Here is a 412,500-nt window from a genome sequence, read left to right on the forward strand (position 1 = left end):
ATGACGGAAAAATTCCGTCATATGTCCTTAAGAGGTTAATGCCAGGGAATGCATGCACAGTTGTTCTACTAGATGTGAACGCGGTTTCAGAATTAGTAAACAGCGGGTGGGACTGCTCCCTATGTAACAGGGAGGAAAATAAGGAAGTTGCGGATGGGAGGAGCTGTGCTCGAAAGTGGATGAAAATTGGTGATCAAAATATATCAATAATATTGTTTTTTTATTAAAAAAAAAGTGTCAGTTTAGCAAATATACACACAAGGAATCCATATGTGCACTCAAGACTATAAAAAATAACATTCACTTCAAAGTAAATAATAATAATAAAATATGTGCAGATAGAAAATAAAAAAATAATACAAAAAATAAATAAATATTACGTGATCAACTTTCCAATTAAAGATTTATATAGGTATAGAGAGTCCATGCACCACAGCTCCAGTAGTGTAGAGAAAAATATAGTCCAATCCATTAAAATCCTTTAAAGCTTGATTCAAATATGAATACGCTCCAGGCTGCTCCTCGTCACGATGGAACTCAAACTCCAATCATCACAGCTGTAGACAGACAATGGAACATAGGGGGCACCACATAGTGTATCACAATATCACCATTTTGTGTTAAAGATGTAAATGTGCCATACTACTCACATTTAGTAATCACCAATAGATGGTGATCATAGGCAGACTGAACTCAGTGCCATTCAGCTGGCTCACCTCCCAAGTGCAGGAACACTCAGGCTGACCCACTGTTATAAACCTGAGATGAAGGTAAGTCTTTTAACAAAAAATGCTTCAAAGTAGTGTGTAAAAGTTTAAAAACTTTTATTGAAAGAATAACATGAGGTAAAAATTAAAAAGTACACACTGCAACCGTTTTCTTAGCCTCACAGACTGGCTGTTTCATCAGGCAGTATAATCTGGTTAATAAGATCTCTGGTAAATTTTATAAATGTGACCCAAATGTCCCCAAAATACTGTGCAGTGTATTTTATTAAAAATAAAGATAGCAGCATCTTTATTTTTTAATAAAATAACTGCACTAGGCAATATTTTGGGGCTAAAGTTGGCTGGTCTACATTGCGGTCTATGGGAACTGTGTGTTCCCAGTAGATATATATGTACAGTATATGCTTATATACAAATCTATTTATGTGTTAATATGTGTATATACACATACAAATCACTTATATACATATTTAATATTGCTGCCATCACTGAGCTACTTACTCCCTTCCCGGCAATGCGAACGCGAGCTCGAGTTCCCATTGATCACTACTTGTAATACCAGTGCACATTAGCATGTGCTGGTATTGCACAGTGGAGTTCTAATATCGCTTTCATGAATTTAGCGCTCCACTTGTAATCTGGCCCTTTATGTTTCGCGAAAAAGTTAACCAGAGTTCTGAAGTTGTGGTAATCATTAAAGCCTAAATCAGGATTGCGCTCAAGCAATTGCGTTTACTTTCAACTTGTAATACCAGTGATGAAGGCAAACACATGCAATAAAGCCCTTATCGCTCACGCCCAAATATTTGTGCTCCACTTGTAATCTGGCCCTCAGTTTTCATGGGAGCATTTCAAAGAACACTTGTATGTGCACCAGCACAAGCGCAGAGTAAACATTTCATATGGCTCATAAGTAAATTTTGCAATACAGGGGCAGCAACAACATTAATTTTACTATAATTCGGCAGCCTCAACAACATGTTCTCTTTGACAGCCGTCAAAAAGACACTTTTTAAGTGGATATGCAGAATTACCTTAACGATAAATACAGAGATATATTATCAAATAGATTCCAACAAAGAGATATATCCCTCAACTCATGAGATTGTTCACATATGGCTTATTAAGGTCTTGTTTCCATTAATGTTTGTGCACTGGTGGCTATATTAAAAAGCTACATACACTTTAATACTGATATTCTTTCATTTTAAACCAGTTTCAAAACTTTCACACTTTAATTGACACTTGGCCTGACAGAACATTATACACATAATAGCGTAATTATACTTTTGAATACTCTTACCTAGGAGATGTCCCTCTGGTATTTGATTTGACTTAAAGAGTCTCCACACAGTAGAGTTCAGGACATCATGGCAACTTGTTGGGAACTCTGCCACCAGATTTGAGTTGCACTTGACACATTTGAACATATATGGAATGGAAATGCTTCCTATCTCTGAAAATGTGCTCACTGGTCTTAAAGGCAAAGTGGGTCCAATAAATTACCCTAATGACAGCCCCCAAATGCAAAATAACCCACTAACATCTAAACCCCCTAACCTCACAACCTCTAAATTAACAAAAAAAATAAAAATAAATCTTACCTTTTAAAATAAAAACCTGTCAGATGCCTTTTCAGGGCACTTTTTCGATATTTTTTTTTTTGGCGGGGGGGGGTAATTTTAGAGGGTTGTAATATTTTTTTTTAAGAAAATAGCTTAATCACTTTAGGAAAATGCCCTATAAAAGGCCCTTTTAAGGTCTGTTTGTAGTTTAGTTTTAGAATAGTTTTTGTTTTATTTTGGGGTGGGTTTTTATTTTGGGGTTTTAGACTAGGCATAATTATTTTTTTATCTTTGGTAATTTCTTTGCTATTATTTGTAAGGCTACTGTTTGTTATTTTTTTGTTATGTTAGGGGGTTGTTGTTTTTTGTAATGTTAGGTTTTTTGTTTTTTTAATAGTAATGGTAGATTTTTGTTTTAAAAGGTAAGATTATTTTTTTTTTACTTTCACAGTTAAGTTTTTTGTTTTTTAAAGGTAGTTTTTTGTTATTTAAATCTTTATTGCATCATACAAATAGAAAAGAAAAAAAGAAAACAAGTGATAATATAATAAGATATGACATAATATCAATCAAAAGATATTAGGACAAATATAGGCCTAATAAGCAGTAATATACCAGATACCCCTTTTAATCAAATCCCCAATCCCCTCCCCTTTCTCTCCGGAATTTATCTGGCATTAGTAATTATTCCATACATGATTATATGTCAAATATGTGACGATGAAAGACAGCCAACGAAAGAGAAGAAGAAAAAATTATCCTACCATAGCCTGATTTCCCCTCCCCATTAACCCAACCTATCTTAATTGGATATTGATAATTTGTTCTAATCGAATTGTAAGGTTCGTTCCCTGATAGAGGATAAAATATTTTCAGATCTTGCCAAAGGAGTCACCACTTTTCATCGCTGATCTAGACTCATAGGCAGCTATTATTGCAGAATTTGTCAACAATTTCTGTGCCTAATTTATTGAGGGTATTCTAGTATTGATCTAACTCCTGAACATTAACTTTCTAAGAATTAATATTGCTGTTAAAATAAAATTACAGGTAGCCCTCATTTTATGCCGGGGTTAGGTTCCTGAAGGAATGGTTGTAAATCGAAACCGTTGTAAACTGAAACCCAGTTTATAATGTAAGTCACACAAACAAACACACAAGATAGTTTCATCAACATAATTATCACCTTCTCTGTCAGTGTCAGAGAAGGTGACCTGTTTTTTGGATTTATTCTTTTCATTTTTATGCCACGTCCTTCTCTTTTTGGGATCCCCATTCTCATTGGAGTCCCACCTATAAACAGAGTGATGGTCATAATCATGTTTGTCCCTAAGAATTTTTCTAGATTTGAATTCCCATAGCTCTTGACGAAAAGTCTGCATATTTTTTTCAAACTGTTTGTCATAAAATTTGAACTCTGGATCCTTTTGGACTACTTTTAACTTTTCTTGTATTTCTTTAATTTCTAGCAAAAGATCCACTCTCTGTTTCTGTTTATATTTAATAAGCAGATCTATTTGGGCAAATTAGCATGTGTCTAATAGGATGTTCCATTTTGTCATAAAGTCAATATCAGTCACTCTGAAAGATGGAAACTTTCTGATACGTAATCCTCTAGGGATATGTTTGTTGTTTTTATATATGAGAAAAGTCTTAATGTCCAATTCCAGTTTTAAATCTTTTTTTCCTTAAAACGTCAATTTCATAAAAAAGGCTGTCAATGGTATATACCACTTCCTCATCAATGTCATATTGTGTGACAGTCTCTTCAAAATTGGTTAGTACATAAGACTCCTCTTCACTGTTATCCATATTATAGTAGAGTTTCGCGTGTGTACAATTTTAATTAGTCATACGGTCAGTTATAGAAAGGTGCTGTGGAAATGTGCATACATAATGCTTGCTGTACCTATTCAAGGACTTGTTAGAACAAAATTCACCCACCTCATCTTCAGCCGATGCAACCAAGGTATGTACTATCTTCTTTGTGAGGGTCCTTTCTCAGAGAGGCAGCTACCGCTATCCGGACGGAAAAGTAGAAACACAAACAAACACACAAGCAGTGCGCTCTTTCTTACCCTCACCGCATATGAATAGTACTTCCGGTATTCGGCACACAGGAGAGTGGGGATGACGAGTAGGTCACATGAACCAGTAAAAGAACAGCAGCGTATCCGTCCTTATACGCTAAACAAATAGGAAATCCAATATACAAAGTATAGTTCCAATGCTGGTTGTAGTATAAAAAGTTCCAAGTTTATTGATCCAAGCATAAAAACTGCAACGAAAAGCAAAGGACAGTCCAGCTTACACACAGCCCAAACTGACCAAGACTTACATAAAAGTGTTACACATCAAAAGGGAGGAAAGCTGCGCTCCTCATGCAGCAGACACGTCTTTGGGGATAGGAACCCCTATTGGCATAATATTATATTTTTTGTCAGGTATATAGATGATCTTATATTCATCTTGGACTGTGCAGACAGCGCAGTAGAAGAATTTTGTACATACCTTAATGATAATGACCACAATATCAGATTGATGGATGAACAAAACAAAGACAGAATTAACTTCCTGGATATAACCATTATTGGCAATGCAGATACAGGGGTTATAGAAACTGACTTGTATAGAAAGGTAACAGCGGGTAATACTATCCTTGACTTTAACTCTTGTCATCCAAGACATACCTTACAAGGAATCCCTAAAGGTCAATATATTAGGGCCAAAAGAAAATGTACAAATGAAAGTAACTATAAGAGGCAAGCAGACATTATCACTCAAAGACTAAAAGAAAGAGGATACAATGAGACTACACTAGATAAAGCACGAAAAGAGGAAGATATTATACCTAGTGCCAAATTGCTGCAATATAACAACAAAAATAACAAAAATAAGGACCATCTGGAAATTGGCAAACCTAAATTTATCACGACTTATAGTCTTGAATATAATAAAATCTGTGAAATAATTAAGGAATCTCTACCCATTCTACACACTGACCCAATCCTTAAAGGGATAGTCAGTGAAGGTTGCCATTTTATTTCTAAAAAAGGAAAAACTTTAGACAACTATGTATCCCCCTCTGACCTGCCAAGAGCAAAACAGGATTGTTGGCTCAAACAGAGAAAAGTTTTTTTTTTTAAATGTAGACACAGAATATGCAAGACTTGTGAATCTATTAATGAAGGTGAATTCTTCTACTAATACAGGAAAAATTCATCAGATCAAGTTCTGCATAACCTGTGTTACTACACATACTATCTATCTTCTAACATGTAGGGGATGTTTCAAACAGTATGTGGGGAGATCTAAAAGACCCCTAAAAGAGCATTTCCTAGAACATGTGCGTTCTATAGAGGATCCGGATTCTGACACCCCAATTGCGAGACATTTTAAAACTCTCCATAATTCTGATGCGTCACTTTTGTCCTTGCAAGGTATTGACCATGTTCCACAATGGAGAAGAGGGGGCAATAGACAGAATAAACTTAATTTAAGAGAGGTTTATTGGATATTTACTTTAAACACATCTATGCCCCATGGTCTGAATCTCAGAAGAGACATAGATCTTTGCATATAGGGATATATATGTATAAGAACAAATTTGAGTGTTGATTGCATATTGTTTTATTGCAATTTAAGTAATACATTACTGAGGTTTTGAGTGAAATAAGGATAATGGGTTATTAATGATAAATTTTATTATCTCAGGAATTTTAGATTTTCTATGTATTATCTTACAACCTCTGAGTATCTACTATTTAAGATAAACTATATTTGCTTGCTATCACTGTTTTCCTATATTAATTTGTTAGATGTATATATGTATATATAACTTATACACTTATCAAGAGGGAGTTCATTATTTTGAATATTTAAATCTATTTAGGTATTATGTATCTTTAAATTCTATCACAGCTGTAGCCTATTTAAGTGGAAGGCAGCTGCTGTTCCTTTAAGCAGTGAACAAGTGCTTGGAAAGCACGAAACATGTCTGCTGCATGAGGAGCGCTGCTTTCCTCCCTTTTGATGTGTAACACTTTTATGTAAGTCTTGGTCAGTTTGGGCTGTGTGTAAGCTGGACTGTCCTTTGCTTTTCGTTGCTGTTTTTATGCTTGGATCAATAAACTTGGAACTTTTTATACTACAACTAGCATTGGAACTATACTTTGTATATTGGATTTCCTATTTGTTTAGTGTATAAGGACGGATACGCTGCTGTTCTTTTACTGGTTCATGTGACCTACTCGTCATCCCCACTCTCCTGTGTGCCAAATACCGGAAGTACTATTCATATGCTGACAGATGGTGATAATTATGTTGATGAAACTATCCCCACTGTTTTGCAAACTCCACAAGAAATGCCATCCACTAGTGCCTCAAAAAACGACCAGCGAGAGACTCTGCCAGCAGTAAAAAAGAAAACATACATAGAGGCAAAAGGGGGAAAGGCAAAAAAACAGACTGTGGACAAGGAGAGAGAGGAGAGGGTAGAAGAGACCTTAAAGAAACAGTTGAATCCCTACCAAACCAGAGCAGGGAATCGACAAAAGAAATATGCATAACAGATAACAATGTTTTGAATTTATCTAGTGTACATCTCACTGCAGTAGAACAAAAAGTATTGTCTAAAGGTTTAAATTTTGTCCCCTCTCAGCACTTTAATTTGTTTAACACTATTGTGGATATCAACAAATTTGAGCGCAAATTAATTTTGCGTAAACATTTTATTAATGCTGAGGGGATACAGGATGGAACCAGTGATTTAATGAGTACACCATTAGAGGAAAATACTTATCAAGACAATATGACTTTTTCTGATATTTGCTGTGTCACTGATTTATAGGAACTCTTAGATGAGAATGTAGTGGATACTGAGGGTCAGATAACAGAGAGAAATATCAATTTGAGTAAATTTAAGAAAAAAGTGAGTTTTACCCTGTACATTCAAGATCTAATGCTGTGGAAATTTTTCAAAAGGTAGTTGAGGACAAACTAAGGATACTAAATAGTACTCCTAAACATAATAAAATGAATTTGTCCTTTAAGGAAAGAGCTGCCTTAGACAGACTAAATCAAAATGATTCCATCACCATAAGACCTTCTGATAAGGGGGGTAATGTAGTGGTCCTAGATAGGGTTAACTACATAAAGGAAGCCAATAGCCAGTTACAGGATAGGGATGTGTATATCAAATTAAAGGATAATCCCACTCTTAATTTTAAGAAAGAATTGGCTGTGCTAGTTTCCTATGCTAGATACAATAATATTATCACTGAGGCCACTAAAGATATGTTGGTTCCTGAACATCCTGTTACTCCTATATACCATTATCTTCCCAAGATTCATAAGGACATTGTTAACCCCCCTGGGCGTCCTATAATAGCCAGCATTAACTCTCTAAATGAACCCCTTTCAGATTTGATTGATAACTTTCTCCAACCTATTGTAAAAGCACTTCCTAGTTTTATAAAGGATACCACCTCTTTACTCTTAAAATTGGAAACAGTGGAATGGAAATCTAGTTATAGATTTCTGGTGTTGGATGTGGCATCTTTATACACCTCCATCACACATGTTATGGGCTTACAAGCAATAGATTATTTTTTGAACAACAAGAGTAACTTTAATCCAGCGACTAAACAGTTTTTGTTAAACTCCATTGAATATCTTTTGTCTCATAATTTTTTTATGTTCGATGGGGGTTTCTATCTCCAGAGACGTGGAACTGCTATGGGGGCAAAATTTGCCTCCTGCTACACCAATCTCTTTATGGGATGGTGGGAGCTTTTCCACGTCTTTGGGGATAGGAACCCCTATCGGCATAATATTATATTTTTTTGCCAGGTATATAGATGATCTTATATTCATCTTGGAGTGTGCAGACAGCGCAGTAGAATAATTTTGTACATACCTTAATGATAATGACCACAATATCAGATTGATGGGTGAACAAAGCAAAGACAGAATTAACTTCCTGGATATAACCATTATTGGCAATGCAGATACAGGGGTTATAGAAACTGACTTGTATAGAAAGGTAACAGCGGGTAATACTACCCTTGACTTTAACTCTTGTCATCCAAGACATACCTTACAAGGAATTCCTAAAGGTCAATATATTAGGGCCAAAAGAAATTGTACAAATGAAAGTAATTATAAGAGGCAAGCAGACATTATCACTCAAAGACTAAAAGAAAGAGGATACAATGAGACTACACTATATAAAGCACGAAAAGAGGTAGATATTATACCTAGAGCCAAATTGCTGCAATATAACAACAAAAATAACAAAAATAAGGACCATCTGGAAATTGGCAAACCTAAATTTATCACGACTTATAAGTCTTGAATATAATAAAATCTGTGAAATAATTAAGGAATCTCTACCCATTCTACACACTGACCCAATCCTTAAAGGGATAGTCAGTGAAGGTTGCCATTTTATTTCTAAAAAAGGAAAAAAACTTTAGGCAACTATGTATCCCCCTCTGACCTGCCAAGAGCAAAACAGGATTGTTGGCTCAAACAGAGAAAAGGTTTTTTTTAAATGTAGACACAGAATATGCAAGACTTGTGAATCTGTTAATGAAGGTGAATTCTTTACTTCTACTAATACAGGAAAAAATCATCAGATTAAGTTCTGCATAACCTGTGTTACTACACATACTATCTATCTTCTAACATGTAGGGGATGTTTCAAACAGTATGTGGGGAGATCTAAAAGACCCCTAAAAGAACGTTTCCTAGAACACGTGCGTTCTATAGAGGATCCGGATTCTGACACCCCAATTGCGAGACATTTAAAAACTCTCCATAATTCTGATGCGTCACTTTTGTCCTTGCAAGGTATTGACCATGTTCCACGATGGAGAAGAGGGGGCAATAGACAGAATAAACTTAATTTAAGAGAGTTTTATTGGATATTTACTTTAAACACATCTATGCCCCATGGTCTGAATCTCAGAAGAGACATAGATCTTTGCATATAGGGATATATATGTATAAGAACAAATTTGAGTGTTGATTGCATATTGTTTTATTGCAATTTAAGTAATACATTACTGAGGTTTTGAATGAAATAAGGATAATGGGTTATTAATGATAAATTTTATTATCTCAGGAATTTTAGCTTTTCTATGTATTATCTTACAACCTCTGAGTATCTACTATTTAAGATAAACTATATTTGCTTGCTATCACTGTTTTCCTATATTAATTTGTTAGATGTATATATGTATATATAACTTATACACTTATCAAGAGGGAGTTCATTATTTTGAATATTTAAATCTATTTAGGTATTATGTATCTTTAAATTCTATCACAGCTGTAGCCTATTTAAATGGAAGGCAGCTGCTGCTCCTTTATGCAGTGAACAAGTGCTTGGAAAATTTAAAACATGTCTGCTGCATGAGGAGCGCAGCTTTCCTCCCTTTTGATGTGTAACACTTTTATGTAAGTCTTGGTCAGTTTGGGCTGTGTGTAAGCTGGACTGTCCTTTGCTTTTCGTTACTGTTTTTATGCTTGGATCAATAAACTTGGAACTTTTTATACTACAACTAGCATTGGAACTATACTTTGTATATTGTAATGTAAGTCAATGGGAAGTGAGGGAATTAGGTTCCAGGCCCCTCTCAAAATTGTCATAAGTAACACCTAATACATTATTTTTAAAGCTTTGAAATGAAGACTTTACATGCTAAACAGCATTATAAACCTAATAAAATAATCGCACAACACAGAATATATAATTAAACTAAGTTAAATGAACAAAAACATTTGCTAAACAACATTATAAACCTAATAAAATAATCGCACAACACAGACTTTACTTGCATTTTTCTGCAAACAGTTCTTTCTACGCATTCCAATCTGGACTGATTTATAGACAGGAAGATCTTGTTCCTGCTTGATAGCTCGGGTCTGGTTAAACTGATTAATTTCAGCTTGCTTGGCTTGCATATCTTTGCTGCAACACAAGCAGACAGCTTCACCTACTGGCTTTTTTAATCAATGCACTGCTTCTCAATGCTTTTCAATAGCAGTCACATGACTGAAAAAAAGGTTGTTATTCTGAAACGGTGCAAATTGAACCGTTGTAAACCGAGGGCCACCTGTACTTTGTTAAATATACTTTTATTTTTGTTATTTGGAAAAGAAATTGTTTCACCCACAGACACTCCCATAGTAGGTGCCCTAAGTCCGGATCTTCCTGGAAACATTTGGGACATTAATTTTTAACCTCTTTATTCCACTTGGCTACTCTTTGTGGTGTGAGGTAGTCTATATGTAGTAACCTAAACTGGGTTTCCCTTAAATACATTCACAAGCATAATGATTGAGTTCTGTTAAGGCTTTTCAGAAGATGTCTATCCAAATCGGGAATGTCTACCATTTTTGCCCAGTGATTCATCAACTCCATTGATATTCTTTTCGCCTCTGTTGCCCTAAGAATTTTATATATTGATGATAACGACCATCTTTCAGGGTTGATAGTATCCAGTAATGGATGGTCTAGCCATATTTGAGGGAAATTCCTTGTCAGTTTGTGAATATAGTTCTTTAATTGGAGAAAATAGAACTTATGTTTTGTTTGGACTGTCGTAAATTTTTCTTGAAATTTAACAAAGGTGTAAATTTTCTTGGAATCTTGGTTATAAAGATCTTTAATAGCTAATATTTTAGTAGGTGACCATTTATTAAATATATTAACTGTGTGTCCATTGCCCTGTACTGGCAACCACTTAGAAATATTTGATGTAAATCCCAACAACCTCTTAGATTTCCTCCACACTTCAAGAATATCTCTAAATAAGGGATGAGTGGAAATAGTTCTTCCTAATTCTTTATTTGAGGCGTGTACAAGAGAATTTAAAGAATGTGGGGAGTAGACCTACTCTTCTAAATACTTATTAGAGTATCTAAAAGTCTGTAATAGCGAATCGATTGGAATACACAAAATGGTTGCAAAATTATACCACTCCAGATTCGGTAGGGACAACCCCCCTCTGGAATATGGTTGATATACATTTTCGAGTTTTATTCTTGCTTTCATCCCACTCCATAAGAAATATCTCAAAGATTGGTTAAATCGCCATAAATCAAGTTTGTTAATTAATAAGGGAAGCATCCTAAGTATATATAGAATCTATGGAATTATAAACACGTTAAAGAGATTAATTTTGCTCGATACCGAAACTGGCAAGGCTGCCCAACTCGTTATCTTATCTTTACTATCGTGCAGAATAGTAGAGATATTGTCTCCATATCATCCTGTGGGATTGGCTGCGATTTTTATTCCTAACTACTTCAAAGATTCTGTTTCTGTAAATTGATAAGATTGAGAGTGGTGTATTTTTTTTCAGCCATAGTATTTTAGATTTTGTTAAGTTGGTTTTATAACCAGAGACTGAGCTGTATTCTTCCAAGAGATTAAGAATGAGATCAGTATAGTCCTTTGGATTAGCTACAAATAGAAGGAGATCATCAGCAAACATGGTTTTAAGTGCCATGTTGCCTATAGTAATTCCTGGAAGAGTCTCCCTCAATTTATTAGCTAGTGGCTCCAAAATTAAGTCAAATAAAAGAGGAGACAGGGGGCAATTGCCATTATTAATTAATAAGGATGCCTTAGTATCAGACTAAATATTCCCAGTTAGTCCGACAAAGTTGCCTTTAAAACCAAATTTCCCCAAGACTTCAGCCATAAATGCCCTTTCTACTTTGTTGAAGGCCTTCTCTGCATCCAAAGAAACAGGAAGGCCTCAGGCAGAGCAGACTGATCACCACTATAGAGACAAATTGAATGCAATATTTTTCTTATATTTACTTCTGAACGTTTCCCACTCACGAAACCTAGTGGGGGGAGGGGAGCACTCAGGAATGAGCTGTGAGTAGGACTTATTAGTGGGTGATAGTGTGAGCCAATCTTTGATTGGTATGAGCTGTGAATAGAACTATCTATAGTGAATAAATATAAGTGTAAATATAAATTAAGGCCAATCTTTGATTGGTATGTATATAAGTTTGTTCTCTCAATTGTATGTGAGTGTAATAGTTAGTCACTTCTGTGGCTCAATCTATTAATAGTATTCTAATGATTTCCTTATATATGTGTACACAATTTGTGAATAATCATGAAAGATAGTATATAAAAATAAAATGAAAATAAATAAATGAATCTTGGAATGTGTGGGTGTCAGTTATTAAATATTTTTGACCAAATAACCAAAAGAAGAAATAAATACAATATACTATGATATTGCTGTAAATTTATTTTACTAAAAAGGTGAATTATTACACAAACATATTATTAAAAACACATTAAAAGTGTCCAAAATACACTTGCAATCAAATCTTATGCAGATCTAAATGATTAATTCATAAACTCCAAATAGCAGTATTCATATGCAATCGCCAAATCAGTAAGCAGTATTCATATGCAATTACTTATCTCTTCAGCGTCTCGCCGTTTAGGCTTCCCGGCAATCCCTTCTTTCCCTGGCATGTATGAGATTTACACGCCAGGGAAAGAAGGGATTGCCGGGAAGCCTAAACGGCGAGACGCCGAAGAGATAAGTAATTCTCAACCCGTTGCAGAAACCTTTGAGGTAACCTTCCAAAAACCCGTGTAATTGGAGAGGAGGTAAGGGATATCAGTAGTACGGCAAGGGGGAGCACCGCTTCACTCCGTTTGATTTCCACCGCTCAGTTATTGAGCCTGTTCAAACAGCTACTTCACATAATTTTAAACTGCTCAGCTGAATTAAGCATTTTTAACAGGGACAATCACCCTTGGATATAATACAAATAGTTGTGGCCACAACTTATATTTCAAATCTCACTTACAGAATCGTCATTAGACGACCAACGTGTATACACAACCCATCAGGGATTTTGACCGGGAACACTAGCATACTATACAAGTAAACAGTTGCTACTTTTCGAGGCTGCCAGTGACAGCAATTGCCTATGTACATACAGGCAGTTCTTTTTGATGTGATATTTATCTGCTGATATTTTACCATTTTACGTCTCTGTATTGATACAACTGCTTTAATCTGTGTACTAACCCCACAGAATCTCATAGAATACGCTTCATCTTTTGTAACAATATATATAGGATTTAAACTGCTACACTTGTTGCCTTTTTTGGGGGTAATGTGCTAAATGTTGCCATTTGGAGTTTATGAAAGATTTGGCGATTGCATATGAATACTGCTATTTGGAGTTTATTAATGAATCATTTAGATCTGCATAAGATTTGATTGCAAGTGTATTTTGGACACTTTTAATGTGTTTTTAATAATATGTTTGTGTAATAATTCACCTTTTTAGGCTCACACTATCACCCACTAATAAGTCCTACTCACAGCTCATTCCTGAGCGCTCCCCTCCCCCCACTTGGTTTGTTTCTTCACACATCTGATTTTGGGAGAGATCAGATTTAGGGGTAGCATTGCTGAGTCTGACACAGTATCACCACACACTTTTTGCAGTAACCACTCACGAAACCTACCTGATCGAGATGAATAATTTTAGGTAGTATGCCTTTCATCCTCTCTGCCAAGATTTTTATCAAATTCTTGTAATCAAGATTTAGCAGAGAGATAAGGCTGTATGAGGTAACTTATATGGGATCTTTGTTGTTCTTAGTGATCAGAATATTAGCCCTTTTAAAATGTTCAGATATCTTAAAGTTATCTTTGAAGTATGTTTTATAAAGATCTTTTAAAACAGGAACAATCTCAGATGAAAGAATCAAATAAAACTCCAGAGGCAAGTTATCTGGGCCTGGAGTTTTCCTTCTGGCCAATGAGATAATAGTTTTATACATTTCTTCTTCTTCTATTGGCTTATTCAAAGATTCCAGATCAAACTCTGAGACTGCACGGAGATCAATATTTTCTAGAAATGTATTCATATTTGCCAATAAAGGATTTGATTTTGTGAAGCATACAAATTTGTATAATAGTTCTGGAATAACAAAGATATCTGATCTTGCTCCGTGTATATTTTATTGTTGTCTTTGAGAGCAGCTATAGATTTCCTTTGAGATTGTCTTTTAAAAATTGAAGCCAGGAATTTACCTCCTTTGTTGCCATGTTTTGTGAATCTAGCTGCATTCTTATATAGTGATTATTCTGCTTCTTCTAAAAGGAATAGATCTATTTCCTTTATACATGAAAAATAGTTCTCTCTATGAGGCCGATTTATTAAAGGTCTTGCGGACCTTATCCGACAGTGTGGATCAGGTCCGCAAGACCTCGCTGAATGCGGAGAGCAATACGCTCTCCGTATTCAGCATTGCCCCAGCAGCTCACAAGAGCTGCTGGTGCAATGCCGCCCCCTGCAGACTCGCGGCCGCCAGTGTCAATCAACCCGATCATATTCGATCGGGTTGAATTCCGGCGATTCCTGTCCGCCTCATCAGAGCAGGCGGACAGGGTTATGGAGCAGCAGTCTATCTATCTAGCGGGGCCTATCTGGACGGAGTGTATACATAGGTATATCTTAATTTAATTGAAAATTCTCTAAATTTTGTCTTTTGCTCCTTTTTCAGCCTTTCCACATAAGTATTGACCTCTGCTTTTAGATAGAGTTTAGCTGTTTCCCAGAAGGTCGGGACCTTGTCTCTACAGAAACTGTTAAACCTGCTAAATTCCTCCCAGGCTTTATTCAAAACAGATTTAAATTTGGCTGAGTTTTGCAGATATGTAGGAAAAAAAGAAGGAATTGAATGTAAACACTTTTTTATTTGAAATGCTAATACAACAGGGGCGTGGTCAGATAATGTAAAATCAAGAATGTTACATTTCAACACTTTGGGTACCAAACATTCTGATATAAGAAATAAGTCCATTCTCGAAAGAGTGTTATGAGATTTTGAACAACATGTATACTCAAGATTGTTAGGATTTAACACTCTCCATATATCCACCAAGCCCACTGATTGTGAAAGTAGCTTAACAATTCTCTTTTTGTAGTTTAAATGGTATTTTGTGTACCTAGGTTTCATTTTATGGAATTTTCATACGTCTATTTCCAAAGGACAACCTCTGGATATGACGCTGAGCATGTGCACTCAACTTCTTTGGTCGACCATGGTAAGGCCTGTTCTGAGTGGAACCTGTCCTGTGAAACCATTGTTTGGTCTTGCCCACCATGCTGCAGCTCAGTTTCAGGGTTTTGGCAATCTTCTTATAGCCTAAACCATCTTTATGTAGAGCAACAATTCTTTTTTTCAGATCCTCAGAGCGTTATTTGCCATGAGGTGCCATGTTGAACTTCCAGTGACCAGTATGAGAGAGTGTGAGAGCGATAACATCAAATTTAACACACCTGCTCCCCATTCACACCTGAGACCTTGTAACACTAACGAGTCACATGACACCGGGGAGGGAAAATGGCTAATTGGGCCCAATTTGGACATTTCCACTTAGGGGTGCACTCACTTTTGTTGCCAACAGTTTAGACATTAATGGCTGTGTGTTGAGTTATTTTGAGGGGACAGCAAATGTACACTGTTATACAGCTGTACACTCACTACTTTAAATTGTAGCAAAGTGTCATTTCTTCAGTGTTGTCACATGAAAAGCTATAATAAAATATTTACAAAAATGTGAGGGGTGAACTCACCTTTCAGATATACTGTATATAGACATATACTGTATAGAAGTGCATATAGAAGTTTGCAGTTAAGTAGTTAAAAACATGTAAAAGCATATTTATGCAATATTCATATTTAATAAAGGGCTAGATTACAAGTGGAGTGCTAAATTATCAGGCATCTACAAATGGGTAAATATGCTTGTCTGTGGGCACTGGGCACTCAATAATTAACCAGCCATTTCAAGTGACTGGTTATTGCTACCGCAAGCAAAACAATGTAGATTTTTTTTTAATAAAAAAGAACTGCACTACACAGTTTTGTGGTTTTAAAGTTGGTGGAAGTGGGGTGTAAGATAGAAACTTGGCACTGACAAGTGCCTTTACATTGCGGTCTATGGGAACTGTTTATATATGACTATATACATATTTATTTATGTGTTGATATGTGTATATACACATATTAACACATAAATATATATGTATATAGTCATATATATATAAACAAGATAAGTTCCGCACCCTTGCAAATACACTTTCCAGTGCAATAATCTTTGTAGGGTAAAGTATCCAAGTGCACGCCAAATGGCCAATAAATTCAAAAATAGAGGCTATCCTCCTACAACTATTGCTAAAGCTAATTGCAAGCAGGCAATTAGAACTGAAACAAGGGTAATTCCTATAAAGAAACAGAAGAATAAAAGCCAAATTATTTTTTTTAATCAGAGTACAATCTGTATAGTGATAACATCTCAACCATTATAAATAAACACTGGTACTTATTAAATAAATCCAATCCTCATATGCAGGAATTCTGTAAACCACCAATTCATTCTTATAAAAGAGTAAGAAATATCAGGGCCCTAGTTGTAAAGGCTGATGTTTGCACCAATAAATGTAACAAAGTAAATTACTTAACCACTGCGAATAAAGGATCATATGCCTGCTTAGGCTGTGCACAGTGTAATTCTAAGATAAAAGGCAAGTTCATTGCACAAATTAATGATAAAAAGAAGTGAGAGATCAATGGCTTTTACACTTGTAACACTGACCATGTAGTGTATATTTTAAAGTGTCCATGTGGGCGGGGTTATGTGGGGGAAACAATATGCCCCATAAAGGATAGAATAAGTGCTCATAAATCATCTATTAGATGTAATGACATGACCCTTCCAGTTTCATCACATTTTTTTGTCAGCAGGGCATTCTGTTAGTCAATTAAGGTTTCAGGTGATAGACCATATCCCCTAACAAAGGAGAGGAGAGCTATTACTCAAGGAAAGGGAGGTGTGGTGGATACAACACCTTAAAACCCTATATCTGTTAGGTTTAAATAAAGATTATGATCTTCATTTGTTTTTATAAAGTTTTTATTATTGTATGTTATTTAATGATGATATTGTAATCTGACTGTTATCCACCCCCAATAGGTCATGAGAAGAATAAAAGAAAAAAGTTAATTTATAACACTGTGAAAGAAAGTGATTTTTGTTTTCAAACCTGACTGGTAGAGGGTGAGTTGTCTGTAGCAGGATTAAGGGTCAGGTGGACTCGAAACGTTCCTGTTTTATCCTTATGTTGCTTCAATAAAGAAAAGTTTTTATCAAGAAAAAGTGCTGACGCTACCTTTGTGCTTATGTGGTCATATACATATATATTTAAAAATGCTACTCATCGCTGCGCTACTCTCTGACGGCATCTGAACGAGGCTAGCCTATGGAAGCGTGCATTGCAATTTACTTGTAATACAAGCGCACAATATCATGCACTGATATTACAAAGTGGAGCATTCATATCGCTTGCACGCAAGCAATATTTAGAGCTCCACTTATAATCTAGCCCAGAGGGTTTAACTATGTATTTTCTGTAAATATTTCACATAAGAATTTTCTGCACATAGCATAATTTTTTTATGTATTTTTAAATAGATTTTTCGAGATATTTATATATAGATTATATAGGTATAGATATATAATGTACTAAAATACCATCATACATATATACGGTATATATATACACACACATATATATTATATTATTATTATATTATTATTATGAATAAATAGAACAATTGGAATGTTAAATATTCATATTTTCATGTCGGATTAGCACACTTGAGAATATGTGATCGGGTTTGCACTGTTGAATTCAATGAGTGAAAACGTTAACACAATAGCGATATTCGAAGTATGTGTGCAAGTGAAAACATTTTACTTTCAACATGTAATACTAGTGCAACCTGACACTGGCTTAAAGCTTACTTCTAGCAGAGTTTGTGTGCAAACGGGAGCATTAAATACCTCTCTCCTTTTATTCTGGCCCCCGTTTGGGGACGTGCAATAATTAATCAGCTATTACAAGTGGCTGGTTATTTCCACTGTGAGCTCACTGTAGCAATTAATGCTTATAACACTAACCAGAGATCTCTGGTTAATTTTATAAAGCTGCCCCAAATGCCCCCAAAATACTGTCAAGTGTAGTTTATTAAAAAAAAATAAAGATAGCAGCATCTTTAATGTTTAATAAAATGACTGCACTAGGCAGTATTTTGGGGTTAAAGTTGATGGGAGTGGGTGTTAGAAAAAAAAACAGCAGTGAAAAGTAGTATATGTGTGTGTGTGTTAATATGTGTATATACACATATTAACACATAAATATATATGTGTATCAGCATATACATATATTTACTAACTGCTGCCCATCGCTGTGCTACTTACCCCCTTCGCTGGCGCTGAAGTTCTGATGCTGTGTCTGTGGGAATCAAAACAAAGCTCCCATAGGAGCCTATGGAAGCGTGCTCTCACAACGCTGTGAACTTGTAATAACAGTGCACATTAGCGTGCGCTGGTATTACATAGTGGAACGCAAATATTGCTTTCAAGAAAGCGATATTTAGTGCTCCAATTGTAATCTGGTCCTATGTGATTTGGACTTTTTCCTAATGTTGGATGTGTAAATATATTGTCCATGGGGTTGATATAGGATTAAGGAGAGACTCACATGTGAATTAACATTTGTCATTTATTTATTGGAATATGTTTGTGGATTCTAATATGTAGGGCAAACTTGTCTCAAAGCTATGAAATGATTAAGTGAACATCATTGAAACCTTAAGAAAAAATCCAAATCACTAACGCCTAGATTTAGAGTTTTGCGGCCAAAGGGGTGCGTTAGCTACGCGTGCTTTTTTCTGGCCACACCTTTTAAATACCGCTGGTATTTAGAGTTTACAGAAGGGCTGCGTTAGGCTCCAAAAAAGGAGCGTAGAGCATAATTTACCGCCACTTCAACTCTCGATACCAGCGGTGCTTACGGACGCGGCCAGCTTCAAAAACGTGCTCGTGCACGATTCCCCCATAGGAAACAATGGGACAGTTTGAGCTGAAAAAAACCTAACACCTGCAAAAAAGCAGCGTTCAGCTCCTAACGCGGCCCCATTGTTTCCTATGGGGAAACACTTCCTACGTCTGCACCTAACACCCTAACATGTACCCTGAGTCTAAACACCCCTAACCTTACACTTATTAACCCCTAATCTGCCGTCCCCGCTATCGCTGACCCCTGCATATTATTATTAACCCCTAATCTGCCACTCCGTACACCGACGCAACCTACATTATAGCTATGTACCCCTAATCTGCTGCCCCTAACGCCACCGACCCCTATATTATATTTATTAACCCCTAATCTGCCCCCCACAACGTTGCTGCCAGCTACCTACAATAATTAACCCCTAATTTACCGACCGCATCTCAGCGCTACTATAATAAATGTATTAACCCCTAATCCACCTCACTCCCGCCTCAATAACCCTATAAGAAATAGTATTAACCCCTAATCTGCCCTCCCTAACATCGCCGACACCTAACTTCAATTATTAACCCCTAATCTGCTGACCGGAGCGCACCGCTACTATAATAAATGTATTAACCCCTAAAGCTAAGTCTAACCCTAACACTAACACCCCCCTAAATTAAATATAATTTAAATCTAACAAAATAAATTAACTCTTATTAAATAAATGAATCCTATTTAAATCTAAATACTTACCTGTAAAATAAACCCTAATATAGCTACAATATAAATTATAATTATATTGTAGCTATTTTACGATTAATATTTATTTTACAGGCAACTTTGTATTTATTTTAACCAGGTACAATAGCTATTAAATAGTTAAGAACTATTTAATAGCTAAAATAGTTAAAATAATTACAAAATTACCTGTAAAATAAATCCTAACCTAAGTTACAATTAAACCTAACATTACACTATCAATAAATTAATTAAATAAAATACCTACAATTACCTACAATTAAACCTAACACTACACTATCAATAATTTAATTAAATACAATACCTACAAATAAATACAATTAAATAAACTAACTAAAGTACAAAAAATAAAAAAGTACTAAGTTACAAAAAATAAAAAAATATTTACAAACATTAGAAAAATATTACAACAATTTTAAACTAATTACACCTACTCTAAGCCCTCTAATAAAATAACAAAGACCCCCAAAATAAAAAAAATGCCCTACCCTATTCTAAATTAAAAAAGTTCAAAGCTCTTTTACCTTACCAGCCCTGAAAAGGGCCATTTGCGGGGCATGCCCCAAAAAATTCAGCTCTTTTGCCTGTAAAAAAAAACATACAATACCCCCCCAACATTACAACCCACCACCCACATACCCCTAATCTAACCCAAGCCCCCCTTAAATAAACCTAACACTAAGCCCCTGAAGATCTTCCTACCTTATCTTCACCATACCAGGTTCACCGATCCGTCCTCTGAAGTCTTCATCCAAGCCTCCGAAATCTTCATCCAAGCCCAAGCGGGGGCTGAAGAATGACGTCCATCCTCCGGCTGAAGTCTGGATCCAAGCGGTGGCTGAAGAAATCCATCATCGGGCTGAAGTCTTGATCCAAGCGGGCGCTGAAGAAGTCTATCATCGGGATGAAGTCTTCTATGATGCGGCATTTTCAATCTTCTTTCTTCCGGAGCCATCATCTTCCAGCTGACGTGGATCCAACCTCTTCTACCAACGCCTACTCGCCGAATGACGGTTCCTTTAAGGGACGTCATCCAAGACTTCAGCCCGATGATGGATTTCTTCAGCCGCCGCTTGGATCCAGACTTCAGCCGGAGGATGGACATCACTCTTCAGCCCCCGCTTGGGCTTGGATGAAGATTTCGGAGGCTTGGATGAAGACTTCAGAGGGCGGATCGGTGAACCTGGTATGGTGAAGATAAGGTAGGAAGATCTTCAGGGGCTTAGTGTTAGGTTTATTTAAGGGGGGTTTGGGTTAGATTAGGGGTATGTGGGTGGTGGGTTGTAATGTTGGGGGGGTATTATATGTTTTTTTTTTACAGGCAAAAGAACTGAATTTTTTGGGGCATGCCCGCAAATGGCCCTTTTCAGGGCTGGTAAGGTAAAAGAGATTTGAACTTTTTTAATTTAGAATAGGGTAGGGCATTTTTTTATTTTGGGGGTCTTTGTTATTTTATTAGGGGGCTTAGAGTAGGTGTAATTAGTTTAAAATTGTTGTAATATTTTTCTAATGTTTGTAAATATTTTTTTTATTTTTTGTAACTTAGTTCTTTTTTATTTTTTGTACTTTAGTTAGTTTATTTAAATGCATTTATTTGTAGGTATTGTATTTAATTAATTTATTGATAGTGTAGTGTTAGGTTTAATTGTAGGTAATTGTAGGTATTTTATTTTATTTATTTATTGATAGTGTAGTGTTAGGTTTAATTGTAACTTAGGTTAGGATTTATTTTACAGGTAATTTTGTAATTATTTTAACTAGGTAACTATTAAATAGTTATTAACTATTTAATAGCTATTGTACCTGGTTAAAATAATTACAAAGTTACCTGTAAAATAAATATAAATCCTAAAATAGCTACAATATAATTATAATTTATATTGTAGCTATATTAGGGTTTATTTTACAGGTAAGTATTTAGCTTTAAATAGGAATAATTTATTTAATAAGAGTTAATTTATTTAGTTAGATTTAAATTATATTTAACTTAGGGGGGTGCTAGTGTTAGGGTTAGACTTAGCTTTAGGGGTTAATACATTTATTAGAGTAGCGGTGAGCTCCGGTCGGCAGATTAGGGGTTAATAATTGAAGTTAGGTGTCGGCGATGTTAGGGAGGGCAGATTAGGGGTTAATACTATTTATTATAGGGTTATTGAGGCGGGAGTGAGGCGGATTAGGGGTTAATAACTTTATTATAATAGCAGCGCGGTCCGGTCGGCAGATTAGGGGTTAATAAGTGTAGGCAGGTGGAGGGGACGTTAAGGGGGGCAGATTAGGGGTTAATAAATATAATATAGGGGTCGGCGGTGTTAGGGGCAGCAGATTAGGGGTTCATAGGGATAATGTAGATGGCGGCGGTATACAGAGCGGCAGATTAGGGGTTCAAAAATGTAATCGAGTGGTGGCGATGTGGGGGGGCCTCGGTTTAGGGGTACATAGGTAGTTTATGGGTGTTATTGTACTTTAGACCACAGTAGTTAAGAGCTTTATAAACCGGCGTTAGCCCAGAAAGCTCTTAACTACTGACTTTTTTCTGCGGCTGGAGTTTTGTCGTTAGAGTTCTAAATCTCACTTCAGCCACGACTCTAAATACCGGCGTTAGAAAGATCCCATTGAAAAGATAGGATATGCAATTAACGTAAGGGGATCTGCGGTATGGAAAAGTCGCGGCTGGAAAGTGAGCGTTAGACCCTTTCCTGACTGACTCTAAATACCGGCGGTAGCCCAAAACCAGCGTTAGGAGCCTCTAACGATGGTTTTGACGGCTACCGCCCAACTCTAAATCTAGCCGTTAGTGAGCTAAATGCAGCAGGATTCAGGTAAGTGGTATCAGGAACGTGGTAAGTACAAGCTTGTTGCTAGACAGGATATAGGAAAAGCAGGTATGTACAAGTTGAACTTCTCAATAACTCAGCCCAGAGTGAAGGGCTAAGTGGTTTATGTAGGAACTCCTGCACTTTTAGTCATTTAGGTGGACGCTCCTAAAATTAGGTATGGCCCTTTTAATTTAGCACAGCACGTGACTGTGCGAGCCTAGGGCAAGCAGAAGCAGCTGCAGAAGTAAGGCTCAGGCGTTTCACATGGTAGAACGCAGAAGCAGGAGCCCGTTGCTGGATAGCTGCTAGGTAAGTACCTTATACGTTTCATTTCAACAGTAATGCTTGATTCTTCATTTTAAAAACTTAAAGGGACAGTCTAGGCCAAAATAAACGTTCATGATTCAGATAGAGCATGTAATTTTAAACAATTTTCCAATTTACTTTTATCACCAATTTTGCTTTGTTCTCTTGGTATTCTTAGTTGAAAGCTTAACCTAGGAGGTTCATATGCTAATTTCTTAGACCTTGAAGCCCATCTCTTTCAGATTGCATTTTAACAGTTTTTCACCACTAGAGGGTGTTAGTTCACGTATTTCATATAGATAACACTGTGCTCGTGCACGAGACGTTATCTGGGAGCAGGCACTGATTGGCTAGACTGCAAGTCTGTCAAAAGAACTGAAAAAAGGGGCAGTTTGCAGAGGCTTAGATACAAGATAATCACAGAGGTTAAAAGTATATTATTATAACTGTGTTGGTTATGCAAAACTGGGGAATGGGTAATAAAGGGATTATCTATCTTTTAAAACAATAAAAATTCTGGTGTAGACTGTCCCTTTAAGTCTGGGCATATGAGTAAAAGTTGTATATACTGTAAGTTATATTCATGTTACCACAATATTCAAAATACTTAAAATACTTAAAATCTTATAAGTAATAGCTCAGTAATAGAAAATATAGTTTTTACATTCATTATTTAATATGTGTAAGATTATAAGAGATAAGAATGAAAACAAATGCTGTACATTTCATTCCACAATGTTTATAATTGCCCATGAGAACATAAGGTATTAAAAAAAAGATCAGCCAAATGTATTATTTACCCATTGCACATGAACAGCTTGAGAGATAACTCCAACTAAAATGACAAAACAAATATACAAATGTTCAGATGTGCAATCAGAGATAACCAATTATATCCATATCACTGAATATGGTCAATAAAGAATGAGATGAATGTGTGTAATGATATAAATACCAAATCTACTAAAGTATGAACTATCATTTTTTTTAGATTTAAATGTGATTATTCTTTAACTATAAAGAAAACAGTCTATGGAAGATTAACCCTTTCGCTGCTAAGCCTCTTTTCACCCCAATGCTAAGCCAATTTTTAGCTTTTTTTGCTACCTACATTTAAACGCTATTGTAAGTCACATTTCAGTGATTGACACACATAAATTATAAATTGTTTTTTTTCAACAGGCCCAGCAGATTTACAATATACCATTATTATGTTTATAATTCACAGCATGACAGATAGCTTCAACACAAACTGTAAAAAAATATAATTTTTGCATCGATTTTAGTAAATAATATTGAAAATAGTCCGGTGATCACTGCTGTAACTGTTATCACCTTACTAACGTGTCATAAAGGGTAGCCACATGGGAAATAGGGACCCATACAGGCTTTTTGGGGGTTATATTATAGATAGAGAGGCTCTGTTGTGCAGTACAAAAATAAAAGCATTTTTTTTCTTGCAAGATGTTCACTGTTGCCACAGTGATCACCTGACTATAAAGACAAAAATTATATTTAGTTTTTTTTTTTAAAGAGAGGGACTTTTCTACTACAGGATAAACTTCAAAAGGGATCTGTAGACATACCTGATTTTTTTTTATTGTGCATTTTGGCTAGTGGATCGCTAACTGTTGCGCGTGAGGGATAAGTGGTATTTTGCAGCTATTTGTGCACATCGGAAGAAGTGCATATTAAGAGTTAAAGTAAAAGCATTTGCTTGAGCGCAATCAAATTTAATTTGCATTGGGTTAGTGCAATTTCAAAAATCTGGTTAACTGTTACACGAGACAAAAAAATTGCACAAAAAAAAAAATAAAAAAAAAATGTAAAATTAGTTACACTCATAATAACACTGATAAAAATTATTAAAAAAAACTAATATTGCATTCAAAAGTTATCAGGCCTCAAAGATATGAGGTCTCAAGTGTTAGAAGAAAAAAAAAGACATGAAAAAATGTGTATGTGTGTGTGTATATATATATACTGTATATATATATTTATATGTTTGTACATATGTATTTATATAGTTATGTGTTTTATTCTATATTTACTGTACATATTTCACATTCCAATATTCTTCACTTACATGTACTTTTTATTGTAAAATCATATATATATATATATATATATATATATATATATATATATATATATATATAAAAATATATACATATACCTGTATAGCTATTCCATTAGATATATAGGTATAGATATATATATATTACATGAACAGTATCATATATATATATATATATATATATATATATATATATATATATATTTAATAATAAAAAGTATATTATTTTTTATGTGAAGAACATAGGAATGTAAAATATATGTTAACCCCTAATCCGCCAACCCACTACAATGCAAAGAATTAATCTAATAACTAAGCCCCCTAAACACTCCCTAAATTAACCCCAATTAAATTACAATTACATACAATAAAAAAATATTTTAAAATTACAAAAATTAAAAAACCTAAATTACTTAAACAAAAACCTACATTAAAATCCAAAATAAAAAAAAACTAAGTTTACATCAAATTAAAAAAAAAACTAAGATTACAAAAAATAAAAGCGCTAACATTACTGAAAATAACAAACTAACGGCAAAATTCCGAGTTTTGCGTTAGGAACTATGCGGTGCTAACGAGCAGTTTTTTCTCACCGCTCACTTACCTGCAGCGCTAGTATTACGGGTTTTCAGAAACCCGGCATTAAAAGGCAAGAAGTGAGTGTAGAGCAAAATTTTGCTCCATATCTCACTTCAATACCAGCGCTGCTTAAGTCAGCGATGAGCTGGTCATATGTGCTCGTGCACGATTTCCCCATAGACATCAATGGGGAGAGCCGGCTGAGAAAAAGTCTAACACCTGCCAAAAAGCAACGCAAGTCTCAATAACGCAGCCCCATTGATTCCTATGGGGAAACACATTTTATGTTTACACCTAACACCCTAACATGAACCCCGAGTCTAAACACCCCTAATATTACACTTATTAACCCCTAATCTGCCGCCCCCGACATCGCCGACACCTACATTATTCTTATGAACCCCTAATCTGCTGCCCCCAACATCGCCGACACCTACAGTATATTTATTAACCCCTAATCTGCCGTCCTCCAATGTCGCCGCAACCTACCTACACTTATTAACCCCTAATCTGCTGCCCCCAACGTCGCTGCCACTATATTACATTTATTAACCCCTAAACCTAGGTCTAACCCTAACACCCCCTAACATAAATATAATTTAAATAAATCTAAATAAAATTACTATCATTAACTACATTATTCCTATTTAAAACTAAATACTTACCTGTAAAATAAACCCTAAGCTAGCTACAATATAACTAATAGTTACATTGTAGCTAGCTTAGGGTTTATTTTTATTTTACAGGCAAGTTTGTATTTATTTTAACTAGGTAGAATAGTTAGTAAATAGTTATTAACTATTTAATAACTACCTAGCTAAAATAAATACAAATTGACCTGTAAAATAAAACCTAACCTAAGCTACAATAACACCTAACACTACACTACAATTAAATAAATTACCTACATTAAATACAATTAAATAAATTAAATTAGCTAAATCTCAAAAAAACACACACTAAATTACAGAAAATAAAAAACAAATTACAGATCTTTAAACTAATTACACCTAATCTAATAGCCCTATCAAAATAAAAAAGCCCCCCAAAATAAAAAAAAACCCTATCCTAAACTAAAATACCAATAACCCTTAAAAGGGCCTTTTGCGTGGCATTGCCCCAAAGAAGTCAGCTCTTTTTCCTGTAAAAAAATACAAACACCCCCCAACAGTAAAACCCACCACCCACACAACCAACCCCCAAATAAAATACTAACTAAAAAAAACCTAAGCTCCCCATTGCCCTGAAAAGGGCATTTGTATGGGCATTGCCCTTAAAAGGGCATATAGCTCTATTGCAGCCCAAAGTCCCTAACCTAAAAAATAAACCCACCCAAAATACCCTTAAAAAAATCCTAACACTAACCCCCCCGAAGATTCTCTTACCGGGAGAAGTCTTCATCCAAGCGGCAAGATGTCCTCAATGAAGTCGGCAGAAGTGGTCCTCCAGACGGGCAGAAGTGGTCCTCCAGACAGGCAGAAGTCTTCATCCAGACGGCATCTTCTATCTTCATCCTTCCGGCGCGGAGCGGGTCCATCTTCAAGACATCCGACGCGGAGCATCCTCTTCTTCCGACGGCTTATTCGTAATAAATATCACTTTAAGATTGCGTCCCTTAGATTCTGATTGGCTGATAGAATTCTATCAGCCAATCGAAATTAATCAGCCAATAGAATGCAAGCTCAATCCTATTGGCTGATTGCATCAGCCAATAGGATTTTTTCTACCTTAATTCTGATTGGCTGATAGAATGCTATCAGCCAATCGGAATCTAAGGGACGCCATCTTGGATGACATCACTAAAAGTGATATTCATTATGAAGAAGCTGTTGGAAGAAGAGGATGCTCTGCGTCGGATGTCTTGAAGATGGACCCGCTCCACGCCGGAAGGATGAAGATAGAAGATGCCGTCTGGATGAAGATTTCTGCCCGTCTGGAGGACCACTTCTGCCCATCTGGAGGACCACTTCTGCCGGCTTCGTTGAGGACATCTTGCCGCTTGGATGAAGACTTCTCCCGGTAAGTGAATCTTCGGGGGTTAGTGTTAGGATTTTTTAAAGGGTTTATTGGGTGGGTTTATTTTTTAGGTTAGGGACTTTGGGCCGCAATAGAGCTAAATGCCCTTTTAAGGGCATGCCCATACAAATGCCCTTTTTAGGGCAATGGGGAGCTTAGGTTTTTTAGTTAGTATTTTATTTGGGGGGTTGGTTGTGTGGGTGGTGGGTTTTACTGTTGGGGGGGTGTTTGTATTTTTTTTACAGGAAAAAGAGCTGATTTCTTTGGGGCAATGCCCCACAAAAGTCCCTTTTAAGGGCTATTGGTAGTTTAGTTTAGGTTAGGAGTTTTTTTATTTTGGGGGGGCTTTTTTATTTTGATAGGGCAATTAGATTAGGTGTAATAAGTTTAAAGATCTGTAATTTGTTTTTTATTTTATGTAATTTAGTGTTGTTGTTTTTTGCTATTTAGCTAATTTAATTTATTTAATTGTATTTAATGTAGGGAATTTTTTTAATTATAGTGTGGTGTTAGGTGTTACTGTAACTTAGGTTAGGTTTTACTTTACAGGTAAATTTGTATTTATTTTAGCTAGGTAGTTATTAAATAGTTAATAACTATTTACTATCTATTCTACCTAGTTAAAATAAATACAAACTTGCCTGTAAAATAAAAATAAACCCTAAGCTAGCTACAGTGTAACTATTAGTTAATAGTAACTCGCAATCTAGCCCTAAATTATCCAAAATAAAAAAAGTTATTCCTAATCTCATACCCCCTAAAAAAAGCCCCCCCAAAATAAAAAAATCCTTAATCTAACAATAAACTACCTATAGCCCTTAACCCCTTAGTGACCACAGCACTTTTCAATTTTCTGACCATTTGGGACCAGGGCTTTTTTTACATTTCTGCAGTGGTTGTGTTTAGCTGTAATTTTCCTCTTACTCATTTACTGTACCCACACATATTATATACCGTTTTTGTCGCCATTAAATGGACTTTCTGAAGATAGCATTATTTTCAACATATCTTATAATTTAGTATAAAAAAAAAAAAAATTCTAACTTTTACCCCCAAAATCTGTTACACATCTACAACCAAACAAAAATGTTCTTTGCTTTTTTTTCAAGTTATAGGGCAATAAATACAAGTAGCACTTTGTTATTTCCAAACAATTTTTTTTTTCTCCCAAAATTAGCAATAGTTACATTGGAACACTGATATCTGTCAGGAATCCCTGAATATCCCTTGACACGTATATATTGTTTTTAGTAGACAACCCAAAGTATTGATCTAGGCCCATTTTGGTATAGTTCATGCCACTATTTCACTGCCAAATGCGATAAAATAAAAAAAAAATTGTTCACTTTTTCACAAACTTTAGGTTTCTCACCAAAATTTTTTACAAACAGCTTGTGCAATTATGGCACAAATGGTTGTAAATGCTTCTCTGGGATCCCCTTTGTTCAGAAATAGAAAACATATATAGTGTTGGCATTGCTTTTTAGTAATTAGAAGGCAGCTAAATGCTGCTGCGCACCACACGTGTATTATGCCCAGCAGTGAAGGGGTTAATTAGGGAGCTTGTAGGGAGCCTTATAGGGTTAATTTTAGCTTTAGTGTAGTAGACAACCTAAAGTATTGAACAAGGGCCAATTTCGGTATATTACATGCCACTATTTCACCGCAAAATGAGATCAAATAAAAAAAATTTTTTTTTTTACTTTTTCACAAACTTTAGGTTTCACACTGAAATTATTTACAAACAGCTTGTGCAATTATGGCACAAATGGTTGTAAATGCTTCTCTGGGATCCCCTTTCTTCAGAAATAGCAGCCATATATGGCTTTGGCACTGCTTTTTGGTAATTAGAAGGCCGTATATGCCGCTACACACCACACGTATTATGCCCAGCAGTGAAGGGGTTAATTGGGTAGCTTGTAAGGAGCATGTAAGGTTAATTTTTGCTTTAGTGTAGAGATCAGCCTCCCACCTAACACATCCCACCCCCTGATCCCTCCCAAACAGCTCTTTTTCCTCCCCCACCCCACAATTGTCCCCGCCATCATAAGTACTGGCAGAAAGTCTGCCAGTACTAAAATAAAAGGCTTTTTTTTATTTATTTGTTTATTTTAATTAAATATATATATATATATATATATATATATATATATATATATATATATATATATATATATATATATATTCTGCTTTGTAGGATTCCTCCCTTAGCCCCCAACCTCCCTGATCCCCCCAAAACAGCTATCTAACCCTCCCCCCTCTACCTTATTGTCCACCATCTTGGGTACTGGCAGCTGTCTCAGTACTCAGTTTGCCATACAATTTGTTTTTAATTATTTTTAAATATAAAAACCTATTTTTCTGTAGTGTAGCTGCCCCCCTCAATAACCTACCCCCACCCCCTCCCAGATCCCTTAGATACAATTTTCCTCCCTCCCCTCTCCCTCCTTACCTTAACACTTTGTCTTATAAGGTAACATTCTCACCTGCTCCCGCCCCCATGCACTCGTGCGCCTCTGCCAACGTGCGCACCCCGTATGTGATCCCGCCCCCCTCTGCCGGATATCCTCCAGGGATGGCCGTCCACCTGCCTCCCTGCAATGGCTCCCACCCACCAATAATCGGCACCATCGCTGGCCGATGCAGAGGGGGCCACAGAGTGTCTCTCTCTGCATTGGATGCCTAAAAAGTGCTATTGCAGGATGCCTCAATATCGTGGCATCACTGCAATAACTTAAAAGTGGCTGGAAGCGACCAGGATCGCTTCCACCGCTTGAAACCCCTGACGACGTACAGGTGGTTAAGGGGTTAAAGGGGCCTTTTGTAGAGCATTCCCCTAAAGATATCAGCTCTTTTTTTTTTTTTTTTAAATAGCCCTAAAATTAAAAACCCCAAAATAAAAAACAACTTGCTAAAAAAAAAAAAAAGAATCTACCCATTGCCCCTAAAACCCTGGTAAATTTGTCTCATAACACACAATGCACCGATAGAAAAAAGGCAAGAGGTGTACCAAGGTAAAGTGTACTGAAAATAGTTCAATTTGATTTACATGTGCTTAAAAAGAATCAGTATGGGTTGATTCCTGCTACATACACTCTCCCCTACAAGTTTCTGCATCCCAGACATAAGTCCCCAGTTGATAGTATTCAAATACCTCATATGTTCAGGAATTTACACATAAGTGTAGGGCACATGCACATATCAGTTCTGCTAGTCATAGCATGTAGAGGTAACGTTCAATGTCATTACATGTAAAAATGTAGCAGTACAATCTTCGGATTTCTAAAAATATGCTTACCTAAATGATTAATTTCCTTCTTAATAGAATATTGAGATTAGTCAACTTCATCGAGGGTTACTAAAAAGTCTCTTTGTAAAAGTATTATTCATCAAAGGGTTTTAATTAAAGGGACAGTACACTGTAAAATTGTTTTTATATTATGTATTTTCAATGACTTGTTATACCAGTATAAAATGTATGAGAAATTGCATTTTCAGGTTTATTTTGTGTACATAAAGTAGCTGGTTTTGTGCTTTTAAAACCACAGTCTATTACAGTGGGTTGAGCTTCAGGTAATATCATATCTCATTATGTTTTCACTTTGTACACACACACTTGCTTACTTATCTTATATTTGGCTGGAAAACTAAGCTCAATACATAGAGAACAATGGAAAATCATGTTATTACTTAACTATCCTGCACCCCACTGTGAGTTTAATTTCTTCTGCTGGCTGTGTTTACTTAGGCTATTCAATAGCTGAGACTCCAGTATCAAAACTTTCACTATAGGTTGGGAAACCACAGGCTAAATCAGCTATTTCAAAGGCCAAAATAAGGGTAAAGGAGCTACTTGTAAACAATTTAATACACTCCAGCAGGTAAAATGGATAATTGAGAACAGTTTTAATGGGAGAAAATGTTTGGGTGAACTGTCCCTTTAAATGGTTGATTTTTTAAATCAATCTATTTTAACAGGAGTTGCCCAGGACAACTGGATAAGTGCTAATGTAGTATATCAATACAGAAAACTAAAGGGAAGACATTAGTAAACAAGAAGCCTGTTAGTTTGAGTTTAATAGTATTAAAGAAAATAATTATATTGTACAAAAAGTAACAGCATGTTTTTTTATTTTGAGGGGGGGGGTGTCTACAAGAAGATTATTTCAGACTAATTTTGATGATTTCTTTGACAACATAGCTCAAGTAATATTTAAAGGTAAAGCAGTATATGGTGCTTATTTTGATTTTAATAGAAAACATTTGACAGTGTCCCACCGTATAAACTAATTCATAAGCTGAATTGCATTCGATTAAAGTATAGTCATGGTAGGAAGAATGTTGTCTTAATGATAGAAATCAGCATGTTTTAATTGAGTGCATATACAGAGAGATGAGTCACAAGCAGTGTGTCTCAAGTGTCAGTTCTTTGACCTCTTTGCTTATTATATTCATCAGAAATATTGTCAATTAGCTTTGGCTTCTAGAGTTTATATGTTTTTTTGTTTTTTTGCAGATGATTAATTAAATGGTAAAATAGCAGAAATTCCAGGTGGAGGTGATCAAGAAATCTGTGTTATTAATATATAAAATAGTAAATGGGGAAATGAACAGAATCTAGAATGTAATACCATAAAGTACAAAAATATGAAGTTTGGATACAAAAGACAAAGGTTAATTATAGACTTAATGTCAATTTACTGACCATAACAAAAAGAGAACATACTTAGGAATTATTATTAGGTGATTGGAGGTTTACTAAACAATGTAATAGCTCATCAGGTAATCATTTTTTTTTTTAATGATTTTATGTTTATAACTAAGTTTAATTTTGAGTTAGGTAAAATAAAAATATAACACTAAATTAAATTATTGTATTATTCGTTATGCTATTTAGGGTGTACGCAGTTATACCAATAAAATACCTACCGCTTATTAATATTTAAATGTGCATTGAGTATACCAAAGTCATGTAAATATGCTATGTTAATTGCTATAATTGAGTCTAGTGATTTTGAAATAGTGAATCCATGTAGTGCCTGCATCCCACTTGTTAAGTGGCTGTTACTAAATAATACTGCCATCTGATGGCTGGTCTCTATAATCAGCTGCCAAGCATTTTATGACCCAGTTACTATAACATTGATTCCAACAGTATATTACTTTAAAGGAACATTAAATACTAAGTGCCAGATTACTAATGGAGTGCTATCATTTGCACGAGGTGTGCAAACGTGATAGCGAGAATGCCGTATTTTTTCGGCGCAAATCCGTATTATGAGAGGAGCGGTGTTTAAGCTACTGCAACTTCAGTTGTACGAGGTCCCGATAAATTGCGCCACCAATACTTTCTATGGGCATAGCTAAGTGCAAAACTGCGTTTGTATTACAAGTTTATGGTAAACTGTTCCGCGCAAGTGCAATCTCGATTATCGCATGACGAGCACATTGTCTAGCAAAGACTCATAGGGAACATTTGAGGATAGAAAAGCCTTTTTTCCAGGGTTCGGATACCACTGGTGAACAGAGTGAGGCTCACGTGACTTAGACGCTATGAGTGATGCCTAGATTTATGAAATGTATAGGTTTTATAGGTAGAAGCTTGTTAGCTTATTCAATGTCATTAAAAACTTTCATTCTATTAATGTGCAGTGCTTGTTTCAGCCGAAACACATCAGCCTGTTTATTTTTCTGCCTAACACAACCTTGGTTTTACCCTGGGGGTTATGTGATACCCCATTGTTCATAAAGAATTTAAAATAAAGTTTTTTTTTATTATTATTAAAACCCGGTGCTCCTTGGAATTTTTTTTCTCTTGTATCTACTGGCCGCGAGTGAGCACGGGTCAAGATGAATACCTGCAGGGGATTGGTTACATAGCCTGTCAATCTCAGGAGTGAATCGTAACTACTGAATGCTGTGTGGGAGCAGCGGTTTCACCCAAGTGAAGGAGGTGAGCACCCCAGGAGCCTTCCCCCACTGAGGGGTGAACAGAGGTCATTCTCACGAAAGGCTGGACATGTAAGGGACTCCGCTTACAGCAAGGACATAGGTGCACGGCTCTGGACTAATAATAGTAAGCATTTTTGCCGCTGTGGTTTTACGCTATTTACTTTGCTCTGTAACCACTAAGGGAGGTGTACCATTGCAAACTGAGGGGACAGTCTGTAAGCATTGTGTATCTTGCTCTGGTTGGAGCTACATGCAAATACAAAGGCCCTGTGGATACAGGGGTGTAATAGACCTAAACTTTTCCCTATTCTCTGTATATTCATTGGTGAGTACTCATGCACAGCATGCTTACATATATTGCACTTCTCTTTTTTTTTTTTTTTTTTTTAATGATTTTTTATTGAGGTTGTGCGCATTATACAGCATCAATTGAAACATCATAAAACACAGAAAATCAAAAGATAATGACTCTTACAATTAGCTTTTAACAAACAGAAAGCCACACAGAATATTATTAAGAGTTAGCATTTTGAACCTCTATTTTGTATTATATCTATAATTGATTCCTCATTGAGATTAGAGGTCACCCTTGGATCTCAATGAGGAATCAATTATAGATATAATACAAAATAGAGGTTCAAAATGCTAACTCTTAATAATATTCTGTGTGGCTTTCTGTTTGTTAAAAGCTAATTGTAAGAGTCATTATCTTTTGATTTTCTGTGTTTTATGATGTTTCAATTGATGCACTTCTCTTTTTAATGCACTCATACATATGTGTTTGGATATTTGCTTAGAAATGAACGATGGTTTACAAATGTGAAGTTCTCTAATGCTCTCTGTCACAGATACTGGGCTGCAAGGGTTAAACCCCTACCCCCCTACAACCTCACCCCTGTTTCTCAGTGGTTTTGGGCTCCTCAGAGCAACCACAATCTCTGGAAGCTTTTGTTTGCTTGTTTTGTGTTCTAAACTTGTTAAGAGAAGAGCTGATGTATGACCGGGAAAACCCTCCTAGACTGGATGGGCTCCTGGAACTCCCGGTCGGCTGCCTCACAATGGACACCCACCTAACCCCTCTCAGGCTGGCCGGGCTCCTGGAACTCCCGGTCGGCCACAGAACAGCAGGAAACCCGCTAACTTTACCCCTGGTTGGTCCAGCAACCATGTGCCCCAGAGCTCTGCTCTTTTGGGGATTAGTAGCCCCTAGGGAGGACAAGAGGTGGGGGAATTACTGGAGGGGAGCTCCTTTGGGAACCAGGGGTTTTTGACACCCCTACCCCCATAACTTCAATAGGCTGTATCTCCGGTCCCCAGTGACAAATTTTTGAATTGTGGCATTTTGGGACCGAGAGCTTTAAAATGCTCCCCCGGGATCCCCCCGAAACCGCCACCCCTGTGTCCTGGGATTCTGTGGGACTGTGGCTGCTATGGAGGTGCCGGCCAGTCTGGAGGGGCGGGAATGGCGGGAAAATTGTGGGTTTGTCCAGTATCTTATCAAGATAAGCTTTGTGTATAAAAGGAGTATGTGTTTTCAATAAAATTAGTTCCAGTTTCACCTGAATGCTAGTATATCTAGTTATTTGGGTGGGTTCCTGCTAAAATCACTTTTCTGGGCTACATAGCAGCCTGTTCTAGGCAGAGGAAGGACCCTCTGGCAGAGCTACCTAGTCTGGGTAGCTGGAGTCTGCCATAGGGTGGGATCCTGAATACCGGTGCTGTCGGGCATCAGGGGTGGCTACAGGCTGTGGTCACTTGCCAGCTACATAGCTGCAGTAGGCAGGGAGGAATCAGGAACCGTTTGGCGGAGCTACCCAGTCGGGGTAGCCGGGGTATCCGTCACACTCTCTATAGCATTCTTCCTCTCACTGTCTCTCTTTTGCCCCCTATGGTTAGGCAGATATACCTATACACATCAATATTGCATGTGCTAGCCTTCAAGACAGAGCACATTACATTTAAAGTGACAGTGTAGCTGTTGCCATATTAATTTAAGTAGACGATGTGTTGGCATTTTGACAGACTCTTTCAAAGTTTAAGATCAATAATCTTAGCGTTATTAAAAATTGCTGCCTTTACTGAATCATTCAGAATCATTACTCATTGTTCAGAAGATGTTTTGCATTTTATAAGGTCTATACAGTTTTTAATATTTGCTTGCAAATTGTGTATTGCATGCACATTCTATGTTTTCATGATATTTAGAGTTCTGAAATTGTTCATAATGTCTTTCTTAATTTCAAATTGTGTTTCAATGGATTATCTGGTGTTTTTTTTTTTTTAAATACTAAGGGCCAGAGTAAAAGTGAAGGGGTATTTAACTCTCCTGCGCTACCTTGGCTAGAAGTAAACTTTTTGCACACATTGTGTAAAGTAAAACATTATCTCTTGTATGCTAACCCAATGCGCACAAAAAGACGAAGTTAGAATAACATGCACATGTTAACGTATTCCCCCATAGAAGTCAAAGGAGCAAAAAAGTGGGGGGAAAAACCCAACACCCTACTCACGTGCAAACCCAATTGCATGTTCTCACGTGCTCAAACCCAACATGAAAATATGAATATTACCCATTCCAATGTTCTTAACATAGCAGAATATATTCTATGTATTCATAAATACATCTTTCTACATATATTTGATGGTATTTTGGTACAATATATACAGTATATCTATAACTACACATATAGGAATATCAATTTAGAAATACACAGAACATTTTCACATTGGGAAGTGAAATATTTACAGTACATACACAGTATAACACTTTATTACAAATTAATATTGCATAAATATGCTTTTACATGTTTTTATCTACTTGCCTGTTAAAGGCCCCAATGCATATATATATATATACCTGTATATATATATATAATTCAATAAACCAGCACTCTCTGTTCCTGAGTAATATCCATAATGTCAGGGTGCCACCCAGAAATAAATAGCCAATAATCCAGAAGATGCACTTGCCGTGATTCAAAGTAACTTTAATGCAGAGTTAACGTTTTCAGGGAGTAACCCCCGTCCTCAGACTCTAGTGAAATAACATTTATTTAGGACTCCCCGAAAACGTTAACTCTGCATTAAAGTTACTTTCAATCACGGCAAGTGCATCTTCTGCATTATTGTCTATATATATATATATATATATATACTGTATATATATGTAGCTATATATGTAAACATATGTATGTATGTGTTTATTTGTGAATTTAAGTGTGTAAATACATATATACACATATCAATACATAAATACACATGTACACACATATAAACACATTAATATATATAGATATATATATATTATTATTATCGGTTATTTGTAGAGCGCCAACAGATTCTGCAGCGCTATAAACAAAGGTGGAATACAACAAAACAATTATAGGGATCAAATGGGTAGAGGACCCTGGTCCCTGCCAAGAGTTGCACTGTTGTAGTCAGCTCTTAAGAAGGTGATCTACAAACAGCTGGATATATATGTGTATATCCAAATTCATATTTAGACATTTATATGTATGTATCTCAATGTTAAAGCCCATTGCCTGCCTCTATTTTTTCTATCACCTGAGACCTCATATCTTTGAGCCCTTATTACTTTTTTGTGCAATATGTTTAATCATTTTTATTAGTGTTAAAATCAGTGCAACTATACTTTTTAAGGTATTTTTGATCTGTTTTGTGACACTTTTTTGTTTCGCAAAACAGTTAACCAAAGCTCTAAGGATGTGGTAATCGTTTTAGTGTAAATTGCAATTGCACTCAAGCAATAGCTTTTACTTTAAACTTGTAGGGGTCGATCCGATATAAAGCGTCGCCTGCAAAAGCTGGCGACGCCAATATTTACGCTGATTTGGTATCCTATATACGGCGTAACCTAGAAGTTACGCGCGTATATTTCTGCCGTCGCCCGTAGTTTTTTGGGCCATAGGCAGGTATACCAAACCAGCGCAGTTTGGTATCCAATATGCAGCGTAAGGACTTACGTGGCGAAAATGGAGAAAACTTACTCCATTTTCACCTCGCCACAAAAAGCAGCCGTAAGAAGCCTTACGCTGACTATTGGAGCCCCGTAACTCCCTAAACTAACTAGAAAATAAACCTAACACCTAACGCATGCGCAATGTCTATCTACCTGTCAACCGCGATCCCCCCCCCCCGAAATCCCTAATAAAGTTATTAACCCCTAAACCGCCGCTCCCGGACCCCGCCGCCATCTACATAAACTAACCCCCTACTGTGAGCCCCTAAAACCGCCGCCATCTACCTTATCTATCCCCTAATCTGACCCCTTACACCGCCGCCACCTATATAAAAATTATTAACCCCTAATCTAATCCCCCTATACCGCCGCCAGCTATATTAATATTATTAACCCCTAATGTAAGCCCCTTACACCGCCGCCATCTCTATTAAAATGATTAACCCCTAATTGAATCTACCTACCCCGCCGCCAGCTATATTATCTATATTAACCCTAAGTATATTATAGTTAATATAGGTATTACATTATATATATTAACTATATTAACCCTAATTATATTAGGGTTAATATAGTTAATATAGTTACTATAGTATTTATATTAACTATATTAACTCTATCTAACCCTAACTAAATTTATATTAAATTAATCTAATTCATTTATAAACTAAAATATTCCTATTTAAATCTAAATACTTACCTATAAAACAAACCCTAAGATAGCTACAATATAATTAATAATTACATTGTAGCTATGTTAGGGTTAATATTTATTTTACAGGTAAATTGTTAATTATTTTAACTAGGTATAATAGATATTAAATAGTTATTAACTATTTAATATCTACCTAGTTAAAATAATTACCCAATTACCTGTAAAATAAATCCTAACCTAAGTTACAAATACACCTACACTATCAATAAATTTAATAAACTACAAACATCTATCTAAAAATACAATTAAATTAACTAAACTAAATTACAAAAAAAAAAAAAACACTAAATTACAAAAAATAAAAAAAAGATTACAAGATATTTAAGCTAATTACACCTATTCTAAGCCCCCTAATAAAATAATAAACCCCCAAAATAAAAAAAATTCCCTGCCCTATTCTAAATTAAACAAATTTCAAAGCTCTTTACCTTACCAGCCCTTAAAAGGGCCTTTTGTGGGGCATGCCCCAAAGAATTCAGAGAAAAAAGCCTAACACTACCCCCTTGAAGATCTCCCTACCTTGTCTTCACCACACCGGGCCGAACTCCTGATCCGATCCGGGCGATGTCTTCCTCCAAGCGGCAAAGAAGAATTCTTCCTCCGGCGATGTCTTCCTCCAAGCGGCAAAGAAGAATTCTTCCTCCGGCGACGTCTTCCTCCAAGCGGCAGCAAAGTCTTCATTCTTCCGGCGGCATCTTCAATCTTCTTTCTTCGCTCCGCCGCCGCGGAGCATCCATCCTGGCCGACTGCTGTACTTGGAATGAGGTACCTTTAAATGACGTTATCCAAGATGGCGTCCGCCGAATTCCGATTGGCTGATAGGATTCTATCAGCCAATCGGAATTAAGTTAGAAAAATCTGATTGGCTGATTGAATCAGCCAATCAGATTCAAGTTCAATCCGATTGGCTGATCCAATCAGCCAATCAGATTGAGCTCGCATTCTATATATATTCTACCACCGGTAGAATATATATATAAATAAATAGAAATATCACAAACAGACGCTATCACGATAATATATGTTCCAAAACTAGGTTGCCAAAATATATATATTAGTCATACACAATAGATAAAGTCCCACTCACAGCTCTGTAGTTGAGCGCACCCCTCCCCCCACTTGTTTTAGACTTTAACTTTCTGATACTGGGAGCATATCAGAATTAGGGGCTGCATAGTTGAGTCCTGCACATATATCACCACACATCTTACTAGCACTAGCTTAAATATCTTGTAATCTTTTTTTTATTTTTTGTAATTTAGTGTTTGTTTTTTTTGTAATTTAGTTTAGTTAATTTAATTGTATTTTTAGATAGATGTTTGTAGTTTATTAAATTTATTGATAGTGTAGGTGTATTTGTAACTTAGGTTAGGATTTATTTTACAGGTAATTGGGTAATTATTTTAACTAGGTAGATATTAAATAGTTAATAACTATTTAATATCTATTATACCTAGTTAAAATAATTAACAATTTACCTGTAAAATAAATATTAACCCTAACATAGCTACAATGTAATTATTAATTATATTGTAGCTATCTTAGGGTTTATTTTATAGGTAAGTATTTAGATTTAAATAGGAATATTTTAGTTTATAAATGAATTAGATTAATTTAATATAAATTTAGTTAGGGTTAGATAGAGTTAATATAGTTAATATAAATACTATAGTAACTATATTAACTATATTAACCCTAATATAATTAGGGTTAATATAGTTAATATATATAATGTAATAACTATATTAACTATAATATACTTAGGGTTAATATAGATAATATAGCTGGCGGCGGGGTAGGTAGATTCAATTAGGGGTTAATCATTTTAATAGAGATGGCGGCGGGGTACGGGAGCGGCGGTTTAGGGGTTAATAACTTTATTAGGTTGCGGCGGGGTACGGGAGTGGCGGTTTAGGGGTTAATAGCTTTTTTATTGTTAGGCTAGTGAGGGGGGATAGCGGATAGAGGGTTAGACAGTGCGGGCTATGTTAGGGAGGCGTGTTAGACAGTGCGGGCTATGTTAGGGAGGCGTGTTAGACAGTACGGGTGTTTTAGACTTTAGTCAGGTTTTATAGGCGCCGGCAGTTTCTAACGTGCCGCAAGTCACTGGCGACGCCAGAAATTTGTACTTACGCAGATTTCTGGACATCGCTGGTTTGTCAGACTTACGGCACGTTAGCATCTGACGGCGACCTATATGGGATAGCTCGAGTTGCGAGCTGAAACTGCGGGCGACGCCGGTTCCCTCGCTTGTGCCGCAAACTGCGATCTATATCGGATCGCGCCCGTAATAAGAGTGATAAACCCAAAAAGGCACACACATCCTTAATAGACTCCCTTTTTGCTTGCACATAACAATTAGCTTGCCACTTGTATTCTGGCCCTTAAAGTCAAGATGACTGAGGGATACCTGAAATGTTATAAGCCAGGGAACCGTCATCATCCCACACACTGATTTTTGGATTCTGTGTAGTGTTCAGTATTAGTGAAACACTTTGCTTTAAATCTGCTATGCTGAAGCCAATTTAGTTTTTATGTTTTTTAAATAATTAACAATGAATTTGGAGTCCATTTTTAGAGAGAGACAATAATGTTCATATACTAAGATACTTCCTAATGTATCATAGTCACAGCATTTTGTTAACTACTAAATAAAGTTGAGGGAGATTGAATTTGGTAAAGCAAAAAAATGCACTACATATATAATATACATTGCAGTGCTGCTTAGTCTTTACTGTCTAACCCATTCAGAGACGTGTTTTTTCTAAATATTGTCTGGAAAAGGAATTACTGTAGTTCTACTTGCACACAATTATCATTGCCTGACGTTAACCTGATAATAGTATGTGTTTTCTAAAAGCACATATCTTGAGCAAAACACTCTTCATCCATTGAAATACCCGTTCAAAAATCAGCATTAAAAGAAACTTTATTTTTTATTTTTATTAAATCACAAGGCTAGTAGAACCCATAAATATGCAAAGACTTGTGCAAGTTTGTGTTTTTAATCTCTAAACTACACAAATTGCCAGACCCAATTTAACATCATAAAGTATATTTTTACTAAAGGGGTACACCCCATAGGGAATATAAAATTCCACAAAAGTCATTCATACATGAAATATTTGTCCAGGAATCAGAATATATACAGAGATAGATAGATAGATAGATAGATAGATAGATAGATAGATAGATAGATAGATAGATAGATAGATAGATATAGATATATATATATATATATATATTTATATTAAAATAAAAAAACATTTTTTATTTGAGGAATATCAGAATTTAAAGCATTAAAACATATTAAAATGAATAAAGAATATCAAACAGGATTATTATATATATAAACGTCACAAATAAATGATCTTATATTAATATCCAAAGTCCAGTGAGTGCTTCAACCTTATTTCTTTGCTGCATACTCCTCAAGAGTACCCTGGCAGTTGCAGGACGGTGGTGAGAGTATATATACCTTTGAACTGTTGCTTATATATATATATATATATATATATATATATATATATATATATATATATATATATATATATATATATATATATTCTCACATATAAACAAACCCCATTTTTATCCAATTTGAAAAATAAAAAAGTCCCAGTACTGTTTCATCAAGGTAAATCCTTAATTTAAGTTAAAAGGTTTATATTTAAAAAAAAAAAAATATATATATATATATATATATATATATATATATATATATATATATATATATTTATATATATAAAATAAAAAGTAGGTATGAAAGAGTAGAAAGTATTGCTGAAGAATTTACACTGGTGCCACCCTTGATAATAGATATAAAATAGGCTATACAGAGAGAATGTATTCCAGAACATATATTAATATTCTGAAAAAGTAAGGGAAAAACACAGGCACACAGAAAACAATAAAATTAAATACATATTAGTGGATCATTGTTTGTAGCTTAGCCAAATCATATAAAGTGAACACCATATATACATAAACACCACAATAATAATGGTAAAGGGCAACAGGTCAGGGTATAAGCTACCTAAGCATACGTATGCTGCAAATGCCTAAGATGCAATGTATATACTGCACAATTTTTTTTTTTTATATATGTACATCTGAAACGAGTCAGCACTGGTAAATACATACAAGCATACAAAAAGGCTATCAACCTATATTGCTTTCAAATTATAGCCAGCAAATGAATGTAAGTCTATTCTAGTATGAACCAGGTAACATATTCCAGAGAGTCTTGAATGACAAGCGTGAAGCAAACCACAGCAATTCCTGCTGTTAACTCGGTCATAAATTATGTAATTTAAATAAAACACTTAACTTTGGCGTCTTATTCCTCTGTTTCCACAAAGACTGCTCAAAGTGTGTGGCGCTATCTGAGCGTCTGACGTCACTGAAGGAGGAGCAATATGATCGTCATCGGTCTACAATTGATTCTGTGAATGAGGATTGTTTCCCAAAGGTATCAGCTGTACTGGCACTTAGCCACATATGAAAGAACCAGGCTTCCACAAAGCTGTTAGGCGAAACCAAATACCAAATACCAAGATGTACCAGATATTTTATCCTCAAAACACTCTCCACTCAGTGATTCCTCAGCATATTCATGTGTATTATTCCATACCAGTTGAAAACAAAGCTGCCACAAGTGATTATAATTGAAAACTCATGCTTCTTATGCAATGTTTCAGATAGTCCTCACAAAGCAGTCCCTCTTTTTTCAGGTTTATACTTTGCAGGGTAACACAGGCGCTCTCTTATCAGCTCTCAAAAGGTTAGCAACAGGTTAGCAAATATCCATCCAAAGTTATAAGGTTGCAGTCACGCTGTCACTTTTACTTTACCATATATTTCATCAGATATTCAGGAGCTTAGTCGACTTACTCCTGAAGTTTTAAAACACAACAAAGCCAACGACCGTTTCACCCCCACAGCAAGTGTGTGTCACAGGGATTCATCAGGGCATAATGAGTCCTTACCAGACTTCCTCTTTTTAAGGGCACACCTGAGTATTCTCAGGTGATCCTCCCACATATTAGAGGTTGATCTCTTAAAGGTATATTCTCCATATTAACCCTATGAAAAATATATTTGTGTATACTGATGTAAAGATGTGATTGTTAAATTTTTACATAGGACCTGCTTAATTCCTCAGTATTGCAAATTTCTTTCACATCCTAACAATAGTGGTACACTTCATATCATAGCATATACTCCGCCAGAAAAATTGATACTTTTTATAGGAAACTAGCATACTCCAGCTTTTCATTCAGACCAGCTGGGTATCTAGTACCTAATCTATATATCCATTTAGCTTATTTTTGCAAAAGCACTTTCTCATTATTGCCACCTCTACCACTTGTTATGCCTTTGTCTATAATGGTAAATTTCAAGGATTCCACACTTCCATTGTGGAAAGTGCCAAAATGTCTCGCCACATTAGTGTCTTTAGAATGTAGAATATCATCCCGATGCTCCTGCACCCGGTCCTTTACTAACCTTTTCGTTTTTTCCAACGTAAAGGACCGGGGACGAGCATTGAAGGAGTTAGATTACTCCCTCAGATTTGCAATTGAAAAAGAACCTAATATTATAGATTTTACCATCTTGAAAGGAAAATTGTTTGGTGCTCTCCATGTGGGCACAGTAAACACAGTGTCCACATGGGTAGCTGCCTTTTATACCTCTGTCCTTTCTCAGCAAATCTGAGTCTGAGGGACCTCTCAAAAACTGACTTTTTACCAGTATGTCTCTCAAACTTTGTGCTTTCCGGGCCGTCATAAGTGGTTTTTCACCAATGACATCTCTGACCTTTTCATCCAAGGTAAGAATATGCCAATTTTTATTCATCGCTGATCTAATATTCTGCCATTGATTATTAAACTTAGAAATAAATCTAATTTGGCCCTTATCCATCCTTGGATTCTCATTATACAGAAGGTCATCTCTGGGGGTTCTTCTGGCCTTCCAGAGTGCCTTTTTTAAGCATTTATTTGAATAGCCCCTTTGCAGGAATCTGTCTTTCATCAAAGATGCATGAGCATCAAATTTAGATAAAGATGAGCAGTTCCTCCTCAGACGGAGGAACTGTCCATATGGAATCCCTTTTATCAGATGTAATATATTGTTTGTGGCATTCTTTTTCCTGAAATTTTCTGTAACAATTTTTAGACCTTTCTTTTTAATTGTAATATCAAGGAAATTTAATTCCCTAATATTAGTTTCTGATGTGAGGATGATGTTCCTGTCATTGTGATTTAACAAATGAACAAAGCCATTAAATTCTTCTATGGTACCATCCCACAAGACAAGAACATCATCCACATATCTGACCCACATCAGTACTTTTTCATTGAATATATCACTGTGATGTTCAAAGATATCAGACTCCCAGGCCCTCAAATGGAGGCAAACATATGTGGGGGCACAAACTGCCCCCATTGCTGTTCCTCGTATCTGCCGGAAAATTTGTCCATCAAATGCAAACACATTATTCTGAAGGACAAATTCAAGCAGAGAAATAAAAAATTCAGTGTGCTCCATAAGCATAGGGCCCCTTGTCTCAAGGAACTTTCTTATCGCTTGGAGTCCTATTTGGTGAGGTATGGAGAAATACAACCGTTCCACATCTAAAGAAGCCAGCAATGTGGATTCATTTACCACTACTCCATCCAGTTTTCTAAGTAGATCTGCCATATCCTTAACATATGATGTCAAAGTCAGCAGGAATGTTGAGCCACATAGCCACCTGCAACGTTACCCACAGACAGAACCTGGTGTCCGGCCCGTCGGAACGTAAGTCCCTGACCTGGTTTTGGGGTGAAGGTAAGGCGGGAGACCATAGGTGAATACTGTGACTTTACAAAGCCGTGGCTTTCCTATATTTACCTTGTAATACCTAATGGGGTGCATAGAGCACAGGAGGGCCTGTATTAAATAACAGGAAATATATAAAAAGAAAAAAGAAAAAAAAGCCGGCCATACAGACTCTGTAATAGCTCTGTGATACAGTGCACCTGGTAGAACATAATAGGAGGCTGTAACTAAGTTATACGAGACTTTGTGCTGTATAAGCCAGCTATCAGCAAAGTCAAAGGATTAGAGAAGCGGGTATAACTGGATGAACTGTATGCAGCTCCACTTCTAAAGGATAAATAATCCACCAGACCTGATTACAGGAGTGAACTTTGAATCCCAGAGTAGAATTAATGGGATTATAATTTTATTAGTGGCTGTGGAACTGTTCTGGGACTACATAAATAATAAAGCCACAGCCTACATGGGGTGTATATACCCAAAAGAAATAACGGGAAAATTTCTTCTTTCTTTTCTCTTGGATATGGACTAAGATCTTTATAGCTGGCTATAACTTTAAAGTCTCACCAAGAAGGGCACTTTAAAGCAATGCACCATTTTATACTGAAATAGTGTATAAGGCTGTTTTATAAAATGTATATATTCTCTGGAATCAAATGTATATGTATGAGCCTTTTCTCTGTATTAAGGTCTGTGGACCAAATGTAGGATATATATCAGGCAGCTGAGACTAACACACTAAAAAATCCCCCTTCTTTCATAAGAAATTTGGGTGGCTCTTGTGCTATTAGGTGTGATATTGCTATACTGCCCTGGAAATATTAGTATATAAAACTCACACTCTATCTAGTGTGATGAGAACAGAGAAAAAGTTTTTGGTATTTAAAGGTGGGCACCTGGAAATGCACTACTTTGTTTAATATTGAACACAGTTACAACTGTATATAGCCTTAATTAGACCAATGACATATTTGTTAGGTAGACGAAAATAATATATGTTGAGTCTATATTACTTTGCACCCTAGCGCTGTGGAATACAGAACTCTCCTGATTCTCCTTAGCTGACTCTGAATCACTCACACAGGGCGTGACCCTAACACACAAGTTTTTTTTGATATCTATATCTTATCACAATCTATAGAATCCCCTCCCTCTGACACTATAACACTCTCTTTTGTCCTTCTTCTCTTTTTTCTTCTTTTTTTTTCCCCTTACTGCCCTACACTATCACGCATCCTCACGAATTTAATTTATGGATAAATTTCTATCACCTAAAACACATAATATGCCAGCTAAGCCGAAAGACAGGAAGCCGAGAAATAGTTTAGATAATAACGCAGACCTTAGGGTAGAATCAAACTGTTTAAATATTAGTAAAATGGATATTGAAGAAATAACGAAGCAGGTTGCACAGGTGTTACTGCCTCAATTTGATCTGATTAAGGTAGAACTTAGCACGCTTGTTTCTGAAATTAAAAATTTCTCATCTAGGCTCACAGAAGCGGAATCTAGAAAATCTGAAGTTGAGGATCTAGTGTTTAAAACGGACCAAATAAGTCAACAACATAGTAGTAAAATTAATGACCTTAGTGATAAAGTAGAGGAGCTGGAGGATAGAACACGCCACAATAATCTAAGGATTATTGGATTGCCTGAAAGTGATTGTTATCAGGACCTAATCTCTTTTGCTGCTAATACACTTCCACAACTATTGGGGATTCAGCAGCATAACATAGCAGTAGAAAGAGCACATCGCACAGGTAAATCTAGGAACACAACAGAAAACTCAGTACAGAAACATCCTATTATAGTGAAATATCTGAATTTCCAAGACAAGATCAGTATTCTTAGAGCTTACATAAAAATGCAAACACTAGTAATAGACCAACACAGAATTTTACTATTCCAAGACTTTTCATTCCAGACAGCAAGCAAGCGAAAAACTATGTCACCACACTGTACCACCTTAATTAATTTGGGACTACCGGCTAGATTAGTATACCCAGCCATAATTAAATTATATGCTGACAATGAGGTAATTGTACTAAGAACTCCACAAGAAGCTAAGAGCTATGTAGACAAATATAAAGGAGACCATTAGACAAGATAAGAGAAGAATGGAGAAAAGAACCTTCGGGTTCATATGTCATTATCATATACAAGCTAGAGATGTTGTTTTATGTAATTACGTGCTTTTTTTTCCTTTTTTTTTCTTTTATCAGTTTTACAGCACTTCACAAATATACATATAATCTCTGGTATAATATATTTAAAGTGGAGGATAAGGCTGTGATACTGTCCTATACATATGAATGTTTTCTACTATATAGCTACTGTTCCTTTGTTATGTATATAGCACATGAAAAATGCACCCATCGACATTGGTACAACAGGATTAAGTTAAATATAGGTTCTTCTCTATGGTGGGTTAGTAATATTTTTTTTCGATGTATCATACTTCAAATTCTTACATATAACCCCTGGTATAGTTTGTTTAAGGCTAGGGACAAAACTGGGAAATTATTTTGTGTATATGAGTATATGTTGCAATATAGCATGTGTCCCCTTAGCTACACGTCATATGAAAAATGTATTCACAAATATAGGCACAATATATTTAAGCCCTGGGTCGGCAACATTCACCATTCTTGGTGGCAGTTAAATATATTGGGTTGCGGGGGGGGAGACGAGTGGTGGGAGGCAATGTGCCCCTCTCTCCCTTTTTCCCCCCTTTTTTTTTTTCTCTCTCTCTTTCCCCTTTTTTCACGTATATTATACTCCTAAGTTAAAATGCCACAACTAAAATTGATATCCTGGAATGTGGGCGGCATTTCTAGTCCAATGAAAAGGAAAAGAATCCTAACATATCTTAAGAAATTTAAAGCAGATATTATCCTATTACAAGAAACACATCTCACAGCAATAGAACACAAGAAACTACAAGCTAACTGGATTCAGGAAGTGATTTTTACACCCTGTAGCTCCAGAAAAAGAGGAGTAGCAATTCTTATAAGAAAAGGGTTAAACTACCAGATTATCTCCAAACAGATAGATTTAGAAGAACGTTTTATTATTATTAAAATTAAAGTTGAATCTCTCTTATATCTTATATATATACTGTATGTAACGTTTACGGTCCTAATAAAGTGGATATATCTTTCTGGGAAGCTCTGAAGTTGAAATTATTTGAATATGTGGACACAAACATGGTAGTAGCAGGAGACTTTAATATGGTTTACAATAACATTGATAGATTCCAGACTACAAAACAAAGAATCCCCAGGGTCTCTCAAAAAGCAGTCAAGATTCTTAAATCTGTCTGTAGAGTGCTTAAGATAAGGGATATCTGGAGGCAATTATACCCTAATTCTAGAGAGTATACATATGAGTCCAAACAATATAGGTCATATTCTCGCATTGACTTTTTTCTGGCCTCAGACAGTCTGTTCAGAGGCGAGATAAAAACGCAAATCGGGGACTTCACCATCTCAGATCACGCTCCTATATTTCTAGAATGTGGATTTGATAATAATACATATCAAACAACTACAGGCTATTCTTTTCCGCGATATTTATATAATGACGCCAATTTTAGGAAATACATTATAGATAGGTGGCATGAGTATGCAATACAAAACTTTGCATATAACAATAAACCTGAGATTTATTGGGAAACAGCTAAAGCGGTGATTAGAGGTGAAATAAAAAATTATATGTCTAAACTTAGGGCAAGAGCACGTCTAAGGGAAACAGAACTCTCTAACTGGCTCAGGAATGCATATAATGCCTATATAGGGGCACCCACATCGATTAATTGGCAGAAATACATCAAAGCGAAACAGGAATGGGACTCAGCTAGTTTACAGAAAGCAACCCGGCAAGATTTAAACCAAAGAGCTAGTTACCATAGATATGGCAGTAAAATAGGTAAGCTTTTAGCTAATTGCGTCAAAGTATGTAAATATCAGAAAACCATTAAGTCTGCTATAGTAGACGGTATTCGAGTCACTGAAGCAGAAGCAATCAAAAAAGGTTTTGTTAGCTTTTTTAAAAAACTGTACTCTGCCCCACAGATAGATAGTCAAAATAAAGATCGGTTCTGGGGAAACATTTCCCTCCCAAAACTAACTTCGGATGAAGTAGTCAATTTGAATTTACCTATCACTTCGACAGAAATCTATCTAGCAGTAGATAAACTAAAATTGGATAAAGCCGCCGGCCCGGATATGTTACCAGCCGAATTTTATAAGATTCTTAGGGAGGAGATGAATGCCCCATTGGTAAAGTTATTTAATCAGTACTTTTGTAATGATGGGGTCCCCTCTTCCTACTTCGTAGCATCCAGAATTGTACTTGTTCCAAAAAAAGAGAAGGATCCAGAAGCGTTGGACTCATATCGTCCCATTTCACTGCTAAACGCAGATTATAAAATCTATACAGCAATCCTAGCTAATAGACTTAAGGGGATCCTCGGCTCCTTGATACATGTGGACCAGGTCGGTTTCATGTTACATCGAAACCCCACGGCTAGTATTCGTAAAATCTTACTTCTTTTAGATTTTTTCCGACTAGAATGCACAAATAGGCGAATAAAACCAGCAATCCTTTCGCTAGATGCCCAGAAGGCATTCGATTCGATTACCTGGGATCATCTTTTCTTTACTATGAGACAATTTGGCTTTAGTGGAAACTATCTAAACTGTATCAAAGCTTTATACACAAATGCCTCTGCAATGCTGTTGGTAAATGGAATACCTACTGAAACCTTTCATATTCGGACAGGTACTAGACAAGGCTGCCCGATCTCACCCCTCCTTTTCAACCTCGCAATTGAGCCATTGGCAACTATGTTAAAAAAGCATCTAGAAGGGATTTTGTTAGGAGATAAATACCTTAAACTATTACTATATGCAGACGACCTATTATTATTTCTTAACAATCCTGAATCCGAGATCCCAACTCTATTGGAAATAATTAATACATTTGGAACATTTTCAGGATATAAAATAAATGCAGCAAAATCAGATCTATTATGGATAACAAAAGCTGCAAACAATGGCTATATTCCACCTTTTAAAATAGCGGATTCATATATTACGTATCTGGGTATTAAGATCAGTACCGATCCGGCAGAATGGTACTCTCTGAATTTTACTCCGTTGTTAAATAAAATACAGATAGAGCTTAGAAATTGGGCAAAATTCCCTCTGTCAATGACGGCAAAAATTAACTTGATAAAAATGATTACTTTACCTAAATTGATGTATTTAATGCAAAATATTCCAATTCCAATAACAAAATTTGATCTTAAGAGCTTAAATAGCTCTATTAGATTGTTTATTTGGGGTAGTGGTAAAAAGCGCATAGCTTTGCAGAAGTTGTCACACCTAAGACAATACGGGGGTCTAGCGTTACCAAATTTTTGTAGCTACAATATAATATGTCTGGCAAAGGTAGCTATGGACTGGCTTACTGGGGGGAACTATGTGGCGTCATTAGAAATAGAACAAAAACTTGTCTTGCCATATGATTTACAGGCACTACTACATTGCCCGATTAAGAAACTACCATACATGGTTAAAAATAAACTCACTTTGTTTCATATCATCAAAGCCTGGCAGGGTATGAAGATCAGTATGAACGATGACCCGCTGATCTCGAATTTAGTCCCTATTTCAGGGAACCCTTGTTTCCCACCAGGTATCAAGAGTCAAATGTTTAATAAATGGGCTATGCTAGGACTCAAATATCTATCTCAGTTTAGGGACCCAGAAACTACCCGGGTGTACACATTCTCAGCACTTAGAGACCAGTTCCAACTTAACAACACAGAATTTTATGGTTATCTTCAAGTTCGCCACTGGTATAATGAAACCATTAAAAACTGTATCAGGGAGTGGGTACACCCGGGTATTAAAATGGGGCTCGCTCTTTTTAAAGCGGGTAAACGGTCAATTAGTTATTGGTATCGGATGGTACAAACAGAGACCTGGGAAATAAACATATTAGAGATATCTGAAAAGTGGACTAAAGATATTCAAAATATGGACCCACATAAAATAAAACAGAGTATAATTTCGGTAGAACATGCAACTCTTTCCGCAACATGGCGAGAATCACAGTTTAAAATCTTGAACCGTATATATATACCACCGGCCACTTTAAATAGATGGTATGGGAATGTCTCAAACCTGTGCCCTCGATGTAGTTCCATTAGTGCCGACCTGGTCCACATGTTCTGGAGCTGCCCCAAGATCCAGCAATTTTGGCAGCGAGTACAGTTTTGGATGAATAGATTATTCAATTTACAGATACATATAGAGGTACAACATATCTTCTTTTTGGTTAATTTGAGAGATCTTGGGGAATATGTCCCTAATATTGATTTTATTAATACAGTAATCCTGGGAGGCAGATATCTCATCTTAAAAAACTGGAAAGCCACTAGGGAACCTACAATTAACAATCTAACTTTCTTACTTCATGCCCAATATCAAATAGAACATATTGATAGCCTCAACCAGGGAACCAACTATCAAGATAGATTTGAACACAAATGGCTAGAATTTATTAGGAGATATAGAAATAATATATAATTACAATTGAAACCCGCCGATGTATTCTGTCCCCCTTGTTTCCCCCTCCCTTTTTTTTTTTTTTTTCTCTCTCCTCCTTTTTACTTTCCCCCTCCCACACTCCCCCTGAACAACTTGTCCTAACCCCCCCCCTTTTTTTTTTCCTTATTAAGGTTGGTCTACAGAATATGATACAGTATAGGTAAGATTAGTGAAACGCTAAGTTAATTTTTGGTAGTAACTTTAATTTAAATATATAAGAATGCTTATTCCTTTTCCAGTATCTTCTGAATTCAAAGTTTAGAAAAGGTTGAGGTTCGTTTCGGTTTTTATTTTCTTTTTTTTCTTTTTTATTATCAGGCCTGTGTTCTACATGAATAAAATTAAGATTATGTATAGTAGCAGAATTAAAACACTGTTATTTAATAAGAGACATGGATGACTATGCTTTGTAATATATTATTATATTTATGTGGAAACGACATGTTTACTTTGTATATGTCTTGTGAACCTCAAACAATAAAAATAAAATTAAACATATGATGTCAAAGTCAGCAGGAATGGTTGTAGATATTTGTCCACATATTCCCCAAATTTTTCCGTCATGCTGCCTATCCCCGAGACTATAGGTCTCCCTGGGGGACATTTTATATTCTTGTGTAATTTCGGCAGAATATAAAAGACAGGCATAACAGGAGTAAGTCGACTAAGCTCCTAAATATCTGATGAAATATATGGTAAAGTAAAAGTGACAGCATGACTGCAACCTTATAACTTTGGATGGATATTTGCTAACCTGTTGCTAACCTTTTGAGTGCTGATAAGAGAGCGCCTGTGTTACCCTGCGAAGTATAAACCTGAAAAATTAGGGACTGCTTTGTGAGGACTATCTGAAACATTGCATAAGAAGCATGAGTTTTCAATTATTATCACTTGTGGCAGCTTTGTTTTCAACTGGTATGGAATAATACACATGAATATGCAGAGCAATCACTGAGTGGAGAGTGTTTTGAGGATAAAATATCTGGTACATCTTGGTATTTGGTATTTGGTTTCGCCTAACAGCTTTGTGGAAGCCTGGTTCTAAGTGCCAGTACAGCTGATACCTTTGGGAAACAATCCTCATTCACAGAATCAATTGTAGACCGATGACGATCATACTGCTCCTCCTTCAGTAACGTCACACGCTCAGATAGCGCCACACACTTTGAGCAGTCTTTGTGGAAACAGAGGAATAAGACGCCAAAGTTAAGTGTTTTCTTTTATTTAAATTACATAATTTATGACCGAGTTAACAGCAGGAATTGCTGTGGTTTGCTTCACGCTTGTCATTCAAGACTCTCTGGAATATGTTACCTGGTTCATACTGGAATAGACTTACATTCATTTGCTGGGTATAATTTGAAAGCAATATAGGTTGATAGCCTTTTTGTATGCTTGTATGTATTTACCAGTGCTGACTCGTTTCAGATGTACATATATAAAAAAAAAAATTGTGCAGTATATACATTGTATTTTAGGCATTTGCAGCATGCGTATGCTTAGGTAGCTTATACCCTGACCTGTTGCCCTTTACCATTATTATTGTGGTGTTTATGTATATATGGTGTTCACTTTATATGATTTGGCTAAGCTACAAACAATGATCCACTAAACGTGATGTGGGATAATAAATTTATTTAATTTTATTGTTTTCTGTGTGCCTGTGTTTTTCCCTTACTTTTTCAGAATATTAATATATGTTCTGGGATACATTCTCTCTGTAAAGCCTATTATATATCTATATATATATATATATATATATATATATATATATATATATATATATATATATATATATATATATATATATATATATATATATATATATATATATATATATATATACACACACAGCAATCACTCCTCTAAAGTTGCTGATATAGTTGATCAGGTAAGATTTGCTTCCAATTAATTTAAAATGATTGGCCGTGGAAGTTAATTTAGTGATTCTAACATGGTGTTCCTGCACTGGATATATTTTAGATATCTTACTTTATGGTCTATTCTCAAGGTTTTTAGTATATTTACCAGTGTGTTCTGTATATTAAACACATTGCTCAGTCTCCTAAAATCTCTCAATGTAATAACCCTAACTTTAACTGTTAAACATAATAAAGTTTATTTACCACCACTAATAATCCTTACAGCTAAAAATTAACCACACTTCATTTTTAACTGAGAAAGATTACTACCATATTGAACTTTATTGGTAAACACCAACATAACTAGCCTCATGCCAGCAACAGTCAGTGCATTTTATACTAACATTTTGTACTAGGACTCTATAAAACCTGATCTTGACAGCTTCTGGTTATTACTCATTTGATGTAAAATATTGTGGGTTTGAATTCCAATGAAGGCTGGTATCTGAATCCTAATGAATTCAGGTATCTGTGCACTTTCCTGTCAGGCTACTTAAGAAAAGATACATAACTTTTGTCCATTATGTTCTTGCCACAAATCCCTGGCTTCACAACAGTGTTTAAAACTTACATTTTCCTATAATGCAACTTCTCTTTGTAAAACTGTAAAATTGAGAATATTATTATTAAGTCATACATAATTGTATATTTCTGTTCACAGTTGAGTACTCTGGATGTAAATTATCAGTGAAATGAAATGTTTTACACTTACAGTATGAATACCTAATCCATTCAGCATGTAAAGTACATCTTCAGTGGCAACATTCCCTGTTGCACCATTTGCATAGGGGCAGCCACCTAATCCAGCAACTGCACAATCTACAACATTAACCCCCATCTAAAAAAAAAATAAAAAATGAAAGTCAAGTTAACAAAATAAGATCATTCAATACATACAGTACTTAATTTTGACATAGCAAAGGGAACATATAAAAACCAGATTCCTAGTGGTGGGTTATTACTTGCCATTTAGAAGTCTTCTTTTACCATAGCCTGTATATCCCCATCTTTATACTGGCCTCATGGGCTAGCTTGGTTATACAGTGACTTATATAACAGTAAAGAGGCAAATGCAAATAACTTATTTTTTTATTGTCACTTTTGCACTTGCTTGACACAAATATGTATATATTTATTTTAACATGATTTTTATTAGAGTTTAACATACAAAAATTACAAAGGGATTTAGAAAATGATAGAATAATGTCAGAGATACAATACATTAGTACTTGTCAACATTTTCCTGATATACAAATATTTGCATCTGCATACTGTACACTAAAGCAGATGAAAAAATATAAGTAAGTATATATATATATATATATATATATATATATATACAGGCAGTCCCCGGGTTACGTACAAGATAGGGACTTTAGGTTTGTTCTTAAGTTGAATTTGTATGTAAGTTGGAACAGGCACTTTTATTAGGTGAAACTCTAGCCAAACATTTTTTTTTGTTTTGGATAGCATAGGATAAAGTTTGTTTTGCTATCTGTGCCCCTGTTCAGAAAATTTCACATCACTTTCTGTCCTTGTGACAATTGGATTTTCAGTATTTTGTATTTTCCTGGAAAGAAGGATTGTCGATAAAGCTCTATTTTCTCTGTATGTAAGTACGAGTTGTACTTAAGTCGGATGTCTGTAACCCGAGGACTGCCTGTATATATAAAAGTATAAAATATATAAGTATAACAACTCATGACAAGGGTATGGTGACCACGTATATAGGTTAGTACCTATCTAAACAATTGCTTTGTTTTGTTTATTCAAGCTGAAAACTGACAACATCTACATCAGATTAATCATAGAAAAATAAAGTTAAGACAAGGTCAAGGAAAAAGAAAAGAATAAATAAGTAAAGAATAGTAAGAGAAAAAGAATAATGTAATCGGACCACATGAATCCCATAGGACCGTCCTTCCTTCCTTTACAGCGGAGGAGGTACTTTTGGACGTTGTAGGCTTTTGTAACTAATTCTAATATATTGAAAAGTGTCTATGTTCTCTGTTGAATATGTATATATTTAAATGGGCAGTTAAGTCAAACTTTTGTTATGAATGTTCTCTAGGTATCCTTTGTTGAAGAGCATACTTGCAGTAATAGTCTACTTGGACCTAGCTGGTGATTGTTGGCTGCACAAATATGCCTCTTATGGTCTCACCCAATGTGTTCAGCGAGCTTCCGACAGTGCATTCCTGCTCCTGGGCCTACTTTTCAACAAAGTAAATATATGTATACACATATAAATACATATTTACACATATATATATATATATATATATATATATATATATATATATATATATATATATATATATATATATATATATATAAAGTTAAAAAAAGGCAGCACTCACCGGTGTTTGAAAAATAAAAATTAACTTTTAATGTATCATTTAAAATACAAAGGGAAATTGCATGACGTTTCGGTGCTGTACTGGCACCTTTATCAAATGTTCTCAAAGTAGAGACAATCCCAAGGTCAGTCCATCCTCAGAGTGTTGTCCAACACCGAAAAGTAAAAACCTGTCTAACTGCAGCTCTTATATACCCTGTAAGATGATAAAATGCCAAACACCTGAGGGCTTGTGTACGTGCACGTCTCGAAAAAGCAACCACTACACAATATTAGTATCCGCCTCTGTTCACGTAATGGATCGCATGGCTAATTTGCATATCAGCTGATGCAGTGAAGTAGTGACGTCCATGGGGGCATGTAGGTCGACGTGTCAATTCGTATGCTTGAAGATGAAACACTGATATCGGCACATGAAGAGATTATTGTAACACTGTTGCGTGTTAAAACAGATTTGCACAGCTTCATGCTCCACTCACTGCGGATGATTCCGTAACAAAAACATATCAAGTCATGTTTGCATAACACATAATGTAGACACATCACAAGCCACATGTAACAATACCAACTCCTTTTATCAGAACATATCCAAGTGAATTAATGTGACAATGTAACTCACGCAAAAGAAAATACTCAGTAGGGAGTCTGACGCATGGTCATAAGCACTCTTTTGTGCCTCTAGGAGAACTTGCTCCATCTTCATGCCCCACTTGTAGCGGGTGACACCCAATATCAGAAATCATACACCCAGTAGATATATAGTGCAACTGGTAAAGAACCGGTGGTAATGAAAGGCATTGTATAATTAGAATGTAGGGTCGTGTCCAGATGGTATTAGGGATGGCCAGCAAAATATAAAAAAAAGACTGCAGTTAGATCAGGTATGAAATGATGATGATGGCACACAGCATCGAGTGTAGGAGATAAGAGTCACATGACAATATAGACATAATCATAATTGTTCAACCCAAGAATGGGCCAAAGTCCAATCTAATTTTAAGACCTTTGGGAGATACTGTATCCAACATATATATCTATCTTGACTCCAATTGTAACAACAATTTTGCATGATCACCTCCTCTTATTTGCGGGGAGATGTGATCAATGATCATGCTTCGTAAACTGGACAGATTGTGTTTGTGTGTTACAAAATGTTGTGCCACAGGGAGATCAGATTTGCCATTTTTTAATGCCTCTCTTATTGAGCATCGATGGTTGGCCATTCTATCTCTGAAGGACGTGGTGGTTTTTCCAACGTAAAACAGAGAACAAGGACACATAAGGATATAGATAACATATGTGCTGCTGCATGTCAATCTGTGTCTGATGGTGTAGCATTTGTTTTTATGGGGGTGGCGAAAAGAGCCCCCCACATGCATGCTATTACATGTCACGCAATCACCACAACTAAAACAACCCGTCTTGCTTGTTTTTAACCATGTCTCCCGTTGATAGCTTTGTTTGTTGTCAGTCTTAACCAACATGTCTCTAATATTCCTGGCTCTACGATACACTACTCTCGCAGGTTTCTGTCTCTAATTGGCAAGATTTTTATCAGTCCCCAATATGTCCCATTGTTTCTGTATGGATTGACGATTGATCTGATGTCTAGGGGTATAAGTGGTGATAAAATTAAGTTGGTCTGTAACAACAGGATATCTAGACGTTGAAGATAACAACATTGATTGTGTATAATTCTCCAATTTGTTTCTGGTAGTCAGAATGTTTTTCTTGTCATGTCCTCTTTCGGCTAGTTTTTCACACATCTGGTCTAATTGCATTTTAAGTAATTCAGGTTCAGAATTGTTACGAATGACCCTTATGAGTTGAGAAGATATAACCTCCATTTTCTGATGTTGTGGATGAAAGCTGGATGCTAATAAAAAGAGAGTTACGATCAGTGGACTTTGAAAATAAAGAAGTACCTAGTTTAATACCCTGTATGTGATCTTTTTTGAAAATATTTAAATCCAAATAATGAATCTGATTATAATCATGCTCCATTTTGAACCTAATTGGTGTATCTGCATTATCCAGGTCCTATTTTGGGATGCGACATCGGTTTCATTATTTCAATCTCATACCATAGCATATAGATATTAGCGTAAACAGGGGCCATATTCGACCCCATGGCTGTACCCGCTGTCTGTAGATAATAGGAATTCTCAAACGAGAAATAATTTTTAGTTAAACATTGATCCATGAGTTCCAATAGGAACTCAATTGGTGGGCCCTTATAATGCACATTATAGGTGTCCATAGACCTAACAGCCTCCAAACCACCATCATGAGGGATGACAGTATAGAGGCTGTCCACATCCATAGTCACCAATATGTCATTTGTGTCAATCTTATCAAAAGTATTTAGTTTCCTAATCAGAGTGGAAGAATCCAATAAGTAGGAGAATTAGTTTTGTACCACTGGTTGTAGTTGGAAATCAACATATTTGGCTATTCCTGAGAATAAAGATTCCCTGGCAGAGACAATCGGTCTACCCGGTGGACAAGAAATAGATTTATGGATCTTAGGTAACAAGTATAGAATCGGGGTTTTAGGATGATCAGTGGTTAAAAACTCACTCTCCTATGGAGTAATGTAAATCATCTGTAGGGCCTGGTTAATGAGTTGGTCAACACTTTTCTTAAATTGATGTGTAAGATTAGAGGGCAGTTTCTTGTATGTAGAGCTATCAGTCAGTTAGGTCCATGGTCACCAATAATGTGCATTATAAGGGCCCACCAATTGAGTTTCTATTGGAACTCATGGAACAATGTTTAACTAAAAATTATTTCTCACTTGAGAACTCCTATTATCTACAGACAGCGGGTACGGCCATGGGGTCAAATATGGCCCCTGTTTACGCTTATATCTATATGCTATGGTATGAGATTGAAATAATGAAACCGATGTCGCATCCCAAAATAGGATTTTACACAAGATATATTGACGATCTGTTTCTTATATGGAAGGGTGACTCAGACAGCCTTTAAAATTGGGTATAGGACCTGAACAATGCAGATACACCAATTAGCTTCAAAATGGATTATAATTATAATCAGATTCATTTTTTGGATTTAAATATTTTCAAAAAAGATTACATACAGGGTATTAAACTAGGTACTTCTCTATTTTCAAAGTCCACTGATCGTAACTCCCTTTTATTAGCATTCAGCTTTCATCCACAACATCAGAAAATGGGGGTTATATCTTCTCAACTCACAAGGGTCTGCAACTTTCAGCTGTTATCATACAAAAGAGAAATACAGGGTCCATGATTTGATTAGATGTCAAGATAGCGGGGTCATCTACATGCTACAATGCTCCTGTGGGCTTCAATATGTAGGCCAGACATCAAGGACCCTGAAGGATAGAATCCATGAACATCTACTTCTCATCGAGAAACTTAATATGGATACAGCTTTATATCGCAACTTCTCGACCAAACATCAAGGGAACACAAAAGCTCTATCCTTTATGGGGATACAAAAAGTAACGAAGTGCTGGAGAGGAGGCAATTATAATAACAAATTGCGTATTGCCGAATCCAAGTGGATTTTTAACCTCGATTGCCTTTATCCAAAGGGATTAAATAATAAAGAAGACGTCTCACATTTATTTAACATCTTTTGATATCCCCAAGGACTAGCTAGCAGAACAAGCTATATGACGTTCAACATACACGAAGAAGCAACTATATGGCTGTGAAATTCTGTTACCCCTATCCAATACCCTCTCCTTGTGTCCTGGCTCTTAATTGTTATGGTCTATCATTGAATGTTGAGATAAGTATCTTCTAATCTCAAGACAAGAGCATTTTTATGTATCGCTCTGACTGAATCTTTATGGTAGAACTAAAACTATTAGAATTCTAGGAAAGCATAACCCTAGATGATTTACATACGAATAAGTGACACATCAAGATCCTCCCCTCCATTACCTCCTTCTACACATATACAAGTTTGTCTTCTACTCAATCACCCAACCTGGGTGATGTCTCAAGATGGGTATATTACTCTTCCCTCTAAAGATTACAACTAGGGAATAATACTATCCCTAATTGTATTTAGATAGTGATTTTTTATATATACCATTTCTGCTATAGAACCCATTCTGAAAAGTTTGGGAAGCTAACAGAGCCCTGGGATTCTAAGTATATTAGATCTCCTCACGTTTTTTCCAAATAGATTGGGTTTCCTATATCACCACTATTCTATATAGATTTGCCTAGCCAAGTACCTCAATATTAGATTATATTCATTTGCCCACCTAAAAGGGGCAATTCTTCCACTTTTTAAATTAATATGGATTCCTCCACCATAACGATAAAATCAAACTTTTCCCCTCCTTTTCTCTCCCTACTCTTTAGAAGTTAAGTTAATTTAACTTTAGATATAAGACACAATTCACTTGTACACCGCATAAAGTTAGAAGATCAATATTTAGTGTACAACTTAGGTTAGATATTTGTACTTGTTGAGAAACAAATTACTCCATAAGAAATAATTTCAATTTGAAATTACTAAACAACTAGAAATGGTTGATTAAGCAGAGGTGTTTAAACTAAAAAAAGCAGATTGGCTCCACACTAGGATACAACACATCAGTAAGTATCAATACATTTACAACATAACTTGAAAAGATAAATTGGTGATTCTGCAAAAAAAGAAGCTCTCTCCTATTAACAATCCCATTGTCTATAGGGATTGACCTGCATAGAATTAGCCCCCTGTGTTTACACTAATACTGCCGTTTGTTATAGAGACCAATTAGAGATCTGTAGCAAGGAGAGTCACAAAAATATCTAAACATCTAAATATCTATGTAGAATATTTAGATTTCAGCAAAAGACTGTGCTTCTATAACACAAGTTAGATCGAGTTGACTCTGATCTAACACGTTACTCACTTTTTAAGTATCTCTCACTGTAATAAATTCTTACCCAATCAGAGAAACCACTTTCTGTTCATTTTAACATGAATAGAAGACTATGTCTGATATCGCTAATAAGCATCATAATATATAGGATTTCTCTAATTTCTATTCCTTTTTTGTAAAGAACGTCTATAGTAGAACAGTCTAATCACTGATTGAATTAAAATAATCGGTACTGAAGATATTATATATGGTTTTTTGTTAGTATTTTAGGTTTTGACAATACATATGAAAATGTCAGGATAAGAAATGTCGGCATAACACTATGTTTTAAGAAAAGGAAGAATTGAAGCATACACATATTTTATATATTTTATATTTTTCATAACTCGACTAAAGTTTTATTTATTCTTACTAATATTAGCAATATAACATATAGCAATTTCCCCCAGTTGATGATTCATTAAAAACTATAACGAATTGATGATACACCCCTCTATACACATCCTATCACCTCGCGGCCAACAGGTGACGTCACAACCAATGGGAGAGCCGAATTATCGGCACTATCAAAAACAAGAACCGATTAGATCATCAATTAGATGATAGAAGATAAACTACACCGGGTTATCCGCTACATGGATTATAGAAAATAGAACTATACATAATAAAGAAAAATCCGAAACTAGCTGCAATTAACGGCAGCCTTCCCCGACCGGAAGTGACATCACTAATATACGGAAGCTATACTCTTAGGTTTAACAATTTTACAATTTAACAAGGTTTAACTCTTAGGTTTAATACTTATGTAATACACTATCACCATATGAGAGTTCTATCAGAATAGGGACTCTAATAAAGGGATTAATTTTGATCAACATTTAGCAGCGAAACCGGAAGTACTGTAATATTGAACATCCGATCAACTAAAGCCACTAGTAAGTACAATAGTACAATAACCAGTCTTGATAAAGGCCTAGAGGGGCCGAAACGCGTAGACCTTGTACTGGTAAGCCTGATTTTATTGGAGCAAATATTTGTAAACCTGCTACACATTGCTTGCATTTCTTTCTTTCCACAGGTATTTTTTAGTTTATTGTATACACAGTTTAGCTATTTTTCAATATGGGTTCCTCTTCTGTCCTGTGAATTGACCATCCCACATCGGAAGAAAACAGAAAAAAGGTTTTCAACACAATTTGGATCACTTTTTTTCCTTTTTTTTACCAGCATTTTTTGTTTTTGCACCGTTCCACATTTTTTTGAACTACATTCTCTATTTTTTTGAACTACACACTTGATTTCACATTATTTGGATTGTTATTTTGGGACACATTGTTGACACATCTTTGACACATTATTGAGGATTTGTGTTGTGATATAATTTACCACGAGTCAATTCTAGTGATTTATTTTTTGAACACTATTTTTGGACAATATTTTTTGGTCACTATTTTGGTCACTATTTTTGAATATTTGTTTTATCATCCTCTGCAGCATCAGCTTTGTTATCAAGCAATATTTATTGTACTATGTCTATTTAGACCCATCAATATTTTATTATTTTATTGTATTATTTTATTGTATGATTCATGGATCCATGAACTAGGAGTTTTTATCGTCTACATTGCTTTTAACTATTCATTATCTAGTATTGTGTATTAATAAATTCCAGTTGTTAACCTCCACACCTAGCCTCCGTTAGTTGGCGCCTGGTTACTCTATTCTTTTGCAGTTATTTTATCATTGGTGAGAGCTAGGTTTCACCTCTTCCGGGCTTATAGGTGTTAGTTGGCGCTCGAGTAGACACACTTATATATCTTAAAATGCAATTAGACCAGATGTGTGAAAAACTAGCCGAAAGAGGACATGACAAGAAAGAGATTCTGACCACCAGAAACAAATTGGAGAATTATACACAATCAATGCTGTAATCTTTAACATCTAGAGAACCTGTTGTTACCGACCAACTTAATTTTATCACCATTTATACCCCTAGACATCAGATCATTCATCAATCCATACAGAACAGATGGGACATATTGGGGACTGATAAAAATCTTGCCAATTGGAGACAGAAACCTGCAAGAGTAGTGTATCATTGAGCCAGGAATATTAGAGACATGTTGGTTAAGACTGACAACAAACAAATCTGTCAACGGGAGACATGGTTAAAAACAAGCAAGATGGATTGTTTTAGTTGTGGCGATTGCGTGACATGTAATAGCATGCATGTGGGGGACTCTTTTTGCCACCCCCATAAAAGCAAACGCTACACCATCAGACACAGATTGACATGCAGCAGCAAATATGTTATCTATATCCTTATGTGTCCTTGTCCCCTGTTTTACATTGGAAAAAACACCACTTACTTCAGAGATAGAATGGCCAACCATTGATGCTCAATAAGAGAGGCATTAAATACACCCATCTATAAGCTAATAGTAGCACATAATGAGTCACAAACAATGCAGGACATTATATCTAAATGGCAGGGATAGAGGATTCCTGAGGTTACACAAGAACACATCACACATAGTATATCAGCAGTCAGAGCAGCTACTCTGTCCTCGAGCTTACGCAAAACACAAGTAAAATTTCTGCATCAGGCTTACATAACACTCAAAATCCAATCTAAATGGGTTCAGGATGCACTGAATGAGTGTTCCAAGTGTTCGGTCCCTACCCCAGATTTGATACACCTGGTCTGGGATTGTCCTAAGATGCAGAGGTTCTGGGGCAAAGTTAAATTTTGGTTGTCAAAAATACTTAAAACTGACATAACACTAACCGCAGCAAACATACTCTTCTTTCAGGACAACTCCCTACCCTCTAACCACCAAAGATTTCTTAATCTAGTTGTGCTAATGGCCAGGAAACTAATTTTACAATACTGGGCCAAGAATAGGGAACCCCCTTTCAAAAAACTAACTCACGCACTATACCAGCAATTTCTGACAGAACACGCAGACACACAGGGTAATCGCAATGCTAGAATAAAATTATTCATAAACAAGTGGGAACCATACCTACTATACTTGCCGGGAGGTCTAAGGGAAAAACTGCTACGCCCCTTTCAACATTCTAAATTTATGCTCAATGAAAACCTACATGGTCATTAGTGCCTACCGGGATCTGAACCTGACGCTTGACGGACCATGACTGACTTACTGGATGGGTTGCTACTTGAATAAGTAGACCTGAGTTTTGAGACCACGCTCATCCGCCGAAGCATATTTATTTAACCAATGGCATTTGCATTGTTTATGTTAACTGTTGGCACCACTACAGCTATTTATCTCCCTGATTATTGTCCTCATATGTTACCAACTTACTTGGAAGGCCTGAGCATGCACGAAAATACTTGACTGTAAGATGAAGCCTACATTAGTGTTAATAAGTATCTCATTTATTGTGCTGTCAGGGCCTCAAGTACGCTCTTTGACACATGCTGATTTACCCAGCGCTACTACGCCTTTAGTCTCATTAATATTAGTTGCTGTTAATTGTTATTGTTTTATGTTATTTGTTGTTTTGTTTATTTAAATGTAATATATGAGGCTTGGCTGCTTCACATGGCTCAAGACAATACTTTTGGACTCAAAGCAGATTTAAGTACATTGATAAGACGGTATATTGTTGCCTTTAATATGCACTATGATGATTGCTATTGTGAAATGCTATGTGGTGCTGTCCAAGTTCCTCTTTAAAAATTTCAAAAATAAAGTTTAAAAAAAAAAAAAAAAAAGATAGGCATTTTGTAACACACAAACACAATCTGTCCAGTTTACGAAGCATAATCATTGATCACATCCCCCCGCAAAGAAGAGGAGGTGATCGTGCAAAATTGTTGTTACAATTGGAGTCAAGATGGATATATATGTTGGATACAGTATCTCCCAAAGGTCTTAATATTAAATTGGACTTTGGCCCATTCTTGGGTTGAACAATTATGATTATGTCTATATTGTCATGTGACTCTTATCTCCTACACTCGATGCTGTGTGCCATCATCATCATTTCATACCTGATCTAATTGCAGTCTCTTTTTTATACTTTGCTAGCCAGCTCTGATACCATCTGGATGTGACCCTACATTCTAATTACACAATACCTTTCATTACCACCGGTTCTTTACCAGTTGCACTATACATCTACTGGGTGTATGATTTCTGATATTGGGTGTCACCAAGTGGGGTATGAAGATGGAGCGAGTTCTCCTAGAGACACAAAAGAGTGCTTATGACCATGCGTCAGACTCCCTACTCAGTATTTTCTTTTGCGTGATTTACATTGTCACATCAATTTGCTTGGATATGTTCTGATAAAAGGACTTGGTATTGTTACATGTGGCTTGTGATGTGTCTATATTATGTGTTAAGCAAACATGACTTGATATATTTTTGTTACGGAATCATCCGCAGTGGAGTGGAGCATGAAGCTGTGCAAATCTGTTTTAACATGCAACAGTGTTACAATAATCTCTTCATGTGCCGATATCCGTGTTTCATCTCCAAGCATACAAATTGACACGTCGACCTACACGCCCCCATGGACATCACTACTTCACCGCATCAGCTGATATGAAAATTAGCCATGCGATCCATTACGTGAACGGAGGCGGATACTAATATTGTGTAGTGGTTGCTTTTACGCGACGTGCTAGACAGCAAGACGTGCACGTAGACAAGCCCTCAGGTGTTTGGCATTTTATCATCTTACAGGCTATATAAGAGCTGCAGTTAGACAGGTTTTTACTTTTCGCTGTGGGACAAAACTCTGAGGATGGACTGACCTTGAGATTGTCTCTACTTTGGGAACATTTGATAAAGGTGCCAGTACAGCACCGAAACGTCATGCAATTTCCCTTTGTATTTTAAATGATACATTAAAAGTTAATTTTTATTTTTCGAACACCGGTGAGTACTGCCTTTTTTGAAATTTGTGAATATTTGATATTTGCACCCCGGTAGCTGCTGGTTTTTATGTTAGGTCTGCAATACCCTTTGGGACTTTATATATATATATATATATATATATATACAAACATTCACATCTTTAGACATCTATATGTATATATCTCAATGTTAAAGACCTTTGCAACCTTTTCTTTTTTCTAACACCCAAGATCTCATATCTTAGAGCATTTATAACTTTTGTGTGTATATTTTTAAAATATTGTTTATTAGACAGTGTTATTACGAGTGTGTGTATTATGTAATGTATTTTTATTTTTGGAAAACAGTTAACCACAGCTCTGAGATCGTGGTAAACATTCTAGTGTAATTTTCGCTCAACTTGTAATATGAGTGCAATTTAAACGGAGCGCAAACGATCACGAAAACCCTTGCAAAATAATTTGTGCTCCACTTGTAATCTAGCCCTAAATGATAAGTGTGTGTGTGCACACCTGTGTTTGTGTGTGTGAGTGTGTGTTTGCACGCCTTTGTGTGTATTTGAGCGTGTATGTACATATAATGCTATCTGCACTGACAGTCTCAATGGATATTGAAATAAAAGAAAAAGAAAATGTATTGCAAAGTTGTTTTACTATACATAATTAAATATTTTAAATTACATTTTCTAATTCAGTTCTCTTTAATTCCAACTCAGGCCTAGATTCCATAGATGTGGTAAATTTCGGACACTGGTGATAAAAACATTTTATATCACCACCAGTTTCCAAACATTACCACTTCGATGAAAACTAGGCCCCAGTAAATTACTCTTATTAATGTGACAAATAGCTTTAAAATTAATTGTAAAAATGAGCACCTATATAAAAAAAAATTAAATGACAGCTGAAATCAAATTATTGTCACTAGCAACATCTTACCTGTAATGCTGTAAGGATATTGGCAAGAGCCTGTCCATATGTGTCATGACAATGAACAGCCAGGGCGCCTGTAGGAACTTCCTTTATAACAACATCAAGCATTTTCCTCATGTTGCCAGGGGTTCCAATTCCAATTGTGTCTCCTAATGAAATCTCATAGCAACCCATACTGTACAACCTTTTTGCAATCTGGATCACAAAACAAAAATACAAATGTATAGTCAGTCTTTCGTCTTAGCATTTGCTCAGAAAAAATGCAAATCATTAAATTTAATAGAAATAAAAATAACTGGTGTTAAACCCACTGCTCTAATTGTTATTGACTAAAATAGTAGTATGTGTGTATCAATAGTCACCTTCTCAAATTAAAATATGGAATTGGAATTTCTGACATCTGTTCAGAACTATTAATACTCTTCATGAAAAAGATTCCTATAGCTTCGTAGTCGATATGTAAACATTAGTAGGTATATAAACACGACTAAGAGCCAGTTGCAATGAAACACTGTCTATTTTTGCATTTGATACCCTATGTCTTAAATGAACAGGAAAGGAATTGTAAAATGCATGCCTTAATTCATTAGGGCAAGCAATGTTTGCATTGTCAGTGCTGTAACTTTATGTGTTTAACCCCTGCAATGTGGTTTGCTTGGAGTCATATGTTTAGCAGTTGCGAAGCTGAGCACATCCTATGATTGCTGGGGTTGTGCTTCCGCTGCTGCCATTTGGTTCACATGCTGTTTCCTGCTTGGGGACAATAGTTCTGTGCAGACTCCAGTAGGTCAGTGGTGCCTATGATATGGTGGTACTATGGTGGGGGATCTCAGAAGAGGAATCGTAGAGTACCATTGGGGGTGTAAAGAAAAAAGGATAGGATTTATTAGGGTGATTAGAATGAGGGTGTATTAGGTAAGGGAATGATTGATTTAAGAGATTATAGTAAAGGGGTTAAGTAGGGAAGAAGTAGTTTTGGTATGGGCAAACTAATTAAGGTGGGAGTGGTATTTAGTTAATTATTGTAGAAGTAATAAGGGTGGTAATGGTACTAAGGGTAGTGGGGTTAGATTAGCAGTAATTAGGGTAAAAGTTATAGATAGGTCTTATGAAAAGTTAAAATGACCAGAGTGTGTTGTTATTCCTTGTGATGCTGGTTGCAATGATTGAGAATGTGAGAATCCCACAGATAGGGGGAGGGCTCTTGCAGTGGTATATTATGCAGGTATTTTGCAGTAGTATTTTGGCAGATAGTCAGCATGGGTGTTAATGATAATAGGGGCTTGGTAAGGTGTTACTGCGGTGAGAGTGGGATAGTTTAGGATTCATGACAGCAAGTGGTTAAATTGCCCATAGGATATCAGCATTTATATTAATTGTAATAAACCAATGCTTTATAGTTGATTCATTAGTTAATAGCATGACAGGGAAAGAGTTCATTTTCCTTGTCCCTAGTAGCATAAGTAGACCTTTAGTGTATTATGTCTACAGATAGAAACAGAACAATTGTGTTTTGTGATTTCCACATGAGACCATTCAGACCTGATTTGTTTAAAAAACAGTATGTAAGCTTCTGGATCAGTGAACAATATTGCCTTAAATAATATTTAACAGCATTTGTGTTTTATATAATTTTATAGTACTAATTTGCATACACAAATAAAACTGGTATGTTATAGGAATTTCAAAACCATACTAAAGGTGCCCCCCCCCCCCCAAAAAAAAAAAACACAAACAATTGGGGAACCTCTATTCTAACAATTAAAGCTTTTTTTATTTTATTTAGTCAGATTTGAAACTACTTTTCAAATTTACAGCTAGATTTAGAGTTCGGCGGTAGCCGTGAAAACCAGCGTTAGAGGCTCCTAACGCTGGTTTTAGGCTACCGCCGGTATTTGGAGTCAGTGATTAAAGGGTCTAACGCTCACTTTTCAGCCGCGACTTTTCCATACCGCAGATCCCCTTACGTCAATTGCGTATCCTATCTTTTCAATGGGATCTTTCTAACGCCGGTATTTAGAGTCGTTTCTGAAGTGAGCGTTAGAGCTCTAACGACAAAACTCCAGCCGCCTGAAAAAAGCAGGAGTTAAGAGCTTTCTGGGCTAACGCCGGTTTATAAAGCTCTTAACTACTGTACTCTAAAGTACACTAACACCCATAAACTACCTATGCACCCCTAAACCGAGGTCCCCCCACATCGCCGCCACTCGATTAAAATTTTTTAACCCCTAATCTGCCGACCGCCACCTACGTTATACTTATGTACCCCTAATCTGCTGCCCCTAACCCCGCCGACCCCTGTATTACATTTATTAACCCCTAACCTGCCCCCCACAACGTCGCCGCCAGCTACTTACAATAATTAACCCCTAATCTGCCGACCGCAAAGCGCCGCCACCTACGTTATCCTTATGTACCCCTAATCTTCTGCCCCTAACACCGCCGACCCCTATATTATATTTATTAACCCCTAATCTGCCCCCCTCAACGTCGCCGACACCTGCCTACACTTATTAACCCCTAATCTGCCGAGCGGACCGCACCGCTACTATAATAAAGTTATTAACCCCTAACCCGCCTCACTAACCCTATCATAAATAGTATTAACCCCTAATCTGCCCTCCCTAACATCGCCGACACCTAACTTCAATTATTAACCCATAATCTGCCAACCGGACCTCACCGCTATTCTAATAAATGTATTAACCCCTAAAGCTAAGTCTAACACTAACACTAACACCCCCCTAACTTAAATATAATTTAAATCTAACGAAATAAATTAACTCTTATTAAATAACTTATTCCTATTTAAAGCTAAATACTTACCTGTAAAAGAAATCCTAATATAGCTACAATATAAATTATAATTACATTGTAGCTATTTTAGGATTAATATTTATTTTACAGGCAACTTGGTAATTATTTTAACCAGGTACAATAGCTATTAAATAGTTAAGAACTATTTAATAGTTACCTAGTTAAAATAATAACAAAATTACCTGTAAAATAAGTCCTAACCTAAGTTATAATTAAACCTAACACTACCCTATCAATAAATTAATTAAATAAACTACCTACAATTACCTACAATTAACCTAACACTACACTATCAATAAATCAATTAAATACAATTGCTACAAATAACTACAATTACATAAACTAACTAAAGTACAAAAAATAAAAAAGAACTAAGTTACAAAAAATAAAAAAATATTTACCAACATAAGAAAAATATTACAACAATTTTAAACTAATTACACCTACTCTAAGCCCCCTAATAAAATAACAAAGACCCCCAAAATAAAAAATTCCCTACCCTATTCTAAATTAATAAATGTAAAAGCTCTTTTACCTTACCAGCCCTGAACAGGGCCCTTTGCAGGGCATGCCCCAAAGAATTCAGCTCTTTTGCCTGTAAAAAAAATAATACAATACCCCCCCCCAACATTACAACCCACCACCCACATACCCCTAATCTAACCCAAACCCCCCTTAAATAAACCTAACACTAAGCCCCTGAAGATCTTCCTACCTTGTCTTCACCATCCAGGTATCACCGATCCGTCCTGGCATCCGGTGCTGAAGAGGTCCAGAAGAGGCTCCAAAGTCTTCCTCCTATCCGGCAAGAAGAGGACATCCGGACCGGCAAACATCTTCTCCAAGCGGCATCTTCGATCTTCTTGCATCCGGTGCGGAGCGGGTCCATCTTGAAGCAGCCGACGCGGATCCATCCTCTTCTTCCGTTGTCTCCCGACGAATGACGGTTCCTTTAAGGGACGTCATCCAAGATGGCGTCCCTCGAATTCCGATTGGCTGATAGGATTCTATCAGCCAATCGGAATTAAGGTAGGAATATTCTGATTGGCTGATGGAATCAGCCAATCAGAATCAAGTTCAATCCGATTGGCTGATCCAATCAGCCAATCAGATTGACCTCGCATTCTATTGGCTGTTCCGATCAGCCAATAGAATGCGAGCTCAATCTGATTGGCTGATTGGATCAGCCAATCGGATTGAACTTGATTCTGATTGGCTGATTCCATCAGCCAATCAGAATATTCCTACCTTAATTCCGATTGGCTGATAGAATCCTATCAGCCAATCGGAATTCGAGGGACGCCATCTTGGATGACGTCCCTTAAAGGAACCGTCATTCGTCGGGAGACAACGGAAGAAGAGGATGGATCCGCGTCGGCTGCTTCAAGATGGACCCGCTCCGCACCGGATGCAAGAAGATCGAAGATGCCGCTTGGAGAAGATGTTTGCCGGTCCGGATGTCCTCTTCTTGCCGGATAGGAGGAAGACTTTGGAGCCTCTTCTGGACCTCTTCAGCACCGGATGCCAGGACGGATCGGTGATACCTGGATGGTGAAGACAAGGTAGGAAGATCTTCAGGGGCTTAGTGTTAGGTTTATTTAAGGGGGGTTTGGGTTAGATTAGGGGTATGTGGGTGGTGGGTTGTAATGTTGGGGGGGGGGTATTGTATGTTTTTTTTTACAGGCAAAAGAGCTGATTTTCTTGGGGCATGCCCCGCAAAGGGCCCTGTTCAGGGCTGGTAAGGTAAAAGAGCTTTTAAATTTATTAATTTAGAATAGGGTAGGGCATTTTGTTATTTTGGGGGTCTTTGTTATTTTATTAGGGGGCTTAGAGTAGGTGTAATTAGTTTAAAATTGTTGTAATATTTTTCTTATGTTTGTAAATATTTTTTTATTTTTTGTAACTTAGTTCTTTTTTATTTTTTGTACTTTAGTTAGTTTATGTAATTGTAGTTATTTGTAGCAATTGTATTTAATTGATTTATTGATAGTGTAGTGTTAGGTTAATTGTAGGTAATTGCAGGTAGTTTATTTAATTAATTTATTGATAGGGTAGTGTTAGGTTTAATTATAACTTAGGTTAGGATTTATTTTACAGGTAAATTTGTTATTATTTTAACTAGGTAACTATTAAATAGTTCTTAACTATTTAATAGCTATTGTACCTGGTTAAAATAATTACAAAGTTGCCTGTAAAATAAATATAAATCCAAAAATAGCTATAATATAAATATAATTTATATTGTAGCTATATTAGGATTTCTTTTACAGGTAAGTATTTAGCTTTAAATAGGAATAAGTTATTTAATAAGAGTTAATTAATTTCGTTAGATTTAAATTATATTTAAGTTAGGGGGGTGTTAGTGTTAGACTTAGCTTTAGGGGTTAATACATTTATTAGAATAGCGGTGAGGTCCGGTCGGCAGATTAGGGGTTAATAATTGAAGTTAGGTGTCGGCGATGTTAGGGAGGGCAGATTAGGGGTTAATACTATTTATGATAGGGTTAGTGAGGCGGATTAGGGGTTAATAACTTTATTATAGTAGCGCTCAGGTCCGCTCGGCAGATTAGGGTTAATAAGTGTAGGTAGGTGTCGGCGACGTTGTGGGGGGCAGGTTAGGGGTTAATAAATATAATATAGGGGTCGGCGGTGTTAGGGGCAGCAGATTAGGGGTACATAGGGATAACGTAGGTTGCGGCGGTGTACGGAGCGGCAGATTAGGGGTTAATAATACTATGCAGGGGTCAGCGATAGCGGGAGCGGCAGATTAGGGGTTAATAAGTGTAAGGGTAGGGGTGTTTAGACTCGGGGTACATGTTAGAGTGTTAGGTGCAGATGTAGGAAGTGTTTCCCAATAGGAAACAATGGGGCTGCGTTAGGAGCTGAACGCTGCTTTTTTGCATGTGTTAGGTTTTTTTTCAGCTCAAACAGCCCCATTGTTTCCTATGGGAGAATCGTGCACGAGCATGTTTTTGAGGCTGGCCGCGTCCGTAAGCAACTCTGGTATCGAGAGTTGCATTTGCGGTAAAAATGCTCTACGCTCCTTTTTTGGAGCCTAACGCAGCATTTTTTTGAACTCTCGATACCAGAGTTAATTTTATGGTGCGGACAGAAAAAAGCCTGCGGAGCGTTAACAGCCCTTCTACCGCCAAACTCCAAATCTAGGCCTTAGTTTCCCAAATGCTAAACTTGTTTAAATTAATAAACTTTACCTCTGCTACTTTACATGCTGCAACATCCCCTTCATATGGACATCCTAATACACAAGAGACGTACCTGTAAGAAGAGGGGACATTAATATTTTTGGCATAATAGGTTAATATTTACATACATTATGGGCTTACAAGTGGACCTCAAGCAAAGAATATCACACAGGGCTCAATGTAATAAGCAGCTGCTTTTGAGATAGCCCATTAATGTATATGTTGCCCCATGCTTTAAAGCTATAAACGTCTTCTGCTTTTTGTTATCCTAATATTATAAAAGAGACATCTGTTTATGTTGGCTGATACACTTTGAAATTTATGCAGGGAATGTGTACGTGCAATAACAATAACTAACCAAATCCAAAATATCTGCCTTAAAGGGATAGTCAAGTCCAAAGAAAACTTTCATGATTTAAATAATAAATAAATAAATGTAATTTTAAACAACTTTCCAATTTACTTTTATCACCAATTTTGCTTTATTCTCTTGATATTCTTAGTTGAAAGCTAAACCTAGAAGGTTCATATGCTAATTTCTTAGACCTTGAAGATTGCCTCTAATCTGAATGCAGTTTGACCACTAGAGGGCAGTAGTTCATGTTTTCCTATAAATAATATTGAGCTCATGCACGTGAAGTTACCCTGGAGTGAGCGCTGATTGGCTAAAGTGCAAGTCTATCAAAAGAACTGAAATAAAGGGGCAGTTTGTAGAGGCATAGATGCAAGGTAATCACAGAGATAAAAAGTGTACTTCTATAACAGTGTTGGTTATGCAAACTGGGGAATTGGTAATAAAGGGATTCTCTTTCTTTTTAAAAAAAAACAACCCTGGTGTTGACTGTCCCTTTAAGTGTTGTTTTTTTTCAAAAGAACAGAAATATATGTATCCTATCATCAACAATCAATTAAATTATGTATCAAATAGTGAAGTGAAAAAAAAATGAAAAATTAATGATGAAATGTATTGCTAGTCTTCGAATAGGGTTCAAATATCCTTAAAGTGAAGGTCCGTTACTCTGTGTGACTCGTTCACGCCGTTCTGCAGTTTCTTTGAAATGAGTTAGATGTTCCTTTATCATTGATTACATTTTAATCATACCGTCTGTTTTTTAACTTTTATATATGCCCTGTTTCTCTTTTTTCGTCCGTCAGCCATCTTCCCTACTTGATTGACAGAAATGTGATATTCATTTCTCCAATGTCCGTTTCCCCACGGGGCGTTCAACCCCTTTCATTAATAACTTATGTGAATGCGTTACTCCCTCAATAGCGTCATATAGCTATCAGGCTCGTTCATGAGACGCATGCGTATTAGGCTTCCTGCTTCTTATTTGGATACATATTGACTGATTTTTAAAACTTGTCATTTACAAATTACAAAGACAACACATTTTAATGCATGCGCGATTCCGTTGCAAATACGCATGCGCAGTTTCTTGTAAATATTGTGCACAAACTTTTCAGTGACGTAGCGAGCATGTGGGACCGCTCGCTACGTCACTAATGCTGAATAAGGAAGTGGTGGAGGGGAGAAGTTGCAATGGAAATGGAAAGTATACTAATAAATAATTTTTATTAAAAGTAAAATGTTTTATGAAAAATAAAGTTAGCGACTAGAATGCGGGTATGATATTGAATACATTAGAGTAGTCCATTGGCCTGAAATTGGCCTTCCCTTTAAGGAAGGATAATTAAAGTTAGATTAATGTGCAAATGTGATACTACTGACGCAATATTGCCAAATCTCCCAAAAGTAAAACACGCTTCATTGAATAAATTGGTTGATGTAGTATATCAATATATAGACCAGGTTTTCTTCAAATGTAATGATCTATTAACTCATATTATCCTAGGTATGATCCTTAAACTAGCAAAGTATTATGAAGTCCAAAATACTAATAAAATCAGAGAAAGTTCAGGTATATTTGTAAGCCTAAGGATGTGAAAGTCTAAAGTTAATAAATCCTTAAGAGAATTATCCTATTCTCTTAAGTCTTTTTACATCCTCTTTGAAAACATTTTTCTTTTATGTTAACCAATTGTGAGGCATATTTTTCACATCAGCATTTCTTCCAATGGCTCTCATAACCATGTATAATAGAATTCCTTTGTTAAATTGGTGGTCAATTTCAGACTATTAGAATGTTGCAATGAAAAATATATTAGTTTGCAAGTAAAATCACATCATTATTTTTATAAAGTGTTTATATATTTATAATAAAAGATTTATAATCCTAATTGGTATTGTCTGTTCCTCCGCTCCCCTTCATTTCCTCTTTTGGCTGGGCTGTGATGTATAGAGCAGTTCTACCCACTCTCTACATAGACTTTCTAAAGGCTTCAAATGGGCTGGACTTCAAGATTGTCAAATGACACCCATGTTGATTGCATGTTCACTGGAATTGTCAATAAAAAAAGAGTTAATCTAAGTGGGCCGGCATAACATTTCAATAAAAGCATTGCTATATGAACTAATTTAACCGTTTCACCGATGTATTAAAAACAAAAAGGAGTACATTTTTTTCATTTCCAACTCAACAAAACCCTTTTTTGCCTTTTTTCATAGGCTTTTCTTGGCTGCTAAGTACACCTATTAATAAACAGAATTTGTTTAAAGGGACAGTCTAGTCAAAAATAAACTTTCATGATTCAGATAGGGCATGTCATTTTAAACAACTTTCCAATTTTTTATTTTTTTCCCAAAAATTTTTGGTTGAGGTTATATGGCATGTACACAGCAATAAGGTTACAATATAATCAGTGACATAAGCATATGTCCAAGTATTAGCATCTCAATGGTAGAAACTGTCACCAAAATGTAGCTTATATCTTATAGGTAAAATAACATTTTAACACACAGACATAATCATTGTTAGGTAGATAACTTATAAGCTCTCAGTCAATCCTCTTTCTATTTATTTTGGTCACACTTTCCAAAATAATATATCTTATCATTTTCCCCTAATGTAGAATGTAAAGATAAACTAGAAAAAGTTATACCTCATATAGAACGTAGTGGTCGATCTTGGACCTCTAGAATTATTGAATAATGACTTGAGGGTATGGTAGAGGATATATAACACATAAAGGCTTATAGAAGTGAAATTGCTATAGGATGTATGTTCCTACGCTTACTATGTAAGCCAAAGGGAGTGGGGGGGTATGCGGAGATGCTTGGGTAAACAAGTTAACAGAACATTTAACCAGGGTAATGAACAGACTCAATAGGTCCTATAGTGTCATAATACCAATTTAACATAACAAGGAGGAAGATATTATACAAGAAGTTTCCCCTCTTAGAAAAATGACTAGAAATTTTGTAAGTTGGGCATTCTGAGCAAATTAAGGTAAGATACTGGAGTAAAGTCTCTCATCAGCCTTAAAAATGCCCACAATAGAACCCATGGTGTATTAGGTGTGGAGATATGGGATTTATATTCTATCAATACTCTAACTAACCAGGTATCTCAATCAAATTTGCTCCTGTTAAGCATAGATAAGACGATAAAAAAAAAATAAGGCTATGGTCACAATAGGTAGCATCAAGTATTACTATGTATATGAATTACTATCAGGTATCACTTAACTTATCAGCAACAAAAAACATGACTTGCCAATTTCCTAACACTGGGATTAGGTTTAAAACATATATAGGAAAGGTTATTAATTTGATCAGAAACTCTTTGTGGTTTCCCAATACTGTCTCATACAATATAAGTCACGTTATGTCGTCTCGGCTGCGACAGCTCAATAAATCAGTAAGCAGTGATGCATATGTTTGTATTGGTAATATGAGCCCAAACCCAAATAGTTATATTAGATCAAGGTGTTCCTATAAACACAGCCTAAGCAGGAGTTTGTAATCGTAGCAGGCATGTCTATCCTATTTGGCATACCATTTAAGTAGATTTCAGGTTACTCCTAAATACTAAAAGGATAGGCAAACCTAGCTTATCCAGAGGTAAGCCTTGAGTCAAGAAAAAATAGGGGGAATACCTAAAAATCCTTCCTTCATCCTTTTGCAATGTACAATCACAAGACTAGATGCGATAATAGCTAGTGAGAAATTAAATGTCGTTTTGTGTTATGAGACTCTATAATATTCACAGAACAGTGCATACACCTGACATACTGTGTCTGCTTAGACCCAAAAGGTAAATGAATTTGAGCTAGGAATAAGAAGAAACCATGTGCTGAGACACTGCAGGAGTCTGTTCCTCTATAGTAGATTCAATTATTATATAGGGAGTAATATGTACCGCTCATGTTGCAGGGTGTCTACTGAGGAAAAATATTACTTAAGTAAGGTAGCTCTATGGGAAGTACTCAAATACAGGAGAGTATTAATCTAAAGACAACATTAAATCTGTACAGCTTTGTTTCTTCTTCAGTATAGGGCAAAACTTTAAACAAATGGTCTCTCGGGCCATGACACTAAATAAGGGTAGTTAGAAAATATTGGAGCATCAAGTACTGAATTATCTAGAAGTCCATAACCTTAAATGAGCACCCGCCACTAAGCAACCACTCTTTGTGACCCCTGAGATATAGTGTAAAACTTGAAATTAGATACATCCTAGACTGTATAACTATATAACACTGAAAGTGTCTTATAAACAAAAGGCACTTAGATAAAAAATAACTATGCGATATTGTAGGTGCAAATGCATCATAGTAAATTACAATAACAGACCCCCATGAATGAACTTCTCCATATCACAACATCATAACATAAGATTATCCCAGGCATTGAAGAAGTTTAGTAAATCTCTCTGCCCTTCCAGCATAAGCATTTTAAGGGCATTTGTCCAATAATAGACAATAGTAATTGTGATTCCGAAAAAATAGTGGTACATGAAAAACATCTCATTGCCTTAACATCTATTATTTTATCAAATTATGCTAGTCAGAGACATTAGTACACAGGATATATGCCCTATGCTATGTTCAGAGTTTAGTTAGTGCTCATCATGATGTCCTACTTCAATCTTCAGGCTAAAATTCATCCTATCCCCAATCTATTTTCCGCTGTGTTAACATCCTTCTGGACTATGGATCCGATAGCATTCGATAGCATTTCCCTGCGTGGGGTCTCCGTCACTGCAACAGGCCTTAAAGATGGTACTGGCCAAAATCGTATTTCCAATTTATTTTTATCATCAATTTTGCTTTGTTTTCTTGGTATTCTTAATTGAAAGCTAAACCTAGGAGGCTTATATGGAAATGTATTGGCCCTTGAAGTCCACCTCTTACCTGAATGCATTTTGACATGTTTTCACAACTAGAGGGCATTAGTTCATGTGTGCCATATAGATAACATTGTGCTCACACCCATGGAGTTACCTAGGAGTAAGCACTGATTAGCTAAAATGCAATTCTGTCAAAAGAACTGAAATAAGGGAGCAGTCTGCAGAGGCTTAGATATAAGGTAATTACAGGGGTAAAAAGTATATTAATATACCAGGTTTGGTTACGCAAAACTGGGGAATGGGTAATAAATGGATTATCTATCATTTTAAACAAATAAATTCTAGGGTAGACTGTCCCTTTAATAAAATGTTTAAAACATAGCTCAAATCCCCCTTATAAACTATGAAGCAAGTTCACAAATTAAATACAATAACCAAATTTTACTGTGTGATTGCAAGGAAGTGTTTAGAGGTTTAAAGCTAATAATTATAACATTACACAAATGATTATACCAAATCCTTAACTGCACAAATGTCATTAACCTATAACCGGCTAGATTACAAGTTTTCCGGTACAGCTATACCGCTGAAGAATTGGCCATTGCGCCAGGAATGGCCAGGAACGCATATTACTAGTTGCGGCGGTATAGCTATACCACAAGCATTTTAGCCTGTAACGCAACGTCCATTCCACACTCAATTTTTTATTTTTTTTGAGTGCATTCAGGCTAAAATGCAAGCATTACAGCCTATACTGTCACAATTCATACCGCCATCTAAGAGCAGTAGTTATGGATTTTGTGTAACAAAAATGTTTCACAAAACTGCTAACTAAAATGTTACAAAGTACACGAACACCCATAAACTACTTATTAACCCCTAAATTGCCACCCACCCACATCCTGACTGTTAAATAAATGCATTAACTCCTAATCTGCCGCCCACCCACATCACCAAAACTATTTAAATATATTAACCCCTAAACCGCTGCTCTTTGACATCGCCAACACTATAATAAAGTTATTAACCCATAAACCTCCACTCCCCGACATCACCGGCACTAAATAACCTATTAACCCCTAAACCTCTGGCCTCCCACTTTGCAAAACACTAAATCAAACTATTAACCCCTAAAACTAACACCCCCCTAACTTTAAATTAAAATTACAATATAACTATCTTAAAATAAATAAAAACTTACCTAAGAAATAAAAAAACAATGTTTAAACTATAAATTAACCTAACATTACTATTTTAATAAATAAAAAAAAAAAAAAATTACAAATTTAAATACCCTAACACATTGAAAAAAATTAAAAAATCTAAAATTAAAAAAAATCTAAAATTTCAAAATGGCGTACCTTGCATTCCTATTGGCTGATTTGATTCTTCAAATTTAAATCAGCCAATAGGATGAGAGCTTCTGAAATCCTATTGGCTGTTCAAAAAAGCCAATAGGGGGCGCAATCCGATATAAATCGTAGTTTGTGGCGCAAGCGAGGGAACCCCCGCCGCCCGTAGTTTCAGCTTGCAACTCGAGCTATCCAATATACCCCGCCGGCAATTGCTAAAGTGCCGTAAGTCGGATAAACCAGCGATGTCCAGAAATCTGCGTAAGTACAAATTTCTGGAGTCGCCAGTGACTTACGGCACTTTAGAAACTGCCGGCGCCTACAAAACTTGACTAAGGTATAAAATCTCCTGTACTCTCTAACACGCCTCCCAAACATAGCCCGACACGTATACCCCTCTATCCGCTATCCCCCCTCACTCTCCTAATAATAAATGTATTAACCCCTAAACCATCGCTCCCGGACCCCGCCGCACCTAATAAAGTTATTAACCCCTAAACCGCCACTCCCGGACCCCGCCGCCACCTACATTAACTACCCCCTAATGTGAGCCCCTTACACCGCCGCCACCTACATTAACTACCCCCTAATGTGAGCCCCTTACACCGCCGCCATCTACATTAACTACCCCCTAATGTGAGCTTCTACCCCGCCGCCAGCTATATTCAAATTATTAACCCCTAATCTAATCCCACTATACCGCCGCCACCTATATTAAATTATTAACCCCTAATATAATCCCCTTATACCGCCGCCACCTATATTAAATTATTAACCCCTAATCTAATCCCCCTATACCGCCGCCACCTATATTAAATTAATTAACCCCTAAAATACTAAACTATCCCTACCACTAAACCTAAGTCTAACCCTACAAATAGCCCTGAAAAGGGCTTTTTGCGTGGCATTACCCCAAAGTAAACAGCTCTATTGCCAGCCCTTAAAAGGGCTTTTTGCGGGGCTTTGCCCCAAAGTAATTAGCTCTTTTACCAGCCCTTAAAAGGGCTTTTTGCGGGGCATTTTCACAAAGTAATCAGCTCTTTTGCCTATAATCTAAATACCTTATAGCGCCGCCACCTATAATAAATGTATTACCCCCTAATCTAATCCCCCTACACCGCCACCACCTATTTTAACTATATTACCCCCTAATCTAATCCCCCTACACCACCGCCACAGATATTAACTCTATTAACGCACCCAAACCCCCCTTAAAATCTCCCTACCTTGAGTCGTCTTCACCCAGCCGGGCCGAACTCTTCATCCAATCTGGGCGATGTCTTCATCCAAGCGGCAAAGAAGAAGTCTTCCATCCGGCGATGTCTTCATCCAAGCGGCAAAGAAGAAGTCTTCCATTCTGGCGATCTCTTCATCCAAGAGGCAAAGAAGAGGTCCTCCATCGGGGCGAAGTTTTCCTCCAAGCGGCATCTTCAATCTTCTTTCTTCGGAACTCCGACGCGGAACATCCAGTTGGCCCAACGACTGAAAGACGAATGAAGTTTCCTTTAAATGACGTCATCCAAGATGGCGTCCCTCAAATTCCGATTGGCTGATAGGATTCTATCAGCCAACTGGAATTAAGGTAAGAAAATCTGATTGGCTGATTCAATCAGCCAATCAGATTCAAGTTCAATCCGATTGGCTGATCCAATCAGCCAATCAGATTAAGCTCGCATTCTATTGGCTGTTCCGATCAGATCTTCTGGGGCTTAGTGTTAGGTTTTTTAAGGGGGGTTTGGGTGGGTTTAGAGTAGGGGTATGTGGGTGGTGGGTTTTAATGTTGGGGGGTGGTATTGTGTTTTTTTTTACAGGCAAAAGAGCTGATTACTTTGGGGCATGCCCCGCAAAAAGCCCTTTTAAGGGCTGGTAAAAGAGCTGGTTAATTTTTAATTTAGAATAGGGTAGGGCATTTTTTTATTTTGGAGGGCTTTATTATTTTATTAGGGGGCTTAGAATCGGTGTAATTAGCTTAAAATTCTTGTAATCTTTTTTTATTTTTTTGTAATTTAGTTTAGTGTATTTAATTGTATTTTGGTTTAGATATTTGTAGTTTATTTAATTTATTGATAGTGTAGGTATTTGTAATTTAGGTTAGGATTTATTTTACAGGTAAATTGGTAATTATTTTAACAAGGTAGCTATTAAATAGTTATTAACTATTTAATAGCTATTGTACATAGTTAAAATAAATACCAAGTTACCTGTAAAATAAATATAAACCCTAAAATAGCTACAATGTAATTATGAATTATATTGTAGCTATCTTATGGTTTATTTTATAGGTAAGTATTTAGATTTAAATAGGAATATTTTAATTAATAATATTAATATTAATTAGATTTATTTTAATAAGAATTTAGTTAGGGGTGTTAGAGTTAGATAGGGTTATTATACTTAATATATATATATATATATATATATATATATATATATATATATATATATATATATATATATATATATATATATATATATATATATATATAATATAATAACCAGGGATAGGCAAAGTGTCCGTACACGGACACTGGTGTCCGTGACTAGCCCTTGCAGTGTCCGCCACAACTTTAGTATATCTTTTCTTTCTGATTAAATAATAGGAATAAAAAAAATTATGTAGTGTAAATAAAGTTAGTGGCTTGTCAAGAGACTGCTAGCGATATTGGGTGATAAGTTATGGAATAAATAAAGCCTGAGTGAAATACTGGATGTGTATCTGCATCAGTATAATAACACCCCGCGCTATATAATGACACAGTAGTGACACTGGCACATGGGTATAGCCAGAGGAGGGCTGGGTATGGATCAGTGGTATCTGCATCAGTTTAATAACACCCAGCACTATATAATGACACAGTAGTGACACCGGCTCATGGGTATAGCCAGAGGAGGGCTGGTTATAGGATCAGTGGTATCTGCATCAGTATAATAACACCAAGCACTATAAAATAATGTTTTTAATTTCAAATGTACCTTGGTGTCCTTCACTAAGGTCTGTACTTTGGAAAATGTCCGCCACAGCCTTTGTCTGTGCCTATTCCTGATAATAACTATATTAACTATATTAACCCTAATATAATTAGGGTTAATATAGTTAATATATATAATATAATAACTATATTAACTATATTAACCCTAATATAATTAGGGTTAATAGAGTTAATATAGGTGGCAGCGGTGTAGGGGGATTAGATTAGGGGGTAATATAGTTAATATAGGTGGCGGTGGTATAGGGGGATTAGATAAGGGGGTAATACATGTATTATAGGTGGCGGCGGCATAGGGGGATCTAGATTATAGGCAAAAGAGCTGATTACTTTGTGACAATGCCCCGCAAAAAGGCCTTTTAAGGGCTGGTAAAAGAGCTGATTACTTTGGGGCAAAGCCCAGCAAAAAGCCCTTTTAAGGGCTGGCAATAGAGCTGTTTACTTTGGGGTAATGCCACGCAAAAAGCCCTTTTCAGGGCAATTTGTAGGGTTAGACTTAGGTTTAGTGGTAGGGATAGTTTAGTATTTTAGGGGTTAATTAATTTAATATAGGTGGCGGTGGTATAGGGGGATTAGATTAGGGGGTAATAATTTAAAATAGGTGGCGGCAGTATAGGGGGATTAGATTAGGGGTTAATAATTTAATATAGGTGGCGGCGGTATAGGGGATTAGATTAGGGGTTAATAATTTAATATAGGTGGCGACGGTATAGGGGTATTAGATTAGGGGGTAATAATTTGATATAGGTGGTGGCGGTATATGGGGATTAGATTAGGGGTTAATAATTTAATATAGGTGGCGGCGGTATAGGGGGATTAGATTAGGGGTTAATAATTAAATATAGGTGGCGGCGGTATAGGGGGATTAGATTAGGGGTTAATAATTTTAATATAGCTGGCGGCGGGGTAGGGACTCACATTAGGGGGTAGGTAATGTAGATGGTGGCGGTGTAGGGGCTCACATCAGGGGGTAGGTAATGTAGATGGCGGCGGTGTAGGGGCTCACATTAGGGATTATACATTTAATGTAGGTGGCGTCGGGGTGCGGGAGCGGTGGTTTAGGGGTTAAATACTTTATTAGGGATTGCGGCGGGGGATCGTGGTTGACAGGTAGATAGACATTGCGCATGCGTTAGGTGTTAGGTTTTATTTAGCAGTTCACGGTTGTCAGGTAGATAGACATTGCACATGCGTTAGGTGTTAGGTTTTATTTTGCAGCTAGTTTAGGGAGTTACAGGGCTCCAATAGACAGCGTAAGGTTTACTACGCCTGCAATTTGTGGTGAGGTGAAAATGGAGTAAGATTTCTCCATTTTCGCCACGTAAGTCCTTACGCTGTATATTCGATACCAAACTGCGCTGGTTTGGTATACCTGTCTATGGGCCAAAAAACTATGGCCGAAGGCAGAAATATACGAGCGTAACTTCTAGGTTACGCCCTATATATGATACCAAACCAGCGCAAAATTTGGCATCGCAGGCTTTTGCGGGCGACGCTGCATATCGGATCGAGGCCAGGATGAGAGCTACTGAAATGCTATTGGCTTGGATGTATGTAGAGGACGCTCCGCACAGGATGTCAGCAATGCCCTACAAAAGGACCTTTTAAGGGCTATTGGTATTTTATTGTAGGTTAGGGGGTGTTTTTATTTTGGGGGGCTTTTTTTGTATAGGGCTATTAGATTAGGTGTAATTGATTTTTATTTTTGATATTTTCGTTTATTATTTTTTTAAATCAATCACCTAGATTTAGAGTTTTGCGTTAGAAGGGGTGCGTTAGCTATGCGTGTTTTTTCCCCCCGCACCTTTTAAACAACGCTAGTATTTAGAGATCTCTGAAGGGCTGCGTTAGGCTCCAAAAATCCCCATAGGAAACAATGGGGCAGTTTGAGCTGAAAAAAAAACTAACACCTGCAAAAAAGCAGCGTTCAGCTCCTAACGCAGCCCATTTGTTTCCTATGATGAAACATTTCCTAAGTCTGCACCTAACACTCTAACATGTACCCCGAGTCTAAACACCCCTAACCTTACACTTATTAACCCCTAATCTGCCGCCCCCGCTATCGCTGACCCCTGCATTTTATTATTAACCCCTAATCTGCTGCTCCGTACACCACCGCAACCTACAATATAGCTATGTACCCCTAATCTGCTGCCCCTAACATCGCCGACCCCTATATTATATTTATTAACCCCTAATCTGCCCCCCCCAATGTCGCTGCTACCTAACTACACTTATTAAACCCTAATCTGCCGACCGGACCTCGCCGCCACTATAATAAATGTATTAACCCCTAAACCGCCTCACTCCCGCCTCAAAAATCCTATAATAAATTGTATTAACCCCTAATCTGCCCTCCCTAACATCGCCGCCACCTAACTTCAAGTATTAACCCCTAATCTGCTGACCGGACCTCGCCGCTACTCTAATAAATGTATTAACCCCTAAAGCTAAATCTAACCCTAACACTAACACCCCCCTAAATTAAATTTAATTTAAATCTAACAAAATAAAATAAATCTTATTAAATAAATTAATCCTATTTAAAGCTAAATACTTACCTGTAAAATAAACCCTAATATAGCTACAATATAATGAATAATTATATTGTAGCTATTTTAGGATTTATATTTATTTTAAAGGCAACTTTGTATTTATTTTAACTAGGTACAATAGCCATTAAATAGTTAATAACTATTTAATAGCTACCTAGTTAAAATAAGTACAAAATGACATGTAAAATAAATCCTAACATAAGTTACAATTAAACCTAACTATCAATAAATTAATTAAATCAATTACCTACAATTACCTACAATTAAATAAACTAAACTAAATTACAAAAAAAACAAAACACTAAATTACAAAAAATAAAAAAAAGATTACAAGAATTTTAAACTAATTACACCTACTCTAAGCCCCCTAAAAAAATAACAAAGCCCCCCAAAATAAAAAATGCCCTACCCTATTCTAAAATAAAAAGTTAACAGCTCTATTACCTTACCAGCCCTTAAAAGGGCCTTTTGCGGGGCATGCCCCAAAGAAAACAGCTCTTTTGCTTTTAAAAAAAACCATACAATACCCCCCCAACATTACAACCCACCACCCACATACCCCTAATCTAACCCAAACACCCCTTAAAAAACCTAACACTAAGCCCCTGAAGATCTCCCTACCTTATCTTCACCACGCCGGGTATCAACGATCCGTCCAGAAGAGGGTCCGAAGTCTTCATCCTATCCGGCAAGAAGAGGTCCAGAAGAGGGTCCGAAGTCTTCACCCTATCCGGCAAGAAGAGGACATCCGGACCGGTAGACATGTTCATCCAGGCGGCGTCTTCTATCTTCATCCATCCGGCGCGGAGCGGGACCATCTTGAAGCAGCTGACGCGGATCCATCCTCTTCTTCCGGCGACTTCCGATGAATGAAGGTTCCTTTAAGTGATGTCATCCAAGATGGCGTCCCTTGAATTCCGATTGGCTGATAGGATTCTATCAGCCAATCGGAATTAAGGTAGGAAAAATCTGATTGGCTGATTGAATCCGACTGTTCCGATCAGCCAATAGAATGCAAGTTCAATCTGATTGGCTGATCCAATCAGCCAATTGGATTGAACTTGAATCTGATTGGCTGATTCAATCAGCCAATCAGATTTTTCCTACCTTAATTCCGATTGGCTGATAGAATCCTATCAGCCAAACGGAATTTGAGGGACGCCATCTTGGATCACTTAAAGGAACCTTCATTCGTCGGGAGTCGCCGGAAGAAGAGGATGGATCCGCGTCGGCTGCTTCAAGATGGTCCCGCTCCGCGCCGGATGGATGAAGATAGAAGACGCCGCCTGGATGAACATGTCTACCGGTCCGGATGTCCTCTTCTTGCCGGATAGGATGAAGAATTCTGACCCCCTTCTGGACCTCTTCTTGCCGGATAGGATGAACACTTCGGACCCTCTTCTGGACGGATCGGTGATACCCGGCGTGGTGAAGATAAGGTAGGGAGATCTTCAGGGGCTTAGTGTTAGGTTTTTTAAGGGGTGTTTGGGTTAGATTAGGGGTATGTGGGTGGTGGGTTGTAATGTTGGGGGGGGGGGTATTGTATGTTTTTTTAAATGCAAAAGAGCTGTTTTCTTTGGGGCATGCCCCGCAAAAGGCCCTTTTAAGGGCTGGTAAGGTAATAGAGCTGTTAACTTTTTATTTTAGTATAGGGTAGGGCATTTTTTATTTTGGGGGGCTTTGTTATTTTTTTAGGGGGCTTAGAGTAGGAGTAATTAGTTTAAAATTCTTGTAATCTTTTTTTATTTTTTTTAATTTAGTGTTAGTTTTTTTTGTAATTTAGTTTAGTTTATTTAATTGTAATTAATTTAATTTAATTTAGGTAATTTATTTAATTATAGTGTAGTGTTAGGTTTAATTGTAACTTAGGTTAGGATTTATTTTACAGGTAATTTTGTACTTATTTTAACTAGGTAGCTATTAAATAGTTATTAACTATTTAATAGCTATTATACCGAGTTAAAATAAATACAAAGTTGCCTGTAAAATAAATATAAATGCTAAAATCGCTACAATATAATGATTCGTTATATTGTAGCTATATTAGGGTTTATTTTACAGGTAAGTATTTAGCATTTATTAAATTATATTTAACTTAGGGGGGTGTTAGTGTTAGGGTTAGACTTATCTTTAGGGGTTAATACATTTATTAGAGTAGTGGCGAGGTCCGGTCGGCAGATTAGGGGTTAATAAGTGTAGTTAGGTAGCGGCGACGTTGGGGGGGGGGAGCAGATTAGGGGTTAATAAATATTATGTAGGTGTCGGCGATGTTAGGGGCAGCAGATTAGGGGTACATAGGGATAATGTAGGTTGCTGCGGTGTGCGGTCGGCAGATTAGGGGTTAAAATTTTTATTAGAGTGGCGGCGATGTAGGGGGACCTCGGTTTAGGGGTACATAGGTAGTTTATGGGTGTTAGTGTACTTTAGAGCACAGTAGTTAAGAGCTTTATGAACCGGCGTTAGCCCATAAAGCTCTTAACTCCTGACTTTTTTCTGCGGCTGGAGTCTTGTCATTAGAGTTCTAACCCTCACTTCAGCCAAGACTCTAAATACCAGCATTAGAAAGATCCCATTGAAAAGATATGATACACAATTGGCGTAAGGGGATCTGCGGTATGGAAAAGTCGCGGCTGGAAAGTGAGCGTTAGACCCTTTCCTGACTGACTCTAAATACCAGCGGGCAGCCAAAACCAGGTTTAGGACCCCTTAATGCTGGTTTGGACGGCTAACGCAGAACTCTAAATCTAGGTGTTAGTGTTTTTATTTTTCGTAATTTAATGTTTATTATTTTTTGTCATTTTAGATTTTTAAAATTTTTTCAATGTGTTAGGGTTTTTAAATTTGTAATTTAGATTTTTTAATTGTTAGTTTTTTTATTTCATTAAAATAGTAATGTTAGGTTAATTTATAGTTTAAACTTATTTTTTTTTATTTCTTAGGTAAGTTTCTATTAATTCTAAGGCCTAGATTTAGAGTTTTTTCGGTAACGACCCGCGTAGCTAACGCTGGCTTTTTTCTGGCCGCACCTTTTAAATACCTCTGGTATTGAGAGTTCACAGAATGGCTGCATTAGGCTCCAAAAAGGGAGCGTACAGGCATATTTAACGCCACTGCAACTCTCGATACCAGAGTTGCTTACGGACGCGGCCAGCTTGAAAAACGTGCTCGTGCATGATTCCCCCATAGAAAACAATGGGGCTGTTTGAGCTGAAAAAAAACTAACACCTGCAAAAAAGCCGTGTTCAGCTAATAACGCAGCCCCATTGTTTCCTATGGGGAAACACTTCCTACGTCTGCACCTAACACTCTAACATGTACCCCGAGTCTAAACACCCCTAACCTTACACTTATTAACCCCTATTCTGCCGCCCCCGCTATCGCTGACCCCTGCATATTATTATTAACCCCTAATCTGCCGCTCCGTAAACCGCCGCTACTTACATTATCCCTATGTACCCCTAATCTGCTGCCCCTAACACCGCCGACCCCTATATTATATTTATTAACCCCTAATCTGCTCCCCACAACGTCGCCTCCACCTGCCTACACTTATTAACCCCTAATCTGCCGAGCGGACCGCACCGCTATTATAATAAAGTTATTAACCCCTAATCCGCCACACTAACCCTATAATAAATAGTATTAACCCCTAATCTGCCCTCCCTAACATCGCCGACACCTAACTTCAAACATTAACCCCTAATCTGCCGAATGGAGCTCACCACTATTCTAATCAATGCATTAACCCCTAAAGCTAAGTCTAACCCTAACACTAACACCCCCCTAAATTAAATATAATTTAAATCTAACAAAATTAATTAACTCTTATTAAATAAATTATTCCTATTTAAAGCTAAATACTTACCTGTAAAATAAATCCTAATATAGCTACAATATAAATTATATTTATATTATAGCTATTTTAGGATTTATATTTATTTTACAGGTAACTTTGTATTTATTTTAACCAGGTACAATAGCTATTAAATAGTTAAGAACTATTTAATAGCTTAAATAGTTAAAATAATTACAAAATTACCTGTAAAATAAATCCTAACCTAAGTTACAATAAAACCTAACACTACACTATCAATAAATTAATTAAATAAAATACCTACAATTACCTACAATTAAACCTAACACTACACTATCAATACATTAATTAAATACAATATCTACAAATAAATACAATGAAATAAACTAACTAAAGTACAAAAAATAAAAAAGAACTAAGTTACAAAAAATAAAAAAATATTTACAAACATCAGAAAAATATTACAACAATTTTAAACTAATTACACCTACTCTAAGCCCCCTAATAAAATAACAAAGACCCCCAAAATAAAAAAAATGCCCTACCCCATTCTAAATTACTAAAGTTCAAAGCTCTTTTACCTTACCAGCCCTGAACAGGGCCCTTTGCGGGGCATGCCCCAAAGAATTCAGCTCTTTTGCCTGTAAAAAAAACACATACAATACCCCCCCCAAACATTACAACCCACCACCCACATACCCCTAATCTAACCCAAACCCCCCTTAAATAAACCTAACACTAAGCCCCTGAAGATCTTCCTACCTTATCTTCACCATACCAGGTTCACTGATCGATCCAGAAGAGCTCAATCCGATCCGAACAGCCAATTAGATTGAGCTCGCATTCTATTGGCTGTTCCGATCAGCCAATAGAATGCGAGCTCAATCTGATTGGCTGATCGGATCAGCCAATCGGATTGAACTTGATTCTGATTGGCTGATTCCATCAGCCAATCAGAATATTCCTACCTTAATTCCGATTGGCTGATAGAATCCTATCAGCCAATCGGAATTCTAGGGACGCCATCTTGGATGACGTCCCTTAAAGGAGCCTTCATTCGTCGGTAGTCCGTCGGGCCAGCAGGATGTTCCGCGTCGGAGGTCTGCAAGATGGATCCGGAAGAAAGAAGATTGAAGATGCCGTTGATAGAAGACTTCAGCCGGATCATGGACCTCTTCAGCTCCCGCTTGGATGAAGACTTCAGCCGGATCATGGACATCTTCAGCCCCCCGCTTGGGCTTGGATCAAGACATCGGAGGAGCTCTTCTGGATCGATCGGTGAACCTGGTATGGTGAAGATAAGGTAGGAAGATCTTCAGGGGCTTAGTGTTAGGTTTATTTAAGGGGGGTTTGGGTTAGATTAGGGGTATGTGGGTGGTGGGTTGTAATGTTGGGGGGGGTATTGTATGTGTTTTTTTACAGGCAAAAGAGCTGAATTCTTTGGGGCACGCCCCGCAAAGGGCGCTGTTCAGGGATGATAAGGTAAAAGAGCTTTGAACTTTAGTAATTTAGAATAGGGTAGGGCATTTTTTTATTTTCGGGGTCTTTGTTATTTTATTAGGGGGCTTAGAGTAGGTGTAATTAGTTTAAAATTGTTGTAATATTTTTCTGATGTTTGTAAATATTTTTTTATTTTTTGTAACTTAGTTCTTTTTTATTTTTTGTACTTTAGTTAGTTTATTTCATTGTAGTTATTTGTAGATATTGTATTTAATTAATTTATTGATATTGTAGTGTTAGGTTTAATTGTAGATAATTGTAGGTAGTTTATTTAATTTATTTATTGATAGTGTAGTGTTAGGTTTAATTGTAACTTAGGTTAGGATTTATTTTACAGGTAATTTTGTAATTATTTTAACTATTTTAGCTTTTAAATAGTTCTTAACTATTTAATAGCTATTGTACCTGGTTAAAATAAATACAAAGTTACCTGTAAAATAAATATAAATCCTAAAATAGCTATAATATAAATATAATTTATATTGTAGCTCTATTAGGATTTATTTTACAGGTAAGTATTTAGCTTTAAATAGGAATAATTTATTTAATAAGAGTTAATTAATTTCGTTAGATTTAAATTATATTTAATTTAGGGGGGTGTTAGTGTTAGGGTTAGACTTAGCTTTAGAGGTTAATACATTTATTAGAATAGCGGTGAGCTCCAGTCGGCAGATTAGCGGTTAATAATTGAAGTTAGGTGTCGGCGATGTTAGGGAGGGCAGATTAGGGGTTAATACTATTTATTATAGGGTTAGTGAGGCGGATTAGGGGTTAATAACTTTATTATAATAGCGGTGCGGTCCGCTCGGCAGATTAGGGGTTAATAAGTGTAGGCAGGTGGAGGCGACGTTGTGGGGGGCAGATTAGGGGTTAATAAATATAATATAGGGGTCGGCGGTGTTAGGGGCAGCAGATTAGGGGTACATAAGGATAACGTAAGTAGCGGCACTTTGCGGTCGGCATATTAGGGGTTAATTATTGTAGGTAGCTGGCGGCGACGTTGTGGGGGGCAGGTTAGGGCTTAATAAATATAATACAGGGGTCGGCGGTGTTAGGGGCAGCAGATTAGGGGTACATAAGGATAACGTAGGTGGCGGTCGGCAGATTAGGGGTTAAAAAAATGTAATCGAGTGGCGGCGATGTGGGGGGACCTCGGTTTAGGGGTACATAGGTAGTTTATGGGTGTTAGTGTACTTTAGAGCACAGTAGTTAAGAGCTTTATAAACCGGCGTTAGCCCAGAAAGCTCTTAACTACTGACTTTTTTCTGCGGCTTGAGTTTTGTCGTTAGATTTCTAACGCTCACTTCAGCCACGACTCTAAATACCGGAGTTAGAAAGATCCCATTGAAAAGATAGGATACGCAAATGACGTAAGGGGATCTGCGGTATGGAAAAGTCGCGGCTGGAAAGTGAGCGTTAGACCCTTTCCTGACTGACTCCAAATACCGGCGGTAGCCTAAAACCAGCGTTAGGAGCCTCTAACGCTGGTTTTGACGGCTACCGCCAAACTCTAAATCTAGGCCTAACATAGTTATATTGTAATTATAATTTAAAATTAGGGGTGTTAGGTTTAGGGGTTAATAGTTTAATTTAGTATTTTGCAATGTGGGGGGGCGGCGGTTTAGGGTATAATAGGTTTATTTAGGTGTCTGCGATGTCGGGGAGCAGGGGATTAGTGGTTAATAACTTTAGTGGTGGTGATGTCGGGGAGGTGAGGATTAGGGGTTAATAGCTTTTATTTAGTGTCAGCGATGTCGGGGGCAGCAGATTAGGGGTTAATAACTTTATTTAGTGTCAGCGATCTCAGGGGAGGCGTATTAGGGGTGTTTAGACTAGGGGTTTATGTTAGGGTGTTAGGTTTAAATGTAACTTTCTTTTCCCCATAGACATCAATGGGGTTGCATTACGGCGATCTGCATCCCGTACTTCACTTTTTTCTAACACTTTCTCCCCATTGATGTCTATGAGGGAAAGCGTGCACAAGCACGTCAAATCAGTCCTTCACTTTTGTGTGGTATGGAGTTTAACGCACCATAACGCACAGCGCAAGGAGGCTTTTTAGTAACTCGTAATGGCAGCGATATGGAGAGTTAAATAAAGCAATTTTTTTGGTGTCCTTTTCGCACACTGTTTGGGCAAAACAGTCAGTTAAGAGGGAAATAAAAACTTGCATTCAAATGCTTTAGGCAGTCACCATCAATAATGAATTATCTGTTAGACATGTACTAGTTCTATGTATTATACAAACATTTCTAAGGAAGACATGGCACAGGTTGAGGGGGAACAGTACCTGAATAATATGTAACCCCAAGATAAATTGAATCAATCTGTTTGCTGCAACAATCTGTGGAAGTCAAAAGCTGTCAGCTCTCTCAGCACTGTTTTACAGCTTTACAAGTGAATATCTAAGCACAATTCAGCCCTCTCATGTCACAGCTTCAATTCAAAATACTATCTATGTTTTTGCATTTATACCAATCGTATTATGCTGAATAACCTGATTTATTATTATGCATCAATGGTAAAACTATTTCAGTGCAGTTCCAATATACTGCTCTCAAGTAGTGATGTCGCGAACCTAAAAATTTAGGTTCGCGAACAGCGAACTTCCCCAAAAGTTTGCAAACCGGCGAACCCCCATTGACTTCAATGGGCAGGCGAATTTTTAAACCCACAGGGACTCTTTCTGGCCACAATAGTGATGGAAAGTTGTTTCAAGGGGACTAACAGCTGGACTGTGGCATGCCGGAGGGGGATCCATGGCAAAACTCCCATAGAAAATTACATAGTTGATGCAGAGTCTGGATTTAAGCCATAAAGGGCATAAATCACCTAACATTCCTAAATTGTTTGGAATAGCGTGCTTTAAAACATCAGATATGATGTTGTATCGATCAGGTAGTGTCACCCCAGTGTCACTGGGGTGACACTGTGCCCTGGCAGGCAGGCCCTGAAACGCACAGGTGTGAAAGAAACTGACTGCTATTATTTAACACAGTCAAAAAAGTGTTGTTTTTTTTAAAATCTACACTACTGTTACACCAGATATGAGTTGCACTGGGGTGACACTGTGCCCTGGCAGGCAGGCACTGAAACGCACACGTATGAAGGAAAATGACTGCTATTATTTAACACAGTCAAAAAAGTGTTTTTTTTTTTTTTTAAATCTACACTACTGTTACACCAGATATGAGTTGCACTGGGGTGACACTGTGCCCTGGCAGGCAGGCCCTGAAATGCACACGTGTGAAGGAAAATGACTGCTATTATTTAACACAGTCAAAAAAGTTTTTTTTTTTTAATCTACACTACTGTTACACCAGATATGAGTTGCACTGGGGTGACACTGTGCCCTGGCAGGCAGGCTCTGAAACGCATACGTGTGAAGGAAACTGACTGCTATTATTTAACACAGTCAAAAAAGTGTTGTTTTTTTAAAAATCTACACTACTGTTACACCAGATATGAGTGGTGGCACTGGGCAAGTGGGCACAGTATACGCCGTGAGCCTGACACACACACTGGCAGGCAGGCAACTGCAATTAGATTACACAGGAAAAAAAAAAAGCAGACTGATGTTCTAGCCCTAAAAAGAGATTTTTGGGGTGCTTTCCTTACAGCAGAGATCAGATGAGTCCTTCAGGACTGTAGTGGACACTGAATACACTAGCCTAGCTATCAATTTCCCTATTAAATCAGCAGCAGCTACACAGTCCCTCCTCTCACTAAGAATGCAGCTTCCAAATGATTCTAAAATGGATGCTGTCCAGGAGGTAGAAGGGTCTGGGAGGGAGTGTCTGCTGCTGATTGGCTGGAATGTGTCTTCTGACTGTGAGGTACAGGGTCAAAGTATTACTCAATGATGACGAATAGGGGGCGGATCGAACATCACAAATGTTCGCCTGCCGCGGCGAACGCGAGCATGCTATGTTCGCCGGGAACTATTCGCCGGCAAACTATTCGCGACATCCCTACTCTCAAGTTACTATCTGCTACAAATACAATATTGACAGTTTCTGAAACGTAGTTTTTATACTCACAAATATAGGAAGCTTAATATTAAAGCAATTTACTAAACTGATGCTAAATTCAGTTTAAGTGTTGTAATTATGGTGCTTCCACCTGCATTTACAGTTGGTGAACTTGTCAACTTGGAGGTGGTTCCATACGATGAGTTTCCTCCACTCTAAGAAAACAAATGTAAAATATATATTAAATTGATATTCTCAGTCATATGGATGTTAGCATTTCAATAAAAGTACAGATCACATGAACAGACATATCGATTACCAGAATCAATCACCAATCTTTTAACGCACAAATTCCTGCTCCATACACGATGCAGTAATTAAACTCCTTAGAAACCCCCAGAGTCATAAACTGGTCTATACTTATATAGTAATGTGTGGCGCAGAAGTAATTACTGTAATTGCAGCAATCATTATGGTGCTTCCACCTGCATTTACAGCTGGTGAACTTGGCATTATAAAAGGGTGTTGCAAACAACACAGAATAGTTCAGTTACATACTTTTTGTATTGAGAGATAGTTCTGAACAATGGAGATAGTGATTATGATTCATTTTGCAATCCTGCATCGACGCCGAGCAAGGCAGTTGATGATTCAAACTTTGGAGCATCAACAAAGATGCCTAAGAGTCTCGAGGGTTTTCTTACCTAGAATTGGCCTCTATGCCCTCAGTGATAGAGAGGTGATCCGTCGATTCTGGATCAATAGGATTTCTATTAAGAGAATCTATTTGGAAATCAAAGACTCTCTGGAAACACTCAATGAGGACTTGGGCAATCCCTGGGATGGTGAAGTTACTATCGGTCCTATATTTCTTGACAACTGGATCCTTCCAAGCTGTGACAAGTCTAGCTATTTGTATGAGGCAGGCAACCTTCTACCGTCATCTGTAGGTGGTTCTTAATGCCTTGCACCAACGGCTAGTACGTCATGTCCATTTCCCCAAAACGCTGGAGGAGTGTCTTAATGTAAAGCTCCAGTTCTACAAACTTGCTGGGATGCCAAAAATATTTTGGGCGATAGATTGCACACAAAAATTGGTGCAGCCTCCCAAGGGAAGATAGGAGTCATACAGGGACAGGAAGCAGAACCACTCACTTAATATCCAGGTCATCTGTGATGCCAGGTTGAGAATCATGAGCGTCCGCTCTGGATTCCCTGGTTCAAGCCACGACTCCTTCATCCTCAGGAATTCGGCCATGTACCATCAAATCAAGGAGGATTAAATGCCAGAGGGGATTCTACTAGGTAAATATCTCTTATAAATATTCATATATGTATATTATAGGATCAATTCATTCAGATTGCTACTATCAATTGTCAATTTCTTTAACGAAGAAGTTTCTGGATATTCATGTCTTCCGTGGCTTTTCACACCTGTCAATAACACGATTACGGAAGAACAAGTGTGATATAATGCAACAAGATGTGTGAAAGAGTGCACATTTGGTGTATTCAAGAGCCATTTCCGAGGTTTGGACAGCTCTGATGGAGTCCTTCAATATGACCCCCAAAAAGTCTACACAACATTGCCATTACCAGGCCTAATATAAATCTTGAGAACTTGGATGTCCCTGAGTATGACAATTATTTTGCACTGTTAGAGCAAAATTATGCAAGGGTAGTTGGAAAATATTGGTGCAATTATTGACTGTTGTACATAACGGTATCTTTATTTTTGTAATGTTATTTTACTGTATTGCTTTTGACTAAAAGAGGTTTATTTTGGCTATCTTGCCAAATTATTGACTTTCAAAGTTTGTCAAAACATATCTTGAAAAAACTTTATTAAAATAAAGCTTCTTTATTGCACACTTGACTCTGTTTTTAATTCTTAACTGTTTCTTGGAAAGTCAATATATTTGTGCAGACATAAATCATCATCATAGTTTGAAGTGCTAAATATATTGGTAACATTGTTTCAATCTCTCATGTTTGGGAATGTTAAAGGGACAGTATAGTCAAAATTAAACTTTCATTAATCAGATAGGGCATGTAATTTTAAGCAGCATTCCTATTTAGCTTTTTCTTCAAATGTGCTTTGTTATTTGAAAGATAAACCTAGGAAGTCCCATATGATAATATTTAAGTACTTAAAGGGTGCCTCTTATCACATGCTGTTTTATTTGCTTTTCACAATAGGTAGTGCTAGTTCATGTGAGCATTATAAATAACATTGTGATCACGCACGTTGCTTGTGGCAGACACTGCACTAATTGGCTAATATGCAAGTCAATAGATAATAAATGAAATGTCATGTGATCAGAGGGCTGTCAGGAGATGCTTAGATACAAGGTAATCAGAGGTAAAAAGTATATTAAAGGGACATGAAACACAAAGATTTGCTTTCATGATTTAGGTAGAACATAAAATATAAAATTGTTTTCGAGTTTACTTCTACTATCAAATTTGCTTCATTTTTTTTGTATCATTTGTTGAAGGAACAGCAATTCACTACTGCTTTATAACTGAACAATAACAATCGGCATATATATGCAACCAAAAATCATCAGCTAGAACCTAGATTCATTGCTGCTCCTGATCTTACCTACATAAGTTTTCAGCATCAAAAGATAACCAGAGAAGGAAGCTAATTAAATAATATAAGTAAATTCCAAAGTTAGTATAAATCTCATGCTATTTCTGAATCATGAAATAAACTATTTGGGATTCATGTTGCTTTAATAGAAGTGTGTTGGTTATGCAAAACTGGTGAATGTGTAATAAAGGGATTATCTATTATTTTCAACAATAAAACCTCTGTTGTAGATTGACCCTTTATTAACAGATCAAAATATATCTTGCCCATACACTGGATTTGAACAACAAGCATTTTCAAACAATGGATTATGTAAAGAAAGCAAACAAATTAATAAATCAACAAAAATCATTGAATTCATGATATTCTTAGATTAAGAAAACAAAATGTAAGCATTCCTTGCATGCATAAGACAAAATATATAAATAAATATATATTATATATACATATATATATACAGTATTTACAAAAAAAAAAAAAGGTCTATTCTTTCAACCTCTTAGACGCAGTGGGAGATTTCGGAGGTCCCCTGAATCAATAGGAATAGACTGGTGTTGAAGTTCCTATTGTCCGCGTCTGCCCTCTCCCTATGCTCCAACTCCCTCTGATCAATAGCTACCCTGGCCCTGTCTACAGCTAATCTCTCCCTATCTAATTCTATCCTCTCCCTATCTAGTAATAATCTTTCCCTATTTAAAACTAATCTGTCCCTATCTAATTCAATGCCCCTCTCTTTTATCTGCCCCTGTTGCTGGACATATACTCTTAATGCCCCAAGCAACTCCTGGTGATCAGACCTGTACTGTCTCCTCAGATATACCAGCTTGTGCATTGCTGGATGAATCTGATGTTCAGGGGCAGGAGCAGCAGAACCAGGAGCAACAGGAGCAGGAGTAGCAGGGCCAAGAGCAGCTGGAGCTGAAGTCTCCTGTGAGCTTTCCTACTCATCAGATTCCTGATACAGGAAGTCTCCCACAAACTCCTCCGATCCCTTATAGAGACATTCACATATCTTTCTCATAGTAATGGTATAACAATCCTTGCTAGATAGAATAGCAGGTTCCTAGGGAGAAAGGAGAAATGCTATATTAAGCTGCTGAACCCAACTGTGGCACTCATGTATTCTTAGCAACGATTTGTAATTGAATATATAAGTGTAGGAAGGTTTATGCTTCATACGTAGGATGTGGCAGCAGTTAGTGTTGGAACACACATATCAGAAGTATAAACCTTGCAAAATATTGTAGGTGCTGTGTAATAGTAAAAATCCTCTATGGCTAGGATAACGCAGCATATGTAGCAGAGGTTACAATTTGAGCACCAGATTAACAGTAACAAAATAGGGGGGATAAATGGTACCAAATATCATGAGATAGGTAAGATTATAAGACTTACTGTGAGTCTTGGTTAGAACAGGCTGAAGCAGGAATAACTTGGAGCGGTCTGGATACAAAGTCTCGATCTCGAAAACAGCTGGTAGCCAGAGCGGTTCCTTCTCCGGCATGTGACGTCACCGTGGAGGAATATCGTAGATCCGGAAGCTGGATAGCTGTAACTGGAATGGTAGCACGAAGAAATCCCAAAGAAAACTAGTTGCAACAGAATTACTACAACAGGCTCGAAAGGCTGGATAATTTCAAAGGAGCAGTCCAGAATAAGACTGAGGCCTCGATGATTGAAAGCTGGTTTTTAAAATGATATGATGTAAAGATGTTCGCACCGGAGTGCGAATATAATATCGGAATGAATGAAAGTGTTCGAAATTGATTGCGTGTATGTATTCGAAATGGGCGTTTTTTCGTCATTCGACATACGCTGCGAATGGTTTTTTTGGTTTGCGTAATGTTAAATACCCACTTCGTATGTGTAATTCTGTATTCGTAATTTTGTTAAAAAGGGTCTATTGATCAATTGTATTATCAACTTTGAACTTAGAAATTCAGATTTGTATATTATAAATATTAAATGTCCAAAACTCATGTATTATTTCAGACTTCTGTTTATTTTTAAATAAAAAGAAAATTAATACAATTGCATTCATAAGTAAAGCAATGCAATGCAATGTAATTATACAGTTTTAAATCAAAAATAATTATTAATCATGTGTTCCCTCACACTGGTGTTTACAGCAGGGTCCTGTGAAGAAAATTCATTTTGAATTATTCCATGTTCATCATCATAATCCACATCAATATCTAGATTATTTTCAATGGCTAAATTATGAAGCATACAACACAAAGTTATTATGTCTGCAGCCTTTGTCGGTTGATATTTTAATGCTCCTCCAGTTTTATCAATACAACGGAACCTACTCTTAAGAAGTCCAAATGTACGTTCAATAGCTGATCTTGCTTTTGAGTGTGCGTCATTGAACTTCATTTCTTTTCTGTTTGCTGGTTTGGAGACAGGTGTGATTAACCATTTGTAACATGGGTATCCTGCATCTCCTGTTGGATGTATGATTTATGGTTAGTATTACAAATAATTAATTTTATGTATTAGGCAATTAAACATCTTAGTACATAACTTACCAAGTATCAAACCATTTCCACGAATTCCTGCATTCATATCTTCATAAAGTAATGATTGCTTTAGAATATACGAGTCATGTGCACTCCCTGGAAAAGCTGACAATAGAGAAATAATTTTGTATTTGTGGTCACATACAACTTGAGTGTTTAGAGAGTGCCACCCCTTTCTGTTAAAATATGTTTCTGGATGATCAATTGGTGCACAAATTTGTATGTGTGTGCAGTCAATACATCCTACAGTATTTGGTATTCCATAATGTTCATAGAAATATTCCTTAATTATATTTTTTTCATTTTCAGTCATTGGAAATTTTATAAATCTGTCAATATTTTTCTTGAAAACATTAATTACCTGGTTAAGAAACCTGGAAAAAGCACTTTGTGACACACCTGTAATAGAACTGGTGGTATGTTGGAAAGAACCCGTTCCCAAAAAATGAAGTGTGGTCAATAATTTAACAATTCCTGGTATTGCTCTATTTCTCCTTGTTCTAGGATCCAAATCATCTTTAAATAATTCATAAAGGGTAATTATAACTGATTTGTTAAATCGAAATCTTTGAAATACAATATCATCAGGCATGTCACTTAAAAATTGTCTTTCTCTGTATGTTCTGGGCCTGTATACCCTGTGTGTCCTCATGGTTGTTGTTTCTGAAATTAATCCTTGAGATTGTTCAACATCATTTTCATTCAAGATTTCTATTTGTATGATGTGTTATCAACCTCCTTCTTCTCCTTTGAAATCTTCTATGTTGAAATAATGTATAATATATATATTCTGCCATCTGTAATAATAAATATTAAATAGAATTGTAAATTAAATATTTTATTAAATTTAAAATCATATATTTCGAAATAATTTTCGTAAACTTACCTTCGTAAATATAATTTCGCGCACTTTTTTGAAAATTACGTCAAAATATTTATAGTCTCCCTAATTGCTTATTACGACGCTCTTTGATCACGTAATTTTTGATCATTGCACATTTTGTAATAAAGTTTTGCAGTGAAAACATACGCAATCATCCTTCGCTATTTCAATATAAACTTCGTAAATGTGTTTGTGAATATTCGTAACTGCAATCGTTACGTAATTTGACATTATAAAAGTTCACTTTTTATGGCGCGAAATTCTCTATGCTACTTTCAGGAGTAAACTTAAAATTCGATTTTCATTTCCAATAGAAAAATAAGTGTATTTAAATTACGAAAATATTAACAATGGTAAGTACATATAATCCACCATATTATATATATTTATTGTATATGTTATTTTACATTTACTTTTATTTATTTAAAGAAATATGACATTTAATGGTAATGTTATTTTAATAAAAAGACATTTAAAATGTATTCATAGGTTCTACCAACTGGAGTATCATCACAAAATAGTGAGTCTGGTAGAAACCCTGCATTCACAGAAGATGAAAATCTGGTATTAGCACAGCAAATGCAAATGTATTATGATAAACTGTTTGGATCCATGGCTGCAAAAACTTCTAATTTTGAAAAGAATTCAATATGGGAAAAAATTTCAAAATCTGTATCAGCTGTAGGTGTTAGGCCCAGATCAGTGACCAAATGCAAAAAAAGATACTCTGATTTAAAAATTAAAGTTAAAGCAAAAATGGGAAAAGAAAAAACTGAAAGAATGAAAACAGGTGGTGGAACATATTTACCAATCACATACTCTGATTCTGAAAAAATAATTAGAGAATTAATCCCAGCTGCAATGGTTTCTGGAGTTCCTGGACTTACTAATATTGGTGTAAGAACAGGTAATTTTTATTTTGTTTCTGGATAATGTAATTTTAAATATGTATGTGAAATAATAAATATAAAATAAACCAAAAAAATTTTTCTTTTTTAGTGGCAGAAGAACAAAATGAAAGCTCACAAGAAAATCTTGAGACACCATCATTGGATCTTAATGAATCTAATATTAATGAAAATGAAATGTTGGATAATTTAGAATGTAATATAACTAATAAAGAAATAAGTATTGAAAGTGAACTACCACCCAACAATATATCATCTCAAAATGAAATACCAATAAATGTAGTGTTGGATTTATCACAAGCCACATTTTCAAATAGTAACATAGAACAGGAGGAGGAAAACAACAATAGCAATGAAGCTGAACATACAATAATTTTTTTACAAAATGAAAATAATTCATTACCATCAGAAAATGAGAACAATCCTGAGGACAATGAATTTTGTAAGGATGTTGGTGAATTTAGTTATAAATTAATACAACATAATGATTTATTACGCGACAGACTTGAGATTATGAATAACACAATGCTTGAATTTAAGGAAGAAATAGTTAAACAAAATCATGCTATTAAAAATTTAAATGATTCTGTTGAAAAAAGTAATACACATTTGGAACACATTAGTGAGTCCTTAAAATCAATAGCTCAGTCAATGATTTTATTATGTCAAAAAAATGATTGTACTAATACTCCTTTAAATTTAAATGTTAGGTCTTCAGAAAATCCTGAAAATTTAAATTCATTTGTAACCGAATCAACCAATTTAGGTAATTCAGATATTGATGGAATACATTCTGATGTTATAATTTCTGATGGAAAAAGAAAAGGACATCAGAATTCTGATGGTAATCTTCAAGCTAGTAAAAAACCAATAAGAAAATATAGAAAAAGAAAATAAATTTAATATGTGTATATTATTATTCTTTGAGTTAAACATAGTAATTTAAAATAAATGAAGATAAAAAACTTGTAAAATATTAGTAACGTTTATTTTTGAAAAATATTAAAGGGACAGTGCACACAAATATGCAGACACATGTGTATTATAAACTAATATAAGTAAGAACATGATTTGATAATGATATATACATCCATGTTCAATAATTATATATTCATACTTGTGAACACCCCACACTGAAATCATAAATCAAATGTACACGTCCCTTTAATACATGTGTGAAAATATGTAATGTGTTGTATGGTGTATAAATCTAACAAATAAAAAGACCAATTGTAAACATTCTTTTTATTAACTTTCTAAATAACAAACCAAAAAACAAACATAAGATATTAATGTGGATGATAAAATGGTCCACCACGTGTTTTAACCCCAGAATAAAATGCCCTTCCCTCCCACCTTCTTTCTCTGAACATTAGAGCACGCTGTTCTTTTTGATTTTCAATCACTCTGGTTAAAAGTCTTCTTACTTTTTGATTGTGAAGTCTTTTTTTTTTTTAAATTGTGAAGCATAGAGTCTTTTAAAATGGTGAGATTGTTGTTTATATTCTCTATCAAAAGACACATTTTATCCCATTTATTCTCTTCCATTTTTCCTGTTAGACATAAAACAAATATCATATTAAACTACATTAAAATTGAATTGCACTAAGCATATATTTAAAATATTGTTATGATAAAGAAAAAAATAAAAAAGGAATTGATAGTTCATGTGTTAAAAATAAAAACTGTGACAAATTTATTTTTACATTTAATTTAAAAATGCACACACATATAAGTGACATTCTTTATTAACATACAAATTAACATGGTAAGGTGTAAATGAATACATACCTTGTTCATGTGGTTGAGAATCTTCTCCATTGGCAGCATCAACCACATTTGTACTAATTGCATTTTCATCATCTTATAAAAAAAATAAATGAAATTATTTAGAAACATATTTATATATTAATTTCTATATTACAAGTATTGAAAATAAAATATTGTGCATCCATTAATGTATAACAAATCCCTTTTATGGAGGCATAATTAATAACCATCCATTACAAGTGCTTTTCACATTATTTACAAATCTGAAGCAGGTTTTTGGGGTTAAACTTAGCAGATGTAAGGAGATATCCTAACATGTTATAGATCAGGGGATTTACATATTGGTCTATAGGGAACTTTGTCATATAAAAAAATGAATATATATTAAAAAATATAACGCTTAAAGGGACACTGAACACACTCATAGAACATGCAATTTTAAGAAAATATCTAATTTACTCCGATTATCAAATTTTCATAATATTCTTGCTATCTTGATTTGAAAAAGAAGGCATGTAAGCTAAGGAGCCAGCAATTATTTTGGTCAGCAGTTGTTTATTTGTGTGTGAACTTATCCAACAATCAAGAAGAACAACCCAGGTTGATTGCCAAAAACCTACATTATAGCTTTTCGAATAAAGATAGCAAGAGAATGTATAACATTTGATAATAGGAGTAAACTAGAAAGTTGATTTTAATTGCATGCTGTATCTTATTCACAAATTAAAGAATGTGGGTTCATTGTCCCTTTAAATTGATGTTTAAATTTACATGCTAAATGATTATAAAATAAAAATATCCACATATATACCGGTAATGATGAATTCAATATTTTGAATTGCTGGATTTTCAAATTGTTCACTTCCACATGCTGCCTCAGTGCTTTCAGCAAGTAATGCTGGTGATGTAGTAACTTCTTGCACTAAATTAAAATAAACTTGATGTAATTTTTTATAAGGAACATGATATGTTAACTAAATAAATAAAAAAAATAAAAAAATTACCTTCATCCACATCCTCAGAATTATTTTGCTGTGAAACATCACTTTCTGGGCCAACAGAGACATCTACATGTTCTTCACACAAGGGAGAAGTCTGGGAAGATGATGCTGAAGTCGACTGTTGCTCAATGTCCACATTAGGGTTTACAGACATTAAAAGTTTAATAAATATTCTTTCATATTTTAAAAATCGCCTCCTCCTCTTATTCTTTCTTTGAACTTTCCTTTTAATGTCTGCAACCCTTTTGCGACATTGAGCAACAGTCTTTATATGTGTGGCATTTAAATTAACCATTTCAGCAATATCTTCCCAGATTGCATCCCTTGTCTTTAAACTAGTGTCACGCCTCTGTGGTCCAAAAAGCATGTCATAGTTTGGCTCCAGAGCAGATACAAGGATTTCATTCTCCACAACTGTAAACCTCTCAGCAACCATTTTCAAATATCTCATCAACTGCCTCACAGAATAAAATATGATATCTATATAAATATACATGTAACCAGAGTAAAATGTAAAATACGCTGTGATTGGAGAATATTAAGGAAGTACTCATAAATATGCGTACATAAATGTATTGCAAGGTATTATGGTAACAGAAATAATATAACAATAAATATGATTGGTTAACAAATATTGCACATTGAACATTGTTTAAAACATATACGCAATTTCGTAATAAGACAAATGAGTGAAAATATCTAAATAAAGAGCGTAAAAATATTTATTGTACGATTTCAATAAAAAAGAATAACAAAATATAACCAGAACAGTAAAAGCAGAATTCATTGCGAAGGAGAGTTTCATTGCGAAGGAGAGGGCGTAAAATGGGCGTTCCATGGGCGTAACCTGAGTAAATCTCGCAAGTTTCACAGATATGTTACGATGATATAAAAACATACGCCATACGAATCGCACATTCAACTCACATACATATCTCGCCAGACATCCTTTGGCGAAATAACATGAATAACATTATTTACAATATTTATTTCATTTTAAAAATAATACGATATAACGTATTTAGACAATATACTATAACTGTAGTTTTACATTTTGAAATATGCAAACACAAACTGAAATAAAGTGATTCATTAAAATTACGAAGCGACGCAATGATATATGGAAACCCATTTCGAGGTTCGTGAAATGATATAAGGAGGCGAAGTCTATAGTTTACTATGGACAGCTTATCGCGTAACGTATTGTTTACAATGGACTGCCCACTTTATACGATCATTACGCAAGGCGTGAAATTTGCGAGAGTTGCGAGACAGAAATACACATTTCTCGCCGCAAATTACGAACTTTCAATCATCGAGGCCTGAGTGAGTTTAGAAATTGCCAAGCAATGAATTGGCTGCTTCACCGACTTTAAATAGCAATGGGCTGTGAATTGTATAAAAACGCCCCTTAAAGCTACAGCACTGAATGAGGCGAAAAGGATATGTATGTACAATTATGGAATAAATCATGACAAATGGTGAGCTCCTCGGAGAGTTGATAAGCACGTTCCGTAACTATTGAAAATGTAGAATACAAATATTATAATCACATGTATTTCAAGGGAAAGAATAAAGGGATATGAAAGTGACATGAAACTTGCATGATTCAGATAGAGAATGTAAATTTAAGACACTTTTAATAACAATTTTACAATATTTCATATCGAAATCTGATAGCATTTCTATAATATATTGTTTTCTTTTTAAAGTTATAGGAAAGTCATAGCTTAACATGCATGATTCAGATAGTGAGTGTTATTTTAATAAACATTTTAATTCACTACTATTTTCAATTGTGCTTTGTTCTCTTGACATGTCCTTTTGAAATATAAATACACACATATCCTACACTAGTGGGAGCTATTTGCTGGTTGTTGCCTGCACACATTTGTCTCTTGTGAGTGTCTAACTATATTTGTGCAGCTAGCTGCCAGTATTGCAATGCTTTTCCTTCAGCAAAGGATAACAAGATAATTAAGCACAATTGATAATAGAAGTCAGTTATACATTTGTTAAAATTGTATGCTCTAAGAAATCCTTTGTGTTTCATGTCCCTTTAGTTGTTTTTCACCACACCCTTTTCTCTTCTAAACTTACATTGCTTCTAATGACTGAAAAAATCTTTACATGCTACAACACAAGATTAACTATATGTCACACCTGATATCGTTTGCTCCTCTCACTAATCTCCAAATCTTCTTTTATATGTATGATGGCATGACAGACAACCCTCAATTTGGTATGTTTTATAAAGGTCTAAAAAAGCATTGACTAACCATTAAACAGATTTGCATAACAAGCAATTTATATTAATAATGTTTTTCATTTTTTTAAAGGGACACTCAGGTTAAATTAAATTTTCATGATTCAGATACAGCATGTAATTTTAAACAACTTTCCAATTTACTTCCATTAAAAAAAATGTGCACAGTCTTTTATATTTACAATTTTTGAGTCACCAGCTCCTACTGAGCATGTGCAAGAATTCACAGACTATACGTATATGCATTTGTGATTGGCTGATTGCTTACAAGGGGAGTGGAAATATACATAACTTTAAAATTTGTTATAAAAAATCTACTACTCATTTGAAGTTCAGACTAAGTGCTATTGCATTGTCTTGTTATCTTGCATTTGTTGATTTTGCAAATCTAATGTGTTGAGTGGTCTTTTAAATACATAAATATATCTGCGATAAGGGGGATGTTGGCAGAGGTTAAGCTACTAGTCAATCACAGATTGTCAAATCTATGTAATTTAACAGTGTTGTTTCATACAGTGATTTTCTTGAGTAAGACTATTTAAATATTATGGCATTGACTGTCCCTTTAAGGAAGAACATTGCTGTTTTCTTGATTTTGTTACCTGCCAACTTGTCGGTATTGTGTCCGACCTCGTCCAGACCCTGCACCATGTTCATCCCAACTTCTCCATAAGCAGATTTTCGTATGAAGAAAGCTCTGCGACATATGCAGCACCACCACCTGTACCACGTGCAGACTTTTTCTCCCTGACCAACTTGGCCTTCAGAGTTCTCTTTATGTCCGAGAAGCATTTCTGCAAATGTACCACCGATTTTGCATGAGCTACCTCAGCAGAAACATTGTCGGCTATTGCTCTCCAGATTTCATTTTTTTGAGACATAGAGGTCTTCTAGGCTTTATTTCCAAACAAAAAATCATAATGCTCCAGAACCATAGTAACAAGAACCTGGTTTGGGTAAAAATGAATTGGACATTTCGACTGTATATAATAACTGTATATAATCAAGCAACAAATATGACGCAACTAATCACATTGCTCTATACTTGGATCATTGGTAACAAAGATATTATTATATTCTTACAGGATATCATTTTCATATGGGGTATCATTGGTGACGCAGATAATATTATATGGTTAAGAATTAGTGACAATATGGTTGCCATAGAAATAGGCATGATCACATGATTAATAAAATCAGCCAATAATTAAGTAAAATACATTTTCTGGGGGAACTTCCGGGCAGCAGCCATGATTGGTCGCAATTTGCGTGCTGCTGCAGTTTCTTTCTTATAAATGCAGAAATCCACTTTATAACTGATCGATCTACCTAATTTTTGACTGGAGCTGACTTATATTTTTGACACTGCACCTATTTCATCTAGTGTTTCAACATCTACTGCTGGCATCGGCGCCCGGAGCCGTTACAAGACCTCGGCCTACTGCATACCCCCCGGCAGGGCGCCTGTGGCCCTGTCATTAGGCGGCACCTATAGTGCTGTAACTTAAACCAAGACGCAAGCTACAGATGATATAGATAGCAACCTGTGGGGATGGAAGAGTTTATTGTACATGGGATTCGAGAGCTGCTGGCGGCTCACCATGCTGCACTAGGAGAGTCTTTGCAGGCCGCTTTTGGCTCCCCCAGCCTACAGAATACATCCGTTCCCTTACCATGCTCTAGCGATAGTGCCACTGGGAGATCACAACACCAACCACCTAATACTCCGCCTGAGGTGAGCGACTCGGTCATAGATAGTGAGACTCTAAATGTGGGGGCTACACCTACAGAGAACATAGCTGAGAAGATAACGGAGCCCTTAGGATTGCCAATACCACCAGGAGAAACCATGCCTATTGACAACATAACCGATCCCAACCTGAATGCCTCCTTATCTGGGACATATAAGAGCGGTATCCCACGCCTCAGAGTTCAAGTTTTACCTACTGCCTGTGGAGTTGCTGCACCGCTTTGGTCCGGGTGAGTCTTTGCTGAAGCCGGTGCTGACCTTTGTAATATACGTGCCAAACCGTCTGGTCTCAGGGAGACCGTGATGACCCCAGACCTATTCTGTTTGCCACAGCACAATATCCATGGTATCTACTGGGTCCTTGCCTACAGAGAACATTTTTGTAAAACCGGAGTGGGGTAAGACTACACAGTATCACATCCCCAAGCATTATCCCCCTCACTTGAAGGCTAAGGGGACTCTGATCATACTGGCTCCTGGCGGCCATAACAAATTATAATATGGGGACTTAGAAGTTTATACTGTTGACTTTCTTGTTTCTAATTGCCACAGTTCCTAATGTAAATCAATATATGTTAATGTAGGTTGTCTGTTTAGAATTTGTTAAGCACAATATGTCACTAATATGTCAAGTCATGATCAGGTGGCTCTCTACAGATACACCTTAGCCATAGCTGAAAGTTTCTACATAACCTTGTTTAATTGTTTTAATAAGGAACGCAGTATTAGCTATGACAACATGTTCCCTACTATAACCACATGTACCATGTTCAGATTGTTCATCAGTGTTATTTTTGCAAGCCTAACCCTTAACCCCTTTCTCTTCTTTGCTTTGTTCTGTCTGCGGCCGAGATAGCACAGCGTTAATATTCAAACCTAGAGGGTAATAAGTGGGTTTATGGCTTCTTTATTGTTTAGCGTTTGTGCATTTGCAGTGACGAATGTATTTTGTGGAAGCATTTGAACATAATCAAGGGACTCTTCTTTTATTTTAACTTCTATCTTGTATCAGTGTTCCTTTGATGAGATTGGACAATAGGTCAATCGGAGGAATGTGTTCCCTACCCACTCCTGTCAGTTTCCGTAGGGTAACCTTTAAATATCCCTAACTATAATAATTTTGACTGGGCACACCCCTTTCGGCTTAATAAGACCTCACATTCGGGCAATGACTTAGGCTGGCTCTTACCCATATTATGAGCCCCCCACAGGTTATAGTATTATTATTTCCATGTATAGAGGTAGCTTGCTAGCATTCTATTCATTTGAATATACTCCCGTGAGGTTACACATGCAGGGATATTATTATTTCTTGAATGATCATATCTATTATACCCCAACAGTAAAGCAAAACAATAAAAAAAATAAAAAAATTTCTGAGGTTCTTTTAATGAGATCCACAAGTGATCTCCTCTAAATCAGATAGCTCTCTCCAAATATCATTATTCTATTAGTTCTTGGTACTGGCATGCATTTCCTTAAACTGTTTTTCCCTTTACAGCAAACTTTTAATTTAGAGAGAAGATATTGCTCACTATTTATACACTTTTAACGTGCCCACTGGGTTTTGCATTTATGTGACAACAGTTATTGCTTATTGTATGTGTTCCTTTTTTTTGAATATGTGATTCATAAGATGTACCCTGTTACAATCACTTTTGGAGCGTAAATGTATATTGTAAAACTTATTGTGTATGCCAAAAATTTTACCTCAATAAAAAAAAAAAAAAATTCTACTCACAATAGTGTGTCCGTACTGTGTCAGTACTGTCGCAGATATTAATTTATTTAGAACTGAAATTAATTGCGATTATGGTGCGTCCATCTTCATTCACTCAAGGCAAACTGGTTTGTATGGGATGGATAGGTACTTCCCAAGAAAAATTGGAGGGGTCCGTGGGGTAGTCCAGGACGATAGGGAATAAATCATCTATGAGATGATCAGATGAATGTACCGCATGTCAGGTACTAAAAGGACATGGCGACAGTGCCTATGCAGGTTTTCAGGCCTAAGACGTCTCAAGAAGAAGTTCTACAGGGTGATTAGATTGCTCATCAGGACTTGTAAGTGGCGTTTATTATATTGCGTATTATACTTTGAAATCATGAATATGTGAATTTGGGAGAAACATTGATGATGACATTAGGCCACAATTTGTATAACATATTTGACAATGATATTAATCATAATAATATAACAATAGATCAATTTGTTGTTATCAAACATTCATGGAGACAAACATCATTGTCAGAATAGTATGTGTACACATATAATGGCTGTCAATTTCACTCCATGTAAAAATGGTTGATACATTAACATAAAAATAAAATCTTACTATTTAATAGTATGTGCATTGTAAATTATTCATCATTTGTTAATCAATTAAATATTACTAATGATGTTTGACTAAATTTAATCTGAAGCTGAAAGCTCAAAGAAAAGAGATTTACATATATGAATTTGATGTCCCTTTTAACATTATTTGAAATATTAATATTAAATAACTAATGCTACCCATTACATGTTATATTTGCAATTATTATTGCTCAGAATAATAATATATTTACAATATATAAAAATAGTTGTATGGATAAATACAGAGATATGAAAGACAACATTGCTTGCTTTAAAATAAAATATATTGATGGACATGTAAATATGTTTAAAAAAAATGAAGACATAGCACTGCTATATTTACATATATATGCATATATATATATATATATATAGAGAGAGAGAGAGAGAGAGAGAGAGAGAGAGAGAGAGAGAGAAAGAGAGAGAGAGAGAGAGATATAAATATATATATATATATATTATATATATATATATATATGTATATATAAATACACAAGTATATGAAAAGATATATGTACAATGGTATAAATAAAGTTGGAATAAGAAGACTAAAATGTTTTCATTTGATAGACATTCAGAGTAGATACATATATATATATATATATATATATAGAGAGAGAGAGAGAGAGAGAGAGAGAGAGAGAGTGAGAGATAAATATATATATATATATATATACACTGTGTGCAGAATTATTAGGCAAATGAGTATTTTGACCACATCATCCTCTTTATGCATGTTGTCTTACTCCAAGCTATATAGGCTCGAAAGCCTACTACCAATTAAGCATATTAGGTGATGTGCATCTCTGTAATGAGAAGGGGTGTGGTCTAATGACATCAACACCCTATATCAGGTGTGCATAATTATTAGGCAACTTACTTTCCTTTGGCAAAATGGGTCAAAAGAAGGACTTGACAGGCTCAGAAAAGTAAAAAATAGTGAGATATCTTGCAGAGGGATGCAGCACTCTTAAAATTGCAAAGCTTCTGAAGCGTGATCATCGAACAATCAAGCGTTTCATTCAAAATAGTCAACAGGGTCGCAAGAAGCGTGTGGAAAAACCAAGGCGCAAAATAACTGCCCATGAACTGAGAAAAGTCAAGCGTGCAGCTGCCAAGATGCCACTTGCCACCAGTTTGGCCATATTTCAGAGCTGCAACATCACTGGAGTGCCCAAAAGCACAAGGTGTGCAATACTCAGAGACATGGCCAAGGTAAAAAAGGCTGAAAGACGACCACCACTGAACAAGACACACAAACTGAAACGTCAAGACTGGGCCAAGAAATATCTCAAGACTGATTTTTCTAAGGTTTTATGGACTGATGAAATGAGAGTGAGTCTTGATGGGCCAGATGGATGGGCCCGTGGCTGGATTGGTAAAGGGCAGAGAGCTCCAGTCCGACTCAGACGCCAGCAAGGTGGAGGTGGAGTACTGGTTTGGGCTGGTATCATCAAAGATGAGCTTGTGGGGCCTTTTCGGGTTGAGGATGGAGTCAAGCTCAACTCCCAGTCCTACTGCCAGTTTCTGGAAGACACCTTCTTCAAGCAGTGGTACAGGAAGAAGTCTGCATCCTTCAAGAAAAACATGATTTTCATGCAGGACAATGCTCCATCACACGCGTCCAAGTACTCCACAGCATGGCTGGCAAGAAAGGGTATAAAAGAAGAAAATCTAATGACATGGCCTCCTTGTTCACCTGATCTGAACCCCATTGAGAACCTGTGGTCCATCATCAAATGTGAGATTTACAAGGAGGGAAAACAGTACACCTCTCTGGACAGTGTCTGGGAGGCTGTGGTTGCTGCTGCACGCAATGTTGATGGTGAACAGATCAAAACACTGACAGAATCCATGGATGGCAGGCTTTTGAGTGTCCTTGCAAAGAAAGGTGGCTATATTGGTCACTGATTTGTTTTTGTTTTGTTTTTGAATGTCAGAAATGTATATTTGTGAATGTTGAGATGTTATATTGGTTTCACTGGTAAAAATAAATAATTGAAATGGGTATATATTTGTTTTTTGTTAAGTTTCCTAATAATTATGCACAGTAATAGTCACCTGCACACCCAGATATCCCCCTAAAATAGCTATAACTAAAAACAAACTAAAAACTACTTCCAAAAATATTCAGCTTTGATATTAATGAGTTTTTTGGGTTCATTGAGAACATGGTTGTTGTTCAATAATAAAATTAATCCTCAAAAATACAACTTGCCTAATAATTCTGCACTCCCTGTATATATATATTATATATATATATATATATATATATATATATATATATATAAATACACAAGTATATGCAAAGATATATGTACAATGGTATAAATAAAGTTGGAATAAGAAGACTAAAATGTTTTCATTTGATAGACATTCAGAGTAGATCATTTGATAAATAAGGATATTCGCAACATCAATGACTCTTATTTATCAACAGTTCAATGTTAATCGCAGCGGACTTGACGTGCGTGTATTTGATAGATGTGTTGATAAATAAGACCGTTGAATGTAGACTCATAGCAGTGATGTCTGGCAAGTGTATTGACTTCAGCGAATGTGCCTAGATTGACACTTTGATAAATCGCCCCCCACGTGTGCAAGTGAAAGACTCAGGCTCGCTAAATATAAGATCTAAGATATTACTACAGTGCTAACTCCCTCTCACCATTGACTTCTATGGGGCACACTAAAGAAAGACTTAATTTTATCACTTGCTCACTAGCCTAAAGTTGCCCTAGACCAATTGCATTAAAGCTGAAGGTGTATTAGTAATACTTTAAATTCCAATATTATTAATATATATGGATATAGATACAGTATATGTATATAGATATATATTATATATTATTATTATTATTATTATTATTATTATTTATTTATTTATAAAGCGCCAACAGATTCCACAGCACTGTCCATGGGTACAAAGATAAAAGTACAGTACAATACAATATAAAAGACACCAGACAAAGTTTAACAAACAAATAAAGGGAGAATTGAGGGCCCTGTTCCCGGTGGAACTTACAATCTAGATAGGTAGAAGGGTGTGAAAGAGGAGGTGGGGACTGCAAAGGTGAGAATGATATTAGTGTGGAGTTAGATGAGGGCAGCTATAAGGCAAGTGGAATTCATGTGTTACTAATTTGGAGATAGGCTTCACTGAACAAAAAGGTCTTTAGGGAGTGTTTAAAGGAGGAAAGGTTAGGGGAAAGTCTGACAGTTTGAGGAAATGCGTTCCAGATGTTTTGTTCTGCACAAGATAAGTCCTGTAGTCTAGCATGGGAGGAGGTGATGGTAGAAGATGCAAGGAGCAGGTCATTTTTGGATCTTAGGGGGCAGGCTGGAGTATATTTATTGAAGAGTGTAATGCTAACGTTATATCTCACAGCGCTCAAAAAAATGTTCCTACTGGCTCCTGGGTAAAAGGGTACCTAGCTAGCCCTTAAATATGAGTAATTGCTATGTTAAAAAACCTAGGAGCGCCTAACAAAGGCCGAGGAAATAAAGTAAACAAAATATAGCTGAGTAATATATATCATATAGATAGTCTTGAAAAAGGCGCAGAGTAGGGCCGAAACGCGTTGGCAGAAATTGGTGAGCACTTTTCTTATCAACTTGTTTATTTGTTAGCCTTATTGCACTATGTCATATTTCTTTTACAGGTTCTATTAAGGGATTAAGCCCAGTGTTTACCGGATATCCCTTCACCTTACACCACATAAACACCTTGTATTGACTTATTGAGGACACACTCACAAGGAGGATTAATTAATAGATACAAGTTTTTTTCTAAATTGGGATATTTTATTCACAAATTTTTCCATGTTTTACCTGCTTTTTCTTTTTGATCACTTTTTTTTTTTATCACTGTTACTACGATTTTTAACATTTTTTTCAATAAATTAGATTTTTTATCATTTTTTCTCACTGACTCTTTGGACACTTCACATTGTTCGCAGGAATTACCATTTCCCCAACCAGATGAACTATTAGCCATTATATTGTTTTTTTATTTTATTGTACCATGGATCCATGATTTTAACATAATCTGTCATTTATTAAATTTGTGTTAACCCTGTTTAAGCAAATAGAGCCTTTTTTCTATTATGTACTTCACAGAGTGACTTTTCATATCTATCATTTACCATATATTCACAATTCAAGGGGTTTTTACTCAGCTATATTTTGTTTACTTTATTTCCTCGGCCTTTGTTAGGCGCTCCTAGGTTTTTTAACATATATTTATTGAAGAGTGAGGACAGGTGGGGGGGGCTGCATTGGTAAGGGCTTTGTAGATCAGGCTAAGAACTTTGAATTTAATTCTGCTGTGAATGGGGAGCCAGTGAAGGGACTCGCAGAGAGGTGCAGCAGATACAGAGCATCGGAAGAGGTGGATTAGCCTAGCAGAGGCATTTAGGATGGATTGAAGAGGGGAGAGGTGGGAGAGAGGGAGGCCAGTTAGTAGGTTACTACAGTAATCAAGTCGGGAAATTACCAGGGAGTGCATTAGCTGTTTAGTAGTTTCAGCACTCAGAAACGGACAAATTTTGGAGATATTGCGTAGGTGGTTGAGACAGGATGAAGAGAACAATTGGATGTGGGGTATGAAGAACAGATTGGAGTCAAGTGTAACTCCTAGGCAGCGAACTTGGGGTGATGTGGAGATAGTGGTTTCACCAACAGTGATTGAAAAGTTAGAAACCGGGGTAGAATTAGAGGGGGGATTAGAAGCAGCTCAGTCTTGGACATGTTGATTTATAGGTGGTTAGAGGCCATCCAAGAAGAAATGCCAGATAAGCAGACATGGATATGAGAAAGAACAGAAGAAGAGAGTGCAGAGGTGGATAGGTAGAACTGAGTATCATCAGCATGGAGGTGATAGTTGAAGCCATAGCTACTGATAAGTTTACCCAGTGAGGAGGTATAAATAGAGAAGAGTAGAGGACCCAGAACATAGCCTTGAGGTACTCCAACAAACAGAGGCAATAAAAAGAACATGTTTTCTAAATGAAGAACATAGGAATTTCAGGAATTTCTATTTAAAAAAACATATTAAAATTGGTTAATTGATATTAAAATTGGTTAACAATATCTACAGATATAAACACATAAATATACATGTATACACATATACACATATAGAGACATATACAGGGAGTGCAGAATTATTAGGCAAGTTGTATTTTTGAGGATTAATTTTATTATTGAACAACAACCATGTTCTCAATGAACTCAAAAAACTCATTAATATCAAAGCTGAATAGTTTTGGAAGTAGTTTTTAGTTTGTTTTTAGTTTTAGCTATTTTAGGGGGATATCTGTGTGTGCAGGTGACTATTACTGTGCATAATTATTAGGCAACTTAACAAAAAACAAATATATACCCATTTCAATTATTTATTTTTACCAGTGAAACCAATATAACATCTCAAAATTCACAAATATACATTTCTGACATTCAAAAACAAAACAAAAACAAATCAGTGACCAATATAGCCACCTTTCTTTGCAAGGACACTCAAAAGCCTGCCATCCATGGATTCTGTCAGTGTTTTGATCTGTTCACCATCAACATTGCGTGCAGCAGCAACCACAGCCTCCCAGACACTGTTCAGAGAGGTGGACTGTTTTCCCTCCTTGTAAATCTCACATTTGATGATGGACCACAGGTTCTCAATGGGGTTCAGATCAGGTGAACAAGGAGGCCATGTCATTAGATTTTCTTCTTTTATACCCTTTCTTGCCAGCCACGCTGTGGAGTACTTGGACGCGTGTGATGGAGCATTGTCCTGCATGAAAATCATGTTTTTCTTGAAGGATGCAGACTTCTTCCTGTACCACTGCTTGAAGAAGGTGTCTTCCAGAAACTGGCAGTAGGACTGGGAGTTGAGCTTGACTCCATCCTCAACCCGAAAAGGCCCCACAAGCTCATCTTTGATGATACCAGCCCAAACCAGTACTCCACCTCCACCTTGCTGGCGTCTGAGTCGGACTGGAGCTCTCTGCCCTTTACCAATCCAGCCACGGGCCCATCCATCTGGCCCATCAAGACTCACTCTCATTTCATCAGTCCATAAAACCTTAGAAAAATCAGTCTTGAGATATTTCTTGGCCCAGTCTTGACGTTTCAGCTTGTGTGTCTTGTTCAGTGGTGGTCGTCTTTCAGCCTTTCTTACCTTGGCCATGTCTCTGAGTATTGCACACCTTGTGCTTTTGGGCACTCCAGTGATGTTGCAGCTCTGAAATATGGCCAAACTGGTGGCAAGTGGCATCTTGGCAGCTGCACGCTTGACTTTTCTCAGTTCATGGGCAGTTATTTTGCGCCTTGGTTTTTCCACACGCTTCTTGCGACCCTGTTGACTATTTTGAATGAAACGCTTGATTGTTCGATGATCACGCTTCAGAAGCTTTGCAATTTTAAGAGTGCTGCATCCCTCTGCAAGATATCTCACTATTTTTGACTTTTCTGAGCATGTCAAGTCCATCTTTTGACCCATTTTGCCAAAGGAAAGGAAGTTGCCTAATAATTATGCACACCTGATATAGGGTGTTGATGTCATTAGACCACACCCCTTCTCATTACAGAGATGCACATCACCTAATATGCTTAATTGGTAGTAGACTTTCTAGCCTATACAGCTTGGAGTAAGACAACATGCATAAAGAGGATGATGTGGTCAAAATACTCATTTGCCTAATAATTCTGCACTTCCTGTATACACACACATGTATACTGAGTGTATATTATATATATATATATATATATATATATATATATATATATATATATATATATATATATATATATATATATATATATATACATATATTTATAAAAAAAAAAAAAACATTAAAATTGATTAACAATGATATTGCATATTTCAATATATTTGATTGGAAAGGGTTCAAAAGTGTATATATATATATATATATATATATATATATATATATATATATATATATATATACATACACACAAACACACAATCTGGAGCCCTTCCCAGTCAAAAACCTTATCATATACCATATCACTTTTAATCCTTTTAAAACATATTAATCAATATGAATCTTATATTTTTAAATTAAAAATACGTACATATGAGTTTAATGTTTTATTTTATGCTTTACATGTGAAACTTTTTTTTTTACCCTTTACACTTGACGTCAGTTTCAATACGACTAATTCTTTTAGCAATATTTGGGCTTTCACTCAAGGGCAACCCATAACTTTCAATTTATAATATCTGTGCTATTTAGCAAGGTTGCAATAACCATTGAAAGTAATGAGCAATATTGACCATAAACCTTCTCTGGTAAATCTGATTTACCATGGACTTGTAATATCAAGTAGTATGCTAATGTTAGCACGGTCCAGAGATACTGCTTATTGCATCCCACGCTAGAATTAGTATGCCAATTGTAATCTTGCCCAGATTATTTTTATCACATCATTAAAAATATTAGGTTTTAAATAGCAGCCACTGACAAGCAAAACAAGAAAGTTTTTTTCAAAGTATGGTTTGAAAGTAGATTGATATAAAACCCTAGCACCAGTTGATTATGTATTAGTGGACAGTCCATGGTAGCTAGAGCATCATTCTAAGTTTAGTCACCAGATCACAGATACATTTTATACACATTTTAAGAGACAGATAGTCTTGGGCCCCATTTATGAAGTTTAAGGAAAATTGTCCATCTGGACACTGATAAATAGGGGCCTTCTCTGACATGAGCCTTGTCTTCTTTGACTAGAGTCTTGTCTTCTTTGACTAGAGTCTTGCCTTCTTTGACTAGAGTCTTGTCTTCGATGACTAGAGTCTTGTTTTCAATGTCTAGAGTCTTGTCTTCTTTGACTATAGGCTTGTCTTTTTTGACTTGAGCATTTAGTCTTGTCTTCTTTGACTATAGTCTTAGGTCAGAGACAATCTTGTGGATTTTTTTTTTTTTTATTGACTTATGCATTGAATATTACATTGAATATTACATACTCTTTTAAACACTGATTCCAAGTGTTCTGAAGTGTAAACACCACCCCCAAAATAATTGAAGAGCATATTATTTCTAGCGTTACTCCCAATGTTTATAATGATACCACATTATTCCAAATACATTTTGCTTGGTATATGCATATGATAATAACCACACGAATACTAAGATTTGAGGTACCCTTATGATATTAATCAGATTTTTTTTTTACTATTTCTAGTTTGTAATTTTAATTATTGTTTTTTGTTATTAAAATATGTTGGGGGGGGGTTACTATGAAAGGGTTGAAATTCTGAAAAATGGAAGAACAAATTTTCCACTTGATTTTTGTTTCTGTCATCAAGCATTTTGATAAATTAAATATAAATTTTACTACTCAAATTTAACACAAAATTTTAAGGAAAATTTATTTGAAATAACAAAATTAACATTTGCATTTTTTCATGGGATTAAAATGTAAACATATTTTTGGTATATATGAGGCAGTACGCCATGTTTAATCAGATAATTTTGAAGAGGAACATATAAGAAACAAATTTGTTTATACTAGCTCACTGCCCACTATCCCACTTACATACACAGTTAGTACCTATGAATACGCAAAGTGCAATTCAGTCAGCAGGGATTGTTCGTCTTTGTACTTGTAGTCATACTATTGTGACAGGCTACCATGTGTCTGTTCATCACCTCAGTATTCTTTATTTATGCCCATACATTGCCACACACTTCCATGTATAATAATATTTGCAGTCTTTCCATGACTGCCACCAGAAAAAAAGTGACACATATTGGCAAATATCTCTGTTTGCTTGAGAGGACACTGCCGCTATATGCACACATGATCCATACCCCTAAATCCATTCTGCAACATACGTTTTATCACCATCTAAATAGACTATTTCTGGACTTGGAATTGCTGATTCTTTGAACTTGCAAGTACATATAAAAACCATTCTGAGCTGATATAATATGTATAATATAATATATCAGTCTATTCTAATCGGGATTCCAACAAACTATTGAGCTATGAAATAGAAATTAATTTATTAGCATGTTACGTTTTTTCTAATCTAATGTCTTGCAAACATCTCTTAAGTTTACTAAATTAAGGTTTTCTTGAATAGGTATATCTGCTATCAAATATTTTGTCATAAAATGTCTTACTTTATATAGTCACTTTATTTTAACATTTAAAATATTGTAAGCAATTACTAATATTTTAACAAAGTTATGCTAATAATTAAGCTATTTAAAAGCATTTATATTTAGCTTTGTTTTGCGTATATATATATATATATATATATATATATATATATATATATATATATATACAGTTCCTTAAAGGGAAAGCACAATCTCTCCACTGCATAAATGCCACGGTGCTCTGCTGTAAATCATCCAAAACTTCCACAGAATGCAGGCACTCACTGGTCTTGGTAAAATATAACAATTTTATTTAAATATCGTTAAAATGACATAACGTTTCGGCACCAATTTGTGCCTTTGTCAAATGTCAGCATGAGAACATAAGAATATGCAGCACACTTAAAACCTATATGACACACAATTAAAACATACCCCTTTTAAAGATGAGAGATATATCTTTTGCCGCCATGCCGCCACTCGCGTCTTCCCATTCATGGCAATGACGTCACGTACGTCATCGCGCTAGGCACGTTACGTGCGTACGTGACGTCATTGCCATGAATGGGAAGACGCGAGTGGCGGCATGGCGGCAAAAGTTATATCTCTCATCTTTAAAAGGGGTATGTTTTAATTGTGTGTCATATTGGTTTTAAGTGTGCTGCATATTCTTATGTTCTCATGCTGACATTTGACAAAGGCACAAATTGGTGCCGAAACGTTATGTCATTTTAACGATATTTAAATAAAATTGTTATATTTTACCAAGACCAGTGAGTGCCTGCATTTTGTGGAAGTTTTATATATATATATATATATATATATATATATATATATATATATATATATATATATATATATATATATATATATATATATATATATATATATATATACACATACATACATCCCATCTACTATTTAGTTTAGAAAAGCTAATCAAACTGTTTTCACAATCATAAAATGTTCTATAAACTATTATTGTATTTGAAAAATAAATATTAATGTTATCGAGTATCCTTCATATTTAGATACAGCATGTGAAAAAAAGTTGAACTTAGTACAAAAATAAATAGTATGAATGTATTTTATAAAAGCTATTTTTTTTTCAAAGTTTGATGGATAAAACTAAAATGTTACCTAATCTATGCACCATTAAAGGTAAGTTTAGCACAATAGCTGCCAGTTGGGTCCCAGCGACTGATGCATATACAATATTAGTCACAAACACAAAGAATCAGAGAGTAAAGTTCTAGAATAATAAATACAGCAATTTCTATAGTCTATTACAGTAGAAGGCTGGCAAGATGCATAATGAAAGAAAGAAAAAAAAAGATTCTAATGGATGTATGAAACATTTTGCTAACAGAGGTGACTAATCTCAAATAACTAAAAAAAGAGATTTTTTTTTTTTTTTTGAAAGGCACCAGGGAACACTTAACAGCAACACATGACTGGCCAGGAGGCCAAATGGTGCTTATCTACCATCAATTTTATGCTAATATGTTTGCACAGTCAGAAAGCTTAATGGTTTCTGTTGATAAGAGAGAAGCTGATGTCAATTCAAACAGCTGTTGAGAGAGCAGAGAATTGTTGAGCGTCTGTATGAAACTTTTGATGTCAGATCTTTGGCGCATTGAAACATGTTTTTCATTGTAATGTTTCCATTTCTTTTATGTCTGCCCTTTGTTATCAAGCAATCCCACTGGATACATCTATTTCATTGTTGACATCTGGATGGATTTCTGAAATGTCTCATGGGCATGATACTTTGTGATTTTTGGTAAATTAACATTTTATAGTTATTTCCTTTTTTCTTCTATGTATGACAAAATTTCCATTATGTACTTAAATGTGTCAATCCTCACTTTCCTTACCACCACCTGCTTTGACTCATTTTGTAGTGCATATGTGATGCTGAATCAGTGACAAGTTTGCCCCAAGATTTAGTAAATCTGGTTACTAGAACACGATCATAGAAAAATATTAATCTCACTAGAAATCATTCTGATGTTATAGAAAATATAATTCATTTTGCATCATTTGTATGTAAGTTGATAGTTATTTTTTTTTTTTTAAAAAGCATCCGAACATGTAATTACAGTCATAAATTAAGTTGTGCACAAGCATGTATTAACATAAGTGAGCACTTGCAAAAACATAAACACTGAAACTAGTTCCTTGCAAACTATCAAGATCAGCAAGGATGGAATAACGTTTTCTGACACCCTGGGACACCTCTGTAGAATTTCTCTTGTTGCATAATATTGATAAAATTAACACAATGCGAAGTCAATGGAAAATGATTTAATATCAGGACATGGTGATTATTAGAGATGTGCATTTGTTTCGTTATAAATGTAAATTCTTCATTTTAACAAAACAAATATCCAAATGAGTGCACCACAAAATTGAAAGAAAGAGAAAAAATACTAGTGAAACTTGTCAATATTCATTAATTTTCTTAATTATATTTTTTAGGAGTTAATACTTCTTTTAGCTTGGTAAGGGCTCTGTGAAGAAGAGGGCTGGGCTAGCACGGCTCTTCAGCGTGCTGATGGTAAACTTTTTCACCTGTAGCTTTCAAACATTTACATTAGTTTTAACGAAAACGAATGTAAATGTTTAAACAAAATGAATACGGAATAGTGCATTTCCCTGAATATTCTTTCTATAAAACAAACTTATGATGGCTGCACAAGTCTAGTGATTATTTTTAAGTTTTAAATGCCCTTGAAACAAAAAGTAACAATCTAATATTTATTTTTTATGAGACATTTTACTATCATCAATATGAAAAACATTTAAATATGAATATTTTTTATTTTCTGAATATGAAATTGTTAAATTTAAGTATCAATTGTGCACTTCCTAGTAATGCTCTATGACTCAATGATCTTTAGTGAGAGGTACCTATCATCCAGTGACAGCAGAAAATACCCATCAATCATAGAGCCTAAGCAGGAAGTGATCATCAGCCAATGGGCATTACTAAGAAGTGCACAACTGATACATCTGTATTTGTTTCCATTAAAATTTAACAGCTTCTCCTTTTACCTAATTTTTTAGAAAAAAACATGATAGATGCTGCTCTTTCATATGGATAACATATATTTTTTTTAATGCAGTTTTTCTTTAAAGGGACAGTCAAGTCAAAATTAAACTTTCATGATTCAGATAGAATTAACATTTTAAACAACTTTTCAATATAATTCCATTATCTAAATGTGCACAATTGTTTTATATGACCACTTTCTGAGGCACCAGCTGCTATTGAGCATGTGCAAGATTTACAGGATATATGTATATGCATTTTGTGATTGGCTAATGGATGTCACATGATGCACTACGAAGGAAAATGTAACTAACTTTCACATTTGTTAGAAACATTTTTTAATACTCATTTGAAATTCAAACTAAGTGTTTGTGCATTGTCTTTTTATTATACGTTTATTGGTTATGCTGTTCTATTGTGTTTCGTGGTCCTTTAAATAAAAAAAGGTATTGTCATTAATGACTTTCTGTGGCTAAGGTGGCTACATGGTCATCAGTTACAATTTTATCCCCTACTTTAACATAAACTTGATGGGTTCAAGGGCCTTAAGGAAAATGCTGTGTCATCTGATATCTATATGTTATACAAGCTATATTGGTAAATCAAGAAATCAAATTATATTATTGTAATTTTATGTAATAAGCTAAATATGCATTAGTCTTATCTCCTGACCTTACACATTTGTGTTGCTCAAGAGCATAGGGCAGCAATGCACAAGCAACTGTTTGTGCAATAGTATATGCGGGCAATGGATGTACATTTTCAGAGGGTAGACAAGTACCCATGTTGCCCGAAAGTTAACAGCTCTTTTGCTACAAAACAAAACAAACCACCCCTAGCAAAATAAAAATAAAATAAAACCTAATCTACCCATTGCCCTGAAAAGAGCATTTGTATGGGCATTGCCCTTAAAGGGCATTTAGCTCTTTTGCTGCCCTAGCCCTAATTTTATAATTAAAAACCAAACCCAAAATGAAAAAAAAAAAAACATTGCACAAAATAACAAAAAAATTATCTAGAATAAACTACCAATAGCCTTTTATAGGGCCCTTTGTAGGGCATTGCCCTAAGTTAAACAGCTCTTTTACCTAAAAAAAAAATTCAAAGACCGACTAACATTACAAAACCCCACCCCCAACCCACAAAATAAAAAAAAACTATCTAAAAAAGCTAACCTACCCATTGCCCTGAAAAGAACATTTGTATGGGCATTGCCCTTAAAAGGGCATTTAGCTCTTTTGCTGCCCAAACCCAAATATAAAAAAAAAAAACCACCCAAAAAACCCTTAAAAAAAACCTAACACTAACCTCCGACAATCCACTTACAGTTTTTGAAGTCCCACTTGAACGATCTTCATCCAGACGGCGAGAAGTCTCCATCCAGGTGGCCTCTTCTATCTTCATCCAGGTGGTATCTTCTATCTTGATCCCGGCAGGGCAGAGCTGGTCCATCCTGAAGACATCCGGCGTGGAGCATCCTCTTAATACGGTCGCCACCGTACACTGAATCTTCAATGCAAGGGAGCCGTTTTGAAATGGCGCCCCTTGCATTCCTATTGGCTGAAAAATGTGAATAAGCTAATAGGAATTAGAGCTGCTAAAATCCTATTGGCTGTTCAAATCAGCCAATATGATTTAAGCAGCTCTCATTCTATTGGATGACGAATCATCCAAAAGAATGAGAGCTGCTTAAATCCTATAGGCTGATTTGAACAGCCAATAGGATTTTAGCAGCTCTAATGCCTATTGGCTGATTTAAATTTTTCAGCACAGTACATACAAGTAGTGTTAGGATTTTTTTTAATGTGTAGTTTAGTTTTATTTTATTGGTAGTTAGTTTAATTTTAGTTTAATAATTATATTAGTTTAATTTTTAGTTTAAACTTAGTTCTTTTAATTTGACAGGTAAGTTTTAATTTAATTTAAGATAGGGAAATTTAAATTTTAATATAAAGTTAGGGGAGTGTTAGGTTTAGAGGTTACTAGTTTAATTTAGTTTATTGCGATGTGGGGGGTTTGCGGTTTAGGGGTTAATAGGTTCATTATAGTGGCGGTGGTGTAGGGCTTAATAACTTTAGTACAGTGGGGGCAATGTGGGCGGAAGGCAGATTAGGGGTTAATAATATTTAAATAGTGTTTGCGATGTGGGAGGGTGGCGGTTTAGGGGTTAGTAACTTTATTACAGTGGTGACGATGTTGGGGAGCTGCGGAATAAGGGTTAATAATTATTTTTAGTGGCGGCGATGTCGGGAGCGGCAGATTAGGGGTTAATAACTTTAATATAGTGTTTAGGGGTTAATAGGTAGTTTATGGGTGTTTTTTAGTGTACTTTGTGACACTTTAGTTATGAGTTTTATGTTACAGTTTTGTAGCGTAAAACTTATAACTACTGCTTTTAGATTGCAGAACGGATCTTGTCGGTATAGGCTGCAATGCTAGCTTTTTAGCATTACTCGTAATGGCAGCGCTATGGAAGTCCCATGAAAAAACTTAATTTTTACAAAAGCGGGACTGACGTTGCGGTACAGGCTAAAAAGCTTGTGGTACAGCTATACTGACTTGTAATGGCTGCGGTGCAGTTTTAATGCTGAAATGGCCATTTTTTCAGCGTTAAAACACGAACGCACAACTCATAATCTAGGTGATACTGACCAGAAGAAAGGAGAAAAGGAATTACTAAAATATCTGAGCAAATAATGTTTAAACATATTGCAAATTTTCAATGAGTAAATTAATGAAAAATATTATTAACATTTTTTTAAATTTCTTTTGTGAGTCATCCTAACATTATAAAGTGAATGAAGCTGTCTATAGACAAATTCACTATTAGTGACTAAGAGGCCAATTCTCTATAGATCTCTGAGCTGGTGAGATTCTTCTATTCTCAAAATACAAATTGTAATTGTTACTTTTGAGAAAAGTTTGCTGAACAGGGGTGTTCCATAGGCGTATAAGAAACTGTCTCTCTAATCCCAACGTAATTCTGTAACGATTTTTACACTGCATATCTCACAGTTTTTTCTCACCAGCTAGAAGGTGACGAGGTTCTCCCAAAACACTCAAAATACTTATAACCCTAATAGAAAAACACATGCATACAAACTAGAGGAATTGTAAGATGTTACATGCAGAAAGTAGTGTAATGTGATTTATGTTGGCTGTAACATTTTATTTTTAAAGTGCCCCCCTCTATGGAATGAAGTGTCTTTTTCCGACATGCTCCATTACTTTAAATAGGAGCCATTTCGCCACCTGTAGGGACTGACCCCTTCTTTTACAACAATTTCACCATGGCAGACCTTGCAAAGTTCAGCATGAAAAACCTTGTCTGATCTGGAGAGATTTAAAGAATCGGCCCCATAGTTTGGGTTCTAAATTGGATAAAACGTATTTCCATGGAACTTTGCATCATTTGGTGAAGAGTAGGGGTTTTCACTGTAACTACTGCCTGCATGCAGTACTTAGCTAATATCAGAGAGCTGTCAAATCAATTCTGAAGCATAATTGAGAAACATTAAGCAAGTGATAATAACTATTAAATATTAAAAAATAGCCTAAATATTTTCAGAACAATGGCTTTCTTTTTTTTTGTTAATTGAGATCTAGTACACCAGTAAATCAATTGTATGCACAAAGGTTGATGATCAAAAAGAGTCTGATACTTATTTGTTTAAACTTATACAATATGCTATTACCGAGACCTTTAAATAAATAATACATCGCCAAAGGTAAGTGCAGTTTTATATTGCATGTATTCTTGCATGTAAAAATGTTTGTGCACCTGAAATCTTAGGGCTTAAAGGGACATTAAACACCTGCTAAAAAAACATAAATCTAACTCCTTCTGATCAAACAAATGTAAGTAAGCATTGATTTCTATGAAATCTTGCCAGCTTACCCCAAATTGTTAAAAAAAAGTGTATACAATTACAATGTTTTACCTGTGCCTGATGTTTCTATGCATGCTGCCATTTTGTAACTTACATGAGCACAGCAGTCACGTGACACGCAAAGCACATTGCTCTATTATGTATGCACTATGCTGCTTAGAGGAATCTCGCTCACTGTGATACAGGCAGAGTGTGTGCTGCAGCGTTTGTAGAGACATTTTTATTTGTGAATGAATAGTATTTTTAACATCATAATATAATGTTATTGTAAAAACCAAATTACATTTTATAATGTTCCCTAAACAAATCTTATGAAGTCAGTGCACGGCTCCAGGCACCATACTTGAAAATAGCAAGTTACTGGGAGAGAGGGGGAGGGGAGATAACAGTCCTGGGAACAATGGATAAAGCTTTGCATAGTAAAATACAAGCTCCGTGGTGTGATGGTTATATATAATGGTTCCTGACCCTGCAGTACATAACACAGCACCGGGAGTTTCTTTCTCTTTCAGCCCTAATGTTAAAATCCTCCTGGGACTTGAAGCGCGACTCCTACTGACATAGACAGTAGTTTGAAGATTACCAGATGCTCACTGGCTGTGACAGGCTGCAGTTGTAGAGTTTGCACACACTCCCTAAGCAGGGCTGTCTATGTCAAGCCGACAGTAGGAGTTGCGCTTCAAGTCCCAGGAGGGTTTTAACACATTAGGGATGAAAGAGAAAGAAACTCCCGGTGCTATGGAAACTCCCGGTGCTATATTATGTACTGCAGGGTCAGGAACCATTATATATAACCATCACACCACGGAGCTTGTATTTTACTATGCAAAGCTTTATCCACTGTTCCCAGGACTCTTCTCTCCCCTTTCTCCCAGTAGCTTGCTATTTTCAAGTATGGTGCCTGGAGCCGTGCACTGGCTTCATCAGATTTGTTTAGGGAACATTATAAAATCTAATTTGGTTTTTACAATAACATTATATTATGATGTTAAAAATACTATTCATTTACAAATAGAAAATGTCTTTACAAATGTGCAGCACACACTCTGCGTGTATCACACTGAGCGTGATTCCACTAAGTAGCATGTGCTGTTGAGGTACCTGTCCTGTGTGCAACGCACGTAACAATATGGCAGCATACATAAGAATATCAAGCACAGGTACAGCACTGTAATTGAAAACAGTTATTTTTAAAACAATTGTGGTCAGCTTCCAAGATGGCATAGACATCTGTGATTACTTGAGTTTCATTAATCAGAAGGAGTTAGATTTAAGGAATTTAGCTTTCAGGTGTTAAGTGTCCCTTTAAAGGGACAGTCTACTCCAAAGATTTTATTGTTTAAAAAGATAAACAATCCATTTATTACCCATCCATGATTGTTTTGTATCTAAGCCTCTTTTGACAGCCCACTGATCACATGGCTATTTATTTATTATATATTGATTTGCATTTTAGCCAGTTAGTGCAGTGTCAGCCACAACTCCATTGGGGAGTGCACAATGTTATCTATATGGCCCACATGAAATAGCAGCCTCTAGTGAAAAGCTGATAAAAAATAATGTGATAAGAGGCTGTTTGTAGTGGCTCAGAAATTTAGAGGTTTAAATGTTATAAAGTACAACCTCAATTCTAAAAAAGTTGGGACAGTATGTAAAATGCAAAAAAAACAAACAAAAAAAAAGGAATAATTTGCATATTCAATTCACCATGTACTATGTTGAAAACATGATATTAACACATTATTTGATGTTTTACTTTGTGAATTTAATGCATTTTTGAAAATATACACTCATAATGCGCCACACATTCTCAATTGGAGAAAGGTCAGGACAGCAGGCAGGCCATGCTAGCACTCACACTCTGGGTTTATGCAACCATGCACTTGTAATCCGGGCAGAATGTAGTTTGGCATTGTCCTGCTGGAAAATGCAGGGATGTCTCAGGAAAAGACGACGTTTGGATTGCACCATATGTTGCTCCAACATGTATACATTTCTTTCTGCATCAACGGTGCCCTCACAGATGTGCAAGTTACCCATGCCATGGGCACTGACACACCCCATACCATGACAGATGCTGGCTTTTGGACCTGTCACTGATAACAGCTTGGATGGCCCTTTTTCTCTTTGGCCTGGATAACACAATGGCTATTTGAAATGTTGACTCGTCAGACCACAAAACACCATTCCACTGTGCTACTGTCCATCTCAGATGATACTGAGCCCAGAGAAGTGGACAGTGTTGATGTATGGCTTCTGCTTTGCATAGTAAAGCCTTTACTTGCATCTGTGGATGCAACATTGAATGGTGTTGACTGACAAAGGTTTACCAAAGTATTCCCGAGCACATGTCAGGTTATCCATTATAGACTCATGTCGGTTTTTGAGACAGTAACGTCTGAGGGATCAGAGATAACACACATTCAGAAGTTGTTTTTGGCCTTGCCCTTTATGCACTGAAATTTGACTGGATTCCTTGAATATTTTAATTATATTGTGCACTGTAGAAGGTGAAATGCCAAAAATCATACCGAAATGTCTTTGGGGAATTTGGTTCTCAAATCTGTTTTCAGATTGGCAAACTTTGTCCCATCCTTGCTCTTGAAGGACTAGGCCTTTTTTGGAGGCTCCTTATATACTATGATCACACAATTGCCCCACTTGTATCACATCACCTTTTTATTTCAACTTGTCACATCACTATTAGTCCTAAATTGCCCCTGTCCCAAGTTTTGGAACGTGTTGCAGTCATCAGATTTGAAATTAGTGTATATTTTCAAAATTACATTAAATTTACAAATTAAAACATCAAATAATGTGTTAATAAGGTGTTTTCAATATAGTACACGGTGAAATGAAATTTGAAATGACTGTTTTTTTTTGTTTGTTTTTTTTGCATTTTCCATACTGTCCCAACTTTTTCGGAATTTGGGTTGTATATTAATAAAACAATGTTGGTTGTGAAAAGCTGGGAATGGGTAGTAAAGGCATTATCTATCTTTTTAAACAATAACAAATCTGGTGTAGATGGTCCCTTTAAGGGATTTAAAATTAAAGATGATTATGTTGATGATTGTATTGTATAAAAAAAATTAAATGAGGCTGGTAAACAGAAAAACAAAATACATTTGTTTAAAAAAAATACCTTTTTCTCATAAATAAAGGAATCCTATATATAATAAATACCCTCGTACTGGAACATTTATGTTGTGGGCGGCCTTAATAACGTCTTCAAATTTTTCCAAGCTTTCTTCAATGGAACAATTAATATTTTTTTCACTGAAGGTTTGTGATGCTGCCCCAAATACAGATACCTCTGTAGCACCTGCTGCAATCTGGGGGAAAAAAAACAAGTTTTGAAATGATAACTATTACACCAAAAGCATTTTTTATTATTAAAATCACTATACGCATATATAAACATTCATATACATTTTATTCATATAAGGTGGGCATCAAAATTAAATCCTATTAAAAAAATATTTCTAAATTAGTTTAAATCTATGTACAGGTACAAAATTAAAATAAATAAAAGATCTAAAATTATTTTGATAAATGTGAACTCACTAGGATAATAAGAGAAAAACAATTTTGCATTTTGCTGGAATCTTCTTAAAATAATATAAACAGAATAAAGGCAATTATGCTTCACAAACTAATCTAGTTGTTATTAAACAGCTAACTACAATATATTTAATTGTGATTATGTAATTAATTAGTTACACTAAGATTTAAAAGTAAATACAAATAAATTGGAGCAATGTAGTACAGTATAGGAAATTGCTTTTATGCATTGTGAACTAAGCTCATGAATATTGAAGGAAATTAATTTCTTTTAAGCTTCTGAGACAATTGAAATACTTCAAAGCTAAGACACACTTCTTTAATATAATTTTCATTTAAAGGATAATCCATCTAGTTTTTATTATTATATATATATATATATATATATATATATATATATATATATATATATATATATATATATATATATATATATATATATATATATATATATATATATATATAAATATTTTACCAGGAAGGATACATTGAGATTTCTCTCGTTTTCAAGTATGTTCTGGGACCACAAAATATTGCAAAATAGGGTACAATAAAATACAAAAACAATAATAATACACAATATATGCAAACATTTAACATAGAACTGGTAGGAAATATTTAATCAACCATGACAGGCACATTCTGTTTTGAGATATGTAGAGAGGGATCTCTTAAAGGATTTTAAGCTTGGAGAAGTTTTTAAAGTGTGAGGGAGGTCATTCCATAATTGTGGTGCTCTGTAGGAAAAGGAGGATTGAGCTGCTTTCTTTTTGTATTGAGGCAAGCTAAATAATGTGCTGTTACTGGATCGGAGGATATAGGAGGTGGGAATAGCCGGGGAGAGCATTCTGCTCAGGTAGGGTGGGAGCTTCCCAGAAAGGCTCTTAAAAACATGGTAGGAAAGATGGAAGGTGCGTCTGGATTCCAGCGACAGCCAGTTTAGTTCTTTTAGCATGTCACAATGGTGGGTCCTGTAGTTACATTGTAGCACAAAGCAGCAGAACGAGTTATACAACGTATTTAGTTTATTAAGGTGAGTTTGCAGTGCAGGTGCATATACTACGTCCCCGTAATCCAAAATAGGCATCAGCATTTGCTGTACAATCTTTTCCTTTACTGTAGGACTGAGGCAGGATTTGTTTCTGTACAGGGCACCTAGTTTTGGATAAATTTTAGAGGAAAGTTTTTCTATGTGGAGGCCAAAAGATAGATTGGGGTCTAACAACATACCTAAGTATTTAAAAGAGTGGACTGCGGTGATTGGATTTTGTTTTGAGGCGAAGATGGTAATTTTGTAATTTGTGTAATTTAGGTCCCGTTCCAAAGATCATTGTGACAGTTTTGTCAGTGTTTAGGAAGAGTTTGTTTTTTGAGATCTACTTACTTTTCTACCTCTGTGAACTGGTCTTGGAGCACTGCTTCAAGCTGCGGCAGATCAGAATTGTTTGCATAGATTACAGTGTCATCTGCGTACATGTGTACAGATGAGGATTTGCAGACATTAGGCAGATCATTTATAAATAATGTGAATAGTAGGGGGCCGAGAATGGAACCTTGGGGTACACCACACGTGACTGGGAGAGGGAGGGAGTCGTTGTCAGAAACGGAGACATATTGTGATTTTATTGATATATAATGTGTATGTGTGTAAAAATGTGTATATACATGTGTTATTTCTTTATATGTGTAAATATGCATGTGCACACATACATACATATATGCACATGTATACACACACACACACACACATATATGTATATATACAGGGAGTGCAGAATTATTAGGCAAGTTGTATTTTTGAGGATTAATTTTATTATTGAACAACAACCATGTTCTCAATGAACCCAAAAAACTCATTAATATCAAAGCTGAATAGTTTTGGAAGTAGTTTTTAGTTTGTTTTTAGTTATAGCTATTTTAGGGGGATATCTGTATGTGCAGGTGACTATTACTGTGCATAATTATTAGGCAACTTAACAAAAAACAAATATATACCCATTTCAATTATTTATTTTTACCAGTGAAACCAATATAACATCTCAACATTCACAAATATACATTTCTGACATTCAAAAACAAAACAAAAACAAATCAGTGATCAATATAGCCACCTTTCTTTGCAAGGACACTCAAAAGCCTGCCATCCATGGATTCTGTCAGTGTTTTGATCTGTTCACCATCAACATTGCATGCAGCAGCAACCACAGCCTCCCAGACACTGTTCAGAGAGGTGTACTGTTTTCCCTCCTTGTAAATCTCACATTTGATGATGGACCACAGGTTCTCAATGGGGTTCAGATCAGGTGAACAAGGAGGCCATGTCATTAGATTTTCTTCTTTTATACCCTTTCTTGCCAGCCACGCTGTGGAGTACTTGGACGTGTGTGATGGAACATTGTCCTGCATGAAAATCATGTTTTTCTTGAAGGATGCAGACTTCTTCCTGTACCACTGCTTGAAGAAGGTGTCTTCCAGAAACTGGCAGTAGGACTGGGAGTTGAGCTTGACTCCATCCTCAACCCGAAAAGGCCCCACAAGCTCATCTTTGATGACACCAGCCCAAACCAGTACTCCACATCCACCTTGCTGGCGTCTGAGTCGGACTGGAGCTCTCTGCCCTTTACCTATCCAGCCACGGGCCCATCCATCTGGCCCATCAAGATCCACTCTCATTTCATCAGTCCATAAAACCTTAGAAAAATCAGTCTTGAGATATTTCTTGGCCCAGTCTTGACATTTCAGCTTGTGTGTCTTGTTCAGTGGTGGTCGTCTTTCAGCCTTTCTTACCTTGGCCATGTCTCTGAGTATTGCACACCTTGTGCTTTTGGGCACTCCAGTGATGTTGCAGCTCTAAAATATGGCCAAACTGGTGGCAAGTGGCATCTTGGCAGCTGCACGCTTGACTTTTCTCAGTTCATGGGCAGTTATTTTGCGCCTTGGTTTTTCCACGCGCTTCTTGCGACCGTGTTAACTATTTTGAATGAAACGCTTGATTGTTCGATGATCACGCTTCAGAAGCTTTGCAATTTTAAGAGTGCTGCATCCCTCTGCAAGATATCTCACTATTTTTGACTTTTCTGAGCCTGTCAAGCCCTTCTTTTGACCCATTTTGCCAAAGGAAAGGAAGTTGCCTAATAATTATGCACACCTGATATAGGGTGTTGATGTCATTAGATCACACCCCTTCTCGTTAAAGAGATGCACATCACCTAATATGCTTAATTGGTAGTAGGCTTTCGAGCCTATACAGCTTGGAGTAAGACAACATGCATAAAGAGGTTGATGTGGTCAAAATACTAATTTGCCTAATAATTCTGCACTCCCTGTATATATATATATATATATATATATATATATATATATATATATATATATATATATATTACTGGTAAGGAAGGAGGGCACTCACAGGACTTCATACAAAGGCTAATCTTTTATTAAAGTTCTTAACAAAAGTGCATTGTCAACGTTTCGGCCTTTTCTTAGGCCTTCTTCAAGACAAATTTCATGATCTAAAAACATGAACAAAAAAATAAAATAAAATATATTACAAATATATGATATCCAAATATACACCGAATCGTGACCCTCCACCAAGAACAAACCAAAGTAGTCCAAGTGAAATTTAGAACCGCTTCAATTGAAGCAAAAAATCATGACATACACCAACCAGGGGAGACGTGGGCATAAGATAAGAGAGTAATGAAACAAACAAAAGAAAAGTGAAAGATGAAATGAAGAACAACAAATGATACAAAGAATAGCGAAGAGAATGAGATTAAAGCCAACAAAAAGAAAGAAAAAGGACCACCTAAGGAAGAAATATAGTCCAAATGGGACATGAGCATCTCATGTGAGTGGTATATTATATGACACCAATTAACAAGCGTATATCAAAAATGCATTGACATAGGAATAAACCACCTTAATGATGGTTCAACCAATAGGCTAAATAATTTAGGTAAAGCACGCAACAAGGTCAAACTACTTTAACACACCCCACATAAATCCTAAATATATATTCATCTATTACCAATAATCAGGACAATTGAAGATAACTAAAGTGGGTGCCATACAAATCGTTACAGTGGTGCCCACCCTATCAACCAAGATCCGCCATACAATGACGGCAATAGTCCAGATGGCAACCACTAAACGCTGAATAACAGACCCCAAGGCATCCTTATATATATCACCGCCATATTTATACCTGCTCAATTCATAATCAAGCCCACACAACAATCAGTGCAATATTCACATAGTGGTTAACCAACACACATACTGGCGCTATACATCTATATCAATTAGACTCCCCAATCTAAGACATGTAAATACACATATTGTTATAACCTTGGACCGCGGCGAATCAGTGAACCACTCACTCATACGCTTCAGCGCATATAACAACCATCACCGAAAGCGTGTGAGGTAGAAGAAAAACCTCACGGGCCATAGCCCTTCTTACCTGAGCTCGTGCGGAACACAGCGTCCGCGTTACACTCCTAGAACGACTGAGACATTAGTGGGAAAACAGCCGACACATACGCCCTTAAAAAGGGCGAGCCCGTCCCCCGCAGAGGCCAATCAAATTGCGCGCCGCTGACACGCCTCAGCTGGTCGCGTAACCAAGGCAAATTCATAGCGAACCATTCTGCGTGTATGACAGATGGCTAACCCTGTACTGTTTATAACCACAGGTGCCATTCCCATAGCCCTGATCTGCAAAGCAAACAAAGTCTAATATAGATGTATAACAGAGCTCAGTGCCCCATACGTGGTGCAAGATCATATCCCAGCTACCATAGACTGAAGGGCCCGGTGTTAGTCATATTGAGTGCAGTAACGCAACACACGGCTGGGAATGAATCCCAATTAAAGAAACCATAGTGCTGATGTGGGCAAAATATTGAACATACAGTCGCTACAAAAGTGGCATATCCCATCAAACATAGAATCTTACCGTACAAGAACACACCAAGGGACTCCTAGATCACAGAACTGGTGGTTAAATAGCTATGCCATATTAATTTAATCATAAGGAGAGTTGTGAGGTGGAAAAAAACACCAACCCATCACAAACGTCCATACCCAAAGGTAGGGTAAAAACTTTGTACCAAATGATCAAAGTGATCCAAAGAACTAACCTAGAATAAAATAAAAACATTCAATCATAACATGTCTATGTTGTACACCTATGCGTCTAGGCGTCATAATCTAATTCAACCAGTCCGAAAGAAGTAGTAATAGAGCACCCCAAGTGAGGACCTAGGGATAGTAAGAAACCACATAAATCCAATACCCATAACAAGTGTGCCCAAAGTGAAAAAGACATCCAAGAGGAAGACAAGCAGTGTTATCAGAAGAATAAAGCATAGTCAATACTGGCATTTAGGCCGTTTGGAGCCAGAGTGTTTAATCTATGGATCCATCTGGCTTCACTCCTGAGGAGTTCAGAGTTTCTGTCACCCCCCCGTTTCAAGGGCGCCACCCTATCAATGAGCATGGCCCTAAGGGTGGATACAGCATGGCGTTGCTCCAGAAAATGTCTTGCCACAGGCTGGTCCGAGTGGCCATCTTTTAAGGCCGCTCTAATAGCGCTCTTATGGTTGGCGAGTCTCTCTCAAAACGGGGTGATGGTTTTGCCTACATAGAACCGTCCACATGGACAGGATAACAGGTAAACCACGAAATGAGATGTGCACTTATGCCTTATGCCTTATTGTAAAGCTCTTATTGGTGGTAGGATGGTGGAATCGTTCCCCTGTGATGAGGGAGCTGCAAGTCACGCAACTCCCGCATTTATAACATCCATTCTTGAGTGGTTTTAGCCATGTTCTCTCTTCCTTCCAAGGGTCAGTTCTCATCAAATGTGATTTGAGGCTTCTTCCACTTTTATGCACCACCCTGGGAGGGGGGTTTTCTTTGAACGGTAGTGATTTATCTCCACTTATGAGCAGCCAGTTCTTATAGATCACCTTCCGCAATGTACCTGTGGCCGGAGTAAACCTGGTCACCAGGTTCAGGGTCAGTTCATCTTTGGTAGGGTCTCTACCCAATCCTCTGGCTACTAAGCAACTTCGTTCCTGCAGCTTCAATTCTTCAAGGGGCTGTTTTCCCACTAATGTCTCAGTCTTTCTAGGAGTGTAACGCGGACGCTGTGTTCCGCTCGAGCTCAGGTAAGAAGGGCTATGGCCTGTGAGGTTTTTCTTCTACCTCACACGCTTTCGGTGATGGTTGTTATTTGCGCTGAAGCGTATGAGTGAGTGGTTCACTGATTCGCCGTGGTCCAAGGTTATAACAATATGTGTATTTACATGTCTTAGATTGGGGAGTCTAATTGATATAGATGTATAGCGCCAGTATGTGTGTTGGTTAACCACTATGTGAAATATTGCACTGATTGTTGTGTGGGCTTGATTATGAATTGAGCAGGTGTAAATATGGCGGTGATATATAAGGATGCCTTGGGGTCTGTTATTCAGCGTTTAGTGGTTGCCATCTGGACTATTGCCGTCATTGTATGGCGGATCTTGGTTGATAGGGTGGGCACCACTGTAACGATTTGTATGGCACCCACTTTAGTTATCTTCAATTGTCCTGATTATTGGTAATAGATGAATATATATTTAGGATTTATGTGGGGTGTGTTAAAGTAGTTTGACCTTGTTGCGTGCTTTACCTAAATTATTTAGCCTATTGGTTGAACCATCATTAAGGTGGTTTATTCCTATGTCAATGCATTTTTGATATACGCTTGTTAATTGGTGTCATATAATATACCACTCACATGAGATGCTCATGTCCCATTTGGACTATGTTTATTCCTTAGGTGGTCCTTTTTCTTTCTTTTTGTTGGCTTTAATCTCATTCTCTTCGCTATTCTTTGTATCATTTGTTGTTCTTCATTTCATCTTTCACTTTTCTTTTGTTTGTTTCATTACTCTCTTATCTTATGCCCACGTCTCCCCTGGTTGGTGTATGTCATGATTTTTTGCTTCAATTGAAGCGGTTCTAAATTTCACTTGGACTACTTTGGTTTGTTCTTGGTGGAGGGTCACGATTCGGTGTATATTTGGATATCATATATTTGTAATGTATTTTATTTTATTTTTTTGTTCATGTTTTTAGATCATGTAATTTGTCTTGAAGAAGGCCTAAGAAAAGGCCGAAACGTTGACAATGCACTTTTGTTAAGAACTTTAATAAAAGATTACCCTTTGTATGAAGTCCTGTGAGTGCCCTCCTTCCTTACCAGTACTCTATACATATTAATTGAGGATTGCACCCAGGCATTGGAAACAGTAATGTGGATGGAGTGCTAGGCCACCGGCTATTACATATATATATATATATATATATATATATATATATATATATATATATATATATATATATATATATATATATATATATATATACCCTTTTGATATTTTTTATTCATTTTGAATATGTTTTAATGCTCTAAATTCTGATATTCTTCAAATAAAAATATTATCTATCTATCTATCTATCTATCTATCTATCTATCTATATATTATATATATATATACCAATCACAATAAAGCAAATGATCCGGTTCTGTTAGATAAAAAGTCCAACTTTAATGGTCAAATTAAAAGTACAACAGACATCAGTAGCAAGCGTCTGACATGTTTCGGCCCGGGGCCTTACTCATAGATTGTCTATAAGTAAGGCACCAGGCCGAAACATGTCAGACACTTGCTACTGATGTCTGTTGTACTTTTAATTTGACCATTAAAGTTGGACTTTTTATCTAACAGAACCGGATCATTTGCTTTATTGTGATTGGTATCAATTTTCCCCTTTTACAAGCCGAGTTGCTGCTTATACCTTTGGAACAGTTTTGGAACTTCATACAATTGCCTTGGAAGTTATCCTTGGGCTAAACACAGCCTCTAAAACAGCTGGAGCTTTATTACCATCTCAGGTTGGTGGAGCGGTATCGACCACATCATAGACGTGTTGGGCCTGTTGCTACATTGCACCTATGACACAGACGGACACAGACGGAGTGAAAGCGAGGTTGATCCATTCCCCTGTCTACCTGGAACCTGGCGGTGGCAGTGCTATATAGGAAAAGTGTGTGTATTCTCCAGTATTTTCCATGAGTGTCTTTACATGCTGCCTCTTGCTTGGAGTACAAGCGTTTTGACCTGTTAAAATTCAAATTTCTTCTACCGAGCAACCGCATCCTGAACTTTTTCACAAGGAACTTTTTCTGATTGCTCCTTTCTTGAGCCCCTGCAGTCTGTGACTTTTTTCTTCTTTGAGCATATACTGTATATACAGTGGATATAAAAAGTCTACACACCCCTGTTAAAATGGCAGTTTTCTGTGATGTAAAAAAATGAGACAAAGATAAATCATTTCAGAATTTTTCCACCTTTTAATGTGACCAATAAACTATGCAACTCAATTGAAAAACAAACTGAAATCTTTTAGGTGAAGGGAAGTAAAAATAAAAAAATAAAATAATATGGTTGCATAAGTGCAAACTAAACTAATACTTTGCTGAAGCAGCTTTTGATTTTATTACAGCACTCAGTCTTTTGGGGTATGAGTCTATCAGCATGACACATCTTGACTTGGCAAGATTTGCCCACTCTTCTTTGCAAAACACTCCAAATATGCCAGATTGTGAGGGCATCTCCTGTACACAGCCCTCTTCAGAACACCCCACAGATTTCCGATTGGATTCAGGTCTGGGCTCTGGCTGGGCCATTCCGGAAACTTTAATCTTCTTCTGGTGAAGCCATTCCTTTGTTGATTTGGATGTATGCTTTGGGTCGTCGTCATGCTGAAAGATGACGTTCCTCTTCATGTTCAGCTTTCTAGCAGAAGCCTGAAGGTTTTGTGCCAATATTGACTGGTATTTGGAACTGTTCATAATTCCCTCTACCTTGAATAAGGCCCCAGTTCCAGCTAAAGAAAAACAGCCCCAAAGCATGATGCTACCACCACCATGGTTCACTGTGGGTATGGTGTTCTTTTCGTGATATGCAGTTTTGGTTTTGCGCAAAACATATCTTTTGGAATTATTGCCAAAAAGTTCAACCTTGGTTTCATCAGACCATAACACCTTTTCCCACATGCTTTTGGGAGACTTCAGATGTGTTTTTGCTAAATTTAGCTGGGTTTGGATGTTTTTCTTTGTAAGAAAAGTCTTCCGTCTTGCCGTCTACCCCAAAGCCAAAACATATGAAGAATACGGGAGATTGTTGTCACATGTACCACACAGATATTACATGCCAGATATTCCTGCAGCTCCTTTAAGGTTGCTGTAGGCCTCTTGGAAGCCTCCCAGACAAGTTTTCTTCTCATCTTTTCATCAATTTTGGAGGGACATCCAGTTCTTGGTAATGTCATTGTTGTGCCATATGTTCTCCACTTGATGATGACTGTCTTTACTGTGTTCCATGGTATATCTAATGCCTTGGAAATTCTTTTGTACTCTTCTCCTGACTGATACCTTTTAACAATGAGATCCCTCTGATGCTTTGGAAGCTCTCTGTGGACCATGGCTTTTGTGTAGGACACGACTAAGAAAATGTCAGGAAAGACCTACTAGAACAGCTGAACTTTATTCAGGGTTAATCAGAGGCACTTTAAATTATGGCAGGTGTGTGGTGACTCTTATTTAACATGGTTTTGAATGTGATTACTTAATTCTGAACACAGCTACATCCCCAGTTATAAGCAACCACATTATTTTAGGTTTTTTTTGTTTACTTCCCTCCACCTTAAAGATTTCAGTTTGTTTTTCAATTGAGTTGTGTAGTTTATAGGTCACATTAAAGTTCTGAAATGATTTATCTATTTTTTTTACATCTCAGACATTTTAACAGGGGTGTGTAGACTTTTTATATCCACTGTATGTATGTGTGTATATATATATATATATATATATATATATATATATATATATATATATATATATATATATATATATATATATATATATATATATATATATATATATATATATATATATATATATATATACTAGGCAATGTTTAAAAACTACAACCCCTCAGGCTAAAGCTAAAAAAAAAAAAAAAAAACTAAAATAACAGAAAAAAATAAAAAGGTATCCAAAATAAAAAATTTAAACCTAAACTAATACCCCTATAAAAATAAAAATTCCCCCTAAAACAAAAGCACCCCCTAATCTAATTCTAAACTACCAATAGACCTTAAAAGGGCTTTTTTTGTAGGAAAATATGGAGCAGAAGGAGGAGGTTCTATGTGCTGATGTAGCACGCTTGACGTAGGTGCACGAGACCGGCACCAGGGAGAGGAATATGTGCGACATCGCCACAAGCGGAACTCACAGAGAATACCATGGGTCTGGCTAACGGCAAGTGGAGACCGAAAGCAACAACCAGAATCCAGAGCCGATGAGCCAGAGGTCTCATTGCCTGGTTCCCGCAAGCGGCTCAGATCATTCCCTAGGCTAGGGGGACCAGAGAGGGGAAGCAGGAAGAAGGTAGAGGGTTTGTTTATACAGCATGTTTATAGTGAGTATTTGTTTCCTCCCAAACTCACTGTTAAACGGGGTTTTGTTTTTTCTTTGTTCATTAGCCTCCCCCTTACCTGCCCCATGCACTAACCAGAAATTGAATGCCACTAGCAGTATGGCAGTATAGAACTATTAAGGCACATTTAACATCTGTGCTTTCTAAGAGGCCCCCAAGGAAATGTGGGCTGTGCAACGGCAAGGGAACGTTCTTTCCTCACTGCCCCTTATGCGTTAATATAACAATCTTAAATGAGATATACGGGGAGGACAAAATTATTTTGTAAAGTTATAAACATTGAACTGTAACATTAATATATGCCTGTAGGAAAGATTACCTAGTGTATAAGGAGGAAATTATAGTAGGGGAAAAAGAAGGAAAACAGAGAGTTAAGGTCTGGCAGCTGGAGTGAATGTAGCTCATTTCCCTCTATACTCATAAAGAAAAACAGTACATTGTACATAACACAGCCGCTTGGTTTAAAAAAAAAAAATAAGAAAAGAAAAGGAAAAGAAAGGAAAAAAAGAAAAAATAAAGGAACAAGGAAAGGAAAAAGAAAAAGGAAAAGGAAAACAAGAGGAGAAAGGGAAAGAAAGGAAGAACATAAGGGAACCAAAGGAAAGAGTGTAGGGAAAGGGGAGAACAAGGAAAAGAAAAGGAAAAAAAGAGAAAGGGAAACAGCGAGCTGGGCTGCTGTAAAAGGCCCAGTCTGCATCACCTGGCATGATTGAGTGCCGCTATCCTTGTGGATGCCCTGAAATTGTGTATCTTGCATGTTTCGTGCCTGATAGACTCACACATGGGCTGCCTGTATTTGTGTTCTGTTCCCTTTATTATATATACTGGCGAGGAATAACATTACTCCCTGTACAGAGCCAGGGAGCTGGGCTGCTGTAAAAGGTCCAGCATGCACTACTTGGCACGTTGGAGGGCCACTGTCTTTGTGAGTACCTCTCAATTGTTTTGCACACTGTGTTTATGTTCTGTTTATGCTGCATGTATCTGTGTTTTCTCCTTCCTCCTGCATGTTTATGAGGAATACTGACACTCCCTACATGGAGTCAGCGAGCTGGGCTGCTGTTGAAGGCCTAGCCTGCTCCTACAGGCATATTTGAGTGCCGCTGGAATATATGAGTACCCTGCACGCACTTATACTCTTTTTCCACAAATTTGCTATTGATACACACATGTGGTGTTTCCTTAATTATCCTCTCTAGAATGGCAGGAGCAGATGGTTGTAAAGAAGCCGGTCTAGAAGAAAAGCACCCCCTGATTAGTTAAGAATCTGTTGATGACAGAGGAAGCTTTCTTGGTTCTTCTGTGGGACTTTGAGAGGACTGAGTCTTACTTAATAGTTGAGTCACTTAAGTACCTCTTTTACTGTAGTACATCATGGTCTTTCTCCCCTTTTTTGTTTTCCTTTGTTATTGCAATATGTATTTCCCTCTTATTGTAATATAAGGTGTTAGTATATTTTACATATAGGTGGGTGTTACTTTACAGGAGTATTGGGTTGTGAAATAAGTATGTTGCTGAATATTTGCTTACTTCCACTTCTCAGTGCTTATTGATTTGGTTAGCTTTTTAAAGAAGTTAGGTTTTCACACAATCATAGGTAAGGATTTTTTCATGATATAAAACTAGTATAGGGGAGGAGAAGATAAGAAAGGTAGAGATGAGACTGTGGAGGGGGATGAAGGAAAATGGAATGAGAAGGTTTTGAACCAAAAGAAACACAAATTATGACTCTCTATTTATTGGTCCCTTATGGATAAATATATATATAATACTAAGACCTCAACTATGACGGGGAGAAGGCAACAAGAAAAAAAGCAGGTTAGACGTAGTACTGAATTAGTTTCAGAACCCTCCCAGGAGACCAGGCCTGATCTAATAACTAATACAGAGCTGCTGAAAAAGATTAGTGCATTATTTATGCCTAAATTTGACGCAATACAAAATAGTATTGATGCAGTTTCACAGGAAATTAAACAAATTTCTGCTAGAATAGGCTTAGTAGAACAGCGTATTTCAGACCTAGAGGACAGAGACATCGAAAAAGATAGTGAAATTACAGGAATGCGGAAGCAAGTTAAAGTTGAAGATCTTGAAAATAGATCAAAGAGGAATAATTTAAGAACTATCAGTATTTCAGAGGCATTGACGGAGAAAGATATATTACATTTTGCAGCAGTACAGCTCCCTATGTTATTACAAATATCAGATGTTAACCAAGCTTTTGTATTTGAGCGCGCCCATAGGATTAGGGTTCTTAGGAATCAGGAGGAGACAAGGGCTAGACCCAGGTCTATAATTATAAAATTCTTGAACTTTCAAGATAAGATAAAAATGTTTACAGGCATATAGACTCCAGAAAGATGTATTCTATCAAAATAAGACATTTGTAATATTTCATGATTTCTCTTATGAGACCTCTAATAGGAGGAGAATATGTGCACCATTATGTTCTCGGTTGATTCAGGAAGGTAGGTCAGTGAAGCTTTTATACCCACCTAGAATAAGTATAAAAAACAAGGAAGGGTTTAACATTTTTGACACTCCTCAGGATGCAGAAAATTTCTTAAGAGAGGAAATTAAGTAATAAGGTAAGGCCGGGTCAAGAGGCCTATAACACTAAAATGCAGTCTAAGAAAATGGGTAGGAACATCTTTGTAGTTCTTAAAGGGGGTGTGGGGGGAGGGATGTGTGGTTGTGTTTTGTTTTGTTTTTTTCCTTTTTTTTCTTTTTCTCTCTCACTGGGATCCCAGGGGTATAAAAGGAAGTTATGGTTCCCGAAGGAAATTATATATAATATCTGCAATGTATAAGATGGGCTCTTGGATTGTGGGAGGGTTTACCTCCCCAATAAAGAGGAAAGTGGTCTTACAACATTTAAATAAACTGAAAAAAGACATAGGGGCATATTTATCAAGGTTTGGCGGACCTGATCCGACAGTGCGGATCAGGTCCGCCAGACCTCGCTGAATACGACGAGCAATAAGCTCGCCGTATTCAGCATTGCACCAGCAGCTGACAAGACAATGCAGTCCCCTGCAGACTCACGGCCAATCGGCCGCCAGCAGGGGGGTGTCAATCAACCCGATCGTATTCAATCGGGTTATATTGTGGCGATGTGTGTCCGCCTGCAGGCGGACAGGTTATGGAGCAGCGGTCTTTCTGTCTGTCGGCCTGCTCAGAGCAGGCAGACAGGTTATGAAGCAGCACCAGCAGGGGGGTGTCAATCAACCCAATCGTATTCAATCGGGTTATATTGTGGCGATGTGTGTCCGCCTGCAGGCGGACAGGTTATGGAGCAGCGGTCTTTCTGACCGCTGCTTCATAACTTGTGTTTCTGGCGAGCCTACAGGCTCGCCAGAAACACGGGGCATCAAGCTCCATACAGAGCTTGATAAATATGCCCCAGTGCATTGTTGCAGAAAACACATTTGGATGAAATAGAAAGTCAAAAATTAAAATGGGGCTGGGTAGGGGATTTAGTTTATGCTGCAGGCACACATAGAAAAAAGGGGTGGCCATATTGTTTAGGAACAATTTGCAATACCAAATCATTAAGAGAGAAATAGATCAACAAGGTAGATGTATTATACTTCAATTTGAACTAGGGAAGAAAAGAATAGTATTATGTAATGTTTACGGCCCGAACGAAAAGAAAAGCCACTTTTGGAAGTTAATTCAATCCAAATTAGTGGACTTCGATAAAAATATTATATTAGGCGGTGACTTGAATATGATTGCATCCGAATTAGTGGATAGAAAGCGGATTGGGAAAAGAGATCAATTGGGGAATAGGGATACCAGGACATTCAAATCTTTTTTGTTATAGCTTGGAGCTGATGGATATTTGGAGGAATGGCCATCCGGATAGTAAGGAGTTTACCTTTCTATCCAAAGCCTACAAATCTCTATCCCATATTGATATGTTTTTAATTAGTAAAAATATTTTTTCCCTTGTTTAAAACACAGCAATTATGCCAATTACTATCTCTGACCAATATTACTATCTTTAGTAGCGAACCCAATGACTCCACTAAATAACAAATTGTTTTTACCTAGTTACTTATATAATAATTTGAACTTTTGGAAATTCTTGGGGGCATATGTATCAAACTCCGTATGGAGCTTGATGCCTCGTGTTTCCGGCGAGTCTTCAGACTCGCCAGAAACAGCAGATATGAAGCAGCGGTCTCAAAGACTGCTGCTTCATAACCTGTCCGCCTGCTCTGAGCAGGCGGACAGACTTCGCCGGAAATCAACCCGATCGAGTACAATCGGGTTGATTGACACCCCCTGCTGGCGGCCGATTGGCCGCAAGTCTGCAGGGGGCGGCATTGCACCAGCAGCTCTTGTGAGCTGCTGGTGCAATGCTGAATATGGCGAGCGTATTGCTCGCTGTATTCAGTGAGGTCCGCCAGCCCTTGATAAATAGGGGCCTTGGTTAGTAAATGGGATGATTACTATAGTTGGAATAAAGGCTCAGTGGAGAATATAGAAACTATATGGCAAGCCTTTAAGTCAGTTATAAGGGGTGGGGGGAATTCTAGCTTATTTAGTTAAACTAAAGAGGAAAAGTAATAGCCACTGGATACAGCTTACGAACCAGATAATTAATAAATATCAAAACTATCTACGAAATAATAGCAATAATAATTGGAAAGAATATTTAGAAGCCAAGAAGCAGAGGGACGCCTGGTGCATCTCGAAAGAAAGTCAATGCGAGCTCAGAAGAAATAGTAAATTTATGTCTTACAGTAATAAAACAGGGAGATATCTGGCCAAAATGGTTAACTTCCAGAAGTCTATTAAAGTAAAAGATAAAATGCTTAGTCAATCACAAGATATTATTCATGAATTTCAACAATACTTTAAGAATGTGTATGGGGAGAGAGCAGTTGATTGTCAAAAGAAAAAGATATTTTAGGAAGATATTAGGCTCCCTCAAAGAGCAAAGGAAGATCTGGAAAATCTGAACTCCCCAATTTTGGATGAGGAAATTAAAAAGGCTATAAAAAGGTTGAAGCTTAACAAAGCACCAGGTCCAGATTATATTCCAAGACAACTTTTTTTAAATTATTGAGGATAAAATTACTTCAATATTAAATAAGATATACAACTCCTTTCTCAAAGAAGGAAAATCTCCATCTAAATATTTTAACAAATCTAGAATAGTCTTGATTCCAAAACAGGGGAAATATTTGAAATTAATGGACTCTTATAGGTCTATTTCCCTTTTAAATGTGGACTATAAGATACTAACATATATTTTGGCTAATAGGCTCCAGGAAGCTATTGGTATTCTTATCCACCCAGACCAAACTGGGTTTATCAAAGAAAGGACATTAGTGAATAATATTAGGAAATTGGAAATAGCTATAAACTTTTGTGAAATAGCAGAGAAGGAGGGAACTTTTATGGGTAAAGACACAGTGGTCATATCTATAGATACACAGAAGGCTTTTGATTCCCTGCTTTGGGATCATATGTTTACTACTATTAAGAACTTTGGAATTACATGTAACTTTGTTAATATCATATCACTACTTTACTCCTCTCCTTTCGCAGCCCTAGTTATTAACTCCACCATCTCAGATACATTTATTTTACAACGTGGGACAAGACAGGGGTGTCCTATATCACCTCTTCTTTTTCATTTATCCTTAGAACCCCTAGCTATATATTTTAGGGATTGTTTAGAGGGAATCGATATTGGGCAGTTTAAAATACAGCAAGCATTATATTCGGATGATCTCCTTATCTTTACCCAAAATCTTCAAAACTTACCTTTAATTATTACTGGGTGAGACACATTTCAAACATTTATTGGTTTTGCAATAAATAAAGACAAATCTGAAATAGTATGGTTAATTAAGCATAGGAATTCCCCTTTCACTCCGTTTAGGGAGGCAAAAGAGCATGTTACGTATTTAGGACTGAAACTGGCACAGGACCCCAGAAAATGGTATAGTTTAAATTTTTCACCATTGATTACTTCCTTTAAGAAGTCTTATAATTAAGAGACAGTCTTATAATTAACAAATGTATGACAATTTATCTGGAAAAATAAAAAATCTAGAATAGCCACAAATAGTATGGTTGCGGGTAAGAGTGGTATGGGATTGCCTATACCAGATTTTGAAACTTATAACATAGCGGTGAATGTAAAATATGTTTTTGATTGGTTTCTAGAGATAGGGCATTCTATAATTTATGACATTAAAGGGGCTTTGGTTGCTCCCTTTTCATTAAAAGCCCTTGTGCATGTGTCTCCGTCCATAATTCCTAAAGTAATAAAACGATTAATAGTTATAGAACCACCTATTCGGGCTTGGCGTAAGTTTTGCAAAAATATAGGATTTAACTTCAGAGTCTCTCCTTATTTGACCATTAGAGGGAACAGAGATTTTTCTGAAGGATATGGGTCAACAAGATTTAGAAAATGGACAGCTGCGGGGGTTAGATATATGATTCAAGTAATTAACTTGAAAGAGAGTAGAGTTAAAACCTTTGATGACTGTAAGTTAGAATTTGGGATCACAAATAACCATTTTTTTCATACTTACAACTTCGTCATTAAGCAGAGCAAATTTTGAGATTGACAGAGCTGGAGTGGAACAACAAATTTCTAAAACATATATTATTATTACTCCTGGTTGGGGAATTCTCTATCTCGCCCATGTATAGGTTTTTATTAAATGCGCAGGAACAAAGTAATATTAGATATTTTAAGTTAAAATGGAGGGAGGGATGCGTAAATCAAAAGGAGTTGGAGACACTGACAAATTCTGTTACTAAGGCTGCCAAAGCCACTAGGGGGGAATACTACAGAGAGCAGCAAGTTAAGATCTTGTATCAAATTTACATTGCCTCCAAACTTCTCTCATACTGGACGAAATTTGGGGACAAATTATCATGTATTAGATGTAAGTTTAGTTCAGCTGATATGGTCCATCTTTTCTGTTCCTGTCTAATAATGCAAAGATATTGGGGTAAAATTTCATTTTGGGCAACAAATATTTTAAATCAGTATATTTATCTGAATAGTCAGAATGTGTTTTTTTTAACAACTTATGATGATGTTGGTGGAAACACACTGCTATTAAACACAGTTATTCTTTGTGGAAGCAAAATAATTTTGAGGCATTGGCAGTCCAACAAAGAACCTAAATTCTCAGAATTTAAGAATGCAATGCTATATCAAATGTTTCTAGAACAAGTTAAAATACAGATGGAAATGGAAAATAACATAAAGTTCTTCTTTGCTAAATGGGAAAAATATATTAGGTCACTGGATATTAATACTCAGAAATTAGTTATCCTTCCTTTTAAAAACTCAATATTTATACAGGAATCTAATGGTTGTACCCCAGGGTTCACTAGGGGGAGGTGCAGGGTTGTCAAATAAATATTTTTTTTTTATTATTTTTTTGTGTGTTTGTATGTGGGAGTGGTTGAATGTAGGCTCATTAAATAAAACAACAACAATCCTTAGGTATGGTATACACAGTGTATTATTATAGATCATACAACATTGTTGAAAGCTAATCAGGGGTATTTCTTTTTATAATTTGGGTATTATGCAGAGCCATATCTTGCCCTGTTTGGTGTATTGTTCTGTGATATGTATGATCCTTGTACAATGTTGGTTTTTCTAATAAAAAAAGAAAAAAAATATGGAGCAGAAAAAAGGGACAGTGAAGGGAAATACATCTCTACTGTTTATGTGTGTTACTGGCAACCAAAGAGATATAATTATTATAGGTTACTGGCAGCCAAGGGGTAAAATGACTGCTTTAGTTGTGAAAAATATACATGGTAGATCAAGAGTGTAGAGCTTTGGTGGGTGGGGGGGAATATTTTTGTGAAACCACAGACCATCATGCCCAGTCACCTACAGATTGTCCAGTATTTTTGTGGAGGACAGCTGCAACCCCAATGGCGGCTGTGTTCTAGGCTGTAAGCTCTGTCGGTTTGACTGCACTATTACTGCCTCAGGAGTAAGGCAATGCAGAATAAGCAGAAAAGAGGAAATCCCAGGCTAGTGGCCGCAGGGACAGAGTGTCACTGTGATTCCAGGCCTATCAGTGGGGTGCATCCATTCATGATGTGATCAGTGTGTATCTCATGCTGCTGCTGGAAGCCTGATGTGAGCATACAGCACTTGTCGAAAATGACAATTACTGTGTATACAATCATTGTTACAGCCAGTCACAGTAATTGTATACTTAAAATGGAGTCTAGATACTAGCATTCTGCAATGCATGCTGGTATCAGGCTCAGTGGTCAATCACTGGATGCATCAGGAGTGAGGCATTCAGCTCTTTTGCTGCCCTTAAAAGGGCATTCAGCTCTTTTAAGAAGTGTCCATAACCCTAATCTAAAATATAACAAACCCCCCCAAATTTAAAAAAAGTCTAACCCCAAAAATAAAAAATGTAAACCTAATGCCTATGAAAATAAAAAAAAAAAACCTAATCTAATGCTAAACTAACAATAGGCCTTAAAAGGCCCTTTTGTATGGTATTTCCCTAAGTTAAACAGCTCTTTTACAGTTACAAAAAATTCTAAGTCCCTCCTAACAGTAAAACCCACATTCCACCAAACCCCCCCATATAAATAAACCTAACACTAAAAACCTAAACTACCCATTACCCTTAAAAGGGCATTTGTATGGACATTCAGCTATTTTGCTGCCCTTAAAAGGGCATTTAGCTCTTTTAAGAAGTGCCTATCCCTAAAAGTAAATAAAACAAACCCCCCAATTTTTTTTTTTTTTTTAAAACTACGTCTAACCCCCAGGTTGGTAATCAGCCAACAGGATTCCAGTAGCTCTCATCCTTTTGGCTGATTTGAATTTGAAGAATCAAATCAGCCAATAGGAATTAAAGGGACGCCATCTTTAATCACGTATCTTGAATTCACTATTCAGTTTACGGCAGAGATCATACGAAGAGGATCCTCCACACTCCATGGCTCTGCGGTCGCCGGTCTTCAGTTCCAGGGTGGCCGGTCTTCATTTCCAGGGTCGCTGGTCTTCAGTTCCAGGGTGGCCGGTCTTCAGCTTCGCCCTCCGCTCTGCGCCAGCTTGTTTCTGGAAGAAGAAAGAAGAGGTCGCTGCTTGGAAGAAGACTTCACTGCCTGGAAAAGGACCTTCTCCGGGGTTGTTTTATTTAGATTAGGGATGGGCACTTCTTAAAAGAGCTAAATGCGGGGGGCGGAGTTAACCGCTGAATGAAGAGGTGGTGTGTCTGTGGAGCTCTGATGCACCGGAGAGCTAATTAATGTGAAAAAACTTAGCCAGATCCTCTTAATAGTTGAAATACCTACAATTTATTGCTGAAGAGGTACAGAGAAGGCTAATCATCAACTTTGCTGACCGGGACTCGCTACACAGCTATATTACTTCTGAACCCGATATTGCAGCACGGCCACAACAGCGGAATACACTACGAGGACTGCCTGTACAAACAAGTGCCAGCTTGGTCTCCGGAGGGTCGGGGATCCGCTCCGGAGACTATCGACTGCCGACATTGGAGACTTTTCAGTTAAACAACTTAGCCCGGCACAACAACGAGCAGGAGAGGAAGCGGCAGTGTGTCATCTCGGACAGCGGAGCCAAGAGTGTTGAGAGCCGGTAAGCCCGCGGGACAGAGGTCTCACTAGAGGGGGCACTAATAACGAACCCCATACATTATCTTTTGCTCATTGCACATATAAAGACTTGGGATCTGTGATTACCGGGAGGAGATAGGTACATAGAAAGAAAGCCCTTCATAAGCTGGGACGAGCAGGGGAAAACTCACTATATTGAGAATAAAGTTGTATTGGAACAGCTATAAATGAATGGGGGAAAACTTTCTATATTGAGAAGTTAGCAGTATTGAAACACAAATTTTGGCGCGAAAATCCGCCATCTTAATACAATACTACGCAGCACTATTATTTCACTCCCTGCTTGTGGGAGCCGCAGATTGTCCACATACAGATAGTGCAGGTTGATCAAGAACCTGTAATATGTAATCGCTAACAAGGCAAACTCCTACGCTTACAGGGAAGTCTCAAGCAGAAACAGCAGGTGTTTGGCGATCATACAAAGCCTCCAAGTTGCCAAATTTTTACTTTTTCTCTCAAGCCCAGAAACACTCATAAGTACTTTATTTGGCACCCAAGCAGCTCTATTATTATCATGACACTCAATTTCCACCCTCTTGTCTGTTAATCCAGGATAGTTTACAGTGGTCTATTTTCTAGCTCCAAGCAACTTGATCACTTCACAAATTGGCTGTAATTAAGGGACTTAAACCTCAAGAGATTCCTCTCCCCCTCACACACCTATATTGAACCACTCATATGCTGAATGCAGAGAACTTAAACACATAGCTCTGGAAAAGTGCAGGGGAGGTCAGAGTGTGGAGAATACACTTCGCTGACTGAAATATATTTTTTGTTATAGCAGTTTAAACGAATGTAATGTTTTTCATGTGGGCTGGCTCTCCCTCTGATTTACAGATGCAGTGTGGATTTAACTGGATGTAAAGTAGTTTCCTAATTGCCTTGAATCCGATAGGCCCTACACCAATCCACTGCATATATACTCAATTGTTCCCCACTCCAGGTAGGCGCTCACCTCCCCCCTTTCCTGCTGTGCCACGTTGCAGCAGGTCATATCCACTTCCATTTCTCCGACTTGGCCCAGTGAGGGCACAATCCCTGAGATGCGGCGCCAGCTGGAAATCTTTCATCGAAAGGACATTATTAGTTAATGGGTTTTTGTCATCTCTGAAAACACTCCAAGAGACATATTATAAGAAGTGAAGGGACACATGCCCCAAATTATGGCTTCACACTAAATTTTTGAGAGGGGGGAGATGTGGAGACACTAAGCAACTACAGCAACACTCGAAGCTAACTTAAGTTGTCTTAATTGGCGGCTTTGTCCTTTGTGAGGATCAGTGCCTTTAAACTCTGCCGAAAGAAATCACTTCACAAGGCGATTAATTGGATTACAACCCCATTAACGGGGAAACCCTCAACCTCCAGTCCAAAATGGCACATTCCAGCAAGAAGAAACACCAGCAAAGGTTGAGAGAGGGTCCCAAACGTACTGTAGCAGACCATTTTAGCAATAGAATATCTTCTGACAGAGATGGTTCAGATGAAGAGTCTAGAGATTTGCATTCTTCATATAAAGAGACACTTGATACGGAGAGTACTCTTAGAGGGAAATCACCACAATCTGATTCCAAAGTTCTGGACTCAATTAATGCATTATCATCCAAGATAGATTCCCACTACACTTCCCTCAGAAGTGAAATCCGCAATTCTGTGGCAGACCTGAGAAGAGACCTGAATATACAGAATGAAAGGACAGAGGCATTAGAAAGAAAACAAGAGGATATGGCTGTATATCAAGCTAATGTACTCGCATATGCCCAATCACTAGCGGAGATTATAAGTGACCTGGAATCTAAGATTGCCGACAATGAGGATAGATCCAGAAGGAACAACATTAGGATCAGAGGTATCAAGGAAGATGTAAGCCCCTCTGGATTAGCGGAGTACCTTTTGACCCTCTTTAAAGATCTCTTGGGTCCTTTCCAATCTACGGACGCTTTGATAGATAGAGCTCATAGAGCAATTAAACCAAGAACGATGCCTTCAGAATTGCCAAGAGACGTCATAGTGCGCCTCCATTACTTTACTTTTAAGGAAAGACTAATGAGGGCCTCATTTTCCAATAAATCTTTCTCTGAAAAATACCCTAGAATTCAACTGTTTCCTGACCTCTCCTCATTTACTTTAGCAAAAAGAAGATCATTTGCACCTATCACACTCAAACTGAGGAAAGCTGGGATTAAGTATAGATGGGGCTTTCCAGTGAGGATTTCTTTTCAACATGAAAACAAAAGCTGTGTCGTCACTTCACTTGAACAGGGTTTGAGCTTATTGGCAACTCTAGGTTGGGTCAACAGACAGAAAGTCCCAATCCTACTCCAACCTTACAGAGAGACTTAAGACCGTCGGCAGCGGAATGGCAGCCTTTACCAAAAAGACCAAACAAGCAACAGGATAGAGCCTCAACAATATTGTCAGGAGAATGAGTTCCCCCTTGAGTTCTTCACTAATCCACACAGAACTATTCTATACTGGAGTTAAACTACATACTCCACAAAACAGAGTGTTGCTAATATGTGGTAATGAGTTATGACTTTAGGAGCCTAAGACAAATCTGATTGTTCCATGAAGTCTTAGTAATGTATATCTAGGTCATTTATGACTCCACATTATGAGATGAGAGACACATGACATATAGTCCTAACATAACTTTCCTGGTTCATCACTTTAGAATTATGGGAAAGACTGGCCAACATTAATGATGTTTTCAATGTAATGTTATGTTGTATTCATGCTTTTCCTTGCAGGTTTTTGCTCTGTAAAATATGAGGAGTCTACCACTATTCTTATTCCTCATTACTATAGATTTATAGGAAGGTCTTACCAACTTTAATAATGTTCCCCATGTAATATTATGTTGTTTGTCTCCTCATCATTGCTTTAGAATTATGGGAAGGACTAGCCAACGTTAATGATGTTTTCTATGTAATGTTGTGTTGTATTCATACTTGTCCTTGCAGGTTTTTGCCTCGTAAAAATATGAGGAATCTATCACTATTTTTATTCCTCATTATCATAGATTTATAGGAAGGTCAAACCAACTTTAATAATGTTCCCTAAGTAATGTTGTGTTGTTTGTCTCCTCTTCTTTGCAGGTTTTTGTTCTGTAAAAATAGAAGGGGTATATTACTAGATTTAAGTTACAACCTGGTCTACAGGTAGATATAATATATTTGTCAAATTATATCCCACAAATACTGTTACTTTTTATTAGTTTGGTTGCTTGGTTGCTCTCCATGCTGGTTCCCCCCTCCTTCTTCTCTAATCTTACTTCTCATACTATATTACACTATACCCAAGCTTGTTGTGAAAAATACGGAGATAGGGGAGAAGCCCTGCTTCTTTCTCTTTTCTCTCCCATTTAAGGTGTTTGATAGATATCCCTAGCCTTTTTGGCATATACCTTTTGATCTACCAAAACTAGATAGCTTGAGACTTTTCCCCTAGTGTACTTAATTGTATGCTGGGAGAGGTAATTGTACCTCTCTACCACTTTTTCGCGAGTGGCCTCCACCCCCCCCCCTCTTCTTTTTCCTCTCCTTTTTCCTCTTCTTTTTTCTCTTTTTTTCTCCTCTTTTCTTCTTTTACATCTCTTAATTTCCCTTTCTCTTTTCTTCCTCTTCTCTTGGCTGGACCATCAACCCCCCTTCTATGATATCTCTTCTTTATAACCTTTACTTCTATCCACATGCCAAGAAGTAGATAACAGTTATTATTTAAACTGTTTATATAAAGTTCAGCTACTTGGCTATTGTTCACCCCTATTCTTTGTGAACAAATAAGCGGTATTTATCCGCTGTGGTTATTATATTGTCATAAGTTGCTCCTATATCTCTTCCTTACTTATCTAGTCTCTGAAGACGGTTACCTACCGTATCCACTAAATAGGAGCAACATATTATGTTTTCCTATATGTTGTATAGTTTTAGATAATAAATACACCTTTATATTATGTTTAGTCTATCACTCTATAGGATGTATAAGTTCCTCAGGATGTTTGAGTTATTGAAAGACTCTTTTTGTGTTATGACATAGGAAACTAAATAGAAAAGAGGTAAACCCAGAACGTAAATGTTGCACTTCGAGTCTACAGCCAATGTCTTATTAATACCATGTGTGTTATGTATTATAGTAAGCCGCTGAATGTATACTGTTTGGTGTATTGTATACTTGATATTACCTCAATAAAAAACTTTGATTATAAAAAAAAAAGAGCTAAATGCCCTTTTAAGGGCAGCAAAAGAGCTATATGCCCTTTTAAGGACAATGCCCATACAAATGCCCTTTTCAAGAAAATAGGTAGTTTAGGTTTTTTAGTGTTAGGTTTATTTATTTGGGGGGGTTTGGTGGGTGGTGGGTTTTACTGTTAGGGGGGACTTAGAATAAATGCAAAAGAGCTGTTTAATTTAGGGCAATGCCCTGCTGCAAAAAGCCCTTTTAAGGGCTTTTGGTAGTTTAGCATTAGATTAGGGGGTGTTTTTATTTTGGGGGGCTTTTTTATTTTCATAGGGATTAGGTTTAATATTTTTTATTTTTTATTTTTTTATTATTTTCTGTAATATTCGATTTTTTTATTTTCTGTAATTTTAGCTTAATTTAAACTTAAATTTTTTTTAAGTAATGTTAGTTTTTTTTAATTTTGTTTGTAATTTTGTATTTTTAATTTAGGTAATTTGGTTTAATTTAGGGGGTGTTAGGTTAGGGGGTGTAAATTTAATTAGTTATTTGCGTTGTGGGTTTTGGCGGTATAAGGGGTTAATAGGTTAATTCGTTTTTTTGCGATATGAGGGTTTTGCGGTTTAGGGGTTAATAGGTTAATTAGGTTTATTGTGATGTGGGGGTTTGCGGTTTAGGGGTTAATAGGGTAATTAGGTTTATTGCGATGTCTGGGTTTTGTGTTTTAGGGGTTAATAGGGTAATTAGGTTTATTGTGATGTGGGGGTTTTGCAGTTTAGGGGTTAATAGGTTAATTAGGTTTATTGCGATGTGAGGGTTTTGCGATTTAGGGGTTAATATGGTAATTAGGCTTATTGTGATGTGGGAGTTTTGCGGTTTAGGGGTTAATAGGTTAATTAGGTTTATTGCGATGTGGGGGGTTTGTGGTTTAAGGGTTAATAGGGTAATTAGGTTTATTGCGATGTGGGGGTTTTGCGGTTTAGGGGTCAAAAGGTTTAGTAGGTTTAATGTGATGTGGGTGGTTGACGGATAAGGGATTAATATGTTAAGTTATTTGCGTATTAGGGGTTAATTACTTTATTATTTTGCGATGTGTGGGTTTGCGGTTTAGGTGTTAATACTTCATGTGGGACTCTGTTTGCCTTCACTGCATCCCGGTGGATTCTGAAAATGGCAGGTTGGTGAAGGTGGATTCTTACACCAACCTGCCATTTTCGGAATCCACCTGGATGCAGCGAAGCTGGCAACATTCCTTTGAGGATGCGTGCACAACTGACGACGGCGATGGACATTACAAACGCAATTATAGTATAGATATATATATATATACATATACAGTATATTTATATATATATATATATAAGCAATATATGTTTATCTATCTATCTATCTATTACCTATCTATATATATATTTATATATTCTGATTCCTAGACAAATATTTTCATGTATGAAGGACATTTGTGGAATTGTATATTCCCTACGGGCTGTACCCCTTTAGTAAAAAAATATATTTTATGATGTTAAATTGGGTCTTGCAGTTCGTAAGCCCTAATAATTAAAAAAATTAAATAAAAACACTTTTTTAGTTGAGATTAAAAAACACAAACTTGCACAAGCTATTGCATATTTATGAGTTCTACTAGCCTTGGGATTTAATAGAAAAAAACACACACATTTTTTTTGTGTCTGTGTGTTCAAGAAACGTGCATATTTTCTATTATCATTTCTTTTCATGCTGATTCTTTAACGGGTATTTCAATGGATGAAGACTATTTTGCTTAAGGTTTGTGTGCTTTTAGAAAGCATTCAGTATAATCAAGTGTCTGTGTTGGGAAATCCTGTTTGTGTATAAACAGGATGGATTATTGTTTTAAAGGTGATCTTAAAACAGGTGCATCTTATCTTCAAAGGATTTCAATTTCTTTTTTTTTTTTTTTGTTTCTTTTTTTTTTTTAACGAGACCATCCATAACTTTAGTCTATGAATAAGGCGGAACAGCCGAAACATGTCAGACTGGCCTTTAAGTAGTGTTTTTGGCTTTTAACATTACTGTACGTGAGCAACTTTGTTTTAACCTGTCCTAATAAAGAGAACTTTTATCTTAAACAGTACCATTGTTTGGAATTCATCCATAACTTTAACCTTGCATCTAATTATGCTGTTGCATTGGATTATTAAACTTTTAAAAAAAAAAAAAAATTAAACAATTGTTTTAGTTAATTTATTTAATTGATTTTTCTATGCTCCAACTGGCTACATCTACCCTGAACTACTATACCCCATATACAGTATAATTAGAGATAGACTAAAACATCTTAAATGTTAAAATAAAAATATGTATGTTAATGGGGATGCTTCTATATAGTCACCAAATGTATTAATACAGAAAGGTGGGCATTTAGTTCATCACCATAAACCTTTCAGTTTTGAGTTGTATAATTTAAAAAAAAAAAAATCTGATGCACTGAAATCTATATTTCCTTGCGTAAATAAACACATTTATAAAAAGTTAAGATGTTTACAGATTATTTATAATACACACTTCAAAAGAAATGCACTATAAAAGTACAATAAATCAGCAGCAAAATAAAACAGGTCTGTCAGTTTTACAATAATTTCCTAGTGTGCATTCATTTGCATGGTTATTGATGTTTGTTGATGTCAAGGAAAGTGCCATACAATGATATCCAGCGTGGTTGGTTCCTCTTTTTTAATTTTCATCTGAGTCTTAGCAGAAGATGTTTACTTGACAATATTAATTATAATTATTAACCATAATAAATTAAAATACTGACGCCTAGATTTAGAGTTCTGCGTTAGCCGCCCAAGCCAGCGTTAGGGGGTCCTAACGCTGGTTTTTACTGCCCGCTCGTATTTAGAGTCAGTCAGGAAAGGGTCTAAAGTTCACTTTCCAGCCGCGACTTTTCCATACCGCAGATCCCCTTACGCCAATTGCGTATCCTATCTTTTCAATGGGATCTTTCTAACGCCGGTATTTAGAGTCTTGGCTGAAGTGAGCGTTAGAAATCTAACGACAAGACTCCAGCCGCAGAAAAAAGCCAGGAGTTAAGAGCTTTCTGGGCTAACGCCGGTTCATAAAGCTCTTAACTACTGTGCTCTAAAGTACACTAGCACCCATAAACTACCTATGTACCCCTAAACCGATGCCCCCCACATCACCGCCACTCTATTAATTTTTTTTAACCCCTAATCTGCCGACCGCACACCGCCGCAACCTACATTATCCCTATGTACCCCTAATCTGATGCCCCTAACATCGCCAACCCCTACATAATATTTATTACCCCCTAATCTGCCCCCCCCAACATCGCAGCTACCTACCTACAATTATTAACCCCTAATCTGCTGACCGGACCTCGCAGCTACTCTAATAAATGTATTAACCCCTAAAGCTAAGTCTAACCCTAACACTAACACCCCCCTAAGTTAAATTTAATTTAAATCTAACGAAATAAAATAATTCTTATTAAATAAATTATTCCTATTTAAAGCTAAATACTTACCTGTAAAATAAACCCTAATATAGCTACAATATAAATAATAATTATATTGTAGCTATTTTAGGATTTATATTTATTTTACAGGCAACTTTGTAATTATTTTAACTAGGTAACTATTAAATAGTTATTAACTATTTAATAGCTATTGTACCTGGTTAAAATAAATACAAAGTTGCCTGTAAAATAAATATAAATCCTAAAATAGCTACAATATAATTATTATTTATATTGTAGCTATATTAGGGTTTATTTTACATGTAAGTATTTAGCTTTAAATAGGAATAATTTATTTAATAAGAATTATTTTATTTCGTTAGATTTAAATTAAATTTAACTTAGGGGGGTGTTAGTGTTAGGGTTAGACTTAGCTTACCGCAGGGGTTTAGAGCATAATTTACCCCCACTGCAACTCTAAATACCAGCGGTGCTTACGGACGCGGCCAGCTTCAAAAACGTGCTCGTGCACGATTCCCCCATAGGAAACAATGGGACAGTTTGAGCTGAAAAAAAACCTAACACCTGCAAAAAAGCAGCGTTCAGCTCCTAACGCAGCCCCATTGTTTCCTATGGGGAAACACTTCCTATGTCTTCACCTAACACCCTAACATGTACCCCGAGTCTAAACACCCCTAGCATTACACTTATTAACCCCTAATCTGCCGCCCCCGCTATCGCTGACCCCTGCATATTTTTTTAACCCCTAATCTGCCGCTCCGTAAACCCGCCGCAACCTACGTTATCCCTATGAACCCCTGATCTGCTGCCCCTAACATCGCCGACCCCTATATTATATTTATTAACCCCTAATCTGCCGCCCCCAATGTCGCCTCCACCTACCTACAATTATTAACCCCTAATCTGCCGACCAGACCTCACCGATACTATAATAAATGTATTAACCCCTAATCAGCCTCACTCCCGCCTCAATAACCCTATAAGAAATATTATTAACCCCTAATCTGTCCTCCCTAACATCGCCGACACCTAACTTCACTTATTAACCCCTAATCTGCCGACCGGAACTCACCGCTACTATAATAAATGTATTAACCCCTTAAAATAAGTCTAACCCTAACACTAACAACCCCCTAAGTTAAATATAATTTAAATCTAACAAAATAATTTAACTCTTATTAAATAAATTATTCCTATTTAAAGCTAAATACTTACCTGTAAAATAAACCCTAATATAGCTACAATATAAATTATAATTATATTGTAGCTATTTTAGGATTAATATTTATTTTACAGGCAACTTTGTATTTATTTTAACCAGGTGCAATAGATATTAAATAGTTATTTACTATTTAATAGCTACCTAGTTAAAATAATTACAAAATTACCTGTAAATTAAATCCTAACCTAAGTTACAATTAAACCTAACACTACACTATAAATAAATAAATTAATTAAATACAATACCTACAATTATCTACAATTAAATAAACTAACTAAAGTACAAAAAATAAAAAATAACTAAGTTACAAAAAATAAAAAAATATTTACAAACATTAGAAAAATATTACAACAATTTTAAACTAATTACACCTACTCTAAGCCCCCTAATAAAATAACAAAGCCCCCCAAAATAAAAAAAATGCCCTACCCTATTCTAAATTAAAAAAGTTCAAAGCTCTTTTACCTTACCAGCCCTGAAAAGGGCCATTTGCGGGGCATGCCCCAAATAATTCAGCTCTTTTGCCTGTAAACCCCCCCCCCAACATTACAACCCACCACCCACATACCCCTAATCTAACCCAAACCCTCCTTAAATAAACCTAACACTAAGCCCCTGAAGATCTCCCTACCTTGTCTTCACCACACCGGGTTCACAGATCGGTCCAGAAGAGCCTCCAATGTCTTCATCCAAGCCCAAGCGGGGGCTGAAGAGTGACGTCCATCCTACGGCTGAAGTCTTGATCCAAGCGGCAAATGAAGAAGTCCATCTTCGGGAAGAAATCTTCATCCTATCCGGGCAGAAGAGGTCATTTGGACCGGCAAACATCTTCATCCAAGCCGCATCTTCTATGTTGTTCCATCCGATGACGAGTGGCTGATCTTGAAGACCTCCGGCGCGGATCCATCCTCTTCGTTCGACGTCCAACTGAAGAATGAAGGTTCCTTTAAGGGACGTCATCCAAGATGGCGTCCCTCGAATTCCGATTGGCTGATAGGATTCTATCAGCCAATCGGAATTAAGGTAGGAAAATTCTTATTGGCTGATGGAATCAGCCAATCAGATTCAAGTTCAATCCGATTGGCTGATTTGATCAACCAATCAGATTGAGCTCGCATTCTATTGGCTGATCGGAACAGCCAATAAAATGCGAGCTCAATCTGATTGGCTGATCGGATCAGCCAATCGGATTGAACTTGAATCTGATTGGCTGATTCCATCAGCCAATCAGAATTTTCCTACCTTAATTCCGATTGGCTGATAGAATCCTATCAGCCAATCGGAATTCGAGGGATGCCATCTTGGATGACGTCCCTTAAAGGAACCGTCATTCGTCGGGAAGTCGTCGGTGAAGATGGATGTTCCGCATCGGCAGGATGAACTACATGGATCCGGAAGAAAGAAGACTGAAGATGCCGCTTGATAGAAGACTTCAGTCGGATCATGGACCTCTTCAGCTCCCGCTTGGATGAAGACTTCAGCCAGATCATGGACATCTTCAGCCCCCGCTTGGGCTTGGATCAAGACATCGGAGCCTGGATGGATTGCTGATACCCGGTGTGGTGAAGACAAGGTAGGGAGATCTTCAGGGGCTTAGTGTTAGGTTTATTTAAGGGGGGTTTGGGTTAGATTAGGGGTATGTGGGTGGTGGATTGTAATGTTGGGGGGTATTGTATGTTTTTTTTTTTTTTTACAGGCAAAAGAGCTGAATTCTTTGGGGCATGCCCCGCAAAGGGCCCTTTTCAGGGCTGGTAAGGTAAAAGAGCTTTTCTATTTTAATTTTAGAATAGGGTAGGGCATTTTTTTTATTTTGGGGGGCTTTGTTATTTTATTAGGGGGCTTAGAGTAGGTGTAATTAGTTTAAAATTGTTGTAATATTTTTCTAATGTTTTTAAATATTTTTTATTATTTTTTGTAACTTAGTTCTTTTTTATTTTTTGTACTTTAGTTAGTTTATTTCATTGTATTTTATTTATTGATAGTGTAGTGTTAGGTTTAATTGTAGATAATTGTAGGTAGTTTATTTAATTTATTTATTGATAGTGTAGTGTTAGGTTTAATTGTAACTTAGGTTAGGATTTATTTTACAGGTAATTTTGTATTTATTTTAACTAGGTAGCTATTAAATAGTTATTAACTATTTAATAGCTATTGTACCTGGTTAAAATAAATAAAAAGTTGCCTGTAAAATAAATATTAATCCTAAAATAGCTACAATATAATTATAATTTATATTGTAGCTATATTAGGGTTTATTTTACAGGTAAGTATTTAGCTTTAAATAGGAATAATTTATTTAATAAGAGTTAATTTATTTAGTTAGATTTAAATTATATTTAACTTAGGGGGGTGTGAGTGTTAGGGTTAGACTTAGCTTTAGGGGTTAATACATTTATTAGAGTAGCGGTGCGCTCCGGTCGGCAGATTAGGGGTTAATTATTGTAGGTAGGTGGAGGCGACGTTGGGGGCGGCAGATTAGGGGTTAATAAATATAATATAGGGGTCGGCGGTGTTAGGGGCAGCAGATTAGGGGTACAATAGGATAACGTAGGTTGTGGCGGTGTATGGAGCGGCAGATTAGGGGTTAATAATAATATGTAGGGGTCAGCGATAGCGGGGGCGGCAGATTAGGGGTTAATAAACATTATGTAGGTGTCGGCGGTATTAGGGGCAGCAGATTAGGGGTACATAGGGATAACGTAGGTGGCGGCGGTGTGCGGTCGGCAGATTAGGGGTTAAAACATTTTAATAGAGTGGCGGCGATGTGGGGGGCCTCAGTTTAGGGGTACATAGGTAGTTTATGGGTGTTAGTATACTTTAGAGCACAGTAGTTAAGAGCTTTATAAACCAGCGTTAGCCCAGAAAGCTCTTAACTACTGACTTTTTTCTGCGGCTGTAGTTTTGTCGTTAGATTTCTAACGCTCACTTCAGCCACGACTCTAAATACCGGCGTTAGAAAGATCCCATTGAAAAGATAGGATACGCAAATGACGTAAGGGGATCTGCGGTATGGAAAAGTTGCAGCTGCAAAGTGAGCATTAGACCCTTTCGTGACTGACTCCAAATACCAGCGGTAGCCCAAAACCAGCGTTAGGAGCCTCTAACGCTGGTTTTGACGGCTAATGCCAAACTCTAAATCTAGCCGATAATGTTTATTTATTGCACTTTTCATAAATATAATCTATAATACTTTTCAAAATGTGTTAGATATGATAAATGTAATGTTGTTGCAGGTTTGTTATCACACAGGCAGAGCTTTGCTTTACATTTTTCCACCCATAGAGGGATTTTGCTGATCTATAGGTTCTATTTATCATTTAAGAGATGTACAAGGTTTTTTTCAGGAACTTTGCCTGACGTTGCAGTGCTGCTTGTGCAATTCCCCTCCCTGATCTCACACGGCCATGCATGTGCAAGCAGGGACTGTCAATCGTCCTGATCAGATTTGATTGAGATGATTTAACTGCACCACAATATATATGGCAGAGAGACTATAGCACTTAACAAGTATTTCAGACTCACTTATTTAAGTATGAAACGCTTAGACCCCCGAAGCTGCATCCCAAAATGTGAGTCGAGAGCTGTCATAAAAACAAACAATACTTACTGCTGAATGAAATCCTTTTATATTTGGAGTGAGAACAGGGTAGTTTACACCAGAGTACTTTGTTATACCTTGCATAACTTCTGTATGATCCGACATCTAAAATGGAATAAGTCATTTTTAAATTTAAATCCACACAAATGTTGCTGTATAGAAGTGATTTTTGACTTTCTTTTTTCTTCATTCTATTAGAAACAAGCTGTTTAATTATAAGCTTTGTGAGTAACATGTGATAAACCTAGAACCTCTTTTTTTGTCTTGCTTGTTTTTGCATTAAGATTGATTTTCACGTTTCCCTGTTGTTCTCAAGGGCTGTCATAAGCTTAAAGGGACATGAAACCCAATTTTTTTCTTTCATGGTTTAGAAAGAGCATGCAGTTTTAAACAACTTTCTAATATACTTCTATTATCTAATTTGCTTTATTCTTTTGATATTCTTAGCTGAAAAGCATATCCATATAGGCTCAGTAGCTGCTGATTGGTTGCTGCAGATAGATGCCTTATGTGATTGGCTCTCCCATGTTCAGTGCTCTTTCTTCAACAAAGGATATCTAAAAAATGAAGCAAATTAGATAATAGAAGTAAATTGAAAAGTTGTTTAAAATTGTATTCTCTCTCTGAATCATGAAAGAAAAAAATTGGGTTTAGTGTCCCTTTAAATAGAAGTCAAATATGTGTATGGTGCATATTGATATAAATGAGTACAGGTGATGACTGTTTGAATGCCGGTTTTACATTGTACTAATAACAAATCAAGACAAGTGTTCAATAAACAATTTTTACGTTATTTTTTTTTTATAAACCACATGTTGTTTACTTACAATCATAATCAAATATTTTGATGATCATATTTTAGATCTATACACATTTTATAGTTTAAATGTTTGGTTTGAGTTGACTTTTACATTTTTATTAAATCAATATACTATTTTGTTTTATAGCATGTCAGCTGAACATGTACACAACTGTAACAACTAAAAAAAAAGCCATGCAAAAATCAGACATCCTCTGAGTGAGACAGATGCGATTTCAAGATGATAAAGCTTTAGATTTAAATAAACCCCCAAATCATGTGCAAACCTTTGCAAATATTGTTTTCTGAATAGAAAACTATTGATAATAGAATTTCAAGGAGCAATGTCATACAAAACATTTTAAAAATCAATGCTTTATCCTGTATTCAGAAAACCATGACTTAAATACCCCACAAAAACCTTTGCAAACCACTTCACACAGCTATTCAAACTGATTGGAATAAATTCCATTATTTGTAGTATTGATTGTTTTACTGGTTCCATAGAGATTAAATATTGATTAAGTTGTGGATTTAATCAACCATTTTACGAGTGATATAAAAGCCCAGATACAAGGAGGACATTTATGCCAGATGTTTTTCCTTAACCAATATACACTATATATAAATACCCAAATTGAGGTTGTAACATTGAAGGTTAATAACATTTTGATATTGATATTACAACAAATCAGTTTCTTCATGTTTAGTTGATATTGTATTGGACACAGTCTGCTATATAGCTCAGCTGTATGTAATCTTTGATTTTGTAGAAACCCCAAGAAACCTTTGGACACAATAATACTCCTTTATACAGAAAAGCATTTTCAAAAAGGTTATATAACAAAGGTTAACCTAAAACATTGCCAATACTATTAAAGGGGCATGAAACGCACATTTTTTAATTCATGATTCAGAAAGATCATACAATTTTTAAGAACTTTCAGTTTCACTCCTATTACATAATTTTCTTCATTCTCTTGGTATCCTTTGTTGATAAAGCAGCAATGCACTACTGGGAGCTAGCTAAAAGCCAATGACAAGAGGCATATGTACCGCCACCAATGAGCAGCCTCTGAGCCTACCTAGGTATACATTTCTCAGCCAAGAAAACAAAGTGAACAAAACAAATTAGAAAATAGAAAGAAATTGAAAAGTTATTTAAAATTGCATACTCTATCTTAATCATGAAATAAAAAAAATTGTGTTTCATGCCCCTTTAAGATTATGTTATCATTAAACGCATTCTCTAGCAGATGATAGATAGACTGAGGATGCTCTGCCAGATAACCTATAACAAATATACTGGTACTTATCAGCCACAATGGAGCTAAGAGTATAGTTTCTACTTGTTTTCCTTGATCTCACTTAAAGGACTCAGTTAATAGAATAAAAAGATATAAGCTAGTGTGATCCCCTCAAAAAATTATAGTTGTATCTATAGCAGATATTCAGGTATACCTGTTTCTGACACACATTTTTCAATTTTACCTTGATGACATAAGATCTATTTCAGTCCCCACCCTACACACACACTTCCAGAGGATTTCTAGGAAAAGATGCTACTGGAAGAATTATCCTCCAAAAGTTCAAGCAACCTTTTCAAAAGGAATCCTTAAATGAAATTAAAACAGCAAGGAACCCCTAGTAAAAAGCTAAACAAACCTTATTCCAGAATGTTTATTGAAACAGATATCTCTTCAATATCCATGTACACTAGGATCTTAGATTTCCGAACACAAACTTAGCGGATAAGCTTCTCTGATTCTCACAGAAAATTAGGGATACAGAGAGCAAAAGTACCTGTTTTACATCAAATAGGCTACAGTGAGGGAAAAATTATTTGATCCCCTGCTGATTTTGTACGTTTGGCCACTGACAAAGAAATTATTAGTCTATAATTTTAATAGTAGGTTTATTTGAAGAGTGAGAGACAGAATAACAACAACAAAAATCCAGAAAAACTAATTTCAAAAAAGTTATAAATTGATTTGCATTTTAATGAGTGAAATAAATATTTGATCCCCTATCAATCAGCAAGATTTCTGTCTCCCAGGTGTCTTTTATACTGGTAACGAGCTGACATTAGGAGAACTCTCTTAATCAGATTCCAAACTCTCCATGATGGCCAAGACCAAAGAGCTGTCCAAGGATGTCAGGGTCAAGACTGTAGACCTAAACAAGGCTGGAATGGGCTACAAGACCATCACCAAGCAGCTTGGTGAGAAGGAGATATAAGTTGGTGTGATTATTCACAAATGGAAGAAACACAAAATAACTGTCAATCTCCCTCGGTCTGGGGCTCCATGCAAGATCTTACCTTGTGGAGTTTCAATGATCATGAGAACGGTGAAGCATCAGCCCAGAACTACAAGGGAGGATCTTGTCAATAATCTCAAGGCAGCTGTGACCATAGTCATCAAGAAAACAATTGGTAACACACTTTGCTGTGAAGGGCTGAAATCCTGCAGAGCCTGGAATGTCCCCGTGCTCAAGAAAGCACATGTACAGGCCCGTCTGAAGTTTGCCAATGAACATCTGAATGATTCAGAGGAAAACTGGGTTAAAGTGTTGTGGTCAGATGAAACCAAAATCGAGCTCTTTGACATCTTCTCAACTCACTGGCAAACATGGAGGTGGACACATTTTGCTTTGGGGGTGTTTTTCTGCTAAGGGGACAGGATAACTTCATCACATCAAAGGGACGATGGACAGGGCCATGTACCGTCAAATCTTGGGTGAAAACCTCCTTCCCTGAGCGAGGGCATTGAAAATAGGTCATGGATGGGTATTCCAGCATGACAATGACCAAAAACACACAGCCAAGGCAACAAAGGAGTGGCTCAAGAAGAAGCACATTAAGGTCCTGGAGTGGCCTACCCTGTCTCCAGACCTTATTCCCATAGAAAATCTGGGGAGGAAACTGAAGGTTCGAGTTGCCAAACATCAGCCTCAAAACTTTAATGACTTGGAGAGGATCTGCAAAGAGTGGGACAAAATCCCTCCTGAGATGTGTGCAAATCTGGTGGCCAACTACAAGAAACGTCTGACCTCTGTGATTGCCAACAAGGGATTTTGCCACCAAGTACTAAGTCATGCTTTGCAAAGGGGTCAAATACTTATTTCACTCATTAAAATGCATATCAATTTATAACATTTTTAAATGCATTTTTCTAGATTTTTTTGTTGTTATTCTGCCTCTCGCTGTTCAAATAAACCTACCATTAAAATTATAGACTGATAACTTCTTTGTCAGTAGGCAAATGTACAAAATCAGCAGGAGATCAAATATTTTTCCCCTCACTGTATGTGTGCTATTCAGACTGTGTTTTTAAAGGGACATGAACATCTTTAAGATTGTAATATAAAACATGCAATTATGTGTAACAACCCCCCCCAAAAAAAAACCAACGTATTTTACTCCCCTTTCCTGTAATATACAATTGCTATTTTGACAAACCTAACTCTTCATATTTGTCCATAATTGGTCTCAGCAGAGGTTATAAGGTGATATTCTAAAAAACAAAGCAGGGTTTGCTAACAAACTGATAGTGGTAAACCTTGTCTACTCTACTAACAAATACAGATGATTAGCTCCTCTAAACAAGGAAAGCTTTGGGGGAGATTGGTAATTGAAAAACAACTGCAGATTACAATGTGGTAATATATTCAGATTCAACTAGTATGCAACTTTATTGTAAGTCTATAGAGAAGTCTTGTAATCACAAGGTATATTATATCCCTTCAACTGCTATGTTAATCAAATATATCTTCCCTAGTGTCCAATGGTTTAGGATTTGGGGCAAATAACCAATCATGTGAAAGAATAGTCTACCTAATTTCTAATAAGGGTTCCAAAGTCCTCTATTTAATATTATGATAGAGGGAAGGGCTCTTTTAAGGCTCCGCCAGCCAAAGCTCCCTGGTGCCTAATGTTGCAGGTGATGACCAATACCATGCATGTTTATATATGGGTATCAATATGGCTGCCAAAGCCCCTCCCTCCACTGCTATCAAAAGCCTATCCAATCTTATAAGTTGATGTGTTATGTCTACTCCATCATTATGGAGGTATAGATAAATTGCCTTTGGCAAATCTCCTGTTTTCTTTTTAGATTAAGTATAAAAAATACATACCTGTGGAACCCATTTTGAAGAAACAAAGCTAGTCACTTCTACTGCAGGTAATCCTGCTTCAGAAAGACGATTGATTAACTCAATTTTTACATTGGTTGGTACAAAGTTCTGTGGGGAAAAAATACAAAATGACTGTATTTTTTATAACACAATATTTCAAACTTTTTAATGAGTAGTACATATTCAGTATTTTTTTTAGAATATAGCATGTTAGCATTTTATATACATATACCTTACAATGCTTGTACTATTACAATTAAGAAACAACACGGATAAGTACAATAAAAATGCAACTTTAGACTACTATGTATTAATATATTACTGGAGTTTGAAATAAGTTGGAACAAGAACACTTGTCTTACAATATTGAAACATGGCAATAATCATATTGCACATTTATGGTGCATTACTTATTTTATACACCTAGTCAAAGTCAATCATTATCATCACCATCACAAAATTCCCTCTATAACTGCCTTACACTAAGATTATAAGTTTTGCACTATACCAGGTGCGTAAATAACGCAAAAAAATGAGCGTTATTGCACTTTCCATAGCACTGACATTACAAGTTACTGAAAAACCTTCTCTTGTTGTGTGGTATGGCGCTCAAAACCCAAGGCCTGACTTTACGTGCCCGTGCACGCTTTCCCCCATAGACATTAATAGGGAGAAAGTGTCAGAAAAAAACTATCACCTGAGATTGTGGAATGTCGATCGCTGTAACGCAACCCTATTGATGTCTATGGGGAAAAGAAAGTTATGTTAAAATCTAACACCCTAACATAAACCCCTAGTCTAAACACCCCTAATTCGCCGCTCTCCGACATCGCTGACACTAAATAAAAAGATTAACCCCAAATATGCCGCCCCTGACATTGCCGACACTGAATAAACCTATTAACCTCTAAACCGCCGGCCCCCCACATCGCTACTAATAAAATAAACCTATTAACACCCAAACCGCTGGACCCCCACAACGCAACACACAAAATTAAACTATTTACCCCTAAACCTAACACTTCCCTAATTCTAAATTAAAATTACAATATAACTATCTTTAAATAAATAAAAACTTACCTGCGAAATAAAAAAAACTAACCTAACATTACTATTTTAAAACAATAAAATTAACGAAAAATAAAAAAACGAGATTACAAATTAAAAATATCCTAACCCTACGAAAAAAAATACAAAAAATTAAAACTCTAAAATTAAGAAAAATTAAAAAACTCTAAGATTACAAAAAATAACAAACAGAATTATGCAAAATAATAACAATTAAACCTAATCTAATACCCCTATAAAAACAAAAAAGCCCTCTAAAAATAAAAACCCCCCCTAACCTAACAATAAACTACCAATAGCCCTTAAAAGGGCTTTTTGTAGGGCATTGTCCTGAAGCAAACAGCTCTTTTACCTTAAAAAATTACAAAGTCCGCCCTAAAAGTAAAACCCCTCACCCAACTAACCGTCCAAAATAAAAAACCTAAGTCTAAAAAAAAGCTACACATTGCCCCTAAAGGGGCATTTGTATGGGCATTGCCCTTAAAGGGCATTCAGCTCTTTTGTGCCCAAAGCCCTAATTTAAAAAAAAAAAAACACCCCAAAAAAAAAAAAAACTAACACTAACCCCAGGAAATCTACTCACAGTTCCTGAAGTAGGGACATTCATCTTCATCCAGGCGGCGAGAATTCTTCATCCAGGTGGCGACATCTTCATCCATCGCGGAGGCATCTTCTATCTTCATCCCGGTGGTGTGGAGCTGTGGAGGCATGGAGCTGTGAAGGAGCAGAGCATCATCGCCAGCAGTGTGGACATCCAATGTGGAGGATCCTCTTCATAAGATCACTGCTGTATAATGAAACTTGAATGCAAGGTACCCATTTAAAAATGTCCTCTGTGCCTCCACAGCTCCATGCTTTTTCGTAATTTTAGAGTATATTTTAGAGTTTTTGTTTTTTTGTAATGTCATTTTTTTATTTTTCAGTAGTGTTAGAATTTTTTTAATTAAATTTGTAATTTTTTATTTTTTTATTTTTTGTTAATGTTATTGTTTTAAAATAGTAATGTTAGGTTACTTTATAGTTTAAACTTAAGATTTGTTTATTTCACATTTGCGATGTGGGGGGCCAGCAGTTTAGGGGTTAATATGTTTAGTTTAGTAGTTGCCATGTAGGGGGCCGGCGGCTTAGGGGTTAATAGGTTATTATAGTAGTAGCGATGTGGGGGCAGGTGGTTTAGGGGTTAATAGCTTTATATAGTGTTGGCTATGTGGGTGGGGTTAATAGGTGTAATATAGTATTTGCGATGCTGGAGATGGTGGTTTAGGGGTTAATAGGTAGTTTATGGGTGTTAGTGTACTTTGTAACATATTAGTTATGAGTTTTGTGAAACATTTTTGTTTCGCAAAATCCATAACTACTGGTCTCAGATCACGGTATGGATCAGGGCGCTGTAGGCTATAACGCAAGCAATTTAGCCGGACCGCACAACCTGTAATACAGCGGTAAGGAAATCCCACTCTCAAACGTCATTTTTTGAGTGCGGAATGGATTGCTGTGTTACAGGCTAAAATGCTTGCAGTATAGCTATACTGCAGCAACTTGTAATACGGGAGACCTGCCATTCCACGTGCAATGGATCATTTTTCAGCGTAATCTGGGTGTTAATATAGACACTATTAAATGCCATTTCTCTATTATAAAAATATCCTTTCTGTTCTTGACTTTCTTCTTGCATGAGATGGTAGAGCTTCGAGTTTATCCTGAATGTGAGGTCTGTGCTGTCTGACTCATTTATCATTTGCAGGAACCTCCCAAAATTTGCTGTTACAATTGAGCTTTCAGGAGATTGTTGGCTGGGTTGCCAAGGGTGGGCCAATATGTCATGCATAATAATATATACTACATTAGTTTAATTAATAGATTAAGTAAGTATTTACAAGAAAGTCAGAAAGCAATAATGACAAGTGCTGAATTCAGAGAACCATCAAGCCTTAGACTAGACAAATGACTGAAGAGAGCCGTTTTAAGAGGTCAACAAAGGTGTAGCAAGTAATAACTAGATGATATATTTGGGACACTGAGACTTTATAATTTACTCCAACAGGGACAATGCTTAGCAGACTGGCTGATGTCAATAAGGACAACAATCAGATAAGGAAAACAGGAACAATAGGCAGGGATTGGGCAGTAAGGTACAACAGAAAAAAAATGACTCAATGGGTTCTAGAGTCAGGTATAGGCCAAGCAGTTATAAGACTCATACATTGCCCCATTGAGTACAATTGCAAGCAGGTAGATATTATCTAACAAGTAAAAAAAGAAGGAGAAGCATGTGTCAGCAATCTCCAGGAGAGTTTAGGCATATCAGGATGACACCAGGGGAAAGCTCTAATGCAGGTAGAGGTGTGATTTCCAGAGGAAGGCTTTCATGGCCTCCCCTCTGGTCCATACCCAAAATTGTCAAACTTACTGGAACAGACAGTGAAATGAAGCACAGAGTATACCTCAAACTCCAATATACTATCCACTAGTATAGAAGTAGGAATCAAAGAATGAGGAATAGAAGAATGAGAAGGAAACCTGTTAGGCTCATATGGTTTCTGCAAAGAAATATGACAAATTGGCTGAATTGGAAGAGAAGAAGGTAGCTGGAGATTAAAATCAACATCATAGATATTATTGAAAATGATCAGCCAGGGAACAAACAGAAGCATAATTGGCTCTTACCCAAAAATGTGCCTTTCACAAGAACTTTCCTATAGTATATCAGTCTAGTACCACTTAAAAAATACCAGGTAATCTCCAACAGACATATCCCACTATGGACATTGGGCAATGAGATCATATCTTAAAAAGGATATAAATAAATTAGAAATTGTTCAATGATGGATTAAGAATATAGTAAATGGTCTAAAAAATAAAACTTATATAAAAAGATTTCATGATCGTAATATGTCTATTTAAAAAAAAAAGCATAAAATAAAAACACATCTCTGCCAGCTAAAATAAGACTGTTATGTATTGCTATATGTATATTACTGTATTAATACGCATTGGGATGTGTGTTTCTTAATATATAATTAAAGGGACAGTAAATCCCAGAATTTTTGTTGTTTTAAAAGGTAGATAATCCCTTTATTACCCATTCCCCAATTTTGCATAACCAACACAGTTATAATAATATACTTTTTTCCTCTGTGATTACCTTGTATCTATGCCTCTGCAAACTGCCCCCTTATTTCAGTTTTGACAGACATGCATTTTTAGCCAATCAGTGCTGATAGGAGCTTCAGGTGCCTGAGCTCAATGTTATCTATATGAAACACATGAACTAAAGCCCTCTAGTGGTGAAAAACTGTCAAAATGCTTTCTGATTAGAGGCAGTCTTCAAGGTCTAAGAAATTAGCACATGAACCTCCTAGATTTAGCTTTCAACTAAGAATACCAAGAGAACAAAGCAAAATTGGTAATAAAAGTAAATTGGAAAGTTGTTTAAAATTACATGCCCTATTTAAATCATGAAAGATTTTTTTTTACTTTACTGTCCCTTTAAGTGTATTATGAACTGGCATATTTACTTTTATTTTAGTTGATAAAAAAAGTTTTCCTTTAATTAAAATTAAATTCCTTTTCATTAAATTCCTTTGCTGCCAACATTAAAGAGCCATTGATGACTCATGACATTCTTAAATTGACACAATAGTCTCAGAATCTTAAAATAAAATAAATAAAATGTGAAAATTGATTGTTTAAATGACTGACATCTGCAAATTAAAACAAGGTAATATATATATTATTTTCCTTGATTTTGCAAAGGCTTTTGACACAGTGGACCATGACCTACTACTTCTCAAACTAAAAAACTCTGGTATTGCTGATCACCCGTTAACCTGGTTTAAATCATATGTATCGGATCGATCACAATATGTCTCTGTCTCTAACAGTGACTCCCTCCCTCTCCCAGTCACATGTGGTGTTCCCCAAGGTTCCATTCTCGGCCCCCTACTATTCACATTATTTATAAATGATTTGCCTAATGTCTGCAAATCCTCAACTGTACACATGTACGCAGACGGCACGGTAATCTATGCAAACAAATCTGATCTGCTGCAGCTTGAAACAGTGCTCCAAGACCAGTTCACAGAGGTAGAAAAGTGGATCTCGAAAAACAAACTCTTCCTAAACACTGACAAAACGGTCACAATGATCTTTGGAACGGGACCTAAAATACATAAATTACAAAATTCCCATCTTCGCATCAAAACAAAATCCAATTGCACGCTGACCGCAGTCCACTCTTTTAAATACTTAGGTATGTTGTTAGACCCCAATCTATCTTTTGGACTCCACATAGAAAAAATTGCCTCTAAACTTTATCCAAAACTAGGTGCCCTGTACAGAAACAAATCTTGCCTCAGCCCTACAGTAAAGGAAAAGATTGTACAGCAAATGCTGATGCCTATCTTGGATTATGGGGACATAGTATATGCACCTGCTCCGCAAACTCACCATAATAAACTAAATACGTTATATAACTCACTCTGCCGCTTTGTGCTACAATGTAACTACAGGACCCACCATTGTGACATGCTAAAAGAACTAAACTGGCTGTCGCTGGAATCCAGACGCACCCTCCATCTTTCCTGCCTTGTCTTTAAGAGCCTTTCTGGGAAGCTCCCACCCTACCTGAGCAGAATGCTCTCCCCTGCTATTCCCACCTCCTATAACCTCCGATCCAATAACAGAACATTATTTAGCTTGCCTCAATACAAAAAAAAAGCAGCTTGATCCTCCTTTTCCTACAGAGCGCCACAATTATGGAATGACCTCCCTCACACTTTAAAAACTTCCACAAGCCTAAAATCCTTTAAGAGATCCCTCTATACATATCTCAAAACAGAATGCTCCTGTCATGGTTGATTAAATATATCATACCTGCTCTATGTTAAATGTTTGCATATAATGTGCATTTTTATTATTGTTTTTGTATTTTATTGTACCCTATTGTATCAATGCAATGTTTTGTGATCCCAGGACATACTTGAAAACGAGAGAAATCTCAATGTATCCTTCCTGGTAAAATATTTTATAAATAAATAAATAAATAAATAAATATATATATATATATATATATATATATATATATATATATATATATAAATATATATATATATATATATATATATATATATATATATATATATATATATATATATATATATATATATATATATATATATATATATATATATATATATATATATATAAAACACATAATCATAGCCTTCAAAAATAAAATACCTTTTCATTCTGTAGTCCATCTCTTGGCCCAACTTCTACTATTTTAACATGGTGTGGAAGTCCAACTGCATATGATTCCTAAAAAACAATAACTATTACAGAATAAGGCAATATATACTGGAAAACACAACATATTTAAATTAAGGACTCCATATTTTTCTCAAATAAGTTTTCCATGTTGTTTAATGTTTTATATCAATTCTTAAATTGCAACATTGATGTTACCATATACAGTACAGACTTAGGTATCAAGCAATCAAGCAGGACACAACACAGAGTAGATTTTACAGATGCATAACACATAAACAATAATCCATGGTGTCCAATACATTTCTACTACACTTTGTCTATTGCAGATAGAGAAAAGAGACAGTAGTCTTGGATACCACTCTAAACTTACTTTGAGGTTTGTACTAGCACAGTCACTTTTTATTTGTATTTCTGGTTTCCTTAGATAGGGCAGCCAGACTCAGTACTCAACATCCCCTGAATTTTTACCTATTCTAAATCTCACCCTCGGCAATGTGACTCAAATACCTGTGTATGACATGTGAGTGAAAACAGGCAGCTCATGAGACTAGCTAATTGGAGAGGTTGAAGTTAGGGTTACTTATTGTCAGGATGAGGTGATTGCCACCTATGGTGTTTATTGGTGGTCCTGCTGTGCAGAAGTAACAGAGTAAATAAATGGACAGTCCATAGTAGCAGATTAGATACAAAGGAAAGAGCAGAAAAAAAATATCAGTCCGGGGGTCAAACTCAGCAAGGTAGTTCAAATAAAGCTTCAAGACAAAAGGAAAAAGCAGGAGGTGAGGTCCAGTAAAAACAGGCACATAGAGAACCCCCCAAAGCGCAACCTCAGGGTTTGCAAGGATGTTTTTTCAGAGAGTCTGTTGTGGAAATGTTGTACCAGAGAGGCAGAGTGAACATTAGATGCTTGTTCCCAGGATCTATCATCAGGACCAAAGCCCTTCTACTCAACTAGGTATTCTAGTCATCTCCAAAGAATACAGGAATCTACAATAGCTTCTATTCATATTTATCGATTCCATCTACTGGAGGGTAGTGAGGTCGGAAGAATTCCATTGTTTTATCAGAGATATATGGAAGGTTAGATGAAGGTGATATGAAAAAGAGAGTTCAAGACATACTGTCACTGAGTTAATGACTTTTGTGATCTCCAATGGATCAATAAAATGAGGGCCCAATTTCTTGGAAGGACAGGAAAGTCACAGATTGCGGGTTGACAGTAAGACTTTATCCAGATATTGGTAGACAGGAGCTGCAGTGCTTTATGTATCAGCATGCAATTTTTGATATCGTTGGGATTGAAGTAAGATTCTTTGAAGAAACTAAATTGTTGTCTTAAGCTCTGGAATACCACATTCAGATCTGGAACTGTTGTATAACATGAAAGTTCAGGTAGAGTGGTTGGGTGAAAACCACAATTGGCAAGGAATGGTGACATTTGACTGGATTGTTGGATTTGGTTATTATAAGTGGATTCTGCTACTGTCAGTAGTTGTAACTATTCATCATCGACACGTAACAGTGGATATATTGCTGCAAGATGTGGTTAACAAACTCTGTCTGTCCATTGCCTTGGGGATGGTAAGCTGTTGTTAGAACACACATATTTTTCAGATTTTTACAAAAGTTTTCCAATAATCTGGAAGTAAATTCCTTTCTCCACTTCGTTGTGACAAAACTGCCCAAAGAGCAATTTCCGAGGCATCTACTTCTAAAATAAAGGGCTGATCTTCCTTTTACTAAACAAGAACAGCTGCATTGGTAAAACGCTTCTTTAAAGGGACAGTCAAGTCCAAAAAAACCTTTCTTGATTTAAATAAGGAATTTAATTTTAAACAACTTTCCAATTTACTTTTATCACCAATTTTGCTGTGTTCTCTTTGTATTCTTAGTTGAAAGCTAAACCTAGGAGGTTCATATGCTAATTTCTTAGACCTTGAATACTGCCTCTAATCTGAATGCATTTTGACCACTAGAGGACATTAGTTCATGTGTTTCATATAGATAACATTGAGCTCATGCATGTGAAGTTACCCTGGAGATAGCACTGATTGACTAAAATGCAAGTCTGTTAAAAGAACTGAATTAAGGGGGCAGTTTGCTTAGATACAAGGTAATCACAGAGGTAAAAAGTGCATTTCTATAACATTGTTAGTTATGCAAAACTGGGGAATAGGTAATAAAGGGATTATCTTTCTTTTTAAATAACAAAAATTCTGGTGTTGACTGTCTCTTTAAGCTTGTATTACAAGTTGAAAGTCAAAAGTTTGTGCTTGAGCAAAAGTGATAACATCTGGAGGTTGTATAGCCAAGCCGCGCTAACTCCTTTTCCACATAGACTTCTATGGGGCATGCTAAAATACCCTGTCCTGGCTTTCACTAACCCGAAGGTGCCTTAGGCTAAGTGAGCTTAAACCCAATGTGCATTAAGAAATTCTTTACTTAGATGGAAATGCAATTTTTTTCTTGCAAGGACAATAATATTTTGGTTTCAAATAATGACAAGAGGACATGTTTGTAATATCAGAGGGTGAAATGAAAAAACTGTTAAGAAGCAGAAGACTTTTTTTTAGGATGCAAACGTTCCACACATGGCCAATAATCCACACATGGTCTGAGCCCCCATCTTTCTTCCACACAAAAAATATATTTTCTTCAACATACTATTTTAGATGCTTGAGCTCTGGACTTGACAAGGGATAGATTTTTCCGTGAGGTATGGTAGTGCCAGGGAACAGATCTATTGGTCATCGTGGGGGAAGTGTAAGGAAGATGGCTGAAATGTGAGCAAGATGGCTGATGTATTGATCATGAAACACTTGCTTTCTTTTAGCTACCTGTTAAAGTTATGGTTGCTAATACAGGGAGTGCAGAATTATTAGGCAAGTTGTATTTTTGAGGATTAATTTTATTATTGAACAACAACCATGTTCTCAATGAACCCAAAAAACTCATTAATATCAAAGCTGAATAGTTTTGGAAGTAGTTTTTAGTTTGTTTTTAGTTATAGCTATTTTAGGGGGATATCTGTGTGTGCAGGTGACTATTACTGTGCATAATTATTAGGCAACTTAACAAAAAACAAATATATACCCATTTCAATTATTTATTTTTACCAGTGAAATCAATATAACATCTCAACATTCACAAATATACATTTCTGACATTCAAAAACAAAACAAAAACAAATCAGTGACCAATATAGCCACCTTTCTTTGCAAGGACACTCAAAAGCCTGCCATCCATGGATTTTGCCAGTGTTTTGATCTGTTCACCATCAACATTGCGTGCAGCAGCAACCACAGCCTCCCAGACACTGTTCAGAGAGGTGTACTGTTTTCCCTCCTTGTAAATCTCACATTTGATGATGGACCACAGGTTCTCAATGGGGTTCAGATCAGGTGAACAAGGAGGCCATGTCATTAGATTTTCTTCTTTTATACCCTTTCTTGCCAGCCACGCTGTGGAGTACTTGGACGCGTGTGATGGAGCATTGTCCTGCATGAAAATCATGTTTTTCTTGAAGGATGCAGACTTCTTCCTGTACCACTGCTTGAAGAAGGTGTCTTCCAGAAACTGGCAGTAGGACTGGGAGCTGAGCTTGACTCCATCCTCAACCCGAAAAGGCCCCACAAGCTCATCTTTTATGATACCAGCCCAAACCAGTACTCCACCTCCACCTTGCTGGCGTCTGAGTCGGACTGGAGCTCTCTGCCCTTTACCAATCCAGCCACGGGCCCATCCATCTGGCCCATCAAGACTCACTCTCATTTCATCAGTCCATAAAACCTTAGAAAAATCAGTCTTGAGATATTTCTTGGCCCAGTCTTGACGTTTCAGCTTGTGTGTCTTGTTCAGTGGTGGTCATCTTTCAGCCTTTCTTACCTTGGCCATGTCTCTGAGTATTGCACACCTTGTGCTTTTGGGCACTCCAGTGATGTTGCAGCTCTGAAATATGGCCAAACTGGTGGCAAGTGACATCTTGGCAGCTGCACGCTTGACTTTTCTCAGTTCATGGGCAGTTATTTTGTGCATTGGTTTTTCCACACGCTTCTTGCGACCCTGTTGACTATTTTGAATGAAACGTTTGATTGTTCGATGATCACGCTTCAGAAGCTTTGCAATTTTAAGAGTGCTGCATCCCTCTGCAAGATATCTCACTATTGTTGACTTTTCTGAGCCTGTCAAGTCCTTCTTTTGACCCATTTTGCCAAAGGAAAGGAAGTTGCCTAATAATTATGCACACCTGATATAGGGTGTTGATGTAATTAGACCACACACCTTCTCATTACAGAGATGCACATCACCTAATATGCTTAATTGGTAGTAGGCTTTCGAGCCTATACAGCTTGGAGTAAGACAACATGCATAAAGAGGATGATGTGGTCAAAATACTCATTTGCCTAATAATTCTCCACTCCCTGTATATGCTGAGTAATTGCTGAACTGGTAAACAACAGAGTTTTAACAACATTAAAGCTGAAAATGTACAAGCATGTATGAGATATATAAGATACCAAACCTCCAACAGATGTAAACAATCATTAACAAGTAGTTGCTTACCTGATGTATTTCATACGCATTATAGCTTCAAGATTTGTCATACCAGATGCAGTGTTATAGGTTAAATATGTCTTAGACCTGGGACTATTGTATATTGTTCAGGTAACACATATTTTGCCTGTAAGAGACTGTGCCTTTAGGAAGACTGTGCCTTTAAAAGAGTTAAAACTAAATTGTACACTGTATTATGCAGAAGCTGTTAAGAGATAAGGAGCCGGAATATTTGGGGGCAGTATAGGAAAGGAAGGGGGGCAGAGGGCATAACCCCCTGATGGGGAAATCAAATGATTCTTAATAGCAATGCTTATTTGTGTGATGTGTTAAAGTGTTAAGTATTATTATTATTTGCAGTGTGATAGGTACTATGTTGCTTAAATAAGAATAGTGTGTACACGTTGCTTTAACAGAAATAAATGTTATTATAAGATTATACAGCAGACATGAGAAAGAAGCATAAACAGGGGTGTTAGAATTGATGTCAGAGATAACCCTTGAATGCCCCTAATGGTTTTGGGCGGGGCTTCCCCATAATTTGGCCAGCTATGGTTAGCTCCAGTCCAACCCACGGGGGTGTATAAGGGGTCCGTGGATTGATGCAAAGCTGTTACATAAGATAACAGTATAAAGAGGAGTGCTTTTAGGCAGTGTTTGGGGAGATTTGTATGTTGGAGACTTGTACTTGACCGGTGGACGCATTAGTGGTGTGGATTGTTCCTGTGGCTACCATCTCTTGTGTGACTGCCTAAGTATCTCCTCCAGCCACAGACAAGATGAAGGGCTGTGAGAGGGCCACAGTGTAGAATGGGTGATGTATCTGTTAATTGTTCTGAAGCTAGCTTTCAGATTGTAGAATATAAGTAGTGTGGATTGCTAATAGGAAACCAGAATTGTTATCAGTGTTTTGCAAACAGCAGATTGAGTTATAAGCATATAGCTCAGAATGCCAGAGTTTTGTGATACTATGTTATTATTGGAATAAAGCTATTGCTATTATTATTGCAAAAAAATCTGTGTCATTTCCTTTGTTTCAAATGATATATGCTGATATATACATAGGAAGTATCACAAAACAGGGAAGGTAAATTGCCCCTTTCTTTTTGAAAACATTAGCAAATTCCAGATACTTAACAGGACACTACATTTTTGTTTGTGAGGTGTCAAGACATAGGGGTTGATTTATCAAAGGTTTTGCCTGCCTTTGCCCCCCCTACTACTGCAGGTTCTCACAAGAGAACCTGCAGTCAGTATTTATATCAAACAGCGGTCATCAGATCGCTGCTTCCCTAACCTCTTTCCACCTCTTAGGTAGAAAATTTCAATCTCCTAGGTCTCGTCTGACTGGGGAGTTTGAAAGCTCCTGCCCACGTGTGATTGACTGTGCATAGGCAGGGTGAACTTTGTACAACAGCGCAAAACAGTGCTCTTGTGCAATGCTGAACTCCGGCAGTGGAATTCAGCCCACCATAGGCGAGCTGCGGCACACAGGGGTGCATATGTATGCCTCTGTCTGCAATCGCTTGATAAATAAAGCCCATAGGGTGCGACATATAACCCAATTGATACTTGGGTTATGTACCCGGAGTCATGGAAGGCCTAGTATAAGTGGGAATAAAGGAGACAGGACAACATCAAAGTGGATATGCTCAATGTGTTTATTTACAATTTTCATCTGTAGTGACCCTGTTTTGAACTTCACAGGGTCATAACTCAAAACAGAAATGCAAGATTCATAGGGCCAAAACTCATAACAGACCCATCAACAATGTGTATGATCACAGGAACCTTTTTTTTCAATAGGGTATTGAAAGGTCTCTAGCAATTCTTTCATCAAGAAACTTTACACTGGTTCCCGAATCCACTATAGCAGGGATGTTATGCTGGTTCCCACCCACTGTAATGAGATGCTGATGGAGATATGTGTTTGTTTTAATTGAGGAAAGAAGAGACTTCTGCCTCTTCTTTCTCTAATAGGGCAGTTGTGAATTAAGTGTCCTACCCTCCTGCAATACAGACAAATTTTGAATGCAACATTGGTTATTTTCTGTTTCTGAAAGCCACACTCATAAAAAAAGGCTATTTGCCTGGGTTTACAGCCTCAGAAAAGTAATGTACTGTGGCTCTTTCTCTTCTCGTTTCCCTTGGTCGTCGGTCCATCCGGATCACCAAGGCAATGATATCTTCAAGCCCAGTCTCTGAGAGTCCAGTTCTGAACTAATCCAGGAGGTTTGCTCGAGGCTGTATCAGCATAGATTCATCTGAATTCACTAATATATTCTTCAAATGGTCTACCAGTTTTTTTCTTGCTGATGCGGTGAAATGAGGGTCATCATATGATATGCTCTAGGGACTCCAATTTGTTGTTATTAGTGAGGAACAAATTATGGACCCAGGGCTCAACCACCCCAGAGAGTATACTCTCAAATTTGCTGAAACAAAAGGTTTTGCTGCTTATGCATCTCTTTCATATTTTTTTAAAAATATTGATCTGCAAAGAAAGAGAATTGAGAGCTAGAACTACTTCTGCAGAGTCTATTTTTTTTTTATTTATTGAAGTTTCAAAAGGTGTTTACAGGCAAATAAAGAGAAATGAAAATATACATCATGGGGGGGCGTGGCTAAGACTTGGCCATGTTAAGACGCAAAATATGAAGCTCCTGGTTTCCTCATACTAATTTATGGAATTTCCTTGTTAAACCTAGACATCCAACCTTGAAAATACCTCATCTAGCTGCTAAATTATTAGCCGAATCTAAGGATGTCAAGCTCATCTCTTTGGTTCCACCAGGAGCAGATTTACCTAACTTTGAAAGTAGACTGAAGCCTCCTTTCCCGATTGCAACTTTCTCCTTAGGTTATCTGGGTTGAGTGCTTTTATTTTGCTGAAGTAAGTGACAGCTCTATAGCCTGCAACTAGCTAAAATGGATAGAGAGGTTCTGTACGCACTTGCTGCACTTGAGATCCGGATGGATGCCAACTTCAGCTCACTCCTACACTGCATATCTCCAGACCGGGAGGATACCACAACCATCCCAGAGTAAGTCCCTGAGAATCCACCTTACATGGTTACCTGCCCACAGGAGACCCTTCTGTGCACTTACCTCTCAGCCGATCTACCTAAAATGGCATTGCGGCCTACCTACATGGACTCTCAGGATGGTGTCCTCACTATCCTACAGAAGTATCCCGCCTTTACCCCGAACACCGTCGCTGTTGCCCAGGTCCTCGCTCCAAAGTGGCCGATCGGAGCGGGGCTTACAGCCGAAACACCCGCAACTATATCCTCATACAGCGACCTTTCTGCCTGTGCCCCACATGGAACTACCGACTCATTACCAGCCTTGGTGGCCCCATCGAGGTACGCAACTATTCTTAGACAAATGGAGGACCTCATGAAGGGTGGAGGTCACAGGATTACCAATCTCTCTCTCATAGAGAACAGATTAAGATCTATACACCTTGCGAATTGCAGGCTTTGGGGAGAACTTTACTTCAATCATTGTGACAAATGCTTGAGGAGAACTGGTATTGGCTAAATTCTTAAATATTTAATAGGCAACTAGGAATGGCAGAAACTGTATCCACAACCCTTACAACGTTCCTTCCTGTTTCAAGCAGCTGCTTTCTTGATTTGAGAGACATGGACTATATAGCCCTATATATTTTTGGTTTCATATTGGCACTGTTCCTAATGTTGCAGTTTAGTTTTTTTGATGTTATATTTAGTGCCCCTCCAGATTCTTAACAGTTAAGGTTTATCAGTGTATTTACTTCTTTCTTTTATTGTGACTCACTTGATGTCATAGTTTGTACCATACATGTATCCTCTTTACTTAGGGCTCTAACTTATACCCCTTAAAAGCTTATACCTAGGACTTTGCTCAATATCTATTTGTTTATGACATGTATTGTTTTCAGGCAGTCCTGGTGTATCTCAATGTAAATGCCCCTTCACTCTTAACACCTACACCTTTACATTTTAAACATAAGGGATGTTTAGTTCCACAACACCATAGGACTTACACCAGTACTGCACTTCTTAAGGATATTTTATACCTCTGATGATATATTCAATACTGTTCACACAACCCTTAACCTTAGATACATTAGCACATGCACTTCTTTAGTTCCTAACATAACCTAACTGATATATTAGTATTACTTTGTACCCCCCCTAACTTAACCCCACTAGCCATCAATTGAGACCTAAGATGGGGAGAGATATACTCCTTTTTTTTCTTAAGGCCATGATTTATACCAGTAACAAACTTAAAAACAGGTCATAATTATATATTCATCACTATGTCTTATATACGACTCTCAGGCAGGTTGAAATAGTGTAGTGGATATTTATGCTGCCATTGAGATAGGACTCTTACACATAGTATTTGACCCTACTTAACAAGAGACCTACTGACGCACAGCACACAAAATATTTATTTTTCAATTGTGATTTTCCAGAGTACCGTGTCTAATTATTATCTATGAGGGCTTAGATCCCTGTAAGCTGTACGCTTAATTTTGGATTCCCACATACTGTGACTCCCCAGGTTAGAAAACCACATAGCAACATATCTACCTATTTCATTGGCAGCTAAGTCACAGCTAAGGTCACAAACAGGTCGTATATTACATTCGGTGACTATATCTCTATACTTAGATGCTGATACTAAACACAACCTAACACCACTTATATAGTGCAATAAACCCTGTCATAAACCTCATCATACTAACCTTGGCCACGTCCCCCCCCCCCCTCGCTTTTAACTTCCAGGCAGCTTTGCACTGCTGATATCCCCCTAACTCCTTATCTATTTTATTTACTATAACATACTAAATTAAGTCTTTAACAAAAACAGAAACAAAAGAAGAGATCTTTTCAAGCTCAGTCCACTTACTTTTTCATTGGTTGATCCGTCGACTCGCCTATGACATGCCTATAATTGAAAATCCTTGTCCCTACCCTGATACATAGGGGTAGATCCTTATATATAGAGGGAGCTTTGCTAGGTATTTTCCCTTAAATATTCTCTTTATTCTCTTAAAAATAACCACTACAGACATATACACCAATGGGTCTACCAATTTATTGTATGGCTTATCATATACTATATCAACCTTCTGTACCTATATTATATACATTCACTGTTATTGTAACTGGACAAAAGTTGTGTATGTTAACTATCTTATATCTCAATAAAAATATATTTAAAAAAAAATATATATATATATATATATATATATATATATATAAGCAGCAAAAGGAGAAGTTGCAGGCAGCGGTTTTATAGTTAAAAAGTCTTTTATTAGAACAATATTAAAAACGCTCCAGAGATCAACACAGGCACATCACAACAGAATGTCCGCTAACATGTTTCGGCCCCAAGCCGTAATCATAGCCACTGGACAATGCACCTGGGCCTTTAAAAAGCAACAGGGTCACCCTGATTGGGTAAAAATAAAATACAAGCTGTGATGTTAATTAACTCTTTGAGTACCTATACAATATTTAGAGCCTATAACCTGAATAACATGGATTGAAATACAAAATGTTGTGAATTACAAAATTGCAAAGATACAATAAAAACATATACAGCTTTACAAAAAAGAAACTATTAGCAATCGATTAGGCAATGATATAAGAACATGCAAGGTTCCCAAACATAAATACACTAGATATATGGGAACAGAGTAGCATATTTTTATAAATATATATTTTTATTATTCTCTCTATCCACATTTTTGGTATGGGGTATTCACATACCCATATGATACAATATTGTATTGCAGCTTGCATTTACATATACCTATTCTATAAGCAATGACAAAAAAGATTGAATCCATTTTGTAGGTGTTATTATATAATGTAAATCATAAATTACCTAAGCACTACTCTGTTCCCATATATCTAGTGTATTTATGTTTGGGAACCTTGCATGTTCTTATATCATTGCCTAATCGATTGCTAATAGTTTCTTTTTTGTAAAGCTGTATATGTTTTTATTATATCTTTGCAATTTTGTAATTCACAACATTTTGTATTTCAATCCATGTTATTCAGGTTATAGGCTCTAAATATTGTATAGGTACTTAAAGAGTTAATTAACATCACAGCTTGTATTTTGTTTTTACCCAATCAGGGTGACCCTGTTGCTTTTTAAAGGCCCAGGTGCATTGTGCAGTAGCTATGATTACGGCTTGAGGCCGAAACATGTTAGCGGACATTCTGTTGTAATGTGCCTGTGTTGATCTCTGGAGCATTTTTAATATTGTTCTAATAAAAGACTTTTTAACTATAAAACCGCTGCCTGCAACTTCTCCTTTTGCTGCTTATTATTTCTCTGAGCTGCAGCTGCGGTTTGGGACGCTATAGCTCCGAAGTTTTTTCAAGGGATTCCCTGCCTGAGGTGTTGCTCATTTCGGATTGGTCCAAGGATATCAAGTGTCGAGAGACGGCCGACACACCCCCTCCCGCACAGTGGGACACCCAACAAAGACGCTGCAGTGACTACTGAGTGAGCTCCGGGGACTTTTTACTTTTTCCTTGTGTCCTTAAATGATGTGACTAACGGTGCTCTTCAGATGTGGTGAGTTGAGGCGATTGTGCCTTATGGGAACACGGTTTTCCCTTGTTTCTCCTCCTGTGCTTTGGGAATGGAAGTCATCATATGCTCACGATGAACATTGTTTGTGCATGCCTTATCTTTCACCGTTTGCAGATGTGAGTCTTCTCTGCGGTTCTCCGGAGCTCTGAAATTTACTACTGTTTACTCACTCTTGCTAAATCCTGCTTTTTGTGGCGTATATAGGGGGTGTTCATCAGTAAAGACTACATATTCTATTACGAACGTTTTCTTTCTTTCTTTTGTATCTGCCTTTAGTGCAGGGTTTATATCCCTTGATGACAGCTTTGTTTTCTTTTTACAATACCAGTATTTCTAATTATACATCATATATGGACAGCAACAGTGAACTTTACTTTATATATATATATATATATATATATATATATATATATATATATATATATATATATATATATATATATATATATATATATATATATATATATATATATATATATATATATACACCATGAATGCAGGTGCACAATAATTACTTAGCAAGAGCACAAAGTATAAATTTAAGCAATAACAGTGATCTCAGAACATTTTTGTGTCTAAGAGTGAGAATATAAATAGTAAATATATTAGCAAACCCTAATATAATATGCGTAGATATAAACTGACCTTCTATTAATAAATAAAAAAATAAAATAACTTAACAGGCTACTCTTGTCCAGGGATAGGCACAGACAAAAGCTGTGGTGGACATTTTCTAAAGTACAGACCTTAGTGAAGGACACCAAGGTACATTTGATATTAAAAACATTATTTTATAGTGCTTGGTGTTATTATACTGATGCAGATACCACTGATACTATAACCAGCCCTCCTCTGGCTGTACCCATGAGCCGGTGTCACTACTGTGTCATTATATACTGCTGGGTGTTATTATACTGATGCAGATACCACTGACCCTATAACCAGCCCTCCTCTGGCTATACCCATGTGTGAGTGTCACTACTGTGTCATTATATAGTGCTGGGTGTTATTATACTGATGCAGATACCATTGATCCTATAACCAGCCCTCCTCTGGCTATACCCATGAGCCAGTGTCACTACTGTGTCTTTGTATAGAGCTTGGTGTTATTATACTGATGCAGATACCACTGATTCTATAATCAGCCCTCCTCTGGCTATACCCATGTGTGAGTGTCACTACTGTGTCATTATATAGTGCTGGGTGTTATTATACTGATGCAGATACCACTGATCCTATAACCAGCCCTCCTCTGGCTATACCCATGTGCTAGTGTCACTACTGTGTCATTATATAGTGCTGGGTGTTATTATACTGATGTAGATACCACTAACCTTATAACCAGACCTCCTCTGACTATACCCATGTGCCAGTGTGACTACTGTGTCATTATATAGTGCTGGGTGTTATTATACTGATGTAGATACCACTGATTCTATAACCAGACCTCCTCTGGCTATACCCATGTGCTGGTGTCACTACTGTATCATTAAATAGTGCTGGGTGTTATTATACTGATGCAGATACCACTGATTTTATAACCAGCCCTCCTCTGGCTATACCCATGTGCCGATGTCACTACTGTATCATTAAATAGTGCTGGGTGTTATTATACTGATGCAGATACCACTGACCCTATAACCAGCTCTCCTCTGGCTATACCCATGTGTCAGTGTCACTACTGTGTCATTATATAGTGATGGGTGTTATTATACTGATGTAGATACCACTGATTCTATAACCAGACCTCCTCTGGCTATACCCATGTGCCAGTGTCACTACTGTGTCATTATATAGTGCTGGGTGTTATTATACTGATGTAGATACCACTGATTCTATAACCAGACCTCCTCTGGCTATACCCATGTGCCAGTGTCACTACTGTATCATTAAATAGTGCTGGGTGTTATTATACTGATGCAGATACCACTGACCCTATAACAAGCCCTTGTCTGGCTATACGCATGTGCCAGTGTCACTACTGTGTCTTTGTATAGAGCTGGGTGTTATTATACAGATGCAGGTACACATCCAGTATTTCACTCAGGCTTTATTTATTCCATAACTTATCACCTAATATCGCTAGCAGTCTCTTGACAAGCCACTAACTTTACTCACACTACATATTTGTTTTTAATTCCTATTTTTTAATCAGAAAGAAAATATATACTAAGGTTGTGGCGGACACTGCAAGGGCTAGTCACGGACACCAGTGTCCGTGTACGGACACCTTGCCTATCCCTGCTCTTGTCACTCCAATATTGAAAAGACTTTGGTAACAATATAAGGTATTATAATAAGAAAAAAGGAAGGTCACCGTTGATCACCACAGTAAAGACTGCATTTTTAAATAGTTTAGAATAGACCATTCTTTTTTGGAACTGAATGTTAAACAGCACAAACCTAATTTTTAAGAGAATGGCAATAATAGGAAAACATTCTTCAGTGATCTCATTAATAATAGTCGATAAAGATATATAACACACTCAGTTCAAAATTGTACATTGCATATTGCCCAGATATCTTAATATGGGATAGAGAAAACCTCATTTTTGTTTTTTCAAATAAAATAACACATATATCCCCATACAAACAAAAAGATGGAATGTGAAGGGGTTATCCCTAATAGAAAATAGAGGCCCCTATTGGACCTCCCAAAAGATCATTTTAACCTAAGGGGACATTTAGGGGAAATGAGAACAGAGAATGCCACTCTTTTTTCTTTTTTTTAAAAATAATTTTTATTGAAGTTGTAAATGCAGTATCACAGATAAATGGTATTACAGAAATCAAATAGATATGTAGAGAGAACATATCAGTCGCTTAAACCACAACCAATAATCTTATCTGTTACATCACAAAAATACTTAACATGTTGAAGATAAACCTCACATTTTCTGTTAAGAACAATATAAATCATGTAACAATATACATTGAACATGTGATAAAAATAGTATAAACTTTTCCCAAATACTTAGAAATAGAGTAAGAACCTTAAGGAGATAAGTTTGTAATAGACAGATTTATACTATGCATTATAAGGTTTAAAAAGTACAATCATATTTTGTCCTGCTGTGGGAAAATCTACGTGAATAGAGAGTTTATATTCTAACATAAAATCTTCATATGAACCCAGAATAATGCAATATACAAACAACAAACTGTGGCTCATACTGAAAAAGAACTGAAAAGCAAAAGCATATCTGAGCCACCTAGATCTGGGTATCTAACCGTGGAGGAATTTGCGGTATGTTATGCTATTCCCTAGTGCCAGAGTTCTATATGGGGAGTGGGGAGAGGGGTGGGGGGGGGCGGAGTATAATCTATAGCATAACAAGAATTTGCCTAGATTCTCTAGTGACATTAAGAATCTTATTCAGCCCATTACACTCAGCATGTCATAATATATGAGGGGATAATCGGTTATGTAAAATTTCAGCCTTCAACTAGTTGACCGCTGCTGGTATTACAGATAGCTGGCAACGTACCCTATTGCTATTATTAATTGAAGGGTTGAGATATTCAGTAGATTGAAAATTAACAGCATGAGATTAGAGGATGATAAACATATTCCAAATCAAAGTAACTCCCTTGTAATGGTGTACCTGTCTCTGAAACAGCAAAGTATTGCTCGAACTGCGTTAGCTCAACATAGACATAAGTATATCTGTATTAATAATGATAGATCTTATTGACTTGGTGTGGGCCCTTCACCCAATAACAAAGGAACCATACAGATAAACAAGTGTCCATAACTAAAGGGAGAATGATACATTGAGCTCTGTAGGTCTAACACCCTACCAAAAGTGTAAATTAATAAGATACAAAACCCTTATAATATAAAGCCATAGGCTAAGTGTCTCAAAATAAAAAAAAACATTTAAACATGCAGTGTAGGTCTTAGCATAAGCCTGGAGCAGTCTAATAATTTAGAGCAGAACAAATCTTCATTTCTAGAATATCGACCTGTCTGATATGTTCTACATTAAATGAAGGTAATGCTGACTGTCAGATATTGCTAACTTCATTTTGTTGGCCCTTAGCATTTGGAGTGGAGAGCAGGACCTCTAGCAAATATCTTAAACATGACTGAGTATTCTAATGTGTCTATGCTGCCATCTGGTGAGCCAGGGAGAATATGATTGATATGTTAAAAAGAGGGAAACATCTATTATATTCATGTAGAGCCAGCAACTATAATAGTAAAGAGCTACCTATATGGAACTAAACATGAAGTTTAAGCATGTCAAATTATACAGAAGTCATAAGATAAATAGTGGGATATAAATATAAAGAGCAATCAGGCTCCTTTTGTAAAATAAGGTACAAGAGAAATGCTCCAACTCCCCAAAAAGGGATCAATCCACAATGTGAATAAAAGTTTAAAAAAGTTTATTAGGAAGTAACAAGTAAAAACATAAATCAAGGTGAAGTAAAAACAACACAGGTAAGTGTGGTTTAGTCAACAGACTAGTTTTGTGCGCATGTGCACTTTATTACTGCATGTTTGTGACTAGACCACACGCCTTTAAATACCCTTATTCTTAAAGGGATATACATCATTTTTCTATAATGCCTATGTGTCTTTTAGATAACATTAATAGATTATACACAGGTTATACATTGGCATCTATTTATCAAGCCATCAACCCCAAATACGCTGGAATTCTGCAGCGTATTTGTGGCGAGCCTGATTCCCCTTAGTTATCTAACCCTACAAACCGGCAAAAGTAGAATTTAGTGACGTAACATACGATGCGCCGGACTCAGTCCGATACAGATCGATGCTTACATCACTCCAGATGTTCCAAATGCAAGTTTGGCACTATCTGACTACCTTTGCTAGTTATCAAATAACTAGCAGGTACGCTCGTCACTATTCCGGCGGCGTATGCCATAGGAATCAATGGGAGTCTGAAAGCAGCGAAAGCTCATATTCGCTGCTGCCCGATATCCCATTGATTCCTATGGAAATGTTTACACCTAACACCCTAACATGTACCCCGAGTCTAAACACCCCTAATCTGCCCCCCCTACACCGCCGCCACCTACATTATACATATTAACCCCTAAACCGACGCTCCCGGAGCCCACCGCCACCTACATTATATTTAATAACCCCTAATCAGCCCCCCTACACTGTTGCCACTATATTAAATTTATTAACCCCTAATCTGCCCCCCCTACACCGCCGCCACTATATTAAATTTATTAACCCCTAAACCTAAGTCTAACCCTAACCCTAACACCCCCTAACTTAAATATAATTTAAATAAATCTAAATAAAAATAACTATCATTTACTAAATTATTCCTATTTAAAACTAATTACTTACCTATAAAATGAAGCCTAAGCTAGCTACAATATAACTAATAGTTACATTGTAGCTAGCTTAGGGTTTATTTTTATTTTACAGGCAAGTTTGTATTTTTTTTTAACTAGGTATAATAGTTATTAAATAGTTATTAACTATTTAATAACTACCTAGTTAAAATAAATACAAATTTACCTGTAAAATAAAACCTAACCTAAGTTACAATTACACCTAAAACTACACTATAATTAAATTAAATCCCTAAATTAACTACAATTAAATAAAATTATTAAGTACAGCCAATAGGATTGAGCTTGCATTCTATTGGCTGATTGGAACAGCCAATAGAATGCAAGCTCAATCCTATTGGCTGATTGTATCAGCCAATAGGATTGAACTTTAATCCTATTGGCTGATTGCATCAACCAAAAGGATTTTTCCTACCTTAATTCCGATTGGCTGATAGAATTCTATCAGCCAATCGGAATTGAAGGGACGTCATCTTGGATGACGTCACTTAAAGGACCCGTCATTGTTCAAGAAAACGTCGATGGAAGAGGATAATTGTAATTTAGGTTAGGTTTTATTTTACAGGTAAATTTGTATTTATTTTAACTAGGTAGTTATTAAATAGTTAATAACTATTTAATAACTATTGTACCTAGTTAAAATAAATACAAACTTGACTGTAAAATAAAAATAAACCCTAAGCTAGCTACAATGTAACTATTAGTTATATTGTAGCTAGCTTAGGGTTTATTTTATAGGTAAGTAATTAGTTTTAAATAGGAATAATTTATTTCATTGTAGTTATTTTATTTAGATTTATTTAAATTATATTTAAGTTAGGGGGTGTTAGGGTTAGACTTAGGTTTAGGGATTAATAAATTTAATATAGTGGAGGCGGTGTAGGGAGGGCAGATAAGGGGTTAATAAATATAATGTAGGTGGCGGTGGTGTAAGGGGGCAGATTAGGGGTTAATAAATATAATGAATGTGGCAACGGTGTAGGGGGCGCAGAATAGGGGTTAATAAATATAATGTAGGTGACGGTGGGCTCCAGGAGCAGCGGTTCAGGTGTAAACACTTTATTTAGTTGCGGCGGGGTCCGGGAGCGACGGTTTAGGGGTTAATACATTTATTAGAGTTGCGGTGGGCTCCAGGAGTGGCGGTTTAGGGGTTAATAACTTTATTTAGTTGCGAAGGGCTCCGGGTGTGGCGGTTTGGGGGTAAAACAGTTTAGTATAGTGTGGGTGTTTAGTGACAGGGTACCATGAAATCTGGGAAAAAGCCAAAGAGCAGCGAGATTGATGACTGTTAGTTAACAACAGTCCGCTGCTCATCGCCCCATACTTGGTGCGCAGCTTTTTGACAGCTTTTTTGGTCATTTTGGAGAGCACATTCAGGTCCGCTGCAGCGATGTTAGGCGATCTTAGGGGAGCGTGTTGGTGCCGTTGAATGCAGGTAAGTTGACAGCTTGATAGATAGATGCCATAGTATCTATTGCCATATATTTGATGATATATACTGTATATTACATTTGTTTTGTGTTCTTATAATTGTATAGATTATAGAAAAGCAATAGAAAGAAATTATCCCTGAGAGACAATCTTAAGTGCTTATCTATTTTCATAGTCAAATTCCTTTTAAAACATTTATCTTCATATATCATCAGAATAAATTTAAAGGGAATATAATTTATCTTATCAAAAGGATTTTTATCCATAATCTACCTGCCTCTCTGACTACTTATTCTATTAGGTTGAATTTATATCTATATGAAAAAGTCTAGGTCTCTCCTCATATTAATCCCTAATAATGGCTAGATTTAGAGTTCTGCAGCCAAAGGGCTGCATTAGCTACTCTGGCTTTTTTTCTCCCGCACCTTTTAAATACCGCTGGTATTTAGAGTTCACAGAAGGGCTGCGTTAGGCTCCAAAAAGGGAGCGTAGAGCATATTTACCGCCACTGCAACTCTAAATTCCAGCGGTGCCTACGGACGCGGCCAGCTTCAAAAACGTGCTCGTGCACGATTCCCCCATAGGAAACAATGAGCTGTTTGAGCTGAAAAAAAACCTAACACCTGCAAAAAAGCAGCGTTCAGCTCCTAACGCAGCTACATTGTTTCCTATGGGGAACACTTCCTATGTCTGCACCTAACACCCTAACATGTACCCCGAGTCTAAACATCCCTAACCTTACACTTATTAACCCCTAATCTGCTATCGCTGACCCCTGCATATTTTTTTTAACCCCTAATCTGCCGCTCCGTACACCGCCGCAACCTACATTATCCCTATGTACCCCTAATCTGCTGCCCCTAACACCGCCGACCCCTATATTATATTTATTAAACCCTAATCTGCCGCCCCCAACGTCGCCTCCACCTACCTACAATTATTAACCCCTAATCTGCCGACCGGATCTCACCGCTACTATAATAAATGGATTAACCCCTAATCAGCCTCACTCCCGTCTCAATAACCCTATAATAAATAGTATTAACCCCTAATCTGCCCTCCCTAACATTGCCGAAACCTAACTTCAAGTATTAACCCCTAATCTGCCGACCGGAGCTCACCGCTACTGTAATAAATTTTTTAACCCCTAAAGCTAATTCTAACCTTAACCCTAACACCCCCCTAATTTAAATATAATTTTATTCTAATGAAATAAATTAACTCTTATTAACCCCTTAAGGACCAGCGACGTACCCTGTATGTCACTGGCCTTTTTTTGGGACTTGATTGTTTTATAGCGTGGTCTTGACACCAGCACTGAGACTGCTCTAATCCACAAAGCCTGCTGGAGGGAGTGCATTAATAGTGTGTTCTTGCTAGACTTGTGCTATTATGTCCTGAAAAAACCCTTAACGACCAGTGACATACAGGGTACATTGTGGTCATTAAGGGGTTAAATAAATTATTCCTATTTAAAGCTAAATACTTACCTGTAAAATAAACCCTAATATAGCTACAATATAAATTATAATTATATTGTAGCTATTTTAGGATTAATATTTATTTTACAGGCAACTTTGTATTTATTTTAACCAGGTACAATAGCTATTAAATAGTTAATAACTATTTAATAGTTACCTAGTTAAAATAATTACAAATTACCTGTAAAATAAATCCTAACCTAAGTTACAATTAAACCAAACACTACACTATCAATAAATTAATTAAATACAATACCTACAAATAAATACATTTAAATAAACTAACTAAAGTACAAAAAATAAAAAAGAACTAAGTTACAAAAAATAAAAAAATATTTACAAACATTAGAAAAATATTACAACAATTTTAAACTAATTACACCTACTCTAAGCCCCCTAATAAAATAACAAAGACCCCCAAAATAAAAAAAATGCCCTACCCTATTCTAAATTAAAAAAGTTCAAAGCTCTTTTACCTTACCAGCCCTGAAAAGGGCCATTTGCGGGGCATGCCCCAAATAATTCAGCTCTTTTGCCAGTAAAAAAAAACATACAATACCCCCCCCCCCAACATTACAACCCACCACCCACATACCCCTAATCTAACCCAAACCCCCCTTAAATAAACCTAACACTAAGCCCCTGAAGATCTTCCTACCTTATCTTCACCATGCCAGGTTCACCGATCCGTCCACCGAAGTCTTAATCAAAGCATCCGAAATCGTGATCCAAGCCCAAGCGGGGGATGAAGAGTGACGTCCATCCTCCGGCTGAAGTCTTGATCCAAGCGGGCAGAAGAGGACATCCGGACCGGCAAACATCTTCATCCAAGCCGCATCTTCTATGTTCTTCAATCCAATGACAACCGGCTGATCTTCAAGACCTCCAGCGCAGATCCATCCATCTTCACCGACGACTTCCCGACGAATGACGGTTCCTTTAAGGGACGTCATCCAAGATGGCGTCCCTCGAATTCCGATTGGCTGATAGGATTCTATCAGCCAATCGGAATTATGGTAGGAAAATTCTGATTGGCTGATGGAATCAGCCAATCAGATTCAAGTTCAATCCGATTGGCTGATCCAATCAGCCAATCAGATTGAGATAGCATTCTATTGGCTGTTCCGATCAGCCAATAGAATGCGAGTAATGTTGGGGGGGTATTGTATGTTTTTTTTTACTGGCAAAAGAGCTGAATTTTCCTACATTAATTCCGATTGGCTGATAGAATCCTATCAGCCAATCGGAATTCGATGGACGCCATCTTGGATGACGTCATTTAAAGTAACCGTCATTCGGCGAGTAGGCGTCAGTAGAAGAGGATGGATCCGCGTCGGCTGGAAGATGATGGCTCCGGAAGAAAGAAGATTGAAGATGCCGCTTCATAGAAGACTTCATCCCGATGATGGACTTCTTCAGCGCCCGCTTGGATCAAGACTTCAGCCCGATGATGGATTTCTTCAGCCGCCGCTTGGATCCAGACTTCAGGCAGAGGATGGACGTCACTCTTCAGCCCCCCCTTGGGCTTGGATGAAGATTTCGGAGGATCTTCTGGACAGATCGGAACCCGGTGTGGTGAAGACAAGGTAGGGAGATCTTCAGGGGCTTAGTGTTAGGTTTATTTAAGGGGGGTTTGGGTTAGATTAGGGGTATGTTGGGGGGGGTATTGTATGTTTTTTTTTTACAGGCAAAAGAGCTGAATTCTTTGGGGCATGCCCCGCAAAGGGCCCTTTTCAGGGCTGGTAAGGTAAAAGAGCTTTTCTATTTTAATTTTAGAATAGGGTAGGGCATTTTTTTTATTTTGGGGGTCTTTGTTATTTTATTAGGGGGCTTAGAGTAGGTGTAATTAGTTTAAAATTGTTGTAATATTTTTCTAATGTTTGTAAATATTTTTTTATTTTTTGTAACTTAGTTCTTTTTTATTTTTTGTACTTTAGTTAGTTTATTTAAATGTATTTATTTGTAGGTATTGTATTTAATTAATGTATTGATAGTGTAGTGTTATGTTTAATTGTAGATAATTGTAGGTAGTTTATTTAATTTATTTATTGATAGTGTAGTGTTAGGTTTAATTGTAACTTAGGTTAGGATTTATTTTACAGGTAATTTGTAATTATTTTAACTAGGTAACTATTAAATAGTTATTAACTATTTAATAGCTATTGTACCTGGTTAAAATAAATACAAAGTTGCCTGTAAAATAAATATTAATTCTAAAATAGCTACAATATAATTATAATTTATATTGTAGCTATATTAGGGTTTATTTTACAGGTAAGTATTTAGCTTTAAATAGGAATATTATTTCGTTAGAATAAAATTATATTTAACTTAGGGGGGTGTTAGGGTTAGGGTTAGAATTAGCTTTAGGGGTTAAAAAATGTATTATAGTAGCGGTGAGCTCCGGTCGGCAGATTAGGGGTTAATACTTCAAGTTAGGTGTCGGCGATGTTAGGGAGGGCAGATTAGGGGTTAATACTATTTATTATAGGGTTATTGAGGCGGGAGTGAGGCGGATTAGGGGTTAATAACTTTATTAAAGTAGCGGTGAGCTCCGGTCGGCAGATTAGGGGTTAATAATTGAAGGTAGGTGGCGGAGACGTTGGGGGCGGCAGATTAGGGGTTAATAAATATAATATAGGGGTTGGCGGTGTTAGGGGCAGCAGATTAGGGGTTCATAGGGATAACGTAGGTGGCAGCGGTGTGCGGTCGGCAGATTAGGGCTTAAAAATTTTTAATAGAGTGGCGGCGATGTGGGGGGACCTCGGTTTAGGGGTACATAGGTAGTTTATGGGTGTTAGTGTACTTTAGAGCACAGTAGTTAAGAGCTTTATAAACCGGCGTTAGCCCAGAAAGCTCTTAACTACTGACTTTTTTCTGCGGCTGGAGTTTTGTCGTTAGATTTCTAACGCTCACTTCAGCCACGACTCTAAATACCGGCGTTAGAAAAATCCCATTGAAAAGATAGGATGCGCAAATGGCGTAGGGGGATCTGCGGTATGGAAAAGTTGCGGCTGCAAAGTGAGCGTTAGACCCTTTCATGATTGACTTTAAATACCAGCCGGCGGCCAAAACCAGCGTTAGGAGCCTTTAATGCTGGTTTTGACGGCTACCGCCCAACTCTAAATCTAGGCCTATGGGACTTACAGTCTTTAAAGAAAAAATCCAAAAGACCTCTCTCTTATTAAGCTTGCTTTCCCTATCGCCCCCTCTCTTCCATATGGGGATATAATCAATAGCTTGCAGAGTTAATAAGGATGGATCTGAATTGTGCATGTCTTTAAAGTGCCTTGAGACAGGGGTATCTGAATCTTGATCTTCTATAGACCTTAGATGTTCCAGGAATCTATCTTTTATAGGTCTCTTGGTTTTTCCTGTATATTGTATCTAACATTGATTACAAGTTAATAAGTAAACTACATGTGTAGTATAACAATTGATACAATATTTGATTTTATATTCACGTCCTGTTGTACTTGATTTACACATGTCTCCTTCAGTAATAAATTTACAAGTTTTGCAAGCAAGCCTTCTACGTTTGAAAAAACCTTTCTTGCCTTTTAGCCATGTAGATTTGGTATTGTTAGATATTTCAGAGGGTGACAAGTAATTTGCTAGGGTTTTCACCTTTTTAGATACAAATTAAAAACCTGTTTGTGTTATTTGTTTAGTGACAGTATCAGCATATAGGATAGGTATCTTCTCCTTAATTGTATTACAGATTTTACTGAATTCTGTACTATAAGTTGTGATAAACTTTACTTTCTCATATCTATTGGTGGTTTTGGGTTGTTTGTATTTTAGAAGTTGATCCCTAGTCATTACGTCTGTACTTGCCTTGGCCTGATTTAGTAACATCTCTGAATATACTTTTAGTCTGTCTGTAATGATTTGTGCTTGTTTAGCATATTCCTCCTTAGTTGAGCAATTTCTCTTTGCTCTTATGAATTCTCCTTTGGGAATTCCTCTTATTACATGTTTAGGATGGCACGAGTTAGATTGGAGTATTGTGTTACCTGACATAGATTTTCTATATAATTTAGTTTCCACTGTCTGTTGTTCTTTATTTACATACATAGTAATATCTAAAAAAAATTATGGATTCATTATTGTGCTCTCCTACCAATTTTTTTCCACATTGATTATCATTCAGATATTCGCAGAAGAGATCTGTCTTCTCATTGTCCCCATCAAAGATGAAAAACAAATAATCAATGTATCTGTAGAAGTATTTAATATCCTTTTTGAAAGGATTTCTCTCCCCAAAGACGTGGGACAGCTCCCACTAACCCATAAAAAGGTTGGCGTACAAGGGGACAAATTTTGACCATATAGCTGTCCCACGCTTCTGTAGAAAGAAATCACTTCCAAACATGAAGAAATTATGAGTCAGCAGATACTCTACTGCACTTACTAAAAAGCACAAAGTAGCTGGTTCATAGTTGCTATATGTGTCTAGAAAAAACTCGAAAGCTATAATGCCCTTTGTGTGTTGTATACAGGTATAGAGAGATGCTACATCTATAACCAAGAATCTATATGATGATTCCCATTGACTTTATTTAATTTACATAAACGATGTAGTGTCCTGTATATAGCTTGGGAGATATTTTACCATGTAGGGGGTCCTTATTTAGGGGATGTAGGGGGTCCATAATTAGTTTAGGAAAGTAGTGGAAAATAAGAGTGACTGGAAATTATGGTATAAGGGAATCTTTTATTTGTTGATTTATTACACCATTATGTTTTGCTAACAAAATTATTCTGACCATTTCATTTTTGAATGGCTGAGTCGGATTTGATTTTAATTTCATGTAGACCTCTGTATCACAAATTTGTTTAATTGTTTCTGTGATGTAATGTGATTTGTTTAGAATAACCACATTGCCTCATTTATCAGAAGGCCTAATCAGAATCTCCTTATTTTTACTTAGGTCTTGTAATGCTTGTTTCTCTTTAGCTGTAATGTTTCCCTGCCTCATTTTAGATTTTTTAACCTTATCATCAAGATTTTTTAATTTGTCTTCTATCGTTTTCTGAAAGACATCTAGGACCTTAGGTCTAGTATGAACAGGATAAAATTTCCTTTTTGATTTTTTGTGTAGTTGTTTCACATTTTTGTCTTCAATTAGGTCAATATCCTCATTTGCACTTTATTTAGCCAGATGTTGTAAATCCTGTACTGCACACCAATCAAAAAACGTTAGTATTTCATCACTAGTTTCAATGTTATTAGTTTGTGTCATCTGTTCATTCATACATAAAATAAGGTAGATGATTTGTTATTGTATGAACTAAACAATATTGTCAGGTCTCTAAATTACAAGCCCAAAAATATAAAATTAGGTACACTTTCTTAAAAAAGAAGTCTTCATCTTAGAGGAATAAGGCTATATTGCATGGTGCACAGTGAAGCACCAGAAGTAGACAACTACAGCATTACCTTGTTTCCAATAAAGTTATTGAGATATTTACATACTATAAAACACAGAAAGAACTATTAGCCTCCAAAGTACAATAGGGGAATCAGGCAGATCCATGAAGAACCATTATATCTCTCTTATGTAGCATGAAAACAGTCAACTTGGGCAGCCATACAAAAAAGAAAAATATACACCATACTCATCAAGAAGTCCAGTGTGAGGAAAGTTACAGAGTTCTCTCCCGGTGAACCATGTTGTCGCCAACCACATGGCATAACTGGGGACACATTGTTTCCTATCCTATGCCTGTCCTCCAGTACTTTGCCATGGGCTTGGGGCACAGTTTTCCATGTTGTTATTTGCAAATACCAGAGTACTTATAGGTTATGGGTGGGGGTATAGGAGCATAAATGAAATAACTAAGCAGTATGCAAGACTTAATATTAAATAGGCATGACGGAATGAGCTATTAAATAAATATATATATATATATATATATATATATATATATATATATATATATATATATATATATATATATATATATATATATATATACACAGTATATGTTTTATAAAGATGTAGGGAGTAAGTTTGTCACCTCGCAAAAGAATTGGCTCCGGAGTCACAAGCTAGTGGGTAACTTTCCTTGCAAAAAATGTGTAGCTTGTAGATTTACAGGGAGTGCAGAATTATTAGGCAAGTTGTATTTTTGAGGATTAATTTTATTATTGAACAACAACCATGTTCTCAATGAACCCAAAAAACTCATTAATATCAAAGCTGAATAGTTTTGGAAGTAGTTTTTAGTTTGTTTTTAGTTATAGCTATTTTAGGGGGATATCTGTGTGTGCAGGTGACTATTACTGTGCATAATTATTAGGCAACTTAACAAAAAACAAATATATACCAATTTCAATTATTTATTTTTACCAGTGAAACCAATATAACATCTCAACATTCACAAATATACATTTCTGACATTCAAAAACAAAACAAAAACAAATCAGTGACCAATATAGCCACCTTTCTTTGCAAGGACACTCAAAAGCCTGCCATCCATGGATTCTGTCAGTGTTTTGATCTGTTCACCATCAACATTGCGTGCAGCAGCAACCACAGCCTCCCAGACACTGTTCAGAGAGGTGTACTGTTTTCCCTCCTTGTAAATCTCACATTTGATGATGGACCACAGGTTCTCAACGGGGTTCAGATCAGGTGAACAAGGAGGCCATGTCATTAGATTTTCTTCTTTTATACCCTTTCTTGCCAGCCACGCTGTGGAGTACTTGGACGCGTGTGATGGAGCATTGTCCTGCATGAAAATCATGTTTTTCTTGAAGGATGCAGACTTCTTCCTGTACCACTGCTTGAAGAAGGTGTCTTCCAGAAACTGGCAGTAGGACTGGGAGTTGAGCTTGACTCCATCCTCAACCCGAAAAGGCCCCACAAGCTCATCTTTGATAATACCAGCCCAAACCAGTACTCCACCTCCACCTTGCTGACGTCTGAGTCGGACTGGAGCTCTCTGCCCTTTACCAATCCAGTCACGGGCCCATCCATCTGGCCCATCAAGACTCACTCTCATTTCATCGGACCATAAAACCTTAGAAAAATCAGTCTTGAGATATTTCTTGGCCCAGTCTTGACGTTTCAGCTTGTGTGTCTTGTTCAGTGGTGGTCGTCTTTCAGCCTTTCTTACCTTGGCCATGTCTCTGAGTATTGCGCACCTTGTGCTTTTGGGCACTCCAGTGATGTTGCAGCTCTGAAATATGGCCAAACTGGTGGCAAGTGGCATCTTGGCAGCTGCACGCTTGACTTTTCTCAGTTCATGGGCAGTTATTTTGCGCCTTGGTTTTTCCACACGCTTCTTGCGACCCTGTTGACTATTTTGAATGAAACGCTTGATTGTTCGATGATCACGCTTCAGAAGCTTTGCAATTTTAAGAGTGCTGCATCCCTCTGCAAGATATCTCACTATTTTTTACTTTTCTGAGCCTGTCAAGTCCTTCTTTTGACCCATTTTGCCAAAGGAAAGGAAGTTGCCTAATAATTATGCACACCTGATATAGGGTGTTGATGTCATTAGACCACACCCCTTCTCATTACAGAGCACATCACCTAATATGCTTAATTGGTAGTAGGCTTTCGATCCTATACAGCTTGGAGTAAGACAACATGCATAAAGAGGATGATGTAGTCAAAATACTCATTTGCCTAATAATTCTGCACTCCCTGTATGATGAAAACAAAAACCTCAGCTTGCACTGAAGAGGTGTATAAGATAAGATATGTTTTCAATTGCAATACGGAGGGAGTGGTCTATCTACTTAGCTGTAACTGTCCCAGTTTTTATGTTGGAAAGACTAAAATATTGTTGAAGGATAGGATTCTAGAGCATAGAGATGACATAAAAAAAGCTCAGAATAGCAGTGTAGCTAGACACTTTGAATCTTTTCATAATAGCAGTTCTGAATGCATGAGAGTGACCGGCATAGACAGAGGAATTGCCAATGGTAGAGTTGGTGATAATGATAAGGCCCTACTCCAAAAAGAATGTAAATGGATCTATGACCTCTCTTCCATTGGGCCAAATGGCATGAACGAAAGGCTTGATATGGCCTGTTTTCTCTAAATATGTTTAGTTACTTGTCTTAGTCCCATTTTGAGTTTAGACTCTAAAGGCCCTGTTTAAAGACTCATATAGTGATCTGATTTATATGGGATGTAATTAATAAGTGCAAATGCTTTTTTCTTTTAAATACATATGTTGTCTACTTTACATAACTGATTATTAGTATTATGCATATGAAACTTTCACCTCCCATTATGGGCGGAGTATGTACGGATATAAAAATATACACAGTATCCGTTAAACTATCAAGCCCTGAGGAAACCCCATCTCTCTAGTGATGAGGGGATGAAACGCGCGTCATTGGATGACCGCTCCATGTGATTTGACACGCTGGTTCGTTTGTTTGTCTGGCTGTATGACGGAGAAAGATTTGAGCGTGCCAATGTACTTACAAGGAACCTAATCAGGTGAAATACAGCTACAGGATTCGGAGGACACGGATGCCTGGCCTGCATAGGGGACCCTATGCCGCATTTGAAAAGCAGTTCACTAACCATAGATGAAACAAGAAGTCCGGTAATGTTGGTATATATTTAACGAACAGGTGCAGTTGACAGAGGGGTACAACTTTACATACAAAGTATCCTCCTGCATCGTTGTTTGTTGCTCTACCTTTCTTGATATATGATATATTTCATCATTGCCATCTATGATTGCTGTTTCTTGCTGCTTTCTACACACAAGACAAGTGCAGTTGACAGAGGGGTATGATAACAGATAAAGATACCCTCCTGCATTATTGTCTTTTTTCTGGCTTTAACTTTGTCCTCCTGCCACATTAACTCTTATGCTTTAATTGCTTTGCTTTATACCATTTTGGCCTTCACTAACAACTGTGGCTTATATAACATAACTTGCTTGGTGGCATTACTTATTCCTGAATGGGATGTACTCATTTAACCTCATAAACAACATTGGGAAAGGCATAACCTACTTAACAGTGTATCTACATATACATTATAAAACTCTGAGTGATATCTTCCTACATATTTTTTGCTACTTGTTATCACATGCTGTTGTTTTAGAGCCGACAAGTGACTATGCACACCTTACAATGAGCCTCATTTTCTATCTCAGTTTTATTAAAACCTTTATAGGTCTGAGAATATATTGAGACTCATGTTATGTGCTTATTTAATTGTAGCTTGTCTGTGTATGTATTTTAGATTGAATTTTTCTAGGAAGTAATCAAATGTTGTAACCTGCGTGTCTGTCTATTTGGACCGGTCCCTATAGTGTTTTTTCTAGCATATGTAAATATGCTTTTTGTTGGTTGTGTATTTGTACTTAAAATGTTTTACATTTTAAAACCATGTGATTCATTTTATTCAGTGTAACTGGATGATGTCAATTTGGCGAGCCTAAGCTTGACACAGTGTGAGAATAAACACGACTTTGCTTCAATTACAAGATGTGTTGTTTTTTTCTTTTATATAAAAGGGTGCTGAATTCTCAGTCTTTAATATGTAGTTTTATTCTAAACCGCCTTATCTCTCTTTAACTTTTGGAATTTTTTATATATATACACACATATACATATATACTGTATATATATATATATATATATATATATATATATATATATATATATATATATATATATATATAAAACAAGTTAATTGTATGTAGGCCGTTTGACCCTAGGCTTTTTTTGTATGCCACTATATATATATATATATATATATATATATATATATATATATATAAATATATATACAGTATATATATATGATAAAAAGAGGGTGTAGACCTTCCATTAGATGGAGACAATAGTGATCAATCTATGAATTTAACATTAAACTAGAAATTAACTAGTTCCAAAAAGAAGTGTAACATGCAGGATACTAAGCCAACAGAACTTTTAAACAAATTAACAATAGATATGAGCATATAATTATTAGCATCCCTTTAATCTATGGAGAGCAGAATAATAAAGTTAGCCGTTAACACATAACTGTTATAAACCTTAGAATGTCTACATTTCAAAGGTACTTAGGTTAGTATATACTGTAGTGTAATAGGTATATAACAAAAAAAAAAAAAAAAAAAAAAAATGCAATGAGAGTGGAAGTCACCTTTGGACCTGAAATTATCTAGGCTGATAGAATTGAAGCCCATATTCAAAGAGAAATATGTAATAATCGGCTAAGGTAACAGAAGTGCTGAGTAAATAATAAAGCAATATTATGACCACTCCATCTAGTAATGCCTTTAAACATCGAAACAATGCATGCTCTTGTTTTGTTGACTATGAGAAGAGCCATCAAGGAGTAGTTGTCTTAATTAACAGGGTCTTATAGGTGAACTAGCACTATAATAAGTCAAATTTCTTTCATGCCTATCCCATTTCATAATAATTCAGGCTCAATATAAGGTTCATTAAAAGTCTTTCACACTTGCGATACTGAGTTATCTGGCCAATCGTCTCCAACGTGTACAGCCTGAAGCGCTGTGGAGTAGAAGCCGGTTTCATTTTGTGTGAGGGCAACTCTGTGGGGATCTCTCCCTTGGCCATCATTTCCCCCTCTGCAACCGTGGACTGATCGGATATGGTCTGTAGCTCTGCTGGACCATTGACGTAATCTACAGGCAGTTCTTCTGTGTAGGAAGTCTCTTTGTTAGCAAGGACAATGCACATGGTTTGCATATGCTGAAGTACTGACTGGGTTAATCCTCTTACCTCAGGCTTTTGCATAACCACATACGCCTCAGGCCGCAGGTGCAGGGGTCCAAATGCACAACCGCCGTAAAATTGACCATTGGTGTAGGCAATCTGGGGATTCTCAGTGGGTGAAGTAGCGGTAGAAGGATTGAATGCTGCTTGAAGAGACTCTGTAAATTTCCCCCAAGAGAGTGTAAGTGTCCACATTAGACATAGCGATGATTCGTAGTATAGATCCAGGGTATTTAATGCAGTGGTTTACCCCTCTCGTGGTGTTACCCAGTTACCCCAGGGGGGTATATGTGGCGACCTTAACCCTTAGGAACATCTGATTTCAACTCACAAAGAGCAATAGCTTAGTGTATGAGCCTGATGACCTTGTGGCTTCACCGGATATCCTAGGCAAAAATAGCGGTCATATTAGGTGCTCCCCAACTTATCAAAAGTGTCTCGGACTGGGCTTCAGCTAGGTATTCTAAATGTGTCTCTGTAGTGGTGTAAGAATTGTAAGAATTTGTTTTTTTGTCCATAATATTGACATTTAGTCGGGGAGCTACTGAAAAACACGTCTTGCTGCACCAGTGGTTAGCTCTGCCCCCCCCGAGAATGCCACTCTTTGACCCAATTTATTATAAAAAGGTTGCTTATTGAAAGGAAATCAAAAGAAAATAGAATACACTATAATCTCTGTAATTTGGGCACCTGCTGCATAATTGTAAGGAATCTGTTATTTAAACTATTGGAAGATAGTGATATTTAGCTATGAGGGAAAACAAGACATCAATATAAAACTGTGAGAGTTCAACCTAGAATTATAATGTAAGCTGGGTCATAAAATATCACACTTTAAGCATTATACAACATAGGCACATACCTTTATTTGTTGTCTTCAGCTCTATATTACTATATAAAGTATATTTCAAACCTAAAGTAGAATGCATAGATGTCAACATATTAAAATATATAGTTCAAGTTTTACAAATAGATAATACTAAAACTAATAGTATAATCAAACACAATGGAACAAAACAAGTCCTCATATCTCCAGCATACCAGCCTTCATTATGGAATGCAGTGTCCAGGGTAAAAGGGGATACAAATATATAGAATATTATAGGCCATAAGAAACAACAATAGTAGCACTAACTGTAGTAGTAGCTGTAAAGATTTATACTCATCTATTGCGCAATGTCTAAAAGCAAGTTCAGCCAACTCCAATTTTTGGTCACAACTCAGAAGATATAAAATGGAGCTTCCATATATGAAGATGACCATCAATAAAAAAACACAAATCTTGCCAAAACGACTGGTTGTTCCAGTTGCTCCAGTAGATGAAAGTCACTGTTATGAACAACAATCCATTCACTGATTATGTCCCTCAAGGAAAGTACCACTTCCATGGCATCAACATCTTGTAAAGTGGTCTCAGTTGACTCAATGTATTCAGCAGCTCTGGAATCGCATAGGGACCTATCAAGGCTGCCAGCATAGCTCCCAATATTATCGACCTCTGCTTCACCAATCAACGTTCGCTCTGTGATGATCAAATTATAGGTAAACTTATGCTTCCAGGAGATCATGCTGTCTTCCCTTGGTGCCTTTACATCTGAAAATATAGCAGGCAACGAGTGCTGGGGTCCTGCTGCATCGCTGCCCTCATATTTCAAGCTTTCAGGACTGAACAGATGAGATTCAACAGGGTGAGCCATAAAGGACGAGGTGCAGCTTGTGATGAGTCTACAAAGGCCATATGGTGGCTATGAAGCAGGACACATATTTCCTCTAACAGGTACTGTAAGTAGTCGCTTCATATTAAATGTATATGCAGCAGGTGCTAAAGCGATGCAGAATCTGAGATGTATAGTGCATCAGTACTGCTTGACAGCAGCAACTCGAACACTTACTACCTGGGGATCTGAAGTGAATCTGAGGCCTCAAATGAATCTCTGTATTGTTGTGGCAGGTTATATTCCCAAAAGAATAAAGAGTGGCATCATTAGAGCGGTAATTCTTCATAGATCAAGAATATGCCAGCATTTGTTTCAGATGACTGCTATATAAATAGATATTTTGTAAAACTATATAGAAGTCTGGAGCAGTACACAACAATGCGGCCACCCGAAGTCCCCCCTGCAGTGTCCATTTTTAAGGCTTGGACATAAATGTCCGGCTGTGGAGCTGGTTGATGGTACCGCTGTGTAGAAGTAACCAAGTAAAGCAGAGGACAGTCCAGAGTAGCAGATTAGGTAATATACTCATGGCCAATATACACAATCTTAGATACAAAGGGAACAGGAGAAAACAAAGTCAGTCTATCAGCCCGGGGGTAATACACTGCAAGGCATTTCAAACAAGGCTCCAAGACAAAAAGAGCAAGCAAGAGTTGAAGTCCTATGGAAACAGGCAGAGGTCCGAAATCCAGATAACAACACAGGTACTGGAAATCAGCAAGACACGTGAGCTGGGAAACTGGAGAAACTTGCACCAATGTCCAAGCAATGTGTTAGAGTGAGCTGTAGAGTTTAATAGGGGAAGACCCCTTCTCTGGGAGTGGCCCAGCAGGATGAGTGCCAATGCAAAGAGAGCCCAGGAATAGCTAGGAGGCCATTAGATCCCCAAAGTATTTTTACAAAAAAAACATTATACTGTTTGTTTCTGTAAAATGTTTAAAGGGACACTGAACCCACATTTTTTCCTTTCGTGATTCAGATAGAGCATGCAATTTTAAGCAACTTTCTAATTTACTCCTATTATCAAATTTTCTTCATTCTCTCGTTATGTTTATTTGAAAAGCAAGAATGTAAGTTTAGATGCCGGCCCATTTTTGATGAACAAACTGGGTTGTCCTTGCTGATTGGACAGCACCAATAAACAAGTGCTTCTCCATGGTGCTGAACCAAAAATATGCTGGCTCCTTAGCTTAGATGCCTTCTTTTTCAAATAAAGATAGCAAGAGAACGAAGAAAATTTGATAATAGAAGTAAATTAGAAAGTTGCTTAAAATTGCATGCTCTATCTGAATCATGAAAGAAAACATTTGGGTTCAGTGTCCCTTTAACACAGAAATCTGTACTAGAATTCATGTTTGTCATTGTCTGCACTATTTCCCTTGCCACATTGTACATGCACACACATACTTTTGCTTCTTAAAATATGTGACATTCGTGTAGGTGGTGGGATGCCAGCAGGTGCAAAATAAAAATCTTGCACCAGTGCCCTTTATTCATTATGCCTGCCACTGTTTATAAGTTAATGCACCTGTAATTTTACTAGGTGTTTTGCTATCTTGCAGTACCTCATGTTCACCCCATAGATTGATGGTGCTTATGTTCCTTTCTGTATACTGTTGTGTTGTAGGCCTCAAGCCTAGGGAATGCATTAATGGCAGAATGGGTAGAGATGCAGTGAATGAAAAAAAAGGTTGGTGAGGGTGACAGTAGAGAGACCTCAAGGAAGGCGCATGGCATGCTGGGCAAACAGGTCAAGTTCTGACACAGTGCACAGCAGATTAAACCAAACCCTGCTCTGTGCCGGCAACAACAGATACGATAGTTCTCTTTGCACGAGTGCTTCCTGCATCTGAGTTGACAAGCCCCTTATCAAGCTATATAGTCACAAACCCTAAATAGAGATAAATAACACCAATAAGCACATAGGAACGTGAGGTGGAAGGTACTAGAGGGACAGAATAGATGATTTATGTAGCATGCAATGTACTCCACATCCAGCTGATAATATGAAAGAAAATTGCAATTTGCAAATGTATATGTTTTTCAATATTATTGTTTTTCCCTTTGCACTAAAAGATGATTTAGAAAAACTCTAGCAAAATGTGTGTTGAATTGAGAAGTTTTCTTCATTCTACATAACATTAATTTATTTAATCATCTGATGATATCCACAGGGGCAATAAAAGTGAAAATTGTCTTCATTGACTTTTTATGATTCTTTAAACATTTATAATAAGTAATTGCTTTATGTACAGCTCCCACCTGGCAACACAAGCAACATAGGACTCTGGTCTGAACCCCTAAGTCCAAAAAGCAATTTAAAAAACATTAAGGTATTTATAACTAGATTCCCAGTGTATGCTACAAATCTGGACTTCTTTTATATTACTATGATATTACTAGGTTTTCAGCTGTCACTAGAAGATTGGCATACATTATGGCATGCATTATTGGAGGGGGCTTTAATGGCCATAACTTATCATTGCAATAATTTAGCAAAGTGTTCACATACTCACCAACATTAATTTCCCACTTTCCCTATGCATAGAAATTACCTTGATAATGAATCTTATTTGTGACAGATGTCTACTCTGATGGGCTATCATTAATATATGTCATGCAAAATATCATCACATCTTCTACACTGGACTTAATAATTAATCTATCAGTGTTTAACCCATACAATATTCTGTATTGCAATCCCTATGACAACACACATGATTCGGAACAACTTTCAAGAATAATGCTGTTATAACTTAAAATCTAATAACATTTCATCAGCTTTGTCATAATTTAAAACTTTAAAACTAAATTTAAAAGTTAAAACCCACAACCAGGTATTAGTGCGTGTAGCCTTTGCGGCTTTAAAGAGGGAGTCTTGGTTATCAAGGGCTGGGATCACACATTCTGAGGCAGGTGAAGTCATTCTGGGGACACAGCCTGGGTGGTCTGTTGGTTGGATTAGGACAATCACATCAATTGCAGGAAAATTCAGAGTTCTTGAGTATATATTTCTAATGTACGCATCAAATTGTCTATAGAATTGAATGTCCCACAAAAAACATAAATTATGGTTACCTGATAATTTAATTTCAATTGAGGGGAAGAGAGTCCACGGCTTCATTCATTACTGTTGGGAATTAAGAACCTGGCCAGGCCACCAGGAGGAGGCAAAGACACCCCAGCCAAAGGTTTAAATACCTCCCCCAATTCCCTAATTCCCCAGTCATTCTGTTGAGGGAACAAGGAACAGTAGGAGAAACATCAGGGTATAAATGGTGCCAGAAAAGGAATTCAATTTAGGTCCGTCCATCGGAGATAAGGGCAGGATCCATGGACTTAATGATCAGGTAAGCATAATTTATGTTTTCCATGGCTTCATTCATTAATGTTGGAAACATATACTCTAGACTCTAGAGTCTAGAGAACACTGAATAAAACCAGGAGGGTAAAAGGCAGACCCTAATCTGAGGGCACCACAGCCAGCAAAACCTTTCTCCCAAAAACAGCTTCCGCAAAAGCAAAAACATAAAATTTTTAAAACTTTGTAAAAGTGTGTAAGGTTGACCAGGTAGCAGCCTTACAAATTTGCTCCATAGAGGCCTCATTCTTGAAGGCCCAAGATGAAGCCACAGCTATAGTTTAATGAGCCGTGATCCTCTGAGGAGGCTTATGTCCTGCTGTCTCATAGGCAAAGCAAATCAAGCTCCTCAACTAAAAGGACAAAGAAGTAGAAGAGGCTTTCTGCCCCTTGCGCTTCCCTGGATACACCACTAAAAGCGATGTAGACTGTCTGAAATCCTTTGAAGCCTGAAGATAGAACTTTAATGTACGAACCACATCCAGGTTATGAAGTAAACTCTCCTTAGAAGAACAAGGGTTAGGACATAACAATGGTACAACTATCTCCTGATTGATTTCACGGTTAGACACCACCTTGGGAAGAAACCCCAAACCAGTGTGAAGCACAGCCTTAGCCGCATGAAAAAAACAGATAAGGATATTCAAATTGCAAGGCAGCCAGTTCAGATACTCTGCGTGCCGATGCAATGGCCAACAGGAAAATAACCTTCCAGGACAGAATCTTAATGTCAATGGATTGTATAGGCTCAAACGGAACCTTCTGCAATACCTTAAGGAGCAAGTTTAAGCTCCATGGGGGAGCAGACTGTCTAAAGACAGTCCTGATTCTAGACAGAGCCTGAACAAAAGATTTTATGTCAGGGAGCTCAACAAGTTTCCTATGCAACAAGACTGATAATGCTGAAACCTGTCCCTTTAAGGAACTGGCGGCAAGACCCTTCTCCAAACCTTCTTGGATACCTTCACCTTATGCCAAGGATATCCATGCTTCTCACACCAGGACAAGTAAGTCCTCCACACCTTATGGTAGATGTGATAAGTGACCGGCTTTCTTGCCTGAATTAGCGTATCAATCACACTTTCAGAAAAGCCTCTTTTGGCCAAGACTAGGCGTTCAATTGCCACACAGTCAGCCTCAGAGAATCGAGATTTTGATGTTGAAAAGGACCTTGTTCCAGCAGATCCCTGCAACAGGGTAACCTCCACGGTGGAGAGGATGACATCCCCACCAGATCCACCAACCACGTCCTCTGCGGCCACGATGGAGCAATCAGAATGGTTGAAGCTTGCTCCTGTTTGATGTGTGCTACTACACTAGGTAGAAGTGGTAACGGTGAAAAAATGTAAGCTAGGCTGAACCCCCAAGGCACCGCCAAGGCATCTATCAGCTCTGCCTGGGGATCCCTGGACCTCGACCCGTATCGGAGTAGCTTGCAATTGATTCTGTATGCCATGAAATCTATCTCTGGTGATCCCCACCTGAGACAAATCTCCACAAACACTTCGGGGTGGAGAGACCATTCCCCCCGATGGAAGGATTGCCTGCTGAGAAACTCTGCTTCCCAGTTGTCCACACCTGAAATGTGAATCGCTGAGAGTGATCAGCTGTGGGACTCCAAAATCCGAGACACCTCCCTCATGACTAGGGAGCACCTTGTATCCCCTGATGGTTTATGTAAGCAACTAAGATAATATTTTCGGTCTGGAATCTGATGAAGCTGAATGACCCCAGAGGAGGCCATGCCTTCAGAGCATTGTAGATTGCTCAGAGTTTCAGAATATTTATCGGAAGGAGAGACTCCTCCCGGATCCATTTTCCTTGTCCCATCCTGGCACCCCAAACAGCTCCCCATCCTGCCAGACTCACGTCCGTGGTCACAGTCTCCCAGAACTGTCTCAAGAAGGATGTCCCCATGGACAGTTGCTCCGGACAGATCCACCAAGAGAGGGAGATCCGAGTCTGAGCATCCATGGATATCTGCTGTGATAGATCTGAATGATAGCCGTTCCATTGTCTCAACATGCACAATTGAAGAGGTCTGAGATGGAACCTGGTGAATGGAATGACGTCTCTGCTGGAAACCATGAGTCCGATCATCTCCATACACTGAGCCACCGAGGGGCTTGAGGAGGACTGAAGGGCAAGACAAGGAGACGCAACCTTCCTGCATCAATGGTCTGTGAAAAATATTTTTATGGACATAGAGTCTATTATCGTGCATCAACTGTTTGCTCCCCAATGGTGGACAGGAGCAAACAAACCCCGGTGTGGCTATCAGATGAGGATTACTCTATATAGAGAATGTCAAGCGTATTTAACTTACCCCCCTCTTCACAGCCGCTTAATCTTGGTGTGCTGACCTGTGTTTGCAGGAGCCCTTAGGTGAAAATTCTCTGTGTTGCCGCCAATCTGTATTTCTCGCTCGGAGCATCCACGCTCAACCAAGCTGCTTCAACAGGCGCCGCACTCTGATGCACCCGGCTCACAGACGTGACGTCACCAGACGGATGCCGGCTTGTGGGGGGTATGGAGTCCCCGATTCTTTGTATTCAATCGCTGGTCCTCATGCTTGCAAATCCAAACTGGAACATGAACATTTGTGGGAAGTATGAACCTGCCAACTCCAACCGCGGCTTGATGCAGCAAATGTAGAAAGGAATGTCAGGAGTCGCAGGTAAAGTCAATTCAATCTTAGCATTTTATTCAGGTAAAACAGGTCACAGATATAAAAGCAGCCCTTCAGTGTTGCAAGCTTACGCGTTTCTGCTACATGCCGTAATCATAGCTCATGAAAAATATTTTTATGGACATAGAGTCTATTATCGTGCCCAGGAACTCCAACCTGTTGCTGGGACCCAGGGAGCTCTTTCCTGAGTTGATCTTCCAACCATGAGATTGGAGCAAAAGAAGAGCTCTGTGAGAATGAGCAATGGCGCCAGCACTAGGATGTCATCCAGATAGGCTTGATCCAAGAATGAGCCAGCTTTCAAGTTCCCTTGGACTAGTCCACTTTCACGGCGGGCTTCTGGCACTGTGCCTTGTCCACACGAAAGGGACGAAAAGTAGATCCTTTAGGCTTAGCCTTCTTATCCTGCTGTAGGAAAGCTCCCTTGCCCCCCGTAACCGTAGATATGATTGAATCCAATCCTGGACCGAACAGAATATTTCCTTGAAAAGACAGGGGCAACAGCCTCGACTTAGAGGTCATGTCCACAGACCAAGACTTTAGACACAGGGCCCTGCAAGCTAAAATGGAAAAACCTGACACCTTAGTGTTCAGGCGAATAATTTGCATATTGGCATCACAGATGAAAGAATTGGCGACCTTCAGCGCCTTAATCTTATCCTGTATCTCGTGGATGGAAGTCTCCCCTTGACCATTTCACACAGGGATTCACACCAATATGTTGCAGCTCTGGCAACTGTGTCTAAGGCTGCTGCCGGCTGAAAAACAAACACTGTGTGTTGAAACATCTTCCTTAACATGTTTTCCAACTTTTTATCCATGGGCTCTTTAAACGACAAACTATCCTTGAGGGGAATAGTTGTCCACTTCGTGAGCATGAAGATAGCAGCATCCACCTTAGGGACAGTACCCCACAGCTCAAGCTGAGAGTCCGGAATGGGGAACAGTTTCTTAAAGGAAGAAGGGGGAAAGGAAGAACCTAATCGCTCCCAATCATTCTTAATAATATTAGCCATCATAACAGGAACCTGAAAGGCCTGAGGCACCACCCTGTCCTCATATGCCTTATCAAGCTTAGGAATCCCAGGTTCCTCAGGAAGCTTTGGTTCTGAAACCTCCAGAGTAGCAAGCACTTGCTTTAGCAAAAAGCACAAATTCTCTATCCTAAACCTAAAGTCAGGCAGCCGGAGGTTTAGATGACACGGACTCCGACCAAGAAGAGGCCTCCTCTGAAGAGTTGGGGGCCCATTTATCAAGCTCTGTATGGAGTTTGTGGGCCCATGTTTCTGGTGAGTCTTCAGACTCGCCAGAAACACCAGTTATGAAGCAGCGATCTAAAGACCGCTGCTCCATAACCCTGTCCGCCCGCTCTGATGAGGCGGACAGGAATTGCCAGAAATCAACCTGATCGAGTATGATCGGGTTGATTGACACCCCACTGTTGGTGGCCCATTGGCCGCGAGTAGGCAGCGGGTGGCATTGCACCAGCAGCTCTAGTGAGCTGCTGGTGCAATGCTGAATACAGAGAGCGTATTGCTCTCCACATTCAGCAAGGTCTTGCGGACCTGATCCGCATTGTCAGATCAGGTCCTCAAGACCTTTAATAAATAGACCCCTTGGAGTGGGCCTCGTCATCGTATAATGCCTCTGACATTTCCATAGGCATAGACAACCCCTGGGCCGGGCTGCCATGATACGCCCTACGCTTGCACTTAGTAGAACATGGTAAGGCATAGATCACTTTTGATACTGCCATTTGCAGTTGATCCTGCAAAATCTAACGGCCAACAAATCTCTCCCACAGGAGTAATGGTTGGACCCTGGGGCGCTGCATATGCAATTGGAGATGAATGCAGGGAACGCACCTCACGGGCTGGGGAATCCTCAGAAGTGGACGGCTCAGTAGTTCTAGACATATGTTTACTTTTAGATGTCGTAACTTTATTAAGGCATGTGGAACATAATTGAGCAGGCTGTTCTACCAGAACCTCCTCACAATAAACACAGAAATGAGACCTTGTTAAAGAGGGAGAACCCTCTAACGTGTCAGAGGCCTCCATAGCTTGTGCTGTTATTATGGAATAGATTAACTTATTAAATAGGTACCTTTATAACTTCCAATGGCCGGGGCACTCACCACCTCCTATGACCCAGATTACAGAAATTGTTTCATCTCTTGCGCCGCTGATCTACAGAGGAAGAAAAATAGCCACATCCGGTCACATGGAATGCCTGGCAGGACCGCCCCTGCCTAAGGAGAAAACACACCAAAAAACAGCTGTGCAATACTGCGGTAAGTCACCTGAAAGTTTCACACACTGCCAGAGCCTCATCTCGCACATAACGCAGTAATGACACAATAAACAATATCATGTATAACCCCACCTCCCATTCAATGAACCCCTTTCCAGGAATATTAACCCTTTATTCTTTAAAGATAAAAGGCGTCACACTGTGACCCTGTCTTCCATGTTATCATTATGTAATACAAAATGAAACAATCTTACCAGAATCTACACCTTGGAAGAGGAACACGGCCCTTCAAGTGTGACAGGTTAGTAGTCTCGCTCCTGACATGGACTCGAGTGTAAAAAACAGGCAGCAAAACTCATCAACGCTAATTGTTAAGGAGCTGTTAATATGAGTCGGGATGGTTTCCCAGAAAGACTCTCCCTGCATCTCCGGACTCTAACTTTCACCCAGGCTCTCACTGAGAGGCTGACAGGACTACTTAAAACTCCAGTCCCAATGCGAAGAGTACTACCCTTCATAAGAGACTACTCCGATCTTTAGCACTTCCCTGCCGTCCTCCTGTGACGAAAGGCAAAGAATGACTGGGGGATGAGGGAAGTGGGGGAGCTATTTAAGCCTATGGCTGGGGTGTCTTTGCCTCCTCCTGGTGGCCAGGTTCTTAATTTAAAACAGTAATGAATGAAGCCGTGAACTCCCCTCCCATTTAGATGGAAAAGAACATTTTGCAGCAAGTAGTAAAAAACCTTTATTAAAAATTACATATCTTATTTGCATTATAAAATATGTTTGTTTGGTTGATTGTTTACCTGTTCATGAACATTAATGTCTCCACTCCAAAGCTGATCCCTAAGTAGATGCTGGTAGCTGAGGCAATGCTTTACAGCTGCTGGAAGTTGCACATTACCCATGGGTCCAAACTGGAGAAGTTTTCACAGTCCACTTTGGTTTAATCACTATACAATCAAGAATATACTTTTAATATGTATTTGTCATGAATTATAAACTTGAAAATGCAATTAAACAATATACAATGAATGAATTATAAATCCAGCACACATAATCATGCTAAAAAAAACAAAAATATATTGATAAGGAAAAAAACAATATAACAGCTTTATTTAAAGGATCAGCCTAGTCAAAATTAAACTTTCATGATTCAGATAGGGCATGCAATTGTAAACAACTTTCCAATTTACTTCTATTATCTAATTTGCTCAATTCTTTAGATATCCTTTATTGAAGAAATAGCAATGCATATGTGTGAGCCAATCACACAAGGCCTTTATGTGCAGCAACCAATAAGCAGCTACTGAGCATATCTACATATGCTTTTCAGCAAGTGATAACAAGAGAATGAAGCAATTTAGATAATAGAAGTAAATTAGAAAGTTGTTTAAAATGACATGCTCTTTCTAAATCATGAAAGAAAAAAATTGAGTATCATGTTCCTTTAAGGTAGAGATCTACTTTTTACTGAAACCTTTTAACATTTTTAAACTTCTATTGCATCCTAAAAAAATGTTCTGCGTCTTAACAGTTTTTTCATCTCATCCTCTGATATTACAAACATGTCCTCTTGTCATTATTTTAAACCAAAATATTATTGTCCTTGCAAGAAAAAAATTGCATTTCCATCTAAGTGAAGCATTTCTTAAGCACGTTGGGTTTAAGCGCACTTAGCACCTTCGGGTTAGTGAAAGCCAGGACAGGGTTTTTTAGCATGCCCCATAGAAGTCTATGTGGAAAAGGAGTTAGCGTGGCTTTGCTATACAACCTCCAGGGGCGTGATCCGATATAGATCATAGTTTGCGGCGCAAGTGAGGGAACCCCCGCCGCCCGTAGTTTCAGCTCGCAACTCGAGCTATCCCATATACGGCGCCGTCAGATGCTAAAGTGCCGTAAGTCAGACAAACCAGCGATGTCCAGAAATCTGCGTAAGTACAAATTTCTGGAGACGTCAGTGACTTACGGCACTTTAGAAACTGCCGGCGCCTACAAAACCTGACTAAGTTATAAAATCACCCGTACTGTCTAACATGCCTGCCAAACATAGCCCGACACGTCTAACTCTCTATCCGCTATCCCCTCTCACTATCCTAACAATAAATAATAATAATAAATAATAATAATAATAATAATAATAAAATAATAAATAATAAATAAAGTTAGTAACCCCTAAACCGCCGCTCCTGGACCCCGCCGCCACCTAATAAAGTTATTAACCCCTAAACCGCCGCTCCCGGACCCCGCCGCCACCTACATTAACTACCCCCTAATGTGAGCTCCTACCCCGCCGCAAGCTACACTAACTACCCCCTAATGTGAGCCCCTTACACCGCCACCAGCTACATTAAAATTATTAACCCCTAATCTAATCCCCCTAACCCGCCGCCAGCTATATTAAAATTATTAACCCCTAATTTAATCCCCCTACCACGCCACCAGCTATATTAAATTAATTAACCCCTAATCTAATCCCTCTATACTGCCGCCAGCTATATTAAATACATTAACCCCTAATTTAATCCCCCTAAAGTAATTACCTCTATTACCAGCCCTTAAAAGGGCCTTTTGCGTGACATTGCCCCAAAGTAACAGCTCTATTGCCAGCCCTTAAAAGGGCTTTTTTTTGCGGGGCATTTCCCCAAAGAAATCAGCTCTTTTACCAGCCCTTAAAAGGGCTTTTTGCGGGGCATTGTCACAAAGAAATCAGCTCTTTTGCATCTAATCTAAATCCCCCTACACCGCCGCCACCTATAATAAATGTATTACCCCCTAATCTAATCCCCCTACACCGCCGCCACCTATATTAAATACATTAACCCCTAATCTAATCCCCCTACACCGCCGCCACCTATAATAAATGTATTAACCCCTAATCTAATCCCCCTACACCGCCGCAACCTATAATAAATGTATTAACCCCTAATCTAATCCCCCTACACCGCCACCACTTATATTAAATAGATTAACCCTTAATCTAATCCCCCTACACTGCCGCTAGCCATATTAACTATATTAACCCTAATTATATTAGGGTTAATATAGTTAATATCGTTATTATATTATATATATATTAAGTATAATAACCCTATCAAACTCTAACATCCCTAACTAAATTCTTATTAAAATAAATCTAATTAATATTAATATTATTAATTAAAATATTCCTATTTAAATCTAAATACTTACCTATAAAATAAACCCTAAGATAGCTACAATTTAATTAATAATTACATTGTAGCTATGTTAGGGTTTATATTTATTTTACAGGTAACTTGGTATTTATTTTAACTAGGTACAATAGCTATTAAATAGTTAATAACTATTTAATAGCTACCTTGTTAAAATAATTACCAATTTACCTGTAAAATAAATCTTAACCTAAGTTACAAATACACCTACACTATCAATAAATTAAATAAACTACAAATATCTAAACTAAACTACAATTAAATAAACTAAACTAAATTACAAAAAAAAACAAAAACACTAAATTACAAAAAATAAAAAAAAGATTACAAGATTATTAAGCTAATTACACCTATTCTAAGCCCCCTAATAAAATAATAAAGCCCCCAAAATAAAAAAAAAGGCCCTACCCTATTCTAAATTAAAAAAGTTAACAGCTCTATTACCTTACCAGCCCTTAAAAGGGCCTTTTGCGGGGCATGCCCCAAAGAAATCAGCTCTTTTGCCTGTAAAAAAAAACACAATACCACCCCCCAACATTACAACCCACCACCCACATACCCCTATTCTAAACCCACCCAAACCCCCCTTAAAAAAAACCTAACACTACCCACCTGAAGATCTCCTTACCTTATCTTCACCCAGCCGGGCAGCACTCTTCATCCGATCCGGGCGATGTCTTCAATCAAGCGGCAGAGAAGAAGTCTTCCTTCCGGGCGATGTCTTCAATCAAGCGGCAGAGTAGAAGTCTTCCATCCGGGTGATGTCTTCAATCAAGCGGCAGAGAAGAAGTCTTCCATCCGGGCGATGTCTTCAATTAAGCGTCAAAGAAGAGGTACTCCATCGGGCCTTACGCTGTTTTTTAGACAGCGTAAGGCTTACTACGGCTGCATTTTGTGGCGAGGTGAAAATGGAGTAAGATTTCTCCATTTTCACCACGTAAGTCCTTACGCTGTATATTGGATACCAAACTGCGCGGGTTTGGTATACCTGCCTATGGCCCAAAAAACTACGGGCGAAGGCAGAAATATACGAGCGTAACTTCTAGGTTACGCCGTATATAGGATACCAAACCTGCGCAAAATTCGGCGTCGCCGGCTTTTGCGGGCGACGCTGCATATCGGATCGAGGCCCAAATGTTATCACTTTTGCTCAAGCACAAACTTTTGACTTTCAACTTGTAATACAAGCTTAAAGGGACAGTCAACACTAGAATTCTTGTTGTTTAAAAAGAAAGATAACCCCTTTATTACCCATTCCCCAGTTTTGCATAACCAACAATATTATAGAAATATACATTTTACCTCTGTGATTACCTTTTATCTAAGCCTCTGCAAACTGCCCCCTTATTTTAGTTCTTTTGACAGACTTGCATTTTAGCCAATCAGTGCTCACTTCAGGGTAACTTCACGTGCATGAGCTCAATATTATCTATATGAAACACATGAACTACTGTCCTCTAGTGGTCAAAATGCATTCAGATTAGAGGCAGTCTTAAAGGTCTAAGAAATTAGCATATAAACCTACTAGGTTTAGCTTTCAGCTAAGAATACCAAGAGAACAAAGCAAAATTGGTTATAAAAGTAAATTGGAAAGTTGTTTAAAATTATATTCCCTATTTAAATCATGAAAGTTTTTTTTGGACTAGGCTGTCCCTTTAAGGATAGGAACAATTTTTATTTAACTTGAGCGATGATAGAGCCAAAATATCAGGATAGCACTCTTAATAATGTATGTTATAATGTAAAGTAGCAATGTATATTGAATGCACGGGATAAGAGGTCCACTCCAATGGAACCCCAAAAATGTAATGAATAATACATGTGAATACATGATCATTGACCAGCATAGATACACAAACTAAAAAAATCTAGACTGGACGTCCCCAGTAACAATAAAAATGATGATGTCAAGGAAACATTCATATAGCTATAAATTTGAAATAAATGTATGCTATAAGGCACAACTGAAATCTTTAACAGCTAGAATGTCAGCCAAAATGGAAATGCAGTCCAGTATATTAATGGTGCAATCCTTATCGCCACTTGACATCTATGTATGCCATATCCATTGTAGTAGTAATACAGGGTTAAGGTGGTTAATAGCGAAAGGTGTGATGCAGGCAGCTGTGTTGTTAATGCAACAGTCAAGTAATTCTTGTTGTCAAAAGTGTTAAAGTAACCAAGGCTTGTATACCAATGTCTGTAATGCAGGTTTTTTTACAAGTACACAGTGTTAAAGCAGCAGTGTCCTTAATGACAACAGTGTCATGCAGGTTGTTCCAGACTCAAAGCGTTAAAACAGCTGTGCCTTCAATGCCATCATTGTTAAATGCAAAGCGTAGGAGCAGGTGTATCATTGAATATAGATTCAAAAGCATTTAAAGCAGTCAGAGTCCCTTCAAACAACATTGCCTGTAGCGTAGGCAAAGGTATAAGGTACACCACTCTCAAGGACTATGTCCACCATTTCAAATGAACAATTCCACACAAGTTGTGTTCAGTGAATATGCTCAATCGACATATACAATTAACGATCTCACCCAAGTTGCTGGACACGACTGGGTTGTATTGAGCTCTGTTGGAGAGAGTGAAGATCCGCCAATAGTTGATACCAAAGCTGGCACTTATAAGAGACTCACAGCAACCCCTGAGATCACACCACATCCAAGTTGGTGTCTGATGTCACAAGACAGGCGACGCACATTTCGGGCTCCACCCTTCAACTCAGCCTGTTCGTAGGAAGTGCCACTGTGCTATTTAAGCACTATTTCATATACAATCAATGCCCTATAGTGGTCAACTGACATTACTGTATTGCAAATGTATTTGCAGTGTAATCTTTACTGTTCACAGCCGCAATTGTATTCAGAGGAATATACAGTGTATGAAGGAAATAGGCAAAATAATAATTTCTATTTTAAGGAATATTACATAATATCATATATAAGAGGAGTAAGCAAAACATGTTTGTAAAAAAAGATGTGCATGCTACAGAGTGTCTGTTATATCCACCAAGGATAGTTACAACATGCAAAAATCCTGACTCCAATTTATCTAAGTACCTCCTAATACTATATATACACAATACCCTAGTTTCAGAATTACCACTTCCCTACCTTATAAAAAAAGGGGGGTTAGATACTATTTCTATTCTAGAGTACCCTAACAAATGTTCCAATGCACATAGATTTTATAACAATGTACCCAAAGTGATCTTCCTATTTAGACCATATGGGATCATGGAATCTAACTTCTTGATCCATTGTGCTTCCTTTTCAAACAATAGTTTCTGCCTGTTACCTTCTCTCCTTAGGGGTCCTACACTATCCACTACTTGGAATTTTAACTGACTTTTATCATGTCCACATAATTTGAAGGGTTGTGCCACTGGTGCACTGGGTTCTAGTTTACCTATAGCAGTTTTGTGTTGTTTGATCCTATCTCTAATGCATTTTGTGGTTTCCCATTCATATGCTAGTCCACACAGACATTTAATGATGTATATTACAACCTGAGAGTCACACATATAATGTCCTCTGATAGGCATTGTTTTCCCTGATCTAGAATGAGTCACTGTGTTACCCAATTGAATAGAATTACATTACACACAGTTGTGACAGGGAAATGTGCCATTTTTAGTTATTTCACTTACAAGGGTATCATGTTCTCTAGAGTCTAGATGAGCCAAAGTCAGCTATAACAAGCATATCTCTTAAATTTTGATTTCTCTTAAATGAGAATAAAGGAACATTTGTAAATGTGTCTGCCAATAAATACACTGTCTTCAGAAAGTACTGGCCAATATTTTGTAAAATCTTTTTAAAGGCACCCCAAAGAGAATCCTATCTTGCATGTTAGATTTTGTTGTTGTTTTAGTCTGGAGTAATTATGTTAATTAAACCTGGTCCACCCTAGTTTTGTGTTCCTCCAACAGTTGTGTAGAGTATCCTCTAGCCTTAAATCCATTAAAAAAGTAATCAAATTGTGAATCAAGTCTTGAATGGTCATTAATGATCCAGAGTCTGTGTAGATGAAAACTTGAAAACTCAAGCAAATTGATCCTGTCTGTAGGATATATATCAGTTAATAGTTTTGAACCACATATAGTAATTTTTGTATCCAAGAAGTTCTGTGTCAAATTATCATGATCCATTGTGAATTGGAGATTAGCATATAATGTTTTTAGATTAGCAAAAAAATCATTCAGGGATTGTAGTACTCCTGTCCATAACATAAACCCATCGTCAATGTAACTCTTCCAAACGCCACAAAGCATTCTGAAAATTGCATTAGAATAGAGAAATTTCTGTTCAAAGTCATGCACATACAAAGTTGCATAGTATCTACCCCCCCCCCCGCCTTTTTTGGTAATTCTGAAACTAGCGTATTGTGTATATATCGGATTAGGAGGTAGTTAGATACAAATATTCACATTGGAGTCAGGATTTTTGCATGTTGTAACTATCTTTGGTGGATACAACAGACACTCTGTAGCATGAACACCCTTTTTTACAAATATGTTTTGCTTACTCCTCTTATATGTGATTTTATGTAATATCCCTGAAAATAGAAGTGATAATTTTACCTATTTCCTTCATACACCACTAGAGGGCATTGATTGTATATGAAATAGCGCCTAAATAGCACAGTGGCACTTCCTACAAACAGGCTGAGTTGAAGGGTTGTGCCAAAAACGTGTGTTGCCTGTCTTGTGACGTCAGACCCTAACTTGGATGTGGTGCAGGGGTTGCTGTGAGTCTCTTATAAGTGCCAGCTTTGGTATCAACTATTGTCTGATATTCACTGTCTCCAACAAAGCTCAATACAACCCAGTCGTGTCCAGCAACTTGGGTGAGATCGTTAATTGTATATGTCGATTGAGCATATTCACTGAACACAGCTTGTGTGGAATTGTTCATTTGAAATGGTGGACATAGTCCTTGAGAGTGGTGTACCTTATACCTTTGCCTACGCTACAGGCAATGTTGTTTGAAGGGACTCTGACTGCTTTAAATGCTTTTGAATCTATATTCACTGATACACCGGCTCCTACGCTTTGCATTTAACAATGATGGCATTGAAGACACAGCTGTTTTAACGCTTTGAGTCTGGAACAACCTGCATGACACTGTTGTCATTAAGGACACTGCTGCTTTAACACTGTGTACTTGTAAAAAAACCTGCATTACAGACATTGCTATACAAGTCTTGGTCTCTTTAATGCTTTTGACAACAAGAATTACTTGACTGTTGCATTAACAACATAGCTGCCTGCATCAAACCTTTCGCTATTAACCAACTTAACACTGTATTACTACTACAATGGATATGGCATAAATAGATATCCAGTGTGTATAAGGATTGTACCATTAATATACTTGACTGCATTTACATTTTGGCTGACATTCTAGCTTTAAAGAGTTCATTTGTGCCTTATAGCATACATTTATTTCATATATTATCTTTATAGCTATAGGAAGGTTTCCTTGACGTTATGATTTTTATTGTGACTGGGGACGCCCAGTCTAGATTTTTTTACTTTGTGAATCTATGCTTCTCAATGATCATCTATTCACATTTATTATTGATTATATTTTTCTTGTATAACTACCATATACTTGTGCACCTTCACTTTTCTTCTTTTCTTTTCAAATGCGGGGACTATTATATTTGTTTATCGATCTATCTATCTATAGATAGAATAGGTAATCCCCACACCTGGCATCAGCGAAAATGGGATACCCAAATGAAGCAGGCAAAGCACAGGAGTATCTTACAAAAAGCCTTTATATAATGAAACAGAGACAAGGGCCTTAACTCATAATCATGACATTTTGGCTCTCACAGGAGCCTTTTTCAAATGGATGCCGTGAAGACATAGTGAATACCTCTCACACCCCATACTTAAATACCCAAATACCACATAAACTGAAGTGCAAACAGCTGATCATGTGTGGGACCACAGTACTAACATACACAGCATCTTATCACACTGGAACACATTGCGCCAAGTGCTGACGTCATCAGTCTGCACCGGCCCATACCAATGACAGCATGATCGGTTGCCATAGCACTGGGTAAACAGATAAGCAACCCAGAACAGCGTGCTGAGACATGGTGCGCGATCACGGCTGTGATCATACATAAAAACAAGCAAGGTAATAATAAGCTGTGATACACAAAACATTTATCAAAAAATTAATCAAAGGTGTGGTTACCTAAAGGCAAGTCTGGATGCTTTCGCTGTGGGAGCTGTGTTATGTGCAACAGTCTTATCATGGGCAGCAGCTTCCATTACCCTCATACCAACAGGAGATATACCATTAAAGACAGATTGTCGTGCACATCAGAGTATGTTGTCTATGCTATCATTCACCCCTGTTCCCTCTTCTATATTGGCAAGACAGTAACTTCTTTCAGAGATTGAAAAGGGCAGTTCAGACCAACCTGTTTCCAGACACTTTATGGCTGCTGGACACTCTGCATCATCCTTAAGAACGATGCTCACAGATCATGTACCGCGCCTCAGGCGAGGTGGTGACAGGGCTCTGGCCCTCCTACGCCTGGAGGCCAGATGGATCTTTGATCTGGACACAGTCTCCCTGAAGGGATTGGACACCACTTTAGATTAAGCCTGCTGCTACAGGAAATGAAAGGACTGCGGGAATCTTCTTTGCTCTAAAGCTCAAATTTAAGTCTATACCATACTCCATGGGATATGAAGGGAGTTTAGTCTCCCCATTCTGTTGTGACAGCTCGTTTAGGGCTTGCTCTACCAGTGGTCACATTGATACCAGGGGGTATAGAATGGTCCGCTATAGTTAGAGCTATATTTGTAATATGCCCGAGTAGATGTGTTGAAAACATATTCACACTTTGATTCATTTTTTGTGTATCACAGCTTATTATTACCTTGCTGGTACTAATTTTTATGTATTATCACAACCATGATCGTGCACTGTCTCTCAGCACGCTGTTCCTGGTCGCTTATCTAATTACCCAGTGCTATGGCAACCAATCATGCACAATGCGTTCTTGCGTGTGGTAAGATGCTATGTATGTGAGTACTGTGCGGTCCCACTCAGAATCAGCTGTTTGCACTTCAGTTAATGTTGTATTTGGGTATTTAAGTATGGGGTATGAGAGGTGTTCACTATGTCTTCATGGCCTACATTTGAAAAATGATCCTACGAGAGCTGAAACATCATGATTATGGGTTAAGGCCCTTGTCTCTGTTTCATTTTATAAAGGCTTTTTGTAACATACTCTTGTGCTTTGCCTGCTTCATCTGGGTATCCCATTTTCACTGATGCCGGACGTGGGGATTACCTATTCTCTGGATACTTGGGCTTTAGCAGTGCACCGGGTGGATGTAATTGTTGGTGTGTGCCATTTTCCTTACACCTTTGAATAACTTTACTTGAAACGAGCACTCTAATAGCACTAAGTTGCTAGCTTGAGTTTATCTCCCTGGAAAGGGTAAAGTTTATTGGAGTGCTGTTCAGGACTCTTACTTGAATACAGTTTTGTGTGAATTATATAGTACTGTATATCATCAGCAGATCCACAAGGAATATGGAAGCACCTATCGACACACAAGATGCTATGCTGAATGATCCTTTTGGTAACACTTCGTGTTCACAGAGGAGGATGTGGCACGCATCCGGTGTGATGCCGACCTGCAGGAGCTGCAGGAGGCTAGAGGTGAGACTCCAACTAATATTTTTTCACAAATTATTACACCTTCAGAAAAAGGAAATAGATTTCTATCTACACGCAGTTTATCTTTCAAAATATCATAAACTTTAATTTATACCTAGAGGGTTTAGGGTTAAAAATATACCAACATTGGGGTACACAAACATTGAGTTCTGTAGGAAGTGGTGTGGGATGTTGAGCAAGTGCTCACATGACCTTATGTTCCTTGTAATTGAAGAAGTATCTAGGCTTAAGATAACAGTGAAACAAGAGATCGCGTCAGTTAAAGACACACTATTGGGTGTTCTCACAGCTGACTCTGGGACCAACTGGCTATCCAAATTAAAGATACAAATTGATAAATATAAATAGGATTTACTGACTTTTAAGAACAAAAAGTTTGCGACAGTAGAGAATGATTATAGTGAGAAAAAGGTATACATGTGGTTATACGGCAAAGATAATACCCCTACTTATGGTTGTAGAAGACCCTTTAATAAAAACAGAAGGGTTAATTTTACTACTGTTAACAGCAGTGGAAGTGACTCTTCTGACGGTGATGCACATACAACCATACAACCACAGACTCAAACAAGTGTAAGCACTAGATCGACACAGAAGCCTCCTTTACCCCAGGGCCCAAACACAGACATTTCAGGAGGGGGGGGGGGGGCGCAAAAAGAAAGATCGCCCAAAAGAAGAACAAACAATAGTATATAACCTCAGCTCACGAGTTCTAACTGATGATGAGCTGAGTGTACTAAACAAAGGTTTGTCATTTGTTTCAAAACCCAAGTGTGATCTGTTTAATTTGAATGTCGATATGGGTTGGTTTCAAAGGCAACTGAAACTCAAAGATTTTTTCAGAGATAAAGAGGATTATGTGTCTAAACCCTTTAAACCTACTAGTGCCTTTGAACCCACCAATACCCACACGTTGATAAAAAATGTTCACCATATTTGCACCTCAACCCTATCCGACATACATAAAGTAATCCATCACTGCAGGGACAACCTGAGTAAAGCTGAAAGGGATGCTATTAAATAATTATCCTCTGACAGAGATATAGTCATTAGGCCTGCAGATAAGGGTAGGGCCACAGTAGTACTTGACTACACTCAGTACTGACTGGAAGCCCACAGGCAACTATTAGATGGTATTGCGTATCGTAAATTATCTGTTAACCCCACAGTTATCTTTAAGAAACAAATTGATGAGTTCCTGAGTTTGGCCTATATGGCAAATGTGATTGACGATGATGTTTTGGGTTTTCTCACTGTAGATAAACCTATATGCCCTGTTTTATACATGTTGCCAAAGGTTCATAAGTCTTTTGAGAACCCCCCTGGCAGACCTATTGTTTCTGCAAGTGGGTTGCTCCTACAGCCTCTTGCTGAATATGTTGATTCATTTTTGCAACCAGTGGTTCAGAACACCAAGTCATATCTTAGGGACTCATTCAAACTCATCAATTTGTTGAGAAATTTGGAACCAGGGCAGGATACTGATATCCTGGTCACGATGGACGTTGTGAGTCTGTACACTGTCATAGCTCACCATCATGGCATAGAAATGGTCAAACAAATGCTGACTCATAATACACAATACACAGGTCCCCCCATTGAATTCCTACTAATCTGATGGAGTTATGCTTGGAAAAAAACTTTTTTAGGTTTGAGAATGATTATTTCTTACAGACCTTGGGCACGGTGATGGGGTTTAACATGGCCCCATCCTATGCCAATATTTATATGACACTGTATGAGCAGTGCAATATATTTCCACAGCAGGACTCCATCAGCTTTTACCACAGGTACATTGACAATGGCTTCCTTATTTGGAAGGACACCCCAGAAGCTCTTTTAGAATAGTTTAATCAATTAAATACCCTAGATTTCACAATCAGGTTTAAAATTGAATTGGATGTACACACAATAAACTTTCTGGGTTTGGAGATTTTCAAGGTCCCCACTGAAATGGGATATAGTCTGCAAACCACCCTATATCAGAAAGATACAAATACAAATGCAATCCTGCATTATGATAGTTTCCACCCACATTTCCAAAAGAATGGAGTCAGCACCTCGCAGCTCCTGTGGGTCGTCTGCAACAATACTGAAGATTCCCACAAGAAGATTAATTGAGATGGCACAGCAGTTTCTTCAACGCGGATACCCACAGGATCTGATTACCCAGCAGTGTAAGACTGCTGAACAACGGACTCAGGAGGGTTTACTGTCAGGAAAACAACAGAGCACTGAGGATAACCATTTAAATGTCATCATCACGTTTACACCTGGCTCATACATTGTGGCCCACATGATTAAAAACAACTGGATCATAATATCAAAGGACACAAGTCTTCCTTTCTATGACTCCCCACCACCAGGTATGGTATAAAAGAGGACAAAGAATCTGCAAGACCTACTAGTGTTTAATGACCCAACTCATTGTTATGAGCAAAAGATGTGGTTACCTAAAGGCAAACATGGATGCTTTTGCTGTGGGAGCTGTGCAACGTCCAACAGCCTTATCACGGGCAACAGCTTCCATCATCCTCATACCAACAGGAGATATACCATTAAACACAGATTGTCATGCACATCAGAGTATGTTGTCTATGCTATCATTTGACCCTGTTTCCTCTTCTATATTGGCAAGAGAGTAACTCCTTTCAGAGAATGGCTGGCTAACCATAAGACAAGCGATTGAAAAGGGCCATTCAGACCAACCTGTTGCCAGGCACTTTATGACTGCTGGACACTATTTACTATGGTGAGAGCGGACATGATCCGATATAGCGGACATGCATACGCTGTCGGCATTTATCATTGAGCAGTGGTATCAATCAACCCGATCGTATTTGGTTGGGTTAATTTCTCAGAGCAGGCGGACAAGTTATGGAGGAGTTGTCTTTAGACCACTGCTTCATAACTACTGTTTCCGGCGAGCCTGAAGGCTCGCCAGAAACAAGGAACCTCAAGCTCCATATTGAACTTGATAAATACACTGTGTGCAGAATTATTAGGCAAATTAGTATTTTGACCACATCATCCTCTTTATGCATGTTGTCTTACTCCAAGCTGTATAGGCTCGAAAGCCTGCTACCAATTAAGCATATTAGGTGATGTGCATCTCTGTAATGAGAAGGGGTGTGGTCTAATGACATCAACACCCTATATCAGGTGTGCATAATTATTAGGCAACTTCCTTTCCTTTGGCAAAATGGGTCAAAAGAAGGACTTGACAGGCTCAGAAAAGTCAAAAATAGTGAGATATCTTGCAGAGGGATACAGCACTCTTAAAATTGCAAAGCTTCTGAAGCGTGATCATCGAACAATCAAGCGTTTCATTCAAAATAGTCAACAGGGTCGCAAGAAGCGTGTGGAAAAACCAAGGCGCAAAATAACTTCCCATGAACTGAGAAAAGTCAAGCGTGCAGCTGCCAAGATGCCACTTGCCACCAGTTTGGCCATATTTCAGAGCTGCAACATCACTGGAGTGCCCAAAAGCACAAGGTGTGCAATACTCAGAGACATGGCCAAGGTAAGAAAGGCTGAAAGACGACCACCACTGAACAAGACACACAAGCTGAAACGTCAAGACTGGGCCAAGAAATATCTCAAGACTGATTTTTCTAAGGTTTTATGGACTGATGAAATGAGAGTGAGTCTTGATGGGCCAGATGGATGGGCCCGTGGCTGGATTGGTAAAGGGCAGAGAGCTCCAGTCCGACTCAGACGCCAGCAAGGTGGAGGTGGAGTACTGGTTTGGGCTGGTATCATCAAAGATGAGCTTGTGGGGCCTTTTCGGGTTGAGGATGGAGTCAAGCTCAACTCCCAGTCCTACTGCCAGTTTCTGGAATACACCTTCTTCAAGCAGTGGTACAGGAAGAAGTCTGCATCCTTCAAGAAAAACATGATTTTCATGCAGGACAATGCTCCATCACACGCGTCCAAGTACTCCACAGCGTGGCTGGCAAGAAAGGGTATAAAAGAAGAAAATCTAATGACATGGCCTCCTTGTTCACCTGATCTGAACCCCATTGAGAACCTGTGGTCCATCATCAAATGTGAGATTTACAAGGAGGGAAAACAGTACACCTCTCTGAACAGTGTCTGGGAGGCTGTGGTTGCTGCTGCATGCAATGTTGATGGTGAACAGATCAAAACACTGACAGAATCCATGGATGGCAGGCTTTTGAGTGTCCTTGCAAAGAAAGGTGGCTATATTGTCACTGATTTGTTTTTGTTTTGTTTTTGAATGTCAGAAATGTATATTTGTGAATGTTGAGATGTTATATTGGTTTCACTGGTAAAAATAAATAATTGAAATGGGTATATATTTGTTTTTTGTTAAGTTGCCTAATAATTATGCACAGTAATAGTCACCTGCACACACAGATATCCCCCTAAAATAGCTATAACTAAAAACAAACTAAAAACTACTTCTAAAACTATTCAGCTTTGATATTAATGAGTTTTTTGGGTTCATTGAGAACATGGTTGTTGTTCAATAATAAAATTAATCCTCAAAAATACAACTTGCCTAATAATTCTGCACTCCCTGTATGCCCCTCTGTATCATCCCTAAGAACAATTCTCATAGATCATGTACTGTGCCTCAGGCGAGGTGGTGACAGGGCTCTGGCCCTCCTACGCCTGAAGACCAGATGGATCTTTGATTTGGACACTGTCTCCCCAAAGGGATTGAACACCACTATAGATTATGCCTGCTGCTACAGGAAATTAAAGGACTGTGGGAATCTTCTTTGCTATAAAGCTCAAATTTAAGTCTGTAGCATCCTCCATGGGATATGAAGGGATTTTAGTCTCCCCATTCACTCTGTCTGTTGTGACAGCTTGTTTAGTCCTTTCTCTACCAGTGGTATCATTGATACCAGGGGGTATAGAATAGTCCGCTATACAGTAGTTAGAGCTGTATGTGTAATATGCCCGATGTGTTGTAAACATATTCACACTTTGATTCATTTTTTGTGTATCACAGCTTATTATTACCTTGCTGGTACTCTTGTTTTTATGTGTGATCATGACCGTGATCACGCACTCTCTCTCAGTCCGCTGTTCCAGGTTGCTTATCTGTTTACCTGGTGCTATGGCAACCGATCACGCTGTCATTGGTATGCGCCGGTGCAGACTAATGACGTCAGCACTCAACGCGATGCGTTCCAGCATGTGGTAAGATGCTGTGTATGTGAGTACTGCGCAGTCCAACTCAGGATCAGCTGTTTGCACTTCAGTTAATGTGGTATTTGGGTATTTAAGTATGGGGTGTGAGAGGTGTTCACGCCATCATGGCCTCCATTTGAATAAGGCTCCTGCCGGACCCAAAACATCATGATTATGCGTTAAGGCCCTTGTCTCTGTTTCATTATATAAAGGCTTTTTGTAAGATACTCCTGTGCTTTGCCTGCTTGATTTGGGTATCCCATTTTCCCTTATGTTGGGCGTGGGGATTACCTATTCTCTGGATACTTGGACTTTAGCAGTGCACGGGGTAGATGTAATTGTTAAAAAAGAAAAAAAAAAAAAAAGAAAGAAAGAAAAAAATAATGTGGGGAGCGCCCCAGAGAGACTATCCGCTTTAAGCTTATTAATTCAATTTCTTAGTCTGCCAAACATTTATCATTCAATCTATATGGAGATGTCCATCAAGTTATAAAAAAAATTCTTACAATAAATAAATGAATTATCACAATTTTATTTTCTGTTAAAATGAATTACATAAAATAATGTAGGCTAAATTTAATTAAATTAGCTACAAGACACCGGTGTCCTATCACAAACAACTATTCTCATTAACAACTAATCTCATCAAATATAAAATTAATATATAATACACTAGTTCAAATACTAAATATGAAAACTTGATACAAAGTCGGAGCAACAATTTCTGCTATATAAAATCAAAGTTAGTAATCAATTGATACAACATACACGGGTTAATTAACTGAATTGGTTTGCTGATTCAGTATCTCCTTTAATGTTCCAATATAACACTTTTTTGCTAGTGTATCATGTGTATAATCACATTCAGGCAAAGATATTTCCATACGGCAACAATTAATATTCAGTTCAAAGTTTTCACCACTTTAAAGCTTGGGGAGATAGTATCTTGTTTTTCCTGCAGGCAGCTAAAATGGTTTCACTAGTGCCTGTACTGCCCCTGGTCGGCTGAAGGATCACAAAGTAATGCTGAAGATGCCGCTCGTCAGCGGTTGTTGAATCTCCGGTTTGTTTACCTTGGAGGTCCGGTGTTTCGTTTCACCAATCAGCTTCTTGTATGGTGGTGCACGCACTTATTCAAATCTTTGACTCCTATCGCCCCAGCAGCAAGTCAGATGGACCAGAATTTTCAGTGTCCCACTCTGACGCTGGTGTTACGGTTATGGGATTTAAGCTTAATCAGTGTTCCAGCGATGCTCATCTTCCTCCACTTTCAATCCTCATCTAATTAAGGACTACAGAGTGCAGCAGCATATTAGTAAACCATCTGCTGACTGAACTCATTCTTTGTCCACCTCTTCACAATGCTTTAGGACTCGTTTGAACAACAAATTTGAATTGCTAGTATATAAAACAGAAATCTGCAAGTATCTGCCACAATGATTCAATTTGCCTAAAGACCACAGAGTAAAACTTTATTTTACTTTACTCTGTGGTCTTTAGGCAAATTGAATTATTGTGGCAGATACTTGCAGCTTTCTGTTTTATATACTAGCAATTCAAATTTGTTGTTCAAACGAGTCCTAAAGCATTGTGAAGAGGTGGACAAAGAATGAGTTCAGTCAGCAGATGGTTTACTAATATGCTGATGCACTCTGTAGTCCTTAATTAGATGAGGATTGAAAGTGGAGGAAGATGAACATCGCTGGAACACTGATTAAGCTTAAATCCCATAACCGCAACACCAGCGTCAGAGTGGGACACTGAAAATTCTGGTCTGTCTGACTTGCTGCTGGGGCGATAGGAGTCAAAGATTTGAATAAGTGCACGCACCACCATACAAGAAGCTGATTGGTGAAATGAAACACCGGACCTCCAAGGTAAACAAACCGGAGATTCAACAACCGCTGACGAGCGGCATCTTCAGCATTACTTTGTGATCCTTCAGCCGACCAGGGGCAGTACAGGCACTAGTGAAACCATTTTAGCTGCCTGCAGGAAAAACAAGATACTATCTCCCCAAGCTTTAAAGTGGTTAAAACTTTGAACTGAATATTAATTATTGCCGTATGGAAATAACTTTGCCTGAATTTGATTATACACATGATACGCTAGCAAAAAAAGTGTTATATTGGAACATTAAAGGAGATACTGAATCAGCAAACCAATTCAGTTAATTAACCCGTGTATGTTGTATCAATTGATTACTAACTTTGATTTTATATAGCAGAAATTGTTGCTCCGACTTTGTATCAAGTTTTCATATTTAGTATTTGAACTAGTGTATTATATATTAATTTTATATTTGATGAGATTAGTTGTTTATGAGAATAGTTGTTTGTGATAGGCCACCGGTGTCTTGTAGCTAATTTAATTACATTTAACCTACATAATTTTATGTAATTAATTTTAACAGAAAATAAAATTGTGATAATTCATTTATTTATTCATTGTAAGAATTTTTTTTATAACTTGATGGACATCTCCATATAGATTGAATGATAAATGTTTGGCAGACTAAGAAATTGAATTAATAAGCTTAAAGCGGATTGCCTCTCTGGGGCGCTCCCCACATTATTTTTTTCTTTTTTGGTGATATCTGTGTGTTACACCTTTTGGAGGGAGGTGCAACTAGTGGGTGAGCATAAGTCTGTTTCGACTAGGCTCCTGGATAAGTCTTGGTACTTCATTCTAGATGTAATTGTTGGTGTGTGCTTTTTCCCTTACACACATGTGTATATATATATATATATATATATATATATATACACACACACAACACACAGAAAACCCGCCATGAGATTCACAGCAATGTTTAAAAGCAAAACTGGGGGAAGTCAGTTACATTTGGCGCCAAAGGATCAAGCCCAGGACCACAACAAGGTCTCCCCCTTCCTGGGACCCTAAACCAGCACCCACACAATGCATACTTCCAAACAAACCAACTGGAAACTTCCCAGGGGGACACAGGCTTTTGTAACCTCCCCTATGTAAATACAAAACACAGGAATGAACCGCACTCACAGACTGGACTGGGTACACATCCTAAGCCACAGCAAACTCCACAGCCCTGAACACTGACAGACAGCTGCAAATTTCCCAGCAACCCAGGCAGTTAACCCCAGAGTAGCCTGGGTGACAGGTCTGCAGAGAAGCATTGCAAACATTATCAACACAACACACAGAAAACCCAGGACTCACCAGCAGATTCACAGCAATGTTTAAAAGCAAAACTGTGTGAAGTCAGTTACATTTGGCGCCAAAGGATCAAGCCCAGGCTGATATAGGTTTATCGACTATTTGCCTAAATTAACTGGTGGTATGTAAACCCTGTTTATCAGCCTACAATGCAACTCTCTCCAAGCTATTATAAAGGATGTCCTTCTTGCCAATCCTAAACTCTTTTTCATCAACTGTTATCATTGGAAAATCTTTTATCCATCTTACTTGTAATAAGTTCAGATGCTTTTGATCAAAGCCATTAACCAAAATATTTTATAATAAAGAGATGAAGTATGAACCCTGAATATATTTAATAATGGCCATCTCTCGATTATCAAGTCCCAAATGCAGCCATATTTCCTTTTTAATTTTTCAAAAAAGTGTCTTAATTGCAGATAAGCAAAAAAAATGCTTTTATTAAGTGCAAATCCTAACATTTAAGAGTCAAAGTATTTGATATATTCTGAGCCTTCCTCCTTTATTTGAATAAGATATCGGAAACCTTTGTTCGACCATTCATTAAATAATGAAAAGGTGACCCCGGTAAGAATCTTGAATCCCCTTCTACTGGCAAGTATTTAGATTGTAATTAAACTCTATCACCTTACAGTATATGTGACAGGTCATAATAACATTTTTGAATACTGGCATATCCGCAAAAGAACTTGGTAGCTCATTCTTAAAACAATGTAAAACCGCTTTCAATGTAAATTGTGCTATTATAGTAGATTCTAGAATATAACTAGTCACATATTCCTTTTCAGTGATCCAAGGCAATGCAAATGTAATTAATGCCACCAGATTATATGTCTTTATATTAGGAAAGGCTAGCCCGCCCACATTATTATGGAGACTTAACTTATGCATAGAAAGACGTATCTTTTTCTGCTGCCAGATATTTATCAGAGACCCTATTAAAAAAGACAACATCTTTATTATGAATAATAAAAGGAAGATGTTGAAGAATGTACCGTAACTGTTGAAAAAAAGATGGTTTTAATCAAGGCTATCCTAGCTGAAAATTAAATGGGGAGGGACATTCATTTTTTTCAAGTCATTATCATATTTAAAAAAGAAAAGCGAAAAATGTAACTTATAAAATTGAGATGGATCTCTACAGATCTGAATACACAAGTAATTATTTATGTTAATTATTTTGAATAGGAGGGTTGTTGTTTCATTTTATGTGACATAATCCATAATATTTCTCACTTATTCAGGTTATTTTAGACCTAGAAAATGAACTGAAGTGATCTGCAAAGATTAAAAATTGATTTATAGGGTGTTTCGTGATGCTCAAGAACAGTAATAAGTTGTCAGAAAATAAACGGCGAGATTACGAGTTTTGCGGTAACAGGGGTGCGTTGCTAATGCTTAGTTTCAGCTCACCGCTCACCTAAAGTAACGCTGGTATTACAGGTTTATTTAAACCTGGTGTTAGCCGCAAAAAGGTGAGTGTAGAGCACAATTTAGCTCCACATCTCACCTCAATACCAGTGTTGCTTACGGTAGCGGTAAGCTGGCAAAACGTGTTTGTGCACGATTTCCCCATAGGAAACAATGGGGCTGAGCTGGCTGAAAAAAAAAAGCAGTGTTCAGCTCCTAACGCAGCCCCATTGTTTGCTATGGGGAAAGGAATTTTATGTCTGCACCTAACACCCTAACATGAACCCCGAGTCTAAACACCCCTAATCTTACACTTATTAACCCCTAATCTGCCGACTAATCTGCCGCTGACACCTACATTATATTATTAACCCCCAATATGCCACTCCGGACACCGCCGCCACCTACATTATACTTATGAACCCCTGATCTACTGCCCCCAACATCGCCGACACCTACATTATAGTTATTAACCCCTAATCTGCCCCCCCAACGTCGCCACAACTATATTAAATTTATTGACCCCTAATCTGCCGCCGCCAACATCGCCGCCACTATAATAAATTTATTAAGCCCTAAACCTAAGTCTAACCCAAACCCTAGCACCCCTCTAACTTAAATATAATTTAAATACATCTAAATAAATTTACTAAAATTAAATAAATTATTCCTATTTAAAACTAAATACTTACCTATAAAATAAACCCTAAGCTAGCTACAATATAACTAATAGTTACATTGTAGTTAGCTTAGAATTTATATTTATTTTACAGGCAACTTTGTATTGATTTTAACTAGGTACAATAGTTATTAAATAGTTATTAACTATTTAATAACTACCTAGTTAAAATAAGTACAATAGTACCTGTAAAATAAACCCTAACCTAAGTTACAATTACACCTAACACTACACTATAATTAAACTAATTACCTAAACTACCTACAATTAATTACCATTAAAATGTAATTAATTGTGATTAAAAAAAAATCCTATTGGCTGATGCATTCAGCCAATAGGATTGAGCTTGCATTCTATTGGCTGATTGGAACAGCCAATAGAATGCAAGCTCAATCCTATTGGCTGATTGGATCAGCCAATCAGATTGAACTTCAATCCTATTGACTGATTGCATCAGCCAATAGGATTTTTCTTACCTTCATTCCGACTGGTTGATAGGATTCTATCAGACAATTGGAATTTAAGGGACACCATCTTGGATGACATCACTTAAAGGACCAGTCATTCAGTCGTCGGCAGTCGGATGAAGAGGATGCTCCGCGTCGGATGTCTTGAAGATGGACCCACTCCACTCCGGAAGGATGAAGATAGAAGATGCTGCCTGGATGAAGCCTTCTGCCGGTCTGGATGTCCTCTTCTGGCCGGATAGGATGAAGACTTCGGACCCTCTGGAGGACCACTTGTGCCCGGCTGGGTGAAGACCTCTCAAGGTAGGGTGATCTTCAAGGGGGTAGTGTTAGTTTTTTTAAAGGGGGGATTGGGTGGGTTTTAGAGTAGGGTTGGGTGTGTGGGTGGTGGGTTTTAATGTTGGGGGGGTATTGTATTTTTTTTTTCACAGGTGGAAGAGCTGATTACTTGGGGCAATGCCTCGCAAAAGGCCCTTTTAAGGGCTATTTGTAATTTGGTATAGGGTAGGGAATTTTATTATTTTGGGGGCTTTTTTATTTTATTAGGGGGATTAGATTAGGTGTAATTAGTTTAAAATTCTTATAATTCTTTTTTTATTTCCTGTAATTTAGTGTGGGGGGGGGGGTCCGTAATTTAGTTTATTTTATTTTATTGTAATTAATTGTAGGTAGTTTAGGTAATTAGTTTAATTATAGTGTAGTATTAGGTGTAATTGTAACTTAGGTTAGGGTTTATTTTTACAGGTACTTTTGTACTTATTTTAGCTAGCTAGTTATTAAATAGTTAATAACTATTTAATAACTATTCTACCTAGTTAAAATAAATACAAAGTTGCCTGTAAAATAAAAATAAACCCTAAAATGGCTACAATGTAATTATTATTTATAATATAGCTATCTTAGGGATTATTTTATAGGTAAGTATTTAGTTTTAAATAGAATTAATTTATTTAATTGTAGTAATTTAATTTCATTTTATTTAAATTATATTTAAGTTAGGGGGGTTAGGGTTAGGGTTAGATTTAGATTTAGGAGTTAATAAATTTAATATAGTAGCGGCGACATTGGGGGCAGCAGATTAGGGGTTAATAAATGTAGGTAGGTGTTGGCGATGTTAGGGACGGCAGATTAGGGGTTAATAAAATGTAACTAGTGTTTGCGAGGCGGAGTGCGGCGGTTTAGGGGTTAATACATTTATTAATTAAAGTGGCGGCGATGTCCGTTCAGCAGATTAGGGGTTAAATAATTTTATTATAGTGTTTGCGAAGTGGGGGGGGGCCTCGGTTTAGGGGTTAATAGGTAGTTTATGGGTGTTAGTGTACTTTTTAGTACTTTAGTTAAGAGTTTTATGTTAAGGTGTTAGCCCATAAAACTCTTAACTACTGACTTTTATATGCGGTAGGAGTCTGGACAGGAGAGGGTCTAACACTCACTTTTTCAGGCGATCGTAATACCAGCGTTAGGCAAATCTCATTAAAAAGTTAGGATACGCAATTGATGTAAGGGGATTTGCGGTAAACTAAAATTGCTGACAAAAAGTGAGCGGTAGACCCTCTCCTGCCTGACTCGTAATACCAGCGGGCATTAAAAAGCAGCGTTAGGAACCCTTAATGCTGCTTTTTAAGGCTAACGCAAGACTCGTAATCTAGCCGAAAGTCAGTACCAATTTTGAGCGACAAACAGTAATAACCACCAATTATTGTCTTAAAAATATTGCCCTGTCTAATGTATCTCCCTAATACAATATTATCTGTCAACTCATGATTTATAACAAGGTTAGGAATAGGATGATGATGGAGCATTTGAATTAGATTAACAAAATTCCCCTGGTAGCCAAATAAGATCATCATGGATTACAGAACCAAGATATTTGTTCAATCTATTTGCAATAATGGACATTAAGATTTTTTAGTCATTGCTTTTGAGTGATATGGGTCTATACAATAAAGTATTTTCTGGATCTTTATCCTTTTTTAATATTGAAATAATTGTGAAAGATGAAAAGTACTTTGAATTCATCTTATTTTCTAAATAATATCAGTTAAATAGCTTAACTAGGCTTGGTGAAATATATTCTTTCAACATCCTATACATTTCTGCTGGTAATAATTGATCTGGAGCTGGTGGTTTGTTCATTTTAATTGACTTTATTTGAGTAAGTAATTCCTCTAAAGAAATGAAAACATCTAGATCTTGTTGAGTAATTTTAGGTAGGGGACATTTAGGCCACAATTCTTTTTTATTTTGTGTACTCAAATTACCTTCTGAGTAAATATTTTTAAAATACTCAAAAAAGTCTATAATTTCAGAGTTGTCTGTATATTATTACTAACTTGCATATTCTTGATTATGGTTGCTAAATTCTTTGCTGAATTTCAAATATTTCCAGAAAATGTAGCCTTCTTCCTGAAATCAGCTTGAATAGACCTTTGTTTTAAGAACATATCTCTTTCTTGTCTGTTTCCATAATCCTTATCCTATAAAATTTTAGTTGGGTAGGCAAAATAAGCTCCATAACTATTCCTGAATTGAATTTCTCTTGCTTTATTTTTTTTTTCCATTTTCAAAGATATGCTTTAATTCCTCCTCTAATGTAAGCTTTAAAAGCTTAACAGAAATTTCTAGGGAAGGAGATCCTCAATGAATTGGCAGGGTCCTGGTTACCTATCCGTTTGTAAAGAAATAACAGCATGACCAGAAATACAAATATCTTTGATATCTGATTTAATATCCTACCCCATCAGGTTTTCAGTCAATAGAAACAAATCTATTTGATAAAAAGTAAAATGGGCTTTAGATTCACAGTAATATAGTTTCTGATCTGGATTTTGAATGTGCCATATATCATATAGCTTTAAATCACTACAAAAGTGTTTACAAATTCTGAGTTCTTTATTTCCAGATTTTGACTGAGGATGCGTAAATCTATCAACTCTATGAATAGAGTCATAAGAACCACAATAATCAACATTACATTCACCTAACTGACAAACAAACAAATGCTATAGACAGCTGCTTGGGAAGGAGGGGGCGTAGTAATCTAGTAATGTAACTAATCTTAATGCAGCACAGTTGGAGACCACCAATCATGGCTCAAATCTTATGGTTACATCATCATAGAAGTGAGCAAGCCAATGAGCCCACCCCACTGCCGGTCTCTACCAAAACACTCCAAGATATAAGGAACTTAAATACCACTAATGGTTTCTATCATTAAATCACCTGCACTGGCTATCCTGTGTATCTATCCTATATCTCACAAAGGTTATAGCTCCTAACAAAAATCCAAGCAATGGGCATGTCAAATTATCATTTACACCTATCAGCATAACCCACCACCGGTGGTAACCAATCAGAGATGCAATATCCAACTGCATCACCAAGAGGGAATGACTCTTAGCCCATATTCCTTTCATTATGGTTTTATAATGTAAACCGATACTAAAGTAAATTTTTTTGTCAGTTAGGTGAGTGTAACTTCGATTATTGTGGTTCTTAGATTTCGTTACAAAGAACATATGCCATCTTAGTATCCCTGAATTATAGTAACAATGGATATTAATCAATGTATATTGATCATAATAGATTTTAATACACAGTATATGTTCGTAAATTAACACTTGTTTTGACACTGATGATGTAATGATGTACATATGGTGCACTGTTATTAAGTTTTGATTTGTAATTCAAATTTATTGGCTGATGTGTGGGTAGGAGGAGAATTGTATTTTGCATTTATACTTGTGTTTGATTTTGCCTGAGGAAGGGATGCACTACCCAAAATGTCACATAATAAATCACTGTAGAAGTTAAATCCAGAGAGTGCTGACTTCTATTGTGTGTTTATATATATATATGTGTGTGTGTATATATATATATATATATATATATATATATATATATATATATATATAATTACTCCAGCAGAGCACACTCCTACCTCCAAAACAGCTACCAGGGTGCAGGTAGGCAAATTCACTATTCCATTAACAGCATGCACTCACTAGTTTTGTGTAAAAATATTTATATTGGGGTCACTTAGACATTTACTTTTTATGAAAACATAAACTAAATGCATTTGAGTATGAGAAAAAAGTTATTTACAAGGTTAGAAATAATGAATTTTAATTGAAATAATAATTGTGTCCTTCAAACTTTGCTTTCATCAAAGAATCCTCCATGTACAGCCTTGCAGACCTTACTACTTGTCAGTTTGTTGAGGTAATATGAATAGATTTCACCCCATGCTTCCTGAAGCACCTCTCAGAAGTTGGATTGGCTTGAGGGCACTTCTTACATACCATACGATCAAGTTGCTCCCACTACAACTCAATAGGGTTGAGATCTGGTGACTGTGATGACCACTCCATTAAAGAAAGAATATCAACTGATTGATTCTTCCTTAAATAGGTCTTCCATAGCTTGGAGCTGGGCTTTAGGTCATTGTGTTGTTGTAGGAAGAAAATGGCTTTAATCAGTCGTCGTCCACAGGGTATGGCATGATGGTGCAAAATGGAGTGATAGCCTTCCATCTTCAAACTCCCTTTTACCCTGTATAAATCTCTCACTTTACAACCATCAAAGTACACCCAGACAATCACACTGCCACTACCAAGCTTGACAGATGGCATCAAGCAGTTGTCCAGGATCCTTTTAATTTTGTTTGTGTCTCATTAATCTTTTGCTTTGTGATCTGAAAACCTCAAACATAGATTTGTCTGTCCATAAAAAAATATTCAAATCTTCCTTTCTCCAGTGTCTTCATTCTTTTGCCCATCTTATCTTAATCTTTTATTTTGTATTGGCTTTTTCTTTGCAACTCTGCCTAGAAGGCCAGCATCCTGGAGTCTCCTCTTCACTGTTGATGCTGATACTGGTGTTTTGTAGGAACTATTTAATGAAGCTGCCAGTTGAGGGCCTGTGAGGCATCTGTTGCTCAAACTAGACACTCTAATTTATTTAAAACAGAAGGATGATGCAGCTGCTCAGTAAGGAGTGTAAAATTCAAGGGATTCCAAAAAAAGGTAATAAAAATAAGACCTTTATTAATTCATTAAAATACAGGCAGTACAGGACAAACAAACTCCCTGACTAGTTTCGTGCTCTGTTGAGCACTTAATCATAGGGTGAGTTTGTTAGGTGTTCATGGCCTATTTAAAGGCACACAACACCTGAAAACAATTACATATTTAAAAACTGCAAAAGATGTTAAAAACACATAGCAAAAAAACACATTTTACAAACACTGTATATGGCTTATGTTAGAAGGAGCAAATGCATTAATAAACCAATTCCTTGATAAACAAATAAATGAGCAAACATCTCAAGTGGGACCCAAATGGAAATCATTGTGATTCATTATAGAGAAACAAACATTGTCAAAGAACAAACAGTATTCTAATATAAATTGTGAACATGCTTGGAAAATATTTGCACATCCATAATCAATAAGGTGATTGTTACGGTTACCCTTAGTCTCGCTGAGAGATGGACCGCTTAGTAGCCTGGATCCCTATTGCTAAAGAGGGGAGAAGCTGCTTTCCATAGTATTCTATATGAGTCTCGCAAATATAGAATAATCTCCCTTAGCTGCAGTACAGCTAGGATACCCTTCTGCCCACAAAAACGAGTCAACGCTGCGATTGAGGGTCAAACAAGAACTCAGGACTGGGATGCCCAGCCTGCTTTTTATTAAGGTTACATGCACACAGGGCACTCCCAGGGGGAGAGGGTGGGAAGCACAAAATCCCCCATCACACATTTAGATAGAGAGCACTGTCCTTTGACAGGCCACAATAGGATTACAGTACTTAAGATAACAAGTTTACAAGTTCATCTTATCAATTAGCAGTCTGGCTCCAGAGGTGATTAGACAATGGGATTTGTTATCACTAAACTTAGAGCTGAGGCCAGCAAACGTGTAATTAGACAATAGTTTCTAAAAGCTGAAAAAAAAGAGTTAACTCTTTATGAAATGATACTTGTTACGGTTTTCTTGGAGCCCTTCTTAGGCGCTGGCTTGCTGGTTCAGGCATCGCTGCTGGGAAATAAGCTCTTCACAACAAAATAACTAATGCTTCTGTAACAGTGATACATCCTGTAATACCTCCTGATGGACATCAAAATTACAAAGTTATGAAATTATGAAATTTCCTGTATACCTGATGTTATTGTACTGTACTGTATATATTGGTACCCCCAAAGAGGACAGGGTGATATATTATTATGTTTATTTTAAATTAGTATATATCAATATACATCAACATACATCAACATACACATATCTCTCAAACCCCAGAAGGGGAAAGAGAGATGCATGTTAATGAATATATACCTATATCAAATATAAAATATAAAATATAAAATACAAAACCTATGTATAATCTGGACCAAGATTCCATTGAGGGGATAAATAAGAATATATATACACACATAGCAATCCATATAAGAAATAAATTAATAAACATGATAAAAAAACAATATGTTAAATTAATTATTCCACAAAGTAACTCATATCCCATTCACGGTTTAAACCTAGGGGGGTTATAGTTCTCAATTTGTATATCCAATACAATTCTTGTTTTAGTAAAAGCTTATTCCTATCTCCACCCCTAGGTGGAAACATCACACGGTCAATTACCTGAACCCTCATATCAAAGACATTTGTCATATGCACCAAATTGAAATGCCTGGCTATCGCCGATTCTTTTACATATTCCTTGGTGTCCCTAACATGTTCCCTGACTCTGGACCTTAGTTCCCTACTGGTTTGTCCTGTGTATTGCAGGTTACAATATTTGCATTCCAGAAGATAAACCACAAAGGTGGTTCTACAGTTGGCATATAACTTATGTTTAAATTATTTTCCTGTCTTGCTACTTCTGAATCCATTCCCAACCTTCACAAAACCACAGGTTATACAGGAACCATGGCCACATTTATAGGTTCCTTTATTTGTCCTCTTGCTCAGTTGTGCACCGAGGCCTCCCACTACTATTTCTGTTCTGGTTAGAGACAGTTTTAGCTGTTCTTTAAAGTGAGTAGTACACATTTTTTGTACAACTCCTTCAGTTTTGTGGCAATTTCTCACACGGAATAGTCTTCATTTCTAAGAAATAGAATAGACTGACGACTTTCAGGAGAAAATTCTGTGTTTCTGACCATCTTGAGCCTGTAATTGAACCCAAAATTACTGATCCTCCAGATACTCAACAAGTCTACTGAAGGCAAATTGTATTGCTTCTTTGATCAACACAACAGTTTTCAGCTGTGCTAACATAATTGCCAATTCATTTTCTAATGATCAATTAGCCTTTTTAAATGATTAACTTGGATTAGCAAACACAATGTTTCATTGGAACACAGGACAGATGGTTGCTGATAATAAGTCTCTGTACATCTATGTAGATTTTCAATTAAAAATCAGCCTTTTTCAGCTATAATAGTCATTTACAACTTTAACAATGTCTACAATGTTTTTCTGATCAATTTGATGTTATTTTTATGGACAAATAAAATGATAAAATGTGCTCTCTTTTGAGAAAAAGGAAATTTCTAAGTGACCCCAAACTTTTGAATACTAGCTTTTATATATATATATATATATATATATATATATATATATATATATATATATATATATATATATATATATATATATATATATGTGTGTGTGTGTGTATGTATATATATATATATATATATATATGTGTGTGTGTGTATATATACAGGTATACCCCACTCATACAGCGGGTTAGGGACCGGAGCCCCGCTGTAAAGTGAAAACCGCCTTAAAGTGAAACAAGGCAGTTTTAGCTTTCTTTCCACTTGCCAGTGTGTTTAAAAACTTAAAAACATGTTTTAACTAACTTATATTAGGTGTACAATAGAGTTAAGTATAGTTTAACACTCGCACAGCACAGTATTCAATAAATACTGTACCTGTAAAATAGTGACAATCACTGTAGTACAATTTGCCAGAGTATAGCACTGAGACACAGATTGCACTGTAATGATGTAAACAGAGTGAACTAAGCATAATAAAATGGTGCCAGTCACTTTATGGTGCCAGTCACTTTTCTTGCAATCTCATGAAGATTACAGCACTGTTTTAAAATCCTTGGAGGTTGAACTTCAGCTCCACAAAGCGCTGTATTAGCGAAGCGCTGTAAAGTGAAGCGCTGTAAAGTGAGGTATACCTGTATATATATATGTGTGTGTGTGTGTGTATATATATATATATATATATATATATATATATATATATATATATATACACACACACACATATATATATATATATATATATATATATATATAAATATACATATATATATAATATATATATATATATATATATATATATATATATATATATATATATATATATATATATATATAAATGATTTAATTTCCATTATACAAGATGGAAGTTTCTTGCTGACAAATGTGTCATTTTAAGGTCAATAACCAAATAATGATTTAAAAAGGCTATATTTAATAATGACAAATAAAATATGGATTTTTTTAATGATTCTGAATGTTAAATGCAAAAGATAGTTTGCATACTTTGGAAACGCTTTAATGATGATTAAAAAAACAATGCTCAAAGCAATGCTTCAGTATATACAAGTTCATTTCCAAAAATGCTAACACATTTCTCTGGAAGTTATTGACGCATACAATTAGTTTTACTGGCTCATGTTCTTGACACCTGGGTTTGCCTTCATCAAATTTATTTTCCTTAAAGCAAACTATTTATCATTAAAATGTAATTTAAATATCTAACAATTAATGCAAGGTCCATGAGAGTTTCATAATCATTATAGTTACAATGCTTTTATGTTGCCATGCTCCAAAATGGGATTAATTAAAAATAATTATTAATAAATAAAAAGTACACTTGCTGTTAGTGTCATTAAGATGAGTTCCCATCAAGAGACATACTGTTCCTTCTATGTACCGAATAGCCTATTTTAACCTGAAGCTATTACACACAAAAGAAAAAAGCTGAGCATGATCAAACTGCCAGCATAAGCCAGTAATTTGATAAATACTTTTAAGGCATGACGGATGAAAATGTGACTCCAAAAGAAACCCAGAAAGCATAACTCAATCTGGCTTCCTCAGTGTTCCTATGCAATATGACACTTCAAAGATGCTGATTGCTGAATACAACAAATTATATATCTGAGAGGCAGCTGGGTACTTTGGAAGAAATTATAAAGTGAATTGGTTGAGGAACAAGGAGCATGATTAAGGACATACAAGCCAGAAATATTGCAATGTTGTATGTGCTTTTGAAATAATAAAAGTAAGTTTTTATAAGGTGCTGTGGACACTTTTCATTTGTATTGTGATTGTAAGAAGTTTTGCAGAGGCTCCAGTCTACAAAGGCACTGTTTACCATTAAATGCACTGTTTACCCTTAAATGCTACAAATCTAGTTAAAGAACAAGGGCATATCCACATGAAAAATACATTCTAGTAATATATTCTGAATGAGCTTTAGAAAATGTTATTTTAATTTTTTCATCTAAACGTGTCCATTTAAACTGTATTGAAGTAAAAGGATATATCCTATGGAGGTGCGCACAAAAGATGGCCAGAACTCGATTCAAGATCCAGTCTCAAGGAGGGCAAAGTACCGGGAGCAGCCAGCAACCAGCAACCAAAAATTACAGCAGCACTCTTGGAAAGAAATGAGGCCCGATGAAACAACCGGAAGGTCGAGAAACGCGTTGCTGTTTCTACTTACTAATAACCAGTGTTTTAAACAGTTTTTAATGAATTTTAAATAAAACTGCTATTACGATACCCCCGCTCTCTGCCTATCGTCATTTGGTTGGTCCGGTATCCTGCCGTTCACACTAAGGGCTCTTAGCCACTAGTCCTATCACAGACGCTGTGGGCCTCTGACGCTGTGACTTCCCGCTGCTGCGGATTGAACCTTGGAGTGCCGGAGCTACTCTCCCATTGGACTGTCTGGCGGACGACTAAGGTTCCGTCCTGTCTAGTCTGGCATACGTTTATGCCATCATTTTTGTGAGTACCCTGACCTCTGTGTGTGCTGTCTGCTGTATCCTGTACCTACTGTGATACCACGATACTGTCCCATAAGGCGCCTCTCTGTTCTCTGCTCCTACAGATTCTTGTCCATTTAAACTGTATTAAAGTTTATTGTTTTTGGAAAATGCAGTTCCTGATCTCAATAAAGCAGTGTTTTCTTGCCAGGCTTCAAAAAATGTCTCGCTCTGTAAAATTCTAAATAATATAATTATTCCTAATTTTTAAACATATTTTTTACAATAATTCAATAACACTCCATAAGATAACTAATTTTTCATGTGAGCTAACCTGACACAGCATTAGACCTAAAGCACAAAACCCAAAGGGCGTTACGCATATTTTACATTCCAAAGTACTTAATATAGAGTTTTTTTTTATTATTATTTTTTTATTTTTATATATATATATATATATATTGTAAAATATATACAGTATATATATATCTATACTTATATATCTATAGGGACAGATATGTTTAAATCTTTTTGCAATAATAGATATTAAGATTTTATAGTCATTGTTTTGGAGTGATATGGGTCTATAGAATAAAGTACTGTATTTTCTGGATCTTTATACTTTCTTAATATCAACATAATTGTGGAAGATGGAAAATACTTTAAATTCATCTTATTTTCTGAATAATATGATTTAGATAGCTTATCTAGGAATGGCCAAATATATTCTTTCAACATCTTATACATTTCTGCTGGTAATTGTTCTAGACTTAGTGAGTTGTTCATTTTAATTTACATTATTTGAGTTAGTACTTCCTCTAAAGAAATAGGTAAGTTCAAAACATCTAGATTTTGTTTAACAATTTTAGGTAGGGGACATTTAAGCCAAAATTCTTTTTTATTTTTTATATTCAAATTACCTTCTGAGTAAATTTGTTTTAAAATACTCAAAGAAAAATTCTCTAATTTCAGAGTTGTGTTTATATCTCCTGCTGTCCTCTTTTATGGATGTAATAGTATTACTAAGTTGCCAATTGTTGATTATGGTTGCTAAATACTTTGCTGAATTTAATTTCCAGTAAATTTAGCCTTCTTCCTCAAATCAGCTTGAATAGATCTTTGTTTAAAGAACACATTTCTTTCTTGTCTGTTTCATACAACACTTATCCTATAAAATTTTTAGTTGTATTGGCAAAATAAGCTCCATAACTATTCCTGATTTGAATTGCAAGTTGAATTTCTCTTGTTTTATTTTTTTTTCTATTTACAAAGTTATGCTTTGATTTCTCCTCTAATGTAAGATTTAAAAGTTTCCCAGAAATTTTCTGGTTGAAAGCCAAAGGCCCTATTATTATAAGATTATTCTGTCAATCTCTCTATTAACCAATTATTAAAATGTACTAGTCCTTAAGCCCGTTCACATGGGCCATTTTTTGCAGTACAGCGGTTCCACCCCTTGTGCTCTCTCTATCCCCCTCTCTTTTGCTCTCTTCCCCATCTATTTTGCTCTCTCTCTCCCTCCTCTCTTCTGCTCTCTCCCTCCCCCTCTCTATTTTTCTCTCTCTCTCCCCCCTGTCTTTTATGCTCTCTCTCCCCCTCTCTTTTGAGCTCTCCCCCTTCTTTGTTGCTCTCTCCCCCCTCTCTTTTGCTCTCTCTCCCCCTCTCTTTTGCTCTCTCTCTCCCTCTCTTTTGCTCTCTCTATCCCCCCTTTATTTTGCTCTCCCCCCTCTCTTTTGCTGTCTCTCTCCCTCTCTTTTGCTCTCTATCCTTCCCCTTTTTTTTCTCTCTCTCTCTCTCTCTCTCTCTCTCTCTCTCTCTCTCTCTCTCTCTCTCTCTCTCTCTCCCCCCTTTCTTTTGCTTTCTTTCCCCCCTCTTTTGCTGTCTCCCTCCCCCTCTCTTTTGCTCTTTCTCTCCCCCTCTCTTTTGCTCTTTCTATCCCCCTCTCTTTTGCTCTCTCTCTTCCCCTCTCTTTTGCTCTCTCTCTCCCCCCTCTCTTTTGCACTCTCTCTCCACTCTCTTTTGCGCTCTCCCCCCTCTCTTTTGCTTTCTCTCCCCCCTTTCTTTTGCTCTCTCTCCCCTCTCTTTTGATCTCTCTCCCCCCCTCTCTTTTCCCCCCTCTCTTTTGCATGCTCTCTCTCTCCCCTCTTTTGCGCTCTCCCCTCTCTCTTTTGCTCTCTCTCTCCCCTTTCTCTCCCTCTATTTTGCTGTCTCTCTCCCTCTCTTTTGCTCTCTCTATCTCCCCTCTCTTTTGCTTTCTCTCTCTCTCTCCCTCCCTCTCTTTTGTTCTCTCTCCCCTCTCCTTTGTTCTCTTTCTCCCCCCTCACTTTTGCTCTCTCTCTCCCTCCTCTTTTTTCCTTCTCTCTTTTGCACTCTCTCTTCCCCTCTCTTTTGCGCTCTCCCCCCTTTTTTATCTCTCTCCCCCTCTCTTTTGCTGCCTCTCTCCCTCTCTTTTGCTCTCTCTATCCAGCCTCTTTTGCTCTCTCTCTCCCCTTTCTTTTGCTCTCTCTTCCCCCTCTCTTTTGCTCTCTCTCTCCCCCTCTCTTTTGCTCTCTCTCTCCACCCTCTCTTTTGCTCTCTTGATCCCCACTCTTTTGCTCTCTCTCTCTCTCTCCCCTTTCTTTTGCTCTCTTTCCCCCCTCTCGTTTGCTGTCTCTCTCCCCCTCTATTTTGCTCTTTCTCTCTCCCTCTTTTCTGCTCTATCTCCCCCTCTCTTATGCTCTATCTCCCCCTCTCTTTTGCTCTTTTCTCCCCTCTCTTTTGCTCTTTCTCTCTTCCCCCTCTCTTCCCCCCTCTCTTTTGCGCTCTCTCTCTCCCCTATATTTTGCACTCTCCCCCTCTCTTTTGCTCTCTCTCTCCCCTCTCTTTTGCTCTTTCTCCCTCTCTTCTATTTTGCTCTCTCCCCTCTCTTCCCCCCCTCTTTACCCCCCATCTGTTTTGCGCTCTCTCTCTCCCCTCTTTTGCGCTCTCCCCCCTCTGTTTTGCTCTCTCTCTCCTCTATTTTGCTCTCTCCCTCCCATTTCTCCCCCCCTTTTGCTCTATCTCTCTCCCCTTTCTTTTGCTCTCCCTCACCCTCTCTTTTGCTGTCTCTCTTCCTCTCTTTTGCTCTCTCTATCCCCCCTCTTTTGCTCTCTCTCTCTCTATCCCCCACTCTTTTGAGCTCTCTCTCGCATGCACGCATGGCCCCGCCCACGTCACGCCCGGCCTCACCCACATCACACCCTTTCCCTGCCCGCATCATTCCCAGCTCCACCCGCGTCACGTACGGTCCCACTCACGTCATGCCCAGCCCTTTCCGCATCACAACCCTCTCACACCTGGTTGGCCCCAGATGCCAGGTCAGTCTGTTAAAGGCCAGGTGTGTTTGTCCTTGCGCAGTCTCTACTGCGCATGACAGCTTCAGACAAACACACTTGGCCTTTTATATTATAGGATATTGTTTACCAAATGTCTAGGAAAGGAGATCCTCTGTGAATTGGTAGAGCCCTTGTTACCTATCCGTATTTGTAAAGAAATATCAGCATGATCAGAAATACAAATATCTCTGATTTAATATCCGGCCCCATCAGGTTTTCAGTCAATAGAAACAAATTTATTAGAGAAAAAGTTAAAATGGGTTTTAGATTCACAGGAATACAGTTTCTGATCTGGATTTTGAATGTGCCATATATCATATAGCTTTAAATCACTACAAAAGTGTTTAAAAATTTTAATTTCTTTATTTCCAGATTTTGACTGAGGATGTGTAAATCTATCAACTTTAGGAATAGGAGCTATATTAATACCCCTTGCTAAAATTATCGTCTTCCCAATATATTTCATCAGTTTAACTTTCCCAAAATATTTTATAAACATTATTAAGAACCAAAATAATCCAAGTTACACTCACCTAACTGACAAACAAACAAAAAAATGCTACAGACAGCTGCCCAGGAAGGAGGGGATGTGGTAAACTACTTATGTAACTAATCTTAATGGGGCACAGTTGCAGATCACCAATCACAACTTAAAGGGATAGTCTACACCAGATTTTTTATTTTTTTAAAAGATAGATAATCCCTTTATTACCCATTCCCTAGTTTTGCATAAGCAACACAGCTATATTAATACATGTTTTTACCTCTGTGATTAACTTGTATCTAAGCCTCTACAAACTGCCCCCTTATTTCAGTTCTTTTGACAGACTTGCATTTTAGCCAATCGGTGCTGACTTCTAGGTAACTCCACGTGCTTGAGCGCAATGTTATCTGTATGAAACACATGAACTAACACCCTCTAATGGTGAAAAACTGGAAAAACTGACAAAATGCATTCACATAAGAGGCGGCCTTCAAGGTCTAAGAAATTAACATATGAACCTCTTAGATTTAGCTTTCAACTAAGAATACCAAGAAAAGTAAATTGGTAAGTTGATTAAAATTACATGCCCTATCTGAATCATGAAAATTATTCTGGACTAGACTGTCCTTTTAAATCTTATGGCTACCTTGCATATCTATCCTCTATCTTGCAAAGGCTATACTAGCTCCTAACAAAAATCCAAGCAATGGGCATGTCAGACTATCCCTTACACCTACCAGCATAACACACTGCCGGTGCCCACCAATCAGAGATGCAATCTCCAACTGCATCACCAAGAGAGAGTGACTCATAACCAATATCGTTATCATTATACTGTTATCATGTAAACCAATACTAAAGTATGCTTGTTTGTCAGTTAGGTGAGTGTAACTTTGAGTATTATGGTTCTTAAATTTCACTACAAAGAACATATGCCATATTAGTATCCCTGAATTACAGTCACAAGGGATATTTGTCAATGTATATCCACAATAGATTTTAATGCACAGTATATGTTGGCACATCAACACTAGTTTTTACACTGATGATGCAATGATGTACATATATGGCACTGTTAAGTTTTCATTTATAAGTCAAATTGATTGGATGATGTGTGGGTAGGAGGAGTTTTGTATTTTGCATTTATAGTTGTGTTTGTTTTTGTCTGAGGAAGGGGGAAGTTGTTGCATAGTTTGAAGCTGTGCTTTGGGTCACTGCAATGTAGGAGTAAATTGGCTCCAATCAATCGCCGTCCACATAATATGGCATGGCAACCACCAAAGCACACCCAGACAATTGCATTGCCTCCACCAAGCTTCATCCAGCATCTTTTCATTCTGTCTGTGTCTCATGATATGAACACATCAAACTTAGATTTGTCTGTTTATATCACTATTTTCTAATCGTCCTAATCTTCCTCGGTCCAGTGTCTATGTTCTTTTGCCAATTTTAATCTATTATTTTTATTGGCCAGTCTGTGATATGGCTTTTTCTTTGCAACTCTGCTTAGAAGGCCAGCATCCTGGAATTGCCTCTTCACTGTTGATGTTGAGACTGGTGTTTTGCGGGTACTACTTAATAAATCTGCCAGTTGAGGAACTGTGATGCAACTGTTTCTCAAACTAGACACTCTAATGCATTTAACCTCTTGCTCTGTTGTGCCCTCTTACTTCTGTATTTATTCTGATTAGAGCCAGTTTGTGCTGTTCTGTAAAGGGAGTAGTACACACTGTTGTATGAGATTTTCAGTTTTTGGCAATTTCTTACATGGAATTGCCTTTATTTCTAAGAACAATTTGTTTCTGGCCATCTTGAGCCTGTAATTGAATCCACAATTGCTGATCCTCCAGATACGCAACTAGTCTAATGAAGGCAAATTTTATTGCTTCTTTAATCAGCACAACAATTTTCAGCTGTGCTAACATAATTGCCAAAGGGTTTTCTATTAATCAATTAGCCTTTTTAAATGATGAACTTGGATTAGCAAACACAATGTTCCATTGGAACACAGGACAGATGGTTGTTGATAATGGGCCTCTGTACACCTATGTAGATATTGTACAATAGTCATTTACAATATTGAAGGGATACTAAACCCATTTTTTTCTTTCATGATTCAGATAAAGCATGCATTTTTAAGCAACTTTCTAATTTACTCCTATTATCAATTTTTCTTCGCTCTCTTGCTATCTTTATTTGAAAAAGAAGACATCTAAGCTAAGGAGCAAGCCAATTGTTGGTTCAGGCCACTGGACAGCACTTGTTTAATGGTGCTGTCCAATCAGCAAGGACAACCCAGGTTGTGAACTAAAAATGGGCCAGCTTCTAAACTTACATTCTTGCTTTTCAAATAAAGATAGCAAGAGACTGAAGAAAAATAGATAATAGGGGACCTATTTATTATGGTGCGAGCGGACATGATCCGATATAGCGGATCATGTCTGCTGCACATCGATAAATGCTGCTGTCGGCATTTATCATTGCACCAGCAGTTCTTGTGAACTGCTGGTGCAATGCCGCCCCCTGCAGATTTGCGGCCAATCTGATGCTAGCAGGGGGTGTCAATCAACCCAATCTGGTTGATTTCTCTTCGCCGTCTCAGAGCAGGCAGACAGGTTATGGAGCAGTGGTCATGAAGGCTCGCCGGAAATACGGGGCATCAAGCTCCATACGGAGCTTGATAAATATGCCCCTAGGGGTAAATTAGAAAGTTTCTTAAAATTGCATGCTCTTTTTGAATCATGAAAAAAATGGGTTCAGTGTATTTCTGATCAAAAATATGTGCTTTCTTTTTCAACTCCAAACTTTTGAACACTAGTGTATGTATGTACATATATATACTGTATATATATATATATATATATATATATATATATATATATATATATATATATATATATATATATATATATATATATATATATAGAATGTAAAGCGAACAAGTTCCAGCCGTGAGTACAGTCTTTATTAGATCATTTAAAATTGGGCATCAGATCTGGTCCTACGCATTTCAGCCCTCCAGAGCCGTACTCATAGACCACTGATCTGGCGCTATAGCAGCTCAAACTTATACTCTATTGATTAGGTCAATTAAAAACACATTGCCCAATTAGGATACCGTATTAACCCTTTCTTGTCCTTTTTCTTAATCATTCTTAGTTGTGGGTTAAGATGAGTGTATGTCTTAAGTTGTATGCGGCTGTAAAGACCCATAAAATTTAAAATGATATATGTTTTTATTTATTGTTCTTTGTTGTTGTGCACCTTTTCACTTTCTATAATACAGAAACATTTTTTGTTATTTGTTTTATTATGTGTAGTTGCTCAATGACTATCCTTACATCAGTTTTATATTCTAGATAAATAAGGAACTGTTGTTTTTTAAGATAAATAATAAAACTTGATTGTGTTTGTAGAGTTATTCCCAAAAGTTTATAAGGTCAAATCTAGAATTAAATACATAAGGTGTATTTGTTTTTAAAATTCTTTATATAAAATTCTTAAGATTTAATTTTTATTATACAAGATTGCAATATCACAGTTTTTTACTGACAAATGCGTCATTTCAAAGTCAAGACCCTTACACAGGTACTTGCTATTTTTAATTAATAAAAATAAAATATGGACTTTATTTACTTTATTTTTAATGATTCTGAATGCAAAATATATTTTGCATACTTTGGAAAATGCTTTAATGATGAGTTTAAAAAAAAATTGCTCAAAGCTATGCTTCAGTATATACAATTTAATTTCCAAAAATGCTAACACATTTCTCTGGAAGTTATTGACGCATACAATTAGTTTTATTGGCTCATGTTCTTGACACCTGGGTTTGCCTTTATCAAATGTATTTTCCTTAAAGCAAACTATTTATCATTAAAATGTAATTTAAATATCCAACAATTAATGCAAGGTCCATGAGAGTTTCAGAATCATTATAGTTACAATGCTTTTATATTGCCATGCTCCAAAATGTGATTAAGAAAAAAATAATTACCAATAAATAAAAAGTGCACTTGCTGTTAGTGTCATTAAGGCGAGTTCCCCTCATTAGCTATACTGTTCCTTGTATGTACCAAATAGCCCAGTTGAACCTGAAGTTATTACACATAAAAGAAAAGAAAAAAGCTGAGCATGATCAAACTGCCAGCAAAAGCCAGTAATTTAATAAATACTTTTAAGGCATCACTGATGAAAATGTGACTCCAAAAAAACCCCCAGAAAGCATAACTCAATCTAGCTTCCTCAGTGTTCCTATGCAATTCGACACTTCAAAGATGCTGAATACAACTTATATATATCTGGCATGTTGCTTGGTACATTGGAAGCAATAATAAGGTAAATTGGTTGAGGAACAAGAAGCATGAGTAAGAGAATATGAGCCAGAAATGTTGCAATATTTTTGTGCTATTGAAACAATAAAAGTACATTTTTATAAGGTGCTGTGGACACTTTTCATTTGAATTGTGATTGTAAGAAGTTTTTGCAGAGGCTCCAGTCTACAACGGCATTATTTACCCTTAAAGGGACAGTATACATCAATTTTCATATAACTGCATGTAATAGATACTATTATAAAGAAGAATATGCAAAGATACTGATCTAAAAATCCAGTATAAAACCTTTTAAAAACGTACTTAGAAGATCCAAGTTTAGCACTGTTGAATTGATGAGATTGTCTGGAGCTCCCAGTGAAAGGGGCTGGGTGCAGATACTCCCCCCCCCCCCCTTCCTTTCATATGAAAAGACAGATTAGACAAACAGGAGCCAGCAGTAGTTTGTAAACACATGCATATACCTGACACTTTGGGGCTTGGTTAGGGGTCTAAAAACCAGCACAATATTATTAAAAAAATAAGCAAAACTATACATTGCTACAAAAATACTCCCAGATAGGCTATACAAATGGATCATCTAGAAAACATGTATGCAAAGAAAAATCTAGTGCATAATGTCCCTTAAGTGCTGCTGCTGTCTATAAATACAATTCTGGTTGAAGAACAAGGGCATAGCCACATGAAAAATACTTTTTAGAGATATATTCTGAATTATCTTTGGGAAAACCGATATAACGTTATTTTCATTCTTTCATCTAAAAGAGTCCATTTAAACTGTATTAAAGTTTATTGTTTTTGAAAAATGCAGTTCCTAATCTCAATAAACCATAGTTTTCTTGTCAGGCTTCAAAAAGTGTCTTGCTCTGTCCTCTAGTAGAACAGTGAGAGTAGCCAATAACAAGGAAGTGAGTATTAGTAGGAAGTACATAAATGGTATTGTTGCATTTATTTCAACTTAAGTTTAAGCACATTCTACTTAACATTTTTAAAGCAAAATAATATTTCAATTGTACAGCCGTTTCACATGTTACATTTTTTTCTGAGTACAGTGCCCCTTAATGTAATTTTTAGGAGTTTAGCATTTGTATTCATATTTAAAAAACAGTCCAATGCTGGAGACACTACAGGCTTTTATAGACTGTATATTAAAAATTTCTGTAAAAATAACCAGTCCTGGGAATTTATTGAATAACACCTTTTATGTTAGATATGAGTAAAATACTAGGGATCCCATGAAGATAATAATTCCCATAGATTCCATAATAATTATTATAGATGTACTAATAATTATAAATAATATAATTATTAATAAATATTAATAATATTTTTACAATATTTTATATTTAATAATTCATACACTCTATAAGGTAACTAATTTTTAATTTTGCATGTTCAGCTACAGGTATGTTGACTCTCTAAACAAAGGCCTAGATTTGGAGTTTGGCGGTAGATGGGCTGTTAACGCTACGCAGGCTTTTTTCTGGCCGCACCATAAAATTAACTCTGGTTTCGAGAGTTCAAAAAAATGCTGCGTTAGGCTCCAAAAAAGGAGCGTAGAGCATTTTTACCGCAAATGCAACTCTCGATACCAGAGTTGCTTACGGACGCGGCCAGCCTCAAAAACGTGCTCGTGCACGATTCCCCCATAGGAAACAATGGGGCTGTTTGAGCTGAAAAAAAACCTAACACCTGCAAAAAAGCAGCGTTCAGCTCCTAACGCAGCCCCATTGTTTCCTATGGGGAAACACTTCCTACGTCTGCACCTAACACTCTAACATGTACCCCGAGTCTAAACACCCCTACCCTTACACTTATTAACCCCTAATCTGCCGCCCCCGCTATCGCTGACCCCTGCATATAATTATTAACCCGTAATCTTCCGCTCCATAAACCGCCGCAACTTACATTATCCCTATGTACCCCTAATCTGCTGCCCCTAACACCGCCGACCCCTATATTATATTTATTAACCCCTAACCTGCCCCCCACAACGTCGCCGACACCTGCCTACACTTATTAACCCCTAATCTGCCGAGCGGACCTGAGCGCTACTATAATAAAGTTATTAACCCCTAATCCGCCTCACTAACCCTATCATAAATAGTATTAACACTCTATACACAAGCGCTATAAGCACAACAAATTTGCTCAGATACACCCCTTCCCCAAACCTTACAGCAGCTAGTGTAATAAACTAATAGCACAACAAAGGCTAACACTCTAAGGACAATACATTAAGATGGACTTCACTAAGTCACTAAGGAGAGAGATCACCTTAGAGATTAACGAGACACTATCCTCTTCATTTCAAGGCCCATCAGGGTCTTTAGACCACACATCGATATTCAAAAATCTAGAGAGATTACTAATACAAGAAACAAAATACAAGGCTGAAATTATATTCCTAAAAAAGTGTCTGAAGCTTAACATCATCCCAAAAGGGCTGATGATCAAAAAAGACTGTGCTTTCCAATCGGATAACCCAGAATTTATCAAGAAATGGTCTGATGTGCTAATCACAGCATCAAGATCCCTCATGGAAGCCATCATCGAGCATAGGGAATCTATTCTTAGCCAGGTCGATATAGAAATTAAGGCCAATGAAGACGAATTAATTGGTCCAGAAGGACACATAATAGAAACAAAAGAGATCCTTGAAAGGAAGGAGAACTTGGACAAAAAGATCTCCAAAATCAGGGACGACATAATCATCAAGAAGAGCAAAAAACTGAACAGAGAATTGAACATCATCAGAAACCAAAACATAAATGAAAATAACTCTACAGAAGAGACAAAGATAGAAGTTGTCCATCCAAACAACCCCGATGGCAGACCATCCACAGATGAAGAAGAATGGACTACGGTTACCCACAAAAAGAATAGACGACAACAACAGAGACCCCAAGACAGAGGGGAACGACACTTTGAGTATGAACCACCTACTCCTAGAGAGTGGTACCTTGGACCACAAACTCCTAGAGAAAGATACAATGGACAAGAATACAGACAACAGACGAATCATCAAGGTTGGAACAGAGAAAGATACAACCATGGACACAACTATAGAAACCAGTGGGGAAACCAACGTCGCCAAAGAAGGGTATCGAATTACAGGGACAACAGAAATGGAGACTTCCGCTATGGAAATGAGCGGACTCAGTACCATGCTTATGGACAACACCAATCCAATGGAGGTCCCAACTCACCATATTGGAACCACACCACCGAACCTGGCTATAGACAACACCATCACTTAAGATGGAGGAACTACGAGAGATCGAACTACGGAAGAGAATATGCTCAGCAAACTGATAGGAGACAGCAAAATTATGGATATGAGGAAGGATCATTTACACCAAATAGATTCAACAATCAAGTGAATCAATATGATCGAGAGCAGCAATTCCATTATCCTCCATATAACAGGAGAGAATACCAAGGTAACAGGAATACGCCTCATATGAAAAAGACAAGACCCATAGAGACAACACAGAACCAGACGCCAATTCAATCGGATAGGAGACAGATGAATTTGCCCCAGGTCAGTAGTACCAGTGTTGAAAATAACAAAGACACAAAGAAAGCCTCAGTCTCTGGACAACATTTTTTAGAGGAGTATCATTTTACGACCAAGGAATTGGAGAGACCTTCGATGAAAATAAAGAACTCCAACATAGACGAACTCCAAAACCCCATCAAAAAAAGAAAAACCCCAGAGGAAAGAGGGGCGGAAGGAGAATAAATGGTCGGAAAGATAAAAATAACTCTAAGAACCAAGAAGAACAGGCTACTCCCAGAGGAATTTACAACCTCAGCAATATAACCTTAACAGATAAAGAAAATTCAATTCTCAATTATGGCTTATCATTTGCTCCATCCAAAAGCTTCAACAAGTTTGACACTTTTGTAAATATAAAGCAACTCACAAGGAAACTGACTTTAAAACGTCACTTCATGAAATCCCCTTTAGAAATCGAAGGAAGACAAATCACGCAGCGCAGCACAGATCCCTACCAACATTCGGATCTGAAACCCACCTCATCTTTCTACCCTATATCCAGCAAGGGCAACGCTATTGAAAAGTTTGAGACAATGGTTTGTAGCGACTTGAGGAACATCAGCCAGAAACAGCTAACCAGACACAAGCACAACCTAACAAGAGACCATATTCAAACAATCAAAACATTGGAGAACAATCGCAACATAGTCATCAAACCGGCCGACAAGGGGGGCGGCATCGTAATACTTAATAAAGAAGACTATGACACAGAATGCAAAATAATTCTATCAGACAAGGATACCTATGAAGTCATGAGCAAAAACCCAATAGATGAATACAAAAAAGAACTAGACAGACTCCTAGATGAAGCCCACAGACAGGAGATCCTCAACCACAAGGAATTCAGATACATCAGTGTGGAACATCCAATAACACCAGTCTTCTATTACCTCCCTAAGATCCACAAGAGATTACACAACCCTCCGGGAAGGCCAATTATCTCAGGTATAGGGTCCATATCCAGCAATCTCTCAGAATACCTAGACAGAAATCTCCAGAAGTATGTAACACGTCTACCATCTTATGTGAAAGACTCCACCCAGATTCTGAACATCTTGGAGGAAACAGAATGGAAGGACGGCTATCTACTAGTTACGTGCGATGTAACCTCTCTTTACACCAGTATACCCCACGAAGGAGGACGAGACGCCGTTGAACACTTTCTAAGGAAAGATGAGTCAGTACCTGACCTTCAGAAAGAGTTTATCCTAGCAGGGATAAGCTATATTCTGACACACAACTACTTCTCCCATGATGGAAAATTTTACAACCAGTTGTGTGGCACAGCGATGGGGACCAGGTTCGCGCCGAGCTATGCCAACTTATATATGGGCCAATGGGAACAAACATTCTGGGACTCTTGCCCAGCCGACGCGGACCTGGTCTCCTATCACAGGTACATAGATGACATCCTCCTGATATGGAGAGGCTCCAGAGAAGATCTGGAACACACCCTAAATGTCATGAATCAAAATATGAACAACTTGAAATTCACATATGAGATTAGTGACACTGAAATCACCTTCCTAGACCTCAAAATAACAGTTGAGAAGGGGGAACTTAAGACCTCAACATATTTTAAACCAGTAGATTGCAACAACTACATCCACAATGCAAGCTGTCACCATTCTAGATGGAAGGAAAACATTCCCAAGGGGCAGCTACTACGACTTAAGAAAAACTGCTCAGATCACAACCTCTGGGAAAGCCAGGCAGAAGAACTAAAAACACATTTCATGGATAGAGGATACAATGAAGAGAAACTCAATAAGGATATCGAAGAAGTGAGAAACAGAGATCGCAAGGGAGCTCCTTAGATACAGAGATAAGAGGAAGGGAATGAATATCAACAATAACTCCATAGATGTCGCCTTTATCACCCAGTACAGTGAAAACAGGCGAACTATAGAAAGAATACTGGAGAAACACTGGCACCTACTGAAAAACGACGATATAATAGGAGAAACACTGTCCAGCAGACCCAGATTTATATACAGGAAATCAGACAACCTTAAGAACATAATATCTCCTAGCATTCCCCGCCAACAAACAGCCCAAACAAAGGATGTTCTAGGGAGAAACATAAAAGGTTTTTTCCCTTGCCCCAGCTGTAAGGCGTGTAAAAGGGGATTGAAGACCAAGAACTTCCTTTCTCACAACTCTAACAATAAATATGAGATCAAGAATTTGATAAGATGCAGCACTAAAGGTGTGATTTACATAATACAATGTAGCTGTGGCCTACAATATGTCGGGCAGACCTCGAGATGCCTGAAAGACAGGATAAGAGAGCATATATTACAGATCGAACATGGAAACACCGACACTATCCTATACAACCACTTTTTCATCCACCACAGAGGGAACATCAAAGATCTAAAATACTACGGAATACAACTAATAAAACCAAATTGGAGGGGAGGAAACTATGAAAGAAAACTTTTAATTGCGGAATCAAGATGGATATTTGACTTAGATTGTCTCCACCCAAAGGGTCTGAACAATAAAGAAGACCTATGCCATCTACTAAGCCTGAAATAGTAAGAAATAGATAGCCCCCCAATGAAAATCCCTTCTTAACTAAATCAGCACAAACAGACTATGTGATACCATGCTGTTTAGCACAAAGGGAAATAGGCCACATTAGTGTACAACTCGACACACCCACACTAACTGCAGAGCTCCAATAATATCAGAAAACTTCACACAGTAACAGTATGATAGTTCTCCAAATACAGAACTACAATCTTTACTGCACAATTTCAGTATTATTGAAAAAACCCACACAGGAATTAAATGGTAGATCTCTACTCACAGAACCACAATTCACATACTTAAATTATGCTGTTTAACAAACACACAACCTAATCTTACAATCCTCAATCAGTACTAAAGTGACCCAGTGACATCTTGCTCCACTCTATACTATATAGGGTGGGCTCAAGTTTAAACCATTTTGTAAGATTCAACACATTATATGATATCATTGTGAGATGCTAACACGTTACTCTAATATGTGATCTGATATGGCATAAGAATTTTTAAATTTTTAAATTATTTGATTTTCTTATTTATTTTATACTTTTTTTCTGTTCGTAATAACATGGCATTTTAACTACGTGACTTGTAGACATATAGGTGCAGGCAGAAATCCTATAAGTCTATAAGGATTATATGCACCATAGAAACACAGAACATCTTCCAATAACCAAGGTTAGATTTTGTCATATAATGACAACATAACCTATAAATCGACTTTCTAACCAATCAAAGATTTAAAATGGAATATTAAACTTAATGTTACCCAGGAGAATTTAAAGGTACAATGAACAAAATGGGAATAAACAACCCAACTTCCGCATTTAAGGAAGATGACTAACACAAAAAAAGGTCTCACGACCGAACCGGAAGTACGTAATTACCCGACTTCCGGTGGAGCGACTAAACCGGAAGTAAGCAACAACGCGACTTCCGGCGAGCGGCCGAACCGGAAGTGTACAACTATCCCACTTCCGGTGCTGTGTCACACCACAACTGACACAAGAAAATCGTTAGGAAACAAAATTGTACTATAACATGGGTAATAGCCACACCTAACAAACTTAGGAGCACGAGATTGGCACCTACAGCCACATTGCTAAAAAACTGGGCAAATTAAAACAAATAAAAATAAAGAAATTTGTAAAACAATTCAGGGGTAACAATACCGGGTCAAAATCCCGGAAGAGCAAGAATTTTGGCGCAAAAAATGTTGGCGCAATTTGCAAAAAAAATGATTGGATAGAAAGAAGGTATAAAGGCTGGTGCTCACCCATACCATATGTTAGTCTTGAGAAAGGCCTCAACTGCAGGCCGAAACGCGTTGACAAGTATATGGTGAGCATTACTCTTTTTTTTATTGCCTATTTTTAACAATATCACACTATGTTGTTATCTTTTGTTTACAGGTTTTGAGGAATCCCCAAGTTCTTCTCATTTTTATATTTTTATTTAATTTTGTGCATTTTTTAATACCATTGTGCACTACAATAAGAACCACAGATTTTTGTTTTCTCAGTGATCACGTTTATAATTTTGTGTATACACTAGTCACCTGCATTGGATATTTTGGAGATTTTGTATTGGACATTCTTATACATATAGATATAGATTTTTCATATTTTCAAATTTTGGATATTCTTATTATTTTTGAGATATCAAATTAAGGATTACACCTTTTTTGAACATTTTCTGGACTTTACTATATTGTTTTTTATGTTTTTTCACGGATTGAATCACCTCACATTAATTTGGACTGCCCACACCTTCATTTAAGGAACACATTTTTTGAATTGATTTTTGGACTATTATTTGATCACAAGTTGTTTTTTGGATCATTGTTTTGACCACTATTTGTTCTTATACACAATTGAGGTTTTTATTTGTACATTTGTGTGTTATTTTCATCTGTACATTTGTGTATCATTATCATATTGTCTTACTATTCGCTACTTTTCAAACTGCTATGTTCATACAGCCACCTTACTAGCAAATCTATCCTATAGGCATATTTGCTGTTCAGCTGTACCTTAGCTTACCTTCCCCACGACAGACGTAGGGACTGTGTCAGAGAGACCCAGACTATCTCTAACATACAGAACTTTCACTGCATTATTGTTCTTAATACGTATTATTGTTCTTAAATACATTTTTATTTAATATTTTTAATATATCGTATTATCATATAGTTTTTATGGATCCATATTCTTGTATGTAACTTGTTTTTAACCGGATATGATGTACTAAATTGCACATAACTGTATTAAAATTGTGATATTTTATTTGGAAGACGTATGCTCTGTGTCATCTAATATCATTATATATAGACAATTTTTTCGATTTCTAATTATCCTGCACCTATATATGCCTTCATAGTACACAATAACATCCACCCCCCAACCCAAAGCGCCAGACGCTTGGAATCTACGCTCTTAAACAAACTCAATAATACTATAAGAAGGACGAACTAAATCACTGTGGTCCACTATTTCAGGGAACTCACTCAGACCCTAACTTCATTAATAACGTTATATATCACATATTTCCACCAAACCCCTGGCCTTGCCTCTTTTGGCGCTCCTATCTTACTACCTATATACACCATAGCACTTTTGCGGACTATTTTTGGGGATCCGCTCTAGACAGGAGCCACAGGTCACTCTATACACAAGCGCTATAAGCACAACAAATTTGCATAAATAGTATTAACCCCTAATCTGCCCTCCCTAACATCGCCGACACCTAACTTCAATTATTAACCCCTAATCTGACGACCGGAGCTCATCGCTACTATAATAAATGGATTAACCCCTAAAGCTAAGTCTAACCCTAACACTAACACCCCCCTAACTTAAATATAATTTAAATCTAACGAAATTAATTAACTCTTATTAAATAAATTATTCCTATTTAAAGCTAAATACTTACCTGTAAAATACATCCTAATATAGCTACAATATAAATTATAATTATATTGTAGCTATTTTAGGATTAATATTTATTTTACAGGCAACTTGGTAATTATTGTAACCAGGTACAATAGCTATTAAATAGTTAAGAACTATTTAATAGTTACCTAGTTAAAATAATTACAAAATTACCTGTAAAATAAATCCTAACCTAAGTTATAATTAAACCTAACACTACCCTATCAATAAATTAATTAAATAAAATACCTACAATTACCTACAATTAACCTAACACTACACTATCAATAAATAAATTAAATACAATTGCTACAAATAACTACAATTACATAAACTAACTAAAGTACAAAAAATAAAAAAGAACTAAGTTACAAAAAATAAAAAAATATTTACAAACATAAGAAAAATATTACAACAATTTTAAACTAATTACACCTACTCTAAGCCCCCTAATAAAATAACAAAGACCCCCAAAATAAAAAAATGCCCTACCCTATTCTAAATTAATAGAGTTAAAAGCTCTTTTACCTTACCAGCCCTGAACAGGGCCCTTTGCGGGGCATGCCCCAAGAAAATCAGCTCTTTTGCCTGTAAAAAAAACCATACAATACCCCCCCCAACATTACAACCCACCACCCACATACCCCTAATCTAACCCAAACCCCCCTTAAATAAACCTAACACTAAGCCCCTGAAGATCTTCCTACCTTGTCTTCACCATCCAGGTATCACCGATCCGTCCTGGAATCCGGTGCTGAAGAGGTCCAGAAGAGGCTCCAAAGTCTTCCTCCTATCCGGCAAGAAGAGGACATCCGGACCGGCAAACATCTTCTCCAAGCGGCATCTTCGATCTTCTTCCATCCGGTGCGGAGCGGGTCCATCTTGAATCAGCCGACGCGGATCCATCCTCTTCTTCCGGCGTCTCCCGACGAATGACGGTTCCTTTAAGGGACGTCATCCAAGATGGCGTCCCTCGAATTCCGATTGGCTGATAGGATTCTATCAGCCAATCGGAATTAAGGTAGGAATATTCTGATTGGCTGATGGAATCAGCCAATCAGAATCAAGTTCAATCCTATTGGCTGATCCAATCAGCCAATCAGATTGAGCTTGCATTCTATTGGCTGATAGGAACAGCCAATAGAATGCGAGCTCAATCTGATTGGCTGATTGGATCAGCCAATAGGATTGAATTTGATTCTGATTGGCTGATTCCATCAGCCAATCAGAATATTCCTAAAACAAGTGGGGGGAGGGGTGCGCTCTACTACAGAGCTGTGAGTGGGACTTATATTGTTTTAGCCTACTTATAATATATTAATAGTATACAATTGGGATATTTCTATTAATTTATATATACTACCCGTGGTAGCTTATAAGGTTGGAAATTGTTACATGTGAATCCTTATATAAGGTATATACAAGTGTGCAATGATTGTTATAAATGGTGCTACAATATGTTGCAATGTGTTGCAAATAACAATGCTTGATGTGCTATATGTGCAATAAATACGGTGTTAGTATCGGTATGTGCTTATTATTAAAACTAACAATGTGTGCTTCTTAATTAAAACAAAACAATGTACAATTGACTTATTAATCAGTTTATATAAGTAAATAAAAACAAATAATAACAAATAAAATGGTCATATCATTGCATTAGGATACAACAGCTGGTTCACTAGATTATGAAAAAATGGTGTCGGTGAAACTGATTTATCAGCATAGACAAAAGTACTGGCATTGGTCAATAGACACTTAAGACAAAATGTCCTTGAAAAGATACGATGATTAAGGTTCAGCGTATAATATAAAAGTTATAGGTTAAAAGTTGTGGCCACAACTGTTTGTAAAAGATCCAAAAAAGCTCCAAAGAGCTGTTTCCTGTTAGGGTCGCTTATGTAACTTGTAATGTCCCGTTATTGGAAAGCTGTAATGTGGAATTCTTATGGTGCTCACCCCTACCGGACTACCGATATCCCTTACCTCCTCTTGTACTAGCGTGGGTTATGGGAAGGATTGCAATATACTCGGGATATGTCTCAGTTCGGCGTTTTGCCGTGTAGCTATGGTAGTATGTGAGCGTCTCACCTTCAAATTGCCTGGTCAATCCTTCCTACCCTGACGTCTACGTTGAGTAGTCACGTGGTCCTCGGAGGTCCAATCGGATAGCCGGGTCGTAGGGGGGAGTGGTGCGATAGCGATCCTGTTTGATTTGCTTGCTGGAGCCAAATTCGGTCACACTAGATTGTCAAAAATCTACGCGTTTCAGCGCTGGATATGCGCCTTTATCAAGACTTCAGAATATTCCTACCTTAATTCCGATTGGCTGATAGAATCCTATCAGCCAATCGGAATTCGAGGGACGCCATCTTGGATGACGTCCCTTAAAGGAACCGTCATTCGTCGGGAGACGCCGGAAGAAGAGGATGGATCCGCGTCGGCTGATTCAAGATGGACCCGCTCCGCACCGGATGGAAGAAGATCGAAGATGCCGCTTGGAGAAGATGTTTGCCGGTCCGGATGTCCTCTTCTTGCCGGATAGGAGGAAGACTTTGGAGCCTCTTCTGGACCTCTTCAGCACCGGATGCCAGGACGGATCGGTGATACCTGGATGGTGAAGACAAGGTAGGAAGATCTTCAGGGGCTTAGTGTTAGGTTTATTTAAGGGGGGTTTGGGTTAGATTAGGGGTATGTGGGTGGTGGGTTGTAATGTTGGGGGGGGTATTGTATGTTTTTTTTTACAGGCAAAAGAGCTGATTTTCTTGGGGCATGCCCCGCAAAGGGCCCTGTTCAGGGCTGGTAAGGTAAAAGAGCTTTTAACTCTATTAATTTAGAATAGGGTAGGGCATTTTTTTATTTTGGGGGGTCTTTGTTATTTTATTAGGGGGCTTAGAGTAGGTGTAATTAGTTTAAAATTGTTGAAATATTTTTCTTATGTTTGTAAATATTTTTTTATTTTTTGTAACTTAGTTCTTTTTTATTTTTTGTACTTTAGTTAGTTTATGTAATTGTAGTTATTTGTAGCAATTGTATTTAATTTATTTATTGATAGTGTAGTGTTAGGTTAATTGTAGGTAATTGTAGGTATTTTATTTAATTAATTTATTGATAGGGTAGTGTTAGGTTTAATTATAACTTAGGTTAGGATTTATTTTACAGGTAATTTTGTAATTATTTTAACTAGGTAACTATTAAATAGTTCTTAACTATTTAATAGCTATTGTACCTGGTTAAAATAATTACCAAGTTGCCTGTAAAATAAATATTAATCCTAAAATAGCTACAATATAATTATAATTTATATTGTAGCTATATTAGGATGTATTTTACAGGTAAGTATTTAGCTTTAAATAGGAATAATTTATTTAATAAGAGTTAATTAATTTCGTTAGATTTAAATTATATTTAAGTTAGGGGGGTGTTAGTGTTAGGGTTAGACTTAGCTTTAGGGGTTAATACATTTATTAGAATAGCGATGAGCTCCAGTCGTCAGATTAGGGGTTAATAATTGAAGTTAGGTGTCGGCGATGTTAGGGAGGGCAGATTAGGGGTTAATACTATTTATGATAGGGTTAGTGAGGCGGATTAGGGGTTAATAACTTTATTATAGTAGCGCTCAGGTCCGCTCGGCAGATTAGGGGTTAATAAGTGTAGGCAGGTGTCGGCGACGTTGAGGGGGGCAGATTAGGGGTTAATAAATATAATATAGGGGTCGGCGGTGTTAGGGGCAGCAGATTAGGGGTACATAAGGATAACGTAGGTGGCGGCGCTTTGCGGTCGGCAGATTAGGGGTTAATTATTGTAGGTAGCTGGCGGCGACGTTGTGGGGGGCAGGTTAGGGGTTAATAAATATAATACAGGGGTCGGCGGGGTTAGGGGCAGCAGATTAGGGGTACATAAGTATAACGTAGGTGGCGGTCGGCAGATTAGGGGTTAAAAAAATTTCTTCGAGTTGCGGCGATGTGGGGGGACCTCAGTTTAGGGGTACATAGGTAGTTTATGGGTGTTAGTGTACGTACAGTAGTTAAGAGCTTTATGAACCGGGGTTAGCCCAGAAAGCTCTTAACTCCTGCTTTTTTCCTGCGGCTGGAGTTTTGTCGTTAGAGCTCTAACGCTCACTTCAGAAACGACTCTAAATACCGGCGTTAGGAAGATCCCATTGAAAAGATAGGATATGCAATTGACGTAAGGGGATCTGCGGTATGGAAAAGTCGCGGCTGAAAAGTGAGCGTTAGACCCTTTTTTGAGTGACTCCAAATACCGGCGGTAGCCTAAAACCAGCGTTAGGAGCCTCTAACGCTGGTTTTCACGGCTACCGCCGAACTCTAAATCTAGGCCAAAGTGTTTAATATGATTTGCAGTTAGGACATTGAAAATCTTAGGTTGTGCAAAGTTTTTAGGGAATTGAATGATGTTGGGAGTATTTGTTTTATTATGTAAAATAACTTTTTACAAATGGATGCATTTGAGATTATGTTAAGCAACATTAAACTCCACAGAAAATAATCTTAATGCAATATATTTGCCATGCATGAAAGCAAAATACATTCAATTTCTAGGATAGACATTGAAAAACAGACAAATTATTAATTTCTGAACATTTTGGTATATTAAGCTCTTTCTAAATGAATAGATCGCTATTTAGAGCTCCTGCTCACACGTTAACTTCGCTAGATGGAGGTTTTTTTCATGAGTCAAACTGCGTTTGTATTACAAGTTGAAAGTAAAAAAGGTGTGCTCAAAGAAAAACAGACGCGTGCAAAAATATAGACTTCGCAAAGTTACAATTGCGTTAACGTATTCCCCTATAGATTTCAATGAAGCACAAAAAACTAACACACATACTCGCGTGCTAACCCGATCGTGTTTATTCAAGTGCGCTAAACCCTACATGAATTATGAATATTTCACAATCCAATTTCACGTATAGAATAATGTACTTTTTATTGTAAATATATATATATATATATATATATATATATATATACCTATACCTGTATATCTACTCCATAGAATGTATCTATATATTCTACGATATGTTTAACTGTTTTTAATAAATATAATTTTTTAAATATATTATTTTTCAATAACACATCTTAAAATTACTAAATTTTCATTTTTGCACTAACCCGACCGTGTTAAAATTTCAAATTGCGAAATCCAATGTGCAAAACGCATATTTAAAATCCCTCTGTTCTTTACATAAAACAATGTCCTTTTTATTATATATATATATATATATATATATATATATATATATATATATATATATATATATATATACATATATACTTAAATTAATGAAAAAAAGGAAAAGATTGGCTAACTGAGCAAAGTATTGTTTTTTTTATAAATGTAACAGAGCAAATTGTGTGTCATGTGAATACCACAATGGTAAAAAAACAACAAAAAAGATAATAGCAACTAGCAATGGCTTTACCTGTGACATCAATACCTTATGTAACTGTAGAACAGAATTTGTGATCTATCTAGTACAATGTAGCTGTGATTACCAGTATATAGGATGCACGACTTGACCATACAAAATCAGATTACTAGAACATATCACTAATATCAAACAAGGACTCAAGTTCTATAACCTATCCCTTCATTATAAAAATGTTCACAATCAAGATCCCTCTTGCCTAAGGGGAACAATACTTGAAACTATAAAACAAAGACAAAGAGGGGGTAGCAGAACTCTAGATTTGAGACGTAGGGAGTCCTATTGGATACACAAAATGGGAACCCTCACTGCAAATGGACTGAATAAAGACATTGATTTGGCAGCTTTTTAAATATAACTTAATCAGGTCCATTGCCCAATTTTTGGGCCTATCTACAAAAGTTATATTTCCTGTTACAGAAAATTTCTAAAAATTGTAAAAATGGAGCAAAATGATTGTCAAAGCTTTGTCAAATTCTGTATATTCTTTCATGCCATACCATTGACTTTCATGTATAATGTCTGTTTATTTTTTTTTCAATAAAGCTCCTTTTAAAAAAAAAAAAAAAAATCAGGTCCATTGTATTATCATTAAACTCAGTATATTTATAGATTGTCTTAAAAAATATATATTTTTATTATATTTTTTATTATATGAGAGTACTTGATATAACTATTATGTATCTTATAAATATATATTTTTTGTTAGCATATTGTTTTATCCCTGGCGTTTGGAACATTTAATGAGTCAATCCGGGTATGTGTATTTTTACAACTCCCTATTTATAAGGGTGATATAACTCACTCAAATGTGTATTTATTATACTTTTACATACTATCCACATACGGATATATGGATGTATATATATATATATATATATATATATATATATATATATACAATCATCATATACATTCTGAACCTATATATATATATATATATATATATATATATATATATATACATATATAGAAAAAAATTGTTCTTAAAATTCAGAAAAATTGTCTTAATCTTTTAACTTTCATTTTTTAATATTTTATTTTAAGTCATCATTTCTATTAATAAACAACTACAAAAATAGCCCATTATAGGATGAGTCATATTATATTATATATATATATAAAAAAAACTCTTTTGAATTATTGCTGTAGTATTTATTTGACCTAGGTTTAGTATTATAATTATAAATACAGAACATGGAGTTTTAATAGTAGTTTTTTTATAAATAACCTCCTTTTTTTCAAATCATTTTAAAATTCTTTTCAATTATCATAACTATTTATATGCGACTTTTTATAGCAACTATGTATTCTTATTTTTATTTATTTTTTGGAGTGCCATCGATTTTAATGAGAGTAGCAGATCTGTACTTGATCTCTTAAAAATCAAACTCAGTCCTTTAAGATCTCTGAGATTTAACACCCGACATTCACTAGTAAATATACCATCATGAGCGATATTCAATCTATGGGATATCGTAAAGAGTAACATTTGCAGGTTTGTAACTAAAGAACTGTCATCACACGTCACTTTTGTGAGGGTGGGCAATCTCTCAGACCTGCTTCATTGCAGCTCACAAGTGTCTGGCTGAGAGAGACCAAGCCCCTCGTGAGATGATATAGGAGGAGTGATTTAGTACTCACCAGCCAGATCCCAACAAATAGAAGAGGCGTGTCAGCGCCAAACTTTAAATAGAGACCACAGGGCTATATTTCAGCAAGAAAATTGTGAGGAAGAAGGAGCAGATTGCGGTTATCCTTCGAGACACGCCAGGTGCGAGTGTACACTTATAGTAAACCATTATTCTTTGCCGGAATTGACTCATATACTTTCCAAACGCCACAGATTATAACTGCAACCGGCCGGTGCAGTTTCATCTAGTCCTTTACTATCATGCTTGAGGCTTTACTTTGTCTCATTTATGCCATATCTTTACCTCATTTGTCATTGAGGTTTTAAATTGTAAGTGCATATTATACCTTATACTATCTCACTGTTGATGCAGGGAGTGGAGCCCAGATTATATTGAATTCAAGATCTATGAGCCTTGTGGATACAGCGGAAGAACTCCATCTTGTGGAAAGAACATCACTATCTATGGAGGCTTCATAAATTATACACCGCTCTTCCCTTACCTCATCTGATTGAGGTAGTATCCTGTAAGTAGAATACAATAAGGGAGCACTATGGGGGACATGTTTTATCTCTATTAACATCACTCATTCAGAGATAGTGTAAATCTCAATCAATTTAGCATTACATATGGACTTTTAATTTGGGATATCTCTGGATAAAACTTTATTCCACTTATTCAAGTTAATTATGGTTCCTGCATCTTTTGAAACATCTACTTATAGTGATTATATTTAGGTTGATACCTGGCGCTATATTATACCCCAGTATTCTTTGTTTCTCATTTTACTGCCTCAGGCATATTCTGGGAAAAGATATCCTGCCTTTCTGGGTGTTGTACATATAGCATCCGGTATCCCCTATCGTATTCTAGGCAACTGTGAACTTGTGTATTTTTATTTTTACTTCTTACCTATATATTTATACATCACATGTATATATATTTTGTGATTTATCATACATGTATGTGTATATACATTTGAATTATTACTTTTTACACACACACTCATTTATATCTCATATCATATATTATTAAGGTAGTGAGCTCTCCTTTAATAAGCTTACACCTACACTAGTTGTAGGTGTATTATACTTTGTTTATATATATATATATATATATATATATATATATATATATATATATTATATATATATATAACAATAAAAGAGCAAAAGTACAGCACTGTAAAGCCAATTAAAATCCAACTTAAAAAAGGGGTCCTGTATCCCCTGGGGTATAGACAAAGCAAAAAGAATATTCCCAGCACTGTTTCTTTAGGATAACATCTTTTATTGAAGTTTCAAAGAATAAAACAACATGCTGTTGTTTTATTCTTTGAAACTTCAATAAAGGATTTTATTGAAACAGAAACAGTGCTGGGAATATTCTTTTTGCTTTATATATATATATATATATATATATATATATATATATATATATATATATATATATATATATATATATATATATATATATATATATATAAATATGTATTTACAATAAAAAGGACTTTATGCTGTATATGTTAAAGCCCTTTGCATGCCTTTTTGTTTTTCACCTGAGATCTTTGAGCCCTTATAACTTTTTATTTATTTTTTAAAAATGTCCTTTCCAACAGTGTTATTATGAGTGTAACTGTACTTTTAAATCAATTTTTGATGTGTTTTGTGCAACTTTTTTGTCTCGTGTAACAGTTAACCAGAACTCTGAGGATGCACTAACCCGACACGTGGTACTGCGCTCAAGATAACATGTTTACTTTCAACTTGTAATACTTGTGCTATTTCTGGTGTGCGCAAAGATCTGCAAAATACTCCTTAGCACTTGCGTGCTACGCTTAGCACGCATTTTCGTAATCTAGACCTAAACATTTTAGTTAGGCATAAAATAAAATAAGTTCCTTGTGAATAACGTTTCATGTGTTTCACCAAAAGGTCTGAAATGGGTTGTGGAAGGGCTGTAAACAAGTTATTCATATTTCAGTTAATTGTTGTCCACATTAAGAGCCCTAAACACAAGCTTAATTTGATTTGTAGTAAAGGAATTTAAGATGATACTTCTTGGATAGGCTTGGGCAGTTAACATATAATTTGTGTAAAGGTTATGAGGCAACTGATTGATGTTTGGGCTTAATTTATCACATTAAGCCTCTTTTTTTAAATTAAAGGGACACTTTGAGATGGTAATATAACATGTTTAATTATGGGTAGATTACAAGTGGAGTGCAAATTTATCACAGGTGTGCGATAAATAATCAGCTATTACAAGTCGCTGGTCATTGCTACCTCTAGCTTGCGCTAGCAATTACCGTTCTGAAAATTAACCATAGATCTGATCCAAATTTAAGTGTAGTGTTTGTTTTTAATAAAAATAAAATGTGGCTTTTTTTCAATAACTGAGCAAAGCAGTGTTTAGTGCTTTTTACCACCTGGGTGCAGCTTCTTTTAGCCCAGTAATACTTTTCACAGAGAAGAACTTTCCTGTAGTATATCAGTCTGATCCCGCCTATTACGGTCAGTCCAGTGCCGAAGTACCAGGCAATTCCTCTCTGAGCAAGGAACACAGCAACCCCAGACGATCGTTTCGGCCTTCATTGGGCCTCGTCAGTGAGGTGTAGCCATATTCTTCTAAGCACACTGAGCAAGGAGTCCACATCTGGTTTCCCCTTTTTCCCATAGGGAGACTAAATACACACAGAGAGAAGCACATATATATATATATATATATATATATATATATATATATATATATATATATATATATATATATATATATATACAACCCGAATTCCAAAAAAGTTGTGACAATATGGAAAATGCAAAAAAAACAAACAAAAAGAGTGATTTGAAAATTCAATTCACCCTGTACTATATTGAAAACATATTATTAACACATTATTTAAAGTTTTTTACTTTGTGAATTTAATGTATTTTTTAAACTATTCACTCATTTCAAATCTGATGACTGCAACACGTTCCAAAAGAGTTGGGACAGGGGCAATTTAGGACAAATAGCGATGTGACAAGTTAAATTAAGAAGGTGATGTGAAACAGGTGAAGCAATTGTGTAATCATAGTACATAAGTAGCATCCAGAAAAGGCCTAGTCCATAAAGCGCAAGAATGGGTCGAGGCTCGCAAACTGCCAACAGATGTGTGAGCGAATAATCTAACACTTTGAGAACAACATTCTCCAAAAACAAATCAGTCGGATTTTGGGCAAACTTTTCCTTCTACAGTGTACAATATAATTAAAAGAGTCCAATCAAATCTTGATGTGTAAAGGCAAGGCCGAAAACAACTTCTGAATGCGCGTGATCTCCGATCCCTCAGACGTCTCAAAAACCGTCATGAGTCTGTAATGGATATCCTGGCATGGGCTCAGGTATACTTTGGTAAACCTTGTTCTGTCAACATCACTTGCTGCTGCATCCACAGATGCAAGTTAAGGCTTTACTATGCAAAGCAGAAGTCATACATCAACACTGTCCAGAAGCGCTGCTGACTTCTCTGGGCTCAGTCTTATCTGAGATAGACCGTAGCACAGTGGAATCGTGTTTTGTGGTCCGACGAGTAAACATTTAAAATTTTTGGAACAAACAGCTGTCATGTTCTCTGGGCCAAAGAGGAAAAGGACCATCCAAGCTGTTATCAGCTTCAGGTCCAAAAATCAGTATCTGTCATGGTATGGGGGTGCCAGTGCCCATGGCATGGGTAACTTGCACATCTGTGAGGGCACCATTAATGCAGAAAGATATGTATACATTTTGGAGCAACAGATGCTGCTATCCAGACGTTGTCTTTTTCCAGGGACGTCCCTGCATTTTCTAGCAGGACAAGGCCAAACCACATTCTGTCCAGATTACAAGCGCATGGTTGTGTAAGCAGAGAGTGCAGCTGCTAGCATGGCCTGCCTGCAGTCCTGACCTGTCTTCAATTGAGAATGTGTGGCGCATTATGAAGCGCAAAATAAGGCAGCAAAGGCCTCGTACAGTTATGCAACTGAAGACATGTATAATGGATGAATAAGGGAAAATTCCACTTGCTAAACTTAACCAACTGGTGTCTTCAGTGTCCAAATGCTTAATAAGTGATATTAAAAGAAAAGGTGATGTTACACAGTGGTAAACAGTCGACTTTCCCAACTTTTGTGTAGTGTGTTGCAGTCATCAGATTTGAAATGAGTGTATATTTTCAAAAATACATTAAATTCACAAAGTAAAGCATCAAATATCCTATATTATAAAAGACAAGTGTTTGTCTGAACCCGTCATGCGCAGTACAGACAAACACTTGGCCTTAGATTCTATTCTCGCGCACCTCGGCATAGCTGACAGCTGACAGATTGGGAGCGCGAGGTACACAGCATACAAGCAGCTGTGAGATAGGGAGCGCAAGCTACTCAACAGCTGTTTGTGGCCGATGGGAGCGTCGCGAGGGGCGTGGCCGGGCGTCACGAGGGGCGTGGCCGGGCGGGTGTTGCCGCGATGGGGCGTGGCCGGGTGGGGTCCCGCGAAGACAGAGCCAGAGAGGGAGCAGGAGGGGGGGGGGGAGCAGGAGGGGGGGGGGGCAGAGAGCCAAAGAGAAGGGGGGGCAGAGAGCCAAAGAGAAGGGGGGGGCAGAGAGCCAAAGAGAAGGGGGGGGCAGAGAGCCAAAGAGAAGGGGGGGCAGAGAGCCAAAGAGAAGGGGGGGGGCAGAGAGCCAAAGAGAAGGGGGGGCAGAGAGCCAAAGAGAAGGGGGGGCAGAGAGCCAAAGAGAAGGGGGGGCAGAGAGCCAAAGAGAAGGGGGGGGCAGAGAGCCAAAGAGAAGGGGGGGGCAGAGAGCCAAAGAGAAGGGGGGGGGCAGAGAGCCAAAGAGAAGGGGGGGCAGAGAGCCAAAGAGAAGGGGGGGGCAGAGAGCCAAAGAGAAGGGGGGGGGCAGAGAGCCAAAGAGAAGGGGGGGCAGAGAGCCAAAGAGAAGGGGGGGGCAGAGAGCCAAAGAGAAGGGGGGCAGAGAGCCAAAGAGAAGGTGGGGGGCAGAGAGCCAAAGAGAAGGGGGGGCAGAGAGCCAAAGAGAAGGGGGGGCAGAGAGCCAAAGAGAAGGGGGGGGGAGAGAGCCAAAGAGAAGGGGGGGCAGAGAGCCAAAGAGAAGGGGGGGGCAGAGAGCCAAAGAGAAGGGGGGGGCAGAGAGCCAAAGAGAAGGGGGGGGGGGGCAGAGAGCCAAAGAGAAGGGGGGCAGAGAGCCAAAGAGAAGGGGGGGCAGAGAGCCAAAGAGAAGGGGGGGGCAGAGAGCCAAAGAGAAGGGGGGGGGCAGAGAGCCAAAGAGAAGGCGGGGGGGCAGAGAGCCAAAGAGAAGGCGGGGGGGCAGAGAGCCAAAGAGAAGGCGGGGGGGGCAGAGAGCCAAAGAGAAGGGGGGGGCAGAGAGCCAAAGAGAAGGGGGGGCAGAGAGCCAAAGAGAAGGGGGGGGGGCAGAGAGCCAAAGAGAAGGGGGGGGCAGAGAGCCAAAGAGAAGGGGGGGGCAGAGAGCCAAAGAGAAGGGGGTGGCAGAGAGCCAAAGAGAAGGGGGTGGCAGAGAGCCAAAGAGAAGGGGGGGGCAGAGAGCCAAAGAGAAGGGGGGGCAGAGAGCCAAAGAGAAGGGGGGGGGCAGAGAGCCAAAGAGAAGGGGGGGGGGGCAGAGAGCCAAAGAGAAGGGGGGGAGAGAGAGCCAAAGAGAAGGGGGGGAGAGAGAGCCAAAGAGAAGGGGGGGAAGAGAGCCAAAGAGAAGGGGGGGAGAGCCAAAGAGAAGGGGGGGAGAGCCAAAGAGGGGGGAGAGAGAGAGCCAAAGAGGAAAAAGAGCCAAAAAAGGAGAGAGCGCCAAAGAGGGGGGAGAGAGAGCCAAAGAGGGGGGGGGGAGAGAGCCAAAGGGGGGGGGAGAGAGCTAAAGGGGGGGAGAGCCAAAGAGGGGGGAGAGAGAGAGCCAAAGAGGAAAGAGAGCCAAAGAGGAGAGCAAAAGAGGGGAGAGAGACAAAGAGGGGGGAGAGAGAGCCAAAGAGGGGGGGGCAGAGCCAAAGAGGGGGGGGGGGGGAGAGCCAAAGAGGGGGGGGAGAGAGCCAAAGAGGGGGGGGAGAGAGCCAAAGAGGGGGGAGAGAACAAAAGAGGGGGGAGAGAGCCAAAGAGGGGAGGGGAGAGCAAAAGAGGGGTGGGGGAGAGCCAAAGAGGGGGGAGCCAAAGGGGAGGGGGGAGCCAAAGGGGAGGGGAGAGCCAAAGAGGGGGGAGAGAGAGAGCCAAAGAGGAGAGAGAGCCAAAGAGGGGGGAGAGAGAGCCAAAGAGGGGGGGAGAGAGAGCCAAAGGGGGGAGCCAAAGAGGGGAGAGAGAGAGCCAAAGAGGAGAGAGAGCAAAAGAGGGGAGAGAGCCAAAGAGGGGGGGAGAGCCAAAGAGGGGGGAGAGAGAGCAAAAGAAAGGATGGAGAGAGCCAAAGAGGGGAGAGAGAGAGCAAAAGAGGGGAGAGAGAGAGCAAAAGAGGGGAGAGAGAGAACAAAGGAGAGGGGGGGAGAGAAAGCAAAAGAGAGGGGGGAAAGAAAGCAAAAGAGAGGGGGGAAGAGAGAGCAAAAGAAAGGGGGGAGAGAGCAAGGGGAGGGACCGCTGTTCTAAAAAAAATGGCCCGTGTACACGGGCTTTAGTACTAGTTGTGTAATAATGTGTTTTCAATATAGAACAGAGTGATTTGAATGTTCAAATGACTCTTTTTGAGTTGTCGTTTTTTTGCATTTTCCATACTGTCCCAACTTTTTAGTAATTGGCGTTGTATATTTATATATTCAAATATATATATATATATATATATATATATATATATACATATATATTTCAATTTGCTGCCCATCGCTGCATGATTTACCTCCTTTGCAGCGCTAGGTTTTCATGCCATGTCTCATGGTATGAGAACGAGGCTCCCATTGGAGCCTATGGAAGTGTGTTCTCGTGAGCACAAAGCTTCCATGCAAAGCACAATTTTCTGCTTTACTCGTAATCTGGTACTATATGAGGTAAATAAAACCACAATTTAGTTTCACAAAGTTTTTTGCACTCTTTTCCTGTAATTTAAATATGAAAACTGTGTGTGTGTGTGTCGGGGGGGGGGGGGGTAGTTCTGAGAATTGAAAGTGCAAACTAAACATTATACAAGTTTAACATTACCACATATCTATCGCAAATTTAATTCTGCAGAGATGATAAAATAAGGAACAACAAAGCAATGGAAATGCTGCTAACAAAATAACAGCAGCAGATAACCTTCTCTACTCCACTTACAAGGCCATATATGCTCCTCTAAGAAAGACAGGTAGGAAGTTTGGTCATTGAAAAAGAATTGCAGCAAAAAAAAGGTTTTAATATATTCCAATTATTTCACCCTCATGTAGTATGACAATTTATTAAAATACGGCAGAATTTTTTTTTAATTACAAAGTGTTTACTGTCCTTTAAACTGTCCAAATTAAACATTAAAAGGAGGTTAAATATGAGCCCCTCTGATATGTTTCCCCTGGAGGGCCTGAAATTACTGAGTAGATTTATAGCACCGGATATTTGTGCAGTTGAAAGTTTAGGGGAAGTTTATATTTCATTTTGTTTTTGTGGTTTAATGGGACTTAATGGTCAAAACTGAAATGTTTAATTAGTGTTTCAGCAACACACATGCATATGTTGTGAATATCTTGTGCAGCAGCAAACGTCACACCCATTCAGAGCGTGGATGGTCAGCAAAGACGTAATTTGTGGGACATGCACATACTTATGCCTCTGAAACAGGAAAAATGTTACTATAAGTATTTTTGCTTATTAATACACTGATGCACATTTTTCCATTTTTACCATGATGTCCCTTTAACCCCTAAAGTGCTCAGGATGATATTGTGTCATCCTGCACATTGAACCTTGAGTTTTGAGGATGGCAATGTGTAGTCTAAGAGGTTACCCTTCTGATCCGTATCCTGGGAAGGTCCCACACTCCCCCAGCTATACATTCTCCTTCCCCATTACCAGCTGAAGGCAGAGCTGCCTGTGATGTCAAAATGTTCATGTGTGATGATATCAAAAGGAACAAGGAAGTTAAGAATTGTGATCACATTCATTTCTAGTAGTAATAGGGGCTATTATAGAACCCCTATCCCTCCCTCTGTTTTAATTAGAGTGGTATGAAACCCCTCATATGATAGCATGAATGCCCCTCTTTTCAATGAGGGGTCCTATCCATCTCTAAGTTTTAGTTTATCACTGTGTTACATGCAGTGCTGAGGTGAACAGGAAACTACTACAGCCCCTACTTCACACATAAAACACAAAGGGTATAATGCCCTAGTTTGGAAAGGGAAGGAGAATCATCTTCCAGTACTGGGTCTCATGCCTCTGTCATTAGTAGATGATTGCCATAAAAGGCTAATCACTTACCTGATGTTTTTTACTTATGAGGGCAGTGGCTCCAAAGTACCCCATACCCCTAAACACAGCATACAACACACATAACCACAATACCCCTCATATGAAATGGAGGATTATAATTTCACCTGCTGGGGTCTCATGCCCCTTTAGATAGAAGGCAATTGCCATAGAAATTGCAATTGTCTGTATACTATGCACCTACATGGTGCCCTAGCAGCCCAAGTGGCTATCTCCCAAATATCTTCAGGGCAGCAGAGTAGCAACATAAAAGAAGATTAAACCTAAAGTTAAAGTAGCAGATGCAACTGCTACAAGCCAGCAGTACAAAGTTCTATTTTTATGGGGACAGGATTATCAAAAATGAAGGTTACATACTGAATGGCTGAAAAATTAATCAATCAACTGACAAGAACATTGCTATATCCTTTTTTGAATAGTGTAAAATTGTAAATTTGAAACAAACCGTTCCCGCCTGCAGAAAAGACATTTCCACCTCCAGAAAAAGAATTGCTACCTTTAAAACAACATGTTTAACCACATAAATAAATCAACAAAATATTTGTTGCATGTATTTGTTAGTTTGTTTATTCAATAAAGGGACCACTCTTTTTGTGTTTTTAAACCAATGCAAATACAGCAAAATTAAAGTTTTTGGGGGTTTTCCATTTCTCCAAATTCGATTTACATGTATATTAGTACCAAGAGCATTCTTTCTTGATCCCCTTGACTAAGAGTCTTAGTCCCCTTGGCTAAGTCTTACTCCAAATTTGAAGACAATTTCTAATTTGTTCCTCAAATTTTTGTCAGTGTGTAACTAATTAAACATTATTTACCTTACTTACACATTTCCCCTATATCCTCTGTGAAATATATTGGGGTTTATTTTGGATTGATTAATGTTACAAAAGAAACCAACACCTGTATTTTAAAACATTATTTTCTTAGACTTTATTCTTCTTTAAATAAAAGGTAATATGATCTGATTCTGTTGAGAATTGCACTATTTAAAGCCAAAACCCAAATAAGTAATTACAAACAAAGTTGGGATTTTTTTTAGTAAATACAATTAAAATCATACCAAATGCGAGAGATATATTACACAAGGGAAAGGTCAATTAATGATAATGAAATACTTGTTTAAAGCTACATTTTAGTGAATACAAGCTGAAGTAGAAAAACATCTTTATATATTTATTTGGAATTTGATGCATAAAGTTAGCAATACAGCTTATATTGGTTATAGTAAGTTTACCTTCATCACAGTTCATTAACTTAAGAAAATTATTCATCATTAAAATGTAATTTAAACTTTTTTAAATAGTAACATTTTATTACTATCTCAAAATGTTTAATGTTTCCTTTAAAGGCTATGGAGGTTACAGAACCAATATAGTTACATTTATTTTATGTTGATACACTCCATAAAGTAAACAAAAACATAATTTACAAATAAGCAGAGGCGTAACTAGAAACCACAGAGCCCAGGTGCAAGAATTTAATTCTAATTCTTCTTAATAAATGTTCCTTCATGCAATTTTAAGCAACTTTCAAATTTACTCCTATTATTAAATTCTTTTCATTCTCTTGGTATCTTTATTTGAAAATCAAGAATGTAAGTTTAGATGCCGGCCCATTTTTGGTGAACACACTGTGTTGTTCTTGCTGATTGGTGGGTAAATTCACCTACCAATAAACAAGTGCTTCCCATGGTTCTGAACCCAAAAAGTAGCTTAGATGCCTTCTTTTTCAAATAAAGAAAGCAAGAGAATGAAGAAAAATTGATAATAGGAGTTAATTAGAAAGTTGTTTAATATTGCATGATCTATCTGAATCACAAAAGAAAAAAATTGGGTTCAGTGTCCCTTTAAGTTTTTGGCTTTGTCTAATATCTGAACCATGTTACCAAATAGTAACAATAGTACTGTGGGGGTTTTTAGAATAATTTTTGCAAAATGTGTTTTTATATTTTTATCTCTAAGTCTGGGTTTTCCTTAGGATTTCTCGTATAATAATATTAAATAGGGGGCAGCAGAGACAGTATAGGGTGGGTGATAAATATAGTCCCATTCTGATCAAAATACATAAAGAATGAAGATATAGATAGTGAAAATATCATGAAAATTTTGTTTCAGTAGGGCCAATCTCGGGTTAATCTCCAAAGTTATCATAAGAAATCAATTAAGCATTGAATTCAAAACTAATGTATACATATGCCACCATAATAAACCTCCATTATTTAGAAACTCCTGTCCCATTCATGATTTAAACCCAGTGGTGTTTTAGTTTTTAATATATAAATCCAATGCAGTTCTTTTTTTAGCAAAACCTTGTTTCTGTTTCCACTCCATGGTGACAGTGTTGCAATGTCAATAACCTTGACCTTAAAGGGATACTAAAACCAATTTTTTTCTTTAATGACTCAGATAGAGCATGCACTTTTAAGCAGCTTTCTACTGTACTACTATTATCAATTTTTCTTCCTTCTCTTGGTATCTTTATTTAAAAAGCAGGAAAATAAAGCTTAGGAGTCATAACATGGGTTATGCTTGCTTATTGGTGGCTAAATGTAGCCATTAATAAGCAAACGCTATCCAGGGTGCTGAAGTTGAAATGGGCCAGCTCCTAAGCTTTAAATTCCTGCTTTTTAAATAAAGATAGTACGAGAAAGAAGAAACATTGAAAATAGGAGAAAATTAGAAAGTTGCTTAAAATTGCATGATGTATCTGAATCATGAAAGAAAAAAATTGGGGTTTGTATCCCTTTAATCTTAGCTTAATTTGTCAAATGTACACCAATAAAATGTCTTGCTACACTGGAATTCGTGTTGTAATTTTTAATATCCATCTTATGTTCCCCAATTCTTGATCTCAAGCTGTGTCATTTTGTCCTACATACTGGTCCTGAAAAATAAAACATTCTAAGTGGTAACCTACAAATTCTGTGCTACAATTTGCATAATGTTTTATCTGGTATTCAACAGTAATGACTGAGTTTCTAAAGGTGTCTCCTCATAAAATGACATCACAGGTACCCCACAGCTTCATGTTACACTTGAAGGTACATTTCATCCTTAACCAATCCCCTAAAAATATTATTACCTAAGTAATGACCTTTGTGTGTAGAGAGATATAGAGGGATGGGTGGCAAACTGAAAGTAATAAAAAGTAAGTGCTACTCATGGCTTAAATGCTGTAAGTTTCTTACTCTTGCCCTGAACTATAAAAAAGAATAATTAGAAATCTAAGTTCTCTTAAAAACAAATACGTGTTATTTCTTGGCTTAAAGGACAATTAAATAAAGAAGAATCACAAACCAACAAATGCATAATAAAAAGGCAATGTGGTAGCTCTTACACTGAATTTCAAATGAGAAACAATTTTTTTCTGATAAATTTCAAAATTTCTTCCACAACGCTGTCCCCTGTATCATGTGACAGCCATCACCCAATCACAGACTCTTATATACATGCTTAGTAGAAGCTGGTGACTCCGAAAGTGTGCATATAGAAAGACTGTGCACAATTTGCTCTAACTGAATAATGATTGTTTAATTTTTACTTTAGTGTCCCTTTAAACAGAATGCATTCACCTCAACGGTTTCAACCTATGGTTTAAAGTATGGCCCAGCACTATATTATTTATGGAAAACATACTAACCATGTGATGCTCTAACAACTTTATGAAAACATATACTTTTCATAGTAGGAAATTAGCATCAGCCACAAAAGTGTTTAATTGCATACATATATTTTACAATATTTGCTGAGTATATTATTTTTTTACAATATTACACACTAAATTACTCACTATATTATAGTGTCCTTCTTAATCTATATCTGAATTATATAGTCAGAAAACTCACCTTAATCCAAACAACTGTACAAGCAATGAAGGTAATTAGGAGGTTTTCATTTTTATGGACATTAAAAGTCTAAAACTTCCCCAAAAGATCAAAGCATTTTTAGCATTTTTGCCATCACTACATTTAAACAGAAATAGAGCCTTTTTTTATATTTACGTATCAAAACTATATATTTTTTTTAGTAGACAACCCAAAGTATTAATCTAGGCCCATTTTGGTATATTTCATGCCACCATTTCACCGCCAAATGCAATCAAATTAAAACAAAACGTTAACTTATTCACAAACTTTAGGTTTCTCACTGAAATTATTTTCAAACAGCTTGTGCAATCATGGCACAAATAGTTGTAAAAGCTACAAAGGGATCCCCTTTGTTCAGAAATAGCAAACATATATGGCTTTGCCATTACTTTTTGGTAATTAGAAGGCCGCTAATTGCAGCTGCGCCCACCACACTTTCATTATTCCAAGAAGTGAAGGGTAGCTTGTAAGGTTAACTTTAGCTTTATCTTAAGTACTGGCAGAAAGTTTGCCAGTATGAAAATCTAAATTTTTTTTTTTTAAATAAAATATATATATTTTTTATTTTTCTATTTTCTGCAGTGTAGGATCCCCCCTTATGCCCCCAACTTCCATAATCCCCTCCAAACAACTCTCAAAACCTCCACCCTCCAAATTATTTCTGCCAACTTAAGTACTGGCAGCTGTCTGCCAGTACCCAGTTTGCTATCATTATAAAAAAAAAAAAATATAAAAAAAAAAAAAAAAACATGTTTTTTCTGTAATGTAGCTGCCCCCTCCAAGATCATACCCTACCCTCTAATCCCCCCCCCCCCACATCGGATCCCACTTTATCTATCTGCCGCTGTTAGTTTTTTTTTTCTGTAGCATAGCAGTCCCACCTGCTACCGCCCCTTCCAGAATTAACTTTTAAGTAATTGTTCAGCAAAATAAAACCCCCAAAAAACAAGGTATAATTTTATGTGGGCATTTCACAGAAAAAAAAAAAAATTATGTGCAAATGCAACGAGAGCAAATTAAAACGGCTTTAGAAAGGTGGGAAATGGCTTGGCTATGATGAGGTACAAAAAATCTTTGTATTACAAGTGGTGCACTAATGATAAGCAATATCGCTGCAGTGGCTGCACGTTAGTGCACTACTTGATATTAGTCCATGGTAAATCACATTTACAAGTTCAACGCTATAGGTTGAGCTTGAGAGATAACTAAGAATACTTTTGTAGCATGCCCCAAAGACGTCTAAGGGGAGAGGGAGTAGTGGTGTCGTGATATCCAAAGTCCTGAAGTCTTTCAGTCACATGATAACTTTTTACGTTTAACTGGTAATACCAGTGCTAACCCGACCGTGCTCATTTTGTAACTTGAACACAGGTAGAATTCAATTGCGAAAAAAAATAGTGTGCCACTTGTAATCTGGGTCTATGTCAGTATTTATTATTTTTTATTTTCTCTGTCATTATGGTCTGTGATCATTAGTAATATATTTCACCATTTTCTTTCCATAAAGCACTGCTGTAGTGATCTGGCAATGCATCACTCTACCAGCCCAAGAATGTATCTGCCTTGCATTGCCTTTTTTATTGTATTGAATGTGTTTTGCTTATCACTTGCTTGATTATGGCCTTGTTTTTTTGTGTTGTCGTTCAGCCTGTTCATTCCTTATAACACACATATAATACCAGTTAATCTCACTCTTAGAACCTGTTGATATACTTGGTGAATACCTATGTTAATGGGGTCTATTGTATATCTCAGTATAGTCTGTAATTATCTTTTCACTGTCATTCTCTCTTGCCATCCTTTTCAAAACATGCCTTTAATGCTTGGCTTTCAGAACAGCAGGAAAATGCTGAATACAACCTTGACATTTCTTGTCTCAAAAACCTCAAACATTACAGTACATAAGTGTATAGTTGCTTACAGATTATATGTATATGAATAATACATATTAACACATTATAATTGATCATTTATAATTCCATATTTTTTTTTTAAATATTAGCCAAGTATTTCTGTCTAAATTGTGTGGTTTCCTCTCTGTATTATTCTAGAAAGGTTCAAATCACTCAGCTTTGACATTTTGTTTTTCTGAAAATGCACACTGCATTTAAATCTAATCACAACCATAAAGCTATTATGAGAATTTTCTTTAAATGTTGTGAATAAAAATAATAGTCTTCCTCCTTAAACAAAATGACTAATTGTTTCAGTCTGCTGTCTAACCTTTCACAGGTTTATATGCTCTTGGTAATATTTAAGCCATCATTTATTTCCTGTATGATTTGTATCAGCATCTGCATCACAACTGGTATTAAAACTGTGCATTTCGCAAACTAAAATTCTTACCCAGAAAAACGACACATCTGGCTAGCCTGTACCTCCCCACACAGACAGCAGCTTTGATTGAACATTTTACTGCACAGCTCTGTAGGCATGCTCAGCTCTCATTACAGCTCTGTTTTCTTAAACTGGCTTAGCCATTTGTTAATTTAAAAGGGCAATACCAAATGCTTTTTCCCCCACTTACATTAGACAAATAAAAACAACAGCTGTGGTGTTTAAATATTGTATATATTAATGAGGACACACACACACACTCAATAACATGTTTTAGATGTAATACATTTACATATCACTTTATAATTAGTTTTGTAATATACCTTAAATCAAGCAAAGACTAAAATTCAGATAGTATAATACCACTGCGGTCGTGTTGTTGTTATACAAGCAAACAGATTTTTTTTAAATATATAAGAACTATTTACACAGCACCATTTTCAAAGCTGAAACGGTTTAAGTCCCAGGGTCTGTTTGTGCACAATATATATATATTTTTTTAAATTATTATTATAATTTTTTTACAAATCACCTGATTTGGTTAAACTTACAAATTTTCTGTTATTTCAAACCATTGTAAACACTAGATATTATTTTATATTAATGGTATGCTTTAATTGGAGTTTTAAAATAAAATAAATAATTTCTCAATCTTTGCAAAGTATTTTCCAAAAAGGTTTAATCTATAATTATATATATATATATATATATATATATATATATATATATATATATATATATATATATATATTTAATTTATGCATGTACCCAGAGGAACACACATAAACACATAATCATACAAGCATGCGCACACACGCACACACACATTAGAAAGCTTAAAGGGACATTCCACCGTAATTTGTAATTCACATGGGTGCATTTCATCTGTGCTTAGAAAGATTTTTAAAATATACATGAATTAGCAAACATGTTTCTAATAAAAGCCATAGCTGTCTAAAGAGTGTATTAAAGTGTGCTCTGTGCACCATGATTTTAAATCAACACTTGTTTAGAGCAGTGGTCTTAAAGTACCGGCCCCGGGCCATATCTGGCCCTCTAGATAGTTTCACCTGGCCCTCCCATGCATTGTCTAGTGTAGACTTCCACCATGTACTACTTGGATAAATGTCCTTTTTACGCTGTTATACAGTTCCAGTGTGATCACTTTACTTGGCATTCACAAGATATAGATGAATGTGTATGTCTATTGTGGGATATAAATCCCACCTTATGCTACTACTTTGGTAAATGTCACTTTCAGTTCCTAGTATATCATGTTCCAGAGCACTCACTCTCCTTAAACAGCCACCATGTTAGAAGAATACTTTGCCAGTGGTCCCTAAATACATTAAAATGAATACCCCTGATTTAGAGGGTTTAAGGGGCTTGTGTCATCTAGTAATGACTAAATTTGCTAAATACTGTAATGATACAAGCCCCACTGGCTCTCTGAGCAGCTGTTGTATTTAAAATGCTGGTGCATTGAGAATATCTAGCTATACTTCTCATGCTTGTGCAGAAAAGAATGTTGATACTAAAATATTGGTTTGAAAAATTTCAAAATGGGGATCTATTAAAAAAAATGTTTTAGACATGGCTATAGGCAAAACTCTTAAATAGAGAAAATTCTAATTTGGCACTTCTGCGAAAATATGTTTACCTGGTTGTATTTATTTTCAGGAAAAATGTGTTTTTCATGGGAATAAATAGAAAACATTTTCTCAGGAATAAGGGGTGGGCTAACATGATATTACAATTTTTCCAAAGGAGGTTAAGCAGGTTTAACTGTCCTAAGGGACTTTAGTAACTAGGAAGAGGTCCTTATACATAAGGATTCAGTTAGGGTATTGTATAAGGTGAATTAAAAAAAGTAGATTTTTAGAGGGTCTTAGGGGTCCAAGTGCTTAATGGGATATTATTAATGCAAATGTATGCTAATGAGCATGGCTGGTAGTTTTTTTCCCAATAGATATGCTACATCAGAAAGTAGTTGTTGTTTTTTTTTAAAAAGGACTAGATTATACCCCCCAGAATGATACTTCTTTTTTTTTTTTTTTTTCATTTATAAGTCTATTATTGAGGTTGTAATAGGATATAACATCAAAAACATAGGTCACAGAAATAGTTTTGTTTGTAACATATTAGCCATTATATTATACCGACACTAAAGTATGTGAATATGTTACTATCAAGATAGTGTCTGAGCCAAAAAAAATGCATACAATTATATTTGCACTTGACTTAACCTTGGAAGTTGGAACCTCTTTTTTAACTTTAACTATTCCTCTTACTTGTGAGAGGGTCACTCTTGTACCCAGGAAAAACTGAAAACATGCAAAGAGGAAGTCCAATGATACAGACTCTTGGACCTTGACAAATTATTAGTTAAGATGAATAGAATAAAAATGGAAATATCAGTATACACACTTTGGGCCTTGACAGATTAGTGAATAAAATAGTATCATGTGAATAAAATAACAATGAAAACATCAACACCCGTTTGCGAAATTAAGCATCTCACGTCATAAAACTTTACATTAGCGGGTTAATGGATTTGATCTAGGTGGTGAGAACTAAGCGAATAAATCCTGCATGACTATATCTAATAGCCCCTTTTGATAGCCCCTGTTGCTTAATGATAAACTGACCCTTCTTATAAATTTTTAGATCATTGCACCTGAAGTTAACATATGCTAGGAGAGACATTTTCAAAATGTCAGGGTCATGACCTTAATATATAATTTGGTGTCTACTAGGAATCGCTAGCTTTAGAGTCCTTCTCTTGAGCACCCCCTTTTAATAAAATGGATGGGCTGGAACTCTAAGAGAGTCCCCTGCAGCATAGAGATTTCTCCATTTAGCATATAGGTATATGATTTGTGCTGGGGTGAGTCTGTGTACTAACTGAGATATATTGTTACCTTGAGACATAAATAATACTGTCACACAGAGCAAATACGTTAAAAGAATATAGTGACCGAATGCCATTCATAACAATTAAGATGGGAAATATTGCTTATATCAGTACCTATGTGAAAGACTGACACTATGGGGCCCATCTATCAATCTCCAAATGGAGCTTGACGGCCCGTGTTTCTGGCGAGTCTTCCGACTCACCAGAAACACAAGTTATGGAGCAGCGGTCACAAAGACCGCTGCTCCATAACCCTGTCCGTCTGCTCTGATAAGGCGGACAGGAATCGCCGAAATTCAACCCGATCGAGTAGGATCTGGTTGATTGACACCCCCCTGCTTGTGAGCTGCTGGTGCAATGCTGAATACAGAGAGCGTATTGCTCTCCGCATTCAGCAATGTCTTGTGGACCTGATCCGCGCTGTCAGATCAGGTCCGCAAGACATTTGTTAAATATGCCTCTATAAGTACCCAATGTATATGTAGGGGTGATATGTACGAGATGAGCAACCTTCAGAAGCTGGTCTCAAGATAAACAGGAATTTCTGATATATACAGTATTGTCAGGGAAATAATTACAAGAAAACACCAAACAATTTATTCACAGGAGGGTGGAAACTGTCTTGACACAGACTAATACATGCAGCATATTCCTTTACAGATATATCAGACTTTGGGGTCATAATTTATATGCATAAATTGAGGTGATTATGCAGTCCTTTTATATGGCTTTAAAAGCATAGTCCATGGTACCGTTACCCGATCCCTGTTCGGGGGTCCTTGAGCATGCAGTTGATATGGTATGGATGGTGGGTAGGAAAATATAGAAGAAGCTGTGATCAAGTGTATTCTCTGAGCTGCAGTTGGCCCACTCAAATCAGAAAACATGGGTAATCGTGGATGCACAGAGTCACACTTGGCCAAACTGGTGGGAACACTTTAGTGAGCCTGAAGTCACTGGTTGCCTCCTGATCCCAGTATTGTTTCCTTTCTCATCTTGGGTGGTCAGCCACATCCACCCAAGTCGGTAGCTGTTTTTCCTCCAGTGCTCTCTCATATCTGGTGGAAGTAACTTTTACAGTCACACTGGAAATCTTGTGGACCTGATTGCATCGTTCAGCTTCCTGCAATCTCATGGGTATGTGCTCTTGTGCTGTTATGCTCTGATTACTCTCTGTCGTATTGGAGATGGGATGTGAGTAGCTGTATTGTTCAGCATGTTCTGCCGCATCCACCATCTTAGATTCCATGTCTACTCTCTTTTTAGGGCTGGTCGTCGCTAGAAAAATAAGTTGTGCAAAGCTGTTGTCTATTTGTTGGGCTAGAGCAATCAGGAGAACTTGAATTATTCCTTGCGATGTCTCATCCATGTTTAAGTAAATCTCACCACCTAGAAGCAGCAGTTAGATGGACCCGCCTTACCTAAATGATTGTCCGGATTAGGGTATTAGTTGTATCACTAGAGTTTCCTGGTGAAGCTGCTGTGTAAAAGAGTTCTGAATTTATAGCTGATTCTTGGATAATCTGCAGATTATTTCCATGAAATCAAGAGCCACGAATTTGCGCCCTAACATGGCCACTGCCCGGACACGCCCCAGAAAGTTGTTTTTTTTATGCAGTCCTCCATTTAAGTGACCAGATAATAATCATACCACTATTATTTACAGTGACTGCTTTGTACTTGTGCTTACTAAATAGTAGCAACACCTGATGGCTGGTCATAGGAAGTAGGCTGTCAAGGAGGTTTTTGGCCATGCATTACATTGGTACCAGTTTTAGAGGTCCTAAAATTTAAAGATGGTCACTGTCATAAAAAACCTTACCCCTAGTACCCTCTGTATCCTCACTACAAGTGAATTCTAACCACTAAGCCCCACTTGGTGCAATTATCCCTAACCATTACCCCTCAATCTTACCCCTAGACTCCCCACAGTTCTAATTCTTTAATTGTCAAGACCCCCCACTGCTAATTGTGTGACATAAATCAAAGCTACTAGGACAATGATCATTTGTTTAATTTGACTGGCTATGGACATTAATGAAGATAAGCCCAGCCCCCTCCCATCACTCCGACCCAGCCAACCTGCCCCGCCGGTACAGCTCCCCACCAGTTACCTTTAGGCTTTCAGGAGCTCTGAGTGCTTTTGGCTGTTACCAGCTGCTACCTATGTGCCAGCCCACGTGGCCTCTATCTCTACTCCCTCCTTGTCACATGTGTGTACTGTGCAGGCCCACAGGATTTCCCCCCTCCTCACAGTGCTATTGCCTATTGGACCGGAGCAGCCATCTCACTATGCCAGCTTAATTGAGCCTCTGTGCGCTTAAAAAGCAGGTTGCTCCTCTCCCTCATTTGCTCACACTGTGCTGTGTTCTTTCTGCTAGGGCGGCCTCCAACACGCCAGGATTTTTCCCGGTATCCAGGCGGCGCAATCCGGCCCTAAATGTTATCTAGCCCTCATTCTTTTTCAGTTGTATAGTTTCTTTTAGAATAATTAAATATACTTTAATATATTATGCAGTGGTTTTTGAAGTGCCACCAATGAAATATCAAGTGATCTGTAAGAGAAAAGAGAAATTAATAGAGAGAGCAAAATAATAAGATCCAATATACTGAAGTATTTTAAAGAGGCATAAAACTCAAAATTTGATTACTCATAAAGTGCTAGATTGCAAGAGGAGAACAAAAATGTTAGTGCTATTAAGTGTTAACTGCACTCAAGTTAAATGAATAACGCTTCTATTCTTGACCTCATATTACAAGCTGAACTTAAAATGTAAGGGCACTATTGAAAACCTCAGGTGCCAACATCTGGAGGTTGGACAGCGTGGCTTCAATAACTCCCTTTTCTTTCATGTAATTAGCAAGAGTCCATGAGCTAGTGACGTATGGGATATACATTCCTACCAGGAGGGGCAAAGTTTCCCAAACCTCAAAATGCCTATAAATACACCCCTCACCACACCCACAAATCAGTTTTACAAACTTTGCCTCCTATGGAGGTGGTGAAGTAAGTTTGTGCTAGATTCTACGTTGATATGCGCTCCGCAGCAGGTTGGAGCCCGGTTTTCCTCTCAGCGTGCAGTGAATGTCAGAGGGATGTGAGGAGGGTATTGCCTATTTGAATTCAATGATCTCCTTCTACGGGGTCTTTTTCATAGGTTCTCTGTTATCGGTCGTAGAGATTCATCTCTTACCTCCCTTTTCAGATCGACGATATACTCTTATATATACCATTACCTCTACTGATTCTCGTTTCAGTACTGGTTTGGCTTTCTACTACTTGTAGATGAGTGTCCTGGGGTAAGTAAGTCTTATTTTCTGTGACACTCTAAGCTATGGTTGGGCACTTTTATATAAAGTTCTAAATATTTGTGTTCAAACATTTATTTGCCTTGACTCAGGATGTTCAACATTCCTTATTTCAGACAGTCAGTTTCATATTTGGGATAATGCATATGAATTAATCAATTTTTTTCTTACCTTAAAATTTGACTTTTTCCCTGTGGGCTATTAGGCTCGCGGGGGCTGAAAATGCTTAATTTTATTGCGTCATTCTTGGTGCAGACTTTTTTGGCGCAAACATTTTTTTCTGTTTCCGGCGTCATACATGTCGCCGGAAGTTGCGTCATTTTTTTGACGTTTTTTTGCGCCAAAAGTGTCGGCGTTCCGGATGTGGCGTCATTTTTGGCGCCAAAAGCATTTAGGCGCCAAATAATGTGGGCGTCTTTTTTGGCGCTAAAAAATATGGGCGTCACTATTGTCTCCACATTATTTAAGTCTCATTATTTATTGCTTCTGGTTGCTAGAAGCTTGTTCACTGGCATTTTTTCCCATTCCTGAAACTGTCATTTAAGGAATTTGATCAATTTTGTTTTATATGTTGTTTTTTCTATTACATATTGCAAGATGTCTCCGTTTGTCCCTGAGTCAGAAGCCACTTCTGGAAAAATGCTTAACTGAGTTTCAGTTCTACCAAAGCTAAGTTCATTTATTTTAAATGTTATAAATGTTTATCTTTAGCTATGGTTTGTAATAAGTTATTATGATATACTTTTACATGCAGATTTCATTAGTATTTATGCTTTATACATTTCCATTCTTAAGTGCAAGAAATGTTTAGAAGATTTATAAGAAATATTTTTCTGATTAAGGCTATGTCTGACTTCGTGCCTTCTAATACGATTTTTAGGTCTTTTTCACTTCTTTTTTAATTATTGAAGTTTCAAATGACCAACAACATACTGATTTATCCTTCTCTGATGATGTTTTTTTCTCTTTCAGAAATTCTCTTCATCAGATATTGACACTAACAAATCTACTTTTTTATATAATTTTTTTATTATTAAAGTACATTTGTTCTTTGTTGAAGAGGTGTTGATTATTTTGGATATTAAGGTAACTAGTTCTTTAAGACTAGCTGACACTATTTCTGCCTTTTTATTCTTCTGTGATTTCAGAGGTTTTCTTTCCAATTCCCCATACTAGGGAATGGAATAGGCTAAGAATTTTCTTTTATTTTTAAACTATATTCTTTGTCAGCAGTTAAATTCAATTTGGAGGGTTCTCCAATTTATTGGAGCTATCTCTACTCCTACTAATTATGCTATTGTTTTTTATAGCAAAATAGTATTTATTTTCCTTTATATAGTTGTATCTTATTTTTGGAAAATTATTTAGTTTCAGGTACTTTTCTTGGTCCTGTGATATTGCAATTGCTTCATTTTTTCTGTTTACTTTAAGATCAAGTATCAGATCATGATTTATTTTAGCATTGTTAAGGGACAACATTTACTAGACTAGGTGCCGTTGCATTTGTCTTGTTGTTTTGCATTTTGCAAGTCCTCTGTTTGACTGGTCCTTTAAACTGGACTATCATGCTAATGATTTCATTTGTGTCTTCATTTTATTGAATATATTCGCAAATGAGGGTTAATCTATGTCTTTAGCTATTTTAGCTAGAAGAATTCTGTGATTTAAAAAAAAATAAAAAAAAAAATCCATATTTCTTTTGTTCTAAGATAATCAATTATAATTGGATTCAATTCTTAACTGTTACTATGGGCTTCAAGATTGAGTTCTAAGACTAAAACTTTAAGCTTATAATAGTTTGGTTGTTCTTATTAAGGAACGAATCCTGAGTTCTTTCCCAAGTAACATGTTTTTAATTGGGGTTCGAAATTATCTCCCTAATGTTGCGATGCACATGCCGTATTCCAGCTTGGCTGGTAAGGGGCAGGTTTAGGCTTCTTTGAAATTTATTTGGTTCTATTTTGTCCAAATTTCTTTGATTTTATTCCAGTAAGACTAACACTTTCTTTCAGTGTGTTTCTGTCCTATATATTTTGGATACTGTTGAAGCATGGCTGGGTTCCCATGGGGTTCAAGCGCTGCTCAGACCTGGAATCTTCTGGGGTTTTTATTCCAGTTCCTTTTCTAGGAACTGGGTTTTGGAGTTTTATTCAAACTATTCTGCCTTTTTGTGGTCATTGATAGCATTATTTGTTTTCTTTAGATACAATAAATGCATATTCTTAATTTTTCTGTTTTCATTCAGATTATTTCCTTAGGATGCGGATTCTCATATGTTTCATTTGCTCTTCAGGACATAGTTAGAGGATCTTTTTTCAAAAGCTCTTGATTCCTCACGCAAGGGTCACCTTTTTTTAGGTTTCCAGATGGTTTATGTCACTATCTTTGTCTCTATCAGACAAGGGACAATTTGTATTGGGTTCCGTCTGTCGGTACCTTTAGTCTCTATTATTTCCTTCAGTTGCTATATATGCATAGAAGTTTTAACAGCATTGGATTCAATTCCCTTTGCTCATTTTCAATGGAAATATCCTTTCCAGCTTTTTATGAGTGTTGTTTCTTCAAGAACATGGTTGGAGGATCAATTAACCAATCAGTTTGTTGATTCCTCAAGAGTAACCTTTTTTAGATTTCCAGATAGATTCAGTGTCCTTGACTCTGTCTCTGTTGGACAGGAGACGTCTAAAATTGGTTTCAGCTTATCGAAAACTTCAGTCTCAATCATTCCCTTCGGTAGCCTTATGCATGGAAATTCTAGGTTCTTATGACTGCTGCATTGGACGTGTTTCCCTTTGCTCATTTTCACATGCGACCTCTTCAGCTCTGTATGCTGAACCAGTGGTGCCGGGATTATACAAAGATATCTCATTTAATATCTTTAAAACTGATTGTTCGACACCCTCTGACGTGGTACAGACCACCATCGTTTAGTTCAGGGGGCTTCTTTTTTTCTTCCAACCTGGACTGTGATCTCAACAGATGCCAGTCTGACAGGTTGGGGAGCTGTATGGGGGTTTCTGACAGCACAAGGGGTTTGGGAAATCTCAGGAGGTGAGATTACCAATCAATATTTTGGAACTCCGTGCAATTTTCAGAAGCTCTTCAGTCATGGCCTCTTCTAAAGAGAGAATCGTTCATTTGTTTTCAGACAGACAATGTCACAACTGTGGCATATATCAATCATCAAGGAGGGACTCACAGTCCTCTGGCTATGAAAGAAGTATCTCGAATACTGGTATGGGCGGAATCCAGCTCCTGTCTAATCTCTGCGGTTCATATCCCAGGTATTGACAATTGGAAAGCGGATTATCTCAGTCGCCAAACGTTACATCCGGGCGAGTGGTCTCTTCACCCAGAGGTATTTCTTCAGATTGTTCAAATGTGGGGACTTCCAGAAATAGATCTGATGGCTTCTCATCTAAACAAGAAACTTCCCAGGTATCTGTCCAGATCCAGGGATTCTCAGGTGGAAGCAGTGGATGCATTGTCACTTCCTTGGAAGTATCATCCTGCTTATATCTTTCCGCCTCTAGTTCTTCTTCCAAGAGTAATCTCCAAGATTCTGAAGGAATGCTTGTTTTTTCTGCTGGTGGCTCCAGCATGGTCTCACAGGTTTTGGTATACGGATCTTGTCCGCATGGCTTCTTACCAACCGTGGACTCTTCCGTTAAGACCAGACCTTCTGTCACAAGGTCCTTTTTTACCATCAGGATCTCAAATCCTTAAATTTAAAGGTATAGAGATTGAACGCTTGATTCTTAGTCAAAGAGGTTTCTCTGACTCTGTGATTAATACTATGTTACAGGCTCGTAGATCTGTATCTAGGAAGATATATTATCGAGTCTGGAAGACTTACATTTCTTGGTGTCTTTCTCATCATTTTTCCTGATATTCTTTTAGAATTCCGAGAATTTTTCAGTTTCTTCAGGATGGTTTGGATAAAGGTTTGTCTGCAAGTTCCTTGAAAGGACAAATCTCTGCTCTTTCTGTTCTTTTTCACAGAAGGATTGCTATTCTTCCTGATATTCATTGTTTTGTACAAGCTTTGGTTCGTATAAAACCTGTTATTAAGTCAATTTCTCCTCCTTGGAGTTTGAATTTGGTTCTGGGGGCTCTTCAAGCTCTTCCGTTTAAACCTATGCATTCGCTAGACATTAAATTACTTTCTTGGAAAGTTTTGTTTTCTTTTGGCCATCTCTTCTACTAGAAGAGTTTCTGAATTATCTGCTCTTTCTTGTGAATCTCCTTTTCTGATTTTCCATCAGGATAAGGCGGTGTTGCGAACTTCTTTTAAATTTTTACCTAAGGTTGTGAATTCTAACAACATTAATAGAGAAATTGTGGTTCCTTCATTATGTCCTAATCCTAAGAATTCTAAGGAGAGATCATTGCATTCTTTGCATGTAGTTAGAGCTTTGAAATATTATGTTGAAGCTACTAAGAATTTCCGAAAGACTTCTAGTCTATTTGTTATCTTTTCTGGTTCTAGGAAAGGTCAGAAGGCCTCTGCCATTTCTTTGGCATCTTGGTTGAAATCTTTAATTCATCATGCTTATGTCGAGTCGGGTAAATCTCCGCCTCAAAGGATTACAGCTCATTCTACTAGGTCAGTTTCTACTTCCTGGGCGTTTAGGAATGAAGCTTCGATTGATCAGATTTGCAAAGCAGCAACTTGGTCTTCTTTGCATACTTTTACTAAATTCTACCATTTTGATGTGTTTTCTTCTTCTGAAGCAGTTTTTGGTAGAAAAATACTTCAGGCAGCTGTTTCAGTTTGATTCTTCTGCTTATAATTTCAGTTTTCTTCATTATAAGATTTAAACTTTATTTTGGGTGTGGATTATTTTTCAGCGGAATTGGCTGTCTTTATTTTATCCCTCCCTCTCTAGTGACTCTTGCGTGGAAGATCCACATCTTGGGTAGTCATTATCCCATACGTCACTAGCTCATGGACTCTTGCTAATTACATGAAAGAAAACATAATTTATGTAAGAACTTACCTGATAAATTCATTTCTTTCATATTAGCAAGAGTCCATGAGGCCCACCCTTTTTTGTGGTGGTTATGATTTTTTTGTATAAAGCACAATTATTCCAATTCCTTGTTTTTTATGCTTTCGCACTTTTTTCTTATCACCCCACTTCTTGGCTATTCGTTAAACTGATTTGTGGGTGTGGTGAGGGGTGTATTTATAGGCATTTTGAGGTTTGGGAAACTTTGCCCCTCCTAGTAGGAATGTATATCCCATACGTCACTAGCTCATGGACTCTTGCTAATATGAAAGAAATGAATTTATCAGGTAAGTTCTTACATAAATTATGTTTTCCCATAGACAACTGCGCTAAAGCCGAAGGTGCGTTAAGAAATAGTTCAAACACATTTCTTTTTCACTTATATATACTATATAAATATATACTGATATATATAAATATATATATATATATATATATATATATATAAAGTGAAAAAAAAACAATATATAAACTTGCTCAAATCACAATCCAATGAAAATAGAAACACACAAAAAAAATGTGATAGTGCACAATCACATTTTGTGTGTGTGTGTGTATATATATATATATATATATATATATATATATATATATATATATATATATATATATATATATATATATATATATATATATATATATATATATATAAACATGACAAAATGTTTCATTGGGAAGGTTTGTGTGTATATATATATATATATATATATATATATAAAAAATACAAAGTCAATACAATAGGCACTCCATATTCTGCAACTTCCAGAAAAAATCCAAGTACAGCAGTGATGATAAAAGCACTCACTGGTAATATCAATAAAAAATAACTTTTAATTCAATCTGTTAAAAGTATAACGTTTTGAGAACATTACGTTCCCTTTGCCAAATGCCAGATATAGCAAAGAAAATCATACAGAGCTATATATCAATCTTATAAAACCGTTACCTTAAATACCCATCTAATGCGTACACCAAGGGGGCGTGAAGAGACCTGTCAGTCACATAGCCAATTAGAAAATACTACCGGTCTCCTGTCAAAGCCTAGGGCATGATCGGTTTATGGAAAAACTGCTTAATATTTATGTATATAGTGATGGAGTATTGAACAATATTAGGCATCCGTGTATCAAGGAGTATGGGAAGAAAACACTTATACTAGAGGACTTAATCAGTCAGGTAATCACGTAGGTCTGCAGCATTTGGTAGTATACAGTCCTCTCATGATGACAGTATGACAGTAACAATGGTCAGGATATACAGGGATGTCATTGGGTTAATCCAGATATGTTGAATGAGAAAATACTAGAAGACAATCATGTATATCCCTTGTCCCCTGAGTAAAATGGCCCAAAATCCAGCATTGTATTCAGCCCATTGGGTGCGATGGTATCCAATGTATAGATCCATCTGGTCTGCAGCCTTAGTAACTGGTTACCCCTATTGCCTCCCCTTAGTGGTGGTGGTACCTGGTCAATTAGCATAGTCCTTAAACTAGAGACATTATGTCTACAAAGGGCAAAGTGGCGTGCGACTGGGTGATCAGAGTCCCCTTTAACTAGGGCTTTCCTGATTGCACAGCGATGATTAGCCATCCTTTCCCAAAATGTGGTGACCGTCTTACCCACATACACAAGGAAGCAAGGGCAAATCAAAATGTAGATGACATAAGTGCTGGTACAAGTCAGTCTGTGGTTAATCTTGTATCTTCTGTTATTGTGTGGGTGCTGAAATGTATCCCCTTTCAACATGCTGTCACATGTGATACAATCCCCACATCTAAAACAGCCCTTTTTATATGACTTCAACCAAGTATGTCCCTCATAGCTTTTCACAGGGTCAGTCTTGACCAGCAGATCACGCAAGTTCTTAGCGCGGCAGAATACCATCCTAGGGTGTTGCATACGCTAAAATGGTAGGGTCAAATCTGTTTTTATCAGATCCCAATGTTTCCTGACAGCAGAGCTCACTTGATGGTGCATTGTGTCAAAAGTAGTGATAAAGTTAATATTCTCTTCCTTCATGGTAGTATTTCTACTAGTAGTAATTCCATCCTGGAATCTTTTAATCACCTTATTACCATTTACCATTTTACTGTCATATCTACGTCTGGTTAGTTTGTTCGACATCTCGTCAAGCTAGCCACAGAAAAGTATGTTTAGCTAGACAACATTCACATAGTTTTCCAAGTGGTGTGTCACAGACCTGGAAAAAATGCAGTTTCTGAAAAAATAAAATTAATTAAAGATTTTAAAATACTTATTTTCTATTTAGGTAGTTGGCAATATAGTGATTAATTTCTGATGCAAGTATAAAAAAATACTTTAAAACGACATTAATCTTCTCTTGCTTTTGTGTAAAAATTGTATTTTGTCCCAAACTCCCAGAGAGATTGTAAATAAATTCTGTAACCTGCAAAAGCTCCAAAATTAAATAGCAGATTTAGTCAGTTTAAAGCCTTTTTAACCCTAGGTTATAGGTTTTGTTATATTGGTCTCTCTGGGGAATATGTGACAAATAGATTTACACTAATGTAAAGGTTATTTATAGACTTAAAGGGACAGTCAACACCAGAATTTTTGTTGTTTTAAAAGATAGATAATCCTTTAATTACCAATTTCCCAGTTTTGCATAACCAACACAGTTATAATTATACATGTTTTACCACTGTAATTAGCTTGTATCTAAGACTCAGCAGACTGCCCCCTTAATTCAGTTCTTTTGACAGACTTGCATTTTAGCCAATCAGAGCTGTCCATGGTAAATTCACGTGCATGAGCTCAATGTTATCTATATGAAACACATGAACTAATGCCCTCTAGTGGGGAAAAACTGCATTTAGATTAGAGGCGGCCTTCAAGGTCTAAGAAATTAGCATATGAACCTCCTAGGTTTAGCTTTCAGCTAAGAATACCAAGAGAACAAAGCAAAATTGGTGCTAAAAGTAAATTGGAAAGTTGTCTAAAATTACATGCCCTATTTGAAACATGAAAGTTTTTTTTGGACTTGAGTGTCCCTTTAATGGCTCTTTACTGACAGTAGGAAAAGAGGAGGAAATTATTATTTTGGATGATTTAAAAGTGGTAAAAAATGTAATAGTGTAGCAGTTAAAGCGAAATAATTAAATACTAAATACATTTTATAAGCAAAGTATTGAGTTTATTCCATGTCTCCCTCTAGTCATGGCTGCTGTCATTTTAAAATCTATCTTTCACTACATTCCAGTGCTGATGTGTTTGCACGTGTGAAGCAACTCTCCTTCAGATACCTGCAGTGTAATCTAGTTTCCATAATGGCAGCAACCATGATCAGAGGGAGGTGCATGAAATTTTAGTGTTCCTTTAAGGTTAGTTGATTGTAGATATGTGCACAGGCAAAACATTTGGTTCATTTGAAAGATTCGGTTTGTCCGAATAGGTGTATTAGAGTTTAATTTAAAACTTAATTTGTTCAATTACATTAATGCCTATGGGAATCCCCGAAACAACAATTAACCCCTTAATGACCAAGGACGTACGCCACACGTCCTCAAAAAAAATACAGTTAATGACCGAGGACGTGTGGCGTACATCCTTGGTCTGGAAAGCAGCTGGAAGCGATCCTGCTCGCTTCCAGCTGCTTTCCGGTTGTTGCAGTGATGCCTCGATATGGAGGCATCCTGCAATAACCCCCCTTGGCCATCCGATGCAGAGAGAGCCACTCTGTGGCCCTCTCTGCACCGGACATCGATGGCCGGTATCGTTGGTGGGTGGGAACTTATGTGGGAGGCGGGTGGGCGGCCATCGATGCTCTGTGTGGAGTGGAGGGGGGCGGGATCGGGGGCGGGACCTTTCTCAAGACTCCTGAGGACCGAAACGCGTTGGCTATACACTGGTATTGCAGCTCAGAATATATCTGGTGAGTAGAATACTGTTGTTGTCATTCTAAAGTGATTTTATTGCACTATGTCTATTTTCTGTACACTTTTTTAGGTACAGGAGGATATCCCATTACATTTGATAACCTTTTAAGAAGAGGAACATCAACCCAGCACTTTCTACACTCATATTTGGAATACTTGGAATTATATACACATTTTTTTGGAGCAATTTGGACTTTATTTATTTCACCAGGATTTTGAATCCTTTTTTATGACACATTTTTTATGACACATTTTTTACCACACCCTTTTATATACACACTTTTTAGGTGTACACCTCACGAGAATTATTCACTATCACATATATTATATTCCTTCCATATGGGTTGCTGATCACAACTCATATATTTTTTATATATTTTTATTCATTTTTTCATCTTTTCAAAAAATATTTAATATATTTTTTATATTTTTTACATTTTTTCACCTTTTTGATTTTTACACCAACTTTGGACATATTATCATTTTTATTTTTATTTTTTTTGGATATTAACCTTGAACATTTGCTTTGGACAATTTGGTATGGGACTTAAACACTTGTATGTTACATAGGACATAACTTCTTGGACATTGTATGGGGCAATCCATTAGATTGTTGAATCTATTTTTAACTGTATTTTTAACTGTCAGTTTATGTTAATAAAATGTTTGTTTAATACATTTTAATATCACATCCTATATATATATATATATATATATTTTGTTTTTAATCTTTTACCTTTTAAGTACTTTTTCACATGGTTTTATATATATTCTTTGTGTAACACAATATTATATATTAACCTTGATGTATACACATTCCTAGTCGTGGACACCATCTTTAGCAACCCAACCCTCATCTGAGGGTAGTGTAGCGCTGTATCTTGGCATTTCTTTTTACTCTTAACTTTTGGAGTCTGGTTGGGAGACTCCGCCTATATCAGATATAGCTTGTATGGTATTATTGTGGCGCTGATAGATATACATTCATTTGAGCTCTACACTAAAGCTAAAATTAACCCTGCAAGCTCCCTACAAGCTACATAATTAACCCCTTCACTGCTAGCCATAATACACGTGTGATGCACAGCGGCATTTACCAAAAAGCAATGCCAAAGCCATATATGTCTGCTATTTCTGAACAAAGGGGATCCCAGAGAAGCATTTACAACCATTTGTGCCATAATTGCACAAGCTGTTGTAAATAATTTCAGTGAGAAACCTAAAATTGAGAAAAAAATAAAGTTTTTTTTAATTTGATCGCATTTGGCGGTGAAATGGTGGCATGAAATATACCAAAATTGGCCTAGATCAATACTTGGGGTTGTCTACTACACTACACTAAAGCTAAAACTACCCCAAAAAGCTCCCTACATGCTCCCTAATTAACCCCTTCACTGCTGGGCATAATACACGTGTGGTGCGCAGTGGCATTTAGCGGCCTTCTAATTACCAAAAAGCAACGCCAAAGTCATATATGTCTGCTATTTCTGAACAAAGGGGATCCCAGAGAAGAATTTACAACCATTTATGCCATAATTGCACAAGCTGTTTGTAAATAATTTAAGTTAGAAACCAAAAGTTTGTGAAAAAATTTGTGAAAAGTGAACGATTTTTTGTATTTGATTGCATTTGGCGGTGAAATGGTGGCATAAAATATACCAAAATGGGCCTAGATCAATACTTTGGGTTGTCTACTAAAAAAAATTATATACATGTCAATGGCTATTCAGGGATTCCTGAAAGATATCAATGTTCTAATGTAACTAGCGCTAATTTTGAAAAGAAATGGTTTGGAAATAGCAAGTGCTACTTGTATTTATGGCCCTATAGTTTACAAAAAAAGCAAAGAACATGTAAGCATTGGGTATTTCTAAAATCAGGACAAAATTTAGAAACTATTTAGCATGGGTGTTTTTTGGTGGTTGTAGATGTGTAACAGATTTTGGGGGTCAAAGTTAGAAAAAGTGTGTTTTTTTCCATTTTTTCCTAATATTTTATAATTTTTTTATAGTAAATTATAAGATATGATGAAAATAATGGTATGTTTAGAAAGTCCATTTAATGGCGAGAAAACCAGTATATAATATGTGTGGGTACAGTAAATGAGTAAGAGGAAAATTACAGCTAAACACAAACACCTCAAAAATGTAAAAATAGCCTTGGTCCCAAATGGACAGAAAATGGAAAAGTGCTGTGGTCATTAAGGGGTTAAAAGATTTAAAGCTTCTGGTGCACAAGAATATACAGAAACTAGAACCATTTTTACAAATAGAATTTAAACAATAAATTAAAATGAAAAGCATTTAATAATTACAGTAATATAAAGTATTTACTAGTACTATCTTTACCCACCACCCTATTGTCTCCCCCCCCCCTTGTAACAGTACAATCTTAAAAAAACAACCTCTCATTCTTTTTTAAATCCATTACAAATTTGTAGTTAATTAACCTTGGAGACTCAACTTAGAGAAGGGCAGGACAGGTGGCACCAGCAGGCTGCAGATTTACTGCACTAGGTAGGCCTTGTGTTTACTGTCCCTTGGAAACAGCAGGCAGCATTTCTCTTTGGATTTGGCATTGATGGATGATCACTAGCACAACGCAGAAAGGGCAGGAGCAGGGGTGGCAGAAGCAAGCAGAAGAGTTACTGTACAAGGTTGTCCTCCGGTACACAAATTCGCTACACCTTCAATGGAAGAGGACAAGGTCAAGCTTAGAGTCCTTTGGACACAGCAGCCAACAGTTTGCTACATTTTTTTATTTTAAGTGATGATGACCAACAGAGAGCAGGAATAGCAGCAAAGGAAAGAGAGCAGCAGGCAGCAGTATTCCTGAAATAGGCCTCAGGTACTTAAACCCCAAAAATACACTTCTAAGGGAGAAGGACAAACAAGTGCCTAGAGTCCATTGGACACAGTGGTCATCAGTTTGCTATCATTTTTTTTTTTAAATTAAGTGATGCTGACCTACACGGAGCAGAAAGGGCTGGAGCAGAAAAAGCAGCAGCAGAGATCCTCAACTAGTTGGCCTCTGGTACACAAATACCAAAAATACACCGGAAGGGCCGGAGCAGAAGGCAGCATAATTACTGAACTATATAGACAAAGACCTGCTTAGAGAACCCTTGGACACAGTGGTCAACGTTTAAACAATAACCAAAAATTTACCTGAGGGTGGCACTATAGGACTAAGAACTAGTGGAGATATATGCATTTAAAAAGTATTTTACACATTTATTCAGCAATACACATTTATAAAATTTTAAGATCAGTGTCTGTTAAAAATATATAATATACAATATTGTTAAAATAAAAATAAAAATATAGCAATATAGCAATTCAATTAATGAAAAAGATATAGTGGCCCATTTATCAAGCTCCATACGGAGCTTGTGGGCCTATGTTTCTGGCGAGTCTTCAGACTAAAGACCGCTGCTCCATAACCCTGTCCGCCTGCTCTGATGAGGCGGACAGGAATCGCCACAATTCAACCCGATCGAGTACAATCGGGTTGATTGACACCTCCCTGCTGGCGGCCCATTGGCCGCGAGTCTGCAGGGGGCGGCGTTGCACCAGGAGCTCTTGTGAGCTGCTGGTGCAAAGCTGAATACGGAGAGCGTATTGCTCTCTGCATTCAGCGATGTCTGTCTGACCTGATCCGGTCCGACAGACATTTGATAATTCAGCCTCATTGTTGGCAGATTAAATGAACACAGTCTCTGACAAGTGGGTTTTTCAATATACAGTATAAAGGAATCATTGTTACTGTGTTGCAATTTGTATATTGTTGATGTCCTATATTGATCCTGCAACTGGTTTATATTTTCTCCATTTTGGTATTATAATATACTGAGATTCTTATATGGGTTTGATGTAATCCACACTACGTTTCTACCGTAGGATGCTGTCACCAGTATAAGTTATTTTTAGACAGTATAGAATAGAATTCATTCTTAAAAACAATTTATTTTCGGTCAATGATAAGTTTTATTTACAGATTAAAGGAACAGCTATGGGCATGGAATTTGCACCCAGTTAGGCCAACCTCTTCATGGGATTACTTTGAGGCAGAAATCCAGGGGAACTCACCTTGGGTTGAAAATCTCGTGCTCTATAGAAGATTTATAGACATGTTCATAATTTGGAGAGGGGACCTAGAATTGCTTAATATGTTTTTTGAAGATCTAAATAAAAATACACTAGGCTTATCTTTTACCCATGAATACAAAACTTCAAAGATACATTTCTTAGACATTGAAGTCTCAATAGATACAAATACTATTTCCACTAAAACATTTTTCAAAAAAGTCGACTAAAATAATTACATCCATAGTCAGAGTTGCCACTTTAGACTTACAGTATATACAGTATTTCTATATTTATAGTATTCAAATATGAACTTAAACTTTGATAATCTAAATGTGTTACAAAAAACTTTAACTCTATCAACTTCTCCTACACGCCCTATATCACTTTTTTAAGCAATAATACAGAGAGTAGACACCCAGTGTCTAATTAGAAAACAACCCAGGTTAAATAACACTTTATCTATGTATTTAACTTACACAATTTTGAAAAAAACATCCAGTTTCTAAATGATATTTCGCACACAACCACTATTTTATAGATAAAAAAACAATTACACAAAGAATGGCTATTTCCCATCAGAAAAAAAATGGTTTTTTTTTAAGTTTGTCAGCACTTTATCTATTTATTTATATATGTTTAATCTAAATTTTACAAAAAAATTGAACAGATTGTTTTTTATAAGTCCTTCTTAATGTTATAATCAAACTACAAGTATGGCAGATTGGAATTAATAAAATGAATCAGGAAAACAAAACAGAACTCACATAAAATAAAAATAACCATCAAAGAGTTAACTGGTGAGAGTACAAAGGGAGGATCCTAACAGTGTCAGGTATCTTGAGAAAGGCATCCCGCCGAAACGCTTAGATCACTTGATTGAACCATACCTAAATTGAATGTGTGCACACACTATCAGCCATCTGTAAAGGAACAGAATAGATAGTGGATGGAAGTGAGCGCTACAAGCAGAAAGGCTAAGGTGTATACTATATAGAATAGCAATAACGAAGTTATTACAATCAGATGAAATCAAAAGACATAACACTTAATATTAAAAAACTTAATATTAAAAAACTTCATGAATCCATGATATACATATACACAGTTAAAAAAGCAATTAAAAACAATTAAAAAAGCAATTAGATGTTCACAATATAGTAGTCACAGCTTGGACCATATCATGGTGAAGTATACAGATGGAATACTTCGAGATAGCATACAAAATGTAACAAATAAAAGATAAATATACAAATTGTAAATGATTGTATAAGTGTTTCCAAAAAAATAACTTCAAAGTGAAGGTGAAAAAATAAAAAGTCTCTAGTATAGGAACTAAAATGTGACAAGTGCTAAAAAAGGTTTGGGCTTGATGGAATAAATTCCATGTATATGTGTTTTATGTTCAAATGTCCAAAATGTCCAAAATTGTCCAAAATTTCCAAAACAGAAGTGAACATTAATCCATAAAACAAAAGTGAAAATTAATCCATAAAAAAACTCAAAATAGATCAAAAATAAAAACAAAAATTGTAAAAAATCCAAAAGGTGAAAAGAAGTAAAATCAATTGATGATACCAGCAATCTCCTGATGTGAATATAATAAAATATAATATCCTGAACCTGTAAAAAATAACAATAGTGCAATAAAATTTTAAAACTTTAGGAATAGTTGAAATAAGCTCACCAGTAGTATGTTGACTCGTTTTGGCCTTTCCCAGGCCTTTCTCAAGACTATACCACTGTGTGTGTGCTGGGAGCTTATATAGGGTAAGCACTAAAATCAATTGTGTCTGTTTGGGCGCCAAAATCATTTGGAACTTCCTGTGTGTACTGATGTCTCCTGGGTATTTTAAAAGACAATTATTTTCCTATATATTATATAATAATGAAGATTATTTGTGGGGTTGATGGTCCCATATGTAGTCTGAGTTTAATGTCATTCAATATGGGACACCAAATCTGCAATCTGCAATCTCCTAGACTTATTAATCCACTATTTACATTGTTAATTTTCGTCTGTATTTGGTGTGACGTCACTTCCGGTTTCGGGGTTGTGACGTCATGTCCGGTTTCGGATTGTGGTATTACTTCTGGTTTCGGTATAACCGGATGTTTACTTATGAAACGGACTAACAGCTGTGTGTTTATATCTCTAGATCGCTTGCTAGATTTATGCTATATAGGTGGATAAAGAGTGTATCTATACTTGAAGAATACTAAAATATATATATGACATGAATATGACATTGTGTCCACTATCACTTTATTTTGTAATCTAATATATATATATAAAATGTCCTATGTGAATCATGTATTTTGAGGTTTTGTCTGCTATTGGTTTAAGAAGTAACCTAATGTGTGTAGAATATCGGAAGGGGAATGATTGAAAAGGTTTTATAAAGATATGTATAGCTTCTATGTCTACCTATGATGTTCATAGTGAAAAAGATGAAACGGTAAAAATGAGTTCAATAGTAGTATCTTTCTAAAACCTCTTCAATTATTCCCCCTGATTGGAACAGCCAATAGAATGCGAGCTCAATCCTATTGGCTGATTGGATCAGCCAATAGGATTGAAGTTTAATTGCATCAGCCAATAGGATTTTTTCTACCTTAATTCTGCCAATCAGAATCTAACGGACGCCATCTTGGATGATGTCACCTAAAGGTACCTTCATTCCGAAGAAGCCGTCGATTGAAGAGTATGATCCGCGCCGGATGTCTTGAAGATTGAGCCGCTCTGTGCCGGATGGATGAAGATAGAAGATGCTGTCTGGATGAAGACTTCTCCCATCTGGAGGACCACTTCTGCCCGTCTGGAAGACCACTTCTGCCGGCTTCGTTGAGGACATCTTGCCGCTTGGATGAAGACTTCTCCTGGTAAGTGAATTATTAGGGGTTAGTGTTAGGATTTTTTAAGGGTGTATTGGGTGGGTTTTATTTTTAGGTAAGGGCTTTGGGGAGCAATAGAGCTAAATGCCCTTTTAAGGGCAATGCCCATCCAAATGCCCTTTTCTGGGCAATGGGGAGCTTAGGTTTTTTTAGTTAGGGTTTTATTTGGGGGGTTTGGTTGTGTGGGTGGTGGGTTTTACTGTTGGGGGAGTTGTTTGTATTATTTTTTTACAATGCCCCGCAAAAGGCCCTTTTAAGGGCTATTGGTAGTTTAGTTTAGGCTAGGTTTTTATTTTTTTATTTTAATAGGGCTATTAGATTAGGTGTAATTAGTTTAAAAGAGGCTGCTTCCGGGTGGTAAATCGCCATAGAACAAGCCACTGAGCTGTTGTTCGTTCCTGGTAGAGCGCTTCTCTCTTTGTATGCAAATTATTATGACCCTGGGGAAGTCTCCCTATGGGTGATGGGGGAAACCAGACGTGGACTCCTTGCCCAGTGTGCTTAGAGGAATGTGGCTGCACCTCACTGACGAGGCCCATAGGAGGCCGAAACGATCGTCTGGGGTTGTCATGTTCCTTGTTCAGAGGAGAATTGCCTGGTATTTCGGGGCTGGACTGACCTTACTTGGCAGGATCAGACTGATATACTTCAGGAAAGTTTTCTTCTGTGAAAAGCACACTGGTCTAAAAGAGGCTGCTTCCGGGTGGTAAATCGCCATAGAACAAGCCACTGAGCTGTTGTTCGTTCCTGGTAGAGCGCTTCTCTCTTTGTATGCAAATTATTATGACCCTGGGGAAGTCTCCCTATGGGTGATGGGGGGAAACCAGACGTGGACTCCTTGCCCAGTGTGCTTAGAGGAATGTGGCTGCACCTCACTGACGAGGCCCATAGGAGGCCGAAACGATCGTCTGGGGTTGTCATGTTCCTTGTTCAGAGGAGAATTGCCTGGTATTTCGGGGCTGGACTGACCTTACTTGGCAGGATCAGACTGATATACTTCAGGAAAGTTTTCTTCTGTGAAAAGCACACTGGTCTAAAAGAGGCTGCTTCCGGGTGGTAAATCGCCATAGAACAAGCCACTGAGCTGTTGTTCGTTCCTGGTAGAGCGCTTCTCTCTTTGTATGCAAATTATTATGACCCTGGGGAAGTCTCCCTATGGGTGATGGGGGAAACCAGACGTGGACTCCTTGCCCAGTGTGCTTAGAGGAATGTGGCTGCACCTCACTGACGAGGCCCATAGGAGGCCGAAACGATCGTCTGGGGTTGTCATGTTCCTTGTTCAGAGGAGAATTGCCTGGTATTTCGGGGCTGGACTGACCTTACTTGGCAGGATCAGACTGATATACTTCAGGAAAGTTTTCTTCTGTGAAAAGCACACTGGTCTAAAAGAGGCTGCTTCCGGGTGGTAAATCGCCATAGAACAAGCCACTGAGCTGTTGTTCGTTCCTGGTAGAGCGCTTCTCTCTTTGTATGCAAATTATTATGACCCTGGGGAAGTCTCCCTATGGGTGATGGGGGAAACCAGACGTGGACTCCTTGCCCAGTGTGCTTAGAGGAATGTGGCTGCACCTCACTGACGAGGCCCATAGGAGGCCGAAACGATCGTCTGGGGTTGTCATGTTCCTTGTTCAGAGGAGAATTGCCTGGTATTTCGGGGCTGGACTGACCTTACTTGGCAGGATCAGACTGATATACTTCAGGAAAGTTTTCTTCTGTGAAAAGCACACTGGTCTAAAAGAGGCTGCTTCCGGGTGGTAAATCGCCATAGAACAAGCCACTGAGCTGTTGTTCGTTCCTGGTAGAGCGCTTCTCTCTTTGTATGCAAATTATTATGACCCTGGGGAAGTCTCCCTATGGGTGATGGGGGAAACCAGACGTGGACTCCTTGCCCAGTGTGCTTAGAGGAATGTGGCTGCACCTCACTGACGAGGCCCATAGGAGGCCGAAACGATCGTCTGGGGTTGTCATGTTCCTTGTTCAGAGGAGAATTGCCTGGTATTTCGGGGCTGGACTGACCTTACTTGGCAGGATCAGACTGATATACTTCAGGAAAGTTTTCTTCTGTGAAAAGCACACTGGTCTAAAAGAGGCTGCTTCCGGGTGGTAAATCGCCATAGAACAAGCCACTGAGCTGTTGTTCGTTCCTGGTAGAGCGCTTCTCTCTTTGTATGCAAATTATTATGACCCTGGGGAAGTCTCCCTATGGGTGATGGGGGAAACCAGACGTGGACTCCTTGCCCAGTGTGCTTAGAGGAATGTGGCTGCACCTCACTGACGAGGCCCATAGGAGGCCGAAACGATCGTCTGGGGTTGTCATGTTCCTTGTTCAGAGGAGAATTGCCTGGTATTTCGGGGCTGGACTGACCTTACTTGGCAGGATCAGACTGATATACTTCAGGAAAGTTTTCTTCTGTGAAAAGCACACTGGTCTAAAAGAGGCTGCTTCCGGGTGGTAAATCGCCATAGAACAAGCCACTGAGCTGTTGTTCGTTCCTGGTAGAGCGCTTCTCTCTTTGTATGCAAGTAATTAGTTTAAATATCTGATAATTTGTTTTTATTTTCTGTAATTTAGTGGGGTTTTTTTGTAATTTAGGTAATTGTATTTAATTTATGTACTTTATTTAATTGTTGTGTAATGTTAGGTGTTAGTGTAACTCAGGTTAGGTTTTATTTTACAGGTAAATTTGTATTTATTTTAGCTAGGTAGTTAGTAAATAGTTAATAACTATTTAATAACTATTCTACCTAGTTAAAATAAATACAAACTTGCCTGTAAAATAAAACTAAACCCTAAGCTAGCTACAATGTAACTAGTAGTTATATTGTAGCTAGCTTAGGGTTTATTTTATAGAAAAGTATTAAGTTTTAAATAGGAATTATTTAGATAATGATAGGTAATTTTAATTATATTTAAGTTAGGGGGTGTTAGGGTTAGACTTAGGTTTAGGGGTTAATAAATTTAGTATAGTGGCAGCGATGTTGGGGGCGGCAGATTAGGGGTTAATAAATGTAGGTAGGTGGTGGCGGCGATGTTAGGTGCGGCAGATTAGGGGTTAATAATATTTAACTAGTGTTTAAGATGCGGGACTGTGGCGGTTTAGGGGTTAATATGTTTATTATAGTGGTGGCGATGTCGGGAGCGGCAGATTAGGGGTTAATAATTTTATTATAGTGTTTGCGATGCGGGAGGGCCTCGGTTTAGGGGTTAATAGGTATTTTATGGGTGTTAGTGTACTTTTTAACACTTTAGTTATGAGTTTTATACTACAGTGTTTGTTTCTACTGACTTTAGAATGCGTTACGAATCTTGCGGGATACGCTGTACCGCTCACTTTTTGGCCTCCCAGAAAAAGCTTGTAATACCGGCGCTATGGAAGTCCCATTGAAAAAAGACTTTACGAAAATTGCGTAAGTTAATTTGCGTTACGACCAAAAAAGTGTGCGGGACAGCTGTACCTACAAGACTCGTAATAGCAGCGGTAGTGAAAAAGCAGCGTTATAACCCATAATGCTGCTTTTTTACTCATAACGCAAAACTCGTAATCTAGCCGAATGTTGTTGTTTTTTTAATGATAGTTTTTTTATTTTTTGTAATGTTAGATTTTAGTGTAAGGCAGGTTATTTTTTATTTCACAGGTAAGTTTGTATTTATTTTAACTAAGTACTTACGGCTAGATTTAGAGTTTTGTCGGTAATGACCCGCGTATCTAACGCTGGCTTTTTTCTGGCTGATCGGAACAGCCAATAGAATGCGAGCTCAATCTGATTGGCTGATTGGATCAGCCAATCGGATTGAACTTGATTCTGATTGGCTGATTCCATCAGCCAATCAGAATATTCCTACCTTAATTCCGATTGGCTGATAGAATCCTATCAGCCAATCGGAATTCGAGGGACGCCATCTTGGATGACATCATTTAAAGGAACCGTCATTCGTCGTTCAGTCGTCGGCCAGGATGGATGTTCCGCGTCGGAGGTCTTCAGGATGCTGCCGCTCCGCTCCGGATGGATGACGATAGAAGATGCCGCTTGGATGAAGACTTCAATCGGATGGAAGACCTCTTCTGCCACGCTTGGATGAAGACTTCTACCGGATGGAGGACCTCTTCTTGCTCCGCTTGGATGAAGAATTTGGCTCGGCTGGGTGAAGACGACTCAAGGTAGGGAGATCTTCAGGGGCTTAGTGTTAGGTTTATTTAAGGGGGTTTGGGTTAGATTAGGGGTATGTGGGTGGTGGGTTGTAATGTTGGGGGGGGTATTGTATGTTTTTTTTTACAGGCAAAAGAGCTGAACTTCTTGGGGCATGCCCCGCAAAGGGCCCTGTTCAGGGCTGGTAAGGTAAAAGAGCTTTGAACTTTAGTAATTTAGAATAGGGTAGGGCATTTTTTTATTTTGGGGGGCTTTGTTATTTTATTAGGGGGCTTAGAGTAGGTGTAATTAGTTTAAAATTGTTGTAATATATTTCTAATGTTTGTAAATATTTTTTTATTTTTTGTAACTTAGTTCTTTTTTATTTTTTGTACTTTAGTTAGTTTATTTCATTGTATTTATTTGTAGGTATTGTATTTAATTAATGTATTGATAGTGTAGTGTTAGGTTTAATTGTAGATAATTATAGGTATTTTATTTAATTTATTTATTGATAGTGTAGTGTTAGGTTTAATTGTAACTTAGGTTAGGATTTATTTTACAGGTAAATTTGTAATTATTTTAACTATTTTAGCTATTAAATAGTTCTTAACTATTTAATAGCTATTGTACCTAGTTAAAATAAATACAAAGTTACCTGTAAAATAAATATTAATCCTAAAATAGCTATAATATCATTATAATTTATATTGTAGCTATATTAGGATTTATTTTACAGGTAAGTATTTAGCTTTAAATAGGAATAATTTATTTAATAAGAGTTAATTAATTTCGTTAGATTAAAATTATATTTAATTTAGGGGGGTGTTAGTGTTAGGGTTAGACTTAGCTTTAGGGGTTAATACATTTATTAGAATAGCGGTGAGCTCCAGTCGGCAGATTAGGGGTTAATAATTTAAGTTAGGTGTTGGCGATGTTAGGGAGGGCAGATTAGGGGTTAATACTATTTATTATAGGGTTAGTGATTAGGGGTTAATAACTTTATTATAGTAGCGGTGCGGTCCGCTCGGCAGATTAGGGGTTAATAAGTGTAGGCAGGTGGAGGCGACGTTGAGGGGGCAGATTAGGGGTTAATAAATATAATATAGGGGTCGGCGGTGTTAGGGGCAGCAGATTAGGGGTACATAGCTATAATGTAGGTGGCGGCTCTTTGTGGTCGGCAGATTAGCGGTTAATTATTGTAGGTAGCTGGCTGCGACGTTGTGGGGGGCAGGTTAGTGGTTAATAAATATAATATAGGAGTCGGCGGTGTTAGGGGCAGCAGATTAGGGGTACATAAGTATAACCTAGGTGGCGGTCGGCAGATTAGGGGTTAAAAAAATTTAATCGAGTGTCGGCGATGTGGGGGGTGCCTCGGTTTAGGGGTACATAGGTAGTTTATGGGTGTTAGTGTACTTTAGAGCACAGTAGTTAAGAGCTTTATAAACCGGCATTAGCCCAGAAAGCTCTTAACTACTGACTTTTTTCTGCGGCTGGAGTTTTGTCGTTAGAATTCTAACGCTCACTTCAGACACGACTCTAAATACCGGAGTTAGAAAGATCCCATTGAAAAGATAGGATACGCAATTGACGTAAGGGGATCTGCGGTATGGAAAAGTCGCGGCTGAAAAGTGAGCGTTAGACCCTTTTTTGAATGACTCCAAATACCGGCAGTAGCCTAAAACCAGCGTTAGGAGCCTCTAACGCTGGTTTTCACGGCTACCGCCAAACTCCAAATCTAGGCCTTAGTAAATAGTTAATAACTATTTACAAACTAGTGTACCTAGTTAAAATAAATACAAACTTACCTGTGAAATAAAAAAATAAAACCTAAGCTAGCTACAATATAACTATTAGTTTTTATTTTACAGGTAAGTATGTATTTAGTTTTTTTAATAATTGTAAATTTAATTTAGATCTTATTTAATTATGCTAAAGTTAGGGAGGGTTATGGTTAGGTTTATGGTTAGGGTTAGGTTTAGGGGTTAATATAGTTTAATTTAGCTTGTTGCGATGTGAGGGGGCTGGCAGTTTAGGGGTTAATAGGTTTATTTAGTTAATAATTGTAAATTTAATTTAGCTATATTTTTATTATGTTAAAGTTAGGGGGGTTTAGGTTAGGGTTAGGTTTAGGGGTTAATATAGTTTAATTTAGCTTGTTGCAATGTGGGGGGGCTGATGGTTTAGGGGTTAATAAATGTAGTATAGTGGAGGCCATATTGGTAGTGGCAGATTAGGGGTTAATAACTGTTGGCAGACGTCAGTGGTGTTGGGGGGTAGCAGATTAGGGCTGTTTAGACATAGGCCTAGATTTGGAGTTCGGCGGTAGCCGTCAAAACCAGCGTTAGAGGCTCCTAACGCTGGTTTTGGCCGCCCGCTGGTATTTGGAGTCAGTGATTAAAGGGTCTAACGCTCACTTTTCAGCCGCGACTTTTCTATACCGCAGATCCCCCTACGCCATTTGCGTAGCCTATCTTTTCAATGGGATCTTTCTAACGCTGGTATTTAGAGTCGTTTCTGAAGTGAGCGTTAGAGCTCTAACGACAAGATTCCAGCCGCCTGAAAATAGCAGGAGTTAAGAGCTTTCTGGCTAACGCCGGTTTATAAAGCTCTTAACTACTGTACCCTAAAGTACACTAACACCCATAAACTACCTATGTACCCCTAAACCGAGGTCCCCCCACATCGCCGCCACTCGATTTAAATTTTTAACCCCTAATCTGCCGACCGCCACCTACGTTATACTTATGTACCCCTAATCTGCTGCCCCTAACCCCGCCGACCCCTATATTATATTTCTTAACCCCTAACTTGCCCCCCACAACATCGCCGCCAACTACTTAAAATAATTAACCCCTAATCTTCGGACCGCAAATCGCCGCCACCTACGTTATCCCTATGTACCCCTAATCTGCTGCCCCTAACATCGCCGACCCCTATATTATATTTATTAACCCCTAATCTGCCCCCCTCAACGTCGCCGACACCTGCCTACACTTATTAACCCCTAATCTGCCGAGCGGACCTGAGCGCTACTATAATAAAGTTATGAACCCCTAACCCGCCTCACTAACCCTATCATAAATAGTATTAACCCCTAATCTGCCCTCCCTAACATCGCCGACACCTAACTTCAATTATTAACCCCTAATCTGCCGACCGGAGCTCACCGCTATTCTAATAAATGTATTAACCCCTAAAGCTAAGTCTAACCCTAACACTAACACCCCCCTAAGTTAAATATAATTTTTATCTAACGAAATAAATTAACTCTTATTAAATAAATTATTCCTATTTAAAGCTAAATACTTACCTGTAAAATAAATCCTAATATAGCTACAATATAAATTATAATTATATTATAGCTATTTTAGGATTTATATTTATTTTACAGGCAACTTTGTAATTATTTTAACCAGGTACAATAGCTATTAAATAGTTAAGAACTATTTAATAGTTACCTAGTTAAAATAATAACAAATTTACCTGTAAAATAAATCCTAACCTAAGATATAATTAAACCTAACACTAGACTATCAATAAAATAATTAAATAAACTACCTACAATTACCTACAATTAACCTAACACTACACTATCAATAAATTAATTAAACACAATTCCTACAAATAAATACAATTAAATAAACTAGCTAAAGTACAAAAAATAAAAAAGAACTAAGTTACAGAAAATAAAAAAATATTTACAAACATAATAAAAATATTACAACAATTTTAAACTAATTACACCTACTCTAAGCCCCCTAATAAAATAACAAAGCCCCCCAAAATAAAAAATTCCCTACCCTATTCTAAATTAAAAAAGTTACAAGCTCTTTTACCTTACCAGCCCTGAACAGGGCCCTTTGCGGGGCATGCCCCAAGAATTTCAGCTCTTTTGCCTGTAAAAGAATAAATACAATACCCCCCCCCAACATTACAACCCACCACCCACATACCCCTAATCTAACCCAAACCCCCCTTAAATAAACCTAACACTAAGCCCCTGAAGATCTTCCTACCTTGTCTTCACCATACCAGGTTCACCGATCCGTCCTGAAGAGCTCCTCCGATGTCCTGATCCAAGCCCAAGCGGGGGCTGAAGAGGTCCATGATCCGGTCAAAGTCTTCATCCAAGCGGGGCAGAAGAGGATCTTCCATCCGATTGAAGTCATCATCCAGGCGGCATCTTCTATGGTCTTCCATCCGGAGCGAAGCGGCAGGATCCTGAAGACCTCCAGCGCGGAACATCCATCCGGACCGATGACTGAACGACGAATGACTGTTCCTTTAAGGGACGTCATCCAAGATGGCGTCCCTCGAATTCCGATTGGCTGATAGGATTCTATCAGCCAATCGGAATTAAGGTAGGAATTTTCTGATTGGCTGATGGAATCAGCCAATCAGAATCAAGTTCAATCCGATTGGCTGATCCAATCAGCCAATCAGATTGAGCTCGCATTCTATTGGCTGTTCCGATCAGCCAATAGAATGCGAGCTCAATCTGATTGGCTGATTGGATCGGCCAATCGGATTGAACTAGATTCTGATTGGCTGATTCCATCAGCCAATCAGAAAATTCCTACCTTAATTCCGATTGGCTGATAGAATCCTATCAGCCAATCGGAATTCGAGGGACGCCATCTTGGATGACGTCCCTTAAAGGAACAGTCATTCGTCGTTCAGTCGTCGGTCCGGATGGATGTTCCGCGCTGGAGGTCTTCAGGATCCTGCCGCTTCGCTCCGGATGGAAGACCATAGAAGATGCCGCCTGGATGATGACTTCAATCGGATGGAAGATCCTCTTCTGCCCCGCTTGGATGAAGACTTTGACCGGATCATGGACCTCTTCAGCCCCCGCTTGGGCTTGGATCAGGACATCGGAGGAGCTCTTCAGGACGGATCGGTGAACCTGGTATGGTGAAGACAAGGTAGGAAGATCTTCAGGGGCTTAGTGTTAGGTTTATTTAAGGGGGGTTTGGGTTAGATTAGGGGTATGTGGGTGGTGGGTTGTAATGTTGGGGGGGGGTATTGTATTTATTCTTTTACAGGCAAAAGAGCTAAAATTCTTGGGGCATGCCCCGCAAAGGGCCCTGTTCAGGGCTGGTAAGGTAAAAGAGCTTGTAACTTTTTTAATTTAGAATAGGGTAGGGAATTTTTTATTTTGGGGGGCTTTGTTATTTTATTAGGGGGCTTAGAGTAGGTGTAATTAGTTTAAAATTGTTGTAATATTTTTATTATGTTTGTAAATATTTTTTTATTTTCTGTAACTTAGTTCTTTTTTATTTTTTGTACTTTAGCTAGTTTATTTAATTGTATTTATTTGTAGGAATTGTGTTTAATTAATTTATTGATAGTGTAGTGTTAGGTTAATTGTAGGTAATTGTAGGTAGTTTATTTAATTATTTTATTGATAGTCTAGTGTTAGGTTTAATTATATCTTAGGTTAGGATTTATTTTACAGGTAAATTTGTAATTATTTTAACTAGGTAACTATTAAATAGTTCTTAACTATTTAATAGCTATTGTACCTGGTTAAAATAATTACCAAGTTGCCTGTAAAATAAATATAAATCCTAAAATAGCTATAATATAATTATAATTTATATTGTAGCTATATTAGGATTTATTTTACAGGTAAGTATTTAGCTTTAAATAGGAATAATTTATTTAATAAGAGTTAATTTATTTCGTTAGATAAAAATTATATTTAACTTAGGGGGGTGTTAGTGTTAGGGTTAGACTTAGCTTTAGGGGTTAATACATTTATTAGAATAGCGGTGAGCTCCGGTCGGCAGATTAGGGGTTAATAATTGAAGTTAGGTGTCGGCGATGTTAGGGAGGGCAGATTAGGGGTTAATACTATTTATGATAGGGTTAGTGAGGCGGGTTAGGGGTTCATAACTTTATTATAGTAGCGCTCAGGTCCGCTCGGCAGATTAGGGGTTAATAAGTGTAGGCAGGTGTCGGCGACGTTGAGGGGGGCAGATTAGGGGTTAATAAATATAATATAGGGGTCGGCGATGTTAGGGCAGCAGATTAGGGGTACATAGGGATAACGTAGGTGGCGGCGGTTTACGGAGCGGCAGATTAGGGGTTAAAAAAAATATGCAGGGGTCAGCGATAGTGGGGGCGGCAGATTAGGGGTTAATAAGTGTAAGGGTAGGGGTGTTTAGACTCGGGGTACATGTTAGAGTGTTAGGTGCAGACGTAGGAAGTGTTCCCCCATAGGAAACAATGGGGCTGCGTTAGGAGCTGAACGCTGCTTTTTTGCAGGTGTTAGGTTTTTTTTCAGCTCAAACAGTCCCATTGTTTCCTATGGGAGAATCGTGCACGAGCACGTTTTGGAGGCCGGCCGCGTCCGTAAGCAACTCTGGTATCGAGAGTTGCATTTGCGGTAAAAATGCTCTACGCTCCTTTTTTGGAGCCTAACGCAGCATTTGTTTGAACTCTCAATACCAGAGTTAATTTTATGGTGCGGCCAGAAAAAAGCCTGCAGAGCGTTAACAGCCCATCTACCGCCGAACTCCAAATCTAGGCCATAGGGTTTATGTTAGGGTGTTAGGTTAGAAACAGTATTTTTATTTCCCCATAGACATCAATGAAGCTGCGTTACACAACTTTTGTTTCGGCAATCACAGGTGTTAGGTTTTTTTATTTGCCATCTTTCCCCATTGATGTCTGTGGGGAAATAATGCATGAGCACAACTCAGCAGCGCTCTGATTGTGTGCAGTATGGAGCTCAACAGAACCATATTGCACGCAAAAGGCGTATGTTTGAAAACTTGTAATAGCAGCGCTATAGGAAATTAAATAACGTAACTTTTGTTGCGTTCGTTAATTTCTCTATAGTACTTAAAACTTGTAATCTAGGTGATAGTGTGGGAGCAAACTATAAGATCTTATCATTATTGCAAGAAATACTAATATTCATATTACGTATCTGATATTAAAGTAAAGAGTCATATCTAGTACACCTTAAAATTAAGTACGGTCCTTACATAATTTTATTAGGCACAGTCTCACATCAGGACATGAAAAGCATTCTTCTATCTCAGAAATACAGAACAATATTAAACTGCATAAACAATATATTGAGCATCCAGTACTTCTAGAGAGAGTAATAAATAATGACTCTATGAGAGCTTCAACGCACACCTGTCTGGATGGTAAAGCACCACTACTACACTATTCTCCATATTAGGATGGGGTAAGGTGTGATATGCCCTGACCCTCAGGAAGCAGTCTCTATTGGAAAGTTATTTTGTCGGAGTGTATTTGCTCCCACCTCTGTAGTTAAAGTGGATTTCCAAAACAGCTGCTGTTGAGCCCCTGCTTCAATGTGCGGTGTGTCTTACCAAAGCTAGCGTGCAAACTATATCCATTTTCTGCTGAGGTAGCTACCATCTCCACCATGATCGGCCACCTCATAGCGGGTTTTGGTGCCACTACATCCACTGAAGAGAACAAGGCCAATGACCTCTCCATATCGAGGTGAACATCGGCTTGGTAGGCATTGTGGGGGTTTTGTCATTCCTGGCATTTCCTATCATACGTATTTATAGATTGCTGGATAATGAAGCCTTTACTCTGTATCTCTCTCTCAGTCTCAAACTCTAATGTACACTGCTGTGGTTTCAGCATAGGCAGGTCTATGGTATAAGGATCCGAGTCATTCAATATTTTCACTCTTCTGGGCAGATTCCATCTGTTACAGTTTATCTCTGATATAGAGGAACTGGTTAAAAGCTTGGAAGGATAGCATTCAGTAGGTCAATTTCTCCTTCAGTAGGAATCTAATATGTATAGTGGCGGGACTTCGGTCACCTCCTCCTCAAAGCGAGAGAAATGTGCACACAGAAGTTCAGTAATTGTACAGCAGAACTGCTTATCCATGTTGAGTACTAGGAGAAACAAGGTTCTCTAGAATGTGGTCGTTCTTCAGCAAAAATGGCTGGTTAAACTGACTTATCAGAGTAATACAGGGGCTACAGAAAGATATAGGTTGTTACAAGGCCTCTGCTGCGTACCTTCTCTATTCAGGTCTGCCTGTTCTCATTTATACAGTATGTAAAAGTCATATAAATCTGTTCAACAAGTAGTATTTGTCACACTTCCCTTGAGAAGAATAAGATTTGCGTGTCTTAGGAGAGATAAATAGCATATTTATCAGCACCAATGTTCAGCTGTAGCTAAAAAGCAGCCATCTTAGTCGCAGGTCGGACACCTCTCCCCCTTTTTAATTTAAATTTATTGTTTGAAATCTGTTTGTAAAACTTATTCCATTTCCTGTATGTTTTTGTGTCATAGTTAGCAATGAATGTTTAGATTGTTTCATTTGCTAGCAGAGTAATTATGAGGCTAAAAGGAATGTTGAGAGCTTCCCATAGTCATTAATGCAATGTAACAAATTCTGAATCTAACAAAATTTTTATCCGAATGTTCAGCCGAACTGAACGCGTCAATGAATGAAATTCTGATGAAATCGGTCAAAATTTCTGAACTAATAATTTTGGAAAAACGGAATATTTCTTCTGCGTACGTCTAATTATTACTGTTATATGTTTTACACCAAATGAAAAGGTATGCTACTATAGTGCTGTAGAGATCCTGTAGCAAACTGCCAGGAGCCCTCTGTGCCCCACTGCAATAACAATATGGTTTCAATAAGATTAGGAGTACACTGTACTATGATATATGTAATACTGATATTATATTAGTGACAGTATAGGAAACAAGATATGCACTGTGTGCAGTATAGCAAGCCACTAATAAATTATTATTGTTGTTACATATTTTCACCCCAATTGAAAAGATATGCTACCATGGTGCTGTAGAGAGCCTATAGCAAACTGACAGAAGTCCCGTGGATATCTTGTTTCCTATGCCCCAAATGCAATACGAAATATGGTTTTAATTAGTGGAGGGGTACACCATACTACAAAATATGTAATACTGATACTATACTAGTAACAAATAATCAACATATATGCACTGTGTGCTATATAGCCAGCCACTGAGAATGATTATTATAATGAATTATTATTGTTGTTGTTTTATAATTTACCCCAAAGGTAAAGGTATGCTATGTAACTATTATGATGCTGTAGAGAGCCTGTATCAAACTCCTAGGTATACTTTTGTACACTCTGTGCCCCCACTGCAATAACAAATATGGTTTCAATTAGATGAGGGTTACACTGCACTATGTTATATGTAATACTGATAGTATACTAGTAACGGTATAGGCATCAGACATGCACTGTGTGCAATATAGTCATCCAATGAGAATATTTTTTATTAATTAATGTTGATGTTATATTGTACACCTAAAGGAAAAGGTATACTACGTAACTACTATGGTCTGTGGAGAGCCTGTAGCAAACTCCCAGGTACCCACGGTTCTCCCACTGAAATTAGAAAAATATTGTTTCAATTAGATGAGGGATACTAGTAATATTTATATACAATCCCTTAAACATCAATCCAGATAACATCGCTAAAACACAGAGAAGAGCACTGACCAAACTTCAGAAAAATGAAAACATTGTTATAGTCCAAGCGGACAAAGGAGGGGCTGTAGTACTATTAAACAAACATGATTATGTGGAAGAAATAAATTCTCAACTCAGCGATACCCAATTGTACACCAAATTGCGTTTCAACCCCACTAATTCTATCAAACACAAATTAACACATTTGTTAGATTTTGCAGTTGAACATCACTATATGGACAAGGAACTGGCAGACTACTTATTTGTGCACAAGCCAACCACCCCTTATTTTAGGATTGTACCCAAAATACATAAAGGTTTGGAAAAACCTCCTGGCCGGCCCATAGTGGCCAGCACTGGGTCCCTTTGTGAAAGATTGGGTGACTGGCTCGATCACATACTTCAACCCACCATGCTGGCCCTCCCAGGATATATCAGGGATAGCGCACATTTAATCACACAACTTAAAGATATTAATTGGAAAGATACATATACATGGACCACCATTTATGTCGCTGCCCTATATTCCAACATTCCCCACACGTTGGGCCTTAGAGCAGTGGATGCTATGTTACACCGACACTCTAACTATGGAGATGAATTCATATCTTTCATTGTCCAAATTACTGAATTCTTACTTCAAAATAATTTCTTTGTATACCAAGGAGATTATTATTTACAAAGATGTGGCACAGCGATGGGGGCAAAATTTGCCCCCGCCTATGCCAACATCTACATGGGGTGGCTGGAATTAAACCGCATTTTTTCCAGCTCCTTTCCTTTTACCACCAATGTCATCCTGTACGGTCGTTTCATCGATGACATTATAACCATTTGGCATAGTCACGATGGACATTCAGTGGATAAATTCATAGATTATATGAATCATAATAATTACAATTTGACCTTTACAGCAAATAAAAATGCAACTAAAATTGACTTTTTGGACCTCAGTATTGAGAGTAGAGGTGACAAAATTTTCACATGTACCTGCCGAAAACCATTGGCACGCAATACGATATTGCGTGCCGATTCTTGTCACCTCTCCCACCTAAAGAGAGGTATCCCAAAGGCGCAATATTTACGATTGCGCCGAAATTGCACAGAACTAAACCAATACCACATACAAGCACACGAATTGACAGCTCGATTAGTGGATAGGGGTTATCAGAAGCACCTACTAACACGCATTCAAGAACAAGTAGGGAAGATAAACAGACAAGATTTACTTATAACTAACTCCAAGAGAAGGAATATTGAATTTAATCGAACTAGTACAAATAGTAATATGCTATTCATTACCCAATTTAGTAAACAATACCAACAGATCTGTAGAATAGTAAAAAAGAATTTGACCATCTTAAAAAGTGATGAAACATTATCAAACATCCTTACACAAGGTGTGAGATGTGTAGCTAGAAAAGCTCCAACTTTAGGTGACATCACAAGGAAAAACTTTGCGGGAAAACCCACTGCCAACATAAATTGGCTAAGCCTTAGACCTGGCTGCTTTAAATGTGGGCATGTCCCCTGCAAGGGATGTACTTGCATTACAGTTACTAACACATTCTCTTCCAACATCACTAAACAAACTTTTCAGATAAGAGACAGGATAGATTGCAATTCCTTATTTGCTATCTATCTAATTAACTGTTTATCCTGCTCAAGCCAATATGTAGGCATCACGACCGGTCCATTAAAGGACAGGATTCGAGAACACCTACGTTCTTTAGATGAGAAAGAACCAAAAACACCTGTTGCAAAACATTTCAGAACTCATGGTATAGGCCCCAAATACTTCTCCTTTATTGGCATAGATACTATAAAACAACATCCCCGAGGGGGTGATAGAGGAAAAACCCTTCGAAAAAAAGAAATATTTTGGATAGTAAAATTACACACTAGGGTCCCAGAAGGAATGAATAAAAGAATGGATGTTGACCTCTTTACTGAATAGCTTAAAATAATTACAAATAATTTTCTATAATATTACATAATTTCACATGATTTTATAGAATTTTAGACAATCTCTGTCTTGGCAGGTAGACAGTGAGTTTAAATGCTCTAACAGTGAGACATAAAATTAAAATTAATATTTGAGAAGGAAAGCAATCTATATACAAAAAAAATTTTTTTATATACTGTATACACATAAATAACAAACAAAATATAAGAAAAACTAGATAATAAACATAAAAAAATCTTTCTTTTCTTCATTGGAAAATTCTCCTGCCAAAAATTCTCCTGCCACCACGTAGGCCTTTTTGGCTGTTTTGATTGTGCTTGAATCTCACTTGTTGCTTGTATACCACTTAAATTGACCTCCAAATGGAGTTGTTGGAATAGCTCTCTTCCTCCTTGACTTATTCACTCTTGTTCATATCTATTATATCCTTTATATTAAACTACCTACAGCGTATTGTTGGTAGAACACATTATATATATTGGATATTAGATTGTCTCAATATGATAGGGTACAGATAATTGAGCATTATCATCTTATTTTTAGTCACTGTCCCAAAAGATTTTTAAGTGACAGTCGACATGAGATGCTAACTCACAGCAGTAACAGAGCACAAAACTATTGTCATAATATGCCTTTTATCTGTACCACTTGGCTATATAATTTTCACACATAGCATGTTGTCTTATAGAGTGACCTTAGACTAAATAATATGGTTTCCTCTAACTTATTGGTGTATATTGTTTGACACCAATATTGAAGGTCATCTCTCCTTGGACACTAATATTGCTCCTTAACATATAGTCTTGAGACATTATTCACAATGATTATTATTATTATATTTATGCTATAACATTTATTAAGATTTTATTTTATATTTGTCTTTATTTTTATCTTATTTCAGTGATTATTTATGTTTTTTGCTTTCAAAATATTATGCTATTTAGATAATATACTTAATTTAAACATTTGACCATTCATAGATTTATCTATCTGTCTTTTACGCAAAATCTATCTGTAAACATATTATTTTACTTATGTACTTTTTTTGAAAATTAAATTGTTTTTGAATATGTACTAGGATCATTATTGTTAACATTATTTTATTTTATTTTATCTTAGTTTTTATTGTTAGGATATGTTATTGTGTGTTTCGTTAGATATGAATATTATATCTTGCGAGACCTATGGAGGGGCAGACATTCTTTCACAAACAACTAACTACTCACCATTTGCTTATTTGCAATCTATAGTTTGTTTGCTGATTGGTTGCAGGCCCCTATATAGGTCTTGGTCCACCTAAACTCTTTAGCCTCTGATGAAGCGCATGTACGCATGCGCGAAACGCGTCAGGTGTCTATCTGTACCTACACCTGTCATTTGGCCATTTGGCTGAATAAAAGATATTAACATCAAGTTTTGCTGTCTCCGGGTCTCCTCCTTTTTTCCCCCTGGTGGGATTTACCTTCTATATATATATATATATATATATATATATATATATATATATATATATATATATATATATATATATATATATATATATATATATCTATATCTATACAAGGAGTGCAGAATTATTAGGCAAATGAGTATTTTGACCACATCATCCTCTTTATGCATGTTGTCTTACTCCAAGCTGTATAGGCTCGAAAGCCTACTACCAATTAAGCATATTAGGTGATGTGCATCTCTGTAATGAGAAGGGGTGTGGTCTAATGACATCAACACCCTATATCAGGTGTGCATAATTATTAGGCAACTTCCTTTCCTTTGGCAAAATGGGTCAAAAGAAGGACTTGACAGGCTCAGAAAGTCAAAAATAGTGAGATATCTTGCAGAGGGATGCAGCACTCTTAAAATTGCAAAGCTTCTGAAGCGTGATCATCGAACAATCAAGCGTTTCATTCAAAATAGTCAACAGGGTCGCAAGAAGCGTGTGGAAAAACCAAGGCGCAAAATAACTGCCCATGAACTGAGAAAAGTCAAGCGTGCAGCTGCCAAGATGCCACTTGCCACCAGTTTGGCCATATTTCAGAGCTGCAACATCACTGGAGTGCCCAAAAGCACAAGGTGTGCAATACTCAGAGACATGGCCAAGGTAAAAAAGGCTGAAAGACCACCACCACTGAACAAGACACACAAGCTGAAACGTCAAGACTGGGCCAAGAAATATCTCAAGACTGATTTTTCTAAGGTTTTATGGACTGATGAAATGAGAGTGAGTCTTGATGGGCCAGATGGATGGGCCCGTGGCTGGATTGGTAAAGGGCAGAGAGCTCCAGTCCGACTCAGACGCCAGCAAGGTGGAGGTGGAGTACTGGTTTGGGCTGGTATCATCAAAGATGAGCTTGTGGGGCCTTTTCGGGTTGAGGATGGAGTCAAGCTCAACTCCCAGTCCTACTGCCAGTTTCTGGAAGACACCTTCTTCAAGCAGTGGTACAGGAAGAAGCCTGCATCCTTCAAGAAAAACATGATTTTCATGCAGGACAATGCTCCATCACACGCGTCCAAGTACTCCACAGCGTGGCTGGCAAGAAAGGGTATAAAAGAAGAAAATCTAATGACATGGCCTCCTTGTTCACCTGATCTGAACCCCATTGAGAACCTGTGGTCCATCATCAAATGTGAGATTTACAAGGAGGGAAAACAGTACACCTCTCTGAACAGTGTCTGGGAGGCTGTGGTTGCTGCTGCACACAATGTTGATGGTGAACAGATCAAAACACTGACAGAATCCATGGATGGCAGGCTTTTGAGTGTCCTTGCAAAGAAAGGTGGCTATATTGGTCACTGATTTGTTTTTGTTTTGTTTTTGAATGTCAGAAATGTATATTTGTGAATGTTGAGATGTTATATTGGTTTCACTGGTAAAAATAAATAATTGAAATGGGTATATATTTGTTTTTTGTTAAGTTGCCTAATAATTATGCACAGTAATAGTCACCTGCACACACAGATATCCCCCAAAAATAGCTAAAACTAAAAACAAACTAAAAACTACTTCCAAAAATATTCAGCTTTATATATATTTATAGCTTTATATATATATATATATAAATATTTAATGTATTTGAGTATTATTATTATTATTATTATTATTATTATTGTGAAATTCTTATAAATTTATAACGGGTTTTAAACTGTCAACTGTTATATGATACCATTTATTACTTACTATTATCGAATTGTTCACACACTATAACCATCGATATCTGTGTGATTTTTGTAAATTTGTAATTTTTATTATATGATCAGAGAAAAAAGCAAGCAATCATTGAACTCACATGTAATGTCCTCAAACACTGTGAGGTATGATAAGCAGCATGAAAAACACTTTTCCTTATTGTAGTACAATGGGTGATACAAGTAACTTTCCCAATTGCCTCATAAGGTGGTTCTGTGTAAGCACAAGTCCGGTATAAATACCAATATACAATTGTTAAAATAATGCAGTAAATAATATACAAAATGTACCAAAATCGGTTAATAAAATACCCTATGCAGATGCCCTAACGCGTTTCAAAGGATCAATATTCCTTCTTCCTCAGGGATGACAACTGAATCTGGTGGCGTCCATTAAAACGAGCCGAGCGGCGGCACGCCCCCTTCGTGTATTGGACAATTCATTTCCATGTGATCTAACGTGTGACGTATTGCATAAACGTCACTACGTATATTAGCACTAGTTGGTAACAGAGTTATGTACAGGCGCTCATGCGCAGATGAAAAGCCCCTGAGTTCACAGTTGCTAAAAATGAAAGATGTACATACAACTAATTGTATAGTGTAAAAGTCTCATCAGGTTAAAAATGGACCAAAATGATTGCTGTAGAAGTGAGAAAAGAGTGTTATACAATATCCACCACATACTATGGTTACAAAGATGATCTTAACATATATAAATTAATCATTAAAATACATATTTAAAGTAAAAACCCCATTTGTTTAAAATTCATCATTAAATACATAGATAAAAAACTGCAATATGAATATGTGTTAAAAAAAGACACACTTCTTAGTATATATATAAAATGACAGCAAGATCTGCACTCACCAGCAACCACAACCACTCTGTGCACGGCCAATATTAATCCAAGAAGTGAACAGCATTGTAAAATAGAATCCGGCGTTAATCCCACAGTATCCACAGCAGCAACAAGCCAGCACCAGAGATAATAAATATCACCTTTTATTGTAACAAAAACATAACTTTTCGGCCCCAACTATGAGGCCTTGGTCACATGAAACAAGTCACATGCTTGTCCTATGTGACTTGTTTCATGTGACCAAGGCCTCCTAGTTGGGGCCGAAACGTTATGTTTTTGTTACAATAAAAGGTGATATTTATTATCTCTGGTGCTGGCTTGTTGCTGCTGTGGGATTAACGCCAGATACTATTCTACAACGCTGTTCACACACACACACACACACACACACACACACACACACACACACACACACACATATATATATATATATATATATATATATATATATATATATATATATATATATATAAAAATATATACTGTATGTATAGATATACATATACGTATATATATATATATATATATATATATATATATATATGGGGGGTTAGATTGTGTGGGTAGATACCCAACACAACAGTAGTTAGCGCTGTTAGTCTTGGTTAGCTGGAGTGTAAGTTGGGGATCCTAGAAAGGCAGCTGTAAGTCAAAGTGAATGGAGGGATTATCCACCCAAGAGAGGGTGAGAAGACCCCTGCAAACAAAAAATGGTGAGAGGAAAGTGAGAAAACAGCGCTATTCCAGGGGTTCTTCCCTGACTTCACTAGTGGTTAGATGGCTATTTAATTAACAGATAACCTCTAGTGAAGTCAGGGAAGAACCCCTGGAATAGCGCTGTTTTCTCACTTTCCTCTCACCATATATATATGTACTGTATATACATATATAATATTATATAATATATGCTAACTAAATAAAAATATGCAGTAATTTACACTCACTGCACAAATAAAACTGATTATCTGATTCTGCACACAACGGGTTAAATTACCCCCCCACACACACACACACACACACACACACACACAACAAAGGCAGGAGACCTATCTACTAGTCTTAGCTATCCTTAAATTTAAAATAATAAAAAAACTATTGAGTATATGTACAATAGCTAAAAACAAAGAATAAAAAATGATACAGCACAGCTGTATCATAATATCAAAACATTATATTGCAGATCTTCAATATTTCTAATATTTAAAAAATAAAAAAAACATCACCTACATAATGCTCAATCAAAATCCTGATTGGGCAGTATTCTTTATTTTTTGTTTTAAACATTTGTACATATATCCTATAGGTTTTTATTATTTTTAATTTAGGGTTGTGAGATATATATAATACTCACTAGATGGTGATGTTCATTTATAAAAAGAGATGCAATATGAAAAATGACCACATGATGGCAATATTGCATAATTGGATGTGGATGTTTCTTTATCTTATAGTGCCTTTTTAAAGTATAAAATACAACTTTAGTTGTTTATATGTAGACATGACTAAGAACCTAGTATAGGTCTAAACGTTGTTGTTTGTTGGGCCATGAAATAGAAATAAATTTCCCTTGTTAAGTATATCTGAGGCTGGAGCAATATTCTTCTTCTGTATATGTTGAAGTTGCTGACCCTATACTCTGTGCCTGAAAATTAAACGTTTGGTGCTGTGTCTCCCATACTCTGACTTAGAGCAGAAAAAATGAAATTTGTATTCCACTTTACAAAATACTAGTTAGGCTTTGAATATCTTGAATATTTTGTACAGTTCTAGAGATTATGGACCCGATAAAAAAAATTGCTTAAATGGAATGAAATTATGTATTTATTTTTAGCATTATATTTTAATATACATTTCTCCCCTTCTTTACCAGAATGCTGTATGGGGCTAGAATACAAGTTGAGCTTGTAAGTAAAAAGTTGAAAGTAAAAAGTTCTCCCATAGACTTCAATGGAGAGCGAAAATTGCAAAAAAAAAAAAAAACACCCATACGCTCGCACTAACCTGATCATGTTTATTCAATTGCTCTAAACCCAATATGAATTATGAATATTTCCCATTCCAATTTTTTTTTACATAGAAAAATATGTTCTATATCTATGAACAGGGCTTGAAATTCCAGTGGTCCACTAGTTTTGGATGACTTAGTAGCTATTAAACCCTGGCTAGTAAACCATAGTAATATTTTTCCACCCCTGTATATATATATATATATATATATATATATATATATATCTATTTAAAAATACTTAGAACATATTTCCCCTTTGTCAAGAGCATTGGAATGGGGCATATTTACATTACATACATGGTTAAATGCTTTATTAAATATGAATATAGTAGAAATATGATTTATGACTGCAAAGAGCTCCAATGCATATATATATATAGCTTTCATCCTATTAGCTGATTTGAATTTCAAGAATCAAATCGGCTGTTTTTTACGCTGAATTTGCCATTTTATTCAGCATTAAAACCGTAACGCACAACTCGTAGTCTAGGTGAATGATTGGAATGAAGATCAGTGCAGAAGAGTATTATGGAGTGATGAATCCAAGTTTTAAAATATTGGGTCAAATCTTCTACAATATGTGAGAAGAAGAGTTAGAGAGAGATGGAAGAATGAGTGCTTGCAGCCTTCAGTTAAACATGGTGGAGGGTCTGTCCTGGTTTGTGGCTGCATTTCTGCCAGTAATTGGTGATATTGTCCAAATATATGGGATCATGAATGCTGAAAAGTACAGACAGGTTTTAATTCATCATGTCATTCCTTCTTGGAAGCCCCTGATTGGGAATGGTTTTTCAACATAACAATTCCAAGCACACTAATAATGCATTGAAATCATCTTTGGAGAGAAAAACAGCTGGTAAATACTGACAGTCATGGACTGGCACCCACATAGTCCAGACCTGAATATTATTACCCGGACAAAGAAAGAAATAGAAGACAACCTAAATTTAAAGAAGAAATCTGTGAAATGCTGAAAGAAGCCTGGTATAATATACCGGAAGATTACATCAGAAAATGTCAGGTCTCCCCAAAAGAGTTCAAGATGTGCTTAGTGAGGTCTCACTAAATACTGACTTTTGCTGAAGAAGCCATTTTGTTCAGAAAATTGTGTTTTTTTTATATTTTGTGTCCATATTTCCTGTATTTTATAATTGTATCTTAAAAATGAAACTGAAAAATAAATATGGATGGTCATTAAAACTTTGCTAAAACAACAAATATTATGGTGGCCTAAGACTTTCGCACAGTACTGTATATATATATATATATATAAATACACATATCCTCCATGTGTATCTGCACTCACAATGCAAAGTAGGGTCATCAACCAGGGTGCAAAGTCAGTTATATTCACAGTCTTTTCCAATCATGGACTGCACTCACTGGATTTGGTAATATTACCGTAATCTATTAATAAATTAAGTTTTGATCCAAATCCATTGAGTGCAGTCCATGATTGGAATAGACTATATAAATACACATATACATATTTAGACATGCTAATTTATGTATCTCAATGTTAAAGTCCTTTGAATTACTTTTTTTTTTTTTCAAACACCTGAAACCTTATATCTTTAAGCCGTTGTACCTTTTTTATGCATTTTATAAATAATATTTTTTAATAGGCACTGTTTTTATGAGTGTAACTGTACTGTTAAGTGTCGTTTTAATGTTTTTGTGCCACTTTTTAAAATTGTGCAACAATTAAAGGGACATTCTACTCCAGAATTTGTATTGTTTAAAAAGACAGATAATCCTTTTATTGACTATTCTCCAGTTTTGCATAACCAACACGGTTATATTAATATACTTTTTACCTCTGTAATTACCTTGTATCTAAGCCTCTGCAGACTTATCACAATTCTTTTGACAGACTTGCATTTTTGTCAATGACTGCCCTCTCATAAGTAACTCCACTGCGTGAGCACAATGTTATCTATATGACATGCATGAAATAACGCCCTCTAGCTGTGAAAATCTTTCAAAAGCATTCAGATAAGAGCTGGCCTTCAAGGGCTTATAAACTAGCATATGAGTCTACTTAGGTTTAACTTTCAACTAAGAGAACAAAGCAAATTTGATGATAAAATCAAGTTTGAAAGTTGGTTAAAAATTACATGCCCTATCTGAATCATGAAAGTTTACTTTTGACTATATTGTCCCTTTAACCAGAGCATTAAATGTAATTGCACTCAAGCGAACACATTTACTTTAAACTTGTAATACTTGCTACTTCCGACATTCAATAAACCCCTCGTAATCTAGACCATAGTGAGGTAAACAACTCGTACACTAAAAGCGAAGGGGATGGGAGGGAGACTATCTAAGTCTGAGATATAGGGGGGAGCAGTGCAGTTGAGGGCCTTGTATGTCAGAGTCAGAATTTTGTGTTTAATTCTGGAGGCAAGAGGAAGCCAGTGAAGGAATTGGCAGAGAGGTGGAGCAGATGAACAGTGATGTGTGTAAGGAAGAGGAGCAAGGGGGCAGCTAGGAAGACAAGAGAGGACGGAGTTGCAGTAGTCAAGGTGGTGGATTAAATTGTAGTTGTGTCTTGTGTAAGGAAATGTCTAATTTTAGAAATGTTTCTAAGGTAGAAGCGGGAGGATTTAGCCATGGACTAAATGTGAGGAGGGAAAGAAAGATCCAAGTTAAATGTGATCCAAAGAAATAGGACATGCGGGGTAGGGGTAATGATGGAGTTGTCAACAGTTATAGAGAGATGGGGGGGGTGGAGATTTTAGAAGAAGGAGGGAAAATAAGGAGCTCAGTTTTGGAGAGATTTAGCTTAAGATAGTGAGAGACCATCCAGGAAGAGATGTGACAATTAGTGGCTTGGATTAGCAAGGAAGGAAATAGATCTGGTGCAGAGAGGTAGATTTGGGTGTTGTCGGCATACAAATGATATTAAAACCCGTGGGACATTATTAAGGAACCTAATGATGATGTGTAGATTGAGAAGAGAAGGGGACAGAGGACAGAGCCTTGAAGTACCCCAACATAAAGTGGTGACAGGGCAGAGGAAGCCCCAGAGAAGGCTACACTAAAGGTACGGTTAGACAGGTTGGAAGAGAACCACGAGAGGGCTGTGTCACAAATGCTGAAGGATTGGAGGGTTTTAAGCAAAATATTGTAGTCAACAGTATCAAAGGCTGCAGACAGATCAAGGAGGATGAAGTGGCCTTTGGATTTTGCTGTAAGTAGGTCATTGGTAACCCTAGCGATTGCTGTCTCTGTGGAGTGATGGGGGCAAAATGTAGATTGCAGTGGATCAAGGAGGAAATTTAATGTAAGGAACTGGGATAGGCGTGCATATTCTAGCTTTTCAAAAAGCTTTGAGGCAAGAGGAATTAGGGAAATATTTTAGATTGTGAGAAGGTTTTTTGAGGATAGGTGTGACCAGCTCATGTTTAAGAGATTTGGGAAATATACCAGAGCTGAGGGAGAGGTTGAAAATGTGTGTGAGTATATGGGTAAGTGTAGAAGAGAGGGAGGGGAGTAGCTGTGAGAGGATGGGGTTGAGGGAACAGGTAGTGAGGTGAGAGCACAGTATAAGTGCAGAAACTTCTTCCTCAGTAAAAGGGACGAAAGAGCTAAATATATGGCTATGTGGGTTTTGGTTGATAGCAAGTTTTTGAGGGGGTGAGAGACTGGAAGTATGATCGGAGCTGATTTAGTTTCTGATGGAATTAATGTTTTTATTGAAATGGCTGCCAAAATCTTGAGCTGACAGACAAGTTGTATTAGAAGGTTGTTGGGGGGCGAAGAAGAGTATTTAAAGCAGAGAACAGATATTTTGGGTTTGAAGAAAGAGTTGAGAAAAGAGTAGAGAAGTAATGTTGCTTATAAAGATTAATGGCTGAGTAGTAGGAGTTCAATATGAACTTGTAGTGAAGAATGTCAGCTGAACTCCTAGATTTTCTCCAGTGCCACTCAACATCTGCATAGGTACCATGTCAGAGGAGTGTGCCAGCGCTGAGGGCAAGTGTCGGTTTTCTAGCTATGGTAGGATGGGCCAGATTGTCAAGGACCTATGTAAGGGTGGAATTAAAGTGGCAGATAGATTGATCAGGGCAGGAAAAGGAGGAGATGGATGAGAGAAGAGGTTGGAGAGAACTAGTGAGCTGTTGCTGATCTAATGGCATAATGCTTCTATGAAGTTTGGTGTGAGGGGTAGAATGAGGGACAGTTGTAGGGAGGGATTAGATGTTGCAAGTGAGGAGATGATGGTCAGAAAGAGGAAAAGGGGAGTTTTTGAAGTCTGAAATAGTGCATCGATAGCTAAAGATCAGATCAAGGGAGTGACCATCTTTGTGAGTGGGAGAGTCATTCCATTGTTGACAGACCGAAAGAGGAAGTGAATTGCAAAAGTTGTTTTGCAGAGGAGGCAGTGGGATCATCAAGAGGAAAGGAAATAAGGTAGCTAGGAAGCAAAGTGATCTAGAAATTGAGTTGAGGAGCCAGGGGGGTGTATATGACTGCAAGACATATAGAGAGGGAAGAGAATAAGCGAATTATGTGGGTTTCAAATGAGGAAAATGTGAGGGAAGAGATGGGTTGTATTTGTTGAAAGGTGGAATGAGAGGAAAGCAAAATACCTACACCACCTCCTTGTCTATTAACAGACCTAGGAGTGTTGCTGAAGTGGAGACCCCATGTTACAGTGCATTAGTGGATGCTGTGTCTAAAGGAGAGAGACCAATTTCTGTGAGAGGCAGAAGGTTGGGGGAGAGGGAGATAAAAAGGTCATGGATAAAAGTGAGCTTGTTGCAAACAGAGCAAGAGTTCCAGAGTGCACAAGTGAAGGGGGTAGTGGCTTTAGATACAAGAGGAATGTGAGTGAGGTTACCAGAGTTTTGTTTTCTGAGTCTATAGAAAGGTACACATGATTGTGCACAACTAGGAAGTTGCTGGGGCCAGGATTAAGGGAGATATCACCTGCAGCTAGTATGAGCAAGAGGGAGAGTGACATGAGATGAGATGCAGATTTGCAGTAATGAGACTGTTTTAGGTATGAGATGCAGGGGGAAGAGAGGGTGTTTAGGATTGTGTAAAGTTCATGAGAACAAAATTAAGGTGAGTTTAAGAGAGATGGACTAATGAACAGTGCAGGTTGTGGGGCGAAGGAGTAATTGAGTAAAGTAGTTTGTTATAGAGACAAAAGGTAGCAAAAAGGAGTATGAATACATTGAGCATTTTTACAAGAATGGGAACCAAGTGAACATATAAAACACAGAATTACAGCAGCACTTGTATAAGGAAACAAGGAGATACATAAAGCACAATATTACAAAGGTACTTGCCTTGAGTCTTTCCCCTTGTCCAATCCTTGTTCATTTCTTGTATAATTCTTATCTTAGTGCCTCACTTATAAAATGTTCACTTCACAAATGTAAACATATGCTATTATGACAATGTCTACTGCCTAAGCAATGCACCCCCTGTGCAATACACATCCCAAACTAGTGTTATATATAAAGGCAGGGCAGTCAGCTGGGTCCACTAAATTAGTTGATTACCAAGTCAAAGACAATTTTAATAGCCAATTGGAAAGTTAGATTCTAGTCAGGTCAGTGTGAGATAAGTTAAAATAAACAGACAATAAAATTTGGAGGGGGGTGTGTCCAGGCTCTAGCCGAAGATGGCTACTAATCTGGGAGCTCTGTCTAAAGGATATACTTTCCGCCAAGATATCTAACTTTGCAGCTGCCATCCAGCACAGAATTTCATTGTGTACAAGAGAATTAATAATGCTGGATAATATTATTTGCTGTGGAGCCTCGAAGACTGGACCGCTGAGGTTTTAGGCGGTCCTCGTGGAGTAAAACCTTAGTACCCCCCCGGGCCACCGGGTTTTAGGAGAATAAAGAAAATTCTCCTCTCCTACTTAAAATTACCTGCATTCCTTACGATTTTGAGCATGGCAGAATTATATGTGACCATGAGAAACCTGCTGATTGACGAATTTGAACGCACAATGTGCGCCAGATTTGACTGCCTCCTGTCCTGTGTGGAATGCATTCACGCTGACCTGGAAGTTTCAGAGGTTCAGAGAGGGATGAACGCAGGGTTGTGAAGAGAGGCGCAGACCGATACAAGCCTACATGCTGCTGTGAAAGTGCAGATCTGTGAGCAGTCCCGTGCCTGGGAGAGCTCAACACCTACCTGAAACTCTGGCAAGGGAGATACGGCTGACTCTCTGGAGGGGGTCCGAGGAAGTGTGCATGTTGAGGTGCTGTTACTGGAGAGTATATGCAGTGGGTTCAGGCCATCAGCATTGAGTCACCTTTCTTTGAACAGTACGGGAGCTGCATTGTGGCTTTGTGACTCAGAAGAAGATCATTGGGTTCATTGCCTATTGCCCGCTGTCTGGTCCCCAAGTAGAGGAACTATATCCTGGCTAGTTATATAAATTTGACGTTACTATACATCTGGGAGCTGTGCCATCTACTACATCACCATTACTGACACGGATGACTGGACTGGCGTAAGGTAAAACTATGTATTCCTTCCCAGTATCCGAGTAAAGGTCATACTCATATTTCATCTTGGACTCATTGGTAAATAAATTATGGTCTTTGGGCCTGAGAACTTACTTATTAGAACATTGGGACGTATTTGTTTAGCAGGATTTTAATTTAGTTCCTGAAAATTACCTATAGTGGATAAATGGCCTAATTTGTTATTCTTTGAATTTATATTTTCTCTCATGTTGGTATTAGCTGCACTACATAACTAGTTATACATACAGAGTCATTTATTATTTTTTACCCCATATCTGTGTCTTGCGCCTATCCCAGACCTCACCCCCAATAGATCTGAAAATTCTATTTACTGCTTAGAGGATTTTAGAGGTTGATTGCCTTGGTCTCTTATACATTTCCCATCCCCAACGTGCCACTAATATATCTAAAGTTGTACTTTTATAATTTAATTCAGGTAATAGCATATGGAATATAGTGCAGTGTGGGTTCCTAGATAAGTATGAGTCCTGCAAACATGTTCTGTCAATATATCAGGCAGTTCCCTCATATCCACAATACTTTTTGTTAGCGGTCCAGTAGTGGCCTAATGTACCTATATGCTCCATTGTGTTAATAAAAGTAGTGTGGGACATGGTGCCTGTTTAGGTGCAATTCACTATACTTAATATTATAGCTCTTGACCTACCATATTGTGGGGTTGCCATAGCCCTCATAAAGCTTTATTTACTATTTTGACTTATCATTACACGGGCATCCCTTGTGACTGATCCTTTCTCCCATGATGATATTTTCTGTCCTATACTGAATATAATAGAAGGCATACTATTAGATACCTAATCCTTTTGGGATAGTGCATTATTTATAACAATATATTAAATTATCTCCTAATATTTGTAATTTTTTCTAAAGTATATATGGGGCTTAAAGTGAAGGTAAACTTTGGTGAATGAAAGCCCGTTTTTTAAACATACTATTAAAATCAGGGGCACTTTCATTCATCAAAGTTTACAAAGCAACTATTTAGATTAAAAAATTACCTTTTTTTTCTTTTCACAGCCATAGCAGCTTACCCCTCCTGGAAATCCTCTCTTCACAGCAATGACTAATCCGGCATCCTCCAATTACAGCATGGCCTCAGGCAATGACTACCCTGGGGGGAAAGCCGTGATTGGAGGAAGCCGAGTTAGTAATTGCTGACGTGTGAAGAGAGGATTTCCAGGAGGGGGAAGCTGCTCTGGCTGTGAAAAGAAAAAACGGGCTTTCATTCACCAAAGTTTAACTTCACTTTAAGACATATAAATATATTTTACTTAGTGAGAATGAAAGCAACGTATTACTCAGTCTTTACCCAGGTTTACCAAACATTACCAAACTTTACAGCCCTATAGTTAGTCTACACTTGTTAGATGTTATAATTCTTCTTGAATTTGTCCATTGGGTTGATATATTCATTTTGCAGCCCTGCAGCGGCCTTAGGGTTCTCAAATCCTTGTAGTTTTTATACCATATTAGCTCTGTAATTAAACATATTAGGTCTCGAAATTTGCTGAGCCACAGTCTCTATATTTTCTGTTTTTCTGACACAGTATTAGTTATTACCATGTTAACTGCTATGAGCCTATATTATGTTAGTTTTATGCACTCCTTCAATTCTTTTCCAGTTCTCTGGACCTACCCATGGTCCCAGCAGGCATGTGACGGAGAATGATCAGTACAGGTCCAAAAGTAGCCTGATCCACCCAAAAGCCCTCCGATTAGTAAATTGAATTCATTGGGGTCCAAAAGTTTCCTCAGCTATTCCCTGGGGAAAAAAAAAGGGAGGTTTGCTCTTCAAATATTATACATTTGATCTATCTCTCAATTTGGTAATTGAATGGGATTGTTGTACCAAGTGATATAGTCATGTGTAAGATTGTGCACATTTTTTCTCTCTTCTTTTTGTCTTTGTTTTTCATTTTTCAACATATGTTTTATGCCTAATTGAGCAAACTTTATGTAATTCTTTGACCCTCAATAAAAATTAAAATAAAAAAAAAAAAGATTTGGAGGAGGTTGAAGCTATGGCATACAACAGCTATAAATTTAAGAATAATAGCAAGTATTGATAATCATTGAACATCACATGGCAATTTACAAAACATTAGAAGAAAGACTTTGGGAATAACATTACAATAAATGCAGGAATTAATTAACGACCTAAAATCATAAGCCATTGCTCAATATACATATACACATACCAAAAGAAAGTTACAGAAGAGGGGAAAACACCAGAATGCAGTGAAAAGTTTGCAAATGAACAGGGACTCTATTCACGTACAAAAAGAAAGTTACAGGAGAGGAAAAAAAACATAATGCAGTGAATAGTTTGGAGATGAACAGGGACTCTATTCACTAACCAAAATAGAGTTACAGTTACAGACAAAACTGCTGTAATAGTTACTTAAAGCAGTATGAGAGCAAAATTGTAAATGAAAACATTAATTTCCCTTTAAGACAGGCCTGCAGTCACTCCTCCTCAGAGATATGTTAAATCCTTAGTTTAATATTGACCACTGCAAGGGCCCCTGATAATGAAACTCAATCTCCTTATCCACAAGAACCTCATCAAATAACTCAAAATAGTGGACCTTCCAAGATACAAAGCAAACAATAAATGGAGGGGATTAAACCGATCATACCTGAGGATGAGCAGCCCCCCTTTCCCAGATTGTCCCCGTTCTCTCAGGCTCTTCCTGACCCCTCTCCCACTACCCCTGACCTTCGGCCTCCAGGACCTTCTTGCTGTGGTTGTAGGTCTGGGGGTTGAAGCTGGGCCTTTCAGGTGGGGGGCCTACCATGGGGTTCTGGGGCTTGTAGCTTGGAGCAGTCCTTGTCAGCTGGGGAGGGGGATCTCATCTCCTCTGGGTTCTCTCTGGAGGCAGCGGTGGTGTTTGTGGGCCACCATTTGGCTGTGGTACCTTCTCTAGTAGTGAGAGGGACTTCTGGCACCCCCCCATCCAGTGGTCCGATGGTGGTGGGGGAGTTTGTGGCATTAGCCCCAGTCGGGGTTGTGGGGTCTGCATCAGTCAGCAGTCCCAGCCATCTTGTGGTTCCAAAGCCCTTAATATGGCACTGGCTCCCTCCACTTCTGGTCTTGGTTCCCACGTCCCCCCCATGGGTGACGTCATTTCTGGATGTGAGGGGCAGGCGATCCAGGACCAACGGCAAAGAAGAGGTACAGTGGCAGGTGAGTAGGGGGTATCCAGGCACAGCAGCTCTACTGCGCAACACTCTGCTAGGGCCAATAGAGGAGCAAAAGCAGTCCTACTCAAAAAAGGGGTGCGTGCAGTTGGGAGTGTGTCTGGGGTCTCAAAGAGGGCCAAAGCAGGCATGAGCAAGAAAAAAGGGCATGCAGTTTGGAGTGTGTCTGGGGTCTCTTCCTCTTTTGTGGATGATAGCTCTGGGGATTATATGCAGGTGCATGGCAAAGGGGGATAATGGTTCAACAAGCCTGGCTATACAAGATGTGGCTCATAAGTCACTAGGCCAGCGCAAGCATGCAGGCACTACAACTCAGGAATGTGGTGTTGTGAGGGTTAATGTTCCTTGGAATGATGCATATCTTTGCTCAGGGGATATGATCGAGGTGGATGTTGATAATGTGCCTGATATATCTAACCCCTCCCCCGGCCATGTGCAGTGCCAAATTGTGGCTGGCCTATATACTCTCCTCTCCTTTATATCTCCCCTACAGCCTAACATGCAGGATTCCTCTAGCACAGCTGACCCTCTATTTCAGGGGCAGGATCTGCGGATATGGCAATCCCAGTCCAACTTGGTACATCAAGAGTTTGGGTGGAACAGGAGCTTCTGGGAGTGATGATCATTCTTTTTTTCCACACATGCACACATTTAGTGGGGATTTCAGTTTTGACTGCTTAAAATGAAGGGAGGAGGTTAGACCTATAGAGTAAGGGGCATTGAATAATGTCTTTTATGCTTAAAGAGATACTAAATCCAATTTTTTTCTTTATAATTCAGATACAGCATGCAATTTTAAGCAACTTTCTAATTTACTCAAGAAATATGAAAAGTGGCGGCGCTTTGTCACCTCCAGGGGATCCAAGCTGCTCATGTCCTCTTAGTTAACCTGGCTTCCTTCACCTCCAAAATAAAAAGCTCACAATAGTGTAGCGAGTTTCAAACAGTTTGGTAGGCGCACAAACAGGTTATACTCACAAGATTTCAGTTAAAATAAGCCTTTTATTAAAAACATCACAAAGGGGAGTGCCCAAAAATAACAGGGTTATGGAGAAATGTTTCGCAGTTACTCAACGATATGGGATTGTTCATCCCCCTACACTCACCCATGGGTCTCCTGCATCAGGGCAATCTAGAGTGCTCGGAGCATGACAGAGCCCTGATTGTATATATTCTAGTAGCTACAAAATTAGCTATAGCTCGGGAATGGAAGCAACCTTCCCCCCCATCATTAAGGAAAGTAAAAGATATTGTTGAATACCTTAAAAACATGGAGAAATATGTGTATAGCTCAATGAATAAACTAGACACTTACTACCTGATCTGGAGTCGGTGGACAGAGTTGGAGGGATCTAGCCTCAAGAGGTGATTGTCCTACTTCCTCCTACCTCACCCATCCCCCACTGAGGAGATGGGGAGGTGAAGAGAGATGTTAATCCCCCCTTTTTTTTTTTTTTTTTCCCCCGTCTATCTTTCTCCTCCTCCCCCCCTATTTTCCCGTACCTCAGGATCCCTCCCCTACCCCACACACGAATACCTTCCCTGAGCAATGTAATGGACAAATAGTTAACATAGAGAGGATAAAATCATCTAGATCTGTCAGTATTAATACGGTTTATTGTATATTTGGGTCATTGAGTAGCTACAATGTTCTTTTAAAATGTGTCAAGACACGAGAGCCTGGAATAATAGCTACAGTCATCGTGTTGCTAATAAAAATATATAAAAAGTTGGTTTTCAGTAATGTATAGGTGGCTAAAAAAAAAAGTGAAACTCTCTTGAATCATTTTGCTGTTCAGTTATTCTTTGTCATGTAATGTGCTATTATTGTGCCATATTGTGCCATATTTTTTTGAATGTTATTGCAAAGAACCATCAATAAAAATCTATTAAAAAAAAAAAAAAAAAACATCACAAAGGTGTCTTCAGATGCAGCTTCAGGTTTATTAAAATACAGCTCAATGTGTTTTGACTAAAATACGACTTTATCAAGTGCATAAAATTAAAACAATTTCTGGAACAAGTTGTAATAGCCTAGCAGTGTTCTCAAACCCATCCACAGGTGTGCTGAGTCCAGCTTACATCAGGGCTATATCCAACGGCTATCCTTTTCTGCCAGGAAGTTTTGAAATAAACCAATGAACTATAATTAAACTATAATTAAATATGTCAGTATATGTAAATAAATGTATCTGTTCACAATTCATGACAAAAAAAGCTTTCAATCTAAATGTCACAGACAAAAACATTTCTGTATATTCAACGTCTCTCATTTACTTCAGTGTATCCAGAAAACAATCTGGTCTTAGAAAACATTAACTGAATACATCATTCTCTAATTGTGTGCAAAAATCAGTAGTTATAAAATATAGAGAACTTTTGGTAGATTGGGATATTGTATTATAAACATTAATCACATTGATGACTTGACGAAAAATCATACTGTTAAAATGTATTCCCGGTATACCTTTTCTTAAATCTTCAGTTTAACATTTAGACATACGAATGAGGTTATTCCCATTGTATTCAATAGGGGTCCGGTGACCAATCAACAGTTGTCTACTGCGGTCACATGTCCTTTTATTGGCCAACCAAAAAGTCCTTGATTTTAAGTTTTCAAACAAGTCGTCAGTAATCACATTGTTCCAAAAAGGTTCGCTCTGAAACTGATGCGTCATCCGGAATTAGCCAAGCATATGTTTCCCAAAGCTTGAGCTGTATATATCGCTTTTGTATCATCTCAAAGTCCCATTGGTACAGGATATAAAGTGAAAGATTTCCAAGTCCACTAATTTAATATGTGAATGATAAAAGGAAAGAGAACAGATTAGAATTACACATAACATAGATAGTATAACCTGGTTTAGCAAAGCTAGATTTCTAAGAGGTAGTTTTTTTTTTTACCAAATGACAATTTCTCCTAACAATAAGACAAATGCTAGTAGCCTTATAGTGAAGATGTTAAATATATTGATGTTATAGTATGAAAGGGGACAATTTATAATTTAATATTAAGCATTAAACACACCTTATACCATAGATGTTGTGTTTAAAATATTTATGTATCCATGACAAAAGGGGAAAAAGTGAAAAACAAGTTAGAATTTCATATAGTGTAGATTCTATGAACTAGTTTAACAGGGCTAGGAGTTAGTTATGTGTTTCCAAAAAACTCATCTTATATAAGAGAACACACTCTTCCATAAACAAAACAGATACTAGTAACCTTATGATAAAGACGTTGACTATATAGATATTTTAACGTGGAAAAATACAGTTTAAACTTGGATAATAAGCAAAGCTAATTTAACCCTAGATAATTAATATAATGATAACTACCTTAAAGGGTCAGTCTAGCCTTGGTTTCTTGGATTTTTTTAAATGGATTTTCTATAGGAAAGCTGCCACTTTAGTGTCTTTGTTTAATCCCCATTCTCCATATGTCTTCATACTAAATATCCTCCATATTTCTCTTTTTAGCAAAAGAGTTTCCAAACTCCTTTCTCTCCATGACTGTTTTACTTACTCTAGCCCTACCCATTTAGCTTTGAATTTCTTGCATAGATTACAATGGTCTGTTTTCTTTTTCTCAATCTTGTTAAAATGTTCCAAGATCCTGGTCTTAAGGAATCTAGATGTTTGACATAAATATTGTACCCCACAGTCACAGGTCAGCAGATATATTACATTAGTGGTCTTAAAACTCATAAAATGTTTGATATTGTACTTCTTACCTGTAACTGTGGATACAAAAGATTTAATTGAATATTTCTTGTAATCGCAGGCCTTGCATTTTCCACATGAGTGGAACCCTGTAAGGTTATCCACTGTATAAGGAGGTTTTGGTTGCATACCCCTAATTAAGGAAGGGGTTAAGATGTTCTTAAATGAATTTGTCTTTTCTATATATGATTTTCGGTCTATTAGGGATCACAGTTTTAAAGACTTCATCTCTTTCAAGAATGTGCCAGTGTCTATTAATTACCCTATTTATCCCCCAATTTTTTTTATAATTCAGATACAGCATGCACTTTTAAGCAATTTTCTAATTTACTCTATAAACTTTGAAATCTTTATTTAAAAAGCAGGAATGTAAAGCTTAGGAGCCATCCCATTTTTGATTTAGAACCTGGATTACGCTTGCTTATTGGTGGCTTGATGTACCCACCAATAAGCAAGCACTATGCAGGGTGCTGTACCTAAAATTGGTCCGCCTCCTAAGCTTTATATTACTGCTTTTTAAATAAAGATAGCAAGAGAATGAAGAAAATGTATAATAGGAGCAAATTAAAAAGTTGATTAAAATCGCATGCTCTATCTGAGTCATGAAAGAAAAAAAGTGGGTTTAGTACTCCTTTAAGTTCCTAGTTGCTGCGCAAGGCCAAGGTGTAAGTCAACCCAGGGTATATCAGACTCCAGGGAGGAATTCTAGTAGTGTTTTGTAGCCAGGGTGGTGGCAAACTCCCCTCAGACCCAGCAGGGCTATGACTACCAAGCAATTGTGAAAAGGGTTGCGATCCAAGGGGTTTCTTATCCCTGCTTGGTCCACTCCCTTAACGTCCACTTAAAAGCTAAAACAGTAAGTAAAAAATGGGTAGATATGTAAATAGATTTGAGTTGTCTGTGGAGGCATACCTTGAAAGGGAGCACAGCGAGGATGGGACCGGACCAAAAAAGTTGCAGCGGCCTGACACCTTCGATGAGTGGCGTCACTGCTTCAGAGTTTTTGCCTCGTGTTATGTGGAGCACAGGACTGACCAGGCTCTGGATATCCTTAAGTACATGAATATAATTGAATATATCTATCACAGATTTAGTTAAGGCTTGTGGAGGACTTATGATAATGAGTTCAGACAGGTAATCCAGTCCTGTACTTCGGAGTTAAGGATCTTCATCTGTGGTCCCGGCTGGGTCCGGCACAGGCATAGCACATAGTGCCTGGGAAACTGCCAAGTACAGTTAGGTGCAGGTGCAGGGTATGCTGGTGCTATTATGAGAAGCATTGTTTCAAAGAGGCATCATGCTCCTTTTGTTATGTCTGTATGTTCTGCGGGGGGCAGCATGCAGGAGTCAAAGAGGAGGAAGAAAGAGGGGACAGCTGGTTGACGAACCCAGAAGGGAATTTACTAACAAGGGTGCCAAACCCACTTAGGCTGGCCGCATTTAGGTTGTGGTTGAAGCATAGTCAGATAGGGGGGCACTGTCCTATTATTGGATGGGATCTGGGATGGGTACTGGATTGCTGCACAGGGCATAGTGTTGGCTTCACCTACCCATAGGAATCTGAAGTCAGCCTTTGATTAACCAGAAGTTGTGAGGGAGAAGCTGGCAAAAGAAATCCCTTTGGGCCGCTTTGCATTCTCGGACCCCTTCATTGATGATTTCCTCACTTGGGGTGGTCCCAAAGAAGGAACCAGAAAATTTTGACTCATACAGCACCTATCCTGAGGATAAAACTCAGGGCCCATGCACTAGATTGACTTTCCTAGGCATGCTACAGGGATGCTACAACTATGTGTGTGAGTCTTAAAGAACTGCAGTCAGTTAGGCCTCCTTAATTTTGCCTGCACATTTATCCCAATGGGTAGAGTGTTTAAAAGACAGAATGAGGAGTCCCTTAGGGGTCAGGAATTGCGGAAATGTGAGGTGCTTGTGTCAGAGAAGATGCATGAGGATTTGTGCATTTGGGAAGTATTTCACCAGGGCTTTAATGGGATAATGCTGTGGGCTGCCCTCCGGTGTCAAGTCAGGCTTTGTATTTGTTTACCGATGTTGAAGGCGCTTTTGGCTATGGTGCTTATTTAAATGGTGTGTGGAGTGCAGAGGCTTGGCCCTCTTCCTGGGTACAATCATGACTGACTAGGAACCTTACCTTCTTGGAACTGTTTCCAATTGAAGTGTCCATAGAGCTTTGGGGCAAAATTTTAAGGAACCAGTTCACTGTATTTTGGACAGACAATACAAGCATCATTTTTTTTGATTAGCAGGCTGTCGGCATCCTCATCTATGGTAGTTCAATACTTAAGACACTTCGGTCCTTCGGTGCTTGCAGTACAAAATTTTTTTTGTGGCTAAGCATGTGCCCGGGGTGAATAATGTATTAGCAGATACGTTCTTGCAGTTTCAGTGGAACCATTTTCACAGGTTAGCACCCCTAGCTGTGGCTTACATGTTGCTTTGTCCACCTTCTCTTTGGTACATAAAACCAACCTGCATGCTTTCTCTCCTTGTGTATAGCCGGCATATTTTCTATCCTTGCACATACAATTCATGCTCTCCATCCCTGCACACAAACTACATTCTCCCTATCCCTGCACACAAACTACATTCTCCCTATCCCTGCACACAAACTACATTCTCCCTTACCTTGCACACAAATTGCATGCAATCTATCCTTGAGTACAACTTGCATATTATCTATCCTTGCATACAGCATGTAGGCTCTCTATCCCTGAACACAATGTATATGTTCTCTATATCCTTGCACACAACCTGCATGCTCTCTATATCCCTGCAGACAACCTGCATGCTTTATAGCCCTGCACACAACCTGCATGCTCTCCTATATCCCTGCAAACAACCAGCATGCTCTCTGTTTACCTGCACATAACCTGCATGTTCTCTATCATTTTACACAACCTTAATGCTCTCTGTATCCTTGCACACTTATCTATATCCCGGCACACAACCTGCATGTTTTTTTATCCTTGCACACAACCTTCATGCTCTCTATATCCCTGCACACAACCTTTATGCTTTCTATATCCCTGCACACAACCTTCATGCTTTCTGTATCCCTGCAAACAACTTGCATGCTCTCTATATCCCTGCACACAACCAGCATGCTCTCTATATCCCTGCAAACAACTTGCATGCTCTCTATATCGTTGCACACAACCAGCATGCTCTCTATATCCCTGCAAACAACCTGCATGCTTTATAGCCCTGCACACAACCTGTATGCTCTCTATATCCCTGCACACAACCTGCATGTTCTCTATCATTTCACACCACCTGTATGCTCTCTATATCCCTGCACACAATCTGCATGTTCTCTATCATTTTACACAACCTGCATGCTCTCTATATCCCTGCACATAATCTGTATGTTATGTATATCCCTGCACACAACCTGCATGCTCTCCTATATCCCTGCAAACAACCAGCATGCTCTCTGTTTACCTGCACATAACATGCATGTTCTCTATCATTTTACACAACCTTAATGCTCTCTGTATCCTTGCACACTTATCTATATCCCCGCACACAACCTGCATGTTTTTTATCCTTGCACACAACTTAATGCTCTCTATATCCCTGCACACAACCTTCATGCTTTCTATATCTCTGCACACAACCAGCATGTTCTCTATATCCCTGCACACAACCTTCATGCTTTCTGTATCCCTGCAATCAACTTGCATGCTCTCTATATCCCTGCACACAACCAGCATGCTCTCTATATCCCTGCAAACAACCTGCATGTTCTCTATCATTTTACATAACCTGCATGCTCTCTATATCCATGCACACAACCTCAATGATCTCTATATCCATGCACACAACCTGCATGTTCTCTATATCCCTGCTGCACACAACCTTCATGCTTTCTATATCTCTGCACACAACCAGCATGTTCTCTATATCCCTGCACACAACCTTCATGCTTTCTGTATCCCTGCAATCAACTTGCATGCTCTCTATATCCCTGCACACAACCAGCATGCTCTCTATATCCCTGCAAACAACCTGCATGTTCTCTATCATTTTACATAACCTGCATGCTCTCTATATCCATGCACACAACCTCAATGATCTCTATATCCATGCACACAACCTGCATGTTCTCTATATCCCTGCTGCACACAACCTACATGCTCTCTATATCCATGCACACAACCTCAATGATCTCTATATCCATGCACACAACCTGCATGTTCTCTATATCCCTGCTGCACACAACCTGCATGCTCTCTATATCCCTGCAAACAACCTGTATGTTCTCTGTCATTTTACACAACCTTCATGCTCTCTATATCCCTGCACAAAACCTCAATGATCTCTATATCCCTGAACACAACCTACATGCTCTCTATATCCTTGCACACAACCTGCATGTTCTATATATTATCTATAATTTAATTAGATAGTGTATATATGTGTAGCTGTTACTTTTAATGTATTTTTGTAGTGTTTAATGCAACTTTTTACCCTAATACTTTATGCGAGGTCTTCAGTCATGCTAACCCAACAAGCACAAATTTAATTTTAAATTGTAATATGCGTGCAAGTTAACGCTGGCACGATATTTTAATATTGCATTTGCTAATGTTAGCAAAGCTTGAAGCCCCCTTAAACTTGCACAAATCCTCAAAAACTATATATTTAAACAATTTCCAAAGCCTCACCCTATGTACTTGGGAAAATGCACCCTTCAATCCCAAGTAGAAAGATATTTTAGGAAGAACAAACTTATGTGTGTATGTGTAATAAGAGTCTTCATTAAAATAAACTGTTACATCACAGATCTGTGCTTTACAGGAGACCCAACTTCAGATTACACAAATTCCAGTGCTTCACATTAGCACTCCAGAGCTTTACAGTTTATATGAATTGCCTGTTGCTAAGGAAATGGCTTCTATTGGAGATGCATAAAAGTGATGATTGAAGCCATTTCATTCACTCATAGATAAAGCAATTGTGGACATGGGAGGTCAGATTCATACTAATACATGTATGTACCAAATGTACAAATACAGATGATGTAAAGTTAAAAAACAAGTGGTAGAGAAAAAGGAACCAATCATGCACTCATAAAATACCAAAAATGTAAATGCGAGCAAAAAGCTATTGTATAAAATGTAAACATTGTTATCATTTTAAACACATATCATTAACAAGTCAAAAACAAAATAAAAGAACACAGAAAAAAACCTACTGTTTAAAATCACTACAATACTTAAATACATAGCATCGCATTGTACAATAGGATACATATATATATATATATATATATATATATATATATATATATATATATATATATATATATATATATATATATATATATATACAGGGAGTGCAGAATTATTAGGCAAATGAGTATTTTGACCACATCATCCTCTTTATGCATGTTGTCTTACTCCAAGCTGTATAGGCTTGAAAGCCTACTACCAATTAAGCATATTAGGTGATGTGCATCTCTGTAATGAGAAGGGGTGTGGTCTAATGACATCAACACCCTATATCAGGTGTGCATAATTATTAGGCAACTTCCTTTCCTTTGGCAAAATGGGTCAAAAGAAGGACTTGACAGGCTCAGAAAAGTCAAAAATAGTGAGATATCTTGCAGAGGGATGCAGCACTCTTAAAATTGCAAAGCTTCTGAAGCGTGATCATCGAACAATCAAGCGTTTCATTCAAAATAGTCAACAGGGTCGCAAGAAGCATGTGGAAAAACCAAGGCGCAAAATAACTGCCCATGAACTGAGAAAAGTCAAGCATGCAGCTGCCAAGATGCCACTTGTCACCAGTTTGGCCATATTTCAGAGCTGCAACATCACTGGAGTGCCCAAAAGCACAAGGTGTGCAATACTCAGAGACATGGCCAAGGTAAGAAAGGCTGAAAGACGACCACCACTGAACAAGACACACAAGCTGAAACGTCAAGACTGGGCCAAGAAATATCTCAAGACTGATTTTTCTAAGGTTTTATGGACTGATGAAATGAGAGTGAGTCTTGATGGGCCAGATGGATGGGCCCGTGGCTGGATTGGTAAAGGGCAGAGAGCTCCAGTCCGACTCAGACGCCAGCAAGGTGGAGGTGGAGTACTGGTTTGGGCTGGTATCATCAAATATGAGCTTGTGGGGCCTTTTCGGGTTGAGGATGGAGTCAAGCTCAACTCCCAGTCCTACTGCCAGTTTCTGGAAGACACCTTCTTCAAGCAGTGGTACAGGAGGAAGTCTGCATCCTTCAAGAAAAACATGATTTTCATGCAGGACAATGCTCCATCACACGCGTCCAAGTACTCCACAGCGTGGCTGGCAAGAAAGGGTATAAAAGAAGAAAATCTAATGACATGGCCTCCTTGTTCACCTGATCTGAACCCCATTGAGAACCTGTGGTCCATCATCAAATTTGAGATTTACAAGGAGGGAAAACAGTACACCTCTCTGAACAGTGTCTGGGAGGCTGTGGTTGCTGCTGCACGCAATGTTGATGGTGAACAGATCAAAACACTGACAGAATCCATGGATGGCAGGCTTTTGAGTGTCCTTGCAAAGAAAGGTGGCTATATTGGTCACTGATTTGTTTTTGTTTTGTTTTTGAATGTCAGAAATGTATATTTGTGAATGTTGAGATGTTATATTGGTTTCACTGGTAAAAATAAATAATTGAAATGGGTATATATTTGTTTTTTGTTAAGTTGCCTAATAATTATGCACAGTAATAGTCACCTGCACACACAGATATCCCCCTAAAATAGCTATAACTAAAAACAAACTAAAAACTACTTCCAAAACTATTCAGCTTTGATATTAATGAGTTTTTTGGGTTCATTGAGAACATGGTTGTTGTTCAATAATAAAATTAATCCTCAAAAATACAACTTGCCTAATAATTCTGCACTCCCTGTATATATATATATAATATATTGGGCTCCGTTTATCAAGCTGCATGAGCGAGCCTGCATCCAATAGTTAAGAACCTTTATGCCAGCTGTTAGATGGGTGATTGACAGCCCCTACTTGCGCTCTATTGGGCTAGTGTGATGCAGATGCTTGTACAATTTTAAATGTAGGCCTTTTGCTGCCCGCTTTCTGTGATCCTGGGCTGATAGGTTCGCAGAAGCAAACTCTGTCCGTCCGGGCTTTGTTAAATTGGCCCCATTGTATATACATGCATAGACATAGCTCCTATTGTTTTAATAGGAAGTTTTTTTGTCTTTATTAGTGAGGTAGATTGCAGACATGATGTAGATGTAGGCGTTTGGTGGGAGTTTGCTGGGGGTGCCAGCAAACTTAGTTGGGAAAAAACGCCAGTAGTGCGATATATTCCTAGTGCTGCCCTCCAGGTTAGGTACAAGTTTTCAGCCATAGTTGTCTCGTCTCCTCTTCAATGGCGAGCATTTCAGTGTGAGGCTTGTAGTGCAGATACAGTAAGACTAAAGTTACACACGCATTATTTGAAGTGTTCCTACACAAAAATACTGTTTTTGATTCATGGAACGCACTATCTGTGCTGTGTAGGAACACTACAAATATGCCCCAACGCTGATATTGCAGACAAGTGGTGATGTTGATGAACTTTTGCTGAGGCCACTATCCCTATTATTTCCTATGGGAGACACATCGCCACCCATTGGTACAGCAAGGTTCAACCCACTTTTTTAGAACAAGCCAATAGACTGCAAGCCTGGTAAACCCATACAGAAAGTTTCTCGCCAGTCTGTTGTTGTTTTGAATATCAGGGCCAGCGTATAATTATACTATTGTGAACTCTTAAAGCAGAGCAGTCAATGAAAAGATGAAAAGAAAAAGTTGCTAAACAAGTTTTGCTGACCTCATATTTCTTTTAGACAATGTATTGCATGCAGTGACCAATGACATTGCAGAGTCATAAATAGAATCCTCATGAACAAAGATTTTGGCTGAAAAAAAACAATGAAACCAAAAATTCTCTTTTGTAATTCAGACAGAGAATACAAATTTGAAAAAAGTTCCCAATGTAATTCTTATAGCAAATTTGCTTTGTTCTAATGGTATTCTTTCTTGAATAGATATCTAGGTAGGCATCTGGAGCATTGCATGGCAGGAAATAGTGCCATCTAGTGCTTTTGTAAATGGATAACATTCTTGCAAAACTTTTGCCATAAAGTGCTATAGACACATGCATGCTCCTGAGCTACATCCCTGCTGTTCAACAAAAGATACCAAGAGTACAAAGGTAATTAACTAATAGAAGTAAAATATAAAGATGTTTAATATAATTTGCTATATCTGAATCATGAAAGAAAAAAAAAAAAAAATCATGTTCCATGCATTGCTTATATGAAGAGATGACCAACCCAAAAAGTGGGCTAATTAATAAGGTTGAAAGATGAGAACAACCTTGAAGCTGTAGTAGCTTTTTATGTGACATAATTATACTGGAATTTGTGCAAGTTAATTAGTTATGTTTATATTTATAATAAATGCCCTCTAGTGTTTATAATGGAATTTATTTTTTTAATATTTCAAACTCCCACTAGATGGCGATATAACATGTCTTACAAAGCTTTCAGTATGATTCTAAGGTAAAAAAAAAAATACACACAAATTCTTACATACACATATCTACAGAGCCCTGCCGGTGTCGATATGAAAAAAGAATTGTACAAGGAGCCTAAACGCCATTCTTAGATCAATGTGTTTTTTATGCTCATATACTGTATATAAGGCATGCTGTTTAAATTACTGTGAGTTTGTGCTAATAAGTTGTAATTTATGTAATTTATGTTCCCCATATTTTGTATGTGCGGTGTTGAGTGGCAATGTCCGCTTGTATTACAAGTTGAAAGTAAATGTGCCGCTTGAACGCAATCACATTTAACGCTCATACTTTTAGCCTGACCTGAAAGTTTGCGTAAAGTACACTATTAACCCCTAAACTGCCACATAGCCCACCGCAAAGTACCCGCTATACTATTAACCCCTAAACTGCCATACCCCCACATTGCAAAGTACTTGCTACACTATTAACCCCTTCACTGCTACAACCCTTATCACAAAGTACCCACTAACCTATAAACCCAGGTGTAACTGTTTTTTGGGGCTAAGTATTTTGTGTGGACACCTTATTGATTTTCGCGTGCACAGAAAATAGTTGAATTGTGTTAATGATATAATACCCACACTCATGATGTATTATATTTAGAGTATGGAGGAAAACAGAATGGAATGTTTGCATTTTTTCCCCACAGTGACACCGGCAGGGCTCAGTACATATCTGTGTGTATGTTTGTGTTTGTAAGTATAATTCATGTAATGTATACATATACACATCAAATACAGTAATCTAACTGATACCCAGAAAGAATGTGTGTAAGATTATTGAATTTTATATTTTCGATGCTTTACTGTATAACTATTGTATAGCATTTTTTAATTATAATTTTTTTTATTGACAAACATGTTGTACTCTTAGGAACATTTAAAGTAAAAAAGGTAAAAAGCCAAACATATATGAGAAATGTAATATCTTTAAAGGTATGAAATACAATACCTAAATTATTTATACAACTAAAAAAAATTATATAAATGTAATGCAGGGAAATCAAATTCTCTTAAAAATGACTCCAGACTAATTTAAAGGGACTGTATACACCAATTTTCATATCACTGCATGTAAAATAGACCCTGCTATAAAGGAGAATATGCAACAGATACAGATATAAAAATCCAGTATAAAACCTTTAAAAAATGTAGGCCTAGATTACGAGTTTTGTGTTACGGTGCGGTACTGCTATACTGCTGAAAAATTGTCCATTGCGCATGGTATAGCCGGTAACATATATAACGAGTCATGGCAGTATAGTCTGTAACGCAAGCATTTTAGCCTTAACGCAAACCTCCATTGCGCACTCAAAAAATTACATTTTGAGAGCAAAATTTTCCATAGCGCCGTATTACAGGTTGTGCGGTCCGGCTAAAATGCTTGCGTTACAGCCTATACAGGCACGATCCAAATCATCTAAAATACACTTGCTATACAAACCATATGAGGAGATGTGATTGGTGTGTTGTTAGCTGTTAATATCTGTGTAATCACAGCGTGTCCACTCACACTTCCTGGTTACCAATACCACAAAAGATACAATTATATAATCTGAGTACAGAATGCCCAATATGCAAATGGACCTGACAATGGTCTAAAAAACATCCTGATATATAACATATAAACTGACAGATACCTTATAAGAATATAAACATAATAGCTCACATAGCTGATCGTGTTGATGTTGAAAAAAGTACAATAATGATGATTGCCTTTGTGACAGGATCAAAACAGTACTCATAATCGATTCATTTTTAGAAAAACCCATAGTCAATCAATAAACATTTGATCAATCCTGAAAATATCAAATAAAACCTTAGCAGTCTTTCCTTAGACACGAACACATCAGAAAAGCATGATCCAGACACACCCACATCAGAACGTACGTCATTACACATGCCAGTCAAAGGTCTGTGTTCCAATAATGTCATCCGGCCAATCGCGGCCAAGCAGAGAGCACACACACCCCTCCCCTATCCTCCCTCTGTGTCCTAGGATAAAAAAAACAAACAAAAACAAATATGTATAATATAACAAAGCCTGTACCACTTTATAAATTATATTCACAATAGTAGAGAAGCAGATCATAATAAGTGGTGATGGTGCTATACAATAAATAAAGGTATTAACTACATAATGACAATAATTGCAAATAGTGATCTATAAATGTTAAAAGTGTCAATTCGCCAGAATGTAATGTGCTAACCCAAAACTAAACTATACCATAAAGTATAGCATACATAAAGGGATGTATGCTAATGTGTATGTGATTGTGGATGTATGATGTAAATAAAAGAATCCTTATAATGAAAGATGTAACATGTCTTGTGATGTGTGATGAAGTGCTATAAATAAGTGAAAAATAGGTATTAATGCTTATGCTAATGTGTGTGTGGCAATTATCAGAAATGGCTAAGGGATGATGAATAGGATCCGGCAACTAGTAGTGGCTATATATAATAATGATTACATATGGGATGTGAATAATGACATATAAGTCCATGAAAAAATGTAATCAACTATACTGCAACCAAATAGTGGAAGTATGATGTGAACAAAAAAAAAGGAAAAAAGAAAAAGCTAATATTGGAGATACGAAGAAAAAGAAAATGAAAAAAATGAAAATAGGCAAAATGGTGCCTGTGGAAGATGTGGGAACAGAATAAATGAGAAATAATAAATAAAATGTAAAACATAATGAATAATACAATGGGATGTGGCTAAAACTACATGTATGTGAGGATAAGCTATAAAATAAAATTATAATAACATAATGGTTAGAAGGATGTGGGTGATAGAAATTAATTACCTGGGGGTACTTGGCAGACCGGTTGGGGGTACCCAAAAATATTGTTGGTAATGGCGGAAGATGCGGGGGAGGGCACTCTCAATGGGTCATCAACTAATAAGCATCGTTAAACTGTGGAAGGAAGGAGCACTCAGCTGGAAAGTGACAAGAAAAGTCCTGGCCTGGCATATAGGCAGATGGGAGCCCCTGCACCTGAAATATGTGGACCGGGTGTGGATGACTCTGGTCCACATATTGATGATCACCCTGTGTCACCAGACAGCTTAGCCTCCTGCTCCACCCACCCCCGTGCTGTGCACAAAATTTTGACTGCGAGTGCGCTGTTTGAAGCGGCACTGCAGCAGCATAGCTGTGTGTACACGTGTGGTAGAGCTGTGGAGGTTGCGAGTCACACAGGCGAGGCGGGTCTGAATCCCCAAATAAGTTATAGTCAGTGCTGGTAAGTAAAGTACTGCTGCTAGTGCTTGCTTGATTCAGATTGCATCACTTCCAACTCAAAATGTTCATAGTGGCTGGGTGGTTAATATCGATCTGATCTCACAAATTTCAATATTTATTTTTATGATCATTACACTTTGACTCCCCCCCAGGGCCGTGTTTAGGGGCAACTAGGTAGCTGCCAGGGGTGCCAGCCACACAGCAGGGCTCCTCCTGAGAATGAGATTTGAGCTTTAACCCTGTTGATACATGTACAGTCATATGCCATTCAGGTATAGTTTACCTCCCCTATAAAAAAAGTGCTTGCTTTATTTTGAGGGATGGGTGGGGGTAATGAAGAGAGGGGGTACTCATAAATGAAAATCCTAATCAAGGGGTACGGGAGAGAAAAAAGGTTGGGAACCGCACATCTAAGTGTAAGAAAGGCATTGGAACTTGATCTGGAGATTTGTTCTATAGGAGTAATGCTCAAAATAATACTTAGAAGCTCCCAGTTTAGCATTTTTGATGATTTTAGGCTGGGGCACCCACTTAAAGAGGCTGGGCAAGAAAGAAGAGCAGACCCCCCCCCTCCCCTGCAAATGAAAAGACCCATTACACAACCAGGAGTCTGTAGACATCAGTATACATCTAAAACTTTGGGGCTTGGTTAGGAGTCTGAAAATCAGAACAATGTTATTAAAAATAAGCAAAACTATACGTTGTTACAAAAACACTCGCAGATGGGCTATATAAATGGATCATCTACAAAACATTTATGGAAAGAAAAATATAGTGTACAATGTAACTTTAAATATAGTTATATTCAAAAATCAAACAATATGGTTAGAAATAGTTTAAGTAATGTATTGCTTAACATAACTTATAAAGCTTTCAGATAATTTACAGTATATTCAGTTGTAATTGCTAAATCCTCCATACAATTTCTCTTGTAATCAGTTGTATTATAAATATTTATTTGAATCAGAGCAACTGAAAGATGTAAAGAAATATTCATGCTAAAATGAAAATCGTTTTGTTTTACTTTCAGTAATAAATTGATTTAGTCACTTCTAAAATAAGCAAATATATGCACTTGTAACTTGTAGCGCAAGGTTAATTTATCCCTGTCTGAAGCAATCCAACATCAAATAGAGTGTAAGCTGGTCTGCCTCAAATTAGTTTTTCTTTTATGTTTTCTCTATATATTTCCTCAGTATAGCATAGTATGAAATGACTAGGTTCACAAGCAAGGTTAGCTGCATCTAAACAAGCAGCAATGTAAAACCTGTGACCTGCTACACTGATTTCAGCATGCACATTTATTCTGTTTGGTAGCAAACAGCCATTTGGCTTACAGAGTACTAATGCATTGGCACCTATTGTTTTTAAAAGACTAGCAATCTTTTTAAAGTTATGAATAAATTGTGATATTTTTTTCATAGCTGCTTCATTTCTGTTTACAAAGAGCAAAAGCTAAGCCAGAACCACATAGAGAAATAGTTTCTATCTGACTGTGATTCATTGTTCATCTTTGGTAAGTCTATGCAAGAGTATATGCACTTCCTGTGCAAATATAGCAGCATGTTTTTTCTGTACAGCAGCACTGTGGTGGCCATATTGGATGTGGAACCTGCCATCATAGTTATAAAGTCAAATCCTGTTTTGCAGGCCAGCACACAGAAAGGCTAGATATGATACAGACCTCCCTGTAGAGACACCACTACTTACTTTAGGAACATATAGGCCCCCAGGAGGTACAGTCCCAGTCAAACTAAGACCTATGAGACCCATGTGATTATGCTGTAGTTAATATTTTACAACATATTTAAAAGGACTGTCTCTTTCCCCTTATACAGCATGGCACACAGCAACATGGAGAACAGATCATGTAAGTCAGAGAATGCAGGGGGAGCCATCACAACACAAGACCCAGTCTGAGCTGAAGATATTATTGTATTACTCCCCCTCTCTGGTCATTTCAATAGTCCATGCTGTGGACATCACTTTGCATAGACATTCCCAGTTGCCATTTTGATGCAGTAAATGACACCCCTTAGTTTACATATCTATTATTTGAATTGTTGCTAAACAGAAATTATTTTGGCATCTACTGAATGCACATTCTATATTGTGTAAAGATGCTTTGAAAACATTCCTCCTCTACACTGCTGAGATATGCATTGACTGAAAATGTGGGTGGATTGTTAAACATGCAACAATCTCTACGGAAGGGTAACCCCACTTTTTTATAACATAACACCCAGATGGATTGCGAGACTGAAATGGGCATTTCTCGCTGATCTAACGATCCTTTAAAAATCAGACTTTTAGGGGCTGAATAATCAAGCTCCAAAAGGAGCTTGATGCCCCTGTTTCCGCGTGAGCCTTCAGGCTTGCCGGAAACAGCAGTTATGAAGCAGCGGTCTTCAGACCGCTGCTCCATAACTGGTCCGCTGCCTCTGAGGCTGCGATCTGCAATCCACCTGATTCTATACGAACGGGCTGATTGACTCCCCTGCTAGTGGCTGATGGGCCGCGAAGCTGCAGGGGGTAGCATTGCACAAGCAGTTCTGGTGAACTGCTTGTGCAATGTTAAATGCTGACAGCGTATGCTTTCGGCATTCAGCGATGTCTGTCGGACATGATACGCTACAGCGTATCATGTCGGACAGACATTGATAAATTGGCCCCTTAGTATCTGGCAGCATTGTTTGCAACAATGTTTATAGCAATGCTACACATAATTGTTAACATTGCTGTTAACAAGTTTCTTTCAGCATTCCTAGTCTTACGTTTTAAAAAAGGATACCAGGAGAACAAAACAAATTTGATAACAAAAGTAAAATGATTCTGTGTGAATCATGACTTTACTGTCCCTTTAATTTAAATAATTGAAAGTGTGCTTTCAACAAATGCATTACTGTTGGTTTATCAAATGTATTAACCCAATCCTTTGTCGGAATATGGGTTAATAGAGAGTCATCATCAAGCCTATACATAGGATTGGAAACTTTAAAGTTCAGCATTTACATGGCCATATCAGTCAGTTGTAAGATGAAGACCACTTTGCTTTTCATGGTATAGAACATTAGAAGGCCTCAGCATGTGAGAAGCTGAATGAGAGGGATAACTGTTGGCGCTCTACAAATACCTGATAATAACAATACATAATACAGCCTGTGGCATTGGTTAGAGTTTGATAACAACAGTAGTGAAACCATTACATTATGGGATTGACAGTTAAACAAAGTGTGGGTCAGGGTCAGCCAGTGGCAGAGCTGGAGATAAAAAGATTGGTTATGGGGCAGGTCCAGGGCAGTCCAATGAGAGCATATTAAAAAAACAATCTCGAAAGACCAGAGTTGGGGGCGATCACTTATATATATATATACATATACACTATTATACACTATATAATAAATCACTGAAATATTAAAGGGACACTGAACCCAATTGTTTTCTTTCGTGATTCAGATAGAACATGCATTTTTATGCAACTTTCTGATTTACTCCTATTATCAATTTTTCTTCATTCTCTTGCTATCTTTATTTGAAAAAGAAAGCATCTAAGCTAAGGAGCCAGACAATTTTTGGTTGAGGACCCTGGACAGCACTTGTTTATTGGTAAATTAATTTTTCAACCAATCAGCAAGAACAACCCAGGTTGTTCACCAAAAATGGGCCAGCATCTAAACCTACATTCTTGCTTTTCAAATAAAGATACCAAGAGAATGAAGAAAATTTGATAGTACGAGTAAATTAGAAAGTTGCTTAAAATTGCATGCTCTACCTGAATAACGAAAGAAAAAAAATTGGGTTCAGTGTCCCTTTAATATCTACAAAGTAATTTGTCCATACCATTTCAGCAGGCTTCAAGGGACATTCCAGCCAAATTTGGAATAGAAACATTTTTGTAATATATATGTATTAGCAAAAATAATTATAAAAATAACTGTTTCAAAAGTTTATTTAAGTGTGCACCAACAATTTAAACAGTGCAAATATGCACCAGGGGCCCGATCCGATATGCAGCGTCGCACGCAAAAGCCGGCGACGCCAAATTTTTCAAGGGTTTGGTATCACATATACGGCGTAACATAGAAGTTACGCTCGTTTATTTCTGCCTTCGGCCGTAGTTTTTTGGCCCATAGAAAGGTATACCAAACCCGTGCAGTTTTGTATCCAATATACAGTGTAAGGACTTACGTGGGGAAAATGGAGAAATCTTACTCCATTTTCACCTCACCACAAATTGCAGGCGTAGTAAGCCTTACGCTGAGTATTGGAGCCCCGTAACTCCCTAAACTGCCTGCAAAATAAAACCTAACACCTAACACATGCGCAATGTCTATCTACCTGTCAACCGCAATCCCCCGCCGCAATCCCTAATAAAGTGTTTAACCCCTAAACCGCCGCCAGCAACATTAAATGTCTAACCCCCTAATGTGATCCCCCTACACCCCCGCCACCTACATTAAATTTATTACCCCCTAATGTGAGCCCCCTACCCCGCCGCCACCTACATTAACTATATTACCCCTAATATGATCCCCCTACTATTAGAATTATTAACCCCTAATCTAATCCCCCTACCCCGCCGCCACCTATATTAAAATGATTAACCCCTAATCTAATCCCCCTACCCCGCCGCCACCTATATTAAAATGATTAACCCCTAATCTAATCCCCCTACCCCGCTGCCACCTATATTAAAATGATTAACCCCTAATCTAATCCCCCTACACCGCCACCACCTATATTAAAATTATTAACCACTAAACCTGTCTAACCCTAACACCCCCTAACTTAATTATTATTAAAATAAATCTAAATAATATTAATAATATTAACTAAATTATTCCTATTTAAATCTAAATACTTACCTATAAAATAAACCCCAAGATAGCTACAATATAATTAATAATTACATTGTAGCTATTTTAGGGTTTATATTTATTTTACAGGTAACTTGGTATTTATTTTAACTAGGTACAATAGCTATTAAATAGTTAATAACTATTTAATAGCTACCTAGTTAAAATAATTACCGATTTACCTGTAAAATAAATTCTAACCTAAGTTACAAATACACCTACACTATCAATAAATTAATTAAATAAACTACAATTATCTAAACTAAAATATAATTAAATACACTAAACTAAATTACAAAAAATAAAAAAAGATTTCAAGAATTTTAAGCTAATTACACCTAATCTAAGCCCCCTAATAAAATAACAAAGCCCCCCAAAATACAAAAATGTCCCTACCCTAAACTAAATTACAAAAAGTAATCAGCTCTATTACCAGCCCTTAAAAGGGCCTTTTGTGGGGCATTGCCCCAAAGCAATCAGCTCTTTTACCTGTGAAAAAAAAGAACAACCCCCCATTACAACCCACCACCCACACACCCCTACTACAAAACCCACCCAATCCCCCCTTAAAAAAACCTAAGTCTAACCCCCAAGTCGTCCTTACCTGTCCTGAAGACCGGCAGAGAAGGTCCTGTTCCAGGCGGAGAAGTCTTCTTCCAGGCGGTGACCTCTTCTTCTTCCAGGAACCAGCTGGCGCGGAGGAGTTGAAGACCGATGACCGTGGATCTGAAGACCGTCCTCTCTGGAACTGAAGACCGGCGGTGCAGGAACTGAAGATCAGAGCCATGGAGCGTGGAGGATCCTCTTCATACGATTGCCGCCGTACACTGAATAGGAATTCAAGGTACGCGATTAAAAATGGCGTCCCTTGAATTCCTATTGGCTGATTTGAGCCTTCAAATTCAAATCAGCCAATCGGATGAGAGCTACTTTAATTCTGTTGGCTGATTTGAATAGCCAATAGAATAAGAGCTACTGTAATTCTATTGGCTATTCTAATCAGCCAATAGAATTACATTAGCTCTTATTCTATTGGCTATTCAAATCAGCCAATAGAATTAAAGTAGCTCTCATCCAATTGACTGATTTGAATTTGAAGGCTCAAATCAGCCAATAGGAATTCAAGGGACGCCATTTTTAATCGTGTACCTTGAATTCCTATTCAGTGTACGGCGGCGATTGTATGAAGAGGATCCTCCAAGCTCCATGGCTCCGGTCTTCAGTTCCAGCGTCGCCGGGTCTTCAGTTCCAGAGAGGACGGTCTTCAGCTCCGCGGTCATCGGTCTTCAACTCCTCCGCTCCGCGCCGGCTGGTTCCTGGAAGAAGAAGAGGTCGCCGCCTGGAAGAAGACCTCTCCGCCTGGAACAGGACCTTCTCCGCCGGTCTTCAGGACAGGTAAAGACCACTTGGGGGTTATACTTTTTAAGGGGGGGGTCGGGTGGGTTTTAGAGTAGGGGTGTGTGGGTGGTGGGTTGTAATGAGGGGGTTGTTCTTTTTTTTCACAGGTAAAAGAGCTGATTACTTTGGGGCAATGCCTCGCAAAAGGCCCTTTTAAGGGCTGGTAATAGAGCTGATTATTTTTTTGTAATTTAGTTTAGGTTTAGGGACATTTTTTTATTTTGGGGGGCTTTGTTATTTTATTAGGGGGCTTAGATTAGGTGTAATTAGCTTAAAATTCTTGTAATCTTTTTTTATTTTTTGTAATTTAGTGTTTGTTTGTTTTTGTAATTTAGCTTAGTGTATTTAATTATATTTTAGTTTAGATAATTGTAGTTTATTTAATTAATTTATTGATAGTGTAGGTGTATTTGTAATTTAGGTTAGGATTTATTTTACAGGTAAATTGGTAATTATTTTAACTAGGCAGCTATTAAATAGTTATTAACTATTTAATAGCTATTGTACCTAGTTAAAATAAATACCAAGTTACCTGTAAAATAAATATAAACCCTAAAATAGCTACAATGTAATTATTAATTATATTGTAGCTATCTAACGGCTAGATTTAGAGTTCTGCGGCCAAAAGGGTGCGTTAGCTATGCGTGCTTTTTTTCCCCCGCACCTTTTAAATACCGCTGGTATTTAGAGTTCACAGAATGGCTGCGTTTTCAGTGCGTTAGGCTCCAAAAAGGGAGCGTAGAACATAATTTAACGCCACTGCAACTCTCGATACCAGCGGTGCTTACGGACGCGGCCAGCTTCAAAAACGTGCTCGTGCACGATTCCTCCATAGAAAACAATGGGGCAGTTTGAGCTGAAAAAAAACCTAACACCTGCAAAAAAGCAGCGTTCAGCTCCTAACGCAGCCTCATTGTTTTCTATGGGGAAACACTTCCTACGTCTGCACCTAACACTCTAACATGTACCCCGAGTCTGAACACCCCTAACCTTACACTTATTAACACCTAATCTGCTGCCCCCGCTATCGCTGACCCCTGCATATTATTATTAACCCCTAATCTGCCGCTCCGTATACCGCCGCAAAATACATTATAGTTATGTACCCCTAATATGCTGCCCCTAACACCGCCGACCCCTATATTATATTTATTAACCCCTAATCTGCCCCCCACAACGTCCCCGCCAGCTACCTACAATAATTAACCCCTAATCTGCCGATCGGAGCTCACCGCTACTATAATAAATGTAATAACCCCTAAAGCTAAGTCTAACCCTAACACTAACACCCCCCTAAGTTAAATATAATTTTTATCTAACGAAATAAATTAACTCTTATTAAATAAATTATTCCTATTTAAAGCTAAATACTTACCTGTAAAATAAACCCTAATATAGCTACAATATACATTATAATTATATTGTAGCTATTTTAGGATTAATATTTATTTTACAGGCAACTTTGTATTTATTTTAACCAGGTACAATAGCTATTAAATAATTAATAACTATTTAATAGCTACCTAGTTAAAATAATTACAAAATTACCTGTAAAATAAATCCTAACCTAAGTTACAATTAAACCTAACACTACACTATCAATAAATAAATTAAATAAACTACCTACAATTACCTACAATTAAACCTAACACTACACTATCAATAAATTAATTAAATAAAATACCTACAAATAACAACAATTAAATAAACTAACTAAAGTACAAAAAATAAAAAAAGCTAAGTTACAAAAAATAAAAAAATATTTACAAACATTAGAAAAATATTACAACAATTTTAAACTAATTACACCTACTCTAAGCCCCCTAATAAAATAACAAAGACCCCCAAAATAAAAAAATGCCCTACCCTATTCTAAATTTAAAAAGTTCAAAGCTCTTTTACCTTACCAGCCCTGAAAAGGGCCATTTGCGGGGCATGCCCCAAAGAATTCAGCTCTTTTGCCTGTAAAAAAAACATACAATTCCCCCCCCCAACATTACAACCCACCACCCACATACCCCTAATCTAACCCAAACCCCCCTAAAATAAACCTAACACTAAGCCCCTGAAGATCTTCCTACCTTATCTTCACCATGCCAGGTTCACCGATCCGTCCTCGGAAGTCTTGATCCAAGCCTCGGAAGTGTTGATCCAAGCCCAAGTGGAGGCTGAAGAGTGACGTCTATCCTCCGGCTGAATCGGATTGAACTTGATTCTGATTGGCTGATTCCATCAGCCAATCAGAATATTCCTACCTTAATTCCGATTGGTTGATAGAATCCTATCAGCCAATCGGAATTCGAGGGACGCCATCTTGGATGATGTCATTTAAAGGAACCGTCATTCATCGGGAAGTCGTCGTCGGAAGAAGATGGGTCCGCGGTGGAGGTCTTCAAGATGGAGCCGGTCCTCATCGGATGAAGATAGAAGATGCCGCTTGGAAGAAGATGGTTGCCGGTCCGGATCTACTCTTCTTCCCGGATAGGATGAAGACTTTGGACCCTCTTCTGGACTTCTTCAGCCATCGGATGATGGATGTCTAGCCCCCTCTTGGGTTGGATGAAGATATCGGAGCCAGGACGGATCGGTGTGATACCCGGTGAGGTGAAGACAAGGTAGGAAGATCTTCAGGGGCTTAGTGTTAGGTTTATTTAAGGGGGGTTTGGGTTAGATTAGGGGTATGTGGGTGGTGGGTTGTAATGTTGGGGGGGGTATTGTATGTGTTATTTTACAGGCAAAAGAGCTGAATTTCTTGGGGCATGCCCCGCAAAGGGCCCTGTTCAGGGCTGGTAAGGTAAAAGAGCTTTGAACTTTAGTAATTTAGAATAGGGTAGGGCATTTTTTTATTTTGGGGGTCTTTGTTATTTTATTAGGGGGCTTAGAGTAGGTGTAATTAGTTTAAAATTGTTGTAATATTTTTCTGATGTTTGTAAATATTTTTTTATTTTTTGTAACTTAGTTCTTTTTTATTTTTTGTACTTTAGTTAGTTTATTTCATTGTCTTTATTTGTAGATATTGTATTTAATTAATGTATTGATAGTGTAGTGTTAGGTTTAATTGTAGGTAATTGTAGGTATTTTATTTAATTAATTTATTGATAGTGTAGTGTTAGGTGTAATTGTAACTTAGGTTAGGATTTATTTTACAGGTAATTTTGTAATTATTTTAACTATTTTAGCTATTAAATAGTTCTTAACTATTTAATAACTATTGTACCTGGTTAAAATAAATACAAAGTTACCTGTGAAATAAATATAAATACTAAATAGCTATAATATAATTATAATTTATATTGTAGCTATATTAGGATTTATTTTACAGGTAAGTATTTAGCTTTAAATAGGAATAATTTATTTAATAAGAGTTAATTAATTTCGTTAGATTTAAATTATATTTAATTTAGGGGGGTGTTAGTGTTAGGGTTAGACTTAGCTTTAGGGGTTAATACATTTATTAGAATAGCGGTGAGCTCCAGTCGGCAGATTAGGGGTTAATGTTTGAAGTTAGGTGTCGGCGATGTTAGGGAGGGCAGATTAGGGGTTAATACTATTTATTATAGGGTTAGTGAGGCGGATTGGGGGTTAATAACTTTATTATAGTAGCGGTGCGGTCCGCTCGGCAGATTAGGGGTTAATAAGTGTAGGCAGGTGGAGGGGACGTTGAGGGGGGCAGATTAGGGGTTAATAAATATAATATAGGGGTCGGCGGTGTTAGGGGCAGCAGATTAGGGGTACATAGCTATAAAGTAGCTGGCGGCGGCGTGCGGATGGCAGATTAGGGGTTAATTATTGTAGGTAGCTGGCGGCGATGTTGTGGGGGGCAGGTTAGGGGTTAATAAATATAGGGGTCGGCGGTGTTAGGGGCAGCAGATTAGGGGTACATAAGTATAACGTAGGTGGCGGTCTGCAGATTAGGGGTTAAAAAAATTTAATCGAGTGGCGGCGATGTGGGGGGACCTCGGTTTAGGGGTACATAGGTAGTTTATGGGTGTTAGTGTACTTTAGAGCACAGTAGTTAAGAGCTTTATGAACCGGCGTTAGCCCAGAAAGCTCTTAACTACTGACTTTTTTCTGCGGCTGGAGTTTTGTCGTTAGATTTCTAACGCTCACTTCAGCCACGACTCTAAATACCGGAGTTAGAAAGATCCCATTGAAAAGATAGGATACGCAAATGACGTAAGGGGATCTGCGGTATGGAAAAGTCGCGGATGAAAAGTGAGCGTTAGACCCTTTTTTGACTGACTCCAAATACCGGCGGTAGCCTAAAACCAGCGTTAGGAGCCTCTAACGCTGGTTTTCACGGCTACCGCCAAACTCCAAATCTAGGCCTTAGGGTTTATTTGATAGGTAAGTATTTAGATTTAAATAGGAATAATTTAGTTAATATTATTAATATTATTTAGATTTATTTTAATAATAATTAAGTTAGGGGGTGTTAGGGTTAGACTTAGGTTTAGTGGTTAATAATTTTAATATAGGTGGCGGCGGTGTAGGGGATTAGATTAGGGGTTAATCATTTTAATATATGTGGCGGCGGTGTAGGGGGATTACATTAGGGGTTAATCATTTTAATATAGCTGGCGGCGGGGTAGGGGGCTCACATTAGGGGGTAATCATTTTGATATAGGTGGTGGCGGTGTAGGGGGATTAGATTAGGGGTTAATAATTTTAATATAGGTGGCGGCGGTGTAGGAGGATCATATTAGGGGGTAATATAGTTAATGTAGGTGGCGGCGGGGTAGGGGGCTCACATTTGGGGGTTATCATTTTAATGTAGGTGGCGGCAGGGTCCGGGAGCGGCGGTTTAGGGGTTAATACATTTATTGTTAGGAGTGAGAGGGGGGATTGCGGATAGAGGGGTATATGTGCCGGGCTATGTTTGGGAGACGTGTTAGACAGTAACGGGAGATTTAATATTTTAGTCAGTTTTTGTAGGCGGTGGCAGTTTCTAAAGTGCCGTAAGTCACTGGCGACTCCAGAAATTTGTACTTACGCAGATTTCTGGACATCGCTAGTCTGTCAGACTTACGGCACTTTAGCAACTGCCGGCACCGTATATGTGATAGCTCGCTGTGCAAGCTGAAACTATGGGCGGCACCGGTTTCCAAAACCTGCGCCATATATTGGATCGCGCCCCAGCATTTTAAACAGTGCAAATATGCACCAGCATTTTAAACAGTGCAAGTATGCAGCAGCATATTAAACAGAGCACTTGCTCAGAGAGCCTAGCTGCTTTTACCATCTAGTACATCTGCTAATTGCTTACATAATACAAGCCCCACTGGTGCTCTGAGCAGCTGCACTGGTGCACTGAGAATATCTCGCTATGCTTTATATCCACATGCAGAGAACAATTTGATACTTGAAAAACAGTGTTAACTTTTACTAGAAGTATTTTTGCCAATACATGTATATTGCAAATATGTTTCTATTCAAAGATGTAATTCATCTATGTGTATTTCAATTTTGACCAGAATGTCCCTTTAATAACACAGTAAAAACACTACTGTTAAAAAAAATAAAAAATATGACAAATCATGAATCTGTTCCTCAAAGTGAGACCAATCATATCTCACGCCCTGATAGTAAACACCAATAGCTGAAATTATATAATCATATGAAGCTCCTTAGAATCCTACCTTGGCCGAACCTAGATAAAAACCTATATAGGCGGCATCATAGCAAGATCTATATTTAAAGGTCTAAAGGCTGGGCTACTCCCCTGATTGCGTATGAGATACACCACCTGACAACCAACATATAAAAATAGTAGAATTAGACTAGAGCCATGCCTACTGACAACCAACAAAAATGAATGAATATTGTAACAACTGCCCTAGGCTCAACAAAAAAAGATATCATAATGAATGCCCAAAAGTAGGCTAATACAAAATGATAGACCCCATAATCCATATTTATATATAAATGTAAAACTAACAAAAATGAGAATAACATGAATGTGTGCATGTAGAGATGATACAAAAAACACTTGACAGTGTGAATTATAAAGTGAATGTAAGTTTGCCCTGATTCCAGTAAATGTACTGGTGTGACAATTCAAATAAATGCATATGACAAGGGTACCAGTGAAACTCGCTATATAAGTATAGCTAATATCAAAACCAAATGAATGGCTACAGATCTGTAATTGGTGACTTATTATTAAAAATATAAATAAAAATATAACTATCTAATAACTCTTGTGAACATATTATACTATGTCAATTGTGTGATATGATGAATGATAAAAGAATAAACAAAACAAAAATATGAAAAAGTTTGTTAAAAAACATAATAATAAATACCCTAGATAGAAAGTGTGTATATTTTACATCAAACCTATAATGTTTATACAACCCATACACAGCCATAAAAGAACAATAATATGCAGTCAAGTATATTGGCGTTAAGTCCCTTAGGAAATAAAGATTTTAATTTGTAGATTTCATATATTTTAACCCACACAAGCAATTCAACAAATATATGATAACTTGAAGTGTAAGTCATATGACTGCATACAGGGATGGTCTTACCAGTCCCGTTTGATTTAAATTGGATACACCCTTGAGTTATATATTTAAACATCTGGCATTTCTCCCTCAAACATCTGTATGGAACTACTCTATGTAAAAATGTGTTGGACAGACCCCTTACCCATTCTTATGTAATACTGTTTTTACTGGGTGCCAACTTATTTTTTTAAAGTAGGGACCTGTTTGAATACACATTTACATCTGTCACCAATCAAATCTTTCAATGTAAGTTCTCATTTAAAGGGGCATGAAACACAGATTTTTTTCTTTCTTTAATGATTCTGAGACAGCATGCCATTTAAAACAACTTTCCAATATACTTCTATTATATAATTTGTTTCATTCTCGTGTTATCCTTTGTTGATAAGTATACTTAGGTAGGCTAGTGGTAGGTGGCTACACATAAATGCCTCTTGTTATTGGCTCACCCATGAGCATTACTGTTTCTTCAATAAAAGATACCTAGAGAATGCAGCAAATTAGATAATAAAAGTACATTTGAAAGTTATTTAAAATTGTATTCTCTATCTGAATCAGAGAAATACACAGGTTTCATATCCCTTTAAGGATTTACAAATGTGGATTTAAAATCATCTTAATTTATATTTAGTGATGAACACATTGTTATTGTGACTTCCAAAACTCTCCAGCGATATTGAAGATGGACTTGTATCAGATTTTACTGTAAAGTACCTATTCCTATCATCATTCTTGGCCCATTGGTAACCCCTGTCTACAATATCATTGAGGTAATTTTTTTCTAAAAGTCTTTTTTCTAAAAGATAAGACTTTTTATTTCAAAGTCTGCAAAAGTACTACAATTTCTCCTAATATCTTTTAATTTCCTTCAAAGCTTTGTAGTTATTACTATTGTAATGCAATCTTCAGACTTAAAATAAGTTGTGGATTTGATGACACCCAAATGTGTAAAAAATCTAAAATTTCAACAGTGTCTGTCAATTAGCCAAAGAAAAAGAAAAATCATATTGGGCTTGATTACAAGTGAAGCGATAATTTGTCGCACGCGAGCAAATAGGGAAATTCGCCCGTTTGCGGGCGAGTGATAAATAACCAGCCATTCCAAGCGCTCTGAAAATTAACCAGAGGTCAGACCTCTTGTTAATTTTCTAAATGTCCCCCAAATGCCCCCAAATTTCAGTGAATTAATCTTTATTAAAAAATAAAAATATTAGCATTTTTATTTTTTAATAAAGTAACTGTAATAAGTTGCTAAAGATGGCAGGTGTGGGGTGTTTTAAAAAAACAAAAAAAAAAAAAAAACCCGGCACTAATAAGTGCCTTTACATTGCGGTCTATGGGAACTGTGTGTTTTCTGTAAATATATATGCATATGCTCAAATACATATAGATTTATTTGTTAATTTGTGTAGATACACATATTACCACATAAATATATATGTATATAAGCATATACATTTATATTTAAAATTGCTGCCCATCGCTGTGCGACTTACCCCTTTCGCTGCGCTTTGTTTTTGTGCCGTGTATGATGGCATCAGAACGAGGCTCCCATTGGAGCCTATAGAAGCGCGCTCTCGTGAGTGAAATGTTTCCGAGCAATGTGCATGTGAGGTCGCATTCACATTGTACCTAACTCGTAATACCAGCGAACATTTGCGTGCTCTGGTATTACAAAGTGGAGTGCTAATATCGCTTTAGCGAAGGGGATATTTTGCGCTCCACTTATAATCTGGCCGATTATTAAAATTGAGATGCTTAACAAATAAATTGACAGATGCCAAATTACCTTTCCATATAAAAAGAAGTTCATCTATGTTGTGGTGGCCTTCACCTATGTTAAAGACGCCCAAATTAGAAAGTAAATGGACCACAAAAATGGTCTATATAGGAAGAGGTGTTATCATTAAAACAACCATACCAGCTATAATCGGACATCCAGGAGGCTAAGTAGTATGTTTATAACTCCTAAGTAAGTGGTAATAAAAGCTCACATTAGGTTTAAAGGGCAGAAGAAAATCCTAATACTTTTTGGTAATAATCCATTCCTTATGGGAAAAGTTTATTAATCCAGAAAAAATAGTACAGGGAGTGCAGAATTATTAGGCAAGTTGTATTTTTGAGGATTAATTTTATTATTGAACAACAAACATGTTCTCAATGAACCCAAAAAACTCATTAATATCAAAGCTGAATATTTTTGGAAGAAGTTTTTAGTTTGTTTTTAGTTATAGCTATTTTAGGGGGATATCTGTGTGTGCAGGTGACTATTACTGTGCATAATTATTAGGCAACTTAACAAAAAACAAATATATACCCATTTCAATTATTTATTTTTACCAGTGAAACCAATATAACATCTCAACATTCACAAATATACATTTCTGACATTCAAAAACAAAACAAAAACAAATTAGTGACCAATATAGCCACCTTTCTTTGCAAGGACACTCAAAAGCCTGCCATCCATGGATTCTGTCAGTGTTTTGATCTGTTCACCATCAACATTGCGTGCAGCAGCAACCACAGCCTCCCAGACACTGTTCAGAGAGGTGTACTGTTTTCCCTCCTTGTAAATCTCACATTTGATGATGGACCACAGGTTCTCAATGGGGTTCAGATCAGGTGAACAAGGAGGCCATGTCATTAGATTTTCTTCTTTTATACCCTTTCTTGCCAGCCACGCTGTGGAGTACTTGGACGCGTGTGATGGAGCATTGTCCTGCATGAAAATCATGTTTTTCTTGAAGGATGCAGACTTCTTCCTGTACCACTGCTTGAAGAAGGTGTCTTCCAGAAACTGGCAGTAGGACTGGGAGTTGAGCTTGACTCCATCCTCAACCCGAAAAGGCCCCACAAGCTCATCTTTGATGATACCAGCCCAAACCAGTACTCCACCTCCACCTTGCTGGCGTCTGAGTCGGACTGGAGCTCTCTGCCCTTTACCAATCCAGCCACGGGCCCATCCATCTGGCCCATCAAGACTCACTCTCATTTCATCAGTCCATAAAACCTTAGAAAAATCAGTCTTGAGATATTTCTTGGCCCAGTCTTGACGTTTCAGCTTGTGTGTCTTGTTCAGTGGTGGTCGTCTTTCAGCCTTTCTTACCTTGGCCATGTCTCTGAGTATTGCACACCTTGTGCTTTTGGGCACTCCAGTGATGTTGCAGCTCTGAAATATGGCCAAACTGGTGGCAAGTGGCATCTTGGCAGCTTCACGCTTGACTTTTCTCAGTTCATGGGCAGTTATTTTGCGCCTTGGTTTTTCCACACGCTTCTTGCGACCCTGTTGACTATTTTGAATGAAACGCTTGATTGTTCGATGATCACGCTTCAGAAGCTTTGCAATTTTAAGAGTGCTGCATCCCTCTGCAAGATATCTCACTATTTTTTACTTTTCTGAGCCTGTCAAGTCCTTCTTTTGACCCATTTTGCCAAAGGAAAGGAAGTTGCCTAATAATTATGCACACCTGATATAGGGTGTTGATGTCATTAGACCACACCCCTTCTCATTACAGAGATGCACATCACCTAATATGCTTAATTGGTAGTAGGCTTTCGAGCCTATACAGCTTGGAGTAAGACAACATGCATAAAGAGGATGATGTGGTCAAAATACTCATTTGCCTAATAATTCTGCACACAGTGTATAGTATTTGTTTGTAGAATCTTCATCTAACCTGATATAGTAAGATGTTTCTTTAAGGATTCTCTTAGCCTGCTTAATGTAATCAGGCAATTCTTGTGAAACTATCCCCCCTCCCTGTAAAATTACTAGGTTAGAATTAGCCATAGAATGTTGTTGAAATTGGGCCTAGCACAATCATTTTAGGTATCTATTCTAAATATTTTAACACTTTTGACAAATTATTGAATTCACTATATATAATATGATTGTACATTTTGGAATCCATTTGATCAGTTAAAATGGGTAAAACTGTAGCATCTTTAAGCCTTTTCTGCAAAGTATTTCTACTACAGTTAGCTAAAGAAGTAGAAAGCCAAACTGTGGTGATTTTTTCCCGTGACACAATACGGCGTACACTGCAAAGGAATGGCATTCAAGGGTGTCGTTCACAAAGGAAGCCTCTCCTAAAGCCCATCCACAAAAAAGCCCGCTTAGGATTTGCCAGGACACATGCTGAAAAAGAAGTAGACTACTGGGAAATGTTTTTGGAATTGATGGCTTCAAAACTGTATTGCATCGCAAAGGTAAAGAGTACAATGAAACATGCATGGTGCCTATATTGAAACATGGTGGTGGCAGTGTCCTTCATTGGGGCTGCATGAGTGCTGCTGGTTTCAGGGAGCTGCATTTCATTGACGGTATCATGAATTCACAGATGTACTGCTCTATATTGAAAGAGAAGATGTTACTATCACTCTGTGCCCTTGGTCGTCGTGCAGTTTTCCAACATGGCAATGATCCAAAACACACATCTAAGGCCGCTGTTGCATTTCAGAAGAACAGTGTGAAAGTGATGCAGTGGCCAAGTATGTCTCCTGATCTAAACCCAATCGAACACCTATGGGTAATTCTGAAGAGACAAGTTGAGCATCACTCTCCATCCAGCATTCAGGCTCTAAAAGAGGTCGTTCTTGAAGAAAGGAAAAAGATAGATGTTTCAATATGTCGTCAACTTGTTCATTCCATGCCTAGAAGACTTGTTGCTGTCCTTACAAATCATGGAGTTCATACAGAATACTAGATATAGTAGTTTTTGTTGTGGGGTGTATTCATTTGTGCATCACCTCCTTTGAGTAAACCTGAAGATTTTGAAATCTAAGTTAACCTTTCTTTCATATAATGATCTAAGTAAATGTTCAATAAAACTCAGTTTTGTCACAATTCTTGAAACTGTTCTTGTGTTCATTGAGATATTGATTAAAATCTTACTTTTCAAAAGCGATGTACTCATTTATGCTGAGCACTGTATATATATATATATATATATATATATATATATATATATATATATATATATATATATATATATTTCTAATAACAATTAATGTTACAAATAGTTGGTCTATCTGTTTGAACTATAAATAGTACACATATATTTTTACAAACTGAGGGACTTATAATATATTTCCTCCTAGTATCACCTATTTGTGTACAGTGTATACTTAAAACAAAATATATTTTCCATAGCATCAATATTATTGGTACATATGTGTTAGTCGAATGTAATTTAATATAAAACACTGTATATATATATATACTTACAGGTATTTATGTTTGCTAATTGAAGAAAGTATATATTAATCTAGCATGAGAGTTTATCCTAATAATACTGTTTATATTGGATTACACATTTCTTTTATTTTTTAATTTTAACATGTGTATATTTGTATTGGCGACATTGAATGTTAATTGGTTTTAGGGAAAGGGTTAAATCCTCACCCTATGTATAGGTATCCTTTACCTCAGTGTTTCCCAACTCCAATCCTCAGGACCCTTAACAGGCCACATATTTATTATATATTAACTAGAGCACAGGTGAACTGATAAGCTGATTATTTCCCCTGTGCTCTAGTTAAGATATAATGAATATGTGGCCTGTTAAGGAACCTGAGGACTGGCTTTGGGAAACACTGCTTTACCTTTATGTGTAAGTCTATAAAAAGGGCCACTAGAGGGCGCAATACACATCAAAAAAAAATTCTAACAAACATAACCAGCAAGTGTTAGATAATTTGAATGAAAATGCTCAGATTAAAACCAGTAAAAGGAAATCTAAATCTAAGAGTAAACATAGAGTGACATTTTCTGACACAGAGCCAGAATCTACTGATGATGATGGCTCATTGTCGGCCTTCTCAAGCTCCTATGAAGAGAGTGGAGATTCAGACACAGGTAATAGTGAAGCCACAAGTGATGTGGCATCAACTGCAGCAGTTGATCAGGCTGCTACCTGTGGAAATACAACTAACAATGAGAATCTGGCAGTACGACCTAAAATACAGGTAGACATATCTAAGAATCCCATTAAGCCCATTTTGACAAATAAACAGACATTGAATGGCAAGCAACATAGTGTTAAGGAGCAGGTTTTTCAGGTAGACACAGTGCAAACCAAAGGGGGAGGGGGCAGAATACGCCCCTACCTCAGAGGGGGAGAGACAAATATCTGCTCAGGAAGACAAGTATCCCAAAACAATAAAACAAATGGATGTGATTAACATTTCTTCGTATGCTTTGAGTGAATTGGAAACAAGGGTGCTGAAACTTGGTTTAAACTTTAGTCCTACTAGGAAATTTGATCTCTTCCAGACCATCCTTGATGTAAACAAGTTTGTAAGACAACTTACACTGAAAAAACACTATTCAGAATCAGTTGATTCTGTTACGGACATGGGACCCAGGGATGGTCTGGAGGAGATACATCTCCTAAATTTTGAGGCTACACGCAGTATGCTAACACTGAGGACACTAGACAGTACTGATACACTTGACACACCATATGAACGTGCCAAAGGACAGCTCACTAATACTAAATCCAATTTTTATCCCATTCAATCAAGGGGTAAACAGTTGGAATTGTTCCCCAAACGTGTATTGGAGGATCTTACTGTACTCTCAGAGAATAGTACCCATATTAGATCCAACCTCAACTACAAAGAAAGGGAAGCCATAAGGTCATTTCAGTCAAACAGCTCGCTGGTCATTAAAAATTCGGATAAAGGTGGCAGCGTCGTTGTTATGGACAGAAGTTCATATGTATTGGAAGCACAATGACAACTGGGTGATTGCAATGTCTATGTGGAACTTTCCTTCAACCCCACTGCTAGGTTCCAGAGGGAACTTATGTTGTTAGTGGATGATGGTGTGGAAATAGGCATTTTGGACAGAAAAACAGCTACTATACTCAATGTTAAAGATCCTGTTTTGCCTATTTTCCACCATCTTCCAAAGATACATAAAGGTTTGGAAAATGTTAAGGGTCGCCCGATTGTAGCAGGGATAGGCTATTTATTAGAGCCTATGTCAGAGTGGCTTGACTCTTATTTACAGTCCCTTGTAAAGAAGTTACCCAGTTACATCAGAGATACAACACATGTATTGAGGTTAATGGAGACGGTTGACTATTTACCTAATCAAAGATGGTTGACTATAGATGTGGTCTCCCTGTATTCAGTGATTCCTCATAGCAAGGGGCTTGAAGCCATTAAATTCTTTTTGGATACCGAGACAGATTTGAGTGAGGTTTACAAAGGCTTTCTTCTGAGAGTGGCTGAATTTCTTCTAAGCTATAATTATTTTATGTTTGAGGGGGTTTTCTTTCTGCAGAGACGTGGAACAGCTATGGGGGCCAAGTTTGCGCCCTCATATGCCAACCTATTCATGGGTTGGTGGGAGCTGTTCCACGTCTTTGCAGATGGTAACCCCTTCATAGGTAACATCTATTTTTATAGGAGGTTCATAGACGATCTCTTGTTCATTTGGCAAGGAGATGAAATATCTATAAAAAAATTTGTACAATCCCTTAATACAAATGATATGGGCATTGAATTTACCCATAATTGCCATGTATCTGAGATCGTCTTTTTGGACCTTCTATTGAAATTTCACGGTTCAACTGGAAAGGTCAATACCACACTACACCGTAAACCGATTGCGGGTAATTGCCTCCTACATGCACAGAGTAACCATCCACCACATGTGTATAAAGGTATAGTAAAGGGGCAGTTCCTGAGGTCACGAAGAAACTGTAGCCTAGATCAGGATTTTGAAAGAGAATCTAAAGATTTAGTATCACGTTTTGTGGAGAGAGGATACAGTAGGAATATGGTTGACAAGGTGTCTAAGGAGGTTGCTACTCTGGACAGGGAGCAAATGCTTGGTAAAGCTAAGTGGAGACCAGAACGTAAGGGTCTAAAATTTATTACCAAATACTCAAATCAATTTTCTGAAGTCTGCAACATAATTAAAAAATATATGCCCATTTTATATAGGGATGATACCTTGAAGCACATTGTGGAAAAAGGTTGTGACTTCATATATTCTAAAAATTTGACAATTGGCAATATGCTCTCACCAAGCATGCTCCCTGACCATGGTCCACGGAGCTCGTGGTTGAATACTGTGGGGACCTATAAGTGTGGTAAATCCCTTTGTAAACCATGTAAATACTTAAAGCAAGGAAATGGTTTTGAATCATATGTAACAAATGAATCATTTACCACTAGGGGATGTGTAAAATGCTCTCCTACATTTGTTATCTATTTGGTTGAATGCACTCAACATAGATTACAGTATGTTGGGTTAACCACCCGGGACATACGCACTAGGATTAAGGAGCATCTAGGATATATCTCAAATGACATCCATTGTTCGGCACTTTCTAGACACTTTATTGAAACACACGGGAAAAATGTTGATACGTTTACATGGAATGCGATTGAAGCTATTTGCAAGCCATGAAGAGGTGGCAGCAAACAAAAAATACTTGAAAGACAGGAAATTTATTGGATCCACAGACTAAAAACATTGGTCCCGTATGGATTCAATTCACAATTTGACGTGATCAATTATTGGGAATGATCTATATATAATTATTACTTATAGCGGGAATTGTATATAAGTTTATATCTATCTACATATAGCTTGATACTACAGGTTAATATATTTTAACTAAGATAGGTGCCAAGCCAATTTGGGAATAAGTATTAATAATTAGTTTAAGAACTTATATACATGTCTTTATATTTAGATATCTATTGTAGAAGGGAGATTGGACTATGTATAGATGCTAGCTTTTGTATTAGGTATTGCAACTATTATATGATATACAGCAAGGATATTGGGTGATGTTTTTATCTAATAATGAATAGTACCTTATTGTAATATTGTGAGCATACCCCTTTATTATATAACTGTTTACAGAAGTTTACTCTTGCATTAGATATTGCTATTAATATATGATATACAGTATGAATAACAGAGAGGTGTCTATTTAATAATCAACAGCACTTTAATGTATCACCCTAAAGTATACCCTTACTACTTTACTAACTATGTCCCTGCTATTCAATTAATTGATTATTTGTTGATCATACTAGTTAATTATAGATGATGAAATGTCTTTACACATTGTTGTTTAATTAATGTTTACCTTTGATCTATTAATATTAAGAACAAGTTTACCAGTGTTGTACTAGATATGAAATCATAGTGATAGGCATTGCATTTATTAATTAAAATTAATTACAGTGCTTTTTTTTTTTTAATAGCTTAAGGGGCGGAGTATTGCCCTTTAAAAGCACACCCTCTGAGAAGGGGGATATGTCTACAGGGAGTGCAGAATTATTAGGCAAATGAGTATTTTGACCACATCATCCTCTTTATGCATGTTGTCTTACTCCAAGCTGTATAGGCTCGAAAGCCTACTACCAATTAAGCATATTAGGTGATGTGCATCTCTGTAATGAGAAGGGGTGTGGTCTAATGACATCAACACCCTATATCAGGTGTGCATAATTATTAGGTAACTTCCTTTCCTTTGGCAAAATGGGTCAAAAGAAGGACTTGACAGGCTCAGAAAAGTCAAAAATAGTGAGATATCTTGCAGAGGGATGCAGCACTCTTAAAATTGCAAAGCTTCTGAAGCGTGATCATCGAACAATCAAGCGTTTCATTCAAAATAGTCAACAGGGTCGCAAGAAGCGTTTGGAAAAACTAAGGCGCAAAATAACTGCCCATGAACTGAGAAAAGTCAAGCGTGCAGCTGCCAAGATGCCACTTGCCACCAGTTTGGCCATATTTCAGAGCTGCAACATCACTGGAGTGCCCAAAAGCACAAGGTGTGCAATACTCAGAGACATGGCCAAGGTAAGAAAGGCTGAAAGACGACCACCACTGAACAAGACACACAAGCTGAAACGTCAAGACTGGGCCAAGAAATATCTCAAGACTGATTTTTCTAAGGTTTTATGGACTGATGAAATGAGAGTGAGTCTTGATGGGCCAGATGGATGGGCCCGTGGCTGGATTGGTAAAGGGCAGAGAGCTCCAGTCCGACTCAGACGCCAGCAAGGTGGAGGTGGAGTACTGGTTTAGGCTGGTATCATCAAAGATGAGCTTGTGGGGCCTTTTCGGGTTGAGGATGGATTCAAGCTCAACTCCCAGTTTCTGGAAGACACCTTCTTCAAGCAGTGGTACAGGAAGAAGTCTGCATCCTTCAAGAAAAACATGATTTTCATGCAGGACAATGCTCCATCACACGCGTCCAAGTACTCCACAGCGTGGCTGGCAAGAAAGGGTATAAAAGAAGAAAATCTAATGACATGGCCTCCTTGTTCACCTGATCTGAACCCCATTGAGAACCTGTGGTCCATCATCAAATGTGAGATTTACTAGGAGGGAAAACAGTACACCTCTCTGAACAGTGTCTGGGAGGCTGTGGTTGCTGCTGCACGCAATGTTGATGGTGAACAGATCAAAACACTGACAGAATCCATGGATGGCAGGCTTTTGAGTGTCCTTGCAAAGAAAGGTGGCTATATTGGTCACTGATTTGTTTTTGTTTTGTTTTTGAATGTCAGAAATGTATATTTGTGAATGTTGAGATGTTATATTGGTTTCACTGGTAAAAATAAATAATTGAAATGGGTATATATTTGTTTTTTGTTAAGTTGCCTAATAATTATGCACAGTAATAGTCACCTGCACACACAGATATCCCCCTAAAATAGCTATAACTAAAAACAAACTAAAAACTACTTCCAAAACTATTCAGCTTTGATATTAATGAGTTTTTTGGGTTCATTGAGAACATGGTTGTTGTTCAATAATAAAATTAATCCTCAAAAATACAACTTGCCTAATAATTCTGCACTCCCTGTATGATTACGGCCAGACTGGCCGAAACATGTCAAGCTGTGTTTTGCTGAATTGATTTTATCCAGAGGCTCTGCTGCACAGGGTCTTTTTACTCTGCTGATATGCTGCTGATATGCTGCTGAAATAAAGTTTTGGATTTTACCTTAACATGGTCGCCTGGAGTATCTTTCATTTCTATTCAATATATATATATTTCTAATAACAATTAATGTTACAAATAGTTGGTCTATCTGTTTGAACTATAAATAGTACACATATATTTTTACAAACTGAGGGACTTATAATATATTTCCTCCTAGTATCACTTAATTGTGTACAATGTATACTTAAAACAAAATATATTTTCCATAGCATCAATATTATTGGTACACATGTGTTAGTCGAATGTAATTTAATATAAAACACTGTATCTATATATACTTACTTATTTTATTGTATGGCTTTGGGGTTTCCTTATCTATATCCTTATGGGATGTTCTGGGTTTTCTATGCACTTCTTTGTTTGGTTCTCTCACTCTCTTTATATCTTTTGGGATTCGGTGCACTTCTATCTACATTTATGTTTATTCACACATATATGTCCATTTATTTTCATTTAATTTCATTTATTTTCATTTTTCATTTTTTCTATTTTTTCATTTTTTCATTTGTATTTATCCTATCTTATTTTATTTCATTTTTGTATTTTATCGTTAATATTTTTTCTTTCTTTCTTTATTTATTATTTTTTCTTTCTTTCTTTCTTTCTTTATTATATATTTTATCATATAGGTCTGGCTTATTGTGTATCACTGGCAACATTGATGTTTGGCACACTCCGAATGTTGAATCACTCTATAGTTTATAGACACAATGATTAGAGTCCAATACCACACATACAACCAACACGTAGTCAATTGGTTACTCTGAGTCCTGTAGACTTAATTCAAATTATATATTTGATAATGCTGGACCACACAGTATGTGAGTAATTCAAGGAAGAGCATTCCCACTACGAGATCTTCCCTACAGCGTGTACCGTCGCCATGACTACCTGATACACAACACAGCGCGCAGCTGCATGACGTCAGTACACCAGCCGGCTGGGTGCGTCGCAGATATTCATCGCGGGGTCACGCTGTTCTCTCAGATCCGTTGTATTTACGGTGATTCTGTGGGTATACAAGACAGAGAAGGAACTGGTAAGATTCCCTAGAGCTAATAAGAAGTAAAGGCTACGTTAGAATGCATTGAACAAACGAGCCGATAGTTGGTCTCATAACCGCATTGCCATATCAGGTTTGTGTGATACGATATAGGATGTATTATCTGCTGTAACTGGCTAGTCTATTATTTTTGAAATGACCAGTACTTTTGATCCTCTAACGCTGCTTACAACATTTTCTTAAATTAACATTTTCTTAAATTAATGTTTAGATATTTACTCAGATTTTCTGATTAGGTTTGGCAATCAGAATTTTTATTTAGAACATCCAGAAGGCTGGTATTATGTATATAACATAGTTCACATACACTTTGATATAGACACTGTTACACTGATTCAGGGACACAAGATATGTTAAGGGACACTTAGATATTCATTCATTTCATTCACTTTGAGAGCAGGAAAATGTATAGTTTATTCCCACGATACTTTTTACCATAATATATGTTCACTTTATGTGGTTATTGGTACAGTATGCTTTTTATATCAGTTTGTTTTTCACACATATTAATGTAATTTTTGAATATTTATATATGTTGCAATATACATATGTGTGAACATTGTACAGTTTGTTGAACAGCACTAATTCACAGGAGTAACACTCATCACATGACTATAATGTTTTTGAGGATCACCATGGTAACCGTTTTGGCGCAATTTTCACTGGGAGGGGTTTGTTTGGCTTTATAAGTCCAGTCACTTTTAGTTTGTCTTTGTCTGAGGAAGGGGAGTGTGTCCCCGAAACGTCACGATTATTAAAGTTAATTTGAAGAAAAAGACCAGTGAGTGCCTTCCTTTACTGTGTATATATACTTACAGGTATTTATGTTTGCTAATTGAAGAAAGTATATATTAATCTAGCATGAGAGTTTATCCTAATAATGCTGTTTATATTGGATTACACATTTCTTTTATTTTTTAATTTTAACATGTGTATATTTGTATTGGCGACATTGAATGTTAATTGGTTTTAGGGAAAGGGTTAAATCCTCACCCTATGTATAGGTATCCTTTACCTCAGTGTTTCCCAACTCCAATCCTCAGGACCCTTAACAGGCCACATATTTATTATATATTAACTAGAGCACAGGTGAACTGATCAGCTTATTATTTCCCCTGTGCTCTAGTTAAGATATAATGAATATGTGGCCTGTTAAGTATCCTGAGGACTGGCTTTGGGAAACACTGCTTTACCTTTATGTGTAAGTCTATAAAAAGGGCCACTAGAGGGCGCAAAACACGTCAGACTGTTTCCCTCCATGTCTGTCTCCTTATCCATCATATGGATTCATGTTTTTAAATGGGTTATTCAATACATTTGTGTTTTTATATTTTACACTGAATTATTGCCTGCATGCTTTTGTCTACTTTAAGATATTGTATTAGCATGACCGGTATCCAAGTGTCAGCAACTTGGATACCATTCATTCATGTTACACACATCAAGATGATATGCCCCCACCATTGACGGTATTCATATAGCTCATTGTACTATGGTGGCAGAGTATTCATGGTGCTCCCTCTAGTGTTCTTTTTCATTGAACTTATGATTATACTCTGGTTCCCCCCATGAGCTTTGAGGTCACATTATGCCACCATCTTAGTTTCTCTGTGTGTAGAGTAAAAGGGATGTGAAACTAAACATTTTTTCTTTTGTGATTCACACAAATCATACAATTTATAAACAGTCTCCAATTTACCAAAGTAGACAATAGCATGCAGGCACTACTTCAGTGTGAAATATAAAAACACAAATTTATTGAATACAGGCAGTCCCCGGGTTACAGACATCCGACTTAAGTACAACTCATACTTACAAACAGATAAAATAGAGCTTTATTGCCAATCCTTCTTTACAGGATAAACCAAAATACTCAAAATCCAATTGTCATAAGGACAGAAAGTGATGTGAAATTTTCTGAACAGTGGCACAGATAGCAAAACAAACTTTTCCCTATGCTTTCCAAAACTAAAAAAATGTTTGGCTAGAGTTTCACCTAAATAAAGTGCCTGTTCCAACTTACATACAAATTCAACTTAAGAACAAACCTACAGAACCTATCTTGTTCGTAACCTGGGGACTACCTGTAATTAATTTAAAAACATTTAAAAATGCATATGATGGATAAGGAGGTAGACACGTTTCACGCCCTCTAGTGGGGCTTTTCTTTGACTTACACATACAGGTAAAGGATACCTATATATAGGGGGATATTTCTCAAGACATCAACCGCAAATGCGCTGGAATTCTGCAGCGTAATTGTTGCAATCTTGATCTGACCTAGTTATCAAACCCTACACCCTAACATAAGCCTCGAGTCTAAACACCCCTAATCTGCCGCCCCGACATCGCTGCAACATAAATAAAATTTACTAACCCCTATCCCGCCGCTCCCCGACACCGCTGCCACTAAATAAACGTATTAACCCCTATTCCACCGCTCCCGGACCCCGCCGCCACTAAATCAAGTTTTTAACCCATATCCCGCCACTCCCGGAGCCCGCCGCCACTAAATAAATGTATTAACCTCTAAACCGCTGGCCTCCCACATCACTACCACTAACTAAACCTATTAACCCCTAATCCACCAGCCCCCTACATTGCCAAAAACTAAATTAAGCTATTAACCCATAAACCTAACAAGCCGCTAACTTTAAATTAAAATAACAACATCCATATCTTATAATAAATTAAAACTTACCTGTAGAATTTAAAAAAACTATTTTTAAACTATTAATTAACTTACCCTAACTACTATCCTACAATTACATTAAACTAGCAATTAAATTAACTAAATTACATATTTAAAAAACCCTAACCCTATTTAAATTATTTAAATCTACTATTAAACCTTATGAAAAATTACTAAATTACCAAAAAAAATAAACGCTAAGTTACAAAAAATAAAAACCACTAAATTACAAAAAAAAACACATTATAAAATATGAAATAGAATTACACCTAATCTTATAGCCCTATAAAAAAAAACAAAAAAAAACTAGCCTACAATAAACTACTAATGGCCCTTAAAAGGGCCTTTTGTGGGACATTGCCCCAAAGAAATCAGCTCTTTTACCTGTAAAAAAAAATACAAACACCCCCCCAACAGTTAAACTCAACCCCCCAAATAAAAGCCCTATCTAAAATAAACTAAGCTCCCCATTGCCCTGAAAAGGGCATTTGAATGGGCATATCAGTCTTTTGCCATGCCATGAAAATGAGAGCTCAATCCTATTGGCTGATTGGAACAGCCAATAGGATGAGACCTGCTCAAATCCTATTAGCTGAAAGGTTCCAATCAGCCAATAGGAATGCTAGGGATGCCATCTTGGATGACGTCATTTGCATTCAAGTACCAGTTTACGGCGGCGACCGTATTGAAGAGGAGCTCCGCGCCGGATGTCTTCAGATGTCTTCAGGATGTACCCACTCTGCGCTGGATGGATGAAGATAGAAGATGCCGTCTGGATGAAGACTTTGCCAGCTGGATGAAGATGGAAGAGGGTGCCCGGATGAAGACTTCTTGGATGAGGACTTCGCCGACTGGATGGATCCTTCAAGCGGGACTTCAAGAACTGTAAGTGGATCGTCTTGGGGTTAGTGTTAGGTTTTTTTAAGGCTTTTTGGGTGGGTTTTTATTTTAGCTTAGGGTTTGGGCTTGTAAAAGAGCTGATTGCCCTTTTCAGGACATGGCAAAAGACTGATATGCCCATCCAAATGCCCTTTTCAGGGCAATGGGGAGCTTAGGTTATTTTAGATAGGGCTTTTATTTGGGGGGTTGGTTGATTGGGTTGTGGGTTTAACTGTTGGGGGGGTGTTTGTATTTTTTTTACAGGTAAAAGAGCTGATTTTTTGGGGGCAATCCCCCACAAAAGGCCCTTTTAAGGGCCATTGGTAGTTTATTGTAGGCTAGGGTTTTTTTATTTTGGGGGGGCTTTTTTATTTTGATAGGGCTATTAGATTAGGTGAAATTATCTTTTTATTTTTTATAATGTGGTTTGTTTTATTCGTAATTTAGTGTTTTTTATTTTTTGTAACTTAGCGTTTATTTTTTTTAGTTTAGTAATTTTTCATAAGGTTCAATAGTAGATTTAAATAATTTGAGTAGGCTTAGGGTTTTTTTTAATATGTAATTTAGTTAATTTAATTGCTAGTTTAATTTTATTGTAGGATAATGGTTAGGGTAGGTTAATTAATAGTTTAAAATAGTTTCTTTTAATTCTACAGGTAAGTTTTAATTTATTATAACATAGGGATGTTGTAATTTTAATTTTAAGTTAGCGGCTTGTTAGGTTTAGGGGTTAATAGCTTAATTTAGTTTATGGCGATGTGAGGTCTGGCGGTTTAGGGGTTAATATGTTTAGTTAGTGGTAGTGATGTAGGAAGCCAGAGGTTTAGGGGTTAATACATTTATTTGGTGGCGGCGGGGTCCGGGAGCGGTGGGATAGGGGTTAATAACTTTATTTAGTGGCGTCTGGGAGAGGCGGAATATCGGTTAATAACTTTATTTAGGTTGCGGCGGGGTCCGGGAGTGGCAGAATAGGGGTTAATAATTTTATTTAGGTGGCTGTGGGGTCCGGGAGCAGGGGTATAGGGGTTAAACATTTTAGAATAGTGGCGGCATTTAATGACAGGGTATAAATAAAGTTGGTAAAAAGCAGAATAGACGCAAGAACGATGACTGTTAGTTAACAACAGTCTGATGCTCATCACCCCGTATTTGATGCGTGTCTTTTTGCCGGCTATTTTTATAAATATGGAGATCGTATTCAGGTCTGTGGCTGTGATATTAGGCGATGTTAGGCGAGCGTATTGGTGCTGGCGAATGCAGCATAGTTGAGGCTTTGATAAATATCCCCCATAGGGTGAGGATTTAACCCTTTCCCTATTTCCCTAAAAACAACAATATATTTTTTTTATAGATAACTGACTAGTGAGATATTGAGGCCTACTTATCAAGCCGTCAACTGTGCTGCATTAGACGGCACCAATACGCTCGCCTGACATCGCCTAACATCGATCTCGCTGCTATTCGGCTTTTTCACAGCTTTATTTGTATCCTGTCACTAAACACTAAACTAAACACAACTAAATAAAAGTGTTTAACTCCTATCCCGCCACTCCCCGAGCCCATCGCAACTAAATAAAGTTATTAACCCCTATCCCGCTGCTCCCTGACACCACCGCAACTCTAATAAACTTATTAACCCCTATTCCGCCGCTACCTACATTATGTTCTTAACCCCTAATCTGCCGCCCCCTACACCGCTGCCACCTACATTATGTTATTAACCCCTATCCCGGCGCACCCAGTAGTTAAGTCAGTAGTTAAGAGTTTTATGGGCTAACGCCGGAACACAAAGCTCTTAACTAAAGTGCTAAAAAGTACACAACACCCATAAACTACCTATTAACCCCTAAACCGAGGCCCCCCTCACATCGCAAACACTATAATAAAATTATTTAGCCCCCTAATCTGCCGACCGGACATCGCCGCCACTTTAATAAATGTATTAACCCCTAAACCGCCACACTCCCGCCTCGCAAACACTAGTTAAATTTTATTAACCCCTAATCTGCCATCCCTAACATCGCCGACACCTATCTACATTTATAAACCCCTAATCTGCCACCCCCAACGTTGCCGCTACTATATTAAAGGTATTAACCCCTAAACCTAAGTCTAAACCTAACCCTATCCCCCTCTAACTTAAATATAATTTAAATTAAATGAAATAAATGTAACAGAATTAAATAAATTAATCCTATTTAAAAATAAATACTTACCGATAAAATAAACCCTAAGCTATAACTAATAGTTACATTGTAGCTAGCTTAGGATTTATATTTATTTCACAGGCAACTTTGCATTTATTTTAACCAGGTACAATAGTTAGTTATTAACTATTTAATAACTACCTAGCAAATAAGGACAAAATTACCTGTAAAATAAATCCTAACCTAAGTTACAATTACACCTAACACTACACTATCATTAAACTAATTACCTAAACTACCTACAATTAATTACAATTAAATTCAAGAAAACAAATTACGAAAAAAAAAAAAAAAAAAAATTACAGAAAATAAAAAAAGAATTACAAGAATTTTAAACTAATTACACCTAATCTAATCCCCCTAATAAAATAAAAAAGCCCAACAAAATAATAAAATTTCCCTATCCTATACTAAAATACAATACCCCCCAACATTAAAACCCACCACCCACACACTCCTACTCTAAAACCCACCCAATCCCCCCTTAAAAAAACCTAACACTAACCCCCTGAAGATCTCCCTACCTTGAGCCGTCTTCAAAAAGCCGAGCACAAGTGGTCATCCAATCCAGGCAGAAGTCTTCATCCGATCCAGCCAGAAGAGGTCCTCCAAGCGGCAGAAATCTTCATCCAAGCGGCATTTTCTATCTTCATCCATCCGGAGCGGAGTGGGTCCATCTTCAATCCAGCTGACGCGGAGCCATCCTCTTCAAACGACGTCCTAACGAAGAATAAAGGTTCCTTTAAATGACATCATCCAAGATGGCGTCCCTTGAATTCCGATTGGCTGATAGGATTCTATCAGCCAATCGGAATTAAGGTAGGAAAAATCCTATTGGCTGATTGGATCAGCCAATAGGATTAAGCTCGCATTCTATTGGCTGTTCCAATCAGCCAATATAATGCAACCTCAATCCTATTGGCTGATTGCATCAGCCAATAGGATTTTTCCTACCTTAATTCCGATTGGCTGATAGAATGCTATCAGCCAATCGGAATTCAAGGGACGCCATCTTGGATGACGTCATTTAAAGGAACCTTCATTCTTCGTTAGGACGTCGTTTGAACAGGATGGCTCCACGTCGGCTGGATTGAAGATGGACCCGCTCCGCTCCGGATGGATGAAGATAGAAGATGCCACTTGGATGAAGATTTCTGCCACTTGGAGGATCTCTTCTGGCCGGATCGGATGAAGACTTCTGCCCAGATCGGATGACCACTTGTGCCTGGCTGGGTGAAGACGGCTCAAGGTAGGGAGATCTTCAGGGGGTTAGTGTTAGGTTTTTTTAAGGGGGGATTGGGTGGGTTTTAGAGTAGGGGTGTGTGGGTGGTGGGTTTTAATGTTGGGGGGTATTGTATTTTTCTTTTACAGGTAAAAGAGCTGATTACTTTGGGGCAATGCCCCGCAAAAGACCCTTTTAAGGGCTATTTGTAATTTAGTATAGGGTAGGGAAATTTTATTATTTTGGGGGGCTTTTTATTTTATTAGGGGGATTAGATTAGGTGTAATTAGTTTAAAATTCTTGTAATTCTTTTTTGATTTTCTGTAATTTAGTGGGTTTTTTTTCCATAATTTAGTTTCTTGAATTTAATTGTAATTAATTGTAGTTAGTTTATGTAGTTAGTTTAATGATAGTGTAGTGTTAGGTGTAATTGTAACTTAGGTTAGGATTTATTTTACAGGTAATTTTGTACTTATTTTAGCTAGGTAGTTATTAAATAGTTAATAACTATTTATTAACTATTGTACCTAGTTAAAATAAATAAAAAGTTGCCTGTAAAATAAAAATAAATCCTAAGCTAGATACAATGTAACTATTAGTTATATTGTAGCTATCTTATGGTTTATTTTATAGGTAAGTATTTAGTTTTATATCAGAATAATTTATTTCATTGTAGTTATTTTATTTAGATTTATTTAAATTATATTTAAATTAGGGGGTGTTAGAGTTAGGGTTAGACTTAGGTTTAGGGGTTAATAACTTTATTATAGTGGCGGCAATGTTTGCAGCGGCAGATTAGGGGTTAATTAATTTAATATATTTGCGGCGACGTTAGGGGGCAGATTAGGGGTTAATAACTATAATGTAGGTGTCGGCGATGTTGGGGGCAGCAGATTAAGGGTTTATAAGTATAATGTAGGTGGCGGTGGTGTCCAGAGTGGCAGATTAGGGGTTAATAGTATAATGCAGGTGGCGACGATGTCGGAGGCGGAAGATTAGGGGTTAATAAGTGTAAGATTAGGGGTGTTTAGACTTGGGGTTCATGTTAGGGTGTTAGGTGTAGACATATTTTGTTTCCCCATAGGAAACAATGGGGCTGCGTTAGAAGCTGGACGCTGCTTTTTTGCAGGTGTTAGGTTTTTTAAGCCGGCTCAGCCCCATTGTTTCCTATGGGGAAATCGTGCATGAGCACGTTTAGCCAGTTTACCATTACCGTAAGCAACGCTGGTATTGAGGTGAGATGTGGAGCTAAATTGTGCTCTACGCTCACCTTTTTGCGGCTAACGCCAGGTTTAAAAGAACCTGTAATACCAGCGTTGGCTTAAGGTAGCGTTAGAAAAAAAAAGGCTTGTTAGCAACGCACCCCTGTTAACGCCAAACTCATAATCTAGGCGTAAGTTACACAAAATAAAAAAATAATTATCAAAGATTTAAACTAATTACATCTTATCTAAGAGCCCTATGAAAATAAAAAAAAACAAAATAGAAAAAACTCTACAATAAACTACAAATACCCCTTAAAAGGGCATTTTGCGGGGCATTGCCCCAAAGAAATCAGCTCTTTTACCTGTAAATAAAAAATACAAATACCCCCAACAGTAAAACCCACCACCCACACAACCAACCCCCCCCAAAAAAACTAACTAAAAAAACCTAAGCTCCCCATTGCCCTGAAAAGGGCATTTGGATGGGCATTGCCCTTAAAAGAGCATTTAGCTCTATTGCAGCCCAAACCCCTAATCTAAAAATAAAACCGACCCAATAAACCCTTAAAAAATCCTAACACTAACCCCTGAAGATCCACTTACAGTTTTGAAGATCCGACATCCATCCTCCAAGAACCCGGCGGAAGTCTTCATCCAAGCGGCTGAAGTCTTCATCCAAGCCCGCAGAAGTCTTCACCCAGACGGCATCTTCTATCTTCATCCATCCGGCGCGGAGCGGCTCCATCTTCAAGACATCCGACGTGGAGCATCCTCTTCGTACGACATCTTCTTCCCGAATGAAAGTTCCTTTAAATGACATCATCCAAGATGGTGTCCCTTAGATTCCGATTGGCTGATAGAATTCTATCAGCCAATCGGAATTAAGGTTGAAAAAATCCTATTGGCTGTTGCAATCAGCCAATAGGATTGAGCTTTCATCCTATTGGCTGATCCAATCAGCCAATAGGATTGATCTCGCATTCTATTGGCTATTCCAATCAGCCAATAGAATGCAAGCTCAATCCTATTGGCTAATTGCAACAGCCAATGGGATTTTTTCAACCTTAATTCTGATTGGCTGATAGAATTCTGTCAGCCAATTGGAATCTAAGGGACGCTATCTTGGATGACGTAAATTAAAGGAACATTCATTCGGGAAGAAGACGACAAACAAAGAGGATGCTCCACGTCGGATGTCTTGAAGATGGAGCAACTCCGAGCCGGATGGATAAAGATAGAAGATGCCGTCTGGGTAAAGACTTCTGCGGGTTTGGATGAAGTCTTTGGCCGATTGGATGAAGACTTCTGCCAGGTTCTTGGAGGATGGATGTCGGATCTTCAAAACTGTAAGTGGATCTTCAGGGATTAGTGTTAGGATTTTTTAAGGGTGTATTGGGTGGGTTTTATTTTTGAGATTAGGGGTTTGGGCTGAAATAGAGCTAAATGCCCTTGTAAGGGCAATGCCCATCAAAATGCCCTTTTCAGGACAATGGGGAGCTTAGGTTTTTTTTAGTTATCTTTTTATTTGGGGGGGGTGGTTGTGTGGGTGGTGGGTTTTACTGTTGGGGGGTTATTTGTATTTTTTATTTACAGGTAAAAGAGCTGATTTCTTTGGGGCAATGCCCTGCAAAAGGCCCTTTTAAGGGCTATTTGTAGTTTATTGTAGGCTAGGGTTTTTTTTATTTTGGGGGGGCTTTTTTATTTTCATAGGGCTCTTAGATAAGGTGTAATTAGTTTAAATAAACTTTGATAATTTATTTTTTATTTTGTGTAACTTAGTGTTTATTTTTTTTGTAACATAGTGTTTGTTATTTTTTGTAACTTAGTTGTTAGTTTTTTGTAACTTAGTAATTTTTTAGTGTAGATTTAAATTATTTGAGTAGGGTTAGGTGTTTAAATATATAATATAGTTAATTTAATTTGTAGTTTAATGTAATTTAGTATAATGGTTAGGATAGATTAATTATTAGTTTAATATAGTTTAATGTAATTTAGTGTAACAGTTAGGGTAGGTTAATTAATAGTTTAATACAAATCAATGTAATTTAGTATAACAGTTAAGGTAGGTTAATTAAATAGTTTAATATAGTTTAATGTAATTTAGTATAACAGTTAGGGTAGATTAATTAATAGTTTAATATAGTTTAATGTAATTTTTTTTTTTTTTTTTTGGGTGATTGCTTTCACGTTTATTGCAATTTCATTTGACCAGTATGCCAGACATAGACATAAAGGTATATACATAAAGATAGAGTCTTTAAAATCACATACTTAAGAGCTAGCTAGGCCCTGGGCTTCACTCCAGGAGCTATAGCTCATTGTTGTGCTTTGAGATGGCTTTCACTGGACCTGCTTATAAGTCCTGGCAGGAGAGGTCAGTGTTTATAAACCCCATATGGTATCTTCCAAGACATGTCAACAATGTGGGATGAATTTCCTGGTAGTCACTGTCTCAAGTGGATTAAACACTGTGGTCCTGGAAGAAGTTTCTAAGCCTTGGATTTTGTGCTCTCATAAACAAAATTTAAGTTTATAGGGGAAAGCAGACATGTTAAGCACTCTCCACAAGTCCAGATTTATGTTTCCAGTCAAAAAAAATACTTTGTAAAAACTTTTTATATTCTTTAAAAAGTAAGAGAAGATATGGAATGGTGTTGCACAGATATATGAAAGTTGCTTGTGTAACTTTATGGGCTATTGCACCCACAGCTTTTCTGGCTCAGTGCTATATAACAACCAACAAAGAAATGGTTGAGTTTGGCCACCATACAAATCAAAGCACCTGGATTTGTAGCTGGTATCAGTGAGTGCAGAGATGATGTCACACATATTACATAGCAATGACAAAATGGTACAAGGAGATGACATCACGAGGTGATTAAATTATACAGGATGAAGATATCACACAATGCAGAAAAACAAACAGAGGAAGGTGGGTGGCATCACACATGGAGATAAATGGTGCATGTACAGAGGAATGTTTTCACTGTAAAAATTAGCACAGGCAAGTTATCTCTAATTTAGTGTTTCAGAGGAGTTTATAGGAGAAATAATGGAGGGTGATGATGGGATGTGAAAGATGCAATGAACACAAGTATCCTGGATTAAGGGTTTTGCAATGTGGTAGGGGCATGATTTAATCTTTCTCTTATACTCTACTAGAAATGAACAAGCTATGTTCACTGTACAATGGTCCAGATCTTTCAGATTTGACAGCATAAGCTGTACATGTTCTTAACTGTAATTTAGTCTCCTCCTTACTTTAAAGTAAGTTTGTAGAAGCCCTCTACCCATATCTGCTACCCCCACCTGCAATTCCTATAATAAACCTGGTTTAGCGATGTAGGGATTTGGCCAGGGTTTTCCCAGGTTGTGACTCCAGTTTATTAATGTTGGAAGGGGCTGCAATACGTTGCACAGCAAAGCTTTGCAGCCACATCCAGCACCATTTAGTTACAAATTAATTTCAGGAAAGGGGCATCCTGCACCCTCAGTTAGCGTAATGTCCGTGTGGGTCATCTGTTGGTAGTTTGTAAATTCAGAGCCTTGATCCCTTCTGTACATTTGGTCCCTTTACTGTCTGTACTACTCTTGCTGCTCGTTCATTTCCATGTCAGACACTAAGATGTTTTTCTGTAATGTAATAATTTAATGTTTAATGTAATTTTAGTATAATAATTAGGGTAGGTTAATTAGTAGTTTAATATAGTTTAATTTAAATCTAAAGGTAAGTTTAAATTTATTATAAGATAGGGATGAGTTAATATTTAATATAAAGTTAGCGGGTTGTTAGGTTTAGGGGTTAATAGTTTAATTAAGTTTATGGCGATGTGGGGGCTGGCGGTTTAGGGGTTAATAGGTTAGTAAGTGGTAGTGATGTGGGAGGCCAGGGGTTTAGGGGTTAATACATTTATTTAGTTGCTGTGGGCTCCGGGAGCGGCAGGATAGGGGTTAATAGCTTTATGTAGGTGACGGCAGTGTCGGGAGGGCAGAAAAGGGGTTAATAAGTATAATGTAGGTGGCGGCGGTGTAGGGGCGGCAGATTAGGGGTTAATACGTATAATGTAGGTGGTGAAGGTGTAGGGGCAGCAGAGTAGGGGTTAATAAGTACAATGTACGTGGCGGCAGTGTTGGGGCAGCAGATATGGGGTGTTTAGATTCGGTGTACATTTTAGGGTGTTAGGTGTAAACATAACTTTTATTCTCCCATAGGAATCAATGGGATATCGGGCAGCAGCGAACATGAGCTTTCGCTGCTTTCAGACTCCTATTGATTCCTATGGCATCGCGGCCTCCAGTGTGGCGAATTGAAAACCAGGTACGCTGGGCCGGAATAGTGGCGAGCGTACCTGTTAGGTATTTGTTAACTTGCAAAAGTAGTCAGATAGTGCCGAATTTGCTGTAGGCTTTGATAAATAAGGGGAATCAGGCTCGCCACAATTACGCTGCGGAATTCCAGCGTATTTGCGGTTGACGGCTTGATAAACATCCCTCTAAGTCTCTTGTTTGATCGGTCGCAGCTCCGGAACTCCGGAACTCCGGACTGCTTGTTTGTGATTGAGTTACCTTTGACGTTGCATTTACCGGTTCCTGTTCTGAAGCTTGCTGCATGCTGTTGACTGTGTGTACTGCAATTTCCTATTTACATCTATTATCAAATTTGCTTTATTTTCATAGTATTCTTTGTTGAAGACATACCTAAGTAGGTAGTGCGCACATGTATTGAGCACTAAATAGCAGGAAAAAGTGCTGCTATCTAATGCTTTGCCAATGTATAAAAACACATGCATGCTTCTGAGCTTACTTACCTGCTTTTTAAAGAAGGATACCAAGAGAATGAAGACAATTTGATAATAGAAGTAAATTGGAAAGTTGTTTAAAATGTAATGTTCTGTCTAAATTAAGAAAGAAGAATTTGAGGTTGCATGTCCTTTTAAGCTAAAAACCTCTGTTAATAGCTTTCTGCAAGTATATTATTTTTAACTCAACTGAAACCTCAGAATTTATTTACACCAATAAAGCATTCATGAAGGATTTCCAAATCTCTGCTGTGGTACTTGCTTGAGTATAACTACTGATTAATCTTATATCTTTGGTATTCCTCTACACATCAACAGAACAATAAAAATAATATTCTTCCGAGCTATTAATCTTGGAAGTAGAAAATATGTTTGGATGTTTTTGAAGCTTAACACAGCTCACTGTGTAACTGAATTACTTTATACAGATGATAAGCTACATTGCTTGCTGTAAACAGCTCAATAAATGTATCTGCGTTTAGCAAGGTTCCATTATGTACTGTCACAAACAAGATAATCTGCAACACAGAGAAGTGTACATTGAACTTTAAACAATTTCAATTTCACTTAGATAAATTCGCTACTGCAGTTAAAGATGTCTATCAACTAGTGATTTAAAGTGTCTGAAAACTTGCAATACAAACTACACTATTACAGGAGTAAGAACAAAACATTAGCCTACAGTGTACAATTAAGCCCTCTGAAAAAGTCATATAAGGATATCAAACTGAGAAACATGAATTAGTGGACGCATTGGATAAAATGTGGGGAAAGTTTAAAAAATGTTTATACTTTACATATGAAACTGCTAATGACAGAGAACATTTAAACAAGAATGCTAACAGACAATGCTTAATTATGAACTGCTATCCAAAACTAATGTTAAGGAAATAATTCAAACCCAGTTTAATGAGATTAACCTACAAAGCAAGATAGTACAAAGCACAGTAGCAATAGTTGAAGTTAACTTGCTCGAATTCAGATCACTGCTTGCTACTTTAACCATTCGCTCTGCTAAATCTAAGCGTACTGCCTCTTCATCTATATGCTCAGATATTATCTAAAGATCGCTGCTTCATAACTTGTCCGCCTGCTCTGAGGCTGCGGACAGAAATCAACCTGATCGAATACGATTGGGTTGATTGACACCCCCTGCTAGCGGCCGATTGGCTGCAAATCTGCAGGAGGCGACATTGCACCAGCAGTTCACAAGAACTGCTGGTGCAATGATAAATGCCAACAACGTATGCTGTCAGCATTTATCGATGTGTGGCGGACATGATACGCTACTTCGTATCATGTCCGCTCGAACATTGATAAATATACCCCAAAGAGTGATCCAATTGATCTAGCAAGAATGGGTGCACTTAAGCGGACAAGCAGTTTTGGTGTTAATACACAAAACACACAACCTTTAGTAAATGAGCAATCACAGTCCAAAGTTTGGGGTCCATTAAGTCACTTCCATCTTAACCAGTGAAAAGAAAGACTTTAGCTGTATTAAATGCATTAACAAATCCAACATTCAATTCCGTTTACCCGAAGGATCTGCAGACACTTCCAGTAACAAAGACTGATAATTTAGAGTTGACTGGGTTAGCAAGACATGTTATTACCAACACAAACTGTCAGATAACTACAGAGCCTGGAAGTATTCATTCAAGACTACTGGCAAAGATTTAGGTATATCTGCTAGAGAAGAACTTCATCTGGTACCACTACTTAAGAGGGTGCTCTGACAAAATGCAGAAGGACATTTGGCAGACGGACATTTGGCAGAAAGCCTTCTGTCAGACGGACATTTGGCCGACGGACAGAATGCCGAAGAATGTTCCGATTTTGGCCGAGGGCAGATACGTTCCAGAGTGCTCTGTTCTAATCAGAGCCACGAGTGCCGCAACTGCCTCTGGGAACCTTACCATGGGTCCCAGCCTGCACGTCTTGTAATTCTCTGTCTGGGAAATTATCTATCTATCTATTTATCTATCTATCTATCAAATCTATCTATTTATCTATCAAATCTATCGTATCTATCAAATGTATCTATCGCATCTATTGATCTATCTATCTAATCTACAGTTGCAAGAAAAAGCATGTGAACCCTTTGGAATGATATGGATTTCTGCACAAATTGGTCATAAAATGTGATCGGATCATCATCTAAGTCACAACAATAGACAATCACAGTCTGCTTAAACTAATAACACACAAAGAATGAAATGTTGCCATGTTTTTATTGAACACACCATGTAAATATTCACAGTGCAGGTGGAAAAAGTATGTAAACCCCTAGACTAATGACATCTCCAAGAGCTAATTGGAGTGAGATGTCAGCCAACTGGAGTCCAATCAATGGGATGAGATTGGATTTGTTGGTTACAGCTGCCCTGCCCTATAAAAAACACACACCAGTTCTGGGTTTGCTTTTCACAAGAAGCATTGCCTGATGTGAATGATGCCTCGCACAAAAGAGCTCTCAGAAGACCTACGATTAAGAATTGTTGACTTGCATAAAGCTGGAAAGGGTTATAAAAGTATCTCCAAAAGCCTTGCTGTTCATCAGTCCACGGTAAGACAAATTGTCTATAAATGGAGAAAGTTCAGCACTGCTGCTACTCTCCCTAGAAGTGGCCGTCCTGTAAAGATGACTGCAAGAGCACAGCGCAGACTGCTCAATGAGGTGAAGAAGAATTTTAGAGTGTCAGCTAATGACTTACAAAAGTCACTGGCAAATGCTAACATCCCTGTTAGCGAATCTGCAATACGTAAAGCACTAAACAAGAATGGGTTTCATGGGAGGATACCACAGAGGAAGCCACTGCTGTCCAAACAAAACATTGCTGCACATTTACAGTTTGCAAATGAGCACCTGGATGTTCAACAGCAGTACTGGCAAAATATTCTGTGGACAGATGAAACCAAAGTTGAGTTGTTTGGAAGAAACACACAACACTATGCGGCCTAGTTATCAAGCCGTCAACCTCAAATACGCTGCGTATTCCGCAGCGTATTTGTGGCGAGGCTGATTCGCCTTAGTTATCAAAGGCTCGAGACCGGCAAAAGTAGAATTTTGTGACGTAAACTTCGATCCGCCGGACTCAGTCCGACACAGATCGATTCTTACGTCACTCCAGATGTTCCGCACACAAGTGCGGCACAATCTCACTACTTTTGCTAGTTATCAAAAAACTAGCAGGTACGCTCGGCACTTTTACGGCCCAGCGTACCTGGTTTTCAAAGCGCCAGCCTGGAGGCGGCGGATCCCATAGGAATCAATGGGAGTCTGACCATAGCGAAAGTACAAGTTCGCTGCTGCCAGACATCCCATTCATTCCTATGGGAGCTGTCTACACCTAACACCCTAACATGTACCCCGAGTCTAAACACCGCTAATCTGACCCCCCCTACACCGCCACAACTACATAAAGTTATTACCCCCTAAACCGCCGCTCCCGGAGCCCACCGCAACTATAATAAATGTATTACCCCCTAAACCGCCGCTCCCTGAACCCGCCGCAACCTATATTAAATGTATTAACCCCTATCCTGCCCCCCTACACCGTCGCCACCTATAATAAATTTATTAACCCCTATCCTGCCCCCCACTACGCCGCCGCCACTGTAATAAAATGATTAACCCCTAAACCTAAGTCTAACACTAACCTAACGCCCCCCTAACTTAAATATTAATTAAATAAATCTAAATAAATTAACTCTTATTAACTAAATGAATCCTATTTAAAACTAAATACTTACCTTTAAAATAAACCCTAATATAGCTACAATATAAATAATAATTATATTGTAGCTATCTTAGGATTTATTTTTATTTTACAGGTAACTTTGTATTTATTTTAGCTAGTTAGAATAGTTATTAAATAGTTATTAACTATTTAATAACTACCTAGCTAAAATAATTACAAAATTACCTGTAAAATAAATCCTAACCTAAGTTACAATTAAACCTAATACTACACTATCATTAAATTAACTAAATAAACTACCTACAAATTACTACAATTAAATACAATTACATAAACTAACTAAAGTACAAAAAATAAAAAAAGCTAAGTTACAAAAAATAAAAAATTAAGTTACAAACATGTTAAAAATATTACAACAATTTTAAGCTACTTACACCTAATCTAAGCCCCCTAATAAAATAACAAACCCCCCAAAATAAAAAAAATCCCTACCCTATTCTAAATTAAATAAATTTCAAAGCTCTTTTACCTTACCAGCCCTTAAAAGGGCCATTTGTGGGGGCATGCCCCAAAAAGTTCAGCTCTTTTGCCTGTAAAAGAAAAATACAACCCCCCCAACATTAAAACCCACCACCCACATACCCCTAATCTAACCCAAACCCCCCTTACAAAAACCTAACACTAATCCCCTGAAGATCATCCTACCTTGAGTCGTCTTCACTCAGCCGAGCCACCGATGGAACTGAAGAGGACATCCGGAGGGGAAGAAGTTAATCCTCCAAGCGGCGCTGAAGAAATCTTCCATCCGATGAAGTCATCATCCATGCGGCGCTGAAGAAGTCTTCGATCTAGCCGATGTCATCTTCAAAGAGGCGCTGAAGAGGTCTTCTATCCGGGCGAAGTCATCTTCCAAGCCGGGTCTTGAATCTTCCTTCCGCCGACGCGGAACCACCTTCTTCACCGACGGACTACGACGAATGACGGCTCCTTTAAGGGACGTCATCCAAGATGGCGTCCCCTCAATTCCGATTGGCTGATAGGATTCTATCAGCCAATCGGAATTAAGGTAGGAAAAATCTGATTGGCTGATGGAATCAGCCAATCAGATTGAGCTCGCATTCTATTGGCTGTTCCGATCAGCCAATAGAATGCGAGCTCAATCTGATTGGCTGATTGGATCAGCCAATCGGATTGAACTTGAATCTGATTGGCTGATTCCATCAGCCAATCAGATTTTCCTACCTTAATTCCGATTGGCTGATAGAATCCTATCAGCCAATCGGAATTGAGGGGACGCCATCTTGGATGACGTCCCTTAAAGGAGCCGTCATTCGTCATAGTCCGTCGGTGAAGAAGGTGGTTCCGCGTCGGCGGAAGGAAGATTCAAGACCCGGCTTGGAAGATGACTTCGCCCGGATAGAAGACCTCTTCAGCGCCTCTTTGAAGATGACATCGGCCGGATCGAAGACTTCTTCAGCGCCGCATGGATGATGACTTCATCGGATGGAAGATTTCTTCAGCGCCGCTTGGAGGATTAACTTCTTCCGCTCCGGATGTCCTCTTCAGTTCCATCGGTGGCTCGGCTGAGTGAAGACGACTCAAGGTAGGATGATCTTCAGGGGATTAGTGTTAGGTTTTTGTAAGGGGGGTTTGGGTTAGATTAGGGGTATGTGGGTGGTGGGTTTTAATGTTGGGGGGGGTTGTATTTTTCTTTTACAGGCAAAAGAGCTGAACTTTTTGGGGCATGCCCCCACAAATGGCCCTTTTAAGGGCTGGTAAGGTAAAAGAGCTTTGAAATTTATTTAATTTAGAATAGGGTAGGGGTTTTTTTTATTTTGGGGGGTTTGTTATTTTATTAGGGGGCTTAGATTAGGTGTAAGTATCTTAAAATTGTTGTAATATTTTTAACATGTTTGTAACTTAATTTTTTATTTTTTGTAACTTAGCTTTTTTTATTTTTTGTACTTTAGTTAGTTTATGTAATTGTATTTAATTGTAGTTATTTGTAGGTAGTTTATTTAGTTAATTTAATGATAGTGTAGTATTAGGTTTAATTGTAATTTAGGTTAGGATTTATTTTACAGGTAATTTTGTATTTCTTTTAGCTAGGTAGTTATTAAATAGTTAATAACTATTTAATAACTATTCTAACTAGCTAAAATAAATACAAAGATACCTGTAAAATAAATATAAATCCTAAGATAGCTACAATATAATTATTAATTACAGGTTAATTAGGGTTAATTAGGGTTAATAAATTTATTATAGGTGGCGACGGTGTAGGGGGGGCAGATTAGGGGTTACTAGGTATAATGTAGGTGGCAGCGGTGTCCGGGAGCGGCGGTTTAGGGGTTAATACATTTATAAGAGTTGCGGCGGGGTCTAGGAGCGGCGGTTTAGGGGTTAATACATTTATAAGAGTTGCGGCAGGGTCTAGGAGCGGCGGTTTATGGGTTAATACATTTATAAGAGTTGCGGCAGGGTCTAGGAGCGGCGGTTTAGGGGTTAATACATTTATAAGAGTTGCGGCAGGGTCTAGGAGCGGCGGTTTAGGGGTTAATACATTTATAAGAGTTGCGGCAGGGTCTAGGAGCGGCGGTTTAGGGGTTAATACATTTATAAGAGTTGCGGCAGGGTCTAGGAGCGGCGGTTTAGGGGTTAATACATTTATAAGAGTTGCGGCAGGGTCTAGGAGCGGCGGTTTAGGGGTTAATACATTTATAAGAGTTGCGGCAGGGTCTAGGAGCGGCGGTTTAGGGGTTAATACATTTATAAGAGTTGCGGCAGGGTCTAGGAGCGGTGGTTTAGGGGTTAATACATTTATAAGAGTTGCGGCAGGGTCTAGGAGCGGCGGTTTAGGGGTTAATACATTTATAAGAGTTGCGGCAGGGTCTAGGAGCGGCGGTTTAGGGGTTAGTAACTTTATTTAGTTGCGGGGGGCTCCGGGGGCGCCGGTATAGGGATAGAACAGTGTAGTTTAGTGTGAGTGCTTAGTGACAGGCTAGCAATAAAGCTGGGAAAAAGCCGAAGGGCAGCGAGATCGGATGAGTGATAACTCTCACAGTCCGCTGCTCATCGCCCCGCGGCTTTTTGACAGCTTTATTTGATAACTTAGGCGTATTTTTTTCAGGTCCGCGGCGGCGAAGGTAGGCGAGCTTAGGCGGGCGTATTGGGCCGGCGAAGCCAGAAAAGTAGACGGCTTGATAACTAGCCCCCTATGTGTGGTGAAAAAGAGGCACAGCACACCAACATCAAAACCTCATCCCAACTGTGAAGTATGGTGGTGGGGGCATCATAGTTTGGGGCTGCTTTGCTGTGTCAGGGCCTGGACGGATTGCTATCATCGAAGGAAAAATGAATTCCCAAGTTTATCAAGACATTTTGCAGGAGAACTTAAGGTCATCTGTCTACCAGCTGAAGCTCAACAGAAGATGGGTGTTGCAACAGGACAATGACCCAAAGCATAGGAGTAAATCAACAACAGAATGGCTTAAACAGAAGAAAATATGCCTTCTGAAGTGGCTCAGTCAGAGTCCTGACCTCAACCCGATTGAGATGCTGTGGCATGACCTCAAGAAAGCGATTCACACCAGACATCCCAAGAATATTGCTGAACTGAAACAGTTCTGTAAAGAGGAATGGTCAAGAATTACTCCTGACCGTTGTGCACGTCTGATCTGCAACTACAGGAAACGTTTGGTTGAAGTTATTGCTGTCAAAGGAGGTTTAACCAGTTATTAAATCCAAGGTTTCACATACTTTTTCCACCTGCACTGTGAATGTTTACATGGTGTGTTCAATAAAAACATGGCAACATTTCATTCTTTGTGTGTTATTAGTTTAAGCAGACTGTGATTGTCTATTGTTGTGACTTAGATGATGATCAGATCACATTTTATGACCAATTTGTGCAGAAATCCATATCATTCCAAAGGGTTCACATACTTTTTCTTGCAACTGTATGTATCTATCTATCAAATCTATCTATCTATCTCGTGGCCGGACTGTTATCTGACAGCCACTTGTGTTTCGGCCAAATGTCCGTCGGCCAAATGTCCGTCTGCCAAATATCCGTTGGCTAAAAGTCCGGCCACGACTTAAGAGATATACTGTATACCTCTAATGGCTCTTTCTAGCTACTGCATGGTCTTTATCTAATCCTTGGCCCACCACCAATCTATGCTGCTTCCCTGATGTCTCAGTTTCTTTTTTGACCTTTATCTCCCCCTTGCAGCCCTGATAGCAGTGTTTTGTAGAGTCTAGCAATCTGTTCTTGACAAAACAACAGCATCCTTTATTTTATTCCACAATTGCAGACATAGAGCTAGATTACAAGTGGCTCACTATTTTTTTTATTTTTTTTTTTGCTTGCGCACAAACATTGCTAGATGTAATCTTTTAACGCTGTCAGATTTGCGTGTTTATTACATCATAAAAATAAAAATTACCTCAGGACTTTGGATATTGCGACCGCATAAACTTATTCCCATAGACTTAAATGGAGCCTGCTGAATAAAAAAAAACTAACACTTATCGCTTGTGCTAACATGACATGCATTAGGCCTACAGAGCAAAAGCCAAACGCCTATATTGTGAGTGTTGAATCTAGGCGGGAGTGAGTTATGATATATATATATATATATATACACACACACATTATAGCCCTATCCAGAGAAATACCTTGTAATATATCATATAGTGCAAACAATCTTTTTTGCCAACCTGGAGCGCAATCAGCGGACTCTCTCTGTGTCCCTCGGCGTGCAGTGTGTAGCACAATGGAGAGTGGGCGGTAACAACGTCCCTGAGTCCAATGCCTGTGCTGCTACAAGATGCGTCTGCAAGGCATGCAAAGCCGTATACAAATCCAGAAGAGAGTAGCACACAAGCAGCAAAGGGTAATTAAAATGTCAAGTTTAATAGAAAATAGGTAAAAACATTGGGGTTCAGTACAACCATAAGAGTAAAAATCCTTGACAGGTGAGCGTACAGGAGCACTCTGCAGATGCGTTTCATGCTGTAGTGCTGTAGTGCACTTGGTCACCAGTCAGTGAACAAGTGCACTACAGCACGAAACGCGTCTGTGGAGTGCTCCTGTACACTCACTTGTCAAGGATTTTTACTCTTATGGTTGTACTGAATCCCGATGTTTTTACCTATTTTCTATCAAACTGGACATTTTAATTACCCTTTGCTGTTTGTGTGGTATTTTTTTTTGGATTAATATACCATATACCTTTTAACTCTTTAACTAACTGTATATAGGAGTGCTGCAACTAGAGCGTATGTACACTCAGTGCCATATTACAAGTGAAGTGATATTTAATACTGCTGCTCATGCGCTAAATCCACTATAAGTAAGGTTATTGCAGGCGCCAGGTAGCACTTGTATTACAAGTTGGAAGTAAAAAGTTTTCGCTTGTACGCTAACCCAATGCATGCAAAAACCGAACATAGAATATCGCGATTGCCCTAAGTGTATATACGCTGTGTTTATATGCTGCTGCAACTACAAACCAAGTGACAAGCTACCCCAAACCTTAGATCTCTGCACCCTTAACCTGTAGACTGTAAGCTCTTTTGAGTAGGGCCCACCTCCATCTATACTAGTTTTATTTAGTCTGTTATGAATTTTTATCTTATCATAAATCTTTTTCATTGTATACCCTATCTCTGTACCCAGCGCTATGGAAGTTTGCAGCATATCACAAATAAATGATAATAATAATTATAATGAGTGTAATATTTTATTTAAAGGGACATTTTACTAAAAAATTTTCTCCTCTTTAATTTGTTCCCAATGATCCACTTTACCTGCTGGAGTGTACTAAATTATTTACAAGTATTTCCTTTACCCTTATGTTGGCATTTGAAATAGTTGATTTAGCCTGTGGTATCCCAACCTATTCTGAAAGTTTCTGGCCTTAGGTCCAAGCTATAAATAAGCTGTGTAAACACAGCCAGCAGAATAAATGACACTCCCAGTGGGGTATAGAAGAGATAAGGTAATCAAATTTTAATTTTCTATTGTTCTCTCCAAGTATTGGTGATTGGTTTACAGACAGATATAAGATAAAGAAGCATTTATGTGTACACAATGTGATAAAGTAATGAGATCTGATTATACTTACAAGCTTAACCCATTTTAGTAGGTTTTGGCTTTTAAACACAAAATCAGCTATTTCATATACACAGAAAAACCTTAAAAAGCAAATTTCATACATTTTATACTCTGCAACTGGTAAAAAAAGTAATTGGAAACACATTAAGGAAAAAACAATTTTACAGGATACAGTCCCTTTAATGTACTTACATTGTTTTTGGTGAACATTATTTTTAACCCTTACACTTTACACTAGATGTTCATTTGTGCTAATCCCCTCCCAGTGATTACTTCCCACAACAAGAATCAGCGACTGCCTTTTGGTGTCAGTGGTGACATTACATAATGCCCATGCGTGTGATAAGCATGTGTGGTAATCTTGGGGAAGCCGAGGTGGGGGAGCGTTCAGAAAGGAATTCCTCAAGGATCCATTCTATCAGTGATGATGTGACTCATTGCTCAGTGAGTCTTGTTGTGGTGGTTGGAGAAGTAGATCTATTCAGACTGGCTGTGAGGGTACTAACTGCACTTTCCATTCCAGCCAAGGTGAAAAGGTAAGCTGGCCTTTATAATTAACTATTGATGACTGTATCAAGATAATAATTTGGGTAATTGGATAAAGATAGTCAGATCATTTTTCTCCTGACATATTGTATTATTTTTAGCTTTTCTAGCACCTGATAGAAAAGGAGAATGTGCTGGTTATTTATGTATCTGCATCAGGTCAGGACCTGTTCTTTCTTGATATGTTTACAATTATTTTTTACCACTTGATCTAATTCAAATCAAGGTATAATGATTGAGTTTTTTAGCATTAATTTGTTAAGTGTACAATGTGTGAGGAGTCCGGAATGGTATTAATAAATTAAGTGCAATTATTTAAAAATGTTATAGTTGTATACATTTTTTATTTGCATTATTAAAGTGAATGTAAATGTTGATGCTAAAGTGCCCAGTTTTTAAAAATTTGATTAAAAACAGGGGCACTTTAATTCATCAAAATTTACATTTCACTCGTGTTGTAAAAATACTTACCTTTTAATCTTGACAGCCGCTGCATCGCTTCCTCCGCCGGTCACAATGCCTCTTCCTGGGTCTAAAATGAGGAATCCGGCTTCCTCCAAACACGGCGTTGAATCAGACACTGATTCCCCGGGGGGGAAGCCGTGATTGGAGGATGACCAATCCATCATTTCTGACGTAGGAAGAGGCTTGCGATGACCGGGGGAAGCTGGAGCGGCTGTCAAGAGTAAAAGGTAAGTATTTTCACAACATGAGTGAAATGTAAATTTTGATGAATTAAAGTGCCCCTGATTTTAATCAAATTTTTAAAAACCGGGCACTTTATCATCAAAATTTACATTCACTTTAATCAATTTCATGATTCAGATAGAGCATACCACTTTAAACAACTTTCCAATTAATTTCTATTTTTTAATTTGTTTTGTTTTATTTGTATCCTTTGTAGAAAAGTATACCTACCTAGGTAGGCTCAGGAGCTGCTAATTGGTGGCTGCACATACAGTATATGCCTCTTTTTATTGGCTTGTTAGTTCCCAGTTGTGCATTATTGCTCCTTCAACAAAGGGTAGCAAGAAAATGAAGCAAATTAGATAAGTAAATTTGATTTTTTTTTTTTTAAATTGTATGAGCTAAATAGAGCTTGTTCCCTGCGAACACTCAATGAGACCACATGATTCATATCTTTGTATATAGACACAAGCATGCATGTGACAAGCCTCCATAACCAGACACAGAAAGTGTACCTATGTGTGGGATCTGAACATATCAGGTGATGAGCTAGTAAAGGAGGGGGTGCCTCTTTATGTAGTATGTACTACAAGTCATATTATTAGCTGCCTAGCTAGACACATAGTACTGAAGCTATTATTTTTCTTTGTAATATGAATGATAATTAATGATGTGAATTTCTGAACTTACTTCCTTTGACACTATTAAGAATATTATTGCTGACAAGAGAACTCTCTGGGGCCGATTTATCAAAGTGTCAATCTCAGTGCATTTGCTGGAGTCAATACGCTCGCCAGACATCGCTGCCACAAATCCACATACGATGTCGCACGACTTGACGTGCGACATCGTATGTGGATTTGTGGCAGTGATGTTGGACTGTTGATAAATAAAAGTAATCGATGTTAGGGATATACGCTCCGTACTTGACGTGCGACATCGTATGTGGATTTGCGGCAGCGATGTCGGACTGTTGATAAATAAAAGTAATCGATATTGCGAATATTCGGTTTTTTCCAACTTTATATATACCATATTATTACAATCCATGAACAAGCTAAACTTTTATTTTTCATCTGTTAATGTCCAAGAAATAGCTAGATTTATTCCTGAACCAACAATAATATCTAATTGTTTTATTTATTTGTTATACAAAAAATCTGATATATGATATTTTCACATAAATGAATGTGTATTTGTGTTTCTAGAAATCATGGTATGACTATCTCATGTTTTTTTCTTTTTTTAAAATGATTATTAATGCTAGAATGTGTACATACATCTTTGCACATACTTGTACAGTATATATACAGGGAGTGCAGAATTATTAGGCAAATGAGTATTTTATGCTCTTATCCTCTTTATGCATGTTGTCTTACTCCAAGCTGTATAGGCTCGAAAGCCTACTACCAATTAAGCATATTAGGTGATGTGCATCTCTGTAATGAGAAGGGGTGTGGTCTAATGACATCAACACCCTATATCAGGTGTGCATAATTATTAGGCAACTTCCTTTCCTTTGGAAAAATGGGTCAAAAGAAGGACTTGACAGGCTCAGAAAAGTCAAAAATAGTGAGATATCTTGCAGAGGGATGCAGCACTCTTAAAATTGCAAAGCTTCTGAAGCGTGATCATCGAACAATCAAGCGTTTCATTCAAAATAGTCAACAGGGTCGCAAGAAGCGTGTGGAAAAACTAAGGCGCAAAATAACTGCCCATGAACTGAGAAAAGTCAAGCGTGCAGCTGCCAAGATGCCACTTGCCACCAGTTTGGCCATATTTCAGAGCTGCAACATCACTGGAGTGCCCAAAAGCACAAGGTGTGCAATACTCAGAGACATGGCCAAGGTAAGAAAGGCTGAAAGACGACCACCACTGAACAAGACACACAAGCTGAAATGTCAAGACTGGGCCAAGAAATATCTCAAGACTGATTTTTCTAAGGTTTTATGGACTGATGAAATGAGAGTGAGTCTTGATGGGCCAGATAGATGGGCCCGTGGCTGGATTGGTAAAGGGCAGAGAGTTCCAGTCCGACTCAGACGCCAGCAAGGTTGAGGTGGAGTACTGGTTTGGGCTGGTATCATCAAAGATGAGCTTGTGGGGCCTTTTCGGGTTGAGGATGGAGTCAAGCTCAACTCCCAGTCCTACTGCCAGTTTCTGGAAGACACCTTCTTCAAGCAGTGGTACAGGAAGGAGTCTGCATCCTTCAAGAAAAACATGATTTTCATGCAGGACAATGCTCCATCACACGCGTCCAAGTACTCCACAGCGTGGCTGGCAAGAAAGGGTATAAAAGAAGAAAATCTAATGACATGGCCTCCTTGTTCACCTGATCTGAACCCCATTGAGAACCTGTGGTCCATCATCAAATGTGAGATTTACAAGGAGGGAAAACAGTACACCTCTCTGAACAGTGTCTGGGAGGCTGTGGTTGCTGCTGCACGCAATGTTGATGGTGAACAGATCAAAACACTGACAGAATCCATGGATGGCAGGCGTTTGAATGTCCTTGCAAAGAAAGGTGGCTATATTGGTCACTGATTTGTTTTTGTTTTGTTTTTGAATGTCAGAAATGTATATTTGTGAATGTTGAGATGTTATATTGGTTTCACTGGTAAAAATAAATAATTGAAATGGGTATATATTTGTTTTTTGTTAAGTTGCCTAATAATTATGCACAGTAATAGTCACCTGCACACACAGATATCCCCCTAAAATAGCTATAACTAAAAACAAACTAAAAACTACTTCCAAAACTATTCAGCTTTGATATTAATGAGTTTTTTGGGTTCATTGAGAACATGGTTGTTGTTCAATAATAAAATTAATCCTCAAAAATACAACTTGCCTAATAATTCTGCACTCCCTGTATATATATATATATATATATATATATATATATATATATATATATATATATATATATATATATATATATATATATATATATATATATATGTGTGTGTGTTATGTTATAAATCTTTTCTAAACATATTTACATGTTCCTAAATTTTATTTTGTTCTAAACAATGTTGTCTTTCATATCTCTGTGTTTATTTATACCACTATATGTATATAGTGTAAATATATTATTATTCTGAGCAAGATATAATATGTAATCAGGGTATCATATGTATTTATTTGCAATTAATGGATATTTTAAGAGCTGGGACAGTTTTCTCTCTGCATCTGTGTGACCCTTCCTGATTGCAGTCTAGTTTGAAACACCGCCTCTACACAAGTGTTATAAAATGGGCTGGCATATAAGATGACATTTCTTAATGAAAAAGAAATTCAAGAGAAGGAAGAAAAACACTGAAAATATCATGACAGTAAAGAGGTGATTTTAATTTCTGCTGTATCTGATTCATGACAGTTTAATGTTAGGTGACTATCTCTTTGAGCTATCATATTAAGATTATATTAAATCAAACATCAATAGATTTTTAAAATCATTTTCAAAAATATTACTCTGTGTTTCCTAATGTCATCATCAATGTTTAACTTTAATACTAATTTCACATATACATACTTTCAAAATATTATACACAATGTAACTGTCAGGTCTCCCTGTACCTTTAACTACTTTGTCCCACCTCTCATCACCTTCCCATAAAGGTTTGATGCTTACACCTGAACTTTGCTTGTTTATTGAAGTTAGTTTGCTTTCTCAGCTACCTGCAAACTCCCAGTCTATGCAAGTGGATTCTACTTCAATCAAAGCTCCTGGATTATTTGCTAAACCAATCTAAAGATCTACTTCTAAAAGCTTGCAAGATATATTTAAAAAAAACACAGCCTTAAACTCTATCTAGAGTGAAGTTATTTTACTTAAAGCCTGCTACTTGATTTCTACAGCTGAACCACAGCATCAAGCCGCCCTGCATTTGTTTTCTACATTTAAAGCCGCCTGTATCAACTGCCAACTAAATTCACACTGCTAACAGCCTGAACCACAAGTATTTCTTTATAATAACTTCTGGATACAGCCTGTATAGATTTTGTAAATACATCTAGCATTACCTTGTTTATATCTGAATCATTGTCTGCAACAATTAACACTGCTGTTCTGTGAGGTTAACACTGGTCTCCACATTCACCTGTGTGCTTAAAAGAGACTGCTATTTTTCTGTGTTAAAAGGCAACCTTTACTCTTACTTGCATCAGTTGCTAATAACAATGGCCTAGATTTGGAGTTTGGCGGTAGCCGTGAAAACCAGCGTTAGAGGCTCCTAACGCTGGTTTTAGGCTACCTCCGGTATTTGGAGTCACTCAAAAAAGGGTCTAACGCTCACTTTTCAGCCGCGACTTTTCCATACCGCAGATCCCCTTACGTCAATTGCGTATCCTATCTTTTCAATGGGATTTTTCTAACTCCGGTATTTAGAGTCGTGGCTGAAGTAAGCGTTAGAAATCTAACAACAAAACTCCAGCCGCAGAAAAAAGTCAGTAGTTAAGAGCTTTCTGGGCTAACCCTGGTTTATAAAGCTCTTAACTACTGTACTCTAAAGTACACTAACTACCTTTGTACCCCTAAACCGAGGTCCCCCCACATCGCCGCCACTCTATTAAATTTTTTTAACCCCTAATCTGCCGACCTCCACCTACGTTATACTTATGTACCCCTAATCTGCTGCCCCTAACACCGCTGACCCCTATATTATATTTATTAACCCCTAACCTGCCCCCCACAACGTTGCAGCCAGCTACCTACAATAATTAACCCCTAATCTGCCGACCGCAAAGAGCCGCCACCTACATTATAGCTATGTACCCCTAATCTGCTGCCCCTAACACCGCCGACCCCTATATTATATTTATTAACCCCTAATCTGCCCCCCTCAACGTCGCCTCGACCTGCCTACACTTATTAACCCCTAATCTGCCGAGCGGACCTGAGCGCTACTATAATAAAGTTATTAACCCCTAATCCGCCTCACTAACCCTATAATAAATAGTATTAACCCCTAATCTGCCCTCCCTAACATTGCCGACACCTAACTTCAATTATTAACCCCTAATCTGCCGACTGGAGCTCACCGCTATTCTAATAAATGTATTAACCCCTAAAGCTAAGTCTAACCCTAACACTAATACCCCCCTAAATTAAATATAATTTTAATCTAACGAAATTAATTAACTCTTATTAAATAAATTATTCCTATTTAAAGATAAATACTTACCTGTAAAATAAACCCTAATATAGCTACAATATAAATTATAATTATATTATAGCTATTTTAGGATTTATATTTATTTTACAGGTAACTTTGTAATTATTTTAACCAGGTACAATAGCTATTAAATAGTTAAGAACTATTTAATAGCTAAAATAGTTAAAATAATTACAAATATACCTGTAAAATAAATCCTAACCTAAGTTACAATTAAACCTAACACTACACTATCAATAAATTAATTAAATAAAATACCTATAATTATCTACAATTAAACCTAACACTACACTATCAATTAATAAATTAAATACAATTCCTACAAATAAATTCAATGAAATAAACTAACTAAAGTACAAAAAATAAAAAAGAACTAAGTTACAAAAAATAAAAAAATATTTACAAACATAAGGAAAATCTTAAATTTTTTTAAACTAATTACACCTACTCTAAGCCCCCTAATAAAATAACAAAGCCCCCCAAAATAAAAAATGCCCTACCCTATTCTAAATTACTAAAGTTCAAAGCTCTTTTACCTTACCAGCCCTGAACAGGGCCCTTTGCGGGGCATGCCCCAAGAAGTTCAGCTCTTTTGCCTGTAAAAAAAAACCATACAATACCCCCCCAACATTACAACCCACCACCCACATACCCCTAATCTAACCCAAACCCCCCTTAAATAAACCTAACACTAAGCCCCTGAAGATCATCCTACCTTGTCTTCACCATACCAGGTTCACCGATCCGTCCTGGCTCCAAAATCTTCATCCAACCCAAGCGGGGGCTGGCGATCCATCATCCGGCGGCTGAAGAGGTCCAGAAGAGGCTCCAAAGTCTTCATCCTATCCGGGAAGAAGAGTAGATCCGGACCGGCAACCATCATCTTCCAAGCGGCATCTTCTATCTTCATCCGATGAGGACCGGCTCCATCCTGAAGACCTCCACCGCGGACCCATCTTCATCTGGCGACGTCCAACTGAAGAATGACGGTTCCTTTAAGGGACATCATCCAAGATGGCGTCCCTCAAATTCCGATTGGCTGATAGGATTCTATCAGCCAATCGGAATTAAGGTAGGAATATTCTGATTGGCTGATGGAATCAGCCAATCAGAATCAAGATCAATCCGATTGGCTGATCCAATCAGCCAATCAGATTGAGCTCGCATTCTATTGGCTGATCGGAACAGAATATTCCTCTTCTGGACCTCTTCAGCCGCCGGATGATGGATCGCCAGCCCCCGCTTGGGTTGGATGAAGATTTTGGAGCCAGGACGGATCGGTGAACCTGGTATGGTGAAGACAAGGTAGGATGATCTTCAGGGGCTTAGTGTTAGGTTTATTTAAGGGGGGTTTGGGTTAGATTAGGGGTATATGGGTGGTGGGTTGTAATGTTGGGGGGGGGGTATTGTATGTTTTTTTTTACAGGTAAAAGAGCTGAATTCTTTGGGGCATGCCCCGCAAAGTGCCCTGTTCAGGGCTGGTAAGGTAAAAGAGCTTTGAACTTTAGTAATTTAGAATAGGGTAGGGCATTTTTTATTTTGGGGGGGCTTTGTTATTTTATTAGGGGGCTTAGAGTAAGTGTAATTAGTTTAAAATTGTTGTAAGATTTTCCTTATGTTTGTAAATATTTTTTTATTTTTTGTAACTTAGTTCTTTTTTATTTTTTGTACTTTAGTTAGTTTATTTCATTGTAGTTATTTGTAGATATTGTATTTAATTAATGTATTGATAGTGTGGTGTTAGGTTTAATTGTAGGTAATTGTAGATATTGTATTTAATTAATTTAATGATAGTGTAGTGTTAGGTTTAATTGTAACTTAGGTTAGGATTTATTTTACAGGTAATTTTGTAATTATTTTAACTAGGTAACTATTAAATAGTTATTAACTATTTAATAGCTATTGTACCTGGTTAAAATAATTACAAAGTTACCTGTAAAATAAATATTAATCCTAAAATAGCTATAATATAATTATAATTTATAGTGTAGCTATATTAGGATTTATTTTACAGGTAAGTATTTAGCTTTAAATAGGAATAATTTATTTAATAAGAGATAATTAATTTCATTAGATGTAAATTATATTTAATTTAGGGGGGTGTTAGTGTTAGGGTTAGACTTAGCTTTAGGGGTTAATACATTTATTAGAATAGCGGTGAGCTCCAGTCGGCAGATTAGGGGTTAATAATTGAAGTTAGGTGTCGGCGATGTTAGGGAGGGCAGATTAGGGGTTAATACTATTTATTATAGGGTTAGTGAGGCGGATTAGGGGTTAATAACTTTATTATAGTAGCTCTCAGGTCCGGTCGGCAGATTAGGGGTTAATAAGTGTAGGCAGGTGGAGGCGACGTTGAGGGGGCAGATTAGGGGTTAATAAATATAATATAGGTGTCGGTGGTGTTAGGGGCAGCAGATTAGGGGTACATAGGGATAATGTAAGTAGCGGCGGTTTACGGAGCGGCAGATTAGGGGTTAATAATAATATGCAGGGGTCAGCGATAGCGGGGGCGGCAGATTAGGGGTTAATAAGTGTAAGGTTAGGTGTGTTTAGACTCGGGGTACATGTTAGAGTGTTAGGTGCAGACGTAGGAAGTGTTTCCCCATAGCAAACAATGGGGCTGCGTTAGGAGCTGAACGCGGCTTTTTTGCAGGTGTTAGGTTTTTTTTTCCAGCTCAAACAGCCCCATTGTTTCCTATGGGGGAATCGTGCACGAGCACGTTTTTGAGGCTGGCCGCGTCCGTAAGCAACTCTGGTATCGAGAGTTGAAGTTGCGTTAAATATGCTCTACGCTCCTTTTTTGGAGCCTAACGCAGCCATTCTGTGGACTCTCAATACCAGAGTTATTTTAAAGGTGCGGCCAGAAAAAAGCCAGCGTTAGCTACGCGGGTCCTTACCGACAAAACTCTAAATCTAGCCGAATGTTTTTTAGTTATTTTCTGTAATTCCTGTCTGCTGCATATCTTTAACAAGCTATCTTAAGCAAACACTGAAAAAAGGCTTATTGCTACAAATAACTTCACTGAATTTAATTGTCTGTCTTGCTGACATTTCACTGCTACAAATAAAAGTGCTCTTCTAACATTGTCTTCACTCATAAAGAAAAACATTGTGAGTTGAAGTAAATGAGCAGCTACAAATTCAATATTTTATTGAATTATAAAAGCAGTCATAACAGTAACAAATGGCACTTACAAGTTTTGATGAGCGATCACTGACACAAGTATCGAGCAATTTGATTAGTTAGTGATAGTATATAATGTAAATTGATATCAGATTGACTGATGTCATAAATCATGTGATTATGCATTTACCAGTCAAAAGTGGTGGACAATTTTACTAGTTTGTGGGTTGTTTAGGAGTTTAAGTATTGTGTCCAATTTGGTGCAAAGTATTGCGTCAAATTTGGTGCAAAATGCAATGAGACTTGTATTACATGTGTTATACATGGTGAAATTAGATTTAACAAAAAAAAGGAAGTTAGCTATAGTGTGTAATGTATTTATTTCAATGTATTTATCCCTATATCTTCTAGTCCTGCTGCCAGACAGACATTAACTGTCATTAAAACTATTTTTGAAATGAATCTGTCCCTTGAAATTGCATGTGATTATAATATTATTATTATTATTAAACATATTATTTTGATACTGAACATGCATCTTTGTTGTCTGTGTGATTTAGAAAGAGTATGCAATTGTAATCAACTTTCTAATTTACATAAATATGTAATAAGCTTCATTTTCTTGCAGCATCTAACATAACCTTTCTGTTTTTTCAGACTCCCATTGATTTCTATGGCATTCGCTGCCTCAAGGGTGGCGGTTTGAACGAAAGGTACGCTGCGGTGGAAAAGACGCAAGCATACCTGATGAATGTTTGATAAATTGGGAAGAGGGTCAAATAAAGTCAATTGTGAATTTGAAACATCTGGAATGATGCAAGCATCGATCTGCGTCGGATTGAGATCGCGGGAACGTACATTACGTCACACATTTCAACATTTGACGATGTTGATGCTTTGTTACTTACGGTGGATTTAATTTGCGTCAAATATGATGCGAGATTCAAGCGGATTCCATCGTATTATCCGTTAAAACTTTGATAAATTGGCCCCTCTGTATCTACAGGCTTTGGTTATTGGACTTGATTCTTTAATGTCAGGGTTTGATGGGAAACAGCCACAACCAAAAATAAAACAATGCTGGGGAGGGGGGGGGGGGGGGTGACACTATGAGTTACCACCCTGGGCGACACCAACCATAGTGACTCCTATGCTTTCATGCGATTTACTTGCTTGTTCTTACCCTGATATCAAAGCAACCATCAACCCAGAAGTATCCCATTTTCCAGACCTCACAATCGTCTTTATTACACTGGGGGAATAACCCTATCTACATCCCTTTTAATTTCTATTTACCTCTCTCTATTAATGTAACACACACATATATATATATATATATATATATATATATATATATATATATATATATATTATTTTTGTATTTGTTATTTTTTTAAACAAAAGTGTGAAAATTAAAAAAGAGAATGAAGTGAGAAAATTTGAATTAGAAATGTAGAGAGGGAGAGATACAAA

The 412,500-nt window shown here is 37.3% G+C and overlaps 1 protein-coding gene and 1 long non-coding RNA gene across 2 annotated transcripts; both read right to left on the reverse strand.

Annotated features, from left to right (window-relative positions):
* Positions 1-52,722: 52,722 nt before the first annotated feature.
* On the reverse strand, positions 52,723-284,855 carry HMGCLL1 (3-hydroxymethyl-3-methylglutaryl-CoA lyase like 1). The gene is made up of 11 exons (XM_053711968.1): positions 284,820-284,855; positions 214,867-215,013; positions 173,857-173,934; positions 167,548-167,655; positions 162,621-162,716; positions 129,532-129,680; positions 72,859-72,922; positions 66,836-67,024; positions 54,480-54,605; positions 54,339-54,370; positions 52,723-52,909 (listed from the first exon to the last, which is right to left on the reverse strand). The coding sequence occupies exons 2-11, from the start codon at positions 214,966-214,968 to the stop codon at positions 52,723-52,725; spliced, it is 1,131 nt and encodes a 376-aa protein (XP_053567943.1). The 5' UTR covers positions 214,969-215,013; positions 284,820-284,855.
* On the reverse strand, positions 102,920-103,809 carry LOC128655450 (uncharacterized). Its single transcript, XR_008401803.1, has 2 exons — positions 103,711-103,809; positions 102,920-102,992 (listed from the first exon to the last, which is right to left on the reverse strand). It is a non-coding gene; the product is annotated as an uncharacterized LOC128655450 (long non-coding RNA).
* Positions 284,856-412,500: the final 127,645 nt, after the last annotated feature.

Source organism: Bombina bombina, chromosome 4 (genome assembly GCF_027579735.1).
Source record: "Bombina bombina isolate aBomBom1 chromosome 4, aBomBom1.pri, whole genome shotgun sequence".
Lineage (NCBI taxonomy): Eukaryota > Metazoa > Chordata > Amphibia > Anura > Bombinatoridae > Bombina > Bombina bombina.

Excerpts from the sequence above, each read along its gene's own strand:
- HMGCLL1 (XM_053711968.1), bottom strand. The coding sequence starts at position 214,968 with ATGGGTAATGTGCAACTTCCAGCAGCTGTAAAGCATTGCCTCAGCTAC. Across the intron at positions 72,923-129,531 it reads ATAAATGTTCCAGTACGAGG|GTACGTCTCTTGTGTATTAG; the intron begins GTATTTATTATA and ends CTCTTCTTACAG. Across the intron at positions 67,025-72,858 it reads CAGCATGTAAAGTAGCAGAG|ATTGCAAAAAGGTTGTACAG; the intron begins GTAAAGTTTATT and ends TTTGTGATCCAG.